Source organism: Cupressus sempervirens, chromosome 4 (genome assembly GCF_028749045.1).
Source record: "Cupressus sempervirens isolate cs-2001-9-10 chromosome 4, ASM2874904v1, whole genome shotgun sequence".
NCBI classification, from domain to species: Eukaryota; Viridiplantae; Streptophyta; class Pinopsida; order Cupressales; family Cupressaceae; genus Cupressus; species Cupressus sempervirens.
This window is the reverse complement of record NC_143121.1, coordinates 834,403,411-834,980,126: the sequence shown is the minus strand read 5'-3', so window position 1 is coordinate 834,980,126 and position 576,716 is coordinate 834,403,411. Positions and strand designations below refer to the sequence as shown.

General features: G+C 34.5%; 2 protein-coding genes across 2 annotated transcripts; both read left to right on the top strand.

The window, feature by feature from the left end:
• Positions 1–320,149: 320,149 nt before the first annotated feature.
• LOC149563976 (F-box/kelch-repeat protein SKIP30-like) lies at positions 320,150–320,734 on the top strand. The gene has a single exon (XM_089828279.1). It carries the CDS (start codon positions 320,150–320,152, stop codon positions 320,732–320,734), a length of 585 nt encoding a protein of 194 aa, XP_089684405.1.
• Positions 320,735–337,172: 16,438 nt separating this feature from the next.
• On the top strand, positions 337,173–338,219 carry LOC149563975 (F-box/kelch-repeat protein SKIP30-like). Its single transcript, XM_089828278.1, has one exon. It carries the CDS (start codon positions 337,173–337,175, stop codon positions 338,217–338,219), a length of 1,047 nt encoding a protein of 348 aa, XP_089684404.1.
• The last annotated feature ends 238,497 nt before the right edge of the window (positions 338,220–576,716 follow it).

The window sequence follows — 576,716 nt, the reverse complement described above, 5'->3', positions numbered from 1 at the left end:
TCTTCCAACATGATTAATATATCTTAAATTACATAATGTGCAAAAATGTTTTTAAAAGATATTATTGATAAATAATGCATAGAACTCAAAGAGATTAGATATCAATGGATCCTAAACCTAAGATGTAATTCCTCACCAAGGAACCTTTGGAGTGAAGGGTCAAATATAAACTAATAATTTTTCTTCAGAAATATTGACACATACAGACACACATGAAATCATGAGTGCATAAATGTAATCAAATTACATAATAACAAACATCATAACTATGACCACCTTGAAAATGTGCACAAGACAAATCTAATCAGCTCCATGATTCATTTAATATTTTTATTTCTCCATTATACATTCTTTTTCTATTATTCCTTCTCCCACTATTTTAAGAACCAACAAACTCATAAACTTCTTTCAATTATGAAGCCATTTCTTTCTTTTCATTAATGTGTTTCTCTATTATTTTCATTTCCAATGGACCAACTTTCATTGGGTAATGTCATCATTCATTCCATTTCTTTGTTCAAGACTATTATTACCCTCTTTTCTTTCCTAATAATTATGTTACAAATAAATTTTCTTCCTAACTTCAACTTGGAATCTTAAGATTATGCCAATAATAATTCCAAAATTATCATGTTTTCACTTAATTCCTTACTTTTAACTACTTCTATTCTAAAAATATCTTGGTTGATGAATATTCCAATAGCATTATCCTTTGTATATCCCTAGTATCAAATTTGAAATCTTGGCACAAATAGAGGGGGTGGTCCGACAACTGGCACAAAAGGATAAAAGCAAATCATCAGAAGTTGTTGATGAACAAGATATAGACTAAACAAAAGAAACCCTTGCCCCACCACAAAGCACCTCATGAATGGATATAATTTTTTTTTTTATCATAATAAGATACTCACCATGGGTATACCTACATAACAACTTGAGAAACTAATTTAGTATCAAGTAAAGGATTGCACATATGTTCTTTTAGATTTGTGTGTTGTGTGCATGGTGATATTTGTCCTTTTTGTAACATTTTTTGTCAAAGGGATAACTATCCTTAACCCTCTATGCCTAAAGCATGTTGTAACTCATTATATCTAAATGAGTTTCGAAGCCTAGAGGAGGGTCAAAATTTTATTTTAGTAAATGAACACATGCTTTCTTTTGGAAATACAATAGGGAAGTAAACTCTTGGCGGGGGGGTGAATCAGCACTTAAAACTTTCAACCTCTAAAACTATTTACCACACATCCATCTCACAATCTATGAATATAAACTAAAATACCAAATTAAACATATACATCCATAACATGAAAGTAAAATATTCAACATATGTATGAAACAAGATATTTGGTTATGTAGAAACCCTCTAAGGAGAATATAAAACTTGGGTGGAGATGAAACCCACAAATCTTTACTAGTGCAGTAATAAAGTGTATCTAATTAAGGTTACAATGTTTGATCATAAAACATGATCTACCCTATGAAAAGAATGCCCTATTAAAGGCTTACAAGATTGCTAGATCTTACCTTATTAAAGGATTTAAACACCTGCTAAAAGTGTGTCTAGAAAAAGGACTTTAACTTACATATGAAGTAGGCACCCTCTTAAAGAATTTGTAACTGCTAGTCAAGACTACTATGTTAAGAGATTAACTAATTCACTTGTTAGAATTTCTCAAAAATGATCCTTTGATTAGCACTTTGTTTCATGATTTTAGATCACCTCTATCCTAATGTATACTTGATCCTTTTTGATAACATGTATCTCTACTATCCTCTAATTTCTTTCCTCTATTCTCCTTTAACTAATTATGCAATGTAACTCAACTCATAACACCTTAGTCACCATGAATGCTCTATTTGCAAATGCAAACTCTCTTCAATTCTCCTTAAGCATTCTACAAAAATCTTAGGGTTTTTATTCCTTAAGAATACCTAGGTGACTTACGGTTAGGTATGAATCAATGGTAGTGATTCACCCATATTGCCACTTAAACCTTCCCTTTTTCTAATTACATGCCTGTAATGCATAGGGATTCACAATTAAGATTTTTCCTTATCATCAAATATCATAAAAAAATCCTTAAGTCGGCCCAAAAATGGTTTACATAGAATTTTTTTCCATTAGAAACATCTATGTCAAAACTATGTGACTCGACACTTGATGTCCTTGATGCTCAGCATCAACTACAACTTCAATGATGTAACTCAACCTCTGAATGACTTGACATCTATGGATCACTCGACATCTATATAGCTTGGCACATATAATCTACCCAACACTTGAGTGACTCTATAGTTACTAGTAATTTGACTCACACTAAATATCTGTCACTCAACATATACTATCAAACAACTTATGTTCAACATGTATTACTTGTTCGGCATGGACTAAGTAAATGACTTAAGTATATAGTCACTCAAATGTCAAAATCAATCTAAGATTGAAAATCTCCACCTTTCATATGAGTGGAAAAATTCTTGATCATGAGTAAGTAACCTTTAGCCTTTGAAACATAGCTAAGATAATATCCATATACATACAAAATTTCAAAACTTCAAAATTATGAAAAATCTTATGATTCATCAGTCATACCTCAAAATTGAATAACTCCCCTTGAGTTGATTGTTCTTTTCAATATCTAAACTTCAAAATTATTCCTCCTGCTGAGGAGATTTAAATTTGAATTTGTGTACTCTATTTCTGAGTTTGACTCTCCCCCATACCTCTTATTTATCCCATACTTCTTAATTCTCCTCCATTTTGACATTGATGCCAAAAGGTTATACACTTAGAGTGTGTTTGTTCAAAAATGATTTGTGGACCTCAAGCATGCTTTTTAATGCAACATCCCAATTATCACAAGCTACCTTCAATGATTTGATCTAGATGGTCAACTCAATAGTAAGGTGAACTAATCCTTCATGAGTAGAAATATGTGGATCTTTCTTCATGACTATTTTAGCAAAGGCTAGTTCCTTGTGTAATATTTCCATATGTAGAGTCAAATTGGTTGCTTATCAGTTTAGCCTTGATATTTGCTTCATATGTATAACACTACTAACTAACTCTAGAAGTTTAGGAGATTTCTGAAATGTTTTTCACTTTTTGCTAGAGATTTTGGCAGGGTTATACTAGATGATTGTATATGACTCTCCAAACTTAGAACATGACTCCTTATTTTTCTGTGAAAAGTGTGGGATTACACAACTTGGTATACAAAGAGAAAATTTTCTCTAGTACCTTCTTCAAACTATCAGTTTTGGTTGCTAACTCATCCTATGATAGTGGAATAGCACTTGATATGTTTTCATCAACATTGTATTGAAAACTTTCTTTTAGACCATTCTTGTAGTTTTAGATTAGAACCTAGGTCTATGTTATTTAGCTTCTCCACTAAGTTGGTTAGTTGCACTATAATTGGCTTTGTTACTTCTGGTGTTGGCAAGCTAAATGCATCAAGGAAAATTTCCTTAATATCTATCAATGTTTTTTTCTTCCAATGCTCCTATATGAGAAGTTCTTGATTCTTCTTCTTTGCTAGAGCATCTTGTAGTATGCCCATCTACTCAATAGTGATAGTTACACAATCAAACTTGGGAAACTTGATCACTTCATCCAAGTTCACATTGAAAAATGATGTGACTTCATCTACCTTAGATGTACTTGGACTCAGCTATGTTGATTTTAGGGGTATAGCTTCTATACTTGGCCTATAAAGAGCTTGATTAGGAGGAGTTTAATAGTTTCTAGTAAATTTACAAATGTTTGTATTGCTAATTGCTCCTTAGGTTTGGTAGTCATATGTAACTCTTCAGTCTTATCCTTTTCCTTCTCTACATTCATAGATGTACCTTGCCCTTGTGTTATAGGTGCAGGAGTATCTACCTAACCTGTTTGAACTTGTTTTCCTTCCATCTTTTCTATTTCATCTCTTTTCTCTTCAACTATCTCACCCTTGCCATGTTCACACTCCTTTAGAGTGATTGTGACTAGACTACTTTGTGCCAATGTATTGATGGTGGAAGTAGATGTCACCTTCCTTTGATATACCACAAGGGGTAATGTAGTTTGTGTCAAGGTGAATTGAGGAGGGGTTATAGGCATAATTTTTTTTTGTACTTCGTCCCCTATAGATACCTTGTTTGCCTTCTCAATTTCATCAACACTCACTAGTATAGGATTTTCACAAATTTTTTCCTAGGTAGTGGAATCTACTAGTATCTTCTTCAAGTCATCCTTTATTAGGGGATTGATGTTCTAAGTGATAGTATGAGAGACATCCTTAATATTTATAGTATCATTTTCTATGTTCACCTTATATGGAGGACTAAAACTCGGCACTAGTGTATCTAGTACACTTTTTTCTATCTACTTCTAATCTTCAGCTAGTGCCTTCGTATCTTTGTTTGTTGCAGTTTCTTCCTCTTGTGTTATTGTCTCAGTATCAACTATGATTACCTCACTTACCTGTTGTTTCTATTCTTTGTCCTCACCTACCTCAATAGGTGCCTATATTATTACCTTGGGTGTTGTCAAACCATATAGTGATTTCCAAATCAATGTGGTCTTTTGTACAACATCCTCAACCTTGTTCTACAATATGTTGAATGCATTGTATTCTAGTGAAAATTTTCTAGTATGCTTCTTTAATGCCTTGGCCATTATTTCTCTATCGAGTTGTGGCATCACTTTGGCAATTGTAGTCTCTCTTATTTGTCTCTTTATGTTTATACTATATTGCCATTTTTACTCAACTCTATCAGATAATTCCTTTGGTAGAGCGTTCAAAATCTCAATTGGAGTTTGTTTAAAAGTTGTCAGCAGGGCATAAATTGACTCCTCTACTTGGTTCATCTCAACTTTTTCAAGTGTATCTAATTTAATATGTGTGAGACCAAATAAATAAGCATTGTTCCTTATATTCTCACATATATTTTCTAAATCTGTAGAAGAATGGTGAGTTACCACTTGAAATTTGTTGTTGTCACCAAATTTAGTCTTCTCTTCATTAGATTCAGCTAGAGCTATGTATTTTCTCCTTGATTTCTTATCAACCTCCTCTTCATTTCTAGCTGGTCTAGCTCTCTTCTCTTTTGTCTTAACTTCTTCTTGAGCCTTATTTGTAGTAGCCCTTGTGCTTTCTCTTGTAGAGGAAAATGTAGGCTTAGGTTTTGTAACCTTCCTTGGTTTTCTAGTAGGTGGTATCTTTGGTTTCCTCTTCTTTTCCTCTGGTGCTTCACTAGCTTCTTCTGCCTTGAAACCTTCTTCTATTTCTACTTCTTATGCTCGGTCTTGTCCTTGACCAAGATTCAAGGCTAGTGGTGCTTGAATAGGCATGTCTTCTTCTTCTTCATTAACTTCCTCTTCTTCTTCTTCTTTATCTCCTCCTTCACTAAATTTCTACTTTAGCTTCTTGACAATTTTGTTCTACTTCCAAGTTATAATCAACACCTTAAATCTTTAGTCATGCACATGTAATATTTTCAAAACTAAATCCTTGGATTTGATGTATAGTATATCTTTTAGATATCAATCCCACATACCTCTTGATTGTTTAATTGGAGGAGGTGTGATCACCTAACACATTGGGTAAAGTGATCCCATCTACACTTGATGTGCTACAATCTTCCATTCACTTCCATGTCTTGTTCATCTCATCTCTGACATTCTCAACATCTACCTATCCTTTACTTTTGTTGAACTCACTATCCAGGTTACATGACCAACCTTCAAACAACTAAAACATGTGGTTTGAATTAGTCAACTACTAAAGTCACTTCTAAAATGTGTTCCTATGCCATTTTCAACAACATGTCCATACTCTTCATAGTAGTGACAACTATACTATTGGAATTTAAAATTGGGAAGTATACTTCTGAGAAGGGGGTGAATCAAAAGTACCAAAATTTAAGCTGTAAAATTTTTAATTGAAATCAATACATGCATGTAACATTTTTATTAACATAAAAGTAAAGGCATGCATGAAAATAGATAACACAATATTTGATCACCTAGAAACCCTCCAAAATGAGAAGGTAAAACTAGGGTGGGGATGACACCCACAACTTATCACTGCAACAATATGTAACTTGTCAAGGTCACAAAGTTTGACCATCAACAATGGTTTGCCCTATGAGAGGCCTGCCCTATTAAAGGCTCCAACACCCTGTTAAAAGTGTACCTATCTAAAGGATTTACAAAACATTCACTTGGAATGTCACATTATTAAAGGATTTACAAAATGGCTGTTAAACCAACCTATCTTCATAGGATTTTCATTCTCCTAATATAATTAATAGAAAGTATAGTAGAATGTGTTGACCTAATCACTTACAATCTTCAATTTTTGAGTTTAGATTGATGTTCAATTCATTTTGACCTAATCCTCTTTGATCTGATATGATTCTATATGAGGTACTGATACTCTATTCTGTTGTTAATTATTCTGGCAATTCCTCTATTTTACTAAGTCACCTTGAATGTTCTCTTCACCCTTCTATTGTTCACTCTCTTTCACTTTGTCATTCCTCTCTTTAATCACTTGAATTATGGATCTTCACCCTTCTTAAAAGGTTTTCATGACTTAGGGTTAGGTATGAATTTATGACTGAGATTCATCTATTTTTCCTCTTTTGCATTACAATTATTTGATTGGTTACATGTAGAGTACAGAGGAAATCTAATAGATTTGATCTTATCTTTAAGATTCAAAATTTGTATATTAGCTATCATGCAACATGATTTGCATCTGGGTTTGTGAAGGCACAAACTCATATGACAATACTATGTCACTCAACACTTGTTGATTACTGATGCTCAGCACATACAAATTTTTTTTCATGCTTGGCACCTATAGTTTACTTGGTATATATACTGGCTCGGTATCTATTAGTCACTCGATAGTTGAAACTTGCTTGACACTATTGTTTGGATAAACCATAGACAGAAATAAAAAACTACATGCAAATATAACCAATAAAAGAAAATAATAGATCACACAGAAATGAACAAAAGGCACCAAGATTTAACATGGTTCACCCAATCCCTAGGTTATGTCCACCAAATTGCAAGCCCAATATTATTACAATAAGATTACAATCTGTAATCCCTTACTGCTCAATACCACCGCAAGAAGCAATTTCATATCACAACATAATGAAAATACCTAACCCTAAACCTTTTTATACAAGTATTTTATGCCATTTCAGGGTTACAACATGTCGGCCATATGTTGGCCATATCTCAGCTACAACATCAGCCATGGCCTGAACACCACTAATTATGAAGTATGTATAGTACTTTCCTGATCAGTCACCATAATCTAACAACTATGTTAGATTGTGGTGACTGATCAGAAAAGTATTGTACATACTTCATAAATTTTTTGGGTCTGAAGGCATCACCCTAAAAAAATCTTTTGGACCCTATTTTATCAAGATTTTGGACCAACATGTAATTATTAATTATAACCCTAAAGTGGTAAAAAATACTTGTATAAAAGAGCTTAGGGTTAGGGATTGTTTCATAGTTGTAATGTGAAAATTGGTTCTTGTGGCGGTATTGAGTTGTAAGGGATTATAGATTGTAATCAAGTTATAATTATTGGATTGTAATAATATTGGACTTGTTTTTTGGTGGATGTAGCCCAGGGATTGGATGAATCACATTAAATCTTGGCATCTTGTGTTCTTTTTTTTGTGGTCTATTATTTTGTGATATTGGTTATATTTGCATGTAATTGTTATTTATGTCTGTTGTTTATTCCTAACAAGTTGTATCAAAGTGAGGTTTCTTTTTAGTTATCCTCTATAGGAAAGTCTCACGGTTGAGTGGGAGTGATGGTAGATGAAGCTAAGCTGAGGGTTGATACGTTTAATGGATAGAACTTTCAATCATGGAAGATGCAAATGGAAGACTATCTTTATCAAAAGGGTTTATGGAAGCCATTGGAATGCAAAACCAAGAATCAGGGATCTATGTCAAATGATGAATGGGATCTTTTAGATAGAAAGGCACTTGCAAGAAACTGATTATGCTTGGCACCATCAGTGGCATTTGATATTACAAAAGTGAAGATAACAGAATAATTGACGCAAACCCTAGCAAAATTATATGAAAAGCCCTTTGCTTCAAACAAGGTATTTCTCATGAAGCATTTATTTAATATGAAAATGATAGAAAGTGGATCTATTTGAGATCATTTAAATGATTTTAATACTTTTACTAGTCAGTTATCTTTTGTGGGTATCAATTTTGATGAAGAAATTAGGGCTCTCTTGATTTTGTGTTCTTTGCCTGAAAGCTAGAATGGCTTGGTAATGGCTATGAGTAATTTGTTCCTAGATCTAGTACCCTAAAATATCATGATGTGATCAGTGTTGTTTTGAGTGAGGAACCTCGTAGGAAAACCTCATGTGAATCTACATTAAGAAGTGCTTTGAATGGACATAGTAGGGGTAGAACGACTTAAAGAGGAAGTAATTCCAAAAATTGTGGGAAATCAATAGGAAAGTCAAAGGGGAGGAGGTCTAATCAAGAGGACCAAATAATTATTGGTACCATGGGAAACTAGGGCACAAAAAGAAAGATTGTTGGAATAAAAATAAAAATGAAGGAGATAAACTAGATGGAGACAAGGAGGCAAATGTGGGGAGTAACAAATCTGAAGAGGATGCTTTGCTTTTGTCTTTAGAAAGTGTTCATGATTCATGAGTTTTAGATTTTGGTGCTTCATTTCATGCTACACCTCATAGAGACTATTTCATTCATTATCTCCAAGGAGATTTTGGACTTGTTTATTTGGGGTATAATGAACCCTGTCAGATTGTTGGAAAGAGAAAAGTTAAGATTAAGTTGTAGAATGAGAATCATTGGCTACTACATGAGAGAAGACATGTTCCAAGGCTGAGTAGGAATTTAATTTTAGTGGGGAAACTCAGTGATGAGGGTTGTGTAGTTACTTTTAATGATAAAAATTGGAACGTTTCAAAAGGTTCCCTTGTAGTAGCAAAAGGTGTGAAAGTAAGCACCCTATATCTTTATATAGGTCCTATTGTTCCTTCTACTTTAATTGTTTCAGAGAAAAATGAATGTTTAGGAATAGTTTCTATGGTTGAGCAAGGAGAACAAATAGTTGTTGTAAACTCTAATACATCAGTGTGGTACAAAAAAATTGGGCACATGAGTGAGAAAGGTATGAAAGTAATTCATTCAAAGAAAGTTTTACTAGGTCTAAAATGTGTTAATATGGATTTCTATGAAAGTTGCATGTATGTAAAACAAAAGAGAGTGAGTTTTGTGAAGATTGGGAAGGAAAAAAAAGAGGAGAAATTAGAGCTTTTGCATACCGATGTATGGGGATTGGCTCAAGTATCTTCCCTTGGTGGCTCTCATTATTATGTTATATTTATTGATGACACAACTAGAAAAGTATGGGTTTATTTCCTTAGATAGAAATCTGATGTATTTCAAACTTTTAAGAAATGAAAATGCTTGGTAGAAAATGACACCGGTAAGAAATTAAAATGTCTTAGATCTAATAATGGTGGTGAGTATTGTAGTCATGAATTTGAAGATTATTGCTCCACTAATGGTATTTGTAGACTAGAAAATTGTTCCAAAGACTTCACAAGAAAATGGAGTGGTTGAACACATGAATAGGACTATAATGGAGCACACAAGGAGCATGAGGTTGCATGTTAGGTTTCCCTTACACATGTGGGTGAAGGCTATCAATACTATTGTATATTTCATTAATATATGTCTTTCTACTCCTTTGGGTTGTGGTATTCCAGAGGGAGCATGGACTGGTAAGAAGATGAATTATTTTTTTCTCAAAACCTTTGGTTGTGAAACATTTGCTCACATAGATTTTGAAAATAGAATCAAGTTGGAAGTTAAGTCAACAAAATGTGTATTTGTTGGATATTGAATTAATGAATTTAGTTATAGGTTTTAGAATTTTGAAAATCATAAAATTGTAAGAAGTAGGGATGTCATATTCAATGAGAAAGTGTTGTAAAAAGATTTTTTGTGGCAACATGAGAAGAAAGAAGATGATTATGTAGTGCTAGATGATACTCCAAAAGGTGATGTTCCAACCATTCCTCATGATGTACAACAACCACAAATACCACACATACTAGTGAATGCTAAATGGTCAACAAGGAAAATTAGACCTCTAGAAATATTATCTCCCTCTTTGTATTCAATTTTAATTATTGATTTTGGTGAACCTAAATGTTGTGATGAAGCTGTGTAAGTGGATACTAAGATTCAATGGGAGTTTGCAATGAAAGATGAAATCAACTCTTTGCTTAAGAATAAGACATAGAATTTATCCAAGTTGCCTATAAGAAAAGATCTTTATAGAATAATAGGGTTTATAGGTTAAAAGAAGAGGATGGAGGTAAGAAAAGATTTAAAACTAGGTTAGCTGTAAAAGGATTTGTATAGAAAAAAGTGTTGGTCTTAGATTGGTTTTGACAATTGAGTGTCAACACACTTAACCAATCCTCAAGATGATGTTGAGTATAATATAGATGCTGAGCTATAGTACGTGTTGAACTAGAGATTCAATAGGTGTCAAGTGAACTTCAGTTGTCAAGAAAAGTTCAAGTGTCAAGTGATAAGTGATGTTGAGTCATTATAGGTGCCAAGAAAAGTATAGATGCTAAGTGAAACATGATTACTATAGGAGCCAAGTGAGATAGAATTCCTATATGTGTCATGCATCAACAACTAGTAAGTGTCGAGTAACATAGAATCAACATATGAGTTAGTGTCTTCACAAACTCAGATGTAAACCATTTTTGAGCTGACTCAGGATGAATCTTGAAGGATCTTGAAGATAAGATTGAATCTTTTACATTACCTATGTAATGAACATGCAACCAATAAGAAAAATGGAGAAGATATTCAACAAATAGGAAAAGTGAAAGAATTAAGTAGGAAAATGAGAATGAATATTGATCATTGATTCATACCTAACCCTAAGTCCTCAAAGCCCTTTAAAGGAGGAGGAAACACCATTATTCATCTATATATGAGAAGAGTTTATAAGAGAATGCTAGTGAAGTGTAGAGGGGTGTAAAGACTTGGAAAGAGTAGAACAAAATTGCAAAATTTAGTTGATTAGAACAAAGTATCAAAATTTTGACAAGAGACATACCAGATAAAGCAAGGATCAGAATAGACAAAGCATAACGAGGATTTGGAATCATCAATTAAAGAATGCAAGTCATAAGGTCAAGACTTTCTAATAATCTCCAGTCATTTTATTATGAATGAAAATCCTATGATGATAGGTTGGTTTAATAGCCATGTTGTAAGCCTTCAAGCAAGCTGCTAAATCCTTTAATAGGGTAACAGTCCAAGTGAGTGTTTTGTAAATCCTTTAACCAGGTCACTTTTAATAGCATGTAAAGTCTTTAACAGGATAGGACTTTCAAAGGGCAGACTATTGGAAGTGGCCAAAATTTATAACCTTAAACAGTTACATAATGCTACAGTGATACTTTGTGGGTGTCATCCCCACCCCAATTTTACCTTCTAATTTTGGAGAGCTTTTGGTTTACCAAAATCTTGTGTTATCTATTTTCATGCATGTCTTTCAGAGAAAAGATCTAGAAATGGAAGTCTACAAAATTGGGAAGATCATAGAGCATTAGGTAATTGATGTACAACTTTCTCTAAACACTTTGGAAGAAGCCCGGGAAGAACTGAGAAAATCTTTAAAGAGAAGAACAGAGATTGCCATAGTAGAGAATGATACACAATACAATGAGATTGACACCACAAAATTGTTTGCAAATGGGTATTCCAAAGAGTTTGATGTAGTAATAGTAGACCTAATGGAGAAGAATAGAGCTCAAGAAGAAGAAATCAGAACACTTAATCTTGAACAAGAATCACAAGCCATGATGCTTCGTGAGGTGACTGAAAAGAAGAAAAGAGCCATTGAAGACAAGGTTATGCTAGAAGAAGATAAGAGAAATCTTGCCAACAGACTAGAAGAAAAGTCAATTAAACTTGAAAGAATTTCAAACATATAGCTAGATACCCTAAGTTAGATGATGAATGCACATCATCAATTGAATATCAAAGACATTGAGATATCTACACTAAAGATGCAAAATGAACAATTGCAAAATGACTTGAAAAGAGAGAAGGGAATTGCAAAGAGCTTCAACAAACCAAATGAGACCATCAAGTACTTTGAGCAGCTACTAAAATCAGCAAGGGCTAGCAATGATACTTCAGGACTAGGATACACTAGCACTAAAAAAGGAGAGTCATCCAAGAAAGGTTCTCATAGGTAAGAACACTAAACCTACTTGTCATTTTTGTGGTAGAAAGGGACATACTTCTAATGCATGCAGGAGCAAGAATGCCCTTCAGCATGACAAACTTAAGAATATGGGTCACTATCATAAGTGCAACAAGCAAGGACATCACACATATGACTACATGACTAGGACTACCAGAACACCAAGATTTGAAAGTCATTGTTATAATTGCAAGAAGTATGGACATAGAGATTTTGAGTGTAGATCAAAGCCTATGTGGACACTTAATTAGCTAGCAAGGGGAAATAACCATAGACATCACTATAATTGGGACTACAACACCAAGTATAGATGTCATTACTATTAGGAATATGGGCACATTCCTGAAAATTGCATAAGGACACATTTCAATGGAAATTATAATAGATTGTTAAGCCAAACTACATGCTTCAATTGTTTGAAGACTGGTCATATCAACAAGAATTGCCCAATAAGGTCAAAGGCACCCAACTCAGAGATCAACAAAGGAAAAGATAGGGTAGATGTTGAAAACATTAGAGGAGAAATGAATAAGACATGGAAAAAGAAAGATGGGAGTAGCACATCAAATGAAAGGATCACTTCACCTAAAAGTTCAAGTGATCACACTTCATCAAACTAAGCAAAGAGAAGGCATGAGTGATTGATTTACAAAGCTTTATCATACATCAGTTCCTAAACAAGAAAGTACTAAAAAGAAGAGATCATCATGAATAGAGATGCAAAGTTAAAATTTTAATATTTCATCAGTGTTTTTGAGTTGTCCTTAGATGCCAAGTAAAATTTCAATACATGCTGAATTGATTGCCAAAATTAGTAGAAGCCAAATGATTAGTTGTAGCTGAGTTGGTAGAGGAAGCCAAGTAAAGAGAAATTTCAGTTGAAGTTGAGTGAGGAATACTTCTATGGATGCCAAGTGGTGGAAAGACAATGGAAGATGAGAAATGTAGAAAAGCTTAAGAAGCCAAGTGGACAGTTGTAAATACACTAAGAATTAAATGGTATGAAAATAGGGTATATTATTGCATTTTGAATCATTTTTCTTCATCATGAATAAAGAGAAAAGATGAAGAAGAGTGCAGAATGAATTCAAAGTACAAAATCTAGCATTTGAGCCAATTTCAATAGTGATTCAACACAATTTCATCGAATTCAAGGTATTTACATTTGTGTCGAGTTATGTAGTTTCACATTTTCTTTGTGTTCAAACCCTAGATCACACAAATAACTTCTAGCTCTAACCAAACACAAGAGAAAGATTCATTTGAGGTTCAACTAGTATCCAATAAAGTCAAACATCCTAATTTCCAGCCAATCGCTAAAGTGGCATATAAAAATGACCCAACCATAGCACTATACATTATACCCCCTAAGGTAGTTATGGTTTAGGATGTTAGAAGATGTTACAAATACAAAATTGGAGCCATAGGAGATATGGAGATGAGGGAAGCCTATGAAAAATTGTGTGAGAATGGAGTCTTGAAAGATGAATACCAAATTGTTGAGAAAAAGGGTTTGATGCATGCCTTAGAATTCCCCACAGTTTTCAAAACTAAATGGATTAGGATAGTTCTTAGTAGGATACATGATGGAAGTTTATGGTTGGAGGATGGTCTAGTACAAATAACAAAAAGGATTCTACATAGAGTAATAGGGTATCTAACCCTAGATCGGACAAAAACCCTTAGAAGTGATTCTAAGGAAGCAATTGAAAAGAACACTGGTGCCAAATGGAACAAGAGAGGAATGAAAATAGACACCATCCAAAGCCCTCTTTTTGAATTTTTTGTTAGGATTATTGCACATAAATTATATCAATCTAGTAGACTTAACAGTGTACCATGCATTATAGTGGATGTGGGTTACAAACTAATGAAAAAGGATCATACTTATGATCTTGCAGAACTATAATTGCAAAAAATTAATGAGAATTTAGCATCAATAAGAAGAACCAAGGAAGGAAAATAGGTCTATAATAGCTCAAGTTAATGAATACATTGAACAAATGGAAGCTAATTTTGAAACCCTAATGACTAGCTATTTTGAAGACTTCAAGAAGACCATGAAGTAGAGGCTAAGAATAGTAGTTTCATTGGTAGAAAAGAATGTAAATGATGTATTATTTCTTGTAGATATTGATTATACTTATATACAAGTAGCCATACTAAGAGTTAGATGGCTAAGACCTCTTGGATATGAAATAAACATAGATGAAGCATCTGTGGCTATAACTGAATTATTAGCTGAGAAATTGGACAAGAGTGTACCACATTTTGGTACTTATGATGTGGTAAGGTCAAAGGAGGACATGGAGTTGAATACTACCTCCACACTAAAGAAGAAGGAAAAATTGGTTAAGAAGCTAAAGGCCAAATTTGGTGAGGGCACAACTGAAGAAGAAGAAGAAGAAGCTGAAAATGATGAAGAAGAGCAAGGATATGAGACACTTGCATTGACCCAAGGCATGGGTGAGGACACAAAAGAAGAAAAAGGTACTGAGTAGGAAACACCAAAGCCAGAGCCTAAGAAGAGAAAGGCATAGAAACAACTAGTTGCACAACCCAAAGGGAAGAAGAAAGCAACAAAGCCTACCCCATTCAAGCCAACTACAAGGGCAGATACCAGGGAAACAACACAAGTGGCAAAGGAATAGGGGAAGCAAAAAGCCACAAAGAAAGGAGGGCTTGAAAAAAAAATTAAAAGAAGAAAATATGTTGCACCCCTAGAGTTAGATGAAGAAAAGACAAAATCTAACAATGATCAATTTAGATTGGTAAGACATTCCACCAAATCTAATTTGGAAAATGTTTGTGATAACATTAGAGATAATGCAAATTTAACTAGTTTAAAGACCATTGATTTTAATAAATTTTCAAGAGAAGAACAAAACATAGTGCAAGAGCCTATCTACACTATGATGGCCAAGTTTGAGACTACCCCACTTGAATTGGACAGTTCTATGCCTAAGGAGCTAAGCTCCATTGTAAAGAATAAATGGTATTATTTCTTTAATATGGAAAAATAAATAAGGGAGTCAACATTGGCTTGTGTGATGCTAGGCATTAAAAAAGGTCAAATAAGTAAGGCTAGTAAGAAACATGGGAGCAAATTTGCACCCAAATACATAACCTTTAGTATTTTACAAAATAAAATAGAGGATGTTGTAAAGAAATCCACACAAATGTGAAAATTAATTTATGGATTGACTACTATCAAGAAAGTATAGGAAGATCCCTTTGAGGGAAGAAATGATGAGGAAGAAGAGGAGAATGAAAAGGATGAAGAAGGAGAGAAAGAAAAAAGAAGAGGTAATAGTAGAGAAGACATGACAAGGTGAAGAGGCAATAGATGAGGAACAATAGCCAGAATAGAGTGTCCAAGACACCCAATTGCCACCACCAAGTCCTCCACATACAACACCTACAAAAACTATAATTTTCAAGGATGTTCATGACACCTCAAGTTAGAACATCAATCCATTAATTATAGAGGATCTCAAAAAGATCCTTCACCAAACAACATTGCAATCACAATTTTGCACAAATCCTATTTTGGTGAGTGTAAAAGAGTTGCAAAAGGCTATAGTAGAAATTAATAAGGAGAATGTGAACACACAAGAACCATGTTTGCAACCTCCCACACCTACAAATGATCAACCAAAAGAGCAAGAAACACAAGGCACTACTATTAAGGTTGATCCCATAGTAATAGCAACAACAACTACTAAGGAGCCAGCAAAAGAGCAGACATGACAAGATATTCCTAGAGCACAAAACCAAGGTTCACCTCCTCAAATCATTGTCATTGATCAAGGAAGAAGAGAAGAAGACAAGGAGAAGGAGAAAACTCCCAAGGAAAGAGAATAGGAGGCAATACAAACACCAGTAAATTTTCCTACCTCAGGGACTCCTACCAAGTAGCCAAGCACTAATGAAGTACCATTGCAAATCTTGACACTAGGCTCAAGCTCCACCAAGGTAGCAAGGGTACTTTACTATGGAGACTGTATACTTGATGAGGAGATATTCATACCTAGTTATGACTACAAGACAATAAACCTAGCACAAATAAATGAAGTCCAAGAGGCACTTGAGAGAAAGAAGAAGTAGGAGACACTAAAAAATGAGTATAGATAGAAGCAAGCATTAGTAGAAATCAAAGACATATTCCTTGATGCATTTAGCTTTCCTGTACCTAATGAAACAAAGCCCATCATGGAGCAATTGTCTAACATAGTGGACCAGGTACAAAATGAGGACCTTGATACTAATGTCAAATTATTAGAATGGTCTGAAAAGAAACTCCAAAGGAAAGTTAATGACAAGATATCCAATGAGATAGCACTGTCACAAGTTGAACTGGCTAAGAAGGTTGAGAAAGATAAAACAATACCTAAGAATATATTCTCATTGTACTCCAAATTGTGTGACTCATCATTTTTCACACAAGAAACTAGCTAGAGAATACTGAGCTTGGAATGGAATCTTAAGATATCTAGCACATAGCTACCTAAAGATCTCGCTCAAAGTGAGAGTCATTTTGCAACAATGCTTCACACTTAGAAGGAGTTAGTTGTATTAACAACAAAAGAGGCCAATGTTAACGCAAAATTGATATAAATAAAATCTACTATTACCCCCCATCTAGAAGCACTACATAAGGAAGTGGCCTATGCATAAATTTTTTTAAAGAAAGACCCCAATCTTTCTACATTATAAGGTCTTGTATATCTTGCAGCAAAGATAGCCATCTAGCACAAAGCACGAGAAATTTCCTTAAATGACTACAATGCTTCTCTAAAGATAATAATAGAGGTAAGTAAAACATTTTTGGCTAAATATTCTATTCATTCTTAGGACCCTTTGACATAAGTGTCAAAAAGGGGGAGATATAAACATTATGCAGATAATAAGAATTGGGGGAGATAATACTTTTTTATTTATTGAGCTAATAAAGAATATCCAAAGGGGGAGATATTCATGTAAAGAGGGAAACATAATAAAGATAGGAGATAATAAGAATGGATGTGTAAATAAAGGAAGAAATACCCATAGGGGGAGATAATCAAAATTTTGAGGAAGTAATAAGGAGATACATCCAAAAGGATGCAAAGAGTGCAAGAAGATGTGAAAGGGGGAGAAGAAACAAAGGGCAAGTACAAACAGACAAAAAATAGGGTACACAAAAGCAGAGGTAAAGGAATGATAAGGCAGATAATGGAACCAACACGAGACAAATTTATCTTAAGGGAATTTTGGTTACAAAAATGGCACATTAGCTCAGGAGGAGTTACAAGTTTTTGAGGTATATAGTCTTCTACAAAATTTTGAACAAGTTTTGTACATATGTCGAATAGAATTTGTATTATACTCATAGAGACCAGACTCATAATGCTTAGTTAAGTGTTTTTACCACTCATGTCAAAGGGGGAGATTGTTTTTGAATAGATAAATAGGTTTTATAGGGACCCTGAAACCCGAGAGTTAAAACATTAACAAGGCTGATAATAAGCATGAAAAGCCTAGCCAAAAAAGTTCCAGTTCAGAGGCTGAAAATAAGCACAAGGCCCAGCCAATAGACAAAAGCCAAAGAAAAGGCCTGGAATAGAAACAACATGAAACGACTAGGGAAAAAGCCCTTAAAAATAGCCAAAAAAAGGCACAGAAAGAAAAAAAAGAAACAAAGGGGGAGATTGTTGGGCTTAGATTGGTTTTGACAATTAAGTGTCAACACACTTAACCAATTCTCAAGATGATGCTAAATATTTTACAGATGCCAAGCTATAGTATGTGCCGAACTAGAGATTCAATAGGTGTCGAGTGAACTTCAAGTGTTGAGAAAATTTCAAGTGTTTAGTGATAAGTGATTCTGAGTCACTATAGGTGCCAAGAAAAGTATAGATGCTGAGTGAAATAGAATTACTATAGGAGCAGAGTGAGATAGAATTCCTATATGTGTTGAGCATTAGAAACTAGTAAGTGTTGAGTAACACAAAATCAACATATGAGTTAGTGTCTTCACATACTCAGATGTAAACCATTTTTGAGCTGACTCAAGATGAATCTCAAAGGATCTTGAAGATAAGATCGAATCTTTTGCATTGCCTCTGTAGTCAATATGCATCCAATAAGAAAAATGTAGAATACATGCAACCAATAGAAAAAGTGAAAGAATTGAGTAGGACAAGGAGAATGAATATTGATCATAGATTCATACCTAACCCTAAGTCTTTGAAGCCTCAAAAAGGATGAAAAAACCCCATTATTCATGTGTATGTGAGAAGAGTTTATGAGAGAATGCTAGTGAAGTGCAGAGGCATGTAAAGACTTGGAAAGAGAAAAACAACATTGTAGAATTTAGTTGATCAGAATAGAGTATCATAATTTTTAGAAGAGACATATGAGATCAAGCAAGGATCATAACAGACAGAGCAAAATGAAGATCTAGAATCAACAATTGAAGCTTGCAAGTCATTAGGTCAAGACTTTCTAATACTCTATAGCCATTATATTAGGAATGAAAATCCTATGATGATAGGTTAGTTTAATAGCCATGTTGTAATCCTTTAAGAAAGGTGCTAAATCCTTTAATAGGGTAACATTCTAAGTGAGTGTTTGTAAATCCTTTAACCAGGTCGCTTTTAATAGAGTGTAAAGTCTTTAACAAGACAGACCTTTCATAGGGTAGATCATTGGAAGTGGTCAAAATTTGTAACCTTAAATAGTTACATATTGCTATAGTGATACTTTATGGGTGTCATCCCCAATCTAGTTTTACCTTCTCATTTTGGAGGGTTTTTGGGTTACCAAAATCTTGTGTTATATATTTTCATGCATGTCTTTACTTTCATGTTTATTAGATGAACTAGATGCATGTGAATGATTTCAGCTAAATTTTTTTGAAAAGGTCAAGTTAGTTACTTCTGATTCACCCCCCCTCCCCCAAAAGTAAATCTTCCCACTTGTAAATTCCAACAAAAAGGAATTGATTCTGATGAGATATTTTCTCCTGTTGTTAAAATGACTTCTATCCATACTATTTTAAGTATTGTGGCTACTAAAGATTTTCATTTAGAGTAGCTTGATGTTAAAAAAACCTTTCTTCATGGTGATTTGAATGAAGAGATACATATGGCTCAACTATGGGGATTTGAGGTCAAAGGTAAGGAGAACTTAGTGTGCAAATTGAAGAAAAGTTTATATGGCTTGAAGCAAGCACCTTGGCAATGGTATCTAAAATTTAACAGTTTTATGTATGAGCATGAATATTGTAAGTGTCATTTAGATCATTGTATTTACTTTAAGAGGTTGGATGATGATAGCTACATTATTTTGTGTTTATATGTTGATGATATTCTTGTAGCTAGGTCTAACATGGATCATTTTAAGGGGCTAAAATGCCAATTAGCACATGCATTTGCTATGAAGGATTTGGGGGCAGAAAAACAAATCCTTGGTATGAGGATTTTTAGAGATAGGAAGAATAGAAAATTGATGCTATCTCAGGATAATTATGTGGAGAAGGTGTTGCAACGTTTCTCTATGGAGAATGCTAAAGTTGTTAGTACACCTTTACCTGGTCATTTGAAGTTGACTAAGGAAATGTGTCTCAAGACACAAGAAGAGGAAGATAAGATGTCCAAGGTACCCTATGCTTCTACTATAGGAAGCTTGATATATATTATGGTATTTACTAGGCCAGATATTGCACATGTAGTAGGAGTCGTTAGCAGGTATATGAGTCATTCAAGACGTGAGCATTGGAATGCAGTCAAGTGGATTCTTAGATATTTGAGAGAAACATCCAATAAGTGTTTACACTTTGGGGGCTCTATTACTAATTTACAAGGCTATGTTGAATTAGATTTGGTAGGGGATATTGACATCAAATAGAGTACTATAGGTTGTGTCTTTATTGTTGGTGGGGCAACATGTTTCTTTTGTGATATCCTTCTTTTTGTTTTTAAGAGGACTATAGATAGTTGTCACTCCCTTGGAAGAGAAGTGGCCCACTCACCATAGATAGGTGGCCATAGTTCATAGTTAAGGAAGCCATAGTTCATGGTTCAGGTGGAGATAGTATTATTTTCCCTATTAAACATACTTCCTTTGTAGTCCCTGCCCCTAGTTCACATTTTTGCTATTGTGGTTGAACTCTATTAGACTAGTTTTATGTTGATGGTTAGTAGCATTGTTTTGAGACTATTAGATATTGTGTTACAGATTCAGTTGATATATGATGTAATTACTTAGACTCTACATTTCATATATGCATCATGATTATTACATTGCTTTCAGTTATTGATGATGATTAGCTAGATGGTTTATTATCACATGTGTTTTCTTATGGATACTTACCCCATACTTGCATGTGTATGGTGCATTTTTGTTCTCTTATTGTATGGCATTTTTGATGTGGTTAAGGGAGGGAGTCATAGTCACCCACTAGTCAGGATCTACATGATGCACCACTTCCTGCCATTGTTTGTTTAGCTTAGCTTAGCGCGCGCACACACACACACAGACACACACACACACACACACGCACATTGTATGTACATGCATGGATTTTATGTAGGTTGCAGGTACTGGGTATTGACTTCCCTAATTTTCTAGGATGAGCATACCCTATCACACTATCTCAATGGTAAGAGAGGAGAGATAAATTCTCAAGTCCAAATCCTAAACCCTTAAACCATTTGTCCTAGAAAGGTAGGAAAAGTATCCAAGATATTTCACCTTCTGAATGTGTTGGATGACATAATTTGTGATTTTAACCATTTAGATTGTTTTTGTATGGATTGTTCTGTGATGGGTTTTTATATTTTATCTTGGAGGTCTATGGTGAATTTTCTATTAATTAAGTCTAAAATTAAAAGATTTAATTAATAATTTAATTATTTGGGAAAAATTAATATGATATCATGATCTTTAGATATCATGATTTTAATTAATTAAATGGAAATTAATTGAGAAAAGAATTAAATGAAAGAAATTAGAATTAATTTTTTAATAATAATAAAAATAATAAATAAATAATAATAATAGAAAAGATAAAAGAATTAAAATAAAAGTTATAAGCTTGCCTAAGAGTAAACACACCTCTTGACTACACATATGTCAACAACATAGGAGTTAGTGCACAAATTAAGGACATGGTGTCTATAACCTTGTGACTCATCTAGAAGGTTGGAAAAGACTCATACTTAGTTGTTAACACCTTCTGGTTGTTTCTAGAGAAATTCTAGGTGCTTTCTGAGAGTTCTTTATATTTAAGCACTCTTAGAAGCTTAGGGAACGTGTTTTGGAGGACCCAGGAACATGGGAGAAGGAAGGAACTTGCTCTATAGTTCTGAGGAGAAGTGAATTAGCATCAGTTTCTAGGTAGACACTTGTGATTTTGACTTATGATATTTTTCTTCTTGCACTTCCTATCTTCTTCGTGTCTTCTGAATGCTTTCTAAGGATTCTATGCATGAATGATTTGGTTATATGCAATTTTTTCATGGATATCTAAATTGTTGTATGTGAAACCTCCACATGTGTAGATCTGATAATTCTATGGACTAGGGTTTGAAAGTTTATAGGAAAATCTTTTTTAAGGAATTAATGGGTAAATTAGAGAACAGTTATTTTTTAAGAGAAATTCTAAATTCGTCGAAATGGAAAGCCCTTCTTGTGTAAAATTAGATACATGTTCTCTTTTTATATATACATATAATATCTACATACACACACACACACACACACACACACACACACACACACACACACACACACACACACACACACACACACACACACACACACACACACACACATTTATTTAAAAGTGTAGTGGAGAAATATACATATTTAAAAATGAATCGCAGTGCATATACAAAATTCAATATCAATTGGGAAACATTTTTTAAAAAAATGTTATTTGAAAATGCATTTAAATTTTTTTATATAAATCAGAGGGGCGGGTTACACCCCCCATACCCTAGTGCCTTTAATGGTCACAGGGTACCTGTGCACGTAGTGTACCCATGATAGAGCATTGTATAATGCATAAGTCGCAGGGTACTTGTGTATGCAGAGTACCCGTGATAGGATGTCACATCGTGACAGTCACATGAATTGACAGCGAAGCCTTTCTATAAATTTTGATTACATTTTTTTAAAAAAATGTTTATGTTATATATGTTATCAACTTTTAATATATCCATTACCATAGTTAATGATATTAAATATTAATATTATATATTATGTATATATATTATATTAATAATTGTTAATTATTAGATTAATAATAAATGAAAATTTATTATTAGTTTTCCTTCCAAAGAAATTTATTATTTTATAATATTTTAGTTATTAAAATAAATTTTATTCAAATGTAATTTGGAGGAAATTTGCAATTGCTTTTATTGAGTTTTCAATTCATCTATTGATTTTTCTATGTGTTCTATTGGAAAACGATTGGGATCTTATTCAAATATTGTATACATATAATATACTCTTAGAAACCTCTTAATATATTGATTTAATGCATTATGGGGAAAGTACTTTTATCTATCAAACAAATACATGGGTTAGGTAAAATGCACAATTTCTCCACTTGATATCTAAATTTGAAAACAAAAACTAAGACCTCCACACTTAATTTAACTATGTAATTTTAGCAAACCAAAATATGTGCTTGCTTTGTGTTTTCTCTATGCTATCTGTTTTGGGTTCTATGCTGACTAGTGTTGACTAGTTATAGGATGTCTACTAGAGGCTTGGGTGTTATGATTGTGATGCCATGATGATGTCCTTTGATCTTGATCTTTTAAACTCAACCTTGGTTATGTGATGGCATGCTGATTGATATTGTCTTCAGTCTTCTTGTGTAAGCTGTGATATATGTAACCTTCTTATGAGTTATTGATTAGTTGTATAGGATTACTTTCCAATTACTTGATGGGATTGAATTTTTTATATGATCTTGATGATGTCATGTTGTGACATGTTTTGACTGAACCATTTTGGAGTCTTCAATCAGTATTACTTTGAGATACTTTTGGTTGCTTGTTAAGAACCAATGATTATTGTGATTATCAGTGATACCTTCAGTTGCCAATAGAGAATTATTGTGGTCATGATTATCTATGGATGCTTTTCTTTTGCTCATGGAGATTTGATGCTTTTATTGTGGATTATCTTTCGATATTTTTCCATTCGCTTGTATAGGACTATGGTGATTTTGTGAATTATGATTCCATGAGCTTAGGGTAGGTTATCTACTTGTAGCATCGAGAAGTGGCTTGCAATGGGGGCCAAGGCCCTAAGAGGCTGCTAGGGTAACTCATTGTAAGTTGTTTTAATAAGTGAAAACATCACACCTAATACTGACTTAATGAACCTAAAAAAGATAATTGTTTTGTTCTCGCCCATGCCTCGAGTTCTACAAACTAGGATGGGAGTAGAGAGAACACTTGGTTATGACCTTGCATTTTGTAGTATGCCTCATCTATATGAGGAGATACTAGTGGCTGCATAGGGATCACTAGGGGGTTGGGGTCTATAGAGAGGCTACCAGTGTAACTCTAGCATGATCCATGCGATGACACTTTTCTGCTTGCATAGTAGGTTTCTTACATTTCTTTGTGTGCCTTTGGGATTAGATGTTAGTTTGTGATTGGAACCTTTGAGTTAGTATACTTTTAGAATTCCTGAACTTAGAGAGTATTTGTGCTATGTGATTTGTTAACCTATTTGGGACTTGAGATTATCTCCTCAGTGCGGTGGGAGTGGACCATTTAGGTTCCACGTGGTCAGGTGGTAGTGCTTTTCCACTCTTACCATATGAGATTTTTCTGAGACACTGTGGCTGATGCATTCTTTGATTATGATGGTGGACACATATCCTTACATTGATGATTTGCATATGTTAGATAACATTATTTTATGCTTTACTTTGCATGTTAGATTTCTTTTCTACTTATAATGTGGTATGATTTAGGAGTGACATTCCTACTATGTTAATAATCGATGATCTCTTTGGTAATTTGGGATGTTATGCATGGAGGGATGGCTAGGGCCCACAATGGTCTAATGATGCTATTTACACTTGGGAGGAATCATGCACTTAGTTAATTATGTTTGTGATAAATGGTTATCTTTATGATAGATGTTTATATATTTTATATTCTTTTAAGCCTTTCATACCCTGTGGCATGTACAGTGGATGATCAAGCAATCAAAAATGTAATTTAAGAACGTTGGAATTTTCATTATTATTTCATGTGGATGTAGTATTAGATGGAATCATTAAGAGTTAATGTAATTCAACATTAAGGGATCCTTAAGATTGTAACCTGTTATGTATGTTTATGTTTACTTTCAGTTGAATGATGTTGTTGCTTTTGCTACTATGTTATGAATGGCTACTTTCATGTTTCAAAAAAAAAAATGCTACCCAACTTAGTGAAATTTTAGGTTAATTCTTTGGATCCCTTGGCAAGGCGTTACATTTGGTATCAAAGCCCGAGTTTCTACATTGGGAGCTCTGGGTATTTTGGAACAAACTAGGACTTTGAACTATTATGTGTATCTCTTTCAAACTTGAAACTAAGTGAACTAAAAAAGAACTTAAACTATTATTTGCATATGTATCACACTGCAACACTTAGCTTTCAAAACTGAAAATTTTACTTAAACCTAAACATAGGCAAAACTGAAAATTGAAACTTATTATGTTTAAAAAAAAATAAAAATGTATCTTTTATTTGTGCTTTGAGGTAGTATGCCTTTGCAAGCATTATGTTGCTCTTGTTTAGAGTGTTTAGGAGATCTATTTCATTATTTGTTAAAAGGATGAATGTTGGATCAATGTGGTTTTCGGTTTACTATTAAACTAGAATCATATTGCTTTAAGTGTGTTATAGTGTCCTTAGTGGAATCATATTCTCCTACAAGGGGAAAGGGTTCAATGGGACTCGGTCAGTGAGTTCTTTGGTTTTTTCTCATTCTTGCGGGCTTCTAGGAGTAAGCCTAATTCTAGGGGGGTGGATGTAGTGCCTGCCCCTAGTTCACATTTTTGCTATTGTGGTCGAACTCTGTTAGACTAGTTTTATGTTGATGGTTAGTAGTATTGTTTTGAGACTATCAAATATTGTGTTACAGATTTAGTTGATATATGATGTGATTACTTAGACTCTACATTTCATATATGCATCATGATTATTACATTGCTTTTAGTTATTGATAATGATTAGCTAGATGGTTTATTATCACATGTGTTTTCTTATGGATACTTACCCCATACTTGCATGTGTATGGTGTGCATGTTTGTTCTCTTATTGAATGGTGTTTTTGATGTGGTTAAGGAAGGAAGTCATAGTCACCTACTAGTCAGGATCTACACAATGCACCACTTCTTTCCATTGCCTATTTAGCTAAGAATATATATATATATATATATATTGTATGTACATGAATAGATTTTATACAAGTTGCAGGTATCGGGTAGATCGACTTCCTTGATTTGCCAGGATGAGCATACCCTATCGCACTATCTCAATGGTAAGAGAGGGGAGATAAATTCTCAAGTCCAAATCCTAAACCCTTAAACCATTTTTCCTAGGAAGGTAGGACAAGTATCTGAGATATTTTACTTTCAAGATGTGTCAGATGACATAATTCGTGATTTTAACCCTTTAGACTAATTTTGTATGGATTGTTCTGTGATGGGTTTTTATATTTTATCTTGGAGGTCTATTGTGAATTTTCTATTAATTAAGTCTAAAATTAAAAGATTTTATTAATAATTTAATTATTTGGAAAAAATTAATATGATATCATGATCTTTAGATATCTTGATTTTAACTAATTAAATGGAAATTAATTGAGAAAAGAATTAAATGAAAGAAATTAGAATTTAATTTTTTTTTAATAATAATAAAAATAATAATAGTAGAAAAGATAAAATAATTAAAATAAAAGTTATAAGCTTGCCTAGGAGTAAACACAACTCTTGATTGCACATATGTCAACAACACAGGAGTTAGCACACAAATTAAGCACATGGTGTTTAAAACCTTGTGACTCATCTAGAAGGTTAGAAAAGACTCATGCTTAGTTGTTAACACCTTCTGGTTGTTTCTAGAGACATTCTAGGTGCTTCCTGAGAGTTCTTTATATTCAAGCACTCCTAGAAGCTTAGGGAGCATGTTTTGGAGGACCCGAAAATATAGGAGAAGGAAGGAGCTCGCTCTGCAGTTCTGAGGAGAAGCGAATTAGCATCAATGTCCAGGTAGACACTTGTGATTTTGACTTATGATATTTCACTTCTTGCACTTCATGTCTTCTTCATGTCTTCTGAATGCTTTCTAAGGATTCTATGCATGAATGATTTGGTTATATGCAAATTTGTCATGGATATCTAAATTGTTGTATGTGAAACCTCCACATTTGTAGATATGAGAATTCTCTGGACTAGGGTTTGAAAGTTTATAGGCAAATCTTTTTTAAGAAATTAATGGGTAAATTAGAGAACAATTATTTTTTAAGAGAAATTCTTAATTCATCGAAATGGAAAGCCCTTCTTGTGTAGAATTAGATATATGTTCTCTTCTTATATATACATATAATATCTTCATATATATATATATATAATATCTTCATATATATATATATATATATACATATATATATACAAATATATACATACATATATATATATATACATATATAAATATATATACATAAATATATATACATACATATATATATATACATATATATATATATATATGTATGTATATATATATATATGTATATATATATATGTATGTATATATATGTATGTATATATATGTATGTATATATATATATGTATGTATATATATATGTATATATATATATATATATATATATTTAAAAGCATAGTGGAGAAATATACATATTTAAAAATGAATCTCAGTGGATATACAATATTGAATATCAATTGGGAAATGTTTTAAAAAAAAAAGTTATTTGAAAATGTATTTAAAAAAAATTATATTTATGAGAGGGGCGGGTTACAAACACCACCCCCCGCCCCCCCCCCCCCCCCCCTCCCCCCCCCCCCCATACCCCAGTGCCTTTAATGGTTGCAAGATTTTTGCTCACACACTGTACCCACGATAGAGCATTGTATAATGCATAAGTCATAGGGTAACTGCATATGCAGAGTACCCGCGACAAGATGTCACATCATGACAGTCACATGAATCGACAGCGAAGCCTTCTTAATTTTGATTACATTTAAAAAAAAAAAATGTTTATGTTATATATGTTATCGACTTTTAATATATCCATTACCATAGTTAATGATATTAAATATTAATATTATATATTATGTATATATATATTATATTAATAATTGTTAATTATTATATTAATAATAAATGAAAATTTATTATTAGTTTTCCTTCCAAAGAAATTTATTATTTTATAATATTTTAGTTATTAATATAAATTTTATTCAAATGTAATTTGGAGGAAATTTGCAATTGCTTTTATTGAGTTTTCAATTCATCTATTGAATTTTCTATGTGTTCTATTGGAAAACGATGGGGGTCTTATTCAAATATTGTATATATATATAATATACTCATAGAAACCTCTTAATATATTGATTTAATGGCTTATGGGGAAAGTACTTTTATCTATCAAAAAACTATGTGGGTTAGGTAAAATGCACAATTTCTCCACTTGATATCTAAATTTGAAAACAAAAACTAAGACCTCCACACTTAATTTAACTATGTAATTTTAGCAAACCAAAACATGTGTTTGCTTTGGGTTTTCTCTATGCTATCTGTTTTGGGTTCTGGGTTGACCAATGTTGACTAGTTATAGGACATCTACTAGAGGCTCGGGTGTTATGATTGTGATGCCATGATGATGTCCTTTGATCTTGATCTTTTAAACTCAACCTTGGTTATGTGATGGCATGCTGATTGATATTGTCTCTAGTCTTCTTGTGTAAGCTATGATATATGTAACCTTTTTATGAGTTATCAATCAGTTGTATTGGATTACTTTCTAGTTACTTGATGGGATTGAATGTTTTATATGATCTTGATGATGTCATGTTGTGACATGTTTTGACTGAACCATTTTGGAGTCTTTGATCAGTATTACTTTGAGATACTTTTGGTTGCTTGTTAAGAACCAATGATTATTGTGATTATCAGTGATACCTTCAGTTGCCAATAGAGAACTGTTGTGGTCATGATTATCTATGGATGCTTTTCTTTTTCTCATGGAGATTTGATGCTCTTATTGTGGATTAGCTTTTGGTATTTTTCCAGTCACTTGTATAGGACTGTGGTGATTTTGTGAATTATGATTCTATGAGCTTAGGGTAGGTTATCTACTTGTAGTGTCAAGAAGTGGCTTGCAATGGGGGTTGGGGCCCTAAGAGGCTGCCAAGGTAACTCATTGCAAGTAAGTGAAAACATCACACCTAATACTGACTTAATGAACCTAAAAAAGATAATTGTTTTGTTCTCACCCATACCTCAAGTGCTAGCATAGACTAGGATGGGAGTAGAGAGAATGCTTGGTTGTGACCTTGCATTCTGTAGTATGACTTGTCTGTATGAGAGGATACTAGTGGCTGCATAGGGATCACTAGGGGGCCAAGGTCTATAGAGAGACTACCGAGGTAACTCTAGCATGATCCGTGCAATGACACTTTCTTGCTTGCATAGTAGGTTTCCTACATGTCTTTGTGTGCCTCTGGGATTAGATGTCAGTTTGTGATTGAAACCTTTGAGTTAGTATACTTTTAGAATTCTTAGACTTAGAGAGTATTTGTGCTATGTGATTTGATAACCTGTTTGGGACTTGAGATTATCTCCTCAGCATGGTGGGAGTGGACCATTTAGGTTCCATGCGATCGAGTGGTAGTACTTTTCCACTCTTACCATATGAGATCCATCTAAGACACCATGGCTGATGCATTCTTTGATTATGATGGTGGACACACATCCTTACATTGATGATTTGCATATGTTAGATAATGTTATCTTATGCTTTCCTTTGCATGTTAGATTTCTTTTCTGCATATTATGTGTTATGATTTAGGAGTGACATTCCTACTATGTTAATAACTAATGATCTCTTATTTGGGATGTTACGCACAGAGGCATGGCTAGGGCCCATGATGGTCTAATGATTCTATTTACGGTTGGTAGGAATTGTGCACTTAGTTAATTATGTTGGTGATAAATGGTTATCTTTATGATGGATATTTATATATTTTATATTCTTTTAAGCCTTTCATACCCTGTGGCATGTACAGTGGATGATCGAGCAATCGAAAATGTAATTTAAGAACATTGGACTTTTCATTATTATTTCATGTGGATTTTGTATTAGATGGAATCATTAATAGCTAATGTAATTCAATGTTAAGGGATCCTTAAGATTGTAACCTAGTATGTATGTTTATGTTTACTTTCAGTTGAATGATGTTGTTGCTTTTGCTACTATGTTATGAATGGTTACTTTCATGTTTCAAAAAAAACATGCTACCAAACTTAGTGAAATTTTAGGTTAATTCTTTGGATCCCTTGGCAAGGCGTTACATTTTGGGTCTCAAACCTTTTGTCGATAAGGAAAAAAAGTGGTGAAATAAGGTCATGTGTCAATTTTTGAGACCCATAAAAGGATAATTATTTGTTTACAAATAGTCAATAGTGCCATTCATCTTGCAAAGAATTCAGCTTTACATTCCAAGACCAAACACATACAGTTGAGGTACCATTTCATTTAGTCAATTTTGGAGGATGGAAAGTTAAAGCTAGAGAAGATACATACAGATGAAAATCTAGAAGATATGTTTACAAAGGTAGTAACAAGGGAGAAGCTGAACTCCTCTTCAACTTTGGTTGGTCTTCTAGAATGAACATGAATAAATGAACAGTAGAGTCCAAGGTGGTTTGATCCAATGCAAACCTCATGGAGTAGTGACATAGCTATAGGATTAGTCTCCAAGTGGGAGATTATTGTTTAGAGTGGAGCTTGATCAGTCCCCAAGTGTGATATTTTTTTATTTTTGTGACTAATCTAGAAAAGTACTATACATACTTCATAAATTTTTTGGAGCTCAGGGCATCACCCCAAAAAAAATCTTGTGTTCCCTATTTTATCATATTTTGGGCTAACATGTAATTATTAATTATAACCTTAAAGTGGTAAAAATACTTGTATAAAATAGTTTAGGGTTATGGATTGTTTCATAGTTGCAATGTGAAAATTTGTTCTTATGGTGGTATTGAGTTGTAAGGGGTTACATATTGTAATCAGGTTTTAAATATTGGATTGTAATAATATCAGACTTGTTGTTTGTTGGATCTAGCCTAGGGATTGGGTGAACCACATTAAATCTTGGTGTCTTTCATTCTTTTTTGTGTGATCTATTATTTTTTAATATTGGTTATATTTGCATGTAATTGTTATTTCTATCAGTGGTTTATTCCTAACACACTATCTATCTACTCAGCATCTAAATGACTTAGCACTTTTTTGAATTTCTGGCTCAATACATATTATAACTCAGCAACTATACTATACTTGGCAACAACTTAGAAATTTCCTCAAGTGTGTTGAAACTCAATTGTCAAAACCAATTTGAGACCAACAATCTCCCCCTTTGACATGAGTGTGAAAAAAACTTAACTATGCATGATGAATCTAATTTCTTCAAGTATAATATACATTCTATTTAGCATATATACAAAATTTCAAAATTGTTTATAATTTTCTAAAAGACTTTATACCTCAAAATTTCTCATGTTGGATTTGTTTCATGCTAATTCTGATACTCTTTATCTATGCCTTACCTTTTCTCTATCTGCTCTGTTCTAACTCCTCCTTTTACATATCTTCCCTTGTAGTTATAGTTCCCTTTTGGCTTTTCTATTTCTCCCCCTTAAAATTTATGTCCCCCACAATTTATCTCCCCATTTTCAACACTTATGTCAAAGGGGTCTATCCGCTAACCAAATATTTTGCCAAAAAGGTTTTATTTACCTCCATTACTATCCTCAAAGCAGCATCCCAGTTCTGTAGTGCAATTTTTAGTGATTTATTCTGGATGGCTGACTCTACTGCAAGGTGAACTAGGAAATCTAATGTAGAAAGATTGGGATTTTCTTTAATACATTTTTAGCATAGGCTAGTTCTTTTTGCAAAATTTTCATGTGTGGGGTTATGGCAGATTGTATCTGGATTAATTTAGCTTTTGTATTTGCCTCATCTATTGTTAACACAGCTAGTTCCTTTAGGTGAAGTGTAGTGTGAAAATGCTTTTCACTCTAGGCTAGATCTTTATGTAGTTGCATGCTTGATATCTTTCAGTTCCTCTCCAAGCTCATTATTCTTTGGCTGGTTTCTTGTGTAAAAATTGATGGATCACATAATTTTGAGTACAATGAGAATATGTTCTCAAGTGTTGTCTTCACCTTTTCAATTTTCTTGGCCAAATCTACCTATGATAGTGCTATCTCACTAGATATTCTTTCATTCACCTTTGTTTGAAACCTATTTTCTGACCATTCTAATAGTTTAACATTTGTATCAAGGTCTTCATTTTGCACCTATTCCACTATATTGGACAGTTGCTCTGTAATGGGCTTAGTTTCATTAGTTTCTTGCAAGCTAAATGCATCTAGAAAGATTTCTTTTATTTCAATTAATGCTTGCCTCTATTTATACTCATTTCTGAGTATCTCTTGCTTCTTTTTCTTTTCTAGTGCCTCTTGCACTTCATTTATCTAATCAATGTTCATGGTTGCATAGTTATACTTAGGAATGACTATTTCTTCATCTAGTGTAGGGTATCCATGGTGAAATGCCCTTGCAACCTTTGTTCGAGCCTAGTGCTGAAATTTGAAGTGGTATTGCTTCAGTGCTTGGCTTTTGAGGCAATCCCTATTGGAGTATGAGAGGTTGGTAGATTTACTAGGGTTTGAATTACTTCTTGCTCCTTCTCCTTTGGGGTCTCCTCCTCTATTCTTCCTTGGTCAATTACTATTATCTATTGTGGTGCACCTTGTTCTTGTGTAGTAGAAATAGAAGTATCCATCTATTTTGTTTGGTCTTTTTCTAGCTTCTCAGTAGTTGTAGTGATTTTATCTATGGAATTAACCTTGGCTAATGTGTCTACTATTGTTTTCTCCTTAGGTTGTCCACTTATAGCTATTGGTATATGAGAAGGTTGTTCTTATGGATTTTCCTTATCCCTTGTGATGTCAGCTACAACCTTTTGTAATTCTTCCACACTCACCAAGATTGGATTTGTACACAATTGTGCATATAATGTAGTCTGGTGAAGAATCATTTTAAGATCCTCTGCAGTTAGTGGATTTATGTTCTGACCAGAATTATCAGGGACATCTTGTACAATTATTGTGTCTATAGGTGTGGGGGTTAACATGTGGAGGACTTGGAGGTGGAAATTGTGTGCCTTGCACACTCTATTCTATTCAATGCTCTTTAGTAGTTGCTATATCATCCTTATGAGTTTCCTTCTCCACTGTATCATGTGCCTTTTCTTTTTCACCTTCTCCTTCCTTGTCGTTGTCATCTTCTTCTCCATTGTTTCTTCCCTCAAAGGGGTCTTCCTCTCCTTCTTTGGCATTTGTTAGGCCATAAATTAATTTCCACATTTGAGTGGACTTTTTGACAACATCTTCAATCTTATTCTAAATAATACTAAAGGCTCTATATTTGGGTACAAATTTACTCCCATGATTCTTATTTTACTTGGTAATTTGACATTTTGTGAGTTCATGCATTACTCAAGCCAATGTTGACTCTCTTATCTCTTTCTCCATATTAAGGCAATAATGCCATTTATTTTCAACAATAGAATACAAATCTTTGGGCATTGAATTGTCAAGTTCAAGTGGAGTGTTCTTGAACTTGGCCATCATAGTGCAGACTAATTCTTCCACGATGTTTTTTTCTCCTCTTCTCAACTTATTAAAATCAATACTCTTTAAGATGGTTAAGCTTGCATTATCTATTACATTATCACATATATTTTCTAAATCAAACTTGGTGGGTGTGACTTACCACTCTAAATTATCTTGTTCCTTTTGACTCTATTCTTTATTCATCTAAGTCAGGTTGAGAAATGTATTTTTTTCTCAACTTCTTCTTGGTTAGTCCTTCCTACTTAGTAGCCATCTTCTTTTCTTGCTCCTTAGCCTCCTTAGTTGTAGCTCTTGTACTTGCCCTTGTAGTAGGCTTAGTTGGACTTGGCTTGGCAGTCTTTTTGCCCTTAGGCTAAGCTATTGGTTGTTTCTGAGTTTTTTTTTTCTTTGGCTCTAGCTTAGTAGGTGCTTCCTTGGCTTGCTCTTCTTCCTCTTTAAACTCTTCTCCCATGCCTTGTGTCAAGGAAAGTGTCTCTTGGCCCTATTCTTATTCTTCTTCATATTTGTCATCTTCTTCTTCTACTTTTGTTGTCCCTTCACCAAATCTAGCCTTAAGCTTTTTGACCAATCTATCCTTTTTCTTTAGGGTTGAAGCAGTTTTCAACTCCATTTCTACCTTAGACTTTACAACATCAAAAGTGCCAAAAGGTTTTTCACTTTTATCAATGCCTTCTGCAAGTAATGTTGTGATTGTTGTTGATGCCTCATCAATGTTAATTTCATATCCAAGTGGCCTTGGCCATCTCACCCTTGGTATTGCTACTTGGATATATGTAAAATCAATGTCAACTAAGAAAAAAGTGTCATTGATATGTTGTTCAATAAGAGAGATAGGTATCTTAAGTCTTTGTTTTATGGACTTCTTAAAGTCTTCAAAGTAGCTAGTCATTATGGTTTTAATGTTTGTACCCATCTGCTCTATGTATTCATTATCATGTACTACTATAGACCTATTTGTCTTCCAACTTACCTTACCAAAAGAGGGGAATTCATTCTAAACATAGAAAAATAAGCATATCAGAATTGATCCAAACTTACATTATGAACTCTTGGATCCCCTTATTGCTCCCAAATTCTTCATAATTTGTTGCATTGCAGTTTTGCTAGATCATATGTGTGATGTCCCCAGAGTGGGCCCCTAACAGAAGGTGACGTAGGTCTGTCCGTGCGGTTTGTCACTACCATGTGTCCGAGGTCCTCGCCAGTGAGGCTATCCTAGGGTTTCCCCCTTAACACGGGGAGGTACCATTTACTAACAGTCTGAGCTTTTGGTGCAACGGTTACTAACTTGGTATCAGAGCCAGAGGTCTCGAGGTCGAGACCCACGGAGCGTGGTGGGCTGTGATGTCCCCAGAGTGGGCCCCTAACGAAAGGTGATGTAGGTCTATTCGTGCGGTTTGTCGCTACCACGTGTCTGGGGTCCTCACCATTGAGGCTATCCTAGGGTTGCCCCCTTAACGCGGGGAGGTGTCGTTTACTAACAGTCTGGGCTTTTGGTGCAACGGTTACTAACTTGGTATGGTACCTATGTGGTCCAATTTCCAGTGGCTGCATATGACTCCCCAAACCCTTAGGATGGTTGGAATGAGGTTCTGATACCAATGTAAGAACCCCAAATAGGCTCTACGCTGATCACTGTTTGTTTCCCTGGGTGTAATAATTGTTTTTGGTTTTGTTTTTGAATGTTTTAAGCTATTTTTGGGTTTTTGAGTTGATGAAAAGAAAATACAAATATTGAAAACTAATCTATGTCAAATTATAACTCAAATCTGATTATAATGCTAATCAAATTCATTTATTCAGATGGCTCCTAATGTTTGTACAATACTTATTGCTAGAAGCATACATTAAAAACATCATCATTAATAGTTGAAAAAACTTGATTTTTGTCTCCGATACGCAACCACGCTACTGGTTGCTTCCTCCTTGGGCAGCGCCTTTCAAAAACCACAATATTAAATCTCTAATTTTTAATTCACTATAGCACTGTACTGTTCACAGCACTGTAGCTACTGTTATAAGCCCTTCCAACCTGTAAACAGATTCATCCACTTTTTCCCTACTGAAACACAATATTGACTCTGGAATAAAGTCAACTCACAGGCAAAATTCAAGTGATATTTCACACCCTCAAATTGCATCAACTCTGAAGATAGTACATTCTCCATAGTCTGAATTCTTCTTAAACTTGTAGAAACCCTTGTTGCCACAACTTCAAGAAATTTCACAAGGCAAAGCTTTTAAGAAATTCTCATAACCTGCCCTTGAAGGAAGACAAGGTTTGTTTATAAGGACTCCTCAACTCCAGAATGAGTCTCCACGCTCAATGTGGGATAAAAGATATAATAATAACATAAAAAATGTTATTACATTACAACTTAGAAAATCCCTTTTAATTTTTCCATAAGCTTGGACCCACAATTATGATATCATGACCCTCACTTAAGTTATATATTATAACTTAACAATATAGGCTCAAAACCAATAATGTTTATTTTAACTAAATAAACATTAATATCTCCATTATTACTCAACATTTTTGAATGTCATTTGGATTGGGAGCTAACATGATAGAACTGCATATGACCATACCCCTTTTCTAAAAATAGCAGGGGTCTATCTTTATAACTCCAAAACTACTAAAAATAGCCCGACCAAGCCAAACTCAAAGGAAAACTCATCATAAACAAACTCTGGCAACCCAGAAAAGTACTTTGCTCTGGTCCTTGGACGATCTCCACACCAAGGTGACCCTCTATCTAATCTTATTAGCCTACGAGGGTCTCTGATAGGCTAATCACCAGCTAAAGTGATGTCTCTAGCTAGAAGGGGACATCACAATATGTATGATCCTTCTTGACAATTTTGTATCCCACATCAACTACAATGCAAGGTACACTATTTAGTTGACTTGATTGGTAGAATTTATGAGATATGACCCTAATAGAAAATTCTACAAGTGGATCTTTGATTGTTTCAATAGTCATGCCTCTTTATTCTACTTTTCCCTAGTGTTCTTCTCTATGGATTCTTTTGAATCACTCCTTAGTGTCTTTGGCCATTCTAGGGTTGAATACCTAGTTACCTAATGTATGATTCTTTTTTATAGTTTAATGGGTCCATCCTCCAACCATAGGCATCCATCATGAATTCTTCTTAGCACAACTCATATCCATTCCATCTTGAAAATAGTAGGGAAATCTAGGGCACATGTTAAGCCCTTCCTTTCAACAATCTGGAATTCTTCCTTCAATACCCCATTCTCACAAAGTTTATCATAGGCTTGCCAAATCTCCATGTCACCAATTGCTCCAATTTTACAATTATAACACCTTCTGACATCTTGCACCATGATGACCTTAGATGGAATAATAGATAAAGTGCCAACAGGGTTGTTTTTGTATGCAACTTCAAGGATTGGTCTAAAATTTGGATGTTTAACTTCATTTCTGACCAATTGAACTTCAAATAGTTCCTTGTCCTTGGGATTCCTAGAGCTAGATGCCATTTTTGAAAACTGGGGTTTCAAGATGTAAAAATTGCGTAACTGTGTAGCTTGGCACTAGAGTAACTACCTTAAATTGATGAAACAATGTTGAATCTTGGTTGGAATCTTTGCAAAAGCATCAATCTCTTCTTGGAAATTCTTTCTATGCTCTTCTTTCTCTTGCTTTATGTTGACGATGATGAAGAATGATAAAAAAAATCAACCTTATACCCTTCATTAGATAGCATTTAATGCTTAGTGCATATACAGTTGTCCACTTAGCTCCTTATGCAATTCAGTTTCACTCAGCTTCCATTGATTTTCCAACACTCGTCATTCACTAGAGTTTCCCTTACTCAGCTTCAATAAGAATTTCCCTTCACTTAGCATTCACTACTAACTCAGTTTCCACTAACTTTGGTAGATAAATCAACATCTAAAGGCAACTTTCCTTGCTAGGAAAAAATGTGAAAATTTTAAAGATTTAAACTTACATCTTTATTCATTCTAAGCTATCCTTTTCAATGTTGATTTATTTTGGGAATTGATGTATGATAAAGCATTTAAATAGCAATCCCACATTCCTTCTTCTACTTTGTTGGATGAAGTGTGACCACTTGACCTTTCAAGTGAACTAATCCCTCCATTAGATGTGCTACTTTCATCTTTTCTTTTCCATGTCCTATTCATCTCTCCTCTGATGTGTTCGACATCAACTTTTCCTTTTCCTTTGTTGAACTTAGAGTTGGATGCCTTTGACCTAGTTGGGCAATACTTTCTGATGTGTCCTATATTTAGACAACCAAAATAAGTTTTTTGACTCAATCACCTATTTTAGTTACCACTAAAGTGTGTTCTTATGTAGTTCTTAGGAATGTGTCCATATTCTTGACAATAGTGATAGCTTTGCTTAATGTTGTAGTCCCAATTGTAGTGATGTCCATGACTTTTTATCTTTGTTAGTTGGTTTAGTGTCCACATAGGCTTTGATCTACATTCAAAGGCTCTATTTCCATACTTCTTGCAATTGCAGTAGTGAGCTTCAAATACTAGTGTCCTAATTGTTCTAGTCCTACAGTCATGTGTCTGATGACCTTGCTTATTGCAATTTTGATAGTGACCCATGTTTTTAGTTTTGTCATGTTGATTGGCATTCTTGCTTATGCACACATTAGAGGTACGTCCCTTCTTACCACAAAAATGACAAGTGGGTTTTGTGTTCTTACCTTTGTCACTTCTTTCTTTTGTAGTCTTAGATGACTCCCCTTCTTCAGTGTAGGTGTATCCTAGTCCTGAAGTGTCATTGCTAGATCTGGGTGATTTTAGTAGCTGTTCAAAGTACTTGATGGCTTCATTAGGTTTGTTTAAGCTTTTTTCAAATTCTTTTTCTCTTCTCAAGTCATTTTGCAATTGTTCATTTTGCATTTTTAGTGTGGAGATCTCAATGTCCTTGACATTCAACTCATGATGGGCATTCATCATTTGGCTTAGGGTGTCTAGTTGCATGTTAGGAACTCTTGCAAGATCACTTGACTTTTGCTCTAGTCTATTGGAAAGGTTTCTCTTGTTATTTCTATCATAGCTTTATCTTCAATAGCTCTCTTCTTCTGCTCAGTCCCTTCACAAAGCATCATGGCTTGTGATTCTTGCTCAATCTTGAGATTTCTAATCTCTTCTACTTTAGCTCTATTTTTCTCCTTTAGGTTTGCAATTGTTGCATCATACTCCTTAGAATCTCCATTGGAAAACACTTTTGTGGTGTCAATCTCCTTATAATTTTTATCATTCTCAGCTATGGCGATGTCTTTTCTTCTCTTTAGGGATTTCATCAATTCTTCCCTAGCTTCTTCTAGAGAATGTAGAATGAGATGTATTTAAATCTCCTAGTTCTCTATAATCTTCCCAAACTTGTATAGTTCCATTTCTAGATCTTTTTTCAACTTCCATTTCTAGATCTTTTCTTCATTCTATAAGGCTTCTCCTTGTAAGAACTAGTCTATGATACCAATTGTTGGAATTTACAATTGGGAAGTACACTTCTAAGAGGGGGGGTGAATCAGAAGTACCAAACTTTAAGCTATAAAATTTTTAATTAAAATCAATACATGCATGTATCTTTTTTATTAACATAAAAGTAAAGGCATGCATGAAAATAGATAACCCAATATTTGATCACCCAGAAATCCTTCAAAATGAGAAGGTAAAATTTGGGTGGGGATGACACCAACAACTCATCATTGCAGCAATATATAACTTATCAAGGTTACAAAGTTTGACCATCAGCAATGGTTTTCCCTATGAGAGGCATGCCTTGTTAAAGGCTCCAACACCCTATTAAAACTATACTTGTTTAAAGGATTTATAGAACATTCACTTGGAATGTTACCCTATTAAAGGATTTACAAAATGGCTATTAAACCAACCTATCTTCATAGGATTTTCATTTTCCTAATGAAATTTATAGAAAGTATAGTAGAATGTGTTGAACTGATCACTTACAATCTTCAATTGTTGATTTTAGATTGATGTTTAATTTATTTTGATCTGATCCTCTTTGATCTGATATGGTTCTGTATGAGGTGTTGATATTCTTTTGTTATCTGGTTTGGCAATTCCTCTATTTTACTAAGTCACCTTGAATGTTCTCTTCACCCTTCTATTCTTCACTCTCTTTCACTCTGTCATTCTTCTCTTCAATCACTTGAATTATCAAGCTTCATCCTTCTTAAAAGGTTTTCATGACTTAGGGTTAAATATAAATCTATGGCTGAGATTCATCTATTTTTCCTCTTTGGCATTACAATTATTTGATTGGTTACATGTAGAGTACATAGGAAATCTAATATATTTGATCTTATCTTTAAGATTTGAAATCTATATATTAGCTGTCATGCAACATGATTTGCATCTAAATTTTTGAAGGCACAAACTCATATGACAATACTATGTCACTTGGCACTTGTTGATTACTGATGCTTGGCACATATAGAAATTTTTTCTTGCTTTGCACTTATAGTTTACTCAGGATATATACTAATTTGGTATCTATTAGTTACTCAATAGTTTAAACTTGCTTAGCACTGTTTATCTGCTTGGCATCTAAATGAGTCCACGCTTGTTGAATTATTTACTTAGCACATATTGTAACTCGACATCTATACTATACTCAGCAACAACTTTGAAAGTTTCTTAAGTGTGTTGACACTCAATTGTGAAAACCAATCTAAGAAAAACATATACCTTGTATTATAATCCCAATTATAAGAGTTACCATTGTACTTTACCTTTGTCTACTTGTTTGATGACAATATAGGCTTGGATTTGCACTCATATACTCTATGTCCATACTTCTGAGAATTATAGAAGTATCCTTCAAATCTTTGTGTGCTTATGGTCTTGGTTCTAATTTCATGTACCCAATGTCCTTGTTTATTGCATTTATGAGAATGACACATGAACATATGCTTAGGATTCTAATTTGAAATCTTGCTCCTACAAACATTAGTAGTATGACCTATCTTACCAAAATTATAACAAGAAGATTCGGAGTTCTTGCATTTTTTACTTCTTTCTTCACCATTTTTGGATGATTCTCCTTCTTTAGTACTAGTGTAACCCAATCTAGAAGTGTCATTATTGGATCTAGGGGATCTCATCAATTATTCAAAGTACTTGATGGCTTTATTAGGTTTTTTGAAACTATAAAAAAAACTCCTTTTTCTCATTTGAGATCATTTTTTAGTTGTCCATTTTGCAACTTCAGTGTCGTGATCTCAATATCCCTTGCATTCAATTCATGATTTGTAATCATCATTTGATCCAAAGTTTCCAATTGTATTTTAGCACTCCTAGTTACCTTTGATGTTTTCTCTTCCACTGTATTGGTCAACATCCTTTTGTCATGTTCAATCACAACTTTGTCCTCTTTAGCTTTCTTTTTCTACCTCACATAGTAATACTAATTGGATTTATTCTTCCTTTTGAGACCTATGACCTCTTCAGTTAGGGTTCCATTCTTTTCCATTAGATCTATAACTACTGCATCAAATTCATTAGCGTTTCCATCTATAAATAATTTAGTAGTGTCAATCTCTTGGTATCATGTGTTATTGTCTTCAATAGAAATTTCCTTCCTTCTCTTCGGTGATATGTTCAAATAATTTCTTGCTTCATTTAGCTAATGTAGGGAAAGTTGTATTTCAATCTTCTGGTTCTAAATAGTCTTTCCCAATATGTAGACTTCCATATCCAAGATCTCTCCTCAAACTTGCAAAGTTTTACTTTCCAAAGAACTCTACTCTGATACTAATTATTGAAAATATAATAGGGAAGTAAACTATGAGAGTGAGGGTGGGGGGAATTAGCACTTAGAACTTTCAACCTATAAACTATTCACCATACATCCATCTCACAATCTATGCATATAAACTAAACTACCAAATTAAACATATACATCCATAGCATGAAAGTAAACTATTCAACACATGTATGACAAAATATATTTGGTTACCTAGAAAACCTCCAAGGAGAACATAAAATTGGGGTGGGGATGGCACCCATAAATCTTCACTACTATAGTAATAAAGTGTATCCAATGAAGTTTACAATGTTTGATAATGAAACATAATCTACACTATGAAAGGTCTACCATTTTAAAGGCTTACAAGATTTTTAGATCTTAACCTATTAAAGGATTTAAACACCCTACTAAAAGTGTTTCTGGTAAAAGGACTTTGACTTACAATGAAGTAACCACCCTATTAAAGGATTTACAATAGCTTGTGAAGACTACTATGTTAAGAGATTTAAAATAATCACCTATTAGAATGTCTCAACAATGATCCTTCAATTAGTACTCTATTTCTTGATGTTAGATTACCTAAATCCTAATTTATACTTTGATTCTTTCTCATTATATGTATCTCTATTGTCCTCTAATTCTTTTCCTTTGTTCTCCTTTAACTAATTCTGCAATGTAACTCAACTCATAACACATTAGTCACCATGAATTCTTTGTGTTCTTATGTCAACTCTCTTCAGTTCTATTTAACCATTCTACAAAAAGTTTAGGGTTTGTTTTCCTTAAGAAGACCTAGGTGACTTAGGGTTAGGTATGAACCAATGGTAGTGATTCACCCATATTGCTGCTTAAACCTTCCCTTTTTTGGATTGGATTCCTATAATGTATAGGGATTCATAATTAAGATTTTCCCTTATCATCAAAGATTATAAAACAATCATTAAGCTGGCCAAAAAATGGTTTACATAGAATTTTGTGGCATTATAAACATCTATGTCAAAACTATGTAACTTGGCACTTAAAGTCCCTGATGCTCAGCATTAACTACAACTTTAGTTCTGTAACCTAGCCTCTGAGTGACTTAGCATCCACTGATCACTCAACATCTGAATAGCTTGGCACATGCCATTTACTTGGTACTTGAGTGACTTGGTTCACACTAAATATTTGTCTCTTGGCATATACTATCTAATAACTTGTGCTCAACATGTATCACTTGTTTAGCATGAACTAAGTAAATTACATAAGTATATTGTCAATCATATGCTAAAACAAATCAAAGGTTAACACTTTTATGTTTTAGTCCATAACTATATATATGTATTTTGTCTTAGAGAAGCCATTAATGGAATACATGAAGTTACAATACATAGCTAGTATTGAGGCTTTTCTTATGGTTATTAACTCCGAATGGTATATTTTTAAAGTAAATTATACAAGAAGCATTTGTATTTCCAATTATGTAATTTGTATCTTGTCTATTCTCATGTTAACCTCAATTTACTAAAACTTAGTGATAATATTTTTTAAGCTTCAGTTATAATTCATTTGGGTTATATTCCTATTCCTATTTTGTTGATAGTCTTATGATTATGTAAATGCTTGATATGATTATGGAAGGATTGAAAGTTATCTAAGAAGATTTTTATAAGAATGAGATGTAGATTGAGCATTGATGTCCTTTTCTACAAAGTGATGGAATAGATCTGTAATACCCCAAAATTGGCACATTGCCATATTAACCAACTTTAGTTTATTGACTTACTCCTAAGTCTTATTTTACTAGGAAATTCTAATGTTGATAATGGCTACTTGACCTAGGTGTCAAAATGTAGAAAACCCTAATCTACAGTAATCATATTACTTATTTAATTCTTAAGTATTGACTCAAATTAGCCACATAAACCTATTAAATTGATTTAATTTAATTATAAATGTTCTACTTTAATTAAATTAAAATTACCTCTTAAGCTAATGTACAAAGGAATTAAATATATTTGATTTAATAAGATATCTCCTCTTTTTTAGTTATTGAATTTAATTATTCAATTAATTAAAGTTTATCCATTTATCAGGTCATGTTCTAATTTATTAAATTAAATATTCTCTCCAAATCTTCTATTTAATTCAAAAATGGAAACTTTGGGTGAACTAAAATTAGAAAAGAAATTAAATCAGTTAACTCCTTTTTCAACTCAAAATTAAATCAATTAACTCATTATTCCACTCAAAGGCAACTAGTTTACTCCCTTTTCATGAGGAAGTTTCCTTTATGACTGGCTCTCCTCTTCAATCTTGATCATCCATTTTGATTAATCTCTACCATCGATCACCTCTTAGATTCTATAAAGAAGCTTTCCAGTCCTCATTAAAAAGAGGAGAATTTTGGAATTTTCATCGAATTTATGTTGGAATTCTTGCTTATCTTGCTCATATTGTCATAGCTTTATTTCTTACATTGTAATATAATTTAGATTTTAAATATGCATCCATTTAGCACATTATGCTCTTTCATTTCTTAGCTTAATTACATTCCATCTAGTGTAATTTACATTCTTATTTAGCTAAAATCCTTCTTCTAGAGGTTTGGTCACCCGCTTCTCATTCTCAGAGCAGAGGCATAATCCTTCTAGTTAGAAGGCAACAGGTCGCTCTGTTAGAATTTTTTGGATAATCACTACAATTTTTATTCTAGGATGATCTCACAGGTAATGACCATGTTGAAGTGTGTGTGAGGATCTAAGGCTTGCATTTCATGTACACATTTTTTGGCACCCACCATGGGGCAAGAAAAATCAATTTTTCTAGCCTCATTTTCTTTTTTTCTATATTTTCTATTGTTTTGTCACATTCATTCATACAATTTTCTAGATTTTTGCATGATAAAACTTATTTTCATGTGAAGATCCAAAGAGTTCACATCTTCCTTTACACTTTCTCATGTGAAGAAGTGAATAAAACTGTGTTTTCTCATGTGGTACACTCTATTTCTTTGTGCAGGTTAGTGCAAGATGTTGCATGAAATTTTGCAATAGCACAATTTTCTAGATTATAGTTTTTAATGACATTTGACTAATAGTTTTCCTCTAAAGCATATCATTTGTATTTCTATTTTTATGTAGCATAACCATGGTTTGTAGGATGCTTGATGAAGACACCTTTTTATCTAAAAAATTTCAAACACATATTGACTATGTGAATGCAAGACATTCATCAAAGATATACATGATGAAGACTTATTTCAAACCCACATAAATGTTGTGTCTTCTTTTATTGCTTTCCACACATAATATAAATAGGGCTTGTGAACTTCGTAGGGTGCAAGATAGGGGAATATTCTCTTTACCACTTGGAGGTCATGACCAAGGGTAAATCAAAAACCTAGAATCCTCTAAAAGATGGCATTTGAGGGAGGAAAGAAAGTTAGTAGTTCTCCCAAATGAAGTCTTTAATGAAGAGATGATGATTTCCTTTTAGGGGATCAAAGTCTTGGAATATGCTAAGGTGGGATTGATTAAGCTAAATCAGTGATTAACATGTCTTGCATATTTGGGCAAGGAAATGAAGAAGAGGAGTATGTTCTTTCCCCTTGAGGGAAATTAGAAACCTTGACCCTTATATCCAAACCACCAGTCTGATTCAATCTGTAGAGGGCTTGTCAGAGCAATCCAACCTTTGGGAAGAACCCAAGTGAGCACACTCCTTTCACCATAGATTCGACCTCACTTTAATAAAGAATATTTGTTGAGAAAAAGAATCAAAATCCATATTAATTCTCTCTTCTTCAATTTTATATCACATATCAAGAAGAGGCTCTGTAAACAACACTAGTTAGTGTTGGCCCCAGTCTTGCTAGTCAAGTGTGTGTACTTATAGATGTTGATGTGGGCTACTAGCCTCAACTTTTCTTGCAAAGCCACCGAGGATTAGTATGAATGGAATCTAAGTAAAAATTTCTTCTTTAGTTGCTACCTAGTTCACCTCTAAAAGGAGGCATAATCTTTGTTCAAGGAGGGGGAAGAATCTCTCTTGTAGAACTCACCATAGGCATGCAACTGAGCATTGGAAGGTGGTATATGTACTTGACCCCTAAAAAAAGGGTATTCATTTAGTGTATATGTTATTGAGACCTTTGAATACACCAAAAACATGGGTGCCCTCTAGGGGGTGACATAGCTATGTGAGGTGTGCACATGCACATAAGTTGTGGGATAAAGGTTGTTCCTTCTCTACCAATTTTTCTATTTTAGTGATAAAAATGTGTTTGTTGTTGAGTCTTAAACTTGTCCAAATATATCAAAAACAAACTAAAGGTCAATATTCCCCCACCCCTCCATGTTCTTTTTCCTCAATTGGGTTGTTTAAGACTATTGCTTACTCCTCATGTTTATTCAAAAACTAATTGTTTTGTCCAAAACAACCAAAAAGTTGTCCAAAACTTGATAATAGTCTTACTAGTTATCTAGAATTTTCCAAAATAAAGAAAAATATATTCAAAAATATTTGAAACTTACAAAAATATCTTCAAAATTTAGTATCTTTTTAGTTTGATCCTCTATTTTTGCACTCACTTTTCCAAGATTTTGCACATGAACCCTTTTTCCCTATACTTCTTTGCATAGCCCTATCCAGGCCTTCGCACACCTTTATGAGAATCTCTACATGAGATCTTGCATACTTGTTTGTCAGAACCTATACTTCTGTTATTTATAAAATCCTTGCATGGCTTAGCACATGTTAGAGTTATCTATGTCCTAAATTTAATCTATGTTAGAGTTATCTATGTCCTAAATTTAATCTATTATCTACACCATTTTACCTCTTTTCTATCTATTAATAGTGTCAAAGAATAGCTTCTTGCTTAGCTAATGACTTGTGACCTACACATAAACTAGTCGTGTCTCTTATTTTCTTTATCCTTGATCTTTTGTATTTGTCATACTCTATGTCATGATAGTCATAATCTTTGGTCATTCTAGCCATTGCTCAGATAACTCATACCTTAGTATATAGTATGCCTATCTTTCTTTTTGAGACTACATTCAAGTGTGGTCCTTGTGTAAGGCTTTTGCATTTTGTCCTTGTCTATGACCGTGGCAACAAGAAGTGGAAATGTGTTTTATCCCCAAAGACCTAGACAAGGTAGAGCTAGGGGTACTAATTATGGTAGAGGTCACTCCTCAATTCATACATAGTTTGTATCTAGTTCATCTAGTGAGGAATCTTCATGACCCCCCTCACTTGTCAGATCATCTCATGTTTAGAGATTATTATCTATAAACTTACAAAAAACCAAGAACCCCTTCTATCAAGAGGATCCTAAAACTAGTAAAGGTCAAAAATCTCCATATAACATGACTAAATCTTTGTTCAGCCAACCTTTTAACCAAAGGACATTGAAACTTACCACATTCCTACAATGAATGATAAAGAAACTAAACATAGAAAACAAAGAGATACCAAGATCAAAATAGGGATGAACAACATAAAAAACCTTTCTTTACTGATGAGAATGATGAAGAGGTAGAAATACTTCCTAAACATCTTGAGAGATGTTGTAAAGAAAAAAATTTCCAAAAGGTCATGGAAATCTTGCTTAATGAAGAGAAAGAGAAATACTTTCTCAAACTTGCCCAAGAGGAAGCCAAGCTACCTTATCATTTCAATGTTGAAACTATCATTACACTTAAAGAGGAAACTAAGAATTCCAAATTGAAAAAACAACTAAAAATCATGCAAGACTAGTTAGCTCAAATGTTGAATGACAAAGAAAAACCTACAAAAATGTACTCCTTAGATGCTCTTTGTCCATTTCCCTTTGACAAGAGTATAAACATGCCTCCTTTTCCAATGGGAGATGAATTGCCTAAGTATGATAAATACTTTGGAACCATTGATCCCTAGGATAATTTATGGGAATTTGGAGCCTTGTCAATGGAATTTATGCATAATCAAACATATCTCATTTGTCTATTTCCAAGGAGTCTAGGTGGTTAGGCTATGGAGCAGTTTTCACACTTGCCTATTGGTATCAAAACATTCAATGAAATTGCTAACTTGTTTGTCCAACATTACTCTCACAACATATAGTACCTAGTTAATATTTGAGACTTGGGAAACCTTAAATAGAGAGTTAGTGAACCTTTTCTCACATTCCTTCAAAGATGGAAACAAATTTATACTAAATAGTCATGCAAAATTCTATAAATGGAGAAACTTGACATCTTTGTGGATAACCTCTTGCCTAATTTCAAGTATAGGATTCAACTTCAAGGTCCACATACTTCAAAGACATGGTGACACAAGCTATTTGGATAGAGGAATTCACAATCAAAAAGGGTGAAATAACCCTTCAAAAGGACACTAAACAAGGCTCAACCTCTAACGAAGACAAGTCCATATATGTGAACAAAAATTGAGAGATTGTACATGACAAATTTGTTGACAACATTACTCCTAAACCTACTAAGGCAACATTCAATCCTACACATAATCTCAAAGCATCCAAGAATATTGAGAAACATCCTCTTGACAATAAGACATGTAAGAAAAAATCAAGGAATTGATGGGCTACATGCCCTAAGAAAATTTTTACACCTATTGGTGAACCTTTGGTCGTAGTTTACAAGACCTTTTTACAAAAACTCATTTTTCCATTGGACAATTCTCATCCTTATGATCCATAACCACAACCACCATGGTGGTGGAAGGAAACTTCATTTTGTGAATACCATCAAGATAAAGGTCATAAAACTAGTAACTATATCAACTTGCATTACAAATTTCAAGACCTAATCGATGATGTTGATGTTGTGGTGGATGGACATAACAAGAACTTGGATCACAAGGCTTTCAAGGAGTCATTCTCTCAATACAAAAAAGGAGAAAACTCAAAACCAAAGCCTAATTAAAAGGTCAACTATACATACTCTAACAATGATGATGAGATAGTCCACATGGTTGAACTAGTAGGTGTTGAGTATTGTAATGTTATCACCATTAAGGGTAAACAAGACAAAACTAAACCTAAGACACCATTTGTCTTAAGAGGTCAAAATTCCAACACATCTAACAGTGAGTCATCAAAAACCTGTGTCAATGCTAATACACATTCTCACGTGAATTTAGTACTCAAAGGCCCTATACCTTCTACTCCTAAGATAGAGTAATGCAAAGATAAACCTCTTGCTGATCTGTCTAGCAAAGGAACAAAACTTGCTAGTTATAGTATTCTTGATTAGTTACAAAGAAAAAATGCTCAAATCATGATCTTTGAACTACTCAAAATCTCACTTGCTCATAGGAAGATTCTTAACAAAGCTAGTGTATGAACACCCTCATCAACATCCAAGTGATTAAAAGGTTTTCTAGGCTTTCAAATCTTTTGATTCTAGCATATTTGTCTAATAGGCTCTTTCCTTTATATGTTGATCCTGTTTGTGTGATCCTTGAAAAAACTTTGGTTCTTGTATAAACTAGTTGTTTCATGAGGTCACAAGGATCTATTAGTCTTCTAGGGTCATGTTTAAAGGTCCTAGGAAGTGTTAGAGTCTTTAGAGTCATGATAGAATCATAGGATCAAAATAGGTTTCATAAATATGGTAATAATGCAACATACACATTTCATAATTAAAATTTTGTTTGTAATAGTCCCCCCCAATGGTCACAAACTTCAAATTTTGGTTGGATCAATTGGGGGAAGGTCTTAAAAAGCCCTTACAGGTGGGTGGAAGACTCGTGATGTAAGATTTTCTTTTGAATCAATAAAAACATATTGTTTTCGTGGGAAAACTCTATTTTTCTACTCCTTGTATGGATTGCACAGACTTATTTGATTGGAGGAATAGGTGTTGTAATGTTTGAAGAGTTAGCTTTCATTTGAGCCTACTTCAAGCCTTTGAAATGATAGGAGACTAAAGTTATAAGGATTTTTATAAAAACTATTTACAAACCCTAACTACCTAGGGTTTTAGATTGAAATGGAAATATCTACCATTACCTCACATGGAAAAATCTAATTTTCAAGGAAACGTGAGATATGATAGTGTACATTAAGATTTTTATGGTTTCATACCAACAGCAATTGGTGGTTGTACCCAACAAGTGAGTTTTAGTTGGCATCTCCATGTCAGAACTCATTGTGTGACTATAATACCAACAAGTACATGCAATAGGGGTTGAATTAGTGTATAAAACTCTTGAATCCCTCTTTTAATTTCCTAATCTAACTATTCCATGTACTGGTTTTGTCTTATTCTTTAAATGTTTTGCACTTCCTTTGTAAAGTAGTCCTAATAAGGGCAATTAGGCCTATCATGCACCACTATTTTGGAAGGCTGGAATGTATTGTTAGAACTTTCCGTCTTGGGATCTTGTATGACTCAACAAAGGGTATTGAAAATTTCACTTTGTTCTTGGGGTCCTTTGGGAAGTTTTGTATTATGGGTGCAAATTTTCCTTGAGAGGGCTACTAGGCCTTACAACAATTTTAGGATAGAATTTGAGAATGGGTGCATTAGTCCTATTTGGTATTGGATTCTAAACCTTATGGTCATGAGTTCAACCCCTATCACCTTTAGGTAAACCCAAAACTTGTGTATTCATCATTTGCAAGTGAGGAGTCAAGTTTTGCTAAACTTGAGTAATATGAAATTTTAGTCATACTTTCATTCAAAGGTGCAAAGTTTGGGTGTTATGCCATTTAATGCTGGCCTAGTGATCAACACAACCTTAGGCTTCTCCAAGGTCTATTTTCACAACCCCTTACCTCTACGTTAAGTGGTATCAGAGTCTTAAGGTCTCTAAGGCTTAAATTTTTTTCCAATCATGTCTGAGGATGAAGGAGATGGATTGTCATCAAGGATGAAAAATGCTAAGATTGTAAAATACTTGAGGGAGAAAAAAAAAATCTAAGAAAAGAAGTAGGGATGATCTTAGGAATACTAAGATGAGGCAGATGAGGGATGAGATAACCAGACTTAAAGAAGAGCTTGGAAAGAGTAGTGGGAACTCTAGTGAATGTGAATAAGGGAGTGATGATGAACTCCTTCTGGAGGAAGAATAAGAAGAATGTCCTCCATATCAAAGGCTACTTGTGAAGACTCTAAAGTCCATGGAAAGGAAATCCTTGGATGCTGAGTTTGATTTTCCCACTTATGATGGGAAGATGGATCCTGATGCTACTATAGATTGGGTGAATGCCCTAACTAGTTTCTTTGATTGTGAAACTATCCTTGAAAATTAGAAAGTTAAGATAGCCAAGTCAAGGCTAAGAAGATCTTCCTTAATATGGTGGAACTTTATCCAAGATGATAGAGTAAAGATAGGAAAAAATTAGGTCGCCACATAGAAAAAGATGGTGGCCTTGCTCTGAGAAGCCTATGTACCTATATATTATGAGGTACAACTCCACAAAAGGAGGATGTGATTGAAACAAAAGGACATGGATGTCTCAACATACACTAAATAATTTCACAATCTTGTGATGAAATCTAGCATTGTAGAACTAGAGAACTTGAAACTTGCAAGGTACTTGCAAGGACTTAAATTGTCAATTCAAGATGAATTGAGCCTAGCCACCATAACTACTGTCCAACAATATTTCATGTTGGCTTCCAAGGTAGAAGAGAAGTTCAAAAGGAAGAGTGAAAAAGGTGGAAGATGGAAAGGAAGGAATGATAGAGTAAGAACTAATTCTTGGAACAAAGGGAAATTAGAAAAATTAGACAAGTCCCTTAATCAAGAGACCAAGGAATAGGGAGAATCCAATTCAAGGGGATATGCAAGACATAGAAGACCCTTTGGTAGGGGTAGAGGTAGATTATATAGACTCAAAAATTTTATAATTGAAACCAAATGGGACACTACTCCAAAAAATTCCCTAAGAAAGAAAATAAAAAATGAAGGTGAAAGGAGAGCACAACTTGTTTGTGAGGAAAGAGACCTTGAAGTAGAAGAGAACACAACATTGATGATGAGGCTAGACTTTTTGAAAGTAACACATACTTATGAACCTCCACAAAGGAAGAACTTTTTTAGAACAATGGTCAAATGCCAAGGGAAGGTATGTAACTTGTTAATAGATTCTAGTGCAACAACAAATCTAGTTTCTAAAGAAATGGTACAAAAGTTAGGATTAATTAAGACTCCCCATCCTTCCCACTATCATGTCTCATGGATTACTAAAGGCCAAAAAACCGTTGTGACTGAACAAACAATGGTAGAATTCTCCTTGGGTAACTGCACGAACACTATTTTGTGTGACATAATAGAGATGGATGCTTGTCATTTGCTACTTGGCAGACCCTAGCAGTATGACATGGATGCAACATATAGTTGTAGGAAGAAAACTTACACCATAATTAGAGATGGTAAAACTTACACCTTGAAGCCTTTACTTGATCAAAAATAATAGAAGGGACCTTTGGTTATTGTTGTAACTAAAAAAGAGATTGATAAGTAGGAGATGATTTCCACAGCTAGTCAAATTGTGATGTGAATATCAGGATTTAACTGTGTGATTTTGAGTCAAACTTGATGACCCATGTTTCATGAGTAGTGATTCAACATGAATCCATCTCTCATGAGAATAAATGGAACACTTAACACTCATTGGATCTAGGTGATGCTTCACCCCTGTGAGAATCACCTAGATCCAATGAGTGCTAAGTGTTCCATTTATTCTCATGAGAGATGGATTCATGTTGAATCACTACTCATGAAACATGGGTCATCAAGTTTGACTCAAAATCACACAGTTAAATCCTGATATTCACATCACAATAAAAAAGAGATGTTAAAAGCAATCAAGGTAGTAGAAGAGGGATATGTTTTGATACATAAAACTAGAGAGAAAGTGAAGTCTGAAAAAGACAAACCAATTCCCAAAGAGGTGCAGAAACTTCTTGAGGAATATCATGGGATAGTGGAAACTAATTTACCCTCATCCCTACCACCCATTAGGGATATAAATCATCAAATATACTTTATACCTGGTTCTTCTTTTCCCAATAAGGCCCCATAAAAAATGACACCTACACAAAATGCTGAAATTGCCAAAAAAGTTAGTGAACTATTAGGAAAAGGTCTGATCCAAAAAAGTCTTAGTCCTTGTGCTATGCCTGCTATTTTGGCTCCAAAGAAAGATGGCAAATGGAGATTGTGTACTGATATCAGAGCAATCAACAAGATAACCATCAAATATTGATTTCCAATTCCAAGAATAGAAGATCTACTTGACCAATTAGGTAGTGCTTCCTATTTCTCAAAAATTAATTAAAAATTAGGTTGTCATCAGATAAGAATAAAACTAGGTGATGAATGGAAAAATACATTTAAAACAATAGAGGGTTTGTATGAATGGCTTGTTATGCCATTTGGATTGAGGAATACACCTTCAACCTTCATGAGGTTAATGAATGAGATCTTCCAAGACTTTAATGTAATTTTTATTTTTATTTTTGTCTTGATGATATACTAATATTTAGTTGCAATTTGGAAGAGCATCTTAAACACTTAATCTTGGTATTCAAAAGGTTGCAAGAACATAAGTTGATTATCAATCTTGAAAAGTTCACCTTCTTGTAGAAAGAACTCACATTCTTGGGATTTGTGATCTCTCAAGGCACCTTGAAGATGGATCCTTCAAAGGTTGAGGCAATAGTTAATTGGCCTCCTCCTAAAACTCAAGGTGATGTAAAAAGCTTCCATGGGATAGCCACATTTTATAGGAAATTTGTGAAAAAAATTAGCCATGTGTGTGCTCCAATATTAGATACTATTAAAGGTGGAAGGAAAGTTAAGTTTGTATGGACAAAATAGGCCAATGATGCCTTTGAATATCTTAAATCTAGAGTTGTATAATATCCTATGCTAACCCTCCCTTATTTCAGCAAAGTTTTCAAAGTGGAAATAGATGTCAGCAACCTAGTTATTGGTGCGGTCTTAAGTAAAGATGTCAGGATAGTTGCATTCTTCTCAAAGAAAATGAATGATGCCAAAATGAAGTACTCCACCTATGACCTAGAACTTTATGCTATGGTCCAAGTTCTTAGAAAATGGAGGCAATACCTCCTACCTAAAGAATTCATAGTTTTCACTTATAATAATGCCTTGAGCTATGTAAATTCACAAGACAAATTGAATGTTAGACATCTCAAATGGATGGAATAGTTGCTAGAATATTCCTTTAGCATTAAGCACAAGAAGGGTCAAGCCAACAAGGTGGCTGATGAATTAAGTAGGAGGATTACTTTGGTATAGTAGATACAACTTCAAAGCATAGGGGTAAGTGCTCTCAAGGACCTCTACATAGATGACCCTAATTTTGGCAACATTTATTAGGTATGCACTACATTATTGGGTAGATATAACACTAATTTTTTTGAATATCTTATTCAAGATGGCTTACTTTTTAAGGTACATTAGTTATGTAATACTATATTCTCAATGAGGGATAACATTATTATTGAAAAACACTATGGTGAAATGAGTGGCCATTTTGATTTAGATTAGACATTAGAAGCAGTTAGAAGGTATTATCACTAGCCAAAAATGCAATATGACATCAAAAATTTTGTTGAAACTTGTGTCATATGCCAACAAGAAAAAGGTACATCAACTAATCAAGGTCTTTATCAACCCCTCCCCATACCTTCTAGACCATGGCAAGCTATTTCAATAGATTTTGTTATGGGACTTCCAAGGACAAAATAGGGCTATGATAACATTTTTGTGGTGGTTGACCACTTTAGCAAAATGGCACAGTTTATACTGTACAAAAGTACTCATGATGCATAACATGTTGCACAACTATTCTTTTAAAAAATTGTTAGAATTCATGATTTTCCTGAGTCTATTATGTTAGACAGGGATCCCAAGTTTTAAGGTCACTTTTAAAGAAGCTTGCATAAAAATTTGGGTACAAATTTATAATTTAGCTCTACCTATCATCCACAAATGGATGGGTAGACATAAGTCATAAATAGATCACTTGGAAATCTCCTTAGATGCCTGACAAAATAGTACACAAAAAGTTGGGACCTCTTATTACCCTAGGAAAAATTTTCTTTTAATGACTCCTTGAACAGATTCATAGGTAAAAGACCCTTCCAAATAGTCTATGGCATGCATCCTAAAGGATCCATGGAGCTTAGAGAACTTCCTTCTGATTTTAAAATTAGTGCAAAGGGGGAAGAACTAGTAGAAATGATAAAATAGGTGTAGGAATAGGTCAAGGACAGTTTGGAATAGTCATCTCAAAAGTACAAGGTATTGACAGATAAGAAGAGAAGGGAAGTTCACTTTAAGGTGGGTGACAAAGTGTGGGCTTATCTAAGAAAGGAAAGGTATCCTAAGGACCAACACACCAAGCTACAAATGAAGAAAATAAGACCATGCAAAATCTTGCATAAGTTTGATGAAAATGCTTATGAAATCACTCTCCCACCATCCCTTACCATTTCTCCTATTTTTAACATTTCTGATCTAACTCATTTTAAAGAAAATGTAGATATGATAGGTACGATGGATGTTGAGGAGTCACATGCTGATTGGCTGTAAGAAATCCCTCTAAGCCAACCCCTTCAGTTGGAGAAAATTGTTGAAAAAAAGTCTTGAAAAAAACCAGGCATAAAACTTATTGGCAGTACATTGTCAAGTGGAAAGGTCTTCCTGAGATTGATGCCACTTGGATGACTGAATAGGACATAATCAAGCATGGTTGCACTTTGGATCAATTAGCCTCAAGTGGGAACTTGAGCTTCAAACAACCTAGGTAGCATGGTGCAGGAGCACACTCATCAAAATCAAAGTGATTAAAAGGTTTTCTAGGCTTTGAAATCTTTTGATTCTAGCATATTTGTCTAATAGGCTCTTTCCTTTATATACTGATTTTGTTTGTGTGATCCTTGAACAACCTTTGGTGCTTGTATAAACTAGTTATTGCATGAGGTCACAAGGATCTATTAGTCTTCTAGGGTCATGTTTAAAGATCCTAGGAAGTGTTAGAGTCTTCAGAGTCATGATAGAATCATAGGATCAAAATAAGTTGCATAAATATGGTAATAATGCAACATACACATTTCATAATTAAAATTTTGTTTTTAATAATTCCCCACAATGGTCACAACCTTCAAATTTTGGTTGAATCAGTTGGGGGAAGGTCTTCATAAGCCCTTACAGGGAGGTGAAAGACTCATGGTGTAAGATTTTCTTTTGAATCAATAAAAACCTACTGTTTTCCTACAAAAACTCTATTTTTTTGCTCCTTATATAGATTATATGGACTTATTTGATTGGAGGACTAGGTGTTGATAATGTTTGAATAGTTAGCTTTCATTTGAGCCTACACTGAGCCTTTGAAATAATAGGAACTAAAGTTATAAGGATTTTTGTAAAAATTATTTACAAACCCTAACTACCTAGGGTTTTAGATTGAAATGGCAATATCTCCCATTCCCTCCCATGGAAAAATCTGATTTTAAAGGAAATGGGAGATATGATGGTTTACATTAATATTTTTATGGTTTCATACCAGGTGCAATTGGTGGCCATACCCAGAAAATGAGTTGGATTTGGCATCTCCATATGATAACTCATTGTGTGACTATAATACTAGCAAGTACACATAGCATGGGTTGAATTAGTGTATGAAACTCTAGAATTCCTCTTTTTATGCCCTAATCTAACTATTCCATGCACTAGTTTGGTCTTATTCTTTAAATGTTCGGTACTTCCTTTGTAAAGTAGTCCTAATAAGGGAAATTAGCCATGTCATGCACCACTATTTTGGAAGGTTGGAAAGTATTGTCAGAACCTACCCTATTGGTATCTTGTATGACACAGTAAAGGGCACTGAAAACTACACTTTGTTCTTGGGGTCCTTTCGCAAGTTTTGTATTATCAGTGCAAATTTGCCTTAAGATGGCTACTAGGCCTTACAAGAGTTTTAAGATAGAATTTGAAAATGGGTGCATGAGTCTTTTTTGGCATTGGATTCTAAACCTTATGGTCATGAGTTCAACCCCTATCAAATTTGGGTAAACCCAAAACTTGTGTATTTGTCATTTGCAAGTGAGGAGTAAGGTTTTGCTAAACTTGAGTAATATAAACTTTTAGTCCTACTTTCATTCAAAGGTTCAAAGTTTGGGTGTTATGGCATTTAATGTTGGCCTAGTGATTAGCATAACCTTAGGCTTCTCCAAGGTCTATCTTCAGAACCCCTTACCTCTATATCAAAAAACCCTCATCGAGACAAGTGTCCCTCAAGATCTTGATATTGAGTGTTCCAATCTATGGTAGGTCACTTGACTTCACCTTAATATATGAATTTCTCTAAGGAAGATGATAATTCATTGAATCATCTGTATAATAAACCTCTACACATTGATTTTATGATACACCATAAATGTGTCCAGCATGTGCTTATTTATAATGAGCTGGTTTGAATATTGTCTATGCTACTTTTCTTAGAGAATTAGAATATTTTGAAGAGTTTTTTGACCCTCGATGCAAGATTACTATAAAAGCATATGATGAAGTTGAGCAAAAATCTTTGGGTTTTGTTGTGTTACCTCTTTAAGTTTGTCTTGTCAAAAGGGATGTCACTTGTCAAGTCTTGGACATTCCCTTATCTTACAATATTTTGCTAAGAAGACCATGGATACATGAGATGAAGGTTGTACCTTCCACCTATCGTGAATGCTTAAAACTCCCATTTCATGGTTTTCAAGTCACTATACCTGCAATTACTAGCTATACCTATAACATGCTAAAATCTATTGAAAACTTCATGTCTACTAATAGTGAGTCTATAGACAATCATGATAACAAGTTGAAGAAAATTGAGGAGTCACTAAAGTTGAAAGAAATTATAATGGGTGAATATCAAATGGAACCTGTTTTCTCATTGACATCTCTTCTTGAATCTCCCTATCATTATGGGAGACCCTCTGAAGTGAAGAGACCTTTTGTGTTGAAGCCTCAAACCAAGTATAATGGTACATTTGTCAAAGCTACAGTCCCTCTAAATAGAGCTACTGCTACATGGATCTACAAAGAGGAAACTGCAATCGACCTCACAAAATAGTTTCATGAGATTACTCAAGAGAAGTATGGTCTAGGTCTTAAACTCATGAAATGCTTGTGCTACAAGAGAACTAGTCCTATTAGATGTAATAAAAATGGTCTAATTGACTCAGTCAAAGCAATAGCCAGGAGGAACTGAGATACATCAAGTTTAGGCTTCAAGAAGATTCCCTTCCATCTAGGGATCAAAAAATTTGTACCATAACCTAAAAAGTCATCTCAAAATGAGTAACAAGTTGAGTCTGATGACCATGAAGGCAATGTCAATGATGGGGATCCTTATCCTTATCCCATTCCTAATTATCTTGCTAAATTCTTTGTTGAACTTGATGATTTTATACCATGTGTTAGTACCATGGATGGTGATAGTGTTTCTTCTGATGACTCTACTGATTCACATCATACGCAAAAAGAACAAGAAGAGTCTAGTCATGCTTTATGAATTGAGTATCTTTTTAAAAATCTAGATGATGAAGGAGAGTTTTTCCTTGTCATTGTCGAGGAATTTTATAGTCTATCACCATGTAGCATAGATTCTAAGGAATATGAAATTTGATTCTCTCTCCAAGACAACTACAAACAAATATATAGATCAAGTTCATGTTTATGAAAACCTCCTTGAAGTAGGTGAAATGTCTACAATTAGGTCAGATGGGTCTTATCCAACTAGTTTCATCGAGTCTTCAATTAATGATGTTAGAACTCAAAGATATTCTAACACACTTATGAATGAAATTGCTCTAGGTCTCAAATTACTTGTCCAAGCATTTGATGATTATACTGTGAATGCTATTAAACTAATAGCTTCTCTTTCACCCACCTATCTTGAGCTCATAGACTAGAATTCGAATGCATCTAATGAAGTCTATACATTCAAGAATGACTATGCTCTTGCCTATTACTTGAATGTTGTTGAACCTATAATGTCTTCCACTAGTGAAAAAAGTGTCAATATGACTGAAGTTGACATCAAATATCTCTATCATACAATAAAAAAGAAAAGAAATAAAAGGTCCAATGGTGAAAATGACATTGTAACAGTGTCAGAACCTAAAAAGGTAAAAATAAAAGATGTATCCAAGCATGAAAACCTCTCTAAGGCACCTTTAGATGAGATATTTGATGCACTTCCTAGTCATTTTTAGGAAAGATCATCAGTATTGATAGAACCAACATAGCTGGTCAACTTGGGAAGAGAAGAACATCCTCACATGACACATCTTGCACAGTCACTATCTCCCAAAGAAAGAGAGAAGTTCATTGCCTTCTTCCAAGAAAAAAAGATAAACTTTGTGTGGACATACTTAGACATGCTAGGATTAGATCCTAATCTTATAATGCACAACTTGTCGATTACACCAAGAGTTAAAATAGTCAACAAAAACTTAGAAAAATGCATCCTCATGTTGTATTGCTTGTCAAAGCTAAATAGGAAAAGCTTTTGAAGGTTGGTTTCATCTGAGCTATTGATTATGTTGAATGGATATCAAACATCATTCTAGTATTCAATCATGATAAATCTATTATAGTCTATATAGATTTCAAAGATCTGAACTTAGCATGTCCAAAGGATGATTTTCCACTTCCTAGTATTGATATGATAGTGGATATGATTGCAAGATATGAAATGTACTCACTCATGGATAGATTTTTTGGTTATAATTAGATTAAAATTTCACTAGAAGATCAAGAAAAGACTACTTTCACTTGTGCATGTGGAAATTTTTGTTGGAATGTGATGCCATTTGGCTTGAAAAATGTTGGTGCTACATATCAGATGGCAATTACTACAATTTTTTATGACATGATAGATAAAACAATGGAAGACTATGTTGATGATACCCTAGTTAAGAGCATAAAATGCAATACTCACCTTCAAGATTTGGGACATATGTTAGATGATATGGAGAAATTTAGTTTGAGACTTAATCCTACGAAGTGTGCATTTGGTATAACATTTGGGAAACTACTTGGCTACATTGTGTCTACAAAAGGAATTAAGGTTGATCTTAAGAAAGTTCAAGCAATCATGGACATGCCTCCACCTTGTAATATCAGTTAGATAAGAAGCCTACAAGGAAGACTTCAATCGATTCACAAATTCATCTCAAAGCTAGCAGATATGTCACAACCTTTTACAAAGATGCTACATAAAAATGCGGAATATAACTGGAGTCAAGATTGTGAGCAAAATTTAACATAGATAAAGAAATACCTTGCCAATCCATCAATCTCAATGCCTCCCATTCATGGGAAGCCTATCATCTTGTATATTTTAGCAATAGAGTCATCTCTGGGTATCTTGCTAGCACAAGAAGATAATGATAATGAGGAAAGAGCTATCTACTATCTAAGTCACACACTAATTTCTTATGAAATGAATTATAGCATCATTAAGAAAGCTTTCTTGATAGTTTTCTTTGCTTCTCAAAAGTTGAGATGCTACATGCTTGCTCATACTATGTGACTTGTTTCTAAAATTGATCCACTAAAGTACTTACTCAGTAAGGCAGCTCTAACAGGAAGATTGGCTAACCGGGTCATGATACTAAGTGAGTTTGACATTCAGTATGTTGAACAAAGGGATATCAAAGGACAAGTAGTCATTGATCTATTAGTAGAAGCACCACTAGAGAGTACTATTCCACTTAGCATTGACTTTCCTAATGAATCAATTCTAACAATCACACACTAAACTTTGATGATGTTCCTTAAATGGTTCATTCACAGAATAGGGATCAGGTGCTAGACTCTTGTTCATCACACCATAGAGGTAATCACTACCTAAGACATACAAGATTATGTTTTTTATACCAATAATATCATACAGTATGAAGCTCTCATTAATGGCATGGAGAGGATCAATTAAACATCTTTGGTGATTCATAGCTTATAATCAACTAGGTCAATAATGTATATCAAAAAAAGAATGAGAAATTAATTCCTTATAAATGCATGGTGGATGACTTGAAGAAATACTTTTCTCATATCACTTTTCAATAGATTCCTCAAGTAGACAACAAAGTGGTTGATTCCATGGCTACTCTTGCTTCCTTGTTACAGATGCCAGAAAATGATCTTCAAAATGAGTTCTTGGTGGAAACATTGCTCTATCCTACCTATGACTCTCCAAAATCTAGGATGATTTTTTCTATTATAGGACATGAATTATCTCACTACCACCATATTTACTCCTACTTACATGACCAAACCATCTCAGACAATCTAACCCAAAATGAAAAACATTGCCTTATCCATAAGGCTTCATAGTATGTTGTCATTGTTGATGACTTGTTTAGGAGAGGTCTTGATGGAATACTCCTCTAGTTTCTAGAACCTAATGAATCCAAATTCAGGTTAATAGATTTACATGAGGGCATTTGCAGATCTCACTCAAATGGCTTAATGCTAGCTTGTAAACTTATTAGAGTTGGTTACTACTAGTTGAATATGGAGCAAGAGGTGATCAAGTATGCTAAGTCTTGTAAGCAATGTCAAATCCATGGGAATCTAATTCATGCTCTAGCTAGAGATCTAATTCCATTTGTTACACTATGTGCATTTGATCTTGTGGGTTAGATTCACCCTTCCTCTTCAAATGGGCATAAGTTCATTATTATTGCTATAGATTACTTTACTAAGTGGGTGGAGGCAGTCCCTCTTTCCACAGAAAATGGAAAAATTATAGCTTTGTTCATTATGAATTACATCATATGTTAGTATGGTGTACCTTCCTCTATTATTACTAATAATGGAGGATAGTTTAAAAACAAGGATACTAAGGAGTTGTGCAAAAGGTTTAGAATCACACAACAATGGTCTTCTATTTATTACCCCTAAGGTAATGGTCATGCAGAAGCATCCAACAAGACAATCCTTAAGATTTTGCATCACACAATTAGTAATAACCTTTAGATTAATCTAGCTCTATGGGCTTACAAAATAAGTATCAAAACTCCAATGGGTACAATCCCCTTTGCTTTAGTATATGGGTAAAAGCACAAACTTGTGTCACCCTTTTGTAAAGGAAAAGTCTAACAAAACTATAACTATTCACCTTCAATATCATAAAAATAGTATTATTTTGATTTTAGAAATAAAGTAAACTAATGAAATGTCTAGAAATGGATGAATTTAAGGATTATAATTTTTAATGATTATTTGGAATAAGAATTGATACATTTTCCTAATTTTCATACATAATTTTTTAGCTACTAAAAAATGTTGAAAATTAGGGGTCTAGTTCCCACCACAAAATTATATGGAAATAAAGTTATTTAACTTTGATCTCAAACTATGTTATAGGTAACATACATAGTTAGAACAATCAAAAATAAAAATTGGCTTTAGACCTATATTTTCTCTTTTATAATGATTCAAATTTCAACTCACCTAAAATTGATAGTTTTCATCTCCCACCACATTTTTCAAAACAAATGTATTCTAACCAAGGCAAAAATTATATATTCTAGAAGAGGACTGTCTCCTCTAGAACACCATATAATTTTTAATTTTTTTTGATATGATTTATTATTTTTGTCTTTCTCAAAATCAATTTCATTTCAAGTGTTAAATTACACACTTGTAGAATTTTTCAAAATACAATATACTAGATCTAATTAAAACACTATAATATCTATATGAGAATGTTCTTGAATCTAAGCTCTATAAAATGGTGTTTATATGTTATTAAAAAAAATCATAAAAAATAGTGAGAGTTATTGAAATGCCACTTTTCTAAAATAATTTTAATTTTTAGTAATTGGATACAAACTTGCATAAAATATACATTTAGTATACATTTCCACTTGGAAAAGAGTGAGACCTTATATAACTTAGCTAGAATGAATTTATTAGGATCACATGTTTGAACAAAATTTATTTTGAAATAGAAATACTCAAATTCCATCAATCTAATAAATTAGCCTAAAAGGTGACACAACTTTGTACTTTTACCTATATGGTGTGGATGTTGTGCTTTCCATTGAGGTTGAGATTCCTACTCTAAGAATCTCCATGGAGGGACTCATTACTAATGAAGATTTTAGAATATCTTAGCTTCAAGAACTAGAATTTTTAGATGAATTTCAGGGATTAGCATGTGATCATCTTTGAGCTATTCAACAACGTATGTCTAGAAGTTAGAATAAGAACTTTAAGCCACATGATTTCCAACTAGGTGATCTCATTCTGAGAGAAAACCCTAAGAATCAATAACAATGAGTACAAAAGGGGAAGTTTGAACCAAACTATCTTGGTCTGTATATAGTCACTACAATGTTTGGATCTAGTGCTTACCAACTTTATACAACTGAGGGGGAGGTGCTCAAGGAGCTCATCAACACTCTCCACCAGAAGTAGTTCTACAACTGATTTGATCTCAAAAGCTCTTTCTAAATACTTAAATATCTTGAAAAAAGTATAAAATTTTCAAAAAGTCTTGGAAAAAGTCATTACCCTAGTGAAAACCTAGTAATAAGCACCTTGGTAATATTAAAAAAATCAAAAATGAAAAAAACTACAAAAAAATTGAAAAAGACAAAAAAGTGTCATTGGTGAAAACCTAGAAATAGGCATCATGGTAGCAAAAAAAGAATTTTGGCCAAGAAGGTTAAGACCTAGTAAGAAGATGCCTCTTGTTTGCATGTTATATCTTACAATGCATCTCCTTGCTTATGTATAGTTGCTTTGCTACTTTAGTTTGCTACATTTGCTAATGTATCCATGGATTGAATCTTGTCATAACTTGGGGGCATCACCCTACAACATTATAGGAATCTCATGCAAAAATCACCAATTGTTATAACTATATCTGCCTACTATCACTAGTGTCACTTTTTGAGATTTCTCTCATGGAAGATCTCTTATGTGTCAGTCACCAGTTGTTCTAACTATGTCTACCTACTATCACTACTATGACTTTTTTAGATTCCTCTCATGGAAGATCTCTTACACATTAGTCACTAGTTCTTCTATCTACATCTACCTATTGTTGCTCATGTCACTTTTTGAGACTTCTCTCATGGAAGATCTCTTACGCATTAGTCACCAGTTGTTCTAACTGTGTCTACCTACTATTGCTTAATTCCTACCAAGGTTCTTCTTACTAAAGACTTCTCTTTGAATTCAGTCACCAGTTGTTCTAACTATGTCTTTCCATTGTTGTCACCCTACTAAAGAGATTTTTTTCAAACATGTTTTGAATATTGACACTTGATATCAATCCTATAATACAAAAACTTGAACTCAAAATGATGAATTTATTTGGAATATTCAGAGCCTTTTCTTTGTTTTTCTTTTTTCTTTTGTTTTATCGTGTCTCTTTTAGCAACTCAATGATGTCACTTTTGACTAGAGAAGCAAGGATTAGGGGGCATGATCTTTTCTTTTCTTTCTATTTGTGGTTTAGTTCCAAATAATCTAAAGCATTGATATAAGAGGGTTGTCCACTATAAGAGCCTCCATCTTATATTGCATGGTTGTGTGTACCCTAACTCCTCTTATATAGATAGATTATTGAGGTTGGTTCTTCTCCTTGCTTGTTGAAGTGAACTCTTCATGCTATAGTAAATACTGGTACTCGTCCTAGTAAGTGAACATACAAGTCACTGCAAGTACATATGATAAACTTATGTCTTAGGTTATGGATGCAAGGGCTATTGCAAACAGACTAATTATTGATTACTTAGTATAAGAAGGATCTCCCATGTGTTTGGTGTTTCTACACACAAGAAACATTTTGGTCATCCTAGCATTTATGCTCTAATGCTTATGTTAACTTGCTCCATTAAAAGGGACAAATGTTCTAGTCATTCTAGCTTCTTGTACCTTGAATTCTTACATTTAATCCTAACAAAACTAGAACATATGTTATATCCATATTACCATGATTTCAATGTCAATGGGAACTTTATGATGTATGGAGTTTTTCCATATGCTCAGTGTTGAATTTTTTTGAAGCTTGGTAACCAAACCTAGGGTTGCATCTAGTTTGAGACTACATCTAGCATAGGGCTGCATTACATGTTTTGTTTGTATAAGTTTGATCATTGATTTACTTGCATCCTTCATGATGAGGAATTGTTGGTTTCTTTAAAGTATCATGTTTCTTCATAGTTGCACAAGCGTTCAATCTTTGGTTTTTCCTATCGATCTTCATAGGATACCTATTGCTTACAACAACAAAAAAACACTGAGTGAGATGTCAATTTATTCACATTCTCCATTTCATCCATATTATCTATTAAAATTATAGGTGCAAATATTTACTTCTAAGAGGGGGGGTGAATCAGAAGTAACCAACTTTAACATTTAAAACTTTTAGTTGAGATTATTCACATGCATCTAACATCTTCTAATAAACATGAAAGTAAAGACATCCATGAAAATAGATAACACAAGATTTTGGTCCCTAGAAACCCTCCAAAATGAGAAGGTAAAACTAGGGTGGGGATGACACCCACAAATTATCACTGCAACATTATGTAACTGATTAAGTTTACAAATTTTGACCACCTCCAATGGTCTACCCTATGAAAGGCCTACCCTATTTATAAAGGTTTTATACTATGTTAAAAGTGACCTATCTAAAAGATTTACAAACACTCACTTGGAATGTTACCCTATTGAAGGATTTAGCACCTTGTTAAAGGTTTACAACATGGTTGTCAAACCAACCTATCTCCATAGGATTTTCATTCCTATTACAATGGCTAGAAAGTATTAGAGTGTGTTGACCTAATGACTTACAATCTTTAATTTCTGATTTTAGATCCTTGTTTTTCTCAATCTAATCTGATACTTCCTTGATCTAATATGTCTCTACTCAAAGTGCTAATGCTCTATTCTAACCATCTAGATTTTGTAATGTTGCTCTTCCTCTAAGTCTTTACACCTCTTCTAAATTTCACAAGCATTCTCCCATAAACTCTATCACATACAAATTATAGGGTATTGACCTCCTTATAAAGGTTTCAAAGACTTAGGGTTAGGTATGAATCTATGAATGATATTCATCCATCTTTTCTTGCTAAAATATTTACACTTTTCCTATTGGTTGCATACTTTCTCCATTTTTCTGATTGGCTACATGCTGAATACAAAAGGAATGTAATAGATTTGATCTTATCTTTTAGATCCTTCAAGATTCATCTTAAGTTCGCTCAAAACTAGTTTACATCTGAGTTTGTGAAGGAACAAACTCATATGCTGATTATGTGTTACTTGGCACTTATTGATTGTTGATGCTAGGGCATATATAGGAATTCTATCTTACTCGACTCCAATAGTAACTTTGCCTTGCTTGACATCTATACTTTTCTCAGCACCTATAGTGAGTCAACACCTATTGAGTCTCTGGCTCAACACATACTATAGCTCAACATCCATATCATACTTGACATCAACATAGAAATCGGTTAACTGTGTTGACAATCAATTGTCAAAACCAATCTGAGACCAACAATCTCCCACTTTGACATGAGTGTCAATAACATTTAACTAAAGATTATGAATCTGATCTCTATTAGTATAATACACATTCTATTCAACATATGTGCAAAACTTCAAAAACTTCTTCAAAATTTTGTATAAGACTATATACCTTATAAACTTGTAACTCCCCCTGAGCTAATGTGCCATTTCTATATCCAAAATCATGCTTGATTTGTCTCATGTTGTTTCCATTTTCTACCTTATCATTCCTTTTTTTTTTTTTTTTCTATCATCTCTGTTTCTACTCTATTTGTACTCCCCCTTTCACACATCTCCTTTGTGATTTTTGTATCATTTAGGCTATATTTCCTTCCTCAAAATTCAAAATTTGATTCTCTCCCCCTTTGGGTATATCTCCCCTTATCTTATTCTCCATCACAAAAATGTATTTCTCCCCCATATATACATCATGTATTATCTCCCCCTTTTTGAAACTTATGTCAAAGCGTCCTATGAATGAATGGAATACTTAGCCAAAAGGTTTTATTCACCTCCATGATAATCTTAAGAGAAGCATCCAAATTGTCTATGGCAATTTACAATGCTTTGAGCTAGATGGTTGTCTCTGTTGTAAGGTGTACTGGGCCTTCTAATGTAGAAAGATTAGGATCTTTCTTCAAAACATTTTCTACATAGGCCACTTCTTTATGCAATACTTCCATGTGTGGGGTTATTGTAGATTGTATCTATATCAATTTGGCCTTGATGTTAGCCTCTTCTACTATGAGTACAACTAATTCCTTTTTGGTGTGAAGTGTCATAGCAAAATGCTTCTCACTTTGAGCTAGATCCTTAGGTAGCTATGTGCTTGATATTTTGAGGTTCCTCTCCAATCTCAATATTCTTTGGCTAGCCTCTTGTGTGAAATATGAGGAATCACACAATTTGAAGTATAATGAGAATATGTTCTCAAGTAATATTTTCACCTTCTCTACCTTCTTAATTAACCTTCATTATAAATGTATTCTTAGACCATTCTAGTAATTTGACATTAGTATCAAGGTCTTCATTTTGTACCTAGTCCACTATGTTGGATAGTTTCTCCATAATGGTTTTTGTTTCATCAATTAATGGCAAGCTAAAAGCATCAAGAAAGATGTCTTTGATTTATATCAATGCTTGTCTCTATCTATAGCCATTCCTAATTATTTCTTGCTTCTTCATCTTCTCTAGTGCCTCTTGCACTTCATTAATCTATGCTATGTTCATTGTTTTATAGTTATAACTTGGTATGACTATCTCTTCATCAAGTGTAGGGTCTCCATAATGAAGTACCCTTGCTACCTTGGTAGAGCTTGAGCCTGGTGCTAATATTTGCAATGGTACTACATCAATGCTTAGCTTCTTAGTAGGAGTCCTTGTAGTAGGAAAATTGACCAATGTTTGTATTGCCTCTTGTTCTCTCACCTTAGGGGTCTTCTCCTCTTCCTTATCTTCTTCAGTTCTACCTTGATCAATTATAGTGATCAAAGGAGGTGCACCTTGACTCTATCCTATAGGATCAGTGGTATCTTTTTTTCTTGTTTTCTCCTTTGTTTTCTCCTTGGTAGTTACTGTGACTATAGTGTCAACCTTACAAAATGAGTCTTGTGATGCTTTCTCTTATGGTCAACCACTTATAGCTATTGGAGTTTGCAAAGGTGGTTCTTGTGTATTCACATTCTCCTTGGTAATCTTAGCTACAACTTTTTGAAGTTCCTCTACACTCACCAAAACTAGATTAGTGCACAATTGTGCTTGTAGAGTAGTCTAGTGAAGGATTTTTTGAGATCCTTTGTAGTCAATGGGTTAATTTTTTGACTAGAAGTATCAAGAAAATTCTTCACAATTATAGTTTCTACAGATGTAGGTGATCCATGTGGAGAACTAGGTGGTGGTAGTTGTGTGTCTTGGACACTCTATTCCTATTGGTACTCTTTAGTTGTTGCCATGTTACCTTTCTATGTCTCCTCCTCCATTGTAACCTCTTCCTTTTCTTTCTCTCCTTCTTCCTCTTTTAAATTTTCCTCTTCCTCTTGATCATTATTTCTTCCTTGAAAGGGATCTTTTTGTCCTTCCTTTATTGTAGTCAGCCCATAAATCAATTTTCACATTTGTGTGGACTTCTTTACAACATCCTCAATCTTATTTTGTAAAATGTTGAAGGCTTTGTATTTGGGTGCAAATTTGCTCCCATGTTTCTTGCTAGCCTTTCTTATTTGACCTTTAGTGAGATTAGGCATTACATGAGCCAAAGTTGACTCTCTTATTTATTTCTCCATGTTTAGGCAATACTATCATTTATTTTCAATAATGGAGTATAGCTCCTTAGGCATAGTATTGTCTAGTTCAAGCGGAGTAGTCTTGAACTTGGCCATCATAGTGTAGATTGATTCTTCCACTATGTTCTATTTCTCTCTACTTAGCTTATTAAAACCAATGCCTTTTAATCCAATCAACTTTTCATTATCCATAATATTATCACAAAAATTTTCTAGGTCAAATTTAGTGGTGTGACTTACCACTCTAAATTGTTAATTATCTAATTTTGTCCTCTCCTCATCTGATTTTGGGGTGCAACATATTTTCTTCTCTTTTTCTCTATTAGATCTCCTTGTTGTGTTTCTTTTTACTTCTCCTATTCCTTTTCCACCTTAGTTGATGGCCTCCTTTCTACCCTGGTGGTAGGTTTGGCTAGGCTAGGCTTGGTCATTTTCTTCTTTCCTTTTTATTGTGTACCAAGCTTTGGGCTCTACCTTTTGTCCTTCCTGCTCGGCACCTTCATTTTCCTTAGCATCCCCACCCATGCCTTGGGTTCATGCTAGTGGTCCCTACCCTTGTTCATCTTCATCATCATCTAGCTCTTCATCTTCTTCTACCTCCTCTACCTCTATTGTGCCTTCTCCAAATTTTGCCTTGAGCTTCTTTACTAATTTATCCTTTTTCTTTAGTGTAGAAGCTATCTTTAACTCCATATCTACCTTTTATCTTATCACATCATACATGCCAAAATGTGGTGCACTCTTATCCACTTCCTTTGCAATTTTGTTATGGTTGCAGATGCCTCATCAATTTTTATCTCATATCCAAGAGGTGTAAACCATTTGACCCTTGGTATGGCAGCTTGAATGTAAGTTTAATCAATGTGTACAAGAAAGAAAACATCATTTACATGTTGTTCAACTAATAAAATATGTATCCTCAGTCTTTGCTTCATGGATTTCTTGAAATCTTCAAAATCACTTGTCATAAGTATTTCAAAAATTTCCCCAATTTGTTCAATATATTCATTCACTTGGGCTACAATGGACCTATTGGTTTTCCAACTAAATTTTTCAAAGGATGGAAATTCATTCTATACATAGAAAAATATACAAATCAAAATTGCACCAAATTTACATTTTTCTCCCTTAGTTCTCCTTATAACTCCTAAGTTCTCATTGATTTGCTATTGTTGCAATGTTGATAGGTCATATGTATAATCCTTTTTCACTAATTTGTAGCCAACATCTACTACAATGCAAGGAACACTGTTGAGTCTGGTAGATTGGTAAAACTTGTGGGAAATGACTCTAACAACAAAGTCAACAAGAGGATCCTAGATGGTATCTATGGTCATGCCTCTCTTGTTCCATTTGGCTCTTGTATTCTTTTCAATGGCTTCCTTAGAGTCACTCCTTAGGGTTTTGGGTTGATCTAGGGTTGGATATCCTATTACCCTGTGAAAAATCCTCTTTGATATCTTTATTGGGCCATCTTCTAACCAAAAAATTCCATCATGAATCTTGCTCAACCCAATTCTGATCCATTTTGTTTTAAAGATAGTAGGGAATTCTAGGGCATAGGTTAAACCCTTCCTTTCAATGATTTGGAACTCTTCCTTTAAAACTCTATTTTTACACAACCTATCATAAGCTTCTCTGATCTCCATATATCCAATGTTTCCTATCTAGTAGTTATAACATCTCCTAACATATTACACCATTACTATCTTAGGAGGAATTATGAATAGGGCTTTGGCTAGGTTATTTTTATATACAACTTTAGGGATAGGCCAAAAATCTAGTTCCTTGACTTCATTTGACACAAGTTGAACTTTAAACAACTCTTTCTACTAAGGTTTCCTAGAGCTAGAGGCCATTTCTTCTATCTAAGGTTTAAACACAAAGAAATTTGAAACTACTAGCTTGGCACTAGTATAAATACCTTGGAATCAATGAAACTGTGTTGAATTTGTGTAGAAATCTACTCAAATGATGGATTCTTCACTTGAAAATTGTTCTACACTCTTCTTCATCATTTCTCTTTATTCATGATGAGGAAAAATGATTCAAAATGTGATCATATACCCTTATTTAATGGCATTTAATGCTTAGTGCATTTACAGCTATCCACTTGGCTTCTTAAGCATTTCTGTAGTACTTGCTTCCATTTTCTTTCAACCACTCGACATACACTAGAGTTTACCCTACTTGGCTTCAACTAAAATTTCCCTTCGCTCGGCTTCCACTACAACCTTGGCTACAATTAACAATTGAGCTTCTACTAACTTTGGCAATCAACTTAGAATGTACTAGGATTTTACTAGGCATTTGAAGGCAACTCGGAAACACTTATGAAATCTTGAAATTTTAACTTTGCATCTCTATTCATGTTGATCTCTCCTTTTCAGTACTTACTTCTCTTGGAACTAATGTATGATAAAGCTTTGTATATCAATCCCACACACCTTCTTTTTCTTAGTCAAATGAAGTATGACCACTTGACCTTTTGGGTGAAGTGATCCCTTCATTGGGTGTGTTGCTTCCATCTTTCTTCTTCCATGTCTTATTCATTTCTCCTTTGATGTGTTCAACATCTACCTTTTCTTTTCCTTTGTTGCACTCTAAGTTGGGTGTCTTTGACCTTGTTGGTCAATTTTTGCTAATATTTCTAGTCTTCAAACAACTAAAACATGTAGTTTGGCTGAGCCATCTGCTATAGTTTTCACTGAAATGTGTTCTTACATAATTTTCAGGGATGTGTCCATATTCTTGATAGTAGTCACAACTATACCTAGTGTTGTAGACCCAATTATAGTGATGTCCATGATTATTTCCCCTTTTTGGTTGATTAGGTGTCCGCATAGGCTTTGATCTACATTCAAAAGCTCTATGTCCATACTTCTTGCAATTGTAGTAGTGACCTTCAAATCTTGGTGTTTTGATAGTCCTAGTCCTACAATCATGTGCTTTATGTCCTTGCTTGTTGCACTTGTGACACTGACCCATATTGGTAGGTTTATCATGCTGATGGGCATTCTTTCTCTTGCACACATTAGAGGTATGTCCCTTTTTACCACAAAATTGACAAGTAGGTTTAGTATTCTTACCTTTGTCACTTTTTTCTTTTGTAGTCTTGGATGACTCTCCAGTTTCAGTGCTAGCTCTTGCTAATTTTAGTATCTGCTCAAAGTACTTGATGGCCTTGTTATGTTTTTTGGAGATTTCTTCAATTTCCTTCTCTCTTTTTAGGTCATTTTGTAGTTGTTCATTTTGCATCTTTAGTGTGAAGATCTCAATATTTTTGACATTTAGTTCATGATGTGAATTCATCATCTGACTTAAGGAGTCTAGCTACATGTTGGAAATTCTTGCAAGTTTAATTGACTTTTCTTCCCACCCTTTTCATCTTCTAGCATAGCCTTATCTTCAATGGTTCTTTTCTTCTATTCAGTCACTTTACAAAGCACCATGGCTTGAGATTCTTGTTTAAGCTTAAGAGTTCTGATCTCTTCTACTTGGGCTCTATTCTTCTCCATTAGGTCTACTATTGTTGCATCAAACTCCTTGGAATCTCCATTTGCAAACATATTTAAGGTGTTAGTCTCCTTGTATTGTGTATCATTCTCAGCTATGGAAATCTCTCTTCTTCTCTTTAAGGATATTTTTAATTCTTCCCTAGATTCTTCCAAAGTATGTAGAGTGAGTTGTATATCAATCAACTAGTTTTCTATGACCTTCCCAAGTTTATAGACTTTCATTTTCTAGGTCTTTTCTCCAAGCTATAAGGCTTCTCCTTGTGCGTACTTGGCTTTGATACCAATTGTTGAAATTATAGGTGGGAAGATTTAATTCTAATAGGGGGCATGCGGTAGTGAATCAGAAGTAACTAGCTTTAACCTTTAAAACTTTTAGCTAAGATTATTCACATGCATCTAACATCTTCTAATAAAAATGGAAGTAAAGATATGCATGAAAATAGATAACATAAGATTTTGGTCACCCAAGAACCCTCCAAAATGAGAAGGTAAAACTAGGGTGGGGATGACACTCACAAATTATCACTGTAGCAATATGTAATTGATTAAGGTTACAAAGTTTGACCACTTCCAATGGCCTACCCTATGAAAGGCCTGCCCTATTAAAGGCTTTACACTCTGTTAAAAGTGACCTATCTAAAGGATTTACAAACACTCACTTGGAATGTTACCCTATTAAAGGATTTAGCACCTTGTTAAATGTTTACAAAATGGCTATTAAACCAACCTATATCCATGGGATTTTCATTCCTAATACAATGGCTATAAAGTATCAGAATATGTTGACCTAATGACTTATAGTCTTTAATTGCTGATTTTAGATCCTTGTTTTTCTCAATCTAATCTGATCCTTCCATGATCTAATATGTCTCTGCTTACAGTGTTAATGCTCTATTCTAACCAACTAGATTTTGTAATGCTACTCTTCCTCTAAGTCTTTACACCCCTTCTAAATTTTGGTAGCATTCTCCCATAAACTCTAGAACACATGAATTATGTGGTATCAACCTCCTTATAAAGGTTTTGAAGACTTAGGGTTAGGTATGAATAAATGAACGATATTCATCCATCTTTTACCACTCAAATCTTTACAATTTTCCTATTGGTTACATCCTTTCTCTAGTTTTTTGATTGGCTACATGCTAAATACATAGGGAATGTAAAAGATTTGATCTTATCTTTTAGATCCTTTGAGATTCATCTTAAATTGGCTCAAAAATGGTTTACATCTGATTTATGAAGACACAAACTCATATGTTGATTATGTGTTACTCAAAACTTATTGATTGCTAATGCTAGGCATATATAGGAATTTTGTCTTGCTCGAATCCTATAGTAACTGTATCTCACTTGGTATCTATACTTTCCTTGGCTCATATAGTGACTCAAAACCTATTGAATCTCTAGCTTGACACATACTGTAGCTCAACATCCATATCATACTTGACATCAACATAGAAATTGGTTAAGTGTGTTGACACACAATTTTTAAAACCAATCTAAGACCAAAAATTATCATAATTCATCTTATCTACACTACATTCAGACATCACATCATATTTGCATTCATAATCATAGGCATAAGCATCTCATGTACAAAAAACTTTAAAAAGAACAGGAAAAGAAAGTGACACTTGTGTGTGTGTGTGTGTGTGTGTGTGTGTCAAAAGTGTATATTTGGGGCAAAAATGAGCACTACTCAAGCATTGTTAATATCAAAATGATATAAAATTGTACTAGCACATGACTTGATATAGAGCTAGATCAAAAATTAGAGAATAATGGTATTAACTCTCTCCTACTCCCTCACCTCCTAGAGATGGAGGAGAAGGAGGAGGCAATGGAGGAGGCATATCTAGCATAGTTTCTGGTAGTGCACCTCCCAAATCTCGTGCATATTGAAAAAATTGAGGCACCTATTTTGCCTTGCCTAGAATGACTGCTGCATATGTGGCTCTAGCTAACTATAGCTAGATCTCATCATGCTACTACTTAGCTTTGTGCTCTACTCTTTGAGCCACTAGATCTAGCTTTCCTCACAAATCATGAATCTCTCAATCCTACTCTACTATCTGGGTATCTTTAACAACTACCTAGATCTACAATTCTCCAAGCTATTGCTATATGAACCATATCCTCTCTCTTTCTCTCCTAAGAGCATCCTATGTCTATGCCAAAAGGTTGGCTCCCACAATAGGCTAGTTTGGCATATCCTCATCATCCTGCTCAACTAGTAGCCACTCCTCTATGTGTGTTCTTTGTCATCACCTCTCATTTGTCCTGCTACCACCTACACCTAGATCTATCCCCATCTGTCGAGGTGGGATCTATACCTATTGTCTACTATGCCTCACCTACTATGGTGTCTATCATGGTGCCTACTATAGTGGAGCCTGGGGTGCTAGATCTAGCTATCTAGATGCTAACATCCCCACTACATCTATAAAGCATGGAAAGGGATGGCTCACAAAATATGCCTTATATGCTAGCATCATCCCTGCATCTGCCACTGCTAGAAAGTAGTCCCATTATGTCAGAACATAATTGATGACATCTATCATGGATCTCCAAGGATCTAGTCTCTATGACCATCCATAGCCAACATCTCTCACCAAATATGTATAGGAGCAATGCTCCTGTAAAATGTTCTATGGCCTCCCATACTAGTGCCACACATGAGCAAGTGAGAATCACTCAACTATCTACATAGATTGACCAATCAGTGGTTCTGATGCAAACATATGGCTCAACTCTTGGGCCACATCATCTAAATCCTTGGTCTCTCTCTAGGGCCACCATACTAGAAACAAGTCATTAAGATGGGCCCTCCACTACTTAGTCTTACCTCATGTTTCCTGGGTACGTTGGCCTCTATACCTACAAATATAGGGCTTTGTAGGTTGCATCTCATCCTCAAAAATGGGTCATGTAACTAGTAGATGCTCTGATGCCTAGATCCGAAGAACATAGACCCTAACCACCATGCTCTTCTTCTCATGATAAATGATCTCATGCATCTCATGGAACATATGTCCAAGCATGCACTAACCCAAACCATATCTCTCTGGGGCATCTAACATCCTCTAGAGCATCTTGCCCCAACCACACTCTAATCCATGCTAGCCTCTATTAGGCATCAAGAAGCAACTGATGAAAATCCCCAACACTGATGCCAATCTATGAGTTGAACTATAGGTATGTACAAGCTCCTCCCATGTCATCGCTCAACCAATAATCAAATCCTACTAAAAAATGGCTCACAGTGCCTCTGTACCAACCTAGGGAATTTTTCATATACCACTCTTGGCCCATGGAAAGGTATGCAAAGGATCTTTTATATTTCCTTACGTGTGACTATCATCTCTCCCTAATGCAAGTGGAATGTGTTCATCTCTAAATAGATGCTCCACTAGTGCCATTAGTAGGTTGTGGTTCACCAACACTACTAGAATATGACATAGATGCAATAACCCCAATCTATCTATATGTGCCATATCAGTGGCATCAAGGCTCTACAACAAAGTTCCATATGGTGGGTAATGGGACTGAAATCCAATATCATCAAAGGTAACCTACACACATGAGAAAATACACCAAGCAAATGGTTAGTCTCAGCTCAACAAGCAAAATACAACAAAATAAAACACACAAACCTACTATGAAACAACAAGTTTTTAACTTTTAATTTTGCATTTCACACTAGATTCTCACACAAAATTTCACTTTCTCATGCGAGATTTCACATCTTCATGTGAGGATTCAAATCAGTGCATGAGAAGTGATTAAGATATAAGCGAAATGTACCCAAAATTTAAGGCTTCTCACACAAGAACTAGGCACCTCCCCTACGAAAAACTTCACCATCTTGTGTGAAGTAACATTAGACAAGTGAATCTTCGCATGAAGAATGAGGTCCTTGCATGAGAACCAACACAACTACTCAAAAAACACATAAAAATGTGGTGAAAATACCTCAAAATGTGTGAAAAATTAAATACAGGGCAAAGTTATCGATTACGTACTGGATGCCCATAATCTGTCGGCTAGCTATTTCATTAGGAGAGCTCAAAACAATGTGTAGACAATGCGATCACCATATTTGCCTTAGAGCTCTCCTCTTCACTATATAAAAAAGTGCAAATGATTTGAAAATGACCTTATGGGCCATTATATAGGTTTTGACCTAATTTTTCAAAGTGCTCCAATTCATGCAAAAATCACCCCCTAGCTAATTTGACCGCTCTCAATCCATTTTTAGGATCGAATTTGAAATCCAACACACTTAAACAACTCAAAATTTCATTTTAAAATTTTGGGACTGACACTATTGAATGCTTGTGTAGTTTAAATTTTTTGATACTTTGTAACTCTTACAATCTTGTAAAATCACAATTTCTTCAAAATTTTAATAATTTTGCAAAAAAAAGTCAACTCAAGTCAACTATGGTCAAATTTGGTCAAACTTAGTCTTTTAGACCTTGAAATCACTCTATATTGACTCCAAATTTTCTTCTAATCATTCTTATCTCTTCTATATTCTATTGAATAGCGTATTACTTTTGTACCTCTCACTATAATGCACCACATCACATTTTTGGTGTGTCATCTTTCAATTTCACTCCCAAGGGGGTAGGATGATTACATCATTGAATATGAATTTCAACATAATCTTAATCTTATGTCTTCATCACTCAGGGAATCTTATTACTCAAGGCTTCTCACTGCCCTCTATCTAGCATCTATGTCATTTATCTTATCTTTTGATCAGCTAATCACATCTTATAACATTTTTGGTCAAAGTTTGATGGACAAGTATCAGGATAGTCTAAACCTAATTTCTATGAATCATGCCTCACTCATGATTGGATCTTACTATCTTTTTTGGACTAGTATTCAGGTGTTCTACCTGGACTCTGGGGATTAAGCTTCAATCTAGAGATAATCTTAACTTTTGCTGAGAATTTAGCCTCATTCTAGGGATAATTCTATGAATCATCTTTAATCTTTTCATCTTTTAATGGACAGGCATTGGGATAGTCTAAACCTTAACTCTTGAGAGTTGAGTCTCATTCTAGGAACAATTCTATGAAATTTGACAAACTTTGTGCTATCAACATTGGTATCTAGGTATTCTATCTGGATCCCTTAAGGTTAAGCTTCATCCTATAGATGACCTTTAAAAGAATATCGATATCAGTATCTAGGTGTTCTATCTATATCCCTTAAGGTTAAGCTTTGTTCTGAAGATAACCTTTAAAATATTATCAATTGGTCTCTGTATCATCAATTTTAGAACCAATTTCATTTTTTGATTTTGCATCATACTTTCAATTTCTCTGAATTGAACGTGCTACTCACACATTCATTCAAAGAGGGAAAAATGTAATATCCCAAAATTGGCACATTGTCATATTAACCAACTTTAGTTTATTCTCTTACTCCTAAGTCCTATTTTACTAGGCAATTCTAATGTTGATAATTGCTACTTGACCTAGGTTTCAAAATGTAGAAAACCGTAATCTGCATTCATCATATTACTTATTTAATTCCTAAGTATATTTGATTTAATAAGATGTCTCCTCTTTTGTAGTTATTGAATTTAATTATTCAATTAATTAAAGCTTATCCATTTATTAGGTCATATTCTATTTTATTAAATTAAATATTCTCTCCAAATCTTCTCTTCGGTTTAGAAGTGAAAACTCTAGGTGAACTAAAATTAGAAAAGGAATTAAATTAGTTATCTCCTTTTTCAACTCAAAACTAAATCAATTAACTCCTTTTTCCACTCAAAGGCAACTAGTTAACTCCCTTTTCATGAGGAAGTTTCCTTTATGATAGGCTCTCCTATTTAATCTTGATCATCCATTTCAATTAATCTCAATCATTAAACACCTCTTAGATTCTATAGAAGAAGCTCTCCATTCCTCATTATAGAGAGGAGAATTTTGGAATTTGCACCGAACTTATGCTAGAATTCTTTCTCATCTTGCTCACATTGTCATAGCTTTATTTCTTACATTGTAATATCATTTAGATTTTAAAAATGTATCCATTTAGCACATTATGCTCTTTCATTTCTTAGCTTAATTGCATTCCATCTAGTGTAATTTGCATTCTCATTTAGCTAAAATCCTTCGTTCTATAGGTCTCATTGCCTGCTTCTTGTTTTGAGAGCAAAGGCATAATCCTTCAAGTTAGAAGGCAATAGGTCACTTATTAGAATTTTTTGGATAAACAATAATATGTTTATTCTAGGATGATCTCATAGGTAATGACCATGTTTAAGTGTGTGTGAGGATTTGAGGCCCACATTTCATGTACACAAGATCTAGTCATTTTTGTTAGTTTTATATGAGAAATATACCAATGGATAAAGCATTAGTCATTCTCAGAAGTTAATGGATTCTAGGGAGAAATTTATACAATAAAAGTTTAATCAATCAAATCCTTTTACTTTCTAGTATTATGAGTTAAATGTACAAGCCCACACTTGATTCAAAATTTAAAGGTAGTGAGAATTAGCCATATCTCATTTTCACTAATTAGATTGTTGAATTAGAAGAAGACAGGGCATAATCATCTACTAAAATGGAACTTATGTTGTAAATTGTTGACTATGAAGAGTTATATATTCCTAGGTTTGCCCACTTGAATTTTGTAGAATTCAATGAGAAGAAGATTAGAGAAGTCTTGTTAGTTGGTCCTTTCGATTAGTTTACTAGAAAACCCACTATGGTTTCTTTTGGATCACTAAAAAATTCACTTAGTGGGTGGCGACTTAGTCAAAGGTTTAGTAGCTAGTACTATATTTTAAGGGTTGTTTTAAATGGATAGTAAAATGAAAAACATGAGAGCATATACAAAAATAAACCCAAAGGCTCCTTTATAGACAAAGCTACCTTAGGTTGGAAGGAAGAACCATCCTAGAAAAAAAGGAGATTATGGAAATACATTGAAGCCCTGAGATAATAATTCAACCCATTCACAATATCAACATGTGATAGAAAGAGATTCCTCATCTTTGTATTCTAAATCTAAAAATACTAGGCTTCTAGGTGAAATTTTCACTACTCCATTGCCTAAAGGAGTGTAGCAAAACGAAACCATCTCTTCTATAGGAGATACCACTTTAAGATCCAATATGTCTAAGGAGGTAAATAAATGATGGGGATATAAAATTAGCATAGATGTTTGACTGAATCTTGGGTGCATTCCAAATGTTGAAAGAAATCTTATAGATCTAGATGATCTTGTAGATTCAAAAACCACTTATGTAGATCCTAATGACTTGCTATCTAAAATAAAAGTACTTAGGAAGAAGTTTGCAAAGAAATATTTTTTAATGCATACATTTGTAGAATTAAATAATAATTACTATGAATGCCCTCGTAGAGAGGGAAAGTTTTCTTAAAGGAATGAAAGCACTTAAAGAAGAGAATATGAAGTTGGAAGAGAAATATTTGAATTTACACTTCGATATATTTAGAGGTATGAGAGAAATAAGGTCTAAGGTCTAAGATCAAGAGAATTCTCTACATGAAAAAGAACCTATTATTTCTCAAGTTCAACCTTAAAACCCATTGGAGAAAATGTAATATATCTCACTACTAAGAATTTTGATAAAGGGAAGAAGAAGGTTATTGGTATTTAAATCATGAAAATTTTTATATGAAAATAGAGGTTTTGATGCCTTATGATTCCAATCATGAGGTATGTTTGGCCTCAAGGTTTTTCAAAAATCAGAGAACCCCCATTTTCACAAAAATACCTAAAAAACACCACTGAACCATAAACATGCAAACACTACCAAACTATTGATATGAAGAACATGAATTGTATAGAACATGACTAGGTGGAGAAGACTAAGTCTAAAGAGATGATCAATTGAAGATGGAAGATATCTTTATGGCCTCCAAAAATAGGAATGAAAGATTGTCTATATGGTAAATGATCCATCTCACTGAAATGCATAGGTATCTAGCCACTACAATTGCCCAAAACATAGGATCAAATACTAAATACATAGCTCACTCCATGAAACCAAGAAAGTAATAGAATAAATATAAGGTTATGGGCCCACATAGATAGAGGGGTATTGCAACCATAAAGATGAAATGATAGACTATTAGATACCTATAAAGAATTCAACCCTATTGCCTCATCCATATTGTTCCTATATTTCAAAATTTGACATTGACTCCAAAATAGTAGCTGCACTATATCTAAACAAGAGCACAACCCTTTTGACTAGAGAAGCCGTGGTATCAAGCTATTCCATTTGTGATAGTTATGAGGGGTCAGAATTTCTAGACAAGAAGAGGTCTTAGCCATTGTTTTAGAAGGTGTTGGATTGTTTTTGAAAAAAAATCTGGTTTACTAATGTAAATGCCATAAGCAATAATACAAAACACCTCCCACAATACAAAAAGCTGAACCCTAGCTGCTAGTAGGAATGCATAAATGAGAGAAGAGAAAAAAAAGATTCAAATTTGAATCAGAAATATGTGGTATAAAATACTGGTAAAATGATAGAGAATTTGTAAAGTGCTCAAGAAGATCTTTCTTGGGATTTTTCTAGATCAAGAAAAAGAGTTATAACAAAGAATTTATTCCCTACAAAAGATAGAAGACATTAATGAAATTCAATCACAAAAATAGGTACCAAAATGGAAAAAAAAATCTAAAAAAATTCCTAGTCCATTATCTCTATCTTTGAACCATATTTTTCGTACTTCTTTTAGATCAAGAAAAGATCCCCATATGCTCAAGATATCCCAAAAAAAATAGATAGGGCCTCTATAATAGAAAAAATAATGCAAAGCCCTTAAAATATTGTTTGGAGACTAAAGAAAATAGCCCTCGGCTCCCATGTGACCATGGCTAGGTAGGGGAGAGTTAGGAGGAGGAGTGATGGCTAAGTAGGGGTGGCAACATGGTTGTTGAGTGGTGGCAATGACAATGGGTGGGCAAAGCCACAACAAAGTGGGAGCTACCAACCAAAAGATAGGGCTCCACAATAGTCTAGATGACCACTAGTGATTGCTAGTACCACTAGTGTTTTTGATGACCATTGGCAATTTTTTAAACCTTCTATAGGCCAAAAATGTAAATTTTTTATTTTTTTATTTTTTTTGATCTTAGATTGTGTGTAGAGGTCATACAACCCTATTATGCAAAATGATTTTGCTTCCTAGATCAACATTGTCTAAAATTCACCAACTTTATATGAAAATGGGGGTTTTGATGCCTTTTGATTCCAACCATGAGGTCTTTTTGGGCTCAAAGTGGTCCAAAAATAAGAGAACCCCTATCTTCACAAAAAATACCTAAAAAAAACTAGATCTATTCTTTCAAACCCTTGTTCTTATTTTTCTTCAAACAAGAACAAGCACCCACAGGAAAGGCTCTAATACCATGTAGACTTTGATGATGAACTCAGCCCTGTAGCTATTAAGAATCACCTACATGTAAACATTTATCATAGAAAGAGAGAAGAAAACTCTACAGAGGCCAGAATTGTGAAATCCATAGATGAAACATTCTTGATGAGAAAAAAGATAAATTGTTGTTATCAAAAGTGGAAGAATAAATTACAAAGAGATCAGTCCTTATAAAAGGAGATCAAAATCCTAATAAAAATTTAACCTAAGTTCCATGATAATAATTAATAAAAAAATTGCATATTACATGCCCAAAGTTTAGCTTAAGTAAACTAAAGATAATAAGTGGCTTAATAATTAAATCAATATGATTTAATTAATAAGAAAATACTTTATTACTCTAACATAAACCTCATGTTTCTCCCAAGAATATTGTTATCTCCATGATTGCATTAGAGTTAAAAAGAGCTAAGAAAGAAAGGGAAGCTTTGGTAAAATAATTGGAGAAAGTTGAAAATGAAGTTCAAGCAATAGAAATAGGAAGAAAAATTTAGTTCCTAAAATGCACCTTTGGCTTAACAACTTGACAAAACTAGAATTCACATGGTGTATGTTCTATCTAATCATGTGACCCCATGATAAATAGTCAAGGATTTTCAGAATTAGTACCAAATTCCTCATCTAACACTAACCATCAATTTGCTACAACCCATCAAGGAAAAATTCCCATGTAGATCCAAGTTTTTGAACCTACTTCTTCAAATGTTTTAGGCTCTTAGAAGAGACCCATCTATATGAAAAGATTTAAGAAGATGTCTTTTATAGGTATTCCTAGTTTTCTTCATCCTATCACTAATGAGTTGAGATATAAAGTTACAAAATTCTCTACAAGAAATATCATTAGTAATGAAGAAGATCTCACAAAATTTACTAATATGTTGAATGATTATGAGGTTGAACATGAAGATGTTGACATGGAGTTATTTATGCATTTACTTATAAAAGATGCAAGGGATTGGTTTAGGAGACTCCATGATGATAGCATTGGTTCATGGGATGATTTGGAGAAATGTTTCAATGAAAAGTATGAATATAACAACAATGCTAGTTTTTTGTTGGACAAATTTTATAATATGTTGCCATGATTTCAGTTCCCCTATATTTTGAACTTTAATTTTTTGTCAAGTCAAGTCCAATCAAGTCAATGATCATGTCTAGGTGATGACTAGGATGGATTTCTATCTCATCTCTCCCCATTCAAAGCTTAACCAAGTAGGAAGTCAATGCTTTTTTTTTCTAGGTGTGTCAAAGAGGGTGGGTAAGTGTCAAAAAAATCCTACAGATGAGAAGAAAGTTGTCTATTTGATAAAATCCAATATATGTTCAATAAAGACTCATCCTAAAAGACAGGTTCAATTGGAGAAAGATCAAATGAACATAAATGGATGTGGCAATAAGAAGAGAATTTCTAGAGGAAATATGTTCATCTCTAAAGCTAAAATGAATGAAAATGAGCTCACTAGAATCAAACACAAGGTTGTGGAAATAGGTTCTAGTGAGTGCAATCCAATCAAATATAGAGGAGGTAGCAAAAACTTTCTAAAATGCTCAATCATCTTAGCAATGGAGAATACCCTAGTAAAAGATGGCGAGAATAAAAGTTGAAATCAAATCAATGATGTAGAATATATACATCTAGAGGTCCACACGACTTGTTGAAAATTCAATTTCCCTTGGAGATTAATTATGGTCTATTAGATGGAATGTAGATTGATAGATGATGGTCTATGTAAAGATTTACACTGTAGAGTAGTTGAAAGGTCAACAAAAAATGAATGAAAGCCATGTACATACACTATTATCATATTAAATTTTCCTACATCAAGAAATGTCTATCACCATAAGTCATAGTGATCATCACCAAGAATAGGAGATGAAACTTTGTTACAATGACAAGCAATGAGAAAATGGATGATTGATGAAGTTATCACCATAGGCCATAGTATTCAAGCTTACCACTAAGAGAAGGAGACAAAACTTGGTTACAATAATGAGTGACAAGAAATGTCCATCTGCACAACTTGCACCAAGTCAAATGAGAAAAACATAGTTATACCAATGGACAATGAAGTTATCAAAATAAGTTTTAGTGATGATCCTATAAGAGGCTGAATTAAGTAGTAAGACATTATGGAAATGACTGGTGAGGCTAAAGATAATAGTTATGGCAATGGGTAAAGGAAGCCAAATAAGAATTTTTTTGTTCTGTGCTATGGTAAAATGGACCATCACATGTGGTAATGTAGTTGAGGGATTTCAAGTTGCAAAGTTGTGAAGTGAAGAAACTATCAATCAAAATAGTGACTAAAATATCTCAAGAGATAAAGGTGTTAAGTGATCGACAGTTGCAAAGACACAACACTTTTAGATTCAAAAGGTTTTGATACTTTGTAGGTTTGAAATAATAGTAGTTTTTATGTTTTGAAGGTGTGAATATGGTTACTATGTAGTCATAACTACTTTTCTACATTTAGTAAAATGAAGTAGTGAGAAATTATGAAGTGGCGAATAAGAGGAATTGCAAAATCACACTACTTAAAGGGGAGTTAAAATCTTAGCTTGTGAATTTTTACACAAGGTCAAAATTAAACTCAAGATGACTACTACAACATTGTAGGTGGAAAAATAGTTAAGACTTTTAAAGTTTTGATGATGCGAAGAATATAATGATAGTTAAAACTCAAAGGTTGTCACATTTTTAGAAGAGGTTAAAGTTAACCTGAAGTTAATGTGACAAGGCTGGCAAATAAGATAACAATTACTCATCAAATCATCACGTAGGTTAAAGGTAATGTATGATGGGAGTTTTCAAAGAGGTGATTAGCATTAAGTTGTAGTTTTTGCAAGTTTTTAAGGTCAAAGTTATGGTTAGTATGGAGGGTTGTGATGTTGTGAAAATGGTTGATCATGACTTTGTAATAGTTTTCTCATAGTTAAGATTCAAGGCAGATGGAAGGGTTTCCATGTATAAATCATGATCATTGATAAAATAATGATCATTGATAGGATATTAATGATGAAGATTCAAAATTTTTGTGACTATTAGGATATGAAATACAAGTTTTAGTGCCAACAAAAAAATATAAAGAAAATGTCAATTTTTACATAATTTTTGAAGCTTCCTAAAGATCAATAGTTGCCAAGTGTTCTTAGAAGTGCCATGAGATCAGAGCTAAATGTTAAAGACATTGGAAAGAAGATTAACATGATGTGTATACTAAATTTTGAGGGTTTTCTTCTTATTTCTTTAAGTAAATGATTGTAATGACTGACTGATGATTTTTTGAGTAAGTCGCATTCTCTAATAATATAATAATTGGATTGTAACTAGCCAAGAAACCTAAGAGGGGGCCTATATGTGTAATTTTCTAAGGTAATAGAAGGGATCAACAATTTACTATTCTATTCTCCCCCCATAGTAGAGACTATTGAGTGAGACTTGAAGGGTTTTAGGGAGGGATTTGATGATGTCTAGTTACTATATTTCCTGTTATTGTCTCTTGTTTGTCAAGTTAACATGCATGTAGGTTAGTCTTTCTAGAATTGTAGGATAATTACTTGTGAAGCTATTAATGTTTGGGATAATCAGAGTATTAGTGTAGTGTTAATAGTATGGGTAGTCATAGTGCTATCCATCATAGGTATTTCTACTCTTTTCCAAAGCTACATAAATTTTTGCATATATAATATGAAGTTAGGACTAAACTGTGTTAGAAGTTTTCCATTGGGAAACCTTGACTGGTTAGAGAGCCACTTGGGGCCATAGATGTTCTTCTTCCATTAAATCCTCTTGCATCCCATAGTCTTAGATGCATTTAGTAATAGGAGTAGAGTTAGTGTTATACCTAAAACCTCACCTAGGTTGCTTATGTCTATGAGCATCCTGGTTAGCCTCTTCTACTCTTAGGTTAAGAGCATACCCCTGGTTACAATTTTGATCATACAAACATAATTCCAATTATATCTTACACATATGGGAGTTGTACCCTTAAATTTAGGGATTACTGACATAGGAGTACCCTAATCCAATTTTTTAAAGATAGCTTGTTTCTCATCAACTTGGGCATAAAGAGTCAAGGTAAAGCCAATTCAAGGTGAGGGACACACTATTTACTAACACAATATTAAGAAAAATCAAAAGAAATCTACTTTTTATTTTATTGTTATATTCCAAAAGGGAATATATAAGTTATTCAAAGTGATGAGATTAGGTGAGAATGTATGCTTGACAACATATTTCAATTCTTTTGATAGAAAAATAGATTATACTTTAATAAACAAGGATCCTAAGACACTGAGGGATGCTTTAAAGATACCTATCAAATAATAGGAGAGAATTTGGGAAGCTTGGGAGGAGAGATGATCCTAAGTTATTTAATCTGGGGGGAACAAGAAGGAAGGAGATAGTCCTATCATAACCAAAAGACCTGAGGAAGACAAAATGGACCAAGTATTTAATTTGTTAAAGAACTCTAGTTAACAATATAAACAAGCCTAATACTGGTGAAAAGACACATTTTAATAATAACTATAATAGCAAAGCCAAATTATAGAACTACCCCTACAACACATAATGGAAATATGGAAAGCCCATTAATAATCCCATTCAAGGTAAAAATGAAAGGAATACATCAAATTTACAATAGAGGAATTATGTAAATCTAATAGAAGAAATTCCTTGATGTGTCATTTGTTAATCTCCCCATTCTCCTAACTATGGTGTCATTTCTTAGTCATTATATATATCTCAAAAAATACAACCCAAAGAGTGGGAGGAAGAAAAGAGTCATGATGATGTGTCTTGCAACATGATTAATTCATGTGATGATTGTGAGGAATCTACTAGTGAAGAGTTTGAAATGAATGTGAGAAATCAAAAAAATTTACATCAGGTATACCATCAATAGATCTTCTTAGATGATGAAAGTGAAGCTGATAACAAGACATTCAACATGATCTTTGGGGTTGAACACATGAATTTGAAAAAACCTTCCAAGGAGGAAATTGACAAGATAACTACTAAGATGGTTGCTTAGGTTCACAATACTTATAACTTGAGAAATAGATTAGTGAATAATACTGGTGGAAAAGCTTCAAGAATCTTTAAAGATATAATCCATGAAATAAATAATGAAAACAAAGAAAAGGATCCCATGGTTGTCCAAGTCAAAGAGAGTAAAGTTAAGAAATGGTAATCGAAGAAGAAGGTGCCTGTTGGTTTAAAGAATACTTTTGACCACTGAGTGTCAATACACTTAACCATTTTTCACTATACATGCCAAGAAAAGAGTTTATCAAGTGCCGAGTAATATCAAGTGTCGAGTGATCCAAAGTGATCAGGTGGCAAGTGATACAGTTCTTCTTAGGTGTTGAGCTATCTAGGAAACAACATGTGCCGAGCATCAGTAATTCTTCATGAGCTGAGTAACTCAGAATATCAGCATAAGAGTTTGTAATTGCACAAACTATGATGTAAATCATTTTTGTAGCTGACACAAGGTAAATCTCGAAAGATCTAGAGATAAGAACGAATATTTTACATTTCCTATGCAATCTGCATGCAGCCAATTGGAAAATTGGAAAGGTATGCAACCAATCAGCAAAAGGCAAGTATTGAGTGGGAAATTGAGATTCAATGTGGATTGTAGATCCGTACCTAACCCTAAGTATTTGAAGTCTTTTTAAGGAAGAAAAAAGTCTCATTGTAACAAGGATGAGAGAGGGAGAACAATGTTAAGGGGGAAACATAGTGGAATTTAGTAAAAGGAGACATAGAGGGTAAGAGCAGCAATTCGATATTCAATTGATCAAAAAAAAGCAAAGGAGATGAATAGAAATCAGATCTCAGAGGATCAAAATCAGAGAGAGTGCCAGAACACATGCCTGCATTCAGCAATCAAGGATTGCAAACTATCAGGTTTATAATACCTAATACTCTCTTACCATTGTATTAGAAAGGAAACCCTATGTAGATAGGTTGGCTTAATAGCTATTTGTAGATCCTTATCAAAAGGTGATTAAATCCTTTAATAGGGTAACACTTCATGTAAAGTGTTGGTAAGTCCTTTAACTAGGTGACTATTGACATAGTGTAAAGCCTTTAACAAGGTAGGCCTTTAACAGGGCAGACCATCAGAAGTGGTTGAACAATATTGCTGCAGTGATTTTGTGGGTATCATCTCCACCCCAGTTTTACCTTCTTATTTCTGGAGGGTTTTTGGGTTACCAAATTCCAGTGTTATGTGTTGTTGATGCATGTATTAGTTTCATGTTTATTTGATGTGTTTACATGCATATAATTTACTTTTAGTTAAAAGTTTTATTGGTTAAAGTGTGATACTTCTAATTCACCCCCCCTCTCATAAGTATTCTTCCCATATTTGAATATTCCAAAAATTGGTATCAGAGCATCAAGGTTCTCACAAGAAAAAGCCTAACAACTTGGAGGAAAAGATCTAAAGATGGAAGTTTTCAAACTCGGAAAGATCATTGAAAACCAGGTGATAGATGTGTAACTTGCTCTGCATAGCTTGGAGGAAGCTAGAGATAAATTGAGAAATTCCTTGAAAAGAAGGAAGGATTTAGCCATAGCTGAAAATGAGATAAACTACAAGGAGATCGATACCACAAATATATTTGCCAATGGGAGATACTAAAGAGTTTGATGCAACAATTGCAGAACTGATGGAGAAAAACAAAGTTCAAGTAGATGAGATAAGATCTCTCAAGATGGAACATGAATCACAGGCCATAATGTTATGTGAAATCACTTAACAAAAGAAAAGAGCAGTTGAAGATAAAGTCATGATGGAAAATGACAAAAGAAATCTTGCAAACAGACTTGAAGAAAAATGTACTAAATTGACAAGGATCTCAAACATACAAATGGATACACTTGCCCAAATGATGAACCTTCATCATGAAATCAATGTGAAAGACATTAAGATCTCTACACTGAAGATGCATAATGAACAATTGCAGAATGACTTGAGAAGAGAAAAGGAAATTTTAGAGAGCTTCAACAAACCCAATGAAGTCATCAAGTATTTTAAGCAATTACTGAAATCCCCAAGGTCCAGCAATGACACTACAGGACTAGGATATTCAAGCACTAAAGAAGAAGAGACATCCAAGACAACAGAAGAAAGGAACATCAAAGGTAGAAATGTCAAACCTACATGTCATTTCTGTGGAAAGAAAGGACATACATCTAATGTATGTAGAAGCAAGAATGCCCATTAGCATGATAAGCCTAAGAGTGTAAACTATTGTCATAAGTGCAAGAAGCAAGGTCATCAAGCACATGAATGTAGCACCAAGACTATTAAGACATCAAGATTTGAGGGTCACTACCATAACTGCAAGAAGTATGGACATAGAGCTTTTGAATGCAGATCAAAGCCTATGTGGACATCAAATCAACTAGCAAAGACATCAAGCAATGAAAATCACTACTATTGGGATTACAACACTAGGTATAGTTGTCATTACTGTCAAGAATATGGATATGCTCCTAAAAATTGCATAAGGACACATTATAGAGGGAACTATAGCAGATGGTTGAGTCAAACCACATGTTTTAGTTGCTTGAAAATTGGTTATATCAGCAAGAATTGCCCAACAAGGTCACAGGCACCAAATTCTAAGTTCAACAATGGAAAGGCAAAGATAGATGTTGAACACATTAGAAGTGAGATAAATAAGACATGGAAGAAGAAAGATGAGTATAGCACATCAAGTGCAGAGATCACTTCACCTAATGGGTCAAGTGATCACACTTCATCTAATTAAGAATGGGTGTGTGGGACTAATATACTAAGTTATATCATACATCAGTCCCAAGAAATAGAAGAACTCCAAAGAAGAAATCAACATAAGCAAAGATGCTAAGTCAAAATTGAGAGTCTTTAAAAATCTGCCAAAGTTGTCTTCAGGTGCCGAGTTGCTAACAGTGACCGAGTTGATAGTTGATGCTAAGCAAAGTGAAACACAATGGGTGCCGAGTCATGTTGAAATCCTTCAGGTGCCGAGAAGATAGTTGTCAGTGCACTAAGAATTAATTGCTCTATTTTTAACGGTACATAGGTCAATTTTTGATCATTTCTCACCATTTAAATGTGAAGCAAAGACAAGAAGAGTGCAGAAGATCAAGGGCAGCTTAGAAACCATTTGCAAGGATTTCCACAGTGATTTAGCATGAGTTTCATCGATTTGAGGTATTTTACTTGTGTGCTGAGCTACACAATATTTATAAACTTGTTTAAACTATAAACCCTAGTTTGGAAAACAATGGCATCTGGGTCTAGAACCACTAAGGGCAAGGAGAGTCATGAAATACAGTTGGTAAGTAATGAAGTCAAGCAACTAGAGTTCAAGCCCATTCTAGAAGTTTCATACAAGAATGATCTTGCAAGTGCATTATCTGTTATTTTTGATAAATTTGTCATGGTCCAATATGTTTGTAGATGTTATAACTACAAAATTGGAGCCATAGGAGATCTAGAAATTTATAATGCATATGACAAGCTATGTGAGAACAAAATACTAAAAGATGAGTTCTCAATAATCGAGAGAAAGGGATTGACCAAAACCCTAGAGTTTCCAATTGTTTTCAAAGTTGAATGGGTATGCATATTTTTGAGAAGAATACATGATGGAGCCTTTTGGTTAAAAATAGGGCCAGTGAAATTTACCAAGAAAAAGGTTCATAGGGTTACTGGTATTCCAACCCTAGATCAGCCAAAGACCCTGCGTAGTGACAAAAAGGAAGTAATAGAGAGAAAGACAGGTGCTAAATGGAACAATAGGGGAATGACTATTGATACAATCACAGAAACCCTACTAGATTTTTTTGTGAGAATCATTTCACACAAATTCTATCAGTCAAGTAGGTTAAAAAGTGTGCCTTGTATAGCAGTTGATGTTGCATACAAATTGGTTAAAAAGGATCATACCTATGATCTAGCAGAACTCATGTTTCAATAGATTAATGAGAATCTGGGAGTTATAAGGAAGAGCAAGGGAGCTCAGTGCAAATTTGGATCAATTTTGGTGTGCATGTTTTTATATCTAATGAAAGAATTCCCTTCTATGGGTAAGGTGAAATGGAACAATTGTTGAACAGATAAATGAATATATTGAACAGATGGGTGATAATTTTGATGCCCAAATGACTAGCTACTTTGAGGACTTCAAACATTCCATGAAAAAAAGAATGAGGATTCTAGTCTCATTGACTGAGAAATATGAAAAAGACATTTTCTTTCTTGTAGATATTGATTATACTTATATACAGGTAGTTATACCTAGAGTGAGATGGCTTAGGCCACTAGGTTATGAACTCGATATTGATCAAGCCTCTGCAGCAATAATAGCTCTTGTTGCAGTGGAAGTTGACAAGAATGAAAAAGCCTTTGGAACTTATGATGTTGTCAAATCAAGGGTGGTAACAAATTTGAAGACTGCCTCAGTAGTAAAGAAGAAAGAAAAATTGGCAAGGAAAATCAAGAGAAAATTTGGTGTTGAAGGAAAAGGAATAGTAGAAGAGGGAGAAGAAGACATTGAAGATGAGGGAGATGAACCTCAAGGTCTAACTCAAGGATTAGGAGAAGATAAAGAGGAAAGTGTTGAGGAAGAAGAAGCCGAGGAAGCACAAGTTAGAACCAAGGTCACAAAAAGAAAGGCCACCACTCCTCCTACTCCTCAACCCAAGGCAAAGAAAGTGGTTGCTCCTACACCAAAGAGACCTACTACAAGGGTTGCATCACAAAAAGCCCAAGAGGAGGCAGAAGAAAAGAAGAAAGCTTTAAAGAAGACTACTTCTGAGCCAAAGAAGAGAAGAAAATTTGTTGCCTAGCCTCAAATAGATGAAGAGAAGACTGAGTTAGAGGACAACAACCAATTTCAAGTGGTAAGTCACAAACCTCAGACTGCTATTAATAAATTATACTCAAAGATTAAGAATGATGATTTGAAAGGTTTAAAGAACCTACATTTTTCTAAGCTCATGAAGGAGGAACAAAATAAATTAGAGGAATCAGTGTATGCTATGATGGCTGATTATAAGCACACACCTCTAGAGTTAGATGAATCAATGCCTGAGGAATTGTACAAAATTGTAGAGGATAAATGGCATTTTTGTTTGCAAATGGAAAGGGAGATAAGGGAATCAACATTATCCAGGTTGTTGCATGATTTGACTAAGGATAAAATAACAAATGCAGTTAAGAGGCATAACAATAGAGTCACTCCTAAACATAGGCTTTTAGCATTTTGCAGAACAAAATTGAGGATGTAGTTACAAATTCCACAAGATTGTGGATGATAGTTTGCAAGAAAATAGAAGATGTTTACAATGAAGAATATAAGGCAGAGGCAAGTGCCAGGAAAAATGAGATGAAGGCATTAGGAATTAAAGAAAAAGAAAAGGAACAAGTGGAGAAGAAGGTTGAAGAAGAAAAGGAAGATGAAGAGGCACATACAGAGGAGAAAGAGGAAGAGAAAGATACATCTGAGCAACAAGATCAAAGTGTTCAAGACACATAGCTATCACTTCCTAGTCCTCCTCATGCCATCATCACACCTATAGAGATTGTCAAAATCAAGGATGTTATAGACACTTTTGGTCCAAACATCAATCCATTAACTATAGAGGATTTAGCAAAAATCCTTGACCAATCAACACTAGTAGCAAAATTGTGTTCAAGTCCTGTATTGGTCAGTGTTGATGAATGGCAGAATCCAGTAGCTAAAACAAAGGTAGTTAAGGTGAAAACACAAGAACCACCTTTGACCATACAACCTATTGTTATTCTATTCCTTCCTCCACCACCTCTACCAAGTTTAGTCACTAATACACTTCAAATGCCAAGTGCAGTAGCAGGAGAAGTCAAAGAAACATCTGAATAGCCAGTAAGTTCAACCCCACCTATTGATCATCAAAAGGATAAAAAAATTGAAGAAAAAGATGAGATAAGTAAGAAGGAGGAGTCTACAATACAAATATTGGTTGTGTTACCCAACTCTAGTACTCCAACAGAGACTCTTCAACAGCTGAGCACTGATAGGTTACCATTAAAAAAGAGGACACCAGGCTCAAGCTCATCAAGGGCAGTTAGGAAACTTCACTATGGAGTTCCTGAGCTTGATGAAGAAATAAAGATTCCACACTATGAATCCAACACTCTCACTAAAGAGAAGATCAATGAAATTCAATGTGCATTGGATAGAAGAAGGAGACAAGAAGCACTAAGAAGAGAACAGAAGCACAAGCATACCATGAATGAAATCAAAGAAATATTCATAGAAGCTTTCAGCTTAAAGTCTCTATATGAATCAAGGCCAATCATAGAGCAACTATCTGACATAGTTGACCAGGTGACTAGTGAAAACTAGGATACATACGCCAAATTACTGGAATGGTTAGAAAGAAAGTTCCAAGGCAAGGTAAATGAGAAAATATCCAGTGATATAGCACTATCACAAGTGGAGCTAGCTAAGAAAATTGAAATAGTCAAAACTATACTTGGAAACAAATTTTCCTTGTACAACAAGTTGTGTGATTTTTCCACATTCACACAGATCACTAGCCAGAGAATACTGAGCTTGGAGAAAAATCTAAAGATTTCTAGCATGCAACTTCCTACAAATCCAGCTCAGAGTGAGAAGCATTTTTCCCAATCACTTCACACACAAAGAGAGTTAGTTGTCTTAACATCAGAGGAGGCAACCACCAAAGCCAAAATGATGCAAATTCAATCCCCAATCACTCCTCATTTGGAAGTACTTCATAAGGAGCAGATGTATGTAGAGATAGTCCTCAAGAAAGACCCCAATATTTCTACATCTGATGGACTTGTACACCTAGTAGCAGAGATTGCCATCCAGTATAAGTCATTGGATGTTGCACTGGCAAATTGGGATGCAGTTTTGAAGGTACTCATTGAAGTAAATAGTACATTTTTGGCCAAGTATGGCATTTCCCTATCGAACCCTTGACATAAGTGTGAAAAAGGGGGAGATTAAGTATGGGGGAGTTAAGTAGAGATTAAGTATGGGGGAGATATAAGCTAAGAAGGAGATACAAAATGAAGTAGGAGATACAGAATGAAATCGTAAGTATGATGAAAGGGGGAGAATTTTGAAAAATTTTGATATAACATATTGGTCAAAATGTAGAAACAGGACATAAGTCATTGAGTGTACAAGGAATAATCAACTCACAGGGAGTCATAAGGTATATTTTTATTTCTTCTTAAAATTTTTGAGCAAATAAGAGGATGCATGAAATAATGTCAAGATCACAGGATCTTAGTTAAGTGTTTTTGCCACTCATGTCAAAGGGGAGATTGTTGGTTTAAAGAATAAATTTGACAGCTGAGTGTCAATACACTTAACCATTTTTCACTATACATGCCGAGCAAAGAGTTTATCAAGTGCCGAGTGATACAGTTTTGTTTAGGTGCTGAGCTATCCAGGAAACAACATGTGTCGAGCATTAGTAATGATTGATGAGCTGAGCAACTTAGAATATCAGCATAAGAGTTTGTAATTGCACAAACTATGATGTAAAACATTTTTGTAGCCAACATAAGGTAAATCTTGAAAGATCTAGAGATAAGAAGGAATCTTTTACATTTCCTATGCAATCTACATGTAGCCAATTGGAAAATTGGAAAGACGTGCAACCAATCAGAAAAAGGCAAGTATTGAGATGGAAATTGAAATTCAATGTGGATCATAGATCCATACCTAACCCTAAGTCTTTGAAGTCTTTTTAAGGAAGAAAAAATTCTCACTGTAACAAGGATGAGAGAGGGAGAATAGTGTTAAGGGGAAAACATAGTGGAATTTAGTGAAAGGAGACATAGAGGGTAAGAGCAGAAATTTGATATTTAATTGATTAGAACAAAGCAAAGGAGATGAACATAAATCAAATCTCAGAGAGAGAGAGCCAGAACAAATGCCTACATTCAGCAATCAAGGATTGCAAACTATCAGGTTTATAATACCTAATACTCTCTTACCATTGTATTAGAAAGGAAACCCTTTGTAGATAGGTTGGCTTAATAGCTATTTGTAGATCCTTATCAAAAGGTGATTAAATCCTTTAACAGGGTAACACTTCATGTAAAGTGTTGGTAAATCCTTTAACCAGGTCACTATTGATACAGTGTAAAGCCTTTAACAGGGTAGACCATCAGAAGTGGTTGAACAATATTGCTGCAGTGATTTTGTGGGTATCATCCCCACCCCAGTTTTACCTTCTTATTTCTGGAGGGTTTCTGGGTTACCAAATTCCAGTGTTATGTGTTGTTGATGCATGTATTAGTTTCATGCTTATTTGATGTGTTTACATGCATGCAATTTACTTTTAGTTAAAAAATTTATTGGTTAAAGTGCGATACTTCTAATTTACCCCCCCTCTCATAAGTATTCTTCCCATATTTGAATATTCCAACAGTGCCAACTCAAAATGTAGATGTAGTTAAGATAGATGCAGAAGAAAAAAAAAGCTTCGACTTGATGGTTTCAAACAAATTGAAGACCCCACTACTCAAGTGCATGAAATTAAAGGTAACTGAGGTAAATTATCTTATTTAAGAAATGGCATAAAACACAATATCTAGTGAGAATCAAGTACTTGTGATATCAATGTTCAATTTCTAGAAAAGCTTGCAAAAACTTGAAAGTGTTGTATGCAAATCAAAAGCCATTATATTATTCTAAAATGTAAGAATATATACAATGATGGAACGTAAAAAGTCACCATATCCACGATTTAAAAATTTATAAGTGGCTATAATAAAAAATAAATATTTAACTAAAACTATTCAAAAATAGGTATTTATTTACCCGAAGTTGTCGAGGTCATAACTTTTGACCTAGAGCTTGGGATTCAAAACTATTTACATCATTGGAAAGAAGAATTCAAAATATAATTTTAGACCATAAAAATAGAAAGCCTTTAGCTACCTAGGTTTAGGGACTATTTTCAACTTAAAATTTTGAGTAGAAGACCTTTGAAAAAGCCATTTAAAAAGACCTAAAATTATTTTCAAAAAGTATGAAAAAGTTTCAAAGTTTTGATCATTCTAGATAATTTGGATCATTACCCTCCCCCCCCCCCTTTCTTAAGAGGAAATGGGCCCCATTGCATCAAGCCTCTACAATAGATGAGGGAATTATGCTTCAATCTATTCCATGGTAAACCACTTTCCCTGATGAGACAATTGACTAGCTCAAACTACTCAATATAGAGAAATTTTCTAATTTCTCAATGAATTTAGCATGACTTCAGTAACATGATGACATGTAATGGAATATTAGTTGATGCATTTAATTATGTATCATGAGTATGTTTAGTAGCTTGAGAGATTTCCAATAATGGAGGGAAATAATGTCACAACAATTCCACATTAAAAACTAAATGAAACCCCGAAAACTTTAGCAAATCAATTTCAAAATCACTCTTACCAACTTGTTTCTTAATGGTATATGGGTCATATAGAATATGACTAATATTTCCATTAGGTCCTTGGAAGGACTCCCTTTGAAGATGTAACCATACCTTACCACCAATATAGAAATTATGGGGAGTTATATGTTGATCATGTCTTTTGTAATACTTCTTATTGCTCTACTCTAAAATATCATGAACTTCTTGTTTTAATTGTTTGATCTTTTTAATTAATTTCTTTATCTTTATCTACCTCCTTTTTAGTCTATAGTCACTAACTAGATTACAAGATAGGTAGTGCTACAACTATAGGTGCCAATGGTTGATACCCAAGAAAACCCTCAAATGGACTAAGTCCTATAGTAGTGTGGAGTGCACAGTTGTAGCTATGTTGCACATAAGGCAAGCTATCATCCCATGTACATGGGTGTTTGGAATTATACATTCAAAGGATATAGATAATCATTCTATTGACTACCTAGGTTTGGCCATCTATTTGAGGATGGAATGCTATAGACATTGTCAACTTTGTGTTCATTCTAGCACATAGTGAAGACCAAAAATTACTAATCAACATAAAAAAAAAATCCCTTTCTTCTATATAAATCCTTTTACAATTAATGTGTCTTTGAATCTCTTCTTACCTCCATTCTCTTCTTTCAGCCTGTAAACCTATTCATTCTATAAACCCCTTTTACCTACAAGGAACTTACAATAATCCCAAGTCTAATTTTTTAGCAATGAGTCTTTTTCTTCTATCATTAAAGAATCCTACTAAATCTTTATATCCACCAATAGAACTTCATCATAATATTTTGGTTCACCTACATCTATTAATAACATAGAATACAAAGAGGGAAAACATATTTGTAGAGATCTATTGAGCTATGTTGACCATCTATCATTCAATAGGGTTTTTGGTATTTTCTATTATTGGTGTTGTAGAGAATAAGGAGCTACTAGAACAACATATTTTGGAGTATTATCTAGTATGACATAATCATTTTTATTCATCTCATATTACTACAATGGATCTTTTTATAACACTTTCTCATTGAATATAACATTATTACTTCTTACAATTTCATGATTATTAAATCCTCAAATTCTATAGCCAAATTCATTAATGTCATATCAAAAAAAACATTTCTTAGATTCATATTGTAGCTTGGTTCTATTCTAAGAATCTATATGTGCAAATGATCTATAACCAAAGGTTGTGAGAAAAGAGTAACTCACCTTCTTACCCATTCATGCTTCATCTTGAATACCACAATCAAAAGGAGTAGAGGGACATCTATTGCTAAAATATACAATAGTGTTGAGAATATCTCCTCACATGTTTAAGAACAGCCCACTACACAAGCTTATACTCCTAGCAATATAAGTTATTGTGCTATTCATGTGTTCCACTACATTTTCTTGTGAAGTCCTTCAAAGAGTTTTCTACCTATGAATACCATTTGAGTAACAAAATTATTTAAATTTTTTTTTTTGCAATACTCATCACCATTATTACATTTGAGACATTTTAACCTCTTACTATTCTTAATCTCAACCAGGTTTTTTTCATTTCATGAATATTACTAAAATATTAGATTTATGTCCAAGGAAACATTTTTATGATTAGTGAGATAGAAATAACAATTATATGCAAATATAACCAATATTAGAAAGGACATAGAAGAGAACACAAGACACAAATATTTAACATGGATCATCCAATCTCTAGGCTATGCTCACCAAGCTATTAGTGCAATATTCTTATTATCCAAACCTTATTACAGTCTATAGTCCATTTCAATTCAATACCACTAGAAGAAGCTACTAAATAGCTATTACACATAAAAATATCTCTAACCCTAAGCTATTTTATATAAGAATTTATTTGTTTACAAAATTAGGTCTAGATTCTATCACTATAGGCTAATAAAAAATTTGTACTTTCCTAGCTGTATCATCAATGAATGTAGCATAATAAAGAGAGCCATGAAAGGAAGATACCTGAGTTGATCCCTATGCATTTGCAAGTACAAGCTCTAAATTGTCATTTTTCTTTTCCTTTCTACTCTTCACAAAACTAACTCCTTTTGTTCTACATAAACACAATTTTCACATAATTCCATATTGACACATTTCAAACCTAGTTAAACTCTCTTTGAGTGAAGTTAACTTATACCTTTTCACCCATGTGCCCAAATCTATTGGCCCATAGTATTGTTTTAGATTCTCTACCAATGTCCCTACTAAATTTAAATTCTTACTAAGCCTTGGAACATGTACATGAAATGAAGTCCCTAAATCTAACAGCCATGAATCATCAAAATTTTCTAGAGAATAAATAAAAGCATCCTCTCTGGATTTATTAGTCACCGTATTTTCCTCTTTGTTCTTTTGAGACTAGAAATATTTCTTCTTATGTCCTAGTTTACACAGTATGAACAATCTCTTGGTCCTTTAGATTTTGATCTTGTTCTCTTTCATTTTCCTCTTGGTTTCCCACAATTTCTAGAAGTATTTCATCTGTCATTCATTTTGCCTCGACATTATGCATTCAAGAAACCTTTTGATGTCGATCCACCTTAGATTTTCCTAAAAGTTTCCTCACTCAGAATAACATGAATAGCATCATAACATTTGAGGGTATTAGAACCAAAAAATATAATTACTCACTAACATTACCAAGTCATTGTATCTTTTAGGAAGAGAATGCAAAAGAAAGAGAGCCCTAATTTCTTTATAAAAATTAATATCTAGAGAAGATAATTAATTGGTTACCATATTAAACTCATTAAAATGGTCAAAAAGAGATCCACCTTTTTCCATATTAATATTAAATAAATAGTTCATATGAAATACCTTATTTGAAGAGGAGGGATTTTCATACAACTTTGGTAGGGTTTCTATCCACTCTTTAGTTTTCTTCTTTTTCACAATATTAAATTTCAATGATTGAGCTAGCCATAATAGAATACTTTTAAGTATCTTTTAGTCCAAAATATCCTAGGCTTCATCTAACATATTTGGGTCCTTCTTGAATTTCCCTCTCAATGGCTTCCATAAATTCTTTTGTTAAAAGATAGTCCCCCATTCACATTTTTCTATAACTAAAAGTTCTCACCATTAAATTCCTCAACCTTCAAATTATACCTTTCTTCCATTTCTCCCACTAAACCATGAGACTTTCCTATAGAGGATAACTCAAATAGCCTCATTGTGATAACACTTGTTAGGATTAGCTAGATACAAATAGAAATTACATGCAAAAATATTAAATACCTAAAAAGAATAAAGAACACAAAAGAGAACACATGACACAAATATTTAATGTGGTTGACCCACTCTTTGGGCTACATCTCTAAAACAATGAGACTAATATTCTTATTATCCAATGATTACAACCTAATTACAATCTGCAAACCCTTGCAATGCAATACTACATCAAGAAACTACTATCTCAACATCATGATTAAAATCTACAATCCTAAGACATTTTATACAAGATTAGTGTTAGTTATAACATGTTTACTAATGGCCAAAAATAAAATTTCATTAAGGGCTCTTCCTTCGATCCCTTGCTCAGAGCCTGTGCTTATCTTGAACTTAGGCAAGGATACATAGTAATTGTAAAGTACTTACCTAGTAATTCACCACAAGCTAACGTCCACTTAATATTGATATATTATAGAATGTCAATATGTAAGTGAGGAGATTATAAATATATTTTTACTTGGCCAAGAGAAGAGGAGTGTCATCTATCCTTTTAAAGGCGGAAATTTTTTTTTGAAGGAAATTTACCTAAAGATGGAGGAAAATTAAAAAATAGAATAGGTTGTCCATTTTGATCGAGGGATCTCAAACCTCTTAGAACATATACACAATAATACAAGATTTGTTAACTAGGAAAATCCTTGACCAGTGAGAAAACCCTAGTGAGAATGATGTCCACAAGATGATGTGCTAATATAAAAATTCCTTGTTGAAGGACATAATTTATTAGGAGCCAATGAAAATACAATAAATACATATTATTCCCTACTATAAGACTTTGAATCCCTATAAAGAGAGTCTAACCATGTTAAGTGTTGTGTCAACCATGTTAGGAGTTCATAGGAAGTCAACTAATCCCACCTATCCAAATTGCTCCAAGATTTTCTTTACTAAAAAATATTAAGGATAACATATCTAAGTATATGAATGGAATCAACATAAAATTACCTACCAATAAATTTTATTTCAATATCACAATACATCCTCAACATTAATCTCTACTTTTATCTTATATAATTTGGATCCAAATCTCACATAATAAATGTTCTCACTAATTAAATTGAATACTCAAACATAAGAAAAGTATCTTTTTTTTTTGCAAAGTCCTAATAGCTAATTTAGTTTGTAGTAGTAACTAATTTATAGTTAAATAAATATAGGACAACATTAAGTTATTAGATTACACATTTCATTCCAATATACACTTCCCATAATAATATTAATAATAGTCAGCCTCTTCAGAACAACACGCTAAACATACATCACAAATATTCATATAATTAACATCGATTTCTACCATATTAACCATAGCATCTTCCACATGTTTTTAACCATAAACCAATCCCACTAAGCTAAGTTCAACCTCACCAAAAAGATACATCACAATACCTTGAGTGAAGTCTCCAGAAAATCTTTTGTAACTCATTCAAGTATACACATATCATTTTTCCAACACATAAACAACATCATAAAAAATTCCTAAATTCTCCTCTAATAGCATAAAACATAAATATCTGACTAAGAATCTTGTCAAATAAATCTTCATTGGGAACTCTAATTGATCTATCAATAAAATTGATATGTTGAAATAAATGATAAACACACTCATGAATGCAACCTATAAGAACTCAATAATCTCTCTAATGTATTGACAGTCTCCCCTAGACATACATACCTTTATAAATATCAATAATTTATGCTACCAATATCTCCTTTTGGCATTTATGGAACCGTATATGAAAACCATCAAAGTAACATGAATACTAATATATATTTATTTCTCCTCTCATTTTACTGCCCCATTCATGTTTCCCATGAATGTATAAAAACATCTCTCTCTTATACATAGGTTGTAAATATTTATTCATGTTCTAATCTCCCTCATTGATCAACAATGAATATATCTCTCTATCATAATAATGTCTTTCTGGTATAATTCTCCCTCATTGACATCAACAACAAAGGGTGTCATTATGTCAATTCTCAAAATCATCTTGGTCCAATATGTAAAAGTTGCAACTTCAAAATTTACTTAGTGATATATACAAGTGTCAAAATATAACATTTGATACCATTACCAAGAGTCCTTAATGAGTCATCTAAAGCATAGATACTCCCCCATAGGTGAAACATCATGCATTCAATCCAGATAAAAGAAAAAGTGTTATGATTCATACTATATTGATGTAATCTCTACATTAACTACTCTAAGTCCAAATGACCCCAAGTATACCTCTAAAATAATCAAATATATCCTTAGAAAAAGATTTTTTAAATGTCTTCTAGCATCTACTTTGTATGAAGATACTCCAATCTAAACTATTTCTATGCTACCTTTTCTCTCAAAAAGTGATACTTAATTGAAATGTACTTTGTCTTTGAATATAACATAGGACTCTTTGACATGCTAATTGTACTTGTGTTGTCATAGTTTATTCATAACATATTTAGTAAAATAAATCCCAATATCATTCAACATTTGCTTCATCACAATTATCTAATTATAATTTTTTATTACTACTACATATTATGCCTTTGTTGTACTTCTTAAAATACAATCATGTTTATTTGTTAGCCAAGAAACTAATCTACCTCCCAAGAAAAATGCTCCACCATTAGTGCTCTTTCTATCATCTATAGTTCCTATCCAATAAACATTAGTGTATTCATATAAAATGAAATCATCCGATCTATCATACCATAGTGTTATAATTCTTTAGAATAACTGGGGGGGGGGGGGTGAATTAGTTATTCAAGGTCCAATGCAACTTTTTGCTTCTAATCCTTAATAGCACATAACTAAAACTATCATGCATGTAATTTGAACATTTAAATTACTATGAAAAGTAGACATGCATCACACTATAACATTGAGATTTTGATAACCCAGAAACCCTCTAGGAATAAGAAGGTAAAATTGGGGTGGGGATGATACCCACAAACTAATTGTGCAATTTGATTTCAACCACTTCTGATGGTCTACCATGTTAAAGGCATGCCCTGTTAAAGGCTACAACACATTGTTAAATGTGACCTTGTTAGAGGATTTCACCATACTATTAGGAATGGGCTTGGTTAAAGGACTTTGGAACATTCACTTGGAATGTCACCCTGTCAAAGGATTTATAACATGGCTATTTGTTAGAGCTTATAATTTTTGCCACACCCTACCATGTTTTGGTCCCAAGTCTTCCTGTTGAAGTTGAACTTGAAGTTGTAGTTTACTTCAACTTCAGGTTCAAAGTCTTGTTAGCCTATCATGTGATAAGCGTAATTTGTTTCCTCGAGTCAACCTTTGTAAACTTGAAGTCAAAGTTGATGTTGAAGCCCGATCACTCAAAACTTCAACTTCAATTTCAGTTTTGGTTTTGCCCACTAACAATTTTTGTATGCAGATCAAAGATTGTTGAGCCATTTCAAGGTGGGTCCTAGCATAATATTTTCCAAAAGCATCTAAAGTCATAACATAAGAAATTTAAGGTAGTATGTGCTCGGTTCTAGCAATATTTGATGGAGTATTAACAATGTCATTTCATGATTACTTGTTATGGGAAAATACGTGCGGATTTGACAGGGTATTTAAAACAGAACATTCGCAGTGCCTTTTCCAATGAATGTCACATGAATGAGTAATGATGGTATTTACTTACTAAATCTGTCCTGCGATCCTCTGCCCAAATCATTCCTTAAATGCATGCATTTTACCCTTTCCCACTCATCTCATTTTCTCCAGAGAAATCTTGGCTCTTTTGGGTAAGAAAGGCGAATTTTGGGCTGTGCCTTTGCCAAACTGTAAGTGCATCTCCATTCCCCTTTGCATTTTGGTTGTGCTTTGCTTCGTTTTGAAAGTATTTGAAACTTGGTCCTATAGACTTGTTTTTATAACAATCATGACACTTTTTTGGCCAAAAAAGCCCAAATTAGAGAAGCTACCATTACTCAATTCCTTTCCTAAAATTTGTGATATGTTTTTGGTTAATAAAAATTTATCTGAGCTTGTTGAAAGAACCAAGAACACCTAGTCGAGTCCCATCTACCAGAAGCTAGTCGATAGTGGTTTATTAGAAGCCACCACTTTTCCCGCTGCAATCCCATGTCCAAAAATTTTCCTTGAATGTGCAAACCATTATGACCTTGTTTCAAGATGCATTAAGAAAACCTCGGGGGAAGCAGTTGTCAAAATCAATAGAACCACTATCAATTCCGCCCTCAAGATCCCTCATAAAGAACCCTACGAGCCATGGACATTCAAAGAAGCTTAGCACTTGGATGCCACAAACAAAACCAACTATGACACCAAGATTGCTCAATCCTGGCTCTTGAAGCCTACAGAGGGAGATTCTAGGTTGCCTAAACCATTGACCATCGAGCACTTCATCAAGGAGATTGTAGACATTGTAATCCTGCTGAATAGAATTAAGGGAAATGAACATGCTTTCCACTGGGAGTCTTGGATGTACTTCTTCATACAGAAGATAGTTGAAGGTGTCAAATTCATTGATTGGTCAGACCTAATGCCAGAGAACTTGCATAAGGGCTTGATAGATGTTACCAACTATGGTCCATGTTTCTTGTCCTCTTATCTGATTTACACCCTAGTGACATCTAAAGATTGGGACTATCTTCCACATATACCTTGGATAGATGACATGCCTATCCACCAATATTATAGAGATCTCCAAGAAGATAGCATGCAAAGATTTTAAGAAGGTCAATGATTTTTTTATAGGGAAATTGGTATTGGAACTACAAGGTCGAGAAAATGATAGGATGTCAGAAGAAGCCATGCAAGTTGTGCAAATTTATGGTTGTTATTTCATTCAATTTCCTAGATTTACATACATCAGAGTGGGTGGTTTTCCTAGTCAACCTTTGAAATTACCACACTATTGTTTAGATTCTATAGTGCTGTCAGAGATGTCTAGGCAGTTTGCTTCTCTTGTTGAGTCCTTTCAAATTTCCAAAAAATCCTCTTCAGTATTCTTCCCGATTGAAATTGGACATTATAGATGCCCCAGTTTGAAAGAAGCCATATTGTCAGCCATATCATTAACCCGCTTATGTCTTAAGTCTTTCACCTCTCAGTTAGATTTTGATTACATCGGCTTTATTAGAAACAATGTCAAAAATGTGGCCTCCCTCTTTCATTCCCCACAATTAGAGGATTTCTGGGTGAACTGTCATAATGAATTGGAAGTGAGGAAGAGGCTATGGTCATGCTTGACCATTAAACAGGCTATCATGTTTAATGTGGAGCTAGATAGCTATGGGTCGAAAGATGATGATTTTGAAGGTGTACTTGATCAATTTTACATGGACCAGATTGAATGCATGCCCATCCCTGAGATCGATTGGGAGAAAAGGGAAGAAAATGATGTATATGCCCGTACCAAAGATGTAATAGTTAGAACTACCAAATGGATAAAATCAAAGGTAGTGGCTACTCCAAGATTTTCTAAGAAATCTTCAAGAAGCAAACATAAAAGGACTACCCATAAGAAAACTAATCGAAGTGTCCCTGATTCTGTTGCAGGTCCACTTGAAGTTGAACCTGAAGTAGTTCCGAAAACACTTCAACTTCAAGTTCAAGAAGAAACTCCAAAAGGAATGAGAGTAACCCACTCAAGCACGAAGAAGGCATTAGCCGTCAAAAGCAAGAACACCATAATAGTGGACTTGGAGACAATAGAAGATCTATCTATGGCGGATAATGTACCTGAATCCCAAAATTTTCTAATGGCTACCGAGAATCAGGAAAGTGATCTCCCCTTAGTTAAATGTTCCCCTACTACCATAAAGGATCAAACTACTCCTAAATAGCTGGAGACATCAATGGAGAAGAAGAGAAGTATAGTCCCAATATCTATGCCTATTGATGATCTGGTCAGTAAGTGCCTTGGTAAGGTACCCAAAGTAAAGAAGGCAAGGATAGAAGCAAGAATCAATTTTGACAAAAGTTCAAGTCGATGGGAAAAAAAGATAGCTACACCACCTAATGGAAGCTCTCATGATTCTGTAGTGCCTCAAGATTTCCAAATAACAAAGGTTGTTTTGGGAAAGGGAAACCGCGAGATAGATATGAAATTCTTTGAGGTGTCCAATAAGAAGATGGCAGAAAGAGTGTGGAAAGATGGGAAAGATAAGCAAGAAATGAAGGAAACAATAAATAATATGGCATAGTACATTAACGCTATCTTGCATCCTAAAGTAAAGCCAATCTGTGAGATGTCAGCCATTATTGATGTATCCTTTGCAACTAATCAACAATCTCTAGAAAATCTGCATAAGTGCAAAGCAGTAGCCAAAGTAGAAGGTGAATGGGTCCAAGATGTTCTGCTTAACACCATAAAACACATTAGACATTTAGATCATGCCTCAAAGGAGATATCAAACATTGCCAAAAAAGTGGAGGTAAGTAATGAAGGATACAAAAAAGAGAAGAATAACTGGGAAAAATAAGTTGTTTCGACACCTTCAACAGATTACATTCTTGGAAAGTTATTCTGTTGAGTTTATTTGGTTAAAACTTTCACTGCAATAAAGGTAGTTGCACCTGTTTCAATTGAAGAAATTTTAAGCAGAGAATTCCTATGTTCTTCGAATAGGAATTCATTTGTTAGTTTACATTCTTTTCTCTGTTTTGACATATGAAAATTCATGGGGAAAACTATTCACTAACACTATTAAACCAACCTAAGTTCATAGGATTTATCTTAGTTGTTACAATTGCCAGAGAGTAACAATAATGGCTTTTGATCTGATACAACTTACAACATATCTTGCAGATTTTAGATCACACTTCAGTTCAATCCTTTGCTTGGCTTTAATCACCTCAGATCTGTTAGCATGTCATCTCAAGCTTCATCACCTTGAGTCTTCTTACTCATCATACCAATGTAATCATATCTATGGTCACCTATTGAAGCAAAGTATCTTTTCTCTCTTCCACATTAGCACCTTCTTTAGCACTTTATGATTTCATGCTTGACCACCACACCTACTTTGCTTCATGACCTTATGACTCCTTAAATAGAAATCTAGAATTTCTTTTCAGCTTGATTCTCCCTTTCCAATTTTAGGGTTTCAATAGATTAGGTAAGATACAATGTATCTATCCCAAATTTTGCTCTCATCTAGAAACTTTATCTAGAATCCAAATTTTTTTTGTCAAAAATGGTTTACAAAGTGTTCTGTGCCACTAGCTCATCATTCTATCTTCTATCTGGTTCACAGAATTCTAGATAACTCCCATGTTGGCTCAGATCTGGTGAATCTTCAATTTTCAAAATAATGTAGCAACTCGACATTATTGATTTACTGATGCTCGACAGCCTCTGTATTACTTGACTCTAGTATTCTGCTCGGCATCTATATCTTTCTCGACACTTTTATCTTGCTTGGCACTTGTATCTTGCTCGACACTTGTATCTTTTTTGCTACTCGACACCTGACCTTCACTCAACACCTAAAGACCACTCGGCACATTCTAAAGGTGAATTTGCTTGGCTTTAACTAAGAATATATTTGGCACTAACTAGCTTGCTTAGTACCCTCTTATGAACTTAGTTAGGCTATACAAATGACTTAGCTAAAACCTTACATCTTTGATATGTCTTGGTATGTCTATCCTTTGTATCTTAGAGTATCTCATCAATACACTATTTCATCAATGGCTTATCTGATCCTTATACTTCATTACAATATCATAATTTCAACCTTTGTCTAGGTACTCTAGTTACATCTTATTGATTGCCACCTCCTTGTCAATCAACCAAATTATAGTATTTGGACCACTAAAGCAATTGTCATTCCTACAAGTAGCAAGTTTGACATCAATGACAAAACAATGATTGGAAACATTCTTTACTAGTTCCATTACTCTTCATTGCTTTTCAATCATTTCCAACAATCTCCCTCTTTGTCATTGATGGCAAACCAAACTGATCACTTGATCAACTTAGGTACCACCAAAATCATATTTGTTTCCTACTACATTCGGATTCCTTCTTGACTGTTGCATCCTTTACTATTGATCTCATATATCTCCATATCTTTACCTTTCAAATTCTCATAAATCTCCCTCTTTCATATATATCTCCCTCATGTATCTCCTTCTTACTTTGTATTGATCAGTTTTTTGCATATATCTCCCTCTTTGACATAAATGCCAAAGATGTAGCATCTTTAACATGTGAAATATAAGCTTTGCATCTCATGTTTTCTCCCTCTGTCACCATGATTGTGATTGATTTGGAATTCCTGCTCCTGCTATCATCCCTCTACATCATTCTTCTGATATTTCAATGATTTGTTCCTATTGATGTAGGGTAGCTTCTTTGTTTCTTTAAACTACTTGAGTTAGAGGTATTACCCCCAACTTGCCTCTAAGATATTCATAAGCATCCTTGGGCAATGGTTTGGTGAAGATATCTATAGTTTGTTCCTTTGTGTGAATGTACTACATCTTCATTTGTTTGTCTTCTACCAACTCTCTGAAATAATGATACTTGATTGCAATATGCTTGGTTTTTGCATGCATTACTGGATTCTTAGATATTTTTATAGCACTTGTATTATCACAATACAATATCATAGGTTTGGTTACCTCTTCTTTCATTCCTTTCAATAGATGTGTGAGCCACACAATGTTTTTGAAATTGACTGCTGCTGCCACATATTCTGATTCCACAATGGACTGAGATGTGCATGTTTTCTTCTTACTAGTCCAAGTAACTAGTCTTTTACCTAAAAATAATGCTCCTCCACTTGTGCTTTTTCTATCATCAATGTTGCCTCCCCAATCTGCATTTGTGTATGCATTGAGCTCAAACTTTTCATTCTTTTTATAATATAAGCCAAAATCATCAGTTCCTTTAAGATACCTCATTATTCTTTTTACTGGTATGAGATGATTCTCTTTAGGATTAGTAGAGAATCTAGCCACTATTCTAACTGCTAATGCTATGTCTTATCTACTATGTAAAACATATTGTAGTTTTCCAATCATGGATCTGTACATTTTTTGATTAACTTCAGCTAATACATCATTTTTGGATAGCTTATGTCCTATTGCCATAGGTGTGCTGACTAGTTTAGAGTCTTCCAATCCAAATGTTTTAAGTATCTCTTTGATGTACTTTGATTGTGTCATAAATATACCATGTTTTAGTTGATGTACTTGCGAACCAACCAAAAATTTGATTTCTCCAAACATAGACATCTCAAACTCATGTTTCATTTTGTCTACAAAAATTTTGCAAAGAACTTCCTTTCCTCCAAACACTATTTCATCCACAAAGATTTTAGATACAATAATATCTTTACCTTCTTCTAATTTTTTGTACATGTTGCTATTATCATCAGTTCTTTCAAATCCTATTTGCACTAGATACTTGTGAAGTCTCTCATAGCATGCTCTAGGTGCTTATTTCAGACCATAGAGTGCTTTATGTAGTTTAAAAACCATATCCCTAATATTTTTATCAATAAATCCCTCTGGTTGTTCAATATAGACTTCCTCTTCCAATATACCATTCAAAAAAGCAGACTTTACATCCATCTGATAGACATTAAAACCTTTATATGCAACATATGCAAGTAAAGTTCTTACTCCTTCCATTCTTGCAACAAGGGCAAATGTTTCCCCATAGTATAATCCTTATTCTTGAGCATAACCCTTACATACTAGTCTGGCTTTTTTTCTAGTAATCTCTCCATTCTCATCTAGCTTGTTTTTGAATACCCACTTGGTGCTGATCACATTCTTGTTAACTAGTCTGGGAACCAAACTCCAAGTTTTGTTCTTCTTTATTTGTTCAATATCTTCTTCCATAGCTTTATACCAGTCACCATCTTGTAATGCATCATACACTGTCTTAGGTTCAAATTTTCTTAACAAAAATGATTCATTTTTTAGTCTATTCCTTGTCATTGGTCTTGCATCTTTGTCACCAATTATCTATTTAGTAGGGTGATGCCTCTTCACATATTTGGACAATCTTGGTTTTGTCCTTGTTTCCATGTTTGATCTTATAGATTCAGGGTCACTATGCACTTTGTTGTCAGGTAGTTCTACATCTCTATCATGTGTACTGACTTTAGAGTTAGAATAAGCATTTTCTTCATTCTGCAACTTAGCTTCTGAATGCAGATTGGCATTCACTGGTTGTGACTCAACTGAGACTGAAACTTGCTATTGAATTCGAATTTGATTGATAACATCCTTGTCAATAGGCATTCCTTCATAAGAATATACAAATGTTCTATATTCATCCATTTTCTTTGGTTTTTCAACTTGGACATCTACATGCTCATCAAAGTTTATATTTGTACTTTCCATAATTTTATTAGTGTTAATATTTAAACACTTGTATGCTTTACTTCTAGTGGAGTAACCAAGGAATATGCCTTCATCACGTTTTGCATCAAATTTTCCATTTCTAGCATCTTTAAGGATCAAGCATTTACAACCAAATGCTTTGAAATGCTTTAAATTAGGTGAGTGACCATACCATAGTTCAAAAGGTGTTGCATTAGTACCTTTCTTGACTTGTACTCGGTTCAATGTATGAACAGCCACACTTACAACTTCTCTTCAATATTTTAGAGTAACAGTCTTTTCCATCATTAATGTTCTAGCATAGTCAATCATAGATCTATTTCTTCTCTCAGCAATTCCATTTTGTGGGGGAGTTCTAGGAGCTACTATTTGTCTCTTGATTCCTTTCTCTTTGCAAAATATCTCAAATTTGTTTGATGTGAATTCACCACCTCTTTCTGATCTTAGGTATTTCAAACTCTTTCCTATTTCCTTTTCAACTCTAGCCACATACCACTTAAACATTTGAAAAGCATCAAATTTTTGTTTTAAGAACATAATAGTCATCATCTTGGAATGGTCATCAACAGACAACATTATATATTTATCTCCTTTGTAGCTTTGTACTTTTATTGGACCACATAAGTCAGTATTGACTAACTCAAGCACTTCTTTAGATGTATAGTTTTTACTTTTGAAACTTGATTTGGTCATCTTTCCTAGCTAACATTGTTTGCACATGATATTGTCAGGCTTCTTCAATTTAGGTAAACCTTTGACTTTCTTCATTTTGCTGATATTGACCAGATTATCAAAGTTGACATGACATAGCCTTCTATGCCATAACCACACATCATCAAATTTTGCAACAAGACAAGAAGCATTTTCCATATCAAGATAAAATAGATTACTTCTTGTTTTATCTCCTTTTCCTATCAATTTTCCATCAGGATCATATATTTTTGAAGTTTTGTTTCCAAATTCTACTTTGCACCCTACATTGCCTAACTATGAGACACTTAGAAAATTGTAGTTTAGTCCTTCAACATAATATGCATTATCACATGAAATTTTCTCTGTAAGCTTAATGGAACCTTTTCCTTTGATTTCACATGGAGCATCATTACCAAATCTAACTCTATTTCCATCATACTAAGTAAAGTTAACACACTTACTTTTGTCTCCTGTCATGTGATGTGAGCATCCGCTATCTATGATCCATCTGTCATTCTTGTTCATACATGTTACCAATTTTGTAAGCTCTTCTTCATTAGATTGGTCCTTTATGGCCACATAAATGACTTCATCATCATTATCATCAGAATCCTCTTCAACAATATAGCACTTCTTACCTTTGTCTTTGTAATCTCTCTTATCATCTTCTCTTCTATTTTTATACTTGTTACCTTCCTTGTATTCCTTTTTCTATGTACACCTTGCAGTAATATGTCCTACTTCATTGCAATTGAAACAAATAATAGGTAGCTTACCCTTGAATTTTCCTTTGCCTCTGTGGAATCTTCTAGCTAGCAATGCTTCCAATTGTTCCAAATCTTCCTCATCAGTACTACTGTCACTGGATACATATTTCATCTTTCTTCCCTTCTTTGATTTCACCTGATCAACATCTTTCAGTGATAGCTTGGCTTTGAAAGTAGATTCAACATTCTCAGGTCTATAGTTGTCAAAGTTAGATAACTCAAATGCAATGAGTCTACCCACTATTCCTTCAAAACTTAGATTGTTTCCTGGCACACATCTTAGCTCTTGTATAGCTGATACTCTAATAGCATAGATAGGGAGCAAGGTTCTTAGGAACTTACTATTAATAGTATTATCATCTAATTAACCACTCAAACATCTTATTGCACTTACCACTTCCTTTATTCTGGCAGCATACTGAACAACATTCTCACCTTCTTCCATTTTCATATCATCAAACTTTTCTCTCAAACTTTCTCTTGTTGCTCTTTGGACATTTTGATCTCCTCTATAAATGTCTGATAGGGCTTTCCACATATTAAATACAGTGTCACATCCTTTGATGTCATCAAATTCAGCATAGTTGAGTGCAGAAGCAATTTCCAGCATTGTTTGATTGTGTTCCTATTTGTTTTTCAAATCTTTGGCTGTAAGAGTACCAGTTGGATCAACATGTTCAGTAAAAATTGAATTTTGGGCATAATCTCCTATGGATCCAATATGTAACTTCATCAAGCTTTTCCATGCAACAAAGTTGTCTTTGTTGAGCTTGGGAACTTCTCTCTTAGGCATTTTGATCTTTTCTGCTTCTAGTCCTTCTAAACTAAGTCAGCAGCAATGCTCTCATACCAATTATTATAATTCTTTAGAATAATTGAGGGGGGGGGGGGGCTGAATCAGTTATTCAAGGTCTAATGCAACTTTTTGCTTCTAATCCTTAATAGCACATAACTGAAACTATCATGCATGTAATTTGAACATTTAAATTATTATGAAAAGTAGACATGCATCACACCATAACACTAAGAATTTGATAACCCAGAAACCCTCCAGGAATAAGAAGGTAAAACTGGGGTGGGGATGATACCCACAAAATAACTATGCAATTTGATTTCAACCACTTCTGATGGTCTGCCCTGTTAAAGGCCTACCTTGTTAAAAGCTACAACACATTGTTAAATGTGACCTTGTTAGAGGATTTCACCATACTGTTAGGAATGGGCATGGTTAAAGGACTTTGGAACATTCACTTGGAATGTCACCATGTTAAAGGATTTATAACATGGCTATTATCCCAACCTAAGTTCATAGGATTTATCTTAACTGTTACAATTTTTAAAGAGTAACAACAATGGTTTTTGATCTGATACAACTTATAACATATCTTGCAAATTTTAGATCACACTTCAATTCAATCCTTTGCTTGTCTTTATTCACTTCAGATATGTCAGCTTGTCATCTCAAGCTTCGTCACCTTGAGTCTTCTTACTCATCATACCAATGCAATCATATCTATGGTCACCTATTGAAGCAGAGTATATGTGCTCTCTTCCACATTAGCACCTTCTTCAGCACTTCATGATTTCATGCTTGACCACCACACCTACTTTTTTTTGTGACCTTATGACTCCTTAAATAGAAATCTGGAATCTCTTTTCACCTTAATTCTCCCTTTCCAATTTTAGGGTATCAATAGATTAGGTAAGATACAATGTATCTATCCCATATTTTTCTCTCATCTAGAAAATTTATCTAGAATCCAATTGTTTTTGTCAGAAACAGTTTAGAAAGTGTTCTGTTCCACCAGCTCATCATTCTTATCTTTTATCTAGTTCACAGAATTCTAGATAACTCCCATGTTAGCTCAAATCTGGTGAATCTTCAATTTTCAAAATAATGTAGCAACTCAACATTATTGATTTACTGATGCTCGACACCCTCTATATTACTTGGCTCCTATATTATGCTTGGCATCTGTATCTTGCTCGGCACTTGCATCTTTTTTGCTACTCGGCACCTAACCTTCACTCAACACCTAAAGACCATTCAGCACACTCTAAAGGTGAAGTTGCTCAGCTTCAACTAAGAATCTGTTTGGCACTAACTATCTTGCTCGGCACTCTCTTATGAACTTAGTTAGGCTATACAGATGACTTAGCTAAAACCTTACATCTTTGATATGTCTTGGTGTGTCTATCCTCTTTGTCTTAGAGTATGTCATCAATACACTATTTCATCAATGGATTAGCTGATCCTTATACTTCATTATAACATCATAACTTCAACCTTTGTCTAGGTACTCTAGTTACATCTTATTGATTGCCACCTCCTTGTCAATCAACCAACTTATAGTATTTGGACCATTAAAGAAATTGTCATTCCTACAAGTAGAAAATTTGACATCAATGATGAAATAATGATTGTAAACATTATTTACCAGTTCCATTACTCTTCATTGTTTTTCAACCATTTCCAACACATAGCCCATAATCTTAAGTTCCTTCCAAATATCTATAAATTATTTTTATCGCTGCAAGATGTGTCTCTTTAGGATCCACTTGAAAGATTCCCATAATTCCAAATACATTACCTATATTAGGTCTAGTTGTGTCAAATATTTTTAGACTCCTATCATGGATCCAAATCTTATTTATAATATACTAGGAGATTCATCTTTTCTTGATAACTTACATCCTATTGCCAAATGATGTGCTAATAGATTTATAATTCTCCACTCCAAATCTTGTCAAAAAGTCCTTAATATACTTATTTTATGATGTGATAATGTCTTCCTTATTGTGAAAAATTTTTAATTACAAGAAATATTTCATCTCATCAATCATACTCATCTCAAATTCATTCTTCAACTCTTTTTAAAATGTCTTACTAGCTTCATTATTGCCTCCAAAATTGATGTCATCTAAAAAATACTCCAATAATCATTAAAAAATCTTCAATATTTCTTAAAAACAAGGAAATGTTTCCAGTTCCTTTCTTAAATCTCACATTCATCAAATGTTTATCCAACCTTGAATACCAAGCTCTAAGTGCTTGTTTTAGTCAATATTATGCTTTCTTTAATCTGCAAACCATTTTCTTTTCTTCTTGTAGAAAATTAAATAGGAATCCCCATGATTTAATGAAGTTTTAGCACATATTCAATGAAATATCATCATTTTCTCCCTCTCTTTCATCCCTTCTTCCCTTTTTTGTCATTTCTTGTAGGTAGAATTGGGGTAAAACCTAATAAATCCTCTTTAAAGCTCCCATTTTCATGCTGTAAATATTGAGGTAGGATTCTTTCTCCCCTAGGTCTATCCTTTCCATCCATATTTGTACTAGGAATATGATTCTACCATTTGAATAGGGCTTACTTGGGAGTTGGGCACACTTTCCAAATATCAGGACCTATTTTGGGGTCCCTAGATTGTCCTTGGGTTTTATGCACCTATAAATTAGGGGTGTATCGTGTCTTTGATGTGTTAGGGGTACATTGTGCCCTTGATAAGCCAATAAAGGTTGCACTATGCCCCTAATAGGGTCATATTTTGGCCCTTTTTGTCTAGTTCTAGTATTCTAATAATTATGTACAAACTCCTATGTTAGGCAACTTGCAAGAGTTAGTTGATTTTGTTCTTCATATAAACCTATTGATTTAGATATCTATATAATCCCTTCCATTTGCTCAATTTTTCATATCACAATCAACTAAAGAATACACAATCATAAATCAATAATCATATACAATCATTCATGCATTGAAGCCTTCAAGCATTGAAGTCTTCAAGATTCAATCACTCAAGAAATTGAATGATTTTATCTTCAAAACATTCTTTAATCTATTGAAGATCCTTTGTCACATCTTCTATATCTATGCATTTTTATCTTCTTAGTATAAACACTAATACATTTAAGGTCAAATTATGACCTTTATTTTTGACCAAGGCCTATTTTGGCTTCTAGAATTTAGTTTTTTTTTGTTTATGAGCCCCATTTGGTCAAAAATTTGACCAAATCAGACTTATAAGCAAACAAGAGTCTAATTTGGTCAAAATTTTGACCAAGTTAGGCTCATAATTTCATAATAAAGAGAAAAGAAAAAGGCATGAGATATTTTCACTATTTGGGAGGTTTTGAGGTATGCATGTGCAGGAGCTGAGTGGTTGAGGTGAGTGTGTTTTTTAAGATGAAAATGTGCCACATTGTTTGCAAATTTATCTTTTACCTTGACATTTTCCTATAGGTTCTTCCATTGATGACATTTTGAGGAATGATATTTGACCATTGTATTTTTATGGCCCTAAAGAACTATGTTCTCGATTTGGTATTTGATGTACGAATTTTATCAATATGGTAACATGTGGTGATTGTAGAAGTTTGTGTTAAAATGATGCAAAACCCAACTTCATAGAATCCACAATGATTGCCTACAAGAAAATAACCTATTACAAAGAAAAGAGAAGCAAGGAGAGAAGAGTGGCTCTCAAAGATGAAAATATACTCAAGAGAGAAAATAATGAATTAAAAGTCACCAAAATACTAGGGGATCAATCCATATAAAAGGAGATCAACCATTCTTGAAAGAAAACCCTAAAGAGATAATGTGATATTTAATAAAAGAAAACAAATATTAGATATCAAATTCATGAAAAGACAAAAGTCAATAATCTAATAGTGAAATCTTAAGACTAAGTAAAAAATAATAAACCTTTTAGTCTAACACCCCCCTTAAGATGAAAAATAATGTAGCTAAACAATGCAAACAAAAGCAAGAAAACTGCAATGTAAAAGGAAACTTGGGTCCTGACAACAAGGCCTAATTAGGTACCCAATCATAAAAAAATCTCTATAAAGTGGAGAAATAGAGAAAACTGCATGGGGAAAAATATACTCCAAAAAGAGATGAGAAAATATATTGAAAAACATGAAAGGAAGGAAGGCAACATGGTGTCCAAGAAAATATAGCATGGTGATACAAAATATTTAGTGAAGATGTTGGCAACCTGCACTTCTGTAGTAATGTACTCTAAGAGGAGAACACCATAATGAATCAACTATCAAATGAAGTGTATGTAGATCTTGATATGCTTAGTATCCTGATACTTCATTGGGTTACAAGAAATATGAATGGAACTTTGATTGTCCCACCAAAGCATAGTATGACTATGAGGGAGAAACTCAAAATTAGTAATTAACTACCAAAGCCACAAAATCTCCTAACTATCTAACACCACTACTCGGTATTCAACCTCTATAGATAATAATACAATATGAAATAGCTTCTTACAAGACTACATGATAGGACTAGATCCAAGGTAGAAAACAAAGTTAGAAGTATGTTGAAAAGAGATTTTTGATGTGAAGAACCTATAATGAAGTGCAATCATTATTTTGTCAATGATGTCAAACCTGCTACCTACTAATGAGATAATTTCTTTTTGGTCTAAATTCTATCATTTGGTTAATTGATGAAGAGGATTTGAAAAGAGGAGATAACAAGAGCACCAAGAGAAATTTTGATTTATTTGTTCTATAAAAGGAGCAATAAGACCAAGTAAGACATTGATACTATAGTGTATTGTTATCTACTTAAAGTCTAAAATGAAAGAATACTTAGGCAAAGATTGAAAGAAGATCAAGTTAGAAAAGTTTCTACCAAGCCTTTTTGACTAGTTAGTACAAGCTGAGTATAAATTAGTAGAAGCCATGAAGAAATCAAGACATGACAAGAAGAGAAGACAAATAGTGCAAGTTGAGTGAAGGCATGTAGAGTAAAGTTTAATTGGTGCCGAGCATTAGTAAAAGTTAGTGTTTTTTGAGAGAACTAGTGTTGGCCAAGTGATAGAATAGTATAGATGATGAGTGAAAGCAAATAGTGTTAAATGAAAGATTTAATGAATCTAAGTTGATTAATTTGATTTCTTAAATTATGTGAAGCATGTAGAAGATAACTATGATGAGATGGTGGTGTAGAATTCAAGGTGAACCATTTTGAGGTGAATTCAAGGAAGATTGTAGAGGATATTTCTAGAGGAAAAAAAAAAGGAAAAGTAGGTAGGTTTATTGAATCCTACCTAACCCTAAAATAGATGATTTTGGTTAAGAGGAAAACAATCTAAATTCTCTATTTATAGAGATAGTTGGTCAAAATAAAAGGTTGTCATGTGCAAGGACCTAAGGAAGACAAGGAGTCTAGTGTATTGCTTCATCTAGTTACCAAACATAAGAGACTAAAAGATAAAGATTAAGATGTATAAAAAGAAGGTTCCAAAATTGAACAAGGAAATAATTATGCATGGAAAATTTTGATGAAGATACATTTAGGACGTCTTAGAGACCATGCACAATAAACCATCACCATTGAGCATGTTGATCCTACTAGAATCCTGACTGTTAATGATCTGAAAAATAAGAAAGAATCATAATCAGGCAATTTTGGAGATGTCCTCTACCCTACGTTACTCAAAATTTGATGACATCAAAGATTGTGACATTACAAAGAAGATGTGGGATTCTATAAAAAATATTTTTGGAGGAGAGCCAAATCTTAATGTCTAAGTGGGAAGTTCGATGACATAAGAATGCAAGAAGGTGATAACACTGTTCAATATTGCACAAGAATTAAAGATGTTGTGGATGCTATTAGAGGAGCTAATGGTATTATTGATGGTAAGACTATAATTATAAAAGTACTTAGAACACTATTGCCTAACTATGCTATTAGAGTTTCTACCATACAAGAACTAAGGTGTATACCTGGTAGTAATTTCACCCTTGAAGCACTCATGGGTAGACTTGCTACCTTTGAACTTTCTCATTTTGATAATTTTAAAACTAAAAATGTTGAATCTTCTTTCCAAGCTAAACTATCATTAAAGGAACCTAAAGAGAAAAAGGTCAAATATGTTTCTAGTGATAGTGATACAGATGTGTAGGATGTAGAAAATATTAAAGCATTATTGGCAAGGAGATTTCAAAAAGTCAAAGGGAAATTCAAAGATAAGCTACCTATTATGTGCCTTAATTGTAATGAGGCTGGTCATATTGGTGCTAGATGTCTAGGGAAGAAGAACAATAGAAGCAGAGACAAATACAAAAGTAAAAGAGATGAGGACATGAAAGATTATAAAGATAAAGGAAAGAAGTCTTGCTACATTTTTTATGAGGAAACCAAAAATGAATCTGATAACCATGATGATGAAGTGGTGTATATTGCAATGAAAGATGATTCTGATGAGGATGAGGTAGCTATAGTAGTATCTTGTGTGAAAAAGAGTAATAGATGGATCATTGACAATGGGTATTAAGATCACATGACTAGAGGTTAAATTAAGTTCATTACCCTTGATTATTATAATGGAAATAGGGTAATATTTGTTAATGATGCATCTATATAATAAAATTTAAAGGATCAATCAAACTGATACAAAAGTGTTGAAAATAATTAATTAATTGTGTATTGTCTTTGATGTTACAAAAAATGTCATATCATTGATAGTCAGTGTATGTTGAGCTTATTCAAGTGATAAAGACAATTTCCTATGTATGCCAAGCATTCCAAAGCTTTCCTAGTTTAGAAGATAGTCTCTATCGAGTTCACTCTAGTGACAAAGAAAATTTTGCAGAAATTGAGTGTTAACTGAGCTCACTTGGTTAATGAAGGAAATGTTTGATGGAACTAGTGGTAAGAAAGATCACTTAGTTACCAAAGGAACATTATGAATATGTAGTTTTAATTGAGTTTACTTTGTTGACATGTGAAAACCATTTTGAGTTAGTGTCTACCGAGCAAGGTTGGCTAACGAAGGTTTTTCTCATTATGGCATATTGAGTTCAATTGAATTATTTGTTGGTTCTAGCTAACCAAGAAGATGAATATCAATTATTCTAATTTGTATACAAGTCAACTTGAAAATGTGTTATATATAAATATAAGCTCAAGTTAGGGATTTAATGTGTGGAACATAATAGAAGATTTGATGATGCTTAGAGGAAGTGAATTAGAAGGATAAGAAAAATATCCTTGTTAAGTTGTAAAGATACATTTGATCATGAACGATCAAGTATACAAGAAAAAATTGAGATCTGTAATCTATAATTCAATTGCATTAGAAATTAGGTCATCTAATTGTTACTTTTGTTGGTCTTATATTGGTTTTGAAAATTGAGTGTCAACACACTTAACCAATTCTCAAGTTTATGTCGAGTATAATACAGATGCCGAGCTAGAAATTTGATAGGTGCTGAGTGAACTTTAGGTACTGAGCAAGTATCAAATGTTGAGTGATAAGTGATGCTGAGTCACTATAGGTTCCAAGAAAAATAAAATTACTATAGGAGTTAGGTGAGATAGAATTCCTATATGTGTCGAGCATCAGCAACTAGTAAGTGTCGAGTAGTACAGAATCAACATATGAGTTTGTGACTTCACAAACTTAGATATAAACCATTTTTGAGCTGACTTAGGATGAATCTCAAATGATCTTAAGGATAAGATTGAATATTTTAAATTCTCTATGTAATTAGCATGCAACCAATAAGAAAAATGGAGAAAGCATGCAACCAATAGGAAAAGTGAAAGAATTGAGCAGGAAAAGAAGAATGAATATTGATCATAGATTCACACCTAACCCTAAGTCTTCAAAGCCATTAAAAGGAGGAAAAAACCCCATTATTTGTGCATGTGTGTGAGATTTTATGAGAGAATTCTAGTGAAGTGTAGAGGGGTATAAAGACTTAGAAAAAGAAAAACAACATTGTAGAATTTAGTTGATCAAGAATAGAGTATCAGAACTTTGAGGAGAGACATATTAGATCAAACAGAGCAGAACAAGGATCTAGAATTAGCAATTGAAGATTGCAAGTCATCAAGTCAAGATTTTCTAATACTCTCTAGCCATTATATTAGGAATGAAAATCTTATGATGATAGGTTGGTTTAATAGCCATTTTGTAAACCTTTCAACAAGGTGCTAAATCCTTTAACAGGGTAACATTCTAAGTGAGTGTTTGTAAATCTTCTAACCAAGTCACTTTTAATAGAGTGTAAAGTCTTTAATGCGACAAGCCTTTCATAGGGTAGACCATTGGAAGTGTTCAAACTTTGTAACCTTAAACAGTTACATATTGTTGTAGTGATAATTTATTAGTGTCATCCCCACCCTAGTTTTACCTTCTCATTTTGGAGTGTTTCTGGGTTACCAAAACCTTGTGTTATCTATTTATATGCATATCCTTATTTTTCATGTTAAATAGATATGTTAGATGCATGTGAATGATCTTAGCTAAAAATTTAAAAGGTTAAAGTGTAAGGCCCACACTAGTACACTATTATAGATCTTGATAAAATAAATATGATTAGGAGTTAAATTAGGTCATGAATGACATTTTGTTACTAATGATGATTTATGAGATCCTATTAGAGACTAAGTAGATTTTGATTATTATAAGGTTTATACCCTATCCAATAACATTAGGTTGATAGGATAGGACCACATGAAAATGATGACTCAACATGTTCAAGCAGAGAACCTAGTCACGAGATTCAAGGTATGATTTACTAGACAATTAGGGGAGATGAATTAACATTCACTCTCATAAGAAATAGCAATGGATATAGATCAATGATAACAAAACATAATGGTTTCACTTGTAGATTGGTTTTTAAATATGATGACATAATTTGGAACACATTCAATGGTGTGAGAAATTAACCCTAAGGACACACACACCTCGTAATGAGATAAAAAGGACTTTTTTAGAAATATCACTTTGGTCAGTTGATTTGAAAGGATACTAGTTAACAAGTTTGCACAATAGTGATTTTCACTTAAGACATATATACTAGGATTCATTTTACATGTTCTAATGATTTAATAGATATGAATTTGATGTTTCATTGTTATGATAGACAAGGATTGTGATGGTATTTAGAATGGTAATTTTGTGATGATTAGAAAGATTAATGTTATACATATCTTGATATTTCAATGTTTTGAATATTTTATGGAAACAATTAGATGGAAGTTAACTGAATATGTTAATGCAATTAAGTGATATTGGATTATTCTGCAGTTATGTGTATGTATTTCTATATTATTTCATTGGGCTACTGACATTAAGTTGAGTGTGTAGGAAAGCTGAACCATGCAGATTATTCAAGAAAAAAAGGTTCAAACCTATGTGAACATGGTAAAGCCAAGGTGAATCTTTGGAAGATTCAAAACCTCCTTGTATTTTGTTTATTTTGTAATGATGATTGTGCATGGGTGTTACAAGTTTAAAAATCATGATTAATTAGTGACATGTCATCATGATGTGTAAAGTATTTGTGTGTGTGTGTGTGTGTGTGTGTGTGTGTGATTTGACACTTGTGTTGTCTATGTGTAAATGACATGTCATATAGGATTTTTTGGCATGAAGTCACTTAGCCTAAACTTAATCCCATTATGAAATTTAGTTAACCCACCTTGGAGAGTGTCACGATGAGTCACCTACATGATGGAATTAAAATTAAATTTGATAGAAAGTTTAGAGAGCCTAAAAGTGGTTTCCAAGTATTATTTTCATAAAAATAAGTCACCCACATGGTAGAAGTATAGGTTGGGGGTCTAAATATAACCATAAGTTGGCCTAGGGGACTTAGGAGAACCTTTAAACTAGTCATTTTCAAGCCAATTCGAAAATTAGAGTGTCACATGACTTTTTCCATTATCCCACCACTTGGTTAAGTTATTATGGGTAGAAAGGTACAAGGGTGTAAGAGGGGTAGGTGGATATGAAAGTGGGGGTCTTTTTAGAGAGCTTGTGCCAAACTTAGTGGTTGCTCACCCACTCTCTAATTTAGAGAAACTTAGGTTTTGGAGGAGGAAAACTTGGAAGCAAAGAAGGGAAGCTCTTGATCACCATTTTGATAACCATAGCTTTGAAGGAGGTTAGTGCTTCATGCCATGTTTTCTCTCATCTCATGAAGTTGAAAGATGGAAATTGGAGGAATGTTCTTGTAAGATTTATGTGTTTGTATTTGGTTTATTTAATAGTTGATGTGTATGTAAATGAGCATGTTGGATTTACTTGCATTTTATTTTTGTTCTTGATTTTGTTGTGGTGGATTGAATGTTGTATTGGGTGTGAAGGCTTCACTCACCCTTGGGAGGGAAGAGAAGCCTTCAGGTGAAGGGGTTGGTTGGGCTTTTCATTGGAGTTGAGAAATCCTTTTCTTGGAGAGGGGATAGTTTTCATGGAGTATGGGCTCCATTGAATCCATATGCTTTTCTATTGCTCTATGGGAGGTATAAGTGAAGATATGTTAAGAGGAGTAAGTGTTGATAGCCTTGTTGAGGCATGTTTTATTGATAGCCTTGTTGTGGCATGTTTCTTGGAATCCTTATTGGGATATTGAAATTGCAAGATTTGTTGTTTCACAAGGATACAAAATTCTCCTCCATGAAGAGTCCACCTTCACCCAATGTTTATGATTTCACTTGTGAATCATTGTGCAAACCTTGGTTGGGGTTGTGAATATGTTGTAAAAATATTGCATTCATGTTAGTTTCTTGTCTGGTAATATTGTTTGGATGTATCCCATTTGAGCCTTGTTTCCCCTAGCGTGGGGGTGGCCTCCTTGAGGCCTAGGTTGGGAGATGAGCCTCCATGGTTCTACATTTTGTCTCTTGTTGTAGGTATTTTCTTGAAGTCTTTGACATTAGAAGTTGAGAAGTCTTACCATTGCATAAAATAAGGGAACACTATTGTATTTGTATTGCAATAGAAGACAACTCCATTTTTTTATGTGAATATATTTTTATTGTAGAAAGAATGTTATTGATTTCATACATATGCCAATAGAGAGACTACAAGTCATCTTGCTTGTAAAGGCCCTTCCATTGTGTATCTTTTTATGATGATTTTACCACCCCATTGCTTGCTTGATGCTTGTGTTGAGTGCAAGATCCAAAAGGAACATGAAGGGAAATTTCATTATTTAGATGTTGTCAATTACTTGGTTTCAAATGTATTGAAGAAAAGAAAGTTTAAATCTTGTTATACATTGGATGAATGAATAGGAGATTATCATTTTGATATTCTTATTCCCACAAGTTCCATAAGTACAATCTAGATGCATTTGTGTTTAATCTCGAATCATATCAAGTGTAGAATTTGTTGCTAAAAGATAATGAACTTGTAGATTTGATGAGTATTTCACAATAAAATTGGAATAATAGAAGTTCATGAAAACTAAAAGAAAAAAGAGATTGTATTATGACTCATGCAAAAGTATCTTGCAATTCAATTGATAATATTAAGGCATTACTATATTTCACCATATAAAATGATCATTGAAATTCATAATGTAATGTTCAAATTTTAACAATTCATTTATAAGTAAGCCTAGAGAAGATGTGAAGACAATTGGGCAATATAGGTTTAACTACAACAATATGGCCTATAGGTGCTTGTTATTTTGCTGGAAAATGTATGGGTAAAATCCAATAAGACCCTTGCTATTATAGTCAAATAAAATAATAGACCCTAAAGTAAAATATTAATATCTTGGAAGACTAATAGTTAGAACTAAATACATCATGCAACCACTTTCCATTATTAATATGTTAGCTTGAGATATGATGTCCTTAAATCATGAGGGGACTTGTACAAATGAATTAATAAATTAATATGTCAATATTTTTAATAACAAAAGCACCCTTACTTAAAAAGTCAGTTATGGTTGATCAAAATCACATAAATGGTTTCATATCTTGCAAGGGCCTACTAGAGGCAACCTTACTGACTAGATGTCAGATTCCTTTTAAAGAAAAAACATATATAAAACATTTAAGAAAAAAAAAAATTAGGAAAGAGTGGAGGGTCTTCCTCTCTTCTTGGTGCCCAAACCTTCTATGTATGCATTTATTGGCAACTTTCCTAGGAAGGCAGCCCCACACCCCCATGCTTTCCCATATTTCCAAGTGCATTTAGCACTGACCTGCTTTGACTTAAGTCAAAAATTTAATGTTTGCTTCCCACTTTAAGCCACCCACCTTGGAAAAAGGTTTTGGGTCAGCTAGGAGGTATTATCATTAGTGGGGAATGTACTAAGTAAGTATGGCTAGTGCATTAAAAGGTGTTTTATATAAAAGACATGTCAAAGGGTAAAAATTCATATTGAGTTGAGTGGTAGGGAAAAGTCAAGGGGGTATGTAGACACATGGTTCAAGTTGGATTACTATTTGGAAATAAGGTATAGTGCATAGATAGTATGAATGAGTGGTTAGAGGTAGAAATTTAGGGGTTAGGGTTATATTTTATGTAAGTGTAAAATTTAATGTAGTTTGTTTAAATTTAGAAATAGTATTAAAATAATTAAGTATAGAAATGTTACAAGTTATGGAATGATGTGAATTAGATAGCATGAATTAGTAGTTAGTATGATTAGAGTGAAATAATTAGGAAATTATGTATTTAGTGTAGGGGAAATATTGAATAATAGATTTAAATGTTGCATTTTATAATTGACATAAATGTTTGGGTGTAAAGAGTTAAGTACCTCATTCTATCATCGACACACATTTTTATACATGAGCTTATGATGGAATTAGAGAGTCCATTGAATAGTCAAGAGGTCAGAATTAAGGTGGCTAGAATATCATGTAGGTTCATGTGTTAAAGAGTGTTAGAATCAAGATGTTAGTATCATCTAGTTAAATTATATTAGCAATGGTTAGATTTGGAAATGCTAATAATTTTAGATGAGATGTTGTTTGGTGATAGAATAATTGAATATTTCTAGATGTAAAGTTAGTTAGTAAAAGTTACATTCTCTTTTAGGGGTAGTTAGTATGATAAGTGAGATTTTAATTTTTGGGGCCAGTGGTCAGCTATTTGTTGTTCATCGTAGTAAGCATTAATTTTTTTTTTTTTTTTTTTCCCCTAATGATAGGGTTCTTGTATCAAATAATACACATAATTATAATACATGCATCTAATATATAGTTAAATGTATATATATCTATACATACATACATACATATATATATATATATATATATATGTATGTATATATATGTATATATATATGTATATATATATATATATGTATATACATATATATACATATATATAAATACATATATATATGTATGTATATATACATACATAGACATATATGTATATCTATGTATATATACATACATAGATATACATATATGTATGTATGTATGTATGTATATATATACCTATATATATCTATACATATATATATATATATATATATGTATATATATGTATGTATCTGTATACATACATACATACATATATATAGGTATATATATACATACATACATATATATATATATGTATGTATATATATACATATATATACATACATATGTATGTATATATATATACATATATATAAATACATATGTATGTATATATACATACATATATATACATATGTATGTATATATGTATGTATATATGTATATATGTATGTATATATATATATATATGTATATACATACATACATACATACATACATACACATACATATATATATATATATATAGAAACCTTATATAATTAATTCTTCTAATAATTTTAGCAACTCTCTTTTCATGTAGTGTGTATTGAAGGTCCATTATTGACATTAATAGCGAGTGATTGTTGAGTGTATAATATCTATTGTATGTTATGTGGTGATTGATTCGTCATGAATAATCATCAAATGTAACTATAAATATAATGCATGACATCCAATGGAATTGTTTAGAAATCCTCTTATTATTAATTGTATGATAAATAGCCTCCCCTGGTATATATATATTGGGTACAAACATATTATATATGTCAAGGAGATCAAAGTTGTTATATTTTCAATATATATATATATATATATATATATATATATATATATGATATACCACACTATGAATTTAAATAGGTATGTACAACCTTGATCACCAATACAATGATTACTAGTGAGTTACTTCATAAATGAACCTCCCACTATTCATAAACCACCTTTCATTTGACCATTTTAACTAACTAGGAATATCTATGTGATCTAAACTCATCTTATAGATGTCTTGACTTAAATTACATTTATGGATAACACCTAGGGCTTAGTTGATTTAGTGGATGTAGGCATGACATCAACTCGACTAGGTATGTTGAACTTCTATAACAAAACCATTCTATATTCAAAGTCATGTCATTCCAATAATAATTCATCATATCAATGTTTTGTTTGCTAAGTATAAAAAAAAAATTTTAAAAATAGATAAATTAAATAAAAATAAATTTTTTTAAAAATTGGTTGTGTTCTTGCCTTGTAAAAAAATTAGGTCATGACATAAAGTTTGTTACTTCTGATTCACCCTCCTCCCCAGAAGTAAGCCTTCCACTTGTAAATTCCAACAATTGGTATTAGAGTTGATTTCTAACAAGGAGGAGCCTTACAACTTGGAGAAAAGATCTAGAAATGGAAGTCTACAAACTTGGGAAGGTCATTGAAAACTAAGTGATTGATATACAAATTGCTTTACATACTTTGGAAGAAGCTAGGGAACAACTAAGAAAATCTTTAAAGAGAAGAAGAGAGATTGCTATAGCTGAGAATGATACACAATACAAGGAGATTGAAACCTTAAAATTGTTTGTAAATAGAGATTCCAAAGAATTTGATGAAGAAATAGTAGACCTAATGGAGAAGAATAGAGCTCAAGCAGAAGAAATTAGAACTCTCAAGATTGAACAAGAATCACAAGCCATGATGCTTTGTGAGGTGATTGAACAGAAGAAAACAACCATTGAAGATAAGGCTATGCTAGAAGAAGACAAGAGAAACCTTGCCAATAGGCTAGAAGAAAAGTCAATTGAGCTTGCAAGAATTTCAAATATCCAACTAGATACCCTAAGCTAGATGATGAATACACATCATGAATTCAATGTCAAGGATATTGAGATCTCCACACTAAAGATACAAAATGAACAACTACAAAATGACGTAAAAAGAGAGAAGGGGATTGCACAGAGCTTCAACAAACCCAATAAGGCCATTAAGTATTTTGAATAGCTACTGAAATCACCAAGAGCTAGCAATGATACTTCAGGACTAGGATACACCAACACTAAGAAGGGAAAGTCATCCAAGACTGCAGAAGAAAGAAGTAACAAAGGTAAGAACACTACACCTACTTGTCACTTCTATGGTAAAAGGGGAATACCTCTAATGTATGTAGGAGTGATAATTCCCATCAGCATGACAAACCTAAGAATTTATGTCACTATCATAAGTGCAACAAGTAAGGACGTCAAGCACATGATTGCAGGACTAGGACTATCAAAACACCAAAATTTGAAAGTCACTACTAAAATTGCAAGAAGTATGGAAATAGAGCTTTTGAGTGTAGATCAAAGCCTATGTGAACACCTAATCAACTAGCAAGAGGAAAAAACCATGGACATCACTACAATTGGGATTAAAACACTAGGTATAGCTTCTATTACTATCAGGAATATGGGCATATTCCTAAAAATTGCATAAGCACACATTTCAGTGGAAACTACAACAAATGGTTAAGTTAAACCACATGTTTTAGTTGTTTGAAGACTGGTCATATCAGCAAGAATTTCCCAACAAGATCAAAGGCACCCAACTTAGAGTTCAAGAAAGGAAAAGAGAAGATAGATGTTGAACACATTAGAGGAGAAATGAATAAGGCACGAAGAAGAAAGATGAGAGCAGCACATCAAATGAAGGGATCACTTTACCTAAAAGGTCAAGTGGTCACACTTCATCAAACTAAGAAAAAGAAGGAATGTGGGACTAATATACAAAGCTTTAAGATACATCAGTTCCTAAACAAGAAAGTACTGAAAAGGAAAGATCAACATGAATGGAGATGCAAAGCTAAAACTTCAAGTATTCACCAGTATTGCCAAATAAGAAAAGTTTCCCTCGGATGTTGAGTAAAATTATAATACATGTCGAGTTGATTTCCAAAGTCAGTAGAAGCTGAATGATTAGTTGTAGCTGAGTTGGTAGTGAAGGCAAGTGAGGGATACTACACTGGATGTCGAGTGGTGGAAAGACAATGGAAGCTAAGTAATGCATAAATGTTTAAGAAGCTGAGTGGACAACTGTAAATGCACTAAGCATTAAATACTATGAAAATAGGGTATGTTATTGCATTTTAAACCATTTTTCTTCATCACAAATGAAGAGAAAAGATGAAGAAGAGTGCAAAATGATTTCAAAGTAGAGAATCTAGCATTTGAGCAAATTTCAATAGTGATTCAACATAGTTTAATTTATCTCAAGGTATTTATACTAGTACCGAGCTACAGAATTTCACATTTTCACACAAATGGCCTCCAATTCTAGGAAATCACAAGAGAAAGCAACATTTGAGGTCCAACTTGTGTCTAACAAAGTAAAACAACCTAATTTCTGGCCAATCCCTAAAGTGGCATACAAAAATGAACCAATTAGAGCCCTATTAGTTAGTCCTCCTAAAGTAGTTATGGTCCAAGATGTTAGGAGAATTTACAACTACAAAATTGGAGCCATAGGAGATATGGAGATGAAGGAAGCCTATGATAGGTTGTGTGAAAATGGAGTCTTGAAAGATGAATACCAAATCATTGAGAGGAAGGGTTTGACGTGTGCCCTAGAATTCCCCATAGTTGTCAAAATGGACTGGATTAGAATTGTACTTAGTAGAATTCATGATGGAAGTTTGTGGCTAGAAGATGGTCTAGTAAAAATAATAAAGAGGATTATACATAGATTAACATGGTATCCAACCCTAGATTGGCCAAAGACCCTTAGAAGTGACTCTAAGGAAGAAAATAAGAAGAATATAGGTACCAAATGGAACAAGAGAGGAATGACAATAGACACCATCCACGACCCTCTTGTTGACTTTGTTGTTAGAGTTATTTAACATAAATTTTATCAACCCAATAGACTTAATAGTGTACCTTGCATTGTAGTGGATGTTGGTTACAAACTAGTGAAAAGGGATCATACTTATGATCTTGCAGAACTACAATTGCAACAAATGAATAAGAACTTAGCAGCAATAAGGAGAACCAAAGGAGCACAGTGCAAGTTTGGTGCAATTTTGATCTACATATTTTTCTATATACAAAATGAATTTCCATCCTTTGGTAAAGTAAGATGGAAAACCAATAGGACTATAATAGCTTAAGTTAATGAATATATTGAACAAATGGGAACTAATTTTGGAACTCTTATGACAAGTTATTTTGAAGATTTCAAGAAGACCATGAAACAAAGGCTAAGGATACTAGTTTCACTGGTAGAACATGTAAATGATGTATGCTTTCTTGTAGATATTGATTATACTTATATACAAGTAGCCATACCAAGAGTTAGATGGTTAAGACCTCTTGGATATGAGATAAACATAGATGAGGCATCTATAGCCATAACTACATTATTAGCAAAGGAAGTGGACAAAATTTCACCACACTTTAGGACTTTTGATGTGGTGAGATCAAAGGTGGACATGGAATTTAAGACTACATCCACACTAAAGAAAAAGGACAAATTGGTTAAGAAGCTAAAGACAAAATTTGGTGAGGGCACTATAGAAGAAGAAGAAGATGAAGATGAACAAGGTTAAGAACCATTAGCATTGACCTAAGGCATGGGTGAGAATGTAGAAGAAGAAGAAAGTGTCGAGTTGGAAGCACCCAAGGCTGAACCTAAGAAAAGAAAGGCACAAAAATATTCTATTACACAACCTAGAGGGAAAAAGAAAGTAGCTAAGTTGAGCCTAGCCAAACCAACTACAAGGGCAGACACTAGGTCAACAAAAAAAGTCCCTAAGGAATAGGCAAAGAAAAAAGCCATAGAGCAAGGAGGGCCTGTAGAAAAGAAAAGAAGAAAACATGTTGCACCCCCAGAGTCAGATGAAGAAAATAAAAAATCTGTCAACAATCAAATCAGAGTGGTAAGACATTCCACCAAATCTAATTTGGAAGATGTTTGTGATAACATTAGAGATAATGTAGATTTAACTAGTTTAAAGACCATTGATTTTAATAAATTTTCAAGAGAAGAATAGAACATAGTGGAAGAGTCTATCTAGACTATCATGGCCAAGTTCAAGACTACCCCACTTGAACTAGAAAATTCTATGCCTAGGGAGCTAAGCTCCATTGTGGAAAATAAATGGCATTACTACCTAAATATGGAGAAGGAAATAAGGGAGTCAACATTGGCTTGTGTAATGTTAGACCTTAAAAATGGTCAAATAAGTAAGGCTAGTAAGAAACATGGGAGAAAATTTGCACCCAAGTACAAAGCCTTTAGTATTTTGCTAAATAAAATAGAAGATGTTGTAAAGAAATCTACACAAATGTGGAAATTGATTTATTGGGTTGACAATAGTCAAAGAAGGCCAAGAAGATCACTTTGAGGGAAGAAATTATGAAGAGGAAGAGGAAAATGAAAATGAAGAAGGAGAGAAAGAAAAAGAAGAGGTAACAACGAAGAAAGAGACACATAAAGGTGATGGGGCAATAGATGAGGAGTAGTAGCAAGAATAGAGTGTCCAAGATACTAAATTGCCACCACCAAGTCCTCCACATACAAGACCTACATCTGTAGAATGAGTAATTGTGAAACATGTCCCTAATACCTTAGGTTAGAACAACAATCCATTGACTACAAAGGATCTTAAAAGGATCCTTCACCAAACAACATTGCAATCATAATTGTGCACAAATCCTATTTTGGTGAGTGCAAAGGAGTTACAAAAGGTTGTAGCTGAAATTACTAAGGAAAAGGTGAACACACAAGAACCACCTTCATAAAATCCCACAACAATAGATGATCAACCAAAAGAGCAAGTAGAACAAGACATAATTGCTAAGGTTGATCCCATAGTGATAGTAACAACAACTATCGAGGAGTCAGCAAAGGAGCAGACAGGATAAAATTTTCCTATAGCACAAAGCCAAGGTGCACCTCCTCAAATCATTATCGTTGATCAAGGTAAAAGAGAAGAAGGTAAGGAAGAGGAGAAAATCCCCAAGGAAAGAGAGAAAAAGGAAATACATACATAGGTTAATCTACCTACCTCAAGGACTCCTACCAAATAGTCAAGCACTGATGTAGTACCATTGCAAATATCAGCACCAGGCTTGAGCTCTACCAAGTTAGCAAGGGTACTTCACTATGGATACCCTATAGTTGATGAGGAAATATTCATACCAAGTTATGAATATAAGATAATGAACCTAGCACAAATAAATGAAGTGCAAAACGCACTAGAGAGAAAGAAGAAGTAGGAGATACTCAAAAATGAGTATAGACAAAAGCAAGCATTGGTAGAGATTAAAGACATATTCATTAATGCATTTATCTTGCAAGTACTTGATGAAACAAAGCCCATCATGGAGAAAATGTCCAACATAGTGGACCAGGTACAAAATGAGGACCTTGATACTAATGTCAAATTATTAGAATGGTCTATAAAGAAATTTCAAATGAAGGTTAATGAGAAGATATCTAGTGAGATAGCACTATCACAAGTGGAACTGGCTAAGAAGGTAGAAAAGGTGAAAATAGTACTTGAGAACATATTCTCATTTTACTCCAAACTATATGACTCTTCATATTTCATACAAGAGACTAGCCAAAGAATATTGAGCTTGGAGAGGAACCTTAAGATATCTAGCACATAGCTACCTAAGGATCAAGCTTAAAGTGAGAAGCATTTTGCCACAATACTTCACACTCAGAAGGAGTTAGCTATATTAACAAGAGAAGTGGCTAATGTTACAGCCAAACTAATACAAATTCAATCTAAAATCACCCCACACCTAGGAGTATTGCATAAAAAAGTTACCTATGCAAATTTTTTTTTAAAGAAAGACCCTAATCTTCTTACATTAGAAGGCCGTGTACATCTTGCAGTAGAGAAAACCATCCAACTCAAAGTAGTGGAAATTTCCTTAGACAATTGGGATACTTCTCTAAAGATAATAATGGAGGTAAATAATTTTTTTTTGGCTAAATATTCCTTTCATTCTTAGGACCCTTTTACATAAGTGTAAAAAAGGGGGAGATATAATAAAGATAGGAGATAATAAGAATGGACGTGTAGATAAAGGGAGAAATACCCAAAGGTTTTTGGGGAGATATGATAATTTGGGGTAGATGATAAATGCGACCTAGAGGAGAAATACCCAAAGGGGCAGATAATCAAAATTTTGAGAAAGTAATAAGGAGATACAACCAAAATGATGTAAAAACTACAAGAATATGTGCAAAAGGGGGAGCAGACACAGAGTAGATACAAAGTACAAACAAATAAAATATAGGCAAGGAAAAGAGTATTAGAAACATCATCATGAGAAAAATTTATATTAAGGGAATTTTGGTTACAAAAATGTCACATCATCTCAAGGGGAGTTACAAGTTTTTGAGGTATATAATCATTGACAAAATTTTGAACAAACTTTTGAAATTTTGTACATATGCCAAATAGAATGGGTAGTATACTCATAGAGACTAGACTCATAATGCTCAGTTAAGTGTTTTTTCCACTCATGTCAAAGGGGGAGATTGTTGGTCTCAGATTGGTTTGTACAATTGAGTGTCAACAAACTTAACCGATTCTCAATTTGATGTTGAGTATAATATAGATGCCAAGCTATAGTATGTGCCAAGCTAGAAATTCAACAGGTATCGAATGAACTTCAAGTGCAGAGAAAGTATCAAGTGTTAAGTTATAAGTGATGCTAAGTCACTATAGGTTTTGAGAAAAGTATAGATGCCGAGAAAAACATAATTACTCTAGGAATTAAGTGAGACAAAATTCCTATATGTGTTGAGCATCAACAACTAGTAAGTGTCAAGTAACACAAAATCAACATATGAGTTTGTGACTTCACAAACTCAGATGTAAACCATTTTTGAGCTGACTTAGGATGAATCTCAAAGGATCTTGAAGATAAGATCGAATCTTTTACAGTACCTATGTAATTAGCATGTAGCCAATAAGAAAAATGGAGAAAGCATGCAACCAATAAGAAAAGTGAAAGAATTGAGCAAGAAAAAAAAATGAATATTGATCGTAGATTCATACCTAACCCTAAGTATTTAAAGCCTTTAAAAGGAGGAACAAACTTCATTATTTGTGCATGTGTGTGAGAGTTTATGGGAGAATGCTAGTGAAGTGTAGAGTAGTATAAAGACTTAGAAAAAGTAGAACAACATTTTAGAATTCAGTTGATCAAGAAAAAAGTATCAGAACTTTGAGCAGAGATATATTAGATCAAAGAAGGATCAAAATAGGTAGAGCAAAACAAGGATTTGGAATCAGCAATTGAAGATTACAAGTTATCAAGTCAAGACTTTCTAATACTCTCTAGCCATTGTCTTAGGAATGAAAATCCTATGATGATAGGTTTGTTTAATAGCCATGTTTTAAGCCTTTCCACAAGGTTCTAAATCCTTTAATAGGGTAACATTCTATGTGAGTGTTTGTAAATCCTCTAAATAGGTTGCTTTTAATAGAGTGTAAAGTATTTAAGAGGATAGGTCTTTCATAGGGAAGACCATTGGAAGTAGTCAAAATTTGTATCCTTAAATAGTTACATATTTATACAATGATAATTTGTGGGTGTCATCCCCACTCTAGTTTTACCTTCTCATTTTGGAGGGTTTTTGGGTTACCAAAATCTTATGTTATCTATTTACATGCATGTCTTTATTTTTCATGTTGAATAGATATGTTAGATGCATGTGAATGATCTTAGCTAAAAACTTAAAAGGTTAAAGTTTTTTACTTCTAATTCACTTCCCCCCACCCAAGAAGTAAGCCTTCAACTTGTAAATTCCAAAAAATTTATAACCATTGTAGCAGTGATCTAAATCTCTTAACAGAGTTGGCTTAATAGCTATTTGTAAATCCTCTAACATGGTGGCATTTCTAGATTGAATTTTCTAAAGACCTCTAACAAGACCACTCCCAATAGGGTGATTAAATCATCTAATAGGGTCATACCTAAAATTTTTCTTTGTAACCTTTAATAGGGTTGGCTCCTCATAGGGCTCACTTCAAAAGAGTGAAAATCAGTAACTAGTTGTAATTGGCAATTTTTTCCAAATTGGGTTTCCACATTAAATCTTGGTGTCACTTGTTTCATACTACTTCTTTTATGTGTTATACAAATAAGTTAAAAAAGGACAAACACAAATAATATCTAAAGATTTTCATGTTAGTAGTTATTGATTTATTTCAAAGTTTACCAAGTTACAACATTTGCTAGTGTAAATCGAGTGCATGTGTGTTTGCTGAGTTACAACATAATATATCTTAATCAAATTTTTGATTTTTATTGACATCTAATGGATCTGGGATATATTTTAGTGGTAACTAATTCACCCCTCCCCTATTAGTTACCCCTCTTATATTTCTAACAATTGGTATGAGAGCTTTTGGTGCTTTTAGAATAGGCTTCAAGGATCTAAGTTAAAGATCAAGATGTCTTACAAAAAGGGAGATCCCAAAGTTGAACAGAGACAACTTTTTAGCATGGTAGGAACTTATGAAGTTACATCTAGAAACCAACAGTGATTTAGGTTTGAAATACTTAAACACTACTTATAAGGCTCCTACTGGTACAACATCTGTAGAAGAAATTGTTGAAAAGAAAAATGTAATATGATGATGATTGACATAGCATCAACTTTTAACTATGCTAAATTTGATGAAGTCAAAGGGTATGCTATTGCTTATGAAATGTGGATAAAAATAAAGGAGTATATCTATGGAGGTGATGATAATGTAAAAAGACCAAAGGCATAAGGCTTGAGAGGCCAGTTTGATCAGATGAAAATGAGAGAAGATGAAAAACATTGCAAAATATGTTGATAAAATCAAAGCCATGGTTAGTGCTATCAAAGCCTCTAGAGGAACAATTAATGATGTAACAATGTTAAGCAAGGTACTCAAAACCCTTCTTCCTATCTATGCAATCAAAGCATCTTCTATTCAAGAAATGAGATGTGATCCAAATAACCAGATAACTTTGGATGCACTAGTTGGAAGGTTGAGATCATTCAAACTAGATAACTATGATAATTACATTCCTAGTTCTAGAAATCTTGAGTTAGCATTTGAAGACAAGGTATCACTCAAGAAGAAATACAAAAAGTCTAAAAGTGAAAAATTTGAGAGAGAAGAGGAATAGATTTCTAATAGTGATCTTGAAGTCATTGAAGAATTACTTATAAGAAGGTATCCAAAAGGAAAAGGAAAGTATAAATTTAAAATTCCTTTAATTTGTTTCTCTTGTGAAGAAGTTGGACACATTGCTGCTAGGTGCCCAAACAGAGAAGACAAAGATGAAAAGGAGCACAACAAGTTCAAAGGAAAGAAGGATTTCAAAAGTACAAACAATACAAGTACAAAGGTAAGAAATCTTGTTTCATAGCTAAAGATTTAGATAGTTGTGAAGATGATGAAATTGTATATATTGTTGTAAAGGATGAATCTAATGATGAAGGACATAACATGGCACTTATCTCTCTCATGTTAGAAAAAATAATACATGGATTAGTGATAGTGGCTACTAACACCATATAACTAGTGATAAATCATAATTTGAATAGATGGGACATTATGATGGTGCTAGTGTGAGATTTGGAAACAACAAACCTTGTTGCATAGAGGGAAAAGGTTGTATCTCACTAACTAATAAACTTAGATGTGACAATGCTTACTAGGTTGAAGGACTAAAGTATAATCTACTAAGTGTGGCATAGTTGAATAACATTTGATTCAAGGTGAAATTCATGAATGGGAATGCCAAAGTACTAGATGGAAAAGGAAATCTAGTTGGGTCTAGTAAACAAATAAAAGGTAACCTATTCTACCTAGATCTCAGTGAAAGTTTATGTTTTATTGCTCAAGTAGAAGAAAGCTAGTTATGACATAAAAGGTTGTGTCATGTAAACTTTGATAATCTAGTCAAGATAAGAAAAAAAAGAAAAGTAAGAGGTATTCCTAGTCTGAGGAATCCTGATACGGGTCTATGCAAAAATTGTCAAATTGGAAAGATGTGAAAGACTAGTTTCAAAAGCAAGAACTATCATTCAAAAGAAGTCTTGGAGTTGGTTCATATAGACCTATGTGCACCTATTGGAATAGAGAGTTACAATAGAGATAAGTATTTTATTTTATTTGTTATGATAATTTTAGAATGATGACTATAATGTATCTAAAAGAAAAATCTAAAGCTTTTAAAAAATTTAAGTGGTATCTAGAAAGAGTAGAGAAAGAAATTGGAAAGAAACTGAAATGTTTGAGATTAGAGAGAGGTGGTGAATTCATTTCTGATGAGCTCAATAAATTTTTCATTGAAAAAGGAATTAAGAGACAAGTATCAACCCCTGGTACACCTCAACAAAATAGTACATCTGAAAGAAGGAACACATCCATCAAATCAAATACTAAAAGGAAGCAATCAGTACTATAGTGCATACCTTGAATAGAGTATAGTTGAAGAAAGACTCAAATCAAACTTCTTATGAACTATGGTATTTCTATAAACCCAATATAAGTTACGTGAAAGAATTTGATAGAAAATGTTATATCTTGAAGGAATATAGGAAATTAGAAAAATTTGATGTCAAATGTGATGAAGGAATATTCCTAGTATACTTCCCCAAAAGTTAAGCATACAAGTGTCTGAATCTAATTACTCATAAGATCATAGAAAGTGAACATGTGAGAATTGATGAATTTGCAAAAAGAGTGAAGAAGAAATCAATAGAGAACTTGAGGATTACAAAAAGTTTTTTTACTATGAACCTTATACATTGCCAAATTTATCTAGAAGTTAGGAGGACTCACCTCCTAAGTCCCCAAAATCTCCAAAAGCTATGGATTTACCACTAGTACAAATTTAGTCATACTTTGAAGGACTTGAGTCATAGTTAGAAGCTACCAAGCTAGTACCAAAGAAAATTGAGTCTGATGGACCCAAGTCACAGATAGTGGGACCCAAGCTTGATATAGAAGATCAAGAAGAGGTTAGTGGAATGAATTTTAAATCCAAAGTACCTATGTTAGTAGGACATGTTAGAAAGCACCATGCACCTAATTAGATCATATCAGTCAAAGATACTTTGGATAATGAAATTTGGATTGAAGTTATGAATGAAGAAATAGAATAGATAGAGAAGAATAAGACTTGGACTCTTGTTCTAAGACCCAAAGATAAAAATGTAATTGGCACAAAGTGGGTATTCAAAAATAAGCTAAATGAAGATGAAAAAGTTTCAAGAAACAAAGTAAGGTTAATTTCTAAAGGTTATTATCAAGAAGAAGTTATTGATTGTGGTTAAACATTTTCTCTTATTGCAAGATTAGAAGGTGTTAGAGCTTTACTAGCATATGCAACACATAGAGGATTTTAATTTTATCAAATGGATGTAAAATCTACATTCTTAATGAGGGAGTCTACATAGAACAACCTAAAAGTTTTGTAGATCCTAGCAAAAGAGATATAGTCTACAAATTACAATAATCATTATATGGTATCAACCAAGCTCACAAAAATTGGTATGAAAGACTTCATAACTACTTGATAAAGATTGATTTTTAAAGAGAAAATGATAACAACAGTCTATATATTAAAGAATGACCAGACAAGAAGATTTTGTTGGTAGAAATCTTTGTGGATGAAACTTTATTTACATGAAATGATGACTTATGCAAGGCATATTTAGTAGATATGAGTATAGAATTTGAGATGTCTATGTTTGGAGAGACAAAAAAATTTGTTGGGTTGCAAATTCAGTAGAAGAAAGATGGTATCTACATTACTCAATCCAAATATATCAAGGAGATACTAAAGAAGTTTGGAATGGAAGATTTAAAACCTATTGGAATACCTATGTTTACAAGCCATAAGCTTTCCAAAAATGATGATTCCAAAGAGGTAGATCAAACCACATATAGATAAATGCTTGGAAAATTATAGGATGTAGTACACACAAGGCTTAAGATTGCATTAGCAGTTGGTATGGTGGCAAGATTCTTGACAAATCTTAAATAAAATCACATGATGGCAATCAAGAGAATCATGTAATATTTGAAAGGTACTAAAGAATATGGTCTATGGTACAAAAAAGGAGGCAATTTAGATTTGAAAGCATTCACAGATGATGAATGGGTAGGAAGTGTTGATGATGGAAAGAGCACAAGTGTTGGAGCATTATTTCTTGGTAAAAGATTAGTGCCTTGGACAAGAAAAAAGAAAAGTTGTATTTATCAATCCATAGTAGAGGTAGAATATGTGACAAAAATAATTAATTGTTCAAATTTTATTTGGTTCAAGAAAGTATTGGCAAGTATGAAGATAGAGATCAAGGATCTAGTGGTTATCTACTGTGATAACACTGGTGCAATTAATATGTCTAAGAATCATATGATGCATACCAAAACCAAGCAAATTGCTATAAGATATCATTTTTTGAGAGAATTGGTCCAAGAAAAAGAGGTAAGATTGGAATATGTGAATAATAAAGAGAAAATTGTAGATATATTCACTAAACCATTACCTAAGGATGCATTTTTGTATCTAAGAGGTAAGTTAGGGGTCATTCTCCTATCTAAAGCTCACTAAATATAGTTTAGTAATGCACCAACTAGAGCATTTTGAAGATCAAAAAACTAATGTAGTATCGAAAAAGCATATTGAATATGAGTTAGTACATGATGTACATTGATATTCACTATGTATTGTCTTTGGCATGAGATGTCAAAGAGGGGAATTTTCTTTTCATATCTCACATAAATTTTATCACTTCAAGAGATGACAAAGAGGGAGATGTTAAAGAGGGCTAACTTGGTCCAATATCAATGAAGGAAAATTTGCTATCAGAAGATGTTAAAAACAAAGTTTTGCTAATAGAGGGTGAAACTGAAAGTAGAGGGAGTTCACACTAATAGAGGGAGTTCTCATGGATGAGAATTAGAATAAAGCTAAGGATGTGTTCCTTACTTTATTCTTGCTCTAAAATTTCATTGTATTATAACATTTTGTGTTGTCATCAATGTTAAAGAGGGAGATTGTTGAAAACAATTGATTAATTGTGTATTGTCGTTGATGTTACACAAAATTTCATATCATTGCTAAATAGTGTATGCTGAGCTCACTTGGGTAATGAAGACAAATTTTTGTGTCTACCAAGCATTACAGAGTTTTCCTAGTTCAAAATATAGTATCTACCAAGTTCACTCAAGTGAAAAATATAAGTTTTCAGAAGTTGAGTGTTAACTAAGCTAATTCAGTTAATGAAGGGAATTTTGGAGGGAACTAATGTTAACCAAGCTCACTTGGTTACCAAAGGAAATTTTTGAATATATAGTGTTAATCAAGATCACTTGGTTGACACAAGAAAATCATTTTGAGTTAGTGTTTACCGAGCCGGGTTGGCTAATGAAGGATTTCTTTGTTTTGGTATATTGAGTTTGATTAAATTATTTGTTGGTTCTAGTTGACTGAGGAAATGAATATTAATTATTCTAAGTTCTATTCAAGCTGACTTGATAATGTGTTAGATATAAATATAAGGTCAAGTTGAGGATTGAATGTGTGGAACATAATAGAAGATTAGATGATTCTTAGAGGAAGCTAATTGGAAGGATAAGAAGAATATCCTTCTTGAGTTGCAAAGATAAATTTGATCAAGAAGAATCAAGTATATAGGCCAAAATTGAGATCTATAATTAGCAATTTAGTTGCATTAGAAATAAGGTCATCTCATTGTTACTTTCTAATCATTGTATAAATGATCTAAATTTCTTAATAGAGTTGGCTTAACAACTATTTGTATATCCCCTAACAAGGTCACATTCCTAGATTGAATTGTCTAAAGACCTCTAACAAGGAAAATCCTAATAGGGTGATTAAATCCTCTAATAAGGTCATACTTAATAGTGGCTTTATAACCTTTAATAGGATTGGTGATGTAGTAGGAAGGGTGGAGCTATTCAAAACACAATAAAAGTTACAAATTTTAGAGGTTTAGGCACTCTAGCCTATCAATCATATCAAATACTTCAAGGATTTGATTTGATAAGAATATCTTCAAGGCTCCTAAATGAAGGGTTTGGTTTTATAAACTTTAAAACACTTGAACACAAGGGTTCTAAGGCTCTAATTCAATTCAAATACCCCAATTCACACAACACTTTCTCAAACTATTCCAAAAGCCTAATTTTATGCACTTAAGGCTTGCTGCATACTTGAAATGTGGATAACTCTTCCTTTGCTCAAGACAATAAATAAAAAAAAGAAATTTCTAGACACCCTTTTTGGATTTCAACAATACACCAAAGGCTTTTATACTATTTCTTTGGACAAACGCCCCTATTCAACACTGTTGCCTTGTTTCCATGCACCAAAATTGACTAATTTTTCAAAGAAAATATAGGAAAAATTCCTCCTAATGACCCCAACTCCTAGATAGTACTTAGTTATGTCTTAAAATGATCAAATATAAAAGGAATTGGTCTCAAGGTTGTTGCAACACAAAAACCCCAAAATAGCACTCCCAAACCCTTGAAACTAGGGCTCTCTCAATCACCTGATTCCACACACTTCCAATCCAAATTGAAAATGGATCCACCTTCAAATTAATGTTTTTCAATGTCTCCAATCACCAAATAGACCCCTTGATCAGGTAGAATGTCTACTGCTATACCTAAGCATGCATTTTTAATGCTTTGTCATACTATTATTAACTATGATCACTCCTATCTTGCTCAATCCTACACATAATTGATTAGTAACCTATGATACATATTAATTCAAGTCACTCCATGAATATTGGGGCCCCCATACTCATGGAATGATTTTCATTACTCTTAAACTCTATTGCAGCAAGTAAATAGTTAAAAGAAATTCACTGCTTTGCAACTAGCGCGAGAGAAAACTTATAACAATATAAAACTTGTCAACAAAACACTTTGAATGATGAAAAAAACCTTGTCAAAACATTTTTAGAACAAACCATTCAATTTGGAATCCAAAACAATGAAATTTGAATTGCAAAAAGTAAAAGCTTTGGTATTGTTATTTCACCAGTTTGTACACCTATTTTTCTTCTCCATGACAGAGACTCCTTCATACATATATATAAGACTCCCTAATAACTAATTCAACCAACTTCATCATTGAGTTGAATATTTAAGACTCAAAACATAACAAACCCCCAATTTCCCTTTAACTGCTAAGTAGCCATTTGTTTTCAAATATTTCAATTTTAAATAACAAAAAATTGGCTTTATTTTGATACTTAACCCTTAGTCTAATATCTTGACCTATCCCATGCCCCTTATATACTTCTTGAAACATTATTTGATAATTGGACATCATTAGTCCATTACATTCAAACTATTGGACATTACAAACATAAAATGGATCCATTAAAGACATTACAAGTTTAACACAATATTGCACTATTTGAAGCCCATAATTGGTGCTATGATCCTCCAATTGACTTGTTGACCTTGATGATGCATTCCATTCTCCTAATTTCTATTAAATGTCCTTGTGGTATTCATAGTTTTCATTTCTTGAGTAGTTGAATTTGGTGCTCCTACATCAGTTGGCTTCTAATAGGGCTCACTTCATAAGAGTGAAAATTAGTAACTAGTTGTAATTGGTGGTATTTCCCAAATAGGGGTTCCACATTACATCTTGGTGTCAATTGTGTTCATGCTATTTATTTATGTTTTTTGTAACTAATTTAAATTTGGATAAACATAGATAATATTTTGATATTTTCATGTTACACAGTTGCTAAGTTATTTCAATGCTTATTGAGTTACAACATTTGCTAGTGTCAATCGAGTGCATCTGTGTTTGCCGAGTTATAGAAGAATACAATTTATTTATAGTTTTGATTTGAATTAACATATAATGTATATGGGATTTATTTTATTGGTAATTGATTCACCCCAACACCCCCTCCCCCTCTCTCATTTAGTCCTATTATATTTACAACAAAAAGGTCATATGTGACAATGCTTATTATGTAGGAGTTAGCTATAGCTTGTTGAGTGTGTCAATACTAAATACTTTAGGTTGTAAAGTTGAGTTTGAGAAAAAGAGAGAAAAGATCTATGACATTGATAGGAAACTAATTGGAAAAGGTGATCAGAATAGAGGTAATCTATTTCATCTTGACATGAATGATGCTACTTGTCATGTTGTATAATTTGATGATTTGTGGCTATGGCCCAAAAGGTTATGTCATGTTAACTTTGATAACTTAGTTAGTATCAGTAACATGAAAATAAGAAACCTAACAATATGATTTACAAATAATGTCAGTTAGCAAAGATGACAAAATCTAGTTTAAAAAGTAAGACTCACTCCTCTAAAGAAATTATAGAATTAGTTCATACAAATTTGTGTGGACCAATTGATGTGCAAAGGTATAAAGGTGACAACTTAGTTATTCTATTTGTTGATGATAATTCTAGGATGATGATAGTTATGTATTTGAAACAAAAATCTAATGCTTTCCAAATGTTTAAGTGGCACTTGGCTAGAGTTAAAAAGGAGATTAGAAAAAGCTTGAAATGTCTAAGATCTAATAAAGGTGGAGAATTTATAACCAATGAGTTTAAGATATTCTATAAGATAGAGGGTTCAAGAGACAAAATTATGCACCTAGGACTCCTCCACAAAATGGAATTTTTGAAAGGAGGAACAAATTTGTTATGAATTGTGCTAGAACACTTATGATGGAGAAGAATGTTGCATTGAAATTTTAGAGAGAAGTTGTAAGTATAGTTGTCTATACCCTAAACCAATTACAATTCAAGAAAGGTACTCACTTAGCACCTTTTGAACTATGGTATGGATACTTACTGAATGTAAAATATTTTAAGGTATTTGGAAGTTAGTGTTAGATTCTTAAAGGCAACATGAATGGTAAACTTGATGCTAAAAGTGAAGAATGTTTATTCCTAGGCTATTCCAAAATAATGAAAGCTTATAAGTGTTTGAATACTAACACTAAAAAAGTTGTGGAAAGTGGCACAAATGTGAAGTTTGATGAATACACAGAGGTACATAAAGCTGAACCTATAAAGGAATGCGAAGAATACAAATCCTTTATATTATTTTATGAAAGTATGCCTACTAGTGAAGGTGTTGTAAACCAAGTTGTAAATTAACAACAACAAGTATCAGTTACTATTGAGTCACATACAATGAATGTTGAGTTGCATTTATGGTACAAGTTATATTTAGGATCCTAGTTTGAGATAGAAGTTGACGTACATTCTGAATTTGAGATAAGTGTACATGAAAGGAATGTTGATCTACCTGATACAGATGTACATAGTGATTTTGAAGTTGATAGACCCACTAAAGAATGAAGAGTAGAACCAAGATTGTCAAAGAATGTTAGAAGACATGAGCCTAGGGAAAAAATTATTGGAGACAAAGAAGCTAGATTGATGACAAAGAATAGGATGAGAAGTGATACATGTTTGTTAATAATGCATGAGCCTAAGATAGTGTAAGATTCCTCAAGGAATGAAGACTAGAGTAGAGCCATGAAAGAAGAGATTGATCAATTGAGAAGAAAAAACATGGACATTAGTACCCAAACTAAAGAAAAAAAATGTGATTGAAACCAAGTGGGTATACAAAAGAAAGTTATATGAGAATGGTGAAGTCACAAGGAATAAGGCAAGATTAGTGTGCAAGGGGTATGCATGAGAAGAAGGAATTGACTATGGAGAAACATTTTCCCCAGATGCAAGATTGGAAGGAGTAAGAACTCGTATTTCTTACTTTGTATACAAAGGTTTCAAAGTTTATCAGATGGATGTGAAGTCAACATTTCTAAATGGTATATTAGAAGAAGAGGTTTACGTAGAATAGCCTAAGGAATTTGTTGATCCAAATAATAAAAGCATGGTATATAGACTACCCAAAGCATTATATGGTTTAAAGCAAGCCCCAAGAGCATGGTATGAAAAGATTCACAATTATCTTGTGAAGATTGCTTTTGAGAAGACTAATGATAACAACAATCTGTACTTGAAGATAGAAGGAGGTAAGGGTATTTTACTAGATGAATTTTTTTTTGATGATATTATATTTGGAGGTCAAGATGCATTATGTAAGTCATTTGTAAAACAAATGAACAAATAATTTGAGATGCTTATGTTTGGAGAGATAAAGTTCTTTGTTGGTTTGCAAGTATATCAAATGAAGTATGGTATATACATCAATCAGTCTAAGTATGTTAAGGAAATATTAAATTTTTTTGGTTTAGAGGATTCAAAATCAGTTAGCACTCCTACGGTGACAGTACATAAACTTTCAAAGAATGATGATTCTGCTAAAGTGAACCAAACATTACACAATTCTATGATTGGCAAGTTTTAATATGTAGTACATAGAAGACCAAACATTTCATTAGTAGTTGGGATTGTTGCTAGATTTTCTACAAATCCTAAGGAGAATCATTTGATGGGTTTTAAGAGAATTATGAGATATCTAAATGGAATAGAAGACTATGGTCTATACTACAAGAAAATGGACAAATTTGAGTTAAGAGCCTATATTGATGTTGATTGGGCTAGAAATAATGATGACAGAAAGAGCACAAGTGGTGGAGCACTTTTCTTAAGAAAGAGATTGGTCACCTAGACCAGCAAGAAACAAAATTGTATATCTCAATCTACTATTGAAGCTAAATATGTGGCAGTTGTAGTAAATTTTACAAATTTGGTATGGATCAAATGGCTACTCAAATTTATGAAGGAGGAAATCACTGAACCTGTGCTACTTTATTGCAATAATATAGGTGCTATAAACATATCAAAGAACCCTGTGATGCACAAAAAGACAAAGAACATTGCAATCAAGTATCATTACTTGAGAGAGTTTATTCAAGAAAAAGAAGTGAGGATGGAATATGTGAATACAAAATAATATATAGCTGACATATTCACAAAAGCTTTAACTAAGGATGCACATGAATATTTTAGAAGTAAACTAGGGGTGATACCCCTATCCAAAGCTACTTAAGAAGCATGAGTACTACCCTACATCCACTAAGTTGAATGTTGTATCTTATAACTTGATGTAGTGGATCTTACTTAAGGACCTACCTAAAGTAATGAAGGAGATCAATTAGAATATTTTTAGTTACATGCAAGGTGACAAAGGAAGAACCTAATTTGATTATTTGTTCATGAAAAAATGACAAGTCTTTGGCATTTTTTTCAAAGAGGGAGACATAACAAAGAGGGAGATAGAGAAAGAGAAAAATAAGCAACAGAGGGAGCAAAGTATCCAATAAGGGAGATATAAGAGACCTACATTGAAGGAGATTCATAAAGCTGACATTATCCTTTACAAAGAAAGGACATATACTGATAGAGGGAGAACTTTCAAAGATATTATTTTCTTTTTGATATTGTTGTTGTTATTGGTTTTCCATCAATGCCAAAGAGGGAGATTGTTGAAAAGAGATTGTTTTGAAGTGAAGAAGTTGTAATGGAACAATCATTATTTTTTCAATGATGTCAAACTTGCTACCTACTGGAGAGACAATTTCTTTTTGGCCTGAATACTATCATGTGGTTGATTGATGAAGATTATTTGAAAAGAGGAGATAACAAGAGCACCTAAAGAAAGGTTGAATTATTTGGTTTATAAAAGGAGTACTAAGACTAAGTAAGACATTAATACTATAGTGTATTACTATCTACCTAATGTTTGAAATGAAAGATTACTTAAGAAAATACTGGAAGAACATCAAGTTAGAAAAGTGTCTTGGGGGCCTTGCTTAGCTATCAATGTAAACCAAGAAAAAATTAAGAGGTTCTAAGAAAAGTGTTGTAGTTTTCACAAAACATGCCCCATTTCTCCTTATAAATGAGGACCCCCTAGAAATTTTTTATTTTCTAGACCCCTAGTCTAGGGTCTAAGTCTTTTTTAGGTTTCTACCTAGTGTCTGAGTTAACCCTGGCCCTCCACTTGAGAAAATCAGTTGTCAAAAATTGGATATTTTTGAGTAAAAATGAGACTAAAAGAGGAATAGATGTGCACTAGCACACCTAGCACACATGCACACCTTTTAAGGGGGATTAGTGTGCTTAGTGGCTGAGTGTGGAAGCACATTCTCTTTAATGTGTGCACCTATGCACATACACAAGTGCGTACCTCCAAGAGGTGCACTCCATCCTAGGCCTATAAAGCCCAAGATCCCTCTTATTTTCTTCACTTACCTCCTCTACTCTAACGTAAAGTGAACCTCCAAACCCTTGAGGTGCACATTCATCCTCATTACCATGTACACACATAAAACATTAAGATAAACATAAAGGTGAGCACCTTGCACACCTATCCAAGTTGCGCAAGGTGCACACCTTTATTTCATTAATCAAGAAAGAACCTAAAACTTAATACTTATGTAAGGTGTGAATATGCATACCTATCTAAGTTGCACATATGTGCACCTTACAAAAGTGAGCATATGATAAGGATGGTGTGTAGTTGTGCACCTTTCTATTGTGTGAAAATATGCTCCATCCTTTTTGTTCCTAAGTCTTAACCTTGAAGGGATTAGGGTGCACACATTGTGCACCTCACAAGGTATTGTTAATCCACTAAGGTGCCTATGCAATACAAGGGTGCACACATTACATACCCCACAAGGTGCACAATGTGTGCACCTTTTAGTGAAAGAGCTTGATAAGTGCAAGGTGCACCTTGCACACCTACAAGGTGTGCAAAGTGTGCCAAAAGCTATCTTCCAGAGCTAGAAATAGGGTTTTTAGGTATTTTATTAGGTTTAGGGTATTTGGGTTAGTTTTCGTAGTTTTTAGGGTTTGTTTAAAATTAATTTTTCTACCTTTTGAACTAATAGGTTTTTGTTTTTGTGTAGATATAATGGCTTCTTCTTCATCCTCCCTCATAGCTAAGATTGCTCATAAGCCAATAGTTTTCAAGTTTCAAGGTGTCTAACTAAAATCGTGCTTCCAAGATGTACATTTAGAGATACAAGATACAAAAATGGGTCATATTGACTAGAATGAATTCTTGGTTATATGTGAAAAAACAAATGAGAGGCCCCCAATGGTGTCTACACTAATAAGATTAGGATTAGTAAACACAAGTTCACACCCAGTTTTAGTAAATCTTCTATGTTGGTCATGGCTTTGGATAAGAATTATGTTTTAGAAGAGAGGGTGGTTAGAAGCATAACTACAAAGATGATTCTCAATCTAAGACCTAAGAATATAGAGAAAGTATTTCATATTTTGAGGGTAGATCAATATATAAGACTAATATGCCATCAAGAAGAAAGGTGTTATAGAGATCATGAACACAAAAATTATTCAATCTTCATATCTCATTGATAGAAAACCTTTGGGAAGAAAAGTTTTGAAAGTAGATATGACAAGAGGCTACATGAAGGATAATATCAGGCATTCCATAGTGATCCTAAGAAGAATCATGGGATTACTAGCAATAGGACACTTAAAAATATGGATTGTACACTTCATTGAAACAAGAAGAACAACAAAGATGACAATTTACTAGGCCATAATTCTTAGTGAGAGTTTAGATGAATAGCTGGTGATAGTAAAAAATGATCTAAGGTTTTATACGACATCTTAATTAGTGTATTTTTTGGTAGCAAGAACTATAGATTATGCAAGGTTATTTAAGGGAGGTAACTTGCAAGATGTTGATCAATGGTGTTATGTGGTATACCCCTAGCTAGTGAAGAAAAATCTCTTGGATCAAAGTAAAGAATACAAAATAGTGAATGATGCTTTCATTTTTGCAATCATCTAGTTCATTGATAGATACTATGCAAAAAGGATCTAAAAAGAGGAACCAATAAAAATTATAGAAATAGATTCCTACTACATCCAATTCAAGACATTCACCTACTTAAGGGTGGCATGTGATAGACTCATTTTGCTAGAGATTGGATGAAAACTCTCATCTGCATATGATAGAATAAAGAAATAACATAAGAAGACCTGGGTATGGCCCATCATTATAGGTCCATTTGGTGTCAAGAAGAAGTAGGATATCATGACTTTTGAGTTAGAATGGAATCAATATCCCTTGGAGGATTATAACTCCCCTCGTCCATGTTTTTGTAATGTTGGAAAAGTCTAATTCTTGTTAGCTAAATAATTTAAACATGAAGATACTATAGAGAATCACTGGATTAATGTAGTAGATGACTATGATGTAGGATGACTCTTTATTTGGTAGGTAGTGCCTTCAAAATAAAGGTCCCATTGAAGGTTGTTCAACAAGACACTTAAGATGTTTTCGATCCTCTATATAATCAAGATAAGATATGTGATCATCTGATCATTAATGTAGAGATTGATAGAGAAGAAAATGTAGATATCAATCAGAGGGTGAGGTATATCATCTTGTTGACCAAGGAATAGATTAAGAGACCATTCAAGCTAGATCTAGTTCCACAACCAGTAGTTTTCCAAGCTACAACCTGCCCAGTGAAAGGAAGAGGAGAAAATGTTATAGTAGCAATATTCACAACTCAATCTCCAATTAGGCTAGAGATATTGTATCAACACGATAGGGAATTTGGGTACTTCAAGGTAAAAAAAGGAAAGAATAAAAGGAAATGAGTTTCTCCATATTGAGATAAGCTTGAGGTTAATGGGACTCAATCCAAAGAAGCCACTCAAGCTCAAGATAATTTGTAAGTTCCACCACCAGAATAGGCATAGGGATCTAAAGAGAAAGGACAAGAGGTGTCCCCACAAGTTCTAAAAGAAGAAGCTTCTCTCCCAGCTCCTAAGAAGAAAAAGGCTAAGACTCCAATTAAGAGGACTAGAAGATAGAGGGTGCAAAGTAAGGTTATTCTTGTTCCTTTAGTCCTGGAAACCATTCTTGAAGGAGCTGAAAAGGATGAAGAATATGAAGAGGATAACCTTCCCTTGAGTTAGAGGACTCATATAGCTAGGGTCACTAAGGTAGAACAAAGAAGGAGTTCCACTGTAACACCACCATCCATTCCTACACAACCTATTCAAGTCACAACTTTGGAGGATGAGTTACAATAGTGGATTGATGAAAAAGTAGACCAAGGGGTCGATGTTTTTATAATGTCAGATTTTGACTTCATGCCTATAGGTACTGAACTTGTAGGTGACAAGATAACAAATACACCAACAAATCAGCCTTTGGGAGAAAATTGGAGTCAATTTCCATCTTCTCCACAAGAACCTCTAGGTGTCTCGTCATCACTAGTTCAAGATGTATCTTAAGTGGATAAAGGTTCAACCACTCCTTTACCTCTGATCGATTAAAATAGGTATAACTAGTGCAAGAAGAAGAGCCATGACAAAAACCCACTAATGAAGTATCAAAGCAGGGGAAAATATATGAACCCCAGCAAACATCTCAAGATATAGAGGTAAGTACTATAGGTTGAACAAATACATTGATGCCTAATATAGATCCCTCAAAGGACTTTGGAGAGGAGAAATAAGGGAAAGGGTCTAGTAGAACAATCCCCCTCTTCATCTAAGTATAAGTCTCTAATGGAAACTACTCCAAGGTGGTTGGGAAAAGAGGTGATGGTTCGGAATAAAAGGCAATTATATTCTGCTAAGGAAGAGGGAACAAGAGAATTAGTTGAAGCTCTTAAGAATCTCGAATTACCTAAGGGTGATGTGCATACATTGGTCTTCATTATGAAGGACCAAAATAAAGACTTGTTCGCTCAAATTGCTATCCCTCCTCTACATGTAGATATTGAGGATATGACCACAAATGATTATCAAATCAAAGAAATCTTCTAGGAAAGCAAATTGAGTGATGAAAAAAAAGAAGGACCAGATAGGGAATGGTCAACACAAGAATTAAAGAAGCGTTTAATCACATAGATAAAGATGAGGCTAAATTGGTCAGGTTGAGAAAGCATAATGAAATCATTAGGGGATTTCTCCATGAGTTAGTTGGTCCTATTGGCCACTCTTCAAGAAACTTTTGAGAGGAAACATAAAGAAAAGGTAGTTATTGATCTAAGTAGATCTACCACTATAAATTGAAGTGTTCCAAAGTCTCTTGGAAGTAGTGTCAGATTAAAGAAATTTTCAAATTAAACCTAATGGAACTTGAATGGGATCGAAATGAATTTGTTTGCTCAAGTTATGGCCAATAAAAGTTTTGGTCAAACCTCATACAAAGGCCATTAAAAAGGTGAAAATTTGACCATCTTAAAAGTGGTCAACAATGGGATTCAAATTGAAGAGCTTGTCGAGACAACTAAGGTTGTTGATGAATGGTTGGCTAGGGTGGATCTAGAAAAATAATATGTTGATCACTACACCATTCATTATAATTGCTATTTTAATGGGTGATGTGTTATTTAAATAATGGTTGACTTATTTTGATTAACGACCAAGCTAAAAATAGAGAAATAAACAATTGTTCATGGATGGTTATGAATTGACCATCAAAAAGGAAGTTATGAATAAAATTTTATATATCAAGATAGGATTATTTTTTTGTTATAATTTTTAATCCTATTATGGCAATTTTTTAATGTATAAAATGGGCCTTTTGGATTTTATAAAGGCATTCAGAGGGAGGATCCAAAGGTGATCCAAGAGGCCTAAGTTTGCTACATAAAGGAGATGTATTATTTTTCTTGTAAAGAATTCTTACAAGAAGAATTCTTGTAGGTGAAATAAGGAGATGATGTAAAGGTGTTCTGTCTCTGTAGTAAATCCTTTTTAAGAAAAGTCTTTCTTGCGCTTTAGAAACTAGTCTTGTTCTTTTGAGGGCTTGTATGCAAGGTGGTTCAAGTCAAAAATTGTATAATAGCTTTGTGGATGGACTACAATATGTTTTAAATCAACTTTGGGAGCATCTAAAATACATTGGTCACTCAGTTGAGCTAGACCTGGAGATGTAGTTTGCTTAGATTAGATGAACTCTGTAATCAAATTAGTTCTATTCTATCTCTTTTCTCTATCATTGGTGATATAAATCTCTCTTTATATTGATCATGTTATTTTAATATTTATTGTCTTTTCAGTTATACATTAGACATTAAGTATTTGTACACCTTTATGCATTTTCACTTAGCATATAATTGTCAATATGCTAAAACTAGATTAGCTATATAAGTGGATCCATTTTTGAAGGCTTGTTAATTATGGCAAGAAATTTTTGAGCAAAAGGGTGTGCAAGTAATATAGGGGACCCACAAGTTAGTGCACTATTTGTGGGATAATGTAGAAAAACTGGTTGTTATTTTAAACCAAGATTTTGGATTGATTGATGAGGTACATACCTAGGGAAATGACCTTTGAGCATTGCAATCAATAAAAAGTTAGAGATATTTTATGCTAATGGATGTATATATGGGGGATGAGTTAGATAAAATAGATGATTGGATTGAGAAGAATGGGGCTGGTAATAAAGTAATGGAGACAATACATGTGGATATTCACTGGCTCAAAGATCAAACCAAGAGAAACTTTTAGAAGCAGAGAAGTATTATAGTGATGTGTGCCTTGACATTTTTGAAGATGAGTCAAGAGATAAGCCCTTGCTGGTACAAATAGTTTTCAAATAGTTTTGAAGGATATTTGAATAAGCTTCATCTAATGAAGACACTAGATAAGTATTTAAGATGGAGGAGGCATTGCTAGAGTTGGATGTAAAGCTTAACAACTTTGTAAAGGACTTGTATAAAAGTGGGCAACTATCGACAAGTAGTAAAGGATAAGTATGATGATTTGGATTTTCCAGACACAACCCAAGTGACAAAGATCATAGAGAAATTCAAGAGAAAACATTCAGACATAGCTTTGGTATGAAGGGGAACAAACCGAAAAGCTAGAATTTTAGTTTTGACACTTGGGAAAATTTTACATTTTTGGATCTGTCTTCCAAGGTGTGTAAGGTGTGCTTCTCCAAAGGTAAAATTCTCCAAATTTGTGCCAAGTGTTTTAAAGAAGTTAGAGGTGCACTAATAGTTAACTGCCAGTTCCAAATTTAGAGCTCTTCATGCATCAAAAATGATTTCTAATGGTATTTCAACTCCTACAAACCTCTAGAGAAGGTTGAGCTTCTATTTTTGGCATCTCTCAAAGAATCCTACACCTTCTAATGGCTTTCTTCTTATTTATCATGATTTCTTTGTTTTAAGAGGTGTAAAGGCTCATGCACCCATTAAATGATATAAACAAGGGAAGAGTCCTACTTAGCACGAGTTATAGAGTCAATTTGTACATAAATAGATTTGTTTTATTAGTTTAGAAACATATATTTGCATGAAGAGATCTCTCAGTCTCCAAAAAAATTAAGGAATTAAATATGTATTCTAGGCCATTATTTTGATGCAATAATATATTTTATTGGTGCTCTCATTCAAAGCCTAGTTATTCTTCCTTGAGTCTGTTATATTTTGTGAATGTGTGTTCATGTGTAATGGAGCCAATAGTTTTGTTGTGTTATTTTGATTGAGTGATCTTTTAATTTTTGTGTTTGCCACATGTTTATAAATTCTATTGATGTGCTTGGAGAAGAGATCACCCTCTTGTTCCTGTATAGATTTTTGTCTCACATGAGTGCACTTTCCATGGTCTTGTTATTTGATGAAAAGTGAAACATTTTATGGTTATTGAATTCCCATTGATGATTGCATTAGTGGAATTAAGGAACTGTTTCTCCCATTTTCATTGGTTACCTACCAATCTTTTCAAAGGCTTAACTCATAGAGGTGTTGTTTCCATGGCTTATTTTTGTTAGTGATTTATTTATGAAGTTATTTGCTTAAACTTCTTATTCCCCTATATGCATTATTTTCTTTTACAAAAACATTTTTAATTTAGGAATTCATATAGTTGCATACTTAAAACTACATTCATTATAAATAGAAAATAGAAAAATATATTTCTTTTTGTGTGATTATTCTTTTGAGATAACAAGAGATTCAATATCTTATCTAAAATTGGTTGAACCAGTAAAGGCCCCCTCATGAAAATTCACATTTATATTCTACTGAGTAGATTGCAATAGGTTGCAAGATCACCCAGAACCTTCGAGTTGATCCCAAATTAGCTTTTCAAGAGAAGAGTTCAAAAGGATATGTGTCATTAAGCATTGTGTAAAATGATAGCTCAATACAAACAAGAAAAAAAGTGAAAGCTAAGTGAATGTTAGTCTATTCCAAGTAAAATTTAGTGTTTTCTAAGTAAACTAGTGTTGGCCGAGTGAAAAAATAGTATAGATGTCGAGTGACAAAAACAAGTTGTAAATCAAAGATTTGATGAATCTGAGCTAACTAATTTGATTTTGTGAATTATGTAAAGTGCGTGGAAGATAACTATGATGAGATAGTGGCATAGAATTCAAGGTAAACCATTTTGAGGTGAATTCAAGGAAGATTGTAGAGGAAGTTTCTCAAGGAACAAAATAGAAAAGTGGGTAGATTCATTGAATCATACCTAAACCTAAAATCAACAATATTCATTAAGGGGGAAAATATCTAAATTCTCTATTTATAGAGATAGTTGATTAGAAGAAAATGTTTTCATGTGTGAGAACCTAAGAAAGATAAGGAGTCTAGGTTATTGGTTCATCTAGTGGCCAAATAGAAGAGATTACAATTGACACACAAAGAAAGAAGGCTTAAGGGGATCAATGCTTGAAGGGTGAACAAGCCATTAGAGTTGAAGTGTATGAATGCCAAGTAGAATGGAGGACTAAAAAAAAGATCTATAATCTACAAGTGAGTTGTAATTTTTTACCAAATCAAGTCCTAATATTACTTTCTAATAATTGTACCAATGTGGATGAAATCCTTTGGATTAAGGTTGATCTAACCATCATACATAAATCCTTTAACCTGGTGACATTCTAGTGGATTGGTCTAAAGTCCTCTAACAAGACTTACTACTAATAGGATAATTAAAATCCTTTAACTAGGTCACATTTAATAGTGTGTAGTGTAACCTTTAATAGGGTTATCCTTTCATAGAGTATCACATTAGAAGAGTGAGAATTAGTAGCATGTTACTAGTGGTTTTTCCCAAATTGGACTTCCTTGTAAAATCTTTATACCAAATAGTGTGATTATTATTATGGCCATTATATATCATGTTTACATTTTTGTAAAGTTACTTTAACCTAGGATACTAACCTATTAAGTTAAGGTATTGTATGATCTAGTGGATGCATGCATGTTAAGTTTTTATGGATATGGATCTAATTAGTACTAGAAAGTTTTATTTGTACATTTAGACCTTGAATAAATGATTCACCACCCCCCTCTTATTCCAAATAATTACAAAAAAGTAGACCTCCTATCATTAGTGTCACCAACCAAATCTAAGTTAGTAAAGCCAAAAATGTGTGGGGATCCCATAGTGTAGTGAATGTGAAAATGAGTAGTGCCCTGAATGTACCTCAAGATATGTTTGGTAGTTTTAAAATGGCTCTCATGAGGATCATGGGAAAATTGAGAAACAAGACTAACCAAAAAGGAGAGATTGGGACAAGTGGTAGACAAGAAAATAGCTGACTAAAATGGTGTAGGGGTAGGCTTTTAATCAAGAATGCTAAAGTGTTAGAGCATATCAAGAGCATACTTATTCTGATAGATGGAAATACCATCAAAGGTTTGAGTAATATGCAGGCACCAAAAATAATGTAGAAGACTTATATCTATCATTTCAAATTGATTGATCAATGCTCTCTAAAGACTCTAAATCATGGAGGATGTGCTATCAGTAATGATGAGATCATCAACATAGAGACAAAATATTACAATATCCACCCTCTAACATTAAATGTTCATTATATTATTAGATTGATAATGTGTGAAGTTTATAGAGACTAGGAACATGTCCATCTTCTCATACCAAGCTTGAGGGGATTGTTTCAGACCATCAAATGAATGTCGAAGCCTAAAAACTAATGAAGAGTCATGCACAAAGCCCTAAGGCTGCTCCATATATATTTCCTCATAAAGATCACCATGCAAGAACACACTATTCATTTCCATCTAAAATGTTGGCCATCCCTGTGAATCTTCTAGTGAAAGGACAAAGTGAATAGAATTCATCTTGTTGATAGGGGCAAAAGTCTTCGAATAATCAATACCATCAACCTGTGAGAATCCCTTTGTGACAATATGTGCCTTGTACTTATCAATAAAGTCATCTACAACATACTTGGTATGGTACAACCACTTGCATCAAACCAACTTTCTTCCTTTTAGAAGAGTAAAAAGATCCCAAGTGTGATTCTTCATCAAAGAAGAATACTCCTCATCTATAGATAAATCTCACTCTAGATGTTTGATCACCTTTGAAAAATCTTTGTGGATCTTCAAAAAAAGCATGAGTTAGAAGACTAGAAATAGATGTCTGAGCACAAGTATGATGGATATCTATATGATCTCCCATAGAGCTAGCTGACTCAACTATAACACATGCCCATCTAGGTAAAGATAGAGTAATTGGTAGTGGCGGAGGAGTTGGATGTGCTGGATCACAATCTACATCATCATAGAAATATAGAACATTCCCACGAGATGAAGAGGAAGGAGTAAGAAATAAGGAGGAAACCAAGTAGGGAGAATTTGGGGGAGGAAAATTCTCATCAAACTGGAGATATCATTGAAAAATCAAGATCAAAAAACCTATATGCCTTCACATTCTTAGAGTAGCCAATAAATATGAATGGACAACTATTCTTCTCCATAGATTTTCTCTAAGCATCGGGAATAAAAGCCCATGCCTTACTCCCAAAAACTCAAAATGTGGAAATATTGGGCTTGAAATGAGACCAAGCCTCCTCAAGAGTCATATATCTTAATGACTTATCAGGTACTTGATTCTAAATATATTTGGCACAAATAACTACTTCAGCCCAAAATGAAGATTGCATATCCATTGATTGAATCATGCAATTTTTCATCTCCCATAACATTTTTTTCTTTCTCTTAGTAACACCATTCTTCTTAGGGGTGTGTGGAACTTAAAGCTGATGTAGGACACTATGCTTAGTGAAAAAATATATGAATGCCTAATTTACATAATACCCCTCATTATTTATATGTATTCATTAGAGAGAAAAACCAGATTTCTTCTCCACAAAAGTCTTGAAGATTCAAAATAAATCAAAGACATTAGATTTGTATTTAAGAAAGTAGACCCATATGCATCTAAAGAAGTCATCAATGAATGTGAGCACATAACATGATCTTGAAAAAGGAGTAGGAAAGGACATAAGATCACTCTAAACCAACTCTAAGGGTGCCTTAGTATGAGTGGATTTTCTTGAATGAAAGGGATCTCGATGATTCTTACCAAGAACACATGCATGAAAAACACCATCAGTCCAAGAAACATGTGCTAGCCCAAAAATAAGTGCATGTATGCTCATCTATTATAAATAGTGGTAGTTGACATGTCCAAAATGTTCTTGTTAAAAATTGTTCACAGAGTTTGCATGTGCAACAAGAGAAGAACCCACACTTTCTGAACTCTCAAAGCCATCAAATCAATATAAGTGAGACTAGGGATCCACATTGCTAATAGAAATAACTAACTTAGGATAAAGGAGATCTTCAATAACCACATCATGTGGTCAGAACTCAACTATTTTACTAGAGCTAGAAAGAAAAATCTGATAATATGAAAGAAGGTTCATTGAAATTTTAGGAGCTAGAAGAATGTCCTAAAGAGAACCACCATCCAATGAAACTAAACTAGAACTAAAAAAAAGGAGCTAAGTAGAGTCACCAACTACAATATTTGATGTGGCACTAGGAAAAAGCATGGTGACCAAACCCTATGAGTGAGTCATATGGCGCAAAGCACTAGAATAGATGATCCAAGATAATCCTAAAGACAATGCTCATGAATGAAGAGCACGACCCTTCCCCATAGATGAGGAAGGTGGTTGAAGAAGGGAGATCTAATGCTATTTCATGACATCCTCTAAAGCCTCTAACCATTTTCAAAACCTAGAAACTAGATGCCCCTCCTTTCCACAAAAATTGCAAGGATCACCTATGGATTTCCTAGTCTTGAAGGATGACTCACCAAACTTAGAAGAAATACCCTTCTTAGGATTGGTTTTTTGTTTGGAAAGAGATTGAGTAGAGTTCTTAAAGGGATGCTCATAGCCAAATTAATCTATCTTGGGCTTTAGTGTCTTCTTTTTCTTCACTATAGATGGTTGTATAACCAATGTTGTGGTCTTTGATCCTAATAGAGAATCCAACTAGGAAAGCTTGGCCTGTTTTCTAGTCAAATGGTCACAAAATTCCTCAAATGTCAAAATAGTGAAATGAGTGCCCAATAGATCTATAGTCGAGTGAAAAGTAGAGGAGAAAATTTTAAATTTTCCTTGAAGCTTTGACAGTATTAGGAAAATGCATTCTTTATATGTCTTCATCTTGCCACAACCTTGTAACAATGATTTCTATTGATTGTATTTCATTAGAATTTCCTCAGTGGTGGGGAAAGAATTAGGTACAAGTGATGTAAGATCTATCTCAAGCTAAAGTGGCCTAAACTCACTAACTATACCAAAAAAAGTCTTGAATTTGAGTCACATTTCGCAAGGAGTAACACAGACATCAAGATGAAACTATAAGTTGTCTATAAAATTAAGAGAGATAAGACCCATGGCCTCAAAAATTTTATATTTGTGTTGATGTGTTTGAAATTAACTTTGAAATAGGGGTTTATCTTCATCCAAATAGGACTATAAACCCTTGGAATGAAGTAAATATGTTAGGGAAATTTCCTGTGTGTGATATTTATGTGGGTTTAGAGAACCTAGACAAGAAGAGGTCTCAACCATTGTTTTAGAGAAGGTGTTTTGGTTTTGAAATATATATGTTGTACTAAAGTAAATGACCAAAATAACTTATTCAAAACACAACCAAAAACTAACAACTAAATGAAATGTGTATATAATGAGGAGAGAAAAAGATTTAGATGAGTGACTGATGTACCTTTAAAATTTCTAATAAGGGGACAAAAGATCTGCATAGAGCAACTATAAGATCTTTCCAATGGCTTTTTTTTCATAAAAAAGGGAGCTTAGACACAAAAGATATGCCCCTAGAGTGCAAACAAGAAGTTCAAGCTTTGATAATAAAACTAGGTACTTAAAAAACATCAAATTATGATGAAACATGTACCATCACAATGTGTTCAGAACCCACTTTTTGGAAATATTTCATTTTCTAAAACTAGAGATCATATGCTCAAGTTATGAGCAAAAAACAGAATATTTCTCAATAAGATCATAAAAGGCATGTAGGAGGATGATGTAGAGCTGATTTCAATATTTCATGGCATTAAAATTGATGGCCTAGGGGCCATCATAGCAAAGAAAGATTGCCACATGACATAACCACATGGCATCCATGTGGTAGTGTGGGCTCTTGAAGCTAATGTGGCACCTACCACATGGAAGGTGCTAACATGGAATTAGTGCCACATGATAGGCACTAAAGGGGCCACATGTCCATGTGGTCATAGATGGAGGGGCTACTTGGGTGGCAGAGCTCTAGTGGTCATAGGCAATGGTGATGCAGTCGCGAAGTAGTGGTAGTGGTGGTGTTGTTAGTTGTAGTGGGGCCACAAAGAAGTGGCAATTAGTAACATAGGTGTTGCGACTAGGTAGTGACAAGGCCATGGTTTCCATTGGGTGGTCCTCATAGGCCAACTGATGGTTGCCACATGGTAGCTTGTAGGCAACATGTTTGAATTTGTTTTCTTTTCCCTCATGAGGCATGCCTACACGTTTGAGGCTAGAAACATCTAAATGGGATGTATTTTATATGGAAATGGAGGTTTTTGGGCACTTTGAGTCCAATGATGAGGTCCATTTGGGCTCAAAGTGCTCTAAAAACTGAAACCCTAGATCCACAAAAACACATAAAATGGTGTAAAAAAAAGCCTCCAACAACAACTTTATCCAAAATAGACAAACTTTATATGAAAATGGGGGTTTTTGGGCTCTCTAAATCCATAAGTGAGGTCCCTTTGGACTTGAAATACACCAAAAAAAAACACCCCTTTAGAACCCAGAAAATGGGTATTTGAAAACCTTCAATTGGAAAGCTTCAAAGAAAACTTCAAACATGAACAAGAATCTACAAGAAGAGCTCTAAAACCATGTAGAATTTGGTGTGTAAATTATGCCAAACCCAATTTTATAGAATCCATAATGATCACCTATAAGCAAATAACATGTTACAAGGAAGAGAGAAGTAAGGAGAGAAGAGTGGCCCTCAAAGATGAAAATATATTCATGAGAGAAAATAATGAATCAAAAGTCACCAAACGACAAAAGGATCAATCCTTATATAAGGAGATCAACCATTCTCAAAAAAGAAACCCTAAAGAGATAATGCAACATTCAATGAAAAAAAAAAAATATTAAATGTCACAGTCATGAAGAGATAAAAGTCAATAATCCAATAGTGAAATCTTAAGACCAAGTAAAAGGTAATAAATTTTTTACTCTAATAGTAGTAACATCCCTTTCCTTTTATTTCTATTTAGAAATAACCCCATAGACAATTTATTCTTATCTTGGGTGATTCATTTGGAGAGGTTTCTTGCAATTATTGATAAACATTTGATTATTCCTAAGAGAAATCACTCCTCGACGAGGTTTCATGCAATGGTTGTTCAAATTTTCCCTAGTTGGTCTTTTAGATTGAGTTAAAAATAGGTATTTGTATTTTCTAGTTAAGTTTGAAAAAATGTGTAATGGGCACCCTATAAATGCCCAAAAACTAGACCGACTAGTGATAGAAATTTTGTCAAATAATTTGCATTTAACTATTTATTTCTCTATTTAATGTGTAAACCCCTTTACAATAAAAAAAAAAATGTTTGTTTGTCTTTATGTCTTTGGATAGATTTCAAAATCACATAACATGAACAAGAAGGAATAGATAATAGTATGCAAAACTATAGATTGAACTACTATTGAAATAATATTATTTTCAAAATTAATAAAATCAAACACATAGAAGCCATTTTAATTCTCTAATTTCTCCAGCATTATAATATAATATTTCAATAATGACTTCACATCTTGCTACTATAGTAACATGAATAGTGTCATTCTACATAAACATGAATAATGTCATGCTATAGTGGTATGAATACTGCTGCACTATAGTAATGTGAATAGTAACACCCTAAAGTGTTTCTATAATACGTGTTGTCTTCAATCAGTCTAAGATATTCATAAAAATCATCCCTTTAGAATGGCATAAGCATTAGACTAGAAGAGGGGAGGATATAAGAAAACACCCAGCCTACCTATGGTTGGAAATTAACCCAATCTACTTGTTAATGAAGTTGATAGAAATAAATTCCAAAGAACAAACCCCAAGGGAATGACATCTAGAATGTCACAAGAGAGGATTGACATCCTCTAATGCCAAGAATGGATCTAAAACTCACACAACAATTTCTCGTCATATTCAACTTTGCTGAATGAAGCCACCAATGCTCCCTTTTATTCTTTCTCCAAGGGTACACTCAACTCTCATGAGTAATTTTGGATTAAATATGTGCAATATAAATCATTTTAAAATATTCACTTATGTCTCCCTTACGTGCCACTTTGATTTGAATACATGTTGATAAAATTTAATATTAAATTAACACTTTAATATTATACAAATAAATTAAATTTTACTTTAATAATTCTTTATGCATAAAAATATATTTGCTATCAAAATTTGAAAAACATGAGTGATAGCTTGTCAGGAATCTCTCAATGAGGAGTATCAAATCCAATCACCAAAACTAGCCTCCCTTGTGTCCTACTGACTTACTAAAAATAGCAAGTATGCCTAAGACTAGTAAATCAACTCCATTTTGGTCCAAACTAAAGATGGCTAGGCCAAAAAACTCTAGGATCCCTTTAAACCCTTTGTTAGCCCTCAGGACCATGTAGTACTAGGGTAACACACACACATTTGGTCAACTATTAAAGTGGGGACATTATAGTTTGCCCTCCTTGAAATTGCTTGCCAAATAACCTACTCACTCTCCCATGTACCATCCTCCTCCTACAGGTCTTTCTATCTGACCAAATACTCATTCACTATCTTGGTTCTGAGTTTCCTCTCTTGGGTGTCCATAATTGCCATAGGTACTAACACAAGCTTTTCCTCCTCATCCAAATGGGATAAATCTGTGGAAGTAACTACACTCTTACTAATGGCTTTCTTAAGCCTCAACACATAAAATACATTATGCACCTAACTACCCTCTAGAAGCTAAAGCTCATAGAAAACTTTGATCACTCTACGAATCACCTCATAGGGACCATAAAATCTAGGCTTCAACTTCTATACCCCACGCCTCTTGAGCGATGGCTGCCTATATGGTTATATCCTCAAATACACCATATTCCCTACCTCAAAACTATGCTCTACTCTATTCTTGTCAACAACAACTTCTACTAATTTTGAGCCTATCTTAAGTTCTCCTTGAGCACTCTTAGGATATCTTGACTATCCTATAATAGGTCTTTGGCTTTGGGCACTCAGTTGTTTCCCAAAACTAAATCCATGAAGGTTGGTGCTTCATAGCCATAAAATGCCATAAATAGAGTCATCCTGATGGTCATGTGATATGTGGTATGGTAACACTACTCCCCCATATGTAACAAATTGACCCACGCTCTCTTCTACCTAGTTACATAGCTGTGCATATAGTTTTCCACCCATTTATTTACTATCTTCATCTACACATCTATCTAGGGGTGGTACCTTGTACTAGTTGTATGATCTATACCACACAACAAAAACAAATCTTGCCAAAAGTTGATCCTGAAATCATTATCCCTATCACTAGAAATGAATCTCGATATCACATCCAACTTAAGAACCTCTCTAAAAAAAAAAATCTACCACCTAAGTTGTTGTATAAGTAGAAGGACTAGAAGAGAAGTGAGAAAAATTTATCAATCTCTCTATGACCAAATAAATACAATCTCTTCTATGCACTCATGGTAAACCAATGATGAAGTCCATAGAATTACTTTACCATTTCCTATCTAGAATGGGAAAGGGTTGTAGTAAAGATAAGGGAAATGTGTGCTCTCCCTTATTTTGGTAACAAACTACACACTCCCTAACATACCTCTAAACATCATTGTTGAGTCCTCTCCATGAGAACTACTCTCAGATCTTCCTATAAGTCATTAAGACCCTTGGATGTCCAATTGTAGGTGCATCATGAAATGCCCTTAGAATCTCCTCTATAAACTGTGATGTAGGGATCAAATAAATCTTGTCTTGAAATTCGATCAACCCATCCAATACTGCATACCTGTCATCCTAAATGGTGCCCATAAATAAATTAAAAGCCTAATCATCTTCTATATACTTTGCTCCAATTTGATATCTAATCTCCTAAAACCTTAGCCATAGCACATAAGTGAGGTCTTTGAGATAATGCATCAAGCACCAGATTTTTCTTACCTTTCACAAACTCTATATCAAAGTCATAAGCCTACAATTTAATAACCCATTTCTACTATTGGTCATTAAAATCATGCTAGATCATGAACTATTAAAAACTATTGTGATTAGTCTTGATCAAACAACTCCCACATAATAAAATATGATCAAAATTTTGCCAATCCATGATTTATGGCCAACAATTTCCTATCATAGATAGAATATCTCCTCTCAACTCCTTAGAGCTTCCTACTCTCAAATTTAATGAGGTGTCTTTCCTACATTAATATTTCTCATATCTCATCTCTTGAAGCATCACATTGAATCTCAAATAACTTCATGAAATTGGGTAGAGCTAGAACCATACAATATGATATCACCTATGTGAAGTGGTCAAATCATCGCTATGCTGTCTCTGTCTATGTGAAGGTTCCTTTTGTGGTGAAATTTGTTAAAGGTGTGGCAATATGTCAGAATCCCTTAAAAAAATCCTATAAAAACTACATAAAAAAAGAACCCTTTAAGTTGTATGGGGTTTGTGAGAGTAGGCTATGTAGAACAAGATTTAGTATGCAAAGAACATTAACAAATAAAGTAAACATTCACAAACCAAAAACTAAATTCACATATATGCTTAGACAAAGAAAACAAACAAGAAGTGCAAACCTCACAAGAGAAAACACTCCATGCTTTCCGGATTCTGTAGATGTGTCCTTTTGCTGTGGATGTATGCTCAAGATGCTCAAAAGTTGCTTCAATGGAGATGGGTAATGACAAATTGGTAGCTTTGTGAGCTCTCAATTTGGCATTATAAGGGTAAGATTGATGGCTTTGGTTCTCAAAATAGCATGGTAACTTTAGCTCAAAGATTTTTGATGAAATGGCTTGGGATGGGATTCAATTTATAGGATAAGGGGTAGAGGGATAGAGGGCTTAGATGCAAGGATGGATGAAGGCTTAAGGAGGGCTAGGATGCACTCAAAGGAGAGCACATGGATTGTGCTTGTTTAGCACCAATGAGAAGGTGACACTTGTCACAAGGAGGATGAGTGTGAGAGGGTAGGGTAAAGGGTTGGTTAAAGTCATGATGAGTGGGGTTGAGTATGTAAGAGGGATGTAAGAGGAATGAGTGTGAAAGAGGGAAGAGTGTGGAAGATGGGTGTAAGAGTCATGAGTGGGCTTGTAAGAGTCTTTTATGTTTTGTAAGATCACTCATGACTTAGTGGTTGGGTTTTTTGAGGGGAGACTTTGGTTTGGATTAGGAAATTCTTAAACTTGTTTAAGGAATGTGACAACATTAGGGGGTGGATTAGGCTTGGGTTTAGGATTAGATTAGGGATGTTAGAGATGTGCAAGTGGATGACATTAATGAGGGTGGGTGAGTTAGTGGCTAAGCTTGGTTAGTATGGGTGGATGGGGTGGATTAGGCTAAATGGAGGATTAGAGATAGGTTAGGGGTGTTTGAATTTGAGGATTTCATTTATCAAATAGATTTATTTAATAAATGGGGAATTTTGGAATTAGATAGGAGAAAAGGATTTAATTGATAAATAATAGATTATTTGATTTATCAATTAGGACTATAGATGATTAATTAAATTAATCAACTAGGGGATGAAAAAGGATTAATTAAATAGAAATTTAGTTAATAATGCCTTTTTATATAACTAAATAGGATTACTAAAATAGTGTAATCAAATTTAGGTGTCTACAGGCTAATCCACAAAAACTCTAATTTTTTTTGGGATCAACTTGAACACCATCTACACTAATGATATGCCCAAGGTAAAGGATCTCGGTCATGCCAAACACATATTTTGATTCCTTGGCATTTAATGAATCTATCTTGAATAGATAACACCTTCTCTAGATCCTCTTGGATCTTACTGAAGACCGATATGTCATCAAAGAAGATTAGGACATGAATATCCTCAACTACCCCTTAAACACCTGGTTGATACAACTCTAAAATTTGGTGGGTGCATTGGTTAGCCTAAATGGCATAACTATAATCTTGAAGTGGCCATAGTGACATTAGAAGGTTGCCTTCTTAATATCCTCTTCTCTCATCCTAATATGGTGGTATCCCGATCATAAATAAGTTTTTCTAAAGAAGCATGCATCATGAAAGTCATCAATCCTAGGAATATGATACATATTTTTAATTGTTTTCTTATTCAATGCCCCTATAATCAATGCTCCTTAATTTCCTTCTCTATATAATCTTTTTATTTCTTAGGATCATGATAGGGAGTAATCATGACCAGTTTGTATTCCTCCTTAAGCATAATAACATGCTCTATCCCCAGCCCCATGGAGAATATTTCCAAATACTTTCACATGCCTATCAAGTATCTCTTGGATATCTAGTGGATGACTCTTTTCCTGTGACTCCTATAGAGCTAGCTTAATGAAACATTCTTCTTCCTACTCTATGTCATTATGCCAAAAAAATCCCTATATTTTCCTCATGGAGGCTACTCTTCAACTCCCATCCAAAAGTCCTCTTAGTAAAATAGTTTTTCCCTCATGTTGGAATCTCATCTCCGATTTTACTAGGTTGAGTGTGAACTAAACTAGCAAGGCCATCCATGTCATGTTGAGGAATGAGGATGATATCATAGTCTCCCATGTCTAATACATAGAACTCCTCCAACTCATAGACATCTCCAAACCTAATGTGAATATTAGATATCTTTTGAGTGCATAATAATTTTTCACCATTAGCTACCATGACTCTAAACCCAAAATGCTCCTTGGTCTATAAACCTCTTGTGGCTATCAACTGTGCATCTATGAAGTTATGTGTAGCCCCAATGTTAATGACAGAGATGAATTTCTACCCTTAACTCCTCTACTATAAAATACTCCATTTAGTTTGACTTAGTCTCGAGAGGGTACTTATGAGATAACCCCAAAGGCTCCCTACAATTTAAACACATATCCTTCTTCAAAAATTCATTTAGGGTGTCATTATCCAACTTCCTATTATTCCATTTTGGTAGTGCATCTTGGTAAAAAGGTTTTTTCCCTTATCCTTATCCTTATACATATGTGAATCCCTAGGCTAAAATCTACTCTTAAAAGAAGAAGGTGCTAAGTCATGAGCCTTCTTAGTGGCCTCCTATAATGCAGCTAGTTCACCCACCTTGACCTAACCCCTAAAGGGATCTAAGAGTCTATCCATAAACAACACTATAAATCTCCTCTCTATAATATTTGTGACCAATACAACTAATCTTTGAAATTCATTTATCCATCTCAACTGATCCCCACCGCTTCAGTTGTGCCACCTTTTGAAACTATATCTTGAGATCTTTGCTATCAAATATTTATATGATTTTGTTAGTGAATTTCTCTTTTCCCTTATCCTTATCCTTCTTTGTATGTGAATCCCTAGGTTGAAATCTACTCCTAAAAGAAGAAGGTGCTAAGTCACAAGCCTTCTTAGTGGCCTCCTATAATATAGTTGGGTCATGCACCTTAACCCAACCCCTTAAGAGATCTAAGAGTCTATCCATAAAAAACACTACTAATCTCCTCTCTAAGATATCAATGACCAATACAACTAACATCTAAAATTAATTGATATACATCTCAACTGATCCCCACCACTTGAGCTATGCCAACTTTTCAAACTGTAACTCGAGATCTTTGGTATCAAATATTTATACGAGTCTCTTAGTAAACTTCTTGAATGATGTGATCTGATTACGTCCCAAGGTTACTATGCCATGGTGCCACCACTCATACATTGGACCATTCAAATGAATAGTTGCATACTTGATAGCCTCCTCTGTAAGTATATGATTTAGCTAGAAGTATGTATCCACCTTCTACACCCAAGATTGTGTAGTCATCTTCCCTGAAGCATCATAACAAGGTAAAGAAAGTTTTCAAACTTTCCTTCTTTGCTCAAAGTTTTGATTACTCCCTTGTACTATAGGCATGTGTCTCATCCTCAAGTCCATATAATCTCCAAGGGAAATATTTTCATAAAACAATGATCCACTAGCCTTCTAGTCCCTCCTAAACTAATCTTGTAACTTGGTAATATGTAGTTTGTTTACTGGTTGAACCAGATCTTTAAGTGGGAAAGTGGGGAGAAGAAGGTTTGAGGTTTCTATTCAAGATGGGCATGCAATATGTCTAAAGTTATCAACCTCATTCCCATCTTTTCCTTGTCCATAATTATTACCATTAATATTATTCTCAGGACCATTGTCATTGTCTCAACCTCCATTATTATCATTGCCCCCATTAACATTGCCTTGATTAATATTGATGCCAGTCTATCTAGCCATAAGTTGAAGCATCATATATCCATGTGCCTATTTTTCTCCTATTTCATATGTTGCCCTTGCTCTAATGTATCTAATAATCATCTGAACACTATGTCCTCCTAATCATTCCTACCTTCACCTAGCATTGTATTTCTATAATCTCAATCACCCATACTACTATCCTATTCAAAGAATATATCCTCTATGTCCATATGACATGATTCTCTATCCATCTAGATAGATGAACTAGACTAATTACTCTGTTAGTCTGAATCTCTATTATCTTTCTCTAGTATGGTGGAAGTTAAAGGCCTCTGTCACATGCTCAAACATACATCTTAACTTGTTTTATTTTTGACATTTTGTCAAACACTTTTCCTTCTATCATGTGTTCTAAATTCCTTGTAAGGCCTCCACAATATGACATGACTTAAAGGCTTTGATACCACTATAATGGGAACCCTAGAAATCCCCAAAAAATAAAGCAACTATTGATAGGAATTTAGTCAAATAATTTGCATTCAAATCTTTATTTCTCTATTTAATGTGTAAACCCTTTTAAGGCTCTAGAAATTAAATGTTTGTTTGTCTTTATGTCTTTGCATAGATTTGAAAATCACAAAATGTGAACAAGAAGGAATTCATAATAATTTTCAAAACTAAATATTGAATTACATCTAAAATAATATTATTTTCAAAACTACTAAAATCAAACACATAGTAGACTTTTCAACTCACTTATTACTCCAATATTATAACGTAATGTTCCAGTAATGACTTCCCATGTTGTTGCTATAATAACATGAATAGTGTCACATTATAATGGTGTAAATAGTGTTGCATTGTAGTAACATGAATAGTATTGTGTTATAGTGCTACTAGAATATTAGTTTTCTTGAATTAGTCCAAGATCTTCATTAAAATAATTCCTTTAGAATTGTAGAAGCATCGGACAAGAAGTGGCGAGGATATGAGCAAACACCCAATCTTCCTATAATTGGAAATGTGCCTAATTTTCTTGTTATTAAAGCTGATAGCAATGAATTCCAAAGGCTAAACCCCAAGGGAATGACATCTAGAATGTCACAAAAGAGGATAGATGCCCTATAATGCCAAGAATGGATATGTAATTCACACACAAATTTCTCCTTGTATTCAACATTGCCAAATGAAGCCACCGATTCTCCTTTTTATTCTTTCTCTAAGGGTCCACTCAACTCTCATGAGAAATGTGGGATAAAAATGTGCAATATAAAACCTATTAAAAAATTCACTTATGTCTCCCTTATGTTCCCCTTTGATTCACACACACTCTCATAAAATTGAATATTAAAGTAGTACTTTAATAATTCTTCAGGCATTAAAATATATTAGCTATATCAGACTCTAAATAGCATGAGTGATAGCTCTTTACAAAGCTCTTACTCAGGAGTATCAAATCCAATCACAAAACTAGCCTCCAATATGTCCTTTTGACTTACTAGAAATAGTTAGTATGCCTCAGATTGAGTAAATCAACTATGTTTGGCCCAAACTAGAGATGACTAGGCCAAAACACTCTAGGATCCCATTAAACCCTTTTTTTAGCCCTTGTGACCATGTAGAACAAGGCTAACACACACAATTGGTCAACTATTAAGGTGGGGACATTACAAAATGGTTATTGGGGTTTTGGAAATTGCATGCACCATTTGTTGGCAAGTTAATGTGAGTTTTCTAGATGCTTTGTGGTTTGATTGAATAATTAGAAGTTCTAATTAGAGTTTCTTACCTTTGATAATGTAATTGAAAAAAACTCCATTTTTGAAGGTTTTCAAGTTATATTATACCTAATTTCTGATTAAGTGGGCATGGTTTCAAACAATCACTCTACTCAGTAGCTGGAATTTATGTTTTCTATATTTTTACTCAAATGCTACTTCTGTTCAATTATAGGCTTCAAGAAGTATATCATTATATCAAAGGATAGCTAATATCTTCTTAATACATCACCTTAATCTATTCTTATATATCAACAAGGATATTTAAAGGTTGTAATTTTTTTCCAAATGGAATGGTTACTCAAATTCATATGAATATTTGCACCGACAATATCACAAAGCTAAATGACCACATGGACAATATACAATAACATATGACCACCCTTCCTTTTAATAATGATCATTATAAGGTAACATTACACCATACATTAAATGATAATATTTCCCCTTTTATAGATCAAAGTGTTTTAATGAAACATGATATTTCCTTCTAAAAGATAATCACCTCAAATTACTAAGTATCGAAGCTATAGTCAAATACAAGTACCTAGTTTGATTTCATCATAAATAAAAATTGATTAACTTATTCAAAAAATATACCATACCCTTCTTCATTACAACAGATTGCATAATACATACCATATGAAATAATTTTTCAACATCCTAAAGAATCCTATCCAAGTATACAAGCTTGATGATCCTTCACATTCCAAAACTGTCATTTTCCAAGAAAATGTTGTTAGCAACATTTTTAACAACTTTGCAATATTTTACAACTTTTTGCATTTTTGACATTTTATTCTACCACATGCCTACTTGGCACCTCAAATACATCCAAAAGCTTACAATGATCATTTTTGTTCAAAATATTAAGGATATGATAGGTTACTGAGAGGGGAGGGGTGAATTAGTAACCTTAAAACTTTTTATTAATTTACCACACATTCATCTATGCTACTACATGCATTAGTTCTAAAACATAAAACAATCATTACACAAGAGAACACAATATTTTGGTGACCCACAAACCTTCCAAATAGAAAGTAAAACTAGGGTAGGGATGATACCTACAAAAAATTAATGCTACAGTATAAAGTTGGCCTATTAAGGCTTACATTGACCACTTTTGGTCATTTTCCCTATTAGGAGCACAAAGGACTACTAGGTCCACCTTGTTAAAGGATTTGCAAACATACAACAAAGTTTGCACTCTGTTAGGAGATTTGTACAAAGATTGTTAAGTCTACCTTGTTAAAGGATTTAGAAAATTGATTCACCTATTAGGACAAAGTTGTGGATCCACTTGCAACTGATTACTGATAAGATCCCTTATGCACTTATCACCTCATGTGATGGATATATCTTTTCAGTCTCTGAATTGACCTTGCTATGTACCTTGGACTGCTGCTGATAATCTTTCCAATATATTCTTCATTACTTCACTATTTCTTCAACATTCATCATTTCATTCATGTTTTATATCTTACAATACATCTTAAATATATACCTTTCAAACTTAAAAAATTACAAGGCCGGCCAAAATACAAGTAAACAAATACATTACAGAGTCAACCCAATAGTCAATAACTTGGGTTCACTGAACTAACTCAGTGACCTTCTGATACATGGTTTCCACTACATTACTCAACATCATCATGTACTCAGTAGAAGTGAAGGATTGGTCCATACTAATCACTTGATGCAATTCTGAACTCTGTAACCATTGGTGACTTGGTAGATGCAGTGTCACTTGGTAGATATTGTACACTAAGTTTACCTTGCTTCACTCAGTAAACACTAAATCTTTCAATCACTTGGTTTGCTTCATGACACAAACTTACTACTCAGTAGACACTTTGAAGCATGGTAGATACTGAGAAGCTCGGTAGACACTGCTAGACTTCATATTGTCTATACTTTCTCGGTAGCCACTATCTTCTTGGTGTAAACTACTAAACTGCTAAGCTTACAAGGTAACCACTAGATGCTCGGTAAGCATTCAAAATTGAGTAAGTGTTGTCACTAATGACAAAAATAATCATAATGCCAACAATCTCCCCCTTTGGCATTAGTGACAAAAACACTTATGAACCAAAACTTATGTTAACTGACATTCTGATTTACTCTGCTATATACATAACTTACATATCTCCCCCATACATATGGCATGCATAGCTTGTATCTGTACAATGTCTTTCTTACTCCTTTTGCTCTCATTTCTTGTACAAATCATACTCCCAATGCCAAAAATATTATCTCCCCCTTTTTGACAATAATGCCAAAGAATATATATACAATAAATTTAAATTGAGACACCAAAATGTGAGAGAAAATTGGAGTGTACCTTGAGAATAAGAGATAATGTCTTATCCCAATTATCTTGCAAAATTTTGTAGGTTGAGAGAGCCACTTGAACTTCTACAGAAAGTTCAGTCATATGATCTGCTATTGAAAAATTGCTATCATGAATCAATGCTTTTGAATAGGCAATATGCTTCTACATTTGGTCAATGACTAGAAGAATCATATTCTGAATGTCAATTAGTGTAGACCTTATTCTAGCTTCTTCTCTAAGTAATTTTGCCTGCATTCTGGACAAAAATTTCACCTTCATGTGATGAGATGAGCTTGAACTATGGTCAAGCTACAACTTTTGAGCACTATCCTTCATTTCCACATCTATCTTATTTAATTTTTCTTTGATTTCCTTCGTGTACTTGGTAACATCATAGAGCTTGCCAAAAAGTGATGTCACATTTGTGAAATCTTGCTCAAGGTTCCTCAAAATTGAAGATAATTCAACTTGCTTTATTGCAATGTGCTAAGTAATGTGCTCAAGCACCTTATTTTCAAATTTCTTTTCTACCTTTTCAATGAGTTTCTCTTGCCCAGAGGTGTCCTCATTGAACTTATTTACAACCTCTTCTAATTACAACAAAATGTGTTGAGATGAATCAACATCAACACCAATGGCTTCAATGATTCTATTTTTAGCATTCTCTATTATGGTGTATTCTTTGTCCCTTTCTTCAATGAGTTGCTTATGCCTTGCCTTATACTCTAAAAGATGACTGACTATTCTCATTTCATTGGTTGAGGCATTGTCCAAATCTATCTTGGGAATAACAATTTGTTTATCCAAGTCTATGTCTTCATCAATTTGCTTGCCAGTAAGTAGAAGTTTTAGAGGAGTCTTAGGTTTTACTTATGTGCTTACTTCTTTGGATTTGGAAACATAGACAATAGTTGACATAGATGGACTAGCAGAAAAAACTTGAATTGGTGCAACTAGAGGAAAACTAAGAGAAGTATCGACTATGCCCAAAATTGGTGTGCTTCCCAAAAATGATGTACAAATTGGAATATTCAAAATTGGAGTAGATAAAATTGAACTTACTATACATCGAACAAAGGAGGTTAACACAATTGATGCTACTATGACTGATTGCTTGGGTGTTGCTGAAGAGAGTTGCAACTCAGTAGATGAAGTAATTGTAACTTCTATAGAGGATGCTTGGAGCTGAGGGGTAGCAGGAGTAGATGATGTTTCTAATGTGGATGTATTCAATCTTGTTGAAGCTGTCTCCAACCCTGATGATGTTTCTATCTTAGGTGGAGAGTGAGGAAGGGGTGCAATGACTTGTGCTGCAATCTTCATTGGGTCATCTTCTTCATCCTCTTCCTCCTTGTCTTCCTCTTTAGCTTCTTCCCCTTTCTCTTCATCATTAGACCTTAGTGCCTAATCATCTCTAGTATCAATAGTAGCACTTGGAGCATTGTCATCTTCTTCATCATCACTGGTACCATCATCATCTTTGATCACAACTAGATCATTAATGGGCTTATGAAGATGATAGATATTCTTCCACATGTTTGTTGCATCTCTTACAACATGCTCAATTTCCTTAATCAGAATCAAACATGTGTGAAATCTAATCATCATTTTACCTTCATTTTTCTTCATGGCTGCCTTTATTTCTACCTCAGTAAGATTTGATAGAAGATTCTTCAAGGACTGCTCATAGATGTCCTTTTCTATTTGAGTGGCTGACACCCACCTCAATTGTAGTCTTACCAAAAATTCTTTTGAGATTTGATGGGCAATCTAGTCTAGGAATACTTCCATTTTCCCATCTTCATAAGTACTAGTTCCTCAATTTGCATCTTCTCTGCATCAGTTCTAGTTTCAAATTTTAGAGTTTTGAAATTAGTGATGCTAGCTCCCTCTTCCATCTGCTTCAATCTATCTTGGAAGGTAAGTTGGGGCTTGTTAAATACTACTTCATCCTTATTCTTACCTTTGCCATGCCTGGTGAAAAAAACTATGGAGGCCTTTGGGGGTTTTGTGATGATAACCCTACCTTTCTTCTTGGCTAGCTCTACCTCCTTCTCTTATTCTTCCTCTTTATTTTTTTCTTCATCCTCACCTTTTCCCTTGGTAATCATTAAAGGCTTGGTAGCAGTTTTCATCTTGGCAACCTTTCTTTTGCCTTTACTGATTGCTTGGGGAAGTTTGATCTCCAATTCTATTCTGCCTTTGTCCTCATCATAGGTTCCAAAAATTAGTTTCTTGGGATCTACTAGCTCATTTACTAGTGCCTCAATGATATCCCTAGTTTCATCAATGTTTACCTCATAAGGTAGAGGTTTCACCCATGCAACTTAGGGCCTAACTACCTGAATGTATAGTCTATCACATTCAACCATAAAACATACATCATCTTTGTAATCCTCAACAAGTTTAGGAGGAATCATGAACTTGTTGTTCATCCTCTCCTTGAAGTCTTCAAAATAGTTGTCCATTATACTATCAAAATTGACACCCATTTCTATTATAAACTCATTAATCTCATATAGAATGGGGAAATCCTTTCTCCATATCATAGAACTTTTGGAGCGAAAGAATTTTTGTACATAAAAGAATAAACATGTTAACAAGGAACCAAATTTACAAAGATTATTATTAGATGATCTGATTCTATCCATGTTCTTGTTCAGTTGCCTTAGCAATAGCTCAAACAAGTCATATTCCAAATTCTTCTTCACAACCTTAAATGCCAGGTCTATAGCCTCAAATGGAACACTATTCAAATGACTCAAACTTTAAATTTTGTAAGCAATTACATGAATTCCAAATCTCAATTCTACATCGGTAATGGTGCTAACCTTTAAGCCTTTATCATCCCACTCGACTAGGGTTTTCTTCTGTAGTTCATCTTAACCTAGGGTTTTGGTGGATTTGGCTTTGCTAAGTATGGGAAGGCCAGTAATCTTGTGAATCATCTTCTTAGTGATTAATATGGGCTATTCCAACCATAGCTGACCATTGTGAACATGGTTGAGAATATACCTAATCCATTTTGTTTGAAAGCTTCTTGGTAAATGAGATATGTGGGTCAACCCTTTTGTTTCCAAATGTTTATGCTCAGGTTTTAGTGAGCCATTAACAAACATTTATTCTAATGTGCTATCCATTTCCAGGGTTCCTATTTCTTGAATTGAACATTTGAAATGAGTTTGGATATTGTTGATCAGAAGTACCTTTGGTGGAATTTGTAACTATGTGTCATTAGAGTCGAGTGCTTCTGCTACTACGAGAACCAACTTGAAGTTTAGTTCTTTCCATTCTACACCCTTGACCAACATTTCTAATCCATGTTTCACCTTGCTAGTGCTTGTTCTTGTGGAAGCCATTACTACTCAATAAGTGATGGAAATCTTTGAAATTTTTTTTTAACTACAAATTCACTCGAAATCACTTGAAGTTGCTTGAATGCACCTCAAAATCTCTTTGCTCTAAGGATATGATGAAAAATGAAGTTGAATTTTGCCCATTTTGATGAAAAGTTTTCCATTAATGCTAGGTACCATATTGTCGTAATGCATGACTAACTGTCATCCACTAACCTAACTCAACATGAGTATCAACTCGGTAGACAAACAAAATTTCTTTTACTCTTGACCTCGCTTGGTAAGGTATTTAACACTTTTCTTGGTAAAGTCTAATCCATTCAATGAAAGATAATCTTTTTGTGATCCCAGGGTATCTGCAATATCTTTCTGTGATCTTGAGGTATCTACAATACTAATTGGATTATTTTACATTCCTCACATTTCTTGGAACTGCTTGTGATTTCCTTGTTGAGTATAGCTCCAACTCATTCTTAGGAATTTAGTTTGAGGGGATGGAGTCACCCACTTGTTGAGTGACTTCATTTCCATGATTTGAGCTTGTATCTTTAGTGGATTTAGGAATCCATTGCTGCCTCATTTGTTTCCTTATGTTGTTAGCCCTTGCTTTCTTTTCATCTTCAATTTTACTTATATTCATGCAATTTTTAGCTATATGACCAAGTTCAGTGCATGTGTAACACCTTATAGTAGTGTCCTTCTTCCTTAGGTGATGTCTTGCACAATTTATACCAATGTGTCCATATTCTCCACAATAATGACATCTACACCAAGTATTGTAGTCCCATCCAAATATTGCCTTTACAAGTTGTTCAATTGGATTGAATGTTTTGGATCTACATTGAGATGCTTTGTGACCATGCTTCTTGCAGTTATGACAATTGCTTTCAAATTTTGGTTTCTCCTTACATTCATTGGCTTTGTGACCATGCTGATTATAGTTATGGCACTTTCCATTGAATTTTCCTTTACCATTGCACCAATATTTATTTGATGTATGACCAATTTTTCCACAATGATTTCATGAGGGTTTTAGATTCCTTTTTACACCTTTCTTGGAAGATTCACCTTGTTCTTCATTGTATCCAAGTCCCGCTTTATCTTTTTTCTTATGAAGATTTTGCTCATTTTGCTGAATCAGTTGATTCATGTCTTCTTGTGACTTCATCATTCTTTCATTGATTTTTTTTTAGTATTTAGGCCACTCTTTAATTTTTCAACAATTTTCTTTTCACATCTCAGTTCTCTCAATATTCTTTCATTAATTTCCCTTTCACAATTTAGATCACTTCTTATTCTTTCATTCTGTGCTTTGAGAATCCTAATTTCTTCATTTGCTCCAGACATTTGATCAATGAGGTCTTCATGCTGATTGGGTTGATTGTTTCTTGCCTCGAAGTCTTCATTTTCCTTGTTTCTTTGTTCCAAAACTTCACATAGCCTAATTGATTGGATTTCTTGTTCTCTTTTATGTTTTCTTACTTCTTCCTGCAGAGAGGCATTCTTTGCTAGGAATTCCTTAATTGCCTCATTAGCTTCATCTGAGCTGCTTGATGGTAAAAGGTCTTCAATATTTTTTTCAACATACTGATGGTTATTCATTTGTCTTGCAAGTTCCTTCCTTCTTTTTAAGGATTGGGAAAGATACTCCTTTGCTTCTTTGAGTTGAGCCATGGCCACTTCCAAATCTAAATTTTCATTTTCAATTTCCTAGTCAAGTCTGAATATCTCCATCTGTCCTTTAGATCTTTTCTCAAGCTGCTAAACTTTTATCCTAAGAACCACAAAGCTCTGATACTAATTTTTGAAAATATTCAAGATATGATAGGTTACTAAGAGGGGAGGGGTGAATCAGTAATCTTAAAACTTTTTATTAATTTACCACACATTCATCTATGCTACTGCATGCATTAGTTCTGAAACATAAAACAATCGTTACAAAAGAGAACACAATATTTTGGTGACCCAGAAACCTTCCAAATAGAAAGTAAAACTGGGGTGGGGATGACACCCAAAAAAATTTAATGTTTTAGTATAAATTTGGCCTATTAAGGCTTATATTGACCACTTCTGGTGATCTACCCTGTTAGGAGCACAAAGGACTACTAGGTCCACCTTGTTAAAGGATTTGCAAACATACAATGAAGTATGCACTATGTTAGGAGATTTGTACAAAGACTATTAAGTCTAGTTTGTTAAAGGATTTAGAAAATTGATTCACCTATTAGGATGAAGTAGTGGATCTACTTGCAACTGATTATTGATAAGATCCTTTATGCACTAATCACCTCATGTGATGGATATATCTTTTCAGTCTTTGAATTGACCTTGTTGTGTACCTTGAACTGCTGCTAATAATCTTTTACATATATTCTTCATTAATTTTCTATTTCTTCAACATTTATCATGTCATTCATGTTTTATATCTTACAATAAATCTTACATATATACCTTTCAAACTTACAAAATTACAAGGTCAGCCAAAATACAAGTAAACAAATACATTACAGAGTTAGCCCAATATTCAATAACTCAAGTTCACTGAACTGACTTGGTGACCTTCTGATACACGACATCTACTGCATTACTTAGCATCATCATGCACTCAGTAGAAGTGAATACTTAGTCCATACTAATCACTTGATGCAATTTTGAACTCGATAACCACTGGTGACTCGGTAGGTGTCATGTCACTCGATAGATACTGTACATTGAGTTTACCATGCTTCACTCAGTCAACAGTGAATCTTTCAATCACTCAGTTTGCACTAAATATTCATGACACAAACTTACTTCTTGGTAGACACTGTGAAGCTTGGTAGACATTGTTGGACTTCACATTGTCTATATTTGCTTGGTAGCCACTGTCTGCTCTGTGTAAACTGATGAACTGTTAAGATTACAAGGTAACCACTAGATGCTTTGTAAGCATTCAAAATTGAGTAAGTGTTGTCACTAATGAAAAAAAATATCATAATGCCAACACATTTTAACATTTCATTTTAATCCATCTATGGCCTTGCATGGAATTTTACACCTTTAGGGTCTTTGACTCAGTTTGACCAACATTGAGGCATTATACCCACACCATGCACCTTATCAGTGCTTCTATATTTTAGATACATGTCTACAAAAACATATGCAAAGTTCCACCTTCATCATGTATTATGGATGTGCATATCTCTTTGAAAAGCTTCCCATTTTGTTACTTGTAGGGATGACATTGTCAAATGTTGGTAATGTTGGGACTCAAAATTGAAGCTATGATTTTGAGTACCATTGAAAAAATTAAGCCTTATGAATGCCTTTTAGTGCAAGTGTACCCAACCACCCATTTGAAGCCTAAGAGGTTTTTAATACTTCTAACACCATGCATTCAGAATGTATATGTGTTCCATGAAGATAAATTCCCATTTTGAGCCATTCCATGAAGCCTCGTTTTGAGCAATGTTCAATTCTAAATTTTTACCCAAGTCTCAAACAATGACAAGAGACCATGTTTGCATATGAATATCTCACACCCAATAATGTTTTATGACTCACTATTTTGGGAGTGTTTAGTTTCAATACCAAAGAGATTATATTTCATATTTTGAGTCATTTTGAATTTGTTTGACTAGGTTTTGAATCCGTCAAAGTTGGTCTTTTAATATTCTCATGCTGATGTAAATCATTCTTAATTATGGGAGGCCCTATTTGACTTGTTATAATTTTGAACTAGTTGACCAAAATGATATAATTTTATTTTCATTGAATTTTAGAGGTTAGAGACTTTCTATGTTTTGAATTTGAACTTATGATGAATCTGTTGCATAGTTTTTAATCTTGATTCCAAATGTAATTTGTAACTTTTTCTTGGTGTCAATAAATGCATATTAGTTAGTGCCCCTTTTCGTGATGTCATATATCCAAATTCATGATAGGTGACATCAAATGGATTGTACCACTATGTTTTCCTCTAGAAACACTTCAAGTGTGCCAATTTTCAAATCTTGATGAATCCATCTACACACTTTTACAAGTCAATTCCATTTGAAAAAAATGTGTTTTTGCCAGTGCTTCTAGTCTGTAAATTCTGAGTAGCCCACTTTGACAGCTCACCAATGAGTCTTGTTATTTTTCATGAACCCTAACCCTATTTTTATATTTTCCTCATGAAAGTGAACTAATATCCCATTTTTCATCCCCCCAAGTGTTAGTTTGCCTAGTTTTCATAGCCAAAACATAATGCAATTTATTATTTTCGGACATGTTTTATTGTAGGCATTTTTTAATGGGCAACTTTGACAGTCGATTTCTTTTGATTGAGAATTCATCATGGGATGAGATTTGATAGGGTAAGAGAATGTAGAAAAAGAATCAGTAGTTCTGATTTCAGAGCCCGATAAGGTGTTTTGATCAATTTTTAAGGTCAGTCAAAGGACCTCTTGGCACAAAGTTTACAGTTTGTAGAAAAAGAGGTAAAATGAGTTTACCTGATTAATCAATGGTCAAACTTTTTTCTAATCATTATGATGGGTTCAATGAATCATTTTGAGGATTCAGTTGGTTGGAAATGAATTATTTTTTGGTTGGACCCACTTTGGAGCCTGATGTATTTCGCTAGGTTGATAAGATGCTACAAGATTGGAAAAATTCAAAGAAAAAAATGATCCTGATTATTAGAAATGTATCAAATAATCCATCACCTTCTAAAAATTAAGGAGGTGTATAGGTTTTGAAACTTTTCTTTTTCAGATCATGTCAAACAGAGCATTCTTGTCATTAGAGTTGATAAAGTGATGATTGCAAGTGATAAGTTGGGGTTGTTTTTTAAATATAGTGCATAAATTGGATATGGTTTTAAGTTTGGTTTCTCATCATCTTAATGGTGTGGACCTCCAAGAGCTACTCACAACTACATCATATGACAAAAGATTTTATTCTTGATATTGTGTTGGATCACAATGCCTTGTTCCAAAGCTCTCAATCTGGAGATGTGTTGGAGAACACAAGTTGTTTGAAATCTATTGGATGCATTTAGATGCTCCATATTAGCCACCTCAATAAGTTGCGGGCCATTTACCTAATGCAGATAAGCTATAATTAAATTACTTCATATTGTTATTTGTAATGTTTTGCGTACTGAGAAAGGCATCATCCTCCAATCACAGGTGGATGGTAAATTGATTTTTTTTGTTCCTAAAGATATGTGGCTTCACAAGACAAATCAGATCCCCCCTTCTTTAAATTAATAATAGTGGTGACTATGTTCAATGACATTTGGAAGGGCACCCATGTAAAATTTGCATGTTCCTTCTTGAGCTTGGGCTCCAAAACCTTCAATATTCAATTATCAAAAGAGAAGCTCTTGAATACAAATCCATGCAATGAATGCATCATCCTCTTCAACATTGATGTATCAAGAAAAACTATATGCACATCAACACTTTGGCTCAAGCATGCACAGGCTTCAACCAAGTAATATGATGATTGATATTCTGCAAGAGTAGTTGCCAACTCCAACTATATGAGCCATTATAGATGCCTTCATACAACATGGTCATACATTTTATGGGTGCTCATTTTATGTAAACCATGCAACATTATTGTGGGCTTAAAATATAAGATTTTGCACATTTTAACCAGCTCCATAATTACCCTCCTTACTACACATTTCAGTCAGCAACTTGCTATCACGAAACTAGGAACAAACTAAAAACAAATTGCCAAGTTGAAGCTGCATGCTAAAATCTAAGACCCCGCCTTGGAGCTAGAGGTAGCAAAAGTAGTGACAAGGGAATCTTTCATGGTAGGGGAGGTAGCCCACACAAGAGTCCAAGGTGGCACATGAAGAAGAAAGTGGCACTAAGGTAGAGAAAGTTGCACATAGTGGTCAAAGTCCATGCTAGAGGAAAGAGCACCACATGCAAAGGAAGAGGAGATATAGCTTGCAAAAGATAGGGGAAATTCACACAAAGAAACTATAGGAGATGCCCAAAAAGGAGGCAACATACATCAATAGAGCTGCACATCATAGAAAGGAAGCCAAAAGCCAAAGCCTAAGGAAGGCAGCAGTAGACAAGGGAGAATCCCAGGCACTTTTCAGAGGAAGTTGTGGCATTTTGCAAAAGGAGTGGAGATTGGCTTTGAAAGTGTGAGCATCTGGAGTTTGCTTCCAATTGGCATGCATGTTGCAATGATTGTTGTTTCCCTTACAAACATACTTTCTATTTTTATGGTTTCCATTGAAAGCTGCAAACATTTTCTCCTTCCACCATTAGTCAAAATGCCTCACCAAGGATGCATTGAGAAGGAGGCGTGAATGAAGTTTTGATTTTCAAGTCTTTTTGAAAGAGGAACAACTCCAACTAGAGGACGTACCATCATTTTTGTAGGAAGGCCTCTCTAGCATTAGGATATAAAAAGGAAAGTTGTTTGTCCCACATTTGGCAAGGGGAGGCTTTTTATAGTGTTTAATTACTTCTCCACTCACATAGACAATTTTTTTTAAGATGGTGCCTTTTTAAAAGGCAAGGCTCATGTGCAAGGACCCCACTTGGTCAAATGATGAAGATAGCTAGAGGCAACCATAGGTAAAATTTTGAATGAGCACACAAATTGAGGAGCTACTAGGAATTTGTTAGAGAGAGTGGCCAAAATTTGGTGGTCACTATGTCAACACTGGAAAATGGGAGGTTTTCTACAAGCAACATGGCGACCTTCTAGAAAATTAGAAATTTGGCAATAAGTGTGGACCCAACTGGTAGTTAAGGTGACCAATAGCATTATGACAAGTGGCAGCATGTGGAGATCAGGTTGATAAATTAGATAGTGACATGGTAGTACATATTTTAGAGGGCACAAGATCATGCCATGTGCTAAGTTTGATGACAATTGCTATGTCATTAAAATTAAGTTGCTTGATCATTAACCAAGTGACATGGTGACCCAACCAACAAGTGACACATGGAAATGATTTGGTGCTCATGTGTTAAGCTAAGGTGGATTGATGACTAAAGGTTGAGATGGCAGAAGGTGACATGTGTCACATGGTCACTATGTCACGGTGATGTGGTATGAAACTGACTCATCACATGACATAGCAACCCAACTAGCAAGTGACACAAGGTAGACATGTGGCAACCACATGAAAAATGTTAGATAACAGTTAGGATTCAACCAATCAGAACACACTACATGGTGAGGGCTAGTCAACTAGATTTGACCTAGAGGAAAATGGTGGGAAATTTTGACAAGTGAAAATTTTAATATTTTATTATATTTTCTCTTAGAACTACATGCATAAAAGTTTTAAGTAAAATTTGATTTAATAATATAGTTCAAACTTTATAAAAATGTCAAATTTTTGCAAATGTGTTATATGAAGCCTAACAGGGGCCTGATTTTCAAATCAAGATTTTGAGAGTTCCTGATAAGTGAATATAGGCATATTATATATCATCCAAACTAGGAGAAGATGAACTTTTTGATTATGCAGTTTGTTTTCACACATACAATCATTGGTTCATGTTAGAGACAAAAATGTAAATTTTGGGCCTTCTTAGAGAAATTTATGAAAATTGAAAATACAGTTACATGTCTAGTAAAAACACATATTAAAAGGTTTGTTGGGTTAATTTTGAGAATATTATGCCATTCTAATATAATTTGGCTCCAATTTTTCAGTTATGATGGATATTTATTTTTCTAGTTAGGCTGAATTTTGGGATTGAAGTTGGAGTCATGATTGAAGAAACAAATCTTTTGTGAAATGAAAGAGGAAATGAAAATATCTCAAGGTTAGGATTGAAATTTTTTCATCCTATATATTTATCTTCCTCTCTTTGATTAGGGGTTCTAGTTTTTCACTGTGCAACAGGTTGGTTCCAATTTTGGAGAAAAAATTATTGTGTTCCAATCTGTGCAACTGGTTGGTTCCAATTTTGGAGAAAAATTATTATGTTCCAATCTTCAATTTTCTCAGATTTGTAAAACTAGGTTTCTAGTCTTGATGTGTTCTCATCATTGTGACACCATCTTTTTTCAGCATATTTTCTCTTATATGACTATAGTAGTGAAGATAATAGAGAAAGTTCAAATCTATTAGGTGCTTTATGTTTTGATTTTATGCATCTGAATGTATAGTTTTAAAGAAATGAATACAATTAAGCAAGAATTTATTTAGTTTCATTCTAATTCTCATCTCTTATCTCTATAATCTACAGTCTTATGTGGTCTAGGAACAAACAACTGGGACTCATTTGCATCCCTTTAAGGTTGTATGTTAGATATGTTTTTCTGTTGGAACAAAGGGCCAAGTAAATTCTTGATGTGTTTGACATGATTGTTGGTTATTTTGAGAAGGATACTTCATAAAAATGAGGTCTTTATGTGCTGGATACAATTGTTCAATTGTGTGTTGTCTTTGATGTTACACAAATATCATATCAGTTATCAGTTAGAGTCTACTGAACTCAGTTGGTTAGCAAGGCAAAAGATAGAGTCTACCAAGCTCAATTGGTCAGCAAGGCAAAAGATACAGTCTATCAAACTCAGAAGGTTAGCAAAGAAGTTTTACAGTGTTAATCAAGCATTCTCAAGCTTGACCTTGTAGAGATAGTTGTTACTAAGCTTTCAAGGTTCAACAAGGTAATTTAGTATCTATCAAGCTTACTTGGTCATCAAAAGAAACTATGGTAGAAAATAGTTCTTACAGAGCTCTCATGAATAGTGAAGGAAATTTAGTTCTTATCGAGTTCACTAGGCATTGAAAGGATTTTGCAAAAATTGTAGTGTTAACCAAGTTGAGATGGTTAGCTCAATAAATTGTTTCTAGAGTAGTATTTACTGAGCAGGGTCAGCCAATGAAGGATTTCATTGTTTTCTGAAATAAAGTTTATTTGTTTAATGTAATATTTGTAGCCGACTGATGTATGATTTATTGGTAAATGTATCTTCTGAATGAGCTGACTTGAAAATCTAAATAGTATATATAAGAGGTCAAGTTACGAATTCCAAGTGTGTGATGGATTTGATGTGAAATGAATGCGAAGAAGGACTAATTATTATGAGAGCAAATTTTGAAGGATGATCAGAGATCATTGAGGAGAAACAAAGCTATATTTGATCAAGGAGGATCTATTGGTGTAGAATAGAGATCTATAATCAACAAATTTAGTTGCATCATATTTAGGTCAATTCATCATTACTTTCTAACCATTGTTGCAGTGATTCTAAAATCTCTTACCAGAGTTGGTTTGGTAGTCATTTTGTAAATCCTCTAACAAGGTGATAGTTCAGTTTAATTATTCTAAAGACCTCTAGTAAGGCCACTCTTAATAGGTTGATTAAATCCTCTAATAGGGTCATACCTAATAGTGTTCTTTGTAACCTTTAACAAGGTTGGCTCTTAACAGGGCTCACGTCAGAAGATTGAAAATTGGTAGCTAGTTACTTGGTGGTTTTTTCCATATTAGATTTCTACATTAAATCTAGTATCTCTTGTGTTCATGTTATTTACTTTTGCATACATGTTAATAGTTATGAATGCTTGAAGATCAGTAATATATTAATCTATCGAGTTACAACATTTTTGTGAAGTATCAGTAGTAACTAGTTATTTAAGACATCTAAGGGATCTATGAATTTTTTTTATGGTAACTAATTCACCCCCCTCCCTCTTAGTTACTCCAACTATAATTCCAACAATTGGTATCAAAGCCAAAGTAGAAATTTTGAGAGGTCAATTTGGTCAAATGAGGATGAGAGAAGATAAAAAAATTGTAAAATATGTTGAAAGAGTTAAAGCATGTGTTAGTGCAACCAAAGCATTTAGAGGAGATATCAAGGAGGAAATAGTTATAAGTAAACTTCTTAAAACATTACTTCCCATTTATGCAATCAGAGTTTCTGCAATTTAAGAAAGATGTGAAGCAAATCATAAGATAAATTTAGAGGCCATAGTTAGAAGATTGACTGAATTCAAGCTAGACAACTATGATAATTATGTTCTAGCTGCCAAGAACATTGAATTAGAATTTGAAGCCAAGATTTCACTCAAAGAGAAAGGCAAGAAGAGAAAGGATTCTTAGTCAGATAGTGATGAAGAATCAAAATAGACTTAAGACAATGATCTTGAGGTGGTTGAAGCTCCACTGGCAAGGAAATATTCAAGAGACAAAGGGAAATACAAAGGTAAGGTTCCTCTTATATATTTTTCTTGTGAAAAAATTGGACATATTGCTGCTAGGTGCCCAAATAAGCAGAACAAAGATGAGAAGAAAGGTCACAAGTACAATAGTAAGAAAGACTTCAAATCATTCAAGGATAAAGGTAAGAAAACATGTTTCATGGCTAAAGATTCTAAAGATTCTGATAATAAAGAAGAAGATGAAATTGTTTACATTGCTATAAAGGATAAGTCTGATAATGATGAGGAAATGGCACTTATTTTTCATGTGAGAAAAAATGATAAATGGATTATAGATAGTGGTTGTTCTCATTACATGACTAGTGATAAAACTAAGTTTGAACATTTTGAAGATTATGATGGTGGTAGTGTAACGTTTGGCAATAATAAACCTTGCTGCATAAAAGGAAAAGGAAGAATCTCACTAACCAAAGAACTTGTATGTGATAATGCATATTAGATAGAAAGACTAAAACACAATCTATTAAGTGTGACATAGCTACTCAATAATGGATTCAAAGTGAAATTCATGCATGGAAAGCAAGACTGCTAGATGGCAAAGGAAAGCTATTTGGATCAGGCACTCAAACAAAAGGTAACTTGTTTTATCTTGAACTTGGTGAATGTTCATGTTTTATTGCTCAACTTGAAGAAAGTTGGTTATGGCATAGGAAGTTATGTCATGTAAAATTTGATAACTTGGTGAAAATAAGTAAATTTAGGAAAGTAAGAGGTATTCCTAACACAAAGAAACATGAGGTTGGTTTATGCAAAAATTGTCAAATTGGCAAGATGGGAAAGACTACCTTTAAAATTAAAAACTATCAGTCTGAAGAAATTTTAGAAATTGTGCATACTAATTTATGTGGACCTATTGGAATTGAAAGTTATACTGGTGAAAAGTTCTTCATTCTTTTTATTGATGATTACTCAAGAATGATGATTGTCATGTACCTAAGAGAGAAATCAGAAGCATTTGAAAAGTTCAAATGGTATTTGGCCAGAGTAGAGAAGGAAAAAGAAAAAAGACTAAAATGCTTGAGGTCTAACAGAGGTGGTGAATTCATTTCACATGAATTCAATAACTTTTGCATTGAAAGGGGAATCAAAAGATAGGTTTCAACACCTAGAACTCCTAAACAAAATAGAATAGCTAAAAGAAGGAACAAATCTATCATGGAATGTGCAAGAACCTTAATGATTGAAAAGAACATTGCTATCAAATACTAGAAGGAAGATATTAACATTGCAGTTCATACCTTGAACTGAGTATAGCTAAAGGACTCATTCAAAACTCCCTATGAGTTATGGTATGGCTACAAACCAAATGTAAGTTACCTAAAAGTATTTGGAAGCAAATGTTACATTTTGAAAGAATATAGAAAAGGTAAATTTGATGCGAAGGGTGATGAAACAATATTTTTGTGATATTTTTGCAAAAGTAAAGCATATAGATGTTTGAATTTGTCTACTCACAAAGTCATAGAAAGTGCACATGTGAAAGTTGATGAGTTTTCTGATAGAACTGAAGAAGAAAGAAAAAGAGAACTAGAAGATTATAGGATATTTTTTTACATTGAACCTGATACAGTGCCAAATACACCTATCAATCAAGAATCTTCAACTCTCAAGGCTTTAGTAACTAAGTTGTAGGAAGTTAAAACTAAGCCAATACCTACTGAGCTACAAGGACCCAAGTTGCAAATAGAAGCTACTGAATCAACAGCTACTGAGCCCAGGCAACTAGAATCTAAAGTTGAAGTGCAAGAGGATGAAAATGAAAAGTGTTGAAAAGGCAAGGAACCTATATTAGCCAAGTATGTCAGGAGGCATCATGCACCAGATTAGATCATTGGAGATAAATCTGAAGGAACTATGACAAGAAGTAAGTTGAAAGACACTTGTTTACTTGCTGATTTTGAACCAAGAAATCTCAAAGATGCATTAGAAAATGAAAGTTGGATTGATGCTATGAATGAAAAGACATAGTAGATAGAGAAAAATAAAACATGGGCTCTTATACCTAGGCCTAAAGAAAAAAATGTGATTGGAACTAAGTGGGTATTTAGAAACAAGTTAAATGAAGATGGTAAGGTGTCAAAGAACAAAGCTAGATTGGTATGCAAAGGATACTTTCAAGAAGGAGGTATAGACTATGTAGAGACTTTTACTTCTATTGCAAGATTAGGATGTGTCAGAACCTTACTTGCATATGCTACATACAAGGGAGTCAAAGTTTATCAAATGGATGTCAAGTCAACATTTCTCAATGGTATACTGGATGGAGAGGTTTACATTGAACAACTTGAAGGTTTTCTTGATCCAAACAAAGAGGACATGGTATGAAAATTACATAAATCATTGTATAGTCTAAAGTAAGCCTCGAGAGCATGGTATGAAAGATTGCACAACTATCTTAATCAGATTAGTTTTCAAAGATCTAATGATAATAGTAGCTTGTGTATCAAGGAAGGACCAGATGATAAGATTGTTTTGGCAAAAATATTTGTAGATGATACTTTTTTCATAGGAAATTGTGATCTTTGCAAATAATTTTGAGAAAAAATGAACAAGGAATTTGAAATGTCAATGTTTGGTGAGATCAAATTCTTTATTGGTCTTCAAATTTAGCAGAATAAGAATGGCATCTATATCACTCAATCTAAATACATCAAGGAGATACTAAATTTTTTTGGTATGGAAGTCTGCAAAATAGTTGGGACTCTTATGTGTACTTCATTGAAACTTACCAAGGATGATGAATCAAAGAAAGTGGATCAGACATTGTATAGATCTATGATTCAAAAATTGCAGTATGTAGTGCATACAAGACCAAACATTGCTCTTGCACTTGGTATTGTAGCTAGATTTTTAGCAAAACCAAAAGAAAATCACATGATGGCAATCAAAAGGATCATGAGATACTTAAAAAGAACTAAAGATTATGGATTATGGTATAAACTTGGAGGAAATTTGGATTTACAAGTGTTTACTAATGCAAATTGGGCAGAAAACGTTGATGACAAAAAAAGTACAAGTGGAGGAGCTTTCTTTCTTGGAAAAAGGTTGGTTTCTTGGACAAGTAAAAAGAAAAACTGTACATCCTAGTCCATAGTAGAGGCTAAATATGTTGTTGCAGTAGTAAATTGTTCAAACATTATTTGGTTCAAATAGTTATTGGAAGGTATGAAGGAAGAAATCAAAGAACCCATTGATATGTGTAGACAACTAAATTTGATTACATCGCTTTGGTAATCCTATTTAGTTATCTCTAAAGGCATCATTAATTAAATTCCTATTTAATTAATCCTTTTCCATCCCCTAGCTAATTAATTTAACTAATCATCTATAGTCCTAATTGATAAATCAAATAACCTATCCCTAACCCTTCATTTAGCCTAATCCACCCCATCCACCCATACTAACCAAGCTTAGTCACTAACTCACCCACCCTCATGAATGTCATCCACTTGCATATCTCTAAAAAACCTAATCTAATCCTAAACCATCTCTAATCCCCCCTAACCTTGTCACATTCCCTAAGCAAGCTTAAGACTTTCTTAAACTAAGAAAAGTCAACAATCTCAACTCCCTCCAAAATATCCCAACCACTTAGCCATGAATGCTCTTACAAAGGCCATAAAGACTCTTAAAAGCCCATTCATTTCTCTTACAAGTCATAATGAAGGATCTTTATGAAGATATTATCCCTTGAGCCTCCTTTGTTGACTAATCCTTCCTCTTTCCTCCATCCACTCACCTTGTGACATGTGTCACTCCCTGATTGGTACTAAACAAGCACAATCCATGTTCTCCCCTTTGAGTGCATCTTAGCCCTCCTTAAGCTTTCATCTCTCCTTGCATCTTAGCCCTCCATCCCCCAAGCCCTTAGCCTATAAATTGAATCCCCTCCCAAGCCATTTCATCACAACCTTTTGAGCTAAAGTTATAATGCTAGTTTGAGAAACAAAGCCCTTAACCATACCCTTATAATGCCAAATTGAGAGCTCACAAGCTACCAATTTTCCATTACCCATCCATCTCCATTGAAGCTATTTTGAGAACCTTGAGCATAAATCCCACATCCACATAATAGACTCATCTCTAGATCAAGTGACCATTCTCATTGGGAGAGCTATTGCATGGCTCATATTCTCATTTGAGGGTTTTCACTTTGTCTCTCATATATGTTATGATTTTTATGCTAGTTAATGCTTTGTTCTCTTGATAGATTAGTGTTTTTTGCTAACATATTTCTCATAGACATTTTGGTATGCTCGGTGGGACTCCACTATGGGTCATTTAATCATCCATTTCAATCTATATGTTGCTTTTATTAACTAACCATCTAATGTTTCTTGTTGTTTGAGTGGATTGTAGGGTATTTTGCTTGTTTTTGCAAGTTGAAGGGTGCATTTGGAAAGAAGACATACCCTCAAAAATCCAAAAATAACAAAAAATTAAAAAAAAATTGGAAAAAATTCACGTTCTTCAGCTCTTTTCATGCAGTGTCATCTCTGTAGTTTGGCGTCTGCGCCTACAAACTGTCATCTCTGCCAGCTACTCTATCATCTTCGCAACCAAACTGACGTTTCTGCAGTTTGGCGTCTCCACCTCATTTTTTGTTGTCGACGCCGCCACTAGATTATCATCTACGCATTCTCAACAGTCATCTTCACAGATCAGCATCTTCACCAGATACTCTTTCATCTCTGCCATCGCCTCTATTATTTTGTCATCTCCGCTGCCGCCAACCCAAATTGTCATCTTCGCAAATCAGCGTCTCCACAAATTAGTGTCTCCGCTTGTCTCCTATTTTTTGCACTGCCAAACTAACTTTTCATCTCTGTATCTTTCTCTGTTGTCTCCGCAAATCAACATCTCCAAATTTTGGCATCTCTGCCTAATAAACTGTCATCTCTGCCTGTTTATGTTGCATTTCTATTTTAGCATATCAGTTCCTACACTTTTTATTTTTTATTTAAAAGAAAAAGAAGAGTATAAATCAAAATTTGACTTTTAGTGGTTCCATAGGATTTAGACCATTCTAAGCATTTTTACGCCTAGGAAAAAGAACAAAAAAAATTAAAATTTTCTTTCCATAGTTAAGCTTTCGTTTTGGAAAGATTTTGGGTGACTAATCAATTTTCTTTTTTGTCTCATTGCAGGTTGGAGCAACAAACTTAATCATGTTTTTAAGATTTTTTGTGGAACGAACTTGAATGGTTAAACACATTTCTCTTTGAATGTATATTGCTCAAAAAACACTCTTGAATGCCATAAATTAAAATCAATTTTTCTTGGAATGCATGCTTAAAACAAACAACTCAATCTTGAATGCAAAAGATCAATTAACCATTGCAATATCTCACACTTCAATTTTTGGTGCATTAAAAAGAACAAAGAAATCTCTCTTTTGCATGCAACTTAGGCAAAGTTAATTTTTGAACACTTAAGAAATTTTTTAAGTTAAAAACAAATTAACAAAAATCAAATTGAGTAGTTTCTTCATTGGACTCACCCTCTTTAATCACCCATCAATTTAACCATTGGTTGCAATCTCAGTGCCATCTATGGGGATGGGTCCACCTAAGAGAGTGTTACGTGTTCCATAATCAGATTCTATTTAATTCGCTTTTTGAGGGTTTGTCTTAAACTTATAAGATTTCTTCAATGTCTAAAAATCTAGATTAAATTGATCACACTTCAAGTTTAGATTTTAAAATTGAACAACTCTTGACGTGGAGGGCCTCTAGGCATGTGCTTGAAACCGAGTTTTACACATCTTTCTTTTTGAGCTTAAAACAAAATCACACCAACTCTTGAATTCCTTAAAATAAATTAATTGATACTTGACGTGGAGGGCCTCTGGGTGCGCAGGTTTACTTTTTTGTTGACCCTAACTCTTCTTCTTGTATTCATTTTTTGATCAATTTTACTTTTGTTAATGCTTCAAGTTGGAATTGAACATTGTCTCTTAAAACATAAGTGCTTGCAAAGTCTAGATCAACACACATAAGAGTTAGTTGGAAAAAGAACAAGTGTGTCTTTTAGCCCAAGGTCATCCAAGTCTTCTCTCCCCTTGTCATCTTTCAAGGCCATCTTGGGTGCATAAGATTAGGATCAAAAACCTTGTTTCTCTTTTTAGGAGGCCTGCTTGGGGATTTCATCACCCCTTGGGATGACCTCAAATCCAGCGTTCTGGCAGAGTATAAAGATTAGGAGGTGAATCCAAAGACACCTCTCTTGGAATCAAGATTTTGTCACTCAAGCTATGCTTCAAGGAACTTTATACCCTTGAGAAGTGAAAGAGGAGAAGTGGGTTACTGCTCCTCTTGGCTGTGTGACATATTTTTGGTTTCATCTACGGATTTGGGCCTCACGTACCTTGGGTATATCGAGGAATCCATAGCTAAACCAACTGTTAGCCTTGTAGACAACCATCTAGGGTGTTAATGTGTTTGAGGTGACTGATCAAAACATTTGTAGAACATACACACTCCTTGGCACAAGTATCACATTCTGAGAATCAAAAACTTCTATCTAGTTGTTCCTATCTATTTCTTGATTGTTTACTTATTGAATGAATGTTTGCCAAACTTGGTCAATCCTAGCTTAGGGCATACTTAGTGTAGTCACTGCCTATTCCAAAAGTTGAACGAGTTGAAGCAAAACAACTGAGATCTCTTAAAGCCAAGAAGATTTAGGAATTCATGTCAGAACAACCCAAACCCAAACAGAAGTTTCACAAAGTTAAACTCAAGCCATCTCAGGCATACCAAGAACTTTTAGCCAAGAGAAAGGAACTAACACCAAGCCCTCAAATTGCCAAAATTCAAAAAGTAGAGGACAAAGCTGTTGATGAAGCCCTTCAAGATGCTTGGTTAGATCGCACCATCCAACTTAACCAACATCCAAGAGTTAACAATGCTTATGCCTTACCAACTAGGCATGATTTCTATGATTAGACCCCCTTGTTTCTCCACATCTTCTTGCATAAGCTTCACTTTAGAGTCATCTTTGTAGGAAAGCCAGCCATCTTTAGTCCTCCCCTTAAGCATTTTAGCTTATCCATCTCATTTAGAACCAAACCATCTAGCTAGCCATCCAAAAAATTCACCATCCAAACCTTCAAAATTATTGTCACCTTGCCAAAAGTTTGCCATTCCTAAACATCTTCTAGAATCCACCAGCCTCACCAAGGTTATCCCTTTGACAAAGCTTTGTCTAGGGTAATCTAGCTTTGTCACTTTTTATCCCTAATCACCTTGAGCTAAATTTTGGGATCCACAAGTGGTCAATCTCGTGTTCTTCCTAAAAGATCATCAGTGTATCCTTAAGTTGACACAATCACCACCAAGCTTGCACATAGGAAAGTAGACTTTTCACAATTTGGCAACATATCTTTGAAGTTAGAATTCCCAACCCAATCCTCCTTAGGTTTTGTCATATAGCTTTGCCTCAACCTAGGAAATCATTTTCTTAGATAAGCCTTCCCCCTTTTCATCCATCAGCATTGTTGCATCTCATCCCTAGGAACATTCAGCATTTTCATGCCACCTATCACTCGCTTAACCAAGAACAAAGAAACAATGGAGCCCTATCATTTGGATCAAACAACATCACCCCCCTTGAGCACTCAGCCATCCTTTAGCCCAGAGAAAGCTACACCATCACCTATTGACATTGAAGCTTTCATGAACCAACCAGGAAATGTAGTATTAGTGAATGCCATTAGACCCAAACATACCAGCCTCCACTCAAGTTGAGATCTCCCTTCTACAAGCCAATCCTGCCACCTCCACTCCACCATTGGTCCATACCACTCCATCCCAAACCCCCTTCACTCAAAACACCTCATCATTCACTCCCTTCACTATTGCTGCTACTTCTCTCCAACCCAGCCTTCCAAATCCACCCATCTCCCAAATTAGTGCTAGTATCTTTGGCCAACCTCAACAATATACAATAGGGATGCCATCCATGGGGCCAAGTAATCAACCCTTCATCACCCCCAGCTTGTTTACCTCAGCTCAAAACACCATTCCATCATTTCCACTAGGTCCTTGGAGCTCAATGTCATCAACCACAAATCCACAAGCTACTACCCTCACTCCACAAAGCTATCAAACCCCACAAGCTACTACCAATGTTCTGCCAAGCTCTCAAGTGACCCAAGCTCCTGCCAACACCCTACCAAGCTTTCAAATCTAGCCACCAAGCTATCAAACCCCATTAGTTCCATTCCCAAGCTTTCAATTCCCACCAACTCCACCACCAACTAATCCATTACCTCCTATTACTAACTATTTTTCTATGCCACTTCTAGGATGAAATCCACCAACACCAACCACCAATTACTTGGCCTCTTTTGCCATGCAGATACCTTCCCAAATGGGGGCACAACCCACATATATTGGTCAAACTCCTCAAATCCAAAGTCAAGTTCCACAAGCTCCCCAATCCTTTCCCCAAGTTTCACAACTATCTTATACCTTACCTCCACAAAGCAATCCATTTATCGCACAACTAGCTTATGTTCCTCAATCCCAATCCCAAATCCCATACTAGCAGCAAGCCTCACAACTCATTTAGTAATATGTACCACCTCCACCTGAGCAACCCATCATCCACCATTCAGTTTCCCAAGCCATGTACAATCCCTTCCAACCCATACCTCAAATCCATCCATACTCCATTGCCCCATCTAGCACATACCTACCTCAGGGCACTTCTACATTGGGGGCACCCCAGCCATCACCCATTAATTTAGAATGGGAAGCCATGAAGACAGCTTTGAAGAACATCCAGGAGGGAAATGATCCAAAAACCTTCAAGTTTGAGAATGTGTGTCCTTACCCATTTAATAGAGCCATTACCATGACACCATTTCCAAAACACTTTGAGGTACCCAAATTTGACAAATTCAGAGGAAAAGGAGACCTTGTCACACATATCAAAGAATTTTACATGCACTACTAAGAAGTGGCATACAATGATGTCTTCCTCTTGTGCCTCTTTCCGAAAAGCTTGGCTGGAGCAGCTCTTGAATGGTTTTATAGAATCTCCTATGGCACAATTAAAAACTTTGCTAAATTATTTGAGGCATTTGTAGCTCAATATGCCCATCTTGTTGAAACAGAGCTCTCAGTAGTTGATCTTCTCAACACTAAGCAAAAAGGTGAAGAAATCCTTCCCGAATATCTGCAAAGATGGAAAATCCTTACCACCTGCATATCTTGCACCTTGCCAGAGCGCCATTTTGTGAAAATGTTTATTGATAATGCCCATCCTAGCTTGGTTCACCACATGACCATGAATTGTTTGCAGACCTACAAAGATATCAAAGAAAAAGGAACGATCCTTGATCAAGGACTCATTAAGGATGGTGTGGTCAAGATTTACAAGGAAACCAACCAAAATCAATCACATTCCAATGACAAGTCTAGGTATTGGAAAAAAAACAAGCATGTTGCAACAGATGGCATCACTAACACGAGGCATTTGAATATTGTTGGTCCTTCTCAAAACTAGTCCAACCCACCATATCAACCAAACAATTAGCAAGCTATCAACTACCAACAATAGAATAACCAAAGCTATCAAAACCACAATCCAAGACCCAACTTCCAAGGGTCTAGCAATCAAGCTAATGCCATCAATGTAGCTACAAGGCAAAAGCCTAGATTCCAACCTGCACCTAGAAATTACACACCCCTTGGTGAGCCATTGGATGTCATTTTTGAGAAATTAGTCAAGGAAAACCTCATAAAATTTCTTCCTACCTAGCAAATTGACCCAAGCCAATCCAAAGCTGCATGGTACAAAGATAACAAGTACTACAAATTTTATAGGGTAAAAGGCCACACCACCCTCAGATGCATGAAACTAAAAGATTATGTGTAGGACCTCATTGATCGGAAAGAAATCACCATTGGTGCCCAAACCTCTCCCAATGTAGGCTTATAGATCTATCAAAATGCTTTTCCTCCTCACAACAATCAAAATCCTGGAAAAGCACCTACCCAAAACAAAAACAACACCAACAACTGCCAGCCAAACCAACAACATGGGAAGAACAATGACCACACTTCATCCTATATAGACTATGGTAGCCTCATAGGTTGTATATCTAAGAAAGAGCCTTCTGTCAATGTTATCAATATCCAAGGCCCAAATAATGAGTGTGTATTCACCACTAGAAGAGCGCAATTTAACATCATAGGCCCACCAATTGCACTAGCACCATCAGCTCCATCAAACAGCCAATACAATATCTTGGAACACCTTGGGAACATGCCAGCCCAAATCTCTATTTAAGACCTTCTCTGCACTAGTCCTGTATACAAGAAAATCCTTGATAGTGCTCTCATCGAATCTCGTGTCCCTTCAGATATCAATGCCACTAATTTTTGTAATCTCGTTGGAAACCTTTCCTCCTCATGTGCCCTATCATTCAAACCCACTGACATACCCGTGATCGAGCCAGATCACACCCTTTCGCTCTGCATAGCCATCATGGTATCCAACTTTTCTGTGAAAAGAGTAATGATAGATAATGGATCAACCTTGAATATTTGCACCCTAAAATTCATAAAACAAGCTGGGTATACTAAGGCAGATATCATCAGTGAGGTTATCACCATTAAAGCTTATGACAACTTGGAAAGAACCACAGAAGGAACTATTTTGCTGCCAATCAAGGTTGGACCAGTCATCCAAGAAACACTTTGCCATGTTATTGATCTAAACCTACCATTTAACATCCTCCTTCATCGCCCATGGATTCATTCCATGAAGGCCATTCCATCCACTTACCATCAGTGCGTAAAATTTCTACATCAGGGTATTGAGGTAACCATCCATGCCAATCCAGAACTCTTTGCTTATTGCAATGTGGTTGAAGCTTCATATACAAACCATTGCCCTAGAATTGATATCGGCACATCCATCACCAGCTCATCCCACACTTTTGATGACCCAGAAACCATCCTTGCCTCCACCCTATCTACCGTGAAGATCAATAACAAAGGCTGTGGAGAGTATAGTCTTTTAGATGCATTTGCTATTGGGGCACTCCCACTTGATCCACACGCCCATGGATGACCAACATATCACAAAGCTAAGGAGAATCCACCCTTGATACAAAGAGTTTGGCCCAACAACCTTTGTATCCTCAAAAATCCCTCTTCATGAGGAGCTCACTCTAGATATCAATAATTGGTTACATAAGGATGCACCTCCAAGAAATCAAGCACACCTTGATCACTTCAGCCAAAAGTATCCCCAAGAACATAAGCTCATCATTGACAAATGGAACTATCAAGGTGGTGGTCTAGGACTAGAAGAAAGAGGCATGCAGTGCCCCATCGAAGCACACAAGTGGGAAATGAAGTTAGGTCTTGGCTTTGGCATACCCACAACTGGGGGCACCAATGAGAATGGTCACGCTTTTTTGAACATTCACCGTGACCTTGTCGAAATTGAAGACATTCCTGAGGAAGTTGAAAAGAGAGCCTACGATGATATCCCAAACCAAATCTCCCTCGGAGACTTTGTTCTCCAAGAACTATCCATCCATTTCATTGATCTACCACTCGCTCATCCACAACTCATAGATTGGGACCAATCGAGCATCATACACATTGATGAGTTCACATCAGAGGAAGCACTTCTGAGATTCATGGGAGCTAAAACACCTCACAAGCAAAAAAATCTAGACTTAGCATATATCTATAAGCTAGATCCCAAGGGGTATTTTGGAGAAAATCCCCAACCTAGTTTTGATACACCCAAAATTGGAACAAAGGTAAATTTGAGACTAGGTAAGACAGAAAAGAGAACCCCTCAGCAAGAAAATCCAAGGTCACAAGCAGAACATGAGGATTTAGCATTGCCTCCTCAAGATAATCAACTAGAGGTGTCTTCTATTCTAATTGAGGACACTAGAGAAGTAAACATCGTTTCTTTAGAGATCCCCAGACTTGTTCAAATTGTTGTATCCCTATCACCAGACCAAGATGATCTCCTCTTTGAGGTCTTAAGAGAGAACATTGGCTGATTTGCATGGTCATATCAAGACATGCTAGGAATTGATCCAAAGCTTGTAGTTCATCATCTTGCAGTCAATCCAAAGATCAAGCCTGTCAGACAAAAGCTTAGAAAAATGTGCCCCAAGGTGGCATTACTAGTCAAAGATGAACTAGAAAAAATGTTAGCTGCTAAGGTTATCTGGCCTATCGACTACTCAGAATGGATCTCCAACATGTTCCCCATCACTAAACCTTCCTGTGACATCAGAATATACATTGATTTTAGAGATCTTAACAAAGCTTGTCCAAAGGATGATTTTCCCTTGCCCAACATAGATATGATTGTAGACCTTACAGCTGGACATGAAATTCTGTCCCTAATGGATGGATTTTTTGGGTACAATCAGATCAAGATTGCAGAAGAGGATCAGCATAAGATAACATTCACTACCCTTTGGGGAACCTTTTGATACAACATGATGCCTTTTGGCCTAAAGAATGTAAGGGCTACCTATCAAAGAGCTATGACAGCCATTTTCCATTATCTTATCCATGGCATTTTGGAAGATAATGTGGATGATATCTTGGTTAAATCTCATACATTCATGGATCATCTTGCTAACTTGGAGAAAGTCTTTGATAGGTTAGCCAAGTATCATCTCATGCTGAATCCCAAGAAATGTGTCTTTGGGGTCACATCTGGCAAGCTTCTAGGCTTTATAGTCTCTAAATGAGAAATAGAGATTGACCACAAGAAGGTCAAGGCTATCTTAGACATGCCTCCTCCCCAAACATTGTGACAGCTTCGCTCTCTTCAAGGAAAGCTTCAATCCATTCAACACTTCATCTCCCAGCTTGCAGATAAGTGTACACCATTTACACATTTACTAAAGAAGGATGAAAACTTCAAGTGGGATCCTTTATGTCAACACAGCTTCAATCAGCTCAAGCAATATCTCGCCAATCCCCCTATCTTGGTTCCACTAGTTCTTGGTCGTCCCTTAATCTTGTACATATCAACAATGCCTACTACTCTAGGGGCACTTCTAGCACAACATGATGACTATAGCAGAGAAAGAGCTATCTACTACATCAGTAGAACCCTAGTTGGTTATGAACTAAATTATACTCCTATGGAAAAAGATTGTTTGGTAATTTTTTTCTCAACTCAAAAGCTTTGCCACTACATGCTAAGTTATACCATCCAACTAGTCTCCAAGATTGACCCTGTCAAGTATATGCTCTCCAGAACAACACTTACAGGCCGTTTGGCCAAATGGGTTATGCTCCTTAGCAAATTTGAGATCCAGTATGTGGACAAAAAGGAAATCAAAGGGCAAGCTATAGCATATCACCTAGCTGATGTACTTCTAATAGATGCATATCCTTTGATCATATAATTTCTAGATGAGCATATTTGCCTAATTGAAGAAAAACCCCCATGGAAACTTTATTTTGATGGCTCATACACATCTCATGGATAAGGGGTAGGAATATTGTTGGTCACACCTCAAGGAGATTATATTACAAAAGCCTTCAAGCTACAATTCTCTAGCACCAACAATATAGCTGAATATGAGGTTCTCATAGCAGGATTAAAGATAGCCATAGAATGGAACATCACTGAGTTACAAATCTTTGGCGATTCTTAGTTCATCATCAAGCAAGCCCTAAATGAATATCAAACCAAAGACGAAAAGCTATTACCCTACAAAGAGCTAGTTGATCAGCTAACCCAACATTTTAAAAAGCTTCAGTTTATGCAAGTGCCTCGAATATAGAACAAAGAAGTAGATGCTATGGCTACTATCAGCTCACTCTTGGAAATTCCCCAAATGGCTATGCAGTATGAGTTCTTAGTCGAGCAGCTCCTCACACCTACTTATGTGAATGAGGATTTAAACCGTGTTTGTATCTTGGTTGGTCCCCAATCCCCTTGGTACCATGAGATTCATGCTTACCTTAAGGATGGTATCATCTCCCCTCACCTCACATGTACCAAACCCCAAAACCTTATCCAAAAATCATCTCGCTATGTTATCATAGCCAATACCCTATATCGTCAGGGTTATCACGATACTCTCTCTAGGTGTTTAGACTAAAATGAGGCCGCGATGGTGTTAAAAGAAGTACATTCTGGACTTTGTGGTGCCAACATCCTAGCACGACAAATCCTTAGAGTAGGCTAATATTGGCCTACCATTGAAGAAGATTCCTGTGACTTTGTTAGAAAGTGTCTCCCATGTCAACAGCATGCAAATCTTGTGCATACTCCGGCACAAGATCTTTAGCCTATTGTAGCACCTTGGCCTTTCGCTTGTTGGGGCTTTGATCTAGTTGGAACTATCACACCTCTCTCTTTTGATGGACACAAATAGATAATAATCGCTTTAGACTATTTAACTAAGTGGGTAGAAGTAGTCCCCCTAGTCTCAGCTATAGGAGTTCAAGTCTCCAAGTTCATCTGTACCACATTGTTTTTTACTTCAGCATCCCATCCACCATCTTCATCGACAACGGAGGTAACTTTTAAAATCTCAAAATGGAAGAATTATGCAGTTCCATCCACATCCATCACAAATTTTCTAGCCCATATTTCCCACAAGGTAACAGCCAGGTAGAGGCAACTAACAAAACCCTCCTCAAAATCCTAAAGAAAGTTGTCAATGATTCCGGCCGTGATTGGCACCTACAAATAAATCCAGCCCTATGGGCCTATCGAACTTCCTTTCATACATCCATAGGCACAACTCCATACTCCCTATTCTATGGTGCCAAAGTGGTACTACCTATAGAGGTTGAACTATCATGTCCCCTTTTCAAATAATTAAAAATAATAATCTTTGCTAAGGCAGGCAGGCCCAAAAAGGTGAAGTTTTGGAAAAAGGGGATAATCTTTGGAAGCTAATGGACTAATAAATGAAGATTATTATTAAAATATGTTTTATTAACCCCTCTTGGACGTGAATTAGGGTTATGCCCTCTTTTAAGGGGTTTGGAGGCATTCTGGGCTCATTCCAGAACTTGATTTTTGCTCATTTCTTTGTTATTCTTCAGAGGCTGCCAAACCTGTGGAGAAGGAGACCCAAGAACAGGAGTTTGTAGGTTTCCAAGGAGACCCAAGAATGGGATTTTTTAGGTTTATAGGAAGGCTAAGTATGGGAGTTTGAAGCCATTCCATATGCATGCTCATGCAGAGTTTGCCTTTGTGCTGAACAGTGCAGATTTGTGAGTTTTCGGGTGTATTTTTTGTAAGAGTTTGGTGTTTCCGATTGAGTATTTCATATCAGTTTGGATTTCTTCTGTATATCAGACTTTTAAATGTTAAAATAGAGCTGAAAATATTCATTTGGATATGATTATACTTCTGTGATAGATTATTAAGTTTTTGTGGTGATTCCGGGCTATTTTGTGCTATTTTTGAGAGCCCAATGAGCATTATTTTTGTTCTCCGTTTGGGAGCTATTGTGTGCATGTTATAAAGATCTGGAAATTTAATTTTATAGGCTGTTATGCTGCTCAAATTTCTGTAAAAATTTCCACTTTTAGATTTATTATTAATAGGTGAAGCTGTGAAGCTTTTGGCACTATTTCTGGCATACCCGATTTGGGGTTTATTGAGAAATTGGTGGATCTTTGAAATATTGGTTGTTTGATTTTAAAGATCTGATTTGAGGCTTTAAATATCACATTAAAATAAGAAAAGGGACATTTCATGAACTTCCCTCCTTGCGCATATCTTTGTAAGGAAAAATATCAGATGAAGAATACAGAGTAGCCAGACTCACCCAACTAGATCTCTTAGACGAGAAGTGACAACAAGCCTATGATCATCTCATAGTCTATAAAACTCATCTCAAAAGGAATTTCAACAAGAAGGTGCTTCCATGACACTTCCAGCTAGGCGACATGGTCCTCAAAGAAAATATGAAAGTCCAAGAAGATCGAGAAAAGAAAGGCAAGTTTGAACCTACCTGGCTTGGTCCTTATGTTGTCACTGCATCCTTTGGCTCTAGAGCCTATTAGCTATCTATACCAAAAGGAGAACTCTTGAATGATCCTACTAACATCATTCATCTCAAGAAGTTCTATGCTTGAAAGATCCTTGGTATACCCAGCTTTTGAAAAATACAAAAAAATAATAAAGAGAAATAAGCATCCAATGGTGAAAACTTGGCAATTCAAGCGCCTTGGATAGGTACCTTGGTGAAAACTTGGTAATTTGGGTGCCTTGTGTACTAAGAATAATCCATTATCTATCATTATCTTATCCCTCATCTATTCACCCACCATCCCATAACACACTTGCTTGTTTATTTGGTATTCCAACCAAATATCCAAAATCTGATGAAGCTTGTAAATACCTCTTGTACAACTTGTAAATCCTTTATAGCTTGTAAATATTGTACCAAATCTTGTAAATATTGTATCATCCCTTGTATCATAGCTTTTATATCCAAATATTTTCCAAAAGCTTGTACCATATTTCAGCTTGTAAATAATCTTGTATCCTAGCTTGTATCCTATCACATGCACACAAAGAACCCCATCCTCACTTAAGCTTTTCACAAACCATCTACCTATTCACCTATCAACTATTATAGACATTTCATCCTTCACAAACATTTCCATCTCACAAAACCAAAAACATGAACAACTTTGTAACATATCTTGGTCTGTCAACTTGTACATCCTCTTTAGCTTAGTACCATTGTATCTATCCAACTTTTGTGTCCTTGATCAGTATCTTGCACACATCGCACTATTGGGTGATGTGACGCGCTCCCCTACCCATAGGTGGTTAATTATGTGGTGTTCCATGTTCACTAATAGTCATGGATTTTGGTGCAATGACAAGTGGGCCCAACAATTGGTATCAGAGCCTGGTTTTGGCCTAGTCATGGGTTCAAATCTCCCTGGTGCCTTCCTGACCCACGTAAGCACTTGGTATGCACGTTGAGGGGGAGATTGTTGGGTGATACAACATGCTCCCCTACCCATAGGTGGTTAATTATGTGGTGTTCCATGTTCACTAACAGTCATGGCTTTTGGTGCAACGGTAAATGGGCCCTACACGCACAACCCTTGGTTAGCTATTCCAATGCATATTTTAGCTAGATCTCCTGTCACCAAAGTGTTATCCTTCTTAGTTCAGCTTGCTAGACACATCACTCATCCAAATCCACTATCTTAGGTGCTCTCCGATAGATCCTTGCAAGATATAGCTTTCCTCATGTCTGATCTTGGTCCGTTAGTACCTTTCCCTACCCATCTCATTGGCAAACAGTTCTCTTTTGGATTTTAGCTTCTTTCTAATTTTGGGACCTTCCCTTTTTGGGTCTTGATATATCTTTTCCAAGCAATCCTTTTGTTCCCTCCTCAAGGTTGCCATGATCTTTCATATCATGGTATACTACGAATGGGGCAATTTGAGCGTAAGGTCTTGATCAGGTCTTTTGTTTGTTTTTTTCTTTTTTACTTATGGATTACCTAGTGTCGATTCCACACTGCTTCCTCTTGGACTCATGTGTGATGTTGGGGCAATCCTTGCATGTTTTTATTGAGTTAGTTTGATAGTCCTCTCGACGGTTGTTGAAAAGGCCTTGATGTTCTTGGTAACCTTGACAATTAACCAACAGTCCTCTAGCAAATCTAGTGCTCAACTACATGGTGGTACTTCTCTTTGAAGTATCCCCCTACTCAAAAAGCTTCAATGGATTCCCTTCATCTCCATTATCCCACATCCATATCCAGCATCCATCTCTCCTACCCTAGCTTGTGCAACCATATCTCTCAGAATCAATCATCACTCTTAGCCTTAGGGATCCACAATCCTAGTCTTAAGGATCCACCAATCTAATCAATCTACCAAGCCTCATCTTTCAAGATCCATAATCCTAGTCCTAGGGATCTCCGAAACCCATCTTCCACCAATCTGACTCTTTGAAATCCTATTGCATTAGCTTTGTCATCCCATCATCCATCTCCCTATCCTAGATTCCTTGTTATAGCACCCCACTCCTTCATCCTCCATCTCCCCTAAAGTCTTAAGCTTGCTTCCTCTTGTGTGCATTTGATTCTCCTTTATCATTCTCCTGTAGTGAGAGTTTGAGCTAATTCAGCCCCTTCTCTTAGCCACTCTAAGTCTCCTTGCTCCTCTCAGATTCTTGTACTTTTCAAGAAGTTGTCAAGCCTCATTTCTCTCTCTACCACCTTCTTGAGGGGGCATCATCTAAGTCTAGTCTCTCCTCTCCTTATTTGAGACTGGGACAACCTTGTTGCTAAACCATCTTCCTCGTATCATCTTCATTCAAACTTCTTTGAAATAGTATTTTCTCAACACGATGTCAAAAAGGGGCAAAATGTAGACACCTAAATTTGATTACATCGCTTTGGTAATCCTATTTAGTTATCTCTAAAGACATCATTAATTAAATTCCTATTTAATTAATCCTTTGCCATCCCCTAGCTGATTAATTTAATTAATCATCTATAGTCCTAATTGATAAATCAAATAACCTATTATTTATCAATTAAATCCTATTATTGATAAATCAAATAACCTATTCCTAACCCTTCATTTAGCCTAATCCACCTCATCCACCGATACTAACTAAGCTTAGTCACTAACTCACCCACCCTCATGAATTTCATCCACTTGCATATCTCTAACAAGCCTAATCTAATCCTAAACCATCTGTAATCCCCCACTAACCTTGTCACATTCCCTAAGCAAGCTTAAGACTTTCCTAAGCCAAGAAATGTCAACAATCTCAACTCCCTCCAAAATATCCCAACCACTTAGCCATGAATGCTCTTACAAAGGCCATAAAGACTCTTACAAGCCCATTCATTGCTCTTACAAGCCATAATAAAGGGTCTTTATGAAGATATTATCCCTTGAGCCTCCTTTTTTGGCTCATCCTTCCCCTTTCCTCCATCCACTCACCCTGTGACATGTGTCACTCTCTAATTGGTGCTAAACAAGCACAATCCACGTGCTCCCCTTTGAGTGCATCCTAGCCCTCCTTAAGCTTTCATCTCTCCTTGCATCTTAGCCCTCCATCCCCCAAGCCCTTAGCCTATAAATTGAATCCCCTCCCAAGCCATTTCATCACAACGTTTTGAGCTAAAGTTATAATGCTAGTTTGAGAAACAAAGCCCTTAACCATACCCTTATAATGCCAAATTGAGAGCTCACAAGCTACCAATTTGCCATTACCCATCCATCTCCATTGAAGCTATTTTGAGAACCTTGAGCATACATCCCACATCTACATAATAGACTTATCTCTAAATAAAGTGACCATTCTCATTGGGAGAGCCATTCCATGGCTCATATTCTCATTTGAGGGTTTTCACTTTGTCTCTCATATATGTTATGATTTTTATGCTAGTTAATGCTTTGTTCTCTTGATAGATTAGTGTTTCTTGCTAACATATTTCTCATATAAAATATGTTTTTTGATAATAAAATTGCAATTAACATATCCAAGAATCCAGTGATGCATTAAAAAACCAAGCATATTTCTATAAAGTATCACTTTGTTAGAGAATTGGTGCAAGATAAGGATATCAGACTGGAATATGTCTATACAAAGGAAAAAAAAATTGACATATTCACAAAGCCTTTACCTAAGTATACATTCTTGTATCTAAGAGGTAAGTTAGGGGTCATTACCATATGAGAAGCTCACCAAAGTACAGTTTTAGTGATGCATCACCATGAACAAAATTGGAGATGTATCAGTTAATGTAGCAAAGAAATGAAGACATTGCATATGAATCAATACTTAAGGTACATTGAATTTCATTTAAGTTTGAAGTTGTATTATCTTTGGCATGTGTTGTCAAAGAGGGAGAGTTTACTATCATATCTTTTTGAAATTTTCAAGAAGAAGAGAGTTTATGTAAGAGGAAGAGATTACTATGAAAGAGGGAGATTACTATATTTGAGAAGTTTTGTGGATTGAAATGAAAGAAGGTGAAACATTACGTCAGTGAAGACTTGTTTTCAAATTTCATTATGCTATGACATGTTGTGTTTCCATCAATGCCAAAGAGGGAGATTTTTGGATACAATTATTCAATTGTGTGTTGTCTTTGATGTTACACAAATGTCATATTAGTTATCAATTAGAGTCTACTGAGCTCAGTTGGTCAACAAGGCAAAAGATAGAGTCTATAGAGCTCAGTTGTTCAATTATGCAAAAGATAGAGTCTACTAAGCTTAGAACATTAGCAAAGAAGGTTTACAGTGTCTACCAAGCATTCTTAGGCTTTACCTTGTGCAGACAGTTGTTACTGAACTTTCAAGGTTAAGCAAGGTAATTTAGTATCTACTAAGCTTACTTAGTCATCAAAGGAAAATATGGAAAAAAATAGTTCTTATCGAGCTCTCATGAATAATGAAGGAAACTTAGTTCTTATCAACTTCACTTGGTAGCCAAAGGATTTTGTAGAAATTATAGTGTTAACCAAGTTGAGATGGTTAACTCAAGAAATTGTTTCTAGAGTAGTGTTTATCGAGCAGGGTCGAGCAATGAAGGATTTCATTGTTTTGCGAAATAAAGTTTATTTGTTTAATGTAATATTTGTAGCTGACTAATGTATGGTTCATTGGTAAATGTAACTTGGGAATGAGATGACTTGATAATCTGAATGGTATATATAAGAGGTCAAGTTGTGAATTCCAAGTGTGTGATACATTTGATGTGAAATGAATACGAAGAAGGATTGATTATTGTGAGAGAAAATTTTGAAGGATGATCAAAGATCATTGAGGAGTAGCAAAGCTATATTTGATCAAGGAGAATCTATTGGTGGAGAATAGAGATCTATAATTAGCAAATTCAATTGCATCATATTCAAGTCAATTCATTGTTACTTTCTAACCATTGTATTAGTGATTCCAAAATCTCTTAACAGAGTTGGTTTAGCAACCACTTTGTAAATTCTCTAACAAGGTGATAGTTTAGTTGAATTATTCTAAAGACCTCTAGCAAGGCCACTCTTAATAGGGTGATTAAATCCTCTAATAGGGTCACACCTCATAGTGTGGTTTGTAACCTTTAATAGGGTTGGCTCTTGATAGGACTCACTTCAGAAGAGTGAAAACTGGTAGCTAGTTACTTGGTGGTTTTTCCCATATTGGGTTTCCACATTAAATCTAGTGTCTCTTGCATTCATGATATTTACTTTTGCATGCATGTTAATAATTATGAATTCTTGAAGATCAGTAACATATTAATCTATCGAGTTACAACATTTTTGTGAAGTATCAATAGTAACTAGTTATTAAGACATCTAAGGGATTTGTGGATTTTTTTTTTGTGATAACTAATTCACACCCCCTAGCCCCTGCTCAGTTACTCTATCTATAATTCCAACATTATGAACATCGATCTCTAATTCACAAAGTGATTAGTTAGATCTTATGTTTTGGTGTATGAAATATGTCAATGATATCACATATGTGTGTGTTTGATTCATGGAATTTCCCAATAGATAAGACATTGATCAACTATAGGACCATTTTTTCTTACTACTACATATTTGGGAGTTTTTTTAGTATTCAACATCATTAATAAAATGTATTTCCCTTTCATGCTGAAGAGCTAAAATAGAATGCCCTCACTCAGCTTATGGATTGCATTGTCTTGCATTTAGCTATTGCAGATCTATGTTATTGCATGAGTCAAAAGGAGAAATAAGGGCTAAATCTTTTATTAATAGATTCAAGAATATGTTTAGCATTCATAAAATATAAATTGAATTTGAGGTCCACCTGCCTAGGTCTTGTAAAGCCTAAAGTAGAAGAAGGGTCAAGCCTTATAGTTGGCCCAATGTTTGAAATAGTACGTTGAAGATGGGAGTTAGCTACCCCTAGATGTATCTTGTTCTCATCAGGGTAGTTTGAAAGCATCACCATCAATATGGTGACTTTTCTGGAGATAAAGTTTGTAAATGCCTAGATTATGGAGCTGGAAACCTTTGATATACTTTGCATGTTCAATTTTGTATGCAAGGTTTTGTGATCCACAGTTAAGCTTTATTCATGGACAATAGTATGTTTTAAAAGTGGATGTAAATTGTGTTCTATGACTATTATATGTCTATCTTTGATCAATTTATTTTTTGCAAGTGTTTTTGAGAAAGTTCAGAGTCAAGAATTGATTTATGAAGTGTATTTTCTTTTCAAGGTGTTAATGATTTGCAAATTTCTCCTACATTCAAGGTGTGGTTCAGATTTGTCAAATGAAAAATTATGTTTTATTTCTCACAAAGTGTGAGTGGCAATTCTCAATCCCTATACTTGTACGTTCATAGTTGATTTCATTTCAAAGTTTTGAAGGACATTCAAGTATATGGGTAGATCTAAAGCTTTTGGTAGTTTCTTGAAAAGGAGTTTAAATTCTTGATAAGTTTTAAAGTGTTGTTTGCAATATGCTATTTTAAGAAATACAAGTGTAAAAAAGTGAATCACAGTAGTGATTACTTTATCCTCTAGCAAGGAAGTGGTGGCTCTATGAAGTTTTTATTAGTGGTGTGAAAGATTTTCAATATGTACCTATCTCAAATCAACATATCAAAATCTTGCATCAACACTTGAGGTATTTTGGTTTTCATGTTTTCTTTTCATGGAAGTCAAATTTTTAAAACATGGTTGCCTCTATTTAGTGATTTTCAGCACTAAAAGAAAGAGGTATAAATTTTATTTTAGGATGGAGTTAGATTTTAGATCTTAGATTAGTTTGCCAAGATCTGAAAATTTAGAGACTATGACTAGCAATATTGTTATGTTAAATAAGCTGATCTACATAAAGATTGTCAATGTTATAAGAAATGACAGATGAAGTACTCAAGGTCTAAATGCTAACGATGTTATCTAAGGCTTAAGTCAGTAATCAACAAGATGTCTTTTCATTCTAGACTAGAAGAATCTTCTCTACCTAATGTTTTCCTTGATGTTTTAGTGCCTAATTCAGTTACTTGGCCAGCACCTATAAGATTACAAATATTTTTGCAAATTGAAAGATTCATTAAGGGGATGGAAAATGATAATTATAAAATTCATGATATATCTCTTAATGATAATAATGAGTGTGCTAAAAGTCAAGGTAGTAATGAATATAATGAATCCGTAGAGAAAGATGATTTGTCTTCTGAATGTGAAGAGGTGGATTCAAATGTTAACGAATCGAGTAATTAAAATCAGCATAAGGAAGATGGATATGAAAGTGAAAATAAAATTTGTTATAGTGAATATGAATTTGAGGAATTATATAACAACAGTGGAAGTAGTTGTTGCCATGATGAGAAAGAATGTTGTAATAATGCTGATTTTTCATATTGTTATACTAATGCTTTTGTTGTTATTATTTTTTCATGTCATTTAGATAATAATTACATCCAAGAAAAGATTTGTGAGGCAGTCTTCTTGAGCAATGATATAATTTCAGCTTTGTTGGCTCATGATTTTGAAAAACATGTAATTGTTTTGTAGGATGCTTATATTTTTGGTCATAATATTTCTTCATTTAGTCAAGTTACTTCACCAAAGTTTGATGTGGAAGGAGATATAGAATCTGAATAATATTTGTTAGATTTTGGAGGTGTATATGATAGTACCTCAAATGTCTTTGCACACGACAACTTGTTGGATGCGGGGGATGTTAGTGAAGGGAAGTTTGATACTGTTTCAAATTCTTTTCATGCTGATCTTGTTCAAATCTATTTTGATGTTTCATGTGATGAATAGGAAATTAAAGAAAGTTATTAGTTTGATAATGAATTTTATTTACATGCTAATAAGACTTGTAAAGATAAGTTTACGATTCATTTTGACATTTAGCTAGATGAAGAAAAGGATTGCGATCAACATGATTTATATCAACATTTTCATGATAATTTTTTGGACTTGGTAACTAACTAGTTGTTTGAGTGTGAGGAGGTTTCAGCGAAAGATAAATCTAATTTGATGAGTAACATGATTGCAAGTAGGTAGTGATCAGATTTTATATACTCTTCACATCCACATACATAAGGTGAAGTTGCAAGTTTTTGGTACATGCAACTTGGTGTATGGTGTAGAATATGAAGCATTTGTGTTTCCAGTTAAGAGCACGCAGAAGTAATATGTGGGTGATGGTTTTTAATTTGTTATTATATTACATGAGCATGCTAATTTTCTTTCTCATAGTGTGCATGATATAAAAGTTAATGCTAACTTATATATGTACTATGGAAATGAAGGAGTGAATTCAGTTTTTCCAAGTATTTTGTTTTAGAATGCTAATCTAATTGGTGAAATAGATTTCTTGCTTTCAATAAAGTTGTTCAAGAGAAGTTTTTGTTGTTAGGTGTGTGGTCTACTTCTTCTAAAGATCTAAATATTTGACATGCCTACAAGGGACATTCATCCCTAGATAGAGCCACTATTGGGACTCAAAATTAAAGCTTTAATTTTGAGCACCATTGAAAAAATTAAGCCCTATGAATGCTTTTTAATGCAAGTGTACCTAGCCATCCATTTCAAGCCTAAGATGTGTTTAATACTTCTAACACAATGAATTTAATACACCTATGTGTTCTATGAAGATAAATTTTCATTCTGAGCCATTCCGTGAAGTCTCATTTTGAGTAATGTTCGATTCTACATTTTTTCTCAAGTGTCAAAGAGTGACAGGAGGCTATGTTTGCATCTAAATATCTTGCACCTAGTAATGTTTCATGGATTTCTACTTTGGGAGGGTTTAGTTTCCATACCAAAGAGCCTATGTTTTAGAATTTGAGTCATTTGGAATCCGTTTGACTAGGTTTTGAATCCCTCAAAGTTGGTCTTTTAAAGTTGTCATGCTGATGTGAATCATTCTGAATTCTAGGAGGCCCTGTTTAACTTGTTATAGTTTTGGCCCAGTTTCCAAAATGAGATAATTCCTTTTGCATTACATTTTAAAGGTCAGAGACTTTCTATGTTTTGAATTTGAGCTTTTGGCGAATCTATTTGCATAGTTTTCAAATGTGATTCCAAATGCAATTTGTAACTTTTTACTGGTGTTAGTAAATGCAGATTAGTTAGTGCCCTTGTTTGTGATGTGATATCTCCAAATCTATGATAGGTGAGATTCAATGGATTATACCAAAAAAAATTCCTCTAAAAATACTTCAAGTGTGCCAATTTTCAAATATTGACAAATCTATTTGCACACTTTCCTAGGTCAATTCAATTTGCAAAAAATACTTTTCTACTAGTGCTTCCAGTCTTCAAATTCTGAGTTGCCCACTTTGACCACTCACCAAATGTGTCCTATTATTCATCAATCCCAATTTTATATTGTCCTTGTGAGAGTGAACAAATATTCCTATTTTTGTCCCCCCAAGTGTTAGTTTGCTCAATTTTTAAAGCCAAAACAAAATGCAATTTATTGTTTTCTGACATTTTTTATTGGAGGCAATTCTAAAAGGGCAACTTTGGCAGTCAATATCTTTTGACTAAGAATTATTCATGACACAAGATTTGATAGGGTAAGAGAATGTGGAACAAAGAATTAGTAGGTCTAATTTTAGATCTAGTTTAGATATTTTGATCAATTTTTAAGGCTAGTCAAAGGACCTCTTGGCACAAAGTTTATAGTTTGTAGAAAAAAAGGTAAAATGAGATAAATTGATTGATCGATGGTTGAAATTGTTTCTAATCAGTATGATAGGTTCAATGAATCATTCTGAGGATTCTGTTTCTTGGGAATGAATTTTTTTGGGTCGGACCCAATTTGGAGAAACACTGATTTCACCAGGTTGATAAGATGTTACAAGATTGAAAACATTCAAAGACAAAAATGATCTTGATTATTAGAAATGTATCAAAGAATCCATCACCTCCATCACCTTATAAACCTTAAGGAGGCATACAAGTTTTGATATTTTTCTTTTTAAGATCATGTGAAAAGGAGCATTCTTGTGATTAGAGTTGATAAAGTGACGATTGCAAGTGATAAGTCAGGGTTGTTTTTTGATTATAGTGCATAAATTGGATATTGTTTTGCATCATCTTAATGATGTGGACCCCCAAGACCTACTCACAACTACATCATATGACAAAAGCTTTTATTCTTGATATTGTGTTGGATCACAATACCTTGTTCCAAAGCTCTCAATCTAGAGACGTGCTAGAGTACACAACTTGTTTGAAATCTATTGGATGCACTTAGATGCTTCATATTAGCCACCTCAGTAGGTCATGGGTCATTGCCCCAATGAAGATAATCTATGATTAAATTAGTGGCACTTCATATTGTTATTTGCATTGTTTTGGGTACTGAGCAAGGCATCATCCTCGAGTCATAGGTGGATGGTAAACTGATGTTTTTTATTCCTAGAGATATGCGGCTTCACAAGAAAAATTAGATCTCCCCTTCTTTTAATTACCATTAGTGGTGACCGTGTTCAGTGAGATTTGGAAGGGCACCCATGTGAAATTTGCATGTTCCTTCTTGAGCTCAAGCTCCAAAACCTTTAATATTCAATTATCAAAAGAGAAGCTTTTGAATAAAAATCCATGCAATCAATAAATCATCCTCTTCAACATAAATGGATCAAGGACAACAATATGCACATCAACACTTTGGTTTGACCATGCATAGGATTCAACCAAGTAATATGATGACTGATATTTTGGAAGAGTAGTTTCCAACACCAACTGTATAAGCCATTATAGATGCCTTCATACAACATAGTCATACATTTTATCGAAGCTTATTTTCTCTAAACCCTGCAACATTATTGTGGGCTCCAAATATGAGATTGTGTCCATTTTGACCAGCTCCATAATTACCCTCTTTATTTCACATTTGAATCAGTAGCTTACTGTCATAGAAGAATGAACAAAATAAAAATGAATCTCCAAGCTAAGGCTCCATGTTAAAATCTAAGTCCCCACCTTGGACCTAGACATAGAAAAAGTGGTAGCAGGGGCATCTTTTGTGGTAGTGGATGCAACCCACACAAGAGTCCAAGGTGGCACATGAAGAAGAAAGTGGCACCAATGCAAAGAAAGTCATAGACAATGGTCAAAGTCCATGCCAGAGGAAAGAAGACCATGTACAAAGGAAGAGGAGAGATAGCTTACAAAAGATAGGGGCAATTCACAAAAAGAAACTGCAGGGAGATGTCCAATGGAGGTGGCATATATCAATAGAGTCGCACATTATAGAAAGGAAGCCAAAAGTCAACATCTAAGGAAGGTGACAATAGACAAGGGAGAATCTAAGGCACTTTTCAGAGGAAGTCATGACATTCTATAGAAGCAACAGAGATTGGCTTTAAAAGTGTGCACATATGGAGTCTCCTTCCAGTTGACTTGCATATTGTAATGGATATTATTTCCCTTACAAATATACTTTCTATTTTTATGGTTTCCATTGAAAGCTACAAACATTTATTCCTTCCACAATTAGTCAAAACATGTCACCAAGGATGTATTGAGAAGGAGATGTGAATGAAGTTTTGATTTTCAAGTCTTGTTGAAAGAGGAATAGCTTCAAATAGAGGACATGCCATCATTTTTTGGGCAGGCCTCTTTAATGTTAGGATATAAAAAGGAAAGCTATTTGTCCAACATTCAGAAAGTGGAGGCTTTTTATATTGTTTAAGTAATTCTCCACTAACAAAATGTCTTAAGATGGTTCCTTTTTAAAAGGCAAGGCTCACGCACAAGGACCCCACTTGGCCGAACAATGAAGATAGCTGGAGGTGACCACAGGTAAAATTTTGAATAAGCATACAAATCAAGGAGCTTCCAAGAATTCACCAAAGAAAGTGGTTAGAATTTGGTGGTTGCTATGTCACCAATAGAAAATGGGAGGTTTTTTGGCAAGTGACATGGTGACCTCTTGGAAAATAGAAAATTTGATGATAAGTGTAGACCCAACTAGTTGTTAAGGTGACAAATAACATGATGAAAAGTGGCAGCATGTAGAGATCATGTTGATAAATTAGATAGTGACATGACTATCTAGATTTCAGAGGGCACTAGATAATGCCACATGGAAGATCTAACATTAGTTTCTATGTCTTTAGAATGAAGTTTCTCAACCATTAACTATGTGACATGGCAACCTAACCAGCAAGTGAGACATGGCAATGAATTGGCACTGATGTGTCGAGTTGAGGTGGACTGATGACTGGAGGTTGAGATGGTAGAATATGACACATGTCACGTGGTCACTATGTCATGATGATGTGGCATGAGGTTGACTCATCACATGACATGGCAACCCAACTATCAATTGACATGTGGTAAACATGTGGTGGCCATATGGTTAATGTTAGACAATAGTTAGATTTCAACTAATTAAAACATGCTATGTAACAAGTGCCAGTCAATGAAGTTTGACCCAAAGGAAAATGGTGGGAAATTTTGTGAAGTGCAAATTTTAATATTTTATTATATTTTCCCTTAGAACTACATGCAGAAAAGTTTTAAATAAAGTTTGATTTAATAATATAGTTCAAACTTTATAAAAATGTCAAATTTTTGCAAATGTGTTATATGAAGCCTAATAGGAACCCAATTTTCAAATCAAGATTCTAGGAGTTCTCAATAAGAAAATATAGGCATTTTATATATCACTGAAACTGGGATAGATGAACTTTCTGATTATGGAGTTTGTTTTCACATAGAAATTCATCGGTTCAAGTTATAGTTAGAAATGTAATTTTTGGGCCTTCTCAGTGAAATTGATGAAAATTTATAATATAGTTACAGATTTGGTAAAAACACATGGTAAAAAGTGTGTTGGGTTAATTTTTAGAATATTATGCCATTTTGGTATAATTTGGCTCCAATTTTTAGTTATGATGGATATTTGTTTTTCCAACCAGGCTGAATTTCGAGATTGAAGTTGAAGTCATGATTGAAGAATCAAATCTTTTATGAAATTCAAGAGGAAATGAAAATATCTTGAGGTTAGGATTTAGTTTTTTTCATCCTATATAGGTATCTTCCTCTCTTTTATTAGGGGTTCCAATTTTTCATTGTGAAACTAGTTTGTTCCAGCTTTGGAGAAAAAATTATTCACTACTGTGATACCATGCATGTTCCAATCTTGAGTTTTCTTAGATTTGTGAAACCAGGGTTCTAGTTTTGGTGTGTTCTCATCACTATGACACCATATTTTTTCAGCATATTTTCTCTTCTATGATAGAAATAGTGAAGATAATAGAGAAAGTTTAGATCTATTAGGTGTTTTTATGTTTCAATTCATGCATCTAAATGTATAGTTTCAAAGAAATGAATACAAATGAGCAAGAATTTCTTTGGTTTCATTTGGATTCTTGTCTCTTATCTCTATAATCTGCAGTCTTATGTGGTCTAGGAACAAAGTACTGAGACTCATTTGCATCCCTTTAAGGTTGTATGTCAAGTATGTTTTTCTATTGGAACAAAGGGCCAAGTAAATGCTTGATGTGTTTGATAGGATTGTTGGTTATTTTGAGAAGGATACTTAATAAGAATGAGGTCTTAATGAAAACTAATCTCTAATTCACAAATTTATTAGATAGATCAAATATTTTGGTGTATGAAATATGTCAATGATATCATAGATGTATGTGTTTGATTCATGGAATTGCCCAATAGATAAGGCACTGATCAACTACAGGACCATTTGTTCTTACTGCTGCATATTTGGGGATTTTGTTGATATTAAACATCATTAATCAAATGTATTTCCCTTTCATGTTGAAGAGCTAAAATAGAATGCCCTCACCTAGCTTATGAATTGCATTGTCTTGCATTTAGCTATTGCAGATCTATGTTATTGCATGAGTCAATAGGAGAAATAAGGGCTAAATCTGCTATTAATAGATTCAAGAATATGTTTAACACTGGTACCATACAAATTGAATCTAAGGTCCACCCACCTACATCTTGTAAAAGAAGGGTCAAGCCTTATAATTGGCCCAATGTCTAAAATGGTATGTTGAATATGGGAGTTGGCTGCCCCTAGATGTATCTTGTTCTAATAGGGGTAATTTGAAACCATCTTTATTTCAAAACACCAACAAGTAACTCTAGCTTTATACATGTCACATAAATGAGAATGACTTTTCAACTACCTAAAGACTCTTATCTAAGTGTACAAGTTTGATGAACCTTCACATTCTAAAATTATGATTTTGCATGAAAATGTTTTTAGCAACATTTTGGACAACATTGCAACATTTTACAACTTTTTTCATTTTGTTATATCTTATGCTACTGCATTCCTACTTGACAACTCAAATATTTCCAATGGCTTACAATTAAAATATCCAATACAAATTTGATTCATTTGTGACCTTGCATAGCATTTTATACCTTAGGATTCTTTGGCTCACTTTATACCTTAGGGGTCTCTAACTCAATAGAGTTGTCATGTTGTAATAGAGTTGGATTTTCTTCAAATTATCCATGGCATCAATTATCATGCTATGGTATATCATTCTACACCATGTTTATTCAATTCTCTTATCTCAGTTTACCAACATATAATTTTTCTTCAAAGGAATACATTTCAATATTTATCTAGGCAATTAATTACTTACTACTTGCATCTCTATTTGGAAAAAAATTAGAAATATGGTACAGTCAAAGCTTAGTTCTCATCTTAGGGCTATTGCCTAATCTAGAGGTTTCTTTGGATTCTCTTTCAATTTTGTAATGCTATATATCCATAGTCCTAAATATAAAGAAACTATTCAATTATCCTACTCTAACCTCTCTTATATTCTTATTTTTTTAAATGTGTTGTTTCACCAACTAACAGGTCTAGAGATTTTACATTAATTAAAAAACCAATAGTAGAAGATTGTTCTTCATATATTTATGTGATAGAGTAGAAGATTGATGCATTTAGAAAATAGTATAATGTGATTCTCCTCTTGTGCTTATTTTGACATACAACCATTGTTAACCTCAAAATGGTTTTTAACACTGCCAACACACTTAACCACTTTCTACATTGGAGCCAAGTACACCATGTATGCCAAGCCACAACATGAGCTGAGTTAGGAAAGCCTTCAGATGCTGAGTGATCTTCAGGTGTTGAGCAACCTTTAGGTGTCGAGTGAAGATCAGATGTCGAGTGAAGTTCAAGTGCCAAATGACTTTAGGTTCCGAGCATGATACAAGTGCTGAGTGGTATTTGAGTGCCAAGTCATAGACAATGCCGAGAAATATAGAAATACAATAGGAGCTAAGTAAGCCTGTTTGTTACATGTCCCGAGCATCTGGAATCAGTAAGTGTCGAGCAACACAGAATGCACATGTGAGTTTGTAACTTTACAAATGCAAATGTAAACCATTTTCATGGTTGACATATGATGAATTTCAAAGGATTAAAAAGATAAGAATGAATCTTTCGTCTTTCCTATGCGATGCACATGCAGCCAATAAGAAAAATGGAGAAGGCATGCAACCAATAGTAAATGTACAAGGAATGAGCAAGAAATAGAGATTCAATATGGATCGTAGATCCATACCTAACCCTAAGTCTTTGAGTGTCTTTATAAGGAAGAAAAGATCTCATTGTATGTGTGTGGATGGACGAGGGTGTGTAAGGAAAACTAATTTTTAGAGTGAAGAGTATCAGATCACAGCGGATCAAGATCAGAGAAAGCAGATCAAGTGCCTATATTCAACAATCAAAGGATTGTAAGCTATCAGGTTTATTATACCTAATACTCTCCAAAAACTGTATTAGAAAGGAAATCCTATGATGATAGGTTAGCTTAACAGCTATTTTGTAGATCCTTTAAATAGGTGATTAAATCCTTTAACCGGGTAACACTTGTAAAGTGTTTATAAATCCTCTAACAAGGTCACATTTAAAAGTGTGTTGTAGCCTTTAACACGACAGACCATCAGAAGTGGTTAAACATTATTGTTGTAGTAATTTTTGTGGGTATCATCCCCACCCCAGTTTTACCTTCTTATTCTTGGAGGGTTTTTGGGTTACCAAAATCTCAAGTGTTATGTGATGATACATATGTGTTTCTCATAATTGTTTGATGTGTTTATATGCATACAATCTACTATTAGGTAAAAGTTTTAATGGTCAAAGTATAGTACTTCTGATTCACCCCTGCCCCCCCCCCCCCCCCTCTTTCAGAAGCATTATTCCTATTTGAATATTCCAACAATTGGTATCAGAGCAAAAAGTTCTCACAAGAAGGAAGCCTAATAGCTTGGAGGAAAAGATCTAAAGATGGAAGTCTTCAAACTTGGGAAGATTATTGACAATCAAGTGATTGATGTGCAACTGGCTCTACGCAAAGTAGAGGAAACAAGGGAGGAATTGAGAAAATCCTTGAAAAGAAGAAAGGATATAGCCATAGTTGAAAATGATAAAAACTACAAGGAGATAGATACCACAAAACTATTTGCCAATGGAGACACTAAAGAGTTTGATGCAGCAATAGCAAAATTGATGGAGAAAAACAAAGTTCAAACGGATGAGATAAGATCTCTCAAGATGGAACATGAATCTTAGGCCATAATGTTATGTAAAATTACTAAACAAAAGAAAAGAGAAATTGAGGATAGAGTCATGATGGAAGATGACAAAAGAAATCTTGCAAACTGACTTGAAGAAAAATGTACTAAATTATCAAGGATCTCAAACATGAAAATGGATACACTTTCCCAAATGATGAATCTTCATCATGAACTCAATATGAAAAATATTGAGATATCTACTTTGAAGATGCAAAATGAACAACTACAGAATGAATTGAATAGAGAAAGAGTGGTAGCAGCAAATCTCAACAAATCAAGTGAAGCCATCAAGTACATTGAGAACTCAAATTATCTCTTCCTTGTTAAATTTCCTTATGAACGAATCAATTTGACTAAGAGATTACATATCTCCTTAAAGTTTAAAGCATAAATTAGTTAGTTATCTTTAACCTTGCCATGGATTGCTTATCGGCTGCATTAAGTTTTATGTTGATTGTTATATGAATTATCACCCTAAACTTTACTTAGTCCAACGAATAACTCACACTATCAATTGTAATATCTTATCATGAGTAACTTAGACTATTGGAGTAGGAAACCAAATAGGAAGGAATTGATAATGTTAAAATTGACAAAATTCCAAGCTTTCATATATGTTGAAAGTGAAACTATGATCATGCATGCAGTTTCACTTTTTATGATTGTTAGATCCTCATGACAAAGCATTGCATTATTGAATGAAACGAATAATTCAAACTCTTGATAGGTTATGATTGTATCAAGTCATTATAGATTTGCCTATAAAGGAAATTAATGACTTATTTAGTCCATGAATCAATCTTTTTTTTTGAGGTGATAGAATTGTATTGAATCCTACCTTAATCATCTAATAGATTTAATAGATGCTCTATTAGTTTTGTAAGCCATAAGAAATTCTAAGAATTAACTTGGGAAAATGTTTGCAATATGTAGCTCTTCAAATCTGATCCAATTTAAAAAGGATTAAATCTACTTTTCATACCATCCCTAAGAAAAATTTCCAAAACACCCACCTACAGGATGCTGGAAATTGTATGAGGGAAAAATTTATTCTCTTATTGAGACAGAGAATATTCCCTTTGTTTTCTATATATAAAAAAAATATATATATATATTCTAATGGGAATAATATCTATATTGTCATCTATAAAAATTTATGTCATAAATATGAATTCCCCTTGATAGACGTCAGATTGAATAGAGGTAAATAAAAAAAAAGAGGGTTTAATTTTGTTGCAAGCCCTTTTGTCATCATATTAGATGACGTCACCCTCCTGTCTCTCCTTCTCTTGGACGTTGCCCTTGGTATTAGTGAAATGTGTTTAAGATTTGGCTTTCTTTATTTTGTTTGCCTCCCTCCTATCTTTTCCACCAATCATGATGGAGGGGAGGTCTTAATTGGTTGGACCTGCTAACCCACGTACTTGGGCCAGGTCTTCCTTGGGCTGTGATTTACAGGCCCTCATTCTCTGTGAACTGCTTTGGGCAGTGTGGAGAGTGCATGGGGGACCGTGGGGGGGCTAGGTTAGTGGGGAGTTAGGGGAGTAGGGGCTAGCTTAGGCTAGATTAGGTTAGCTTAGGTTAGCTTAGGTGTTTTATGGTTAGCATTTTTTTTTTAGTTAGTTAGTATTTTTTTTATTAAGTTAATGATAAATGTTAGTATTAGTATTAAGTTAAATTTAGATTCGTTTTAGTATTATTTAGTTAGTTTTAAATTCTAAGGTTAGTTTTAGATTTAGTTAGTTATTTTATTTATTCAATTTTAGTTCTTTATTAATATTTACTAATAGTTAGTTTTATATGTAATCTTAGTTGTTAGTAAGTTTAGTTGTTTCCTTATGTTAGATAGTTAGTTTATGAGTTTTATTATTATTAAGTTATATTTTAGTAAAGTGGTGTTAATATTTAGGTTCTCTAATTAGTTTAAAGTGAAATTTGTTATAGTTATGTGGTTTAAATTTTAGAGATATTGCTTTAGTAATGCTAATTTAAATTTCGTGTTTAAATTAATAGTTTTTAAATTTTATTTAATCTGTAAGGTTAAGTTCTATTTTAAAAGATTAGACCCTAATTTTATAAATGATTAGATCTACTATAGACTTAGTTAGTTGGTTTAAGATAGATTAGTTTTATATGAAATTAATATTGAATTAGTTTAGATCTAATTTATATTCGATTAAAGTTTTGTTGAAAATTAAGCTAAGTTGGAGATTTAAGAAATGTTGGTATTAATTGTATCTTTGATAAATTTTTTATTAGTGTCCTAATAGCTTAAGTTACTCGAATAATCTAAACCCAATCTTCTTTAGATTATTACTAAAAAAAAATTTGCATGACTGTTTAAGCAATGTAATAACGAATTAGTAAACATTTATACCAACCTAATAACAATGTACTTCAGAGTCTTGATGATGTATTCCTCCACAAAAGTTTTTAAACCAAGGATGTTGTAGAGAAACTTTTCTTAAACTAAAATCAATCTTTTCAAACTAGAGCATGCTTAATTATTAATTATTATTCAAAAAGAAAATTTGTGTGTTTTTGCCCTCGTAGTTTGGGCATGACATTTTGGTATCAGAGCCTATGTTTCAACACTAGGAACCTTAAACCATTGTGCTTCCTAAACTTAACTCCAACTTTTAATTGTGTAGATGCCGCCTGTTACTCGTAACCGGCGAGGCAGAGGTCATAGGAATAGGGGTGGTAGAGCGGGATAGGAGGGTGGACCACCACCACCTCCACCTCCACCACCACCGAACTCGAACCAAGACATTATAGATGTACTTCAAACCTTGATTGGTGTAGTTCAGCAGAGAGTGGTACCTATAGTTCAGCCATTTCAGCAGATTCTAGTAGTGGAAGTAGAGGGACCCGGAGGAGGTGGGCCCAGAGTCAGAGAGAGGACTAGGAGTCCCCCACCAAGATAGTTAGAGGGTCAGGGTGAACACGAGGAAGAGTCCATACACCAGAGAGGACCCCTTTTTGACAGACCTCCTAGACATGTAGGAGATGATATCAGGGAATTGATTCGACTTGGGCCACCATTGTTTACCGGTACCACTGAGGGTTCAGTAGCAGAGGCATGGTTGTAGACCTTACAGCGATGCTTTGGGTTATGCCCTTATGGGAGTAATCTAAAAGCACACCTAGCAGTTCATCAGTTGAGAGGGGATGCCTCCAACTAGTGGCATTAGGAGGAGATCATTGGTGGAGTGAGGATGAACACCCTCACATGGGAATATTTCTTAGAGAGATTTTGAGAGAGGTACTTGTCAGAGCATTTCTGGTAGAAACAGATAGAGGAGTTCCATTCTCTTTATCAGAGAGGCCTTATAGTGGCTCAGTACAAGAGTAGGTTTCTCAAGCTCCTTCCTTATGTGGAATATATGAAGGATGAGAAACTACGGGTGCATCGCTTTATCATGGGTCTGAATTTCTCTCTTCAGGGCCCAGTTAGGATGGCCTTCCCTACCACCTTCAGACAGGCAGTGGAGATAGCACTAGTTGTTGAGGATACTTGAGGTAGGCAGGAGTCATGGGATTGGTCTCAGAACCGAAACTCCTCCCAGCAGAAACCCCCTTAGACAGGGAATCAGAACTATATAGTAGGGTCCTCTAGGGGCTAGTAGTCTTAGCAGCCAAAAGCCCAGTAGCAGCAGTAGCAAAAACCTTCTCAGGGTTATCAGGGCTCTAAGCCCAAGTAGTGGCAGTCACAAAGTCCTAGGCAAGATCAGAAAGTACAGGCCCCTTAGTCACAGTTAGTGAAGACTCAGCAGTCTTCTAGGGGAGGATTCAGCGGATCTAGTAGGACAGGAGGCCCACAGCAGTCTGGGTCACAGGGTGCACGATCTTATACTCATGGACCATGCTACACTTGTGGTGGCATGGGACATATAGCTAGGGAGGGTCTGTAGGGATAGGCATCCAGTGGCCAGAGTAGGGTTTTTTCAGAGCCGACAGTTGGTGACATGGGTAGATCCCATAGAGTTTTTGCAGTGGTTGACAACCACCAGGTTGAGCATCAGGCCACAGTTATCGAGGCTACAGGTATTATACAGGGCCATATGGTTGTAGTTTTATTTGATTCCGGGGCTACTGACTCTTTTATATCTCCATTTGTGGTGGAGCATTGCGGGCTAGTGGCAGTTAGACAGGATGTTAGTTGGGAGGTAGAGTTAGCCTCAGGAGCCAGAGTGTCAGTTAGTTCCTTGGTATAGAGTTGTCAGATGCAGATTGGAGACATGTCCACTAGGAATTATCTATGCATTACCCCTCTAGGTTCTTATGATGTTGTTCTTGGCATGGATTGGCTTTACGCCCATAGTGCCAAGATGGATTGTCAATAGAAAAAGGTGGAATGTGTGGATGATGATGGTATCTCTAGGGAGATCTTTGGGGTGAAGAGGCCAGTGTCCTTCGTATAATTTCCGCTATGCAGCTTAGATGATGCATGCGAAAGGGTTGTTAGTTGTTTACTATCACTATTAGCGATCAAGAGGAAGATTCAGAAAGGGAGCCATCCCTTGATGATTTTCCAATCCTTCAGGAGTTCGCAGATGTGTTTCCTTCAGAGCTTCCTAGTATGTCACCACCTCGAGCAGTGGATTTTCACATAGACCTAGTGCCAGGAGTCGAGCCAGTTTCGAGAGCACCATACAGGATGACTACTCATGAGCTTAGTGAGCTAAAGGCTTAGTTGGAGGAACTCTTAGAGAAGGGGCATATTCGACCTAGTGTGTCACCCTTGGGTGCACCGGTGATCTTTGTCAAGAAGAAGGATGGATCACTTAGGTTGTGTATTGATTATCGGCAATTGAACAAAGTGACCATCAAGAACCGATATCCTCTTCCCAAAATCGATGATCTCTTTGATCAGCTGCAGGGTGCTCGAGTATTTTCAAAGATTGACCTAAAGTTGGGTTACCATCAGTTGAGGATTGTGGATAGTGATATTCCCAAGATAGCTTTTAGTACTAGGTATGGCCACTACAAGTTCATCGTGGTACCTTTTGGCCTTACGAATGCTCCAGCTGTATTCATGAGCCTCATGAATGGAGTATTTTGTACCTTTTTGGATAACTTTGTGGTTGTGTTTCTTGATGACATTCTGATTTATTCTCATAATGAGAGAGAGCATGAAGAACACCTAAGATAGGTATTGCAGAGGCTGAGAGAGAATCAGTTGTTTGGCAGCTTGTCAAAGTATGCATTCTTCAGACTTGAGATACATTATTTGGGTCATGTCATATCAGGTGATGGTGTCTCAGTAGACCCATCAAAGATCAGGGCTATCATGGATTGGCCAGCACCCACCAGTGTTACTGAAGTAAGGAGCTTTATGGGGCTAGCAGATTATTACCAACGCTTCATTTCAGGATTCTCTAGATTGGCACACCCCATCACTTCTCTTCAGAGGAAGGGGAAGAAGTACGAGTGGATAGAGAAGTGTGGTAGAGCTTTTGAAGAGCTCAAGAGAGCCCTCACGAGTGCACTGATTCTTGCAGTACCAGATCCTATTGTAGATTTTGTGGTGTGCACTGATGCATCTTTAGATGGTTTAGGAGCAGTCCTTATGCAGGAAGGATGGCCTATTTCCTTTGAGTCTAGGAAGTTGAAGACTCATGAACTCAATTATCCTACTCACGACCTAGAACTAGTGGCAGTGGTTCATGCCTTGGTGAGATGGTGACATTTTCTTCTGGGTCATAGATTTGAGCTTCATTTCGATCACCAGAGCTTGCAGTACATATTTTCTCAGCCGAACCTTAATGCTAGGCAAAGAAGGTGGATGGAGTTTCTGTGTGAGTATGATTTTGATGTACATTACATCAAGGGAAAGGAGAATGTGGTTGTAGATGCCTTAAGTAGAAGGCACCATGAGCTTTCATCTGTGACTACTTGCACTGACTTGAGAGGGCAGATTTTGCAGCACTTACTAGCTGATGAGCTTTATGCAGAAGTTAGTTAGTTAGTACATTCTCAGAGACCTTTGGAAGGGAAGTTTGCAGAGTATTCCTTGGAGTTTGATGGACTTCTACAACATAGGGGACATATGTATGTACCTTCCATTGGGGGTTTGCACAAGCTCATTGTACTTGAGGCTCACAGAGCACCTTATGCAGCACACCCTGGTGTTAAGAAGTTACATGCAGATTTGAGGTAGTTGTATCATTGGCCAGGCATGAGAGTGCAGATTGCTAGCATAGTTGCGAGATGCCTCGAATGCTAGAGGGTGAAGGCGGAGCACCATCATCCTAGTGGGCTTCTCCAGCCGCATGAGATTGTAGTATGGAAATGGGACACTATATCTATGGATTTTATTGTTGGTCTTCCTATGTCAGCTCGTCACCATGATGCCATTTTGGTGATAGTTGACACATTGACCAAAGTTGCCCATTTCTCATCCATGCATACTACATTTATAGCATGAGACATAGCTCAGGTGTTCTTGTAGGACATTTTTAGACTTTATAGTGTTCTCTGTAAGATCATCTCTAATAGAGACTCTTTGTTCACTTCTTCATTTTGGAGAGTGTTGCAGTCGGCTTTGGGCACCAGGCTCAATTTTAGTACAGCATACCATCCTCAGACCGATGGCCAGACCGAGCGAGTGAATCAAGTTTTGGAGGACATGCTACATATGTACGTGATGGATCATCAGGTCAAATGGGAGGAATACCTACATCTTTTCGAGTTTTCCTACAACAATGGGCATCATTCTTCCATAGGTATGCTACCTTATGAGGCTTTGTACGGGAGACTATGCAGGACACCCTTGATTTGGGATAGGATCAAGGATCGAGTATCTATTGGTCCCTAGTTAGTAAAGGAGATGGAGCAGCAGGTGACCCTGATTAGACAGTGCCTGAAGGAGGCACAGGATAGGCAGAAGAAGTATGCAGATGTGAAGAGGATAGATCGAGAGTATCAGGTTGGGGATAGAGTGTTCCTGAGGGTGCGACCACACAAGAGTCTGATTCATTTCGAAAAGGGCTCTAAGTTGGCACCCCGGTTTGTTGGGCCCCTCGAGATCCTTGAGAGGATAGGACCTATTGCATATCGTTTAGCTTTGCCACCTAGCCTGTCACGCATCCACAATGTGTTTCATATTTCAGTACTTAGAGGATACATTTATGATGAGTCTCATATTATAGATTGGGATGCTTTATAGGTGGAGTTAGATGGAAAGCTAGCACTAGAGCCTATTCGCATTATTGCCCGACGGACCCTAGCACTTCGAGGCCGAGAGCTGGACCAGGTTAGGGTCCAATGGGATTGTTACGATGAGGTCACAGCTTCATGGGAGGATGTAGCGCAGATGCGATCTCAGAACCCGTACCTTTTTGATGAACTCCAGGAGGAAGTTCATGCCTAGTGGGGGAGGATGTGAGGCCTCACCCCGACCCATCGTAGCATAGAGATGCATTACTATTATTTTTTTTATATGCACGACTCGAGATGTCGAGACATTATCTGATGCTTAGAACATATTTTATTATTTCATGTTGTGGGATGTTATTTTCAGATACATTTGATGATTGTCATTTAATGTTTCATGTATATGTATGTTGATGAAATTAGTAAATGTAGGATTGAGACTTTGATTTGAGAAATTTTAAATGATTAAGAATTAAGTAGGATAAAGAGACTCTTATTGATGTATGTTTTAATTTATGGGAATTTCTGAATATGTATACATTTATGTACATGTGATTTTTTGAGACTACTGATGTGTGCAATAAGTGTGTAGATAATTAGCTGAGAAACCCTACGGAGGAACAAAACTGATCTCTTTGTGCTAATTTTTGGAAGCCTTGTTGTTCGTAATTCACGTATTGTATTGTGAGATATATGTATGTATCTTCTTTGTTCAGTGAATGTTAATGTTTGTAATTATGTTCTTTTAGTGTTGCTTGGAACTCATAAAATTTTTGTGTGCCTCGGTGTGCTAGTTAGGGTTAATTGTTTAACCTTTGGACTCAAGTTGGTTCAAGTTAGTGTTAATTTTCTATTAGGTTCTTAATTAGGGTTAGTCATCCCTAATTCAAATTAGTGCTTAATTTGCAAGTTAGAGTAGTTAGATGGACCTATTTATTCCTAAATTTTATTTGACTCTAAACCTCTTTCCTAAGGCTTTAAACATGTTATTATTCTAACCTAAGGGTATGGGTATGGGTCAGGGGTCTTTTCCAACCCTTAAGCCCCTTTTTTTGACTTTTGAGGTCACTCAAAAAGTCCCTTTTTGCCTTTGTGCAAAAATTGACCATGGTTATCTTGAGTTACCTCACCTCATCTCCACTTAGGGTTTAACCATGGTATAGGTTGTGTTAGGAGTTTCTAGATTTGTTAGTAGGTGGAAATAGTTATTGCTCCTTTTGGGTGGTTGAGTTGGAGGCTTATTTAGAGGCCTTCCTTGGACTAGTGGGTTGTTACCCAATCTCTACATTTTAGAGAAGTTTTCTTGAAGCTTGAAGGAAGGAAAGGGATACTCTACTCAAACTTGTTCATTGCCATTACCTCTTTGTGAAGGTAGGAAATTCTTATCTCCTTTATTCAGTTTTTATGTTTGGTTTCATGTTCATGTTACTTGGTTGTTGTTTCATTGTTGTATGGTTGTGGGTATGTGGGAAGATTTGAAAACCATGTCATTTTGGTTGTTTTCCTTTCTTGTTTATGTGTTGCAATTTTGAGTTTTCCTTACATGGGTGTTTTGGTATTACTCACCCTTGGAGAGGGCAAAAGTGACCAATTTTGGGAAAGGTCTGTTTAGTTGGACTCCAACCTGTGTAGAGTCTCTTCTCAGGATGAGAAGAGGGATAAAGGGTAGGGTGTTATGGGCCCCTTCCCGTCAGCACAAACCTGGTATGAGTATGGCAATTTTAAATGGAAGAACGCGAGTTCTTGGTTATTAGCCCCGATTGGGCATCTGAATGGGTGTTGTGCTTGACTTCTCTTGTTGGAAGAATCCACCTTTCCCTAGTCTTGATTCATTGTGAATCCTATTGTGTAAACCATGTATGATTATGCATGTTTGATTTACTTTTGGTTCTGCTCGGTTGTCACCCAATCAGATATTGGTTTCCTCCATGGCCCTTGAAATGAGATTCATAAAATAGTACAAACTCCTTGATTATGATCATGAAGAAAATTTGATATAATTGTTGAAATTTGGGATTGAGATTCTATTGTAAATTGTATTTCAAATCTTATTGTAAATGGAAACGAAGCCAAGTTTTCTTCCTGATTCTTTCCCGGTTGAGCCTTTGAATCAGGTTTACCAATAAAATTGGTGTTGAGCATATTTGGTTATCATGAGATTTAAATTGTGTATTAAATTTAATATGGTTGCACATTAAAAATAAATAATTAAGAATAATGGATAATGTTATGAATTATGATATTTCAAGTTTTTTTAAATTTTTAGGGAAGAACAATTTGATTGAATGAATTTCCAAGTTGATGTATAAGTATCAGATGAATTAGGATCCCTACATTGAGAACTCAAATTATCTCTTCCTTGTTAAATTTCCTATGAACAAATCAATTTGACTAAGAGATTGCGTATCTCCTTAAATTTTAAAGCATAAATCAGTTAGTTATCTTTAATCTTGCCATGGATTGCTTATCGGCTGCATTAAGTTTTATGTTGATTGTTATATGAATTATCACCCTAAACTTTAATTAGTCCAATGAATAACTCACACTATCAATTGTAATATCTTATCATGAGTAACTTAGACTATTGGAGTAGGAAACCAAATAGGAAGGAATTGATAATGTTAAAATTGAAAAAATTCCAAGCTTTCATATATGTTGAAAATGAAACTATGATCATGCATGCAGTTTCACTTTTTATGATTGTTAGATCCTCATGATAAAGCATTGCATTATTGAATGAAATGAATAATTCAAACTCTTGATAGGTTATGATTGTATCAAGTCATTATAGATTTTCCTATAAAGGAAATTAATGACGTATTTAGTCCATGAATCAATCTTTTTTTTTTGAGGTGATAGAATTGTATTGAATCCTACCTTAATCATCTAATAGATTTAATAGATGCTCTATTAGTTTTGTAAGCCATAAGAAATTCTAAGAATTAACTTGGGAAAATGTTTGCAATATGTAGCGCTTCAAATCTGATCCAATTTAAAAAGGATTAAATCTACTTTTCATACCATCCCTAAGAAAAATTTCCAAAACACCCACCTACAGGATGCTGGAAATTGTATGGGGGAAAAATTTATTCTCTTATTGAGACAGAGAATATTCCCTTTGTTTTCTATATAAAATATAATTATATATATATATATTCTAATGGGAATAATATCTATATTGTCATCTATAAAAATTTATGTCATAAATATGAATTCCCCTTGGTAGACATCAGATTGAATAGAGGTAAATAAAAAAAAGAGGGTTTAATTTTGTTGCAAGCCCTTTTGTCATCATATTAGATGACGTCACCCATCCTGTCTCTCCTTCTCTTGGACGTTGCCCTTGGTATTAGTGAAATGTGTTTAAGATTTGGCTTTCTTTATTTTGTTTGCCTCCCTCCTATCTTTTCCACCAATCACGATGGAGGGGAGGTCTTAATTGGTTGGACCTGCTGACCCACGTACTTGGGCCAGGTCTTCCTTGGGCTGCGATTTGCAGGCCCTCATTCCTCGCAAACTACTTTGGGTAGTGTGGAGATCGCATGGGGGATCGTGGGGGGTCTAGGTTAGTGGGGAGTTAGGGGAGTAGGGGCTAGCTTAGGCTAGCTTAGGTTAGCTTAGGTTAGCTTAGGTGTTTTATGGTTAGCATTTTTCTTTTAGTTAGTTAGTATTTTTTTATATCAAGTTAATGATAAATGTTAGTATTAGTATTAAGTTAAATTTAGATTTTTTTTAGTATTATTTAGTTAGTTTTAAAGTCTAAGGTTAGTTTTAGATTTAGTTAGTTATTTTATTTATTCAATTTTAGTTCTTTATTAATATTTCCTAATAGTTAGTTTTATATGTAATCTTAGTTGTTAGTAAGTTTAGTTGTTTCCTTATGTTAGATAGTTAGTTTATAAGTTTTATTATTATTAAGTTATATTTTAGTAAAGTGGTGTTAGTATTTAGGTTCTCTAATTAGTTTAAAGTGAAATTTGTTATAGTTATGTTGTTTAAATTTTAGAGATATTGCTTTAGTAATGCTAATTTAAATTTCATGTTTAAATTAATAGTTTTTAAATTTTATTTAATCTGTAAGGTTAAGTTCTATTTTAAAAGATTAGACCCTCATTTTATAAATGATTAGATCTACTATAGACTTAGTTAGTTGGTTTAAGATAGATTAGTTTTATATGAAATTAATATTGAATTAGTTTAGATCTAATTTATATTCGATTAAAGTTTTGTTGAAAATTAAGCTAAGTTGGAGATTTAAGAAATGTTGGTATTAATCGTATCTTTGATAATTTGTTTATTAGGTCCTAATAGCTTAAGTTACTCGAATAATCTAAACCCAATCTTCTTTAGATTATTACTAAAACAATTTTCGCATGATTGTTTAAGTAATGTAATAACGAATCAATCAACATTTATACCAACCTAATAACAATGTACTTCAGAGTCCTGACGATGTATTCCTCCACAAAAGTTTTTAAACCAAGGATGTTGTAGAGAAACTTTTCTTAAACTGAAATCAATCTTTTCAAACTAGAGCATGCTTAATTATTAATTATTATTCAAAAAAAAAAATTGTGTGTTTTTTCCCTTGTAGTTTGGGCATGACACCCCAGAATTGCATAAGAACACATTTAAGAGGGAATTATAGCAGGTGGCTAAGCCAAACCACATGTTTCAATTGCCTAAAAATTGGTCATATCAGTAGAAACTGTCCTACAAGGTCAAAAGCACCAAAAATTGAATCAAACAAGGGTAAAGAAAAGATTGATGTGGAACACATCAGAACAGACATGAAGAAGACATGTTAGAAAAAGAATGAATCAAGTACATCCAATGAAAAGGTCACTTTACCCACAAGGTCAAGTGATCATTTCTCATCCAATTAATCTCAAGATGAGTCTATGGGGTTGATACATATAAGGAAGTATCATACATTAGCCCTAAACCATGAAGAAGCAATGCAAAGTATAAAACTGCATGGAACAATATGCCAAGACAAAATTTTGATGATAATGCTGAGCTGTCTTTGGATGCCAAGTAAAATTCTAGTGGAAGCTGAGTTCCTAATAGCGACCAAGTTAATGACTGATGCCGAGTAAAATGGAAATGTAGTGCAAGCCGAGTGATGTTAAAACCCTTCATAAGTCGAGTTTGTAGTTGAGCATTTAATGCGATGGAAATAGGGTTTATTATTGCAATTTCAATCATTTTTCCTCATCGCGATCAAGAAGAAAAGGAGATAAAGAGCGCAAAACGACTTCACAGTAGAGAATCTAGCATTCTAAGTAGATTGCAACCTCCTACAATGTGTTTTCATTAATCTTGAGGTATTTTCATTTGTGCTGAGCTACGTAGTTTCATATTTCTATAAAGGAAACCCTAGTTTCCATAAATGGCTTCGAGTTCTAAGAAAACCTAAGAAAAAGAATCGTTTAAGTATAGCTAGTATCAAATGAGGTTAGATAGCCCGATTTTTTTCCCTATTCCTAAAGTTGCATACAAAAATGACCTAGCTAAAGCCCTTTCTTGCATTACCAAAAATGTTGTTATGGTCCAGGATGTAAGAAGATTCTACAATTGCAAGATAGGAGCCCTCGGAGACATGGAAATAAGAGAAGCCTTTGCGAAGCTGTGTCAATGGAGTATTAAAAGATGAATACAAAATTGTTGGAAGGAAGGGTTTAACACAAGTTTTGATTTTTTCCACCGTGTTCAAGACAAAGTGGATCAGACTTGTATTGAGTAGAATTCATGATGGTAGTCTGTGGTTGGAAGATGTCCCTATCAAACTCACAAAAAGAATCATTCATAGGGTAACTGGATATCCTACCCTAGATCAACACAAGACCTTCAGAAGTGAATCCAATGAGGTTATAGAAAATAACACAGGTGCTCAGTGGAACAAAAGAAGAATGACTATTCATACCATTTAGGATCCTTTAGTTGAGTTTGCTGTTAGAGTTATTGCCTAGAAATTCTACCAATTTAGTAGACTCAACAGTGTGCCATGTATAGCAGTAGATGTAGGTTACAAATTGGTGAAAAAGGATCATACGTATGATCTTTCTGAACTGCAACTACATCAGATAAATGAAAACTTAACAGCCATAAGAATGACAAAGGGTACTCAATCTAAATTTGGAGCAATTTTGGTTTGTATATTCTTTTATTTTTAGAATGAATTTCCTTCTTTTGGAAAAGTTACATGGAGAAGTGATAGGACTATCATATCCCAAATAAATGAATATATAGAACAAATGGGAGACAATTTTGATACCTTGATGACAAGCTATTTTGAGGATTTCAAGAAATCCATGAAGCAAAGAGTGAGAATACCAGTTTCCTTATTAGAAAAACATATTAATGATATATGCTTCTTAGTTGATATTGACTTCACCTATATTCAAGCAATAATTCCAAGGGTGAGATGGCTAAGGCCACTTGGTTATGAGGTTAACATTGATGAAGCATCCACAACAATAACTACATTATTGGCAGAAGAGATAGATAAAAGTGCCCCACACTTTGGCACTTATGATGTGGTAAGGTCAAAGATAAATATGAAATTAAAAACTACCTCCACATTGAAAAAGAAAGATAAATTGATGAATAAAATTAAGAAGAAATTTGGTGAAGGGATAGAGGCTAAAGCTGAAGAAGATGATGATGATAATGATGATAAAGAGGATGAACCAGAGAAAGAACCAATGGAATTAACTCAAGGCCTAGATGAAGACAAGGAGGAAGGTGTTGAGGAAGAAGAAGCCAAGGAAGCACCAATCTAGGCCAAGCCAAAGAAGAGAAAGGCAAAATATCAGCCTCCAGCTCAGCCCAAACCAAAGAAAACTGCCACACCATCACCCCAAAAGCCAACAACCAGAGCTGGAACAAGGGCCTATACTCAAAAAGCTAAAGAGGAAGCTACACAGAAGAAACTAATGAAGGAGACATAGGAAGAACCAAGGAAAAGAAGAAAATATGTAGCTCAACCTGATATTGATGAAGAAGATCAATCTGAAAAGGTAAGCCATTTTTCAGTTGATACATTATGTAAAATGGTTGGAAATGGAGATTTAAGCAACATAAATAAAGTTGATTTCAATAAATTCATTAAAGAAGAATAGAATAGAATAGAAGAATCAGTTTATGAAATGATGGAACAATTCAAGTACACTCCTCTTGAACTAGATGGACAATTGCTAGATGAACTGTCTAAAATTGTAGAAGAAAAATGACATTTCTATTTAAGAATGGAGAAGGAGATGAGAGAAACAACCCTAGCAAGCATACTACCTAATTTGACTAAGGAGAAAATAGAGAAAGCAGTCAAAAGGCACAATGCCAAGTTTACACCTAAATACAGGGCATTCTTCATTCTCCAAAACAAAATGGAAGATATTGTACAAAGAACAACAAAATCATGGAAGAAATTGTACAAAAAGATTGAAGACTTTCTTGAAGAAGAATACAAGGAAGAAGCTACTACTCCACCAGAAGAGAGAAGAAAAAGGAGAGAAGAGAAGATAGGAGTAGAGCAAGGTACAGAAGAAAAGAAGGAAGAAGAAAAGAAACAAGAAGAAGAAAAGAAGGAAGAAGAAAAGAAACAAGAAGAAGAGAAGAAGGAAGAAGAAAAGGAAGAAATAGAGGAGGAGACACAAAAGAAAAATGAAATGACAACAGCTGAGGAAGAGCATCAACAAGATCAGAGTGTGCAAGACACACAATTTCTGCCTTCTAGCCCTCCTCATGTACCCATTACACCTACAAAAATTATAACTGCATAGGATGTTCCTGACACTTCTACTTAGAACATCAATCCATTAACTGTAGAGGATCTCAAAAGAATCCTTGACCAATCTACGCAACAATCAAGATTATGTGCATATCCAGTATTGGTCAGTATGGATGAATTATAAAAACTAGTAGAAAACACAATTAGAGATAAGGTGAATCCACAAGAACCACCTTCCAACATCTCTACAGCTACTAGTGGTCAACTTCAAATGCCAACAGTTGTTTCAACAAGCATAGTTGACACCACACTTTAGAAGCTAAGTGTAGCAGTAGACAAAGAAATAGAACAAATAAGATAGACTATTACATCTGATCCTACAACACAAACTCAAGGTGCACTTCCTACAATTACAATAATTGATCAAGGTAGACAGTAGGAGGAGAAAATAGAAGAAACCCCTAAAGAGCAGGAGGCAATAAAAACATTGATAAATTTGCCTACCTCGAGGACTCCTTCACAAAAGCCATTACAAATATCAACACTAGGATCAAGCTCTACAAAATTTGCAAGGGTACTTCACTATGGAGACCCTAAACTAGATGAGGAGGTAGTCATACCAAGTTATGACTCAAAAACAATAAACATTGATCAAATTAATGAGGTGCAGGAAGCATTAAACAAAAGAAAGAGGCAAGAGATACTCAGGAAGGAGAATCAACAAAAAGAAACTTTACATGAAATTAAAGACATATTTATGGATGCCTTCATTATTCAGTCACCAGATGAGTCCAAGCATATCATGGAATAATTATCAGATATTGTTGAACAAGTGATAAATGCAGACCTAGAGACAAATGCAAAACTCATGGAATGGTCTGAAAGAAAATTTCAAGGAAAAGTTAATGAGAAAATATCTAGTGAAATAACACTTTCACAAATTGAATTGGAAAAGGTCATAGATAAAGTCAAAAAGGTACTTGAGAATATATTCTCATTGTACAAAAGTTTGTGTGTCTTTTCATATTTCACACAAGAGACCAGCCAAAAGATAATGAGCTTGGAGAGAAATTTGAATATTTCTAGCATGCAGCTACCAAAAGATCCAGCTCAAAGTGAGAAACATTTTGCTCAAACGGTTCACACTCAAAAAGAAATAGTTGTATTAACAGTAGAAGAGGCCACCATCAAGGCAAAACTATTATAGCTCCAATCCTCCATTACCCCACATTTGGAAATCCTCCATAAAGAACAAGTCTATGCTGAAACTATTCTCAAGAGAGACCCTAAACTTTCTACTTTTGAAGGACTTATTCACCTTGTTGTAGAGACTGCCCTCTAGCATAAATCATTGGAAATTGCTTTGTATAATTGGGATGCATCTCTTAGGATGATTATGGAGGTAAATAGCACATTTTTGGCAAAATATGGTCTTAACCCATAAAACCCTCTGAAATAAGTGTCAAAAAGGGGGAGACAAGATAAGAGGGAGATAAGATAAAAAGGCAGAGCATGATATGGAAAGATAAGATAAAAAGGCGGAGCATGATATACAACATCAAATTTTGGTTACCAAGATAGCACAGATAATGGCACAATCAATTCAGGGGGAGTTGCAATAATTTTGAGGTATATATATTGTAAATTACAAAATTTTGAATAAGGTTTTAAAACCTCTGTATGTACACCGAGCAGATTAGTAAATGTACTCATAAGGTTAGTTAAGTGTTTTTTTCACTCATGTTGAAGGGGGAGATTGTTAACTTCAAAATGGTTTTCGACACTTGAGTGCCAACACACTTAACCACTTTCTACATTGGAGCCAAGTACACCATGTATGTCGAGCCACAACATGAGCCGAGTCAGGAAAACCTTTAGATGCTGAGTGAGCTTTAGGTGTCGAGTAGCCTTTAGGTGCCAAGTGAAGATTAGGTGTTGAGAGAAGTTCAAGTGCTGAATGACTTTAGGTGTCAAGCATGATACAAGTGCTGAGTGGTATTTGAGTGCCGAGTCATAGACGATGCCGAGCAATATAGAAATACAACAGGAGCCAAGTAGGCCAATTTGTTACATGTCCCAAGCATCTAGAATTAGTAAGTGTCGAGCAACACAGAATGCACATATGAGTTTGTAACTTTACAAATGCAGATGTAAACCATTTTCATGGCCAAAATATGAAAAATTTCAAAGGATTAAAAAGATAAGAATAAATCTTTTGTCTTTCCTATGCGATCTACATGCAACCAATAAGAAAAATGGAGAAGGCATGCAACCAATAGTGAATGTACAAGGAATGAGTGGGAAACAAAGATTCAATATGGATCGTAGATCCATACCTAACCCTAAGTCTTTGAGTGTCTTTATAAGGAAGACAAGATCTCATTGTATGTGTGTGGATGAATGAGGGTGTGTGAGGAAAAATGATTTTCAGAGTGAAGAGTATCAGATCATAGAGGATCAAGATCAGAGAAAGTAGATCAAGTGCCTATATCCAGAAATTGAAGGATTGTAAGCTATCAAGTTTATTATACCTAATACTCTCCAACAATTATATTAGAAAGGAAATCATATGATGATAGGTTAGCTTAACAGCTATTTTGTAGATCCTTTAAATAGGTAATTAAATCCTTTAACAGGGTAACACTTCTTGTAAAGTGTTTATAAATCCTCTAACAAGGTCACATTTAAAAGTGTGTTGTAGCCTTTAACAGGGCAGACCATCATAAGTGGTTAAACATTATTGCTGCAGTAATTTTTGTGGGTATCATCCCCACCCCAATTTTACCTTCTTATTCCTGGAGGGTTTCTAGGTTACCAAAATCTCAAGTGTTATGTGGTGATACACATGTGTTTCTCATAATTGTTTGATGTGTTTATATGCATGCAATCTACTTTTAGTTAAAGTTTTAATGGTCAAAGTATAGTACTTTTGATTCACCCCCCCCCCACTCTCAAAAGCATTATTCCTATTTGAATATTCCAACAAGTATTAGAGATTAAAAAAAGATCTATCATACCATAATTAACTCAATTGTGCTCATTGGTTTGTGCAAAATGACTTACTTGAACTAGGACATGCAAATAATATTGGGCATTAGCACTATTGCATGGTTTGTATTTCTATAACCAAAGAAAATTTTGAATTCATCTAAACCAAACAGATAATCATCATCTCCAATTTTATCAACAATTTGAAAATCTGAAAATTAAATTTCTATCTTAATTATTCTTTCCAGAAAAGACACCCAATTTGTTATATAATACAACTATAACTAAATATTTTGAAGTACACGTGCTAATCCAAAATTTTCATTGCAATGTAGTTTGTAAGAAATATTTGTTAAGTTTATTAAAATAAATCATTTCATTTTGCAATTTCTTAGATGAGTTGAGGTTTTTACATTATTTTTTGATTGTGTTGAGAAAATGGAACACATGAGTTGGTAATGAGCTTGGAGGCAAGAAAGCCAAAGCTACAAGTTGGAAAAGTATGGCAATGTGAAAATGTAATCTTCTTCAAACAACTCAACCTTCTTAAAATGTAATCTTTTTCAATATTTGACATTTGTGTTCTACATGAGGGTATGTGCAGGATCATGCTATGCCACAAAGTGGCCATTTGAAAAATATGTATTCCTGAAATGCCTCAAAGCATTTCAAACTCTATTTCAATTTTTTTCCCACCTATCCTAATACTAAATGAAAATAATTAATACTTTTATAAGACCTACTATATCTTTTGATACCAAATCTATATGGTAAACTTAAAAAATGTCCCAAAAATGTGTTTTTGGCCTATTCTTGTATGTTTTTTACTTAAAACATGTAGCTGATGACTTCTTTTTCACCAAAATTTGATGAAATAAAAAGGGTTTCTAACAATATTCTTAGCTTTCCATAAATGTGAGGTTTGGGAAATTACAAGTTCATTATGCAATTATTACATATTTTTTAATGGAGCTACATATAAGTTGTTGATTGACATACTGATTGAAAAACAACTATGGCTTTCAAATGGTACAACATTTTTGAAATCCAAAAGATGCATCACATTTTATGCTTCTTCTAATGTAAGGGAAAAAAATTAAATTAAATTTTGTAGATTTTTGAATAAGTGAAGGTGGTTAGGCATGAGAGTTTTTTATTCCAAAAATATTGAAGTTAAAAATTAAAAATTAAAATTTTATTTAGAATAAAAATACACAAAAATATGTGCCACATCTAGGTATGAGTCTACTTCTTCTATCTAGAATATTATTTAAAAATATTATCATTTAATTTTGATTAAGGTGGCTAGACATATGTCTACTTTTTATTTTTTTCCTTAAATTTTTGTAGTATTACATTAAAACTACAAATTTTGACCAATCAATTTTTATTTTGTTCAGATAAGGCTAGTAGTTTAGAAACTAAATTCAATTTTGTAAAGATTCTTTTCTCTCAAATTTTTGATATAAAGTTTATAACAAGTAGAAAATTGCATGTCAAGTTCACATAACCTTGATTTACTAATTGTTTACTGCCACTTAAGAGCATAATTTGGTTGACCATGATCTTGCACATACATGTGACATTAATTGAACACAAAATTGTACATAATTGAAATAATTTCTAATTCATTAATCCTCTCATGACTCAAAACATACTAACATGACCCAAAATTCATTGGAGATGGTCAAGGTGCTCCTGCACCATACTCCCTATGTTGAACAAACTCAAGTCCATTGAGTTTTTTGCAGGGACTTTCTTTGAGGGTGTGAAAATCATCACTTGATTGAAAAACATCATTCAAAAAATGTTTAATGTTGCAGCATCCAATTGTCATTTGTGAGTCCTTATGTTATTCATTTCTTTTGTTGTGGGCATAACCTGGCTCTTGTTTCATTCTATTTATTCCTTGGTATTCCATTATCATAATTTTTTATGTTTATTTTTTAATTTATTTTTATTTTTTAAATTTGGGGTTTCTCTTTGCTTCAATTTCTCCTTCATGACACTTTTGATGGTATTGCATTTTTATTAGAATGTTCCTTCTGATTTGGGTCATTGAAGATATTTAATGTTTATAACTCTAGAAATTAGTTCTTATCATCATTTTTGTGTTGTATGGATTGGTCTTAACTTATATCTAAATCTTGATTAAATATTGATTCCCAAGCTTATCTTAGAGAATGATCCAATTTTTGGTGTATTGATATTTTTTCGAATGATACTAAATGGCAATGAACAAAAAAAAATATCTTGAAGATTATTGTACAACCCTCATGTATGAGAGAAAAATTGAAATTGTTGTAGGTTTACAAATAGATTAAGTTACTTATGTGGGGATCGATAAACATATTGTCATCAAATAAATTTATTTGTGTCTTAAAAGAATATGCCTTCCATTCCACCAATTACAACATCGAGCACAAGAAATATTTAAAAAAAATTTAAGATGTGTCCTTATTGGACAAATGAATTGAAAGAGTCAAGTAAGTAGAAAGGAGCTCTTTGAAGCAAGAAACTCCATCCACAATTGTCTCAATAAAGAGAAAAAACTAATGAATATAGTAAAGGTAAATTAATGCCACGTTTCATAAGTAACAATTGTTGCATCTTTTAAAGATGTCAATCTAATCAACATACTAAAAGTAAATGAGTGCCTCATTCCACAAGCAAAAATGGCTATGATGTGGATGGAGTCCCTGCTGGAAGTGATAGTTAAGGAAAAACAATGCATCTAGTTGAAAGAGATTAAATCCCCAAATATTTGATCATTACATGCATTAAACATGTAATGTTGCACCTAGAGATCCTTGGAACAAGGATAAATAAAAACCAATTTAATTTTTTTAAAGCATGGAATTAAAAAATATCAATATGTAATTGATCATAAGATCACAATGGAAGACTTAACCAACCAATCTTGACAACCAATGACTCTTCTAGCAACACTAAAACCAAAAATGACAATGCTACCGAGGTCTAGAATCTAAAAGATCCCAAATTTTAAAAGTTAAACGCTAGAGTTCAAGAACTCTATAAAGGGTAGCCAAGTCACTTTTCAAAAAGTTATGGTCAAGTGAAAAGGTGTCCACTGGTCACCTAAGAAATTTTTCTCACAAACCCATTTGGCACTTTTCACTAAATCCATGGGATATTTCCCACTATAGCTAAGCAATACTTTAATACAACCATGCAATACTTGTCTGGTATTGTACAATTTTTCTCATAACTACTAGGTGATTCCTTTCAAGGACCACACAATAGAGTTTTCTATAGTCATGTGATACTCTTCCACTATCGTACACTAGAGAGTATTGGATCCACAAAACTAAGTCTTGGACACTTGAACGCAAGAATAATATGACACTAAACAAAATGAAGAAAAAACCATCTAACCATCTTATCCATAACAACATATGAAGAAACATACAGAAAACAACATCGCAATGTACACACATGGTTCATAAATTAACATCATATGAAGAAAACATAAACAACTAAACTTGCACTTGGCTCCTCCCAACTAAAATAGCATCATGATACCTCAAGGTACCTAGCCATCCCATGAGTGTCACATCCCAAACTTTCAACAAGATAGTTAGAGCTATCTTGGGTAAAAGCACAAACTTGTGTCACCCTTTTACAAAGGAAAAAGGCTAACAAAAGTATAAGTGTTCACCTTCAATGACATAAAACTAGTATTATTATTTAGGATTTGAAAATGAAGTAAACTAATAAAATGTGTAGAAATTAATGAAGTTTAGGATTATAACTTTTATAATTATTTCGAATATGAAATGATATATTTTCCTATTTTTAAAGATAACTTTTTAGTTTATGAAAAATGCTAAAAATTAGGGGTCTAGTTCCCACCACAAAATGACATGGAAATAAACTTATTTTCCTTTGATCTAAGATTATGTTATAGATAACATATGTAGCTAGAACAATAAAAAAATAAAAATTGGCTTTACACCTATATTTTCTCTTTTATAACAATTCATATTTCAACTTTTTTAAATTGATAGTTTCCATCTCCCACCACATTTTTCAAAATAAATGTATTCCAACCAAAAGAAAAGTTATAGATTCTAGAAGAGGACTCTCTCCTCTAGAACATCATATTTTTTTCAATTTTTTGATATGATTTAATAATTTTTCTTTCTCAAAATTGACATCTTCTCAAGTGTTAAAATATGTACTTGTAGAATTTTTTAATTACAATATAATATATCTAATTAAAACATAATGAACTCTATATGAGAATATTCATGACTTTGAGCTCTATAAAATGGTGTTTATATGTTATTAAAAAAATATAATAAAAATAGTAAGAGTTATTGAAATGTTAGTTTTCTAAAATAATTTTATTTCTTTGGTAATTGGATACTAACTATAAAAAACATTCGTTTAATAGAAATTTCCAATTGGAAAAGTGTGAGATCATATATAACTTAGCTAGAATAATTTTTTCAAGATCATGTGTTTGAACAAAATCAAATTTTAGATAGAAATACTCAAATTTAGTCATTCTGATAAGTCAGCCTAAAAGGTGACACATCTTTGTACTTTTACCCTCTTATGAAGGTGTTACTACTACAACATAATAATAACATAAAAACATGAAGATCTAACATGCTAATTGATCAAAGCATAGATACTCCAACTAAAAGTGAATTACATCATCTAAGCATATTCTAAAACATCATAATATAAGAATGCATCAATGAAACTAACATCATCTAAACATGATATCAAAGCATTCAAATTAAAGAATAAATCACAAGAAAACATACTCTAGAACCCAAAGTACTAAGTGAACATAAAACATTGGTCTCCACTAGAAATAGACCATCTCTATATAGTGGTCACTAATAGTGGTTTAGGTAGCTATGGCTCCCAACCACGTGGAACCCATAGGCTACTCCTACCATGCTAATGGAGATAATGATCTAACCACAACCACACAAATAAAATGACCATGGCTAACATTCATACCATATAATAAGAGAACTCAAACCAAAATCATGAGACAATGAAAGTAAAATTGGTCTTGGTTAGACACTCTATGGGTCAACTATGTAGGGACTTGATGGAGGGTGAGTCACTTGGCATCATTTAGACCAAGCTAAATATCATGTGGAATAAAAAATCCTTCAGGAAGCACATCACACCATGTCCTCAGGTCAACTCTAGGTGCTCACATTTGAAGTGTCCTTAGATCAACTCTAGATGCCCACATTTTTATTATCTTAGATTTATCACCCAATAATTTATTAGTTTTTTCTTATTTAGAACTTCTCATGCCAACCTAGGAAATAGTTATCAAGGTTGCAAGAGAAGCCCCTCCATGGTGCTACCCTACATACCCATGCTCATCACATGATGAGTGCCCATAGAAAATGCATATTCCCAACCCAATCCCAATGAACATAACTCTATTGATAACAACCAATAGATCTAGCCTCACAAGAACCCAAAAAATGCTCATGCACATGCTCTTGTGAGCAGACCAACAACACAAAAATAATAAAAATAGGGGCTAGATGAAATCACAAGAAAAATAATACTCAACCAAATATAATCTTGATAGTATAGATGTAGAATACATCTTAATGCAACATAAAAGTGAAACAATGGTAAGATTTACATCCTAAGGATAATCCAAATACACAACAAACACCATGCTAAGAAAACCAAAGAAAATTGGGTAGCATGCAAATTGAGGCAAAGACCTCAAAAACCCAACATTGAAAAAACTCAACAAAAATAAAAATCATTCAACCCTTAGGTGAATGAGCCAAAAAATTCCAATTAAAATCAATTTTGAACACCATATGCAAAAATGACTAGCATAATAGTATGAAGCCCCAAACCCCCATCTCAAAGTCAAGGAAATGCTCATACCCGACCAAAAGGGTACAACTCACAATCAAAAATGGAGGAGAACACTAGTTCTCAACCTCATAACATACATCTATCAAAAATAGAAGCTGAAATGGAGGTGAAACAAAAAAACAAGAGAGCCCTACTTGATAGCCTAAAGGGCCAAAATGAGAATCTGGGCAATAAAATAAAAATCCCGTAGAAGATGCCAAAATTCACAACAATCCAAGGCCTAACCAACCTATATCTGAAGAGACCATTCTCATGATGATTCCACATCTATATCTCGTACAAGGAACATAAATAAAATCCTAGTGAAGAGGAAATTTGCTCTCAAATTTCTTATTTTAGAAAGTGAGAAGTGAGGAATGAAATTCCTTTTTGGATTCTTATTCACTTTTTGAGTTAATAATGGATTAGGGTAAATAACGAGGTCACCTAGTTAAACCCTAACTTAACCCAAAATAAAAAAGGTTATTCCAAGTAATTAGAATTCATCTATGACAAAGCTGCTAGGAATTATATTAAATTAAATTAATCCCAAAATTTCCCTTTAACACAAATCATAGAATTGCTTAGTAAATTTCATGACAAATGTGAACCTCTAAATGCAAAGACATGCTCATGGGTCTAATCACATAATACAAATGAGTTCACATTTATTAAATCACTAGATGTCTTAATTAAATAATTAAATAGGATATGTTGGCCATATAGGGATGACATTGGTTAAATATGAACAACTAAATCACTAACTTCATGCCACTACTAGGGATATAAATCATGCACACTAAAAAACATGATCAAATGAAATTGCATATAATAACATAGTCGAAGCATTAAATGACCTAATTTAACCATTTATTTAATTATATTGAAATAATCCATTTACATCACTCACTTTTACATAAAGCATCACAAAGCAAGAATGAAGTAAATAACTGTATCACCAAATGCAACATATAAACATAATCAGAGGGTATGTCCAAATAATGAATAACTAGATATCATCATAAAACATATTGTCATCTCAAAAAGGCCATCATCATGTAGATATGATCAACTAAACAACATTCTAGTCTAACATCTATGATACTAGAAATCAAAGAATAACACCTGGCCATAAGATTATTACAAATGTAAAAATAACATGAGTAACAAGTATCTCTTCGATCAAAATATAACAAGGTAAAAACTACAAAAATAAGAGTCACTACATCCTCCCCACTAGGCATAAGCTTACTCCTAGAAGCCTAGAAAAAGATAAGGGTACAAGTCTCTCAATTGTGTGGCATCTTCCCAAGTAGTAGAAGTCTCATCACTAGGGTCCCACTTGACCCTTACCTTCTCTATGTTTGAACCTCTCAAATTCCATCTCTAATGCTGAAGGATATGGAGATCACCAAACACTGGTACATAAATATGCCCCAACTATTGTAGAAGTCCATCAGACTCTAGAAAATAACCTAAAAACCTCCCATCAATGGTATGTCCAGACTCAATCTCTACCCTCACCTCTTGATACCATGTGTCACCAAAACAAGCCTCCAAGATACAACCTTGCAAATCTACTCCCAATGAAAAACTTGATATCTCATGTCACCTCCTAATCAAGGTATTTGTGGTGATATTTTATTTTCCCTTAATATAGTCAACATCAAAGTCATACTCACACATGAACTCCATCTAGTGACATTGTCATCCATTCAAGTTTGGCTGAGTAAAGATATATTGCAAGCTCCTATGATCATTATGCAACTCAAATCTATCTGAAAAGTAAATGCCTCAAATGAAAAAGTGCATGCACTACAACCACAAGTTCTAAATCATGAGTTGGGTAGTTAAGCTCATGGTCATTGAATTTTCTAGACTCATATGAAATCACATGACTATCCTGCATCAACATTGCACCCATACCTTCCAATGAAGAATGTGTGGAAAAAATAAAGTGGCCTACACAATTAGGCATTGCAAAGACTAGTGCACTAGTCAAAAACTCATTAAGAGCATTAAATGTGACCTCACACTAGTCTGACTAAACATACTTCTTCCTTTTCTACTAAAGAGAAGTGATGTGATGAGCCATACGTGAAAAATCCTTCACAAATGAATGGTAGTAACCTACCACTCCCATGAAAATACAAACCTCAAAAACATTAGTGGGTATTGGCCAATCCATGATAGCTCAAATTTTCTTTAGATCCACCTTAATACCATCACTAGTGATGATCTTCTCCCAAATACTTCACCTTTGAGTGGAAGAATCCAAATTTACCCAAGTTGCCATATAAAAAATGATCTTGCAAGCACTACAACACTTGGTGTAAAATTAACCTCATGTTCCTCTATAGTCTTGAAATAGATAAATATTTCATCCAAGAATACAATGATACAATGATTGAGGCATGTTAGAAATACTCCATTCATCAAGCTTGTGAATACCAATGGTGCATTGGTTAACCCATTAGGTACAACTATGAAATCATAATGCTTATAAGGTATACAAAAAAGTTGATCAATGAATATCAACCTTATGAATACAAAGTTGATGATATTTTGACTTAATATCAATCTTTGAGAACACTTGTGCTTCCTTCATCTAATCAAACAAGTCATCTCTCCTTAGAAAAGGAAATTGGTTCTTCATTGTCACCTTATTCAACTATCAGTAGTCAATGCTTAAATGCAATGATCCATCTTTCTTCTTCACAAAGACAACTAGTGCACCCCATGGGGATACACTAGAATGAATATGGCCCTTTCCCAACAATTCCTCCAACTATAATCTGAGTTGCTATTTACTCAACTCCTGAGTAGTTATGCAGTAATGAGATTGTGAAATTAGATCCTCTCCTAAAATGAGATGGATCCAAAAATCAATGTGATGCTATAGTGGCATACCTCATATCTCATCGGGAAACACATATGCCTGCTCATGAAGGAGTAGGTGATCATACAGTGCCACCATACAACTCTTGGCCTCCTCAAGATCATTAATAGAGACTACAAACATATGAAATCCATTCCATACACTCTACTTTAGTTTTTTAGTTGAGATCATCTAAAATTAGACTAGTTTGTGGACCCCTAAAATCTCTAGCTAACCACTAGTGTCAACAATACATTGTACAAAATAATGCTAGCAATCTATTTTTTCTTGATGGGTGATTAACCAATACATTGCCAATACAACATCATATGATCCTAGAGGTAGGATGTGGAGATCCACTGTGGTGGTGATGGTACCCAAGTCCAAAAAAATCCACTGGCCAAGGAGTCCACAACCACTTTGGACCCATGGCTAACTCAACTTTCCACCTATCAACTTGACGTGCTGCCACTAGCCCACATCATTGAATAAGAGATGGTGAAATAAAATAATCTAAAGCACCTAAGTCAAATAATATTGAAGATTAAATACCATGAAATGTACCTATAGCCTCGACTATGGTATCTTGGTGCTTAGCATGATGGTTATCAACTACCATAAAAAATTTATGGTTTCTGCCTATATCCCCCATAGTAGGCTTCCACCTTGTTGCATCCCTACTAGGTATTGAAGAATTATTTTAAGGACATTCCATTGATCTATGGCCAAGATGACAACATGAGAAACATTCTCCTCTCAAACTAGAGTCATGTCCATGTCCATCTTAAGAAGCACTAGAATAGCATGCACTTCCCTTGCTAGATTTCTGCTGACTACTCTAAGATGGGTGATTTTGCTAAGATTGGTGACCACAACTCTACTCATCCACTTTCTTCCATTAGGCACCTAGATTTTGATCACCCTTATACCACCACTGGCTATTCTATCACTTTTGGTGAGCATGACTACCCTTCAAGGGTGCTGACTAGGTTTGGCCCTTTCTAGAGGACTTTGACTGAGGGAACTGTGCATTCTGCCTTGAAGTTCATGCACTATGGCTCTTAGAACTTTATTTTCCATAGAACTCCTTAGCCACATTTTTCTTTGCAATCCTTTCCTTTTTCACAGCAAGGATAAGTGTCCTAGGTTGATGCATTCAAACCAATCCAATGATGGAGCCCTTAAGACCTTAAAAAAATGTTAAGTTAGGAGTATCTCATCATGGTTATAGCTTGAGTACTCCATGATCTCAAAGAATCTAATCTTGTATTAATATAATAAGATGTTCCCTTTCCTAATCTCATGGAACTAATCAACTCAAGCCTCCCTAAACTGAGGGAATAGGAACCTCTCTCTGAATCTCTCCTTAAAGATCTCCCAAGTGAGATCTTCTATGCTAATTTGAAGCTTCTACCCCTTAATGTTTTTCCAAATAAATGTGTGGTATTTTAGTTTCATGACAACACAACGAGCTCTCAAGTTGGTTTCATATGGATATAGTGAATAAAATGTTCCATATTTAGTAGCAAGTCTTAGCCCTAAGACCACCTCCCTTACTATCATAGTATGGTGGTTTAGACTATTGAAGGGATTTCATCATGTCCATGTAGATGGAATCCTCACCATCACAATCTCAACCTCTCCAACGGTGTTGTTTTCCACTAGGTGGTCCATGAGAATGTTCACATTTATGCTCATGCTCTTCTTCCTCTCTATATCTAACATATGGGAATCTCCATGGTGATATCCCTCCTCTTGGCCATGGCCATGTTTCTTTTCCTCTACACGAGGTCCCAATTGAGCTATAATCTCTTGTAGCAAAGGCATCAATGCCCCAATACCACCATGATAATTATTACCTTGCTCTTCCCTACCATCTAAATGTTCCTCCTCATGGTGTTCTTCCTCATTGATATTTCATCACTTATTACCATGACCACTAGGTTTATGTGCAAGAGGCATCACTAAGGAAGCAACATGATACAGTTTAGGATCATATGCAATAGTCAATAAAAAAAGTTAAAATAAGATAGAAATACATGCAAAGAAAACAATATCATAATGGGAGCATAACACATAGCTCCCAATGTTGCAACATGGGCTGTAATACCAGATGTAATGACCTACCCAGAGATCCTTGGAACAAGGATAAATAAAAACCAATATGTATTTTTTTAAAGCATGGAATTAAACAACATCAACATGCAATTGATCATAAGATTGCAATGGAAGACTTAACCAACCAATCCCAACAACTAATTAATCTCCAAATGACACTAAAACCAAAAAAAAACAATGCTACCAGGGTTATGAATCATATTCAAATCTGAAAGATCATAAATTTGAAAAGTTTCCCAAGCAAGTTTTCTTGAAAATCCATGCTACACTTTTTACTAAAGCCATGTAATATTTCTCACTATAGCAAGGTGATACTTTAATACAACCATATTATACTTGTCCAATATCATTAGATATTTCTCATAACTACTTGGTGATACTTTTAGTGACTACATGATAGAGTTTTTTATGGTCATGTAATACTCTTCTAGTAATTTAAGATAGAGCTTATAAGTGTCATGTGATACTTTCTAGTATCGTATGACATAACTCCCTAAGGCATGTGATTATTTATCAATATTGCCCAATCTCGAAACACTGTCACCAAGGAATTCAAGAAAATATTTTGATGAACATTCAGATGGAAAGAAAAGAGTTAGAACCTCCACACTAACCAATCCCAACAACTAATTAATCTCCAAATGACACTAAAACCAAAAACAACAATGCTACCAGGGTTATGAATCATATTCAAATCTGAAAGATCATAAATTTGAAAAGTTTCCCAAGAAAGTTTTCATGAAAATCCATGCTACACTTTTTACTAAAGCCATGCAATATTTCTCACTATAGCAAGGCGATACTTTAATACAACTATATTATACTTGTCTAATATCATTAGATATTTCTCATAACTACTTGGTGATACTTTTAGTGACTACATGATAGAGTTTTTTATGGTCATGTAATACTGTTCTAGTAATGTAAGATAGAGCTTATAAGTGTCATGTGATACTTTCTAGTATCGTATGACATAACTCCCTAAGGCATGTGATTATTTATCAATATTGCCCAATCTCGAAACACTTTCACCAAGGAATTCAAGAAAATATTTTGATGAACATTTAGAGGGAAAGAAAAGAGTTAGAACCTCCACACTAACCAATCCCAACAACTAATTAATCTCCAAATGACACTAAAACCAAAAACAACAATGCTACCAGGGTTATGAGTCATATTCAAATCTGAAAGATCATAAATTTGAAAATTTTCCTAAGAAAGTTTTCTTGAAAATCCATGCTACACTTTTTACTAAAGCCATGCAATATTTCTCACTATAGCAAGGTGATACTTTAATACAACCATATTATACTTGTCCAATATCATTAGATATTTATCATAACTACTTGGTGATACTTTTAGTGACTACATGATAGAGTTTTTTATGGTCATGTAATACTGTTCTAGTAATGTAAGATAGAGCTTATAAGTGTCATGTGATACTTTCTAGTATCGTATGACATAACTCCCTAAGGCATGTGACACTTAAACACAAGAATAACATGACACTAAACAATAGGAAGAAGAAACCATCTAACTATCTGATCTACAACAACATATGAAGGACCATGTGAAAAGAAATATCACAATGTACATACATGGTTTATAAATCATAATCATATAAAGAAAACATAAAAAAAAAAACTCATGCTTAGCTCCTCCCAAACATAATACCATCATAAGACCTCAAGAGCCCTAGCCATCCCACAAGCATAACATCCCAAATTGCCAATGGGGTAGTTAGAGTTGTCTTATGAGGGTGTTACTACTACAACATAATAACAACATAAGAACATGGAGATCTAACATGCTAATCCAACAAAGAATAGATACTCCAACTAAAACTGAATTACATCATCTAACCATAGGCTAAAACATCATAATATAGGAATGCATCAATGAAATCAACATCATCTAAACGTGATATCCAAGCATTCCAATTAAAGCATAAATCACAAGAAAACATACTCTGGAACCCAAAGTACCAAGCGAGCATACAACATCGGTCTCTACTAGAAATAGACCATCTTTGTACACTAGTCCCTAAAAGTGGTATAGGTAGCTATGCATCCCAACCACATTGAACGTATAGGCCTACTCTCATTGTGTTGATGGAGATAATGATCCAATGACAACCACACATAAAGCAAATGGCCATGGCTAAGACTCACACCAGATAGTAAAAGGACTGAAAACAAGATCATGAGACAATGCAAGTACAATGGGTCATGGGCAGACACTCTATGTGTTAATTTTTGTGAAGGGACTCAATGGAAGATAAGTGACTTATCATCATGTAGTCTAAGCTAAATATCATGTGGAATCAAAACTCCCACAAGAAGCACATCATACTATGTCCTCGGGTCAACTCTAGGTGCTCACATTTTTATTATCTTACATTTATTACACAGTAATTTATTTAGCTATCACTTATTTAAAACTTCTTTACACCAACCTTCAAAATAGTCATCAAGGTTGCAAGAGAATCCCCTCCATGGTGCTACCCTACATACCCATGCTCATCACATGATGAGTGCCCATAGGCAATGCATATTTCTAACCCAACCCTAATGAACATAACACCACCAATAACAACTAGGAGATTGGGCCTCACATGCACCTAATAAATGCACATGTGTGTTCTTTTGTGTGGGAACACCAACAACACGAAGATAATAAAAAGAAGGGTTGGATGAGAACACAAGAAAAATAACACTCAAACAAATACAAGCTCAGGAGTATGGATGTGGCATAAATCCCAATGTAACATAAAAGTGAAATAGTGGTCAGATTCACATCCTAAAGATAATCCAAATCCATGACCAACACCATGTGAAGAAAACCTATAAAAAATTGCGTGGCATGCAAATTGAGGTAAAAACCTCAAAAATTCAAAAGTGATGAAAATTAATGAAAATGAAACCCATTCAACCCCTGGGTGAATGAGCCACAAAAATCCAATAAAAATTAGGTTTGAACACCATATGCAAAAGAAAACCAGTATAATGGTGCGAAGCCCCAAACCCCCATCTTAAAAATCAGGGAAATGCTCATACCTGATCAACCATGTAGAGCTAGCAATCAGAAACAAAGGGGAACACTAGTTCTCAACCTCTGAACATAAAACTACCAAAAAAAAAGTTGAAATATAGCTAAAACAACAAAATAGGAGAGCCCAAAAAAGGGCCAAAACGAGAATCTTAACAATAAAATAAAAATCCTGCATAATTTTTTGAAAATCATAGCAATGCAAGGCCTCCCCAAGCTGGATCCAATTATACTAATCTCATGATTATACCATGCCCATAGCTCCTACAATGAATAGAAACACAATCCTACTAAAGAGGAATTAGAATTTTCTTTGCAATTTCTTGTTTTAGAAAGTGAGAAGCGAGGAATGAAATTCCTTTTGGGATAATTATTCATGTTTTGAGTAAATAATCAATTAGGGTAAATAACTAGGTCACCTAGTTAAACCCTAAATCAACCCAAATGAAAAAAGTCTATTCAAGTAATTGGAATTCATCTATATCATATTTGTCTAGAATTAAATGAAATAAAATAAAGCCTATAATTTTCATTATACCAAAATCATAGAATTCCTTAATAACTTTCATGATAAATGCAAACCTCTAAATGCATAAACACACTCATGGATCTAGTCACATAATGTAAATGAGTTTGAATTTATTAAATCACCTTTGGGTTTAATTTAAACAATTAAATATGATATGTTGACCATATAGGAATGGCATTGGTTAAATATGAATAGTTAAATCACTAATTATGTGTGTCACTATCAAGGACATAAATCTTGCATACTAAAACACAAGATCAAGTATAATTGCATATAATAACATAGCCAAACCAATAAATGCATTAAGTGACCTAATTTAACAATTTATTTAGTTATACTAAAATAATCCATTTACATCCCTCACTTTCACATAAAGCATCACAAAGAAATAATGAAATACATAGCCATAACACCAAATCCAACATGTAAATGCAATTAGAGGATATGTCCAAATATCAGATAACTAGCTGTCATCATATAAAACATTGTCATCTCAAAAGGACATCCTCATGCAAATATAATCAACTGAATAAACATAGTAGTCTAACATCTATAATGATGGAAATCAAACTATAACACTTGACCATCAGGTCATCTCAAATTTAAAAATAACATAAGTATCTTTCAGATATTAATATAAAAAGGTATAAACTACAAACATGAGAGGCACTACAAAATAGGCATGGAGTGCATTGGTGATGTGGAAAAAAGGCCCATGAAGTTGCTCAACCATAAAGAACTTGACTTAATAGTGTGTCATGCACAAAATTAAATCATGGTGAAGGATATCATGACATATTATCCACCCACAAAATGTAGGGTTGATCGTGAGGGGGAAATGAATTTCCCCAAAAATAAATATTGGCCATTGAGATAGATCTTCCCCTTGAAATAGATGACCTAGATGTCACAAGAATCTTCATAATGAAAGGTTAAGACAGTGTCATTGATGTAGATGAGCTTTATTTCAAGCATACAATTGATATGTCACAAGGAGACTCCTCCCAACAAAGAAAGTGGATAGCATGAAAGGTATGGACCCCTGCAACATGGCGTAATTCTAGGTCTTTGAGCCTTGAGAAAACATCACTGTATGAGGAAGTGCCAAAGAATGGACACATGTGGTAGCATCTCATACAATTATACGCTTCAAAGTCTTGTAGAGACACTGGCATATAAATAAATTTTGGAATGATTACGTAGGGCAACATGATGTAATTTTGGACTTTGGAGCATTGAAGAAACAATGCAGCATGAGGAAGTACCAGGATGATGATATATGGTAGTATCATATGTTTTATGATTTGATATAATGGATGGTGATCTTTTTATCTTCTATTTAATCACTACCATTAATCTATGCATGTGCATATTGGGTTGACTTAAGTGTCGAAGATGGGCCCTCCACTACATGGCACAATTCTAGATTTCAGAGCCTTGAGAAAGCATTGTAGTATGAGGAAATCTCATAATAGAGACATATGAAAAAATCTCATGATTTCAAGAGGATGGGAAAATATATCATGAAAAAATTAGAGTCATTAGATCTCATAGCCCAATTCACATGACCAAGAAAAAATTGAGCTAATTAGGAAAAATAAGAAATTTCAACTCAATTAAAGAAAAAACTAAGTCTACTTGGTCAAACTTGGTCAAAACCTATGTCAAAATTTTGATGAGCCATAGTTGAACTCTTGACCAAGTCTTTAACAAGGTCAGCATCATGGGTTTGGCATCTTGGTTGGATGGACTAGGATTTTTGACCAACCTTGGTTGAAGTTTCGATGACCACAATGACCAAATGTAAATGTTGATTTTCACCTAGACTTGCATGGAAATTTCAATCTAAACAAGCATTTGTCAATATTTTGATGGGAAAAATACTGACAAGGACATTTGTGGATCATTCGACCAATTTGAGTAGAAAATTCAACCATTTTTTATCGAAAATGGAGGCCAATTCTACCAGTGAAATCTATTGGTGAAGATGAGTATATTGCATTGAACTCAAGAGATCTAGCTTTGTAAGATAAATTTGTACATTTACTTTACTTTTATGCTATTTCAATCATTTTGATTCAAGCTTAATTCCTACACTGGGGTTTGATGGATGAATAGGTTGTAGATTAGAGTCCACTTTTTATTTTTCTTCAAAACTACAAAAATAGAATTAGTATTGGACACACTCAATTAGTGTCACACTTTTCCCTTGATAAAGTTATTCTACCTTGATACACCAATTTGTCCTTGATAGTTCGCTTAAGGATTTTTGGGTTTTGTCAGTTCCATAGTTTAATGACAAGGTTTGAAGGTTTCCTCTTATTTTTTATTATTATAACAAGTAGAAACATACATTAAATTTGAGTTCTTGTTCCCTCCTTTATCAAGTCATCCTATCTTTATCTAGCATATACACATGTATTAACAATTTTTAAAGGGTTTTGATTATCTTTCCCCTATTCTTCTAGATCTAGTTTGTGTTAATTCTCCTTTCTCACTTTGTTAATATTAATCTTGCTAGACCTAGCTCTTTAGAATTGAAATTGAAAGCTTTTTAATCCTTATCTACCCCTTTCTATATAAAAAAATCACATTAAAATACAATTAAACATGAAATGTGCATGATTTATTTTGGAAATACCAATTGAGACAATTGTAATTTTTTCATTGATGTCTAACCTTGTCAGTAAGATAGTTTTCTATCTGAGGAGAGTGCCATATATGGATGGTTGATGTAGATGGTTTGAGAATAAGAACATAACAAAAGAACCTAGAGGAAATCTTGAGTTATAAAGAAACTACAATGGGAAATTGAATTGCTTGGACTTTGATAAGATAAAGTGATTGTTTAATCCTAAGAAGATAGTTTTACTAAATCCTAGAAGTGATTAAAGAATGATAAATGGATAGGCTTGACCAAGAAAAAAAGTAGAAGATTAAGGAACTTGAAGTTAATGTTGAGTTAAAGCTAAGAAAAATATAGTGTTGACTAGGCATTAGTATTGATTGAGTAACAATATATTTTTTGAACAAAAAAGAAAGTACTGACCAAGTAACCTAGTGATGACTAATTGTTAGAACATAGTGTTTGTTGAGGGAAAATATTTGATATTTATGAGGAAATCATGATTTCTAGTTGACATAGTTTATTTATGAGAATATGTAAAGTATATGGAAGATAAGGATGGATGAACTAGAGTATTTAATTCAAGGAAAACCATGTTTGACATTCCTATGAAAGAATTCAAGGAGACATTTTGAGAAATTTATAGAAGAGAAAAGAGGAGGTAAAATGATGAAAGGATTCAATGAATTTGACCAAACCCTAAGATTAAAAATGTTGTTTACATTAGAAAATATTGGAACTACCTATTTAAGGAGGTGTAATGGATAACCTTAAAGAGCTTAGTAGAGTTTCTAACATCTAATAAGGTTAGAGCAATTTTTTATACTATTAATTGGTGAACTTTAATATAAGGTTAAACAAAGTTGTGAAGAGGTGAAGAGTGATTGCTTGAAGGGTTTCCTAGTGAATCAGAGACTAAGATGAAAATGAAAGTTAGTCACTAGATCAACATGTGAACCAAATTGCAAACTATATTTTTTAAGTTAGTTGTATTTGTCAAATCAATCTATCTCTATTTTCTTACCATTGTATCAATATTTAAATCCTTTAATCAAGGTGGCATTCTAGTGGAATATTCTTTAGACCTGTAATAAGGCCACTCCTAACATGGTGATTAAATCCTTTAACAAGGTTATATTTAACAATTATTTTTAACCTTTAATATAGTTGGCTTCTTACACATATCACTTTAGAAGAGTGAAAAATTAGTGACATGTTACTGGTGGTTTTTTCCAAATTGGGTTTCCATGTTATATCCTTGTGTCATACTTGTTTGGATGTCATTTAAGATCTTTTATTGATAATATTTTACATTCTGAAAATTTTACTATTATGATAGTAGGCTACTCATTTATGTTACTAAATATTTATTATAGAGATTATGCTATTTAATGTTTATATTTGAAGTGTTTGAAGTGGTTAGAAGTTGAATTGGTACATCTAGTCCTTAGATAGCTAAATCAGCCCTCCCTCCCCATTTAATCTTAATATCATAACGATTGGTATGAGAAGTTTGGTGCTTCGAAAGAAAAATTGAAAGGGATTGAAGCTAAAGATAAAGATATCCAAAAAGGAGGTGCCAAAGTTGAGCAAAGAGAACTTCCTTACTTGGAAGAGTTTAATGAAGTTGCATCTAGTTGAAATTGGAGATGATCCAATATAATACAAAAAATGAAGATATATGGTCGTGGAATAAGAGGATTTTTCATGTGAACTTTGATAATTTGGTAAGCATTAGTAAGATTAAAAGAGCAAGAGGATTACCATGATTGAAGAAACCTAATAATTCTATGTGTAAACAATGTCAATTGGAAAAAATGATAAAGTCCAGTTTCAATAGAATGACATACACATACAATGATATTTTGGAATTGGTTCATACTAAACATTATAGACCTATTGGAATAAAAATATACAACAGAGACACACATTTCATTATATTTATTGATGACTACTCTAGGATGACGATTGTAATGTTTTGTAAAGAAGAATATGATGCTTTTAATTTTTTTAAGTGGTATTTGGTCAAAGTTTAAAATGAAACAATTAAGAATCTATTGGAATGTCTTAATGGGAAGAATGCTTCTGACGGGGGGGGGGGGGGGGGTGTGAATCTGAAGTACTAGCCTTTTAACTCCTTTTAAACCCTTAATAACATATAACTGAAATTTGCATGCATGCATATAAACATTAAACAATCGTGAGAAACAAACATGCATCACCACATAACACTTGAGATTTTGGTAACCCAGAAACCATCTAGGAATAAGAAGGTAAAACTAGGGTGGGGATGATACCCACAAAATTACTACAGCAATTGATTTCAACCAGTTCTGATGGTTTGCCCTGTTAAAGGCTTTCCCTGTTAAAGGTTATAACACACTATTAAATCTGACCCTGTTAAAGGATTTCTACACCCTGTTAGGAGTGTGCCTTGTTAGAGGACTTAAGAACATTCAATTTAGAATGCCACCCTGTTAAAAGATTTACATAAGGTTATTAAACCTACCCAAGTCCATGGGATTTCCAAGTTCCTAATACAATTGTGAGGGAGTATTAGAATAATACACTTGATCTAATGCAATCTCTGATGCTGATCTTAGGTACTTGATCTACTCTACTATTAACTGATCTTTGTTAGATTTGATCTGTTGATTGTGTTCCTTGTTTTTTTTTGATCAACTGGATGTGTAAATGTTGTCCCTTCCTCTAAATCTTTGACACCAATGTTCTACAATGACCTTGATAGGCTCTGCTTTTCCTTCTTCTCATGATTCATTTCCTCTCTATATGTTCAATGGCATCAAGAATCCCTTATAAAGATTAGTGGTCCATCATGCATCCTTGATTAAAATTTTCCCACTCAAACCCTTGAAATTCACCCATTGGCTGCATGCAATCTCCAATTTTCTGATTGGTTGCATGAGGATCGCATAGGTGATTGTGAGGATTTGATCTTATCCTTTTATCTTGTCAATGAGTCATGCATAACTATTTTTCATCTTGGCTTGCAATTGCACAAACTTTTATGCTAATCCTACATTACTCGGCACATGAAGTAATACTGATGCTCGACACCATCTATTCTAGATTGCTTGGCATCTACTATAGTTTTTGCATTACTCAGCACCTATTAGTTTTTTGCATTGCTCAACTTCTACTAATTCTTGAGTTACATAGTTCGTATAGGATTACTATGTCACATGGCACCTATTGAATTCCTACTTTGCTCGACTCCTACTGGATCCTGAGTCACTCAGCATCTACTATAATGTGTTGTGCTTGGCAGAAACTATAGTTTTTTTAGCACTATCTGTGGCTCGATACATAAAGAAATTCTAGCTCGGCTTCCATTGTATACTCGACATGTATAGTGAAGATGATTAAGTGTGTTGACACTCATTTGTCAATCTTACTTATAGATCAACAATCTCCCCACATGAGTGTCAAAAACACTTACTGATCATTCATGATGCAATCCTTATGTGTCCTTTCTTCACTTACAAAATTTCAAAAAGATATTGTAATCAACAATATACCTTATGACTCCCCCTGAGTTGATTATGCCTTATTATGTCATGCTTTCAAAAATTGGAAATTGTGCTCCCCCTTAATATATTATCTATATTATCTCCCCCTTTTTGATACTTATGTCAAAGGGTTCTAAATAGTAATGCCATGCTTGGCCAAAAATATCTTATTTACCTCAAGGAGTATTTTGAGAGCTGCATCCCAGTTATTCAATGCAATATCCAATGACTTTTTTTGGATTGCAAGCTCTATTGCTAAATCAACAAGTCTTTCATAAGTAGAAATATTTGAACCTTTCTTCAAGATTGTTTCTACATACATTTTCTCCTTGTGTAATATCTCCAAGTGAGGAGTGATAGAGGCTTGTATTTGCATGAGCTTTTCTTTAATAGTGGCCTCTTCTATTGATAATGCAGCTAATTCCCTCTGAATGTGAAGCATTTGAGTAAAATGCTTCTCACTCTATGTAGGATTTAAGGGTAGTTGCATACTGGAGAGCTTAAGGTTTCTCTTAAGGTTCAATTTTTTTAAATTTATTTCTTGTGTGAACCTAGAAAAATCACACAATTTTCTATAAAGGGAAAAGATATTCCCTAATACAATCTTTACATTATCTAGTTTCTTGGCTAGGTCAACCTGTCCCAAAATAATGTTATTAGCTATCTTTTGGTTGACCTTTCCTACAAACTTATTTTATGACCATTCTAGGAGTTTCACATTTGTATCATGGTCTTCATTATTCACTTGGTCAACTATATCAGATAGTTGCTCAAGGATTGGCCTACTTGAATCTGGAGGTTGTAGGTTGAAGGCATCCATGAATATATCTTTGATCTCATTCATTTCCTGCTTATATTTGTTGTCTTTCCTCAATGCCTCTTACCTCCTTCTCTTATCCAATGCACTCTGTATTCCATTTATCTTTTCCTCAGTTAGAATGCTTGAATTGTAATAGGGTATTTTAATTTCTTCATCAAGCTTAGGAATACCATAATGAATGGTCCTGACTACCCTAGTAGAACTTGATCTTGGTGTACTGACTTCTAAGGTCAACTTGTCAGTACTTGGCTGCTAGACAAGTTTGGTAGGGGTACCTATTTTTGGAAATTCAACCAAGGTTTGTATTAAAGATTCCTCCTTATCCTGTGTTTCTTCTTTATCCTCTTCTTCTTCTTGTGTTACTGCTATTGGGGGTGTACTTTCTCTCTACACTGTTATACATGTGACTTCTCTTACTATAGCACTCGGCTCTTGATGAGCTTGCATGGCTATTCTTGGTGGTGATGGAGGTGGTAGAAATGGAAGTCTAGTAGTTTGAGTGATTTGAGGTGGTTCTTGTGGTGACACCTTGGCTTCTTTGAGTTTATCTATTGACTCTTGAAGATCATCTACACTGACCAATATGGGACTTGTACACAATTGTGCTTGAAGAGTTATTTGGTCAAGGATCTTAGTGAGATCCTCTATAATTATTGGGTTGATGTTTTGACTCGAGGTGTCAACAACATCCTTAATCTTTATGATTTCTGCAAGTGTGGTAGTAGAGTGAGGAGGGCTAGGAGGTGGAAGTTATGTGTCTTGCACACTTTGCTACTCATCAGTATATTTTCTTTCCTCCTCTTCAACCTTTTTCTCTACTTTTGTCTTCTATTCTCTCCTCTTCCTTCTTTATTCTAGTTGAGTAGTGGCCTCTTCTTTGTATTCTTCTTCAAATATATCTTCAACCCTTTTGTATAGATTCCTCCATGATCTTGTTGTCTTTTGTACAACTTCTTCAATTTTATTCTATAAAATGGAGAATGCCCTATATTTAGGTGTAAACCTTTTATTATGCCTCTTGATTGCTTTACTTATTTGTTCCTTTGTCAAGTCAGGTAGTATACTTGCTAGGGTTGACTCCCTCATCTCCGTTTCCATCATTAGACATAAATGCCATCTGTCCTCTATAATTTTAGACAATTCCTTTGGCAATTGTCCATCAAGTTCAAAAGGTGTATACTTGAACTATGCCATTAGTGCATAGACTAATTCCTCTATGATGTTTTGTTCCTCTTTATTGAACTTATTAAAATCAATCTTTTTCATATCTTTTAAGTCTCCATTCCTAATCTTTTTACATAATATATCAATTGAAGACTTACTTTTTTAGGCTGATCTTCTTCATCAGTATTAGGTTGAGCCACATATATTTTTCTTTTCCTTGGCTCTTCTTGTGCCTTCTTGGTTGGTTTCTTCTTTGTGGCTTCCACTTTAGCTTTTTGTGTAGAGGTCCTTGTTGTAGCTCTAGTTGTTGGCTTCTTGGATGTTGGTGTGGCAACTTTCTTTGGTTTAGGCTGAGGAGCAGGAGGTGTCTTTGCCCTCCTTTTGATGACTTTGCCTTTGATGGGTGCTTCCTTGGCTTCTTCTTCCTCAACATTCTTATCTTTGTATTCTTGTTCTGGCTCATCTTCATCTATCTCTTCATCACCTTCCTCTTCATCATCACTAATCTCTTCTTCTTCTCCTACTGCACTTGTTTCTCCAACACCAAACTTCTTCTTTATTTTCTTTACTAACTTTTCCTTTTTCTTTACTATTGTGGCTATCTTGAGTTTGGTAACCACTCTTGATTTGATAGTATCATATGTCCCAAATGCCTTTGTAGTTTTGTCCACTTCCTCTACAAGTAATGTTGTAATGGTTGCAAAAGCTTGGTCAACATCAAGCTCATATCCCAATGGTTTAAGCTATCTTACTCTTGGAAGGACTGCTTGGATGTAAGTAAAATCAATGTCAACCAAAAATAATATGTCATTTACATGCTTTTCTACCAGTGAAACTAGTATTCTCATTCTTTTCTTCATTGCATTCTTGAAATCATCAAAATAGATAGACATTTGATCATTAAAGCTATCTCCTATTTGTGCAATGAAATCATTTATTTGATCAACAATTATTTTGTTCTGACTCCAATTGACTTTTCCAAATGAAGGATATTCCTTCATCATGTAAAAGAACATACAAACTAGCACTGACCCAAATTTACATTTTGCTCCCTTGGACTTTCTAATAGCTCCAAGATTTTCATTAATCTGTTGCAACATGAGCTCTGCAAGGTCATAGGTGTGATCTTTCTTTACAAGCTTATATACCAGATCCATTGCTATGCAGGGTACACTATTCAACCTATTGGATTGATAAAATTTGTGTGATATGATCCTCATAGCAAAGTCTAGAAGTGGATCAGTTATAGTGTCTATGGTCATGCCTCTATTATTCCACTTTGCTCTTGTGTTCTTCTTAATTGTTTCCTTTTTGTCACTTCTCAATGTCTTTGGCTGATCTAGGGTTGGAAAACTTGTGACCCTATGAACCATTTTCTTAGTAATCTTGACTGGTCCTTGCTCTAACTAGAATGGTCCATCATGGATTCTGCTAATTATTATGTGTATCCACTTAGTTTTGAATACAATTGGAAAAACTAGGGCTTTGGTTAAACCCTTCTTCTCTATGATAGAAAATTCATCTTTCAATATAAAATTATCATAGAGTTTTTCAAAGGCATTAAAGATTTCCAAGTCTCCTATGGCTCCTATTTTGTAGTTGTAACACTTTTACACATCTTGAGCCATAAAAACTTTTTTAGGGATGGCGGATAGGGCACCAGTGGGATCATTTTTATATGCAACTTCTGGTATGGGCCTAAACTTAGGTTGTTTAACCTTGTTACTAACAAGTTGAATTTCATGGCTTTCCTTCCTTTGGGTCAACTTTGAACTAGATGCCATTTTCACTGAACTAGGGTTTGACATTTAAAACAAACTTCACAAACTATACAATTTGGCACCTTAAGGAAATACCTGATTAGATGCTTAAAATCACTTGGGTAGATGTTGAATCACTATAAATCACTGGTTGAATCCTTGAGAAATTGCTCAATCGTGCTCCTAGTGATCACTCTTCATTTGAATGACTTAAAATGAATCAATTTTTACTAAGCGGCTCAAAAACCTTGCATTTTTATGCCTTAACCTATCACTCGTCTTTGAAAGGTTTTTCAACTCAGCATCCACTCGATAGCTATTCTTACTCGACATGTATTGATTTTGTTAATAACTCAGCCACCACTACAATTTTGTTTTACTCGGCAACCAAAGATAGCTCGATATCGTTATTCAAGTTTTGTCTTAGCATCTTATCTCATGAAAATTTATACTTTACAGTGCTTCATCATGGTTAAGGGCTGATGTATGATACATCCTTATACGTATTAGCCCCATAGACTCATCTTGTGATTAGTTGGATGAGATATGATCACTTGACCTCGTGGGTGAAGTGACCCTTCCATTGGATGTACTTGATCCATCCTTTTTTTGCCATGTCTTCTTCATGTCTATTCTAATGTGTTCCACATCAACCTTTTCCTTGCCCTTATTTACTTTAGTCTTTGGTGCCTTAGCCTTTGTTGGACAATTCTTGCTGACATGTCTAGTTTTCAAGCAACTAAAGTAAGTAGTTTGGTTCAACCATCTTTTATAGTTCCTCTTGAAGTGTGTTCTTATGTAGTTCTGAGGTATATGTCCAGACTCTTGACAATAGTGACAGCTTTGCCTTGTATTGTAATCTCAATTGTAATGGTGTGCATAGTTGTCCCTCCTTACATGTTGATTTGGTGTCCACATAGGCTTTGATCTGCATTCAAAGACTTTGTGTCCATACTTCTTAGAATTATGGAAATGTCCATCAAATCTTTTTGTCCTTGTGATGTTAGACCTGCAGTCTTGTGTCATATGTCCTTGCATGTTGCACTTGTGATAGTAACCCTTGCTTTTGGGTGTGTTTGGCTTATTGATCCTTCTACTCCTGCAAACATAGTAGTATGCCCCTTTTTATTATAGTAATGACAAGTGGGTTTATAATCCTTACCTTTTTCACTTCTTTGCTCATCATTCTTTGATGATTCCCCAACTTCAGTGCTATTGTATCCAAGTCCTGATGTATCATGGGCTGATCTTGGGGATTTCAACAATTGTTCAAAGTACTTGATAGCTTCACTTGACTTGTTGAGATTCTCTACTATTTCTTTTTCTCTATTGAATTCATTCTCTAGTTGTTCATTCTACATCCTTAAAGTAGAGATCGCAATATCTTTCATATTGAGTTCATGACGAAGATTCATCAGTTGGGCAAGTCTATCCATCTACATGTTTGAGATCCTTGTTAATTTAGTACATTTTTCTTCAAGTTTGTTTGCAAGATTTCTTTTTTCATCTTCCATCATGAATCTATCCTCAACTACTCTTTTCTTTTTTTCAGTGATTTCACATAGAATCATGGTCTGTGATTCATGCTCTATCTTAAGAGTTCTTATCTCTTCTACTTGAATTCTATTTTTCTCCATCAGTTCTGCTATTGTTGCATCAAATTCTTTGGAATCTCCTTTGAAAAATACTTGTGTGGTGTCAATCTCCTTGTAGTGAATATCATTTTCAGCTATAGCTATTTCCTTCCTTCTTTTTAAGGATTTTCTTAATTCCTCTCCAGATTCCTCTACCTTGTGTAGAGTGAGATGCACATCTATCACCTAGTTCTCAATGATTTTTCCAAGTTTGAAAACTTCCATCTTTAGATCTTTTCCTCCAAGCTTTTAGGCTTCTTCTTGAGGGAACTTGGCTTTGATAGCAATTGTTGGAATGCCTTAATGTGAAGAATGCTTCTGAGAGGTGGGGGGGAGTGAATCATAAGTACTAGCCTTTTAACTCCTTTTAAACCCTTAATAACATATAACTGAAATTTACATGCATGCATATAAACATTAAACAATCATGAGAAACAAACATGCATCACCACATAACAATTGATTTCAACCACTTCTGATGGTTTTCCCTATTAAAGGACTACCCTATTAAAGGCTACAACACAGTATTAAATGTGACCCTATTAAAGGATTTCTACACCCTATTAGGAGTGTGCCTTGTTAGAGGAATTAAGAACATTCAATTTAGAATGCCACCCTATTAAAGGATTTACATAAGGTTTTTAAACCTACCCAAGTCCATGGGATTTCCAAATTCCTAATACAATTGTGAGAGAGTATTAGAATAATACACTTGATCTAATGCAATCTTTGATGCTGATCCCAGGTACTTTATTTTCTCTACTATTAATTGATCTCTGCTAGATCTGATGTACTGATTGTGTTCCTTGTTCTATTCTGATCAACTGGATGTGTAAATGATGTCCCTTCCTCTAAATCTTTGACACCAATGTTCTATAATGACCTTAATAGGCTCTGGTTTTCCTTCTTCTCACGATTCCTTTCCTCTCTATATGTTCAATGGCATCAAGACTCCCTTGTAAAGATTAGTGGTCCATCATGCATCCTTGATTAAAATGTTCCCACTCAAACCCTTGGAATTCACCCATTGGCTGCATGCAATCTCCAATTTTCATATTGGTTGCATGAGGATCGCATAGGTGATTGTGAGGATTTGATCTTATGCTTTTATCCTGTCAATGAGTCACGCATAACCATTTTTCATCTTGGCTTGCGATTGCACAAACTTTTATGCTGATCCTGCATTGCTTAGCACATGAAGTAATACTAATTTTTGGCACCATCTATTCTGGATTTCTCAACATCTACTATAGTTTATGCATTATTCAGAACCTATTAGTTTTTTGCATTACTCAACTTCTACTAATTCTTAAATTCCTCAGCTCGTATAGGATTACTATGTCACTCAACACATATTGAATTCCTTCTTTGCTCAGCTCCTATTGGATCTTGAGTTACTCAGAATCTACTATAATGTGTTGTGCTTAATAGCAACTGTAGTTTTCTCACCACTATATGTGACTCAGCACATAAAGAAATTCTAGCTCAACTTCCATTGTATACTTGATATGTATAGTGAAGATGATTAAGTGTGTTGACACTCATGTGTCTATCTTACTTATAGATCAACATAATCTAATGTGCTTGAGATCTAGTAGAAGAGGAAAATTCATCTCCTAAGAAAATATAATAAGTGTTTGAATTCTAACACTAAAAAAGTTGTGAAAAATGAAAATTTGAAAGTTAATGAATTTGCAAAAAAGGATGAAGATGAATGCAAGATAGAACCTAAAGATTAAAATAAATTCATCTATGTTAATAAAGATTCTCCTTGGATCTTACTTGAACATAAAATAAAGATACCGAGCAGAAAAAAATAATGAATGCTAAGATGGAGTAGTAGACTACTAAGAAATTGAATGCAGGTGTCAAGTGTTAGTAAGATGATGTTGACCTACATGAACAAGATGTTGAACATCAGGAAGATATTGTCGAAGAACAATAAATAGAAGAAGAGATACAAGATGAACCTATGCAAGGAGAAAGAAGAAAAGAACTTGAAGTAGAAAAATATGTGAGAAGACATCATACACATCAAAAAATCATTGGAGATAAAGAATTGGGAGTAATGTGAAGGAAAAGACTTAGAAGTGATACAATCATACTATGTCAGTTTAAGCCCAGAGAAGTGAAAGATACTATGGATAATGAAGACATGGTTGAAGTAGTAAAAGAAGAAATTGAACAAATTTTGAAGAAGACCTAAACATTGGTACCTAGACCTAAGAACAAGAATGTTATTGGAACTGAGTGAGTATTCAGGAATAAGTTGAGTGAGAAAGGAGAACTTACAAGGAACAAAGATAGATTGGTATACAAAGTATATGCACAAGAAGAAGGTATTGACTATAGTGAAATTTTTTCCCTAGTTACAAGATTGGAAGGATCTAAAACACTACTTTCTTATTCTACTTATAAAGGATTTAAAGTGTACCAAATGGATGTCAAATGTTCATTCTTGAATGGAATACTTGAGGAAGAAGTTTACATTGAACAACTAGAGGATCCGTTGACCCTAACAAGAAAAAAATGATATGTAAACTACATAAACCCCTGCATGGATTGAAAAAGGCCCCTAGAGCATGGTTTGAGAGGTTGTATAATTAATTAATAAAGATTCAATTTGCTAGAACTAATTATAACAACAATGTATACTTGAAGACTAGAGGTAACAATGAGATATTTTCATTTGAAATTTTTGTTGAAGATATCATATTTGGAGGAAATGAACCTTTATGAAAATCATTTGTAGATGAGATGAGGAAGGAATTTGAAATGTCTATGTTTGGTGGCATCAAATTCTTTGTTTATTTGCAAGTATATCAGATGAAATGAGGTATTTATATTACTCAATCAAAATACATCATGGAGATAGTGAATTATTTTGGAATGGAAGACTCAAGACTTGTTAGTAAACATATGGCTAAAAGACATAAGCTATCTAATAATGATGAGCTAGCTGATCTGAATTAGATATTATATAGATCAATGATTAAGAAGCTACAATATGTTGTTTACATTAGACGTGATATTGCATTAGCAATTAGAATTATTGCAAGGTTTTCAACAAACCCTAAGGAAAATCACATGGTGATAGTGAAAAGGATATTGGTATATCTTAGATGAACATAAGATTATGGATTATATTACAAGGAGAATGACAAGTCTGAACTAAAATTATACAAAAACATAGGTTGGGAAGGAAATGTTGATAAATAAATAAAAGATTACAAATGGTGGAGCTTTCTTTCTAGGAAACAAACTAGTTTTTTTGACAAGTAAGAGACAAAATTGTATTTCACAATCAACAACTAAAGTTGAATATGTGGAAACAATAGTGAAATTTTTAAATATTGTATGGATCAATAAATTATTGAAATACATGAAGGAAGATATCACAAATCTAGTTGTTGTCTATTGAGACAATACATGTGTTATAAATAGATAAAATAACCATGTAATGCATACAAAGAAAAAGCATATTACTATCAAGTACCATTACTTGAGAGAGTTGGTTCAAGACAAATAAGTGGGATTGGTGTATGTGAACACTAAGGAGTAAATAAGTGATATTTTTACTAAGGTTTTACCCAAAGATGCACATGAATATTTAAGAGGAAACTTAGGGATGATTCCCCTAGCTAAGGTTACTTAAGATGAGATGGATCTCTACGTCAAATATGTTGATCAAACTATTATACAAGTTGATACATAATGCCACACTTTAGGAGCTACCTAAAGTAGTGAAGGAAGGATAACATAATGTAGTATCAATCATGGGCACAAATGATAGATGAAGAATTCAAAATTGACATGAAGACATCTACATAATGTAGATGTATGAGAGAGATGAAGTTTCTTTGACATTGTTGTTAAAGAGGGAGAGTATTATGAGAAAGATAATAAGAGATTTATTTACCATGGAGTAATAAGGAAAGAGAAATAATATTGAAGCAAGTGAGGAAGATTATAAAAGATGGAGACATATGTCAGTTAAAATTGAAAGATGTAAAGAAGTCGCACATAATAGAGGGAGAAAAAAAAAGATGTTGCAAAGAAAATTAACATGTTGTTGTTAGTAATACAAAGGAATCTGATTAAGCATTCCAATGCAAGAATTCAAGGAGAAGTTTTGAGAAGTTTCTAGAAGAGAAAAGAGGAGACAAGATGATGTAAGGATTCAATGAATCTGACCAAACCCTAAGATCTAAGGTGGTGTTTAAGTAGAAAAATATTAGAATTGCCTATTTTAGGATGTATAAGGGCTAAGATTAAAGAGGTTAGAAGAGCCAATGAAGACCTAATTAGGTTGGAGTAGTTGTTGATGCTATTGATTGGTGAAATTTAGTAGGAGGCTAAGTAGAGTTGTGAAGAGGTGAGGAGTGATTGCTTGAAGGGTTGTCAAGTAAATCAGAGACTACGATGAAAATGGAGGACCATTAGTGGATGAATATGTGAATTGAACTAAAATGTATATTTGAAAAGTGAGTTGTGCTTTTTACATCAATCTATTGTTAATTTCCAACCATTGTATCATAATTAAAATCCTTATTCAAGGTTGATTTAATAGTCATATGTAACTCCTTTAATCATGGTTAACTGAAGGGTTATTAAATTTTTTAACGAGGTCACATTTAATAGTCTATTTTGCAACCTTTAATAGGGTTGGCTCCTAATAGAGCTCCCTTCAGAAGAGTGAAAACTTGGTGACATGTTAGTGGTGGTTTCTCCCCAATCTGATTTCCATGTTAAATCCTTATAAAATACTTATGTGGAGGTCATTTGAGATGTTTTATTTATAATATTTTTCATTATGCAAGTTTTACTATTAGGAAAATAGACTACTACTTTATGTTACTAAATGCTTATTATAGAGACTAGGCTATTGAATGTTTAGATCTAAAGTATTTGAAGTGGTTAAAATTTTAATTGGTAAATCTACATCTTGGATAACTAATTCACCCCACCTAACCTCCCCTACCCCCACCCCTCCCAGTTATTATAAATATTGTAATAGTTTATGTGTTGAAATTAGGTTAATGACCTTGATCTATGTTTCCTCAATGACACTATCAAAGGAAAGTGACTAGGTTGTTCAATATACACTTCTTCTTCAACTTCTCTAATAAGAAAACCCGACTTAACATCCATCTAACTAACATTAAATTTATTGTTGTAAATATGCTAAAAGTATTGTAACTGTCTCCAATCTAGCAATAGGTGAAAAAGTTTCCTCAAAGTCACTTCCTTCTTGTTATTAATAACCTTTCTTTGTTTCTCAATACTTTACATGTCTTATTCATCTTGTTTTTAAATACACACATTGTTCCAATAACATTCTTATATTTAGGTTTAGGAACCAAGTCCCAAATATTTTTCTTCTCAATATTTTCTAAATCCTCTGTAATAGTATGTATCTAAAATTCATCTTAACAAGCTTCATTTGTAGTCTTAAGTTCAATTTTTGATATTTAAGAGCTTCTTCATGAGTTCACCTTGTTTCTTGTCATAAATCTTGTATTTTCAATTTAAACAATTTTATTCATAGGATGGTTTCTTGCAATATATCCAAGTTTTCATCTCTTTTTTTTTTTCTACTCTAGGTTTTTATGTATGTTCTTCTCTATATTATTCTATTTATAATTCAGTCTACAAATTAGTGTCAATTTCTTAAATTAATGCATGCTCAACATTTTGTTTGTTAGTAGGTCTCTGATTAGTCTCTGCATTAGAATCATAATCAAATATCTTCTCTTGAATTCTAATTTTTTTATTAACTCTCACATTAGCACTCTCAATAATTTTCTTCAATATTTAATTAAAATATATGGATTCTTTACTCCTTAATGAATATCCAAGAAAGATACTTTCTTCACTTCTAGAATCAAACTTGCCAATCTCATCATCCCTTTTAATATTATCCTTACTTCCAAATATTCTAAAGTATTTTGTAGTAGGTATATTTCTAAACCAAATTTCATAAGGTGTCTTACCAAATCCTTGTATAATCTACATTATTTTCATTAGTTATACTATGGTATTCACTAGTTTTGTCCAAAATATATGTGATACATTATTCTCAAACATCATTAATCTAGTTCCTTCACTTACTAATATTTCACTTCTTTCTTCTATCCCATCTAGTTGTGGTCTCTTAGGATTTGAAAGTCATCTTTTTATACCATTAGCCTCAAAAAATATGTTAAATTCATTTGGTATAAATTTTACTCTTCTATCTGATCTCAAACACTTAATATTCAAACTAGATTCATTCTCAACTCTACTCTTAAATATCTTGAATTTCTCAAAATCTTAAGGCTTCTTTCTAAGAAATACAACCCACATCATCCTAGTAAAAACATAAATAAGAATCATAAAGTACCATTATCCATGAAATTATCTTGTTCTTGTAGGGCCACTCAAATCTATGTGCACAATGTCCAACTTTGTTGGAGTAGTGAATATTTTTCTTGGAAATGAACATTTGTTCTTATTTTTTATTACACATTATTTGTAAAACATGGTAGAAGGTTTTACAATATTAGGAAAATATCTTATTGCATGTTTTGTATTAAACTTTACAATATTGTCAAAGTTAATGTGATAAAAAAATTTATCCTATATCCAACTATTATCGACTTTAGAAACCAAAGATGTCATCTTAGTAAGATTTAACTGAAAAAAATTACATATAGCTCTTATTCCTATACTAGTTAATGTGTCATCTTTTTCTTTGATTATAGAAGTCTTCTCTATAATTATAACTGATGCCCTTTACAAACAAGCTCTAGGTTCCCTCTTTATAAGTAATGAAAGGCCTTCATCAATAGTCTTGTCTTCTTCTTATTTTACTCTATCATAATCTCCACTTGTACTCACAATCCTAGTTAGTGTAGGTCCATCTCTTTGCAGGTTGAAAGAAGTCACAACTCTAGGCACTCCTTTATTTTTTTTCATCCATAATTTAGATGTATGTAACTTTCCAAGAAGATTTTCTTTGGAAATGTTAGGTTTGCAAGGAATAACTTCCCCAATCATTTGTGTCTTCTAATGATAACAAGTCATCAAAGTTTTATAAATCTTCCATACAATCTCATCTTCTTATTTGGTTCCACCAGAACTAATTATTCCTACAATAATCTAAGATATTCTAAAAAATAATCCCCATATAGTTTCATCTTCCTGCATTTTAACACTTTAGAAAAATACATATCTAACTTTTTAATCTAGACCCCATTTCATACTCATCACCTTCATTTTATATTCTATAATCTAACAAAAATTTCTTGTGCAAGCTTTAATTTTTTTTAATCTATGGATACTCATATTCTTGAAGAGTGACAATGATGGTCCTTTAGCTAGTATTTTTTGCATGAATATATCTTTTGTGTCCTATTCGCACGAATCATTCTTATCTTCATCTATTAAACCTTCCTCTTTAGTGCAACTAACAAAATATATGGAACCATGCATATTAAGTGATTTTTGATATTTTCCTTTTGATTGTCATAATTCACTCCATGAATCTTTAGAATTTCTTTTGTAAATAAAGACATGGATCTCCTTAAGATGTTACACTTTCCCAATTGTTAGAAAGTAAAGTTCACCAACATAACTAAGAGGGGGTAGTGGGGGTAAATTAATTGTGTTCTTTAAAATAGTTACAATAACTTTATCAAATCTAAAACATATAATCAAAATATGCAACAACCATAGAAAAATAAGGATACACAATAAAACTAGATTTTTTAACTAGGGAAACTCTTATTCAAAGGGAAAACCCCAGTGGGAATGATGCCCACAAGATTATGCTAATAATATAAAAAATCCTTTTGAAAGGATAGACTCTATTAGGAGAAAATAAAAACACAATTAGTAGACAAGAGTCCATCTTAGGGGACTTTTAATTCCACTTGGGAGATTCCAACCCTATTAGGAGCTATATCAACCCTGTTAGAAGTTGATAGGAAGTCAGCTGGACCTACTATCAAAATGACTTCAAGGCTATCTTCACTAAACAATATTTAGGATAACATACCCAAGTACATGAACTAACTAAACAAGAACTTTTTTGCAAAAACAATTCCTTTTAATTTCACAATACATTCTCAACATTAATCTCTACTTGAATGTTATACAATTAACATCCAAAGCTATCACAACAAATGATCTCATTTATTACAAAACATCTGCACTAGATACTCAACCATAAGAAAAGTATCCTTCCTTTATACCAAGTCCTTATAATTAATTGAGTTAGGCTTGAGGCATTCTCAAATTATAATGAATATTTCTAGACCATATTAAGATATTATATTACATGTTTTATTAAAATATAAATTTCCCATAATGATATTAATAATAGTCAACCTCTTAGGAACAACATGCTAAAAGGACATCACAAATCTTCATAGAATGAACAATTGATTCTACTACATTAATCATGACATCTCAACATTTCTTCAACCATAATCTAATCCCACTGAACTAACTTTGGCATTAGCAAAAAGATACAACAAAATTGCCAATAGTAACTTTCTAGAAACTAACTTTGAGTGTAGTCTCTACAAAATCTTTGTCTAACTCTAAAAATTATGCATATCTCTTTTTGTGAAATTATACATAGCATTAGAATATAATCTTAAAATATCCTCTAAGTGCATAGAACATAACTATCTGACTACAAACCCTTTTGAATGAATCTTCCTCTACAACTTTGAGTGAATAGTCCAAAAAACTTATAAGTTGACATCAATGAAAAATACAATCACGAATAGAATATATAATCACTCAGTCATCTCCCTAACATACTGATGATCTCCCCCATATAGCCATACCTCTAGCAACATCAAGAATTAATGCTAACAAAACCTATCCACAAGAGCCTACCAACTAATTATATTTTCATCCACTACGATGTCTTACAGATAGATAATCCATTTCTACACCCACCTTTTATTTGAACACCCACATAGTATTTTAATAGGTTTGCATCCATGAGAAAGAATCCACCATATATATTTTCTCTACAAATTTTTTTGGTTTGATCAAATAGATTATTTCTTGAAATTGCATGTCTCATTGAGATCCAACTCTTTGAAATAGATTTGGAGGCATTGGATCAATCAACCCTAAGATCAAAATTTTCTCCATATCAATCATTGAATTGAAGGATTTTATCTATTTGATGTACTTAAACATAAAACTCTTGTATATGAACAACATTGTCCAGATGATATTGTTTATTTTCTGATGTTTTCTTTTTCTTTATTCTAATGGATATATTTTCTTTGAGTTCTCTTAGAATATTATGGAATGATATGAATACACCTTTGTGTTTATCACTTATCACATTTGGAACCTACCCATAGTTTGTAATATCATTTCTCTTCTCTTTGAACTATAGTTTTTCATGTATATGTTTATTTTATTTCTTTCCATTTAAGTTGTCTTACTTCTTTTCTTAAATATATAGATGACTTAGTCATTGTTTATTTTCTTTTTATTCTTTTCTTTAAATCTATATTTATGTCTTTATATTTCTGCATAAAGGCTCTATTATTCTTTCATTATACATGAATATGAGTTTTTATAATAAAAAATCTATATGTTTGAACTACTTTTGTACTCAATGTTCTACATCTATATTTCTCTAGAAATTATTATCTATATTCCTATATCATATTATCTTTACATTAAAATTTAATTTATTTTTTACTTATTTGAATATGTTATTACATCCTAGAATGAAAATGACTTTAGAATTTTATTATTATTTTTTTATCAACATATTGGGCTCAAATCTTGTGGGAGGGCTCTTGATTCTACACAACAACAAATAATACATATATACCTTGCTCCAGTACATTAAGAAAATTATTCAAATATTAAATTTGTATACTTTATACATTTATATAGTTACTTTAGTTTATTTTCTAAATAACTAATGTATTCATTTCTTATTTGATGCACATGTAGAGATTAGCTTCTACATGCATGCGTACAATATAATTATATTTCTCAAGACTCATAATTGCTTAGATCCTTTTGATCTAACATCAATATTGTCACTTGAATGCAATAAATGAGAATACTTTTAAAGTATGGGAGACATAATTGATCCAAGGAAAGAAAAAACTATTAAAGCAATATAAAAAATGAATGAATCGGATAATGACCAGTCCCACTCCCATTTGCATTGTCTATTCTTACCTATTAATTTTAAACATTTTTCATTTTTTTCATTGAAAAATTTAGTTAGTGTCATAGTTTTTGAGAGGAAAAAGAATAATCTTACAGTGAATAAAAATATCTTTCATATAGAAACTTTCAAAACTTTTACATGTTGTCAAACATTTGATTAATTACATGAAACTATCAGATAATCTCATATTTTTATACAATTGAATGTAAATAGGGTAAGAATAAAATTTATCTTCTTCTCTTCAATTTGAAATCAATAATCTCTAGCTTAATGATCTATTTTAGGTAATAGTTAGTTTATCTAGAATGATGTCAAAGTGGCTTGGAATAGGGAGTGAGATACTAAATAGTTTTCTAGAGTAACTCATTGTGAGTTTAGTAATAAGTGATAACTCAATAAACTTATTAGGGAAATACATTATTATGATAATTATTTACCTCTTTCATTTCTTGAGTGCTAGTAAAGGGTAGGATGGGAGGGGAAGAGGATTCTTATCTATCTAGACGAGATATATAGGTCTAAAATCAATGGTTTCATGGTCTATGTAAAAACAATACTAGAACTACATATCATTATACTTGGGAGATATATTCTAAAGAGATATTGGAAAGTTACCCAAGAGATAGATGCATATAGTGGGACTTTGTTATATGTGTTTTATGTTTTGTACAAGTAATTTGGTAAATATGGTAATGTGCCTTTATCAGACCTATTTGATAACCTCCTATACTTTTCCTAATGTGTACCCTCGTATCATTATTTCTTTGTTTTGTTTATGCATTTTAGTGGGGATAAATTTTATGTCCTCATCAAAATAGGTGGAAGTCACTTCTTCATGTCTTCAAGTGGTACTTATAATATTTACCATTGAGATATGACATTCCTTTTTTGCATTTGAATAATGCTAGATGCTTCTAGAATATCTAGTTTTTTGGATACTTTCTTTAGTGATTTATTTGTGTGGATGAGTTCTAACCATGTTATTTATTCTATTTGAGCTTTCCATACATACATACATACATACATACATACATACATACATACATACATACATACATACATACATACATACATACATATATATATATATGTATATATATATATATATATGTATATATATATATATGTATATACATATATATATATATATATGTATATATATATATATATATACATATATATATATGTATGTATGTATGTATGTATATGTATATATGTTTATTCTCTTCACTCCCCTGTCAGTATTTATATATAGCTAATCAAAATCCTGCAAATAAACATGATATATTAGTACTTGTTTGTTGTTATATTTTTCTCAAGTTATGTGAGCATGATTTTTTTATATCTAAATTATCCAAATGATGAATAATTCTACTCCACATATCTAAGTTTCAATATTTATGCACTAACAATGTGACCATGTGTAACATATTGGTTTAAAGTAGTTTTGCAATCAATATGCTTAAAACAACAAAATTTTAGGCACATATGGAGTAGGGTACATGATCTAATTAGAAATGTTGAAGTGTTCAACATCAAAGCCATTTGAAAGCATAAAAATAGAGTAGGAGATGTCCTTGTTGACATAGATAAGTCTATGCACCCCATAGAGAAATAAAAATTGAAAAAAAATCATACTAGAGCTGGTTTCTACCTATCTCATATCAGAGAATACCAACAATTTGAATGTCCTCCAAGATTATCAATATATCTCAAAATTCATCATGTGAAATAATTTATTTTAAAATATTACTGAAAATTATTCCATATAATCCAAAGAGATTATTAATTAAGGGATCCTACACATGAGATGCAACTTCTTTCCAAGAAACTTTTGGAATGAAGGGTCAAATATACACTAGTATTTTTTTCTAAAACACCATTAACATATGCATAATATAATGACTACATAAACATTATCACATTTTGTAAGATAAAGAATCATAAATATGAGCACCTTGTAAATGTGTGAAAGAGAAGATCTTAAGAACTTCAAGAGGTTACATGACAACCCAAAAATATAGTCAAGATATAGTACACATTTTGTCGAGATCTATTATTAATTAATTTTTAATAAATACAAAGCTAATGTTTCTTTTTATTTTCTATCTCTCCTTTTTATTCTTCCTCTATCAAATCCATGATTCATTTATTAATTTTTTGTTTCTCCGTGATATCTTCTTCTACTATAATTTCTTCTTCTTCTATTGTGAGATCCATAAACCCATACACTATGTGTAATTCTTCAGTCATTTCTTTCTCTTCATTAACATACCACTCCTTTATATATGTTTTGAAAGGACCAACTTTCATTTGTCAAATTCATCATGCATGCCCTTTATTTCTTCAAGACTATTATTATCCTCTTCTCCTTCCTAATAATTATCTAGTAGGAAAAGTTTCTTCCCATCATTTACTTAGAAGCTTTTGGATTCTCCAATAATAATTCCAAAATTATCTTTCTTGCATTTAATTTCTTATTTCTAATTGCTTCTATTTTTGAAACACCCTATTTAAATAATGTTCCAATATTTCTATCATTTTTGTGCTCCTAGTAGAAAACCTTTAAATACTCTCTATCCCACTATTAATTTCCTATAACATTTGAACTTGTGTTTTAAGACTATAAGATTTCTTTGTATATGTTTACATAGAATATCCTTTGGATATTGATCATTAATTAAATTTTGATTTTATTTTTGATCCTAGATTTGTTGATTTCTACTTGATAGAATTTTGGATCTATACTTAGACTAGCTAACTTGTTTGTATTTTAGTGGTTATAGGGGTTTCCATATTATGTCCATATTTACTATGGTTTTAATTTCCCATGTATCAAATAAAAAATTATTTAAACTAGAGAGAAAGCATGTGATTGTGTTTTTGGTTCCCTTAGATCCATCTATGTGTATGTATTCAATAGGGAGGAACCCTAGAATAGTGTATCTTGAAATCATTGGAGGTTTACATATCCTAGGATTAATATTTGGAGTCTATTTTATTAAGTGAAAGCCCCATTCTTTTGATATTAAATGACTATGAGAAATAAATTTACTCATAACTTATTTATGTAGACATTTAATCATAAAGATATTATTGTCACTATTAGACACAATAAAATCAAAATGAACTAAAAATAAAAAACAATAAATTAATCCAAGAGAGTATGTGATGAACATAATTAACATACTTTATAAGAGCTTTCCAAGATCAACACAAAGGAGGAGACAAAGATTTTGAAAGGGGAAAGCAAAGTAAACCCCTTATGAATTATATGAATGAGGCAAATGCCTAAGAATGAAGAAAGAGAGAGAAGGAGATAATGTGGAGCCATAGGGCTCATTACATAAACTACATCATGATTGTGTGTTGTTGAGAATGAGAGAGAAACATATCTTATAAAGAGATGAGAAGAGGATTTATTTGTAACTTCCATGTGAATGATTGCCACATTCATAAGTTTGTGCATAACAAGTGTCATAATCCTCTTAAGGAGGAATAACTATTTTCCTTAATAAAGGAATTACAAAATAGACTTGTCCTCACATGTGGACTAGAGGAAAAAAAAAAAAAGGTATACCTTGGTTTATCCCATTTAAATTTAATAAATACAACCAAGGAAAGATTGCGAATTCTAACACCCCCTTTTAATTTTTACTTGGGAAAAAACCAAATTTTACAATGATATACTAAATAGCAGCAACTTGAGCTTTGAGAATGTCTTCAATTATGTGAAGGGTCTCTTGTGAGTGTAGGTAGATCTTCATAGAGTGAAGTGGATAGGTCATTAAAGTAAACCAAATTTTGTATGTGCCTAGATGGATTACCTGAAAAACATAGACACAACAAATAAGACAACTATCCAAAAGAAGTATTTCATCTTATATGCAAATTAGAAATGCTTTTGAATAAGGATAATAAAACTCTCATAGAGAAACAATGAGAAAAATAAAACATGTTACCACAAAAAAATGGAGATAACCTAATATCAAGATGAAGTATATGCTCAAAATATTATCCAAAAGTTTGATCAGTATTCTCATGAAAGGTATATTATACTAATGTACTAATGACCACGGACAAGGTCAACTAGTGATACTTGCATCAACATTGCATCAATCACATGGATATAGACAATCCACTTAATGAATCATCCCACAACAAGTTAATGGGGGCATCCCTCCATAACATGCATGACTCATGATCTAAGCAATAAAGTATGCAAATCATTATCACATTAATATATGAAAATAAAGTAAAATGAGAGACATGCTGATCAAATTAGTATTATCATGATTTTTGTAAGGATACTCAAAGGAATGGATTATGATGATTTAACAACATATTGCCTTCAAATTGGATCAAATCATCTGAATTTGGAGGGAAACTCCAATAATAACATCCTCTTCATTGAGGAAAAAGATGGAACAACATGGAGGGAAACTCCATAAATATCAACCTTCAAGGTAGAGCATATAGAATCAAATGGAGGAAAACTCCATATAAAATGCCAATCTTTCAAAGTAGAACAAATAGAATCAAATGAAGGGAAAATCAATATAAATATCAATCTTTCAAAGTGGAACCAATAGGACCAAATGGAGGGAAACTCCATATAAATATCAATCCTTTCAAAGTAGAAAAAATAGGATCAAATGGAGGGAAACTCTATATAAATATCAATCTTTCAAAGTGGAACCAATAGAACCAAATGGAGGGAAAATCCATATAAATATCAATCCTTTCAAAGTATAACAAATATGATCAAATGGTGGGAAACTCCATATAAAATGAGTGCACACCAATATAGGATGGAGGGATACTCCATGGGCCAAATAAGGAAACTATGTATTAGTTATACTGAGGGGACCTACATAGTTAACCTTAAAAAAAATTGGCTCCCTATGCAACTCAAAAAAAAAAATCATATAAATCATGTAAATCAATGGTATAAAACCATAAAGTGCCAACATGAGCATAGAACAATGCTATAAAAGCATAAAATTGCAACTATGTGCAAATTAATAGATCACAATGAAGGAAAATGTGTAAGATAACTCATAATCCAAACATAATTGAGGTAAATGAAGAGATCCAAGAATGATCAATGAGAAATAAATAATATATGGATATCAGGTAGAAAAACTCCATTGAGGATAAACATGAGTACTTAAATCATTTTCAAAAGGAATATAGTAATTTTTGAATCATCATAGTCATAAGAAATTATATATTTATCTGGGTATATATGTGTGCACCCATATATACTCAAATAAATATACCTAAAATTTAAAAGTTTTAGTCATTAAGAAGAGATATAATTACATATGTAAGACTATAAAAAAAGTCATCTTTCTAAATAAAACTCATTTAAAAGGGTTTTATCAAAGACATTAATGTTTTGTGCCATCAACATTAAGAATAAAGAGAGTAATAGAATAATTATATTACAACAATTTTGGATTTAAACTAATTTGAAATTAAAGTAATGACTATTAATTAACTATAAAATAAGCAAATTAGGAAACAATAAACTAAATTGGTTTAAGAAAAGAAATTATGCCTTCAAAAAATTCTACTAATATAACTCACTTTAACTTAAATCAAATCAAATAACATAAGAATTAAGAACTTATAATATTTATAATCAAATAACTAAGTTCATTGTAAATATAAAAATAAATTTCCAAAAGTTTATATTTTCTTTGAAAAAAAAACTCGTTTTTCATATTTAAAGAATAATAAACATAGAAAGCATTGTAAAAATAATCAATATTAAAGACGAGCATATTTAGTGAATTTTTAAACGTACAAAAAAAATGTATTTTAGAAAAAAAAACTAATTTCAAATTTGTATCTATTAAAAAGAATATATTACATTTTTTTAATTAAAAAAAAAATACCATAAAATTAGATATATAGAAGATTTTTTATTATTATAAAAATTATATCTTAATATAATCTTAAAATAAATAAAAACCAGCCTTTTCTTTAAATCTTTGAGAAAGATTTAACATAAATAAAAGTAACAAGGCAAAGAAGAACGAAATAATTAAAAAAAAATTCATCTGACATCATGAAACTCAGAGAAAAAATGTTAGAAATTTTAAAATAAAAACTTGTGATCTATAACTGTTAACCTCAAAATGATTTTTGACACTTGAGTGCCAACACACTAAATAAAAATTCACATTGAAGCCAAGTACACATTGTATGTCGAGCCACAGCATGTGCCAAGTCAGGAAAATCAACAAGTGCCGAGTGATCTTCAGGTGCCAAGAAGTGCCGAGCAGTCTTTAGGTGCCGAGTGGGTACAAGTGTCGAGCATGATCCAAGTATCGAGCATCATTTAGGTGCCGAATCTTAAAGGATGTCAAGCAAGATAGGAGCATGTACAGAAGCCAAGTTATAGTGGGTGCCGAGCATCAGGAAATAGTAAGTGCCGAGCAACTCAGAATCAGCATATAAGTATGAAACTTCACAAAGTCAGATGTAAATTGTTTTCATAGCTGACATAAGACAAATCTCAGAAGATTTAAGTGATAAGATCAAATAATTTAATTTTTCTATGCAATCTTCATGCAACCAATAAGAAAAATGGAGAAGACATGCAACCAATAAGAGATGTGCAAGGAATAAGCAAAAATCAGAGATTAAATATGGATCGTAGATCCATACCTAACCCTAAGTCTTTGAATGTCTTGATAAGAAAGAGGAAATCTCATAGAGAGAGGGTGAATGAGAAAAAGGTGTGTAGGGAAAACTATTTCAGAGAAAAGAGTATCAGATCTCAAGAGGACCAAGATCACAAAGAGCAGATCAAGTGCCTGTATTCAGCAATCGAAGGATTGTAAGCCATCAGGTTTATCATACCTAATACTCTTTAGCCATTGTATTAGAAAGGAAATCCTATGATGATAGGTTAGATTAGCAACTATTTTGTAAATCCTTTCAATAGGTGATTAAATCCTTTAACAGGGTAACACTTCATGTAAAGTGTTTGAAATCCTTTAACCAGGTCACTATTGATACAGTGTAAAGCCTTTGACAAGGCAGGCCTTTAATAGGGCAGACCTTTAACAGGGCAGACCATTAGAAGTGGTTAAACATTATTACTGCAGTGATTTTGTGGGTATCATCCCCACCCTAGTTTTACCTTCTTATTTTTGGAGGGTTTCTAGGTTACCAAATCTTAAGTGTTATGTGGTGATGCATATTTGTTTCTTATGATTGCTTAATATTTATATGCATGCATGTTCATTTCAAAAATATGTTATTAAGGACATGAAATAGTTAAAAGGCTAGTATTTCTGATTCACCTCCCCCCCCCCCCGCCCCGCCTCTCTCAGAAGCATTATTTCCAATAAGATAATCCAACAATTGGTATCAAAGCCCAGGAAGTTTTCAAACTTGGAAAGATCATTGAAAACCAGGTAATAGATGTGCATCTCACTCTACAAAAGGTAGACGAAGCTAGAGTGGAATTAAGGAAATCTTTAAAAAGAAGAAAGGAGATAGCCATAGCTGAAAATGACATACACTACAAGGAGATTGATACCACACAAGTGTTTGCTAATGGAGACACTAAAGAATTTGATGCAGCAATAGTAGAACTAATGGAGAAAAAAAAGCTCAAGCAAATGAGATAAGATCTCTCAAGATGGAACATGAATCACAGGCCATAATATTATATGAAATCATTGAACAAAAGAAAAGAGCAGGTGAAGACAAAGTCATGATGGAAGATGACAAAAGAAATCTTGTAAATAGACTGGAAGAAAAGAGTACTGAATTAACAAGGATCTCAAACATGCGGATGGATACACTTGCTCAAATGATGAACCTTCATCATGAATTCAATATGAAAGATATTGAGATCTCTGCTCTGAGGATGCAAAATGAACAATTATAGAATGAACTAAACAGAGAAAAGGAGATAGCAAAAAATCTCAACAAGTCAAGCGAAGCCATAAAGTACTTTGAACAATTACTAAAATTCCCAAGATCAACCCATGATACATCAGGACTTGGATACAACAGTATTGAAGTTGGTGAATCATCAAAGAGTGTTGAGAAAAGAAGTGACAAAGGTAAGAATTCTAAACCCACTTGTCATTACTGTAATAAAAAGGGACATACCACTAATATTTGTAGGAGTAGAAGAATCAATCAGTCAAACACACATAAAAGCAAGAGTTACTATCACAAGTGCAAAATGCAAGGACATATGACACAAGATTATAGATCCAAAATCCTAAGAACACAAATATTTGATGGACATTGTCATAACTGCAAGAAATATGGACATAGGGCATTTGAATGCAAATCAAAGCCCATGTGGACATCAAATCAACTAAAAAAAGGGAATGAAAGCCACTACTATTGGGATTATAACACCAGGTATAGTTGTCACTATTGTCATGAATATGGGCATACACCCCAAAACTACATAAGAACACATTTCAAGGGAAACTATAAAAGATGGTTAAGCCAAACTACATGTTTCAGTTGTTCGAAGAATGGTCATACTAGCAAGAACTATCCTACAAGGGCCAAAGCACCAAATACTGAAGCCAACAAAGGAAAAGAAAAGATTGATGTCATAAGAGGACAAATGAACAAGACTTGGAAGAAGAGAGATGAATTCAGTACATCAAGCAAAGGGATCACTTCACCTAACAGGTCAAGTGATCACACTTCATCAAACTAAGCATAAGGGAGATATATGGGACTGATATACAAAGTTATATCATACATCAGTTCCAAGACAAAGAAGCACTGAAAAGAAGAATTAAGCATAAGATAAGATGCTAAGACTTAAATTCAAACAATGATGTCGAGTCATCTTTGAATGCCGAGTAAAACTGCTTTGGATGCCGAGTTATCAGCAAAGTTAGTAGATGTTGAGTAAGCATAGCTGCCAAATGGATGCCGAGTTGAAGAACATTCAGAAGCCAAGTGACAGGTGTAGGTACTAAAATGCATTAAATGCAAAAGTTTCCTCTATTGTTTAAAAGTAAAATTTGGTTCATTCCTGAGTCATTCAAATGAAGAGTGACTATTTTGAGCACGTCTAAGCGATTTTCAAGATTTCAACTAGCGATTCGCAGCAATTCAACATCCACCCAAGAAATCAAAGTATCTATTCAGGTATTTCCCACAAGTACCAAGTTTTACAGTTTGAAAATTTTTGCTTTAAATTGTTCAAATCCTAGTTCAGATATAAATGGCGACAAGCTCAAAAATGACCCAAGAGAAAATGAGTCATTAAATTCAACTTGTCAGCAACGAAGTTAAGCAACCTGAGTTTAGACCAATACCAGAGGTTGCATAAAAAATGATCATGTTGGTGCCGTATCCGCCATCCCTGAAAAAGTTGTTATGGTTCAGGATGTGCGAAAATGCTATAATTGTAAAATAGGAGCCATAGGAGATTTGAAAATCTTTAATGCCTATGACAAACTCTGTGATAATGGTATTCTAAAAGATGAGTTTTTTGTCATAGAAAAGAAGGGTTTAACCAAAGCCCTAGTTTTCCCAATCGTATTCAAAAATGAGTGGATACGTATTATACTCAGCAAAATCCATGATGGATCATTTTGGTTAGAACAAGGGCAAGTTAAGATTACTAAGAAGATGGTTCATGGGGTTACTAGCTTTCCAACTCTAGATCGGCCAAAGACCTTGAGAAGCGAGAAGAAGGAAACAATTGAGACGAACACAGGAGCAAAGTGGAACAATAGAGGCATGACTATAGACACCATAACTAATCCCCTTTTAGATTTTGTTGTAAGGATCATATCACATAAGTTCTACCAATCCAACAGGTTAAATAGTGTACCCTGCATAACAGTCGATGTGGCACACAAACTTGTAAAGAAAGACCACACTTATGATCTTGCAAAAATCCTATTGCAACAGATTAATGAAAATCTTGGAGCTATTAGAAAATCAAAGGGAGCATAGTGTAAATTTGGTTCAGTATTGGTTTGTATGTTCTTCTATGTAATGAAAGAATTCCCTTCATTTGGCAAAGTCAATTGGAGTCAAAGTAAAACCATTGTTGATCAAATTAATGATTTCATTGCACAAATAGGAGATAGCTTTGATGATCAAATGTCTATCTATTTTGAGGATTACAAAAATGCAATGAAGAACAGAATGAGAATACCAGTCTCACTAGTAGAAAAGCATATAAATGACATGTTTTCTTGTTGATATTGGTTATACCTACATTCAAGCAGTCCTTCCAAGGACAAGATGGCTTATACCTTTAGGATATGACTTGATGTTGACCAAGATTCTGCAACCATCACAACTTTACTTGAAAAGGAAATGGACAAATCTGCTAAAGCGTTTGGAATGTATGACACTGTAAAATCAAGAGTTGTAACATAACTCAAGACAGCCTCAGTAGTAAAGAAAAAGGACAAGCTAGTAAAATAGATAAAGAATAAATTTGGTGTTGAAGAGTCAAGTGTAACAAGTGAAGAAGAAGAGATTAGTGAAGGAGAAGAAGAAGGTGAGCTAGAACAAGAGCCACTTGAACTGATTCAAAGACAAGGAGAAGAAAAATATGAGAGTGCTGAGGAAACAAAAACCAAGGAAGAACCCATCAGAGGTAGAGTACTAAAAGGAAAACAAAGACCTCTCCTGCCTCTCATCCCCCACCAAAGAAAGCTACCGCGCAAACACCAAAGAAGCCAACAACCAGAGCTACAACAAGGGCCTCTACCCAAAAGGCTAAAGAAGAAGCCACAAAGAAGAAAAATACAAAGTCACAGGAAGAGCCAAAGAAAAGGAAAAGATATGTGGCCCAACCTGATATTGATGAAGAAGATCAGACTAAAAAGGTAAGTTCTCCTAAATCTTCAATTGATATATTATGTAAGAAGATTAGGAATGGAGACATAAATGAAATGAAAAAGATTGATTTCAATAAGTTCAGGAAAGAGGAACAAAATAGCATAGAAGAATCAGTCTATGCATTTATGGCACAGTTCAAGTATACACCTCTTGAACTAGATGGACAATTGCCAAAGGAATTGTCTAAAACTATAGAAGACAGATGGCATTTCTGCCTAAAGATGGAGAAAAAGATGAGGGAATCAACCCTAGCAAACTTACTACCTGATTTGACAAAAGAACAGGTAACTCAAGTAGTCAAAAGGCATAATAAAAGGTTTACACCCAAATATAGGGCATTCTCCATCCTACAGAATAAAATTGAAGAAGTTGTGCAGAGAACAACAAGAGTATGGAAAAACTTGTACAAAACATTTGAAGATGTTCTTGAAGAAATATACAAAGAAGAAGCTTCTGCTAAACCCAAAGAAAGGAGGAAGAGGAGAGAAGAGAAAATAGAAGAAGAGAAAAAGGTTGAAGAAGAGGAAAATAAGAAAGAAAGGAGGAAAGAAAAGATGAAGACAAAGGACCTGATGAACAGCAAAATGTGCAAGGCACACATCTTTCACCTCCTAGCTCACCTCACTCACCTACCACACCTACAGAAATCATAAAGATTAAGGATGTTGTTGATACTACATGTCAAAATATCAATCCATTAACTACAGTGGATCTTACTAAGATCCTTGACCAAATGAATCTACAAGCACAATTGTGTACAAATCCCATATTGGTCAGTGTGGATAATCTTCAAGAGTCAAGTTTAGGTCAAGGTGCCATCACAACAACCACCTCAAATCACTCAAACTACTAGGCTTACATTTCTAACACCTCCATCACCACCAAGATTAGGCACTCAAACTCATCAGGAGCCAAGTGCAACAACAGAGGTAATCATAGGGACAATAGTTCAGACAATGAGCACAACTCCAACAATAGTAGTACAACAAGAAAAAGACAAGCAAGAAGAAGAGGAGAAGGAAGAAACCCAGAATAAAGAGGAGTCTGCAATACAAACTTTGGTTGAATTACCAAAAACTACAACTCCCACCAAATCTAGTCATGAGAAGAGTACTGAAAAGATAACTTTACATGACAATACACCAAGTTCTAGTTCTACAAGGGTAGCTAGAACCATCCATTATGGTATTCCTAAGCTTGATGAAGAAATCAAAATACCCTATTATGATTCAAGCACTCTAAATGAGGAAAAGATGAATGAAATACAAAGTGCATTGGATAAGAGGAGGAGACAAGAGGAAATGAGAAAAGACTACAAATACAAGAAGGTAATGAGTGAAATAAAAGATATATTCATGGATGCTTTTAGAATTCAACCTCCAGATTCAAACAGGCCAATACTTGAGCAATTATCTGATATAGTTGACCAAGTAAATAATGAAGACCATGATACTAATGTAAAACTAATGGAATGGTTAGAAAAGAAGTTTATAGGCAAATTCAACCAAAAAATAGCTAATAATATAATTTTGGGACAGGTTGACAAGCCAAAAAATTGGAAAATGTAAAAAGTGTATTAGGGAACATATTTTCCCTTTACAGAAAATTGTGTGATTTTTCTAGGTTCACACATGAAATAAATCATAAAATTTTGAATCTTGAGAGTAAATTAAAACTCTCCAGCATGCAACTACCCTCAGATACTGCATAGAGCAAAAATAAATTTTCTCATACATTACACACTCAGAGGGAATTAGTTGCATTATCAGCAGAGGATGCCACTATCAAAGAAAAACTAATGCAAATTCAAGCCTCCATTACTCCTCGCTTAGAAGTCTTGCACAAGGAGCAAATGTATGCAGAAACAGTCTTGAAGAAGGATCCTAATATTTCTACACATGAAGGACTAGTTGATCTCACAACAGAGCTTGCAATCCAACAAAAGTCATTGGATATTACTTTAAATAATTGGGATGCAGCTCTCCAAATACCCCTTGAGGTAAACAAGACATTTTTGGCCAAGCATGGCATTACTATTTAGGACCCTTTGACATAAGTGTCAAAAAGGGGGAGAAAAGATATTATACTCAGGGGGAGATATTATGAGTTAATGGGGGAGACCAAATAACATAGATAAAGGAACAATCAACTCAGGGGGAGTTACACAAATTTTGAGGTATATTATATATTGTCAATTACAAAATGTTGAGAAAGGTTTTTTCAACCTCTATATATACCAAGTAGATTAGTGAATATATTCATAAGGTCAGTTAAGTGTTTTTGTCACTCATGTCAAAAGGGGGAGATTGTTAACCTAAAAATGATTTTTGACACTTGAGTGCCAACACACTTAATCACACTTCACATTGAAGTCGAGTACACCTTTTATGCCGAGCCACAACATGTGCCAAGTCAAAAAAATCAACAAGTACCAAGTGATCTTTAGGTGTCGAGCAGTGCCAAGCAGTCTTCAGGTGCCTGAGTGAGTACAGGTGTCGAGCATGATCCAAGTACCGAGCATCATTCAGGTGCCGAATCTTAAAGGATGCCAAGCAAGATAGGAGCATGTAAAAAAGCCGAGTTATAATGGGTGTCGAGCATCAGGAAACAGTAAGTGCCAAGCAACTAAGAATCAACATATAAGTATGAAACTTCACAAACTTAGATGTAAACCATTTTCATAGCAGACATAAGACAAATCTCGAAAGATTTAAGTGATAAGATCAAATCATTTAAATTTTCTATGCAATCTTCATGTAGCCAATAAGAAAAATGGAGAAGGCATGCAACCAATAAGAGATGTGCAAGGAATAAGCAAAAATCAGAGATTAAATATGGATCATAGATCCATACCTAACCCTAAGTCTTCGAATGTCTTTATAAGGAAGACAAAATCTCATAGAGAGAGGGTGAATGAAAAAAAGGTGTATAGGGAAAACTATTTCAGAGAAAAGAGTATCAGATCTCAAGAGGATCAAGTTCACAAAGAGCAGATCAAGTGCCTGTATTCAGCAATCGAAGGATTGTAAGCCATCAGGTTTATCATACCTAATACTTTTTAGCCATTGTATTAGAAAGGAAATCCTATGATGATAGGTTAGCTTAATAGCTATTTTGTAAATCCTTTCAATAGGTGATTAAATCCTTTAACAAGGTAACACTTCATGTAAAGTGTTTGAAATCCTTTAACTAGGTCACTATTGATATAGTGTAAAGCCTTTGACAGGGCAGACCTTTAACATGGCAGACCATCAGAAGTGGTTAAACATTATTACTGCAGTGATTTTGTGGGTATCATCCCCACCCCAATTTTAGTTTCTTATTTCTGGAGGGTTTCTGGGTTATCAAATCTTAAGTGTTATGTGGTGATGCATATTTGTTTCTTATGATTGCTTAATATTTATATGCATGCATGTTCATTTCAAAAATATGTTATTAAGGATTTGAAATAGTTAAAAGGCTAGTACTTCTAATTCACACCCCCCCCCCCCTCAAAAGCATTCTTTCCAATAAGATAATCCAATAGTAACTTGTGACTAGCCGTAAAAAATGTGTATGCTACACGTTTCCATGTGGAAAAGTTAAGAAAGAAATCTAATAGATATAAAATATTTTTAAAAAACAAGTGTTGAAGTGATAGTAAGAACATATTACAAGAAATGATGCAAAAAAAATTGTGAGCAACAATAATAAAGGAAATCAAGAATTTAAAAGTCAAATATTTGTGAGGAAACTGGTAGCCCCCAAGACTGAATTTTTTACTCTTACATATATTTTATTTTCAGTATGGAAGATAATTGGAGCTCTCCAATTTTAAGCAGCTTACTTGTGTTGAGAAAGAATTGTACTTCCATATTTCCACACTTGTTTTGATTGTTGTTTGAATCAGATTTTGGTTTCTAAAATATAAAATTCTATAAATTTAGAACTCTATTTTAAAAAATAGAGAACATTTAAGAATCTAAAAATGTTTCAATGTTTTAGTTTAATTGAGAATATAACTAACAATCCAATCCTTCCAAGGCATAATTAGCCCAGCCATATATTGAAGGGCTAAAAAATATAATAGCAATCTAAAAAATTAAAACAAAACATTTGAAATTATTAGAAATGTTACAGGAGAATTTAAATGGTGAGACTATTTAGTGATGTCTGAGAACAAAAAAAAACTTATAAAGAATATTGCCTTCGACTGACAATAGAGGTAATAGGTAACGTCTAAAAATAGCAATAAGATAGAGAAGAATATATGGGAAATAATGATGATAGAGTTTGACTGTAATGAAGAGGGAGATACAGAGATGTTAATAAAGTGGACTCAAGCAAATAATAATGATAGAGGTGTGCAGAGTCACTCCGAAAAATTGAATCAATGACTAAAAAAGGGTGGGCAAGTATCCAAAGATTAAAATAAATATTGAAGTAATGTGAGCGCACAGGATTATTAAAGTTGAACAAAATCAAGAGCAAACTATTTAAATGAGCAGCTGGAGGAGTGCGCTGAAGGTAGTAGGGAGAGAGGAGCACGTGAAAGAAAAGAGGAACAGCAAGATAGAGGCACGACATGAAGATAGCGATATGGAAACCCAAAAATAATGAGGGCTCATGATGGGATAAGGAGAGGAGTATATCCAACAACGTAGGGAGCACAATTTGGGTCAGTATTGACTGTGATAAAGCCACATCAAAGGAAAAGAAATAAAGAAAAATGTTCATAAATCTTAGCCATAGCTCTATTCAACCTATTTCTTAATGAACTGAAAGAAAGAAAAGTTATTTGAATTAAATGTGTACTTGGAAGCTCGCAAAACAAAACCCAAAGGTCTTGAACAGATGCAACGCGAGCATAAACATGGGTTAAGAGAAAAATAAAATGACTCATGGAAAGCAAAAAGTGCGGCTATAATGCAGATCGATGAAGAAGTGATAGATTTGATGAATTTTGAAAGCTGCAATGATAAAACCAGCAACATATTTGATGAATAATGAAGATAAATCTAACAACAAGAGCAGACAGGTAACACATTCGACTGATAATGAAGATAAATGAAGAACAAACAATGGATTTAGGGTTTAGTAGTAATAAAAAGAAACTAATCAAGATATAACAATATGCGAACAAATCCTTAATCAATTTAGTCCATGCATAGGACTTAAATCAGCCATCGCATAAACCCATAACAGATTAAGTGAATCTATAAATGGTCCCAATCAAAAACTAGGTTGACAAAAAACATACGTACTCTGAAAATTAGTGCTCACGAAGCAAGAAATACAATGAGAATACTAGCAGAATTTCACAAACTTTTAACATCGCAAATAAAACTTTCAGATCATCACCAAAAAAAGGGTTAACAACAAAAAAAGAAATACACAGAGCTCACACGCAAGGAGCAACACGTGACTATCTACATATGAAAAAAAATAAGGAAGCATCAATAAAATTGCAGACCATGTAAAATGAGACTTGATCCCCAAATAAGTAAAATAGATTGAATGAAAACAATAGATTAAATAGCTCTGAAAAGCATAGAGATAAAACACAAGAATAGAGGAAAGTTTCTAAGAAGAACGTAGAAAGCTAAGACTATTAAGGAAAGTTCAGAATAGAATTGTCCAGACTTTCTAAAAATAAATTAGGATTAAATATTTATTTAAAATAAGATTAGAGAAAATAAGATATTTTCAAAGAGAAAAAGAGTGGGAAATGAGAATTTTAATCATAAAAAAAAAAAATTCAGAGAATTTCTAAAAATATATATAGAGAGAGAAATATATATTATATATTTAAAAAATTATTAATGAGAGAATTTTTATTTTTTTTAAATTATGAATGACTATAATATAAGATATAAATAACATTTATTATTATTATTATTATGTGAGTGTTCTCTGCAATAAAATGTTAGGGAATCATAATATAAATTTTATTTTAAATTAAAAATATATTAAACTCAAATTAATAAATGCTATTAAGAGCAAAAAATAATAATTTTTAAATAGAGTTACCTAGGTTGAAATAAGGTGAGCTCCAATCCATCATCACAAAACTCAAAACAAAGATTAGTTTTCTTTGATACTATATTAGAAATAATAAAATCAAAATGAACTAAAAATAAAAACAATAAATTAATCGAAGAGAGTATGTAATGAACATAATTACAATACTTTATAAGAGCTTTCCAAGATCAACACAAAGGAGGAGACAAAGATTTTGAAAGGGGAAAGCAAAGAAAACCCCTTGTGAATTATATGAATGAGGCCAATGCCTAAGAATGAAGAAAGAGAGAGAAGGAGATAATGTGGAGCCATAGGGCTCATTACATGAACTACATCATGATTGTGTGTTGTTGAGAATGAGAGAAAAGCATCTCTTATAAAGAGATGAGAAGAGGAGTTATTTGTAACTCCTATGTGAATGATTGCCACATTCATAAGTGTGTGTATAACAAGTGTCATAATTCTCTTAAGGAGGAATAACTATTTTTCTTAATAAAAGAATTACAAAATAGACTTGTCCTCACATGTGGACTAGATGACAAACAACATAAGGGATACCTTGGTTTATCCCATTTAAATTTAATAAATACAACCAAGGAAAGATTACCAATTCTAACAGTCACCAAGATGAATACTTATGTGGTTGGAAAATTATTCGTTCCACTAGTTCATCAGGCTTAATTTAGAATGATAAGGCCAACACCACAGAGCTGAAGCCCCTAATTTCCTACATCTGTCCTAGACTGACTTTAAAACTTTAGATTAAATTACCACAACCATCCTTTTTCACTCTTTTGTACTTTTTGGTTATTTTCACATTATGATACCACATATTTTTATGATTTCTATCTAGTTGGCATTTGATTTCATTTTTTTTTGGTAAATTTGAAGGAAAATAGTTGTGTGTGGCTCCTTCCTTGTTGCCCTAGCAATGCCCTCCTCAAGTTCTTTTAGTTCCAATATTTGTTCCCAAATTATTGGTTAGACATTTTTCACCAATCCCTAGTTCAAAAAGTGATGTAATTAACCGATGTGTCAAACCCACAAATGTTGGTAGTTGAGGGAATCATCCAAATTTTATTATTTAGTTTACCTTGCTACATAGGGTTTCTTAGTAGTCATTAGAGACCACTCTAGTTGTAGATTGTTTTAAAGGATATATATATATATATATATATATATATTTTTTTTTTTTTTTAAATTTTTTTTTTTATTTTTATTTTTTGTTTGTGCCCCGAAGGGTATACTACTACAATCAATTGTACTTAATTAGTGCTTAATATTTTTAATTTCAACCAATTAGATGCAAGTATTTTTATTTCTTATTGTCAATTTAATTTTTCTAAAGTACATAGGTGAGATTTTAGTTTCTAAATTCATTAAAATTATTAAATGTATTTTGTGTTGGAATTTATGAGTGGGAAGGTTTACTTTTGAGGGGGGGTGAATCAAAAGTAACTAGCTTTAACCTTTTAAAACTTTTATCTAAGATCAGCCACATGCATCTAACATATCTACTTATCATGAAAAATAAAGACATGCATGAAAATAGATAACACAAGATTTTGGTCACCCAAAAACCCTCCAAAATGAGAAGGTAAAACTAGGGTGGGGATGACACTCACAAATTATCACTGCAGTAATATGTAATTGATTAAGGTTACAAAGTTTGACCACTTCCAATGGTCTACCTTGTGAAAGGCCTACCCTATTAAATGCTTTACACTTTGTTAAAAGTGACATGGTTAAAGAATTTACAAACACTCACTTGGAATGTTACCCTATTAAAGGATTTAGCACCTTGTTGAAAGGCTTGCACCATGGCTATTAAATCAACCTATCATCATAGGATTTATATTCCTAATACAATGGCTAGAGTGTATTAGAAAGTCTTGACCTAATGACTTGCAATCTTCAATTGCTGATTCTAGATCCTCATTTTGCTCTGTCTATTCTGATCCTTCCTTGATCTGATATGTCTCTTTTCTAAGTTCTGATGCTCTATTCTGATCAAGTGAATTCTATAATGTTGTTCTTCCTTTTCTAAGTCTTTACACCCCTCCACACTTCACTGGCATTCTCCCATAAACTCTCACTCATACACGAATAATGGGGTTTCATCATCCTTTTAAAGGCTTTAAAGACTTAGGGTTAGGTATGAATCTACAATCAATATTCATTCTTCTTTTCCCACTCAATTCTTTTACTTTTTCTATTGGTTGCATGCTTTCTCCATTTTTCTGATGGGTTGCATGTTGATTACATAGGGAATGTAAAAGATTCATTCTTATCTTCAAGATCCTTTGAGATTCATCCTGAGTCAGCTCAAAAATGGTTTACATCTAAGTTTGTGAGGGCACAAATTCATATGTTGATTCAATGTTACTCGACACTTACTAATTGTTGATGCTCGACACACATAGGAATTCTATCTCACTCAGCTCCCATAGTAATTCTATTTCACTCAACATCTACACTTTTCTTGGCACCTATAGTGACTTGACATCACTTATCACTCGGCACTTGATACTTGCTCGACACCTCTTCAATCTCTAGCTTAGCACACACTATAGCTCAACATTTGTATTATACTCTACATCATCTTGTAAATCAGTTAGTGTGTAGACACTCAATTGTCAAAACCAATCTGAAACCAACAATCTCCCTCTTTGACAAGAGTGGCAAAAAAACTTAACTAAGCATTATGAATTTGATTTCTATGAGTATAATACACATTCTATTTAGCATATATGTACAAAACTTCAAAACTTGTTCAACATTTTGTAGAAGACTATATACCTCAAAAACTTTTAACTCCCCCTAAGTTGATGTGCCATTTCTATAACCAAAATTTCCTTAAGTTGAATTTATCTTATGATGATGTGTCTGATACTCTTTGTCTTGTTTTTGTCTGATTTGTTTCTGTATCTACTCTGTTTGTACTCCCCCTTTATTTCTACTCCCCCTTTCAAACATCTCCTTGTAGTTTTTGTTATCATTTTAGCTTTATTTCCTTATTTCTCTGTAAAACTCAAAATTTTATTATCTCCCCCTTTGGGTTTCATTATTATCTTCATCAAGAATATATTATCTCCCCCATATCTACATATATTTCTCCCAAAAATGTATTATCTCCTCCTTTTTTGACACATATGTCAAAGGATCCTAAGAATGAATGGTATATTTAGCCAAAAATATTTTATTTACCTCCATTATCATCTTCAGAGAAGCATCCAAATTGTCTAAGGAAATTTCTAGTGCTTTGAGCTAGATGGTCATCTCTATTGCAAGATGAACTAGGCCTTCCAATATAGAAAGATTTGGATCTTTCTTCAAAACATTTTCTGCATAGGCCACTTCTTTATGTAAAACTTCAAAATGTGGGGTGATTGCAAACTAAATTTGAATTGGTTTGGCCTCAGAATTAGCCTCTTCTACTATTAATATAGCTAACTCCTTCTGAGTGTGAAGTGCTGTGGAAAAATGCTTCTCACTTTGAGTCAGATCCTTAGGTAGCTATGTGCTTGATATCTTAAGGTTCCTCTCCAAGCTCAATATTCTCTGGCTAGTTTCTTGTGTGAAATATGAAGAGTCACACAGTTTGGAGTACAATGAGAATATGTTCTCAAGTACTATTTTAACCTTCTCAACTTTCTTAGCCAGTTCCACCTATGATAGTGCTATCTCACTAGATATCTTCTCATTCACCTTCATTTGAATTTTTTTTTTAGACCATTCCAGTAATTTAACATTAGTATCAAGGTCTTCATTTTGTACCTAGTCCACTATGTTGGATAGTTTCTCCATGATGGGCTTTGTTTCATTAGGTACTGGAAAGTTGAATGCATCAAGGAAGATGTATTTGATTTCTACTAATGCTTGCTTTTTCCTATACTCATTTCTAACTATCTCCTACTTCCTTTTCCTCTCCAACACCTCTTGCACTTCATTTATCTATGCTAAGTTCATTATCTTGTAGTCATAACTTGGTATGACTATCTCTTCATCAAGTGCAGGGTCTCCATAGGGAAGTACCCTTGCTACCTTGGTGGAGCTCAAACTTGGTGCTGATATTTGTAGTGGTACTACATTAGTGCTCAATTGCTTGGTAGGAGTCCCTCTAGTAGGAAAATTAACCAATGTTTATATTACCTCTTACTCTCTTTCCTTGGGGATTTTATCCTCTTCCTTTTCTTCTTCACTCCTTCCTTGATCAATTATAATGATTTGAGGAGGTGCACCTTGGTTTTGTGTTGTAGGATCCTTTTATCCTATCTTCTCCCTTGTTGACTCCTTGGCAGTTGTTGTTACTATCACTATGAAATCAACCTTATTAGTTATGTCTTTTGTTGCTTGCTCTTTTGGTTGATCATTTGTAGTTGTAGGAGGTTGTGAAGGTGGTTCTTGTGTGTTCACATTTTCCTTGGTTATTTTCGCTATAGCCTTTTGCAATTCCTTTATACTCACCAAAATAGGATTTGTGCACAACTAAGATTGCAATGTTGTTTGGTGAAGGATCTTTTTGAGATCCTCTATAGTTAATGGATTAATGTTCTAACTTGAGGTGTTAGGAACATCCTTCATAGTTACTTCCTCTATAAATGTAGGTGATGCATGTGGAGGACTGGGTGGTGGCAATTGGGTGTCTTGGACACTTTGTTCCTATTGCTGCTCCTCAATTGTTGCCTCATCACCTTTCTTTGTTTCCTTCTCCACTATTACCTCTTCTTTCTCTTTCTCTCCTTCTTCCTACTTCTCATTTTCTTCTCCTTCTTCATCATCATTTCTTCCCTCAAAGGGATCTTCTTATCCTTCTTTGATAAAAATCAACCCATAAATCAATTTCCACATTTGTGTAGATTTCTTTACATCTTCTATTTTATTTTGCAAAAACTGAAGGATCTATATTTGGGTGCAAATTCGCTCCCTTGTTTCTTACTGGCCTTACTTATTTGGCCTTTTGTGAGGACTAGCATCACACGAGCCAATGTTGAATCCCTTATTTTCTTCTCCATATTTAGGTAGTAATGCCATTTATTTTCAAAAATGGAGCTTGGCTCCTTAGGTGTACAATTTCAAGTTCAAGTGGAGTAGTCTTGAGCTTGGCCATCATAGTATAGATAGACTCTTCCACTATGTTCTGCTATTCTCTTGACAACTTATTAAAATCAATGGTCTTTAACCCAGTTAAATCTACATTATCCCTAATATTATCACAAACATTCTCCATGTTAGATTTGGTGGAGTGTCTTACCACTCTGAATTGATCATTGTTAGATTCTATGTTATCTTCATCCGACTTTGGGGGTGCAACATATTTTCTTCTTTTCTTTTCTATAGGCCCTCCTCTCTCTATGGCTTTTTGCTTCTCCCATTCCTTAGTCACCTTTTTTGTCGCCCTTGTGTCTGCCCTTGTGGTAGGCTAGGTTGGGCTTGGCTTTGTTGTTTTCTTGTTGCCTTTGGGTTGTGTAGTAGGCTATATTTGTGCCTTTATGTTATTAGGTTCAACCTTGGGTGCTTCCTACTTGGCACCTTCTTGTTCTTTTGCATCCTTACCCATGCCTTGGGTTAAAGCTAATGGTCCTTGACCTTGTTCATCTTCATCTTCTTGTGCTTCTTCATCTTCCTCCTCCTCTGCTTCAGCAGTACCTTCTCCAAATTTGGCTTTGAGTTTCTTTACCAATTTGTCCTTTTTCTTTAGTGTGGAGGCAGTCTTCAACTCCATGTCCACCTTTAATCTCACCACATGATAAGTCCCAAAATGTGGTGCACTCTTATCCACTTCTTCTACTAATAATGCAGTTATAGCTACAAATGCCTCATCTATATTTATCTCATATACAAGAGGTCTAAGCCATCTAACCCCTGGTATTGCTACTTGTATGTAAGTATAATCAATATCTACAAGAAAACATACATCATTTACACATTTTTCTACCAATGAAACTGGTATTCTTAATCTCTTTTTCACGGTTTCCTTGAAATCTTCAAAATAACTTGTCATAAGAGTTTTAAAATTAGCTCCCATTTGTTCAATGTATTCATTTACTTGAGCTATTATAGTCATATTGGTTTTCCAACTTACTTTTCCAAAGGATGGAAACTCATTTTTGTACATAGAAAAATATGCAAATCAAAATTGCACCAAATTTGCATTGTGCTCCCTTGGTTCTCCTTATTGTTGCTAAGTTCTCATTGATTTGTTGCAATTGTAGCTCTAGAAGATCATAAGTATGATCCTTTTTCACTAATTTGTAGCCAACATCCACTACAATGCATGGTACATTGTTAAGTTTGCTAGATTGATAAAATTTGTGTGAAATGACCCTAACAACAAAGTCAACAAGAGGGTCTTAGATAGTATCTATAGTCATTCCTCTTTTGTTCCATTTTGCATCTATGTTCTTCTCAATTTCTTCCGGAGTGTCACTTCTAAGGGTCTTTGGCCGATCTAGGGTTGGATATCTTGTTACCCTATGTATAATCCTTTTTGTTATTTTCACTGGACCATCTTCTAGCCACAAACTTCCATCATGAATCCTACTTAATGCTATCCTGATCCATTTGGTTTTAAAGATAGTGGGGACTTGTAGGGCATGAGTCAAACCCTTCCTTTCAATGATTTGGTACTCTTCCTTTAATACTCCATTTTCACACAACCTATCATATGCTTCTCTCATTTCCATGTCCGCAATGGCTCCTATGTTATAGTTGTAACACCTTTTAAAACCCTATACCATAACTACCTTAGGAGGTATAATAAATAGGGCTCTAGCTAGGTTGTTTTTGTATGTTACTTCAAGGATTGGCTTGAAATTAGGTTGTCTAACTTCATTTGACACAATTTGAAGCTTAAATGGCTCTTTACCTTGTGGTTTCCTAGAACTGGAGGCCATTGTGTGATCTAGGGTTTAAACATGAAAAAAATGTGAAACTATGTAGGTTGGCACTAGTCTAAATACCTTGAATCGATGAAATTGTGCTGAATCACTATTGAAACTGGCTCAAATGTTTGATTCTCTACTTTGAATTCATTTTGCACCCTTCTTCGTCTTTTCTCTTGATTCACGATAAAGAAAAAATGGTTCAAAATGAGATCATATACCCTTATTTCGCAACATTTAATGCTTGGTGCCTTTATAGCTGTCCACTCGGCTTCTTAAGCATTTCTACATTACTTGGCTTCCATTGTCTTTCAAATACTCAGCATCCACTAAAGTATTCCTCACTTGGCTTCACCTAAAATTTTTCTTCACTTGGCTTCCACTACCACTTGGTTGTAACTAATCATTCAGCTTCTAGTAACTTTGGCAATCAACTTGGCATGTACTAGGATTTTACTCGACATCTGAAGGTGACTTTTCTTATTTGACAATAATGGTGAAAACATGAAGTTTTAACTTTGCATCTCTATTCATGCTAATCTCTTCTTTTTTAGTTCTTTCTTGTCTAGGAACTAATGTATGATAAAGCATTGTATATCAGTCCCACATGCCTTTTTTTGCTTGATTGGATGAAGTATGACTAATTGACCTTTTAGGTGAAGTGATCCCTTCATTTTATGTGTTGCTCCAATCTTTCTTCTTCCATGTCTTATTCATTTCTCCTTTGATGTATTCAACATCTACCTTTTCTTTTCCTTTGTTGAACTTTAAGTTGGGTGCCTTTGACCTTGTTGGGCAATTCCTATTGATATGACCAATCTTCAAACAACTAAAGAATGTAGTTTGGCTAAGCCATCTATTGTAGTTTCCACTAAAATCTATTCTTATGTAATTCTTAGGGATGTGTCCATATTATTGATAGTAATGGTTGCTATACCTGGTGTTGTAGTCCCAATTGTAGTGATATCCATGATTTTTTCCCCTTACTGGCTAATTAGGTGTCCACATGGCTTTGATTTTCACTCAAAAGCTCTATGTACATACTTCTTTCAATTGTAGTAGTGACCTTCAAATCTTGATGTTCTAATAGTTGTAGTCCTATAGTCATGTGCTTAATGTCCTTGTTTGTTGCACTTGTGACAGTGACCCATGTTCTTAGGTTTGTCATGTTGATGGGCATTCTTGCTCCTACACACATTAGAGGTATGTCCTTTTTTACCATAGAAATGACAAGTAGGTTTGGTGTTCTTACCTTTGTTACTTATTTCTTTTGTTGTCTTGGAGGACTCTCCTTTTTCAATGTTGGTGTATCCGAGTCCTGAAGTATCATTGCTAGCTCTTGGTGATTTTAGTAGTCATTCAATGTACTTGATGGCCTCATTAGGTTCATTAAACTCTCAACAAATTCCATTTCTCTTTTTAGGTCATTTTGCAGTTGTTCATTTTGCATCTTTAGTGTGGAGATATCAATATCCTCGAGATTCAGTTCATGATGTGCATTCCTCATCTGACTTATGGTGTCTAGTTGTATGTTTGAAATTCTTATGAGCTAAATTGACTTTTCTTCTAGTTTGTTAGCAAGGTTTCTCTTATCTTCTTCTAGCATAGCCTTATCTTCAATGGCTCTTTTCTTTTGTTCAACTACTTCTCAAAGAATCCTGGCTTGTGATTCTTGTTCAATCTTGAGAGTTCTAATATCTTCAACTTGAGCTCTATTCTTCTCCATCAGATTTGTTGCTATTGCATCAAAATCTTTGGAATTTTCATTTGAAAACAACTTTTAGGTATCAATCTCCTTGTATTGTGTATCATTCTCAGCTATGGCAATCTCTCTTCTTCTCTTTAAAGATTTTTTTAGTTCTTCCCTAGCTTACTACAAAGTATGTAGAGCAAGTTGTATATCAATCACATGGTTTTCTATGACCTTCCCAAGTTTGTAGACTTTCATTTCCAGATCTTTTCTCCAAGCTATAAGGCTCCTTGTGAGAACTAGGCTCTAATACTAATTGTTGGAATTTACAAGTGGGAAGGTTTACTTCTGAGAGGGGGGTGAATTAGAAGTAACTAGCTTTAACCTTTTAAAACTTTTAGCTAAGATTAGTCACATGCATCTAACATATCTACTTATCATGAAAAATAAAGACATGCATGAAAATAGATAACACAAGGTTTTGGTCACCCAAAAACCCTCCAAAATGAGAAGGTAAAACTGGGGTGGGGATGACACCCAAAAATTATCACTACAGCAATATGTAATTGTTTAAGGTTAGAAAGTTTGACCACTTTCAATGGTCTAACCTATGAAAGACCTACCCTGTTAAAGGCTTTATACTCTATTAAAAGCAACCTAGTTAAAGGGTTTACAAACTCTCACTTGGAATGTTACCCTGTTAAAGGATTTAGCGCCTTGTTGAAATGCTCACACCATGGCTATTAAACCAACCTATCATCATAGGATTTTCATTCCTAATAAAATGGCTAGAGAGTATTAATAAGTCTTGACTTGATGACTTGCAATCTTCAATTGCTAATTCCAGATCCTTGTTCTACTCTATCTATTCTAATCCTTCCTTGATCTGATATGTCTCTCCTCTAAGTTTTGATGCTCTATTTTGATCAATTGAATTCTTCAATTTTGTTCTTCCTTTTCTAAGTATTTACACCCCTCTGCACTTCACTAGCATTCTCCCATAAACTATCACTCATACACGAATAATGGGGTTTTATCCTCCTTTTAAAGGCTTTGAAGACTTAGGGTTAGGTATGAATCTACGATCAATATTCATTCTTCTTTTCTTGCTCAATTATTTCACTTTTTCTATTGGTTGCATGTTGATTACATAGGGAATTTAAAAGATTCATTCTTATCTTCAAGATCCTTTGAGATTCATGCTGAGTTTTCTCAAAAACAATTTACATCTGAGTTTGTGAAGGCACAAACTCATATGCTAATTCTGTGTTACTCGACACTTACTAATTGCTGATGCTTAGCACATATAGGAATTTTGTCTCACTTGGCTCCCATATTAGTTATGTTTCGCTTGGCATCTACACTTTTCTCGACACCTATAGTGACTCGACATCACTTATCACTCTGCACTTGATACTTGCACGACACCTAAAGTTTACTCGACACCTATTGAATCTTTGGCTTGGCACACACTATAGCTCGACATCTGTATTATACTTAGCATCATCTTGGAAATTGGTTAAGTGTGTAGACACTTAATTGTCAAAACCAATCTGAGACCAACATTTTGATTGGCTTATATATTTTGGGTGTTATAGGAGTAGATTTCTATGAAATACTACAAATATTATGGGTAATACTTTAGGAGGCTCAATATATTAATATATCTAAACTTTAATTCTTTTAGATTAATTATCTCTCTTATAGTTCTAAGTTTCATCTTAATTTATATTTTTACATTAAGTGTTTTACCTATTTACACTCTAAATGTATTTTCTCTAAAAACTATATTCCACACACTAATTCATCCATTTTTCATACTTTATTTTATTGTATTTTTCATAGTCAATATATTATTACAATTGTCTATTCTTAACTAGTGATTTTTATTTTGACTTTTAACCAATGAAACAAAAGTAATTTTGTTTTAATATCTTTTTTTTTTTTCGTTCTAATGTTAATGCGTCATATTTTTAAGTTCTAAAATCAATACAATTAGTTTGTGTTAATTTGAATGGTTCACATATCTTGAGTCTTAGAGGAGTAGATTTCCAGCAAGCACTACCCTATACTACAACAATATTTTAGGATGCACATATTCAAATTCAATAAAGTTATGACTATCAAATTTCTATGTGTACCACTCTATGTTGCTATTTGATTTAAGGTTAGGTAATTACAATTTTAAAATAATTTCTTTAGATAAATAATTTTTAGGTTATAAAATGTTCAAAATTATTTTAGTACAAAAATTCATAACCATACATTTAATGTATCTAATTTATATTTTTATTATTTGGTTTAAATAGCTATCTTTTAGTCTTTTTTTTGGATACTTTCTTTTAACCTTATCAAATTTAATCTAATGTATATTTGAAGAAAGTTTTTTTCAAAATAAAACATGACCTATATGCTTATATTTAAACTATGCATTACTCCTATTATGCACATATTTAATAATTTCTCAAATACAACAAAGTTATGACTAATAATTTTTTATTTGTACTAGTCTATTTATGGCAAATGCAAGCCACTACATGGCACTTTTTAATAATAATACAATTTTTTTTTTTAATGATATATAAAAATATATATTTAAAAACTACAAATTTGTCTAGATTTAAGAGTGTCAAAGGTCATTATTGAAGGCAACTCTCAGATTGTCCTTAATCCCATTAGGAAACACTCTACTCCAAACTAGGCCCTTATTTCAAAATTGGAAGAAGTGCTTAGAATTCTAGACTATTCCAAAGACACTCAAATTCTACATATTTATTGGGAAGGAAATAATATGGCATACCAACTGGCTAACAAGGGCACTAATGGTGAAGATTTTTTAATGACCAACATTTTATTTCCTTAGGTATCTAGGATTTTCAAGTTTAGTCCCCAATCTCAACCTTAAATTATTCAATATCTTATTCCACCCCATATAAAATTGAAATAATACTTTTTAATCTCCCAGATATAACTTTGGATATGTACTTTTTGTTTTTCTTGTCTTGCTTTATTCCCCATCCCAGGCATATGTTTTGTGACATATGTATAGTGATAGTTTCTATAGGTTTAGTAATCATTGGGAGAAAGAAGTATTAGTAATTAGGCCTTTATATTAGCTATTTTTATAGCTCCTTTTTAATCTCCATTTAGTAGATCCCCTTATTTTATCCTTGCTTAATCTTCTGGCATATTTGTTTATCCTTCCCCTTTAATTGATCCTAGTCATGTTTTATGTCCTATTATTTCATGACAGTATCATTGGCAATCCTCTTTGATTTTCCATCATTAGATGACCATAGGCTTCCTTCACACCTTAGCCCTAGCTGGCATCATTTATGGATGACATCACTACCTCTAGGTTTTTTTACGACCTTCATTGATAGATTTTTTCCATTTAGACCTTCGCTGTCTTTTTCCATCTCTATCAATCTGAGTGAACTTAAGATTTAAGATGAATTCTAATATCAGTCTTTTTCACACTAGAGGTGCGGATGATGGCATTCTAGGGAAATGTAAAGCCAGAGAGATGGAGTGAAGTTTTGAAGCCTATTGATGGTATGACTAGGATTGCAATTAGTCAAACCATTGGTGAAGGCACTTTCAACTATGATTATACATGGTAGACCAATAGTGATATTATTGGGATGTTTATCATTTTTTTGGCCAGAGCTAGGGTGGAGCAATAGGCTATGATTAAGCTCTTTTGCAATATTTTTGACCTAGTTTGGAAAATGGGGCTAGAAGAAGCCATCAAAAGCATTGATGAGAAGCTCAGGATTCCCCTTCTAGAAAGGTACATGGCACACCTACCTGGAAATCCTAACTTGGTTGTAGTGATTTGGTTTCCTTCCCTAGTCATTCGTGAGGATGTGGCTTTCTACAAGGAATGGCCGAAAATGGAGGCCAACATTCATTTCCTCCTCTAGTGGAGAGGGATTGTTGAAGATGATAGTAAAGACTTAAAAACTACCTAAACATTTTTAAGGCTTATATTTATCCAGTGGTGGTACTAGACAACCTAGTGGCTTTGAATGTCTACACCCCTAACATGGAGAAATCCAAAAGGAAGAAAAATGCATTTGAACTCCAGCCTAAATTCTAGCTTGAAAATCCCAATGACATATCAAAGATCATCATGGTTTATTGAAAGTAGGCATCTGGGCTAGGTGGCCTTTCTTGTTCTATGTTGGTGACTAGTTCTCAGTTTAGCTTCTAGCAAGGTTGGTCGGGGGTGTCCCCTACTTTTGCTTCCCTATTTTCCTTGCAGCAATATGTAAGCCTTGTGTTTTCATTCTGGTTCAGTAGTTTGGATGCTTTTCCTCATATGTTTTAGTAGGTCTTTGTCTGGATTCTCATCCTATGTTTTCCTATTTTGTATCAAGCTTATTATAAAGCAAATGGAAGGATTGTAGATCTTGGTTATCCAATTTGCATCCTGGTCCCTTTTCTTGATGATGGTCTATTTATAGGGTAGTCTATCTATCATGAATTTTTACAATATATAGTTTACCCACTTTATAAATATATGAATGTTACTTCTATATTTGTGGAATTTCTTTTTTACTGATTATTTGTCACTTTCAAACATTGACACTTGTGAGGTTCTTAATTTCCCCTTCTATCTTGCTTGGTTGTGTTGTCTTTAAACAATTACAGAGGTAATGAGCTCATTTTTTCAATAACTAAAATTACAAACAAATGAAGCAAATATGTAGTTCCTTACTCACTATTACTTAATGTTTTCTTGAACTCTTTATATTACTAATTGTAGAGAAATCCTAGTCAAAACTAAAGTAGAAATAGACATTTTATGAAGATTTTCCATTCTAAATGGTGTAGTTTTGCTAGTTTAAACAAGTTGGGGAAGGTCCTCGCTTGAGTCAAAAATAAGGACTATGACTATAGCATGGATAGTAGATATTTTAGATTGGGACCATAAAAATAAGGACTAATAAACTAAATAGTTTTAAATAGGTAATTAAGTTACTCTATAATATAACCGAAAACAAATCAAGAAAGACCAGTCTAATAATAAAACTTCTTTTTAGGCATTTTTGGTTTGTATCTCCTATGCAATTATGTTAGAATTAATATCTTTGTGGAATTTAGAATGTTATATTATAACCTAGTTTTTAGTAGGATTCTAATTTTATGATGGTATTTGAATTTATTAAAGAATGTTAGGACTAAGAGAATTTTTTGATCAAATTTGGAAATGATTAGCTTTTTTCACTTTTATGGGTGAGCAAAGCATGTTAACATCTAATTAGGAAAGCCTTTTTCAAATTACTCTTAATTAATAATACTAATAATTTCTTCTTAGTAGTCTACTACTTAGCAAAATAGTAAGGCATGTGAGTTTTAGATAAAACAACAAAGAAGGGATACTGACTAAGTGTCTAAAACTTTGGTTAGAGTGGTTCACTCAGAATAGGACTATAATTGGATTGGTCTAATCAAAACCATCAAAATGTAGATTATGACTCTTGTCCACTCCTTTCTAATAAAAATCAAATTTGAAACTAGGGTATGCCCCTTTTATATTGTAATAATAAATGACTACAGTCCTGGGCAAGATTAGAGGTTTTCTTCTCTGTTCTTTCTTACCAGTGCCTGTTTGAATGGAGATACTTATGATGTATCTTTATTTGTTTAAAAATATAATCAAAGGCTTTGACCATTTACCAATCTTTAAAAAAATACATATTAGAAAAGCTAACTTAAAACATATATATGTTAATGTCTAAAATTTGTTTATGCTTAATTATATTTTTTGGTACAAATATTTAATTAAATTTACAATGATGAATTTTATAATTTTACCACAATTAGTTAATTCTTTTAGAGAATACAAAAATTTCCAAAAAAAAAAATTATTTTCTTTTTCTTTTTATATTAAATTTAAATTAAAGAAATTATTAAAACTAATTGATAATTAATTTTAGAACTTAAGCTATATTACAATTAATTCTAAACTATTAATTGATTAGGAGACTTAATTACCTTTTATTTTAAAAATCTAAAATGAGAATGATTTTAAATTTTTGTTTTATCAAGAATATTTGGTATATTTTGTCATTTAAAAATATTACATTTAGAAAGTAAGTAAATTAGAAATTCTCTTCCATAAATAAAACATAGATGTTACTTTTAGAAATATAAAATTATTAGTATTTAAATTTAACACACATTTCCATAAATTTTAAATATTACCAATCAAAGTAAACTTTCAATATCCTAGAGGTTTCTTTCAATTGTACACAAAATATTAAACTAAAATTTGTTAATATATAAACTTGTTAGTCTTTTCTTTTATCATATCATACTTTATATTATGTCTTCAAAATTTTCATGTGATAGGTACATTGTTTAATGATGTTTAAGTAAATAATTATCAAATTATTTGAATTATTTATAATTGAATTTAATATATAATTTAACTCTTTTGTTATTAGTACTTGTCATAGGCTAAGTACTCTTGTAATATGGTTATTAAAATAAGTTCTAATACAACAACTACAATTGATTTAGTTTGTTTATTTGATATAAATATTGGATTTTTCAAAACTTCATCACAAATTTTTAACCTAATTTTTTAAAATTAATTTTCATTCCTTTAATTGGTAGATTGAATTGAAGTCTTATATTCAAATTTTATGGAGATTTACCAAATCTTTATATATAATTTTTATTATTATATTATAAAATATTATTCTATGCTTACTCTATTTTATCATTGGTATTTATATTCTTTTAATATTATACTTTTTAATAATATAATTTTTATCATTCAATCAAATATTAAAAATAATACATTTTTATATTCTCTAATCTTTTATGAACTATTATTCTTTACTATTATACAAATAATATTATATTATTATTATAAATTATTTATAATATAATAATACCATATACAATAGCAAATACACACACACACACACACACACATATGTGTGTGTGTGTGTGTGTGTATATATGTATATATATATATGTATATATATGTATATATATATATATGTATGTATATATATACATACACATATATATAAATATATATACATACATACATATATATATACATATATATACACATATATATATGTGTATATATATATATATATATGTGTATAGATATATATATATATATACATATATATATATACACACACACACACACATATATATACATATATATATATACATATATATATATACATATATATATATACATATATATATATACATATATATATATACATATATATATATATATATATATACATATATATACACATATATATATATATATATGTATATATATATATATGTGTGTATATATATATATATATATATATATATATATATGTGTATATATATATATATCAATAATTATATTTTAAAAATAATTTAAATTAAGATTTAAATTAATTATACTAGAAAATAATTATAATTAATATTTATTTATATAATTATAATATTTCTTTTATTTGTACAATTATCATTATAAAAATTATAATTATATAACTTTTATTAATTAAAATATTTTATATGATATAGTAAATTAAGTAAATTTAAGCTATATCTATACTAAAAAACTAAAGGCAAATATTAAACTTCTTTGTGGCACTTGTTTGTATTAAAAAAAAAAATGTAAGTATTTTGAATACTATTATATATTACTTCTCTTTTAATTTAATTGTTTCAATTTTTTATTTTAATATTGTATAATTATTTTATTTAAACGAATTCTTGAAATCAAACTTTTATTACTTATATTTTATTTCCATTGATTAACTTATGATAGATGCAAGCCAGTGACACTTGTTTATTATGTATTTACTATATATATAAAAATAGCATTGTGATTTTTTTTATGAAATAAAAAGTTAAAAATTGTACAATCTACAGTTTTTTTTTTTTTAAATTCTATTTTAAATTTTAGCTATTTTACAATTTTATAAATTGTATTCTAATCTTAGTTAAATATTATATTGTTAATGAATTCAAATATATTTTGTATAATAATAATTATTTATTTAAGTGAAAAATAAACAATCATCTATCATTTTTATTATATTTTTTAGCCCATAGGCTATTTGTAGCAACTTTGTTCCCAAAATGGAAGGACAAATTGTGCAAGAAAAATTTAAATCCAATCCTTCTACTATGTCATGATCTCTACTTATTTAACTTTTGATTTTAAAAATTAATTTAGATTTTAGTTTTTTAATTAGTTTTTTTTTTAAATATTAGTTTCATTTTTTCTTTAAAGATTTTTTTTCAATTTCTATAATTTATTTAGTCAATAGAATATTTGTTAGAGACATTGCTATTTTTTCATATAAGTTTTTTGTATTTATCTTATTAATTTTTCATAATAGATTTTTTTGATGGAGTTTTTTAAAAATATTTTTCTTTAATATTTAATAACTTGAATTTAAATAAATAATATTTATTAATCTATTTAAAAAAATTTAGTAAATATAATGTTATTTAAATTTTAAAAAAAATTCTTCAGTGAAAAGTGGCCAGCCACTAAAATTATATATATTAAAATCAAGATGGTTCAATGGCTCGTGAAGGGAACAACATAGCAAGAAATCCTTTAGTCATTACAAATTACAAATTAGAATGTTATATATCTACACATCTTTGCAATGTAAACACCAAGTTTATAAGACTAAGGAACATAGTAACCACACAAAAATAATTTGCACTTGTAAAACTAATACAAACTCATAGTCCCAAGAAACTCTAAAATCAAACACCTCAAAAAATCATGTTATAATCCCACCCTATAATTGTACCAAAAAAGCACAAGCATAGATAACAAATGGTACTATTGACATACACATAACCAATCAACCTCAACATCCAACTAGCTCGCATAGGACATTAACACATCAAAAATGCTGAAACGTACATCTTGAAATATGCCAACAGGTATCCATACAAACATGACCACTAACTGAAGTCGTGCTCAACTAGTCAATATACACATCAAAAATAGAATGTACAAGCAAGTAATCAATTAATATGACTCCCACTCCATCTGTGTTGAGTCCTCACTTGCCATCAACTCCAAGTGTCCCATAGGATTATTGATTTGGATGATGTCAACAAACTACCTAATTAAAGCCCCCAATAGCTCAAATTGTGACATTACCACAATGTTACTAGCCTCTGCCTCGTGATCATGCATTAAAAGTTCATCAATTACCCTAGACTTACCTTTTAAATCTACAATAGCCTACGCAATTAAACATCCTCTATAACAACAGATAGAGAGCTCCACTTGGCATAAACTACCAACAACTAGAGCTTTGGAAAATGATGCCAAGAAGTTTAGAAACTTTGCATTTCCTCTATCTTGAAGAAAACCATGCACCCCTATAAAACATGCCACACCCACTGTGATATCATACTTACAAAGCACTCCTGATTACTTCCATCCCAATCAAGCTCTAACCCAATTTTATCTACAATGCTCTCCACAATGCCTAAATCCTAGAGGAGGTCAATGGTATAAGAAAAGAAATAGGAGAGTAAATGTGACGGGAAGATGATGTGTGGCCGAGATGAATGGAGAACATCTAATCCCAAAATTTCCATAAAACAACACATACAGACATCACAATTTACTTGAAATCCTTCCTTTAACTCCTTATCCAATGCTCAACTAACCCATGGGTATTTGCAAGCTTTCCCCAAAATGGACACTCTAAAAATTATGTGTGCATTTTTTGAAAACTCCATTACCCAATAACTTTAAACCAACAACAAAACCAAAGAAAAACCAATGAACTAAAAGCCTTCATCGTACAAGTGATTAATAATTACATTCACTTAAAAATGCCATGTTTGCCTACCATAAAACAATATTGACACAAGAAAGAACCTTTCATCTATTGTGAATTAATTGCATGATCCTAATTAATTCCACATAATGTATCTCCTCGGCCTACATGTGAACCATCAAAACCTCCAAATCCACTTCAAATCTCCTTTGTACTTGTATTGATCTTAAAAAGCCTCTTCTTAACATGTTGCCAGTAGTACACACAAAATTTGTACTTTAGAATGATTTTCTCACCAAATAATCATCTTCACTTCAATATCCCAACAATTTCATATCCCACCTCTAAAATTGATCACATGTTAAATTCATATTAAGCACCCATCATTTCTAAGAAATTAGAAATACATCGCATATTATGAAAAGTTTTTGTCCTGCTCTATTAATTTGAATAAATTTGGGAAACGTTGACGGACAAATTTTGTGATCCTCATCTCTACACCTTGTAAGTCGCATCCAAAATTTGACGAACTGTCTGCAACTTGATTCCCTTATCTAAAAGTATGAGAAAAAGAAACCATTTTAAAGTTATCAGTGATTGACCAAGCTTTCTCCAAATATATCCAAACTTCCAATTCTTTGTTTTAATCTTCAAACATGAGTCAATAACCAATATTGAATTGCCCTCAATATGAATATTATCTATCCTTAAATTAAGTACCAATTCTACTCCTAAAAAAAGTGCCATGGCTTTTGCATTGTTATTGGTGCCTGCTGGTATTTTATGAGCCAACATTTCCACCACCTGCCCCTTATGATTTCTAATACACACCCTTACCCCCAATTCGCCAAGATTAACTTTTAAGCATCCCTCAAAATTTAGCTTACAAACTCCCACTTTTGGTGGGATCCATCTCACATCTTGTCTATTCATTTTAACACTAGGGCCTAAAGCAATAAAATTATAACATGTAGAGGGTAAATTAATCCATTTATTTGACAACACAATATCCCAGGTAGTAACAATAAGGTGCTTAGAAGATCTTTTGACATAGGCCAACACTACTTCCCCCCTACAATTTCTAATGCTAATAACACACCTTCAATATTCATATGTTGGTTTCTAAAAAATTTCTTCTTCCTCTCCCACCATATCGCCAAAATAACTAGTGTTGGAATACACCTCCAAATACAAGAGTAAAAGGAATAGTTTTTTGAGCATGGCCAATCTTGAAACATATCCCATAATGTATTTGGTAGAGGCATCTAAAGTTTAGTTTCTAGAGAATGAAACCCCAACATTGTTGTGCCACTTTACATTGAATGAAGAGATGATCAATTGACTCCTCTTCCTTCGAACACAAAATACATTTCAAATTATGCACTATGTTCAATTTTGAAAAAATTTCTCTAGTCAATATTTTCTTCTTTAAAGCTAACCACACAAAACAACCTGACTTTGGCATGACAATCAAATTCTAGGAAAATTTGAATGTCTTAAACATCTTGCTACCTACTTTTAGACTTTTAGTAGCTAAATAACCCAACTTCAATGAATATCTCCCCTCCTAGCTTGGACCCAAATCAACTCATCTTGTTGGGGTGAAACTAAGACAATTCTTGTTTACATATACCTACAAATTCCTTTTTGATCTGATCTGGGATTGGTAAACTCTCTGGACTCTTCCAAGTAACTTGACCTAAGACTAAGTCAACAAATTGAAAGTAATTTGCAACATATGAACCCCATTCAACACAAATTATAAGGCTCCAAGCCTCAAAGGATTGAGATTTACATATAGGTGGGAAGCCATTCCAAGAGTCTCGCCAAAAAAGTGCCTTAACCCCATTATTAATTTTACAAGACAAGTATCTAGTAACTAGATCTCTAGAGTCCACCATAAAATTCCAAACCTCTAAACCTTTAGGTAACTACTCCATAGTAAAAATTCTAGTGGGGTCTAATGAATCTAAGTATTTCCTTTGCATGATCCTACACCATTTTGCTTCAACTTTTTTGTATATAAACCAAACCAATTTTCCACCAAAAGCTATGTTCCTTAAAGATAGATTTGGAAAATTTATGCCACCTTCAAATTTCTCAAAAGTCATTTCCTTTAATTTAATCTTTCTATCACCTGACATATTCTCTATCCTTAAGAAATCATGAATAATATCTTCAATCTTCTTAATGATACTATTGGGATGAAAAATTATATGTTTCATTTTTAGTCCCATTTCAAAATAATCAGATAAATCAAGCCATATAATGCTCGTGTAATCAACTGTACCTTTAAAGCCCTTAAGGTGTTCAGTGTTTCTAACACCTTTCATTCAGTTTGCCTAAACGTTCCATGATAATAATTTGTCATTCTGAGTTATCTGATAAAGTCTTATTTTGAACCAATCTTAAATCTGCTTTCTACCCCAACTAATATGCAAAATCTAGTCAAGAACCTATTACTTTATATAAATTTACCACTTCTTTTGGAATCCTTTAGCCCCTTCTCAATTTCTTGCTCAAGGCATGCCTTTTAAACCTTAGGCAAGTATGAAATGACATTTTGATTAAATCTATTTTAAGTTTAAGGTAATCATGGTTTATGTGGTTTTAAATCTAAAAGAATTGCATTTCAAACTTACCATGCAAGTCGCGGCAATCGTTTATCTTGTTCAGATCGACAAACCATGCATTCTCGCATTTTTGAGATGCGACACCATTACAAAATGCGGGGAAGCATGAAGAGGACATGTAGCACAGCCTAATTTCATGGGTCCAAGATAATTCAAAAGGTTGACTCACCATTGATCTTGGATAGATCAACGAATGTCGCTTGCCTGCAAGATGAAGATGAGCATGGTTTAAACAAAGTGGACGAGTGCATAAGTGACATCTGTCCCTTGTGAAGACACAAAGAGGTATTCGTACGAGTGAAGAGGACAAGTTATGAACATCGTCGATCTCTGAGAGATCGATGGATGAGGCATACCTTCATTTTCAAGATGCGAAGCAGATAAATATTGCGAGAATACCATTTTGCGACATGTGGCACGGTGGGACCAAGTGTGGAAGTAACGATGTCATGGGTGCCAAATTTTTGAATGCTGCGGTCAGCTTTGTCAGAGCACATCCAATAAAAGGTTGTGGACACGTATCGCAATTGACCAAATCATGCCATTTTCATATGCCATGTGTTTGGTGACAAAGGAAAAATACAATGGTTATTGAGCAGTTTTTCATCAACCGTTGATCTTCTTTAAATCGACAGAGGGCGCTGGACCGTTTTATCAACATGCAGGGAGATTAAGAAAAGCGAGAATGCATCATAAAGACATGTGTCCCTGGTGATATCAAGTCTTTCCTTATGAGCTTACACAGATTTTTTCCTGACCGTTGATCTTAGTCAAATTAACGGCTGGCACATTCCCGCTTTTTGAAGATGCTCGCAAGATAAGAAATGCGGGATTGCGCAAGCCTGGCACATTGGGCGGACTTAGATCATTGATTCAATTCAGATACAAGGCTCTTGCACATTTTCTTTTTCTTAGAAGCAAGAAGCACCAACTAAAAGAGGAATTGCACACATGGCTAATTATGATTGGGTTATTTCGGACCAGCTTGTCTAGTGGATTTCGAAGTCATCATGTTCACAGTTTCGACTTGTAAGATCTTCAAGATCGATAGCCCATATTTTACTATTGAAGGTGGTATCATTTCTCACATTAATGAGACTTAAAAACCTTCACATGTGAAAGTGAAGAACAAACTGTAATAGGTAAGATTTTCCCAATATCAACTTGTGTGAGTAGAGATTCATGAGTCACCTCTGAATGGAAACAATTACTACTGGGATTGAGATAAATTTGGCACGACTGTCAAGTAGTTGGCTCAAAGATAAAGTGCAGAGTTATAGAGACAGAAAGAAAAGGCTTCAGGTAAGTGTGTATACCATAGTCTTTGCATTTTTCAGTCTTGGTGATTTATTCAAAAGATGTTTCTAAAGATTTCACTAAGTCTGAGGGTATGGATAGCGGAAGGATTGCTCATTAAGAGTAGTTGGTTCTGGGGCACTGATATTTTGAAAAATGATTTATTTATTTTCAAAGGATGGTTCGCAAAAGGAAGCTGGTTAGCTTCATATGCCTCTATATGGTTTTTTGATAGAGGAAAGCTAGTAATCAGGTGTTGTAGTCAAGTCATCAAGGTGGTAAGAAGAATAAGGAATAGACTTGGTAAGCTAACAACCTTTTCAGTAGTAACATCATTTTTTAAACAAATTTTCAAAGCATCTTAGTTTGATGCTAGGGTAGCAGAAATATTTGAGACCCTGTGCATAGTTTTGGAAGAGGGTGAGGAAGATTTTATACCCTTGGGTATAGTCTTTTTCATTTTTTGTGCATGTACCCCATTCTTGTGTTAGTTTATGGAAAATTTTGGCAAGAAATTGGTTAAGGAAGCAAATGTGGCTAGGGATCAAAGGATCCCTATTTTGTTATTTTTAATAGCCACATTGTTTTTCGGCTTCTGTACTACATGCTAAGTAATGATTCTGTTATTTCTGAAGCCTGGCATGATCAGTAAAGAGTGGGAAGTAAAGATGAGTCTCATTTAGTAGTCATCTTGACAAAACCCATGGGCCTAGGTTGGTGCGTATTTTTTAGAGTTGATTTTGTCATTGATGGGGTGGTCTTAGCAATTGCGCACACAAAAAATCAGTGGTAAAGCCGAATCAGCAAAAGGTTATAACAGAAAGGAGCCTACAGGAGAATATTTGATCTACATGATGTTCTGTTAATCATTCCTCTCCTTTTTCTATTATAAACTTGTGATATATTTTGTAAGGGACACTTGTCATTTCTCTACGCCTGAAGCTTGTTGCATCTCATAGTATTTAAGTGAGATCCCAGGGCTAGAAAAAGGGTTGTTGGTTGGTTTTCAATTTCTAGTTCTTGGAGCTCTGCTCAGGCTGTGAAAGCCACACACCTAGCATATCTTGTATGAACAACATATGGATTTCATAGATAGTTCTCATACAGTAGTGTGATCTTGTATCTTGTTTTATGCATTCCTAATGTACTTATTTCAAAGAGATAAATACAATGTGCAAAAGGTTTTGAACTTCAATATAATTCTATCTCCTTTCTTGTTGAATTTGTAATTTTATATATTCAAGAACAAATATTTGAACCTATTTGTAATTTCCTATTTGTATGTTTGAAGTTTGCTTGCCTTTGACTCAAGGAGTCATATAATTGCTTGCAGTTTTAGACAAGGTTGTAGATTCATTAAGAAGGATGTGTCAAAATATGGGGTTATATTGGATATTGTTGTCTGATTCATAAGGTGAATAGACTGAACATGAATGTCTCAACATATGGCATATGTTGATTGATTTTCAAGGATGCATAATTCTAGAGTATAGGATTGCCCTAATGGATAAGGCACTGGTCATTTGTAGGATCATTAAGTTTTTGCTACATATTGGACATGCTATCTTTTCTCAATATAAATCAATCATTTTCCCTTCATGTTGAAGTGGACATAAAAGTTTAAACCCTCACTTAGTTTATTAATAATATAGGTTTGCACCTAGCTATTGTAGAGTCTGTGTTGTTTCAGAAGCCATTAGGAGATATTAGAGGTTTCAATCTGCTTAATAGGTTCAGTGTATGCTTTGACAACTGGTACCATATAAAGAATCTATAGGTCTACTCGCCTAGGTTTTACAGAGCCTGAAGAAGAAGAAGAGTCTAGCCTTAGAGTTGGCCTAGTGTCTGAATGGGCATGTTGATAATGAGAGTTAGCTGCCCCTAGATGTGTTTTGTTCTCATCAGGGTAATTGAAAACCAGTAACATTTTTAAACACCAACAAAATGGCGACTCTGCTGGGGAATGTATTGAATCATATTTAAGACAAACCTTGAGAATTTGAAAAGAAGAGATTCAATACAGTAGGAGAAGTACATTAAAAGGTTTCAACAGTAAGTTCTCTGATGTTGTTTCCAATTTTCTTACTCCAAATCATGCACCCCGGCATGATTTATCCACTTGCAACAGTAACTTATTGGTTGAGTTCAGATTGTGTTGTTACTGAGTTTTATTCAATTCATCTAGTTGTTGTTTTCAATAGTGCTATTGCAATTTTAGAGTTGAGGGAGATCAAAAGTTTCTCTCTCTTCAAGGTGTTTGGTGATTTTCAAAATTTCAAGTTGAATTTTTAGTTCAGATCTGTATTGTTATGAATCATGTTTAAAATCTTTCTCACAATAGTGAGTGGCGACTCTATCTAAAGGATCTCTAAATCTTTGTAGATCAATGACGTATAAATTGTTTTCAAGAGTTTTCAGTGGAATCAAGCAGATCTGAAAGTTAGGTGAATTTGCAAATAGAAGCAATAGTATTATAAGTTTCTGACTAATAAGTCTAGAAATGTTGTTTGATTTTCTATTACAAAAGTCTTTGAAATGATAAAAGATGAATCACAGTAGTAATTTCATTTCATTCTCCTCAAGGAGATGGTAACTCTGTAAGGTTATGATCAGTGGTGTAAAGAATTCAGATTAACACCAAGCCAATCAACAAATCAATGGTTTCAGGTAGCAACACTTGAGGTATGTCATTTTCATGATATTTTCTTGTCATGAAAGAAAGTGAGTTTTACATATGTGTTCTCCATCAAGTGAAGTTTCAGCACTAAGAAGAGGAGAATGCTTAAGGTTATACACTTCATTGGATCGAATTTCAGTCGGTTTTTTTTAAGTTTGTGAAGTGTGTTTAAAGTTCATGGGTAGAAGGGTATAGATCTGCTGCTAATTATAACTAAGAAGTTAGTTTAGGTAAATGAGGTTCAAATTTGTTAAGAATGTCAAGATTCATTTCACCTAATTATGCAGTCGATTAATGAAATGGCTAGATCCATTTCTACCAAATGGTATATGCCATTGAATTTAAATGGTATTCATGGTTTCTCTAATGTCATTCTTAATGATGTTAGAAAAAGTTTGCCTAAGTTTAGTGGAAACCATCTTGTTTCAGCTAGTTAGCATGTTCAATTTTTTAATGACTTGATGGGTGACTATGAAATTGCTCATGAAGACATTTAGATGAAGTTGTTTGTTCAGACTTTAGAAGATGATGCTAGGGACTAGTTTTCATTTTTACCAGCATGTTCAATTTCATCTTGGGATGAGTTACTGTCAGCCTTCATGATGCAGTTCGGGGAAAGAATAAACATCTCTGATTATTTTGATAAGTTTTTGAATATCCAAGTTAGGAATGGTGAGTTGGTTCCTGAATTTAATATTAGATTTGTTAAGGTTTTAAATGCAATTCCTGAAAATTACAAACCGGATGATCAAATGTGTTTAGTGGTTTATCTCGATGCATTTGATAGGAAGATGAACTATCTGTTGAGAGATAAAGAACCCAAGACTTTGCATCAGGCATTCATGACAGCTATAGAAATTGAGAATAACATAAAATATGGCTTAACCTAGCATCATTTCTCTATAAATATTTTTCGACAAGATGAGACGCAAAGAAAAATTCAATGTCATATAGAATGTTTGATTTTAGATCAGCAAATAAGTACCCTTGTTGTTGTAAATAGCTTTGTTAAAGATTCTGAAATAAAAACATGTGAACATGAAATCTCTTTGTTGCAAAGAAAAAGGATTCCATTGGTGCTGAATTGAATGCACATGTGTATGGCATTACAATAGCGAATGATAGAATTGATTCACTTAATGAGTTATGCATGCAAGATATAAATCCGGTCATTCATTTTCCCATTGATGATTTGCATTGTGTTAAAAACATAATGAATCAGGAAGAGGAAATGTATTTATCTCAATATGAGGATGAAGAACTTGGAAGTGATGCATCAAGTGATAAAGATGAAATTTCTGATCTAACATATTGTGAAGAAGCATCATGTGAAGACAATGGCAAGACTTTTTGCTCAAGTCAAGGAGAGGATTGTGATAGTACATATGCGTCTTCATGTGAATCAGATGCTGATTGGGAAGAAGAGAGCAATGATAGAAGTGAGTTTTCTCTTGCTAGTAAAGTTATGAGTACTATTTCCAAATCTAAAAGTGAGTGTCCATTTCAGAATTGTGTAAATTAGCTTGAGATTGAAAGTTATGAAGAAAATGTATCTACACAATATGAAGACAAAGAGGTTATCTATAAGGACATATTACCTAATTGTGTATAAGAATGTCTTGAGGATGCGTATGGTGATGATCAGTATATGAGTGATCCTAAGATTAATGCATCAGCACTTATTAGTCGGATAAATGATGATTTTCTTGCAAGACATTTGAATCACCTATATGGAGATAATGAAAGTGACTTTGATTTATATTCTGCATGCTTCTTTGATGGAGTTGATGGTGTGTCCTCTTGTGATGATTCTATTTTTTCTTTTTCATATGCTAAAAGTATCCATGATAGTGTTGTTAGAGATGGTTTTAAAGTTTTTACTAATTTGTTATATGGTGAGGAGTTTGATGTTGATCAACACATCACTTGTCCTAATGTCTACGAAGGCGCTTTGCATGGAATTATCAATTCTCTTTTTGAAGAGCACATGGATGGTTCAAATTTAGTAGAGAATAAGTTTAATGATGATACTTTTTCTTACTGTTGTAAGGGGATAGACTGTTCTTTTTCCAAATATGATCATGATGTTGCATCTGATTATGATAACAAGGTTTTTGATGAGATGGTTATTGAAAATCTTCCTATACCTTGCAATGATTTTTATGATGAATATTTTAATGTGATGACTAATCCACTTGCTGATTTCAGAGGATCATTTGAAGATTTCAAATTAGTTTCAGATTCTGATGTGGATGACATATGTGAGTATCAATCAGATTGTTCATTTATTTCCTATCCAGTTATACAAAAGGATATACATTTTGAAGGTATGATTGGTCTTTTTCCCCAAGTTGAATATGAAGCCTTCATATTCAAGAATGATAGCATGCATGAGCTATTAAATGAAGAGAGTTTTCAGTTTCAGTCTAATATGTTTAAGCATGTTGATCAGTATTTTCAGAATGAGCTAACCATTGAAGATGAAGTAAGTTTTTATATGCATTATGAAAGTAAGAGTGATAATTTTGTTTTGCCAAGTATTTTTTTATATGATGATAATGTGATTGATAGGAGAAGAAATTTCAGTTTACCTCAATAAAGTTCAGATGAGAATCATGTTTATGACAGAGGTAAACAATTTTGCTAAAAGTTTGGTGGCCCGGGGCCATCGTGTGTACATAATCTTGGTAGTAGTAGTTGTTCCCTTGCTTTCAATAAGCTATTTGAGAGAAGTTTTGAAATTTTTTGGAGTGGTCTGATTTTTCCAGAGATCTAAAATCCTTGCCATGCCTGCAAGGGGTATGCATCCCCAGATAGAGCCACTGATGGGACAAAAAATTATGTCTTTCATTTTTAGTCCTATTTCAAAATAATAAGATAAATCAAGCTGCATAATGCTTGTGTAATCAACTATACCTTTAAATCCCTTAAGGTGTTCAGTACTTCTAACACCTTTCATTCAGTTTGCCTAAACGTTCCATGATAATAATTTATCATTCTGAGTTATCTGATAAAGTCTTATTTTGAACCAATCTTAAATCTGCTTTCTACCCCAACTAATATGCAAAATCTAGTCAAGAACCTATTACTTTATGTAAATTTATACCACTTCTTTTGGAATCCTTTAGCCCCTTCTCAATTTCTTCTCAAGGCATGCCTTTTAAACCTTAGGCAAGTATGAAATGATGTTTTGATTAAATCTATTTTAAGTTTAAGGTAATCATGGTTTACATGGTTTTAAATCTAAAAGAATTGCATTTCAAACTTACCATGCAAGTCGCGGCGATCATTGATCTTGTTCAGATCAACTGACCATGCATTCTTGCATTTTTGAGATGCGATGCCATTACAAAATGCGGGGAAGCACGAAGAAGACACGTAGCACATCCTAATTTCATGGGTCCAAGATAATTCAAAAGGTTCACTCACCATTGATCTTGGATAGATCAACGGATGCCGCTTGCTCACAAGATGAAGATGAGCATGGTTTAAACAAAGCGGGCAAGCACATAAGTGACATCTGTCGCTTGTGGAGACACAAAGAGGTATTCGTACGAGTAAAGAAGACAAGTTATGAACATCGTCGATCTCTGAGAGATCGACGGATGAGGCATACCCGTATTTTCAAGATGCGAGGCAGATAAATATTGCGGGAATGCCACTTTGCGACATGTGGTACGGTGGGACCAAGTGTGGAAGTAACGATGTTGTGGGCACCAAATTTTTGAATGTTGCGATCAGCTTTGTCAGAGCACGTGCAATAAAAGGTTGTGGGCACGTATCGCAATTGACCAAATCATGCCATTTTCATATGCCACATGTTTTGTGACAAAGGAACAGTACAATGGTTATTGAGTAGTTTTTCATCAACCGTTGATCTTCTTTAGATCGACGGAGGGCGCTAGCTCGCTTTATCAACATGCAGGGAGATTAAGAAAAGCAGGAATGCGTCGTAAAGACACGTGTCCCTGGTGATATCGAGTCTTTCCTTATGAGCTTACACAGATTTTTTCCCGACCATTGATCTTAGTCAAATTAACGGTCGGCGCATTCTCGCTTTTTGAAGATGCTCGTAAGATAAGAAATGTGGGATTGCGCAAGCCTGACACGTGGGGCAGACTCAGATCGTTGATTCAATTCAGATCCAAGGCTCTTGCACATTTGCTTTTTCTTAGAAGCAAGAAGCGCCAACTAAAAGAGGAATTGCACACATGGCTAATTATGATTGGGTTATTTCGGACCAGCTTGTCTCGTGCATTTCGAAGTCATCATGTTCACAGTTTTGACTTGTAAGATCTTCAAGATCGACGATGCATATTTTACTATTGAAGGTGGTATCATTTTGCACATTAATGAGACTTGAAAAACTTCGCGTGTGAAAGTGAAGAACAGACTGTAACAGGTAAGATTTTCCCAATATCAACTTGTGCGAGTAGAGATTCATGAGTCACCTTTGAACGGAAACAATTACTGCTGGGATTGAGATAAATTTGGCATGAGTGTCAAGTACTTGGCTCAAGGATAAAGTGCAGAGTTACAGAGATAAAAAGAAAAGGCTTCAGGTAAGTGTGTATACCATAGTCTTTGCATTTTTCAGTCTTGGTGATTTATTCAAAAGATGTTTCTAAAGATTTCACTAAGTCTGAGGGTATGGATAGCAGAAGGATTACTCATTAAGAGTAGTTTGTTCTAGGGCACTGATATTTTGAAAAATGATTTATTTATTTTCAAGGGATGGTTCGCAAAAGGAAGCTGGTTAGCTTCATATGCCTGTGTATGGTTTTTTGATAGAGGAAAGCTAGTAATCAGGTGTCGTAGTCAACTCATCAAGGTGGTAAGAAGAACAAGGAATATACTTGGTAAGCTAACAACCTTTTCAGCAGTAACATCATCTTTTAAACAAATTTTCAAAGCATCTTAGTTTGATGCCAGGGTAGTAAAAATATTTGAGACCCTATGCATAGTTTTGGAAGAGGGTGAGGAAGATTTTATACCCTTGGGTATAGTCTTTTTCATTTTTTGTGCATGTACCCCCTTCTTGTGTCAGTGGATGGCAAATTTTGGTAGGAAATTGGTTAAGGAAGCAGACATGGCTGGGGATCGAAGGATCCCTATTTTGTTATTTTTAATAGCCACATTATTTTTCGGCTTCTGTACTGCATGCTAAGTAATGATTCTGTTATTTCTGAAGCTTGGCATGATCAGTAAAGAGTGGGAAGTAAAGACGAATCTCATTTAGTAGTCATCTTGACAAAACCCACGAGCCTAGGTTGGTGCGTATTTTTTAGAGTTGATTTTGTCATTGATGGGGTGGTCTTAGCAATTGTGCACACAACAAATCAGTGGTAAAGCCAAATTAGCAAAAGGTTATAACAGAAAGGAGCCTACAGGAGAATATTTGATCTACATGATGTACTATTAATCATTCCTCTCCTTTTTCTGTTATAAATTTTTGATATCTTTTGTAAGGGACACTTGTCATTTCTCTATGCCTGAAGCTTATTGCATCTCATAGTATTTAAGTGAGATCCCAAGGCTAGAAAAAGAGCTGTTGGTTGGTTTTCAATTTCTAGTTCTTGGAGCTCTGCTCAAGCTATGAAAGCCACACATCCGACATATCTTGTATGAACAGCATATGGATTTGATAGATAGTTCTGATACAGTAGTGTGATCTTGTATCTTGTTTTATGCATTCCTAATGTACTTATTTCAAAGAGATAAATATAATGTGTAGAAGGTTTTGAACTTCAATATAATTTTTTCTCCTTTCTTGTTGAATTTGTAATTTTATATATTCAAGAACAAAGATCTTGAACCTATTTGCAATTGCCTGGTTGTATGTTTGAAGTTTGCTTACCTTTGACTCAAGGAGTCATATAATTGCTTGTGGTTTCAGACAAGGTTGCAGATTCATTAAGAAGGATGTGTGAAAATATGGGGTTATATTGGATATTGTTGTCCAAGTCATAAGGTGAACAGACTAAACATGAATGTCTCAACATATGGCATATGTTGATTGATTTTCAAGGATGCATAATTCTAGAGTATAGGATTGCCCTAATGGATAAGGCACTGGTCATTTGTAGGATCATTAAGTTTTTGCTGCATATTGGACATGCTGTCTTTTCTCAATATAAATCAATCATTTTCCCTTCATGTTGAAGTGAACATAAAAGTTTAAACCCTCACTCAGTTTATGAATAATATAGGTTTGCACCTAGCTATTGTAGAGTCTGTGTTGTTTCATAAGCCATTAGGAGATATTAGGGGTTTCAATCTGCTTAATAGGTTCAGTGTATGCTTTGACAACTAGTACTATATTAAAAATCTGTAGGTCTACCCACCTAGGTTTTGCAGAGCCTGAAGAAGAAGAAGGGTCTAGCCTTAGAGTTGGCCTAGTGTCTGAATGGGCATGTTGATAATGGGAGTTAGCTGCCCCTAGATGTGTTTTGTTCTCATCAGGGTAATTGAAAATCAGTAACGTTTTCAAACACCAACAGATACTACTAGGTGCAGATAACACATAGAAGTAATAATTAGGAATAGCTGCTAGAACTAACTTAATTAAAAGAATTTTGCCAGACAGTGACAACCATCTCACCTTCCAAGCCACTGTTCTAGCTTTAATTCTGCCAAAAATATTTTTCCAATAAGAAACTTTATTGTTAACCATAAAGAATTGGACACCCAAATATATAAGAGGGCAACTAATCCTCCTCAAAATCCAAGATCTTTCTAATCTTCTTCACAACACCAGTGCTAGTAAAGAACATAATTTTTTTTAATTTTGCCACACTAATCTTCTGACCTGAGAGTTGCATGTACTGATCCAAAATGTGCTTTATATGCTTGGCTTCCTTCACATTAGCAGATCCAAATAACAGGATTTCTTTTGCAAATAATGAATGAGTAACTGCTAGATCCTTAAATTAAAAATTATTAATAATCTAATTTGTTCACATAATTGAGAACCTATGGGCTAATCATTACAAGCACAAAAGTGTGCAACTCCTAGTTGAATCCTATTTAAAATTTAAAGAATTGAAGTTTAAATTCAAATACTAAAATATTAAGTTATATGACAGCCTAATAGATATTTATAATTTAATAAAAATAAAAATTATTTTTATTTAAATATATTTAAATGTCATCATTATTATTTATTTAAGTTAAAAATAAAGGCAACTATTTTGATTGTATCATTTAGTTAAATAAAATTTAATAAGACAAGTTATGATATGGTAGATCATTTTATAATAAATAAATAGTTTTAGTTTTCTTAAGGCAAAAAACAAAATAATTTAAATAGATAAAATAAGACATAAAGACTAATGTCAAAAATCAAAGTAAAAAGGATTGTAAGAATGATATTGAAAATGCCAAAAAGAGAAAAGCTATAATAAAAAACAAGTTAACAATAAAAGAACTCAAAGAAAATATATGAAAAAAGATTAATTAATAAAAAATTATTAAAATGCTAATGAAAATGTATATAAAAAAAAAAAGTGAAAGCATAAAGATGAATAGGAGAATGTATGTATTCTATTCAATGCTTATAAATATAAAAAAACATTTTTTATATTTTAATAAATAGTCTTTTTCTATTAAATAATATACTACGATACAAATTTTTTTATTAATTATTAAAAGATTTAAGTTCTTCTAATTTTCGGAGATTTGATTTTTTTTTCCCCAAATGACTATAAGCGCAACGCGCTTATCGAAGATTAGGTGAGTAAGCGTAATGGAATTCTTCTCCCAAAAATTTGGAAAGCACGATTTATGGTTTCAATGGGATCTTTGTTTCCTGGTCTCCCTGGTGAAATTGGATGGCAATGTCTGTTGAGAGTGGAGTTGAATTCTCATCACAACATCCGCCTTGTTTCCAAAAGCTGGAACGCCGCATTCAAAAATTCCCAATTTTATGCAGAAAGAAAAAGGTTGAAGATTGCCGAGCAGCGTGTTTGTATATTAATATTCGACTACACAGACGGCATATGTCACCGAAGAGTAGCGGTATATGACCCATTCAACAACTCCTGCAAAACTCTCCCACGCTTTCCCGCTCAATATCCTTGCAATTATCACTGCCATTTCGTAAAACGTAGACTTTTTTTTATTGCAGACAGGGCTCCGGAACATACTGGAAATTATGTGTGGTTATTCGATTTTTCCCACTTTAAATGGCAGCAGGGCACCACAATGCCAAAGTCATGGCAGACTGAATTTGCATCGGCAGCGGATGAGGAGGGCGGACTCATTTATGTGTGTGGGGGCTTTAGCGGATATTCGAGGCCGGTCCCTCGAAGCGCTCTTGTTTACAATGTGGAGTTAGACAAATGGAATTTTCTCCCTGACATGAACGCCTCGATGTGATGTTTTATTAGAGGTGGTTTTGTTGACGGCAAGTTCTATGTAACCGATTGGTCATCCATTTTGGGCTTTGATTCCTCTTCCACAAGCTGGGAAACTACGATGAATGGATTGGAGCAGATAGACTGTGTGGTCAAAGAACACGGGTACTACATGACTTTTGTAACTGCACATGGGCGCTTATGCTGTTTTTCCTCAAAGGAATTGATCGAATATGATCATAATCACAATAAGCTGAATATTATAGGGAAACTTCCAGCGTCTCTTTCTGGCAAATTTGTTAGGTTCGCTGTAGGGCTTGGTAACAAAATCTTGGTGCACAAATGCAACTTCGTTAGAGGCAAATCAGATTTTTATATGGTTGCTCTTCCAAGTGAGAAAGGAGGACCAGTCGAGTGCATTCACCTTAGGAGACAGTCCGGCCTCGAGGGGTATGCTACGTTGTTACAACTTTGACTGTTTAATTTCGATTAGGGCTTAGATTTTTGACAGATTTGTCGAAAATATTTTCCGAATTTCATTTAGTGAGATATTTTTTCATATTTATGAATTTCGCACCTCATGCAGTTTAGGTTTTTTTTATGTACTACATGCATTGCTTTTTATTATTACTTTATAATTCTTAAATCGATGCAAGTTCTGTATGCATGCTTTCTATTACGCCGAAGGCGTAGCCGCGTACCTATAGTGAAGAAAACAAAACCACTTTATGAATCAACGGTCAATATCTCAGCAGAACAATGCAAGATCGTTGCAGAAGTTTCAGCCGTTAATATTTTTTTTCCCGTTTTTTACCTGTTACCGGCACCAAAAGTTTTGATAAGAGCGCATTATATATTTTAATACGGTTGTCGATTGACTATTTCTGTTGTGCTCCAATTTCTGCTCCAAATGTTTATTATTATTTTAAATTCTCCACCAGGGTTGGAATTTGATGGCTGTATTGGTTGTTTTTGCACTTTTGAAACTTATATAATAGGTTAAAAAAATGTAAGATCCTATGATTTGATGGGCTATTTTCTTAGAGAACAATCAATATGACAAGTAATTTTTTTACTAAACCGTCAATATTTGTTATAAGTAATTTAGTATTATGTTCAACATTATACATAAATGTGATTTTATTATATATATATATATATATATAATTTTATGTTATAAATGTTTTGATTTTATTTTCTTTTTCTTTAGCATGTTTCTATTTTGGCAAATGCATATTTATATTAATTTAGAATCTTGTTGAAATAAAATATAATAAATTTTAAGATTTTGGTATATAGTACTAATTTATTATTATAACACCATGTTCTCATGCTGCTACTTATTAGTATTTTCCGCTTAAAATTAAATAGTTTTACGTCTCATGAGACATTAGAATTGTTAAAAAAAAGATAATATAGAATCTTCTCCTTTTAAAGTGGAGCAGCTATTTTGTAGCTAGTGAAATAAGCTGGGGGAAAATGTGAGGGCTGAAAATAGACAGTCACTACTTATTAAAAAAATTGCCATGTGTCTTCATAAAATTCTTTTCCTCCTTTTTGAACTATCAAAATAATTAGTTTAGATTTTTTGTTTTAAAATCATTAAAAATTGCTGCTTAAAAGTCACCAATAAAATAAGTAGCTGCATGGGGCCACTACTTAGCTTCACAAATTTCTCCTACTAAAGTTGAGCAGCCACTGCTAGCTAAAATAAGCTAAGCAGTGGCATGAGAACATGGTGTAAGTTATTCAATTTTACATATATTACTAAATAATATTTTTATTTCTAATTTATAGAATATTTAAATTTAAAATGATGTGTTAAATAATTATTATTAAAAAAAATAAAAAAATTGACAATCAATTTTTTTATCAAAACATCCAATGAAAGACATGAAAACAATTTAGCCATCATAAAAATACCATATGATAGGGAGGGGAAACCATCAAATTCCAAGCATGTTTTGCACTTTCTATTTGGGACCGAATCTGCAGTTGCTTTCTTTTAATTTTTAGTTTACATTTTATTTTCACTAGTATTAAATTTTTTCACCATTTATTAATGATATTAGAAGTTTTCCTTTCTAGGTAAAATGTGATCTGTGTTGCTTCATAAAATCCATACATATAACTTTTAATGGAGCACAATAGAGGATTGGATTTTATCACCATTTATTAATGATATTAGAAGTTTTCCTTTGTAGGTAAAATGCCATCAACGTTGCTTCATAAAATCCATACATGTAACTTTTAATGGAGCACAATGCAGAGGATTGGATTTTATATGCAAGTTTGTACGATAATCATTACTTATTGCTTTACCGTCTAATCCCTCTAATATCTAATCTCTCACATCCTTTTATGGTATATTAATATTTTTCAAACTAGCATAGTATTCAATGGGAGAATTAATTTAAATTTGATGTTATTGTTTGTAGATGACTTCCATGGAGAAAAAATTGAAGTTATAATAATATAATATGTATAAATAAATGTAATATAAAATTATGTTACTATAAAAATATACAATTATTAAGAAATCTATAAAAATTAGTAAGAAAATCTTGATTATAGAAATAAGTGGTGGACGCCTACTTAAATATAAGATTTCAATCTATAGAATCAAATATCATTCCGTGTCAATACTAAATAGTTTTATAAATTGAAGTGTCAAAAATATCTCTTAAAATAAGTTAATAATTATGTATTTAAAATTATATTTGGTTAATATATACTAATATAACATATCATTATTCTTTTAAACAAGTTTTATTATCAATATTTACAATTAAATCCATCCTATTTTGTTATTCTAATCCATTTCTATTAATTTGCACAATAAAAATAATAATCTAAAATTATAAAATTTGGAAAGATTAATTTTTAAAATTCGCTCTTGATACCCCTAAGTCCTTCACCCTAAACTAAGAGGTATGTGTATTGTTCCATTAGCTTTAGAGTTTTAGCTCCATAACTCTTTTTGTTGTAGGAGACAGGACATTGTAAATTTATTTAAATTAAATGAAAAATATAGTCCTTAATTTTCACTAAAATAATTTATACTATTAACAATTCAAAAAGTCCCACAAATCTAGTCCATTGCATGCATGAGGAATAGTACAACATGGATAACAATAACAAGAGGAATAGTACAACATGATGATAATAACGGCATAGTTTTGACCAAAGCAAAAATGTTGATGCAATATTTCTATTACTATCCATGGTGAAATGCATTATCTATTTTATTTTTTTAAACAATAAGAATGGGCTATAGTTGTACAAAGAAATAAAGAATGAAATTTTCACAAACATAAATAATTTTCTTTTGAAAAGATAAAACAAAAAAATTAAAATGTACTAAAAGAAAGAAATATAAGAGAAAATCAAAAGAATGAACTAAATAATTATGTTCAAAATAGACAACTAAACAAACAAAAGAAATAAGAAGACAACTTTAAGATTAAAAAATAAATAGGCAAGAGCCTACAACACACTGTGTGAATTGTGAGCCTCTTAATTAGGAGGTCTTGGGTTCAAACCTATTGAAGATTAACTAATAATTCAAATAATTAATCAGAAGAAATAATAATAATTAACCTTTGGCTAAACTAGAGTCCTTTTCTTTTTGAAAAAATATAGTCAAAGAATCATGAGCAAATGCTTATAATTATGGAATTTAGTTTAATAATATATATATATATATATATATATATATATATATATATATATATATATATATATATATATATATGAATTGTACTAAAAAAATAGAATTATCAAAAGAAAATTGCTTAAATCAATCAATCTAATAACTTATTTCTTCTTCTTTATCTCAATAGGCAGGGACTCTTGCTCCCACAAAGCTCTTGTTTCTAATATTTTCCTCTAATATATTTGTGTTCTTTTATATAATCTTTTATTATAAATTTAATTTAAATATAATTAATATTGAAATTATATTTAATATTATATAATAAATAAATAAAAATTGTAAATGTATAATTTTTTGAGTGTATATGCTAATTTTCCACATAAATCTTGCTATACACTTAAACATAAATCTTCTTCATATAAATTTGGTACTCTCTTCATATAAATATTCAACACTCTTGATCATACAAACTAAGATCACCTAATTCCTATTTTATTCAAAGGTTTTATTTATATTATGGTTGGATTCTTTTTTTCATGTAGATCTTTTGATATATTTACCAACTTTGTGAGTTTATTATTATATATTTACCTAAATCTATTAAATAATAAACATGTAATTGGTAAGGCTTACATGATGCTTAGTGTCATGGTTAGAGCTAGGGTTTTGGTTTCGATTAGAGTTAAAATTAGGATTATGTTTTATCTTTTAGGATTAGGATGAAATACATCATAATTGTTGTTATCTTTAAGGTTAAAATTAGGGTTTATGATTGCTATGATGTTTAGGTTGAAGGTATATATCATCATTGTTGTTGTTATTGGATTGCATGCTTATGTCAAGATTACAATTATGATTTTCTTATGGGGCATTAGATTAGGTGTAAAGTTGGGTTCAAGGTTAGTTTTAGGAATATAGTTAGTTTTATGGTTAAATTTAGGTCTTTGGTAGGGTTAGGAGTAGGATATCATTTAGGTTTATGTGATGTTTAGGGTTAGAATTATGTTTAAAGTTCAAGTTATGATCTTGTTGAGGATTAAGATTACAGTGAGGATTATAGTTTAATGTTTCTTGTAAGGTTTTGGTTTATGGTCATGAACACATGACTATCATCCTAATTTAGAGCTTTTTAAAATTTATTAATGCATCAATCACTTATGTATTTAGACATATCTTGCATAAATATCATAGACTAAGTAGTTTTTCAAATGACCTTATTAGTTGCACAAATATTGTTGGAAATTTGTTCAGCCCTTCCCTCAAGATTCGTGAAAAGGGCTTAACCACCTCCTATGTAGTATAAGTTGAGTGGTTGTATTGGGCATTGATAGATCAATCTTTTGGTGCAATGACAACCTCACTCTAACAAGTGGTATTAGAGCTTGGTCACAGGTTCGAATCCTTAGACCCTCAGGTAATGTTGAGGGGAAGATTATTGGAAATTTGTTTATTGCTTCCCTTGGGATTCATGACAAGGGCTTAACCGCCTCTTGTGTACTATACGATGAGTTGTTGTATTAGGCATTGATAGATCAGTCTTTTGGCACAACGAAAACCCCAATCTAATATATATATCCCTTGCCCAAACTGACTGAATTTAGCTCAAGCAATATTGTCAAACACTTGTATGCTACTTCTCCATGCTAAGAAATTTAGAATGTTCGCAAATGATGTTACAATGCCTCTTACAATGAACTAATATGAAAGTGTAGTTCTTTTGGTATTTTCAATGCATATACATGGAAACTAGATATGAAATGCATATACAACCAACTATCATTTTGACAAACAATTGACATACAACTATTATGTTGATCATTTATGCTATTAGATAGACATTTTGTCAAACAAATGGTATGCAACATGTATCTCCTTTATTGAATTCATTCTCATGGGTTTACAATAATGACTATAGTAATGCCAAATCTTATTCTAAATTATCATAGCAAAATCATATGCTTAGAAATTACAATGCTAACTACTAATAGTTGCAAGAGGAACCTAATAATAGTGATGCCCAAGAATGGAAATGAGCCAAAATGTATTCTGCAATTTAAGCATAAATAGAACTCCAGAATGAAGCTCTCCCAAATGCCAAATTCAGTGGATATTTCACCACTTGAAATGACTACAACACTGAAGAGTTGATGTTCTCCAATGGCTGACTAAAATCAGAAACCTTAGTTTATTCTCCCAAGTTTATATTAAATGCAATTTACAATAATCGGATCATAAAAAATGAAGCTCTCACCTCTATTTATTCTTTTCCTTCACCCTTCTAGAAGGAAATAAAATATTATTTAATTGCATTCTCTAGAAGCTTCCCCCTTTCAAATGCAATAATTAGTTGTATTTCTAGAAAATGTACTCTCTAGAAGCTTCTCTCTTGAAACACAATTATTATTTGTGCTTCTAGAAAATTAAATAAATTAAATATAAAGTCACCTTTTTATTTTAATTTATTTAATGACTTCAAAAAATATCAATTTAATCAATTTCTCCTTATTTCTCCACTTAGCCTTCAGAGAATGCAAAGGCTAAGAACTATAGTGAGATGCTAAAAAGATGGGGACATTATAGTCCACCCTCCCTAAAATTGCTTGTCCTAAAGCAACTTCAAGTCTAGATGCTACAAAATCTCCTCATTCTCCCATGTCGCATCCTCTACTGGTAGATCCTTCCATTTCACCAAATACTCCCTTATGGTGCACTGCCTCAAGTCCCTTCCCCTAAAATCAATGATAGCATTTGGCACCAATACCAATTTTCCCTCATCATCCAAGGGTGGAAGCACTATAGAAGGAAAAATATGATTTCCTAGCACCTTCTCGAGGTAGGACACATGAAAAATGTTGTACACCTTTCTCTCCATGAGTAAATCTAACTCATAAGCCACCTCTCCCACTTTCTTGATAATCCTGAATGGACCATAGTATCATGGCTTAAGTTTCTCAGCACTAATCTTCTTGAGAGTAGATTGACGATAAGGCTGCAACATAAGATACATCATATCTCCAACCTCAAAAGTCCACTTAGTCCTCTTCTAGTCTACATACTACTTCTGTTGATTATGTGCCTTGGTTATATTATCCTTGAGAGTCTTGACAATGTCTTGACTCTCCTATAACAAATGACTTGCACTGGGCACTCTACTATCACTCAAAAGTAGATCCATAAAATTAGATGCCTCATACCCATACGGGCCATAAAGGGTGACATCTGAATAGACATGTGATAAGTGGTATTGGAGAAATACTCATAGAGATAAATCCACTTTACCCATGCCTTTTGTTACCCTACTGTATAATTTCTAAGATATCCCTCCACCCATTTATTCACTATCTCCATCTGACCATCTGTCTAAGGGTGGTAGCTAGTACTCAAAGTGAGCTTTGATGCACACAACCTAAATAGCTCCTACCAAAAATGACTCATAAACTTGTCATCTTTATCACTCATAATGCTCTGAGGTAAGCCATGTAATCTAAATATCTCCTTGAAGAAAAACTCTGCCACCTATGTAGTAGTGGTTAGAAGGAAGTGTGCAAATTTTGTAAGATGATCCACAACCACATATATGCAATCCCTGCCTTGGGCTCTAGGTAGTCTTGTGATGAAGTCCATACATAAACACTCCCACTTCCTATCAGGAATCAGAAGTGGCTGAAGTAAACTAGCTAGATAGGAGTGTTCCTTCTTATTCTATTGGCAAGTGGGACATTCCCTAACATACTGAAGTACCTCTACTTTGAGCCCTTTCTATGTGAGGTGCTCTCTAATCTACAGTATGTCTTGTAGAAACTAGGAAGTCCTGCCATAGATGAATCATGAAAAGATTTCAGAACCATCCTCACTATTGAGCCTAGAACCAAAAAATATTCTCCCTTTGTAAATGATGAGCTCATTCACAAGGGTGTATTCATTGTCTGGAATAGTTCCATCTATGTATCATGCTATCTACGCATCCTTTCTATACTTTGCAAGGGTCAAGTGTCTCCAATCCTCTTTTATATATATATATATATATATATATATATATATATATATATATATATACATATACATATATACATATACATATATACATATACATATATACATATACATATATATGTATATGTATATATATATGTATATATATATATATATATATATATGTGTGTGTGTGTGTGTGTGTGTGTGTGTGTGTGTGTGTCAATAAGCTCAAATGGGGCATATGTGATAAAGGATCAACAACTACATTTTTTGTCCCCTTAAAATATGTAATATCAGAGTCATAGGACTATAACTTTCTCACCCACTTTTGCTACCTATCATTGAGATCTTGCTACCCCAAAAAGTGTGTTAGGCTATTATGGTTAGTTTTGATACAAAATTTGCTACCTACCAAATATTGTCTAAACTTAGCCAAATCATGCATAATGGCTAACATCTCCTTATCATATATGATGAAGCTCCACTCTAGCCCTCTTAATTTCCTACTCTCATAAGTGATAGGGTGCTTCTCCTACATATGTCATCTCTAGAAGCATCATAGTATAGCTCAAAATGTTTGTTGAAATCTAGTAATGCTAACACTAGACAAAAAGTCATCAACTCCTTAAATTTCTCAAAACACTCTTGTGCCTCAAGAGTCCACAAGAAAGCTCCCTTTCTCATCAAATTTGTCAAGGGTGTTGCATTCCTGGAATATCTCTCCACAAACCTCTTATAGAAACCACATAATCTAAGAAAGCCCCTCGACCGTGTGAGGTTCACTGATGAAGGCCACTCTACAATGGCACAAATATTTTCAAGATCCATGCATATGCCTTATGCACTAATGATGTGACTCAAAAATAGTAACTTTTTCATACACAAATCACATTCAACTCCTTTGCATACAAGCACTCTCTGCCTAATATATCCAAAACCATGTCAAGGTGAACCAAGTGCTCCTCCCAAGATCTATTGTACATCAAGATATCATCAAAGAAGACAAGTACAAATTTCCTCAACTAAGGATCGAAAACCCTATTCATTTTTGCTTGAAAAGTAGTATGTATGTTAGCTTAAATGGCATAACTATGAACTCAAAATGGCCACAATGACATCTAAAGACTGTCTTCTCAATGTGGTGTAATCTAACTCTAATATGGTGATACACTAGATGCTTGACAAACTAATATAGGTGGCACATACTTCACACCTTGTTTATTAGTTTGTTTCAATCCAAATATTATTTGTCTGACTTCATGTTATTCTCTTTCTGTCATACCATCCTCAATCAATGCTTTCTTCATCATACTCTTAACCTTCCTATGAGATGCTTTTTCTAAAGATGCCTAGTAAGCTCACTGAGTTATCTTTTCATATGTTCCAAATCTATATGAGGCTTTGTCCTTTCCAAAGTTTAATAATGGATCAATGTAACCCATAGCTACATCATCACTTAATTCATAACCTAAGGGTTCAAGAAATGTTTCCCTTGGTTCAACTACTTCAACGTAAGTTAGGTCTATATCTACATAAAGCATATGTCATCCTTAAAACTATCAACAATTACTAGTGCAATTATAAATTTTTGTTTCATTTTATTCTAGAATGTTCTCATAGTCCAATTGCCACTATCCAAGATTTTATCTCCAAAATTCCTTCTACATACATCTATATCTTATGCAAGGTACATCTTTCACTGCTCATGATCTCTATAAATGATAGAAATGGAAATATTTTAAGTACATGAAAGAAAATATGATTAATTAGTGACTAAAATCTATATACACCATTCTTAGTCCTCTTAATCTTCTCCAAATTCTCAATAAGTTGTACTCTCAAAATCTCACTCAAATTTACTTGCTCTTTCTCAATACAAATCTTGTAGGCTACATAGATAAATCCTACTGACAATTAATCACTCTTAGAACTTGCACAAATAGAATATGCAATGATTCTTCTCAATAATCTTACATAATGTTGTATGATGGTGTTGATCACCATTTCCTTGCCATTATAAACTTCTTTAGTACTGAGTTCAACCTTCTTCTTGACTAATTTCTCACCAATGGGTGTACTCCCTTATTTTCCAAGACTAGTAACCTCATGAATAAGGTCAAAAAAAATTTCAACAACATTGTCTCCCATCCAAAACTTCCCATTATAAATTTTCTTTACATAATTTGAATCCATTTTTTTGTTATCAAGTTTACGATAGAATTAATATCCGAATAAATCCAAATCTTTTAGATGTTCAAATCTAGGCTTTACAATCATATCATGATTGAAAATAATTTCCATATCCTTGTTCATAAGTTCACCTCCAATAGTTTTAAACTTGCTAGACAAAGAACTTCCTATGTCTTCCAAGTAAACTACGTTGTTCAAAGTTGTTGATAGAGATGAATTAAGGTTTCCTTCTAAGGGTTTCATAGGTACAACCTTCAATTTTGGTCTCTCAATATTATCAACATTGTGAACTACTTTCATATCCAAGATTTCACCAAATAGAAAACTATAACAGAAATTCTACTTGAAAAAAATGATAAAAGACCTTTTTTTGAAGTAAGGTTTTGCCCAAAATCACTTTGAAAAATTGCTTCCAAGTGCTCTAAGCTTCTGAGATAATCACAATGTGGAAGTAATCAAGTTCTTGCTCTGTTTATTTATCAAACATGAAGTTGCATTAATTGTCTACTTTACCAAATGCTATTAACCTTATTCGAAAATCAAATATCTACTCAAAATCATCTATTTGATCTTAAAATGCTACTCGAGGTTGACCATAGCTTCCTTTCATCACGAAAATGCTCCACAAAACTTCACTCCATGAATTTTTCTATGGAAACATAGATTTCATCTTTTGTCATAGAATAAACTTTTTTTGTTGTAACAATAACTCTTATTTCCTTCGTAACTTGTTCTGATAAGCTCCAAATTGAAAGCAATCTTAGCTACAATCTAAATTCATGTAGATACATCTTTTCTCAAACTCGCTACTCATAGTTTGATCTCTAAATGAAGTTTCAAATTCTAGTGCTATGAAGAAGATTAATTCAATTTGGTTAAATCAAACTTGATTACTAACTTCAATCTTCCTTTCTCTGCATCATCTAACTTTTCCTTTGATCCAATAGTTAATCCCTTTACAAATGTTTCATCAAGTTCTTTTCAAAGTTCACTAACAACATTTCTTTGATCTTCATTATCTTTTTTAGTTCTAAAGTTCATTTCATGATTCCTTCTATCATTTTCAAAGTTTTTTTCATTTTTCCTTTTGTTTCCAAAGTTTCTTCCATTGTTCCTTCCATCCATTCTACAATACTTTGCTATATGTCCAAAGTTGTTTTATAACTAACATAATGTGGTTCTTCTAGAATTCTATTGATCAATAGGTTCTTGACAATTCTGGGCTATGTGTCCAAAGTAATTATACGTATAGCACACGATCTACTTTCTTTCTTCATAAGGTTTTCTTTCTCTTGATGTCCTCTTATTATTCTTCTTCTATCACCATGGTTAGTATTTCCAGACATTCTACTATTCCTTTTATCATTATCATATTTGGGTGTCTTACAATCAATTTCTTTATGACCAATACCATGATAATTATGACAATAAAAATTTGTGACATATTAAATGACTTATTTGTACAATTTTTTTTCATATGACCTATTTATTACATGAAAATCACTTACCTTGAAATTCATACCTAATTTCTTGAGGAGATACAACTTGCTTAGGTAAATCCAATTTCTTATTTTCTTCTCTTGTCTAACTTCTTTAGATTTATTAGAAGATTGAATAGATTAAATCTTATTATCATATTTATCATTTTCTTTCAGATTTAATCCACTTTCAGGTTTCTTCATAAACATGTTAAATAGGTAACTAAGTCAAGTCTTATCATAGGTAGATCTTTGTACTAACATTTTTTCATCAAGCTTTTCTCTATTAGAATAAAGCTTTTCAAGTTTTAGCTTGCTCTAAGTTAGTTCACCTTTCACAATATTGTTGTACTTTTGATGTTCTTCATGATCTACTTTTAGTGCTTCAAGTTTAGATGTCTTCTTTGCTAGACTAGATCGAAGATCTGAATTTTCAATCTTCAAATTAGATTCAACTTTGTTAGAATCATTCTTCAAAATCAACTTTAGATTGATAATATTCAATTCACTCTTCAAGATCCTGTGCTTTATCTTTAGTTTTAAACATTCATCATCACCAATTTCAGATTTAGTAGATGCACACTTGGATTTGAGATGTTCAATCTTGTCCTTCAGTTGTCCAATGTAGACTTAGAAGTCTTCATATCTATTTCTCAATTCATCTATTTCTTTGATAAGAAGATGAATTTTTTCAAGTGCCTCTTCAAGGTTCTTCATCAACTATTCCATATCCATAGGGATCTTACTCGGATTGTTAAACCTCTTCTAGGTAACTAGGATTTGATACCAATTGTTAGAAATAGGGAATACTGAGGGGGTGGGTAGGGTAGGTGTGAATAAATATTCTACAAACTTTTATTTCCAACTGGATATTATTTATTACTTTGAACCATGCACAAAGAGAACTCATAACACCATATTTTTGTAACTAGGGACCCTGGCCAAGGGAAAACCTCGATGGAAATGATGCCCACAAAGGTATACTTATATATATATATATATATTCCATGTTAGAGGATGGACCTTATTAGGATTCTATAAACATATTCAGTACATTAGAGTCCTTGTTAGGAGACTTTGAATCCTTGTTAGGAGAATCCAACCATGTTATGAGTTGTGGTACATTGTATGCAAGAAGAGTTCACTACCCAAAAAAATAATTTATCCTCTAAGTTCCTCAAGTACAAAAATATAAATGTTGTACCTTCTTTCTAGCTAATCTCTAACCTCAGCTTGATCTCGGCCTCTAACAAGATGCTTGATTGTGATTTGAAGTCCTTTAATCAGGCACACTTCTAACAGGGTAAGACCTAATAGTCTTTGTAAGCTTTTAATAGGACAAACCTTTCACAAGGTAGATTATGTTTCATGATTAAACATTGTAACCTTCATTGGATATACTTTATTACTGTAGTAGTAAAGATTTGTGGGTGTAATCCCCACCCTAGTTTTACTTTCTCATTGGAGGGTTTCTAGGTAATCATATCTTGTGTCATACATGTGTGAAAGCTTACTAGTTTACATACTTTGGGTATATATGCTTTATATGGTATTTCAATTTACTTGTTAAATTGTGAGATGAATCTACGGTGAAATTTTTTATGAATAAAAGTTTGAAGCACTAATTCAACCCCCCTCAAAGTTTACCTTTCATATTGTAATTCCAATAATCAATTCAAAATAGTTATCACATTGAAGGAAGTTTTCTAATAGCAAGGTGGTGATCCAAAAAAAGAATAGTTTCACGATCTCCTAAAGAACAGACGATATGAAAAAATAATAAGGGAAGATTGGGAGATCCTATTAACATGCACAAATCAACACATTTTTCCTAATGAAAATGAAGCATTTTATATGTCAATACATCTATTTGCTACAAATAATCTTGTCAAACTACACAAAAAAATTTCAAACAATTAAATGTTCCAATTGCAATGAGTATAGTAACAAGCACTACAAATAGCATATAGTATGTAATCATAGATGAATGACTGGAAAATGAAATTATCATATGCAAAGGGAAACACATCATGTTGACAACAAACATATGGATAAAAGCATGCCTAGTAAATAGAACACTTGGAGAAATAATTGATATTATTTATAGCCTAGATCCAAAACCACCAGAGCTTCTACTATATGTTACAACAAAGGATGATAATTACAATGGCCACCTTGGAACATAGAAGATCAAAAATTCATATTAATAGGTCCTTTGACATTGGGATCATGAAGGAAAATACCAGTAGCAATGAGTTGGGCTTTAACTATCCACAAATCTTAGGGGCTTACACTACAAAAAGCAACAATTGACATTGGTAAAGTAGAAAGGGAAGGTTTGACATTCACATCAATTTCTAGACTCAAATCATTAAAGGGCCTATGTATTCATCCACATTTCTCATTTGAAAGATATTCAAAAATGAAAAACAATGCATTCACAACTATAAGGACAAAAGAAGAAACACACTTAAAAAAACTTTCCCTTTCAATAATCAAAGTATGCAAGCCTACTATTTATTTATTATTTTATACATATATGTATGTCATCAAACTAATGTACATGTAATGAAAAATAATTATTTTGAGGAATTGAATGATTCCAACAAATAGTTCTAGATCAAGCTTCAAGTACAAACAATTCATTGGAAAACTTTAAGGAGAGACATCCTCATATGAACATTCATGGTACCAAACAATCAAAAAGTAAGTTTCCCTTCAATTGCAAATTCAATTTATATCTCTTGTAGATGATATGATATGATTTTCATAGGAAAAATAAATTTAGCATAGTGTTACAAGTTGATGGTGTGCATTAGTTATAAATTGTTCAAATCAATTCACATAAAACAAGACATCAGCCCAAAAATTAGGAAAGCAAAGAGTAACAACAAAAAGGATTCCCCTTCTATCACATTGAAGAAACTATACAACATATGCTACTATCGGTGTAGAAATTGCACCTTCTGGTGCAAGTGCTAGTTAAAATTAAATTAAATTTAGAATTAAATGAACACACATAAATCAATGACAATGAACCAAGGTCTCCACAATACAAAATTGTTGCTTCAACCAACTAAGCTAAACCTCTTGGACATAAAATACATAATAATGAAATAATTATATAGAAAATTAACTATCATATACATCAAATTTAGTGTTGCTAATATAATGAGTTTAGAATATCAACTCTTCAATTCTTAAACTATCATAACCGTTGTATACATCAAATGTATCTGATGAGTAATGAATACAAAAAAAAAAAAATATGAAGAGATTAAATAAGACAAAAAGACAAAGTGATAATAAGAAACAAGTTAACATAAAAAAATGTAAAGAAAATATATGAAAATAAAATAATTTAATAAATAAATATAAAAATATTATAATGCTAATAAAAATGTATATAAAAAATAAAGCGAATGCATAAAGAAGAATTGGAGAATGTATGTATTCTATTCAAATGCTTATAACTAGTATTTGCAAGTTTCTGTACATGCAACGATAAGCCAATAGGAGTAACCTATTTTATAATAGAATTTTAACTTGCAAAATAGTATGCAAATCTTGGAAATATTTCATTTCCATAACATCAAAAGTTTGGAAAAAAAACTATAAAAAAAACTGCATAATTAGAAAATAAAATTAAGACAAGTTATTCACAAATTTCCCATGCTTAAAATATAATTACTATGTAAAATAAAATTGCAATCTTCAAAGAATAGTTGAACAATGTATACAAATTTATATATAAAATACATTTTTCCTAGAATCAAACTTTAAAAAAAGTAAAGCTGCAACCATTCATAGCTTTAAAAGATCGTTACCTATAAATAATTATATGCTTCAATACGTCACTTTAATATCTGAAAGATTTTATGTTTGAAATTCAAGGATTCACAATTTAATAGCTTAAGTGAGGACAAATTTACATAATTCAAAATCATTAAATTATTTGTCAAAATCAATCATTTATATATGTATTAAAAAATTAACTTAATGCCATGCAAATTGGTTATATTTGCTTTAAATAATATGAATTTGTGAAGCATATAAGTATCACCATCAAATAGTAAAAACAAAATAATTTCCCACAAGAAACAAAAGAAAAAGGTAATATTTAAGAAAGCTATCTCATATAAAGATTAACAAGAAATAATCTCTATAGTGTCTTAAGAATCATTATACAAGAAGAAAAGTTTGAAGTAAAATGAATATTTCTGATTTATGATTGCTACCATTTCTTCCTCAATCACTAGTTAGGTTTTTCTTGAAAGAGAAATAATTTTCATTTGAAAATTATTTAAGCCCCATCATTAGATAATAAAAACTGAAGAATATTATACAAGAAGAAATCAAATGTCAAAGAAAAGATTAAGGAATTGAAGCCAAAATTGAATCTTTTGGCTGAAACTGGATGTGGTTGTCTTCATCTTTAACACATTGAAATGACCTGCAACTTAAAGGTCTACTACCATGACCAATATTAAATGTCCATCTAAAGTATTGTTGACAAAACATAATAAAGATAGGTGACGAGGTATGTATCAAAAGAAAATCTGTAAAAGAACATTGTTTTGAATGAAAAATCTGCAAAAGAACATTGTTTTGAATGAATCTCTCTTAGTACCTAATGGGTGTGAATTCATCTAATGTCTTCTTCGTGTGTACATAACAACGCATATCAATGCCAGAGAAGTAACAATTACAACACCAATTGTTGGAAAGTTGCACTTGCTTTTTAAAAAATAATCCTAAAATTTAGATTTTTAAGATAATAGAAAGTTGCACTTGCATTTTAAAAAAAAAATCTTCAAATTTAGATTTCTAACATAATAGAAAGTTGCATTGTGTTTTTAAAAAAAATCTTAAATTTTAGATTTTTAAGATTATCATGGAAAATCAATCAGAAAATTAAAAATCCAATTGGTCTTACAACTTTTCCATCATAAAATAAAAATTGGGGAGCAAAGCTCCCACATAAAGCCTATGGGCTTAATTATAAAAAAAACAATATTTATTAAAAGCTTCAAGTTCTTCTAATTTTAGGAGATTTGATTTTCCTTTTTCGAATGATTATAATCGCGCTGCATAGAAGGTAGATAAGGGGGCGTAGTGGAAGTCTTCCACCAAAAATTTGGAAAGTGCGAAGTCTGGTTTCAATGGGATCTCTATTTCCTCGTCTCCCTGATGAAATTGGATGGCAATGTCTGGTGAGAGTGGAATTGAATTCTCATCATAACATGCGCCTTGTTTCTAAAAGCTGGAACGCCGCGTTGAAAAAATGCCAATTTTATGCAGAAAGAAAAAGGTTGAAGATTGCCGAGCAGCGTGTTTGTATATTAAAATTCGACTACACAGACAGCATATTTCAGCGAAAAGTAGTGGTATATGACCCCTTCAATAACTCCTGCAAAACCCTCCCACCCTTTCCCGCTCAAAATCCCTCCAGTTATCACTGCCATTTCGTAAAAGGTATACTTTTTTTTATTTCAGAGAGGGCTCCGAGACATACTGTAAATTATGTCTGGTTATTCGATTTTTCACGTTTCAAATGGCAGCGGGGCACCACAATGCCAAAATGGCTGAGGGAATTTGCATCGGCAGCTGACGACGATGGCGGACTCATTTATGTGTTTGGGGGATATGACGGAACTTCTACGGCGGTCCGAAGCGCTTTCGTTTACAATGTGGAGTTGGACAGATGGGATTCTCTCCCCGACATGAACGCCTCCATGAAGTGGTTTATTAGAGGGGGTTTTGTTGACGGCAAGTTACATGCAGTAATGGATTGGTCATCCATTCTGGTTTATGATTCCGCTTCCAGAAGCTGGGAAACTGCGATGGATGGATTAGAGCGTATAGAAAGTGGGGTCAATGGGCTGAGTTGCATGCCTATTGTAACTGCACACGAGCGCTTATGTTTCATTTCCTCAAAGGACTTGATCGAATATGATCATAATCACAATAAGCTGAATATTATAGGGAATCTTCCAGCGTGTATTTCTGGCATAATTCTTAAGTTCGCTGTAGGGCTTGGAAACAAAATCTTTGTGCACACAAGTAAGTTCGTTAGAGGCAAACGAGATTTTTATATGGTTGCACTTCCAACTGAAAAAGGAGGACCAGTCGAGTGTGTTCGCCTGACGATACCGTCAGGCCTCGAAGGGTATGCTACGTTTGCCACTGCCACTGTTTTACAACTTTGACTGTGTAATTTGGATTAGGGATTAGATTTTTCACAGCTTTGTCGAAAATATTTTCCGATTTTATTTTGTGAGATATTTTTTCATATTTACGGATTTCGCACCTCATGTAATGGAATTATGGACAATGTTATATGCACTGCATGCATGGTTTTTAACTGCCTGTTCTTAAATTCATATATGTGCTGTATGTATGCCTTTTATTTGCAATTTTGTAATTGATTTTTTTCAATTATTTATAGTGAAATCAATGTTCGTTGTAAATTGATTAAATCTAACAGTCTATAATTCTATATTTGCTGAGTTCGCATATATGAAGACAAAAATCTGACAGTTCCAAAAGCATATTATTTGATATAAATCTGATAGATGTGGGCAACGAACTGGAATTGGAAACATAAATTATATTGGTCCATATTGTTGAAATTGAAACAGCAACCTTTACACATATTTTATATCATTCAATTATGATACTCATAAATTAAAATAAACATCATTGACAGCACTCTTTTTTGAACAGAGAATGCTCTGTTTTACAGCAGAGATGAACAATTTGATTGCTCCACCATTCATATACATGTATAAATTACATCTTACAAATATCTTATATATAATAATACTCCATCATGGAAACCTACCATAAAACAAACTGAATCACTGCTTGTCACATCAGTTGAACTGTTATTGACTGCTCTTTCATTACATGCAAAACTTTGTGAAACTTCCGGTGGAGACGGACTGAAAGATTTATTGCTTGTAACAGCTAGTGTTTTTGGGATGGAATTTTTAATGCAAAGTGAAATATGAAACAAACTATAGATTATGGAATTTTTAATGCAAAGTGAAATATGAAACAAACTATAGAAATCTAATTCTAATTGCCACTAATTATGTGAATTCATGGTATTATTGGCTTGGACGATGCATGCAAACTAAGACTCTACATATATTTTGCATAAATTTCTTTTTTGGTGGAAAATTGTTAGCGTTTGATCGAAAAACTCTCAACCTTTGCATTAATTATTTCCAATCAGTTTTATCTCACTCCAACAGTCAATTTTACCTCTTATTTTTTTCCTATTTATTTAATTTAATTAACTATTATCTACATGTTAACTCTTGTTTTGCATTTAATTTATAAATTAATTTATCTATACTTTTAACTCTTATTTTTTCTTATTTACTTAGAAAATTAATTAGTTGTCATCTCCACTTTTAACTCATATTTTTTTTCTTTTTTATTTAATTTTGGTTTTTAAAATTGATTGAAGTTTTACTTTTTTAATTAATTCAATTAGTTTAGTTTTTTAACTTTAAATATTAATTTTTAGTTTAACTTGTGAGAGGAGTTCCTATTTTTTAACTATATATTTTTAATAGTTCTCATATTAATTTTTGAAGATTTTTAAACTAATTTATTTATTCATATATATATTTAAGCCAATAGACTTTAAATTAGTTAAGTTTTTAATTTTTATAATTATTGTTAAAGTTTTAGTTTTTAATTTATTTTTTAGATTAGTTTAGTTTTACACTTTAAATATTGATTTTGAGTTTAGCGAATAGGATTAGTGATTATGATCTTTATATGATTTAAGTTTTAGTTTTTAAATTGTTTTAATTTATTTTTAAAATTAGTATAGTTTTTCATTTAAATGTTGATTTTTAGGTTAGTCAATATGATATTTGTGGGAATTACTATCTTTAATATTTTTTTTTATATTTCTCATATTAATTTTTCATAATAGGTTTTTTTTACAAAGATTGTTTTTTAATGATTTTTTTTTCATATATTTAAGTTGATAGATTTTTAATTAGTTTAGTTTTTTTTTTTTTTAAATGATTTTATTCATATATTTAACCTAATAGGCTTTAAATTGATAAGTAGGAGATTCATTTTTTATAGTAAGTTAAATTGCGATATTGGTATCAGGGTTTAATTATGTAGCTTTTGAGTCAAACTCATTGCCTCTAATGAGTAGTGATTTACAAGAATCCATTGCTCATGATAATAAATAGAATACTTAGTAGTCATTGGATCTAGGTGATGCTCATAGATATGAATCACCAAGACTTCCCTTTTTCATGGGAATATTTTTTAGATGATAATTTTTTAGTATATAATAAATTAAATATGTAAATATTATTTATTTGATTTATTAAAAAAAATTATTTATTTTATATAAAATAAATACCTATCGACTCATCGTTGCAAGCACAAAAATTTGCAACTGTTAGTGTATGTTTTTTAATATATTTATATTATTTCATTTGCATTCATATAAAATTAAATTTAAAAAAAAAAAACTTTACTAAATATGTAATATAAATAAGGAACCTTTAGCTTGTCAAAGATTAATATTTTTATAAAAAAAAAAGTGATGATTGATACACTTTAATTGAAAATTAACAATCATCTCATAAACAAGTAGGAACGATTCAACCATTTCTATCTCTATCAAAACTAACTTTCAAAAAGAGAGGGGAGTAAAGTCTAGAAAAAACATAGAATAAAGTATGAGCAAGTCTATGCTTGTAAAATTGAGAGTAAATAGAAATTGTTTAACATCAATAAACTATGCAGGGCTGCAAATATACTTGAAAATATTAATATCTATTCTATTGCAAGAGAAGAAATAGCTGCTGACACTAGCCAAACTCCAGGGAAAAAAATCATTTACTCTAATCAGTAAGATTTTTTCTTAGCCATCTTGTAGGAACTCGAATAGCTTCCAAGCATCTCATCTTTAGAAAAGATACTATTAGACATCATCTCCTGAAGCATGCCCATGGTGGAAGTGGATGCATGCATGACTTGTGCAAACTTGAGCACACTTTCAATCCATTGTTCATTCCAATCGTACCATATTTTAGTTGGTGGATAGAAGTCTCCAGTCATAAAATTTTAATTTTCTCCAACGAGACCACCAAAATGTGTCTTACTATGCTTCAACCCCTCAATAATTGCATTAGCTAGGTTCAACAAGGGGAAGTTAGAAGGGTACGAAGTTTAAAAAATAGTAGGGAGTGAAGAGGAATGATTAGAAAAGGGGGTCGAGGAGGGATTGTTAATGGGACTTTTCTCAACTCTACAAATGGAACCGTCTTTGTAATTATTTTTAGATTCATTCTTGCTACTAGACTTAGTAGAATCCTCTTTTCCATCATAATTTTCAAGGCCTTCTAACCCTGCTCCATGGCGAGAGATTATGCGAAGGTGGGAAATAATTTACACAAAAATATTCATTGGGAGGTGCAAGGAAATTATAGAGATGAAACATTAAACTCTGATGGAGGATGACCAACTTTTACCCTATACCTTAGCCTTAGCCACATCCTCCACATTACTTTTCAAAGAGTGGAGCTAGAAAACCCAAATCCAAATCAGATTCTTATGTCTAAAGTAATTTGGAAAATCGCCATGTAAAACACATAACAAGAAGAAACTCACCCCTATCACTAACAACAATAGACTTTATCAATAGAACAATTCACAGCCTTAACCCATAATTACATAGAAACCATTTTTTCACTAGAGACACTTTCCAGATTTGTAGTTGTCGCAATTCTTCTGGTTCGACAAAGACGTGGGACAATCACAGGAAATCTTACCGCAATGACTTCCGCATACGTTTGAATCTCAATCTTGAGATTAAACCATGGCCCCCATCTTTCATTTATATAATATTCCTGATCATTCTTACCCTACCATACGATGAAAGGGATAAAACCAAACTATTTGGCATCAGCTTCATTCGCGAAACACTTTGAAATGTCTATTCCCCATATCTAGTAAAATGCCATCATCAAAAAATGAATGATTCACTCACGTCACCATTTCATTCTCCTCCTCCATTTGGAACACCCACATAAATATGATTGAGACAATGCCAATGTTTAACTTCCACTTCCTCTATTCCTTTAATTTCATTAACTATCGCTAATTATAAATATGGCTTCCATGTTTCTTCCCTCAAATTTTGTAGAGGCCCATCAAAGTTGGCCTTAACCCACCTTTGCATTGAGTTAATTCAATAGACCTTGGATTCATCTAATTTTATTTGACCCTTAACAACCAAATAGTTTATTTTGAATTTTAAATTTGGCCAAGATGTTTTCGAAAGGAGATCCATCTTAGAAAAGGGTATATAAGCAGGACTCCGAGTAGAGGCATTGACATTTTCTTTAATAGAGTTATTAGTCCTAAGAAATATTATTTCTAAAGGTTCCCCCTTCCTTAAAAGATGTTTGTCTTGTGTTCTTTCCATAATTTCCATGTAACAACAGAGGGACACACCTACCTGACAAAAGAGAAAGTAGATTTGGATACCATATAAGGCCAAAAAAAGAACATGTATTTCTAGGTGTCAGGTAGAGGACCATGGCAGCCAAATTTCCCTTTAATTATAGTCCAAGCAATTGAGGCCACCCTATAGATAAGTAACAAATTATCTGCATCTTAATATTTTTCTGTACACAAGCTACATTTGGAAAATCCATATACCTCAAACTTTTGCTTCCTATCATCAGTAAGAATTTTCCACTTATGTATATAACCATGTAAAGGGTCCTTCTTTTGGTAGGAAATATTCACCCCAAAATAGGTTAACAAGCCACATTTCATCTCTAGCAACATCTTTAAAAATATGATAGCCAATTTTAAGAAAATATTTACCCACTCTTTGCACTGCACCAAATTAACTAATCTTCATTCCTAATCCTCAAAACTTTTGTACTTGCAAATAGCTCTCGTATCCTCTCCTTGAGGTTCTCTTCCAAACCAATATTTTCAAGCCTTTTCTATCTTCATCCTTTCCAAATTGTGTTTCAACTCTTTCTAGGTGATCTAAAACCCTTGAGCCCCATAGCATTTCCAAAGTGCTTTTGATCTCTCATAAATATTGGTTCAACTATAAAGTTGGATATCCACCCAAGGAATCAACCTAAAAATTAGTGTGCTTAATATTTTCAATCTTCTTGGATAAATGATTCATAATGAAAGATCTACAATCCAAAATAAAATTATAAATTATAGATTATAGATACCCTAGGAGGATCCTTGATAGTAAGAATTATATTATTCACCTAGGAGTCCAAATGCTCTTGTGTGAATGTTTTAACCCCATAATAGTTCTAGATTCACATACATCATCCATACTAGTTTTGCACCTAAAGCTTCATTCATTAAGATCCATTTACCCAACCTTGTCCTTCCATGTACATTTTTTCTTTACATAATTATTTCCAATATATCAAGGGTTGTTTTTCCTCATCCCTTCCCCCATCCCAAATGAATCTCCTTATTCTACTCTCAATCAGATTTATTTTTAAAAAAAAGGTTGGGATCTTGAGGCAACTCATAGAAAAGACGAGGATGGATGAAATCACCAATTTCAAAATCATTATTTTCCCTGTGAATGTGATCTATTTTCTCTACCACCCTTCTATTTTCCTAATACAATTATCAACCAAGTTCTTACACAAATTTTCTCTAGAAGCCCATTCAAATAGCAAGATTCCCAAATATTTACTTGGTAGCACACCAATCCGCATACACAAAATTAGACTAATTTGCCTCTAAATCTTCTAGCATGTATTAAGAAATAGTTCCTTGAGTTATAGAAATTAATAGATCTTGCTAAGATCTTTTTGAAATCCTATAATAGGTCTTTCATCATGTGTGGCTCTCTAATTGAGGCTTCACTTGCAAGATATGTGTCATCAATGAACTCCAAGTAAGATAGGGTCCACACTATTCACTACCCATATACCTTTCCATTTACTTTCTCCATAGCTTTAGATATGAACTTTCCTAAAACCTATGCCATGATGATAAAAATGATGGATAAAGAAGATCACATCATTTTAAGCCTCTAGTAGATTCAAATAATCTTGATGGACTAGTGTTAAATAATGTCAAAAACTTGCATGTCAAAATGATATTGTTAATCTAGTTAATCCAATCTTTGTGAAATTCAAATTTCTCAAGAATCCATAGTCACAACTTTTGGTTTAAACCATTAGAAAAATTCTTAATGTCTATTTTTACCATTGTTTTGAATAGCTTTGTTGTATTCACAGTATGTTCATTTCCTCATGAGTTTAAATCACTCCCTCATAAATATATCTATTAAGGGAAAAACTACATTTTTACTTTGAGATAAATTTTGGCAAAACACACTTTCTTCTATTTTCTAGTACTTTGGCAATAATTATATAGAAGTTTTTGCACAAAGAGATAGGCCTACTTATCAACAAAACATGACCTAGTTTCCTTCTTAGAGATTGAAGCATTAAAGGTATTATTAAGGTCATTTAGTATTGCACCTCCAACCCTTGATTCTTGAACCACCACATAAACATCATTGCCCAAAAAATCCAAAAATATTTGATAGAAGGCTTCAATAAACCCATATGGTATTGGGGCTTTCTTACCTCCCATACAAAAAATAACTCTCCTCACTTCTTCCTTTGTAATAGAATCAAATAACAACTCATTATGATCAACAATAATCACTCTAGGCATAGCATCCACTATGCATGAAAAAGAAGGGAAATCTTGAGAAGGGGGATTAAAAAATTTCATGGAAATACCAGAAAGTCTTATTGTTTATATCCTAAATTGAAGTCAAAGAAACACTAGTAACATTATTTATAAAAAAAATTAGCTTATGGATCTATTAACCATAACTGAATCATGGAAAGGTTTTGTCTTCTAGTCACCTATTGCTAACCAACTATCCTAATATTTTTGTCCCTAAAATATTTCCTCATGAGAAATAATTTCAAAGTAATGTATATTGGTCTCTTTCTCTACCCTGGACTTCGAAACATTCATCCAATCTTCTATCACTCTAGAGTGTAATTCTATGAAATCATTTTTAAGATTAATTAGTTTCACAAAGATATTCTAAAAGGTCACACAACTCCAAATTTTCAATTGTTTCTTAACATATAGTAGCTTATTAAAGATGATAAAAGTTTTATTTCCTTTCTTGATAGGAGAAATATTCCATTAGAAACTCACTAAATCATTCAAACCTTCTTGTCTCAACCACATGGAAGAAATTTAATTAGGGTTCATTTTAGCATAGAATCTTCATGCACTTTGTGATAGATCGAATAATGGTTTGAACATGTAAAATGAAGGATCTCCACATAGCACACCATATTTGTAGCCCCCCAATCGCTAGCTACCATGAATCTATCTAAGTTCTCAAAAATATTAAAACCACACTTCTTATTAGTGCAAGTAAACTATGCATTTCCTAGGGAAATTTCAAGTAGTCATTTATTTGTGCAAAAATAATGCAAAATATCCTTGGATTTGACTAGTACAACCCTATCTCCCTTTCTTCTCCCTAGGATTCAAAATACCATTAAATTCATCACAGAGTAGAACTAGATCAACACGATAGTTAGAGATAACCCTTGAGAGGAACTACCAAATGACTCTTTTTCCTTCTGAACAAGTTGTGCTATATGCACTGATTAGATTTGCATTATTGAAAAATTTCTTAAAGGAAATTTTAAGCCACAGCCATGAAGATTATTTTCCTTATAATGTAGCCTCTATTGTTCTTGGATTCCAAATTATGCTAAGTCCCCCTAGAGCCCTTTGAAGCCTTAGGAGAGAAACAATTTCAAAATAAAAATTTACAACTAAAATAGTCCATACCTTCAAATTTTATCTTGGTTTCCTATAATAAAACTACATCTAGTCTCACTTGGTCCAAGCACCTTTTTATTAGGTGTAGTTTTTTAAGGGGAACCAAAACCCCTAACATTCTATGAAAGGATCTTCATGGTGCCTAGAAAAGGGAGTAACTCTTTCTCAATTTTAACAATCTAGCCTAATTGGAAGCACTTCCTTCTAAATCAAAATTATACTAAGTAGATTTAGGTTCCTTTTTTTTCCCTTTCTCCATTATTGGGTTTGAGTCACTATTCTATTATCTAGGATATCAAGGATATTCGAAAGACCCAAAGCATCTTGATTATTTGAATCCTCCAACAACCTTTCATCATTGTTTGAATCAAAATCTACTTCTATCATGAGTCCCATCAAAGGAGGATACTATGTTTATTATAGAAAAATATAAATATCTTTGATAGTTGTCTCCTTTTGGAAGACTACATTATCTTGTAGATGTGCATCCTATTATTGAAAATAGTCCATTCTTCTACTTCCCCCACAGTCATGTTCTGCCATTGGAATTGAAATTCCATTAGAAACATTCCACACCTCCAGTATTTATTTTTCTATAAAGGGATTCTAGTTATTTCCCAATTTAAATCCTAGAGTCCCATATACATTGTCCTGATGAGTTTAATGTTGTCATTATTCAGATAAATATACCCAACTAGCACCCTCTTTCTTTTATTCCATTAATAACCCTCAAAAGGCTCATAGAAATGCACAACACCTATCTACTCAATCAAGATTCTATCTATTTCATAATTTTGAGTGATGTCCTAGGCTCATGTAGAAAAGTCAATACAAACTCTCGACTTTGAGGCACCTAAAATTAACAATGTGTCCTATTCTCTATAATCTTGTCCTTCACAATTTGTCAAAATATATCGTCCCATCTATTTTTCTCTAGCTCCTTTCCTTTTCATCTTATCCACTCATCCATCAATTCCACTTTGATTGGCTAGTTTAAATCCATATGATTTTTTGTTACTACATACCTTCCCCCAACCAAATTACTATTATGTTGTGTATAGGATGTGTTAGAAATATAATATAGAATGGGTGACTGAGAGGGGAGGGGTGAATGGGTAACAAATAAAACTTTAAAATTATTTCACTAGTTAAACCACCACCACATAATCTGATCTAGTTGCATTCATGAAAGAATGAAAGCAATAAAACATTCATAACACTTTAACACAAGATATGGTAACCTAGAAACCTTCCAAAATATAAAGTAAAACTAGGGTAGGGATGATACCCATAAGCTTTATGACTGCAGTATATTAAAGTTGGCATGTTAAGGCTTATAATTGACCACTTTTAGTGATCTTCCCTATTAGGAGCAATGAGGAATGTTAGGTCCACTTTGTTAAAGGATTTACATACATACAATGAAGTATGCACTCTATTAGGAGATTTGGAGTAAGATTGTTGAGTCTAACTTGTGAAAGGATTTGACTGATGCACCTATTAGGATGAACCAGTGGTTAATCTTTGATCTGCAACTTTGATTTGCTGAATGAAATTCCTTGAATTATAATGATCACCTGACTATGATAGATAACTCTTTGCTATACCTTATACTGCTTATAGCCTTTTTCAATTCACACTCATTTGTTTCTTACTCGGTCACATGTATTCTACATTTAGACATGATACAATGTATTACATATATATCAATCCACTTAATCACCTTCTAGAGTCGACTACAACACCAAATTCATCGTAATTCACAAATCCAGCCCATTGTTGTAACTCAAGTTCTAAAGAAAACTCGATGATGTTTTGATACTTGACAAACATTGTTAACACTTGAGAAAATTTGGTACTCATTTGACATTGAAGCTTCGTCTATACTGATCACTTTGAGTAGTAGGAACTCAATCAACATCATATAGATTGGTGAACACTAAGAAACTCAATAGATACTACATCACTCAATTGACACTTCATGGCTTGGTCAACACTAAATCCACTTTGCTAACACTATGAGCTCAATAGAAACTGATATACTTGGTTAAAACTATGGAGTTTTCTTAACAATAAGATATTCATCACTTGTACTAGAAATCTCAGTAGACTCTTCTATGCTTGGGAAATATTGTAAACTATCTTAGATTCTTGGTAGATACTATGAATCTTATCATGAACTGTAGTCTAATTAGTTAGCTCGGTAGGAATTGAAACCAACTGACTAAGTGTTAAGTCACTAATAGACAAATTGACCTTAATTTCAACAATCTCTCCCTTTGGAATTAGTGAAAAAAACACTTATTGTATCAAAAATTTGAACTCAAAATTACAAGTCAAAACTCCCCTTGTCAACAATCTGAATCTTCAACTCAATTTTGATTGATGTATATTGTTGTTGCTTGGTAACCTCTCACTCTATTTTTACTCTAATTTTTTTTTTTCAAAATTGATTTTGTAAACACATTTTTTTCTATTTGTACATGTGTTTCCTTCCATATCACTACTCCCCCATACATATATCTTTGCCCCATACATATATCTAGATGATGATAATATACCAATAATCTTCTCCCCTTCATTGACATAAATGCCAAAGGTGCAAAATATTTACAAGCTAATATCAAAATGTGACAAGAAATCACTAAGTACCTTTAGAATGATTCTCACAGTCTTGTCCCAATTCTCTTACAATACCTTAGATGCATGTAGGGCTATCTATACTTTTGCTGAAAGTTTCATCATGTGGTCAACTATGGAGAAGTTATTTTTATGGATCAATTTCTTTGCATGCAATATGATTTTTCATTGAATTCATGTTGGCAAGGATCATGCCTTGAATATCTCCAAGTGTGTTCCTAGTATTGGGTTCTTCCCTTAATAATTTTGCCTAAAGATATCAGGTACCTAACCTTTACAAAATGTGTAGAGCTGTGACTGGGATAAAGTGACAATTGTTGTACACTTGCCTTCATGTGCTCATCTATCTTGGATAGTTTATCATTTATTTCCTTAGTGAATATAAATGTACCAAATAACTTGAAAATAAATAAACAAAATTATTTACATAGGTTTCAAGTGTAGCAAGAATTGTAGATAATTCTACTTGGTCAATAGCTATCTATACTACTGCCTGCTCCAAAACTTTATTCTCAAATTTTCCCTCTGCCCTCTATTGTATTTTTTCTTGTCCATTCAGCTCTTCATTATACTTGTGAAAAATTTCAACAAGTTAGTCCAAAATTGGTTTCTTCTCATCAACCTATATACTTATTGTGTTAATGAATACGTCTTTTATATCCTCAATTACTTGATTTTTCATTTTCTTTTCTTCTCCAAGATTTTGTTGTTTAGTTCTTTTGGAAAGATCTCAATCTGGTATTATAATGTCCTCATCCAAATCAATCTCTTCCTTTTTACCCTTTTCTATAATAGAATAAACAATTTCCTTTCCTTTTCTCAAAAATTATGAGCCTAGTTGAGGATTGACCTCAACTATCATTGAACTTATTATGGATACACTCGGTAATGAAATGATAGTAGAATCAGTTGAAACAAAAAAAAATGTAGAAGAAATAATACTAACAATAGAAATATCTTGATGTTTCCTGGCAATGCCTGATGTTGGAAAGAATGGAGCCTACTACTTGTTAGATGAAGTGATAATAACTTCACTCATTAAAACAGTTGGTAATATTGCTCCATAGACTAGTTGGGTGCTTGGTGATGTAGTGTACACCTCAACCAACTTAGTAGAATCCTTCTTTGAGCTAGGTTGTATTAGGATTTGATAGATCTAGAACAATATATGAATAAATAATTAAATATAGAAACAAAAGAAGAAAAACATAAGAACACAGATAATAGGGTATGTGCAGGATCATAGTGTGCCAAAAAGTGGCAATATGAAAAATCTGTAGTTCTGAAATATCTCAAACCAATTGAAAATCTATTCTAACTTTTTTCCAACCCACCCTGATACTAAAAGAAAACAATTAATATCTTTATAAAGTCTACGATATTGTTTGATACCAAACCTATATGGTCAACTTTAAAAACATCCTAAAAATGTGCTTTTGGCCCATTTTTATGTATTTTTACTTAAAACATCTAGCTGATGACATTTTTACTTATTTTTACTTATTTTCTAATGGAGTACTGACACCCTACCTAAAAAACAACTATAACTTCAAAGGGTACAACATCTTTTAAATCCAAAAAATGCATCACATTCTATGTTTCTTCTACTATAAGGAAAAAAATGAAAAATTGAATTTTGTTGAGTTTTGAATTAGTTAAGGTAGTCAAACAAGAGAGTTTTTTTATTCCAAAAAGAATAAAGTTAAAAATTAATTAATTATTATTTATTTAGAATAAAAATACCTAAAAATATGTGTCACATCCAGGCATGAGTCTACTACTTATATCTATAATAATATTAAAAAATATTATCATTTGATTTTGATTAAGGTGGTCAGACATATGTATACTTCTTAGTTTTGTTGTGAAATTTTTTTAATATTGCATTAAAATTCAAAATTTTGACCAATCAATTTATATTTTTTTGAGATAAGTCCTAGTATTTAGAAACTAGATTCAATTTTCTAGATATTCTTTTCTCTCAACTTTTTGATATAAAGTTAATAACAAGTAGAAAATTGCACATTAAATTGATGTAACCTTGATTTTATGATATTTTATTGCCACTTAACTGCATAGCTTGGTTGACCATGCACATACCCAACACATAGATTTATCTTGGTTCACCCAAAACCTAGGCTATATCCACCTATATAGCCATCCAACCTTTCCTATTATCCAGTGATTATAGTGCAAACCCTTATACCTCAATACCACAACAAGAACAACATATCTCATTATACATCACATTTTTACAATCTCTAACCCTAAGCTATCTTATATAATATATTCTCGCTTTAGGGTTAAACTATGCCTAAGAATTATGAAGTATGTATAGTACTTCTTTGGTTAGTCACCACAAACTAAATATCTCCCACTTGGGGACTGATCAGACTCCACCCTAGATAACAATCTCCCACTTGGAGACTGATCTTGTAGCAATATCACTACCACATGGGGCTCCCACTGGATAAAAGCCTTTTCTGTGTATTAACTCTATGATCATCAGTCAAGAAGCCTAATAGAAGCTAAGCAAAAAACCAAATTCTCCTTGGGGACTATCTTCATGAACATGTCTAAAGGATTATCACTTGTGTGAATCTGTTCAAGCCGTAACTGGCCATCCTCAAAAATAAACCTTATAAAATGGTACTTGAGTTGTACATTGTTTTGTCCTTGAATGAAAAGTAGAATTCTTTGCAATATGAATGGTATTTTGTCTATCACTATATAATGGGTTATCTTCTAGCTTTTGACACAATTTCTCCAGAAAACATTGTAACCAAATCATCTCCTTGCTAGCTTCTGTAGCTGCTACATACTTAGCTTTAGTGGTTGAAAGTGCATTAACCTTTTGCAATCTATAAATTAAACTAACTATAGTACCCCCATAGTAAAATCATACCCCGTAGTACACCTTATATCAACATCACTTGCCAGATTAGAGTCAACAAATCTACTTAGAGTTTAGAACTAGATCTTGTGAAACATAATGCGTTTGTAGTAGTACCTCTTAAATATCGAAGTATCCATTTAACAATAGTCCATGTTCCATACTTGGATTACTCATATACCTACTGAAAACTCCCACTACATGAGCAATATCTAATTGTGTGCATACCATTGCATACATCAGACAACCAACTACTAATGAATGTGGGATGTTATACATTTTATCTACCTCTTCCTGTGCCTTTTGGTACATTTCTTTAGTCAATCTGAAATGATTAGCCAAAGGTTTACTGACTACTTTTGCATCTGACAAATTAAATATTTTGAATAGCTTTGTTATATGCTCACTTTGGGATAAATTCAAGGTTCTATTTTTCCTATTCTTTGTGATCCTGATACCAAGGATTTTCTTAGTAGCACCCAAATCCTTCATAGCAAATGACCTTGCTAATTTCTATTTAAGTTCATTTATCTTTTGCATATTAGACCCAACAACAAGTATGTCATCAACATAGAGTAACAAATAATATAACTCCCATTATCCAATCTCCTAACATATACACAGTGATTAGAATGACATCTATTGTAATCTTGTTTAGCTACAAATTTATCAAATTTTAAATACCATTTTTGTGGTGCCTGCTTTAGGCCATACAAATTCATCCTTGACTTGCACACCAAGTTATCCTTACCCTTGACTTCATATCCCTATGTTTCCTTCATGTAAATTTCCTCCTCCAAATCTCCATGGAGAAAGGTTTCTTTCACATCTAGCTATTCAAGATGCAACTCATCTGCAAAAAAAAGACTTAGTACAGTGCTAATTGAAGTCATTTTTACAATAGGGGAGAATATTTCCTCAAAATCTATACCCTTTTTCTGTGAAAAACCTTTTTACCACAAGTTTGGCCTTATAACTTTTCTTTCCTCAATCTTCCTCCTTTAGCCTATAAACCCATTTGTTAGGAAAGGCTCTTTCTCCTTCAGGTAAAGCGACTATGTCCCACGTCTTATTTTTTAACAAGGATTCCATCCCCTCTTTCATGTCCACTTTCCACTATTGTCTAGCACCTAACTCTATTGCTTCTTTATGCTCCTCTAGTTCACCATGATCAGTTAATAAAATAGAGTATAAAGAAGGAGAAAACCTTTCAGGAGGTCTACTCAATCAAGTAGAATGTCTAACACTTACATGAGTTTGTGGAATAACCTTTTTTTGTTGAGCACCAAATACTAGTGGCATTTCCTTTTTAGGAGTCTCATCCAAAACCACATAGTCTTCTTTGACCTATTCATGCTTCTTTTTCTTCAACTGTTCTTTGTACATGACCTTCTCATTGGATATAACATATCTACTTCTAATTATTTTCAGATTTTCAAAATCCCATAATTGATAACCATAGTCATCTATTCCATATCTAGTGAAGGTACATTTTTGAGATTTAGCATCAAGCTTGGTTCTATTTTCTTTATCAACATGGACAAAAGCTTCACAACCAAAAGTTTTCAGAAATGGATAATTTACCTTTTTACATATCCATGCTTCCTCTAGAATACCACCATCCAAAGGAGTTGAAGGTCCTCCATTTATCAAATAAATAGCAGTGTTTACAACATCTTCCCAGAAACAAAGTGGTAGCCCAACATGGAATCTCATGCAACTTACACATTCCATGATTGTCCTATTGTTCCTCTTGGACACACCATTTTCTTGCAGAGTTCTTGGAATAGTCTTATGCCTTTTGATTCCATTAATAGAACAATAATCTTCAAAGGACTTACTGCAATGCTCACCTCCATTATCTGATCAAAGACACTTTAGCTTCTTTCCTATCTTATTTTCAACCAAAGCTTTCCATTTCTTGAAAGTTTCAAAGACATCAGATTTTTGCTTCAGAAAATACACTCATGTCTTTCGAGTTGAGTAATCAATGAACATAACATAGTAAAGAGAGCCACCAAGAGATGATACTTGAGCCAATTCTCACACATCTGAGTGCACTAGCTCCAACTTCTCACTCTTTTTCTCTTTTCAACTTTGAGAAATCTAACTCTTCTTTGTTTACCATAAACACAATTTTCACAAAACTCTAAATCAATATTTTTCAATCTTTGTAATAGATATCTAGATGGAAGTATTTTCATCCCTTTCTCACTCATGTTCCCAAGCTTATGGTGCCAAATAACTAAATTTGTTCTTGCAACATTTACAATAGCTTTGCCTATAGTATCAATATTAGTAGCAAATAAAGTGAAATAAATTTTCCTAGTACACAAGTACAATACCTTTAGCTACTACTAATGAACATTTAGTCACCTTCTAAACATTTTCTATAAATGTGACTACACAACCTTCACTACGTAGTTATCCTATAGAAATCAAATTTCTTCTTAAATTAGGGACATGCCTTACCTCCTGCAGCATCCAGTCATTTCCATTTGGCAACTTGATATTTATTTTTCCTTATCCAATAATAGGATACGGCTCATCATCACCCAAATATACCTATCCAAAATTACCTTCAACATAATCTTGAAAACATTTCCTATCAGGTGTAGCATGGCCTAGGAATCATTAGCATTAACTAAAAATAATATTAAAGGATCTTGTAAATGATTACTTGCTACATTAGCTTCCTTATTTTTATCTACATTTATGTCTCCTTGTTTTTTTTTTCTGAGACCAACAATCTTTCTTTAGGTGGCCAAGTATTCCATAATACTAGCAATCTTTCTTTCCTTTAGACTTAGAACATCTTTTCTTTGACTTCCCTCATGACTTATCATGTGAAAGTCCTTTTTGCTTTTCTATCACATTTTCTTGCTTAGGATAACACCAACAACTTCATCAAATTTCAAAGTATTTGAACTAGAGACAAAGTTACTTACAATCATAACCAATCTATTCCATCTTTTTGGCAACTAACATAAAATTAAGAGAGCCCTAACTTCTTCATTAAATGAAATTTGTACGGATGACAATTGATTGGTGACTATGTTAAACTCATTTAAATGACTCACAATAGATCCTCCCTCTCCCATTTTCATATTAAATAAATGTTTCATAAGAAATATCTAAATTTGAAGCTAAAGGTTTCTCATATAACTTAGTTAGTGTCTCCATCAACTCTAAAGTGCTTTTTTTCCTTTGATGTATTAAATGTTACAGATGTCAAAAGGCACAATCAAATAGATCCTAGTGTCTTCATATCCAAGATCTCCCAATCTTCATATGTGATCATTCCTTTTCTCTTAGCTTTCCCTTCTAATGGATTCCATAGATCCTTCTAATAAAAATAATATTTCATCTACATTTTCCATAACTAAAAAACTAGCCATTGAATTTTTCAATCTTCAATTTGGAGTCCTCCATTTCTCCCACTCAAATCTAAAAGTTTTGTCAATCTACATCAACCAATCTCAATGTGATACCAATTGTTAGGATTTGATAGATTTGGAACAATATACAAATAAGTAGTTAAATGCAAAAGAAGAAGAAGATAAGTTCATAAGAATACAGATAGCACACATATTTAATGTGGTTCAACCAAAACCTAGGCTACATCCACCTACACACCTATCTAATCTTTCTTATTATCTAGTGATTATAGTACAATCCCTTTCTGCTCAATATCGCTACAAGAAGAACCCATCTCATTATACATCATAGTTTCAAAATACCTAACCCTAAGATATCTTATATAACATATTTCTACTTTAGGGTTACAATATACCTATCTAAATAAGGGGTGATAAAATTCACAAAAAACTAACAATTTTCACTAAGGCTTTTCTTGGAGAATGAGGAAAAGTGGCCATAACCTCTACTGCTATCTTCATTACATTAGATTCTTGAATGCTTTGAATCTTAGGAAGATATTCTCCTATAGCCTCTTTCTCATTTTCAGCATCAAAATTATCGATGTCATCAATTTATTCATTGTTTTTTGCTATATGTTCTACTTCATCATCCTTGTCATCAATCTACACAATCACTAGGTTTGTGCAACCCATACATGTTATTCCATGCTATAGTTTTGGACTTCACAACTGATTCAATATCCTTTGATAGGATCATTAATGTATTGAATTTTGGAGTCAGCTTTATTTCATTTTACTTGAATGATTTTTTTACCTCTTTTTCACTGAGAGTTGGCGAGAATTATCTCAAGATCTATTATCTGATGTCTCTTCCAACTTTTACTCTATTTTCCCATAATGGTGCAACTTCCTCAAAAATTACATTAGGAACTTGAGCTTTTGGCTCATCTAGAGAGTATTTCCATTTTTATATTTTTACCACTAGGGCATCCTCAATATATTTCTCCTCCTCTACACTCCTGGAGTCATACCTAAGAGACTTTAAGTATCCCATGCCACCTACTTCTTCTAATATTTTTAGTCTCTCTACAAATGTAGGGGCAATCGTTTGAAATATTATCTAGTCAACTTCATCTTCCTCTCCAAGCTTGAAGGATCCAATGAAGAAGAAAAAGATCTATTCATGCATAACATGAGAGAAAGAGAAGTCATGTTGATAGTACTTCTAGAGAATGAGTATAGATAGGTAAAGTCTCTTGTAACATCTTATACAATTTGGAAATCTTTAGAATCTACTTTTGAAGGTGATTATCATGCAAAAAGAATGATATTACAAAATTGGATATGCATATTTCAAGATGCTAGAATGATGGAAGATGAATTTTTAAGAAGCTATATTGGTAGAATATTATAAATGGTTGTAGATATTTTGTCTCATGGTGGAACCAAGGAAGATGATGAAGTCATATGGAAGATCTTGAAAAAATTGACACCACAATTCAAGCCAATAGTGTAGATGATTTAGCTACTGATGTCTTGCATTAACAATTTCACTAAAGAAATATTACTTGGAAGATTATAATTAGCATAAATAGATTTGAGATAGTCTAATGAACTTGCAAGAGTTGAAACATCCTTTAGTTCCCTAAACATTTGATCTAATTTGAAAAGAAGTGCAAGCACCCATGGAGATTTTGCTAGTAGTAGCAGAACTAATGAAGACAAGAAGATTGAGGAAGGAATAGCCCTTCTTGTGAGAAGAGGAAAAGGATGGTATCAAATTCTTTAAATGTTGGACCTGTAATGAATTGGGTCATTATGAATCTAAGTGCTAAAAGAGATAAAATGTATAAAGGGAATTTTAACCCTAGAAGAGATAGAGATAGAAATTGTTTGTATGCAAATGAAGCTTAAGAATCTGATAAAAAAGTTCAAAGTGAAAGTGATGATGAATTAGGATTTGTGGCTATCAAGGAAGATGCTCTTAATAGAGAATTTAGAGAAGAAAGATCTCTAGTTACCCAAGTGAAAAAGAAGTCTAACTAGATAATTAATAGTGGTTCTTCACATCACATGACTAGTGATATGAATAAGTTTGTTAAGTTTAAAAATCATGATGGAGGTATTGTTAGAGTTGGAAACAATACAACTTTGCATATAACATGAATTGGATCCTTTACTCTTGATGGTAAGACTAACATTGATGATGTCTATTTTGTTGATGGATTAAAGCATAACTTGTTGAGTGTTGGACAATAGGTGGACAAGGGTTATCTATTGCAATTCACATAGAAGACCTGCACTATCAAAGAAAAAGATGGTAAGATGATTGGAACTGGCACTAGATCTAGAGGTAATGTATTTTAGTTGAATCCTATAGAGATGACATGTTTGGTAGTTAAAGTGGATAACAATTGGTTGTGGCATAAAATATTCGGTCACATAAACTTTGATAATATCATGAAGGTTAGTAACACTTTTACAATCAGGGACTTTCCTAAGATTGCCAAGCCTACTAATGTTGTGTGTAAGGAATGTATTTTGGATAAAAAGAAGAAAGTATCATTCTCTAGCAAGAAGTTCACTACCATAGAGAAGTTGGAGATCATTCACACAAATCTAAGTGGTCCTTCTAGAACAAGAGGATTCTATGGTGAAAGGTATTTTAAGTTTTCTATTGATGATTTCACTATAATGAAAAGGGTTGCATTTCTTGAAGAGAAATCTATAGCTTTTGAGAATTTTAAGATATTTAATAATAGAGTTGAGAATGAATCTAGTATTAAGATTAAGTTTTTGAGATCTCATAGAGGAGGATAATTCACCTTTAGAGAATTTAACATATCTTGTGAAAAGAATGGAATCAATAGGTAGCTATCTACACCTAGAGCACCAGAGAAAAATGGGATTGCTAAGAGATTAAATAAGTCTATAATAGAAGCAACTAGAGCAATGCTATTTGAGAATGATGTTTCTAAGAAATTTTGGTGAGAAGCAGTTAATATAGTAGTATATACTCTAAATAGAGTACATATTAGAAGAGGTATGCACAAGACACCTCATGAACTATGGTTTTAACATTCACCATTAGTCAAATATTTTAGGATATTTGAGATGAAATGTTATATTAAGAGAGACAATGTCATCGGTATGTTTGATCCAAGAAGCAATAAAGGTATGTCTCTTGGATACTCATTGAAAATTAAGGCCTATAGTTGTTTCATCTATATAACTAAGACAATAGTTGAATGCACAAATGTAAGGATTTATGAGAAGTTTGGAATTAAAGAAAAGATGGTAGATTATAATTCAAGTGAAGAAGAGAACAACTCTAGAATTTTTAGATAGAATGTTGAAGTTTTTTTAAGACTAATAATGACTTGCATAATGATGTGCTAAATTTTAAGCATATAGGAGAACAAAGTTCTAAACCTAGAGAATGGATAAGAGTTGAGATGTCAACTCCCACTCATAACATAAATTTGACAAGGAATCATCCTCCTCACTAGATAACTAGAAGTAAAGACAAAGATGTTATGACAAGGAACAAAGTAAATGAAGAGACATGCTTGATATCTCAAGTTAAACACAAGTGCACAGATGAAGTAAACAAAGATAGTCATTGGATCCAAGCAATGAAGGAAGAATTAGATTAGATGGTAAAGAATGATACATGGGAGTTAGTTCATAGACCAAAAGACAAGAATGTGGTAGGAACAAAATGGGTTTTCAGGAATAAGATGAATGAGAAAGAAGTTATGAGTCAAACTTTTTTGTAAAGGTTATTCATAGGAACACATAATTGATTATGAGGAAACATATGAACTTGTAGCAAGAATGGAAGCTATAAGGATGTTCCTAGCTTATGTAGCAAACAAGAGATTCAAGGTTTATCAGATGGATGTTAAATCTACCTTTTTGAATGGGGAATTAAAAGAAGAGGTTTATATTGAGGAGCATGAAGGTTTTCTTTTATTAGAAGACAAAGACATGGTATGCAGATTGAAGAAAGCTCTTTATGGTTTGAGGAAAGCACCAAGAACCTAGTATGCAAGGTTGGATAGTTACTTTGCAAAGCTTGGACTTGATAAAAGTATGATAGACAATAACTTGTATTTGAAAGAAATTGAAGATGTTGTTGATCATTGTAATATTTTTTGATGACATCGTTTTTGGAGGTAATGATTAAGCCGGTGATAAATTTACTGAGGATATGGAGAATGAATTTGAAATGAGCATGATAGGAGAAATGAAGTTTTTCCTAGGTTTGTAGATTGTTTAGAATAATGATGAGATGTCCATTTTAGAAGCTAAATATCTAAAAGATTTGTTGAAAATATTTGGTTTGGAAAGTTGTAAACTTTTTGGCACAACTATGATAACTAGTCACAAGTTATCTAGGAAAGACGACACACCTATAGTTGATTAGAAGAAGTATATACCAATGATTAGAGGTTTGTAGTATCTTCCTCACACCAAACTAGATATAGAAAAGGGAGTTGGTATTGCAGCTAGATCTCAAGTTGATCCTAAGGAATATTATTTTGTAGCAATTAAGAGAATATTTAGATATCTAAAAGAGACATCTAATTGTGGAATTTGGTATAACAAATCAAGTTATTTCACTTTGTGTGCATATACTAATGCTTATTGGGCATGTAGTATGGATGGCAAGAAGAGAACTAGTGGTGGAGCATTCTTTCTTGGAGGAAGATTGGTTTCTTGGTTAAGCAAGAAGCAAGATTGCATTTCATAAACCACTATTGAGGGAGAGTATGTTCCAGCAACAAATAATTGTAATCAAGTTATGTGGATGAAATAGATGTTGAACAACATCATAATCAAGATCAAAGAACCTCTTATCATTTACTATGATAAAAAAAGTACAATGAGTATGTCTAAGAATCATGTATTGCATTTTAAAACAAATCATATATCTATCAAGTATCATGTGTTGAGAAAAAAGCAACAGAAAAGGAGATTAGATTGATGTAAGTGCTAAGGATCAAATTGCAAATATCTTTATGAAGCCTTTTCCTAAAGATAAATTTGAGTACTTGAGAGGTATGCTTGGTGTTATGCCCTTGCCTAATTCTAAATAATTGATGCAGTGAGTGCACTAGTTCAATGGCATAGAGCACTATTAATTGACTAGACTAAATGTTGATGCTTCCTATATGGGGGAGTATGAGGTATGTATCGAGTTATTGACAAGTCTTGATATTTGGTATTGAACAATTTCTTTGGACACTTGAGTTGGTTGATGACTTGGAGCATTTAGTTAACAATTGGTATTGAGATTAAGACCTTTGACATTGATGTCAATGGGGGAGAGAATATGCATGAAAAATGCTTCCTAAAGCATGGGGGATAATATGGACAAGAACAACTACAAAGTTTTACTTGGTATTCTTGAAACTTAGATGTTTTTCATTTATGTTTCCATCAATGCCATGGGGGGATTGTTAGCATGAATCTTGATGATACTATATTAGGGGATTATCCTAAGCATTGGAGTGTATTGATATGTTGCATGTATGATTGTGTTTGTCATTTATGTCAATATAGTACTATTTTTGCAAAGATTGACTGAGTAGTAGACATATATCTTGATTTTACAAATAATGGTTTAATTTTTTAGTCATGCATAGTTATGGACATGTACAACATAGTGTCTTGATGATGTAGTTAAGTGCACAGAGTCTAAGTCGATGGCATACAAAAGTTGTACATAATTTACAAAGAATCATTCAGAGATAGAGGATTGGGAAAGTGGTTCCTAATGTTTATTGGCTATTATACACCTAGATGTAATAAAGAGATGCATAGTCATGCATCGATAAAGGATAATCAGATGATAATGTCAGGGAGTGTGCAAGCCTTAGTACCACATGTATGAAGTTTTGTATAGGCTGTAAGCCAACAATGCTATTGTAATTATAATTAATTAATTAATTATCTTAGTTTAATTAATTGAGAAAGCCTCAAAGCTGACTCGAGGAATTAATATGAAGATATGGTAGAAAGGAAAGATGTTTTCCTTGTTTAAAAAGTGTGTTCAAGTATTATGATCATTTTTCAAGTGTGAATTGCAAAAAGGAGAAGAGTGCTTACTGAATATGTGTAAGTGATCCAAGGGATTATTGGATCCTTATATGGTTTTAGGTTATAAAGGAGAAGATGTCTAGTTGACAATATAGAGATAGAGGAAGGAAGTATATTTCACTTCTATTATTTTGTAAGGAATAATATAGAGATCATTTGGATAGTGGGTTCATTGGTCTTTCCCTTGAAGCTATTTGGATAGTGGGTGCAGGTATCTTTCATAACTCCTAATAGGGTTGTAACAACTCCTAACAGAGTTAGAATCTCCTAATAGGATCTATCCTCTACCAAGGAATATTTATATTATTATGTCATCTTGTGTGTACCATCCCCACTAGGGTTTTCCCTTTGATCAAGGGTTTCCCTAGTTAACATATATGGTGTTACTATGTATGATTATCTCATTCTGGTTTCAGTTTATGTTACTCATATGGTTAAGATTAGTTAAGATTATTAATTGTGATTTTATTTTTATAACTGATTCATGCCCACCCCCCCCAGTTATATCAGTGGACTATATATTCTAACATAGGATTACTAGTTCTTGAATTGAGCAGTGATAAAATGACCTAATGTCATGAATGAGAAGTATCTTTAGTTGAATGTGAGATTGCACTCCACCAGGGTTAGGTGTCTCTACAACTATTGGACTTAACTTGAACATGGGAGCTTCACAATCAACTCCATGAACCAACACCTCTGAACCCTTTTTCACCTTGTTGTTGGAAGAGGCCATTCTACTTGGTAATGTTTCAAACATGGGAGAAATAGTCAACAACAACTTTTTGACTCAGTCAGGGGCTCTAAAATCACTCTTTTCTCTAAGCTCTAAAAATTTACAATGAAATGATTCATTGAATTTCCTCCTTTTAAAATAAATTAATCTTTACCATCACCATTAATGCTTCGTACAAATGTTCGCTTAGTGATAGGCTGTCCTCCACTCGATTTGATCTTTATTTCTTGAAAGACACCTTCAACTTGGTAAAGTTTCTTGACTCAATAGGAACTACCACCACTCATTCTAAACTTGGTAATTAGTAGAGTCACCAAATCAACATCTGCATCTAGAAGATGGTAAGGATATGCAATCTGACCTTTCTCAGTAAGGTCTTGTGACCTAACCTTGCTTAGTAAAGTCTTTATATGTCATCATCACTTGGTAATCCTTGAGCATCTACAATATTGATGTGTATCTTCTTCTTGCTAACTCAACTATGGGATGGGTACTTATAAATCTCAATTTTGATAATCTCCCTAGATGCCTAAGTTGAAATGGTTGAGTCACCCAACTCATTGTCTTGGGTGTCAACAATTTCAAGAATTTTTTTTGCATTCTCTAAAGATTACTACACCCATTGAGCCACCTTATTTATTTTTTGATATTTTCATCATTTTCTTTCTTTTCATTTTGAATTTTTCCTTTGTTCATATAGTTCTCGAGAAGATTCCCAACTTATGTATATATAAAATATCTCTTTATAGTAGCTCTCTTCCCTGTGTGATGTTTTATGGAGTTTGCTCAAATGTGTCCAAACTCACCATAATAGTGACATATGGACAATGTATTGTTATCCCAACCAAATATAGCTTTAACAATTTGTTCTATTGGGTTCCATTTCCTAGTCTTGCAATCTGAAGATTTGTGTCCTTTGTTGCAATTGTGACACTTTCCTTCAAAATTGGGTTTCTCTATGCATTCACTTACCCTATGTCCTAGTTTGTTACAATTGCAACACTTTCCACTGAACTTTGATTTAGGATTACTCCAATACTCATTTGATGTATGACCTATTTTTCCATAATGACTACATGTAGGCCTTTTTTCCTTTTGAACTCCTTGCTAAGAAGATTCACCTTCTTCTGTCTATCCTAGTCCAGCTTTTCCTTTGTGCCTAAATTGAGTTTTCTTATCTAGTTGATTAATCCTTTCTTGTGAATTCATTATCCTCTCATTGGTTTTCTTCTCTATGCTAAGATTATTCTTTGATATTTCATTTTCTATTCTCAAGTTGATAAGCTCTTGATTTGCATCATTGAATTGATTAATTAGATCTATTTGGTAAAGAGATAGTTGATTAATTTCATTGTTCCTTTCTTATATTTTTCATTGGCTTTGTCCTTTTGTTCCATGACTTCACACAATCTAACTAATCAAATTTATTGTTCTCTTTTCAACCTTTTGACTTCTTCATGAAGAGTACAATTCTTGTCAAGTAGATCTGTGATTGCTATATTAGCTTCATTTGAACTTCTTTCTTAACAAATATCTTCATTTATTTCTTCAGTGTAGAGATTATCATTCATCTATGTTGCAAGATCTTTTCTTATTTTTTGGGATTGAGAGTGTTTCTCCTTTTCTTTCTTGATTTGGTCCATGGCTAATTTTAGATCCATATTTAAATTTTCAATAGCTTTCTCCAGTCTATAGACTTCCATTGCCTCTGATCTTTTCTCAGGCTAGTAAACTTCTATTGTGAGAACCAAAATCTCATATAACAATTGTTGGAAATGCAATATATATTGGTTGAATAAGATGGAAGGGGTGAATAAAAAACCAATAATACTTTTAACTTAATTCACCAATTAGACCATCACCACATAATTCGATGTAATTGCATGCATGAAAAAATGAAAGTAATAAAACATTCATAGCACTTTGACACAAGATATGGTAACCCAAAAATTTCAAATTAGAAAGTAAAACTAGGGTGGGGATGATACCCACAAGCTTTATGGATACATAATAAAGTTGTCTTGTTAAGGCTTACAATTGACCACTTTTGGTGATATGCCCTATTAGGAGCAATAAGGACTATTAGGTCTACCTTGCTAAAGGATTTACAAACATACAATGAAGTATGAACTCTATTAAGAGATTCAAAGAGTATTAAGTCCACCTTGTGAAAGGATTTGACTGATGCACGTGTTAGGATAAACCAATGATTGATCTTTGAACTGCAACTTTGATTTGTTGAATAAGATTCCTTGAATTACAATGACCACTTGACTATGATAGCTAAGTCCCCAATATTCCTTATATTGCTTGTACCCTTCTTCAATTCACACTTATTTGTTTCTTACTTGTTTACATACATTCTACATTTGGATATGATAAAATGTATTACATATATATCAGTTCACTTATTTACCTTCTAGACTCAGCTACAATACCAAATTCATCATAACTCACAAAGTTGACCCACTATTGTAACTTGGGTTCTGAAGACAAATTAGTGATGTTCTGATACTCAACAAATACTATCAACATTTGATAGACTCTAGCATGTGGTTGACATTGAATCTTGGTCCATACTGATCACTTCAAGTGGCAAGAACTCAGTCAACACTATATGACTTGGTAAACACTGAGAAACTTGGTAGATATTGAACCATTCAATTGAAATTGCATGTCTCAATCAACACTAAATCCACTTTGTTAACACTGGGAGCTCAATAGACACTAATATGCTTGGTTAACACTATAGATCTTGGTTAACACTAAGATCTTCATCACTTTTTCTGGAAAGCTCGGTAGACTTTGCTAAACTTGGGTAATACTGTAAATTGTATCAGATTCTCAGTAGATATTGTAAATCTTGTAATGAACTATAGTTCGATTGATTAGCTCAATAGCAATTGAAATCAATTGACTAAGTGTTAATCCACTAATAGACAAATTGACCTTAATATCAATAGGATGTTCTTCCTATTAGTTTATCAACATTCTAATTCCCACTATAATATCATTCTTATCTACCCTTTCCTCATGTTTTAGATACATTCTCATGCTTTCTTTCTATCCATTTTCATGTTGCTTGATTAAGATCAATGAGAATATTAGGTAGCCAAATTCATATTAGAATATCATCAAACTTTTTTTTTTGTGGGTTAAAATTGGGACATGCATCTAGTATTGCAATCCCTTTGTTTTCAATAAAAATGGGCCATTATTTATAAACCACTCCTTTTTAGCTTTCAATTAGGCTATCACAAGAAATATTCTGTTGGTTATGGGTTTAACCTTAAGTCTTTCACTTAAGGTTTTAGGAAACACTCTTTAACCCTAGGCTAGACCAATTTACATCCCCCCACCATTTTACAAAAGGTGCACTTTCTTGCATAAATCTATTGGCATCATTCCATTCCTTATTGTCTATAGAAACACTAGAGACCAAAGAGTAATCAATTTTTTTCTTACTAGTGGAGACAGGGTTGCTACTAGGGCATAATGAACCTTAATGAATAAATAGTTTTCAAAAGGTGATGAGAGTACAAGAAAGATGATAAGAGCACACCAATTCAGAACCAATCACCAATTCTTACCTTGGCAAGACATTGTGCTACGTTTTAGAACATTGAATAAGGTTATTTTGGACCGTCCTTGATGCTTCAAGCTTATTTTGATATTATTTTTAATACCCTCTAGCTGATCATATGTGCTACCTTATTTTCATAGCCAAGTCTTGGACAAGATAACTTGGAGAATTTAGCTATCATCAATTAGAACTATCATTGTGAATTTTGATATTTACTATCTTACTTCAATATTTGAAATTGTTAAACTATATATCTATCAATTAATAATGAAATCATAGGCAAAACATGATCATATTGTGAACTCAATTTATTAATATAACCTCCTATATACATCATTCAACTTAACATACAATAAATAAATATCAAATAACTCCATTATAATTATAATTTCTACAATTACCTCTTTTCATCCATTGTTTATTTATAATATGATTAAGAGGAAAAATAGAATAACATTATTAAAAAATGATTAATAAGATTGAAAGAAATAATGTAGATTTATTTCATGCCTTACATTTGGATAGTGTGTTTAGATGTCCTAATTTCATTAATAAAATCTCTCTCTCTCTCTCTCTCTCTCTCTCTCTCTCTCTCTCTCTCTCTCTCTCTCTATATATATATATATATATATATATATATATATATATATATATATATATAGTGATGATTAATAAAGCCATTGGTGGTGCAATATATTAGATGGCAATTTATTTGATAATCATATCAAATTTTTATTAATAAATTAAGGTAGAATTTTATAAATACTAAGTAATAATGTTAAAACTAGAAATTTCTTATGTGCCAATATGAATGCAAAAGAAATTTTTTTTGCAACTATAAAGAAGAATAATTTTATAATTTTAACTAAAAATTAAAAGATGTGGTGAGAGGGCTCTACATTTGCAAATTTTAGGGGATCCTCTGCATATTCAAACTTTGGAATGCGTATGCATGTCAACAAGTTCAGATCCTTTGTATCTGTGATTGCAAATGATCAATTTTTTTGATCCTCAGGCTGCCCATATTCTCTATTGAACATTCACTTGACTTCTTCTCTTCTCTCAAGTCTTATCTGGTATTGATAGACTCATTTCCACCAAATTGCCCATTTTCAAATGTTGGTTTAGATCCCAGACTATTTTATGGTTCATTTTTGGACTCAATTCTTCTTTGATTGTGGGACCATATAAAAGTAAATAGTTAGTTTTCTTTGCCCATCTTCTCGAGAAAGCTCCTCACAGTTGAATTGGGAGATTGTGATTGACAGTTTGGCAGATTATGCTCTATAATTGATTGAGTGTGATTTGTGCTTTGTGTTTAATTGATTGCTCTTGCTCACTACTGACAAGGTGGCAAAGGAAAAGTTTGAGGTCGACGACAGTGTACATCTAGATGTCCCCACACGTTCAACTATTGATGGAGGCTTCTCTTCTCCCGAGGCCCCAGGTGATGCTTTTACTTCCAAGAAGCTTCCCATACCTCCTCCTTTAGCTAATGCTTCTGCCAACATTAATGGTAGTTCTAGCAATTCTTTCAAACCTAGATCTTTCTCAGAGGCAGTTTCCAATTCAACAGGTGGTATTCATGAACATGTGAGGTTTGTTGTTGTTGGCCCTAAAAACTATGAGGTTACCAAGAATGGTAAGAGCCCTCTAGCTTCTTCTACTCATTTTTCTTTAATTCCTAATTCTGAGATGGTTGCTAAAATTACTAAAGAAAAAGGTAGGCTTAAAGACATTGCTATCTTTTTTTCTACCGTTGAATTTGAAAAATGTCCTCCATGCAAGTTTATGGATGATTGGTTTCATAATTTCTAGAATACCAAGCTAGGGTTTCACATAACTTTTTGTAGACAAATTCAAAGGGGGCTTTTTGTTATCTTTTTCGCTAACCATGATTCCCAACAAGAGGTTCTGAAAAAGAAATATTGGATGGTTGGGTTGACATCCTTCCAAGCATTGGCTTGGACCCTTGAGGCCATCCATGAGGAAGTTTTAGCCCTCTCGACACCCAGGTGGATTTTTGTTAAAAACTTACTGCCATTTCTTTGGTGTTTTTTACCACAATTGTTGGAAAATTTGGGCAAAATTATCGAGATGGATGAAACTATTAGATTAGTCCCACATATGGATGTTTTGGTTCTTATATCACTACTTCTTGGCAAATAAATTCCTTCTAAAATAAATATTAATGTGCGTAATGAAAAATTGGTTTGCCATATTGAAATTTTAGGGGGCTTGAATGCTTGTTTTTTGTGCAAGAAGGAGGGTCATCGGTGTAGGGATTGTCCCATCCTTAATAAGCCTTCTACTAAGTCTTCCAATAGCAATAATCCCCCTCCCAAGTCCCTTTTTTTAGTTAACCCCCCTGTTGCTTCTAAATCTGATGATCAACCCACTATGAAGGCTGTTATGAAGGCTCCTATTTCCTCAGATTTTAACCAAGCTGGTTCTTCTCTTAACTTGAATTTATCTCCCCCTCTAGAGTCTTTGTCGGGTCCTGTATTAGATAATGGATTTATTCCTATTAGAAATAGGAAAAAGAGGAGAGGGGTTACTTTGGTTAACCCTAAATCCAATTTTGTTAATCCAGATTCTTATCCCATATTAAATCCCCCTATTAATGTTGTCCCAATTGAGCATCTTGCTTCTTCCTTTGAAGCAGTCAAGCCCACCTTGAATCTGCCAAAGGCTCCACCAAAGGTGTTTAAGGAAATTGAGGATGGTTATATTTTTAAATTCATTCCTCCTTCTAGGTCTATTCTCTTAGATCTCAATAATGGATATGGAGCCATCAGTCCTTGATGTGTCTCCTAAATTAGACACCAATTCTGCTACTAGGCGTGAAAGGCCACCAAGGTCCAAAAAACATTTCTACTAATTAGAGTCCTAGGGATGCTCCTAGTTGTCCTAGCATGATTGTTGATGATGTGTCCCAAAACCCTTGCAATATGTCTCAATGAATTGCTTAGCCTGGAATGTTAGGGGGCTTGAGTCTCTTGATAGAAAATATGTTTTCAAGCATGTTTTAAATTCTTTTAACTCTGTTGATTTGTTTATGATGCAAGAAATTGAAGCTATTGGTTTCATGCTCGATATCTGCCTTAAGTTTATTTGCAAGAATGCCATTAAGTTTTACTCTAGCCATATCAGGGGTAAAGGTGGAATTCTTGTCCTTGTTAATCCCAAGTGGGGAAAGCTCATAAGTAATAATGGTGCTCCCCCCTATCAAAGGGTTGTCTGGTTTACTATGAATATTAATAATAAGAAAATAGGTATTTTCTCTATTTATGCTTCTAATGATACTAAGGATAGGATCTCCCTCTAGAATTGGTTGTCCACTCTCCATGATATTCCTTGGTTCTTTGGTGGAGAATTCAATATGGTTGAGTCCCAAAAGGATAAAACTGGTGGCAACCTGTTTAGATGGAAGGATTATGAGTGTTTGCATTGGTTTAAGTTTATTAACTCAAAAAACTTGTTTGACCCCTTAGCTAACATTAAAGACTCTCATTTGGGAATCTGGCACACTTGGTGCAATTTCCAGCAAGGTCGATCTAGGATCTATTCCAGATTAGACCGCTTTTATGGCAATAAAGACTTTTTTCTTTTCTTCCTGATAGTAATGGTATCATTTTTTTGGTTTTTACCACCACCCTATCTGATCATCATCCTATTTTCACCTGTATCAGCATTAATTCTGATCCTATTCATCATAAACCTACCTCTTCCAAATTCTTGTTGAATTCTAAGCTATTGCAAGATGATGATGTTCTATGTGCCTTGCATCTTATTAGGAACATTAACTTCTCTAACATGAAGGACTCTCTCATGATTGACAAGTGGATGGAAAACCTCCTAGCTTGGAAAGCTTTCCTGCAAACCATTGGCCAAAAGTGTGCCAAGGACTATAGGTTCACTGAAAAATTGCTCTACTCTAACCTTCAAACTGCTAAGTTTAATGTTTAGGCTAACCCTTCTAATGCAAATCTTTTGAACCAAGCTATTGTTGCTAAGGATACCCTTAGCAAGCATAAATAGACTAAAATTCATGGAGCTAGAACTCATTCTAGGATTAATTGGATCCAGCATGGTGATCAAGGGTCTAAATTTTTCTTTAATTTTCTTAAGTAGAAATAGATTAAAGACTCTATTGACGAGCTCGTTATTAATAATCATTTAGTCTCTTATCCTGTTTGTATATCTTTGGCCTTTTCTGATTACTATAGTAAGCTTTTATCTTCTAAAGATTCCTTGGAGGTTGAGGAGATTAGATCCAAATGTAGACCCCTTATTCCTTCTAAATTAGATGTTGAGGATGTTATGCTTCTTTCAACCCCTATATCTATTGAAGAGATCAAGGGGGCTATTAATGTTCTCAAGGATGACAAAGCCCCTAGGCTAGATGGGCTTTCTATTGAATTTTATAAGGCTAACCTTAGTTGGATCAGCAAGGACTTGTTTGATCTTTATAATGAGGCCATTAGTGTGGGTTCTCTTAGCCCTAAAATCAACAAAGGTATCATTAAACTCCTTCCCAAGGAAGGGGACAAATCTCTTATAAAAAACTAGAGGTCTATTTCGCTCCTTAATGTTTCTTATAAAATTTTAGTGAAATTTTTAGCCCTTAGATTGGTTCACATTCTCCTTAAGTTTGTTAGTAGTTCCCAAACTAGTTTCATTAAAGGTAGATATATCTTGGAAAATCTTATTACTACTTGGGAAGCTATGGATTGGGCTAAATGTTCTCATTAGAACACTACTTTTCTCCTCCTTGACTTTGAGAAAGCTTATGATAGAGTTGAATGGAAGTTCATTATCATGATGTTGCAGTCTTTTTGTTTTCCTCCATACTTTTGTATGGCTGTTCAAACTCTGCTCACTGATGCTTATGCCCAAATTGAGATTAATGGTTCTATCTCTGACCCTTTCCCTCTTAGTCAGTCTATTAGAAAAGGCTACCCTTTAGCTCCTACTCTTTTTTTTATTTTTGTTGAAGCTTTATAATATATCCTTAGAGATGATACTCTATCCTTAGAAATTAGGGGGATTTACCTACCTAATAATGAAGAGCTTATAAATAGTCACTTTGTTGATGACACTGCTGTCTTCTTTGAGCTTACTGACAATAACCTTTAAAATATACAAATTAAGTTGGACTTATTTTGTACCATCTCAAGTGCTAAAATCTCCTAGGCTAAGTCTATTTTCTTGGGTTGGACCGGTTAGCCTCCTAATTGGTTCTTCCAGCACAAGTTTCAATGGGGAGGCCCCAAAAATATAGTCAAGTATCTTGGTATCCCCTATTCTGTTGATCCTTCTCTCAAGGAGATGTGAGCTTGGGTTAAGGCCAAGATTGAGAATAGGCTTAATAAATGGTATAATAGATCTTTATCTCTAGTTGGGAGATTTCAAGTTTGTAAAATGCTTTTATCTTCTACAGTATTTATTATTCCTCTGCCTGGATGCTCAATAGCTACCAAATTCTTGAGATTCAAAAGGCCATCAGGCATTTTATCTAGTCTAATGGCAAGGGCAATAGAAAGTATCATGTTTTTAAATGGGACTAGTGCCATACTGATAAGTCCTTGGGGGGGTTGGGGTTAAAAGATCTTAAGCTGCAAGGTATAGCTCTTTTCGCCAAATGGATTTTTCAATCTATGGAGGGTGATAGTCCTTGGAAAGTTCTTGTTAGACACAAAATTGAGAGAGGTTTTCCCAAGGAAGCTAGATCTTGGAAAATCTCCCTTTATGTGACCTTGCTGTTGGTAAGTTCTTGGTTGTGGTCCAAGGGTTGCTTATTTTCAAATCCATCTGGTGAGCTTGGGAGCATGCTCAGGAATTTATCACCAATAGGGATTTTTATAATGATTGTCAACTTCATGGAGAAAGATCCATCTGGTGGAATCTAAGCTTGAATAACAAACCCCTTGCCCTCTACCAGGGGTGTTCTGCCAAGTCCTGGGCTAAAATGGTATTTCTCAATTTGATGATATCTTTGAACATGATTCTCTTATCCCTTGGGAAGATCTCAAGATTAGATTTAATTTACCTCAGTCTCAAAAGAAAACCTATAATTTAATTTCTCAAGCTTCTAGGGATATTGCTTATCTTTTCCATGTGGACTCTTTTAGATACACTAAATACAAGTGGCCTGACAGAGTTGTTTTAGATAAACTTAAAGCTAAGAATATTTATAAGGTTATTTCTCATAATGTGGATATTCGTGCCCATGTCAATAAACTCTGGTATTGTTCATTTGATATTAAAGTTTGGAATAATTTGCTAAATTCTATTTGGAAAGGTCCTTGTGAGCCTAAAATTCAATGTTTTAAATGGTTGTTGTTAATTGATAGACTTCCTATTAGAAGAGATAATCAACATTATGATATTTTTAATATTTGCAACTTACCTAAAATAGGTAGACATATCTTATTTGATTTCCTTTTTGCTAAAGAAATTTGGAATTTATTTGATATTTACTATCCCATTAGTGTGAGCATCATTGAATTTTTTACTGTTCATATTAATGGGATTAGTAAGGATGCTAATTTCTTCTAGAATATGTTGTCCTCTAACATTCTTTGGTAGATTTGGAAATGCAGGAATGAGGAAAATTACCAAGGTAAGGCAAGGGTTCTTACTAAGTTTTTTCAAAAACTCACTCATTTTAAAATCTTCTTGCAAGTGCAAAACACCATAGTGATTGAAAAGCACAAATTAAGTAGATTTCTTAAAGATGGGCAGGTTTCTTTCTCTATTTGTGATCTTAAGTATGGCTATCAATGGCGAATGACTATGGATAATCTATGGATGATTGAGCACACGTGTTGGAAGTTGATCCAAGCTATTAAGAGGAACCATAATGCTAGGAAGGGGGATATCTTTATGTTTTCCCAAATTCAGGAATGAAAGACTATTGTTTGGATGGAAGGCCCACTCGGTTGGACCGCTTGGGTTGATCTATACTGATATTTCTTGTACTAGCCTTGTGCTGTTCATTTTTTGTTATTCTTTGATGTTCTCTAGCTGATCTTTTGCTACTATGGCTCTAATTTGAGGCTTTGCCTCTTTTGTAGTGCTGATCTCTCTATATCTAATAGGAAAAAATAAAAAATAAAAAATGTTGAAAAATTAAAATATGTGGCGAGTCAACCTTTTCTAAGAAACAATTTTAGGAGATTTCCTTTTAACCAAGATTGATATAAGTGATTCTCTTCTATAATTTTAAAATTATAATTGTTTAGGTTCAAATGTATAAGATATTATTCACTTGACCTATAAAACTGAGAGAATTTTAATTGTCATAAATAATAGTGCTATAAATACAAAAATCATACCTCGTTACTTAGAATATAAATTCAAAAATACATCATATTTTAAAATAATAATAATAATAAGTATTTGTTAAATAATTTAAAATTTATCAAAAATATTTCATGTAAATAATTTAGATTTATATTAGTATTATTATTATTAAATATAAAAGAAACAATAATTACTTTTCAGATTAAATTAATTGAGATGTAGCTCATATCTATTGTTATTATTTTTTAAACAATAGAAAATCTTTTGTATGTTATATTTTGCTTTGGATAAAAAGTCAAAAATTGTGAAAAGATCAATGATAAATCGAAGTGTTTCAATCAATAAACCGAAAGATGCACCAAAGAAAATATAAAACACAATGAACAATCATTAACCATATCTTAAAAATTTAAAGATTGTATTTATGGAAATCAATGAATCCTATCAAATGAATGAAAATTATTGTTGAGGTACCCTTTTTTGCTTTATTTCTAGGAAACTAAAGGATAAAACCTAATGAGAGTAGTTTTGGTTCAAAAAATCTATGCATGTACCCAATGAAAAAATGACACTAATTAATTTAATGAAAATCTATTACATTTTATTTATAGTGTCTTACAAATGCTAGACCTATTCTACAAGAAAACTTAAGGACATACATAAATGACAAGAAATGATCAGTAAATTGTCCTATCATCTAGCATAGATGAAGTTCATATTTTTTTTAACAAAACATAATCAATCCATTTATTCAAGGATAATTTAATGCAATTCATCCATACAATAATAAATGAAAGATGTTTTGAAAGCTAATCAACTGAACATCAAAGCTATAGAATCACCCTGTAAAAAAATGCATTGCAAGAATGCAACTACAAAAATAAGTTGTTCATGAAGATAACTTCATTTGTGAGTGAGCTATTTGAATTTGGAACCCCCCTAGAATAGTTTTTGCATGCTTCCATTTGACTTAAACATTGTAGATAGTTGCTTTCTTAGTTGAGTAAATTTCTTAATTCATGAATAACCTAGAAAGCCCTCAACAATTTACAAGACAACTTACTAAAAACATATAAAACAAAAATTAGAAGCTTGGCCAAATTGAAACTGAGATTGCTAAGAATAATGTTTAAATTTTAGAAGAAATTATATGTGTGTGTGTGTGTATGTATATGTATATATACATATATATATATATATACATGTATATATATATATATAGATATACATATATACATATATATACATGTATATATATATATGTATATATATGTATTTATGTATATATATATATACATATCTATATATATGTATACACACACACACACACATATATATATATACATATATATGTGTCTGTGTATATATGTATATATATATATGTATATACATATATATGTATGTATATATATATATATATGTATGTATATACATATATAGACATATGTATACATGTATATATGTGTATACATATGAATACATACATATATATATATATGTATGTATGTATACATATGTATACATACATATATATATATATATATATGTATGTATACATATACATATATATATATATGTATATGTATGTATACATATACATATATATATATGTATATGTATACATATATATACATATGTATATATATGTATACATATACATATGTATGTATATGTATACCTATACATATATATATGTATATGTATACATATACATACATATGTATATGTATACATATATACATATGTATATGTATATATATATATATATACACACATATATATATACATATGTATATATGTGTGTGTGTGTGTGTGTAAAGACTCATCAAAAAATTAAAAACTAATGAACTTTTTCAAACTTTGATGGCCATATATGGTAAGATGAAAATTTACTAGACTATATTGATCAACATGTTAATTTTTTTAAAACTATCAATATGATACTTAATTTTATCAATAAACCATCAAAATTCATTATAGGAAAATATTTTTAAAACATATTATAAAATTTGTCACTGATATAAAATATTAGAATGCAAAATATAAACTTCATATATTGCTAATCTATAACTAATTTCTAGAATTTTATATTATTTCATAAAATGGATGAATTTAGAAACTTCAAGATATGAGATTTTTGCAAATATTATTGATTTGCACATATATTATATTAAGTTTTTACAAACAATATTTATCTTAAAATATAAAATGAAAGACATTAACATGACTAAACCATCATAAAAATACACATGACAGGCATGGGTGACCGGTGAATTCCAGACCTGGTGGCAAGTACTTGCTATTGTATTTTAGTTGCAGTTTATATTTTTCAATATAAGTTTGTCTGTAGAAATTATTATAAAATTATTTTAATAAAATTATACATTATTGTAAGTACCAATGGTAGTGAAAATAGACTGGTTTGTATGTATTATTGTCATATAAAATGTAATTATATATAAGATTTATTATTTGAAAGATAACTAAAATCAATATTATGTGAATTTTAAAGAAATTATTAAATAAAGTCCAAATTAATAAATATGTAGCAAATGATTGAAACTATATTTATAATAAATTTAAAATATTAACACTGACTCTTATTTCTTAGCATCTTCAAATAATAATAATGACTCATAACATTATATTAAATATAAGAAACTAATATTTCTAAATGTTTATGTATATTATATATAATATAATATGATCAACAAGGTGATTCCTTGTCAAATTTTGGTTAGGTGTCACTGCTTCAACTCTAATTTCATCTCTGGGTTTAGATCTTAGTTCTTATCTCTATGTTCATCTCTAAATTTCATTCTACAAATCATTGCTAGTCTTATAAAATAATTCTTGATCAACATTTTTTTATTAGGCCTCAGATTAGTCTCTTGATCAGAATTGTAATCAAGTATCCTAACATGAATTCTAAACTTCTCATCAATTCTTACATTTTCCCTCTCAACAATGGTTTTAGTTATCTGATTAAAACATTTGCATGTCTTAATTTTCAAAGAAAATTGAAGAAACATACCTTTACTAGTCTTTCAATCAAACTTTCTAATATCATAATTTCTCTTAATGTAACATTTACTTCAAAAGACTCTAACATACTTAATTGAGGGTGTATGACCAAACCAAAGTTCATAGGGTCTCTTACAAGTGTTTTTTTAATTTATATCCTATTCATAGTGTACACTATTGTGTTCACAACTTATCTCCAAAAGATCTTAGATGCATGTCCTGAAGCATCATTCCTCTTTCTCTCTCTATTATTATTTTGTTTCTCTTTTCTATTTTCCCATTCTTCTCAAGTGTCTAGGTTATAGGTTAGAGATCGAAGAGTGGCCAAGAGTGGTTGAGTGTGGGAAAATGTGGTGTCTAAGAGAAGACATTAAAAAGGAAGAATAGAGCACAAAGACTCTGATTTGATCAAGTGACCACAAGAAAGAGATTGCATTGGCATAATGAGTAGAAGACTCAAGGAGACAAGCTTGTAGGGTGGACAAGCTGTTAGAGCTGCAAAGGAAGAAAGCCAAGAAAATTTGTGAGCTTTAGTGTGATCTAAGATTTGCAAGATTGAGTTGTAAGTTACATCAGGTCAAGGACTTCCTAGTACTCTCTAGCAATTGTATTAGATAATGGAAATCCTATGGACTTAGGTTTGCCTAAAAAACATTTGTAAATCCTTTAATAGGGTGACATTTAAAGTTGAATTTTCTAGAATTTTGTAACTAAACGCACTCCTAATAGGGTGTTGAAATCCTTTAATAGGGCCACATCTAATAATGTGTTGTAGCCTTCACTATGGTAGGCCTTTAATAGGGTATCACTTCAGAAGGGTGAGAAAGAAGGTAGCATGTTGCTGGTGGTTTTTCCCAAATTGGGTTTCCATGTAAATCACTATGTTATGTGTTGATTTCATGTGTTTCATTAGTCTAAATTGATTTACAGTAACTTGCTAGGATAAAGTTTTAAGACTAAATGCATGATTGTAAGAATTTGGTACAGATCTAATACCATGTAAGAATTTTCCTTAAGGAAAGATTCACCCAAGATCACAAAGCACAACCACAAGAACTTAGTAGACCAAAGAGTGTGATCAATACGATAATGCTTTCTATTATTAGAAGCATGTAAGCATGTAGAAGCATGTACATACACACTAGGAGAGCTTGTATATAAAGGCCTCTAAGATGCATCTAGAATATCTCTAGAAACAACTAGGAGATAAGATAAGCATTGATAACTAAGGAAAAGCCTTATCCAACATTCTAGATGAGTGGATAAGAATGAGAAGGTTGTAGACACTATGTGCTTAATTAATGTGCTAACTCATATGTTGTAGACAACATATGCATTTAAGAGGTGTGGACACATGTGTTGTCAACATGAAAACTCACAAGAGTATGCATACTCCTAGGTGAGTAATAAATAAATAATAAAATATATGCATTAACCTATGTAAACTTAAGTAAGTGTAAATAGTAAATACTTATTTACACCAACACCCCCCTTAACTATAACTTAGGGGAATGCCCTTAAGCTTACATTATCTAGGACAAAAATGTATAATAGGTCCTAGCTACTAGGCCATGTTAGGTACCTATGTACACAATGCAAATGCAAATGCAATCTCTCATAAAATGGAGAAAGAGGGAAAATCTTGTGGGAAAAAACCCTCCCCAAAAAGAGAGATGAAAAAGGATGCATGAATGGATGGAATAATCAAGAACTTCCCATTACAACATACATCCAGTATATAAAATAGAGAATTAGGAGAAGGAAAAAACCCTGAAGAGTTAAAAGTCCCCCTCAAAGAAGGAGAAGAAGGAGACAAGGTAGTCCCCCACCCTAAAGGTAGTGTGTTGATTAGTGAGAAATGCTTCAATGTATAAGCTAATCCATGACCTCTGAATAATGTTCCTCCTCTTTAGAAGAATCAATGGCAAGGGTACATGAGATGCATCCCCTATATGGAGAAGAAATCTCTATGATGGATAGTATCTTTGAAACCTATTCGAGTGTCCCTATGTCGATGCTAATGATGGCTTCCTCCAAAATTGCTAAGAAGAAGTGCAAATCAAACAAGGAGTGATTGAAAACCTATTTCAAGAAACCAATAATATTCTCAAATGACAAAGAGACTTCATGTAGATGTTATACATAAGTATCCACAATCACATTAGCCTGTAAAGACTGATCTTGTAGAGAATGGACATGAGGGTCAAAGTGGGCCCTTCCAACAACTGTAGAAGAATCATCCTGAGCAAAGAGAAGTGGTAAATCATCAAAGAATTCTTACAAATCTATTGTGTGTGACTAAAAGAATAGAGCTGAAATGTTTGGCAAGAAGTTGTCACCTAGAAAACCATGTGTACCTTGTTATGCTGAAGTACATGAATCTATCATTGTAGTAATGAATGAATTATTCACCTCAGATAGAAAATAAATATCACCAATAGTTTCTCCCACATCTTCAATGTGAGACTCCATGAAAAACCTTGCAATGTTTGGAAGAAAGTCATCCCATGAAGCTAAAGTTGGAAGACATGTAATTTTTGGCTATACTAAATTAGGTGCATTTATGGCTACAACTAGATTAGTAGAATCAACAGCAGTATCAAGAGGTCAGATCTCTTTTGGAATTGGAGGAACCATGAATAAAGCCACAAAAAATAGAATTTCATCTAAAAAAGGAGGAACTGTGGGATCTCCATTTTTTTCCAAAGAGCCATTCACATATCATATAGGTGAATGAGCTTGTTAATGACATGCTTAGTACTAGAACTCATATTTAGGATAATAATATCCTAGAGTTTATAAATAGGTGGATGTATTTTAGTGTCAAAGATTAGTTCATTGGAACATAAATAAAGAAATACTTCCTTGTGCTCACTTCTTAGATGATCAATGACTAAAGCACTCAATTTTTTATAGTTTCTTTTTGTCAATGATGGTCTAATTCCAAATTGACATGTGTCACAAAACTCCTCCATGAGATTAATTAATATATGTACCTACCAAAATATAGAAATAATCAATCAACCCCCGCCCCCCAATGTATGATTCATCACTTAGTGTAATGGCCACATGCCAATTTAGGGTCTATTTCTAAAAGCAATATTTCTATTCACAAAATTGATAATTTGATAATTGATCTGGAAAGTAGAAAAGAAAAATGTACTTTCAAAAAAAATGGAACCTGATTTGGAATCTAGATAAACCCGTACCAAGCATTTGAAGTGGCAAAAACTGAGATTTACAACTTGCAAAAAAATTTAGGAATATAGATCTCAAACCACCTACACTAATGTTATTATCACTATTGTTATTATTTTTCCTGAATTGCAGCCGCATCTCCAAAAATCAAATGGCTCTAGATTTTGCCTCAGTTATCCAATTTGGATCAAACAAAATTTGATTTGGGAGTTTTTTGACCTTTTGAATATGATGCAAATATCTGATTTGCACCAATAAGCTTCAATCTTCAACTTCAAAATATCTCTCCTACAGGCCTGATGACCAATTTTTTGGAGAAAAATAATGCAAATTTGAAAAAAATTGCAAAGAGATAGATGAAAAAAATGTAGATCTGAGAATTAAATGTACAAATCTGAAATGATCATACCAATTTTGCCTCAATTTTGACTATTTCCCAACATAGAAAAATTTATAATCAATTCATTGAATTGACATTCTACATTCAAAAATGAGGTCCACTGTAGCTCTAGATGCTCCCAATTTTTGCAAATTCTCTAGATTCAGGTCAAGGTGTTGAAGCAACTATGGTCTCAAATGGCTAGTGATGATAATCTACCTAAGCTCTGATACCATGTAAGAATTTGGTATAGCTCTAATACCATATAAGAATTTTCTTTAAGGAAAGATTTACCCAAGATCAAGGAGCACAACCACAAGCACTCAGTAGACCAAAGAGTATGATCAATATGATAATGTTTTATATTATCAGAAGCATATAAGCATGTAGAAGCATGCACATACATAATAGGAGAGCTTTTATATAAAGGCCTCTAAGATGCATCTAGAATATCTCTAAAAATAACCAGGAGATAAGATAAGCACTGATAACTAAGCACAAGCATTATCCAACATTCTAGATGAGTGGATAAGAATGAAAAGGTTGTAGACACCATGTGCTTAAATAGTGTGCTAACTTCTATGTTGTAGATAGCATGTGCATAAAAGAGGTGTGGATCCTTGTGTTGTCAACATGACAACTCACAAGAGTACACATACTCCTAGGTGAGTAATAAATAAATAATAAAATATATGCATTAACCTAAGTAAATTTAAGTAAGTGTAAATAGTAAATACTTATTTACACCAACAATGATAGATTGAATGGGTTCACTATATTTAAGTGAAAAAGTTTGAATTGGACATTTTGGACCTTGAATAACTAATTCACACCCCCCCTCCCCTCCCTCTCCAAGTTATTCTAAACAATTCTAACATATGTGGTAAATTTCTTGCTTGGAAATAATATCATCTCTTCTTTTCCATTACGCATTCCTTACATGCAATATTAGAAGGATTCATAATTTTAGGACAATCTCTATCTCCAAATAGAGTGCAGACTTTCATAGTGTTATCAAAGTTTATATGATAAAATCTCTTGTGCCACAATTTACCATCATCCACCTTATTGACTAAACATGTCATCCTAGTAGGATTCCACTCAAATACATTATATTGTGTCTTTGTACTACTACCAATCAATGTGTCATCTTTTTATTTGATAATGCATGTCTTATCTATGAAATATAAATGATATCCATTGTCCACTAGCTTTCCAACACTCAAAAGATTATGTTTCAAACACTCAACAAAGTAAATATCATCAATTTTAACTAGTCTTTCCATTGGGTGTAATTAATTCTTTTCTTTTTATAAAACAATCTATATTGTTTTCAAATCTAAATATTCCTTCATCATAGATATTAAATAAAATAAACTAATTCATATCTAAAACCATGTGATGGGAACAACCACTATCAATAATCCAATTAGATTTCTTCTTTTGAACTTGTGATAGTAATTTTTTTTTCTCTAACCTTTTGTTTTTTTGGCTTTCTTCTTTAGTAGCAATAGATCCTATTTCATCATCACTTTTACTTAGGATTTCTCCTACTTTAGTATTCAATTCATCCTTATCAGTAGATATACATTCCTTAGCATTTCTTGATTTATAGACATTTCTTGATTTATAGACATTTCTAGTCTTTCTTACTCTCTTAGGGCATGTAGAATAATAATGGCCATATTCATTACAAGTCCAATATTAAAAGATTTTGTTGAACTTAGGTTCTCTCTTCATTAGTAGGGAATGTTCTTCCTAAATATTATTTTGTTCTTGAACTTTTGTTCAGATTCTACTAGCATAGTCTCCACTTGTACTTGCACTCCTTAAAGGCATAGGTTGAAAACTCAATGTGGTGAAAGTGGTTTCAACATTAAGAAATTCTCCACTCTATCACATGCACATTTCTACTCATTCTAATATTCCAAGAAGAGTCTCTCTTGTATTATTTTTTGAAAAGGGAATTACTTGTTCAATAATTTTTTATTTCTATTTGTATGCAGGTTTGAAATTCTTCAATACCTTCCATATGACCTCATCTTCAAATTTTTCTCCTCCACAATTTTTAATTCTTGCAATAATTTATGCTATTCTGCCAAAATAACTTCTTGTAGATTTATCATCCATCATTTTAGCATCTTGCTATAGACATGTCCAATTTTTTAATCTAAGATTTTTAGCATGATTATTACCCTCAAATGTACTTTTCTAAAAAAAATTAATTTTTGGAGAAACTCTCAAAGATTTTACTAGAGAAAATAAAATTTCAAAAAGAGCTAATAATAGTACTTCTCTTATAAGTATATTGAGTATGAATATAAATCTTTTTGATCTTCATTACAACTTTCAAGATTCTTTTCCTCAATCAAATCCTTGTTAATATTAGTACAATCAACCTATAATCTAGGCCCATACATATAAAATGTATCTTTATCTATTCCTTCCAACTATCATAGTTGAATCCTTCAAACTTTAGCCTTTCTTTCTTGAACTGTGTCCTTGATCTCTTTAAGTTGTTAAAATTTTCCTTCAAGGAATTGATGCTCTTGTTGGAATTATGTTGTCACTTGTGACAACACTTATTTTATTCTAAATGCTTACTGAGCTCATCACTCAATTTGCAGTTTATACTGAGCATTTAGTGCTTACTAAGCTTAGCAGTTAATCAGTTTACACCAAGCATTCTTGAAGCTACGGAGTAAATATAGGCAATGTGAAGACCAGAAATGTCTATCAAGCTTCTCAATGTCTACCATGCTCCATGGTGTCTATCGAGTAGTAATTTTTTTTAATGGAGATTCAGTGTAGACCGAGCATTGGAAGAATCATTGTTTACCAAGTGAAGCAAGGTAAACTCAGTGTGCAGTATCTACTGAGTGAAACTACATCTACTGAGTCACCAGTAGTTATTGAGTTTAGAACTACATCAAGTGATTAGTATGGATTGAGACTTCACTTCTATCGAGTGCATGATGATGCTAAGTAATGTAGTGGATGTCATGTATAAGAAGGTCACCAATTTAGTTCAGTGAACCTGAGTTATTTACTATTGAGTTGACTTTGTAATGTATTTGTTCACTTGTGTTTTGGTCGACCTTGCAATTTTGTAAATTTGAAAGGTATATGTGTAAGGTGTATTGTAAGATATTGCATGTATCAAGTAATAGTGAAGTAATGTGAAGTAATTTTGAAAAGTAACTGCGAAGAATTTTTAGCAACAATTCAAGGAATACAACAAGGTCAATATAGAGGCAGAAACATTATATCCATCACATAAGGTGATCAGTGCATAAAGGATCTTATTAGTAATCAGTTGTAAGTAGATCCACTACTTCATCTTAATAGGTGAATTAGCTTCTAAATCCTTTAATAGGGTAGACTTAACAGTCTTTGTATAAATCTCTTAATCGAGTGCATACTTCATTGTATGTTTGTAAATCCTTTAACAAGGTGGACCTAGCAATCCTTTGTGCTCCTAATAGGGTAGATCACTAGAAGTGGTCAATGTAAGCCTTAACAAGCCAACTTTATGTTGTAGTATTAAAGTTTTGTGGGTATCATTGCCACCCCAATTTTACTTTCTGTTTGGAAGGTTTCTAGGTCACCAAAATATTGTGTGATGAATGTTTTATCTTTCAGTACTAATGTATGCAACAGTATAGATGGATGTGTGGTAAATTTAAAAGAAAGTTTTAAAGTTATTAATTCACCCCTCCCCTCTTAGTAACTTGTCATATCTTGAATATTTCCAACAATTTTTATCAGAGCATTATGGTTCTTAGGATAAAATTTTGGTAGCTTTAGCAAAGATCTAAAGACAAATGGAAATATTCAGACTTGACAAGGCAATTGAAAATGAAAAGCTAGATCTAGAGATGGCCATATATCAAATCAAAGAAGAAAAGGAGCATCTTTCCCAATCCTTGAAAAGAAGAAAGGAACTTGCAAGACAAATGGATGACCATCAGTATGTTGAAGAAAAGATTGAAGACTTTTTCCCATCAAGCAGCTCAGATGAAGCTAATGAGGCAGTCAAGGAACTCCTAGCAAAGAATGGCTCTCTACAAGAAGAAGTAAGGAAACTCAAAAGATAAAAAGAAATCCAATCAATTAGGCTATGTGAAATTTTGGAACAAAGGAATAAGGCAAATGAAGACTTGGAGGAAAGAAAAAATGAAGAATAGAATCAACCCAATCAGCATGAAGATCTCATTGATCAAATTAATCATTGGAGCAAATGAAGAAATCAAAATTCTCAAAACACAAAATGAAAGAATAAGAAGTGATCTAAATTATGAAAGTGAAATTAATGAAAGAATAATGAGAGAACTAAGATATGAAAAGAAAATCATTGAGAAATTGAAGAATGACCTAAATTCTAAAAAACAAATCAATGAAAGGATGTTGAAATCACAAAAAGACATGAATCAATTGAATCAAAAAAATGAGTAGAATCTTCATAGGAAAAAAGGTAAAGTAGGACTTGGATACAATGAAGAACAAGGTGAATCTTCCAAGAAAGGTGCAAAAAGGAATAAAAACCCTCATGCAATCATTGTGAAAAAATTGGTCATACACATCAAACAAATGTTGGAGCAATGGAAAAGTAAAATTCAATGGGAAGTGCTACAACTACAATCAGCATGGCCACAAAGCCAATGAATGTAAGGAGAAACCAAAATTTGAAGGTAAATGTCACAAATACAAAAGGCATGGTCACAAGGCATCTCAATGTAGATCCAAATCATTCAATCCAACCGAACAACTTGTAAAGGCAATATTTGGATGGGACTACAATACTTGGTGTAGATGTCATTATTGTGGAGAATATGGACACACTAGTATAAATTGTGCAAGACATCACCTAAGGAAGAAGGATGCTACTATAAGGTGTTAGACATGCACTAAACTCAGTCATATAGCTAAAAACTGCATGAATATTGGAAAAGTTGAAGATGAAATGAAAGCAAGAGCTGGCAACATAAGGAAACAAATGAAGTAGCAATGGATTCCTAAATCTACTAAATATACAAGCTCAAATCATGGAAGTGAAGTCACTCAAGAAGTAGGTGACTCCATCCCCTCAAATTAAATTGCTAAGAATGTGTTGGAGCTGTACTCAGCAAGAAAATCATAAGCAGTTCCAAGAAATATGAGGAATGCAAATGATCCAATCAGTATTCTAGATACACTAGGATCACAGAAAGGTTATCTTTCATTGAGTTGCATCAAACTCCACCGAGGAAAGTTGGTAGTAGACCTTACCGAGTGAGGTTGGGAGTAAAGGAAATTTGGTTTTTTCACTGAGTTGATACTCTTGCCGAGTTAGGTCAATGGATGATAGTATGTCACGTACTTTGTCATAACGGGACTTGGAATTTATGGCAAATTTTCATCAAAAAGGGAAAAATTCAACTTCATTTTTCACCATGTCTTCAGAGCAAAGAGATTTAAAGTGCATTCAAGCAATTCCAAGTGATTCCAAAAAATTTTGAGCGAATTTGCAATTAGGGAATTTGTTCAAAGATTTCCATCACTTACCGAGCAGTAATGGCATCTAGAAGCACTAGTAGTAATAAGGAAAAAAAAAGGATCACAGATGTTGGTCAAGGGTGTAGAGTGGGAAGCACCAAATTTCAAGTAAGTTCCAACAGTGGTGAAGGCACTTGACCCTAATGGTGCACAATCAAAAATTCCACCAATTTTACTTTCGATTAATGATATTCACACTCATTTTAATTGTTCAATTCAAGAGATAGGAACCCTAGAAATGGATAGTGCTTTAGAAAAAATGTGTGTTGATGGCTCATTGAAACCCAAGCACAAGTATTTGGAAAAAAAAGGGTTGACACACATATCACACCTACCAAGAATCTTTTAGATAAAAATGGATTAGGTATATTCTTAGCCATGTACACAATGGTTAGTTATGGTTGGAGTAGCCCATATTGATCACCAAAAAGATGATTCACAAGATTACTAGCCTTCCCATTCTGAGCAAAGCTAAATCCACCAAAACCCTAGTCAAGATGAACTCTAGAAGAAAACCCTAGTTGAGTGGGATGGTAGAGGTTTGAAAATTAGCATCATTACTAATGTGGAGCTGAGGCTCAGAATTCATGTAATTTCCCACAAGATTTATAGTTCCAATCATTTAAACAATGTGTCATGTGAGGAAGTAGACTTAGCATTCAAAGTTGTGAAGAAAAACTTAGAATTTGACCTATTAGAGCTACTATTGAAGCAACTAAACAAGAATATGGATAGCATTAGGTCATCAAAGAACAATCCCTACAAATTTGGTTCTTTATTAACATGTCTCTTCTTTTATGTGCAAAAATTCTTTCCATCAAAAGGTTCTGTCATATGGAGAAACTTGGATGTTCCCATTTTGTATCAGATAAATGAGTTTATACTAGAAATGGGTGTAAAATTTGATAGCATAATGGATAATTTTTTTGAAGAATTCAAAGAAAGAATGAACAACTAGTTTAGGATTCCTCCTAAACTTGTTGAGGACTATAAAGATGATGTATGCTTCGTGGTAGAATATGATAGAGTATACATTCAGGCAGTTAGACCCCAAGTTGCATGGGTGAAACCTCTCCCTTATGAGGTCAATATTGATGAAATGAGGGATGTCATTGAAGCACTAGTAAATGAGCTTGAAGATCCCAAGAAAACTATCTTTGGCACTTATGATGAGACAAAAGCTAGAATTGAATTGGAAATTAAGCTACCTAAAGCAATCAACAAAGTTAAGAGGAAGATGAAAACTACCACTGGTCCCTTAATGCTTACTAAGGGAAAAGGAGAGGATGAAGAAGAGGATCAAGAACAAGAAGATGAAGAGCAAGAATCAAAAAAGGAGGCAGAGCTAGCAAAGAAGAAAGGAAGGGTTATCATTACTAAACCTCCAAAATGTTTTCACCAAGAGAAGAAAAGGAAAAGATAAAGGTGAATTAGTATTCAAAAAGCCCCAACTTACCTTCCAAGAAAGGCTAAAATAGATGGAAGAAGGAGCTGGCATCACAAACTTCAAGGTTTTAAAGTTTGAAACTAGAACTAATGCAGAGAAGATGTAGATTGAGGAGCTAGTACTCACCAAAATGAGAAAGTGGAAGTATTCACCAGATTTGATTGCTCCTCAAATCTCAAAATAATTATTAGTAAGATTGCAATTGAGGTGGGAGTCAGCCACATAGATAGCCAAGGAGATCTATGAACAATCCTTGAAGAAACTATTACCAAATCTCACTAAGGTAGAAGTAAAGGCAGCCATGAAGAATAATGAAGGTAAAATGATGATCAGATTTCATAGTTGTTTGATTCTAATTAAGGACATTGAGCACGTTGTAAGAGATTCAACAAACATGTGGAAGAATATCTATCATCTGCATAAGCCTAGTGATGATCTAGTTGAGATCAAGGATGATGATAGTGATAGTGATGATGAAGAAGATGACAGCACTCCATGTACTATTTTTAATGTTGAAGATTATCAAGCACTAAGGGATAATGATGAAGAGAAAGGGGAAGAAGCTGAAGAGGAAGGCAAGGAGGAAGTGAATGAAGAAGATGATCCAATGAAGATTGCAGTAGAAGTCATTGCTTCCCTTCTTCACTCTCCACCTAAGCTGACAACATCATCAGGGTTGGAGTTAGCTTTAGTAGGATTGATTGCATCTACATCAGAAATATCATTTGCTCCTACCACCCCACACCTCCATGCATCTTCTATGGAAGTATCAGTTACTTCATCTACCAAGCTATAGCCCTCTTCATCAACACCCGAGCAATCCATCACAACAATGTGGACAACTATCAATTCCACAACTGTGTCAACATCTTCTACTTCATGTATAGTAAGTCTACCAGCCCATTCTACAATTTTTTCTACCATATCTCTAACTGCACCAATTTTTGTTAGTTCTTCAATTGTAAATTTTCTAGCTTGTACATTACCTATTGGTACATCATTTTTGGGAAGCACATCAATTTTGGATACAGTTGGTACTTCTCTTAGTTTTCCTCCAATTGGACCAATACAAGTTTTTTCTGCTAGTCCATCTATATCAACTATTGTTTCTGTTTCTAAATCCAAGGAAGTAAGCACTAAAGTAAAACCAAAGACTCCTCTAAAACTTCTACTTACTGGTAATAAAATTGATGTAGATGTAGACTTGGATAAAGAAATTATTATCCCCAAGATAGATTTGGACATTGCCTTAGCCAACAAAATGAGATTGGTTAGTTAGCTTTTAGAGAAAAAGGCAAGGCAGAAGCAACTAAGAGAAGAGAGGGATAGAGAATTCATAATAATTGAGAATGCCAAAAACATAATTACTAAAACTATAGGTGTTGATGTTGATCCATCTCAACACATTTTGTTACAATTAGAAGAGTTTGTAAATAAGTTCAATGAGGACATTTCTAGCCAAGAGGAGCTAATTGAAAAGATAGAGAAGAAATTTGACAATAAGGTGCTTAAGCACATTGCAATAAAGTAGGTAGAATTATCCACAATTTTGAGCAACCTTGAGCAATCTTTTACAAATGTAATGTTACTTTTTGGCAAGCTTTCTAATGTTACTGAGTACACCAAGGATGTTAAAGAAAAATTAAATAAGATTGATGTGGACATGAAGGCTAGTACTCAAATGTTATAGCTTGACCATAGTTCAAGCTCATCACATCACATGAAGGTGAAATTTTTGTTAGAAATGTAGGCAGAGCTACTTAGAGAAGAAGCTAGGATTAGGTCTACATTGATTGGCATCTAGAATATTATCCTTCTAATCATGGACCAAATGCAGAAACATATTGCTTATTCAAAAACATTGATCCAAGACAATAATTTTTCTATAGTAGATCATATGATTGAACTTTCTATAGAAGTTCAAGTGGCACTCTCCATCTTCAAAATTTTGCAAGATAATTGGGATAAGACATTGTCTCTTATTCTCAAGGTACACTCCAAATTTCTCTCACATTTTAGTGTCTCTGTTTGAATTTATTGTATATACTCTTTGTCATTATTGTCAAAAAGGGGGAGTATGAGATGAACAAGAGAAGAGAGAAAGGGGAGTAAAAGATACTTGTGGAGAAATAAGAAAGAAAATAAATTGACATATGTACAAATAAAAGCTATGTATATATTATGCCATATGTATGGGGGAGATATGTAAGATATATATTTATATATAGTAGCTTTACAAAGATTAATTTTTAAAATCAAAATCGGAATGTTAGTTAACATAAGTTTTGGTTCATAAGTGTTTTTGTCTCTAATGCTAAAGAGGAAGATTGTTGGCATTATGTTGTATTTGTCATTACTGAGAACACTTATTCGATTCTAAATTCTTATTGAGCTCATCACTCAATCTATAGTTTATACCGAGCATTTAGTGGTTACCTTGTAAGCTTAGCAATTAAGTAGTTTACACTGAGTATTCCTGAAGCTACCGAGTAAATATAGGAAATGTGAAGATCAACAATGTCTATCGAGCTTCTCAATGTCTATCATGCTCCATAGTGTCTACTGAGTAGTAAGTTTGTGTCATGGAGATTTAGTGTAAACTGAGTGTTGGATGAAGCAGTGTTTACCAAGTGAAGCAAGGTAAACTTAGCATGCAGTATCTACCAAGTGACACTACATCTACCAAGTCACTAGTGGTTACTGAGTTCAAAACTACATCAAGTGATTAGTATGGACTGAGCCTTCATTTCTACTGAGTGCATGATGATGCCAAGTAATTTAGTGGATGTCATGTATCAGAAGGTCACCAAGTCAGTTCAGTGAACCTGAGTTATTTACTATTGTGCCGACTTTGTAATGTATCTATTCACTTATGTTTTGGCTGACCTTGCAATTTTGTAAATTTGAAAGTTATATATGTAAGGTGTATTGTAAGATATTGCATGTATCAAGTAATAATGAAGTAATGTAAAGTAATTTTGAAAAGTGCTTGTGAAAGATTTTCAGTAGCAATTCAAGGAATACAACAAGGTCAATACAAAGGTAGAAAAGTTATATCCATCACATAAGGTGATCAGTGCATAAAGGATCTTATCAGAAATCAAGTGTAAATAGATCCAATGCTTCATCTTAATAGGTGAATCAACTTCCAAATCCTTTAATATGGTAGACTTAATAGTCTTTGTATAAATCTCTTAACTCAATGCATACTTCATTATAAGTTTGTAAATCCTTTAACAAGGTGGACCTAGTAGTCCTTTGTACTCCTAATAGAGCAGATCACTAGAAGTGGTCAATGTAAGCCTTAACAAGCCAACTTTATGCTGCAATATTAAATTTGTGTGGGTATCATCCCCACCCCAGTTTTACTTCATATTTGGAAGGTTTCTAGGTCACCAAAATATTGTGTTCTTTTGTGTGATGAATGTTTTATCTTTCAATAATAATGTATGTAGTAGTATAGATGGATGTGTGGTAAATTTAAAGGAAAGTTTCAAAGTTACTGATTCACCCCTCCCCTCTCAGTAACTTGTCATATCTTGAATATTTCAAATAGCTTTAGTCCTAGTTTTTAGAAAGTAAAGTCCACCAAGATATCTGAGAGGGTGGGAGAGTAAGGATGAATTAGTTATTCAAGTAAAATAACTCTCAATATCCTTATTAATTCAAAATTATGTAAGTATTAGATGCAACAACCAAAGAAATATCCACCAATATAATAATACTAGATATGTTAATTAGGGAAAACCTTGATGAGAGGGAAAACCCTTGTAGGGATGATACCCACAAATTGATGTATTACCAATCAATATATATGTATGTATGTATGTATCTATGTATGTATATGTATATTATATATATATATGTATATGTATATGTATATGCATATATATATATGTATGTATGTATGTATATATATATGTACACACACACACACACACACACAAACACACACACACACACAAGTTCCTTGTGAAAGGATGGACCCTATTAGGAGTTAATTAAATACATTTGGGAGGATGCACCAAATTGAGGTGCCAAAAAGATGAGACACAACACAAATTTCTAAATTTTAAAAGCATGCACATATCATAGTGGGCACTTACTTTTCCTTAGGCTCCACAAGCCCTAGGCTAGTGGAGCCCAAGCCAAAGCATGTGCTTACTTATTAAAAACTCTATAAATGGACTTCAAACTTGCAACCCATTCTATTTTTGCTTATTTCTTTGTGTTGGTTTCTTCTTTCCTCTCAACAATACATGCACAATTTGTGAAATTTGAAGAATGTTCTCTTCAAAATGCCTCCTCTTCATTGAAGATCAAGATTAGGATTGTCAAATATGGTTTCTACTCTTCTTTTTGAATTGTTTTGTATGCTTTTATATTTTTTGTATTGTTTTGGATTTTTTCTAATTTTGATTAAAAAATATTTATTTATTTAAAAGACAATTGGTTTCTTATTAGGAAATATGAACAATCAACTACCAAATCTCCAACTTGATCAATGAAATCAAAATGAAAGCCCTCCACAAGAAGAGAAAGAAATTATGCAACATCCACTGATTGGAAGACCTCCTCCTAACACCCAAGACAATATAATAAATGAAATAAAAAGAGGGGGAAATGAATTAGAAGAAATAATTGGTAGGTTGAAATATTTTGGAAAACTAATCCTATGAAGGCACACTTTGCACCCTTCCTTGAGTCTATTATGAGCCATGTAGCATTTGTTAGTAGTCAGTTAGATATTGGATGTGTTAAGAGAGAAGAACAAAGAAGATATTATTCAAAAAAATTATCCTATAAAGATGTAAGAAAAAAGGTGGTGCAAGAGAACCTAAAGTATTTAAATCCATTTGGGTCATTTATATTGTATTTGGGTCAAGTTGTAAAGGCCATGAAGCCATTTTGTCAAAAATGTAATAGTCGCATAAAAAGTTGTAAAATGCAACATTGAGAAAGTTGCTAACAATAAAAAAATGATGTAAAAAGGTATATGGATGGTCTTGGTGGTAGTTAGGAAAGTTTATAACTATCAAATGGATATAAATACTATTATATGGTCGAACTAAATCAATTTGGAGAAGAGGAAATACTTTGATACATTTTTGGTGCATTCTATTGTTGTTTTGATTAGTGTTTTAGTTTTAGTGTTGTTTCCAGGAATTATATGGAATTGTACAGCCTAGGAAACATGTAATATACTAATGGATAGATATAATGATTAATCCTCCTTCTCATGCTTTTGGTTTGGTTCAATTTTATAAAGAAATGAATAAGTTATGAGCATTTTTGTGAAAGTGGGTATTTGCATATTTAAGATTCTCTGAATACAGTCATGTTGTAGCATGTGGCATGGACATCTCTTGGAGATTCAAGACCTCTAATAATATTCATTGAAAATATATATGAGCTAAATTTTATTTCCAATTGGTTTTAATCATTTTTATTTTTATTTGTGAAGTTATGAAGAATTGAGTGAAAACTGCTTTTAAATGCCTTCAATGGTGTTGTGGGAAAATATTTGTGCTTATACATTGATTTATGTATTGGATAAATTAATGGCTTTCAGATTTGGAAACCAGACTGATAAATAGATAATGTGGAATTGGTTTGGGGTTATTTGAATTTGTTTTGTGAAAGTTATGTGATGCCCTAGTAAGGGTTACCAGTTTTATTTCTAGTTTATGACAGAGAAAATGGGTCTTGGTGTAGATAGTATAATTTGAAATTGGTATATTATGTTATACTAAGACTTGGATATGTTTTAACAAGTATAATTTTGATAAATTCTACTAAAGGGTCTTTCAAGAAGACATTTAGAACTGAAGTTGTGAATAATGGAACCAGATATAGAAATCAGAATATTTGAATGGAGAGGAATTGTTATTTTTGTATTAAAACATGTTGTGTTTTGCATCATGAGATGCCTCTAACAATGGAATTTATTTAATGGATATTGAAGGGATTAGCATGTATCCTACTAAGAATTTGGTTTTTTCATTGCATCAAAAGGACATAGAAAAAGGTACATTATGTGCATTGTTTAAAAAGCCTAGAGAACAAGACATTGTTAAATATACAACTAAAAGGTTCCCCATCAATTGATGCATACATGATGATATTAGAAATAACTTTTGGGTTAGATGGTAGATGGTGTTTGATGTCACTCCCTACAATAATAATGAGGTTCCAATGTATTTCTTAAAAAACTTGTATTGTCAATTTGTCCTTGCGAAGATCACCAATTATTTTGATATGTTAGATTCTCAGGATAGAGGTGGGTGGTCATCATTTGAGAGGCTGGGGGTGTGTCATGATGCTAATGTAGTTAGGGAATCTCGTGTGGAGCCATAAGGTAAGTATGTGATTATTCTTTCAATTTTAAAGAAACTTGTAGAGACCAGCACTCTAGGGACTATCAATGCTTTGACATAGACCCTCATTCATTGTGCTAGTCCATTAGTTGAGGAGTAGCCTTCTTTGAATCATGATCACATGTGCACATCATGTGGATCCTTATGCATGTTTGGCAGTCATGTTGGAGACATTATGGATGATGGGCTAGTTATTGATGAGATCCTAAGTGACACGTTTGGAATTGACACATAGGTGAATTACAACTATAAAAAAATAATTTGACCACATTTTGAAATTACAGTGAATGACTAATTAATTAGCATGTCTTGACATTGTTCAAAATTCAAGGTAACAGTGTTGATGGCCCTAGTATAGATTCCCTGACCCCATTTTATGTCTCATCAATGAGTTAAGAGGTATGTATCAATTTAATCATTTAAATTAATACATAAATTTATTAATTAATCATGTGAAGGATTGACAAAACAAATTTATCCATGTGCATTATTTATCTATTAGACCATCGACATTCACAAAGGACTCTAAGCCTAGGCATGATATGATATTCATAAAGGTACATTTGTTTCATGTTAATTTAATTCATTTGATTATATCTATTTCATGTTTCATGTTACATGTAGATTGTGTTGGTGCTCAAAATTGCATGGTCAATTTTGAGCACCATTGAAAAATTGAGCCCTATAAATGCTTTGTGAAGCCTATGTACCCAGCTGTTGAGTTAATGCATAAATGGTGTTTAATGTTTCTAACACCCTTCATTTAGTCTGTTCACATATTCTATGATGATAAATTGATATTCTGAGCTGTTTGGCGAATTTCTATTTTGAGCCAATTTTAAATATGTATTTTACCCTAAGTGTTAAACAACAACAAGAGGGTGTGTTTGCCAGTGAATATCTTGCACCCAAAAATGTCTCATAATTTTTCCACTTTGGGAGTGTCTAATTTCCACACCTAAGAGCCTATGTTTCATTTTTTGAGTCGTTTCGAGTCCGTTTGACTAGGTTTTGAATTCCCCAAAGTTGGTAGTTTATTGTTTTCATGCTTTTGCCCTTTGCACACATTTCTGGGAAGCCCTGTTTGATGTGCTATAACTTTGACCCAGTTGACCAAAATGTTGAAATTCTTATTGCGTTGTATTGTATATGTCAGAGACTTGTTATGTTTCAAGTTTCAGCTTATGAAAAATCCATTTGCTCAGTTTTCAAGCATGATTCCAAACACAATTTCTAAAGTTTTACTGTTGTTAGCATTTGTAGATTTGTCAGAACCCTTGTTCGTGATGTCATAACTTAAAACTCATGATTGGTAAGGTCAAATGGATTGTACCACTGCATTTTCCTCTAAAAATACTTCAAGTGTGCCAATTTTCAAGTCATGATGAATCCATTTGCATACTTTTCCAGGTCAGTTCCATTTGCAAAAATTGATTTCTTGTCATTCTTTCCAATCTACAGATTCCAAGTAGCCCACTTTGATTGATCGCCATTTGCCTCCTATTATTCATCATGAGCCCAAAGTATAGATCCACAATGTCCTTGTGATAGAGTACCAATACCCCAAATTTCGTCTTCCCAAGTGTCAGTTTGCCTAGTTTCCAAGCCATATCCAAACCCAGTTTGTTGTTTTTTGACATGTTTTCTTGCAGGTAATTCAGAGTAAGCAACTTTGACGGTCAATATCCTTTGATCCCGAATTTTTCATGAGACAAGATTCGATAGGGTAGAAATATGCAGAATAGAGATTTAGTATTGTTGATTTCAGAGCCTAGTTATCTATCCGGGTCAGTTTTTAAAGCCAACCGAGAGGCCCTGTTAGCAAAAAGTCAAAAGTTGCAGATAAGTGATGAAATGAGTTAAAATGATGTCTTAGTGATGGATTTTGATTGAAATCAGTATTAGATGTTCAGTGTATGAATTTGATGGTTCAGGTGTTCGAAAACAAATTTTTTTTAGCCAGACCCACTTTGAGGCCCGATTGATTCCATTAAATTAGTAAAATGTCATGGGGACCGTATTGCTTTTTATTATAATATTGAAGTTGAAATGTTTTGTGAACAAAAATGTGAGCATCATATTTCATATTTTAAAAGATATGTTTGAAGATGTGTAAGCAAGGAAGTTTGTTCATGTTCGATGGTTTTATAAAACCAATGAAGTTGTTGAAAATGTACCACCTCCTGCAGAACATAATGAAAGGGATCCTTTTGCGGGGGGGGGGATGCGCTTCATCTTGTTAGAATTTTAAGGTTGAATGTGTTGATGGTCTTGCATCTATATTGTTACCAGAACATTATCAGGAGTGCTTAGTGAAACTACTGTTAGGGGTAACAAATCAACTTCATATATGCTACAGACAATTTGACAATGGTGTAATCACATCCTTTGCCATAAGTCATTTGGAAGGCTACTAGCACAAAAAGGTTCTTACCTCCATTGATTTTCCTGTTCATCAAATTTCTCCAAGGTATGACCTCATAAATGATAGCTTGGATGTAGAGCATGATAGGAAAATGTGTAAATTCACACATTGTGAGCAGTCTTCCATGTCTAAGCAATAAGCCCACATTTAGAGAATGTCACTGCAGATAGGTGAAGTTTCAAGCCGTGGGTGCCAAGTATTTATTTGAAAAATACATTGGCAGGGGAGCTGGCAAAAAAAGTCTCCAGGTTCCCCACATTTTTGAGGTAGTGGCATCCATATTTTGTAGAGTTTCCAAGGAGGCAAGGGTCAGCATTGGTAGGATGTCCAATGCAGGGCCAAGTAGAGATCAAGGCAATTAATAAGGAATACATAGCAGATGTAAATGGGCAAAGAATCCAGTCTAAAACTATGCATTGCCATGCATTATAAAGACAATCACACCTCTGCCATGGTAGGTCATATTAAAGGCACAGCTAGGCATATTCAAAGAGGAATTTGCACATTAAGAAAAGAACACGCAGCTAAATAGGAAGGAGCTCACACCAAAGCAAGATATAGAAGAAAACCAGGTGGCTTGGATGTAGCCAAAGGAATGTTAGGGAAGAGTTTAAAGCTGTAGAGGGAGACCATGCATAAGAAATGAATCGAAATCCATGCATAGATGGAGAGTAGACGTCATAAAATGAACACACCTACATAAATTGAAGAAGGAAGATTAATGAATGCAAAGACGTGAGCAAAACCTTTTCAGCTAATATGCTAAGAGAGATGTTGTAAGAGGTGAAGCAGGAGAAAAATGTGTTGGGGAAACCACAGAGCATCTACAGTGGAGTGAAATCATATGTTTTAAAAAGAAATCCGCCTCATATAGAGGAACCAACCTGCAGATGCATGGGAAAGGGTAGGCAATATTAAAAGAATCACCTAGCAATGAAGGAACAGGCAGATCCATGCATGTGAAGAGGGAGAGATGCCTCAGGCAATGGGAAAGGCACTCTAGCAATAGATATGACCCTGTCAGAAGGCAAGTCATGCATGGAAGAGTAAACCTTTGCTTTTAAGGAAGTTTTCAATGCCAGTGAAGCTGCCAACTAAAGTGGGAATGCTAAACACAAAGAAAAGCCTACGGCTATAAAAGAAGTTGATAATAATAGTCAAGGATAAAGTTGCTGCTAAAAAATGAAAATCCTTGCCTATGAAAATCTCACTCATTAAGGGGCAAGGAGCAATCTACAGCCCAAGATAAGCAAACACCCACACAAGCAAGGTCATAGGCAGGAGCCTCCATGCTAGGGAAAGCAAAGAGTCATAGTCTACATTTCTAAACAAGAACAAACCCATGCATGTAAAAAAAACTTCATAGCCTCCACACACAACATTAAATTAAAAGTCCCCATGGCATTCAAAAAAGTAACCCGCAGTGTAGAATAGGGGAGTTATGAATTCGTTGGAAGAAGGAAAGTGCAGAGCAGAAAGGAGCATGTTCATAATTGATTATCCCACATCAATAAAATGAGGGGATTATTTTATGTTTAAATACAAAAACAAACAACTTCTATGATGTCTCAAAGGGATGCCTTTTAAAAAGGCAAGGGTCATGTGCAAGGTGGGGCACGTGTGTGACGTCAGCCAGTTAAAGCATTAATTTTGAACAAACATGCACGCATGATGATGTAGCGCCCAAAACCTGGATAGGCTCAAATTGTGACAAGTGTACAGATCCAATGGTGCCTGCTTCCCTACAATAAAAAGTTGCAAGGATGTTAAATAATGTAGGAAAGTGGGCTTTCACTACATGGTGATAGGTCTTAGTGGGCAATGAGTTGGCACAAACAAGCAGTTGCAGACAAAGGCACATGATGCTACCACGTGGCAGATCCTGCAGTGCTCACATTCCTGCAAAAAAGAAGATGCAAGGAAGATAAATAATGTGGGAAAGCGGGCAAGCGACATGTAGCGTAGGTCCTGGCGGCACTGACATGGAAGATATGCAAAGAGGTAGCCAATTGAATAGTGACACATGGCAGTTGGTCAACTGACGGTTGACCCAGATTTGAAGGACAAGGGAATTTAACATTGTTTGAAATATCAAAATTTTTAATTTTGAATGTCCATCAGGTTTTTAAATTTCAAAAGGGAATTTACTCTAAAAGTTTAACTTTAGATAAATTTAAAATTTTCAAATTTAAAATTTAAAATTTGTAGACAGACCTGAACTTTTGTAACAGAGGTTCATTTTTCAAATCAACGTTTTGGGCATTTCTATGAGGCTAGATATGCACTCCAATATACCGTCAAAACCAAGAAGATCTAAATTTTCCAAATATGAGGTTGGTTTTTGTATAGGTAGTAGTCTATTTGAGCTACAGGAGGATTTGTCTTAGGTACCTGAATTGCAATTATATTCAGATCAGGAAGTTATATTTGATTTTATGACATAAAAATGACTTGAATGTGGTTAAAAGATAGTTGAAATGTAGTTTGGGTCAAATTCTGATAGTATTCACTCAGTAAAATCTCAAATTTTACCAGTATTTTCATAAGGTAAATCAGATATTCTAATGACTCAACAAGGGATTTCATCATTTGTCTCAGAGATATTTTCCAATCAGTTACAATGTAATGGTGAAACAAAAGATCAGATCAAAATGGGAGGTGGAAGGAAGAAGTTATTCAGTTACAAAGGATTACATTTTAAATGGACACTTGTCACTTGAAGATAAGATCTGAGATTCTTTCCTTTTCTATATCTTTCTATCTTTTGTTCTTTTTAGGGGTTCCAATTTTTTGCTACTAGGAGACCATTATTGGTAGGAAATCTTCAGTCCTTCTGGGAGACCACTGTGTTGGATCTAGATCTATGATTCCACCTTCATCCTTTAGCATTTTTCCTCTCATGTGAACAACAAGTGTAAAGATAATATAGATAGTTCTGATATGTTAGGTTGTTTCATGTTTTAATTTCATGCATTTGATTGTATTTTTTCAAGGAAATGAATACATATGAGCAAGCATTTCATTAGTTTCATTTCGGTTCTCATCTCCTATCTCAGTAATCTATAGTCTTATGTGGTCTTGGAACAAAGAGCTGAGATCTATTTGCTTCCCCTTTAGGTTGTATGTTTGATATATCTTGTTATTGGAACAAAGTGCCAAGTAAATGCTTGATGTGTTGGACAAGGTTGCTGGTTATCTTGAGAAGGATATTTCATAAGAATGAGGTCTTAATAAACACCGATGTCTATATCACAAGGTGATTAGATAGATCTGATGTCTGGGTATATGTAATATTGTCTTGATGTCACAGATGTATGTTTTGAATTCATGAAATTTCCCAATGGATTAGGAACTGATTAGTTATAGGATCACTTGTTATACTTTTGCATGTTTGAGAATTTGTTGAAAATCAACATTATTATTCAATTGTATTTACTTTTTATGTTGTAAGAGCTATAAAATTTGTGTTGGAATTATGATATATTTGTCATTAGTTACAACACTTATTCGATTCTAAATGCTTACCAAGCTCATACTGAGAATTCCCTTGGAAATGAAGCATATGGGCAGTTCAGCAGTGTTTACCAAGTTCATAGTGGTTATCGAGCAGAATAGTGTTCTCCAAGCAGTTAGTGGTCACTGAGCTTCGCAGTGTTTACCGAGTGATCAAGGTAAATGAAGGACTTAGTGTTTATCGAGTGATCAAGGAACTTAGTGTTTACCGAATGATCAAGGTAAACAAAGGACTTAGTGTTTATCGAGTGATCAAGTTAAACGAAGAACTTAGTGTTTACCGAGTAAACAAGGTAAATGAAGGAATCAGTGTTTACCAAGTGAAGAAGGTTATCAATGGATTTAATTTTTTTACCGAGTGACACAATATTCACCCAGTCACCAATGGTTACCGAGTTTCAAGCTGCTTATAATGGTCAGTATGAACCATACCTCTACTCTTACTGAGTGCATGACGATGCAGTGTATTGTAGTGGATGCTGAGTATTAGAAGGTCATCGAGTCAGTTTGAGGAACCTGAGTTTTCTACCATCTGGATGACTCAGTAATGTTTTGTTCACTTGTGTTTGGCTGACGTTGCTAGTGTAAATATTGGAATGGTATATATCATTTGAAGAGAAGCAATGCTGTATGTCATTGTTGGTAATATATTGCAATAGTTTGAGAAGAAGGAAAGAAAATCAGCAATAGAATAGAGGAATATAGAAAGGTCAACATAGATATAGAAAAGTTATATCTATCACATTAGGTGATTAGAGCATAAAGGATCTTATCAGAAATCAGTTGTAACTAGGTCCACTACTTCATTCTAACAAGTGAATCAGTTTGTAAATCCTTTAACAGGGTAGACTTAACAGTCTTTTGTAAATCTCCTAACAGAGTGCATACTTCATTGTATATTTGTAAATCCTCTAACAAGGTGGATCTAGCAATCCTACTTGCTTCTAACAGGGCAGATCATCAGAAGTGATCATTGTAAGCCTTAACAGGCCAACTTTATACTGTAGTATTGAAGTTTTGTGGGCATCATCCCCACCCTAGTTTTACTTTCTAATTGGAAGGTTTCTGGGTCACCAAATCAGTGTGTTCATGTGTTATAAATGTTTGTCTTTTCATGCATATAGTAGATTAGATGGATGAATGGTGAATATGTTATTATGCAAAATTAATTTAAAGTTTTAGAGTTACTAATTCACCCCTCCCCTCTTAGTAACCTTGTTAGTCTTGATTATTTCCAACAAGTTGAACCCTCACTCAGCTTATGAGATCGATAGATCTGCACCTAGCTACTGTAGGTCCATGTTATTTCATAAGTCTTTAGGAGAAAGAAGGGTCAATTTTGCTTAATAGATTTAGGGATATGTTTTTGCACTAGTACGGTATCATTTGAATCTCAAGTCTACCCGCCTAGGTTTTGCAGAGCCTGAAGAAGAAGAAGGGTCTAGCCTTATAGTTGGCCTGGTGTCTAAATGGGCATGTTGAAAATGGGAGTTAGCTGCCCATAGATGTGTTTTGTTCTCATCAGGGTAATTGGAAACGGGTAACGTTTCAAATACCAACAGATTGTAATATATGGTTTGCAATTGTTGACATCTAAAACTCCTCATCTTTGCCAGTCCATTGATCGTGGAGTTGCTACCATAAGGTATGAAAGACTTTTTATAGTTTTAGTTGTAATTTATAATAGTTGGTGTTGAAATTACAAATGGTATTTATAAGTATGGTTGAGTGATTATATTGATTGAATTGGTGTAGGGCCTTGTTAGTCCATATCATCCACGAGCCTATGAGGTGGATGCATAGAGTGACTATTTGATGGCAGTAAAAATTAAAAAAATTAAAAAAATTATGTGTAGATATATTTTATTTCAATGTATAATAATTATTGATTCATATCTACTTTGTTTGTATCAGCTCTAGTTAGAGAGGATCCTAAATAAGAGAATGAGTGAGCATGTGAGGAAGACCCAATCATCTCCCTCCATGCAGTGACTAAAGACCTCTAGGGATTTGTTTCCTTCCCCTTGTGGGATGGAGAAGATATAGGGATGAACACACATGTATACGCATTAGTGGATGTATATCTTGGATTAATGTTAGTTGACATATTCAACATACATTTCATGTATATATGACATTTTATATTTCATGTATGACATATATTGAGTGCATGGCATTATTGGTTATCATAATATATGATATGTTTGTCCATGTATGACATTGGTGGTTATCTCACCTTCTCCCATCATCTACTCTCTTTCTCTCTCCTCTATCCTACCCCCTATGATCTCTCTCTCTCTCTCTCCAACTACCCATCCTAGCCTCTCCCATGACCTAGTCTCTCTCTATCTTTCACTCTCCCTCCCTCCCCCTACTATGTAAAAAATATATCTCCCCCTATCCCACCTTTTCCCATCCCCTACTCTCTCTATCACCTATCCCGCCATCTCTCATGCCCTAGTCTCTCTCTTTCTCTCCCACCCCCTTCTTTCTCTCTCACCTATTCCTACCTCTATCTCTTCAACCCTCCACTCTCTCTTCCCTATCCCACCCTCTCTATCTCATTATCTCACTCTGTCAAACTCTCTCTCCAATCCCCTAATCTCTCTCTCTCTCTCTCTCTCTCTCTCTCTCTCTCTCTCTCCCTCTCTCTCCCTCCTTCCTTCCCTCCCTCCCTCCCTCCCTCCCTCTCCTATCTCTTCCTATCCCACCCTCTCCCATTCCCTACTCTCTCTCTCTCTCTCTCCCCCCCTCTCTCTCTCCTCCTCCCCCTTCTCTCCCACCTTCTTCCATCCCCCCTCTCTCTTCCCCTACTCTCCCACCCCCTACTCTCTCTCCCCTATCCTATCCTCTTCCATCCTCCTCCTCTCTCTCCACCCCATCCCACCCTATCCCATCCCCTACTTTCTCTCTTTCCCCTACTCTATCTCTCCTATCTCACCCTACGAAATCCCCCTCCTCTCTCTCTCTCTTTCTCTCTCCCTCTCTCTGTGCTTCCCTCCCTTGCTCTCCCTACTCTCCTTACCCCTACTCTCTCTCCCCTATCTCACCCTCTCCCATCCCCTACTCTATGTCTCTCTCTCATTCTCTCATTCTCTATCTCTCACTCACTCTCTCTGCCTCTCTCACTCTCCCTATCCCATCCCTTACTCTCTCCCTCACTACCCATCCCATCCTCTCCCATGCCCTACTCTCTCTCTCTCTCTCTCTCTCTCTCTCTCTCTCTCTCACCTTGTCCCATCCCCTACTCTCTCTATCCCTTATCCCACCCTCTCCCATTCCCTAGTCTCTCTCTCCCTCCCTCTCTCCCTACTCTCCCACCCCCTTCTTTCTCTCTCCCCTATCCCCACCTCTATCTCTCTCTCTCTCTCTCACTCATCCTCTCTATCTCTCTATCTATCCATCTATCTCTCCCTCTCCCTCTCTCTCCCTCCCTCCCTCCCTCCCTCCCTCTCCTACTATATGAAAAATATATCTCTCCCTATACCACCCTATCCCATTTCCTACTCTCTCTCTCTCTCTCTACTCTCCCACCCCTTACACTATCTCTCCCCCTACTCTCCCACCCCCTACTCTCTCTCCCCTATCCCACCATCTTGCATTGCCTTCCTCTCTCTCTCTCTCTCTCCCTTCCTCCCTCCCTCTCCCTACTCTCTCAACCCCTACTCTCTCTCCCCTACCCCACCCTCTCCCATCTCCTACTCTCTCTCCTCTACTCTCCCACCCCCAACTCTATCTTGCCTATCCCACCATCTCAAATCCCCCACCTCTATCTCTCTCACCCCTCTCTCTCTTTACCTCCCTCTCTCACTCTCCCTACTCTCCTAACCCCTACTCTCTCTCCCCTATCCCACCCTCTCCCATCCCCTCCTCTTTGTCTCTCTCTCTCTCTCTCATTCTCTATATCTCTTACTCACTCTGTCTACCTCTCTCACTCCCCTTATCCCATATTTGTGTTTGTGTGTGTGTGTCCCTACTCACCCATCCCCTACTCTCTCTGTGTCCCCCCTATCCCACCCTCTCCCATCCTCTACTCTCTTTATATCTCTCTTCCCCCACTTTCCCATAACTTACTTTGTCTCTCTCTCTCTCTCTCTCTCTCTCTCTCTTCTTTCCCACCCTCTCCCATCTCCTACTCTCTCTCTCACTACCTCTCTCCCTCCCTACTCTCCCATTGTCTACTCTGTCTCCCTCTATCCTAACCTCTCCCATCCCCTACTCTCTCTCGCAACTTCTCTCCATCTCCCTCTCTCTCCCTTTCTACCTCCCTCCCTCTCCCTCCCTTTCCCTACCCTCCCACCTACTACTCTCTCTCTCCCTCTCCCTCTCCCTCTCTCTCTATCACCTATCCCACACACACACATCCCCTACTCTCTCTCCCCCTCTCCCTCACCCTCCCTCTTCATGCTTCTACCTAATCTTCCACCCCTAAACTCTCTCTCCCTATCCCACCTTGTCTGATTCTATAGTCTCTCACCTATCCCCCACATACACATCCCCTACTCTCTCTCCCATCCCATACTCTCTCTCTCCCCCTATGTGACACTCTCCCATCCCCCACCCACTCTCTTTTTCATTTGGCTTTCTCTCTCTCCCCCTCTCTCCCATCCCTTACACTCTCTCTCCCTCTCTCTATACTCTCCCATCCCCTATCTCTCTCTTTCTCTCTCTATGTCTCTCTACCTCTCCCTCTCTATCCCTCCCTCTCCCTACCTCTCCCTCCCTTTTCCTACAATCTCTCTTCCTGCTATACCACCCTTTCCCATATCCTACTCTCTCTATTTCTATTGCATCTATGCCACACACACATCCCTTACTCTCTCTCTCCCATCCCATACTCTATCTCTCCCCCTATCCCACCCTCTCCCATCTCCTACTCTCACTCTTTCTCATCCCATTTTCTCTCTCTCCCCCTTTCTCCCATCCATTACATTCTCTCTCCCTCTCTCACATCCCCTTCTCTTTATCTCTCTCTCCCTCCCTCCCTCCCTCCCATCCCCTACTCTCTCTACCATTCTCTATCTCATTCCTTCTCTCTTCCTATCTCACTCTCTCTCCCATCCTCTACTCTCTTTCTCTCTCTCTCTCTCTCTCTCTCTCTCTCTCTCTCTCTCCATACTCACCCATCCCCTATTCTCTCTCTCCCCTATCCCACCCACTCTCATCCCCTACTCTCTCTCTCCCCCCTCATCCTCCCTCACTTTCCCTCTCTCTTCTCTCCCAACCCCTACACTCTCTCTCTCCTCTCCCATCCCCCACTCTCTCTCATGCTACTCTCCCATCCCCTATTCTCTCACTCCCCTCTCCCATCCCCTACTTTCTCTCTCTCATTCCCTCCCTCTCCCTAATGCCCAACCCCCCACTCTCTCTCCCCTATCTTACCCTCTCTAATCCTAATCTCTCTCTCTATCTCTCTCTATCTCATTGTCCCTACGCACCCATCCCCTACTCTCTCTCCCATATCCCACCCTCTCCCATCCACTATTCTCTCCATCTCTCTCTCTCTCTCTCTCTCTCTCTCTCTCTCCTTCTCTCTCTTCCCAATCCCACACACTCCCATCCCCTACTCTCTTTCTCTCTATCTACCTATCTATCTCTCACTCTCTCCCCCTCTCTCATTCTCTATCTCCAATCCCCTAATCTCCCTCCCTCTCCCTACTCTCCCAACCCCTAATTAATTTTTATCTCTCTCTCTCTCTCTCTCTCTCTCTCTCTCTCTCTCTCTCTCTCTCTCTCTCTCTCTCTCTCTCTCTCTCTCTCTCCCTCCCCCTCCCTCTCCAACCCTCTCCCTACTCTCCCACCCCCACACTCTCTACCCTAACATAGCTTCTTCCATCCCCTACTCTCACACTCTCCCTCTCTCTCTGTCTCTATCTCTATCTATATCTCTCTCTCACTCCACCCTATCCCACCATCTCTCAACCCTTACTCCCCCTCTCTCTCAATCTCTCTCTATTATCCCCTAGTCTCTCTCTCCCTCTCTCCCATCCCCTACTCTCACTTTCTCTCTCTATCTTACCCTCTCCCATCCCCTTCTCTATTTCTCTCTCTCTCCCCCCATACACACACATCACCTACTCTCTCTATCCCACCCTCTCCCATTTTGTACTCTCTCACTCCCTCTCTCTCACATCCCCTACTCTCTCTCTCTATATATATATCTCTCTCTCACCCTCTCCCATCCCCTAGTCTCTCCCTCTCTCCCCTCTACTATGTGAAAAATCTATCTCCTTATCACGCCCTTTCCCCTCCCCTACTCTCTAAATCTTCTCTATCCTATGCTCTCTCTCTCTCCCTGCCTATCTTCCCTTTCCTACTCACTCCCATCCCCTACTCTCTCTCTCTCTCTCCCTACTCTCCCATCCCCTACTCTCTCTCCCCTACTCCACCCTCTCCCATCCCTAGTATCTCTCTCTCTCTCTCTCTCTCTCTCTCTCTCTCTCTCTCCCACCATTCTCCCATCCCATACTCACTTTCTTTCATCCCTAATTCTCTTTGTATCTCTCTCTCTCTCTTCTGCTACCCTATCCCATACCCTAGTCTCTCCCTCTCTCCCATCTCTTACTCTCTCTCTCTACCTCTCTCTCCCTATCTCTCTTGCTTTTTCTCTCACATACATCCCATACTCTCTCTATCCCATCTCTCTCTTTATATCTCTCCCTCTCTTTCTCATCCCCTACTATCTCTCATTCTCTCTAATGCAGAGTAAGCACAAGGAATCAAAAATCAATCAACCTTCTACACCCAAACCTCCAAACTCCACAAATGGATAAGAAAGGGTTATGAATCACTTCCAAATGGATACTACTCTAATATTACAACTCTTCAATAGATTTTCAAACACAATGCTCCAAATAAGACATGAATCTAGCTTCTTCCTACTTGGATCAACAATGGCCTACTACCCCCCAACTTGGAAAAAGTGGGTTTGTGGTGTTCCCAACCTTTCTAACACCAATGGTGGCTTTAGGAAACCTTAACTTGACCAAAAAAAGATAAATCATAGATTAAACCTACTTCTAACAACCCACAAAAAAAAATGTAGCATTTGACCTAATAGGCAATTAGGCCTCCTAGTTCAGTTTTTCAGCAATAACTCGAAAACTCTTCCAAGGGACTTGGAAAAAAAAGTATAGTTTTAGATAAAATTTTCCAAGTATTTAAAGGCTCCAAAGTCTTAAGGCTCCACTCCACTCCATCATACCTTAACCCAAACCATGCACTCGGGCCTAATTAGCAACTTTAGGCATTTTCTACAAGGAAATGGCCAACAAATGGGTTTATAGAATCAAGCCACCAACTTTAGAGTATTCTTCTAACCTAAAAAAATATGTTTTTCCTTCACACCAAGTCCCCAACTTCCTTCCTTCACATTACTTCATCAAATTGCATAAAAATTGGTTTAATACATAAGGAATATTAGACCTAGGGCTTGCTCCTAAAAATATCTACTACAACCTCTTACTTCAAGGATTTTGAAGTATGAAATTACATCACCCTAACTTTCTCCCTACCCATTTGGTACAAATTCCAATAGTGGAATCTCAAGTTAGGGTCATTTCTTTGGCCAAAGCTTGATTTTGAGGGTTTGACAAGGTAGTGATCAAGAAAATTCAATATTTTGAGTTCCCTGATTGCTAAAGAGTTGAAACCAATTCCAATGCTTCCAAATTAAATAGGCCTAATATCCAATGAAAAAAGTCTCACTTCCCAATCATTAAAGGCTATATTGTATGGGAAATTTAGGGAAATGCATCCTAAAACAACAAATTTTTATTGAGTTCAAAAGGCAAGTACAGTGTTTCTTCATGTTCTTTCTTCCCTTGGGTTTCTAGAGCCTTTATAGGATTTTACAAATGGGTAGAACCAACCCGTGGTAGTTTTAGCTGTTGGGGATGTCTTTTTGAAATTTTTTTGAAGTTATTGCAAAAGTTGCTAATACAACTTTTGCAATTTTTGCAATTTTTGTCATTTTGACAAACCTTCTTCCTAATTCAATTCTAACCATTCCTAAATGTTGTTGTAAGACTCAGAACACCTAAAATGCTCTAAAAAACATAAAATAAACTAGAATTCCACCTTTGGACCAAATGATGCCCAAGTTCATATTAACACCTTGGGGTCTTGTATCCATTACATGGGTTGATAGCCTTAAGAAGATTTCTTAATAAATCCTAAGGCCTTATTACATTGAAAAAAATAAACATTTTGATTAGGTTCTCTACAACATTCTCCCTTGCATAAAAGAAACTCCAATCTTTGGAGTGTTGTGAAGTGAAGGATCAACACCAAGGGCCTTGAGATTTTTCTCTATCATCCATGTTGCATTTGCTACTATTTGTCCTTTCCATTGCACTATATACTCATATTAAGTCTTCCTCCTGGTCTGATTATTGATCCTTTTGTCTAGAATGGCTTCCACCATGGGTCTAGGCTTTGGTGGGATAGTTTTCCTCATCTCTTCCTTAAGATCTAAAAGTGTACTTGCATCCACATCATTTGCAACATCAACATTAAAAGCATATAGATTAGAGACATTGAAAATAGGTGATAGATTCATATCATGTGGTAGATTAGTTTGATAGGCATTATTGCCACACTTCTTCACTACTTTAAAAGGACCAATCTTCTTCATCTGTAGTTTGGTATGCATTTTCTTTGGAAGTCTAACCTTAGTGAGATGGATCATTAACATATCTCCCACCTTAAACTGTAGTTCTTTCCTCCTTTTGTTTGCCTATTGTTTGTACTTCATGGAGGTATTTTGCAATATATCTTGTACCTATTGGTGGACATCTCTCATTACCTCTGCAAAATCCTCAGCCTGTGCACTTCTTCTTTCCATGTCCTTGACTTTCCTAAGTTCCAAGGTACCCCTAAGATGAGTGCCATAAACAATTTGAAAGGGTGTTAGACTAGTGCTTCTATTGATGGAATCATTAAAGGAAAATTTTGCCTAGGGAAAAAAAAAATCCCATGAAGCTCCATGTTGTTTGGAAAGACACTTTAGCATGTTCCCTAATGACCTATTGACTACCTCAGTCTACCCATCAAGTTGAGGGTGATAGGAAAATGAAAAACATAATTTGGTGCCTAGTTATCTCCACAAGGTCCTCCAAAAATGCCCCAAAAGCTTAGGGTCCCTATCTAATATGATGGATAAAGGAAAACCATGAAACCTAACAACTTCTTTGAAGAAAAAACTTTCTACATGGGAGGCATCATGAGTGGTTTTGCAAGTAATGAAATGAGCCATTTTTCAAAACCTATCCACAACAAGAAATACACTGTCATATCCTGATTTGGTCCTTGGTACACCAACAAAAAAGTCCATACTCACTGAGTCCCAAGGTTTATGAGGTATTGGGAGTGGGGTGTAAAGTCCTACATTTGATGAGCCTCCCTTTTCTTGTTGGAAAATTAGAAACTCCTCAACATATCTCCTAACATCATTCTGCAATCTTGGCCAAAAATAAAATCTTCTAACCTACTCTAAAGTTTTATCCACCCTAAAATGCCCAGCTAAACTACCACAATGTTTTTATTTTATGGTGTTGTCCCTAATGGATCCCTTGGGAACAAAAAGATGACTCCCTTTAAATAAAAGACCTTCTTGCAAGATATACTCACCAAATTTAGTGTGGTACCTTTCACCCATGGATTTTCAATCTTGGGAAGACTCCTTGAAGTCTTCATCTTGCTCATACATGTCCTTCATGACATGAATTCTAATGCTTTCCAACTAAACTTCCTAAATGGTGAAATTTCTCCACTAAGTGCATTAGCAACCTTGTTATTTTCTCCCTTTTTATGATTAATAGTAAAGGTATAGGCTTGTAGAAATTCAATCCATTTCATATGTCTATGATTTAACTTTTCTTGTCTATTCAATAAACTTAATGCATGATTATCAGTATATACAACAAATTCCTTAAGCAATAAGTAATGCCTCTATTTTCTAAGGGATTGCACCATAGCATAGAGTTCAAGATCATAGGTTGAATATTTTTGTTTAGTCTCATTAATATTTTCACTAAAAAAAGGCCACAAGCGTACCCTCCTGACTCAGAACACCTCCAATTTCCTTATTGCTTGCATCACACTCCATTGTGAACAATTTATAGAAGTCAGGGAGCACCAAAATGGGTTGGTCTACAATTTTTTTTCAAGCATTCAAAAGATTCATTTGCCTCCTTAGTCCAAGAAAATATACACTTCCTTCCTCCCTTAATAGTATCTATCATTGGAGCACACACACCACTAAAATTCCATATAAATTTTCTATAGAAACTACACATATCATGAAAGCTCTTTACCTCTAATGGAGTGCTCGGTGGTGGCCAGTTGATGATGGCTTCAACCTTGGAAGGATCCATCTTTAGTTCTCCTCCTCATATCCCAAATCCCAAAAAGATTAGTTCATTCTGCAAAAAGGAACATTTCTCCAAATTTATCATCAATTTCTCCTCATGAAGCTTATTCAAAACCAAATCAAGGTGCCTTAAGTGCTCATCCATGTCCATGCTGAACATCAAAATGTCATCTAAGTACACCACAAAAAACTTGTTCAAGAAAGGTTTTAGGACTTCATTCATAAGCCTCATAAAGGTACTAGGTGCATTTGACAAGCCAAAAGGCATCACAAGCCACTCATATAAGCCTTCTAAGGTTTTAAATTCTATCTTCCATTCATCTCCACCCCTAATTCTAATTTTATGGTATCCACTTTTGAATAGATACTTGCCTTCCCCAAATAGTCCAAAATGTCCTCTACAAGGCAAAGGAAACCTATATCTAATGGTTATCCTATTGATTGCCCTTGAATCTGAACACAACCTCCAAGTACCATCTTTTTTGGGAGCTAGGACTATAGGGACTGCACATGGGCTTATACTTTTCCTAATAAACCCCTTGGCTAGTAGAACTTCAATTTGTTTTTCTATCTCTTCATTCTTCTCTGGGCTCATCTTTTAGGCTACCTTATTTGGAGGTGTAGCCCCTAGGATGAATTCTATGTAGTGACTAATATCTCTTTCAAGAGGCAAAGTCTCTAGTTAGCTACTTGCAATGATCCCCTTGTATTTCTCTAACAAATCCCTTACCTCCTTAGGCCCACCATTGATAACCTTGGGTGGATCTTGTGGTGGTTTAATGGGATGTTTTTGAGGTCTAAAAATCAATGCATAGCAAGGTGTATTCTTCTCCTAGGTGACCCTCATGAATTCTTTCTCTCCTACTAACATTACTCCTTTTGTAACCGGGCTTCCATCATCAGGCAAAGGTGGCATGGTGTATTCAATCCCATCCTTGGTTATGGTGTAAATATTTGTCTTACCATCATGTTTGGAACAAAAATCATACTACCATGGCCTCCTAAGAAGCAAATGGCATGCATCCATCTTTGCCACATCACATAAAACTTTGTCATGATATTCTCCTATCTTGAATTCTACCCATACCTTTTCATTGATGAAGGTTTTTTTGTCTTTTTTTAGCCATGACAACTTGTAGGATAAGGGTGATGACTTGTTGTTAGTTTCAATTTGTCTACCATCTACCTAGAAACCACATTATTAGAGCATCCAAAATCCACTATAACTCCACAAACTTTATTGTTCACTTTGCATAGGGTTTTAAAAAATGTTTTCATCTATGGTGGTTCTATAGTTGTAGGTACTTTAATCAAGGTTCTTTGCATCATCAAGGATTCACCATGTTCTGGAAGTGTAGGCCTTAAAGTGGTAGATTGATAGAAGGTGACACTTTGACTATCCTCCTCTTGGGTCAACTATATTCTCTTATCCCCTTGCTTGTTATTTTCAGGGCATCTAAAGGACTGATCTCCTACCTGATTACAAGTGAGGAATTTTCCTATAAACACACTAGGCTTCCTTCCATAAGATCCTCCTCTACCATTGGGTCTCATACCCCTAGAAGACCCTCATCCATTAGACTTTTCCTAATCTTTGTTGAAGGATCCTCTTCCATTGAACCTACCTTTGTGCCTATTATTGTTGCCTCTACCCCTACTTCTTGTTTCACCTTTTCTCTAATGTTTCTCTTCAATTTTTAAAGCCATATTAAAGAATTAATATATTGAACCCAAAGTAATCAATGTTAGTTCATCTTGAATACTATATTTTAAACCATTCACATATCTTGCAAGTTTTTTCTTCTCTGTCTCATACATCTTGGCTCTGAGGGTTAGATTGTGAAATTCTTGAGTGTAGGTACTGACATCCAAGTCCCTTTGTCTAATATTTTGCAACATTTTGTGTATCAACACCTCATAGTCTTCTAGTATGAACTACTTTCTTATCTCTTCCTTCATTTTCTTCCATGTAGCAATCTTCTCCTTGCCCTCATCCAATCTTTCATTTTACAAAAAGTTCCACCAACTCAAGGCAGGGCCTTTGAGATTTTCCTTGGCAATCTCGACCTTCTAATTTTTAGGGGTCTTATCATATTTAAAGTGGTTATCTAGGGCTTCAATCTAGTCCATGCACACATCAGGGTCCAATTTACCATGAAAAGTAGGTATATCCCCTTCTCCTTTCTTTCCAACCCTCTCCAATTCATCATCACTCCCTTTCCTCATCTTATTCTTGAGTCTATCCAACTCCCTCTTCATGGTCCTATTCTCTTCCTAGACCACCCTACTCTCTGCCATTTTTCCCTTAACTAGCTTGGCTAGTTATACATTGGAAATCCTCAAGGGGATCTCCCTCTCAGGCTCTTCTTGTCCATCAGACATTTTGTCTCAACAAATCAAAGTGGCTCTGATACCACTTGATGCAAAGTAAGTACAAGGAAGCAAAAATCAATCAACCATCTACCCCCAAACCTCCAAACTCTACAAAGGGCAAAGCAAGGGTTATGACACACTTCTAAATGGATACTACACTAATATTACAACTCTTCAATAGTTTTACAAACCCAACTCTCCAAAGAAGACATGAATCCAACTTCTTCCCACTTGGATCAATAATGGCCTACTACCCCCCCCACTTGGAAAAAGTGGGTTTGTGGTGTTCCCAACCTTTCTAACACCAATGATTGATTGAGGAAACCTTAACATGACTAAAACAAGACAAATCACAGATTAGACCTACTATTAACAACCCATAAAATTGAATGCAACATTTGACCTAATAGGCAATTAGGTCTTCTAGTTTAGTTTTTCAGCAATAACTCAAAACTCTTCCAAAGGACCTGGCAAAAAAATTATAATTTTAGATACCATTTTCAAAGTATTAAAAGACTTCAAATTTTTAAGGCTCCACTCCACTCCAGTATACCTTAACCCAAACCATGCACTCAAGCCTAATTAGCAACTTTAGGCATGGTCTACAAGGAAATAGCCAAGAGATGGGTTCATGGATTCAAACCACCAACTTCAAAGTGTTCTTCTAACCCAAAAAAAAAGATTTTTTGCCTTCACACCGAGTACCAAACTTCCTTCCTTCACATTACTTCATCAAATTGCATAAAAATTGGTCTAATACAAGGAATATTAGACCTAGGGCTTGCTCCTAAAAATATCTACTACAACCTTCTACTTTAGGGCTTTTGAAGTATGAAAGTACATTACCCTAACTTCCTCCCTACCCATTTGGCACAAATTCCAATGCTGGGATCTCAAGTTAGGGCCATTTCTTTGGCCAAACCCTAATTTTGAGGGTTTCATAGGGCAATGATCAAGAAAATTCAATATCTTGAGTTCCCTAATTGCTAAAGGCTTGAAACCAATTCCAATGCTTTGTAATTAAACAAGCCTAACTATCCAGTACAAAAAGTCTCACTTCCCAACCATGAAAGGTCATACTATAAGGAAAAATTAGAGAAATGCATCCTAAAATAGCAGATTTTTCTTGATTTCAAAAGGCAAGTATAATTTTTCTTCATGTCCTTTCTACCCTTAGATTTCTAGGGCCTTTATAGGCTATTAAAAATGGGTAGAACCACCCCATGGCAGTTTTAGTCATTGGGGATGACTTTTTGAAAAAGTTGTCAAGTTATTGCAAATGTTACTAATGCGACTTTTGCAATTTTAGCAATTTTTGTCATTTTGACAAACCTTCTTCCTAATTGAATTCTAGCCATTCCTAAATGTTGTTCTAAGGCTCAAAACACCTAAACTACCCTAACAAACATAAATAAACCAAAATTCCACCTTTTGGACCAAATGATGCGCAGGTTCATATTAACACCTTAGGGTCTTGTGTCTATTACATGGGTAGATGTCCTTAAGGAGATTTCTTAATAAATCCTAAGGCCTTATTACATTGAAAAAAATAATAATTTTGATTGGATTCTCTACATCGCTCTCTCTCTCTTTCACAATCACTCATTCTCTCTACCTATCTCACTCTCTCTCTCTCTCACTCTCTCTCTCTCTCTCTCTCTCTCTCTCTCTCTCTCTCTCTCTCTCTCTCTCCCTCTCCCCCTCTCCCTTCCTACCTCCCTCCCTCCCTCCCTCTCTCCCTCCCCCTCTCCCTCCCTCTTCCTACTCTCAAACACCTTACACACTCTCTCTCTCTCCCTTCTATCCCACCCTCTCGGTCCCCAACTCTCCCTCTCACTCACCTATCCCACACACACATCCCTTACTCTCTCTCCCATCCCATACTATATCTCTCCCCCTATCCTACCCTCTCCCATCTCCTACTCTCCATATTTCTCATCCCATTTCCTCTCTCACATCCCCTACATTCTCTCTCTCCCTCTCTCCCATTTGCTTCTCCCCCCCCCCCTCTCTCTCTCTCTCTCTCTCTCTCTCTCTCTCTCTCTCTCTCTCTCTCTCTCTCTCTCTCTCCCTCTATCCCTACTCTCCCATTCCCTACTCTCTCTATATCTCTCTATCTCATTCTCTCTCTGACTCACTCACTCTCTGCCTATCTCACTCTCTCTTCCATCCTCTACTCTTTCTCTCTTTGTCTCTGTCTCTCTTTCTCCCTACTCTTCCATCCCCTAGTCTCTCTCTCTCCCCTATCTCATCCTTTCCCATCCCCTACCCTCTCTCTATCTCTCTCTATCTCTCTCTCCCCTCTCACCCTCACTCAGTCTCCCTCTCTCTACTCTCCCATCCCCTACTCTCTCTCTTATGCTACTCTCTCATCCCCCCTTTCTCTCTCTCTCAATCATTCACTCTCTCTCCCTAATGTCCCACCCCCTACTCTCTCTCCCCTATCCTACCCTCTCCAATACCACACACACTCTCTCTCTCTTCCCCTCCTTCTCTCCCTAGTCTTCCACCCCCTTCTTTCTCTCACTCTCTCTTTGCCTCATTTTCCCTACTCACCCATTCCCTACTCTCTCTCTCCCCTATCCCACCCTCTCTCATCCCCTATTCTCTCTATCTATTTCTCTCTCCCTCTCTCTATCTTCCTAATCCCACACACTCCCATTGCCTAGTCTCTTTATCTATCTATCTCTCTCTCACACTCACTCCCTCCCCCCTTCTCACTCTCTATCTCCAATCTGCTAATCTCCCTCCCTCTCTCTACTCTCCCACCCCCTATACTCTCTCTATCTCTCTCTCCCTCTCTCCTATCCCTTACTCTCTCTCTCTATCCCACCCTCTCCCATTTTGTACTCTCTCTATCTCTCTCCCCCTCTCGCACATCCTCTACTCTCTCTCTCTCTCTCTCTCTATATATATATATATATATATATCCCACCCTCTCCCATCCGCTATTCTCCTAATCCCTCTCTCCCACGCCCTACTATCTATCTCACTCTCCCATCCCCCTACCCTATTTCTCTCTCCCTCTACTATGTGATAAATCTATCACAACCTTTCTCCCCCCTACTCTCTCTACCTCTTCTATATCCCACCCACTTATGCCCCTTACTCTCTCTATCTCTATCTCTTTGTGTCCCTCTCCTTATCTAGTGTAGAGTACCTAATCAAATGGTTTTCTTTATGTAATAAGTTCTATGGATAGATCAAACGATCTCCCTAAGACCATCCACATTTGTAATGTACACAAGACCCCATAGTGCAATTATAAGCCTTGGGCATTAATTGGTCCAATGAAGTGAATTTATAGTAAGTTTCATGTTTTCTAGGCTAGTCTAGGTGTTCAGATCATTATTAGGGTCTTTAGGAGTTGGTAGAACCCATTTTGAAAGAAAATGTGGTCCTAGCACAAAAAATTGCAAAATTGCAAAAAAGTTGCTTAGCAACTTTTGCAATTTGTTGACAACTTTTTCAAATGACAACTCCTAATGGCTAGAACTACCATAGGGTGGTTTAAATAGTTTCAAATGGCCTATAGAGGCTCTAAAAAATCTAAGGAGGATGTAGAATGAAGAAGTACATTGTATCATTCTTTTTTATCAATAAAACTTGTTATTCCAATGCATTTTTTATATTTTTTCCATATAGTACAGAATCCAATGATTGAAGGGTGAAATTTTTTCCTTAGGAAGTTGATAAAATTATTTTTCAAGATTTTGGTTTTGGTTTCAAGTTCCTACCAATCATTCTATTCAAGATATCCAATTTTTTAGGTTGTTGGTCTGAGAAACCCTTAAAATTAGGGTTTGGTCCCAAAAATAACCCTAACTTGAATCTCCACCCATGGAATTCTTTCCATTTTGGGATGAATAAAGTTAGGGGTGTTCTCTATCATATTCTAGAAGTTTTGGAATAAGAGGTTGTAGTAGTGATTTTTAAGAGCAACCCCTAGGTCAAATATCTCTATGTATTTGACCCTCTTTTGATAAAATTTGAATGGATAGGGAGAAGAAAAGAGTTTGAGGACTTTCCATAGGAACAAGACACCATTATTTGAGTTTTAAGAAAAGCTTTTTGGTGGAGATCTAACTTCATGAACCCATTCTTTACCATTTACCTTGAAAACCAAGCCTAAAGTGGTTAATTAGGCCTGTGTGCTTGGTGCTAGTTAAGACATGCTAGAGTGGAGTTGGAATTTGGAACCTAGGAGTTTATTGGTACTTGGAAAAGGGTATTGTAATCTACATTCTATTCCCAAGGTATTTTGGTAAGTTTTGAAGGTATTGGACAAAAACTACTTTAGGAGACCTACTAGGCTACTAGGTCTAATTGAGCATTTTGGGTTATGGGTTGTTGGGAGTGCATCTAGTGGATGGTTTTCCATACTTATGGTAAGACTAATTTGTTTCAAGCTCTTTTTGGTGGTAGAAAGGCCAAGAACAAAACAATCCCCATTTTGCCTATTTAGAGAAAAGTTGCCATATTTGCACTAAGTTGGATGCAATTGGTTTTGTGTCTTATTTGTGGGAGGTGGGCCTAGAAACCTATTTGAGAGTTTTTTAGAAGGAGTATCCACTAAGGGAAGTGAATCAAATACTTTGATCAATCCTTTGTAAAGACTTGGAGGTTGTGTAGGAGTTGGGTTGATACTTGCTTCCTTTATGCTTGCTCTGCATCACTATCTTCCCTTTCCTACACACTCCCATCCCTAGTCTCTCTCTCTCTGGTGTAGAGCACTAATAAAATTAGTTTATTGATGTAATAAAGTATAGGTATAAATATAATGATATCCCTAACACCATCCACATTTTTAATGGAGACAAGACCCCATGGTGTAACTATAAGCCTTGGGCATCAATTGGTCTAATAAAGTGGATTTTTAGTAAATCCCATGTTTTCTAGGCTAGTCTAGGTATTTAGAGAATTAGTAGGGTACTTAGGATATGGTGGAATCCATTTGTAAGAAAATTTTTTATAAATGTTTTCCTAGCACAAAATTTGCAAAAATTGCAAAATGTTGCTTAGCAGCTTTTGCAATTTTATTGACAACTTTTCAAATGGTAACTTCTAACAGCTAGAATTGTCAATAGGGTGGTTTAAATAGTTTCAAATAGCATATAAAGGGTCTAAACATTTGAAGGAGGAAGTAGATTGAAGAGTCACATTGTATCTTGCTTTTAAATCAATAGAAACTTATTGTTCCAATCCTTTTTTTTTTTCTATATAGTACAGAACTAGATGGTTAAAAGGTGAAATTTTTGCATTGAATTGTTAGCATTGTCTATTTAAAAGGTTTTGGATTTGGTTTGAAGTTCTCATCAATCATTTTTCACAACATATCCTATTTTTTTTATTGCTAGTTTGAGAAACCCTTAAAACTAGGGTTTGGTCACAAAAATGACCCTAATTTGATTTCCTACTGGTGAAATTCTTTCCATTTTGGCATGGATAAAGTTAGGAATGTACCTTATAATATTCTAGAAGTTTTGGAATAGGAGGTTGCAGTGGTGATTTTTAAGAGCAAGCCCTAGGTCAAATGTCTCTATGTATTTGACCTTGTTTTGGTGAAGTTTGAATGGATAAGAAGGTGGAAGGAGTTTGAGGACTTGGTATAATAACAAAGCATGCTAATTTGAGTCTAAAGAATATATTGGTGCTGGATATTTAACTTCATGAACCCATTCATTACCATTTTCCTTAAAAACCAAGCCTAAAGTGGCTAATTAGGCCTGTGTACTTGGTGCTGGTTAAGACATGCTGGAGTGAAGGTGATCTTTGAAACTTAGGAGTTTGTTAGTACTTGAAACTACATTTGATCTTCCAAGTCCTTTGGTAAGTTTTGGAGTTATTGGTCAAAAACTATTTTAGGAGACCTAATAGGCTACTAGGTCGAATTGAGCAATTTTAGTTGTGGGTTGTTGAGAGTGCAACTAGTGGTTGGTTTTCCTTGTTGGTGTTAAGTGTAAGTTGTTCCAAGCCTTTGGTGGTGGTGGGAAAACCAAGACACTTGGTTGTGACACCATGTCTGATGGAGGAGAAGAACCTAAAAGGGAGATCCCCTTGAGGATCACCAATGTGGAACTATCCAAGCTAGTCAAGGAGTAGATGGTTGAAAGTAGAGTAGTCTGGGAAGAGAACAAGACTATGAAGAGGGAGTTGGATAGACTCAAAAACAAAATGAGGAAAGGGAGTGATGAAGAATCAAAACCTAAGGAGATAGAAGGGAACAAAGAACAAGAGAACATTCCTATAGATCAAAGGTCTTTCCTTACAACATTGGAGAGGATTGGAAAGAAGGGAGAAGGGGACTTACCCACTTTTCATGGTAAGTTGGACCTCGATGAATGTATGGATTGGACAGATGCCTTAGAAAATCATTTTGAATGCGACAAGACCCCTAAAAATCTAAAGGTCAAGATTTCCAAGGCCAAACTCAAAGGCCTTCCCTTGAGTTGGTGGAATTTTTTACAAAATGAGAGGTTGAATTAGAACAAGGAGAAAATTTCCACTTGAAAGAAAATGAAGGGAAAAATTAGAAAGGAGTTCATACCTAAAGATTATGAGGTGTTGTTACACAAAAGGTTGCAAAAACTCAGGCAAAGGGACTTGGATGTTAGCACCTACACATAAGAATTCCACAATTTGACCCTCATAACCAAGGTGTATGAGACTAAGAAGTCAAAACTTGCAATGTATGTGAATTGTTTAAAGTATAGTAGTCAAGATGAATTGACATTTATTACTCTTGGCTCAATACATTAGTGTTTTAATATGGCTTTGAAAATAGATGAAAAACATAAAAGAAAGGGGGATATAATTAGTAAAGGTAGAGGAAATAGAAATAAGGGGTAGAGGTAGGTTCCATAGAATGGGATCTTTTATTAAAAATTAGGAGGAATCTAGTGGTTCAAATGTTGAAGGTGAGTCTATAAATAGAGGGACATTTTGGGGTAGAAGATCCAATGGTAGAGGAAGGTCTAGTGGAAGAGGGCATAGTGTGTTCACTAGTAAGTTCTTTACTTGTAACCAAGTAGGACATTAGTCCTGTAGGTTCACTAAAATGAACAAACTAGGGGATAGGAGAATTCAATTGACCCAAGAGGAGGACAATTAGAGTGTTACCTCTTACCAATCTACCACTTCTAGACCTACACTTCCAAAGCATGGTGAGTCCTTAATGATGCAAAGAACAATGCTAAGAGCCCCTACAACTATAGAACCACCTCAAAGAATGTCACTATTTAAAACTCTGTGCAAGGTTAATAACAAGGCCTGCAACATTATAGTGGATTCTAGTTCCTCTGATAATGTTGCTCCTAAGGAGATGGTAGATAAGTTGAAATTGACCACAAGATCTCACCCTTACCCCTATAAGGTGTCATGGTTGAAAAAAGACAAACAAACACTCATAAATGAGCAACTTTGGGTGGAGTTCAAGATTGGGGAATACAATGACAAAGTTTTTGTATGATGTGACAAAGATGGATGCATGCCATTTTCTTCTTGGGAGGACATGGAAATATGATGTATGTGCCAAACATGATGGCAATACAAATTTTTATACTATAATCAAAGATGGAGTTGAGTATACTATGCCACCTTTACCAGATGATGGGAGACCTAATAAAAATGGGGTGATGTTAGTAGGTGAAAAGGAGTTCATGAGTATCACTAAGGAAAAGGATACACCTTGCTATGCATTGGTAGTCAAACCTCAAAAACATCTCATCAAACAGTCACAAGACCCACCCAAGGTTGTTAATATTGGACCCAAGGAGGTAAGATACTTGTTTAAAAAGTATAGAGGGATATTTGTAATAAGCCAACTAGAGACATATTCACCTGAAAGAGATATTAGTCATTGCATAGACTTCATCCCAGGGACCACACTTCCAAACAAAGTAGCATACAAGATGAGCCCTAAGAAGAATGAAGAAATAGAAAAAAAATTAATATTTGTTGGCTAAGGGTTTCATTAGGAAAAGTATAAGCCCATGAGTAGTCCGTGCAGTTCTATCCCCTAAAAAGGATGGTACTTGGAGATTGTGTATATATTATAGAGTGATCAATAGGATAACCATTAGATGTAGGTTTCCTATGCCAAGGATAGAAGACCTCTTGTATTGTTTGGGGAAGGCAAGTATTTAGTCAAAGGTGGATCTCAAGAGTGGATATCATCAAATTAGGATTAGAGGTGGAGATGAGTGGAAAATAGCATTTAACACCTCAGAAGGCCTATATGACTAGCTTGTGATGCCTTTTGGCTTGTGTAATGCACCTAACACCTTAATGAGAGTAATGAATGAAGTCCTAAAACCTTTCTTGAATATATTTGTTGTCGTGTATTTAGATGATATCTTAATATTCAACAAGGATAGGGATGAACATTTAAGGCACTTATATTTGGTTTTAAATAGACTTCATCAAGACAAACTAATGATAAACTTGGAGAAGTGGTCATTTTTACAGATAGAGTTGATCTTCTTGGGTTTTGTGATATCTAGAGCTGAGTTAAAAAAATGCATCCTTCCAAGGTTGAAACCATCCTTAACTGCACCACCCACCACTCCATTAGAGGTAAAGAGTTTTCATTGTATGTACGATTTTCATAGAAAATTTATTAGAAATTTTAGTGGTCTATGTGCTCCTATGATCAATACCATAAAAGGAGAAAGGAAATGTATGTTTTCTTGGACCAAGGAGGCTAATGATTCATTTGAATACTTGAAGAAGAAGATTACATACCAACCTATTTTGGTGCTCCCTAAATTTTACAAGTTTTTTACAATAGAGTGTGATGCTAGCAACAAGCCAATTAGAGGTGTTCTAACCCAAGAGGGTAGGCCTATGTCCTTTCTTAGTGAAAAGCTTAATGAGGCCAAGAAAAAATATTCAACATATGACTTTGAACTTTATGCTATGGTGCAGTCCCTTAGAAAATGGAGGCATTACTTATTTCCTAAAGAATTTTTTGTGTACACTGATAATCATGTGTTAAGTTTGTTTAATAGGCAAGAAAAATTAAACCCTAGGCACATGAAGTGGATAGCATTTTTACAACCCTACACCTTCACCATTAAGAATAAAAAGGGAGAAAGTAACAAGTTTGTTGATGCACTTAGTAGGAGAAACTTGACATTTCAAGAAGTTCAATTAGAGAGCATTGGTATGCAATGAAGGACATGTATGAGCAAGATGAGGATTTCAAGGAGGCATACCAAGTCTAAAAATCCATGGGAGAGAAGTATCATATTGAATTTAGTGAGTACATTCTACAAGAAGTAATTTTGTTCAAAGGTGGTCAACTTTGCATTCCCAAGGGATCTATTAGGTATAATATTACAAAGGAGAAATGTTGTGGTAGTTTGGCAAGACATTTTGGGGTTGACAAGACTCTAGAGTAGGTTAGGAGATTTTATTTTTCGCCAAAAATGCAAACTGATGTTAGAAGATTTGTTGAAGAATGTTTGATTTTTCAACAAGAAAAAGGAGGTACATAAAATGTAGGACTCTATACACAACTTCCAATATCTACAAGCCTTAGGATTCAATAAGTATGTATTTTGTTGTTGGACATCCAAGGACTAAATGAGGTTATGATAGCATTTTTGTATTTGTGGATAGGTTTTCAAAAATCGCTCATTTCATAGCTTGCAAGACTACTCATGATGCCTCCCATATAGCATGTTTTTTCTTCAAAGAGGTTGTTAGACTTCATGGTTTTCCCTTATCCATAATATCTGATAGGCATCCAAAGTTTTTGGGGCATTTTTGTAGAACTTTGTGGAGAAAGTTAGGAACCAATTTTTGTTTTTCATTTGAATAGCATCCCCAATCTGATGGGAAAACTAAGGTAATTAATAGGTCCTTAGGAAACATGTTAAAGTGCCTTTCCAAGCAACATGGAGTCTCACGGGATTGTGTTTTACCCCAAGCAGAGTTTGCATTTAATGATTCCATCAATAGAAGTACTGATCTAACTCCTTTCAAATTTGTTTATGGCACTTACCCTATGGGCACATTGGAACTGAGAGATGTTAAGGAGATGGAAAAGAGGAGTGCACAAGTTGAAGATTTTGTAGAGGTCATGAAAGAGGTCCATCAATAGGTGCAAGATAGATTGCAAGATACTTTCATCAAGTACAAGCTGCAGGAAAATAAAATAATGAAGGAACTTTAGTTCAAGGTGGGGGACATGGTAATGGTTCACCTTAATAAGGCAAGGCTTCCAAAGAAGATGCATAGAAAATTGCAAATGAAAAAGATTGGCCCATTCAAGATAGTCAAAAAGTGTGACAACAATGCTTATCAAATTGATTTGCCCCCTGATATTAACTTATCTCCTATATTTAAAGTTTATGACCTGTATGCTTTCAAAGGTACTTTTTCAATTGATGTGGATGTGGGTACACTCAAAGAATCCAAGGAGGAGTTAAAGAAATCCATACCACCTATGCCTAAACTAGTGGTTGAAGCTATTTTGGATAAGAGGATTACTAAGAAAACAAGGAGGAAAATATATTATGTGTATCTAGTACAAAGGAAGGTGCAAATAGTAGTAGATGCAACTTGGATGACTGAGAAGGCTCTTAAGGCCTATGGCATTGATCCTTCACTTCTCAACACTCTAGAGACTAGTGTTTCTTTTATGTAGGGGAGAATGGTACAAAGTACCTAATCAAATTTTTTTCTTGATGTAATAAGGTCCAAGGATACATCTAATGATCTCCCTATGACCATCCATGTTTGTAATGGACACAAGACCCCATGGTGCAACTATAAGCCTTGGGCATCAATTGGTCCAATAAAGTGGATTTTTGGTGAATTCCATGTTTTCTAGGCTAGTCTAGGTGTTTAGAGTATTAGTAGGGTTCCTAGGAGTTGGTGGAATCCATTTGAAAGCAAATTTTCAATAAATGTTGTCCTAGCACAAAAATTACAAAAATTGCAAAAATGTTAAACAGATCAGTTTTCCAAAATCCATCATCTATACCAACAATTTTCGAAGAAGATTGTGTAAGAGTTTTTGAGTCAACATTTCTTAGCAACTTTTGCAATTTTTTTGACAACTTTTCAAATGGTAACTCCCAATAGCTATAACTATCAATAGGTATGTTTAAATAGTTGCAAATAGCCTATGAAGGCTCTAAACATTCGAAAGAGGAATTAGATTGAAGAAGCACATTGTATCTTACTTTTAGATAAATAAAAACTTGTTGTTCCAGTGCATTTTTTTAAATTTTTCTATATAGTGCAAAACTAGATGGTTGAAGGGTGAAATTTTTTCTTTGATCAGTTGGCATTGTTTATTTACAAGGTTTTGGATTTGGTTTGAAGTTCTCATCAATCATTTTTCACAAGATATACTATTTTCTTGATTGTTGGTCTAAGAAACCCTTAAAACTAGGGTTTTCTCACAAAAATGACCCTAACTTGATTTCCTACAGGTGGAATTCTTTCTATTTTGGCATGGAGAAATTTAGGGATGTACCTTATCACATTCTAGAAGTTTTGGAATAGGAGGTTGCAATGGTGATTTTTAAGAGCAAGCCCTAGGTCAAATATCTCTATGTATTTGACCCTATTTTGGTGTAGTTCGAATGGATAGGAAGGTGGAACAAGTTTGAGGACTTGGTATAAAAACAAAGTACCCTTATTTGAGTTTGAAGAATAGATTGGTGGTGGAGATTTGACTTCATGAACCAATTCTTTACCATTTTCCTTGAAAACCAAGCCTAAAGTGGCTAATTAGGCCTACATACTTGGTGTTGGTCTTTGAAATAGAGGAGTTTGTTAGTACTTGGAAAAGGGTACTTGAAATTGCATTTGATCTTCTAGCTCCTTTGGTAAGTTTTGTAGTTATTGGTCAAAAACTATTTTAGGAGACCTAATAGGCTACTAAGTCTAATTGAGAAATTTGAGTTGTGGGTTGTTGGAAGTGCAATAGGTGGTTGGTTTTCCTTTTTACTGTTAAGTCTAAGTTTTTCCAAGCCTTTGGTGGTGGTGGGAAATCCAAGAATAGAAAAATCCATATCTTGCCATTTTGGGGGAATTTGGTCTTATTTGCATAAGTTGGTTTAATGTTGTTTGTGTCTTGTTTAATGTAGTGAGACTTGAAATCATTTTCTGTGGTTCCTAGGAGGATTATTCACCTATCGTAATAGAACAAACACTTGGTTTAACCATTGGATTACCTTTGAAATTTGTGTGCGAGTTGGGCTTTTTTTTTTACTTCCATTGTGCTATCTCTGCATCACTCTCTCTCTCTCTCTCTATATATATATATATCTCCCTCCCTCCCTCTACCTACTCTCACAATCCCTACACTCTCTCTCTCCCCTAACCCATTGTATCCCATTCCCTACTCTCTCTCTCCCCTATTCCATCCTCTCCCAATCCTAGTCTCTCTCTATCTGTCTAGCTCTCTAGCTCCTTTCTCTCCCTCCTTCCCTCCCTCCCTCCCTTCCTCTCCCACCATCTCCCATACCCTACTTAGTTTCTCTCATTCACAATTATCTCTTTGTCTCTCTCTCTTTTGCTAGCCTATTCCATACCCTAGTCTCTCCCTCTCTCCAATCCCTTACTCTCTCTCTATCTATCTCTCTCCCTATATCTCTCTTTCTCTCTCTCACACACATCCCCTAGTCTCTCTATCCTACCCTCTCCTCTATCTCTCTCTCATCCCCTACTCTCTCTCTCTCTCTCTCTCTCTCTCTCTCTCTCTCTCTCTCTCTCTCTCTCTCTCTCTCTCTCTCTCTCTACCCTCCCATCCCCTACTCCCTATCACTCTCTCTCTCATAGTCACTCACTCTCTTTGCATAGATTTCATCCCAAGAGCCACACTTCCAAAAAAAGCAGCATACAAGATGACCCTTGAACAAAATGAAGATAGGAAAAAAAATTGAAGAATTGTTGGCTAAGGGTTTCATTAGGAAAAGTATAAGTCCATGTGTAGCCCCTATAGTCCTAGCCCCTATGAAGGATGGTACTTGGAGATTAGGTAAAGATTCTAGAGCAATCAATAGGATAACCATTATATATATGTTTCCTATGCCAAGGATAGAAGACCTCATGGACTATTTGGGGAAGGCAAGCATTTACTCAAAGGTGGATTTCTAAAGTGGATATCATCAAATTAGGATCAGAGGTGAAGATGAGTGGAAAAAAAAATTTAAGACTTTAGAAGGGTTTTATGAATGGCTTGTAATGCACATAGCACCTTTATGAGACTTATGAATGAAGTGTTAAAACCCCTTTTGAATAAATTTGTTGTTGTATATTTATATGGCATCCTAATATTTAGCAAGGATGAGGATGATCACTTGAGGCAGATAGATTTGGTTTGGCATAGACATCATGAGGATAAACTAATGATAAATTTGGAAAAATGTTCATTTTTGTAGACATAGCTGATCTTCTCAAGGTTTGTGATATCTAGATCTGAGTTGAAAATGGATTCTTCCAAGGTTGAAGCCATCCTTACCCTGCCTCCTCCCACCACACCATCAGAGGTGAAGAGTTTTCATGGCATGTGTAGTTTTTACAAGAAATTTACTAGAAATTTTAGTGTTGTGTGTGCTCCTATGATCAACACAATAAAAGAAGGAAGGAAGGAAGTTTTTTCTTAGACTAAGGAGGCTAATGATTCATTTGAATGTTTGAAGAAAAGGATTGAATACCAAACTATTTTGGTGCTCCTTGATTTTTACAAGTTGTTTATAGTTGAGTGTGAAGCTAGTAACAAGGCTATTGGAGGTGTTTTAAGCCAAGATGGTAGGCCTGTGGCATTTTTTAATGAAAAGCTCAATTAGGCCAAGAAAATGTATTCAACATATGACCTTGAACTTTATTCTATGGTGTAGTCCCTTAGAAAATGGAAACATTACTTATTTCCTAAAAAAATTGTTGTGTACATTGATAATCATGCCTTAAGCTTCTTGAATAGGCAAGAAAAATTGAACCATAGGCATATGAAGTGGATAGAATTTTCACAAGCCTACACCTTCACCATTAAGCATAAAAAAAGAGAAAGTAACAAGGTTGTTGATGCACTTAGCAAGACAAATTTGACAATTCAAGAAGTTCAATTAGAAAGCATTGGCATCCATGTAATGAAGGATATGTATGAACAAGATAAAGACTTCAAGGAGGCATACCAAGTCTACAAATCCATGTGGGAAAAGTATCATACTAATTTTAGTGAGTACATTTTTCAAGAAGGACTTGTATTCAAAGGTGGTTAGCTTTGTTTTCCCAAGGGGTCTATCAGAGAGTAGTTTATAAAGGAGAAGCATTGTGGCAGTTTGGTAGGTCATTTTGGAGTTGACAAGACTCTAGAGCAAGTTAGGAGGTTTTATTTTTGGCCTAGAATGCAAACTAATATAAGAAATTTTGTGGAAGAATGTTTGATTTGTCAGCAAGAAAATGGAGGTACATCAAATGTAGGACTTTATACACCACTTCCAATACCTCACAAGTGTTGGGATTTAGTAAATACGGATTTTGTAGTTGGACTTCCAATGACCAAATCAAGTCATGATAGTATTTTTGTAGTTGTGAAATTTTTTTCCAAAATGACTCATTTCATAGCTTGCAAAACTACTCGTGATGCCTCCAATATAGCAGGTTTATTCTTGAAATAACTTGTTACACTTCATGGGTTGCCTTTATCCATTATATTTGATAGGGATCCCAAAAATTTGGAGCATTTCTGGAGAACTTTGTGGAGAAAATTAGGAACTAATTTGTGTTATTCATCTACCTACCACCCTGAATCTAATAGGAAAATAGACATAGTTAATAGGTCCTTAGGAAACATGTTAAGATGCCTTTCAAAGTAGCATGAAGTTTCATGAGATTGCATTTTACCTTAGGTAGAATTTTCCTTTAATGATTCAATTAATAGGAGTATAAGCCTAACACCTTTTTAAGTTGTCTATGACACACATTCTAGGGGTACCTTGGAACTTAGAGATATTAAGGAGATGGAGAAGAGAAGTGCACAAGCTGAAGATTTTATAGAGGTCATGAAAGAGGTCCATCAACAAGTGCAAGAAAGATTTCAAGATTCTTCTAGAAAACATAAACAACAGGTAGATAAGAAGAAGAAAGAACTACAATTCAAAGTGGGAGACATGGTAATAGTTCACCTTAATAAAGAAAGGCTCCCAAAATAGATGCATACCAAACTACAAATGAAGAAAATTGGCCCATTCAGGATAGTCAAAATGTGTGGCAATAATGCTTATCAAATTGATTTACCCCCTAATTACAATTTGTCTCCTATATTTAATGTTTCTGATCTATATGCTTTGAAAGGTACTTTTTAAACTAATGCATATGCAAGTACACTTGAAGAACCTAAAGAAGAGTTGAAGAAAACCATGCCATCTATGCCTAAACTAGTGATAGATACTATTTTGGATAGGAGGATCAACAAGAAAACAAGGAGGCATACATTTTGATAGTACCTTGTTCATTGGAAGGGGCAAATAGTAGCAAATGCTACTTGGTTGACTGAAAAGGCTCTTAAGGCCTATGGCATTGATCCTTCATGTTTCACCACTCTAGAGATTGGAGGTTCTTTTATGTAGGGGATTATAATTATTAGCACCTAACCCTCTTTCTTTTCATGTTGTAATAAGGTCGAGGGATAGATCTAATGATCTTCCTATGACCATCCACTTTGTAATGGACACAAGAGCCCTTGGTGTAACTATAAACCTTGGGGATCAATTGGTCCAATGAGTGGATTTTTAGTCATTTTAATATTTTTTAGGTGTTTCTAGGTGTTTGAGAACATTAATAAGGTCCTTAGGAGTTAATGAAATTCATTTGTAAACATTCTTACAATAAAACTAGTCATAGCACATAATTGCTAAAAAGTTGCTTAGCAATTTTTGTATTTTCTTGATAACTTTTTGAAATATAACTTCCAATGTTCAAATAGTTAAGGGGTGGTTAAACCTATTAGAAGAAACCTATATAGGCTCAGAGTAGTTGATGGTGAACATAGGTGGAAGATTCAATCATATTTGTTGCCAAATTAATAAAATTCTTGCTATTTCCAGTGGATTTCTCTAATTTTTTCACATGCAGTATGGAATCCAATGATTGGAGAATGAAATTTTTGCATTAATAAGTTTCTACTATACTTTTAGAAGATTTTGGTTTTGGTGTAAGAGTTTCACCATTTCCAATGCAAAAGTTATCAATTTTTGTTCCTTGTTGGTCTATGAAACCCTTGATTTCAGGGTTTGGTCACAAAAATGACCCTAACTTGACTATTCACCAGTGGATTTTCTTCTTCCCTAGTATGGAGAAAGTTAGGGATGTAATTTATCAAATTCTAGTAGTTTTGGAGGAGGAAGTTGTGTTGGTGATTTTTGGGAGCAAGCCCTAGGTCAAATATCCTCATGTATTTGACCTAGTTTTGAAGAGATTAAACAAATCAAACTGAAGGAGATGGTTTGAAGACCTAATGTTCAAACAAGATACCCTTATTTAATCTAGAGTAACATACTAGAAGTGGAGATTCAACCCTATGCACCCATTTTTGACTACTTGCCTTGAAAATCAAGCATAAAGTAGCTAATTAGGTTTGTGTACTTGGTTGTGGTTAGGAAATGCTAGGGTAGAGTTGGTCTCTACAACTTTTGAGTTTGTAATATCTTGGAAAAGGGTACTTGAATCTATAATTTTTTCCTCAAGTCTTTTGGAGGATTTCAAATTTATCAGGAAAAATCACTATTAGGAGACCTAATAGACTTCTAGGTCTAATCTTGCAAATTTGGTTGTGGATTGTTGGGAGTGAAACTAGTAGTTGATTTACCTTATTTGGGTTAAAACTAAGTTGTTCCAAGCCTTTCCTGAAAGTTTTAAAGCCTAGAAAAGAAACATCCCTATTTTTCCCATTTTGAGGGGGTTTTTTCTATTTGCTTAAGTAGGGTTCATGTTTCTTTGTGTCTTGCTTGTGGGTGGTGAGACTTGAAACCTTTCTTAGTGATTCCTAGGAGGGATATACACTTGTGAGAGTAGAATTTATCATCAGTTTAACCATTGGAACAAATTTGAAGGTTGTGTGGGATTTGGGCTTGTTTTTGTCTTCTATTGGGTCATCTCTACATCAAGTGGTATCAAAGCCACTTTGATCTTCCTATGACACTAGGAGCCACCATGGATGATGGAGGAGAAGAGCCTGAGAGGAAGATTCTTTTGATGATCAGCAATGTGGAACTAGCCAAGCTAGTCAAAGAGCAGATGGCTGAAAGCAAAGTAGTCTAAGAAGAGAATAGGACTATGAAAAGGGAGTTAGATAAACTCAAGAAAAAAATAAGGAAAAGGAGTGATGGAGAATCTGAACTAGAGGAGATAGAGGGGAATGAGGAACAAGATAATATCCTTGCTAATCAGAGACCCTTTCTTCTAGCATTGGATAGGGTTGGAAATAAAGGAGAAGGGGACTTATCTACTTTCCATGGTAAGTTGGACCCTAATGAATGTGTGGATTGGATAGAGACCCTAGAAAATCATTTTCAATGTGATAAAAAACACAAAAATTAGAGGTTCATAGAATGAGGTTGGATGAGAACAAAGAGCAAATTGCCACTTGGAAGAAGATGAAGTTTGAAATTTGAAAATAGTTCGTACCTAATTATTATGAGGTGTTGGTGCATAAAAAATTGTAGAACCGTAGGCAAAGGAATTTGGACGTCAACACTTACACATAATAGTTACACAACTTGACCCTCAGAGCCAATGTATATGAGACTGAAAAAGCAGAAGTTGGCAAGGTATGTAAATGGATTAAAGTATAGCATTCAAGATTAATTGACAATAATTACTCTTGGTTCAGCACATGAGTGTTTTAATATGGCTTTAAAAATAGAGGAAAACCATAAAATATGAGGATATAAAAACAATAGATGTAGAGGAAATAAAAATAGAGGTAGAGGTAGGTTCTATGGAAGGGGATATTTTAATAAAATTTAGGAGGAATCTAATGGTTCAAATGGTGAAAGTGAGTCAACTAATAGAGGTGCATTTAGAGGTAGAAGATTTAATGGTAGAGGAAGGTCTAGTGGAAGGGGGCCTAGTGTGTTCACTAGAAAGTGTTTTACTTGTAACCAAGTAGGACATCAATCCTTTAGGTGTCCTAAAAAGAAAAAACAAGGAGGAGATAGGAGAATTCAATTAACCCCAGAAGAAGATAGTCAAAGTGTTACCTCTTATCAGTCTACCACTTCCAGACCTACACTTCCTAAGCATGGTAAATCATTAATGATGCAAAGAAAAATGTTAAAAGCACCTAAAACTATAGAACCACCACAAAAAAATTCATTATTTAAGAATTATTGCAAGGTAAGTAACAAGGTTTGTATAGTTATAGTGGACTCTGGTTCATCTAATAATGTTTCTTCTAGGGAGATGGTTGATACGTTGAAATTGACCACAAGGCCTCACCCTTACCCCTATAAGGTATCATGGTTGACAAAAGACAAAAAAATACTTATAAATGAACAAGTGTGGGTGGAGTTGAAGATTGGGGAGTACAACAATAGAGTTTTGTATTATGTGGTAGAGATGGATGCATGCCATTTGCTTCTTGGGAGGCCATGGCAATATGATGTATGTTCTAAGCATGATTGAAAGACAAATGTTTATACCATAGCCAAGGATGGGATTGAGTATACTATGCCACCTTTACCAAATGATGGGAAAGCTACTACAAATGGGTTGATGTTGGTAGGTGAAAAGGATTTTATGAGAATCACTAAGGAAAGGGACACACCTTGTTTTGCATTGGTAGTCAAACCACAAAAACATCCCATTAAAAAATCACAATTCCCATCCAAGTTATTTAATATAGGACCCAAGGAGGTAAGAGACTTGTTAGAAAAGTATGGAGCAATAGTTGTAGCTAACAACTAGAGAAATTACCACCTGAAAGAGACATTGCTCATTGCATAGATTTCATCCTAGAAGCCACACTTCCAAAGAAAGTTGCATACAAGATGAGCCCTAAACAAAATGAAGAGATAGTAAAAAAAATTGAAGAATTATTGGCCAAGGGGTTCATTAGGAAAATTATAAGTTTGTGTGTAGTCCTTGTAATCCTAGACCCTAAGAAGGATGGTACTTGGAGATTATGTACAAATTCTAGAGCAATTAACAGGATAACTATTAGATATAGGCTTACTATGCCAAGGATAGGAGACCTCATGGACTATTTGGAGAAGGAAAGCATTTACAAAAAGTTGGATCTCAAAATTGGATATCATCAAATCAGGATCAGAGGTGGAGATGAGTGAAAAAAAACATTCAGGACTTCAAAAGGCCTTTATGAATGGCTTGTGATGCCCTAACACCTTTATGAGACTTATGAGTAAAGTCTTAAATTTTTTTTTTGAATAAATTTGTTGTTGTATATTTAGATGACATCCTAATATTTAGAAAGGATAGGGATGAACACTTGAGGTACTTAGACATAGATTTACATAGACTTCATGAGGAGAAACTAATGATAGACATGAAAAATGTTCATTTTTGTAGATAGAGCTAATCTTCTTGGGGTTTGTGATATCAAGAGTTGAATTGAAAATGGATCCTTCCAAGGTTGAAGCCATCCTTGACTAGTCACCTCCCACCACACCATCAGAGGTAAAGAGTTTTTAGGGTATGTGTACTTTTTATAGGAAATTTATTAGAAATTTTAGTGTTGTGTGTGCTCCTATGATCAACACCATAAAAGGAGGAAGGAAGTGTGTGATTTCTTGGACTAAGGAGGCTAATGATTCATTTGAATATTTGAAGAAAAAGATTGCAAACCAAAATATTTTGGTGCTCCCTAATTTTTACAAGTTGTTTACAATTGAGTGTGATGCTAGTAACAAGGCTATTGGAGGTGTTTTAAGTCAGGAGGGTAGGCCTATGGCCTTTTTTAGTGAAAATCTCAATAAGGCCAAGAAAAAGTATTCAAAATATGACCTTGAACTTTATGCTATGGTGTAGTCCCTTAGAAAATGGAGACATTATTTATTGCCTAAAGAATTTTTTGTGTACACTGATAATCATGCCTTAAGCTTTTTGAATAGGAAAGAAAAATTGAACCATAGGCATATGAAGTAGATACAATTTTTACAACTCCACGCCTTCACCATTAAGAATAAAAAGGGAGAAAGTAACAAGGTTGTTGATGCACTTAGCAAGACAAATGTGAAAATTCAAGAAGTTCAATTAGAAAGCATTGGCATCCATGCAATGAAGGATATGTATGAACAAGATAAAGACTTCGAGGAGGCATACCAAGTCTACAAATCCATGGGGGAAAGGTATCATGCTGATTTTAGTGAGTACATTCTACAAGAAGGAATGTTTTTTAAAGGTGAACTTTGTGTTCCCATGAGGTCTATCAGAGAGAACATTGTATAGGAGAAGCATTGTGGTAGTTTGGCAAATCATTTCAGAGTTGACAAGACTCTAGAGTAGGTTAGGAGATTCTAATTCTGGCCTAGAAACTTTATAGAAGAATATCTGATTTGTCAACAAGCAAAGGGAGGTACATCAAATGTAGGACTTTATACACCACTTCAACTACCTCACAAGCCTTGGGATTTAGTAAGTATGGATTTTGTAGTTGGACTTCCAAGGACCAAATCAGGTCATGATAGTATTTTTGTAGTTGTGGATAGGTTTTCCAAAATGACTCATTTCATAGCTTGAAAAACTACTCATGATGCCTCCTATATAGAAATTTTTTTCTTCAAAGACGTTGTTAGACTTCATGTTTTGCCTTTACCAATTATATTTGATAGGGATCCAAAAAATTTAGGGCATTTTTGGAGAACTTTATGTAGAAAAATGGCAACTAATTTGTGTTTTTCATCTGCCTAACACCCTCAATCTTATGGGTAGATAGAGGCATTTAATAGGTCCTTAGGAAACATGTTAAGATGCCTTTCCAAGTAGCATGAAGTTTCATGGGATTTCATTTTACCTTAGGAAAATTTTTCCTTTAATGATTCAATTGATAGGAGTATAGGCCTAACACCTTTTCAAGTTTTCTATGGCACTCGTCCTAGGGTTACCTTGGAACTCAGAGATATTAAGGAGATTTAGAAGAAAAGTACACAAGCTAAAGATTTTTTAGAGGTCATGAAAGAGCTCCATCAACAAGTGCATGATAGATTGCAAGATTCTTCCATAAAATATAAACAGCAGGCAGATAAGAAGAAGAAAGAACTACAGTTCAAAGAGGGGGACATGGTAATAGTTCGCCTTAATAAAGCTAGGCTCCCAAAATAGATGCATACCAAACTACAAATGAAGAAAATTGGCCCATTAAATATAGTCAAAAATTGTGGCAATAATGCTTATCAAATTGATTTGCCAATTGATATCAATTTGTCTCCTATATTTAATGTTTTTGACCCATATGCTTTCAAAGGTAAATTTTCAACTAATGTGAATGCAGGTACACTTGAAGAACCTAAGGAAGAGTTGAATAAAAACATGGAATCTATGCCTAAACCAGTGGTAGACACTATTTTGGATAGGAGGATCAATAAGAAAACAAGGAGGCATACATATTAATAGTACCTAGTTCATTGGAAGGGGCAAACAACAACAAATGCTACTTGGTTGACTAAAAATGCTCTTAAGGCCTATGACATTGATCCTTCACTTTTCACTTCTCCAATGACTAGAATTTATTTTATGTAGGGGATTATGGTGTAGAGAACCTAACCTTCTTTCTTTTCATGTTGTAATAAGGTCTAGGGATAGATTTAATCATCTCCCTATGACCATCCACCTTGTTATGGATACAAGACCCCTTGGTGCAACCATAAACCTTGGGCATCAATTGGTTGAATGAGTGGATTTTTGGTAATTTTTATATTTTCTAGGTGTGTCTAGGTTTTTGGAAACATTTATAAGGCCCCTAGAAGTTAATGAAATTCATTTGCAAACATTCTTGCAATAAAACTAGTCATAGCGCAAACTTTCTAAAAAGGTTCTTAGCAACTTCTATGTTTTCTTGACATCTTTTTTAAATATAACTTCCAATGGTTCAAAACTAGTAAGGAGTCATTAAACCTATTGGAAGTAGCCTATATAGGCTTAGAGTATTCAAAGGTGAAGATAGGTGGAAGTTTCAATTGTATTTACTCCCAAATCATTAAAATTCTTGTTGTTTCCAATGTATTTCTCTGATTTTTTCACTTGTAGTACAGAATCCAATGATTGGAGAATGAACTTTTATAAGTGATAATTTGATATTATCCTTTTAGAAGATTTTGGTTTTGGTTTTAGAGTTTCATCATTTCCCTTGCAAAAGTTATCAATTTTTGTTCCTTGTTGTTCTGTGAAACCCTCGATTTCAGGGTTTGGTCACAAAAATGACCCTAACTTGATTCTTGATCAGTGGATTTTCTTCTTCCCTTGTATGGAGAAAGTTAGGGATTTACTTTATTAGATTCTAGAAATTTAGTAGGAAGTTGTGTTGGTGATTTTTGGGAGTGAGCCCTAGGTCAAATATCCTCATGTATTTGACCAAGTTTTGAAGAGATTAAGCAAATCAGAGTGAAGAAGATGTTTTGAAGACTTAATTTTTTACAAGATACCCTTATTAAGCTAGGGGAGCATATTATAAGTGGATATTTAACCGTATGCACCCATTTTTGACCACTTTCCTTGAAAACCAATCCTAAAGTAGCTAATTAGGTTTGTGTACTTGGTTGTGGTTAGGACATGTTGGAATAGAGTTGGTCCCTTTAACTTTGGAGTTTGCAAGAACTTGGAAAAGGGTACTTGAATCTATGGCTTTTTCCTTAGTTCTTTTGAAGGATTTGAAAATTATTGGCAAAAATCACTATTAAGAGACCTAATAGGCTTCTAGTTCTAATCTTGGAAATTTGGTTGTGGGTTGTTGGTAGTGCAACCAATAGTTGATTTACATTATTTGGGTTGAAACTAAGTTGTTCCAAGCCTTTTTTGGAAGTTGTAAAGCCTAGAATAACAATATCCCTATTTTTCCCATTTCTATTTTCTTAAGTAGGGGTCATGTTTCTTTGTGTCTTTCTTTTGGGTGTTAGACTTGAAACCTTTCTCAATTATCCCTAGGAGGGATATACACTTGTGAGCATTGAACATATCATTAGTTTAACCCTTGGAACAAATTTCATGTTTGTGTGGGATTTGGGCTTGTTGTTGGCTTACATTGTGTCATCTCTACATCAAGTGGTATTAGAGCCACTTTGATCTTGCTATGAAATTAGGAGACACCATGGATAATGGAGGAGAAGAACCTAAGAGGGAGATTCCTTTGAGGATCACCAATGTAGAACTAGCCAAGCTAGTCAAGATGTAGATGGCTAAAAGAAGAGTAGTCAAGAACAGGGAGTTAGATAAACTCAAGAACAAAATAAGGAAAGGCATTGATAAAGAGTTTGAACTAGAGGAGATAGAGGGGAATGAGGAACAAGATAATATATTTTCTGATCAGAGACCCTTTCTTGCAGCATTGGAAAGGGTTGGAAAGAAAGGAGAAGGGGACTGACCTACTTTTTGTGGTAAGTCAGACCCTGATGAATGTGTGGATTGGATAGAGGCCTTAGAAAATCACTTTGAATGTGATAAAAACCCAAAAAATTAGAGGGTAAAAGTTGCCAAAGCCAAACTCAAAGGCCCTAAATTGACTTGGTGGATTTTCTTGTAGAATGAGAGGTTGGATGAGAACAAAGATAAAATTGCCACTTGGAAGAAGATGAAGGCTGAAATCAGGAAATAGTTCATACTTGATGATTATGAGGTGTTGGTGCATAAAAAATTGTAGAACCATAGGCAAAGGGATTTAGATGTCAACACTTACACATAAGAGTTCTACAACTTGACCCTCAAAACCAAGTTAAATGGGACTAAAAAGAAGAATCTTGCAAGGTATGTAAATGGATTAAAGTATAGTATTCAAGATTAATTGACATTAATTACTCTTGGTTTAGTACATTAGTGTTTTAAAATGGCTTTAAAAATAGAGGAAAAAAATAAAAGAAGAGGAGATACTATTGGCATAAATAAATATTCACTTATTACACTTACTTAAGTTTACTTAGGTTAATGCATTATTTTATCATTATTTTAGGTGAGACACTTAGGAGTTTGTGTACTCTCATTGAGTTATGCAACTCTAGTTATGCACATGGTGTCTAAAACATAGGAGTATGCATTATTCACTGAGTTGTCATGATGACAACACAGTTATCCACACTCCTCATTCAGAACATGTTGTCTACACCACCAATTTTCCTGTTACACCATTGTAGGCTTATCCTCACATCATTGCACTTAATCCTGTGCTTAATGGAGGATAACCCATATTTGGTGAACATGTGCCTGGTTGTATGACATATCATGATGCTAACTTTTATGCATTCTAGAAGCTCTCCTGAGGCCTTTATATTTAGGTACTCCTAGTGTACTCTCAATGAGTTATTGAATAAATATTGTCATTCTGATCATACTCTATCTATTTTGGTCTACTGTGTGCTTGTGTTGAGTTCTTTAGTTCTTAGGTGAATTTTGGCCTAAGCCAAATTCTTACATGGTATCAAAGCTGAGGGAGATTCTCATCACATAGCCATTCAAGACTGTTCATGCTTCAGCACCTCGACACAAATCTGGAGGATCTGCAGAAATTAGGAGCATCTAGAGCTAGATCTGACCTCGCCATTACATCCAGAGTGTCGATTCAGTGAAGATCAACTATAAATTTGCCTATATTGAGTGAAATTTGACCGTGAGGCAAAAGTTTTTTGCAAATTAGAACCCAGAGGCCCTAATTTGCAGTTCAGATATATTATATTATTTTTGCAGGGTCTAATTTTTATTAATATTGTGAGTATCTTTGCAATCTACACATAGTACTCTACAACTAAATCTACACTAGTGTTGTTTATCAAAAATTTAGGCAAATGACAACATTTTGACTAGGACTGTCTCACTGACAGCACGGCCCTGCACATAAACTGGCAACTGAAATAGATATCACTTTTGGTGGGACTCTCACTGATATTTATTATAAGCAGGAAGTTGCTTTAAAAAAATGCTTTCTCTACTCTCCCCATGAATGTGGGATCTTTCATTGTGAAACCCGATAGGTTTGAGGAATACTGGCAGTGGCATCAACAATCTCTGGCACTCACAGAAAGTTCTAGTAACCACAATGAAACAAGATTCTGGGGCACAATAGGCAAAAATTGGTGAAAGAAAATCCATTTATGACAATGATTTCCTGCACAATCAGCACCATGCAGGATGACACATCATCCTGCATAGACACATGGCATCCAATAATCTGCCTCGTTAGCATTGACTATCGCATGTGTAATCCAACCAGTTAGCAACCCGTACGCTGAGTCACTTGGCCAATTAGTGCCTACTTAAGTGACATGTCAAGCATCTGAAACAACTTGCCAGCAGAGACCCAATTAGTAGACATGTGGCAACCCAATCATCTTCCTAGTCAGTGCCACATTAGATCTTGGTCACCCTGCCATGCTGACAATTTTTGTACAATCTGTATAATGATGACATCATCATGACATCTTGCTAACATCATCAGAGGGTTCGCAAGTTACTGACATCATCAATATTGATAGCTTAAATTTGATGGCCATTTGGACATCATTTTAGGGAAAATTAAAACTACTGTGATGACCGTATGATCATCAAATTTAACCCCGTCATTCACTAATGCAACCCTTCTTCAGATTCATTTTCATTTTTGCAGTTCGACTTCAAGAGGCCATAACTCGCACATCTAGACTCCAAACCAGGTGCAATTTTTTTTGAAATTGGGTAGAATTTTCTAAAGTTTTCAGTGGTGTAGCTATTTTCTAGTTTTGGTGCAAGAATTGGTTAGAAATCAATTTTTTTGGTGATTATACCTAGATAATTTTACATTTTGCAACTTCAAACACTACGTACGAGCACATCTGGAGTTGAAAATAGGTTCAATTTTTTTTGAAAGTGCATTTTTTTTGTCTACTTTCCAATCTGGCATCAGATTGTAGGATTGTGTGGAGAAAATTGCCACTTTCAGCAATAGGGCCTTTCTTTGCTTTGTAATGCTTAAGAATTGTAGCACTTTGTAAAGTTTCAAGATTTTTACTCCATTCAGAGGTTGTAACAAGAAAAATTAGAAGTCCACAAAGGCCAAAATTGGCAAGTGGCCCATTGTAATCACACTATTGATACAGTGCCCAAAGCATCTATTTTGGGGGTTTTCTTGATTTATTGAAAAGGGGGGGGTGTTCTTGGTGTTGTGTTCTCTTTTTTTTGCAATTTTCATTCATTTTCTGCATTATGGGAAAATTTAAGTTTCCTAAATTAACTCCTCATAACTATGCTTCGTAGTCAATCAAAATGTGGTAACACTTAATGCATCATGGAGTTTCACAATATGTAAACGGTACTCTTTCTAAACCAACACGTGATAATGTATCAACAAGTGAAATTTCAAATTAGGTAGCCATGGATAGAAAAGCTCTAGGTGATATATGTTTGGGGTAGATGATAAGATCATGTATCAAATCAAGAAATGTACTACATCCAAGGAAGCTTGGGATACCCTCAAAAACCTTTATGGTAAAGTGTCTAAAGAGGAAGTGTTCAAAATTGAAGATGAGCTTGTTTCCTTAGATCCTAAGTCATATTACTCAATATAGGATTTCATCATCAAGGTGAATGAATTAAGGAAAAAGCTTACTGACTATTGGAGTTCTATCAAAGATGATAGACTGATCTATCTCATCCATAACTAGCTACCATCAGAGTATTCCACATTTGTATCTTCTTTTAACACCTCAAAGACTACCTTAGGGTCTGCCTACAAGAAAGTCACTTTTGATGAATATTCTAAACTATTGGATGATGAAGAAAAGAAGTTGAAATCAATGGGGATTCTCAAATCACCTCAGTCCAAAGCATTAGTGGCCAACAATGAGGGTTCTCAAAATTTAGCTAGACAGTCTTCAAACAAAGGAAAGGGTAAGAAGAAATGGAAGAAGGACAAATCTAAGGATCTAGAAAATACAACACCACAATCTAATCAACAAGGCAAGTCCTCAAATTTAAAAAATAAAGGGGACAAGAATAAGGAGAAGAAGAAGTGTGCTTATTGCAAGAAATCAGATCATGAAGAGCATGAATGTTATCTCAAAAAGATTGATGAATTGACTCACATCATGAAGAAACATAATGTTCCATTGCCTAATGCTTACAAGGAGAAAGGGTCTTCTTTAGATTCAAAGGGAAAAGGGCAAGCATTCATGGAAAATGAAAACTCTTCAAAGGAATGGATATTTGACTCAAGTGCCTCATATCACATGGGTTCTTCAAAGGAGAGTTTTTCTTCATTGAATCACTCAAAGATACCACACATCTTCATGGGGAATGATAGCAAAATGGAAGTTGAAGGGAAAGGCAACATGGAAATAGAAAATGGAGAGTTTCAAGAGGTTCTCTATGTTCCAAACCTAAGTTCAAATCTCTTATCAATCTACCAAATCACTCACCTTGAAGATGGACATAGAGTTGAATTCCTTCCAGACTCAGTTCAAGTGCACAGTCTCAAAGACAATTCCTTGGTTGTAGTAGGGAAAGTGGATCATAACAAGAGGTTGTACTCTTTCTCTCATTTTGTACCCAAGTCTCCTTCAAAGGTCTTGTTATCAAAATCCAATTCAAGCATGCAATTATGGCATGAATGGTATGGTCATCTTGACTACCACTATCTTCAACAACTTTGCACATACCACATGGTGAAAGGTCTACCTCAAATCAAATTTTATAATGGTGAATGTTCAATAGATTTAGTGGATATGCATCTAGAGGGAAAGTTACAAAGAGGGAAGTCTTCTAGAGCAATAGGTGTTCTATAGATTGTTCACATGGTATTAGCAGGTCCTTTTGCATTCAGCCAAGGTTGCTACATACTCACTTTTGTTGATGACTTTTAAAGGTTCACTTGGGTCTACTTTCTGCATAACAAGAATGAAGTTTTGGACAAGTTTCTAGACTTTAAGACTCATGTAGAAAAGAAATATAGAAAGGCCATCAAAGTACTCCAAATGGATAATGGAAACATGGATGTGAATAGAAGACTTAAGGACTTTTGTAAACATGAGGGAATTGATCTTCAAACTCCACCAACATTTATTCTACATAAGATAGATGTTGCAGCATTGAGGATCTGCACTCTTAAGTCTATGGCAAGTGGCATGATTCATGCCAAGTCTCTCGATCCATCATTAGAAGTCGAAGCAATCTCCTATGCCACTCACATTCTTAATCATTCTCCTCATCCAGCCTTAGATGGCAAAACTCCTTTTGAGGCATGGTGTGGCAAAAAACCTATTGTGACACACTTCAAAGTCTTTAGTTGTCCTGTATGGGCAAAGAAATATTCCAGGGGATGCAAGGCATAGACATCTCAGCCTTGCACTTTTATTGGTTATTAAGATGGTGTGAAGGCATTCAAACTTCTAGATCCTAAGACATATTAGATATTTATGGAGAAGGACGTATACTTTGAGGAGAGTTCACCTAGCTTGTCCTCTACTCCTCTTTGCACATCATACAGTGTGGAAATTGATAGTGATTTCAGTGATAGTGCTTCAACAGATTTAGACACGTGGGGTTCTATCGATAGTTACAGTGAGAGGTCACTTCATTAGTTCAGTCTGCATGCATGCATGACCACAGTGATAAGTCTAGCACAATAGGGTACATTCAGTCTTCAAGATATAGGTTTAGTGACAGATTTGGGGGATATTATTCATGATCTACCTCTTCTTCTTGATGTAGAATTACCTTCCTTAGTTATCATGAGAGCCCCATCCCACTCTCTTGTTAATTCTCTACATGATCAATCCTCCCCGGTTGAAGTGATTGTGCGTACTTATGATTAGTAGTTGTAGAGGGGTTCTTCATCAGTTGTAGAGATAGATAGTTCTTTGGAACAGGTTCTTTAGTTAGTTGAGAAAGTTTTAGAGACATAACTTATCCATGGGATTCTTTCCACACATAGCAAAAGCATCTCATTTGTACCCTTGACTTTGTTTCTTCCTAAGGGGAGGAACACCATTCTACAGTCTTGGATTAGCTTCTTCATTGGAGTAGTCATTGTTCAAAATTCTTCTTTTATGGGGGGGGGGGGGGGGGGAGCCCATCCTATCCCTCTTCCTCTTCTCATCATTCTGTAATGTATATACTGGATGTATGTCATAAGGGGGGTGTCTTGATTACTCCATCCATCCATGCAGTCCTATTTATCTCTCTTTTTGAGGGAGGGTTTTTCCCATGAGGTTTTCCATCTTTACCCGCTTTATGGGAGATTTCATATCATTATGTATATGGATACCTAACATGGCCTAGTAGCTAGGAACCATATTGCATTTCATCCTAGATTTCGTAAGCTTAAGGGCATTACCCTAAGTTGCACTTAAGGGGGGGTGTTGGTGTAAATAAGTATTCACTTATTACACTTACTTAAGTTTACTTAGGTTAATGCATTATTTAATTATTTTGCATTATTTTATTATTATTTTGGGTGAAAAAATTAGGATTTTGTGTACTCTCATTGAGTTATGCAACTCTAATTATGCACATGGTGTCTACAACACATGAGCATGCATCATTCACTAAGTTGTAATGATGACAATATAGTTATCCGCACTCCTCATTTAACACATGTTGTCTACACCACTAATTTGCATGCTACACCATTATAGGCTTATCCTCACATCATCACACTTAATCCCGTGCTTAATGGAGGATAACCCATATATGGTGGACATGTGCCTGGTTGTATGACATATCATGATGCTAACCTCTATGCATCCTAGAAGCTCTCCTGAGGCCTTTTTATTTAAGCACTCCTAGTGTACTCTTAATGAGTTATTGAATGAATATCATCATTCTAATCATACTCTGTCTATTTTGGTCTACTATGTGCTTGTGTTGATTTCTTTAGTTCTTTGGTGAATTCTAGTCTAGGTCAAATTCTTACAAAAAAAAACAATAGGGGTAAAGGAAATAATGATAGAGGCAGAGGTAGGTTCCATGGAAGGGGATATTTTAATAAAAATTAGGAGGAATCTTGGTGTAGAGAACCTAATCTTCTTTATTTTCTTCATGTAATAAGGTCTAGGGATAGATCTAATGATCTCCCTATGACCATCCACCTTTGTAATGGACACAAGACCCCATGGTGCAACTGTAAGCCCTGGGAATCAATTGGTCCAATAAGTAGATTTTAGGTTATTTCTATGTTATATAGGCATGTCTAGGTGTTTAGAACATTAATAATATTCCTAGGAGTTTTTAGAGTCTATTTACAAACATATTTGCAATAAAAGTTGTCTTAGCGCAAAAAATTGCAAAATTGCAAAAAGTTGCTTAGCAACTTTAGCAATTTTCTTGACAACTTTTCAAAATAAAACTTGCAATGGTTAAAACTTACCAAAGGTTGGTTAAATCAGTTGTAAGTAGCCTATATAGGCCCTAAGCATTTGAAGAGGGAGACATATAGAGGTTTTAGTTGTATTTGTTTTCAAGAATCAATAAATTCTTGTTGTTCCAGCACTTTTCTCTAATTTTTAACATGTTGTACAAAATCCACTAATTGGAGGATGAATCTTTTGCAATGAAAAGTTGGAGTTACCTATTTAGAATTTTTTGGCTTTGATTTGAAGAATTTATCATTTTTTTTGGCAAAAGTTATCAATTTTTTTCCCTTGCTGGTTTACAAAACCCTTGTTTTGAGGGTTTGGATAATAAAATGCCCCTAACTTGAGATTCCACTAGTGGATTTCTTTCTTCTCTATTATGGAGCAATTTAGGGTTGTATATTATCTAATTTTTATAGTTTTGGAGTAGGAGGACAATTTGGTGAATTTTGGAAGGAAGCCCTAGATCAAATATCTACATGTATTTGACCTTGTTTTAGAGAGATTAGAGTGGATAGAATGATGGAAATAGTTTGAGGACTTGGTGTAAAAACAAAGTGCCCTTGTTTGACTCTAAAGAATAGTTTAGAAGTGGAGATTTGATTTCCATGCACCCATTCTTGACCATTTGGATTGAAAACCAACCCTAAAGTGGCTAATTAGGCCTGTGTACTTGGTGTAGGTTGTGATATGCTGGAGTGGACTTGGTCTCTGAAACTTTGGATTTTTTTAGAGCTTGAAAAAGGGTACTTGAATCAACATTTTATTCCCTAGGTCTTTTGATGAGTTTTAGAGTTATTGGTCAAAATCAATTTTAGGAGACCTAATAGGATTCTAGGTCTAAAATTGCAAGTTGAGTTGTGGGTTGTTGGGAGTGCAACTTGTTAGAGTAAATAATTAATTATTAATTATTTATTCTAATTACTTAAGCTTACTTAGGTAAATGCATTTATTTATTAGTTGTAGTCTAGGAGTTTGTTATGAGTTGTTGACAATAAGGGAGTTTGTTCTCTCCTAAGTCATACTTATCCTCTCACCTTGTTTGAGGACTCTCTACCTTATGTGGACATATGCTTAGTTGTCACACTTATCTCCTAGCATCTTCTAGTTTGTTCTAAAAGATTCTTTGAGATTTTATATTCAAGCTCCATCATTGTATTTCATAACATTTCATTCTTGTAAATTCATTTGTAGTGTTTGCATCATTTTCTCTCTCATGTTTGTTTAGGGTTTTTTCCTAGCTCCATGTTCTTCCTTCCTTGGTTTCCCTTTGATAGGTTATTTTTATGCAAGTGATCCTACCATCTTGGGAGTTAGATTTCATCAAATCCTACATGGTATCAAAGCCTCCCTACTACTTCTTCTTCAATGAATTTTCAAAGCCACAATTTGGAGTCACAAACCCTAATTTGTTTGTACATTTTTCTTCAAATTAGGGGTAGAGCATTTTTTCAGAGCACATTGGGTCCAAATGAACTTTGTCATTGGATTTGAAAGGCACTTTATAGTTAGGATTCATATAAAATTTTCCAATTTTGGCTATAGGGCGTTCGAATTTTTTTTTAACCCCCCCAAGAGGCTATCGTATGGTCGTAGAAATTTTTTTGCAGGAGAAAAATAAAAAAAAATAAAAAATAGGGACCACCACCATCACACCACTCCACGGCTACCACCACACCACTTGGGTACTTCTCTCTAGCTACCACAACCAGCCGCGCCACCACAGGGTAGCCTGGGCTTGGCCACCGTTGGTGGGCCACCCATCGACCGTCATGGCTGGGTAGCACTCCCAACTCCTGCTAACTCCCTTGTTTTGAAACGATGCTTAGTCAGTGATTGCCACTCATCCACCACCTTGACATAGTTAGTGTGTTTGTGGGGATTTCTATGCCCATTCAATAGTTCTAAGCATAGTCAACACAGTTTCTATGGTGACACGTGGCATAGGTGCCTAGTGGCATTTTGTCACATGGACCCTGCCATGTCACTCTACTAACTTGGAATCCTACCATGTGGCATCCACATGGCACTACCGTATGGCATACCATGTGGCACTACCATGTGGCATGCCACATGGAACTCTCTCTTAGTCACAACAGGCCCCAAACCATCAATTTTAAGCTCACTGTCTGCTGACATTAGCATGTCATCATACTACATCACCACCAGCACCTCTCTAGGGTCCTTTTTGACCTACCTTCAATTTTTTGGCCATAACTTGATCATACAGAGGTATTTTTCAGATCCAAAAGAAGTGCCAGAAATATGGTACGAGATGGAGACATTGGTGTAGGTATTTTTAGGTTTTGATGTAGTTTTTAGCTATTATTTGTAGTCAAAGTCTAAAGTCCTATTTTTGACTTTGGTAAGATTTTCTTTTGCATTCCATGTCTATTTTTTGAAACATTATATTTCTAGAAAGCTGGGTCTATATACTTTTCAAAAATTTTGTCATTTCCTTTAGATTATGCCCCATGCTCTTTCTATCATGTTTTGGGAGACCTAATAGGCTACTAGGTCTAAAATTGTAAGTCGAGTTGTGGGTTGTTGGGAGTGCAACTTGTTAGAGTAAATAATTAATTATTAATTATTTATTCTATTTAATTAAGCTTACTTAGGTAAATGCATTTATTTATTAGTTGCAGTCTAGGAGTTTGTTATGAGTTGTTGACAATAAGGGAGTTTGTTCTCTCCTAAGTCATACTTATCCTCTCACCTTGTTTGAGGACTCTCTACCTTATGTGGACATATGCTTAGTTGTCACACTTATCTCCTAGCATCTTCTAGTTTGTTCTAAAAGATTCTTTGAGATTTTATATTCAAGCTCCATCATTGTATTTCATAACATTTCATTCTTGTAAATTCATTTGTAGTGTTTGCATCATTTTCTCTCTCATGTTTGTTTAGGGTTTTTTCCTAGCTCCATGTTCTTCCTTCCTTGGTTTCCCTTTGATAGGTTATTTGTATGCAAGTGATCCTACCATCTTGGGAGTTAGATTTCATCAACTCCTACATGGTATCAAAGCCTCCCTACTACTTCTTGTTCAATGAATTTTCAAAGCCACAATTTGGAGTCACAAACCCTAATTTGTTTGTACATTTTTCTTCAAATTAGGGGTAGAGCATTTTTTCAGAGCACATTGGGTCCAAACGAACTTTGTCATTGGATTTGAAAGGCACTTTATAGTTAGGATTCATATAAAATTTTCCAATTTTGGCTATAGGGCGTTCAAATTTTTTTTTAACCCCCCCCAAGAGGCTATCGTATGGTCGTACAAATTTTTTTGCAGGAGAAAAATAAAAAAAAATAAAAAATAGGGACCACCACCATCACACCACTCCACGGCTACCACCACACCACTTGGGTACTTCTCTCTAGCTACCACAACCAGCCGCGCCACCACAGGGTAGCCTGGGCTTGGCCACCGTTGGTGGGCCACCCATCGACCGTCATGGCTGGGTAGCACTCCCAACTCCTGCTAACTCCCTTGTTTTGAAACGATGCTTAGTCAGTGATTGCCACTCATCCACCACCTTGACATAGTTAGTGTGTTTGTGGGGATTTCTATGCCCATTCAATAGTTCTAAGCATAGTCAACACAGTTTCTATGGTGACACGTGGCATAGGTGCCTAGTGGCATTTTGTCACATGGACCCTGCCATGTCACTCTACTAACTTGGAATCCTACCATGTGGCATCCACATGGCACTACCGTATGGCATACCATGTGGCACTACCATGTGGCATGCCACATGGAACTCTCTTTTAGTCACAACAAGCCCCAAACCATCAATTTTAAGCTCACTGTCTGCTGACATTAGCATGTCATCATACTACATCACCATCAACACCTCTCTAGGGTCCTTTTTGACCTACCTTCAATTTTTTGGCCATAACTTGATCATACAGAGGTATTTTTCAGATCCAAAAGAAGTGCCAGAAATATGGTACGAGATGGAGACATTGGTGTAGGTATTTTTAGGTTTTGATGTAGTTTTTAGCTATTATTTGTAGTCAAAGTCTAAAGTCCTATTTTTGACTTTGGTAAGATTTTCTTTTGCATTCCATGTCTATTTTTTGAAACATTATATTTCTAGAAAGCTGGGTCTATATACTTTTCAAAAATTTTGTCATTTCCTTTAGATTATGCCCCATGCTCTTTCTATCATGTTTTGGGAGACCTAATAGGCTACTAGGTCTAAAATTGTAAGTCAAGTTGTGGGTTGTTGAGAGTGCAACTTGTTAGAGTAAATAATTAATTATTAATTATTTATTCTATTTAATTAAGCTTACTTAGGTAAATGCATTTATTTATTAATTGTAGTCTAGGAGTGTTTTATAAGTTGTTGACAATAAGAGAGTTTGTTCTCTCTTAAGTCATACTTATCCTCTCACCTTGTTTGAGGACTCTCCACCTGATGTGGACATATGTTTAGTTGTCACACTTATCTCCTAGCATCTTCTAGTTTGTTCTAGAAGATTCCTTGAGATATTTATATTCAAGCTCCCTCATTTTATTTCATAACATATCATTCTCATAAATACATTTGTAGTGTTTGCATCATTTTCTCTCTCATGTCTATTTAGGGTTTTTCCCTAGCTCCATGCTCTTCCTTCCTTGGTTTCCCTTTGATAGGTTATTTGTATGTAGGTGATCCTACCATCTTGGGAGTTTGATTTCATCAACTCCTACACGGTATCAGAGCCTCCCTCCTACTTCTTGTTGGAGGTATTTTCAAAGTAGTAATTTGGAGTCACAAACCCTAGTTTGTTTGTACATTTTTCCTCAAATTAGGGGTAGAGCATTTTTTCAAAGCACATTGGGCCCAAATGGACATTGTCATTGGATTTGAAAGGCACTTTATAGTTAGGATTCATATAAAATTTGTCAATTTTGGCTACAAGGAATTCAAAAAAATTTCTTAAGCCCCCAAGAGGCTATTGTACAGTCATACAAAATTTTTTGCAAGAGAAAAATAGAAAAAATAAAAAATAGGGACCACCTCGTAACTGCCACCACACCACCTAGGTGCTATTCTCTAGTTTCCACAACTGGCAATGCCACCATAGGGCAACCTGGGCTTGACCACTATTGCTGGGCCACCCACCAAGAATTGTGGCTGGGTGGTACCCCCAACTCCTGCCAACTCCTTTGTTTTGCAGTGTTGCTTCATCATTGATCACTTCTCATCTACCACCTTGACATAGTCAGTGTGTATGTGGGGATTTCTATGCCCAATTAGTAGTTCTAACCACAATTAGCACAATTTTTATGGTGACACATGGCACGGGTGCCTGGTGGCATTTTGTCATGTGGACACTGCCACATCACCCTGCTAACTTGGCATCCTACCACGTGACATCCAGATGGAACTGCCATGTGGCATGCCACATGGTAGTCTCCTTTTTTTGCAATGTGCCCCAAACTATCAATTTTAAGCTCGATGTCTACTGACATTAGCATGACATCATACTACATCACCAACAACACCTCTCTAGTGTCCCTTTTGACCTACCTTCAATTTTTTTGCCATAACTTGATTATATGAAAGTATTTTTCTGATCCAAAAGAAGTGCCAAAAAGCTGGTGTGAGATGGAGACATTGGTGTAGGTATTTTTATGTTTTAATGCAATTTTTAGCTATTATTTGTAGTCAAAGTCTAAAGTCCTATTCTTTACTTTGGTAAGATTTTCTTTTGTGTCCCATGTCCACTTTTTGAAATGTTATATTTCTGGAAAGTTGGTTCTATATACTTTTCAAAAATGTTTTCATTTCCTTCATATTCTACCCCATGCTCTTTCTATCATGTTTTTGGTATTTTTGGTCTTTGATGGATATCTTGGGTGTTTCAGGTTCGAGGATCTTTTTCTTGGTATGGGATCCTTTGTTTTGAGCTATACTATGTTTTGTATCAGCTTGTTTTGTTTTTTGATTGTTGTAGCCATCACTTGTAATAATTTTTATGTATACACATTGAGATAAAGTGTCTCTTGCATTTGGGGGTCATGAACATTGTTTTGAGATAGTTGTACTTGCACTAGTTTTATAAAGCACCATGAGGGGATAGTAGTTGCTATTTTGTATCATCTTCCTTTTTCAAGTGAGTGTCCCTTCCATGAAATTAGCCCCATATAGAGTCATTTGATTGTGCCTTTATGGGTGTTTGTACTGCTTCATCTTTCTCCTCATTCTTGGTTCATCTGTAGGAGACTTTGGATGACTTTTTTAGTTGCCTGTCATCTCACCCCGTTTACATTAAGGGGGGGTTATTCTATTTTTCTAATGCTTCTATGGTTCAATGGTTCATTAGTGTGAGCTATGTATTCAATGGTTGATCCTATATATAAGGCAATTGCAGTGGCTAGCTACCTCTGCATTTTAGAGAGATGGATCCACTAATACATTAGGCATTGATTTGTGATGGCTATGTGTTGCAATTATGATAGCAATGTGTCACCACTACGATAGTAATAGACATCGTTGTTTTTTTGTCATAGATTATGACATCTAACCTACACCATTGCAATTATGATGAATATTTGTCGCAATGCAACCACTTTATTGTGACACAAATCCTATCGTAATGCTTGTGGCTAATGTTGCAATTGCGACAGACAATCTAGAAATTGTGACAATAGTTGGGCATCGCCGCTATAGCAAGCTCGTCGCAATGCTTGTGGCTAATGTCACAATTGTGATGGAAACTTTGGAAATTGTGATGGCAGTGAGCATCACCGCTACAACAACCCCATCGCAATGCTTGTGGCTAATGTTGCAATTGTGACAAATACAAAGTAAAACAATTTTTTTTAAAGAAAATGCAGACATGAAAATGGAAGAACCTGTATATAGTAGTTACTTAGTAAATTTGCTTGCTTCTTAATGTACTCCATCCTAGAAGTGGTGTTTTTTGTGAGGACAGTATTACTACTCCTTGACTGATATTTTGGTTCCTTCTTCCTCTAGTGATTGGTCACTGTCATGGATGAGCTATAGTAACAATAGTGGCCCCCAAACTATCTGCCTTGTTGTGGAGTCTTGTCCTCTACCTATTGTTCCTATCATGAGCTTGCATGCACGTTGGTGTAGATAGTGAGTCTAGACACCAATACAAATTTAGACCTCTAATATGATTGCCACTACTTTTCCTATTACCTCTGTCGTTAACTCACTTTCAATACTCTCAACAGTATTTCCTTGTACTCATTTCCTCCTTATGATCTTTTAAAACATTCACTATCTGCTTAGATTTGCTTGAAACACATATCCTCCTGAATGCTTCTAATACATAGGTGTAATTATTTCCTTACTAAAATTCATCATAATGCATGATACTATTAAATTTTTGGCTTCTACACAGTTATAGTAATCATCTTCCAATATAGGCATTGTATTGTACGTACTTCTAAGAGCTGGCCTATTTGATTCTAAGTCCCAAATCTCTATACTTCTAAGAGCTACCAATGGGGACATTACATCAATCAATCAGATTGATTGGTTCATTATGAGGATATTTTGAGTTAGAGAATGCAATTATAGAGCATGATGGTAGACATAAGTGTAATGTCCCTTATTTTTAAATTAGCTTATTATTCAATTATCAAGTTAGATTTAGAGGAAAGTATCACGAAAGATAGGCTTAGCTTCAATGAATTGATATAATTGTTTATTCTCCATAAGCTTTATTTTCCATTCAATTCATTCTTTTCCACATTAATACTAAAATTGATTGATATATTCACCTTTATTTCCTACACTTATGAATGACTACTTTATTCCCTTATTCCAATATTCATCTATCCATTACAATGCATTAAATTGTTGATTACTTTACTTTACTTATTGCACCCTTATTTCCTTAAAATTATATGCAAATTCTCTTATTCCTTATTCCTTTTTCAGCTCACTTTTACATTCTATATTCTTAATACCTTGAGTTTTAATATCTTAGGTCAATCATCAAAGCTACCAGGTCCTTAACTCCTACAAGATAGCCATAGATCTTGGTTCCTCAAAGACATTGTTCTTCCCTCTAATCATCCATTGCTCATTACAAATATTTAGAAAAGGCTCATAATTCTGAATGTTGGGATGTTTTAACCAATAATTTTTTTCATCTACAGTGAAACCCAACTTGGGTACAGTCAGAGATGCTAGTCTAACAATGTGAACCTACTTCCACCAGCTCTCCTCCAATAGCAATGACTATTCAACCCCACCATTTGGGGTGGATGGCATGGTCTATTATGAATGACCATCCCCATACCATCATCTATCACCGATGGAACCACCATTAGCCTTTTCATCTACCACTGCTACAGTCCACCGAGCCTGCAATCCAAACCTTGCATATACAAAATGATTATGATTGGGTATCTGCAAAATATCCCTTGACCAAGCAAGTTTCATCAATAGATTTTTTTATCTTTTTGCCAATTAAAATTCTAGCAGGGTGGAAGGTGACAGAGTTTTGGAAGAGGGAAGAGGGCAGAGTGCTAGAAGAGGTAGCTAGTCAATAGACATCCCATAGCATTAGAATGTATTTACAAAGTAAAACAAAAAAAAAAAAATTGGCTTCTTTTAGATGACCTTTACAATTTTGGTAATTAGATTCTGGTTTTTGTCTACGCCTGATGGAAGTTATTTTTTCTTAAGCATGTGTCAATTTAAAATGTGACCCAAAAAAGAAATCCAATTGTAGGTATCCAAAGCAATTTGATATTTAATTCAACTCCAAATTATAGTATTTCATCAAATCTTATCCGCTGTAGGGATAGGAAAAGAAGTTATAGGATTCTGGGGAGCTAGGAATGGCTACTAGCTAGAGTGCACCTGCATGTTTGTATGATGCAAATAACTTAATATTAATCTTTCCCTCTGGAGGCATCTCAAGAGCTAAGCCCATGTTCATGTCGCTATGTGTTAGCCCAAAAATGCTATAACATACCACACTAACATACCAAAAAAATGTGTTAGCCCTGGGGCATCATGTATTGTCCATGCAAGTATTGCATGGAATTGAAATTGTCTTTGACCTATTGGTCTAGACACGCCATATATAGTGAGACCATTCCATAACTCTACCAACTCATCAATAAGAGGCTCAATATATACATTCATATCTTTTACTTGATATTTACCTACTTGAATGAAAAATAACATTACATAATTATTGTGACTATTTTACTGCAAGATTTGTAAGTACATGTAACTTAATAACTATCAAATGATAAGATACTTGGAACAATCATTGCCAACATAATGTGCTCCCTCTTTATTGACATCTGCGGAGGAATGTTATTGTTGATAACAAAAATAGGCCACACCGAGTAAATAGATCTCATCTCTCCAAATGGATTGACACCGTCTACTGCCAATGAAAGCCTGAGATTATGAGGTTCTTCTTTGAAGTGTTGCCACTTTTCCTCTATGTTCATAAATGCTAAACCATCCATAGGGATTCGAATAATGTCATCTTGAATTCTATTGCATGCACGATAATCCATAAATTGAGCCAAGCTACTACACCTAAATAATTTTTGCATCCATGGAATAATGGGGATGTAACGAAGAACCTTTTGAGGCACCTTTTTTGTTAGTTGATTTGTTTGATATCTCCTCATATGACATATAGGGCATTGTGTTGCAAATTCATTTTCTTTATAATATATAATATGATCATTGGGACATGCATGCATTGCTTCATACTCCATTCCAATATCTTTCATAGTAACAGATAATTCTTGATATGAGCGAGGTAGAATATTTGATGGTGGTAACAGAAACTCGTCTATCAATCTACAACAAAAAATATAAGTTGTTAATATAAACAATATTAGTGGTACATTATTCAACCTTTGTTAACTATAAAGACATATATGACATACCTTAACATATGTGACATTGTTATGTTGGATAAACCATTCATAACCTTCAAGTTCAACAACAACAATACAACAGAGAGAAGATTTGTTTGGGAGTCTTTGTATAGGTGCTTGTATGCCTTCTCAAGTAGAGATACATTGAGGCTATCATGATCATCATGATTAGATACGCTTGGACTAAATGTGTCATGGATCAATGTATTTATACCATCATCTTCAATTGTGTTTTTTGGTACCTGATCATCATCTTCCATGGGATCATTATCTTCACCTTGGATATTTGCACCTCCATGTTCCTCCACTTCAAAAACCATATTCTTCGAATTGTTGTGGTTCATATCATGTACTTCCCTAGGGAGATCAACCTATATAAAATTGATTAACATAAATAAACCATGATTATCAACTCATCATCAAGTGATTTCATATGATATAAATTGTTAAAATGATATAATGAACAACTTACCAGTGGATGATAGTCATGCCCCCCTTCAACATGAACATTCTTCCTACAATGTCTTTTAACTATTTTGATTAGCAGTCTTCTCCAGTTTAAGCCCTTACAAATTTTGCAAGGACAATAACATTTTCCATCACCTTTTTTTTTCAAGTTAGACCACAATCTAGCGATTGTCTCCCTATTTTGTTCTTCACTTATATTATCTAACATGATCGTTCTTCGCAAGAAGCAAAAATTGGGCTATGAAAACTTCGGTCTACAACTTTCACAAACTAAGAAAAACTGTCAAAAGTACACAAATCTTTTTAGACTTAGTTAAATTCTTTAATATTTTAAAAATACTTTCTTTGACTTTATTCCTAAGACATTTAACCCCATCACCTTTTATAACATTCAGTCAATTTCTCTAGGAAAATTTGTGGATAAGATTACTTGTCAAACTTTGACCAACCGCCTGAAGGTCTTATTTCAAGAGACCTTACAAAATTAAGCAACTAAAAGAAATTTCAAAATATATAAGCTAAAAGTCTAGTTAAAATATACATTAGATTAAAAAATATACAATTTTTATACCCAAGCATGCGGCGATAACTCGTGCAACGACCTTCTTGCTTAGCTGTAGAAGCTCTCCAATAATCAAATTATATAAGCTACAAGGCCTAACAGGAATTTCAAAACATATAAGCTACAAGGCAGGACATATTACATGACATGGAAAAAGGAACAAAATTTACAAGCTTTAGAAAGACATATTAAATGATATCATAGTGCTAGAGAGATCACAATTATATGAGTCAAACATAGTCATGAAAAAGCACATAAATTAGTTATTATATGCAATCAAAAGATATATAGTTATACAAGAACATCCATAGGGCATATTGAAGAAATGAAATGGTCATATAGATTTCATATAATATTTTGAAGATGATAGTGTTTTAAGGAAAATAATTCATTCATATAATCATAATGACATTAAATGTTTAAGCATGGCCAATCATCAAATATCAAAATAGAGCAGCAATAAATCATTAGCAATAGTATTTGCTTGAAAGTTTCTAAAGCCTTTTCAAAAAATCCATGCAATCATGGCATTCCATGATACCACATTTCTTAGATGAATTTGTTCAAAAAGTTCATGTGCCTTGTCTATATTTCCACATTTTGCATAGATGTCACAATTGGTTTTGGTTCTATGATGACTACTAAGGGGGATGTTGGTCTCAACACAAGAACTAGAGGTACCATAAAGAAAAATGATAAGTGTGGTGATAAACAATGTCAAGACCATTAGGAACCTTAACAAAAGTTCTTCCAAGTGGAATTGGAAGCTAGTAGTACCATAATTCTAGATAAACGTGTAAAATAAATTGAGTCAAAAAAAGGAATAAAACAATATACTATATTCCTCTTACAAAAATAAGTAGTTTTAAGAAATCAATTTGTATGTTTTCAATTACCATGAATTCGATTGAGAAAGCCTAAACACCTATATCTTATGAGACTACATATAAAAGGTGTCAAGAATCTACCTCCAGTCAAACAAATTAGAGGTTCCTACAAGATCTTGGGAAAGTATGGAGAAATTTTTTACAAGTTGTTGTAACCACCTTATATAGGTCTTTCTCCTATATTCAATATCTAAGATTTGACCATGTTCAAAGATTTTATGGATGAAGGTGTTAAACAAACATATTCAACTCTAAATGATGAAGACTAGGTGTCTAAATTACCATTGACAAAGGAAACATAGATTAAAGCTATTGTGGATACTAGAGAATCCAAAATGACAAGGCACAAGGTGTAATGGGAAAAAATAATTGATAATGGATCAGACTATAAAACTTGGAAGCCACATGGATGCTAGAGGAGAAATTAGGAAGAAATGTATTGATTTGGATCAATTTTTCTCTAAGAGGACTTTAGACTTCTTCTCTTTGGGAGTATCATGGAAGAACACCTCAAGCTTAGATTGAAGGCCAAAAATAATTAAGTTCCTATCAGGGCATAATAAGTATAATAAATTACATTGATAATTTAGACCAATGATGTAATGGAAAACAATAATTTTAAGCCAAAGTTGGCATGGATTTATACTTTAGGACCAACTAGGCAGCATTGTGCATAATTGGTCAAAGAGAATTGAATGTGATAAAAACCATATCATCATGTTTTTCATGATATTCAAGATCATCATCACCATTTTATATTTTCTTGGGCCTTAGAGTGCATATGAATCTTCATATTGAAAAACTACAAAAATGTTACGATGTTGTCAATGATAACATTGAAAATATTTGTGTTGGTCTTCTGGATCCTGTTGGCTTTTGGGATTCTGCTGGTGCTGAGCCTTCTACAAAGGCTAGAGGTGATTTTACCTATAGTGTAGATGTTGGTACCTTTTGTGGATGTGTGTTTTGAATTAGCATCCTGATATGAATCATATGTATAGGGATATCTATTATCAATTTGCAGTTGAGAACAAAAATAATTGGTGCTTCTTGTTTACCCTCCAATTAAAATAAGACACAAAATCTGCATTAAACTTTCTTGTTTATGACCTATTTGAGATAGATTGGACTGTAGTTTACGCTGACATCTATGAAGCATCATGTATACCAATTGCATAGCTATGAGAGTGATACTCCTATTTTGTTTATAGATTCACACATTCAAAATTCAAAATAACTATCCACACATTCTTAGTTTCTAAATTGAACATCTGATTTTCATGGAAGCAAAAACAAGTTTACAAGATATAGGAGACTATTCATAGAGGTTTAGGTGAACTATTCTCAATCATAAATTAGGCAAAGGCATCCAGAGTCAATCCTGGCAGCAAGTGTTATGCTAAGGGCATTCCTGTGCAACCCAAATTTACATAAAAATATAGTTCAAACTAATTTGATCAAACAAAAACAAATACTAACTAATCTTATCTATCTCAAAGGGTAGAGCAAGTCCTTATCCAAGTACATTTCACAATCTGCAATGAAAACATGCATTTGTAATCTATGGTAGGTGAATTCACCATGTTAGTTTAGAGTCCCAAGTTTGACTTCTCTATCAAATTTTTTTGGACCAATCATACTTTTGTGTGAGGGCATTTATTGACACATATGCAATCTTCTCTTTTCCCAGCATGATTGCATTACTGTTGACAGTGCATTAAATCCCACAAAGCATTCTTATTAGTGAGAAAAATTAGGATCGGATTTGGGACGCTAATGCTAGATAGGTCCCTTATTTAGACCAAATATCTGATTAAGTTTTACCTAAAACTTCAAACTTTCCTTGTCATTGCCACTCTAGGAAAGTTTGCATATTGGAGTCTAGATACAATAAACTTGGAGGGCTTCACCTACAAGCCCAATTAAGTAGTTTGCAATCAAATGATGAAGAGCCGAAGAGAACTTGTGGTGAAGGAGTATGAAAACTCTAATACTACAACCTTGAGTGGCAAGGCCCTCTTCTCTGATAAACATAACCAATTTAGTTTGAATTCCTCTTTCCCACATTTCAGTTTATTGGATAAGAGCAGTAATGACTCTTTAATGCTTGAAAACTCTTCTAGCAGTCTATATGACGTCTCTTCATGTTTCAATCCACCCATGGCCATTTTCCTTGTTGTTCTCTTAGGTAGTTTATTTTTTTATAGGTTTTTTCTTAGTCTATGTTCATGGTTATTCTTTATTTGAAGAGGATAATCCCAGGAGGGGAGATGGTGGAAATGGGAGGATTAGAACTTCCAAAGGACTTGATAGAAGTATAATTGAGACCTTTCCTATGTTTAGTTATTCTCTGGTAAAGAGTTTGAAGCAAGGAAAGTAAGCACTGGAGTGTGTAGTTTGTTTGAGTGAATTCGAGGATGATGAGACATTGAGATTGATACCAAAATGTAATCATGCATTTCATCCTAATTATATCGATATGTGGTTGTTTTTCCACTCAACTTGTCCCCTTTGCTGATGCAGTCTTCTTCCCAAACCCCATGGTGTAATACAAGGGCTTAGATTTGATGTAGAAGATCAACCTCAGTAGGAAATTGAGCAAGTTGTGGTTATTATTGGAGCAAGGAATGTAGGGAAGGATAGTGTAGACAATCAAAGTAGAGTACCAAATGAGATAAACAATCAGAGAAATAGAATAAATTCATTTGATGCTAGGGTTTCTAGAGCATCTACTGCCAGTGTTGACAATGAGCCTAGCACATCTACTACCAGTGTTTCTCCCATTCATGGAATAATGAATAGCTTTAGGCCTCTATAGAAGTGTAGCCAGAATATTAGACATTCACACTTAACAGGACATTCATTGGTTAGCCTTGGAGGAGACCCTAATCGTGTAGGGCCCATTTGCCGTTGCACCAAAAGCCATGACTTTTAGTGAACATGGAACACCACATAATTAACCACCTGTGGGCAGGGGAGCACGTCGCATCACCCAAAAATCTCCCCCTCGACATGCATACCAGGTGCTTACGTGGGTCGGGATGGCACCGGGGAGATTTGAACCCATGACCAAGCCAAAACTAGGCTCTGATACCAATTGTAGGGCCCATTTACCGTTGCACCAAAAGCCATGACTGTTAGTGAACATGGAACACCACATAATTAACCACCTATGGGTAGGGGAGCGTGTCGCATCACCCAACAATCTCCCCCTCGACGCGCATACCAGGCACTTATGCGGGTCGGGAAGGCACCGAGAAGATTTGAACCCATGACCAGGCCAAAACCAGGCTCTGATACCAATTGTAGGGCCCATTTTCCGTTGCACCAAAAGTCATGGCTTTTGGTGCAACAGACAATGGGCCCTACAAATCGCCCTTCTAAATTCTACATGTCAACTGATGATCGATATGTTGTGGATTTTGCCAAAGAGCTCATTCAATCATCTAAGAGTGGTTTACATAGAAGTTCTAGTTATGCAACATTTTGTCATACTAGGTCACCAGGCCTCTCCAACGATAAAGAGAAGCTTTGGGCATATCCTTTGTCAATTGAGGAGGCACGCCCATGTTCAAGAAGAGTTGCAGGAGCTGAATCTGATCAAGAATTTATGAGGGTTTCCCAGACTCATTTTGACCCAAGAATCAATTCTAACCGATGGGACATTTCTCTCCATTCCCCAATCTTATTGAGAACTTTTTAAGAGTCTAGAGCACCAAATTTCAAGGAGCAAGAAATGGCTTCCACTTCTTCAACATCTCATGGCAGTAATCCACAGGACCTCAATGCTTTTATTTAGTCTTTCAAAAAGGATTTCAAGTGGTTGTGAGGAAGAGATAAGAACATGGCTATAGTTAATGGTTCAAAAACTTCTAGGATTGTAGAAAGAGGTGGGTTATGTGCATTCAATTTTTGATGTGAGATTTAAAACAGTCAAAATTGTATTCTTGGATTCATAGAGAGAAAGAAGAGAAACGACTTAGGTGAATTGCACAACAAACATTAAATAATTTGATGATAGGAAAACTTCTCGTGGCCTTCGCATATAAAAAAGCCATTGAGAAGTATAGTTTTTGGAGGCAAATCCCAAGGTAGAAGCTATGTATCTCTAGAGAAGAAGCCAATAATGCCCTTACCTTGGAACTCCTCTATGCTTGGAAATGCCCCTTGAAAATCCACTGGTCCTCTTGTAAAAGATCTCAAAAACTATTAAAAAACATCCCATGACCTGCATCATAAGCCCTGGTTGTTGAATCCATAGAAGAAAAGAGAAAAAGGAAACAAACCTTCTAAAACCCTTGTGTGCTCTAGAGATGGATTCTAAAAATGACCAACGTTCCTTTTTTTTTTTCTTATATCCTGTTAACGTCACAATTGCGATGTTGTATCCCATTAATGTTGCAATTGTGACATTTTCAAGTTATAATTGAAAAAAAAAGCCAAAAACACATTACATTTTCCCATCATTTCAAATTCACCCCTAATGTATTAGTGATCATCTACCATATAGACATACTCAGTTTGTGCCTTCTCTTCCATGGAGGTTCTTCAGATCACTAGTTTCTTTCTAATGACAAATTTGCATCTTCTTCATGCTTTAGTGATGCTCTTCATGATCACTTCTTGTTCTTATTTTTGGGGACATTCCTCTAGTTGGAGGCTTCTTTAGTCCTTCACTAGGTTACTTCTTTTTGGGGGAGGGCTTTTCCCATGTGGTTTTTTCTCTTTCCCCATTTTTAGAGGTTGCATTTTTTTTACATTGTACATGAGTACCTAACATGGCCTCATTGCTAGGACACATTATAAATTTCATCTTAGTTTTGCTAGGACACTTAAGTTTACTTAGTTAAATGCATTTTATTTATTAGTTGTAGTCTTGGAGTTTGTTATAAGTTGTTGACAACATGAGAGTTTGTTCTCTCCTAAGTCATACTTATCCTCTCACCTTGTTCAAGGAATCTCCACCTTATGTGGATGTATGCTTAGTTGTCACACTTATCTCCTTGCATCTATTCTAGAAGATTCCTTGAGCTCTTTGCAATCAAGCTCCCTCATTGTATTTCATAACATATCATTCTTGTAAATACATTTGTAGTGTTTGCATCATTTTCTCTCTCATGTCTATTTAGGGTTTTTCCCTAGCTCCACACTCTTCCTTCCTTGGTTTCCCTTCGATAGGTTATTTGCATGTAGGTGATTCTGGCATCTTTGGAGTTGGATTTCATCAACTCCTACATAACTATTGGTTGGTTTACCTTATTTTGGTTGAGATTAAGTTGTCCCAAGCCCTTGTTGGTGGTGGAAAAGCCTAGAACAACAAAATCCTCATTTTTCCCACTTCAAAGGAGGTTGCCATATTTTCTTGAGTTGGGTGCATATTGTTTTGAGTATTACTTGTGGAAGGTGAGTCTAGAAACCCTTTTCAATGGTTGTTAGGAGGAGTATGCACTTGAGGAAGTAGACTCTTTTGTTCAATCCTTGTGAGCACATTGAAGGTTGTGTATGGGTTGGGCTTAATTCTTGTTTCCATCGTGTCATCTTTGCATCAAGTGGTATCAGAGCCACTTTGATATTGTTGTGGTGCCATGTCTAATGGAGGAGAAGAACTTGAAAGAGAGATCCCCTTGAGGATCACTAATGTAGAACTAGCCAAGCTAGTCAAGGAGCAGATGGCTGAAAGTAGAGTAGTTTGGGAAGAGAACATGACTATGAAGAGGGAGTTGGATAGACTCAAAAATAAAATGAGAAAAGGGAGTGATGAAGAGTCTAAACTTGAGGAGATAGAGGGGAATGAGGAACAAGAGAACATTCATGCTAATCAGAGACCCTTCCTTGCACCATTGGAGAGGGTTGGAAAGAAGGGAGAAGGGGACTTACCTACCTTTCATAGGAAGTGATGAGAGTCAATTATGATCCATTTTGTATGATCTTTTAATCCATCTTGTATACCTTCATACTCATTCATGTACTTTATTCCATTCTAATTTATCATATTTTACCACCTTTTGTTGCATATGGTTAAATATATATAAGTAGTATTTAATAGAGTTTTGGGATTAAATTATGGGAATTATTTATTGATTATTTTTACTAATAAAAATGATTAATTTCATGATATATATGGTTTGCAACATTCTAATTCATTGGTGTAGATCTTCCTTTGCAGTATAGAATTTTGCAGATCTTCCTATCCTAGTCTAGACTTCTGTAGAACCTCCTGTCACCTATTTTTCAAAACTTCCTATCACAACTTGGACAAGAGTTGGTTCATGTGAAATCACCTATTTATAAGGTTACACAACCCATTCTTATATTTCCACCTTTGGATCCTACATTTCCAACTAAGTGGAAGGAAAATCATATCTCATTTAATAGTTATTTCAAATATTCCTATTTCATTTGCTATTATAATGGGTTATCTCAAAATTTATGGAGAATCACCATGTAAGGAGGAGGATTAGTAGCTAGACATTACCTATTTTGGTTGGTGTTATAACATACACTTTTTTAATCTATAGTAAGCCATATAAAACAAACAAAAATACTTTCTTATTGGAAGGTATAACAACGTTTGTTTTTAATATGTGATTTGTGGCTACACCTATTTGTTGGTTGTATATCTCAAAACAATTATCTATTATTGACAATATTTTTTATTACTTGAGATAATATATATACAAGACTTTTTATGTAAGGGAGGGATATATAATTTTTTTTAAAAATATAAGCTTTTGTACATAGATTTTCCTACAGTAGAATTCTTTGTAAACTTCATATTATTTATGCATGAATAAAGCACCATTATTCTGATTGCAACAAAGTAGAAAGTAATTTGTGCTCCATCACCAAGCATACTAAGGAGGTATGATCCACTTCTTAGGATGGCTGGTGATTTGTTTTAGATTAGAGTGTGTTTTATTTTATGTATGTTTTGATTTGATTTCTTATATAAAATTCTTATATTAGCTTAGTTGTTTTAACTCATGTTATTGTAATTAATTAGTGATTCATGTATTATTTAAGATATAAGTGTGAATTCATATTTTTATGGTTTCTTATGCAATTTTAAATTCTAGATTAAATCTTATATTTTTGTAATATTTTCTAGTTTTTAGAATAGTTTTCCTTTTGATTTAAATGTTAAATTCTTGCTGCAGGAAGTGACACTTCCTATTGCTAGTTATGTTTTGATTTATTGTAGGTTTTATCTTAGTTCCTGTTGCTAGGAAGTTATAGTTCCTATCACCAGTTTTGGTTTGGTTTTTTGTAGGTTTCCTTTTGCATGTTCTCAGTTGCATCCATCCCCAGTTGGCATGCTATCTTCATCTCTTGAGAATATAGCCACTATACCTTTCATGAGTTTACAACCCTAGATTGATATTTAAATGTGACATGAACTGGCCCTTAATCATATCATTTTCATTTAATATTTATGCCACAATTTCACCCAACTTTTTAGGTGTCATTACTAGAGAAAGGTATTAAAGGTGTGAAATCATAGTAAGTCAAGTTAGGAATAGTGCACCTTTGGAAGAGTCTGATCATGTGTCGACCTTGTTCAGTCTGATACCTTGGGTTTGTGTTGTAGTAAATCATTTAGGTGCATTGTTTACAAGTAGGTCTTAGAAGTTAGATCCATTATTTATGTTATAATTTTTTGTTGTGAGTAATTGGTAATGAAAGGGAAATTTGAAGAAAAATGTTTAAAATGATGCATTTTCAAGGTAGTACAAACACATCAAATTTGAAAAAAAAATTGGTGGAGGTATTGCTTCAACCAAAGGTGATGTTTTTACACATGCTCTACCTAATGAATGCAACTTAAATAATCTTGATCTTCCATTGTCATAGGCATGTCCAATTTTTATTTCTGTCTAAACAAGAGATATAATTGGTGAATTTTTAGAACAATGTGATTTTGAGAATGACATATTAACCATTTATTGTTCTATTTGTTACAAGCAAGGTGATAAATGCATATGCACAAACAATGAAGAACACATGGTGAATGAAGTACAAGATCTTTATGAACCTCACCGTGCCAAGGATGTAAGTGAAAAATTCTTCCTTGTAACTAGTGAAAAATTTCAAACACCAAATCAAGGAGATCAAGGTATAGTTTACTCTATTGCATTGGAAAGACAACATGTTTCTTCAAAACATAATTTTACAACTAGTATGCATAATGAATACAATCATGCATTCCCACAACAACCTATATATCCATCTTATATTCTACCATCTCCATTATTCCCATCCTACTCATATCCACCTACTATATATCCAATACAACCTTTTCCATTATCCTTATTCTGTTCATTTCACCCACCATCCAACCTAGCATATCCACCAATGGAATTCACAATTCCTAATAAAACATCACATAATAAGGTGGATCAAACTACATAGAGTGCTAAGATTTCACTAATCCTTTTTCATACGCATGACATTAATGACATGGATAAAGAATGTGGTTTTGGTTTCAAAGAAGTAGAGGAACATATTTACCAATTTAAAAATCATCAATTTAGTTCTTCTTATCTACTTCTTAAATCACAAAATTTTGAAATATTTCACACACATAAGGAAACAAACCATTATGATTTCATCATTCAAAATGTATCTATGTGTACTAGAATTAATCATGCACCAAGAGGTGATATATTGTATACCTTAATCATTCAAGTGTTGTGTATGATACCAAATGATATCTTATGAGACTTACCCTTTAAAAATGTTTTAATATTCAAACATATAGATCTTGGGAGGCCTATGATAAAAATGCATATTCTTCACACACTTATTGATTTGGGTCCCATTGATTAAACAAAATTTGAAGGATTTGAATGCATTAATGACCAAATAACATGTGTTGTAAATGGATGTTCATTATTCTTCATTGTTGATTCTTTACATTATCTTAAGATGACTAAATACACTATGGATGATTCATTCATTCAACAAGAACCAAGGTATTAATATCTATATATTTCTCATTCTTGTTTGTTATATCTTTAGATGATCATTCATAAATAATAGGCGCTAAATAAATTTCTTGATTTTTTGGATGATTTGAATGCTCATGAGACATTAAGAAGGAATCCATAGAAATACTAACACTCAAAGCTATTCTTAAATTTTCTTGCTTAAAATTTTCTTGATGTTCTTATGACCTTGTAGAAACAAGTTAAGGTGGGGGGGAAATCCCTCCAATTCTATGGTTATTGGATAATTTCAAATAAAGCTTGATTAATCATTCCATTGGTGTTTCTAGTAAACCTCCACATGTGAGATCTCAACCAATTCAAGGTATGTGTTCTTGTGTTGATTTTCCTTAATATTATATATACACAAGCATGTTTAGTTATTTATCCATTTTTTATTATTATCAAGTATCAGTTCATATTAATAACTCTAACTATCATTTACAAAAATAAATTGCCTACTTAATGGTAGAGTTATTAAATGAATGATTTTTTTTTTTTGCTATACTTGATATTCTTGGTCTTGAGAATGTGGTTATAGGTCTTTTATTGTGGATAGATAATATCAATTGGTAATATTTCTTTGTGTGAGTGTCAAGTAACACTCTATCTTTGCTTTTCCTAGCTATATGGAGCATGGTGGTCTCTAATTTAGTCTATGAGACTCAAAAATATTTTAGTACTATTTTATATAGCTACACATCCAAAGAAAACTTGAAGAAATAAATAAGGATATTGGGTGTATTGGAAATCATCACATGCCTTCCTAGTCATGTGTCTCTATCTGCCTCTAGTTTTATGGACACAATGGTGACTACAATTGGATTTTTTTGCTCTATCACTTGGGCTTTGGTAATGAAGGTGTCTTATTTAATGCAATGGATACCTCATATTATTATCAAGATATGATAACATAGCTTCATGTGGTGTCATCATAGAGAAATATATCTTTTGAGAATTGCCCTCACTATTAGTAATTCTTTTAGCCAAGTGTACCAATGCATGTTTTAAAGTTCTACAAGAAGATTCCATAATAAATGGTATTAGATACATGGATAAAGATTGGTTTTGTGGGAAAATGGTTCTCCTACTCAAGTTATTCTTGATCATCATTTCGAGTTCATTAAATAATATAGTTTCAATGGTGCTTTTGTCAGGAGATGGAAAGAAATTAGGTTTTTGATGATATCACTCCTTATCATCCATAGAAGGAATTATTTTTTCCTCTAGTCATTCTATGCAATTATTCAAAAATGAAAAAAAAAATGAAAAAGAAAAAATCAATAAAAGATCCAACAATGAAAACCTTCGAGCATTGTTGGCTAGTTAATATCTAAAAACTAGTTTCTGGTAGATATTAACTAAAAAATAAACTCTTAATGGTGAAAAATATTTGTATAGTGCCATTAAGGGGTAAGTGAGTGAAAATTGGCTTGCCAGCGGTCACTTATTGTTATCAAATTTTGAAAAAAACAAAAAAGGAAAGAAAAAAAAGAGAGAGAAAAGAAAAAAGAGAAAAAACAATGAAAAAAAATGCACTAATTTGGTTGAGCTAACCATTTTTTTAGGGACACCCAGTTACTTCTTTGGTTGTTTCTCTCTCAGCATTTCTTGCATCTCTTATTATGCATTGTGTGGTTGTACTTTATCTTTTGGTGATCCCCATGATTTTGATCACATATCCTAAGTACTACACATTCAATTCAGATGCTATGAAAAATGGATCAAGCTCCCTTAAGTCTAATTTATATTGCTTCTTTTAGATGGCGACCTTTTCTCCAACATTAATTCCAATCCACATTTGTGGTTCTTTCTTAGTTTGAGCTTTATAGTTGCAGTGATCTTTTGGCTTCTGGACCTTGGCATCCATGGACGTGTATGTTGGTAAAATAATCAATTTTATTTTTCATTTTTTTATTTCTTAACTTTGTTAATATTTTTATATTATGTTTATCATTATGAAACACCCCTCCCTATCCTCTCCTTGTTTCCCATGGATAGTCAACCTTTAAGTTGGGGGAGGAATTTCATCCTATTATCTTCCATCCATCACCCTTAATAATTCCATCACACTATCCATTATATCCATTATACAATAGCCTTTACTTTGTCTCTTATCTCTCTTATTTTGCCCATTTAAACTCCTCTTGTGCAAATTGAGATAAATTTCTCCTGTATGTAATCTTATGAACCATGATTCTATAAAAATAAAATGAAAAGAAAAGAAAAAGAAAATAAAAGAGAGAAACAACTTATGCAAAATTTGAAGAGATATCCCTATTGAAGAAGAAAAAAATAAGAAATATTTTCACGTGAAGAAAGGGATTTGTGTTTCTATATGAATTATCACAGTTTAGGACTAAAGACCTCCTAATCATTATGATTGCATGAGGACATACAATATGTTAACTTGGGGGGAATGATGTGAGTCAATTATGACCCATTTTATACCATCTTTTAATCCATCTTGTATACTTTTATACTCATTGTTATACTTTATTCCATTCTATTTTATCATATTTTACCACCTTTTGTTGTATATGGTTAAATATATATCAATAGTATTTAATAGAGTTTTGGGATTAAATTATGGGAATCATTTATTGATCATTTTTACTAACAAAAATGATTAATGTCATGATATATATAGTTTGCAACATTCTAATTCATTGGTGCAAATCTTCCTATTGCAATCTAGAATTGTGGAGTTCTTCCGATCATAGTCTAGACTTCTACAGAACCTCCTGTCACGTATTTTTTAGGAACCTTCCTGTCACAACTTGGACAAGAGTTAGTTAATCTAAAATCACCTATTTATGAGGTTGCATGACCCATTCTTATATTTCCACCTTTGGATCCTACATTTCTAGCTAAGTGGAACGAAAATCATATCTCATTTAATAGTTATTTGAAATATTCCTATTTCATTTGCTATTACAATGGGTTATCTCAAAATTTATGGAGAATCACCACATAAGGGGAGGACTAGTAGCTGGACATTACCTATTTTGGTTGTTGTTATAACATACACATTTTTAATCTATAGTAAGCCATATAAAACAAACAAAAATACTTTCTTATTGGAAGGTATAACAAAGTTTTTTTTTTAATATGTGTTTTGTGGCTACACGTATTTGTTGGTTGTATATCTCAAAACAATTATCTATTATTGAAAATATTGTTTATTACTTGAGATAGTATATATACAAGACTTTTTATGTAAGGGAGGGATATATTAAAAAAATTAAAAATATAGGCTTTTGTACACAAATTTTCCTATAGTAGAATTCTCTGTAAACTTTATATTATTTATGCATGAATAAAGCACCATTATTTTGATTGTAGCAAAGTAGAAAGTAATTTGTGCTCCATCACCAAGCATACTTAGGAGGCAGGATCCAATTCTTAGGATGGTTGGTGATTTGTTTTAGATTAGAATGTGTTTTATTTTATGTATGTTTTGATTTGATTTCTTATATAAAATTCTTATATTAGCTTAGTTTTTTTAATTCATGTTATTTTAATTAATTATTGATTCATGTATTGTTTAAGATATAAGTGTGAATTCATATTTTTATCGTTTCTTATGCAATTTTAAATTTTAAATTTTTGTAATATTTTCTAGTTTTTAGAATAGTTTTCATTTAGATTTAAATGTTCAATTCTTGCTATAGGAAGAGACAATTCCTGTCACTAGTTATGTTTTTATTTATTGTAGGTTTTAGCTTAGCTCTTGTCGCTAGGAAGTGATAGTTCATGTCACCAGTTTTGGTTTGGTTTGTTGTAGGTTTCCTTCCACATCTTCTCAGTTGCTTCCATCCCCAGTTGGCATGCTATCTTCATCCCTTGAGCATATAGCCACTATACCTTTGACAAGTTTACAACCTCATATTGATATTTAAATGTGAGATGAATTGGCTTCTAATCATATCATTTGTCCTTAATATTTCTTCCAAAATTTCACCCAACAATAAGTTTGACCCTAATGAATGAATGGATTGGATAGAAGCCTTAGATAATCACTTTTAATGTGATAAGACCCCTAAAAATCAAAAGGTCAAAATTGGCAAGGCCAAACTCAGAGGTCCTTCTTTGAGTTGGTGGAATTTCTTGTAGAATGAGAGGTTGGATGAGAAAGAGGAGAAAATTGCCACTTGGAAGAAGATGAAGGCTGAAATTAGAAAATAATTCATACCTAAAGATTATGAGGTGTTAGTGCATAAAAGATTGCAAAATCCAAAGATAGAGGAAGGTCTAGTGAAAGAGGGCCTAGTGTGTTCACTGGTAAGTGCTTTTCTTGTAAAAAAGTAGGACATCGGTCCTTTAGGTGCCCTAAAAAGAATAAACAAGGAGATAGGAGAACTAAATTAACCCAAGAGGAGGACAATCAAAATGTTACCTCTTATCCATCTACCACTTCTAGACCTACACTTCTAGAGCATGGTGAGTCCTTAATGATGCAAAGAACAATGCTAAAAGCCCCTACAACTACAAAACCACCACAAATATATTCAATATTTAAAACTTTGTGCAAGGTGAATAACAAGGTTTATAGGGTTATAGTGGATTCTGGTTGATGTAGAGTGCAATAGTGGAAGGTTTAGTCCATGTGCAAATACACTCAAATCACTAAGTCTACCCCAAAGACCTCAAAGTGTATCAATCACCTCTTATTTTCTAAACCACACCTTTATCAACCTCAAAGGAAAAAAATCTATTCCTCAAACACAATTTTCCAACTTCAATGCAAGTTTCACCAATGTATTCCCAAATAGGGCTACAAGGCTAAAAACTGAAAAACTATTGTATCTACCACAACAACATAGCCAATACTTGATCCATGGATGGAATTAAGAATTTTTTAATGACCCCAAAAATATCCCTCAATACCAAATTCTAATCTACTCTAGCACTCCACAAATCTACCTAAGTACACAAACCTAATAGGGCCCATATACGCTTGGTTTTCAAAGGAGGACCAATGAAATGGGTTCATATATAAGAAATAACTCTTTAGAACTCTGAGGGGTAATTATTACACTTCTAATCCAGCTTTTATTTGACTACTTTCCTTCACTTATAACTTCAACAATCAAATTTCCTCAAATTTAGACCAAATACATACAAATATTTGGCCTAGGGCTTGCAAGCATAACTTACTCCCTTTGGTTTTCCAACTCCTACTTATAGAATATGAAATTAAATTCCCAAGGCTTCCATTTTTACTAGATTTTATGCAATTTGAATAGTACAATTGCAATCTATACACCCATTTGCACAAAACCTAGCTAAACCTAGGGTTTCTTAGTAGTTTGGAAAGAAATTGCAATAAATTTTGATAGGAATCACCAAATGAGATTAAACCAAGTGCATTATATAGGTAACTCCACCAAGTTTCTCTTCAAACCATTAAACCACCAATCTCAATCCATATAGCATGTGGGAAATTGAAAATACAACAGATTTGAGCCAAAAGACTAGTAAACTTTATTGATTTCACCAAATTTTTGTACATCTACCAACCCCTTCTAATGGGAAGGTTGGATACAATATTTATAGACATATTTAACTGATAAACTTCCTAGGGAATAGTTTCAATCTATTTAGACTCCCTTGTTAGCATTTTTGCAATTTTTAAGAAAAGTTGCTTAGCAACTTTTGAAAGTTGCATAGCAACCTTTTGTTGCATTAGCAATTTTTATTGAAAATAACTACCTAGAGCCTCTAGACTACCCTAGGACCCCTCTTGACTTCATTTAAGATATTTAAACCTATTTCCTAACTACTAAATTCCTTATAGGCCTTGAGGACTCAAGGTTTATAGAATTACCAAATGAGCCTCAAACCTTTACAAATGGGCTTATAATAACATAAAACTATTCCTATCTTTCTAAAACTTTATTGTCCTCCTCATGAGTCCTTTAGGAAGGTTGTGTAGTACAAGATCTTTGAAGTGCCTTGTGGAATACCTTGTGATGCCTTTGAGTTCCCTGCACCATGCTACCCTCCTCTAAAGAACTCAAGTCCCTTGAGTTGGGATTGCATCAAGGTGATAACCTACTCTTTCAATGTATTCTTAACTCATCCATGTTGCATCTTCAGTTGGTGCATTTTTCCATTTGACCAAATATGAGTAATAGGTACCCCTCCTAGTTTTTTTTGAAATCCTCGTCCAATATGCATTCTATTTGTGGTTTGGTGGTCTTTGGTAACTAAGATACATTTGCATTGTTATATTGACCTATTCACATTAAAATCATTAGTAGGAGGCTTATAAGCATAAAGATCAAAAACATTAAAGATTGGAGAGAGTCCTATATTAGGTGGAAGCTCTATTTTATAGGCATTATTTCCACATTTCTTTTGAATCTTGAAAGGGATTGCTTGCTTCATCATGAGTTTTGTATATTCACCATTTGGTAGCCTCTCATTTTTAAGGTGTATCATAACCATGTCTCCCATCTTAAATTTCAAATCTCTTCTTTTCCTATTTGTATGTTCTTTGTATATTTCTATTGTATGTTTTATTATGTCCCTTACTTGGTCTTGAATGTCTTTCATGACTTGGGCAAAGTCCTTTTCCTGTGCACTCTTCATGTCCATGTTATTGATGTTTCTAAGTTCCAAAACTCCTCTTGGGTGGCTTCCATAAACAATTTGGAAGGGAGTCATACCAATACTTTTATTTAAGGAATCATTATAGGAATATTCTACTTGTGGAAGGATTGTATCCCATGATCCTCCATGTTGTTGAGTCAAACATCTTAACAACTTTCCTAGGGACCTATTTATAACCTCAATTTTCCCATCTGATTGTGGGTGATAGGCAGATGAAAAGTTCAAATTAGTTCCTAGATTTTTCCACAGTGTTCTCTAAAAATGTCCTAAGAACTTAGGATCCCTATTAGACACAATAGACATAGGTAGGCCATGCAATCTAACTACTAATTTAAAGAACAACCCTTCTATATGAGATGCATCATGTGTTGTCCTACAAGGAATAAAGTCTGGCATCTTTGAGAACCGGTCAACTACTACAAAAATGCTATCATGTCCTACCCTGGTTCTTGGAAGGCCTAGTACAAAATTTATACTAATGGAATCCCAAGGATTGCAAGGTATTTACAAAGGATTGTATTGTCCTGCATTAGAAGTATGCTCTTTTTCTTTTTGACAAATTAACTATCTACAAACTTCCTAACATCTAATTGCATTTTGGGCCAATGATAAAATCTTCTTACCTATTCAAGGGTCTTATCTATTCCAAAGTGCCCTGACATGCTTCCACAATGATTTTCTTTGATGACATATTGTCTACAAGATACCCTTGGCACACATATTTTTCCTCCTTTAAACAAAAGTCCCTCTTGAATTAGGTACTCTACAAATTTAGTATGGTATTTGTCCCCCATTTCTTGGCATGTTTGATATATCTACTTGAAATCTTCATCTTTAGCATGCATATCCTTCATAACTAAAATACTCACACTTTCAAGTTCAATATTTTGAACCATAAGATGCCTCCTACTAAGGGCATCTACCACCTTGTTTACTGTGCACTTTTTGTGCTTAATTGAGAAGGTATATTCCTACATGAATTCCATCCATTTGATATGCTTTTGATTGTGTTTGTCCTACTTGTTCAAGAAAATTAAAGCCTGATTGTCAATAAACATAATGAATTCCTTTGGTAGTAAATAGTGTCTGCACCTTTTAAGTGATTTTACCATTGCATATAATTCAAGATCATAGAATGCACACTTTTGTTTTGCATCATTTAGTTTCTCACTGAAAAAGGCCATAGGCATGCTTTCCTAACTCAACACTGCCCCTATGGCTTTAGTACTGGCATCACATTCCACTGTGAATATATTTTTGAAATTAGGGAAACTTAGGATGGGTTCTTGTGCTATCTTTTGTTTAAGTATCTCAAATGCTTCTATTGCTTCCTTGCTCCAAACAAATTGACATTATCTCCCTCCTTTTATAGTGTCTATTATAGGTGCACAGACCCCACTAAATTTTTTAGCAAATTTACTATAAAAGTTACAAAGTCCATGGAAATTCTTGACCTTTGATGGGTTCTTTGGACGTGGCCAATTAAGAATGGCTTCTATTTTGGATGAATCCATTTTAAGATAGCCCCTAGAAATGACAAAACCCAAAAATATGAGTTCTTTCATGAAAGTGCACTTTTCAAGAATTATCTTGAGTCTTTCCTCATGTAAACTCTTTAAGACTTGGTCTATGTTCCTTAAGTGTTATTCTTTGTCTTTACTAAATATTAGGATGTCATCAAGATAGATAACCACAAATTTGTTTAGAAATGGCTTGAGGACCTCATTCATGAGCTTCAAAAAGGTACTAGGTGCATTTGATAGCCCAAATGGAATTACAAGCCATTCATAAATACCCTTTGTGTTTTTAAAGGCTATTTTCCATTCATCCCCCTCTCTCATCCTAAATTGATGATATCCACTTTTCAAGTCCACCTTAGAGTAATAGTTTGCTCCACCTAAGCAATCCAAAAGGTCTTCCATTCTTGGCATTGGGAATCTATATCTTATAGTAATCTTGTTGATTGCCCTAGAGTCTATAAAAATTCTCCAAGTGCCTTCCTTTTTGGGTGCTAGGACTACAGGAATAGCATAAGGACTTTCACTCTTTCTAATCAGCCCTTTAGATAGGTCTTCAATTTGCCTTGCAATTTCTACATTTTGTTTTGGGGTCAGTTTGTATGCAACCTTTTTAGGCAATGTTGCACTAGGGATAAGGTCAATACAATGGCTAACTTCTCTTTTAGGTGGTAAGGAGGTTGGAATACTATTTGGAACTATCCCATGATACTTTTCTAGAAGAGCCCTAACCTCCTTAGGACCAACATCTTCCCACCATTGTCCCTTCTTGGGTTTGTCTTTGGGTTTCACTAACATCTCTTTTTTAGCCTAGTTATTATTGCAAAACATGGGGTATCCTTCTACCTTAAGGTCTGCATGAACTCCTTCTCTCCTACCAAGGCAACATTACTAACTACATCGTCCAATTTCCCATCATTAGGTAAGGGGTTCATGGTATAATTTATGCCTCCTTTGGTTACAGTATACACATTGGTTTCCCCATCATGTTTGGCTTTAACATCATATTGCCATGGTCTCCCTAGTAGGAGGTGGAAAGTATCCATATCTATGATATCGCAAAGGATTTTATCTACATATTCTCCTAGGGTGAATTCTACCCATACTTGTTTGTTGACAAGGGTTTGCTTCTGTTTAGTAAGCCAAGATGCTTTATAGGGATAAGGATGTGGTATCTTTTTCAATTTTAATTTATCAACCATCTCCCTAGGTGCTATATTGTCTATTGACCCATAATCCACATTTAATTTACATAATTGGGTATGTGTAGGATCATGGTGTGCCAAAAAGTGATGGTCTAAAAAATTTGCAATTCTAAAATATCTCAAACCATTTAAAAATCTATTCCAACTTTTTTCCCACTCACCGTGATACTAAATGAAAACAATTAATATCTTTATAAGGTCTACTATATATTTTAATACCAAACCTATATGGTCAACTTTAAAAACATCCTAAATATGTGCTTTTGGCCTATTTTTATGTGATTTTTACTTCAAACATGTAGCTGATGACTTTTTTTTTCACCAAAATTTAATGAAATGAAAAGGGTTTCTTAAGAATGTTCTTATCTTTCCATAAATGTAAGATTTGTCAAATTATGAGTTTAGTAAGTAATTATTATTTATTTTCTGATGGAGTTACATATAAAGTGTTGACTGACACACTACTTGAAAAATAACTATAACTTTCAAATGGTACAATATTTTTTAAATCCAAAAGATGCATCACATTATATGTTTCTTCTACTATAAGGAAAAACATGAAAAACTAAATTTTGTAGAGTTTTGAATTAGTTAAGGTGGTCAGGGGTTTTTATATTCCAAAAATCCTAAAGTCAAAAATTAATTGTTAATCATTTACTTAGAATAAAAATATGCAAAAATATGTGTCACATCTAGGCATGAGTCTACTACTTATATCTAGAATATTATTAAAAAGTATTATCATTTGATTTTGATTAAGTTGGTCAAACATATGTTTATTTCTTCTTTTTTCTAAATTTTTTTGTAATATTGCATTCAAATTCAACATTTTGACCAATCAATTTTTATTTTTTTTGAGATAAGTCCAAGTATTTTGGAAACTAGATTCAATTTTCTAGGGATTCTTCTCTCTCAAATTTTTGATTTAAAGTTAATAACAAGTAAAAAATTTCATGTCAAGTTGATATCACCCTATTTTTTTGATTTTTTATTGCCACTTAAGAGCATAGTTTGGTTGACCATGATCCTACACATACCCACCTTGCCTTTGAATTTACAAGTTGTCTGGAATAGGACCTTCCTTTGTGGTGGTTGAATGGGGTTGGGCACCTTCAAGAGTGTTCTTTGTAGCATTAGGCATTCACTAGTTTCAGGATTTGTAGGTCTAGAAGAAGTAGAATGATAGGAGGATATGCTATGACCATTTTCTTCTTCTTGTAGCAATTGGACTCTCCTATCTCTCTACCTAGGATTGTCTCCAAGCTTTTGAGGGAATCTAAAGGACTAATGTCTTGTTTGATTGCATGTAAAATACTTTCCAGTGAACACACTACCCCCCTTCCTCTACCATTTCCACCTCTTCTATTGCTATTATGCCTCCTTCCTCTGAAAGTACCCCTGTTGCTGAATTCATTTTCAGTATTTTGGTTCTTTCCCTCTTCCTTGGAATGATTATTCTTCCCTTGAAACCTTCCTCCTCTTCTTCTGAAATTATTTCCTTTCCCTCTATTGAAACTAGATTCCCCTTTCCTCTTTTTCTTTTCTTCAATCTTCAAATCCAAATTAAAAAATTGATGGACTGAATCAATAGCAATTAGAGTTAGTTCATCTTGAATAATATATTTCAAACTATTTTTATACCTTTCCAACTTTTGTTTGTTGGTTTCATACACCTTTTCCCTAAGAGTCAAATTGTGAAACTCTTGGATATATGTGCTAACATCCATATCTTTTTGTTTGAGATTATGCAATTTCTAATATATTAGGACCTCATAATCCTCAAGGATGAATTGGTTCCTAATATTTTCCTTAATCCTCTTCCATGTGCTCATTTGATCCTTTGCCTCATCCTCTCTTTGACTTTGTAAAAAGTTCCACCAACTAAGGGTAGGGCCCTTAAGTTTTTCCTTTGCTAATTTGAACCTCTGACTTGCAAGGACCTAATCACATTCAAAATGGTTGTCTAATGCTTCCAACCAATCCATACACTCATCTAGATTTAGTTTTCCATGAAAAGTAGGCAAGTATCCTCCTTTCAGCCCTACTCTTTCCAAGGCTTGTAAGAGTGGCCTCTGATCCAATGGGATATCCTCCTCATAGGGCTCCCTTTCAACTTCCTCTTCCTTAGACTCATCATTATCTCCTTTTGTCATCTTACCCTTGAGTTTCTCCAATTCACTTTTCATGTTTCTATTCTCTTCCCTTATTGCTCTACTCTCTACCATCTACTCCTTTACAAATTTGGCCAATTCAACATTTGTGATCTCAAAGGGATCTATCTTTCTCCTTCTACTCCTTCAAACATATTGCCTTTATCTACACTCCTCAAGATCTAAACCACTCTAATACTACCTAATGCTGAGTGTAACAGTGGAAGGTTTAGTCCAAGTGTAAATACTCTCAAATCACGAAGTCTACACCAAAGACCTCAAAGTGTATCAATCACCTCTTACTGATTGCACCACACCTTTATCAACCTCAAAGGACAACAATCTGGTCCTCAAGCACACTTTTCCAACCTTAATGCAAGTTTCACCAAACTATTCTTAAATAGGGCTACAAGGATAAAAACTAAAAAAATAATGTATCTACCACAACAACACACCCAATACTTGATCCAAGTATGGAATTAGGAAGTTTTTAATAACCCCAATAATATCCCTCAAGACCAAATTATAATCTATTCCAGCACTCCAAAAATCTACCTAAGTAAAGAGACCTAATAGCCCCCTATAGGCTTGGTTTTCAAAGGAGGACCAATGAAATGGGTTCATAGACAAGAAATAAGTCTTTAGGACTCTGACGGGTAGTTAGTACACTGCCAATCCACCTTTTATTTGACTAGCTTCCTTCACTTATAACTCCAACAATCAAATTTCTTCAAATTTAGTCCAAACACATACAAATATTTGGCCTAGGACTTGCAAGCATAAATAGCTCCCTATGGTTTTCCAACTCCTACTTCAAGAATATGAAAGTACATTCCTAGGGCTTCCATTTTCACTAGCTTTTGTGCAATTTAAACTATACAATTGTGATCTATACACCCATTTGCACAAAACCCTATTGAACCTAGGGTTTCTTGGTAGTTTAGAAACAAATTGCAATAAATTTTGATAGGAATCAACAAATGAGATCAAACTAAGTGCATTAGATAGGTAACTCCACCAAGTTTCTCTTTAGACCACTAAACCACCAACTAGTAAACTTTATTGATTTTAGTAAATTTTCGTACATCTAACAACCTTTTCTACTAGGAAGGTTGGATCACATATTTATAGACATGTTTAAGCAATCAACAACCTAGGGAACAATTGCAATTGGTTCAAACTCCCTTATTAGCATTTTTGGAATTTTTAAGTAAAGTTTCTTAGCAACTTTTGAAAGTTGCACAACAACTTTTTGTTGAATTAGCAATTTTTATTGAAAATTACTACCTATAGCCTCTATACTATCTTAGGACCCCTATTAACTTCATTTAAGGTGTTTCCACCTATTTCCTAACTACTAAATGCCCTATAGGCCTTAAGGACTCAAGGTTTATAGAATTACCAAATGAGCCTCAAGCTCTTACAAACAGGCCTATAACATAGAATTATTCCTATCTTTCTAAAACCTTGTTGTCTTCCTCATGAGTCCTTTAGAAAGGTGGTGTAGTGTACAATCCTTGAAGTGCCTTGTGGAATCCCTTGTGATGCCTTTGAATTCCCTTCACCATCAGTTCCTTTGATAATGTTGCCTCTAAGGAGATGGTTGATAAATTGAAACTAACCATAAGACCCCACCGTTACCCCTATAAGGTGTCATGGTTGAAAAAAGACAAACAAACACTCATAAATGAACAAGTATGGGTGGAGTTCAAGATTGGGGAGTACAATGATAGAGTTTTGTGTGATGTGGCAGAAATGGATGCATGCCATTTGCTTCTTGGGATGCCATGGAAATATGATGTGTGTGCTAAGTATGATGGTAAGAAAAATGTTTACACCATAACCAAGGATGGGGTAGTGTATATTGTTCCACCTTTACTAAATGATGTGAAACCTATTACAAATGGTGTAATGTTGGTAGGTGAAAATGAGTTAATGAGAATCACTAAGGAAGAGGACACACCTTGCTATGCATTGGTAGTCAAACCTACAAAGCATCCCATCAACCAATCAGAAGGCCCACCCAAGCTTTCCAACATAGGACCCAAGGAGGTAAGAGACTTGTTGGAAAAGCATAGAAGGATAGTTGCAAGAAACCAACCAGAGACATTACCAGTTGAGGGGTTCATTATGAAAAGTATAAGCCCATGTGTAGTCCCTATAGTCCTAGCCCCTAAGAAGGATGGTTCTAGGAGATTATGTATAGATTCTAGAGAAATCCAAGGATAGAAGACCTCTTGGATTGTTTGGGGAAGGTAAGTATTTACTCAAAGGTGGATCTCAAGAGTTCATATCATAAAATTAGGATCATAGGTGGTGATGAGTAGAAAATAGCATTTAAGACCTTAGAAGGACTTTATGAGTGGCTTGTGATGCCTTTTGACTTGTGTAATGCACCTAGCACCTTTATGAGACTAATGAATGAAGTCTTGAAACCTTTTCTTGAATAATTTTTTTGTGTATTTAGATGATATCCTAATATTTAGTAAGGATAGTGATAAACACTTCAAGCACTTTGATTTGGTTTTAAATAGACTTCATGAGGAGAAACTAATGATAAACTTGGATAAATGTTCATTTTTGAAGATATAGTTAATCTTCTTGGGGCTTGTGATATTAGAAGCTTACTTAAAAATGTTTCCTTCCAAGGTTCAAGCCATCCTTAACTAGCCACCTCCCATCACACCATCAGAGATAAAGAGTTTTCATGATATGTGGAGTTTTTATAGAAAATTTATTAGAAATTTCAATGGTGTGTGTGCTCCTATGAACAACACCATAAAAGGAGGAAGTGTGTGTTTTCTTGGACTAAGGAGGCTAATGATTCATTTGAATGTTTGAAGAAAAATATTGTAGACCAACATGTTTTGGTACTTCCTAATTTTTACAAGTTTTTTACAGTTGAGTGTGATGCTAGCAACAAGGCTATTGGAGTGTTCTAAGCCAAGAGGGTAGGCCTATGTCCTTTTTTAGTGAAAATATTAATGAGGCCAAGAAGAAATATTCAACATATGAGCTTGAACTTTATGCTATGGTGCAGTCCCTTAGAAAATCTAGGCGTTACTTATTGCCTAAAGAATTTGTTGTGTACATGGATAACCATGCCTCAAGCTTCTTGAATAGGAAAGAAAAATTGATCCATAGGCATATGAAGTGGATAGAAATTTTACAAGCCTACACCTTCACCATTGATCATAAAAAGGGAGAAATTAACAAGGTTGTTGATGCACTTAGCAAGAGAAACTTGACAATCCAAGAAGTTCAGTTAGAAAGCATTAGCATCCATGAAATGAAGGATATTTATGAACAAGATGAAGACTTCAAGGAGGCATACCAAGTTTGAAAATCCATGGTAGAGAGGTATCATACTGAATTTAGTGAGTACATTCTACAAGAAGGAATTTTGTTCAAAGGTGGTTAGCTTTGTGTTCCCAAGGGATCTATTAGAGAGAATATTATAAAGGAGAAGCATTGTGGTAGTTTGGTGGGACATTTTGGAGTTAAAAAGAATCTAGAGTAGGTTAGGAGATTTAATTTTTGGCCTAAAATGAAAACTGATGTCAAAAGGTTTTTTGAAGAATGTTTGATTTGTTAGCAAGAAAAGGGAGGTACATAAAATGCAAGACTCTATACACCACTTCCAATACCTCTCAAGCCTTGGGATTTAGTAATTATCCATTTTGTTGTTGGACTTCCAAGGACTAAATCAGCTTCTGATAGCATTTTTGTAGTTGGGGATAGGTTTTCCAAAATTGCTTATTTCATCACTTGTAAAACTACTCATGATGCCTCCCATATAGCAAGTTTGTTCTTCAAAGAGGTTGTTAGACTTCATGGTTTTCCCTTATCCATTATATTTGATAGGGATCCAAAAATTTTGGGGCATTTTTGGAGAACATTGTGGTGAAAGTTAGGAACTAATTTGTGTTTTTCATTTTCCCATGATCCTCAATCTAATGGGCAGATAGATGCAGGTAATAGGTCCTTAGAAAACATGTTAAGATGCCTTTCTAAATAGCATGAGGTTTCATGGGATTGTCTTTTACCCCTAGCAAAATTTTTATTTAATGATTCAATGAATAGAAGCACTAGCCTAACACCTTCCCAAGTTTTTTATGGCACTCACGCTAGGGGTATGTTGGAACTCAGAGATATTAAGGGGATGGACAAGAGGAGTACACAAGCTAAAGATTTTGTAGAGGTCACGAAAGAGGTCCATCAGTAGGTGTAGGATAGATTGCAATATTCCTACTTAAAGTACCAGCAATAGGCAGACAAAAATAGGAAAGAACTATAGTTCAAAGTGGGGGACATGGTAATGGTTCACCTTAATAAGGCAAGCCTTCCAAAGAAGATGAATACAAAACTACAAATGAAGAAAATTAGTCGATTTAAGATAGTCAAAAAATGTTGCAATAATGCTTGCCAAATTGATTTGCCCCCTGATATTAACTTGTCTCCTATATTTAATGTTTTTGACTTGTATGCTTTTAAAGGTCTTTTTTTAACTAATGTGGATGTAGGTACACTTGAAGAACCTAAGGGGGATTTAAAGAAAGCCATGCCACCTATGCCCAAACTAGTGGTAGAAACTATTTTGGATAGGAGATTCAGTAAGAAAACAAGTAGGAAAACATATTATGAGTATCTAATGCAATGGAATGGGCAAATAGTAGTATATGCCACGTGGATGACTGAGAAGGCCTTTAAGGCTTATGGTATTGGTCCTTCACTTTTCAACACTCCAAAGATTGGAGTTTCTTTTATGTAGGGGAGTATGGTGCAGAGCACCTAATCTTCTTTATTTTCTTGATGTAATAAAGTCTAGGGATAGATCTAATGATCTTTCTATGACCATCCACCTTTGTAATGGACACAAGACCCCATGGTGCAACTATAAGTCTTGGCCATCAATTGGTCCAATAAGTGGATTTTTGGTTATTTCTATGTTTTCTAGGCATGTCTAGGTGTTTGGAACATTAATAAGGTCCCTAGGAGTTTGCAGAGTCTATTTGCAAACATATTTGCCATAAAAGTTGTCTTAGTGCAAAAAATTGCACAAAGTTACTTAGCAACTTTTGCAATTTTCTCAAAAACTTTTCAAAATGCAACTTTCAACCACTAAAAATGATGAAGTCTTGGTTAAATCAGTTTTAAGTAGCCTATACAGGCTTTGAGAATTCAAAGAGGGAGAGATATTGAGGTTTCAATTGTATTTGCTTTCAAGAATCAATAAAATTCCTACTGTTCCAACACTTTTCTCTAATTTTTCATGTGTTTTACAAAATGCACTAATTGGAGGATGAATCTTTTGCACTAAAAAGTTGGAGTTACCTATCTAGAAGGTTTTTTTGTTGATTTGAAGAATTTATTATTTGTTTGGCAAAAGTTATCAATTTTTTTTCCTTACTAGTCTGTGAAACCCTTGTTTTGAGGGTTTGGATAATAAAATGCCCCTAACTTGAGATTCCACTAGTGGATTTCTTTCTTCTCTAGTATGGAGAAATTTATGGTTGTATAATATCTAATTTTTTAAATTTTTGAGCAGGAGGACAAGTTGGTGAATTTTGGAAGGAAGCCCTAGGTCAAATATCTACATGTATTTGACCTTATTTTGGAGAGATTAGAGTGGATAGAATGATGGAAAGAGTTTGAGGACTTGGTGTCAGAACAAAGTGCCCTTTTTTGAGCCTGAAGAATAGCATAGAAGTGGAGATTTGATTTCCATGCACCCATTATTGACCATTTTCCTTGAAAACCAAGCCTAAAGTGGCTATTTAGGCTTGTGTACTTGGTGCACCTCAAAATATGCTAGAGTGGAGTTGGTCACTAAAACTTTGGAGTTTGTTAGAGCTTGGAAATGGGTAATTGAATCAGCATTTTATTCCCTAGGTCCTTTGATTATTCTTAGAGTTATTGGTCACAATCAGTTTTAGGAGACCTAGTAGGCTGCTAGGTCTAAAATTGCAAGTTAAGTTGTGGGTTGTTGGGAGTACAACGAGTGGTTGGTTTACCTTAAATTTTTTTAGACTAATTTGACCTAGGTCCTTGGTGGTGGTGGAAAATTCGAGAATAGAAAAATCCTTATTTTTCCCATTTCAAAGGAGATTGTCATATTTAGTTGAGTTGGGTGCATATTGTTTTGAGTCTTACTTGTGGAAGGTGAGTCTAGAAACCCTTTGTAGTGGTTATTAGGAGGAATGTGCACTTGAGGAACTAGACCAAATCTTTTGTTCAATCCTTGCAAGAACATTGAAGGTTGTGTAGGGATTGGGCTTACTTCTTGCTTCCACTATGTCATCTTTGCATCAAATCTAGTGGGTTAAATTCTGAAAGCGAGTCTACTAATAGAGGCACATTTAGAGGTAGAAAATTTAATGATAGAGGAAGGTCTAGTGGAAGGGGGCCTAGTGTCCACTGGTAAGTGTTTAACTTGTAACCAAGTAGGACATCCATCCTTTAGGTGTCAAACAAGGAAGAGATAGGAGAATTCAATTAGCCCAAGAAGAAGACAATCAAAGTGTTACCTCTTAACAGTCTGCCACTTCTAGACCTACACTTCTTGAGCATGGTGAATCATTAATGATGAAAATAAAAATGTTAAAAGCTCCTACAATTGTAGAAACACCATAAAGTAAGACATTATTTTAGACTTATTGCAAGGTAAGTAACAAGCTCTGCAGAGTTATAGTGGACTCTAGTTCATCTAATAATTTTGCTTCTAGGGAGATGGTTGATAAGTTGAAACTAACCACAAGGCCTCACCCTTATGCCTATAAGGTATCATGGTTCACAAAAGAAAAATAAACACTTGTAAATGAAAAAGTGTGGGTGGAGTTCAAGATTAGGGAGTGCAATGATAGAGTTCTGTATGATGCGGCTGAGATGGATGCATGCCATTTTCTTCTTGGGAGGCCATGTCAATATGATGTATGTGCTAAGCATGATGGAAAGAAATTTTTTTATACCATAACCAAGGATGGGGTTGATTATACTATGCCACCTTTATTAGATGATTGGAAATCTACTACAAATGGGGTGATCTTAGTAGGTGAAAAGGAGTTTATAAGAATTACTAAGGAAAAGGACACACCATGATTTGCATTTGTCAAACCACAAAAAAATACCATTAAAAAATCACAGAGACAATCCAAGGTTGTCAATATAGGACCCAAGTAGGTAAGAGACTTGTAAGAAAAGTATGGAGGAATAGTTGCAGGTAGCCAACTAGAGACATTATCAACTGAAAGAGACATCATTCATTGCATTGATTTCATCCTAGGAGCCACACTTCTAAACAAAGCAACATACAAGATGAGCCTTGAACAAAATGAAGAGATAGAAAAACAAATTGAAGAATTTTTGGCTAAGGGGTTCATTAGGAAAAGTATAAGTCCATTTGCAATCCCTATAGTCCTAGCCACTAAGAAGGATTTTACTTGGATATTATCTATATATTCTAGAGTAATCAATAGGATAACCATTAGATATAGGTTTCCTATTCCAAGGATAGAAGACCTCATGGACTATTTAGGGATGGCAATAATTTACTCAAAGGTGGATCTCAAAATTAGATATCATCAAATTAGAATTAGAGGTGGAGATGAGTGTAAAATAACGTTTAAGACTTCAAAAGGCATTTATGAATGGCATGTGATGCCTTTTGGCTTGTCTAAGGCACCTAGCACCTTTATGAGACTTATGAATGAAGTCTTAAAACTCTTTTTTGAATAAATTTTTTGTTGTATATTTAGATGACATCCTAATACTTAGCAAAGATGGGAATGAACACTTGAATAAACTAGGAAACATGTTCATTTTTGCAGACAGAGCTATTCTTGTTGTGGTTTTTGATATCAAGAGCTAAGTTGAAAATGGATCCTTCTAAAGTTGAAGCCATCCTTAACTAGCCACCTCCCACCACACCATGAGATTTTTCATGCTATGTATAGTTTTTATAGGAAATTTATTATAAATTTTAGTGGTGAGTGTGCTCCTATGATCAACACATAAAAGGAGGAAGGTAGTGTGTGTTTTCTTGGACTAAGGAGGCTAATGATTCATTTAAATGTTTGGAGAAAAAGATTATAGAACAAACTATTTTTATGCTCCCTAATTTTTACAAGTTGTTTATAGTTTAGTGTGATGCTAGTAACAAGGCTATTGGAGGTGTTTTAAGCTAAGAGGTTAGGCTTGTGGCATTTTTTAGTGAAAAGATCAATGAGGCCAAGGAAAAGTATTCAAAATATGACCTTGAACTTTATGCTATGGTGCAGTCCCTTAGAAAATGGAGACATTACTTATTGCCTAAAGAATTTGTTGTGTATACTGAAAATCATGCCTTAAGCTTCTTGAATAGGCAAGAAAAATTGAACCATAGGCATATGAGGTGGGTCTAATTTTTACAAGCCTACACCTTCACCATTAAGCATAAAAAAGGAGAAAGTAAAAGGGTTGTTGATACATTTAGCAAGAGAAACTTGACAATTCAAGAAGTTCAATTAGAAAGCATTGACATCTATGCAATGAAGGATATGTATGAACAAGATGAAGACTTCAAGGAGGCATATCAAGTCTAAAAATCCATGGGGGAAAGGTATCATACTCATTTTAGTGAGTAAATTTGGCAAGAAGGAATTATGTTTAAAGGTGATCAGCTTTGTGTTCCCAAGGGGTCTATCAGAGAGAACATTATAAAAAAGAAGAATTGTGGTAGCTAGGTAGGTCATTTTGGAGTTTACAAGACTCTAGAGTAGGTTAGGAGATTCTATTTTTGGCCTAGAATGCAAACTAATATTAGAAAGTTTGTGGAAGAATGTTTGATTTGTTAGCAAGCAAAGGGAGACACATCAAATGTAGGACTTTATACACAACTTCCAATACCTCACAAGCCTTGGGATTTAGTAAGTATGGATTTTGTAGTTGGACTTCCAAGGACCAAATTAGGTCATGATAGTATTTTTGTAGTTGTTGATAGGTTTTCCAAAAATGACTTATTTCATAGCATGCAAAACTACTCATGATGCCTCTAATATAGTAGGTTTGTTCTTCAAAGAGGTTGTTAGACTTCATGGTTTGCCTTTATCCATTATATCTAATAGGGATCCAAAAAAATTGGGGCATTTTTGGAGAACTTTGTGGAGAAAATTAGGAACTAATTTGTGTTTTTCATCTACCTACCACCCACAATCTAATGGGTAGATAGAGGCAATTAATAGGTCCTTAGGAGACATGTTAAGATGCCTTTCCAAGTAGCATGAAGTTTCATGGGATTGCATTTTACCTTAGGCTAAATTTTCCTTTAATGATTCAATTAATAGGAGTACAGGCCTAAGACCTTTTCAAGTTGTCTATGGCACTTATCCTAGGGGTACCTTGGAACTTAGAAATATTAAAGAACTTGTAACTTGTTAGAGTAGAACATATCAGTAGTTTAACTTCTTGGAATAAATTTGAAGGTTGTGTGGGATTTGGGCTTCTTGTTGGCTTCCACTGTGTCATCTTTGCATCAATTTGTCTCTCACTCTCTCTCTCACTCTCTCCCCTCTCTACCTCTCTATCTCCAATCCTCTAATTTCTCTCTCTCACTCATCTTCTCTCCCTCTCACTCATCCTTTCTCTCTCTACATCTCCCTTCCTCTCCCTACTCTCTCTCACTCTCTCTCCCTCTCCCTCCCTCTCCCACCCTTTCCCTCCTCTCCCACCCCTACACTCTCTCCCCTATCATACCTTCTCCCATCCCCTACTCTCTCCCCCTCTCTCTCCCCGCTCTATCTCTCTGTCCATCCCCCTATCCCACCATCTCCCATTTTTTCCTCTCTCTATCTATCTCTCTCCCTCTCTCTCTAACCCTCTCCCATCTCCTAGTCTGTCTCTCTCCCTCTCTGCCATCCCTTACTCTCTCTCTCACTCTCCTATCCCTATGATTTATCTCTCTCCCCCTACTATTTGAAAAATCTATCTCTCCCTATGACACTCTCTCCCCTCCCCTACTCTCTCTAAATCTCCCCTATCCCACCCTCTTGTGTCCCTTACTCTCTCTATCTCTCTCTCATCCCCTACTCTCTCTCCTACCTACTCCCATCCCCTAGTTTCTCTTTCCCTTCCTCCCCCCCTCCCTCCCTCCCTCTGTCTACTCTCCCAACCTCTAAACTCTCTCTCCTAACCCACCCTCTCCCATTCCCTACTCCCTCTCCCTACTCTCCCATCCCCTACTCTCTCTCTCCCAAATTCCACCCTCTCCCATCCCTACTCTCTCTCTCTAGCTCTCTAGCTCTCTTTCTCTCTCTCCCACCATCTTCCATCTACTCACTTTCTATCATCCCCTATTCTATCTCTCTCTTCTGCCACCATGTCCTATGGGTAAAAGCACAAACCTGTGTCACCTTTTATAAAGAAACGTGATATCAAAATGTGACACTTCAACATTAATGACAAAAAAATGGTATCTATGTTTAAAATATGAAGATGATGTAAACTAATGAAATGTGTAGAATTGGATGAATTTTATGCCTATAATTTTTGTAAATTTTTTTTGTATGAATTTATTCATTTTATTTTATTTTGAAGTCCTTTTTTTAATTGTAAAAAATATAGGGTGTAGCTCCCGTCAAACATGTATGTGCAAATCATCTTTTTTGTTCTGATTTGAAAATATCTTATAGATGACATGTATAGCTAGTGAACAAAAAAAGAAATAATTATTTTTTATTTATATTTTCTTTGCTATAAGTACTCAAGTTCGACCATATCAGAATCCAACAATTTTTTCCTCCCGTCAAAACTTCCCTATCAAATCTATACCTTCTTGAAAAAAAATTACATATTCTTGAAGAGGATTCTCTCCTCTAGAGATAATTATAATTTTTTTTTTTTTTTGATATGTTTAATTTTTTTTTTTCTTTTTTGAGGGAGCATCTTCTGAAATGTTGAAATATCAACATATAATATTCTGAGATTATAACATATTATAACTAATCAAAAAACTCAAAAATTCATATAATGATGATGTTAAATCTAAGATCTATAAAAGGGTATTTTAAGTTTTTGAAAAAAATTGATTTTTGATAGAGAAATGAGATTTGACCAAAACAGGTCTTTGTATAACAAACAGTGACACATATATGTTCTTTTACCCCCATACTCTAGTCTCTTCCTCTTTCCCTCTCTCCCATCCCCTACTCTCTCTATCTCTCTCTCACAATCTCTCTCTAACACACACACATTCCCTATTCTCTCTCTATCCCGCCCTCTCCCATTCCCTACTCTATCCCTCTCTCTCATACCCTACTCTCCCATCCCCTACTCTTTCTCTCTATCTCTCTCTCAAACTCATTCACTCTTTGCCTATCTCACTCTCTCTCTCTGTCCCATCCTCTACTCTCTCTATATCTATCTCTCCATACCATCTCCTCCCCCACACTCTCTCCCCTATCTCACCCTCTCCCATCCTCTACTCTCTCTCTCTTCCCCTCACCCTTGCTCACCTTCTCTCTACCTACTCTCTCAACCCCACACTCTCTCTCTCCTCTCCCATCCCCTACTCTCTCTCTTGCTACTCTCTCTTCCCTATTCCATCCTCTCCCATCCCTTACTCTATATCTCTCTCATTCTATCTCTCATTCCCTCCCTCTCCCTATCCTCCTACCCCCTAATCTGTATCTCCCCTATCCTATCCTCTCCCATCACCCCCTCTCTCTTGTTGTCATTACTCATCCATCCCCTACTCTCTCTCTCTCCCCTATCCCACCCTCTCCCATCCACTATTCTTTCTCTCTATCTCTCTCTCCCTCCAACCCCCTACTATCTCTATTTCCTATCCCACCCACTCTCATCCCCTACTCTCTCTCTCTCTCTCTCTCTCTCTCTCTCTCTCTCTCACTCTCTCACTATCATTCTATTTTTCTATCTCTCCTTGATATAGGAGCATCCTAGGCTTTCTTGCAATCTTGCATGTTTGGAGAGATTTTGGTTGAGTGTTGAGGAGCATCAATCATTGATTTTGGTGGATCTATATTTTCATGGTTAGGGATGTGTTGGAGACACATTGTAGAACCTTTCCTCATAGTTTCATAGAGATTGGATGGATTGAGTTGAAGTTTGGAACTATTTTTACCTTGCTGCTGGAACTATTTTTTCTAGTTTCTGGGTGCCTATTGTAGAGCATGTAAATAATTGTCCTTAATGGATGAAAGGCTATGCACTTTAGGGATTGAAGAGGAAATTCTCCTATAGTATTTATTTTTGGTAGACTATGTGATAGGTTTCTATGGGAAACTTTCATGATAGATGTGCAATTTTTCTTAAGGAATTAGCCTTTGCACTTTTAAGGGTTTGTAGAGGACCTAAAGTTGTACATATGGATCAAAGCACTAGTTATAATTCAATCAAAGCTAGGAGATATTGTGATTATACTCAAATATCAATTTTTGGACATTTAATTTGTTGTTGTAGGGTGACTTGTGGCATTTCATTTATATGTTTGTATTTAACTTGCATTTTAGGCTAACTTGTGGCTTAGATTGGTATAAGTAAGGGTCTTGTGGAGTATTTTAGTCATTTGATGGCGTTGAGATGGAATGAAGGCGTAGGTGATTTTGAAGAGTAGAGCTAGGGATGCAGCTAGAAAATAAAGAGATTGCTTTGTAGGCTTGCAAGCATAAGTTTACATTTCCTTGGTGGTTTCTTCTAGATTTTTGTTGTGTTACAGGTCTAGGCTAGCTAAGATTGGTTTTTAAGTTGGATCTTCTTTAACCTTGTAGAACTAATTTTATAATCACTAATTTTATTTGGTTCTATCCTAAAAGGGCTTACAACTGGGCATATTGCATGTAATTAGTTATATTCTATGAATGAATTATTGTAATTTGGTATTAGATCTTGCATTATTGTTTCTTGTTGAGTTTCCACCGTGTGCTTAGATAGTTGGGGGCTAGGATATCTCCTTTGGGGATTCTCCTACCTTGCACTTTGTTAGGTGGTATTAGATCTAAGGTTGTTCTTGAATGTGTTGACAGATCATCGAAGCTGAGGTAGTTTACACCAAGATTTGCAAAGAAGGTTGATTATGTAGTTGATTGATCTTCTTGATTGGTAGATTTTTTGTTTAAGGTTTGATAAAGTTTTGGAAGATGCTCCAATAAGGTTAGACCCTAAGGAAAATTTTTTAATTACTAATATTGTAGAAGAATGGATCTCAGAAAAGATGAAGAGTAGAGTTGATATCTGAGATTGCACTGATGAAGAGTGACATGATTGCTCAAATTGTAAGTGCTTTAGGTGGTGTACCTAGACATGTGGGTACGAAAGATGGTTATCAAAAAGTTGCTAAAGAATTTGAATTTTTTGAATCAAGTACTAAGGATAGAACTGATCATGTGGAGAGGCCTATTGGAACTAGGGTTGGTTAGTTTTCTAGACTTGGATCTCATATGAAGCTAAAGCATAAGATGGATGTTTCTAATTTTTTAAGTACTTTGAATCTTGAAGACCTATGATTAGATTGGTGAATTAGGAGAGTACTTTGAGCTTCAAGATATTGAGGATCCACTCAGAGTAAGTTTGACACAAGCTAAGTTTAAGGGACATACTGCTCTTTGGTGGAAAGAACTACAAAAAGATAGAGAAGAGGAAGGTGAAATGAAGATCACTAGATGGAGGTTGATGGTGACTAAGTTAAAGACTAAGTTCATTCATGTTGATTATGGAATTTAAGTTGTTTAAGAGGTTGTAGAATTTAAAGTAGAAGAATATGACTATGAAATATTATACAGAGGAGTTCTACGAGTTGACTATTTAGTATGGGCATAGAGAATTGTCAAAAGAGAAGTTAGCTTGATATATTAATGGTTTGAGAATCAATATTCAGGATGAGGTTGGTATGTTGAATATTTCATCACTTGAGGATTTTTATCAATATTATTTGAGAGTAGAGGAGAAGCGAAAGAGGAAGAATCAAGGTAGTTCTAGAGGGAAGGAGAATCAACACAAGCTAAACCAAAAGTAGAAGGTGAATGAAAACTTGTTGAATAGAAAAGAAGGATAGGTGGAGGTGGGTTTCGAGGTAATTGTTTCAAGTGTGGTCAAGAAGGGTATAGATCTTTTGAGTGTCTAATTGGTAAGACAACTACTATTGTGAATGAGGTTACAGTCTAGGATAGTCAGCCCAAGCAAGGAGAGATTTTATTAGCTCAATGAGTACTGATTGGTTAGAGGACATTAGATTCTTGCTAGAGGACTAGTTTATACAAAACATGTTATAAGTTTGGTGGTAAATTTTGCAAAGTGATTATGGATGGTGGTAGTACTGATAAACTTGTTGCTGAAGAGATAGTTTAGAAACTTGGCTTGAAGAGAATGAGACATCCTTATCCTTATGAGATCATCTGGTTACAAGGTAAGCATGCTTTAGAAGTGAGGGAGAAATGCCTTGTTGATTCCTAGATTGGGTAGTATAAGGATCAAGTGTTGTGTGATACTATGGATATGACTAGTTGTCATGTGTTACTTGGTAGACCTTGGCAGTATGATTATAGGGTTGTGCATGATTATGTTAGGAACGTGTTTACTATTAAGAAAGGTGGTAGGAAGTTTTCCCTCATTACTTTGTAGAATGAAGAGCTTGGTAGGAGGAACCAGAGCATTAGTAGTCAATTTGAGTTGGTAGATTTTGAAAAGGTTGGAGATCAGCATGGAAAGTAGACTTATGGAACACATGTGGGGGATGTGAAGAAGAAGAAGAAGAAAGATAAGGGAAAGAGTGTACAATTGAAGTTGGAGGATGTTTATGTGAAGAACTAGTTTGGAATTTATATGCTAAATCCTAGAAGATGTTCTTCCAATGATTAGAACATATTTTCAAACCTAGGGTGTCTGGTGCAGGAGCATCCTAGGCTTGCCTATAACTTGCATGTTTGGAGAGATTTTGGTTGAGTGCTAAGGAGCACCAAGCTTGGATTTTGGTAGAGCTATTTTTTCATGGTTAGGGATGTGTTGGAGACAAATTGGAGAACCTTTCCTCATGTTTTCATAGATATTGGATGGATTGAGTTGAAGTGTGGAATTGTTTATACAGAGGAGATGTACAAGTTGACTATTTAGTATGAGCATAGAGAATTGTCAAAAGAGAAGGTAGCTTGATATATTAATTTTTCAAGATTCAATATTTAGGATGAGGTTGGTATGTTGAATATTTCATCAATTGAGGATGCTTATCAATATTCTTTGAGAGCAGAGGAGAAGTGAAAGAGGAAGAATCAAGGTAGTTCTAGAGGGAAGGAGAATCAACACAAGCTAAACCAAAAGTAGAAGGTGAATGAAAACTTGTTGAATAGAAAATAAGGATAGGTGGAGGTGGGTTTAGAGGTAATTGTTTCAAGTGTGGTCAAGAAGGGCATAGCTCTTTTGAGTCTGATTGGGAAGACAACTACTATTGTGAATTAGGTTATAGTCTAGGATAGTCAGCCCAAGTAAGAAGAGAGTTTATTAGCTCAATGAGTATTGATTGGTGAGAGGACATTGGATTCTTGCCAGAGGACTAGTTTATACAAAACTTTCTATAATTTTGGTGGTAAAGTTTACAAAGTGGTTATGGATGGTGGTAGTACTAATAACCTTGTTGCTGAAGAGATAGTTTAGAAACTTTTCTTGAAGAGAATGAGACATCCTTATCCTTATAAGATTTTCTGGTTGCAAGGTGAGAATGCTTTAGAAGCGAGGGAGCAATTACTTGTTGATTTCTAGATTGGGTAGTATAAGGATCAAGTGTTGTGTGATGTTGTGGATATGACTAGTTGTCATGTGTTACTTGGTAGACCTTGGCAGTATGATTACATGGTTATGCATGATTGTGTTAGGAATGCATTTACTATTGAGAAAGGAGGTAGGGAGTTTCCCCTCATTACTTTATAGAATGAAGGGCTTGGTAGGAGGAACTAGAGCATTAGCAGTCAATTTGAGTTGGTAGATTTTGAGAAGGTTGGAGATCAACATGGAAAGTAGACTTATGGAACACATGTGGTGGATGTGAAGAAGAAGAAGAAAAATAATGGAAAGAGTGTACAATTGAAGTTGGAGGATGTGTATGTGAAGAACCAATTTGGAATTTATATGATAAATCTTAGAAAATGTTCTTCCAGTAATTAGAAAATCTTTTCAAACCTAGGGTGTCTGATGTAGGAGCATCCTAAGCTTGTCTATAATCTTGCATGTTTGGAGAGATTTTGGTTGAGTACTAAGGAGCACCAAGGTTGGATTTTGGTGGAGCTATTTTTTCTTAGTTAGGGATGTGTTGGAGGAAAATTGGAGAACCTTTCCTCATTTTTTCATAGATATTGGATGGATTGAGTTGAAGTTTGGAATTGTTTTTACCTTGCTACTAGAACTACATTTTTCTAGTTTTTGGGTTCCTGTTGCAGAGCATGTAACTAATTATCTTTAATAGATGAAAGGATGTTGAACTTGGGTATTGAAGAGGGCCTATATTACTTCCTTTTCTCAAGTGTTCAAGTTCTAAATCTTTATGGGTTGGGAGATATGGCAATTCTCCTATAGTATCAATTTCTCGCAGACTGCATGATAGGTTTCTATGGGTGACTTTCAGGATGGATGCATACTTTTTCTTAAGGAATATTCCTTTCTAAATTTAAGGGTTTGTAGAGGACCTAAAGTTGTACCTATTTTTCAAAGCATGAGTTCTAATTTAATCAGAGCTAGGAAATATCATGATCTTACTCAGATATCAATTTTTGGATATTTAATTTGCTATTGTATGCTGGCTTGAGGCATTTAATTTATGTGTTTATATTTTATTTTTGTTTTGGGCCAACTTGTGGCTTAGATTGGCATAATTAGAGGCCTTATAGAGTCTTTTAGTCATTTTATGGAGTTGATATGGAATGAAGGTAGAGGCAAATTTGAAGAGTAGAGCTAGGGCTACGGTTTAGATTTTCTTGGTGGTTTCTTCTAGATTGTTGTTGTGTTACAGATTTGGGCTAGTTGAGATTGGTTTGTGAGTTGAATCTTGTTGGATCTTATAGAACTAATTTTTTAATTGTTAATTGTGTTTGGTCCTAACCTGAAAGGCCTTATAGCTGAGTATATTGCATGTAATCCGATATATTCTATGAATGAATTATTGTAATTTGGTATCAAATATTGCATTATTATTTCTTAATGTTGTGTTTCCACTATGTGGTTAGGTAGTTGGGGGCTAGGACATCTCATTTTGGGATTCTCCTACCTTGCAGTATGTTACTTCCTCACTCTCTTCCCCTTTCTCACTCTCTATCTCCAACCCCATAATCTCTCTTTGTCACTCATCCTCTCTCCCTCTCTCTCTCACTCATCCTCTCTCCCTCTTTCCCTCTCTCTACCTCTACCTCCCTCTCCCTACTCTCCAACTCCCTACTTTCTCTATCTATCTTTCTCTCTCCCTCTCTCCCACTCCCTCCTTTTCCTAGTCTTTCCCTAATCTCCCACACCCTACACTCTCTCTCTCTCTCCCTTATCACACCTTCTTCCATCCCCTACTCTCTCTCTCTCTCTCTCTCTCTCTCTCTCTCTCTCTCTCTCTCTCTCTCTCTCTCTCTCTCTCTCTCTCTCTCTCTATCTATCTATCTATCTCTATCTCTCATTTCTCTCCCCCCCCCTATCCCACCCTCTCTCAACCCTTACTCCCCCCCTCTCTCTCTCTACCATCTCCTACTCTCTCTCTCTCCCTCTCTCCTATAACCTACTCTCTCTTTCTCTTTCCATCTTACCCTCTCCCATCCCCTACTCTCTCTTTCTCTCTCTATCTTACCCTCTCCCATCCCCTTTTCGCTCTCCCCCTATCTCTCATGCACACACATCCCCTACTCTCTCTATCTCTCTCTCTCCCCCATGATCTCTCATCCCCTAGTCCCTCTTTGCCATCCCATACTCTCTCTCCCTCTCTCATCCCCCTGCTCTATCTCTCTCTCCTCTACTATGTGAAAAATATCTCTCCCTATCACACCCTCTCCCCTCCCTAATCTCTCTAACTATCATGTATCCAACCCTCTTGCATCCCTTACTCTCTTTGTCTTTCTCTCTCATCCCCTACTCTCTCTCCCTCTCTCTCCATTTCTTCCCTTTCCTACCTACTCCCATCTCCTAGTCTCTCTATCTCTCTCTCCCTCTCTCCCTCTCTCTACCTACTCTCCCAACTACTATACTATCTCTCCTAATTTGCCCTCTCCCATTCCCTACTCTTGCATCCCCCACTCTCTACCCCTATTCCATCCTCTCCCATCCCATAGTCTCTCTCTCCCTCTCCCATCTTTACTCACTTTCTCTCTTCCCTGATTCTCTCTATCTCTATCTCTTCTACCACCCTATCCCATACCCTAGTGTCTCCCTCTCTTCCTCTCTCCCATATTCTAGAAGTTTTGGAGTAGGAGGTTGCAGTGGTGATTTTTGAGAGCAAGCTCTAGGTCAAATATCTCTATGTATTTGACCCTACTTTGGTGAAGTTTGAATGGATAGGAAGGTGGAAAGAGTTTGTGGACTTGGTAAAAAAAAAAAGTAACATTATTTGAATCTAAAGAATATCTTGGTGGTGGAGATTTGACTTCATGAACCCATTCTTTACCATTTGCCTTGAAAACCAAGCCTAAAGTGGCTAATTAGGCCTATGTACTTGGTGCTAGTTAAGACATGTTGGAGTGGAGTTAGCCTTTGAAACTTTGGATTTTTTTAGTACTCAGAAAAGGGTACTTGAATTTGCATTTGATCTCCTAGGTCCTTTGGTAAGTTTTGGAGGTAATGGTCAAAAAATATTTTAGGAGACCTAATAGGCTACTAGGTCTAATTGAGGAACTTGAGTTGTGGGTTGTTGGGAGTGCAACCAGTGGTTGGTTTTCCTTGTTGGTGTTAAGTATAAGTTTTTACAAGCTTTTGGTGGTGGTGGGAAAATTTTGCCTATTTTGGGGAATTTGGTCTTATTTGCATAAGTTGGTTCAATGTTGTTTGTGTCTTATTTAATGTAGGGAGACTTAAACTTTCTTTAGTGGTTCCTAGGAGGATTATGCACTTGTGCAAATAGAACAAACAATTTCTTTAACCCTTGGAGTACCTTTGAAAGTTGTGTGGGAGTTGGGCTTGTTTTTTGACTTCCATTGTGCTATCTCTCCATCAAGTGGTATTAGAGTCACATTGATCTTGTTGTGACACCATATCTGATGGAGGAGAAGAACTTAAAATAGAGATCCCCTTGAGGATCACTAATGTGGAACCAACCAAGCTAGTCAAGGAGTAGATGATTGAAAGTAGAGTAGTCTAGGAAGAGAACAAGACTATGAAGAGGGAGTTGGGTAGACTCAAAAACAAAATGAGGAAAGGGAGTGATGAAGAGTATGAACCTAAGGAGGTAGAGGAGAATGATGAACAATAGAACATTCTTGTAGATCAAAGACCCTTCTTTGCAGCTTTGGAGAAGGTTGGGAAGAAGGGAGAAGGGGACTTACTCACTTTTCATGGTAAGTTGGACCCTGATGAATGTATGGATTGGATAGAGGCCTTAGACAATAGTTTTGAATGTGAAAAAACCCTTAAGAACCAAAAGGTTAGGATTTCTAAGGCCAAACTCAAAGGTCTTGCTTTGAGTTGGTAGAATTTCTTGCAAAATGAGAGATTGGATGAGAACAAGGAGAAAATTGCCACTTAGAAGAAAATGAAGGCATAAATCAGAAATTAGTTCATACCTAAAGATTATGAGGTTTTGGTACATAAAAGGTTTCAAAATCTTAGGCAAAGGGACTTGGATTTCAGCACCTACACACAAGAATTCCACAATTTGACCCTTAGAGCCAAGGTTTATGAGACTAAGAAGAAAAAAATTGCAAGGTATGTGAATGGTTTAAAGTATATCATTCAAGATGAATTGACATTGATTACTCTTGGTTCAGTACATCAGTGTTTTAATATGGATTTTAAAATAGAGGAACAACATAAAAGAAAGGGGGATATGAGAAATAGGGGTAGAGGAAATAGCATAGGGGTAGAGGTAGGTTCCATGGAAGGAGATCTTTTAATAAAAAGTAGGAGGAATCTAGTGGTTCAAATGCTGAAAGTGAGTCTACTAATAGAGGGACATGTAGGGGCAAAATATCCAATGGTATAGAAAGCTCTAATGGAAGAGGGCCTAGTGTGTTCACTGGTAAGTGCTTTAGTTGTAACCAAGTAGGACATCAATCCTTTAGGTTCCCTAGAAAAAAAAAAACAAGGGGATATGAGAATTCAATTAACCTAAGAGGAAGATAGTCAAAGTAGTACCTCTTACCAATCTGCCACTTATAGACTTGCACTTCTAGATCATGGTGAGTGCTTAATGATGCAAAGAACAATGCTAAGAGCCTCTACAATTTTAGAACCACCTAAAAGAAAGTGACTATTTAAAACTTTGTGCAAGGTGAATAACAAGGTCTACAGGGTTATGGTGGATTTTAGTTCCTCTAATAATGTTGCCTCTAAGGAGATGGAAGATAAGTTGAAATTGACCATAGAACCTCACCCTTACCCCTATAAGGTTTCATGGTTGACAAAATACAAACATTCAAAAATGAGCAAGTAAAGGTGGAGTTCAATATTGGGGAATATAATGACAAAGTTTTGTGTGATGTGGTATATATGGATGCATGTCATTTTCTTCTTGGGAGGCCATGTCAATATGATGTGTGTTCCAACCATGATGGCAAGAAAAATGTTTATATTATAGCCATAGATGGATTTGGGTATACTATGCCACATTTACCAGATGATGGGAGTTCTAATACAAATGGGGTTATGTTAGTAGGTGAAAATGAGTTTATGAGGATCACTATGGAAGAAGATACACCTTGGTATGCATTGGTAGTTAGACCTCAAAAACATCCCATCAAGTAGTCACAAGACCCATCCAAGGTTGTCAATATTGGACCCAAGGAGGTAAGAGACTTGTTGGAAAAGTATAGAGGGATAGTTGTAGGTAGCCAACTAGAGAAATTGCCACCTAAAAGAGATATTAGTCATTGTATAGACTTCATCCCTGGGGCTACACTTCTAAACAAAGTAGCATACAGGATGAGCCCTGAGAAAAATGACGAAATAACAAAACAAATTCAAGAGTTTTTGGTTAACAGGTTCATTAGGAAAATTATAAGCCCATGTGTAGTCCCTATAGTCCTAGCCCCTAAGAAGGATGGTACTTGGAGATTGTGTATGGATTCTAGAGAAATCAATAGGATAACAATTAGATATAGGTTTCCTATGCCAAGGATAGAAGACCTCTTGGATTTTTTGGGGAAGGCAAGTATTTACTCAAAGGTGGATCTCAAGAGTGTATATCATCAAATTAAGATCAGAGGTGGAGATGAGTGGAAAACAACATTTAAGACCTCAAAAGGCCTTTATAACTGGCGTGTGATGCCTTTTGGCTTGTCTAATGCACCTAGAAAATTTATGAGACTAATAAATGAAGTCTTAAAATGTTTCTTGAATAAGTTTTTTGTTCTGTATTTAGATGATATTATAATATTCAATAAGGACATGGATGAACACTTAAGGCATTTAGATTTGGTTTTAAATAGACTTTACAAAGAGAAACTAATGATAAACTTGGAGAAATGTTCATTTTCACAGAAAAAGTTTATCTTCTTGGGGTTTGTGATATGAAGAATTGAGTTAAAAATGGATCCTTCCAAGGTTGAAGCCATCCTTAACTAGCCAAATCTCACCACTCCATTAGAGGTAAAGATTTTTCATGGTATGTGTAGTTTTTATAGAAACTTTATTAGAAATTTTAGTGGTGTGTGTGCTTCTATGATCAATACCATAAAAGGAGGAAGGAAGTGTGTGTTTTCTTGGACCAAGGAAGCTAATGATTCATTTGAATTCTTGAAGAAGAAGATTTCAAATCAATCTATTTTGGTGCTCCCTTATTTTTACAAGTTGTTTATAGTTGAGTGTGATACTAGCAACAAGGCTATTGGAGGCGTTCTAAGCCAAGAGGGTAGGCCTGTGGCCTTTTTTAGTGAGAATATTAATGAGGCCAAGAAAAAATATTCAACATATGACCTTGAACTTTATGCTATCATTCAGTCCCTTAGAAAATGGAGGTAGTACTTATTGCCTAAAGAATTTGTTGTGTACATTGATAATCATGCCTTAAAATTTTTGAATAGGTAAGAAAAATTAACCATAGGAAATGAAGTGGATAGAATTTTTACAAGCCTACACCTTCACCATTAAGCATAGAAAGGGAGAAAGTAACAAGGATATTGATGCACTTAGTAGGAGAAACTTGACAATTCAAGAAGTTCAGTTAGACAGCATTGGTATCCAAGTAATGAAGGACATCTATGAGCAAGACAAGGATTTCAAGGAGGCATACCAAGTTTGCAAATCCAAGGGAGAGAGGTATCATACTAAATTTAGTGAATATATTCTACAAGAAGGACTTTTGGTCAAAGATGGTCTACTTTGTGTTCCCAAGGGATCTATTAGGAAGAATATTATAAAGGAAATACATTGTGGTAGTTTGGCAGGACATTTTGGGGTTGACAAGGCTCTAGAGTAGAATAGGAGATTTTATTTTTGGCCTAAAATGCAAACTGATGTCAGAAGATTTGTTGAAGAATTTTTGACTTTTCAATAAGCAAAGGAAGGCACATCGAATGCAAGACACTATACGCCACTTCCAATACCTCACAAGGATTTGGATTTAGTAAGTATGGATCTTCTTGTTGGACTTTGAAGGAATAAATTAGGTTATGATAGCATTTTTGTAGTTGTGGATAGGTTTTCCAAAATGGCTCATTTCATAGCTTGCAAGACTACTCATGATGCCTCCCATATAGCAGCTTTGTTCTCCAAAGAAGTTGTTAGACTTCATGGTTTTCCCTTATCCATTATATTTGATAGGGATCAAAAGTTTTTGGGGTATTTTTCTAGAACTTTTTGGAGAAAGTTAGGAAGAAATTTGTGTTTTTCATTTTCCTATCATCCTCAAATAGATGGGTAGACTAAGGAAGTTAATAGGTCCTTAGGAAACATGTTAAGGTTCCTTTCCAAGAAAAATTAAGTCTCATGGGATTGTGTTTTACCCCAAGAAAAGTTTTCCTTTAATGATTCTATCAATAGAAGTACTAGTCTAACTCCTTTCCAAGTTGTTTATGGCACTCATCATAGGGGTACATTGGAACTCAAAGATATTAAGGAGATGGAAAAGAGGAGTGCACAAGTTGAAGATTCCGCAAGGGTCATGAAAGAGGTCCATCAATAGGTGCAAGAAAAATTGAAAGACACTTATATCAAGTACAAGTAGTAGGTAGATAAATGGAGGAAAGAACTTTAGTTCAAAGTGGTGGACATGGTAATGGTTCACCCTAATGAGGCAAGGCTTCCAAAGAAGATGCATACAAAAATGCAAACGAAAAAGATTGGCCCATTCAAGATAGTCAAGAAGTGTGGAAAAAATGCTTATCAAATTTATTTACCCCCTAATATTAACTTGTCTCCTATTTTTAATGTTTTTGACATGCATGCTTTCAAAGGTACTTTTTCAACTGATTTGGATGCAAGTATACTTGAAGAATCCAAGGAGGAGTTAAAGAAAGCCATACCACCTATACCAAAACCAATGGTGGAAAATATTTTAGGTAGGAGGATTAGTAAGAAAAAAAGGAAGAAAATATATTATAAATATCCAGTATAGTGGAAGGGGAAACTAGTAGCAGATGCCAATTGGATGATTGAGAAGGCTCTTAAGGCCTATGGCATTGATCCTTCACTTTTCAACACTCTAGAGACTAGAGTTTCTTTTATGCATGGGAGAATGGTTTAGAGAACCTAATAATTTTTTATTTATTGATGTAATAAGGTCTAGGGATAGATCTAATGATCTCCCTAACACCATCCACATTTTTAATGGGCACAAGACCCCATGGTGCAACTATAAGCCTTGGGCATCAATTGGTCCAATAAAGTGGAATTTTTGTAAATTTGATGTTTTCTAGGCTAGTATAGGTGTTTAGAGCATTAGTAGGGTCCCTAGGAGTTTTTGGAACCCATCTACAAGAAAATTTACAATAAATGTTGTCCTAGTGCAAAAATTATAAAAATTGGAGAAAGTTGCTTAGCAACTTTTACAATTTTGTTGACAACTTTTCAAATGGTAACTCCTAACAGATAGAACTATCCATAGGGTGGTTTAATCAGTTGAAAATAGCCTAGAAAGGCTCTAAAAATTTGAAGGATAAGTTAGATTGAAGAAACACATTGTATCTTGCATTCAAATCAATAAAAACTTGTTGTTCCAGTGCATTTTTTTCTGATTTTTCACATACAATACGAAATCAAATGGTTGAATGTTAAAATTTTTGCATTGATAAGTTGGCACTATTTGTATACAAGATTTTGGTTTTTTTTTGAAGTTCCCATGAATCAATTTGCAATAGATATCTTATTTTCTTGGTTGTTGGTCTAACAAAACCTTAAAATTAGGGTTTGGTCACAAAAATGACCCTAACTTGATTCCCTACGAGTGGAATTCTTTCCATTTTGGCATGGAGAAAGTTAGGTATGTAATTTATCATATTCTAGAATTTTTGGAGTAGAAGACTACAGTGGTGATTTTTGGGAGCAGGCCCTAGGTCAAATATCTCTATGTATTTGACCTTGTTTTGGTGAAGTTTGAATGGATAGGAAGGGTGAAAGAGTTTGAGGACTTGGTTTAAAAAAAAATCACCCTTATTTGAGTCTAAAGAGTATCTTGGTGGTGGTTATTTTACTTCATGAATCCATTCTTTACCATTTTCCTTTAAAACCAAGCCTAAAGTGGCTAATTAGGCCTGTGTACTTGGTGTTGGTTAAGACATGCTAGAGTGGAGTTGGTATTTGAAACTTTGGAGTTTGTTAGTAATTCGAAAATGGTACTTGAATTTGCATTTGATCTCCCAAGTCCTATGGTAAGTTTTGGAGTTATTAGTCAAACACTATTTTAGGAGACCTAATAGGCTACTAGGTCTAATTGAGCAACTTGAGTTGTGGGTTGTTGGGAGTGCAACTAGTGGTTGGTTTTCCTTGTTGGTGTTAAGAATAATTTGTTCCAAGCCTTTGGTGGTGGTGGGAAATCCAAGAATAGAAAAATTTTTATTTTTCCCATTTTTGGGAATTTGGTCTTATTTGCATAAGTTGGTTCAATGTTGTCTATGTCTTGTTTAATGTAGGGAGACTTGAAAACTTCTTTAGTGGTTCCTAGGAAGATTATGCACTTGTGGGAATAGAAAAAGAACTTGGTTGAACCCTTGGAGTACCTTTGAAAGTTGTTTGGGAGTTGGGCTTGTTTTTTGACTTTCATTGTGCTATCTCTGCATTAATGAGCCCCAATAGGAAGACTGGATGCAAATGGCACCAGAATCATAGGGTCCAAAAATAACTCCTTCATTGCCATTGCAAGTTTTAGTTATGTATAAAGGCTTTGCTACTCCCCTACCTCCAAGTACTATAAAAGAAGAAATTCAAAAGGAACAAGAGGATGAACCACAAAAAATATCAACTAATGAAGTGTCTCGAATAGGTAAAATGGTTCAATATCTTCAAAAAGCTCCCCAGGACACTGAGGTAAGAATAGTGAGCTCCACCAAAATAGAGACTATAGAGGGAGAACCATCATAAATGAAGAAAATCTAGGAAAGGGGTGATAAGGGAATAGAGGTAGTAGAGCAAACTCCTTCATCCTTGAGAGGAAAAACTTCAACAGAAGGGGTTCTAAGGTGGTTGCATAAAGAAGTGATAAGAAATAAAAATCCATGATTCAACATTGATGAAGATGAAATGATTGAGTTCATTGAGGTTCTAATAAAACCTAAGTACCCCTCAAGAGAGGCAAGAGAATTAATATTCATCAACAATGATCAGAATCAAGATTTGTTCACACAAGTGGCTATCCCTTCTCCTAATTTGAAAATAAAAGATTTGGGTCTACAAGATTATCATATCAGAGAGGTTATGCTTAGGAAGCCTACGTTGGATATAACCAAGTTGATGGTCACAATGGGGGTGAAGGAGGTGTTTAGGAGCATGGAGTAGGAAGGGGCAGAACTAGGAATGCTTAGAAGGAAAAATGAAATCCTAAAAGGAGCCAAAGTTGTTTGTCTTGTGGGTCCTGAGCACCCCAAAGATTTTTTAACTGCAACACTTCAGAGTAGATATAGGGGAGGATCACAACTAGATCCATTTTTGAATGCCTATCAAGAATGGTAGGAAATTTTTGAGTAAAAGGGCATTCTTATCATCGAAGAAAATCTAAAGCTACTTCATACTATGCACGAAAATATAGATAAAATGGTAGCAATTTTGAATCAATATTTCAATATTATGGATGAAGTATATGCATGGGGTACATATTTATAGGTACTATACACCATAAAGGGGTAGAGGTACAAAATTCTTATAGATGTTTATACAGTTGAGGAGTTAGATTTAATTGATGATTGGATTGAAAAGATAGCAGATAGTAATAAAGTAATAGAAACATTACATGTAGAAATCCATCGGCTTAAGGACTATGTATAGGAGAAATTTATGCCATTAGAGGTAGTAGTAGAGAAGTTCAAGAAGATTTTGAAGAAGCTACTAGTGATGAGGATATTTGGGAAGCATTTAGAATAGAAGAAGCCTTGTTAGAGTTGGATACCAAAGACCTATATTGTAGTAGATAACTACATAAAAAATGTCAAGGATAAGTATGATGCTTTAGATTTATTGGATGTAGAAAAAATCATTGAGATTATTGAGAAATTCAAGCACAAGTATCTAGACATAGTTCTGGTATGAAGAGGGACAAAACCCAAAAGCCAAAATTTCAATTTTGCCACTCGGTAAATTTTTGCATTTTTGGACCTTTGAGGTGCACTACTGTGTTAGTGTTCTTTTTGGTTAGAAAGTGTTGGAATATTTTTGGAGAATTTAGAGGTGTGTAAGTGCACTCATACACTTCTTTCAAGGTGCACTTTTCCAGTGTTGCACTGACTATTAATTGCTAGTTCTAAAATTTGAGCTTTGCATGCATCAAAAACACATTTTGACAGCAATTTAACTTCGATAGATTCCTAGTAAAGGAGGAACTTCTATTTTTGATACTTCCAAAGACTTCTACTTTGACTGAAGGCTTTCTTCTTCTTCTTCTCTCATAATTTCTTTTTTTTATGACATTTAAAGGCTCATGCATCTAATTAATGAATATAAAAATGGATGGAGTCCTACTAAGCACAAGTTAGATTGTTAGTTTGTACATAGTTAGTTTATTTCATTAAATTAAAATTGTATTATTGCATAAAGATATATCTCACTCTCAAAACAAATTGAGGAGATGATTTCTTATAAATATAGGATTGTAATATGTAACCAAGGCTGCCATTATTTTGCAATAATATTATGCTTTTTGTGCTTGCATTTGGAGTATAGTGATTCTTGCCTAAATATGTCATTGTTTTTTGAATTTATGTTCATGGAATTTTGATTGGGCCAAAATTTTATTGCTTTGTTTCTAGTTGACTGATCTTTTAAGTCTGATGTTTGCTTCAATTGTATGAATTTCATGAATGTATCTAGCTTGATAAGAAATCACCACATTGTTTCTACATAACTCTTTGTCTCACATGAGCGCACTTTCTATGGCCTTATGATTTGATGAAGAGTGAAACATCATATAGTTATTAAGTTTTCCATTGATGATTACATCAGTGGAATCAAGGAAGCATTGCTCCTATTTTTATTGGTTATCCACCAATTTCTTTGAAAGCTTAACTCATAGACATGTTATTTCTATATCTTATGTCCATTATGATTTTACTTTCATGATATTTTCTTTAAAGTTCTTCTTATTTTCTTTACTAACCCCTTGTTAAATTAGGAATTCATATAGTTTTATTGTTAGATTGCATTCATTTGACAATGTAAAAGATACAATGTCATGCCCAAATTATCTTCAGCAAGACACAGACACACACACACACACACACACACACACACACACACACACACACACACACACACACACACATGCACACATTCAAATATAATATTAATTTTTTTTTTTGGAAACAATTTAAGAAATATTGAAGACAAAATATATTCATAGTATTGAAAAGTACTTTTCAAATATTACAATCATAATTTGGATTTTTACCACAATTTAAAAATTACATGAAGAGATACTTCTGATCATTTTACAAAACATAACTTTTACAAATGTTCGTAACAAATCATCTTTAAATCTCCAATAGAAAGTGAAAATCTTCTAATATTTTCTTCAACACACATCCATTTAGAAAACCTATACAAAACTACCCTGTAAACCATGGAGAGATCACCTCCCAGCCTAGGTCTCCAAGAGACCACCCACCAAGCTTGGAGAACCAAGACTAGCTAGGTAACAATCAAGCACACACATATAAACCAAAAATACAAGATACAACATTTAACACCCTTTTGAGTTTACATAGTTGGTTTCTAGAGGAAACAATAGAATGGGTGAAGGTGTGCCTAAAACCCAAAGGAGAAGTCATGTATAGACAACCAAATTTGCATTCACAAGGCATACAAAATAAATACCATTTTTCACAAAATTTCTCTCCTTATCACCCACAAAGTGCATAACAAAGTACTAGCACATTCAGCCCATACTACATGCTTATTCCTCTTCCTTCTAGGAAAGAGACTTTGCACTCAGGGAATAGGCCCAACTAGCCCCTTCACCCAAAGGCCACTTCTTCCCTCCCAAGGGTGAGTGATGTCCTTCCACACCTAGCAATACAATAGGAACAATGAACAACACACATATGCATCTGTAGAGAAATTTACACACCTCATATTCAAAAAAATAATACAACATATAATTTCCAAAAACATGGTAAAAGCTCCAACCTTTCTCCAAGCTATGGTAAATGACCTGATTTGAGAAGAGCCCTCTATCCTTCCTTCCTCCAATCTCCAAAACCAAAAGTCTCTAAAACTAGAGAGTGGGTGAATGGAAACCTATTTTCCAATTTCCCTCTAAAAGGTAACAACCACCTCAACTTCACCTAAGTTTCCCTATTTGGTTGGAATTATTAACTCATTGGAGATAAGGTCTTCCATTTTTGTAATATTTAAGAAATGGGATTTTACAAGTGTTAGAAAAGAGATTTTAACTCTAGTAAAACCAAAATTACAGCCCTAACATATATTACTAACATGTAGGTAACTTAATTTCACTAAAAGAACACTCTAAGACTTACATACACACATAGATGCACACATACATGCACACATACAAATATAATATTAAATTTTATTTTTTTGGAAACAATTTAAGAAATATTTAAGAAAAAATATATTGATAGTATTGAAAAGTACTTTTCAAATATTACAATCATATTTTTGCTCCTTACCACAACACAATTCACAAATTACATGAAGAGATACTTTTGATCTTTTTACAAAACATAAATTTTACAAATGTTCATAATAAATCATCTTCTAATTTTTTCTCCAACACACATCCATTTAGAAAACCTATACAAAAAAACCTTGTAAACCACAGAGAGATCACCTCACTGAGCTTGGAGAACCAAGACTAACCAGGTAACAATCAAGCACACACATATAAACCATAAATACAAGATACAACATTTAACACCCTTTTCAGTTTACATAGTAGGTTTCCAAAGGAACCAATAGAGTGGGTGAAGGTGTGCCTAAAACCCCAAGGAGAAGCTACATATAGACAACCAAATCTTCCTTCAAAAGGCATACAAAATAAATACCATCTCTCACAAAATTTCTCCCCTTATCACCCACAAAGTGCATAACAAAGTACTGGCACATGCAACCCATACTACATGCTTATCCCTCTTCCTTCTAGGAAAGAGACTTTGCATTCAAGGAATAGGCCCAACTAGCCCCTTCACCAAAAGGCCACTTCTTCCTCCCAAGGGTGAGTGATGTCCTTCCACACCCATAACATCATACACTCAAAATCAAACAAAAATAAGGCAATATAAATTCATCCACACCCAGCAATACAATAGGAACAATGAACAACACACATATGCATCTGTAGACAAATTTACACATCTAATATTCAAAAAAACAATACAACATATAATTTCCAAAAACATGGCAAAAGCTCCAACCTTTCTCGAAGCTATGGTAAATGACCCGATTTGAGAAGAGCCCTCTATCCTTCCTTCCTCCAATCTCCAAAACCAAAAGTCTCTAAAACTATAGAGTGGGTGAATGAAAACCTATTTTCCAATTTCCCTCTAAAAGAAGAACATTCGTAATTTTTCTCCATTGTAAAAGGAAACAACCACCTCAACTTCACCTAAGTTTCCCTATTTTTTTGGAATTATTAACTCACTAGAGATAAGGTAGGAATTTGGGTAAGACTTCTTCCATTTTTGCAATATTTAAGAAATGGGATTTTACAAGTGCTAGAAAAGAGATTTTAACTCCAGTAAAGCCAAAATTACAGCCATAACATATATTACTAACATGTACGTAACTTAATTTCACTAAAAGAACACTCTAGGACTCAAACAAAGCCCTCTAAAGTCACCCTAAACATGAAATCCAAAATTTAATTTAATTAAAACCTTCATAAGATATTTTATCCAAGGGGATGAAAACTTAAACATTTTGAATAGGTTAGGAATAAGGTTGGGTGTCTTTTGCCAATGACTCAACTTGACTTGCCATTTAAACACATAACAACACAAGTGTCAAGTGACACTATAAATATACATTTAACATTACGAGTGGCAAATCAATTTTCACAAAAAAGAATCTAATCTAAGACATCCATTCACATTGCATTCACAAAGTAAAATACGTGACAAGGAGGTTAAGATCTCTTCATTAGATCCAACCTTGGAAATCTCAATCAATACAAAGGTAAAGTCTTGGTTCTCCATTTTACCATGGATATTTCTTGCACACACAAGACACATATTAGTAGTCCAAGATAAATAAAACATATGCACATATAAATCCTCAATTAATTTGATATTCATAATTGAATCAAAACATAAGGCATTTCTCAATTGAATAACATTTTTTCATTTCTAACCATTGTGCATATATAATATTACCATTATCAAACTAAACATGATATGATTCTTTTGCAATATTTCATGATTTTCATACATACATACATACATATATAACCACCCATCTAACATTTATATTCAAACATAATTTCTTATTCATTAATAAAATAACCAACCAAGTACATGAATGTAACTAATCATCAAGCATCATAAATAAGTTCTAACATCATAAATGATTACCATAAAATAAAGTGTCCCATAGTATCAAATAGTCTATGTAATAGTCCAAAATAGTCCAACATATAACAAGGTCCCAAAATATAAAGTGTTTGTAATGCAAAATATAAAGTATCTAAAATGCAAATAAACTGCTATGATATGCTATGATGGGCTAGGGTGAGGCCTCACATACAAAAACATAATTACTTTTGCATGTTTTATTTTGAAGCAACAAACAAATTCTACATCTCATTTCAAATCAAATGAACTAGCAAAGGCCTCCTCATGAGCAAAAACATTCATCTTCAACTGAGTGGATTCTAGTAGGTTGCAAGATTGCTTGAAACCTTGGAGTTGATTCACAAGATTGACTTTTCAAGAGAGGAGCTTGAAAGAATTCCTATAATTTAGCATCATGCATAATGATAGCTCAACAGAAGTGGTGCTAGAAGGAGGGCCCAATTTTGATTTTTGGAATAGAAGAAAAATCTGCCAAAGTTTCAAAATTCTACACTTTTTACAATTTAATTTTTTTTTTGAGTTTTTGAGAAATTTAGGTATGCTATTGTGCTACTACAATGCTTCGCTAGTGCACTAGTGTCCTGGTGTGCTAAATTTTGTGGTGCACCTCATTTTGTGAGAAAGTGTGCTTCTACAAAGGTGCAATTTTTCTAGACTTAATGCAAACTAGAGGATTTTGATCCAGAATCCCCATTTTAGTGAGCTTTAACATCTTCACCAAGTGCAAACAAGTTTCTTGAGCTTACCCAATTTTGCAAACCACATAGTGATAAAGGATTTCCCTAAATTCTACCACTTTCATTTGACATTTCATCATCTTCTTCAACTCCCCCTCCATTCCAATAGGGGCCACCAAATATACCAATAGTTCCACCTCCACAAAAACCACCTTTAGTTCCACCTCCACAAAAACCATCTTTAGTTCCACCAAATCCTCCAATGGCCTTTTCTATAAATGTTGTAGATTCACCAATAAACTTAAGAGGTGTACTTCATGACCTTCCCAAGAATCTTGAGAAGTTTTTCCCAAGGTTCATTTATGGAGAAACACAAATTACTAAAGATCACATCAAAGTATTCAAAGAAATTTGCAACTGAAAATAGATTGCCAATGAGGATGTGGTTCTTCATTTATTTTCCTATTCTTTGGGGGAAATTTCCTTTAATTGATACATCAATTTTCCTTCTAGATGTATTGGAGATTGGGATACTTTCAAAAAATAATTCCTGGAACAATTCAAAACTTTCATCAATCTAGTCATGATACATCAACAATTCATATCAATCAGAAGGGACTCAACTGAGATAGTTTCATGCTTCAAACATCACTTTCATATGGCATATCACAAGCTAGAAGTGCCATATACTATACCAGTTGAAGCTACTATTCAGATTTATTTGGATGCTATGGACCATCTTACTAACTATTTTTTGAAAAAACTTCTTGCAACAAATATCGACACATTGGATAAAGTCTTCATAGAAGAAATTACCTTCTCTAAGAAAGCCAATCCTAATGGAGGAGGATTAATGCTTCCATCTCAAGCTATCACAAAATTTCCTACAGACCATGTCAGAGTACCCACAATGCCTAGTTACTTCATACCTATGAATCTAGTTCCATTACAATAGGCACCTACTCTGTAAAACCCTACTCTAACATATCTAGGGTATGAACCTCTAAAAGCTACCTTCTTTGAGCAAAAGGTAGTAGTGCCTTTGTTACTGAATTTGGTCAGATGAAAAGGACTATGTCACAAATGAATAATGAATTAACTCATCTAAGGTTCTCACAAGGATAGAATAAAAACTTCCAAAGAAAGAATGACGATCCTTACAACAATGATTATGGCAAAAAATATAATAGGAACTTCAGTGGAAACAACAATAATAATGGAGGGAACAATTTCAATTCTCCTAATTGTAATAATGGCTTCCAAAGATAGAACTAATAGTGGAACACCTATTCAAATAATGGAAGCATTCCTACTAATAATAACAATAACAATGTTCAATATGCAAATATTATTTAGTATGATGATGTTTAAAATGCATCTAACAATGATGGTTCATACTACAATGGGAATCAAGAAATGACTCAGAATCCACAAGTAAATGATAATGTCCCTCCTATGTAGTTTAATGCTATGCTACTAGACTCATACGATTCCACATAAAATACACAACTAGAACAACCAACCAATGAAGAATTCTCTTTTCCATTTAGTTAAGAGCTAGACATTCAACATAACGAGATGTTTGCTTTCAACAATGATAATCAGAACACATATAATCTGTGAAGTAGAAAAGAACTCTTGAAAAATGGAATTCCTCTAGGACCACAACTAAATCCTCCATATTCAAGGGAGAGAAATAATTTGGCACCAATTAGGCCCTGGTATGGAGGACAACATAATCATAATCAAGTGACTATGCAAACAATCTTGAAAAATCTTGCTTGGTCTACTGAGAAAAATAATGTCATGGAAGATTTGAAATAAACTAAAGCCAAAATGTTCATGTTTGACATGTTGCAAAATTTCCCTCAACAATGACAAGCACTAATGAAAACTTTGGATCATACAAAGGTACTGCATAATATGAATATTGTCCCTCAAAAGATAGTATCTCAGTAATTCAACACTTCAGAAGTAATGCCAACTATGTTTAAGGACAAGGTTGAGGTGCCACCTTTTCTACTTAGCATTAGGATATATGGGAAGAATCTTCAAAATTGCCTAATTGATTTTGGAGCCTTGTGTAACATAATGCCATTATTGATAGCACAAAGGTTAGGCATAATTCATCGACCTTCGAATCAAATAGTGATATAATTAGATAAAATCAAGGTTAAAGTCATTGGTGTGTTCAAAGATGTTCAAATATAGTTGACAATTGACCCTCAAATTCAAGACATCATTGATATAAATGTGGTTGATTTACTTGAGACATATGGATTGCTACTGAGTAGGGAATGGATGAAATGACTAAGGGGATGGTTTTTTACAGACTTCACTCAGTTATGGTTACCATGGAAAGACTTGAAGAATCAAATCAAGATAGATGCAAAAAATAAATTAAAAATAATGATTACAAAATACAATACTTTGAATGAGGTGGCATTCTTACAATCAGATTTGGGCTCATACAAAGTGATGGTATTTGATATAATTCCCACCAAAATATCAAGTGATCAAGATAGAGAAAATAGGATACCCAAAGGATGAAATTGTGACACAACTCATAGATGGTATAGTGGCTAATTGATAGTGTTTAGGAGAGGAAGATAATCCTAGTATCCTACTTCTTCTAAGATTTTTCCGATTACATAAAGTCAATCATTCAGAGTTTGAATGTTCATCATGTCAAGAAGAAATTGTAAAGGTATTAACACACATGATGGGAGACAAGGATGATAAAATTCTAGAAGATGAACCCATGGGAAATAAAATTCCTATAAACTCATGGAAATCTATGGAAAAGATTAAAGAGGAAATCAAAGATCTAAATTTTTCATATAGTGATAGCTTTTCAAATGGTGGATGTTTATTTTCTCCTCCCCCAAGAATGATCAAATTTAAGAGAAGAATATGGTACATGAAAGGTCAAGGGTGGAATTTGGTAGTCATTCATCCTAAACCTAAAGTTGATGAAGTCAAAGAATTGGTATGAGAAATTCAAGGAAAACAAAAAAATCATACACTTTCTCTATCAGGAATTCACAATGGAGAATCATCAAGTCCACCCTACAAAAATTTACAATAGGTCCCCAAGAATCAATCATTCTAAGCTCAAGTAAAAGAGAAACTAAGGAAAAACAAGCACAAGGTTAGAAAACTCAAGGAGGATCCAATTTGGACACTTCACTTCGATAGTTCCAGATGCAAATTAGGGGTCAGTGTAAGTATTGAATTGGTCAACCCAAAAGGTAACTCTTTTTACACAGCATATCGATTACATTTTAGACATACTAATAATGCTAAAGAATATGAAGTGTTGATCTGAGAACTTCTCTTTTCACTAGAAAAAGAAATTACAGCTCTCATAATTGAGGGATATTCTCAATTGATTATATGACAAGTGAAATCACTATACTCTTGCAATGACAAAAAGTTACTTGCTTATAGCAAAAGAGTATGGGATTTACTAGATTATTTTAAACCTTTAAACATAGTGTCCATTCCAAGAAGGAAAAGCATGGTAGTAGATGCTCTTTCTATTTTAGAAAGTGCATTACAACCAGTTGAAAGAATGAAATTGAAAAGATTTTTAGTAGAGTTGGTTGCTCCTCCATCTATTCCAAAGAATATTATAAACCTAAGAATGATGAACTTGAAGATGAAGATGGGATCTAAAATTAAAAACCAACACTATTCCTAAGGGAATGGTTGAGTTAGAGTGCATCTTTGATCATGATGAATTGACACTCAATAAAAGAATGACCCAAGAAAAAGGGATCGAGGAATGTGATGCATACAACTTGGGGACTGACAAAGATCCAAGAATGGTCCAAATAGGGAAAGCATGTAATGGACAAGAAAAGGAAAGATATTCTCAAACCACTTACTTAGTAAAAAGACATTATTTCTTTGAGCTATGAAGAGCTAAAGATGTATGAACCTGAGATTATAACCTATGATATCCCCTTGAAACTAGATGCCAAGCCTTTTTGGCAAAGACAAAGACCTATTAATCCTATCATTGAACCTCTGATAATGAAATAAGTTAAGAAGTTACTAGATGCTAAGATCATCTTCCCTATTCACCATTTCACATGGGTATCTGATTTGGTTCCTATATGGAAGAAGACCAGAGAGATTTGTCTTTATGTTGTTTTTCGTAACTTAAACTTGACATCTCAAAAAGATAATTATCCTTTACCCTCACTAGATGAGGTTCTAAAAATTTTGAATGGTTCAAAGATGATGTCTTTCTTGGATGCTTATTTAGGGTATAATCAAGTGATGGTTGATGAAGAAGATCGACTAAAGATAGCTTTTACAACTAAATGGGAAACTTTTTCCTACATGAGAATGCCTTTTGGACTGATTAAAGTAGGTGCTACAATTTAGTGAGCCATGGATAAAACTTTTAAAGGATTGGTCAATAAGTGTATAGTTATCTATATGGATGATTTAACTATCTTTTCAAAGGGTCAAAGCACTCACATTGCTGATTTAAGGCAGGTATTCAATAGATGTTGTAAATATGACATATCTCTCAATCCCAAGAAATATTCATTTGGGGTCACTAAAGGAAAGCTCTTGGGTCATATCATTTTTAAAACCAGAATCTCCATTGATCCTGATAGAGTTTAGGCAATTATAAAGTTATCACCTGCCCACAACCAGAAGGAACTCAAGTCTTTCTTTGGGAAGATAAATTTTGTATGAAAAATCATAAGAGGATTTGCTAAAATAGTTCATTCCCTTAATGATTTAGTCAAAAAAGGGCCTAAGATAGAATGGGTTCAAAAAATTAGAAAATCATTTGACGATATCAAAGTGGCCATTTCTATAGACCCAATGTTGGTAAGTCTTGTCTATGAATTACCTTTCAAGATATACTCTTTTTCTTTAGAGCATTCGTGCATTGGAATCCTAATGCAAAAGAAGGAAAAGGAAGATGAAAGACCAATTGCTTTTATGAGCTATCCTCTAAGAAATGTCAAGTTAAATTATTCCAACCTTGACAAATAGTATTTCACTTTGATCAAGGTAGTCAAGAAGTTCCTTCATTACATTCTAAGAAGTAAGGTATATTCTATTGTACCTAATCTAGTGGTAAATAAATTATTGATGTAGAATGAACTTGGTTAAAGATGAGGAAAATGGATGGAAATACTTCAAGAATTTGATTTAGATAACCAACCCATGAGGTTAGTTAGAGGATAGGGATTATAAAAAATGATAGCTAATAACCAAGCTGGGAATGAAAAGGAATTCAAATATGAGAATGAAACTGATATGAAATATTGAATGAGGATGACAGTATCTCAAGTTGATATCAATCAAAGTGTTATAATAGATGTCTAGTACCCGGATATTGTTTACTACCTTTTGCAAAATTAGTGCCCTAGTTGGATGAATAGTTCATAGTATAGGGGACTTAAAATGAAGTGTGAGTCTTATATATTGCATGAAAAAATGTTATACAAAAGGAATTATGAAAGAATCTACCTGAAATGCTTGGGATGTGAGGAAACAAAGGAAGTTTTAGAACAATTTCATGATAAGTATGGTACAGGGCATGGTTCTACAGAGGTGACTACTCATATGATTTTAAGATCCATTTATTTTTGGTCCATGATATTCAAAGACACCTTTGAGCATGTATGTTCCTATCATATTTATCAAACTAGTGCCAATAGAGAAAGACACCAGGCAATGCCATTATAACCAGTGTATGAGGTGCACCCCTTTGCAAAGTAAGGGCTAGATTTTATTGATCCAGTTAATCCACCATCATCTACTAGATATAATTATATTCTCATAGCCATAGATTATTGCATGAGATGGATAGAAGTAGAAACTTTCAAAAATTACACCGCTAAAGTGGTAACAAACTTCTTGGAGGAGAACACTATTACTAGATTTGAGATGTCATTCACTTTAGTGTGCAATAATGGACTAGCTTTTGCATCAGTATTCTTAACTCAATGGGCATTCAAAAATTAGGTTATTATCAAGTTCTCTTCATATTATTACCCATAATAAAATGGGGTAGCCAAATCTAGAAACAAAAAATTGATCACAGTAATAAGATGGTTATTGAAGGAGAATCCTAAAAATTGGCACACATAACTCAAATATGCTATATGAATGGATCAAGTAAGGGTCAAGAACACTTTGGGGACTTCTTCATATTTTATTTTTTATGGATAAGAGCTAGTATTCCCACTAAATATGAGGATTCTTCTTTTGAAATTCATTACTAGGTATGTTGAAGATGCTGACAGAGTAAAAATCAGATTGATGAATCTTTTAAAGATGGATGAAAAAAGGATAGCTACATTGGAGCACATGGAAAAACATAAAGCTTTCATGAAGTGGTGGTTTGACAAGAGGGCCATGATAAAATAATTTATAATTTCTAACCTTTTTCTACTTTAGGATAAGGTGGTAGAAAAGTTGGGCAGCCACACCAAGTTCCAGTGCTTGTGGATTGGTCCTTATCAGATTGTGGAGATTCTAATAGAAAATACTTTTAGGCTCAGTTCCTTACAAGGGAAATCAATTCTATTTCAATCAATGGAAAATTTCTAAAACATTATTTTGAAGCCTAAAAGAACTCAAAAAAAAAATAGTTAGATTTTATTTCTACAAGTGCATTTATTTTCTACAAGTGTCTTTTCTTTTAGTTGCGTGTTTTCTTTTAGAGTTCTGTCAGTCCAGGGGGTAGGTGCACTTGAGATTTTATCTTGAGATACCTTACTAACTACTCTTTTCATTTTTATTTCAAGAAGAGGTATTTATTTGTCAAAAAATTTGGATGATTGTGTGTCTTGTACCAACTGAGGAATGGATGGTACTTGTAGTATTAGGGAGACTTTTAGTCTTAGATTCAAGATTGTAGATTGACAAGTTCTCGACACTTTGTAAAAATTAAAGATCAATTGTCTTAGGTGTTTTCAAATCAAGGTTGAAGACAATAAGGAGTGATCCAAACCCCAATTGGTTCAAATAGAAGGATTTTCTTGAAGGAAATGCTAATATCATTGTTTGGCATGATATTTTCTAAAAAGTTCTAAAAGAGAAACACAAGGGATGTTCACAAAAGATCGAGTCCAAGAAATGAAACTAATGTCCTGACTACATAATCTAAGCATATTCAAGATACAAAAGAAAATAAAAAGGAAAGAATGGTGTTAAGATTGAAGGATTCTAAAAGTTCTAAAAGGGTAATCTGATAAAAGGTTAGATATTCGAAATAAGTTATCTAGTACCAAAACATTAAGAATCAAAGGGGCAACATTATGAACCATAGGAAGCAAATAATCAAAAGATTTCTCAAGACTTCAAATGAAAAAGTGACAACCCACCAAGAGCCCTCAGAACCTATTCTCTCATCTAGTTAGATAAATGATTAATAAACATTTTTTGTGAAGATTCCTAACAAATGAGTTGGGTGGGGTGGAAGATTGTTTCTGAGTTATTAGAATATTTTGATAGACTACATCCTGAGATATTGAAGGAAATAAATAAACTAAAAACACACTGAGTTTGGAGATTTAGGATCCTCAAGTTTTAATTATGAAGTCATTCAAAATTTTCTTGGAATGTTCAGGATTCAGTTGGTGTTTGACACATGTCAAAGGAATATTTACTGATAAAAAAATGCCTTTGTCATTTCTTCCTTTTTTCAAGGCTATTTTTTGTGGTTCCACAATGCACACCCCATTTTAGTCAGAAATGGTGACCCACTACTTTGTTTTTTGGCTTTTTTGAGGCCCTAGTCTAGGGTCTGAGTCATTTTGAGGTATTACCTAGCTCCCTAGTTCATGTCCCAAGTCCTAACAAAAAATCAATTTGGAGAAAAAAAGAAGTCAAAATTAAAAAAAGTGTGCACCAGGGCAACTAATGAGGTGTGCCAATGCACCAAATAGTAAATGACAAAATTTTTTGATGCACAGATATGTAGTAGTGCATTTACACAACTACACACCTACGTAGCACCCCAATGGATCTCTACCTATATAAGTGCCTCCCTCCTCCATATTTCATATTTTTACTTTACTTTTTTTCATTTTTTCACCTTTGCTCCTTGCATCTCTGGACTCCATAGCTCCTTGAATCTCCAAAATTTGTAGCTCCCATAGTGTAAGGAAACTTGGCAGCAAAGAATATAACCATTTCCACATAACCCATAATAGATCTAAAATAAATATGGAATTAAAATTCACATGCAAGAGAATAGACAACATACCCACAAAATTGTGACACAAGATATACCTTGGGAAACCCTCATTGAGGGAAAAACCCAGCGTCCAAAAGCATCCATCACCATGTATTATTTAGCAAAAAATACCATTGTCATACAACCATGGAAGCATGTGCTACCTAACCCACTGACCCCACATTTAATATTGGGCATTTAATTATTTTCCCCAATATTAAATAATTACGTGAAATATTATCACAATGTTACAATACAACTCATCAAGAATATTCCATGGGAATCTTTACATGTTGCACACCCATCTAGGTGGAACATTACACGATGAAATAAAATAATAAAATATAACAATATTATGCAATGTGTGCAACACCGATTATCTCAACAATCTCCCACTTGTTGTATACATTGCATAGGGTTAATCTGTAGCCACATAAATGAATAAGGGAACAATCCCTCCCAGCACATCCACCATCATGGATCAAAAATACACCAAGTGCTCCATCCTGGTACCTGCAACAAAATCAAAGTATCCAACATCTCAAACATGAATGATATCACCTCCTATTATGCCACTACCACTAGACATACATAGAAGCCATCCAAAGAGAAATCCACCCAACCTGTCACATTAAAATATCATAAAATCCTGTACCGACTGAAATTCCAAGCACAAAAAAACTTGATCCAAAGGTAATCACATGTATCCATAGTTTTCAAAATATCCATAGCTGAAATAGCACCCACAACAAGTGCTAAACCCATCCAACTATCTATACCTCAAAGGTATAACAAGTGAATCTCATATCACTGACATATCCAATCTGCAACCTGCAATCACAAGCCTCAAGAGCAATACCTACCACATATATACTAAGAAGCTCCCACTACAAAAGATAATGTCAAATCTATAACCAATCCACTCACAACATCTCAAAGAAGTGAATTCATGTAGTATCAAAGACATCCACAATACATAAACTAATATCTTGCAAGAACAACTCTCATAACAAGTCTCCAATAGTCTCCCAATTTCTCCACAACCAACAGAGGAAAGAGATAAAAGAATAACCATGTCATCTCTCACATGACACACATGAGCACAAACGAGTGATCACAATCTCCAACCAATCTCAAATCCAATGTAGGCAAAATTGAACATCCAGGAAGATAACCAAGACTAGAGAAACCATGAAAATCATAACCTGTATCATGTCCTCCTACAAACACCTCTAGATGTAAACTATGCAAGTATGATCTCCTCCATAAAATCCCAACAAGAAGCCTGAACAACATCTAAACCATACCATATAACTAATCATGTATGTAAGCCTCTCACAAGAAGATCAAACTCATAAAACCATTCCTAAATCAAAGAATATGCTCAATATAAAACCATCTCCTAAACTCAACCAACATAACAACATATGCACATGGAGATAACCAATGCTAAACCATCTCTCAAATAAACCCTCTAGAACTAAATCATGTACCATAGCTCAAGATCCATATCCATGAAAGACAAGCATAAATATAATGCAACTAAGAGAAACAATGGGCTATACCTCTCTAGTAGAAAACTACCGAGTAGACCAAGAGTGTGGAATGAGAATGCTTATCAAGATACCCAAGTCTCTAACCAAGACTCATTTAAGAAAAATCTCCTCTCAAGTCCATATTAGGTGACTGGCCCTCGAACTTCCTGTTGAAACCATCAACCATCCCAACAAATACTTCTCTAATCCAAGAGAAAACAACATCACCACCATCTCTAAGTATCCATGAGCGGCTATAACCAATCAATACATGCCAACTCCAAATGCAACATAGCAATATCATAAAGTATCCAGCTTATGATTAGTGTACTCAATACTAGGAAACTAAACCAAGATCAATGTCAAAATTCCAACCATGGCCTCAGGAACATAAACATGACAACATGATCTGACCATCTCAATCAAAGAGATAACATGCTCCACATGAACAAACTATAACATGTCACAACTCTAAATGTGTCTCAAGAGTATACCATGACATAATAATGAAACCATCCTCATATCAAGGATAACATGCCAAATAAAATCATAAACCACACCTTTGCCAAGAACCTTGTGAGTCCTCAAGATGCAACCATCTCCATACACCATGAAGAAAACCATCTCCTCATACCATAAAGATAACAAGTGCACCATGCAAATGTCAAAGACACTTTCTACAGCAACATGATCTAAGACAAACCTCCAACATCTGCAAACACTCAATAAATATATCAATGCCAACAAATCCCACTCAACCGTGGTACCAAATCACCTATGGCATCACAAAATCCATCTCCTACATGAAGATCCACACCAAAACTAGAAACTAATTCTACATTGTCACCCCATCACTATCACAAGCTCCCACTAAATCATGTATCCAAGCTATCCATGACATAATGATGAAATACCATCCTCTAACCATGAGAATCATCAAAGAACTCAAAGTGCACATCATGAGCTCCTCAAAAGAAACTAAATAACCATGATCCTCAACCAAGAATATATACCACCATAATTGAATCAAAAAATTCAAACTAACGAACATCAAGGATGTACCTATATAGCCAATCATGTCATGCCAAAATCCATGACACCATGATCACATCCATGAACCAAGCATCTATCTCTCAAAGTGTCTAACCTGTCAGCATAAAATAGTCAACCACAATCCTCCACCATCATTATACCTAGTAACAACATATCATCCCTTCTACATGAAGAAAAAATTAGCCAATCATGTGACTTAGGGTAGAGACAACCCAAATCCAAGCCACCAATCTAAATATGCATCAATAATGAAAGATCAATGGGCAAAGACAACCCATAACCAAGCTATAAAAACCTATAAGTATAGACCACTTACAACACTGCACAACTTGTAGATTTAACAAATCATCATACATATCAAAACCAAATACTAATAACCATATCATCATGAGAACAATCTAAAATATGAACTGAGTATACAATGACATCAAATCTTAAATTTTCAATGCCATAAACTCACAATGTTACCATAGTCAAAATATATCATAAAATATTCAGATAAATATATCAACAAATAATCCATGTCAAACTTGCACCAAATCTGAACCAATGTGTAGAGCTCTCCAAGAGCTTTCTGTTAACTACTCGAAGTCCAAAATCTGACTCTGCATGCCCAAGTTATGCCCTAATTTGTGCTCAAAATAAACAACATCTGACTTTAGGGCTCTTAAAACCTCACAAAATGTCAAAATCATAGAACCAAACCTACACCATGTTGTAGTGCTCTGAATTATTTTTTCAACGCCTAAAAGAACTCCAAAATCTGATATTCTGAGAGAAAGTTATGGTCATTTTACTAAGACAGTCTTTTTACCATTTTCACTGTGATTTTCCACTTTTTAAAATTGTTTTTCTATGACAAAAATTCTAACAAGATTAAATTTGACTGCCATCATGGGCTGAAACCAAAAAATTCTTTCATTTCCTCTTAACATTGCCAAACTAGGGCATATTATATATCAAAATTTATGAAAATGTCGACCCAGATCCAATGGTAAGGTCTGTTTTTACCCAGGATGTCATTTCTGCATGCTACCCCCCAAATCCCTCCTTTTAAATGAAACATCCAAAAAATTCTTTTGTCCAAAAAATTTCCCATGCCCAAATATTTTAACATCCCATCATAACAACAAATCCAAAACCCTCAGATCTGTAATAAATCACTCATATATCTTGCCCTTTTCTTTTATCCTCTTATGCATTTCCATGGATTCAATCTAGGGCTACAATAATAAAACCATAGCTCTGATATGACTTGTAAGGAAACTTGGCAACAAAGAATATAATCATTTCCACATAACCCATAATAGATATAAAATAAATACGGAATTAAAAGCCACATGCAAGAGAATAAACAACATACCCACAAAATTGTGACACAAGATATACCTTGGGAAACCCTCATTGAGGGAAAAACCCAGAATCCAAAAGCATCCATTACCATGTATTATTCAGCCAAAAATACCAGTGTCATACAACCATGGAAGCCTTCATGGCCATAGCCACAACCAAGCAAACTATGTGAACAAGCATGAATCCACACATCCCATGCCATGCTTGCAACCTTCACAAATGCTCCCTTGGCTAACCTGTCAAGCCTTGTCCCGCTCGACTCTTTCCTTTCTCACTCTTAATCTACAACAACTACCCTTGTGGCTGCTTATGTAGTAGCAAGTCTCACAAAACCACTAAGTGGTATTACACAAACCATGTGCTAAAACCATGTCCTACCTAACCCACTGACCCCACATTTAATATTAGGCATTTAATTATTTTCTCCAATATTAAATAATTACGTGAAATATTATCACAATGTTATAATAAAAATCATCAAGAATATTCCATGGGAATCTTTACATGTTGCACATCCATCTAGGTGGAACATTACATGATAAAATAAAATAATAAAATATAACAATATTATGCAATGTGTGCAACACCCATTATCTCAACACATAGCTCCCAATTTCATAGTTTTGCATCAACAAAGATATAATAGCATCCTCTTTAGCATCCATGGTGATAAAATGGCATTGAAACCTATAGTCTTCAAATTCTAAGGCTTTCCTCTAGCAAAATCAAGTTTTCATGATGACTACTCAGAAATTAGGAATACAAACTTGGGGCATACTAATTTGGGGGAATTCCTAAAGATTTGTAACAAACCCACTAAGAGATTTGCTATGGTTTCCACTTTGATTCATTTAGTTTTAGTGAATGTAGCATCTTATCTAGTGTTAGTGTAATCTTCGAAGCTCATTATGACACTTATAGGACACTTTGTCCTTGAAGAGAGGGAAGAGTGTTACAAGAGAGATCATTTTCAATCTACAACCCAACAATATTGAGAAAGTATTCCATCTCCCAAGAGTGGATCAATTTATTAGGTTAACGTATGAGGAAGTAGAGAGATGGTATAGAGAACACATAAAAGAGGCTTCTAAGATCATCCAATCTTTTTATCTTATAGAGAAGACTCGTCTATGGAAGACAACTAGTAAAATGGGCATCACAAGGGGATATATGCAAGGAAGATATTGGATACTCAATCATACTTTTGTGTAGAGTAATGGGTCTATCAGTAGCCAGACACCTTCTTGGTACATTTTATCAAGAATATCAAGATGGTGAAGACGCCACTTGATTGGGCCACTACTTTGATTGAAAATTTATATGAATAGTTGGGGGTGAAAATTAACAAAAGGAAGTTCTACATGATGTCCTACTTGGTGTACATATTAGCCATAAGGGTGAAAGACTATCGAGGGCTATACAAAAGAGGTAGTATGCAAGAGCCTAATGCTTGGCCATATATTGTTTATCCACAATTGGTAAAGAAGAGACTCTCAAGGTAGAGCAAGGAATACAAAATTGTTAATAATGCCTTCATATTCACTATAATCAAATTCATAGAAGGAGATTATGCGAAGAGGTTATAAGATGATGCAGTTGGAAAAATAGTGGCACATGAAGCATACTACATTTATTTTTGAACATTCACATATCTAAGGGTAACTAGTACCATATTCAACCGAAAGAAGCTTCCAAGGTATCCTAGTGATAGACTTGTTCTCTTATATATTACTCCACAACTCTCATCTACATACAACATGGTTAGAAAATAATGTAAATATTGTTGGACACAACCTCTAATCATAAGGACCTTTTCAACTAAAATGGAATCAAAATATTCCTTCCTTTGAGTGTGAATGGGATTAGTATCACTTGGAAGAGTACAATTCTCCATGACCATGTTTTGATAATATTAGGAGAGTATAGTATCAAGCAAGAAAAGCATTCATACATGAAGAAGCTATTGAAGACCATTGGATGAATGTGACAAATAACTATGATGTTTATATTAGGGATTATTGTAGGATGACTTTGTATTTGGTAGAAAAGGCCTAAAAAATAAATATTCCATTATAAATATTGCAACAAGACTTAGGGGAGTTGCTTGACCCTTTATTCAACAAAGATAAAATTGGGGAACAACCCATTGTGAATGTTGAGGTGGACAGAGAAGAGAATGTTGATATTAACCATTGGGTGAGGCACATCATCAAAAATGACACAGGATTGTATTCAGAAACCATTTAAACTTGACCCAATACTTGAGATGGTAATTTTCCATGCACAAGCCCACCTATCCAAAGGTAGAAGGAAGAAAGTCGCCATCCTTACCTTTGTAGCTCAGTCACCGATAAGGCCTGAAATGGTATACCAACTTGACCAACTAGTTGGATACTATCATACTCAAGAGAAAAAAAGAAAGGGAAAAAGAAAAAGGAGCTCTTCTCAAAGAGTCGAGCCAAAGGAAGGTGAAATCATGAAACCCCCACAGCAAGAAGAAGCAAATGTATAAGGGTCTGAGGATACTAGGGCACCATGGGTTTAGATTAACCCACAACTTCCATTAGCTACTACACCAAGCCAAATGAAGATAAAAGTTGAGATTCAAGAGGTTTCTCCACCTCAGTAGATAGAACAAGCCTCACCTGCTACCCCCAAGAAAGGAAGAAAGATTAAGACTCTGATCAAGAAAAGGAAAAGGGTGATCACGATGGTAATGCCTTTAAAATCTATCTTGGAAACCATTCCTAAAGAGGAACATGAAGAAGAGGATGATGAGGATAATGTGCCCTTAAATAAAAGAACATGACTAGCAAGATCCATAGAGCAAGAAAGAAGGAGAAGTTCCACTATTACAATTCCATCAATCCTAGAAGAACCTTTGTAAAAAACTACATCAGAGGATGAAATGCAACAATGGATTGATGAGAAAGATGTGGAGTATACTAACGTATTTAAGATGTTATATTTTGATCTTATGCTTGTAGGGGCAGAATTAGTGGGAGACAAAATTAGGAATACCCCAAAAAATGAGTCTTAATAGGAAGACTAGATACAAATGCCACCAGAATCACAAGATCCAGAAATAACTCCATCCCAATTGCAAGTTTCAATTATGGATAAAGGCTCTGCTACTCCCTTGCCTCCAAGTATCAAAAAAATAAAAATTCAAAAGGAACTAGAGGAAGAACCACAAAAAATATAAACTAATGAAGTGTTTGGGGAAGGACAAATTGTTCAATATCTTCAAAAAGTTCTCCAAGACATTGAGGTAAGAACAATGAGCTCCACTAAAATAGAGATTACAAAGGGAAAACCATCACAAAGGGAGAAAAACCTAGAAAGGAGCAATAAGGCAAAAGGGGTAGTAGAGTAAACTCCTTCATCCTCAAGAGGAAAAAATTCAATGAAATGGGTTTTTGATGTGGTTGTGAAAAGAAATGATAAGAAATAAAAAGCCACAATTCAACTTTGATGAAGGGGACATGATTGAGTTGATTGAGGATCTGAAAAAACCTAAGTCCCTCTCAAGAGAAGTGAAATCATTAAAATTCAAAAAAAATTATTAGAATCAATATTTGTTTGCACAAGTGGTTATCTATCATCTTAATTTGGAAATAGAAGATTTGGGTCCAAAAAATTATCAGATCAAAGAGGTTATTCTTAGGATGCCTACATTAGATACATCCAAGTTGATGGCTACAATGGGAATGAAGGAGGTGTTTAGGAGCTTGGAGTAGGAAGGAGAAAAACTAAGAATGCTTCAAAGGCCAAATGAAATCTTGAAAGGATATTTAGCCAAATTTGTAGGTCCCTTGGATCTTGAGCACCCTGAAGATTATTTAACTACAACACTTCAAAGAAGAGATAGGGGAGGAGTACAACAAGATCCATTTTTGAATGCCTGTTAGCAATGGTTAGAAAGATTTGAGGAAAATGGCGTGCTTATCATCCAAGGAAATCTAAAGCTACTTCATGCTATGTAGGAAAATTTAGATAAAATGGTAGTAATTTTGAAGCAAGATTTTAGTATTATGGATGACGTACATGCATGGGGTAAAGATTTATAGGTATTATAGGCCATAAAGGGTTAAAGGTATAGAATTCTTGTAGATGTATATGCAATAGAGGAGTTAGATTTAATTGATGATTGGATTGAAAAGATAGTAGATAGTAATAAAGTAATGGAAACATTACATGCAGAAATCCATCAGCTCAAGGACCAAGCTTGAGAGGAGAAATTCAAGGGTAAGCATCTAGACATAGCTCTAGTATTAAGAGGGACAAAACCCAGAAGTCGAAGTTTCAATTTTGACAATTGGTAAAATTTTTGCATTTTTGGACCTTTGAGGTGCGTTGGTGTTCTTTTTGGTTACAAATTGTTGGAAGATCATATGAGAAGTCAAAGGTGCATAGGTGCACTGATGCACTTTGTCTAAGGTGCACTTTTCTAGGGTTGCACCTACAATTAACTGCTAGTTCCAAAATTAGAGCTTTCCATGCATTAGAAATGCATTTTGACAATAGTTTGACTCTAATAGACACCTAGTGAAGGAGGAACTTCTATTTTTGATACTTCTAGACACTTCTACTTCAACTAAAAGTTTTCTTCTTCTTCTTCCTCTCTCATAATTTCTTTGTTTTATGACATGTAAATGCTCATGCATCCAATTAATGAATATAAAAATGGATGGAGTCCTACTAAGCACCAGTCAAATTGTTAGTTTATACATTATTAGTTTGTTTTATTAAATTAAAAGCATATTATTGCATGAATATATCTCTCACCCTCAACAAAAATTGAGGAGATTATTTCTTATAAATATAGGATTGTAATATATAATCAACACCACTATTATTTTGCAATAATATTATGCTTTTGGTGCTTGCATTTGGAGTGTAGTGATTCTTTCCTAAATGTTTCATTGTTTTGTGAATTTATGCTTATGGAATTGTGATTGGGCCAAAAGTTTATTGGTTTGTTTCTAGTTTTGTGATCTTTTAATTCTAGTGTTTTCTATGGTTTTACAAATTCTACAGACATGTCTAGCTTGAGAAGAAACCACTAAATTGTTCCTGCATACCTCTTTGTCTCACATGAGCACATTTTTCATGGCCTTGTGATTCGATGAAGAGTGAAGCATCATATATTTATTATGTTTCCCATTGACGATTGCATCAGTGGAATCAAGGAAGCATTGCTCCTATTTTTAATGGTTACCCACCAATTTCTTTGAAAGCTTAACTCACAGACATGTTGTTTCTGTAGCATATGTCCATTAGGATTTTACTTTCTTGTTATTTTCTTTAAAGTTATTGTTATTTTCTTTAGTAACCATTTGTTAAGTTAGGAATTCTTATAGTTGCATTAATCAGAAAACATAAAAAATACAAAAACATAGTACTTTTTTGCATGTTTGATTTTGAAGAAGAAAATAGATTCTACATCTCATCTGAAATCAAATGAACTAGTAAAGGCCTCCTCATGAACAAAAAAATTTATGTTCAGCTGAGAAGATTCCACTAAGTTACAAGATTGCCTAGAACATTGGAGTTGATTCACAAGATTGATTTTTCAAGAGAGGAGTTTGCAAGATTGTCATTTAGCATTGTGATTAATGATAGCTCAACAATCCCCTTCTCTCTCTCTCTCTCTCTCTCTCTATATATATATATATATATATATATATATATATATCCCTATCCCACCATCTCCCATCTCCTATTCTCCTTCTTTCACCTATCCCACCCTCCCCCATACTCCAGTCTCTCTCTCTCTCTCTCTCTCTCTCTCTCTCTCTCTCTCTCTCTCTCTCTCTCTCTCTCTCTCTCTCCCTCTCCCTCCCTCCCTCCTAATGGTGCAATGGCACCAAGGAAATCTAAGCAAGCCAAGAAGGCCAAGAGGACCTAGAAGGAATAGGTGGTTCAATTAGACAATCAGAGGCCAAATCAAATCAATCGGGACATAATAAAGCCTCTCATGACTTTTTCATTATATGTAATAGGAATAAAATCTAGAAGTTATTACAAGTCCTAAATGGACCAAATCTTGATTGTATAAGGACCAAAAGTGTCCAAACATCAATATTTATGTCTAAGAGTTTAGAATAGTTCATTAAGTAAAGTCTATGTTTTTAAGAAAAGGACTCATTTTCAAATAATTAAACATAAAACAACTAGTTTTGGAAGCTTAGAGGGAAGTTTTGATTTAGAAATAACTATTCAATCTAGTGATGGTAGTTGGTTGAATTGGTTATTAAAGAAGTTATATATTCATGTATGTAGTCTAGGTTGTGAGAGAGAGAGACAATGAACAAGACCTGGTGTATGTATTGGTAATGAGCAGCAATAAAAACTTCTCAATTTCTGCAAGTTGATACAACCTCTAGACTCTTGAATTGATTAAACTGATATTCTTATGAATTTATAGCAGTTTCTAATCACTTTAATTGTTTAGTTTGATGAATTTCATACTGTATTAGTTCTCTATCACACCATTTTGTAGAACAATGAACTTTCTTTGCTTCTTACTATTATAGTAGTAGGGTTTTAGAATTAATGAAGACCATTCCATCAAGATTAAGGCCTAATTCTCATGGAGGGTCATTGTTTAACTTGTATATTATGTCACTAACATTGCATATGTAGAGATTTGTGGAAAACAGTGTGACCATAGGATAAACAGTGAGAGAATACCGTGAAGTTGAATGCTAATGTATAGCAGTGATTGATCTATCCAAGCAAGGGGTGAGGTTATGATTTAAAATATTGTATAGTATTTGTTAGATGGTGAAACATCCATTAATTTGATTCATAAGTGTGCAGGAATAGGAGATTGAAAAAGCCTTAGTTGATAGGGGTTTGAAGATACCAATTGGGGATACCTATACTTCCTTTGTAAAGTGAATCATTTTTGTGCATTGAGAATAGGGGGTCAATCATGGTTTGGTATATTGATCCAAAACAAGCATAGGAAATTTTTAATATGTCATAGAGCTTTGAAAAGGGTATCCATTAAAGGCTATTATTTGTAATGAACCCAAATTGGGGATCCATCATTTATCTACGACTTTCCTTTTGTATAAATTCTTTTGCCATATTTTTTCTTTGGATGGTTTTGATAATTTCTATTTGATTTCCTTCAATGCTATATATCCCTCTTAGACCCCCTCCACATCCTTATTTATAACCTATAATTATGATGTGATGCGACCGTGACTAGAGATGTCACTCTTCATGCATTTAATGACATTGGTTTTATGTACTATGTTGGTTTAGGTTTATTAATCAGACTAGCTTACTGAATGTATAGCCATGTGTTACATTAACAATATTATTAGTAACATCGAATACTATAATCATTGCATAGTGTATTTTATTTATTTATAAGAACAATTATTACTCATATCTAGAGTAATATGATATTTATTTGTATTATAATGATATTTTGTAATATTATCCTTGGATATGTTCTTCCCATTATAAAATTATTATTGTTGATATTATTTATAATTAATATTTTTATGTCTTATAACTATATATATCTCATAGATTATATATATTATATAATTATATATTTTAAGCTTAGTTATAACAATTAGTATAATAAGATATATTATATTAATAGTTATATTAGAATTAATATATCAACTATAGTTATATTACTATATTATAATACTTTATATTAATAGTATCATATCTTAATCATATTATTGTTTATTTATAATTATATTAGATTATCATTTAATTAATTTCATAATTCCACATTGCTATTATAATGCGAGGATATTATATATAATTTTACACATAAAATATTTTTATTTTGATATTTTTATTAATAATACTTTATATATAATGGTTTATTTATTATTTATATTACATGTCAGAACGGGGACATTACTGTCCTCCCCTCTCGAACTTGATTGCCCTCAAGCAAACATTTCATACACAAGTTTGTCACAAACACAAAACATACTTGTATTCTTATTAGATGTTTTGAATAAAAGTAAAACTATGTCCATTTTTAGTCTACTATAGGGCTACTAGGTTGTTGTATTAGGTTCCTATGATAGGTTAGGAGAACCTTACCAAATGTGGAGCATGGGTTTGTCATAGAACCTTAGAATCCATTGAATCATTGTCATTAATATCCTATAACACCAACAATTTCATTTAGGAGTATTATGGGAACCTTTGATGAGCCTAGTCCTTATAGCACTTTTGTTGTTTGAATAGGCCCAAGGGCCTAAAAACCCCTAAAATTATCAACTTTCTTTGTGATTTGAATACCACCACCCTTCCCTCTGCATCAAGTGGTATTAGAGTGGGAAAGGTATTGTGGAAGTGTAATTGGTCTTGTGAAGCTGGTTTTTGAATATCTTAGTAGCCCTTGCAATTGAACTATCCTGAGAGGAGTAGCCCTATAGTAGATTCTTGTACCAAGTTGATCAAGTAGCCATGTCTAATGGAGAAGAAGAGATTCCTATAAGGTTGAAAAATATGGAGTTGGAAAAGATAGTGAAAGAACAAGTGGCACATAACAAAAAGTTAAGGGAATCATTAGACCAAAGGGACAAAGAGAATGTTGAAAAAGATAGATTGATAAAGTCTATGATGGAGAGGCTATCAGCACTAGGGAAGAAGGATAAGAGCATCATATTGGATGAAGGAATCAGAGATGAAGAAGAGGAAGGAGAACTTGAAGAAGAAGACAACCTTGAGGAAGTAAGGATGGCTGAATTGGAAAAATCCATAAAGAATGGAGATAGAAGGTAAGGAAAAACTTACCTATGTATGGAAGGAAGATGGATGATGAAGAACTAATAGATTGGTTAGAAGCAACTAAAAATTTCTTTGAGTGTGAAGGGATAGAAGAGAAGGACAAAGTAAAGATAGAAAAGTCCAAGTTAAAGGGACATGCTTTGGTGTGGTGGGATTGTAATGAGGCTAATAGATGGAAGAATGGTAGACCCAAGATCACGTCTTGGTATACTATGGTGGAAAAAATGAAGGGAATTTTTTTTTCAAAGGATTACAGAGTACAATTGTACAAGAAGATGAGGGATCTTAGTCAAAAGGAGTTGGATGTACAGTGTAATACCCCAAAATTGGTTCATTGCCATTATACCAATTCTAGTCTATCTAAATAAATTCTAAAGTCTTATTTCACTAGGAAATTCTTATTCTAATATTCGCTACTTGACTTAATTGTCAGATGTAGAAAACCCTAATCTGCATTCATCATACTCTTTATTTAATTCTTATACTATTTACTCATATTAGTTACATTAATTATACTTTATTAAAGTTAAATTCTTACCTAAGGCTTATGTACTAAGGAATTAAATTTAGTTAATTTAATAACTATGCTTATTTTAATTAATTGAATGTAATTATTCAATTAAATGAAAAAGGTATTTATGAGGTCATATCTCATTTTATTAAATTAAATATCTTTCCTAAATTCTATGTCTTAGTTCAAAATGGGAATTCCTAGTTAACTACTTCTTGAATTAGAAGTCATTAAAATCACTTACTCTCACACTGAAGTGAATCTAAGTTAATTATTTCTTGCACTCAGGATCTAAGGTAGTTAACTCCATCTAAATTTGGAATCTTCCACTTTAATTGAATCTTTTCTTCAATCCTAATTGTCGATCTAAGTTTATCTCAACTATTGATGGATTCTAGGAATTCTATTTAAGAGACTCCCAATTCCTCATTAGGGAGGTTGAATTGAATTGCTATTGAATTGCTGTTGAATTTCATACTCATCTAAGCTCATTACATTTTCATAGACTTTTCATTTCCTAGATTAATGTCATTTAGTTCTTAATATGCATACATTTAATCTAGTTTATTTTACAAGTTCTTAGAATAATTGCGTAATCATTTAGACTAAATTGCACAACCATATAGTTGCATTTTAAATCCTTCATTCTAAGAAGGCCTAGTTGCCTGCACCTCAAATTTGAGGGCATTAATAGGAAAAATCCTTCTAGACAGAAGGCAACAGGTTGTCTTGTATGACTTCTTGGATGAACAATCTCATGTTCATTCTGGGATGAATTCACATACAAGTTAAGGACCATGTTGAAGTGTGTGTGAAGTGTAGGCCACATTCCTCATATACATTTCTGGCACCCACTATGGGGCCGAGAATATCAATATCTTTGGCCTCATTTGCATTTTTCCTATTATTTTATCATTCTATCCATATTGTTCCATATAGCCACTCAAATCGTCATGCAAGACATTTCATTTTCATGCGAGGATCTGTAGATCTTTCATGAAGTTTTAAACATTCTCACATGAAAAAGTGTCCCATTGTGCAAGTTCTCGTGTGGCACATCATTTTCTCGCGCGGGTTAGAAAAGAATTTCACATGGCTCTATGCAAGATTTCATGTGAGATCTCAAAACAACAAGTCTAATTTTGTTACTTTTAGCATGTTGTTCATTTAATTTTTCTAATGTGTTTTTCTCTGAATCTTTATTATTCTATTTCTCTAGTTTTCTGTAGCTTAACTATTGTCTGTAGGATTTTTGTCAAAGATTTCTTACAAAACCCACTCAAACATGAACTGACTATTTGCTTACAAGATGATTGTCAAAGAAAACATTTAAAACCCACAAAACAATGTGTCTTATTTCCTATTTTTCAAACTAGTCTAAATAGGGCTTGTGAACTTCTTAGGGTGCAAGACAAAAGAATAGGAGATTATGCTCTTCACCACTTGGAGGTCATGACCAAGGGTGAATCAAAAACCTAGATGCTTCCTAAAGATGGCATTCTGAGGGAGAAAAGTAGTTTAGTGGTTCTCTTGTGCTTATCCTTTTCTATGATGAGATGATGGTTTCATTTTCAAGGGGATCAAAATCTTCAAGAAGTATGAGTCAAGATTGATTAAGCTAAGTGGGTAATTAACTTTTTCTACATGTTTTTGTGAGAAAATAAGGTAGAGGATTATGCTCTTTCCCCTTGAGGGAAATTAGAAAATTGAACCCTTAAATTTAGACCATTAGTCTGAGTCAATCGTTTAGAGGGCCTACCAAAGTGATCCAACCTTTGAAACTGATCCAAGTGAGCACACTCCTTTCATCAAATATTCCAACTCACTCTAATAAAGAAGATTTGTAGAGATAAAGACTCCAAAGCTACATTAATTTCCTCTCCTTCACTCTTGATATCACATGTCAAGGAGAGGATCTATATGTTGCAATGGCCAGCCCTAGCCCTAGTGTTGGTAAGCAAGTGTGTGCACTTTTAGATGCTAGAGTGGGTTTCTGGTCTCAACTCCACTTGTGGAGCCACTCGGGATTAATTCAAATGGAAGCCAAGTAAAAACCTTTAGCTAGAGGCTACCCAATTCACCTCTGAAAGGAGGCATAATCTTTGTGCAAGGAAGGAGGTATATGCACTTGTCCCTTGCCACAAGGGTTCTCATTTAGTGTATACTATTGAGTCCTTTGAATATACCAAAAACATGGGTGCCCTTTAGGGGTTGACATGGCTATGTGAGGTACACACATGCACATAAGATGTGGGACAAAGATTTTTCCTTCTCTACCATTTTCTATTTCTAGGGATAAAGCATGTTTGTTCTCAAGTCATAAACAAGTCCAAATATATCTATGAAAAACAAAGGTCACAACTCCCCCGTCCTTTTGAGTTGCTTTGTCCTCAGTTGGATTGTTTTCAACTAATCCTTGCTTCTCACTATCTTGTTCAAAAACACTTTGCCTTGATTGAAACTCAAACATTGTCCAAATGATTTTTAGACTTAACCTTGTTGCCTATGAAATTAAATAAGTCCAATAAATCTATCTATTCTATCCAAATAGTCCAAAAATCTATTCAAAATCAAACACTATTGTCAATCTGGTCTGTATTTTTTACACAGTTGTGCAAGTTCTTGCGCAAACCCAGTTGGTCCTGTCATTTTCTTGCATGGCTCTATCCAATTTCTCACATGAATAGTTGTAAGTCTCCATGTGAGATCTTGCAGCTATATCTTGTCTTGGTTGCCTTTCTATGCATTTTCTAGCACGACCTAGATCATCTCCTCACATGAAAGGTTGCTACTATTTCAAGTCTTTGCATAGTCTAGAAAAATTTCTCATGTGGCCCCTAGAAGATCTTCTTGTGAGACTTTGAGTTAGCACTATCTTATTGATTTTTTAGAGTTGTCTTCATTCTATACACTATTTATTTTCTACATCAGTTTACTACTTCTTTGTCTACAAACTATCCCAAATGTTGGCACTGTGCTCAGCTGAAGACTTATGTCCTGTACATTGACTAGTCTTGTCTCTTAGTTGTCTCTATCCTCATTCTTTAGTGCTTGTCATACTTTGTGTTACATTAGTCATAATATTTGGCTGTTCTAGCCTTTAAATCATGTTATTTATGCCTTAGCATACAACACTCTTACTTTGTCCTTTTTGAGACTTAGTCCTAGTACAGTACATGTCCAAGTTTTTGCTTCTTGCCCTTGTTTATGAGTGTGGCAACAAGGAGTGGAAACATATTTTATCCCCTTAGGCTTAGATGTGGTAGAGCTAGGGGTTGTAATTGTGGTAGAGATTTCTTTTTAGCTTATACATGATTGGTGTCTAGTTCATCTAGTGAGGAGGAGACTTCACAATCTTCCTCACCTATTAGATCCCCTCGAGTTTAGAGTCAATTTTCCATAAATATGAAGCAAACTAGGAATCCCTTGTTTTAAGAGGTTCCTGAAACCAAAAAAGGTCGTACACCTCTAGAAAATACAATAGCATTCTTTTTTAAAGACTCTTTCCAGTCTCAATATACTAAACCTGGACATGTTCCTATAATGGTTGATTATGAGATTGAGCATGCTATTCATAGTAGACATCACGATCCACCTAGGAGTGATAGAGGGAAATACCATGACATAGATGAAGAACACAAAGAGGTGGAAATCCTTCTTGAACACTTAGCAAATTTTTTTAAAGAAAAAAACTTTCAAAAGGTCTTGGAGATTCTCCTAAACAAAGAGAAAGAGAAATAGTTTCTCAAACTTGTGCAAGAGGGAGCCAAGTTGCCTCATAACTTCAATGTCAAAAGCATCATCATGCCTAAGGAGGAGACTGGAACTTCTAAACTCCAAAAGTAGTTGAAAATCATGTAAGACCAATTGGCTCAAATGATGAAAGACAAAGACAAACTTATAAAGATGTACACTCTCAATGCTCTTTGTCCATTTCCATTTGACAAAAATCTAGACATGCCTCCTTTTTCAAGAGGAGTAGAGCTACCTAAGTATGACAAGTACTTTGGAAACATTGATGCTAAGAAAACTTGCAAGAATTTGATGCCTTATCTATGGAGTTCATGCATAACCAGACTTATCTCATGTGTTTATTCCCTAGAAGTCTAGGTGGTTAGGCAATGGAGTGGTTTTCACACTTGCCTCTAGGTATCAAGACATTTGATGAGATTGCCAACTTATTCATACAATAATACTCACATAATATTCAACATCTTGTCAGTATCTAAGATCTGTGCAATATAAAATAGAAAGTTAGGGAACCTTTCCTCACATTTCTCCAGAGGTGGAGATAGCCCTACACTAAATACTCATACAAAATTTCCAAAATAGAAAAGCTTGATATTTTCATAGAAAACCTTCTACCTGATTTCAGGTATAGAGTCTAGCTTCAAGGTCCATGTACCTTCGAAGACATTGTAACATAGGCTATTTGTATAAAGGAATTCATGGTCAAGAAAGGTGAACTCACCCTTTAAAAGGACACAAGACAACGATCCACCTCTGGTAAAGACAAATCTAAATATGTAAGTAATAACTGAGAAGTTGTACATGATGACGTTATCGACAATATAACTCCCAAACCTACTGAGGTAGAATTTAATCTCACTAATAACCTCAAAGTGTTAAAATAGGTTGAAAAATCTCCTTAAAATAAATAGACATTTGGGAATAGGCCAAGAACTTCATGGGCTATGCATCCTAAGAGAGATTTTACACCTTTGGGAGAACCACTTGATGTGGTTTACAAGACATTATTGCAAAAAAAACTCATATCCCTGTTGGATAACACTTGTCCCTACAATATACAACCTTGACCACCATGGTGGAATGAGACTTCATTCTCTAAATATCACCAAAATAAGGGTCATAAGACTGGCAATTGCATTAATCTACATCACAAGATCTAGGATCTAATCAATGATGGTGATATAGTTGTGGATGGACACAAAAAAAACAAGGATCATAAGGCTTTCAGAGAGCCATTCTCATCTTATGAAAAAGGAGAAAGTTCAAAGTCAAAACCACATAACAAGGTTAACTATAGTTACTCCAATGATGACAACATGATCAACATGGTTGAACTTGTAGATGCAGAGTACTATGATGTTATTACCATTAAGGGCAAATAGGAAAATCCTAAACCTATGACACCATTCATCTTAAGGGGGCCCTTCTTTGAAAAAATATGATCATGAACCATCTCAAACTTGTGCTAATGCTATCACATGCTCTCACACCAAGTTGGCTCTTAAAGGACTTGTGCCTTCTTCTTCTGCTAAATTTGAACAACATAAGAATAAAACCCTTGTTGGTCTATCTGGAAAAGGTGCAAAACCTATGATGAATACTATGGCTTTTAGCTATAGTATTCTCGATCAACTACAAAGGACTAATGCTCAAATAAAAATATTTGAGTTGCTTAAAATCTTGACTGCTCATAGGTAGATTCTAGACAAAGCCCTCACTAAGGAAAATGTTTCTCAAGGTCTTGATCTTGAGAAATTTTAATCCATGGTAGGTCACCTGACATTACCTTATTATATGTCTTTCTCCAAGAAGACTAACAACTCATTGAGTCACTTGCACAATCAACCTCTGCATATTGAGGTCATTATACATTAGAAGAATTTTTGTCAAGTGTTTATCGATAATGGAGTTGGCTTGAACATTGTCTCTAAAAATTTTATTAGACAACTAGATTATTCTAAAGACTCTATTGATCCCCATCACAAGATTACCATTAAAGCATATGATGAAGTTGGATGAAAGTCCTTAGGTCTTGTGGTGCTACCTCTTCATGTCGGTCCTATAGAAAGGGATGTCAACTATCAAGTTCTTGACATTCCCTTGGCTTATAACATCTTGCTTGGAAGGTTGTGGATACATGAGATGTGCGTTGTGCCATCTACCTATCACCAATGCATCAAATTTCCTTTTCATGGCTCTAAAGTCACCATTCTCACTAGCAGCAACTACACTTGCAACCTACTTAAAGCTATCAAATACTTTGTACCTGCCAACAAGGAGTCTACATATTACCATGATAACAAGTTAAAGTAGATTGAATAGTCACTCTAGCTAAAGAAAACTAGAATGGGTGGGTACCATATGGAATCATTCCTATCATTGGCTACTCTTCCTAAGTCTCCTTGTTACTATGGGAGACCATCTAAGGCAAAGAAAAAAAAATTGTTGACACCTTAGACTAAGTTTGATGGTACATTTGTCAAGGCTATAGTATCATTGCATAGCTTTACAAAGATGAGATGTCAATTACTCTCATAGAATAGGCTCATGAGATCACTCCTAAAAAATATAGTCTTGGTCTCAAACTCATGAAGCTCTATGGTTACAAAGGGATTGGTCCTATTGGCTACAATAAAAATGGTTTAATAGATCCTCTCAAAGCTACAACTTGTCGAAATAGAGACAACTCTAGTCTAGGTTTTAAAAAATTTCCCTTTCACTTTGGAATCAACAAGTTTGTACAAAACCCAAGAGTTCATTGGAACATGAGTCACAAGCTAAACCTGAAATTGCTGAAGATAGTGATGATAGTGAGGATCCTTATCCTTATCCTATTCCACATGATTTGGCTAAGTTCTTTTCTAAACCAGATGACTTTGTACCACATGTCAATGTTATGGATAGTACTAGTGATTCATTTGAGGACACTACTAATACACACCATACTCAACCAGAGCAAGGAGAGTCTAGTCAACCTCTATGTATTGAGTATCTTTCCAAGAATCTAGGGGAAGAAGGAGAATATGTCCCAATCACTCTTGAAGAGTTCTACAGTCTATCGCCCTATAACACAGATTCTAGGGAATATGAATTTGACTCTCTTTTAGAGGCTACTATAAAGAAAGACATTGAACGAGTCCATGTCTATGAAAACTAGCTCAAAGTGGAGGAAGTGTCTAGGGTTATGTCTAATGAGTCTAACCCAACTAGTGTTCTTGAGTCTTTAGTTGATGATATTAGTGCTCTTAGGCACTCGAACACACTTACAAACAAAATCATTCTAGGCCTCAATTTTCTAGTCCAAGCATTTAATGACTATACTATGAATGCAATTGAACCCACCACTACTCTCTCACTCACATATCCTAAGCTTATATACTAGAATTCTAATATACCCAATGAAGTTCCAACATTCTAGAATGATTATGCTCTTTCTTTCTATTTAAATGCTATCAAATCAATAACGTATTCCACTAATGAATGTAGTGTCAACATGACTGAAGCTAACATCAAATATCTTATTCAAGCAATTAAAAAGAAGAAAAATAGAAGGTCTAATGGTAAAAACCACATTATGACAGTATCAAAACTGAAAAAAGTAAAAACAAAAGATGTATCCAAGGGTGAAAATCTCTTTGAGGCACTCGAGGATGAGATATTTGATGTACTTCCAAGTCACTTTCAGAAGAGATCATTAGTGTTGATAGAGCCAATAGAACCAATTAACTTGAGAATAGAGGAGCACTCTCATATGATACTTCTTGCACAGTCATTGTCCCTAGAAGAAAAAGAAGAATTTATTGCTTTTTTTTAGGAAAATAAGATAAACTTTGCATGGACATATTCTGACATGACATGATTGGATCCTGATCTCATCATGCACCATTTGTCTATTGCACTAGGCATCAAACAAATTAAACAAAAGCTTTAGAAAATGCATCCTCATGTTGCATTGCTAATCAAAGCTGAATTGGAGAAGCTCCTCAAAGATGGTTTCATATGTGCCATTGATTATGCTGAGTGGATATCTAACATTGTTCCAGTTTCTAAACATGGAAAGTCTATTAGAGTGTGTATAGAATTTCGAGATCTAAATTTGGCATCTCTTAAGGATGATTTTCCACTCCCTAATATTGACATGATTGTGGACACGATGGTAGGATATGAGATGTACTCACTCATGGACAGCTTTTTAGGTTATAATCAAATCAAAATTGCACCAAAAGATCAAGAGAAGATTTATTTTACTTGTGCATAGAGAAATTTCTATTGGAACATGATGCCATTTGGCTTGAAGAACACTGGTGCAACATATCAGAGGGCTAGTACTACAATTTTCCATGACATGATGCATAAGACTATGGAGGACTGCGTAGATGATACCATGGTCAAGAGTGCAAAATGCAATACACGTCTGCAAGATTTGGCACTTATCTTGGATCACATGGAGAAATTTAGCTTAAGGCTTAATCCCTAGAAATGCACATTTGGTGTCACATCAAGGAACTCTTTGGATATATTGTGTCTACAAAAGGAATCAAGGTGGATCCAGAAAAAGTTCAAGGAATCATGGATATGGCTCCACCTTGTAACATCAGTCAAATGTGAGGTTTATAGGGATGACTCTAATCTATTCAAAGATCCATCTCACAATTGGCAGATAGATCAAAACCTTTTACAAAGACTCTAAACAAGAGTGTGAAATATAACTAGAGTCAGGATTATGAGCAAAGCTTATAACAGATAAAACAATATCTCACTAATCCACCAATATTGATGCCTCCTATCTATGGGAAGCCTTTGATTCTATATATTTGAGAAACTAAAACATCTCTGGGAATCTTATTAGCTCAAGAGGATAAAAATAATAAGGAATGAGCTATTTGCTATCTAAGTCACACATTGATCTCTTATAAAATGAACTACAATATTATTGAGAAAGCTTTCTTGGTGGTGGTATTTTCTTCCCAGAAGTTGAGACACTACATGCTTGCTCATACTAGGAAACTAGTTGCTAAGATTGATCCACTGAAGTACTTTCTTAGTAAGGCAGCTCTAATTGCAAGATTAGCTAAATGGGTCATGATATTTATCAAGTTTGACATCTAGTATGTTGAATGAAAGGCTATCAAGGGATAAGAAATTTTTGATCAGCTGGCAGATGCACTAATGTAGAGCCTTCTTTTGATGAACATTGATTTCCCTAACAAATCAATTCTGACACTCACACACCAAACATGGGTAATGTTCTTTGATGGTTCCTTCACACAATAGGGATTTGGTGCTAGGATAATCTTCATAATGCTATAGAGATATTTGCTACCTAAAGCATATAAGATTATGTTTCCTTGCACAAATAATATTGCAAAATATGAGGCATTGATCATTGGGATGAAGATTGTAGCTGAATGGAGAGTGGATCAGTTGAATGTCTTTGGTGATTCTTAGCTCATCATCAACCAAGTTAATGATGTGTATTAGACTAAGGATGAGAAATTAATTCCTTACAAGTACATGGTTGATGACATGGAGAATTACTTTTCTCACATCACCTTCCAGAAAATTCCTCAAGCAAATAATAAGGTGGAAAATGCTATGGCTACTTTGGCTTCATTATTACAAATGCTAGAGAATGATCTTCGACATGAGTTCCTAGTGGAAATGTTACTCTACCCTACTTATGATAGCCCAGAATCTAGGATGATCTATTATATTGTAGGACATGATTAATCCCACTACCATCATATTTAATCCTATTTGTATGACCAAACCATTTTGGAAAATCTAACCTAGAATGAAAAATGTCACCTTATTTGCAATGCTTCATAGTATGTCATTATTGCTGATGACTTGTTTAGGAGAGGTCCTCATAGAAAAATCCTTAAGTGTCTAGAGTCTGAAGAGTCCAAACATGCATTAGTTGATGTCCACGAGAAAATTTGCAGGTCTCACTCAAACAACTTGAAACTAGCTCGTAAACTCATTAGAGCTAGTTACTATTGGCCAAATATGGACCAAGATGCAATCAAGTACACTAGGGCCTGCAAGTAGTGCTAGCTCCATGGGAATATAATTCATGGTCTAGTTAGGGAGCTAATTCTATCTATCACACTATGGGCATTTCAACAATGGGCCTCTTATTTGGTGGGTCAAATTCATCCATCTTCATCTAATGGACACAGGTTCATTATTATAGCTACAGATTACTTAATGAAGTGTGTAAAGGTTGTCCCTCTCTCAAAAGCTAATGGAAAAACTATAGCTCTATTTATTAAAAACTACATCATATGCAGGTATGGTGTACCTTCCTCCACTATTATTGATAATGGAGGACAGTTCAAAAACAAAGATCTCAAGGAGCTATAAAAAGTTTAAAATTATATAGCACTGGTCTTCTATCTATTACCCCCAAGGTAATGGCCAAGTAGAGGCATCCAACAAGGTGATCCTCAAGATCTTGCATTGCATAGTTAGTAAATCTAGAAGGGACTAACACCTTTAGATTAATCTAGCTCTATGGGCATACAAAAAAAGTATCAAAATCCAATGGGTACAACACCCTTTTCTTTGGATTGTGGAGCAAATTTTGTGCTACCAATAGAGGTAAAGATTCCTACTCTAAGAATCTCTATAAATGGCCCCATCATTGATGATGACTATAGAATATCTCAGCTTCAAGAGTTAGTTCTACTGGATGAATGCTAACAAGTGCCATGTGATCATCTTCAAGCCTATTAGCAAAAAATTTCAAGAAGTTACAACGAGAAAGTCAAGTCACATGACTTCCAACTGGGTGATCTCATCTTGAGAGAGAGCCCCAAGAATTAGCAACAATGAGTCCAAAAAGGGAAGTTTGAACCAAACTGGCTTGGTCTTTATATCATTACTGTAATTTTTGGATCTAGTGCTTACCAACTTTCAACAGCTGAGGGAGAAGTGCTCAAGGAGCCTATCAACACTCTCCACCTAAAGTAGTTCTATAGCTAATCTAGACTCAAAAGATCTATGTAAATACTTAAATATCCTTAAAAAATATAAAAATAGCAAAAGGTCCTTAAAAAATCATTACACTAGTGAAAACCTAATAGTAGGCACCTCGATAATACCAAAAAAAAATTTAAAAATTAAAAATACAAAAAAATCAAAAAAGTGAAAAATACAAAAAAATGAAAAAAATGAAAAAATTCCATTGATGAAAACCTGGAAATAGGCATCATGGTAGCAAAAAGAAAAAAAGAAAAGAAAGTTCTACCAAGAAGGTGAAAACATAGTAAATAGGTGCCTCTTATTCCTAACACTTCATCTTGTAGCACATCTTCTGGCATATTGTATAGTTTCTTCATGCTTTCAACTTTCATACTTTAGCTTCCTACTTTTCGCTCATGTATCCTTGGATTACATATTATCATGACTTGGGGGCAACACCCTATAGTCTTATGGATTATTTTTGTGACATTCACTAGTTGTTCTAACTGTGTCTACCTACTATTGTCAAGTATCACTTCTTTTTGAGATTCTCCTCGTAGGATCTTCATCGCAACAGTCACCAATTGTTTTAACTATGCCTACCTATTGCCACTCTTTGTCAAGATTCTCCTTGTAGAATCTCATTTGCAATATTCACCACTTGTCTTAGCTGTGTCTACCTACTAATGCTAGTGCTATATTTTGGGACTCCTTTATGGAAGATCTCTCTTATGTCAATCACCAGTTGCTCTGACTATGTCTATCTACTATCACTCATTTCTCTTTAGGATCTTCATCTCAAAGATTCCTCTTTGACCTTAGTCACTAGTCATTTAGGCTACATCTATCTACTATTGTCACTTTACTAAAGAGATATCCTCCATTCATGTTCTAGATAGTTACATTAATCCTATAATACAAAATTGTGGACTCTTAATGCTAAATTTCATTGGATATCTTGAGATTTTCTTTGTTTTCTTTTCTTTCTCTTTCTTATGTCCCCTTAAGCAACTCAATGATGTCCTAATCGACTATAGATGTAAGGACTAGAGGCATAAGCTTGTCTTTGCTTTCTATTTGTGGTTTAGCTCCAAATCCTCTGAAATATTCATGAAAGAGGGGTGTCCACTATAAGAGCCTCCATCTTGTGTTGGATGGCTATGTGTACCTCAACTCCTCTTAAATGGATGAATCAATAAGATTGGTGCTTTTCCTTGTTTGTTGAAGTAAACTCTTTATGCTATAGTAATGTCTGATACTTGTCCTGCTAAGTGAATGTATGAGTCATTGCAAGTATATATGATGCATATTTTTTGTAAGTTATGAATGCAAAGGCCATTATAGACATAATACTTACTAATTGCTTAGCATAAGAGGGATCTTTCATGTGTCTAGCATGTCTGCATGCAAGAAACATTCAAGTCATCCTAGCATTTATGCTTTGATGCTTATGTTAACTTACTATATTAAAAGGGACAAATGTTTTGGTCATTCTAGCTTCTTGTGCCTTGAATGCTTACATTTAATCTCAAAAAACCTATAATGTATGTCCTATTCATATTTTCATGATTACAATATCAGTGGGGATTGTAGGACATATCAATTTTGGTCTATGCTCAATGATGATAATTAACATGGCTTGATAACTAGAACTAGGGTTGCATTTAATATAGTCTTGCATTGCATACTTTACTTGCATAAGCACGAGATTCATTTGTAACTCTATTTCCATTACTCATGATGGGGGATGGGGAATCTCTTCAAATGTATCAAGATTCTCCACTACTGCACAAGTGTTTTGGTTCTTTGGTTCATATTCTCATGCTCCAAATATGGGATACATGTCACTATGAAGCAAAAACATGAAACACTACAGGAGATGATAGTTCATTTTCATATGCATTGCATCCATATCCTCATATCATATACTACATAATCACATCGCATCAAATCAAACATGCATTCATAACATAACATTTGCATCTCATAATCATCACATAAACATCTCATGTACATCAAAGTAAAGCATGAACACTGACAATGACATGTACACAGGGATACTCAACTCAAAATCTCATATATATATATATATATATATATATAATGTGTCAGTAGAAAAATGGGTGCTACTTGAGTGTTGTCAATCAAAATGGTGTTGGCATATCAATCGATACATAGCCAAATATCAAAATTAAGGGCAAAGAACATAGCATCTAACTTTGTCCTACACCCTCACCTCCAAGAGGAGCAAGATGAGGAGGCAGTGGCATACCAGGTCTGGCAGGAGGACATGCACCCCTATACCCAAAAGAATACTGTGAAAAGAGAGGCACCCATAGAGCCTCATCAGGCACCACTACCAAGTATGCTATGAGGTAATAGGCTACTTGGGCCACCTATAATTTGACCTCATCCTACAACATCTCTACCCTCTGCTTAGCATCCTATGCTCTCTCCCTCAATTTAAGGATCTCTTGATCCCACTCAACAAGTTGTGCATCCCTCATAGCTACTTGGATCTATAAATCTCCCAACTAATGGGAGGCATGATGAATCCAATCCCTATATCACTATAGTACATTGTGTGACCCTATAGTAGGCTACTCATGCATCTCCTCATCTAATAGATCAGGTGCCTACTCTAAGGGTGTCTGCTCCTCTATCCTCAACCTTTGTCACTGACCCTGCTCTATACTACTACCTTTGGCACCTATATTTGACCCCATCTACCATGGGGGAATACACACCTGCTATTTTTGATGTTGCACTTGTGGCCATTTTTGCTATGGTTCCTACTGCTACTGTGTTGGCTATTGCACAAAGCCCCAAATCAATGCCTACTCGGGAGCTTGTGCTACTATCCCCAAAGAATATATAAACCAAGGAATAGAGTGGCTGATAAAGTATGCCTAGTATGCAGGCATCATGCCCACATCTACTATATCTAGGAGATAATCCCACTATGATGCAACTATGTTGCACACATCTATCATCAATCAACTAGGATCCAATCATGCTAGTCACCCTCGCTCTATATCTTTCACCAACCTAGCATAGGCACAATACTCCTGTCAAATATCTTGAGGTCAGTTGTACTACCACCACACCCATGTAATGGTGAATCTCTTGATAACCTGAGATGCTCGACCTAATAGTGGCCATGAGAAGAACATCTAGATAAGCCCCCTGGGAGCATCATCCTAATCCTTGGTCTCTCGCTAGGTCTGCCATATGATGGAGACTAGGTCATTGAGATGGGTCCACCAATTCTCAGTCTTACCCAGGCCAACCTAGGTAATGTGCCCTTTGTATTTACATATATGTAGCTCCATGGGATCTTAGGCATCCTCATGGATCAGCCTACTCACCAATAAGTGCTCCCATTTCTAGATCTGTAAAACATAAACACCAACGGCCATGGTCTTCTTCCAATGGTATACTATCTTGTGCATCTCATGGTACATATGTGCAAGCATGCACTGCTCCCACCCAAATCTCCCTAGGGCATCCAAAATCCATTGTAGCATCAGACCCCAACCACACTCCAATTTGTGTTGTCCTCTATTAGGCATTAGGAAGCAATTGACAAATATAGCTAATACTAATGCCAATTTATGTGTCAAGCCATAAGTACATATGAGCTCATCCCAGGTGATGGCTCAATCACTAACTAACTATCTCCCAAAGATAGTTCATAGTACCTCTATGCCTACTTAGGGCACCACATTGTAAACCACCCTCACTCTATGCAAGGGGATTTGCAATATCTTATATATGTCCTCGGGTGTGATGGTCATCTCTCCCACTGGAAAATGAAATGTGTTTTTTTTTTTTAATGGAAACACTCGTCCAAGGTAGTTATAAGGCCATGATTCACTAGCACTACTAGGATCTAGCATAAAGATAAAAGTCCCAATCTTTCTATGTGAGCCAAATCAGCATCGTCAAGGCCTCATAATAGCACTCCATATGGTGAATAATGGGACTTGAAAGAGATGTCATCGAAGATCTCCTACATACACAAACAATAATGAAAAGAAAATGGTCAACACTAGATCAATGAATGAAAATGGTAAAGAAATGAATGCAAATTTCAAGCTAAAACATAAAAAAATGCAAATTTTAATTATGTTGTTGTCACCAAATTTCATACAAGCTTGTAAGTTCTTGTGTGAGAATTCATTTCTTTGTGCAAGAAATCAAGTTCTCACATGAGAAACAAAAAACTCATGAGCGAAAATCGATCTAAGTTTCACACTTCTCGCGTGAGATCTGGGTGTCTTCTATGTGAGAACTCCTAGTGACATGCATGAGAAAACATTAGATGGGTGTTTCTTTGCACTCATGCGAGAAATGATAGTCTCACACAAAGACTAATTAACCAACTCTAAAAATGTGCTAAAAATGTAATAAGTGACATCAAAATGCATAAAAATGAAAGTACAGAGCTAGGATATCAATCACTCATCAGATGTTCATAGTCTACTGGTTGGCTATGTCCTCTTAGAGCTCCTCTTCACTAAAGACAAAAATCACAAATGATTTGAAAATGACCCCTTGGGCACTTATATAGGGGTTGACCTAATTTTTCAAATTGCTCTGATTTGTACAAAAATCACCCCCTAGCTAATTTGACTGCTTTGGATCCATTTTTGGGATTGAACTTGAAATCTAACACACTTAAGCAACTCAAAAACATGTTTTAAAATTTTTGGGCTCAAAAAAATCAAACGCTTTTGCAGTCTAATTTTTTTTTATTTTGGGATTCCTATAAATTTTTCCACTCAAAATTCTTCATATTTTCAAAATTTATTTTGGAAATAGTCAACTCAAGTCAACTATGCTCAATTCTGGTTAACTTTTGGTCAAACTTGGTCTTTTGGACCTCGAAATCATGTTGAATTGACTCTAATTTTTCTTTTGATCATTCTAATCTCTTATACATTCTATTGAATCTTATATTTGTTTATCTCTATCAAACACACTACTCTATATCATATTTTTGGTGTGTCATCTTTCAATTTTTCTCCTACGGGGACAAGATGATTACATCATTGAACTTGAATTTCAACTCATTCTGAATCTCATTGCTTGTGGCACCTTGTTCCCATCTTATGTCCTCATCACTTGGGGCATCTCATCACTCAGGGCATCTTATTCCCCTCTTTTTGGCATCTTTTTCATCTATCACATCTTATAAAGAGTTTAATGGACAAGTATCAGGACAGTCTAAACCCCAACTCCTAAGGATCAAGCCTCATTCTAGGGATGGTTCTATCTTACTATCTTTTATCAAATTTTAGGTATCTAGATATCCTATCTGGATCCTAAAAGATTAAAGTCCATTCTGGAGATAACATTTTAAATTCTATTCAATCTCAGGTATCTAGGTGTTCTATCTAGATCCTTAAAGATTAAGCTCCATTCTAGAGATAATCTTTTAAATGTTATTTAATCTTAGGTATCTAGGTGTTCTATCTAGATCGTTAAAGATTAAGCTCCGTTCTAGAGACAATCTTTTAAATGCTATCAATTTTAGGTATCTAGGTGTTCTATCTAGATCCCTAAAGGTTAAGCTCCATTCTAGAGATAATCTTTTAAATGCTATCAATTTAAAGTATCTAGGTGTTCTATCTGGATCCTTAAAGGTTAAGCTCCATTCTAGAGATAATATTTAAATGTTATCAATCTAAGGTATCTAGGTGTTCTATCTAGATCCTTAAAGAATAAACTTCATTCTAAAGAAACCTTTTAAATGCTTATCAACATCAGGTATCTAGGTGTTTTGCTTAGATTCCTTAGTGTTAAGCTCCGTTTTAGAGATGGTTCTTAAAAGCTCATCAATTGGTCTCCAGGACATCAATATCGAAACCAATCTTATTTCTTGATCTGTGCATTACACTTTTTTATTTTCTTTGAATTGAACATGTTGCTCGCACATTCATTCAAAGAGGGGCAAAATGTAATACTGCAAAATTGGTTCATTGCCATGATACCAATTTTGGTCTATTTAAATCAATGCTAATGTCCTATTTCAATAGGAAATTCTTATTCTGATATTTGCTACTTGACTTAATTGTTAGATGTAGAAAACCCTAATCTGCATTCATCACACTCTTTATTTAATTATTATACTATTTACTCATATTAGTCGCATTAAACCTATTTGATTAAGGTTTAATTTAATTTAAAATATTTATACTTTATTAAAATTAAATTATAACCTAAGGCTAATGTACTAAGGAATTAAATTTAGTTAATTTAATAACTATGCTTATTTTAATTAATTGGATGTAATCATTCAATTAAATGAAAAAGGTATTTATGAGGTCATATCTCATTTTATTAAATTAAATATCTTTCCTAAATTCTATTTCTTAGTTCAAAATGGAAATTCCTAGTTAACTACTTCTCAAATTAGAAGTTATTCAAATCACTTACTCTTACACTGAAGTGAATCTAAGTTAACTATTTCTTGTACTTAGGATCTGAGGTAGTTAACTCCATCTAAATTTGGAATCTTCCACTTTAAGTGAATCTTTTCTTTAATCCTGACCATTGATCTGAGTTGATCTCAACCATTGATGGATTCTAGGAATTCTATTTAAGAGACTCCCAATTTCTCATTAGGGATCTTGAATTGAATTGCTATCGAATCTCTACTGAATTCCATTCTCATCTTAGCTCATTGCATTTTCATAGACTTTTCATTTCCTAGATTAATGTCATTTATTTCTTAATATCCATACATTTAATCTAGTTTATTTTACAATTTCTTAGAATAATTGCATAATCATTTAGACTAAATTGGACAATCATATAGTTGCATTTTAAATCCTTCATTCTAAGAAGGTTTGGTTGCCTGCACCTCAAATCAGAGGGCATTAACAGGAAAAATTCTTCTAGATAGAAGGCAATAGGTCATCTTGCAGGACTTCTTGGATGAACAATCTCATGTTCATTCTAGGATGAATCTACACACAAGGACCATATTTATGTGTGTGTGTGTGTGTGTGTGTGTGTGTGTGTGTGTGTGTGTGTGTGTGTGTGTGTGTGTGCGTGCAAGCCACATTCCACATATACATATAGAAGTACACTGAGGAATTCCACAAGCTTAATATTAGAGTGAATTATGAGGAAGAGATGGAAGAAAATATTACAAGATATATGGGGGGACTAAGGTTTAATATCTAGGATGAACTTAGTCTTGCTACCCCAAGGTCGGTTGATGAATGTTATAAGTTATCCTTGAAGGCTGAAGAGAAGATAAAGAGAAGGAAAGAGAAACAAGGAAACAATAGAGGTGGATCTTTCATGAGGGGAAGAGGGGAAAGAGGCACTACTGATTCTTAGAGTCATAGTGACAAAGACAAAGACAAAAAAAATTTAGAATCAAGTGGAGGTTATAGAGGTGGAAGGAGTGGAGGAAGAGGAAGTGGAGTATTCATGGGAAGATGCTTCAGCTATAATGAAGTAGGCCATTAGTCCTTTAGGTGTCCTAAATGATAGGAAGATAGAGGGAGAGAAAAAAAAGTGAACTCGGTTGATGAAGAATCAAGAAAATATGAGCAAAGAGAACCCATTGAAATTCATCCAGAAGAAGGTGAATATTTGTTGGTAGGAAGAGGATAACCAATACAAGGAACTAATATTTTCAAAACCAAATGTCTGATCCAAGGTAATATTTGTAGTCTTCTTATTGATTCAAGGGCTTCACATAATTTTGTTTCGAGGGAGGTCATCAATAAGTTACATCTACAAACATTTCCACACCCCAATCCATACTATGCTACTTGGGTGAGTAAGGATAACAATCTACTGGTAAATGAGAAAGTTATGCTGCATTTTTCACTTGGGCAATATTTTGATAGTATTTTGTTTGATGTGTTGTATATGAGTTGTGGACATGTTATCTTGGGTAGGCCTTGACAAGGGTCTAGGAGGATTGTACATGATGGGTTTATAAACACTTATATAGTGCATAAGGGCAGGGTTACCTATAAGTTGGTTCCACTTATTGATAATGAAATGAAGATTATAGTTATGTGCTTTGGCAAAGATCTTGTAGTGTAGGGTCAAAATAACTTCTATCATGATACTAGTTGGTGTTTAAAATAGTGGAAGATTGAAGGGTAGGATAGTCCAAGGAAGACATGACTGATTGGGGAGTCTTTTATATTGATTGGGACAATCAAGTATCCTCTAAGAGGTCAAGCAGATGAAGGTGATATGATGATAGAGCAGAGACAAATAAAGTTTGTGAAGGGGTCTGATGTGCATTAGAAGTACTATCAAGCAAGAGGATAGTCTAACACAAATATTTTTGTATCTAAACCTTGGTGTGTGACTATAGGAACCTAAATGAAGTAGCAAGTCACTTTTGGGGAGTGTATTATTCCTAAACATCAAGTTGTTATTAGCAAATACAGTGGACATAAGAAAGACAACTCTTGGGGCAAGATTTCTTTGCATGAGGGGGAGTACGGTGAAAGGGCACCAAGGACATCAAAGCAAGCTAGGAAGTCCATGATGACCTACAAGGAATAGGTGGTTCAATTAGACAATCAGAGGCCAAATCAAATCAATTGGGCCATACTAAAGCCTCTAATGACCTTTTGACTATATGTAATAGGAATAAAATCTAGAAGTTATTAAAAGTCCTAAATGGACCAAATCTTGATTGTATAAGGACCAAAAGTGTCCAAGCATCAATAATTTTTTCTAAGAGTTTAGAATAGGTCATTAAGTAAACTCTATGTCTTTAAGAAAAGGGCTTATTTTGAAGTCTCTTGTTGTTTAAATATTCAAATATTTAAACATAAAATAGCTAGTTTTGGAAGTTTAGAGGGAAGTTTTGATTTAGACAATAACCATTCAATCCAATGATGATAGTTGGTTGAATTTTTATTAAAGAAGTTATATATTCATTTATGTAGTCTTTGTTGTGAGAGAGAGATAGTGAACAAGACCTAGTGTATGTATTGGTAATGAGTAGTAACAAAAACTTCTCAATTTTTGCAAGTTGATTCAACCTCTAGAATCTCGAATTGATTAAATTGATATTCTTATGAATTGACAAGAGTTTCTAATCAATTTAATTGCTTAGTTTGATGAATTTCACACTGTATTAGTTCTCTATTGGACCAATTTGTAGAACAATGGACTTTCTTTGTTTCTTACTATTATAGCAGTAGGGTTTTAGAATTAATGAAGACCCTTCCATAAAGATAAAGGCCTAATGTTCATGGAGGGTCATTGTTTAACCTATATATTATGTCACTAACATTGCATATGCAGAGATTTGTGGAAAATAGTGTGATCAAAGGATAAACAGTAAGAGAATACTATGAAGTTGAATGCTAATGTATAGTAGTGAGTGATCCATCCAAGAAAGGGGGGTTTTATGATTTGAAACTTTGTATAATATTTGGTAAATTGTGAAACATCCATTATTTTGGTTTAGAAGTGTGTAGGAATATGAGATTGAGGAAGCCCTAGTTGATAGGGGTTCGAAGACATCAATTGGGGATACTAGTGTTGTAGGGCCCATCAGAGAAATTTCCTTTGGATTTGGGTGATTGAAGATATAATAAGTTAATGTCCCAGAGTTGGAAGCACCAAGAGGTTATGAACCTACACTTCTTTTATAAAGTGAGTCATTTTATGCATTGAGAATAGGGGGTGAGTCATGGTTCAGTATATTGATCCAAAAGAAGCATAGGAAATATTTTGATATGTCATACAACTCTGAAAAGGGTATCCATTAAAGGCTATTATCTTATTAGGTGTTTTGAATAAAAGTAAAACTATGTCCATTTTTATTCTTCTGCAGGGCTACTAGGTTACTATATTTGGTTCCAGTGATAGGCTGGGAGCACTTTACCAAATGTGGAGCATGGGTTTGTCATACAACCTTAGAAACCATTGAATTATTGTCATTAATATCTTATAACACTAACAATATCATTTAGGAGTATTATGGGAAGCCTTGATGAGCCTAGTCCTTATAGCATTTAAGTTGTTTGTATAGGCCCAAGGGCTTAAAACCCCCCAAAATTATCAAATTTCTTTGTGATTTGAATACCACCACCCTTCCTTCTACATCACCCAACCCCCTAATCTCTCTCTTCCCTATCCCAACATCTCTCTCCCTCTCACTCACTCTCTCTCTCTCTCCCTCTCTCAAACTCTCTCTCCAATCCCCTAATCTCTCTCTCACTCATCCTCTCTCTCCTACTATATGAAAAATTTATCTCTCCCTATCCCAGCCTCTCGCATCCCCTACTCTCTCTCTCTCTCTCTCTCTCTCTCTCTGTCTCCCTCCCTCCCTCCCTCCCTCATTTCCTATATCCCCCTACTTGGTGTAGAGCTCCTAATCAATTTTTTTTTTTAATGCAATGTAATAAGGTCTTAGGATTGATAAAAATCTCGTCAAGGCCATCCACCATTTGTGATGTACACAAAACCCCAAGGTGACAATATGAACCTAGGCATCAATTGGTTCAAAGGTGGAATTTGATTCATATTTTGTTTTTTAGGTTGGTTTAGTGGTTTTTAGTCATAAAATAATCATTTAGAATGATTAGAAATCATTTAGGTTGGTGGTTAGTTGAAATTCCAAAAAAGTGCAAAAATTGCAAATTTGCATTAGCAACTTTTGCAATAATTTAGCAAATTTTTGCAATAATTGAAAATAACCACTTTGGTTAGTTCAAACTATTTTCAAATGACTTTATAGGTCCTATGCACTGGATTGAGAGGCATAGAAGGAGTTTATTATTTTTTTCTTCCAAGGATCTAATAAAAAAACCCATTGTTCTAGCAATTTATGAGTGTTTTTGGCCATACAGTATAGATTTTTTTGATTGAAAGGGTGTTGTTTTGCATTGGTCAGTTAGTGTATTTAATGTGATGAATTTTGGAGGTGGTTTGAAGGCAAGATCAGTTTCCATTTAAAAGTTATACAATTTTCTTCCTCACTATATGTGAAACCCTTGAACCTAGGGTTTGGCCAAAGAAATGACCCTAGTTTGAGTTCCCACAGTTGGAATTTCTTCCAAACTTTCATGGTGTAGGCTAGCACTATGGATTTTCATATTTTGATGGTTTTAGAATAGGAGGTTGAAATGGGAATTAATGGGAGCAAGCCCTAGGTCTAATAATATCCATGTATTAGACCTATTTTGAATGCTTTGATTGAGAAATTCAAAAAATAGGAGTTGAGGACTTGAAAAATCAAGAAAAAACCCTCATCTAACCTAGAAGAATTCTTTGGAGTTGAAGAATGAAGTCCATACACCCATTACTTGGTCTTTGCTTTGTAAACCATGCCTAAAGTTGATAATTATGCCTATGTATAAGGTAACGGTTAGGGTATGCTAGTGTGGAGTGGAGCTTTATAACTCTGGCATCTTAATGTACTTGGAAAAGGGTGTCTTGAACTATTATTAGGTTGCCAAGTCCTTTGTCATAATCTCAATTTATTGGTGAAAAAAGGTGTTGAAAAACCTAACTATTTACTAGGTCTGTGGTATCAATTTTCACTACATGTTGTATATAGTGGTTCTAGTCAGTGATATTCCTTGGTTTGATCATTTTTAAGGTGTCTTAACCTTCTTTGGTTTTTGGGAGTCTTGGAGTCTCCAAATCTCAATCATGTTACTTTGAGGGAAACAAAACTAAATGCTACATTCTACCATGTGACTGATAATAGTCAATCTACTCATAAATCTGATTGGTTTGAGTTGTGTTGGATGGTTTTTTGGTTCCTATTAATGATAGGAAGGGTAGAATTGTTAATGTCACATTGTACCAAGGTGGGAAGTATGAGGTCTTGATTGGTACAAGGGAGGAGAAGTTAGAATTCAGTCTTAGTTGAAGAGTTGGATTTGTATAACTAGTGGAATAGTTGTAAACCTTGGTGTAGTCTTTTGGAAAGAGAATCAAGCCATGAGTGATGTTTTGGAGTAAGGGGATTTGAAAGGTAGTTGATTTTCTTGGTGATTCAAAAGTGCTTGGAGTTGTTTGGTGCTTCCAAACTACTGACTCTGTACTCAAGTGGGGTATCAGAGCCACTTTATTTGTGAAGACAAAATGTCTAAAGGTGAGGAGCCTAAGAGGGAGATCCCCTTGAGGATCACAAATCTAGAACTAGCCAAGCTAGTCAAGGAACACATGGCAAAGAGTAGGGTGGTCTAGGAAGAGAATAGGACCATGAAAGGGAGTTGGATAGACTCAAGAACAAGACGAGAAAAGGGAGTGATGATGAATCAGAGCCTAAGGAGATAGGAGGGGATGAGGAGCAAGAAAACATCCCTATAGATCTAAGGCCTTTCCTTGTTGCATTGGAGAGGGCTAGAAAGAAAGGAGAAGGAGACTTACCCACTTTTTATGGTAAGCTAGATCATGATATATGCATGGACTAGATTGAAGCCTTAGACAATCACTCTGAGTGTGATAAGACCCCTAAAAATTAGAGGGTTAGGATTTCCAAGGACAAACTCAAAGGCCCTACCTTGAGTTGGTGGAATTTTTTGCAAAATGAAAGATTGGATGAGGGCAAGGAGAAAATTTCTACATGGAAGAAGATGAAGGTAGAGATAAGAAAGTATTTCATACCAGAGGATTATGAGGTGTTGGTGCATAAAAAGTTACAAAATCTCAGACAAAGGGACTTGGATGTCAGTGCTTACACTCAATAATTTCACAATCTTACCCTTAGAGCCGTATGAGACAAAGAAGAAAAAAATTGCAAGGTATGTGAATAGTTTAAAATATAGTATTGAAGATGAACTAAATTTGATTACTTTGGGTTAAGTACATCAATGCTTTAACATGGCTTTGAAAATTGAAGAAAAACATAAGAGGAAAGGTGAAACAAGTAGTAGGGGTAGAGGCAACAGTAATAGTGACAAAGGTATGTTCAATGGAAGGGGATCCTTCAAAAAAAATTAGGAAGAGTCTAGTGGATCAAATGCTGATGAGGAGTCCACCAATAGGGGGTCTTTTAGGGGTAGGAGACCCAATGGTAGAGGAAGATCTAGTGGAAGGGGTCCTAGTGTGTTTATAAGCAAATACTTTACTTGTAATCAAGTAGGACATCAATCCTTTAGATGCCCTGAAAAAAACAAGCAAGGGGATAGAAGAATTCAGTTAACACAAGAGGAGGACAACCAAAGCATCTCTTCATACCAATCAGCCACTTCAAGGCCTACACTTCTAGAGCATGGGGAACCTTTGATGATGCAAAGGACACTAATTAAAGCCCCTACAACTGAAAAACCCCCACAAAGGAAAACTTTGTTCAAAAATTTATGCAAAGTGAACAATAAGGTTTGCAAAGTTATAGTGGATTTTAGATCCTTAGATAATGTGGCCTTTATGGAGATGGTTGACAAGTTGAAACTCACAAAAAACCCTCACCCTTGCCCCTAGAAGGTGTCATGGCTAACAAAAGACAAGTAAACTCTCATCAATGAGTAGGTATGGGTAGAATTCTAGATAGGAGAGTATCATGATAAGGTCCTATGTGATGTGGCAGAGATGGATACATTCCATTTTCTTCTTGGGAGGCCATGGAAATATGATGTATGTGCAAACCATGATGGCAAAAAAAAAATTTATACCATAACCAAGGATGGGATTGAGTACACCATGCCACCATTTCTTGATGATGGAAGCCCAGCTACAAATGGGGTAATATTAGTAGGAGAAAAAGAATTTATGAGAGTCACTAAGGAGAAGGATACACCCTACTATGCATTTTTTGTTAGGCCTCAAAAAAATCCCATTAAACCATCACAAGATCTACCAAAGATCAACAATGTTGGGCCTAAGGAGGTAAGGGATTTATTAGAGAAATACAAGGGGATAGTTGCAGGTAGCCAACCAGAGACTTTTCCTCCTCAAAGAGATATTAGCCATTGTATCGACTTCATTCTATGGGCTACACTTCCAAATAAGGTAGTCTATAAGATGAGCCCAAAGTAGAATGAAGAGATAGCAAGGAAAATTGAAGATCTACAAGCCAAGGGGTTCATTAGAAAATGTATAAGCCCATGTGTAGTCCCTACTATCTTGGCTCCAAAAAAAATGGTACTTGGAGTTTATGTACGGATTCAAGGGCAATCAATAGGATAACCATTAGAAATAGGTTTCCTATGCCAAGAATAGAGGATCCTTTGGATTGTTTGGGGAAGGCAAGTGTCTATTCAAAGGTGGACCTTAAAAGTGGATACCATCAAATCAAAATTAGGGGTGGAGATGAATGGAAACCAACATTCAAAACCTCAGAAGGATTGTGTGAATGGATTGTGATGCATTTTGGCTTGTCAAATACACCAAGTATCTTTATGAGGCTCATGAATGAAGTCTTGAAACCTTTCTTGAACAAGTTTGTTGTGGTGTACTTAGATGACATTTTAATATTCAGCAAGTATAGGGATGAGCACTTAAGGAACCTTGATTTGGTTTTGAATAGGCTTCATGACAAAAAGTTGATGATAAATTTGGAAAAATGTTCCTTTTTGCAGCATGAACTAATATTTTTGGGCTTTGTGATATCAGGAGGAGAACTAAAGATGGATCCTTCCAAGGTAGAAGCCACCCTTAATTGGCCACCACCCACCACTCCATCAGTGGTAAAAAGTTTTTATGATATGTGTAGTTTCTATAGAAAATTTATAAGAAACTTTAGTGGTGTGTGCACCCCAATGATAGATACAATTAAAGGAGGAAAGAAATGTGTATTTTATTGGACTAAGGAGGAAAATGATTCCTTTGAATGTTTGAAAAGAAAAATTGCAGACCAACTAGTCTTGGTACTCCTTGACTTCTATAAATTGTTTACAGTAGAATGTGATGCAAGAAATAAGGAAATTGAAGGATTTTTAAGTTAAGAGGGTAGGCCTGTGGCCTTTATTGAGTGAAAAGCTTAATGAAACTAAGAAAAAATATTCAACTTATGATCTTGAACTCTATGCTAAGGTGCAGTCCCTTAGAAAATGGAGGCATTACTTGTTGCCTAAATAATTTGTTGTATATATAGATAATCATGCTTTGAGTTTCTTGAATAGGCAGGAAAAGTTGAATCATAGACGTATGAAATGGATTGAATTTCTACAAGCCTATAACTTTAGTATTAGGCATCAAAAGAGAGAAACTAATAAGGTTGTTGATGCCCTTAGTAGGAGGAATCTAACCATTCAAAAAATCCAGTTGGAAAGAATTGGAATCTATGCAGTGAAAGACATGTATGAGCAAGATGAAGAATTCGAGGAGGCCTACCAAGTTTGCAAATCCATGGGTGAAAGGTGCCACATTGATTTTGGTGAGTATATCTTGGAAGAAGGTCTTTTGTTTAAGGGGAGTTAGCTTTGTGTTCCCAAGGGATCCATTTGGGAGAATATCATAAAAGAAAAGCATTGTGGTAGTTTAGCCAAGCCAGACATTTTGGGGCAGATAAAACTTTGGAGTAGGTTAGAAGGTTCTATTATTGGCCAAGGTTACAAACTAATGTTAAGAGATATGTTGAGGAATTTCTAGTTTGCCAACAAGCAAAAGGAGGCTCATCAAATGTAGGACTTTACACCCCACTCCCAATACCTCATAAACCTTGAGACTCAGTGAGTATGGATTTTTTTGTTGGTCTACCAAGAACAAAATCAAGTTTTGACAATATTTTTGTAGTTGTGGATAGGTTTTCCAAAATGGCTTATGTCATGGCTTGCAAAACCACTAATGATGCCTCCCATGTAGAAGGTTTGTTCTTCAACGAGGTTTTTAGGCTACATGGTTTTCCTTTATCCATCATATTAGACAAAGACCCTAGGTTTTTGGGTCATTTTTGGAGGACATTGTGGAGAAAACTAGGCACTAACTTGTGTTTTTCATCTACCTATCATCCTCAATCTGATGGGTAGACTAAGGTATTCAATAGATCATTGGGAAATATGCTAAGATGTCTTTCTAAATAGCTTGGTGCTTCTTGGGATTGTGTCTTACCCCAGGATGCATTTTCCTTCAATGATTCCATCAATAGTAGTACTAATTTAAACCTTTTTAGATTGTTTATGAAACTCATCCAAGGGGCACTTTGGAACTTAGGGAAGTAAAGAACATGGAAAGAAGAAGTGCACAAGCTCAAGACTTTGAAGTGGTAATGAAAGAAGTCCACCAATAAGTCCAAGACAAATTGCAAGATGTTTCCAACAAGTATAAATAGCAAGCAGATATAAAAAGAAGAGAACTCTAGTTTAAGGTGAGGCATATGGTGATGATTCACCTCAACAAGGATAGACTTCCAAAGAAATTACATACCAAACTATAGATGAAGAAAATTAGTCCTTTTAAAATAGTGAAAAAGTGTGGCAGTAATGCCTATCAAATTGATTTGCCTTGTGATATTAATTTGTCCCCTATCTTCAATGTTTCTAACCTATATGCTTTAAAGGGTGATGTTGTAGATGATGTTGATGAAGGTACTATAGCAGATCTCAAGGAAAAATTGGGAAAAACCATTCCACCAAAGCCTAAATCCATTGTGGAAGCCATCCTAGACAAAAGGATTAGCAAGCAGACTAGAAGGAGGACTTACTATGAATATCTTGTATAGTGGAAGGAACAACCTATAGTAGATGCAACATGGATGTAATAAAAGGACCTCAAGTCACATGGTTTTGATCCCTCACTTCACAATACTCCAGAGACTAGAGTTTCTTTTATGCAAGGGAGAATGGTGCAAAGCACCTAATCAATTAGTTTTTTTTATGCAATGTAATAAGGTCTTAGGTTGATAAAATTCTCCTCAAGGCCATCCACCATTTGTGATGGACACAAGACCCCAAGGTGACAATATGAACCTAGGCATCAATTGGTCCAAAGGTGGAATTTGATTCATATTTTTTTTTTTTATGTTGGTTTAGTGGTTTTGAGTCTAAGAATAATCATTTAGAATTATTAGAATTCATTTAGGTTGGTGGTTAGTTGAAATTCCAAAAAAGTACAAAAATTGCAAAGTTGCATTAGCAACTTTTGCAACAACTTAGCAACTTTTTGCAATAACTGAAAACAACCACTTTGGTTGGTTCAAACTATTTGAAAATGACTTTATAGGCCTTGTGCACTAGATTGAGAGGCATATATTGCTTCCAAGGATCTAATAAAAAAACCCACTGTTCCAGCAATTTATGATCGTTTTTGGCTGTATAGTATAGATTTTTCTGATTGAAAGGGTGTTGTTTTGCATTGGTCAGTTAGTGTATTTAATTTGAAGAATTTTGGAGGTGTTTTGAATGAGAGATTAGTTTCCATTTGCAAGTTATACAATTTTTTTCCTAACTACTTGTGAAACCCTTGAACCTAGGGTTTGGCCAAAGAAATGGCCCTAGTTTGAGTTCCCAAGGTTGGAATTTATTCCAAACTTGTATGGATTAGGCCAGGGCTATGTATTTTCATATTTTGATGGTTTTGGAATAGGAGGTTGAAGTGGGAATTAATGAGAGCAAACCCTAGGTCTAATAATACCATTGTATTAGACCTATTTTGAATGTTTTGATTGAGAAATGCGAAGAATAGGAGTTGAGGACTTGACAAATCAGGGAAACACCCTCATCTAACATAGAAGAATGCTCTGGAGTTGAAGAATTAAGTCCATGAACCCATTAGTTGGTCTTTGATTTGTAAACCGTGCCTAAACTTGCTAATTAGGACTATGTGCAAGGTAAGGGTTAGGGTATGTTGGAGTGGAGTGGAGTTTTATAACTCTGGTGTCTTAATGTACTTGTAAAAGGGTGTCATTAACTATTATTAAGTTGCTAAGTCCTTTTTCATAATCTCAATTTATTGGTGAAAAAAGGTGTTGAAAAACATAACTATTTACTAGGTCTGTGGTATCAATTTTCACTACATGTTGTATATAGTGGTTCTAGTCAGTGATATTCCTTGGTTTGATCATTTTTAAGGTGTCTTAACCCTTATTTGGTTTTTGGGAGTCTTGGACTCTCCAAATCTCAATCGTGTTACTTTGAGGGAAACACAACTAAATCTTGCATTCTACCCTATGACTGATAATGGTCAATTTGCTCATAAATTTGATTGGTTTGAGTTGTGTTGGATGATTTTTTGGTTCCTAGTAATGATAGGAATGGTGGAATTGTTAATGCCACATTGTGCCAAGGTGGGGAGGATGAGGTCTTGATTGGTACAAGGGAGGAGAAGTTAGAATTTAGTCTTAGTTGAAGAGTTGGATTTGTATAACTAGTGGAATAGTTGTAAACCTTAGTGTAGTCTTTTTGAAAGAGAATCAAGCCCTGAGTGATGTTGTGGAGTAAGGGGATATGAAAGGTAGTTGATTTTCTTGGTGATTCAAAAGTGCTTGGAGTTGTTTGGTGCTTCCAAAGTGTTGTCTCAGCATCACTACTCTCCCACACCCTATTCTATCTCTCCCCTATCCCACCCTCTCCCATCCCCTCGCTCTCTCTCTCTCTCTCTCTCTCTCCCTCTCCCTCTCTCCCTCTCTCCCCCTACTCTCCCACCCCCACTCTCTCTACCCTATCCCACACTCTCACATCCCCCTCCTATCTCTCTCTCTCTCTCTCTCTCTCTCTCTCTCTCTCTCTCTCTCTCTCTCTCTCTCTCTCTCTCTCTCTCTCTCTCCCTCACTCCCTATCCCTACTCTCCCTCACCGTACTCTCTCTCCTCTATTCCACTCTCCCCCATCCCCTACTCTCTCTTATTCTCTCTCTATTTATCTATCTATTTCTCACTCTCTCTGCCTCTCTCACTCTCCCTTACCCATCCCCTACTCTATATCTCTCTATCCCTACTCTCCTATCCCCTACTCCCTCTCTCCCCTATCCCACCCTCTCCCATCCCCTACTCTCTCTCCCTAATCTCCTCCCTATCCCTTCCTCTCCATACTCTCCCACCCTCTATACTCTCTCTCTCCTTGATCCAACCCTCTCCCATCCCATACTCTCTCTATCTCTCTCTTTGCTATCCCATCCTCTCCCATCCCCTACTCTCTCTCAATCTCTCTCTATCTCTCTCTCATACAAACACAATTCCCTTGCTCTCTCTCCCATCTAATACTCTCTCTCCCTATCCCACCATCTCCCATCACCCTCTCTCTCTCTCCCTCTCTCCCTCCCTCCCCCCCTCTCTCTCTATCTCTCTCCCTCACTCCCTCCCTCTCCCTTAGCCTTCCCCTCCCTCCCTCTCCCTACTCTCCCACCCTCTACACTCTCTCCTCTATCCCACCCGCTCCCATTCTCTACTTTCTTGCTTTCGCCTATTCCACCTTCTCCTATACCCTACTCTCTCTCTCTTTATCTATCTCTCTCTTCTACCACCTTGTCCCATACCCTAGTCTCTCCCTCTCTCCCATCCCCTACTCTCTCTATCTATCTATCTCCCTCTCTCTCTCTCTCTCTGACACACACATAGACATCCCCTATTCTCTCTCTCTCTATCCCACCCTCTCCCATTCCCTACTCTCTCTATCTATTTGTCTCCCTCTCTCTCATCCCCTACTCTCTCTCTCCCTACTCACTCATCCCCTACACTCTCTATCTCTCTCTCATTCTCTCTCATACTAACTCACTCTCTCTTCCTATCTCACTCTCTCTCCTATCCTCTACTCTATCTCCCTACTCTCCCATCCCCTACACTCTCTCTCCCCTATCCCACCCTCTCCCATCCCCTACTCTCTCTTCCCACCCACCCTCCATCACCCTACCTCTACCTACTCTCCCAACTCCTAAACTCTCTCTCCTCTCCCATCCCCTACTCCCTCTCTCTGACTACTCTCCCATTCCCTACTATCTCTCTCCCCTATTCAACCCTCTCCCATACCCTACTCTCTCTCTCTCTCTTACTCTCTATAATTCCCTCCCTCTCCCTAATCTCCCATGCCTACTCTCTCTCTCCCCTATCCTACCCTCTCCCATCCCCACCTCTCTCTTATTGTCCCTACTTGTCCAACCCCTACTCTCTCTCTCCTTTCCAACCCTCTCCCATCCCCTATTCTCTCTCTCCAACCCCATACTCTCTCTCTCTCTCTCTCTTCCCTATCACACCTACTCCCATCCCCTACTCTCTCTATCTATCTTTATATTTTTCTCTCTCACTCTCCCCCTCTCTCACTCTCTATATCCAATCCCCTATTCTCAATCTCACTAGTCCTCTCTCTCCCTCTCTCTCACACTCATCCTCTCTCCCTCTCCCTCTCTCTGCCTCTCCCTCCATCTCCCTACTCTCCCACCCTCTACACTCTCTCTCCACTATCAAAGATTCTTCCATCCCCTACTATCTCTCTCTCCCCCTCTCTCTATCTCGCTCTCCCTCCCTCCCCCTATCCTACCCTCTCTTAACCCTTACTCTCCACCTCTCTCTCGCTCTCTCTTTCCCATCCCCTGGTCTCTCTCTCCCTCTCTCTCCCTCTCATACATCCCCTACTCTCCCTTTCTCTCTCTCTCTATCCCACCCTCTCCCTTTCTGTACTCTCTCTATCTCTATAATATATGAAAAATCCAACTCTCCCTATCCCACCCTCTCCCATCTTCTATTCTCCTTATTTCACCTATCCCACCATCTCCCATACCCATCTATTTCTCTCTCTCTCTCTCTCTCTCTCTCTCTCTCTCTCTCTCTCTCTCTCTCTCCCCCCTTACTCTCTCATCCTCAACTCAATCTCTTCCCTATCCCACCCTCTCCCATCCCCTAGTCTCTCTCCCTCCCTACTCTCCCTACTATCCTTCCCACTCTCTCTCTCTCTCCTCAACCCCCTACTCTTTCTCTCTTCCATATCCTGCTCTCTCTCTCTCTCTCTGGTGTAGGGCACCTAAGGCTCTTAGGCATGAATTCAAGGTGTTTAGTACGTTAGAGTTGTTAGGAATGAAGTTTGGTCCATATTTGTAATGAAGACTCAATTGTAAGGTACAATGGCACATTGGTGTGGTTATAAGCCAAGTGACCATTTGTAACCAAGGAGTCATTATTTATGAATTCTTGAGTATTTTACTATTTTTAGGATGTTTTAGGTGGATTTGAGTCATTAGGACACGTTTGAATTGAAGGTGTGTAAAAAATAAATGCAAAGGTGCAAAAAGTTGCTAAAGAGCAATTTTTGCAAATTTGTTGTCAAACTTAAAAAAAGGAAGTTGTATGGTCTTCCAACCATCCAAATGGAAGTTATAACTGTTGGAAGACACTTATTTAAGGTCTCCACACGTGGGGAAGGCCATGGTACGGACGGGTGGACAACATTTGGTGAATAAAACTCAGAAATTCTGCAATTTTCTCTGTTTTTTCAATTCCGTACGGACTGTACGGATTGGTAACGGTACAAATCTTATATTTTTGGAAATAGGACTGAGTCATAATTCTAATGCAATTGGTTTGAAGTTTTTATCTATTCTGGGTTAAAAGTTATACCTGTTTTAGTAGAGGTAGGTCTGAAATTGCTGCACATTGAGGGTTTCAACAAGATGGCCTCCTAACTTGCAAACCCACCGTGGGATTTCAATGCCGCTTTGTGGAATGCAAGTTAGGAGAGGTGACTTAAAGATGGAAGAGTTTCAGGGCTATAGGAGTTGGGCACCTATTTTTACCAGCAAGCCCTAGGCTGAACATAGTCTTATGTCTAGTCTAGTTTTGAAGGAAAACGAAGGATCACGCTCCCAAGTTGATTGATTTGACCCAAGTGAAGGGTGTAGAAGGAAAAATAAAAGGTGTAGAAGAGATCCAAGGGGTTGAACCAAGTCTTTGAACCCATTTATTTATGCTTTCCTTGTAACCCAGCCTAAACTGGCCATTTAGGACTGTGACACAAAGCGGGCATAACTTGATGCTGGAGTAGAGTTGGTAATTGATCTTTTGGAATCTCATAGGAGTAGTTGAAGGGTGTTTGGTGATGTGAAAATATTGTATGTTTCTTTGTATTTTTTGGGAGTTTGACCATTGAAACTAGGAATTGTTCTAATAAAAGTGCTGGTAACAATTTGTAATTTTCAGTGTTGGGTGTTGAGAAACTTCAAAGTGGGGGTTTTTCTTGTTGTTTTGAGTTAGTAAGCACCATTTCTATCATAGGAATGGAGTTCTAACCCAATCTAAGAAACATTTTCTATTTTAAGCCTATTTGGTGTTAGGGAATCCGTAATAGGTGTGATTGTCCCAAGTTGTTTGTGAACCCTAGGTTTGAGGGTTGGGCTTGTGAAGTGGAGTCCACTTTGAGGTAGAGTCTACCAATGTTAGAAGCCATTGGGTCAGTCATTAACCTTGGAAGAAAGCCTAGTTGCTGTTTGGAGGTTGGAAGCAAGTTAAGGTGCTGATCGGAGTTGGAAGAAGAGTTGGTGCTTTTGCTGCATACTCTGCATCAGAGTGGTATCAGAGCCACTAAGAGCCTGATTAGAGAGGAAAGATGTCAGATAATGGGGAAGGAGAGAGGGAGATACCTCTTAGGATCACAAATGTGGAATTGGCCAAGTTGGTCAAAGAACAAATGGCAGAAAGTAGAGCAGTAAGGGAAGAAAATAGAAGCATGAAAAGAGAATTGGAAAAATTGAAGGGCAAGATGGCTAGAGGAGTCATGGAAGACTCTGAAGGAGAAGAAGAAAGGACTGAAATTAGAGAGCCTAGGCAGGTTAGAGATGAAATGCCTACAGATCAAAGAGCCATGTTGGAGGCCCTAGAAAGGGTAGGAAGAAAGGATCAAAGATCAGACCTACCTATGTTCAGTGGTAAGTTGAATCCAGAAGAATGCATGGATTGGATTGAAGCACTTGAAAATCACTTTGAATGTGATAATGTGCCGGAAAACCAAAAGATAAAGGTGGCTAAGTCTAAGATGAAAGGATCTGCCCTTAGTTGGTGGAATTTTCTTCAAAATGAGAGAATAGAGGAAGAGAAGGCACCCATAGCCACGTGGAAGAGAATGAAATCAGAGATGAAGAAACAGTTTGTACCAGAGGACTATGAGGTCCTAATGCATCAAAAGTTGCAAAGTCTCAGGCAAAAGGACTTGGATGTAGGAGCATATACAGAGGAGTTTCATAAACTCACTCTAAGGGCTCAAGTTCCTGAAAGTGAAAAGCAAAAGTTAGCAAGATACATGAATGGGCTCAAGTACTCCATCAAGGATGAACTAGTTTTGTTCAATCCTAAGACCATCCACCAATGTTATCAAATGGCCCTCAAGATTGAGGAGAAACTCAAGAGGAGAAGTGATTCCCATGGAAGAGGGAGAGGAGGAAATAACAGAGGTGGAGGAAGATTTGGGGGCAGAGGTTCATCTAATAGATCTCAAGGTGAACCTAGCAGCAGTCAAGAAAAATCAGATGGAGAATCCAATCCTAGAGGAGGATTTAGAGGTAGGAGACCTAATGGGAGAGGAATATTTGGAGGAAGGACTCCAGGGGTATTCACTGGAAGGTGTTTTACCTGCAATCAAACAGGGCATAGATCCTCTAGGTGTCCAGAGAAAGGGGGCAGCAGCAGTCAAGAAGGAGATAGAAGAATCCACTTGGCTCAAGAAGAGGATGCACAAAGTGACCAAGGAGCAAGAGGGAATGCTGATCCAGAGCAAGGGGAATCTTTAATGTTCAATAGAACCCTGCTGAAGACAGTTGCAGAACAAGAACCTCCCCAAAGGAAGACCTTATTTAAGACCTTGTGCAAGGTAAAAGGTAAAGTGTGTAAGGTAATTGTTGATTCCAGTTCAACTGATAATATTGCATCAATAGAGATGGTAAATAAGCTTGGATTGAAGAGGTCACCTCATCCTAACCCTTACAAAGTTTCGTGGTTAAGTAAGGAGCAGCAAGTTGTTGTTAATGAACAAGTTAATGTTGAATTTCAAATTGGGGAGTACAAGGACAAAATTGTTTGTGATGTTGTAGATATGGATGCTTGTCATTTGTTGTTAGGTAGGCCATGGTAGTATGATGTCAATTCCAAGCATGATGGGAGGAACAATGTCTACATCATCACCAAAAATGGGAAGGAGTACACTATGACACCATTGCTAGAAGATGGAAAGGAGACCCAACATGCATCTAGTGTAATGATGGCTGGGGAGAAGAAGCTTTTGAAGACTCTCAAGGTGAAGAAAACCCCATGCTTTGCCATTGTAGTAAAGCCAAGACAAGAGGAGAAAAAGGAGGAAGGCAGATTAGGAATAAGGAATGTGGAACCCAAGGAAGTGAGGCAGCTTTTGGATAAATACAAGGAAGTTATTTCAGACCCTACTACTGATACCTTGCCACCATTTAGAGAGGTAAGTCATTGTATTGACTTTATTCCAGGTTCTACATTGCCTAATAAGCCTGCCTATAGGTTGACACCAGAACAAAACAAGGAATTAGCAAGACAAGTTGAGGAGTTGCTTGAAAAAGGGTTCATAAGAAAGAGCATCAGCCCTTGTGCAGTCCCTACTTTGTTGGCACCCAAAAAGGAGGGTACGTGGAGGTTGTGTACGGACTCAAGAGCCATAAACAAGATAACCATCAGATATAGGTTCCCAATGCCTAGGATGGAGGATTTGATGGATCACCTAGGAGGGGCAAGGTACTATTCCAAGATTGATTTGAAAAGCAGTTACCACCAAATCAGAATAAGGGAAGGAAATGAATGGAAAACTGCCTTCAAAACTAATGAGGGACTTTATGAATGGATGGTGATGCCCTTTGGCCTTTCTAATGCCCCTAGTACATTCATGAGACTCATGAATGAAGTTTTGGAACCTTTCATCAATCATTTTGTTGTTGTATATCTTGATGATATATTGATTTTTAGCAAATCTAAAGAGGAACATCTAACACACTTGGAATTGGTTTTGAAGAAACTCAGGGAGAAGGAATTGAAGATAAATTTGAATAAATGTGTCTTCATGAAAGAAGAGCTGGTGTTCCTAGGCTTTGTCATCTCCAAGGGCAACCTCAAGATGGATCCAGAAAAGGTGGAAGCAATCCTCAACTGGCCTACACCAAGGAATGCAAGTGAGGTAAAGAGCTTTCATGGTTTGGCAAGCTTTTATAGAAAGTTTATTAGAGGTTTCAGTAATGTGTGTGCCCCTATGATTGATACAATCAAGGGTGGAAGAAAATGTAAATTTGCATGGACAGGAGACGCTGATCAGTCCTTTGAGTACTTGAAGAAAAGGGTTGCAGAGGCACCCATCCTTGCTCTACCTAATTTCAAGAAGGTATTTACTATTGAATGTGATGCAAGTAATAGGGCCATAGGAGGAGTCCTAAGTCAAGAAGGTAAGCCAATAGCCTTCTTTAGTGAAAATTTAAATGAAGCAAAAAAAAGATATTCTACATATGATTTAGAATTGTATGCTATGGTTCAGTCTCTAAGAAAATGGAGACATTATTTATTGCCCAAGGAGTTTATTGTCTATACAGATAACCATGCATTGAGTTTCTTGAATAGACAGGAAAAGTTGAACCACAGGCATGTGAAATGGATGGAGTACCTTCAATCATACACCTTCACTATTAAGCATAAAAAAGGGGAGGCAAATAAGGTTGTTGATGCCCTTAGTAGAAGGAATTTGACCATTCAACAAATGAGGTTGGAGAATGTGGGATTCCACTCCATAAAAGACATGTATGAAAGTGATGAAGACTTCAAAGAAGTTCATCAAGTCTGCAGGGATATGACAGGGCAGTACCATAGCATTTATGTAGATTTCATGCTGCAAGAAGGATTGCTCTTCAAAGGGAGTCAGCTATGCATCCCTAGAGGATCCTTGAGGGAGAACATTATAAAGGAGAAGCACTGTGGGGGTCTAGCTGGTCATTTTGGATTGGACAAGACCCTTGAACTAGTAAGAAGATTTTATTACTGGCCTAGGATGCCTACTGATGTAAGAAAGTTTGTAGAGACTTGTGTGATTTGTCAAAAGGCAAAGGGAAAGACTTCTAATGCAGGACTGTACACCCCATTACCAATACCAAATAGGCCTTGGGATGCTGTAAGTTTAGACTTTGTACTTGGATTGCCAAGGACCAAGCAAGGCTATGATAGTATTTGTGTTGTAGTAGACCGGTTTTCCAAGATGGCACATTTTTTGCCATGTAAAACCAGTCATGATGCCTCTTATATTGTAGGTATCTTTTTCAAGGAAGTAGTAAGACTACATGGATTACCATTATCCATAGTCTCGGATAGAGATTCTAAGTTTCTTGGGCACTTTTGGAGGACTTTGTGGAGAAAACTTGGTACAGACCTCTCATTTTCATCAGCATACCATCCACAATCGGATGGCCAAACGGAGGTGGTTAATAGATCATTAGGCAACCTATTAAGATGCCTTACTAAGGAACATGGATCATCTTGGGACTCAATCATAGCACAAGCAGAGTTTGCTTATAATGATTCAATGAATAGGACAACCGGATTGAGCCCATTTCAAATTGTTTATGGCACTCATCCTAGAGGGGTAATGGAGGTCAGAGATGTCAAATCTATGGAAAGAACCAGTGCTCAAGCATGTGATTTTGCTGAGGTGATGAAGGAAATTCATCAAGAGGTCAAAGATAGGCTAGGGAAAATGACAATGAAGTATAAGGAAGCAGAAGATACTAAGAGGAGAGATCTTCAATTTGAAATAGGAGATCTGGTTATGGTGAACCTTAAAAAGGAGAGGCTTCCTAAAGGTAAGTTTACTAAGTTGATGATGAGGAAAATAGGTCCTTTTAGGATCTTGCAAAAATGTGGACACAATGCCTATAAGGTGGAGTTGCCACCAGACATAGGGCTCTCCAATACATTTAATGTCTCTGATTTATATCCTTACAGAGGTTCTCAGACTGAAACCAGTGGCATTGAATCAACCACAGTAGATAAAGAGATCATGAACTCTCTTCCCAAGGAAGGGGTAGTCACTATAGAAAGTGTTTTGGATAAAAGATAAGGAAAAAGGACTAGGAGGAAGGTGTACATGGACTACCTCATCAAATGGACAGGTAGACCAGTTGAAGATGCAAGTTGGCTGCCTGAATCAACTCTAAAGAAGATGGGATACAATGTGTCCACATTAGCAACTCAAGAGACTTGAGTTTCTTTTGACCTAGGAATTAGGCATGAATTCAAGGTGTTTAGTACGTTAGAGTTGTTAGGAATGAAGTTTGGTCCATATTTGTAATGAAGACTCAATTGTAAGGTACAATGGCACATTGGTGTGGTTATAAGCCAAGTGACAATTTGTAACCAAGGAGTCATTATTTATGAATTCTTGAGTATTTTACTATTTTTAGGATGTTTTAGGTGGATTTGAGTCATTAGGACACGTTTGAATTGAAGGTGTGTAAAAAATAAATGCAAAGGTGCAAAAAGTTGCTAAAGAGCAATTTTTGCAAATTTGTTGTCAAACTTAAAAAAAGGAAGTTGTATGGTCTTCCAACCATCCAAATGGAAGTTATAACTGTTGGAAGACACTTATTTAAGGTCTCCACATGTGGGGAAGGCCATGGTACGGACGGGTGGACAGCATTTGGTGAATAAAACTCAGAAATTCTGCAATTTTATCTGTTTTTTCAATTCCGTACAGACTGTACGGATTGGTAGCGGTACAAATCTTATATTTTTGGAAAGATGACTGAGTCAGAATTCTAATGCAATTGGTTTGAAGTTTTTATCTATTCTGGGTTAAAAGTTATACCTATTTTAGTAGAGGTAGGTCTGAAATTGCTGCACATTGAGGGTTTCAACAAGATGGCCTCCTAACTTGCAAACCCACCATGGGATTTGAATGCCGCTTTGTGGAATGAAAGTTAGGAGAGGTGACTTAAAGATGGAAGAGTTTCAGGGCTGTAGGAGCTGGGCACCTATTTTTACCAGCAAGCCCTAGGCTGAACATAGTCTTATGTCTAGTCTAGTTTTGAAGGAAAACGAAGGATCACGCTCCCAAGTTGATTGATTTGACCCAAGTGAAGGGTGTAGAAGGAAAAATAAAAGGTGTAGAAGAGATCCAAGGGGTTGAACCAAGTCTTTGAACCCATTTATTTATGCTTTCCTTGTAACCCAGCCTAAACTGGCCATTTAGGACTGTGACACAAAGCGGGCATAACTTGATGCTGGAGTAGAGTTGGTAATTGATCTTTTGGAATTTCATAGGAGTAGTTGAAGGGTGTTTGGTGATGTGAAAATATTGTATGTTTCTTTGTATTTTTTGGGAGTTTGACCATTGAAACTAGGAATTGTTCTAATAAAAGTGCTGGTAACAATTTGTAATTTTCAGTGTTGGGTGTTGAGAAACTTCAAAGTGGGGGTTTTTCTTGTTGTTTTGAGTTAGTAAGCACCATTTCTATCATAGGAATGGAGTTCTAACCCAATCTAAGAAACATTTTCTATTTTAAGCCTATTTGGTGTTAGGGAATCCGTAATAGGTGTGATTGTCCCAAGTTGTTTGTGAACCCTAGGTTTGAGGGTTGGGCTTGTGAAGTGGAGTCCACTTTGAGGTAGAGTCTACCAATGTTAGAAGCCATTGGGTCAGTCATTAACCTTGGAAGAAAGCCTAGTTGCTGTTTGGAGGTTGGAAGCAAGTTAAGGTGCTGATCGGAGTTGGAAGAAGAGTTGGTGCTTTTGCTGCATACTCTGCATCACTCTCATTTACTCTCTCTCCCTCTCTTAAACTCTCTACCCAATCCCCTAATCTATCTCTCACTCATCCTCTTTGCCTCTCTCTCCCTCCTACTATATGAAAATCTATCACTCACTATCCCACCCTCTTCCATCCTCTACTATGCTTTTGTCTCTCTCTATGTCTATGTGTGTATGTGTCTCTCTCCCTTCCTCCCTGCCCCTACTTACCCACCCCCTGCTCTATCTATCCCTTATCCCACCCTCTCCCATCCCTTCCACTCTCTCTCTCTCCCTCCCTCCCTCCCTTCCTCCCTCTCTCCCCCCATCCTCTTCCACCCCCTAATATCTCCCCTATACCATCCTCTTGCATCTCCCTCCCTCGCCCCCCCTCTCCCTCCCTCACCCCCCCCTTCTCTCTCTCTCTCTCTCTCTCTCTCTCTCTCTCTCTCCCCACTATCCCACCCTCTCCCATCCTGTACTCTCTCTCTCTTTCAAAGTCTCTCTCTATCTCTTATACACACATCTCATACTCTATCTCCCATTTTATACTCTCTTTCTCATCCCATTCTCTCTGGCTCCCCTCTCTCCCATACCCTACACTCTCTCTCTCCCTCTCTCCCATACCCTTCTCTCTCTTTCTACTTTTCCATCCCCTACTCTCTCTCCCTCCCCTCCCTCTCCCTCCCCCTCCCTGGCTCTCCCTCCCCCTCCCTCTCCCTACTCTCCCACACCCTACACTCTCTCTCCATTATCCCACCCTCTCCCATCCCCTACTCTCTCTCTCTCACCTATCCCACAAATAAATCCCTTTTTCTCTCCCCCATATCATACTCTCTCTCTCCCCATATTGCACCCTATCCCATCTCCTACTCTCTCTCTTTCTTGGTGTAGAGCACTCTAGTTTCAAAACATTTAAGAGATATAATCAGGTCATTCAGGACACAATGCATTTATTGATCAGCATGGAACTATACTTTTTTTGTTTCAAAGTTTTAGACATGGCCCATGATGGAGCCCATTGAAATAAAGGTATTAGAATAGTTTAGAGTCACCAAAAAGGCCATTTGTAAAGGCTGAAGATTCATTTTGTGTTTCTATAAACCATGAATCCTTAAAGACCTATAAGGGCTAAATAGGCTTAGAATAAGGAATATAGTCCAAAAATGGTTGAAAAGACCTTAGAATAGGTTTATATAGGTCTTAGGAAAGTTTGAGACTCTTAGGACTCAATTAGTATCAAAATTGCAAAATGCAACAAAAAGTTGCTACGCAACTTTTAAAAGCTGCAAAGCAATTTTTGCTTAACTAATTACAAGGAAGGATTTTGAACCAATTATAATTATTCCTAATGTAGTTTATAGGTAAAAAACACTTATAAATGTATGATCCAACCTTGCTAGCAGAACAAGTTGTTTGATGTACAGATCTTTACAAATTTCAATAAAGATTGCTAGTGTTTTTTCTCAAAATTGCTACATTTTTATCTTCACATGTGTTTTATGGTTTGGGAAGGAGGGTTGAATGGTCAAAAGAGTAACCTAATTGAATTCCCTATCCGTTGCACTTGGTTTAAAGGTCATTAGTGTTTTCTATTCAAAGTTATAGCTATTTCTTTCAAAACTATCTAAAAACCCTAGGTTCAACAGAGTTTTGTGAAAAAGGACATATAGCTCATGACTATATGGTTCAAATGCCATAAAAGAAAATGAAAATGGGAGCCTTGGGAGTGTTCTTTTAGATTAAAAAGGTATGAGTTGAAAAACCTAAGGGAGATAATTTTTCTTGCAAGCCCTAGGCCAAATATTTGTATGTATTTGGTCTAAATTTGAAGGAATTTAAATTGTTAGAGTTGTATCTGAAGAAAAGCAACCAAGTGAAACTAGATTTGGTGTTTAAATAGTCCCTAGAAGAGATCCTAAGCCCTATATCTGATTCATATACCCATTTCTTTGGTCTTCCTTTAAAAATCAAACCTATTATGGCCCTATTAGTTCTGTGTAATTTGGTGGATCCTTGGAGTGCTAGAGTTAATCAAATCTTGGTCTTGGGATATGTTATTAGGGTCATCAAACCTCATCAAAATCCATCATCCTTTTAGTGGTTGTGAAGTTGTTGGAATTAAAAGCTTGAATTTTCTAGTTTTGGCCTTATAGGCCTATTTTGGTAAATAGTTGTTATATCTCTGTTCCAAGTTGAGAATTGTGTTGTGAGGACTAGTTTGAGGTCCTTGAGGTTGTTAGAAGTCATAGAAACCATTTCTAAGTGTTAGTACTCCTTGTGATTCATTTATGTGAATGTTGATGGTTTGAACCCTAGTTGTTCAAAGGTTAAAAGTTTGAGTTCTTTTGTTGTGCCACTCTGCATCATTTCTCATCCCATTTTCTCTCTTTCTCTCTCCCCTATATCCCTTCCCCTACTCTCTCTCCCTCCCTCCCATCCCCTTCTCTCTGTATCTCTCTCTCACTCCCTAATCTACCATCCCTTACTCTCTCTCACATTTTCTCTCTCTTTCTCACTCTCTGCCCATCTCACTCTCTCTCTTCCATCCTCTACTCTCTCTATCTCTCTATGACTCTCTCTCTACACTCCCATCCCCTAATATCTCTACCCTATCCCACCCTCTACCATCCCCAAATCTGTCTCCCTTACCCTCCCTCTCCCTACTCTCCCAACCCTACACACTTTCTCTCTCTTCTCCCATTCCCTACTATCTCTCTCGATACCCTCCCATCCCTTACTCTCTCTCTCCCCTATTCCACCCTCTCCCATCCCTACTCTCACTCTCTTTCTATCACATTCCCTCCCTCTCCCTAATCTCCCACCCCCTACTCTCTCATCCCTATCCCAATTTCTCCCATCCCCCCTCTCTCATTATTCCTACTCACCCATCCCCTTCTCTCTCTCCCCTATCCCACCCTCTCCCATGCCCTCTTCTCTCTCAATCTCCCTCTCTCTCAAACCAAATAATCTTTCTCTTCACTATCCCACCTACCCCCATCTTCTAATCTCTCTCTTTCTCTATCTCACTCTCTCTCTCTCTCTAGCTATCTATCTCTCTCTTACACACACTCTCTCCCCATCTCTTACTCTCCACCTCTAATTGCCTAATTATCTCTCTCTCACTCATCCTCTCTCCCTCTCTCTATCTCACTCTCTCTCTCTCTCTCTCTCTCTCTCTCTCTCTCTCTCCTTCTCCCTACTCTCCCACCCAATACTCTCTCTCTTTCTCCCCTATCACACCTTTTCCCATCCCCTACTCTCTCTCTCCCCTACCCCTATCCCACCCTCTCTCAAACCATTCTCCCCCCTCTCTCTCACTCTCCCTCTACCATTCCCTAGTTTCTCTCTTTCCCTCTCTCCCATTTCCTACTCTCTCTTTCTCTCTCTATCTTAAACTCTCCCATCCCCTTCTCTCTCTTTCATGCATACACACACATATCCCCTAATCTCTTTCTCTTTATCGCACCCTCTCCCATTATATACTCTCTCTATCTTTCTCCCTCTCTCTTACATCCCCTACTATCTCTATCTCTCTCTCCCACCCTTTCCCATCCCCTAGTCTCTCTATCTCCCTCTCTACCATCCCCTACTCTCTTTTCCTCTCCCATTAGCCTACTCTATCTCTTTCCCTCCCTCTCCCTAAACTTCCACCCCCACACTCCCTCTCTCCCATTTCTCCCTATCCCATCCCTCTCTCTTCCTCCCTCTCTCTCCCTCTCTCTCTCCTCTCTCCCCTTAATATTTGAAAAATCTATCTCCCCATATCCCACCCTCTCCCATCTCCTACTCTCCTTCTTTAACATATCCCTCTCTCTCCCTATTGTCCCAGCCCTGACTCTCTCTCCCATACACACATACATCCCTTACTCTCTCTCTCCCTCTCTCCCTCTCTCCCCCTCTCTCCCTCTATCACTCTCTCTCTCCTATACCCTAATATCTCTCTCCCTCTCTCTCAAAACCCCTACTCTCTCATCCCCCATTCTCTATCTCTCTCTCTCTCTCTTCTGCCACCCTTTCCCATACCCTAGTCTCTCCCTCTCTCTCTCTCTCACATACACACACATCCCTTTCTCTCTATCTATCATCCTCTACTCTCTATCTCTCTCTCCATCTTTCTCACCCACCCTCTCATTGCATAGTCTCTCTATATGCCTCTCTGCCATCCTCTACTCTCTCCCTCTCCCTCTCACATTTCCCTATAATGTCTCTCTCTCCCCCTTACTATGTGGAAAATATGTCTCCCTATCACACCCTCTCCCATCACCTACTTTCTCTCTCCCCTATCCAATAATCTCTCATCACCTAATCTTTCTCTCTCTCCCTATTTTACAATCCCCTATCCTCTCACTCTCCCCTATCCCACCCTCTCCTCTCCCATCCCCTACTCTCTCTCTCCCTCCAATGCCCTACTCTCTCTCTCTCTCTCTCTCTCTCTCTCCCTCTCTCCCCCCTAGTCCCCTCTCCCCTATCCCACCCTCTCCCATCCTATACTCCCTCTTGTTAGATTGTGGTGACTAATCAAGAAAGTATTGTACATACTTCATAATTAGTGGGGTTTGGGTACTATTTTCCAATCATTTTTGTACTATTCGCCATTCATAGATTTTCCACTAAAGTTATGGCTAATTATGGCTGACATGTTATAACCCTAAAGTGGTTTAATACTTGTATAAAAGGGTTTAGGGTTGGGTATTTTTCATTATGTTGTGATGCAAAATTGGTTCTTGTGGCAGTATTGAGCTGTAACGGATTACAGATTGTAATCAGGTTGTAATCACTGGATTGTAATAAGATCGGACTTACTATTTGGTGGATGTAGCCCATGGATTGGGTGAACCATGTTAAATCTTGGTGCCTTGTGTTCATTTCTATGTGATCTATTATTTTATGTTATTGGTTATATTTGCATGTAGTTTTTATTTCTGTCTATGGTTTATCCTAACAAGTGGTATCAGAGCAAGGTTGTCTTTCAGTTATTCTCTATAGGAAAGTCTCATAGTTGAGTGGGAGTGATGGCAGATGAGGGTAAGATAAGGGTTTACAGGTTTAATGGGCAGAACTTCTAGTTATGGAAGATGCAAATGGGAGACTATCTATATCAAAAGGATTTATGGAAGTTGTTGGAAGGCAAAGCCAAGAATTAGGGAACTATGTCAGAGCTGAATGGGATCTTTTGGATAGAAAGGCACTCAGAAACATTCAATTATGCTTGGCACCATTGGTGTCATTTAATATTACATAAGCAAAGATGATAGAAGATTTCATGAAAACCTTAGCAACACTGTATGAAAAGCCCTCCGCTTCAAACAAGGTATTTCTCATGAAGCATTTATTTAATATGAAAATGGCAGAAGGTGGATCTATTGTAGATCATCTAAATGGGTTTAATACTATTACTAGTTAGTTATCTTCTGTGAGTATCAATTTTGATGAAGAAATTAGGGCTCTTTTGATTTTGTGTTCTTTTCCTAAAAGCTAGAATGGCTTGATAATGACGGTGAGTAATTCTGTTCCTGGATCTAATACCCTAAAATATGACAATGTGATCAGTGTTGTTTTGAGTGAGAAAATTCATATTAAATCCTTAGGTGGATCTACATCAGGAAGTGCTTTGAATGTACAAAGTAGGGGCAAAATGACTGAAAGAGGAAGTAACTCTAGAAATCGTGAGAAATCAAGAGGAAAGTCAAAGGGGAGGAGGTCTCAATTGAGAGGACCAAATGATTGCTGGTACTATGGGAAACCAGGGCACAAAAAGAAAGATTGCTGGAATCGAAAGAAAAATGAAGGAGATAAATCAGATGGAGACAAGGAGGCAAATGTAGTAAGTAACAAATCCAAAGAGGATGCTTTGCTTTTTTCTTTAGAGAGTGTTGATGATGCATGGGTTTTAGATTCTGGTACTTCATTTCATGCTACACCTCATAGAGGTTATTTCATTGATTATGTCCAAGGGGATTTTGGGCTTGTTTATTTGGGGCATAATGAACCCTGTCAGATTGTTGGAAAGGGAAAAATTAAGATTAAGTTGCAGAATGGGAATCATTGGCTACTACATGAGGTAAGACATGTTCCAAGGCTGAGTAGAAATTTAATTTCAGCAAGGCAACTCGGTGATGAGGGTTGTGTAGTTACTTTTAATGATACAAATTGGAAGGTTTCAAAAGGTTCCCTTGTAGTAGCAAAAGGTGTGAAAGTAGGCACCTTATATCTTTGTGCAGGTCATATTGTTCCTACTACTTTGATTGTTTCAGAGAAAAATGAATGTTTAGGAACAATTGCTGTAGTTGAGCAGGGAGAACAAATAGCTATTGTAGATTCTGATACAACACTGTGGCACAATAGACTTGGGCATATGAGTGAGAAAGGTATGAAAGTAATTCATTCAAAGAAATTTTTACCAAGTTTAAAATGTGTTAATATGGATTTTTGTGAAAGTTGTGTGTATGGAAAACAAAAGAGAGTGAGTTTTGTAAAGACTTGGAAGGAAAACAAAAAGGAGAAATTAGAGTTTGTGCATATAGATGTATGGGGTCCAGCTTAGGTATCTTCCCTTGGTGGCTCTCATTATTATGTTACAATTATTGATGATGCAACTAGAAAAGTATGGGTTTATTTCCTTAGACAAAAATCTAATTTATTTCAAATTTTTAAGAAATGGAAATGCTTGGTTGAAAATGAGACTGGTAAGAAATTAAAATGTCTCAAATCTGATAATGGTGGTGAGTATTGTAGTTATGAATTTGAAGATTATTTCTCCACTAATGGTATTCATAGACAAAAAACTATTCCAAGGACTCCACAGGAAAATGGAGTGGCTAAATGCATGAACATGACTATAATGGAGTGTGCAAGGAGCATGAGGTTGCATGCTGGGTTGCCCTTACACATGTGGGTGGAGGTTGTCAATACTATAGTATATTTGATTAATAGAGGTCCCTCTACTCCTTTGGGCTGTGGTATTCCAAAGGAACCATGGATTGGTAAGAAGGTGAGTTATTCTTTTCTCAAGACCTTCGATTGTGAAGCTTTTTGTCATATAGACTCTAAAAATAGAACCAATCTAGAAGCTAAATCAAAGAAATGTGTTTTTGCTGGATATGGCATTAATGAATCTGGTTATAGGCTTTGGGATTTTGAAAATCTTAAAATTGTTAGAAGTCAGGATATCATATTCAATGACAAAGTGTTGTACAAAGATCTGTTGCAACAACATGAGAAGATCATTATGTAGCGCTAGATGACACTCCAAAAGTTGATGTTCTAGCCATTCCTCATGATGTGAAACAACTGCAACAACAAATACCACATACACCAGTGAATGTTAGACGGTCAATGAGACAAATTAGACCTCCACATAGATTTTCTCTCTCTTTGTCTTCTATTTTACTTACTAATGCTGGTGAACCTGAAAGTTATGATGAAGCTGTGTAGGTGGATACTAAGATTGAGTGGGAGTCTGCAATGAAAGATGAAATGGATTCTTTGCTACAAAATAAGACATGGGATCTATGCAAGTTGCTTGTAGGTAAAAAGGCTTTACATAATAAGTGGGTTTATAGGTTGAAAGAAGAGGAAGGAGGTAAGAAAAGATTTAAGGCTAGGTTAGTTGTAAAAGGATTTGCACAGAAAAAGGGAATTGATTTTGATGAGATATTTTCTCCTGTTGTTAAAATGACTTCTATCCGTACTGTTTTAAGTCTTGTGGCTATGAAAGATTTGCATTTAGAGCAGTTGGATGTTAAAATATCCTTTCTTCATGCTGATTTGGATGAAGAAATATATATGGCCCAGCCACGAGGATTTGAGGTCAAAGGTAAGGAGAACTTAGTGTGCAAATTGAAGAAAAGTTTATATGGCTTGAAGTAAGCACCTCGGCAATCGTATCTGAAATTTGACAGGATTATGCATGAGCATGGCTATAACACGTGTCATTCAGATTATTGTGCTTATTTTAAGAGGTTGGATGATGATAGCTAGATTATTTTATGTATATGTTGATAATATGCTTGTAGTTGGGTCTAACACAGATCTTATTAAGGGGCTAAAATGCTAGTTAGCACATGGATTTGCTATGAAGGATTTGGGGGCAGCAAAACAAATCTTTGGTATGAAGATTTATAGAGAGAGGAAGAACAGAACATTAATGCTATCTCAAGCTGATTATGTTGAGAAGGTGTTGCAACGTTTCTCTATGAAGAATGCTAAAGCTATCAGCACACCTTTACCTGGTCATTTGAAATTGACTAAGGAGATGTCTCCCAAGACACAGGAAGAGGAGAAAAAGATGTCCAAGGTACCCTATGCTTCAGCTATAGGAAGCTTGATGTATGCTATGGTATGCACTAGGCCAGATATTGAACATGCATTGGGAGTCATTAGTAGGTATATGAGTCATCCAGGATTTGAGCATTGGAATGTTCTAAAGTGGATTCTCTAATATTTGAGAGGAACATCCAATAAGTGTTTACACTTTGGGGGCTCTACTACTGATTTCCAGGGCTATGTTGACTCAGATTTGGCAGGGGATATTGATACTAGGCAGAGTACTACAGGTTATGGCTTTACTATTGGTGGGGCAGCTATGAGCTAGGTTTCTAGGTTACAAAAGATTAATGCTCTATCCACTATAGAGGCAGAGTATGTTGCTGCTAGAGAGGTAGCCAAGGAGATGATATGGCTTCAATTCTTCTTGGAAGAATTGGGACATCCTCAGAAGGATAATTATTTGTTTATAGATAGTCAAAGTGCCATTCATCTTGCTAAGAATTCAGCTCTACATTCTAAGACCAAACACATACAATTGCGGTACCATTTTATTCGGTTAGTTTTGGAGGATGGAGAGTTAAAGCTGGAGAAGATACATACCAATGAAAATCTAGCAGATATGTTGACAAAGGTTGTAACAATGGAGAAGCTAAACTCCTCTTTGGCTTTGATTGGTCTTTTAGACTGAACATGAATAAAATAATAGCAGTGTCTAGGGTGGTTTGATCTAGTGGGAGCTCCATGTGGTAGTGGTATTGCTACAAGATCAGTCTCCAAGTGGGAGATTGTTGTTTAGTGTGGAGCCTGATTAGTCCCCAAGTGGGAGATTGTTAAATTGTGGTGACTGATCAGGAAAGTACTATACATACTTCATAATTAGTGAGGTTTAGGTACTATTCTCCAATCATTTTGGTACTATTCGCCATTCATAGATTCACCAATAAAGTTATGGCTAATTATGGCCGACATGTTATAACCCTAAAGCAGTTTAATACTTGTATAAAAGGGTTTAGGGTTGGATATTTTTTATTATGTTGTGATGCAAAATTGGTTCTTGCAGCAGTATTGAGCTGTAAGGGATTATGGATTGTAATCAGCTTGTAATTACTAGATTGTAATAAGATCGAACTTGCTATTTGGTGGACGTAGCCTAGGGATTGGGTGAACCACATTAAATCTTGGTGCCTTGCATTCATTTCTGTGTGATCTATTATTTACTGTTATTGGTTATATTTGCATGTAGTTTTTATTTCTATCCATGGTTTATCCTAACACCTCTCTCTCTCCCTCTCCCTCCCTCTCCGTACTCTCTAACCCCTTACACTCTCTCTCCTATCTCACCCTCTACCATTCCCTACTCTCTCTCTATCTCTCTCTATATCTATTTCTCTCTCCCATAATATATAAAAAATCTATCTCACCCTATCCCACCCTCTCCCATCCATTACTCTCCTTCTTTCACCTATCCCATCCTCTGCCATACCCTACTCTCTCTCTCTCTCTCTCTCTCTCTCTCCCTACTCTCCCATCCACTACTCTCTCTCTCTCTCTCCCTTATCCCATTCTCCCCCATCCCATAGTCTCTCTCTCTCCCACCATCTCCCATGACCTACTCAATTTTTGCAATCCCCCATTCTCTCTCTATCTCTCTCTTCCATACCCTAGTCTCTCCCTCTCCCCCTCTTTCCCATCCCTTACTCTCTCTCTATCTCTCTCATCCCTCCCTATCCCTATTTTTCCA

Excerpts from the sequence above, each read along its gene's own strand:
- LOC149563976 (XM_089828279.1), top strand. The coding sequence starts at position 320,150 with ATGGGATCTTTGTTTCCTGGTCTCCCTGGTGAAATTGGATGGCAATGT.
- LOC149563975 (XM_089828278.1), top strand. The coding sequence starts at position 337,173 with ATGGGATCTCTATTTCCTCGTCTCCCTGATGAAATTGGATGGCAATGT.